The sequence below is a fragment of the Grus americana genome, chromosome 14 (assembly GCF_028858705.1).
Source record: "Grus americana isolate bGruAme1 chromosome 14, bGruAme1.mat, whole genome shotgun sequence".
NCBI lineage: Eukaryota > Metazoa > Chordata > Aves > Gruiformes > Gruidae > Grus > Grus americana.
In genome coordinates, this window is record NC_072865.1 from 21,258,519 (window position 1) to 21,710,274 (window position 451,756).

Here is a 451,756-nt window from a genome sequence, read left to right on the forward strand (position 1 = left end):
CTCGTGGGGCTGAAAGACAACTCGAGGAAAGGGTGCTGGGATGCCAGGGAGCCGGCGGGGCAGGGTGCGTAGCTGGACCTGGCTGGGGAGTCTCCCCAGCCCGCAGCAGGCTGGCTACCCACCCCAGCTCTCTCTGGGACCACATTTTTAAATTAAAACAGCAACAGAGCAGCAAGAACTGAAGCTAAAACTGTCCCTTGGCCCTTATAATGGTCTGGTCCCCCAGGAACCAGGTCCCAAGGGGCCGCCTCTCCGCGACAGCTGGTGCATCTGCCCTTGTCCCCCCTCCGGCACAGCCAAAGTGGCACCCACCTGGCCCTTCCCGAGGGACAGATGCCATGGGGCCACCTTCCTGCCACCTGGCCCTGGCGTGCCCATGCACTGCACAGCTGCCAGCTCACCTTCCCTTGCTGCATCGAGGCGCTGTGCGGCGGGAGGTGTGCCCCGTGGGGAATTTGGGTGGGCGCCCCGTGGTACCCAGCCCAGAGCAGGAGCCATCCTCCTTGCCCTGCTCAGCCCCGTGGGGAACCAGCGGGGAGGGGGGTCAGCCTCTATTAAGCCAAGCCCTCCGAGAACGACGTGTTTGGGATACCTGCGGGGCTCGGTGGCAGATGCGCGGCAGGAGCTATATTTGGAAGGTGCAGTTGGGTTTCCTCCCCGGACGCTGCAGCAAGCGGTCCGCAGTGCTGGCCGAGCGGCTCTGACACCGGGCTTGCAGCTCCCCAGCCCAGGCGCACCAGCATCCCCCCTCCCAGGCCCCACACCACCCTCTGCTCCTTTCCCCCCCGCCCCTCTGCTTTTCTTTCCTGCGGGCTGTGAAAAGGTGCAGTCTGCCTGTGACCGTTTCTCCTCCCTCCCTTCCCCCTTCCTGCTGGTCAAAACCGCCATCCTGGAACAGCCCGTCGGATTAGTGAAGGGATACCTTTGAAACCGATGCCAGGAAAGCTCCGTGGATCAGTTAACAGGAGAGTATAAAAAGCCATGCCTGTCTCCCCCCACGCTCCCCCCATCTCTCTTCCTCCATGTCACCGGCCCTGGCTGCCGGCTCGCCCCTGGCTGGGGGCCTGCGATCCCAAACGTGCTCTCCAGGCTGGCTTGCCTCATTAATTAAAGAAGACAGATTTTTAGCTTCTCTTTCCCTCCCTCCCTCTCTCTCTTCCTTTTTTTTCTCCTTGGGCTCCTGCTGGGGAAAGTGGAGCCAGTCTTGTGGGGGCAGGGGGAGGATGAGGAAGGGCGCCAGGGATTACCGGCGGCTGATGCTCTCTGCTCCCAGGGTGCAGGATACCCCGAGCCTGCACGGCGCCAGCCCCTGCTCCTTGCAGGCAGCCTCCTAGGGACACGAGAAGAGGGGACTTGTGTCCCCGCGCCCACACTCCTGGGACCGACAGCAGCATTCACAACCTCTCCAGGGACGTTCCCTCACAGCTGACCAGAATGAGCATCCTCTTGCCTGCCAGCAGCACCTCCTCGCCGACTCCTGCCCCACTGGTCCTGCTGGACCGGGACAGAGGCCCTGTGTCCTTCCCTGGTACAGAGAGCACCGTGGATGCAGCCGTGCCTGGTGCGGGGCGCATGGTGCAGAATGCATAGTAGAAGTGTGCACGGTGCACTGACACGTGGAGCAGCGTGTGTGGTGCAGTGTTCACGGCACTGCCACGCGTGGCCCAGGGCACATGGACCAGTGTGTGTGGTAAAGCCATGCGTGGTGCATTGTGTGCGGTACGGCCATGCATTGTGCAGGGTCTATGATGTAGTGTGCAGGGTACAGCCCTGTGTGGTGCAGTGTGTGGCGTGGTACAGCTGTGCGTGGTGCAGCTGCACGTGGTGCAGTGAGTGTGTGCTCCTGCTCCAGGGCCAGCTCACACCAGCAGAGCACTGTTGCAATTCACTCCACCTGCATTTATGTCAGGGTAGCACAGCTCTGAGCCTGTCCCCAGCACAGGCACAACCCTCTACGTGAGCGCAGACTGAGAGGCAGCCACCCTGGCACAGCCGGCCTGAGTGAGGATGGGAGGGGAAAGCGGGCACAATGGGAGCTCCAGCAGGGACCGGAGGGCTGTGCTGCACTGCAAGCTGGCCCCTGACTCTCCCTGGCTGCATCTGATCCTCTCTGAAGAGAAGGCCTGGCTGGTTCTTCTGGCTGAGTCATCCCCAGGTCTATCAGCCTGGTTGCAAAATTAAATTCAAAGCTCGTCTTTTTAACACGAAGATCACTTACATCCAGCTGCACGAGCTGCGGCCCCTTTAGGATTTAATAATAAAATGAATGCCCATGACCTGACTGTTTGCTCACGCCTGGATCTTCCTTGATGGATGAACAGAAATTGCTCCCTGGCTCGGGTCATCTGCAGTAAAAATCGCCAGTCGATTGCTGGGCCCTCCCTCGGCTCCTCCGCGTTCAGGGCTCGCTGGCTTCGTTTGGGACCTGGCTTGAAACGGATAATCAATAATAATCAGGCTCGACGCTGTGATGGCACCTTTGATCCGAGGATCTCGGAGCACTTTGCAGTGGATAATGAACGGAGCCCCTCTGTGAGGCAGGCAGGAGCGTCTGCATTTTATGGGGGGGAGCAGAGCCCAAGGACGGGCTGACCCCGCTGCTCGCCGGCTCTGTCCTGCTCGGCATCCCGCATGAGGATGACTCGACCGCTTTAGTGCAACCCTGGAGAGTCGCATGATGAGGGGATGTTACCAAATGTCTGTGGGGCTCGTTCCCCAACAACTTGTGGGTCTGGTTCCTTCCCGAGACAGTCTGAGCTGCCCTGTCAACAAAGCTATTTTGGGAAGAGTAGCGCAGGTTTGGGGCTCAGCTTGGCAGGGAGCAGAGCAGCCCTGGAATGCAGCGTGCTCCCCCAGGGACAAGCAATCCCGTGGCTCCAGGCTGGCATGGGGAGCACGGCCTGTTGCATGGAGCTGGCTCCCCGCGATGGGCTGCAGCACCTCTGCGGCAGCGTGCAAGGTCCAGAGCTGGGGCTGGGGGGTATCCCCTGAGGGGCTTTCAAGCTCGCACCGTTCCCAGGCCTGGGTAAAGGCTGGCAGCAACCAGCAGAGCTGATGAGTCCTGGCTCCAGCCACCCCGGAGAGCCTGGGTTCTGTTTGCTTTCAGGGGCGACATGCACCGCCTGAGCCACAGGGATGCCAGCCCCCGCTGCTGCACGCTGGCTCCTCCGGACCCCCGGGGCCGAGGCTTCTGCAGGCCCTGCATTGCCCGTGGGCTGGCAGCCTGGGGGCTGCTGGCAGGGGACCGTTCGCAGGGAGAGGTGTGCGGGGCTGGCGGCGTGGGCCTTGACCTGGGCACTGAGCCCTGCCCGAGGGCTGGGCAGTGGGGGCCGGGGGACCCAGCTCTGGGGATGCCATGTCCCCAGCCTGCATCCCTCGGCGCGGATCGCGCCCTGCACTTAGAAGGGCTGTGTGTCCCCCCGTGGTCAGCCCGAGGAGGGCGGGGGGCCCAGCTTTGAGGATGCCCCCCTGTCCCCAGCCTGCCCCCCACCAGGACCGGCGGCTCTGCTGGTATCGCAGCGCCACCCCTTGCCTCCCGGGAAAAGTGCCCGCTGGCTCCGTCTGCGCTCTCCGGCAATTAAGGGACTAATATATTAATTGTTTCTCATCTACGCATCTCCAAGGTCACCTGTAAGGCTGGGCAAGGGGAACAGACGTGTCCCCAGGCGGTCCCTGTCACCCACCCCAAGGGAGGAGGCTGCAGCCCAGGGATTGCCCTATGGACCCTGAGCCCCCCAGCCCCAAAACCCTCTCTGGGAGCGCTGCCATGGGGAGCAGCCCCCCGCAGGGAACGAAGGAGCCAGGGATGCATGCTCGATGTGGGGGGGTGGGTGGGGGTGGTGGTGCGAACCTGGTGCTGGCCTTGAGTGGGAAACACCCTTTGCTGTCGATGAACAGAAAATAAGAGTAACCAGGCTGCCTGTCCAGCCAGCCCGTGCCTTCTTGCAGCCTGCCTGCAGCCGCACCGCCCTGCCTTTGTCTCTTGCGCTCAGCCGCGCTTCCAGTCTTCAAAGTGTTAAAACTTTTCAGTGTGTGCTGCAGATCCCTTGCCTGCAGCCTCCTGCCCTGAGTCAAATTAATCATGTACTGGGAAACACAGCAGGCATGTACTAGCCCTGGGCATGGTGTATCACGTACTTTCTGGAATCTGTCACATGGGGAGCTTTCTGTTTTAGGCTCAATTGATCCTTTCTCGGTTTGATACTGTGTTTAATTGTGAGATGGGGCTGTGTGTTTTTGCTTCAGCCGAACTTAAAGGGCCGCTCTTCCCAGCCTTGTTTTCAGATGTCCGCAAGAACAGACCGCCGCTGTCTCCTCACCCAAACAAAAAGCCTTTCTCTCCCCACACACAATATCCCCTCTGTATTGTCCACAACAAAGAGCAGGGCTAAATTAATTTTAGGTCCGGCTCTTTTAATGTAGGACTGGGGAGGGGAGGTGCTTTTATTGCTGCAGCTGACGGTTCGAACAAGATAGGCGAGAGGTGGCCTGGGCCACCGGCCGCTCCCTGGGCGGTGGGGATGGGGAGGGGGGATGCGCCTGGCCCCCAGGACCCCCCCTCGAGCCCCCTCAGCTGCACCGCCTGGTGCGAGGTGAGGCGAGCTGGAGCAGAGCCCAGCCCTGCTCCTTGCTGCAGCATTGCCCCAGGTGGGTCTGCGCCTGCCCGAGCTCTCCATCCACCCCGGAGGAGGGATTTCCACCTGCCCTTCCCCCAGAAAGAGTGGTCCGAGGAGGCTGGGTGGGACAGAAGGGGTCTGCACCCCAAAAGTGACATCCCCTGGGGGCTGGCATATCCCTCTGGACGGCCAGATAGCCATAGCAGGGTGATTTTTCATTCTGTCTCCACACAAAAGATTTCACAAGCCAAGCAATAACCAGAGCATCAGTTCAAAACTGGGTAAAAAGGAAAAATAAACATTTTTTTTTCCGTGTGCTCTTCCTCCTGAAAAAGGTTTATCTGGAGCAGTCAGCGCAGGTTGTTGTGTGCAGCAGCATGAAACAAGCCTGCGGCGCCTGGGAGAGGGTCTCCACAGGGTCTCCCCACCACCCTGCTGGGCACAGTCCTCTAGTGTGACGTGCCACCCGCATGGACCAGCAGTTTGCATGGCTTGCCTGGTGCTGTGGGATGCCGTGGGGATGTGGCGGGAGAAGGGAAGGGGCCACATGGCCACTAAGTCCCAGTGGCATCTCCAGGATGTGGGATGGGCAGAAAGAGGGGAAGGAGCCCTGGGAAACAGTCGAAACTGATGCAAGGAGAGCAGAGTTTGGGAAGGGAGATGTCTGGTCCGGGAGGTGGGAAGGAAAGGGGGTGCTGAGGGGAGCAGAGGAGGGGACAAGAGACCCTCTTGTTGGGAGAGTCGGGCATCGGGAAGGGGTATGGGAGCACAGGGGTGTTGGGAGGGGAGACGACAGAGGGGAGGGAGGCAGGTTGGTGTGAGCTCGTGCGGTTTTCCACAAATTTAGGCAGAGATGTAGGACTGAAAGGGGAGGGAGAGGTGTTGCGCACAGGTCAGCTCTGGGTCCTCCTTGTTTGCATCTTCTTCCTCTTCCCAAGTGGGCGGACAGGGCAGGTCCCACCTCCCCTGCACAGGAAGGGTCCTGGCCAGCCCCCCATGGCAAGACAGTAGCTGGGTGTCTGCTCTCTCCCCTGCAGCCCCCAGTTTCTCAGTAGATGGGTAGGAACTTGCTCCTGGTTTATAAATATTCAGCGCCAGCAAAACCCATTAATGTTGCATTAGGGCTGCGAATCGGAAAGCCCCAAAGCCAGGCAGCTCAGTGCTGCAGCTGCAGCACGATCCGGGTCCCACTGTACATGCGCAGCTGCCCATCCTGCTCTGTCGGAGGCTCCTCCACCTGCCAGGACACCACATGGCTGCAGCAACGTGCTGTTGAAGAGCATCACTTCCAATGCCTCACTCCAGCACCTCTGGTCCCAGGTAACGTGGTCTGGTGAAAGCCAAAGAAAAGGAGGGCATGGTGCCTCAGTCCCAAAATCTCCCACTCCCATGATACGCAACGGTTGTAGGCTGAGGGTTTTTTTGAGTGGGCTAAGCTGGGAGCCAGGCACGACCCTCTGGATGTCCGAGTTTGGCCAACTTTTTGGGATAACAATGGGAAGCTCCTTGGCTGCAGAGTCAGGCGGACTCGGTCTCATGGGCTGCTCCCTCCATTCGGCAGCATGCACTGAATTGCATCTCCAGGAATAGGCAGCAATGCGCGTATTAAAACAGAAGCTGGAGAAAGGAGTTACATCTGTGCAAAGCAGCGATCCAAGTGTTACTATCGGGACCAAATTTTCTCACTTCCAGGAGAGCAGCTCTGAATGTGACAGTCTGCAGACTTGGGCATCGGTTTCAGCCAGCTTCCTCATCTCACCGTATTTTGCAGATCCACCTAGCAGCCATACCCCCTCCACTCCCACAGCACGTCATTGAGCTTGAGGTGATGGAAGAAGCAGGAGCTGGGTGGGAAAGGGGGCACACAGAGCGAAGAGAGGGGGTAATGCTTTGGGCAGCCAGTGGGGAGCAGGCAAGGTGGAGAGAGAGGGGCTGGTGAGGCTGGGAGGTGGTCAGGGAATCACTTGTGGGCATTGAAAGGGGGGGGCATGATGGACCACTGGAGGTTCAGCTCTTGGGAATGAAAAGCCCCTACTATACCTCTTCTATGTCCCCTACAATGCCTAAATAGATGTCCTCCTCCATAGCTTGTGTCACTGGTGGTGTGTGCAGCGTTGGCTTCCAAAACCTCTGGGATGGCCTGGAGGGAGTGGTCAGGTCTGAGAGCTGATGGCTTCTGTCCGGGGTGCTCTGGGGGCAGCTCGGGGGGCTCAGACGAGCCAGCTGTTAAAGTCACTACTGGGTCCTGGCTAATGTGGTAAAACCGTCCTTCCTCTCTTCTTGCTGCTGCTGTGCCTTTTGCCCCGCAAACTGTCCCTGCTCCTCCCTCCAGCGCTGCAGAGCCCCAGGGGAGCACACCCCTGCCTGGCATGCGGAGAGCCTGGGGTCAGGATATATATGCAAAGGATGTCAAGGTCTGGAGGAGAGGAGGGGAGGGCTGAGTCCTTCTGGGCTGGAGTAAGGTTCAGGGGCTCTTAAGGATGCCTGCAGCCTCCCTTCCCAGAGGGCTGGGCAGTGCATGAAGCTTTCTTCGAGATCCTAGAGGAGAAAATCAAAGTACTGAGACAAGAAACTGCTGAAGTTAATCCCTGCAGCTCACCTGAAACAGTCAAAAACTGGATGAAAAATGGGGAGGTGTATTTCATCAGAGATAAGAAATCAAGTTTATATCAACATGTTAGAGACAATGAAAAGAAGTTGTCTCTCCCGCATAGTTTAGATAGGGGATCATGACGAGATAGGCAAGGTCATTTAGAAAGGCAGCGAAGAATAGGAGCTTTGCCTATTGAAGAATAAATGCTGGAAGGAGTGTGGTTCCCCAGATTTAGGGACAGGGAAAAACAGGATCCTGGGAACAGTGTCTGTGGCTAGGCAGCGGGAACCACTGGCTTTTGGTGCTGTACGGCGTTACATAGCCAAACAAATAACTTTAAGTGGATGTAACTCTGCCAATCTTGAGGAAAAACTTTGAGAACAGAAAAATAACAAGAAATTTTCAAGACAAATGGAAGTCTGAAGCTCTTGTTACCCAAGCTGTGCTCGAGCAGTGTGTTGTGGAAAGTCACACTGGAATCTGGCTTGGTGACTGCTGCCCCAGTCAGAAAAAAAAGGGTTTAAATTACCCCAAGGCCCATCCCTGCTGTCTGTGAAAAATCATGTCTTGTGACTGGAAATAATGAGCTACATTGCAGATGCGTTCTGTTATACGATGGGTTTTGGTGTCACTGGTGCCAAGTTCAACACAGCGTTGTCCAAAGGGTGCCTCACCTTCTTCCTGCAACTCCTGGTCAAAATCAGGGATGGAGAGATGTGCATCACATGGCGGGTGTCAGAGGCTTTTCATGAGCTGGGAACCTGGAGTTAACTCTGCTCTACCTGGTTCTGCGGCATCTCCCAGATCTGACCCTCTAGAGGTTTTATAGAGATGTCCTTTTCTGGGATGAGCCTTTTCTGGGGCAGGGAGGCTGTGAGCACCCCACCTGCCAGCCCTCTCCTCTCTGGTCATCTTTCCGTGCAGATGTCTCCTTGGGTTTGGGCTGTGCTTCTCCATCTTCATTTGATGCCTGCTGGGCAGAAACATGGATCCCAGCTGCAGAAGAAAATCTTTTGGGGAGGAAAGCCCTTGCCTGGGACACTGAAGAGATCCAACACCCTCGTGGACATCTGCTGGGGTTCCTTTGCTGGGTGGGCCTAGGGAGGTTGTTAACGATGGATATCTTTTCGCAGATCCCGTTACCATCAAGCTTGAAGTGCTGCTGTGCAGGAATCTGTGGCTTGATGGCTCCTCACAGAGCAGCTCTGCTGTCCCGGTCCATTAGCTGAGAGAAGCTCACGTAGCAGGACGTGTGCCACTGGTGATGTGGCAAGTCCTTCACTGTGGGACCCAGCAGCAGCAGCAGCTACCAAATCTGGGTTTGGAGGCTCCTGCCTGATCCATGCAGCAGGCAGCATCCAGGAATTTGGGGTCTGCATTTGCAGGCAGGGAGGATCTACTCAGGGCTGGAGAGACATCCTGCCTCCTCTATACATGTCTGTGCATGCCAGCCTGGAGCTGCTCCTGTGGCTGATGGTGGTGTGGAGACCTGAACCTCTGTTACAGTCCCCACTGCTGACCATGAATGAAGAAGACAAGCTCCCCCATTTTTCTTATTCCTTGAAGATGCCAGAGGCAGCCCAAGACCCAGGTGGAAGATGGCATCTTCTGCTTCTGCACTGAGAGAAGTCCAGTGAGAAGGCCTGGGAAAAGGCATGGGCAGAGCAACTTGTGGGCTCGCCAGGGTCATGTGGAGCAAGGCAGGATGCTGCTAGACTCTTGGACATGAGGCCAAGGTCGCAGAACTGTATAGTTCAAGACAGGACTGGTCACGTTGCATTCAAGGCAAAGGCTCACCTTTTTAGCAGTAACCATCCATGCATCATGGATGGGGTCTTTGGAGAACTCTGACCCATGGAAATAGTGTGTGTTTGATCTGGACTTACGGAGGCTGTATCTGTGTGGATATCATGAGCTGCCTCCTGTTGTGTGCAGTCAGCCTGCACCAAGTGAACCCAACTCTACCACATGTGTTACCCGAAAAAAGCTGTCCCCTTATTTTGCATGGGCAGCACAAAGTTGCATCCCCAGCACCCCCAGAACCTTTCTGAGACCTTTTCTGTGGCTGCCTTGTGTCCCCTTACAGCTGGGAGAAGCAGCGGGGCAAAGAGAAGAAGTGAGGATGGGCATGGGAATGGGAGTTATTGCTAGTCCTGCCCTGGAAACCTTCATATTATATTAATACTGGTTATTAATGAGTATTAACTATATTATTAACTTGTCCCTGAACTGTAAGAGATTTAAGAAAAGGAGGTGTAGACTTCTCTTGGAGGACCAGGAGAGGAAGCCAGGGAAAGATGGCATTGGTGATCCAGCTTTCTGTGAACTTTCCCTGGCCCTGTGCCCCATGTGCAGGAGAGGACGCAGCAGGCTGGTGCCTGGCAGCGCTGACCCTTTGCATGAGGACACTGACTGCAAAGGGGCAGAGGAGAAAAGCACTGGTGCAGGAGACCCATGTGCTGGCTGCAGAGCTGCTGGCACCAGGAACATGCTGCCTGGGGTGAGGGAGACCTGGCAGTTGGCTGGGATTGACCTTGACCAGGTGCCCCATGGCACGATGTCCATCTGAGCAGCAAGGGGGGTGCCAGGAAGAGCAGACCCCAACCAAACACTGCCCCCATGTCCGTCTGCTGAGACCTACCCTGGCAAATGACCAAACCTCTCATTTTGGTTTTTTCAGTGCAGCCCTGGGCCATCAGCTCAGACTTGAAACCCATCACCAAACCGCTCCCTCCTTGATCTCTTGTGTAGGGTTTGAGATGGATGCTAAGGGACCTTCACACAATGTCCCCATCCTGGGACATGGGCTCTGCATGGGGGACGAGGTGCAGACAGTAGCACAACCCAAGGGAAAGAAGGTTTCCAGAGGCTAAAGGAAACCACCTCAAACCCCAGGAAAACCCCTTGTGCTTCAGGGCATAAGCTGATCATCTGTGGGGGCTGGGAAGGAATTTGTCACCATCTGCCTCTTGTCTCTCTGCTGTGGGGAGTAATAAGCAAGTGAGGAGGGGAGGATTCAGCAGTGTTATTAGTTGGAGAACGGCATTATTCCCCTTGTCTGCACCATATAAATGAGTGTGTATTTTTCATAATGGAGGAATACATGCAGGGAGAGAGAAAAAATGTTTTAAAAAAGAAAGAAGGAAAGGGGGGAGGGGGGAAATGAATCGATATAACAGAAGCATTAGGGCACTCAGGGGAGTGTTTTACTGGGGCCATTAATATACTTCTCAGGTGGTAAAAGCCACTTAGCCTTTAAAAATGATAATGAAATGTTAACTACCCAAAGCATTATTGCTGAGTCACGGAGAGCCATGCAGCCCTTCAGCTCCCATCTGATCGAGGGGTGCTGGCGGGGCTATCGCCAGCCCCAGCCAGCGCGGGGAGCGATCATCCGGCACGTCTCGCCTCCTGCACGCGGGAACCGAACACCTGGCAGCCCCCGCCGCGTTGCTGCGGCTGCTCTGGCACGGGCACCCCCTCCAGCCATGCCCCCCACCGCAGCATCTGGCCGGTGCTGGATCTGCCATCCGGCCCCAGGCGCTCTCAGTGGGAGAAGCCCCTGGTGACACATGTGGAGGAGGAACGTTCCTGCGCTGTGGCCCCTCTTCTGCCGCTGCTGTGCGGAGACTCATCCCCTGGGAGGGCAGAGAGGCGTGAGGCCAGAGAGGGTCAGACCCACGACCATGCAAATGCTGCAGCCATGTTGTTTCTAAGCCATGGGGAGCAGGTGGGGACTGGGAGGGTGACTGCCGTTTACAAAGGTCCATGTGCAAAGAGGTTTTGAAGTGGAAAGCTGCAGGCAGCATGGCCTCACCTGGCTGCAGAGGATCCCATGGATGCTCCGCTCCGCCGTGGGGAGCAGGGAGGACCCTCAGTGTTCAACTGCCGAGCCAACACAGGGATGTGATGCACAAGGGGGTAAGATCCCCTCTTGGCTCCCAGGAGATGGCACAAAGCAACGGTGGAGGCCTCATGCATTTCTAGTCTACATTTCACAAACCGTTGGTCATTGCAGGTACCTGGATCACAGCATCTTAAAACACTTGACCAGCATGAGGTGCTGGACACCCTCATATTGATGAACATGCTAAGCTTTGGAAGCACTGGGACCCCCAAATTACTGACCAGCTCTGAAGAATCATGGGGGTCAAATTCTGGCTGTGTTTTTGTCAACGGTGGCTTTTTCACCCTGCAAGGGAGCAGGGACTCTCATTTCTCATCTTTTATGTATCTCTGACTCTTATTTGATTGTGAAGGGCCCAAACAGCCCCTTGCAGTGTCACACGAGGAAATTCAACAGGCCTGCATGGTCCAGCGAGCTGAAGTGTGAGATGAAGGTCTTCTCCTAGGACGATTCAGTGCCCAAGCAGAAAATTAATTTCCTTCCATCCATCTGTATATGACCCAAAACCTTCCCTACTCAGGGAGATTATGAAGTTTTTTCATGAATGTGGATTGAAAGTCAGAGGTAGCTGTGAAGGATGCTGGAGGAGGACTGAATATCGGAGCAGCTTGGCTCCTGGAGGCACACCATCACTCTCATCCTCAGCACCTGTTTCAGGCACTACTGAGAGACCCTTTTCTGGGGGATTTTTTCACTTGAGTGAGTTTTCACCTCTGTTAGTGAGGGGTCTGACAACAACTGAAACAACCAAACGCCCTTACCTCCAAGCCCTGTGCAGAAGTCACTGCACGTGCAGCAGCGTGCTGCGTCTGGGAGCACTGGCTGTGGCGCTGACCCTGACAGCTGCTGTGTATAGGGCAGACTTAAGGATGTTATAAGAGTATGTCTGGGATTCTTGCGCACCACTGAGCAGGCTTTGAGTATCCCCGGCCGTTTCTGAAGGCCATCCTGGCTAGTATGAGGCTGCGTTGCCCCGACAGCTTGTGAGGAACGGTCCCATTCTCCAGCATGTGTCTGGCAATGCAGCCCCAAGGTTAATCTGCCCGGAGCAAGCCTGGCTGCAGGATGCGCATTGTGCCAGCTCTCTCAGAGCCCAGGGAAGGGCAGAACAGCCAAAGCTCTGCAGCTGGGACAGGGCGATGGAGGAACAGGAACTGTTCCCATCTCCCTTCTCCCTTCCCTGCCTCACCTCCACGCTTTGTCCTCTTCCCAGGAGAGGTTAGCAGGAGGGAGCTCTGATCTCTGCTGGACCTGGAAGTCCTGCTGAGACGCAAACTGGCAAAGCCTAGGTATGCAGGAGGGAGGCAGGACCATCCCCATCTAGCCTGCAGCTGCTGCCCAGTGTGCAGGAGGCAGATGTGTGATCCTGTGCTCCTGCCCCGGAGCTGGGGGCTGTGCCCCTACCCCTAAACCAGAGAGGACTGGGTTTCCCTCATCCCTCATTCCCAGTAGGCGGTGCTGCAGAGAGTCTGCAGGTACAGCAGAGAGGGCATGTGAAGGGCATCTCCCTCCAGCATGGCACTCTTGAAATTAAAGGACACAGAGGGCTTTTGCGTCTGCTGAGAGAAGCGGTTCTCAAACTGCGGGTCACGACATGCCTGAAGTCGTCTGGGGAACTGCTAAATGGGTCACACCACTCCGTAGGCTTCAGCAGCGCGTGGCCGTGGGGCCCGGATGGACCAGCCCTCCTCCCTACCCAGCTCCACTCTCCCGAAGGCAGCCCGACAAGCAGCCGCTCGCCCAACTGGCACCGGTAGCCCTACTATTAAGAATAACACAGACGCCTTGCACTGAAGCGCTTTATCCCCAGCACCCGCTGTGAACAAAATTGCCTAGGATCAGGTGGTGCTAGCCAATTTTTCTCGCAGCAGGGGCCGCAGGTAAAGCACCTCGGTGGAGAGGAGCTGTGCTGCTCTGAACTTTTCTGTTGCCCGCCTGAACTCAGGGAAGAGGAGAAGGGATATTGTGTGCACTCAAGCAGAAGCGGAGAAGATGCCAAGAGAGGAGAGAAGCAGATGGAAAAGACAGAGAAAGCTCAAGATGAGGAGAGAGCAGGAAGGAAGGAGCAGAGGAAGGATAAAGCAGGAGGGAGGTGAGAAAAGAGCTGGAGCTGGGATGCCACAAAGCAGTGGCCAAGGCAGCAAGAGAGCTGCATCTTCTCTTTCTTGTCCTACAAACCAGACACAGACGTGGCAGCAGCTAATCTTCCTGGCTCGTGAACAAAAGGATTCTTTTCATGCCAGTAATCCAAGAGCTGCCATGCCACGGCTCTCCCAGCTCATCTGCTGTGAATGCACTTATGTGGCGTCCAACTGAACGGGTTAGCAAAATAAAGACAGATGGCAATGGATTAGCTCTAACACTTCTTCTGTATCACAATGCAATCACTGCAGTCTTCTCCACTGCCTCCTCTCGGGACAGTTTGCTTGTGCTGCAGCTGTGCAGCCGCCCCCAGTCATGCACCAGTAGCCCAGCTCCAGAGCCACAATTTCACACCATGGAAGTAGGAAAGATCTACTTAGTTTTTCTGTTTGTTTCTTGGAAAACACATGCTAGGGAGAGGCTGTGGTCAGAGTGAAGGGTGAGCACACAGCCCCCTCTCTGCTGAAACGGGACTTCTTTGTTACAAAACACCCTTGGTCACACCCCTTCAGCATCAGTGGATTCAGGGCAGACTCTAAGGCCCATGTTAGTGAAGCAGAAGCATTGCTGAGCAGCTTTTTTAATGTCTGGACCTATCATCCCCAAGAATGGAGCTATGTCATACGGTCCATTAAATGTTAAGACAGATATATCAAGAAACAAAGATGGGAGGTTGATGCCACCTCTTCACAAGTCAACAAGAAGAGTAGTCTCTTCTTCGTGATTAAATATACTTTTCCCAAGTCAAGCCAGCTGCAGATGTAGAGCTTACAGTCAACCCAGTGCCAGCTGATGCAACATGAACATGCATTTCTGCTGGACAGAAAGTGTGCTGGTGACAGACTGGGCTTTGCTTGAACTGGGACATTTTCCTATTGTTTCCCAGCCAGAAATTATGTGGGAATTGTAGCATCAAGTCCCATAAAGAGCTGATCTTTATTACTTTGTTAGTAAATATCCTTTCCAATTACATAACTTGTTCTGTCTCCTCCTGCAAGGTAAACTTCACCCTAAGGTCCAGGTGGAGTCTGTCTAACCTCAGTTTTACTAGGTTGTCAGCTCTGATGCTAGTGGTAACTTCAGGGATATTCAGGTTCCTCAGGGTGGCAACGTTTCTGTCCTGCTGAAGCAGTCTCCTGATCTCATTCAGGCAGTTAATGGGACACCTTCACCTCTGACCTTGTTATTTTGGAAACTATCCCTTCTGACTCCTCATCCCAGATCACCACATGACCAAGCAGTTCCATTTTGTCAAGAAGATGTGTTTCCCCATGAAACTGGGTATCTCTTAGAAGACCTGCCACATACAATTCAACCAATTTTTCTGTCACTGGTCACCTAGAGCTGATATTAAAAAAAAAAAAAAATTAGTAAGAAACTTCAAACTTCAGACTCTTGCTCCCTGATAAACACCAAGACTTAGTCAATGTTTTGGATGAGAAGATACCTTGCCTCTGCATTAGCTTTGCAATTGACCAGTTTATTTATAACCTATAAGGAAGATAACGCTTCATGCAGCCTGATTTAGCCTTTAAATTAGCCCTGCTGTGAGCAGGAGGATGGAGCAGATGACTGCTCAAGGTCCCTTTCAACTCAGGGTCTGTAAGCTGAAGATCCCACTGGGACACTCTAACCTTGCAGCTGAGTCCAACAGCTCTTGGAGCTGTACCTGCCTGATGGATGTCTTGAGTGTCCAGTCTTACCTGAAAGTGCCCTTTAACCAAGCTGTGTTCCTCTGCTTAGCCAGTGATAAGTGTAGGGATGTCCTTTGCTATTTTTTGTGGATATTTGATCAGGAGCATTCCTGATAATCCTGCTTATGCCTAAAAACGCCAAGTTTGTTCCGATGCAGGAAGCCCAGTCTGCCTTTGATCAGTTCAAACAGGTGTTTGCATCAGTGCCTATCTGGGCACTGCAAAACTGGTGAGATCAGTGCATTCAGCCATGTGATCAGAGCTGCATCTTTACAAAACTAAGTGCCCCAAAATTGACTTGGACTATGTGCATGGAAATCCTGTAAGCTTGCACAACAACAGTAGAATTTTAAGATCAGCCTTAAGAAACTTATGGTTGTCAAATATGCCCTCCAACAATGGCACTATCATCTATAAGACACACGTTGTCTAGCCTAGGTATTCCCAAATCAGAATAAACTTTTATTTAGAAGGTGGAAGAATCCACCTTCTATGGAGTTTTTGAATCAGGGTGGTTCTTCCTTTGTCTCTGGATTCCCCTTCGCTGTAATGCACCATCCTAACTTTTAGAAAGCAACTCTGATGCATTATTCTGTAATGGTGAATATCTTGACTCTGAATTGAGAGGAATACAATAAGAGACATACTGAGATCTCCAGTTAGTAATGATGCTTGCAGAAAGCTTGTGACATTTGAAAAATTTAACCTGCCTATAATCGATTGCCATGAAGGGATACAGGGCTCTTTAGGAAGGACAGGTCACAAAGACGAGAAGGAGTTGCCCTTTAGGTGAGAGAGCAGTTGGAGGGCATGGAGCTCTGCCTGGGGAAGCGTGTGGAGCCAACTGAGAGCTTCTGCATAAGGATTAAAGAGGGGACCACTATGGGAGACATTGTGGTGGGTATCTGCTATTGGCTACCTGACCAGGAAATGGATGAGAGGATGAGGTCCTCTACAAGACAGCTAGAAGCATCCTCACATTAGCAGGCCCTGGTCCTCATGAGGGGCTTCAACCACTCCGATAACGCTGGAGGGACAACACGGCAGGGCATTAGCAATCCAGGATGTTCCTGGAGAACACTAATGACAGCTTCCTCCTCCAAGTGATAAAGGAGTCAACGAGGAAAGGTGCTCTGCTGGACCTCTTGCTTAAAATAGGGAATAGCTTGTTGGAGGTGGGAAGGACAAAGGCAGCCTTGGCTGCAGTGATCATCAGATGGTGGAGTTCAGGATCCTGAGGGGAGGGAGGAGAGCAAAAAGCAAGAGCAGAGTGCTGGATCTCAGGAGAGCAGACTTTGGCCACATCAAGGATCTGCTTGGAAGAGTCGTGTGCTGTAAGGCCATGGAGGGAAGAGCGGCCCAAAAAAACTGGTTGATATTCAAGGATCATCTCCTCCAAGCTCAAGAGCGGTCCATCCCAACAAGCAGGAAATCAGGCAAAAATGCCAGGAGGCCTGCGTGGATGAACAAGGAGTACCTGGAGTGGCTGATATGCAGAGAGTAGTGCTGCCACCCAGACAGACCTCACCAGGCTGGAGAAATGGGCCTCACCTTCAACAAGGTGAAGTGCAAAGTTCTCCACCTGGGAAGGAACAACCCTAGGCACCAGTATATGCCAGGGACCACCTAGTTGGAAAGCAGTTTGACAGTAAAGGACCTGGGTGTCCTGGTGGACACCAAGACGCCAAGTTGACCACGAGCCAGCAATGTGCCCTTGAGGCAGAGAAGGCCAATGGTATCCAGGTCTGCATTAGGCAAAGTATTGCCACCAGGTCGAGGGATGTGATCCTTCCTCTCTGCTCAGCACTGGTGAGGCCATCACACCTGGAATACTGCATCCAGTGCTGGGCCTCCCAGTGCAAGAGAGACATGGACATACTGGAGAGAGTCCAGTGAAGAGCCACAGAGATGGTGAAAGGAGTGGAGCATCTCTCATGAGGACAGGCTGAGAGAGCTGGGACTGTTCAGCCTGGAGAAGAGAAGGCTCAGGGGGGATCTTATCAATTTATATAAATACTAGGAGGGGAGGTGAAAAGAAGACAGAGCTAGGCTCTTTTCAGTGGTTACCAGTAACAGGACGAGATGCAATGGGCACAAACAGAAACACAGCAGGATCCCTCTGAACATCAGGAAACACCTTCTACTGTGAGGGTGACTGAGCACTGGCACAGGTTGCCCAGGGAGGTTGTGGAGTCTCCATCCTTGGAGGTATTCAAAAGCTGCCTGGACATGGTCCTGGACAATGGGTCTCAGTGGCCCTACTTGAGACTACTGGTTGGACCAGATGATCTTCAGAGGTCTCTTCCAACCTCAACCAGTCTTTAGCTCTGTGATTGTATGACTGCATCGTCAACAGCGGGGATTTTCAGACAGGGAAAGGAGAGCAACATATTTGTACTCATCAGCTGTAAGCAGGATGACTGCCTTTCTGTCTTGGACAGGTCAAAGATGACCTGTGACTGACTAAGATGAGGCAGTGATTGATACCACAGGACTAAGGCTTGGTGCAGGGAAAGCACATGCAAAAAAAGTCAATGCATGGCTGAATGTACGGTAAGGTCCTGAGCCAACAGGAGTTCCTGGAGGCTGATATGAACAGTTGAGTTGAGCCAACAGTGATCAGCAAAGTGTGACATCAGTTCATAGCATCAGGTCATAATAGCTGGCCTGGATTAGAGCCTAAAAAAATACAAGTCTAATTTTGACTTTGAATTTCAAATCAGCTCCTCAATGTTCAATCGGAAGAGTTGACTGTGATGGTGAGTAAATCCTGGCTTATGCTAGATTTGTGGCAATGTATGAACTTCCCACACGAGGCATCCTTGGCAAAATGACAGAGCTGCAAACTTTCACCAGCTCAGGTGGGTGTCCACTTGCTCAAGTTGTCTAATAATCATGAGCACACCTCTACCAAACAGCTCATTTTATTCCAGTTACAGTTTTCACCTGCGGTTCAATACCATTTCACAAAAGCCTCCTCTGGATACTGTGACTGAGGATTAAGTTTGGTTGTCAGTGGGAAAACCAAACTCAGATCTAACTTGACTTGGAGTCAGAATCCTGGGACTTCAGTTACCAACATCTAAGACCATTTTAGATTTTTCAACATATTAACCCAGTAACTTCCAAGCTAGACCTGCAGATGACCATCTCTTCTCTGTTCCTTTCAGGCTGCTAACGGGGAGTGTTATGTCCTTGCTTGACTCTGTGAAGTAGACTGACGTGCACTTTCTTCTCTCCCCCTGAGTGACTGGTGCACATAGGTACTTCCTGATTAGATTGTGCTGGCTTCAGAGTCATGTTGCAGGAAGGTAATCCATCCAGGAGCCATACAGCTGATGGGATTGGGGACCTAGGTGAGGATATTTGCTTGCCCAAACTAAAAAGAAAGCATCTTGTCTATGGAGAAAAATTTCTCCTTGGCAACTTGAAATTTCCCTATAAAGGGGAAAAAAGTGGTGCAAAACTGTGCCTCATGTCCCATCCCATGTTGTCACAAGGACATAAGGGTGTCCACAGTAGGTCAACAAAGGTCCCCCTAAGCCTGTGTCCTGTCTCTTAAAAGGGTTAAAACCAAATTCCTAGGGAGGAATATAAGGCCAGGGCACATAAAGGGTCATACGTCTCTGAGGCATTGCCCCAAGCTCATAGTATTTATGTACTGGGGACACTCTGGAGGCAACTTCTATGTATTTAGTCTCCCTCAATGAGTTTCTCTCCCATGAACTTGTCCAGTCTTCCCTTGAGAAGCATGCAGACAGATTGCTCTGCAGTGTCAAAGCTGTTCTCTCCCTCATCTCTTGCCCACGCCTCAGAGTGGCAAGGGAACGAGGTGCGCCGGACTACTGCTCCAGGGAGCGTGTCTGCCACCCATCATGCCACTGCCCATAGGAAAGGCATGAGTGAACAGCAAGCTATGAGATCACAGCTGGTATGAGGTGGCTGTGAGCCACTTTGGGAAAGGTAGGTGGCCCCTGAAATGAGCTCTGACAAAATCCTGATGCCCTCTCGACTCAGATGTGTCCCTCCAAGATGGAAGGAAAGTGAGACTGGTAGGAGCTGTGGCCCTTTATGGACTTGCATGTTCCTGGCAGACTGAGCAGTTCTGCAGATATGGCTGCTTGAAGGGGGGCTGTCTGCAGCCTCCTCCTCCTCCTCTGCCTGCTGGGAAAGGCACAGGGAGAGTGGAGGTGAAGCTGTAGTCCAAGCAGAGCTGGCAGTGCCCATGCCAACTTACAGCTCCACCATAGCACCAGTGACCAGTCCATTTTTGCCACGCAGGGACAGTGCAGGATGAGATCTTTACACACTGGACATCTTGTTGATATTTTTTCCTCAAGCAGCCAGAAATCAGTATTAGACATCCTACAGACCAGCCCAGAAAGGAACAAACACCTCCGTCACCAGGACAGTGTTTGGGAGGCTTGCCCTGAGCACAACCAGAACACACACTGGAGATGCTGGGGAAGCGAAATGTTAAACAACCTTCCACAGACTGAACCTCTTCAACACTGAACAAGGAATGTTATCACTTTGTAAAATGCAAGACTTGTTCCTGTTGGTATTCAGAGGTCTGCCAAAGCCAGGCTGAGCGGGCATCCTGAATTTTGACACGTCTTCAGGGCGCTTAAGTTTTTTGCAACTTCCTCTGCGTGTTTTCTTTTTCTTGTGCAAGGTAGAATTGGACAGGCAGCCAAACAGCAGGCACCAAATGCATGCTGATGACAGCCCGCCAGTGCTCTGGGCTCCTTCAGGATACTAACAATAGACAAGCGATTATCACCCCTCCCATGCGTAGAAAGGGTCTTGCCAGGGGTGATTGCAATCATAGCCCCCAGCACAGCTTTCCGTGAGAAGCACACATGGCTTTTAGGGATGCAGTTTGACTACGTGGGAACCAGCAACTGCTCCTTTTGCATCCTGACCAGCTCAGAGACTATTTTCAGTTGCTCTGACGCACCTCTCTGTTTCTCATCGCATTACCTCTCCCCAAAACTATGCCCTCCTTTCTTCGCTGTACTTCTGCCCCTATTGCCAAGGGCTCCTGGGGATCCAAGGCAGCAAAGCCTGGCACTGTGGACAGTTGTGTCCTCTGTGGAAACAGCGTGCCAGCTTGGCCCCGTTCTGCAGCGACACTGCAGTTCACTTTCCATGCATCCCGAAACAAAAGGCAGTTGCTGCGGCTGCTGAAGCTGCAGATGGTGATTCAGCCCCCGCGCTGCCGAAGCCTCCCTGAAGACCAACACCTGGTCCCCGCAAACAAAAGCTGGGGCCTCCAGCACACAGCTCTGCTCCCTGCAATGGCCCCAGTCATTTGGTTTGTAAACAGCTTGGGAGGAGGTGGAGAAGGAGAAGGAAAGGGGGCATCTGAGACAGACAGAAATCTGGAAAGGTTCAGCCACAGCAAAAACATGAAACTGCAGCCAACACAGGATCATCTTTGTCATAAACCTCCTAAGCCAGCTCTGCAATTTGCATCTGGATGCGTTTCATTCCCTATCAATGTTCATTAGCAGCTGCCCAGCACTAAGCTGCCTGCTTGGGAATAATTAGGCCCTTTCTCTGAAGGTCATGACAGTGCTAACATCGTAACTTCCTTTTCTTTGAACATACAGACGGTTGGATGCTGTGAGCATCGATCGAAGTGCTCCTGCGAGAGGTACTGGGAACACAGGCAGTGGGGCAGCACAGACAACCAGTTTGGTGCTGCTATGAATTATTTTTACAGCAAATATCAAAGTTGCATGACAACTTTGCTGCTTAAGCTGGAGACAGCACAGGGCTGGAAACAGGGAGGGAAGACAGAATATGGAATAAAGCTGAGACACTATGTTATATTTGGGCTTTTACTCCTATTGACAGCCCAGGGCTCTTCAGACAGCAGTGGCTCCAGGTCAGTGTTTTAGGTAGGTGGGTCACCATAACTCTTCCCAGCCCTCAAGCCCATGGACTTGAACACTGGAAAGTAATTTTCAGTGACTCGTGCATCACTGTTGGCCAGCCAAGGAAGCCCCAGGGGCTGCATCAGCTTTGAAGGGACTCTTCAGAGCACAGGCTGGGCAAATGGGGGCATGGGAGCTGCTGGTTCACGGCAGAGTGGCCTCCTGTTGGGTTTTGTGGCCAGGCTGGGGAGGCAGCAGTTCAGTCTCCCATGGGACAGGAACACTCCACTTCCAGCTGTGGATCAACCATGGGCACATAACTCCAGTGTTGCAGCCACTCCCAGGGCTTGTCTGAGAGCTGCCTGGTGGGCTGTGGTCAGCAAAGGCAAAGCTGGGGAAACTGAGAAGGCTTGTGTCGGTTCCTTTGATGTACGAACTGCTTGGTCTTTGCTGTCACACTGCAAAGCTTGGGAGGACTTTCATCACACATGCTTGTGGAGGTTTCGGTCCCAGGAAGAACTGACAGAAGACACCTCCGTAGGACATGAACCTAGCCACATCTGCTAGATGGCTCTAGCTGTCCTTGAGAAGCACTGTGCTGCAACGTCTCCTCGCTGACTTCTGGCCATTGGTCTTGGCTCTTCCAGCCCTGTCTGCTGTGGTTATTGCCTCTCTTCCAGAGGGCATCAGATGTGGAGTGCAGGCTGGGAGTTTCTGGCTGACATGGGACAGGGCTGTAGCAATGTAGTTTTGAACAGATGCCTACCACTTCATCAGTGCACCCTGCTTTGTTCTCCATGAATTTCAAAGAAATTATCTTCAGGACCTGCTAATGCATCAGTCCTCCGTGCAGAGGCAGACTGGAGCATGGCTGAGGTCTCAGAGGGAGGGTGGACCTGTCCCCTAGGAGAAGAGTTGTGTTGCATCAGTGAAGGGCAGCTCATCATCAAGCTAAAAAAATGTATGGTCTCTAAGGTGCCTACCAAAATATCCTTGAGAACTAAGCAGTATAAAAAGGAGGATGACAAAAATGCCCCAAGGTTCGCATATGGTCCTTGCTGCTATTCCGAGTTGTTGTTGAATGCACTTGGTGAGAACTCATCAGGGGTTCCCAAAATTGACAATCTCTGCTGTTACTGTGGTAAACAGTATTGTTTTAAAATAATCTCAGTCATCACAGGTTGCACTGATCCTAGGATGGCTGCTTTCGTTGGCAATTCTGGTACCACCTTTTAAAGGCATCACTTCTGACCGTGCAGCTAAAAGCTGACACAGTGTCTGACCAACATCCTGGTCTCACGCTGCGTTGGTAGGAACCTTGCGAAGATGCTACTCAGCTGCAATGGCTGACTGTAGAGTCTCAAGGAGAGCAAACATACCTGTTACCTCTGTTAAAATAGTCTCTAGGCATGTCTCCATATCAGATAGCTCACAGTTCGAACATAGACGAGGGGGAAATGGCCATGAACTCCTCTGAAGCAACAGACCTCAGTCAAGTCCCAAGTTTGACCTGGCTTTCCAAGGTACGAGAGCCCTCCCTGTCCCAATCGAGTGCAGCAGACCACAGATGTTCAGCATCTCTGCAAGGCAGCATCCAGCCTCTCAGACTCTCTTGTCTTCTTTTGCAAGCTGCCTCATCTCACGCCAGCAGAGCTCACAAATGGAGTAAAGCAGAGGCTCTCGTCACAGCCAGTGCACTTCAGAGCATGGACAGACATTGGTGGGGTCTGTCCTTCAGGTCAGGATGCTGTTTCCATGGCCAAGCCCAGCCCTATTTTGTCAAGAAGAATTCCCAGCATAGACAAAGGCCAGAATATGGTCTTTGTGTGAATATAATACAGCAAGACTTTGTTATACTGGAGTACATTGCTTTTAAAAAGTTTAAATAAAGGAATAAAGTGTAACCTGGAGCCATTTCAAACTCCCAGGCAGACAGATAGCTGTTTTGCTCTGTTGAATCCATGCATATTTAGACAGTTCCTTATTAAACAGACAAGAGTCACTCTATCTGTTCAAAACTTGCATGAAGGTGGAGCGTGTTTTTGGTATCTCTGCAGAAGGCTGCATGCTCTGTTGAGACAGGGACCGGCTGTATTTTGTGTTTTACGCAGCACCTAGGAAGGCTGGAGTATAAAATCCAACAGCTGCACTCCCTGGTGTACAATGCCAGTGCACGCACAGCATCGTATATCAGTGCAGCTGTGGGTCACTGTGGGATGACTTGATGATTAGACACTTGCAGAGGAAATGAGAGAAAATAATCAGGCATCGAGTGCTGGCTGCTCCTTTCAGCCCTGCTTTGACCACCGGTCAGTCTCAGGGCTTGAAGTACTGGTGGCTGGGAGCTCTGATCCACCATCAGGTCTCTGGTATTGTCCAGACACTCTGTACCAGTTTCTGGCTTGCTTTATTCAGGGTGGGGTGATGGGTACCAAGATTAACTGGACACCAGTGATCCAAAAGGACACTTTGGGCTGAGCAGCCTGGGTTCAACTGCAGCTCACTTTTCTGTGCATTGAGTCAGGTCCTCATTTATTGCATCTTGCATTGTCCTATGGACTATCATCACCTGTAATCTGTCTATCAAGCACTTTTGAATTCATCAATGACTTTCTCCATGTGCTAATACTCCAGCTGTTGGCAGAGTTGCTGGCAGATTTCAAGCTCTGCATCGAGCAGCCATAGTTGGACATTTTTTGTTCTTCACGCCCAGAGGTACCTGTGCTGATCTTCCTTATGTCCTCATAGGGCAGAGCTAACCTACTTCTTACTCCCTGGCCCTCCAGTGTGTCTCTCAAGCTTTTCCTTCCCACAGTTACACAGCTCAAGTATTCAGGTTCACAGCTCCAGGTATGCTGTGTGCTGCACGGAGCAGTTCGGATGGGTTGGACTATTGTCTAAGAAATAGAGCAGCAGAAATTTCCATAGCCGTTGAGGAGAGTTTGATGCTCCACTCCTGTTTATATACCCCACAGGCAGCTGGGGTAACTTCAGCTCCAGGGGACCCACAGTGTTTACTTGTAAACGCACCCCAGTGTTCATATGGCGAGGGGAGACTGAAGCAGAACAACCACCATCTCATAACCAGGTTTGAGCTCCTCACTTGTGCTGGCAGCTCAAAAATCTCTGTGATAAAGGATCACTGACAAAGACCATTAATAATCTGTGTGTTTGCACTTGTTGCTGGCTGGCCCGGTCTGTATTTGTAGGGAAGAGAGTGCTGTGCTGGCAAAAATTTTCAGCAATCCGTGAATGGCTTTTAAAGAGAAGCTATTTCACATGGCTTCCCCCGTAAGGACCAATGTGATAGTACAGAACAGTCTTTCTCAATCCTCTCAAATCTGTACACCACTGAACCCCACTGAGAAAAAAACCCAGTCTCTCATGCAGATTTCCCAAGTAGCTTTCATCACAGCCAGCTTTCTGTGTTCACCTATTGCTTCTATTTCCCTTTCTTCTGACGACTTGCTTGTCCATGTAGGAGGATGTTTTTGTGTCTGTGTCTTTGCTATAATTTCACAGACCAGCTTCTGATTCGCAGGACTGACTCAAAAATAGAGGGAAGATGAGGCTTTCAGACCTGTGCTCTCTTCTGTATATGCTTAGCATGACTTAACTGTCAAATGAGCCCAAAACTGTATTGCGAAGTCATACGACTCATCTTGCTCGTTCCCCAGTTCCCACCCTCGGGCTCTCAGTGTCTCTTAATTTCTTGCTCTCTCTGGTCCTTCCTTTGCTTGAAAATACACTGGAGCAACAGATTTCTTACTACATATTTAAACAGCCCTTGGCCATGACCAATTCATGGTAGCACTGACTTAGAAAGATTTTTTTCCTAAATTCATTGAAGGATGAAGACAGTGCCCACCAAACTGACTGCAGGTCTTCGATTTTCATGGAAACAGCATCAGTATTTTAATAGGTTTTCAAGGCACCATGGTACAACAGCTCTCCTTCAAATGCAACAGGACTGGGAAACTGAACACTCCTCTGTGCCTCTGAATGCTTCTCCCTCAGTTTCTGTGCTATTAAGGCAGAAACTGAATATTCCATCATTATTTGAAGATAGTTTAGTCCTCTTAGTAATTTGCCAGAGTGGATTAGGGTTTCTTTTATATTAAATTGGAGGCTTTCTCTAAAGCATCCTAAAAAGAGCTCATTTCATTAGCACGCTGTTGATTTATTATTTATAATGACTGTTTACAAAACAGCCTGCGACGACGATGAGGCCCTGGTCAGGTGACTGCGTATTTCTACAGGCAGCTCCAGCCCTCCTGAGCAACCTGCATGCCCGGACTCAGCAAAAAATTAGCTGCTGATTAGAAGTGATTTGCAAGGAGAGTTTAAACAAACTAATCCATCTCTGGTTTGAGGAATGCTGTTGTAGCTGATGTAGCTCATGAGGGGACTGGTTTTAGCTGGGGGTTTTTGTAATGTTTTCTGTGGGCTGTCCACACTTGCTCCTTTCTCAGGATGACATTGGCAAGGCAAGAATTGGTGCAATCCCATATCGTCCCTTCCTGATCTCTTCTTTTGATCACCAATCCGTCAGTCTACTGGTCTGCTCAGTGGTGCCAGAAGTTGTGTGTCACCAACTCCTGACCCCATCCAGACTCCTGTGACTTTTTAGCAAGTTCAGCCTAAACTGGAGGGATCAAGTCATTTGGGCATGAAAAAAGCCTGGAGCAGTGCAGCCCCTTCACACCACTCCTGTGTTGGAGGGGTCTCTGCTAGGCCCACTTTTTCAACATTTTGCATATGTTGAGCCTGATTAGCAGAAGACTGATGTGTGCTGGACTTGATTCTCACACTTTGGGGGGGATGCTTTACCATGCACAGCACCAGAAGTGGTGAGTTGAGCGCTGTGCAGTGTTAAGCATCTCTCCCTTAAACATCAGTCATAGAACCACTGGTTACAGCCATGGTTACTGAGCCTGCAGGTATTGGAGAAATGGCTGAGAAGCATTGACTGGTGCTGAGGCCAGCAACAGGAGGAGATTGATTGCTCTGCCGCCGGAGTGGGGCTGTCGGAGCTCTGCTGCAGTGCCGCAGGCTACGTGCTCCAGGCAGTGCTGCCAACATTAAATGTTTGGCTGATGTTGTAGGTACCTCTGTCTAAAGGAATCAGGCTGGGTTGTGCACGTGAGTTTTTTTAGCAGCAGCTTTCTGTTCTCTTTGTTCTGCACCTCTGGTGACTTCTGTTTCAAAGAGCCACTCAACAAGTTGCACCCAGATAGCTCCCCTTGGCTTTCAGGGGGAAGACACATTTCCCAACCCTGCACACAAAGCCAGAGATCTGACAGCCAGTGTGGGCTCTCCTGGACCTGAGCCCCACTGGGCTTCCAGTGCCCATCATGGAGACGGAAGGTCTCAGCCCCTCCCGAGGGACTGTACAGGCTCCACTGGGCTCAGAAAGCCACATCACCTGCTATGTGCAGGTAAAGCAAGAAGATGTGGCTGCTGCTAAACCATGAACCATGAACATAATTTTCCAATCAGGCAATGAAGAATTACCAAAGGAGTTGGAACAATACTGCTTTAGCACAATATTCTCTCCATCACTGCTCTCCAAGAGAGTCTTCAGACTTCCTGACACCTTGCGCCCTTCCTGCCTCTCTCCATGTGTGTTGGAGTGTCTACACAGTAGCGTGCAGTTGGTAGCAGTGAGGCATTCATGCTCCTTCATATGTCTTCTGGTGTGGTCAGAGTGAGCACTTATTTTCTGGCAGGGACCTTTCATGGCCTCACAAAATCCTTTGAGGGCTTTGTCCCAGATGGCATGTGGTACGTAGCTGCAGAGCCCTCAGCCAGTGCTCTGCTGGTTCACACTGAACACAACATCAAGCTTTAAACAGTTCCCTTTGGTTCTCTCCCACCCTTGCATGTTTTCTGCTCTGACCAGCTGGGCCACATCTAAGCAGCATTACAAGAGCCAGGAGTTCTGCCTGACTCTGCTGCAAATTCGCAGGATCAGTGGACACGCTAGCCCATACCAGCAATACCTCTGTCCTGTGCACTGCTGGTGCAACGTGTCAGCTGCCTCCATGCAGCTGTGTCCTCTGAAGCTGTCAGTGGAGACAGTTCGATCTCATTTAGTCAAACTGGCTGTTGAAATCCCAGGTGGGTCCTTGAAACAGTGGCTAAACTCCAGTCCTTTTTCTTGAGCTGTGCTATCTGAATTCAGCTTAGTGGATGGTTCTGGTCTGCTCCATCTTGGACCTCAAGTCTTTGCCTCTGTGTTGGGCTAGAAGACAATCTTTGCTGCCTTCAAACTTGCCTCCAGAACTAGTTGAAATTCCAGGAACAGCACATCCCTGCTTTGCTCTTTTCTCAAATGAAGGTCTTAGCATGTTCAGTGGCGTGTAACTGAGACATAAACCACTCGGATGGGTACTCAAGGGCAGCGCTCTCTGCACAGGTACCCATGGCTCCAGGAGCTTGAGACAGAACAGGGACTCAGGGCTTTGTGTGTCAGATAGATTCATGTTCCCAAACCAACGACCCCTCTCCTACACTGAGAGGCTTCATTTGATTTTCACATGCCCCTGGGGAAGACACTGGGATCCCCCATTCCTGCCTTTCAGATGTGCTAGGTCATACTTGGGTCAGTTCTCCCAGCAGCCACGGCACCATCACTATAATGCTGTTATCTCGCTGTGACATAGCACGTGGGCCACCACCTGCTACGGTAGTGCTGGCACTTCCCGCCGTGGGAAGGACTCACGTCTGCATACGGATGCAGCCATGGAAAGAGGCACCAGCAGCTGAAGATGAACAGTCCAGGAGTTTTGCCTTCTCTTTTTGAGTCATGAATTGTTCGCTAGAAGATCCGTGCCTCTGTGCACAGATCTTTTCAAAGTTTGTCCTCCAACCTTCCATCCTTACCCTTGTATTTTCTTGTGCTCTGAGTCTCCTGTTTGCTGGCTCATGTGTGTGTTGTAGGGTAAAGGCAACACCACCACTTAAATCCTCTATATCCGCATCTAAGTAAATTCTCACAAGGTCACATCTGCTGTGTCTTGGTCCTGCTGTACCATGCCCAGGATCCCAAAAGAGCTGCACCTAAGCATCAACCTTGTAATTTCTGCATAACTTAGAAATGTTTAACTATGGAACCAATGCATGGGTGAGCCAGGCAGCCTGGTTCTTCCTGAAGATGCTATCCCTTTGGAGAGTTGGTGCATTTTTATTGTAGAGAAATCCCCAAATGCACAAATACCCATAGCACTTTTTTTTTTTGTTGTTGTTGGGGTTTGTTTTGTTTTATTTTGTTATTGCTGTTGTTTTTCTGAACTTAAAGGATGAGTGTTCCATTAGAATGGCAGGAATTGACCATGTTGCATGGTAATGACTGGATGAAGAGATTCAATAACAAACCCTCACCTATGGTGTTTATAGTGCCGATTAACTATTTAATCCATCTGTGTCTCCAGCTTCACGTCTCTCTTCCCCTTGCTTCACCCTCCTCTGACATGCTCCCCCATCTCCTCCAGTGCCTTGCTGCTCCGTGTGTGCCTCGTAGCTAGAAACCTCCCGTGTCCTCCTCCTGGGGACGTGACTTTGCCCACATCCCACTGGTGGTTCTGCTCAGTTACTCCATCACAACTCTCCAAAGTGAGAACTGTGTGCTACGTGGTGCCTAACCAATGAGGCCTACAATTGCTTGGTCTCTAGGAACCTCTGTAATGACCATGGTGGTGAGGATGATTAATCAGGAAATGGTAAAGAAAAATGCTTATAAGGAAGTATCTGAATTTCTGACTTTACTGGGGGGTACAAACTCACAAACAAGGTCATGGAAAAGAAATCCATTGAGGATGACTAAATACAAAGACTTTACCTCTGGGCTGGGAAGTCTCTAAGCCACAAACTATTGCAGACTGGAAGAATATCCTGGGGAAGTGTTTGTCCATGCTTATCCTGTTCTATGTATTGGTCAGTGCTGGAGACAGGCTGCTGAGCCTCGGTGGACCTCTGTGCCACCTGGTGCCACTAGTCCTGTGTGACACCATGGTCATGATCTCATTTGCAGACTTTTGATGATGGAGACAGACAGCAAGGGGCCCTGCTCATGTACCATGAGATGAGGAGTAAAGCACCATCCTTGGTGTGTGTGCCACCCCTCCTCTCTGCTTGCATTGGCCATGCCCTCTGGGAGCTACGCCTGTGCCCTTGGAGCAGATGGCAAGAACTTCTCCAAACCTGGACTCCTCCTTTCTGCTTGACCACAGTGCAAATGCAGGGCCAAGCCCAGGATTGAAACTCCTCTGTCTTCAGTGGAGAGTCTTTTCCAGTATTTAAAATTCCTCTGGCAGCTTGGTGTGGAACCAAGCACGGCACTCTGAGAGCCAGACTCGGCGTGCAAACACAAAGCAGAGTGAGGTTGACCAAGGAAGTCACAGGGGAACTGGAGGTCCTTGCTCTCCGCACAGAGAGAGCGGATTTCACATCCTCTTCCCATGGGAAGTTCATCACCTACTTCCTCAGCAATGAAGACTGTTCCTAGCGAGGTAGTTTTTTGTCTCCTTTGTTCTTTGGACCAGAACCCACAGAGATGATACAAGTGTGAATGTATGTTAAAAAAGCCCTGAGCTGCAAAGGGTCTGTTGACTGTTTTCAAACTGTGGCTTTTAAAGGCACGTCTGACACAAAGGGCTGAAGGTAGTTAATACAGCACATACTGGCCGCTGACTGATAGGAATAAGCAGCATTGCTGATAAGCTCATTTGATAAAGCTGTTGCTGGGGACTGCAGACGCAGGCTAAGTCCAGCCTTTAATATCTATCTCAGTCCCATAGGCAGCGTTCTCAGGCAGTGCTGCCAGGAATTATTGTAACCCTGTCTACCTCTTGTACAGCTTTCAGTGACTCCTGACAAGTCCTCACGGTGTGGTCTTATGTGCCACAGCTGTCATTGACCTGACCATACATCGCTAGCTGGTATCTAAGTAAATTGCACACGCTAATGCAAGTTGTTACCAAGACTTCAGAAGCAGTGTAGACTGTTCTTGTAGCTCCATGGGTTTTTGGTGTCCTGTGTTGTTGAAGCAATCATTAAATCCCTCGTAATCAGTCCAGCTGGCCACTTGATCATAGGAGATGTTTCCTGTTGGAAGCTGCTGAGGTTGTCCCATGAGATTGTACGTTGGGGCTGGGTTATAATAGCCTTCACGTGCATGACCTTCTCCCATCATGAGAAGCAGTGAATGAGGGGGGCCTGTTCAAGCAAAGATATCTCAATATGGTGGGTCTGTGGCCTCATCTGTCTGCTAGAAAGGGCACAAGATTGCTCTGTCCTCTGGTCCTCACCTTACAGAGGACTGGGTCCCTGAGGAATCACACTAGGCTTGGGTACTGTTGATTGCCAGACTATGCTAAGCTAACTAAACAGTTGGTCTCCTACCAGCTCTTATGGCATCCTGTCGATTGAGGAATTGTGAAGGGAGGATCTAGGCTCAGGGTGTTTTCAGGACATGCAAGACATGTGCCACTTGAAATGTGGCTCATCTCACTTCTGAGCCTGAGCAGAGATGAGTTGAAGTCTGGGATTCACATTGGGTTGTATCCCAGAGCCCCTGATCTGAAACCCAGTGCTCACAGCTCCTTTTATCTGCTGCCCTGGAGGGAGAACGGTTGTTAAGGTTATAAGCCTCAACAGTCATCCCTGGGTTTATGGAGACAGCCTGGAACCAAGAGAAGGAGTTCCTTCTCGATTTAACTCCATGTTGGGAGCACAATTTTCCACTCTACCCTGAGGCAGGGTTGAAAGATCCTGAAGAAAGAATAATTTACTTTTGGGTTCTGCAAGACTCATCTCTAGCAGGAGTATTTGAACGTCTGGTGTTGCACGTAGACAGGCTGTGTCGAGGAGCACAGGATCTCCACCGCAGGTGTGCAGTGGGGGCATTTCTGTCATGGTCCATGCACGATCAGCTCTTTCCTCTACTGCTGATCTGGAGGTGGCAGAATCTCAGGACTCCTCTGAACGTGATGCTGATCCAGAAGACATTAAACTGTTATCTCTGTGTCTCACTCCATCAACATTTTCTCAGTCTGTATTAAAAATCCTACTATGGTTTTTAGCACAAAAGGGGAAAGAAGAGAACCTTCTATGTTCAGGACATTTGGGACATCACTAGAATTTCATCCATCTGTGATTGGCCCTCAGACCGTCATACTCAATTTATTTCTCAGCCAAAGTTTTTCAGCCATCTGCTCAAGTGGAACAGCTTCCAGCATTTATTCCCAATAGTGCTCCTCTGAGGGAGCGCATGGATTTTCTCCAGTACGACAGCATCACTATTTTCCAAAAAAACCCTCAGCCCAACCCTGCAATGACTGGCGGGGAGCCCTCCCTGCTCTGCACCCCGACCTTGAATTTTAAGCAATTGATCAAGAAAACACAGAACTGTTTCTCTTCCACTTAGCACTACCGAACGTGACTGATGTTTTTTAAAGGGCTCCTCTGCAGAGATGTTAATGAGGTCGCCTTGGATACTCAGCTTAAAACGGTGTCGCTTCAGCTTCTTTTATGTCAGCAATCAACAACAACAACAAAAAATACACAACAACCCATCAGTGGATCTGCTTGAGGAGGGGTGGGGGACTCCTGGCAGGCGACGGGAGCAGATAGCGACTCACAGTCCACCTGCTGCCAGCAGTTTGGTGGCTGAGCCTCTCTGATTGTCTAGTAGAGCATCAACACAATGATCTCCATAATTATTATCTCCTTAAATTGCAAAAAAAAAAAAAAAAAAAAAGCTAGATAAAAAGCTTCTGATTTTTCCAGACATCCTATTGAAAGTGCCCCAGGAAAGGGCTTCAAATTGGGAGCAGCAAGGGGTTCAGGGAGAGTCAGGCAAATAAAAGCAGTTTCCAGGGGTGAACAGAGGGGAGGCTGTGTGTCCTTAGGGAATTGTTTGCAGGGCTCAGAGACCCACTTGCTTTACTGCTGCTTAACATGTTACCAACCATCAGTTCAGCTGTGAGAGTGGAGTATGTCTAGATTTAAAAAAGCAGGGTGAAACATACTTGAAGGAGGAACACAAGACAGATGCATTCAACATTTTGATGATCTGCCTAACGCAGTGCTCACCATGTCTCCAAACAAATTACCCAGCTTCTCTGAACCTCACTCTCCCCACTTGTTAGCAAGGGTGAATTCAGTGACACATCTCACAGGCTTCATTGGAGCTTTGAAGACATATGTGGAGCCACTGATGGAGAGGTATGAGCAAGTTCAAAGGATTACCTTTACATATGAATAGAGATCAGACTGATTCCTCAATTAACAGATTAATCAATCTAGAAAGGAACTACAGTTATTATTATTTCTTTATTATCTAGTGCTTATTCCACTTATCTAGATTATATGGATATGGAGGGAGTAGTTCTCTATCTGTCACGAGCAGTGCCCAAATGTGATGATGGAGAGCATCCTCAAATCCTGAAGCAGACTACCATCATGATGCGAGCATCCCTTTCCTGCGAGGACCTGCGGGTCAGCAGGTGTTTGCGGTGTCAAAGCCCAGACTTAGATCACAGAAATCTCAGGTCAGCAAGGACCTCAGGAGGTCTCCAGTCCGAGCCCTGCTCAGAGCAGGGCCAGTCTCGATCAGTTTGCTTGGATCTGTGCCCAGTAGAGGGTTGAGTACCTCCACGGATGGAGACTCCATGGCCCTTCTAGGCCCTGTCTCAGTGTTTGACATGTGGATGCTGTAACAGAACTTAATTGCCCTGACTTGGGGCCTCAACCCACAGTCTCTCCCATGGGCTTGGAAGCTCAATTTAAGCCCAACTCTGGGCTTTCAGTCTCTGCCTGACCTATTTTGTAGATGTACCTGTTTCCAGTATGGTCTCTGGATGGACCTTGAATCATGTTGTAGCCTTGTTTCCAGTCCTGTCTCTGGCCTCTCCTGCTGCTCCTGGACTCCCTGGATGGACCCTGGAGCTGGTTCATTGCCTGGCCTTGTTTGGGACTGTTGATGGACCCTGTTACCATCACCATGCTCTGCCCACTCCACTCAGGTGCTGTAGGACTGTGCCCTGGTCAGTGATAGTGTCGTGGTTTAACCTGGCTAAAACAACCACACGGACGTGGGATGTGGGAGAGAATTGAAAAGAAAAAAGGTAAAACTCATGGGTTGAGATAAAGACAGTTTAATAGGACAGAAAAGGAAGATGATGATAACAACAACAACAACAACAACAACAACAACAACAACAACAACAACAACAGAATATACAAAACAAGTGATGCACAGTACAATTTTTCACCATCCGAAGCCAATGCTCAGCTAGTTCCTGAGCTGCACCACCTCCCAGCCAACCCCCAGTTATATATGGAACATGATGTCACATGGTATGGAATATCCCTTTGGGCAGTTGGGGTCAGCTGTCCTGGCCATGTCCCCTCCCAGCTTCTTGGTTGTCCCCCCCTGCCGCCCCCCCCCCCCCCCCCCCCTTTTCATTGGCAGGGCAGTGTGAGAAGCTGAAAAGTCCTTGACTGCTTGGCAACAACTAAAATATTAGTGTGCTATCCAAAACACAGCACTATACCCACTGCTAGGAAGAAAATTAACTCTATCCCTGCTGAAACCAGGACAGAGAGCACTGTCTAGGCTCAGGTCATCCTTGGTTCCTGCCTCATCCTCTCTCATGAAACAGTCCTGCTCTTGCTTTCTGACATGACCTGAAAATGGTTTTCCTTTTATCTGCTGGGAATATCCTGCACTCCAGCATTGCCAGTTGCCTCTCAGCCTTCCGTTGTGCAGCTCCAACAGCCTGTCTGTCTTTTCAACCCCTTCCTTCAGGCAGTTGCAGACAGCAGTTAGATCTTCTGCCCGCTCTCTTCCAGGCTGAGCAAACCCAACTCTCTTCACCTCTCCTCATACCTCTTGTGTTTCAGCCTCTCAACCATATTGGTGGCCTCTGCTGGACCTACTCCTATCTACCAATGTCTCTTTTGTCCTAGGAAGTCCCAAACTGGACCCAGTGTTTCAGAAGCAATCTCAGAAGGGCCAAAGGGGGATTATCACTTCCCTTGATGTGCTGGCTACACTCTTGCTAACACAGCTGAGGGTGGTTAGCCTTTGCTGTACATGCAGTGTCAACTCCTGTTCAACTTCTTATTTACCAGGAACCCCATCTCTTTTTCTGCAAAGCTGTTTTCTATCAAGCTGCTTTCCAGCCCAGCTGTCCCCTAGCCTGTCCTGTTCCTCATGAGGTTATGCCATTAGGACTGTGCACTTCCTTTCATTGTCTGTCCATTTCTCCAGTCTGTTGAATCCCTCTGAACAGCAGCTGCAGCCTCTTGGATACTGAGTGCTTCCCTCCTCACTGCTTCCTTTGGTGTCATCTGAAAACTTCCTGAGAGTGCACTTTGCCCAATTATCCAGGCCATCAGTAAAGCTGTAAACAGTACTGCCCTCAGTACCAATCCCACCAGGATCTCACCAGTAACAAGTTCTCAAGCAGACTTTGTGCTGCTGATGGCCATTCTGTGAGCGCAATAGTCCAGACTATTTTCCATCCACCTTCTTTTCTGTTTGTCAGGTCCATATCTCCCCAGTCTGGCTATCAGAAGAGTAGGCATTGAAGGCTTTACTACAGACAAGGGAAACCACTTCCACTGTTCTCCTCTTATCCACGCCTTATCCACACAGACAGTTTTCTTGCCACTCCAGTAGTCAGGTTGGTCAGGCACGATGTAACTCCCTGCTGGCTGTTCCCTTCTTGCCCTTCAGGTGCTTGGCAGTGACTGCAGGAGGATTTGCTCCATCACCATCCCAGGGACAGAGGTGACATTGGCCAGGCTGTAGGTCACCAAACTCTCTTTCTCACCCTGCTCAAAGTTGTGTGTGACATTGGCCTTCTCCCACTCATCAGGAACCCCCTGATTGCTACAACCTTCCAAAGAGATCAGAGAGGAGCCTCGCCATGGCATCAGCCAGCTCCCTCAGCATCTTCAAGCACATCCCACCTGGTCCTATGGGCTTGTGTATGTTCAGATGGCTCAAGTGTGCCCTAAGTCAATTTTCCTCTAGCATGGGTAATGCCTCACCGCTGCAGACTCCACTGCTAGGACCAGGGACCTGGGCAGTTTGAGGGCAAACCTCAGCAATAACAACTGAATCAAAGAAAGCTTCAAGTACTTCAGCTGCCCTGGGTCTGTGGTCACTAGGTCCCACCCCAGTGAGCTGCAGGGCCACCTCTCCCTCAGCCTTTCTTAAGCTGCCAATGTACTTCTAGGAGTCTCCTCATTCCCCTTAGCATCCATTGCTGGTTCCCACTGCAGCTGAGCTTTGGCTATGCAGATGCTACCCCTGACAACTCAGGCAATGCCTCTCCAGTCTTCCCAGGTTGCCTATGTCCACTTCCACCTGATGTGTGCTCCCTTCTCGCACCCAAGCTCAGTCAGGCATTCCCTGTTCATCAATGCTGGATTCTGTCCCACTCATTTGACTTCCTCCCATTCCTGTGCCTGGAGGAGGTGGTACATCCATGAAGATGTACCAGCTGCCTTGGCCTATTTGCCCTCCAGGGTAGCCTCACACGGGATCCTGCTAAGCAGGTCCCTGAAGAAGCTGAAACCTGCTCTGCATCTGGTGTTGGGGTTCTGCTATGTATCTTGCACCCTTATTTCAGTAGTTGAAACTTTACAATCTCATGCCTGTTGCAGCCAAGGCTGCACTCAGCCTTCCCACTCCTGACCAACTCCTCCTGGTTTGTGAGTCATGGCTCCAGCAGAGCATTTCCCCATGCTACCTCATTGATTACCTTGAGGAAATTGTCCTCAAGACACTCCAGGAATCTGGATTGCTTGCTCCCAGCCCCACTGCAGTTCCAGCGGCAGGGAGATGGAAGTCCCCCACGTGTACCAGGGCATACATTCATCAAGCTTTTTTCAGCTGGGTTCAAATCAGCCCATCCCTGATTGATAGACATTCTCCTACCTAGATCAACAGCTTTTACATTGCACTGCTACTACTTACATAAAAGACTCATCTACAGGTTATGTTGATCCTGCAGTAGGCATGGTCTGTGCATACAATCAGAGTTGCTCCTTCATCTAGAGACTCTAAAGTTCCTTGTCCAAATAGATAGCATGGTAGGAAGACAAAGAAACATGAGACCACCAGGGATCATTAGTCTGAAGGAACAGAAAGTTGGATGTTACAGTGGTTTAGTTAAACTGCACTTAAAACAGTTGTATGGATGGTCCTACTCATAATGGAAAAAAGCCGAGTTTGATTTCTTCTCATTTATTGTGGACATGAGGTAAGCTAGGATAAGTGGAGGCTACTTGAATTCTGAACAGGAATGTCCACATAGACAGTTTAATGAAGTTTAACTAATCCAATTTGCAAAGGTTAATTCAGATACATTTTCCTGATTGTCTCTGTGTAGATAAGGCCAAGGTCACTTCCCCAAAGGTCACTGGCTGAGTCAGACTTTCTCACTCTGGGAACACAAGCTGCCATTTCTTTCCTGGGCTGATTTGTCCCTAGCCATCTACTTCCTTCATATTCCCCTGTACAGAGCAATACCATTTCTTCCACTTTCCTCAATGAACACGGAGTATCGCTGATTCTTGCGGTCCCCTCTTAGGCTGCGAATCACTACAAAGCCTTCTTCTGGGTGAATTGTACCCACTGGTACTTGGGCAATAGCTCACACTGGTGCTTGGAGATGAATTATGGCACCCACTTTATCAGAGAGACATAGCACACCTATAGGGATTGGTCATGTGCTAAAATCTTTCCTAAGAAGCCAGAACAGCCCATAGCATCTTGCTGGTAGAGGTGGGCATTTCCAAGCACTCCAGCTGGCCGACATTGTCAGATCTCCCAAATCCTCCTGGTGATGCTTTTTCTGACTCTCCTGGGCACTCGTGCACTTAACTACAGTTATCCAAAGTCTCTCAGCATAAGCAATAGCAAGAGTTTAGAAAATGAACCTCCAGCTTTGCAACCCAACCAGGTGCAGACTGGGATGGGACCCAGCACTGGGGGACATCTGTCCCACAGGTCTTTCAACAGGGGTTCTCACCTCTGCCTCTCAGCATCTGGTGCTGGCCCCTGGCTGGAAACTGCAATGCCCCAATTGTTCATAAGGGATTGAGATCCAAATTGCAAATACTTTAGAGGATTTAAAAATATATATACAATCTAACCAGAACTGAAGAGCTGCCTTTGCCTCAACTGAAAACTTTCCCAATGGAGTTACAACCCTAGAACAAGTAGCTTGCATCTCCTGGTACATGATAAATGGATACAGGAGCTATTCTGAACAGCAGGCAATAGTGAATGGTTACATTTCCTTGGCCAAGATGAGGAAGCTTTAAGTAACTAGTTTAAAAAAAAAAAAAAGAATCAATAGAAAGTCTTTTCCCACGATCTTTTGCCATGAGTCCTTGGCAATAATTTCAGCACTCACTTCAAAGCATTGAGGTCTCTTTTCTGGGCTCCTTTCTACCATGGAAAAGGAGTTTACAAAGATAAGTTGCTTGAGCTCAGTAGCTTGCTGTAAGCTTGTTTTGCTTTAGGGGAGACTTGCAGTCCCCTGGTCCTTGTGTTCAGGGGTCTCTGCATGATAAATCTTGTAACCATGACATCTGTCCACATCTCTGGCCCTTTGCCATCATTAGAAGATCATTTCACCTCCTCAGGACTTCCAAGAGTGTTCTGCTGCCCCAGAGCAATGCAGCAAACATTTCTGATACTTCCCCAACACAGCTGTCCAGATCCTCCTCCTCTTCCTCACCATTACAGCCTCTCAAGGCTCCTGTCTTAGACCTGAACTGCTCTGAACTGTTCAGGGCTTGGTCCCTACTGCAAGGACTTCAGTGTGGGAAGGAAAGAATAAGACAAGAAGCAGTGGGGGCAGAGAGATGGGAGTGTGCAGGAAGCAGGGTGAGTTTTCTGCCGGTATAGATGAGAGGTGCTCTCCATCTTGCATTGTTGCTGTAGCCTTTCACTCCAGAGAGTCCATGACGAAGCTGGGACACCATCCAGTCGAACACAGGCTGTACTGCCCACATCTGCAAAGCAGTCTCAAGAAGCAGAGAAGTCTGCCAAACAGAGCGCTGAACTGACAGATGCTGACGTCCTCTCTGTTGAGAGGAATCTGCCCATTCCCTGCTAATGCATCTAACTCGCTGAAGAATTTGCCTCAGACCATTTCAGCAAAATTTTCAGTCCTATTGGGCAAGTGGAAATGTTCCCTCTTCTTGGTCTGATTCAGCTGCCCCAAGTTAAGGCAAAGTCCAAATCTGCCCTGCAATATACTAAGAAGGGACCTGGCTGCTGCCTCTCTTCTTCCATCGGTGATACCATCTGCTGCCACATTTTGCTGCTCTCCTCTTTTTCAGGTCTTAAGCAATTCACTGGGGGCAGCTGGACTGCACACCAGGTGTGCTGTTGGACAAGTGCTTTGCGGATTGCTGAGGGACACTGCTTTCTAGTGGGGAAGGCCAGCTTCCACAGTCAGCAGCCAGCATCCCCACCTCGTCTGACAGCTTTGTAACAAGTCTGAAACAGAGTCTGAGCTCATACTCCAATATCTGCAGGAATATCTTCATCACTGTTCCTCTCACTGGTCCCAGAAACATTAAAGGTAACCTCCAACTCTTCCTTTCCCTCCCTCTTTCTACACAGCAGTCTATTACTTTTTGTATGTAGGCAGAACAAAGAAAAAAATGAATTTATATGAAGGGTCTTCCCCCTCCTCTTCGTTCCAAAAGCCTCCTTCAAGGCAAAATAAGCAAATGGGAATCAGATACTCAAGGAGGTGAACTTACCTTTGCTTTGGAAAGATGGCTTTGAGCCACATCAAACCATTTCTGCTTAGTGAAGAGAGAGCTAGTCACGTTGCCCTAATTGAGTCACATATGATTTGTAGCATCATATTCTGGTCTGAGTATCTCATGTTACTCCAGTAGAAAGCAGGACTTAATTTCTTCTCATAGGCCTAACAGACTGCTCTTCCAGCTCCCACATGCTTGGGAACTGAAATCAGGATGCCAGAGTGTCCTCCCAACGTTGGTGCTGTAGATCGTCTTGTGACAATTCTTCCCTATCTTGCAGGAACCTGCATGTCTCTGGATGAATTCATATCTCAAGACATAGCCATGCACTCCAATTGCTGTGCACTAGGTGCTGTAATAATTGCTCATCTGCATGTTTCTGTTCAATGCTAAGTGCCAAGTAATTCATTCATTCCTGTCCTCGGTCAAAGCACTGTGAGCTACTTGCTATCCAGCGTGTGCCCTGGTACCGTGGAGTGGCTGACTTGCTAAGAGCTTACGCTCCAGCTTACCTGCCTCGGCCCTTCTCCATGTGGCACCTCCACATTCCCCTGAGATCAGCCAGGTGGGCTCTGCTGGAGGCACCCCCGTCCCTCTCTGTCACAGCAGTGCCATTTTGCATTTGGTTTTTCTGGGTGCATTACTGGTAAAGTTCCTTGACACAGTGCTTTCAGCATGCCCTTCCACTTCAAGTGCATTTATGTATTGCCTTTGCACACTGTTACAAGGCAGCAGGGCTCTTCTGCAGTTGCAGAACATCTGAGGAGCATGTACAGAAGAGTTCATATAGCAAATAATCAAGTGTAATTTTTTTAATAAATACAGGCTAAGGAGCAGCTCTAAGCACAACCCTTCATTAGTATCTGAACTGTTGGTCCTTTCTCTTTTGACCTGAAATATCAGATAATATTTAGGTTCCTGAAGAATTCTTTTTTCATGGGGAAAGGAAAATATTAGTAAGATATATTGGGACAATCCATTTTATTATGATGAATCCTATTTCTTAAGTACAGTTAGACTCAAAAATCAGGAAGCAGTTTAGGATGCAGTTTAGGTGCTCACAGCTTCCCAGAACCTGTCCCATGTGCTGAGCCCTCTTCCCAAGACTCTGTCCTTTAGCTCCTTCCCATGGCCGTAAGAGACTGCCTCTTTTGCAGGCTTTTTTCTTGATTATTTGCATTAGCAATTCCACCTGACACAACACAGTAATCCCTGTGTTTGCTGTTGAGCTGCCTGGATCGGTTCTTTACTGTGCTGCCAGTACTGAATGGTGAGCTCCAATGTCGTCTTCTGTTGTTGCATAAAGGCACTTCTTCCATTGACCTAGGCCAGGTCTATGAGCATCTGTAAATCAAAGCCTACTTGATGGAAGCAAATAATAAGTTGTAGTACAACAATATCTCCTTCCAGGAGACCCCATGCAATAGGGAATATTGATTCTTTGACCCCCATAGCGAGACCAATGACATTCAAAGGATTGTGAGGAGTGAGTATCACTTCCCCATTGTCTAAAGGAAGGGGAGTTCTGTGGTTGAAATGCAGGATGAGAAACTAGCAGGCCTGGGGTCTATTCTAGACCAAATGTGGCCTTTATGAGGTCTGGGATTTTTCAAGAGCAGACAGCACTGCTCCAGTTCTTCTGTGAATGAAACTGCCTCTGGTTGTCACCTAGAGACAACCCTACATGCTTCTGTTCACCATCTTTAAAATGGATCAGACTCTTCTGACCTGCTCCACAAATATATTGTGTCTGTGCTGCTTAGGCACTACAAATCAGTGCCTTTGAAAAGCTCAGGTAAGAACAAGACCTTCAGCAGCGCCCAGTGCTGGCAGGAGATCTCTTTAGATTTCAGGGCTTCGGAGGTGGTGGAGCCAAGGGCAGCTAGGAATGGTTAGGCACCTCCCAGCACGAGGACTGCGATACACAGTTGAGCAGTGTTAGAGGTAGGCAGTGGGAATTTTCCCCGTCCAAAGGAGGTCCTCCAGCTCACAGACTCTGGGGGTGGTTTTTCCACCATAGGACTGGGAGTACCTGTGGGCTGTGACCTGGGATCTCACGTACCAGGGAGTTCTCTGCTATCAGGGGCTGGACACCCTCTCAAGGAAAATCAGGGCTCTCAAAGCTGAGATAACCATTAGTTATCTTACCAGTGCAAGCTTTTCACAGACCTGTGAGAGATTCACACTCTCAGGCCATCAGAACCGGTCCTGGTCCCTTGCACAATCTGGTGGCCCATGGGAGGTGAAGCTGAGTTCAGTTCTACAGGTAAATTTTGATTTTTCAAGTTGCTCACTGCTGTTTTCCCTTAGCAAATGGATCAGGTGTGCTTGCTGCAGAACATTTTTGCATGCTGTTAAATGGCTGCATCATCCTGCCCCAGAGCTGAGTGCGTTTCAGCGGGAGACCGAGTTCCTCCCAGCGCCAGCTGCAGCCCTCAGTCCATGCACGCACCGGTCCCTGCCAGATTGCACTGAAAGTACAAAGGAGAAAGAAGAAACTGGCTCCTCAACTGGTATTTGTTTAGTTTACAAAGCCTCTCTTGCGGAGTTTCCTATGCGGCTCGGCCAGCGTTGCCAGGCTGTCCCGGCACTGCTCTGCTGCAGAGCCCGGGGGAGAGCAGAGTGAGAGGGAGGGCGAGCCGGGTGTCTCTTTGAGAAGGGGCTGGCACTAAATGGGGGCACTGGCAGCACCCATGTCAACGAGTTTCTGTGCTGGAAGCTCGCTGGCTGGCCAGGGATGCAGCTTTGCTGGACCATGCTGGCAAGCTCTGTGTGCTACCAGGGGCATGGCGAACTGCGATCCTCTGTAGCTGTCATGGATGTAAAAGCTGAGGGAGCCTCCCCTTCAGGTTCTGCAGTGGGTCCCTGTGCTCAGGACCACAGATTGTATCCCTGCACCCCACAGCACCCTCTGGCATGGCTGCAGCATGCCCAGCAGCTGTCTAGAGGAGAAATGCAGCTGGGTCATGCAAAGCAACGGGCGCTGCTGTGCAGCACAAGCCTCTAGCTAGCATGCACACCTGAGGCTGCCAATGCACACATGTCTTTATTCTTCGATTCTGTTCTTGGTCACTGGCTTAAGTGATGTAAAAGATGTTTTCCCACCATATTTCAGGGGTGGTTTTTTCAAAGTGTTTTGCTTTGGGCTTCAGTAGATTTTGGCTCATCTTCTGTCTGACCTTTTGTCTCCAGGCAAGGCTGTGAGCTCCCAGAGAGGGGAACACCTCCAGTGAGGTGCAGTGCCTTCATGCAGCCCTTGTTCGTATAAATGATCAGCATCACGTAGACCCTGGTGGGCTTTGGATTTTAACCTTGTTTGCTGTTGGGAGGGGTCTGACGGACTTTGTAGCGTAACGATCTGCAAGCTGTCGGTCCCTAAGGGAAGAACAAAGGGAGATCTTTCTGATTTGAGGGGGAAAGGCCAGTGCTATTTATTTTACAGCTCTGAGGAAGTAAACAGGGGGCCAAAGCCCAGGACAATTAAAATATTGACTGAACATGGATGTCATCTCAGAGATGGGTCTTTTTTATTTTAAAGCCTGTGGACAGGGAAATGAGCTGACATCACATGAGATTTTAGAAATACAGCTGAGGAGAGGCCTCCTGCATGGCGACTCCAGTACGAACCAAGAAAAGGCCACCCAGTCTGGTCTCATGTCCACTCAGGACTGCTGGCTTCCCTACCAGGGGCTTGTGCTGTGCCCCCCAGCAAGCGGATCAAGAAGAAAAGCACGGTCTGTTTCTCTCTTGTGGGGCTGCCCCGATGCTCAGCCCCAGAGATCTTTCTCTGCACCACCTCGTCACTGGGTACCAAAGGGACACAAAGGGTCTGGCTGAGGGAGGCTAACCAGCATGGAGTGCACACCGAATCGCATCCTCTGTCTTCCCTTCAGATAAATACTGTTGCTAACTTGCTCTGCAGCCAGTGAAAGTACCAGGAGATGTGCTGCAGGTTTTAGCACCAGGCTGCATTCCTAGAGGGGGGCTGTCACTGCTTATGAGACAGGGGACGCGGGGGTGGAGGGCTGTGAGGCGTGGGACAGCACAAGCATTACTGCAGGCTTTGGGGCTGCACATCCCTCCTCCTGCCCGAGGAACGCAGGGCGCAGAGCCTGCCAGACTGCTCTCTGCAGGGACTGGAGTGGGAGGGGGAATGGGGACAACGATTCCTGCTTCTGGCAGTGCTCTTGGTCCTGGGAGAGATCCCAGTGCTGGAGTCCAAGGAGCCCCATCTCCCAGCCCTGTGCCCGGGGGGAGAGATGCATCTCTCGCTGGCTCTCTCCCGTGGGTGGGAGTGCTGCGCTGGCTGCCCGGGAGGCAGTCCACCTCGGGGAAGGATGCTGCGGAGAGAGGAGAAGCTCTGGCACAGGAGCTGACAAGGCGAAGCTGCTGGCAGGTGGCTGTCTACAGGGTGGCTGCAGCACTGCAGCATCAATTAACCTTTGGGGAACTTCTGCCAGTGCCACTCAGGCGTAGCAGCGGCTCTGCCATAGCCGAGCGATGGGGTGCAAGCCTGCCGCGGCGCCGCATGGAAGGCTGCAGCGAGACTACAAAAGCCCGACAAGGAGCCAGCCACCTGAGCCGAAGTGCCTCTGTCTCGCTCACCAGCCTGCGCTAAGTGCTTTTATCTCCTCTCCTTATGTTTACGAGGGTGGCTTTCTCCTTCGACGTGGCAGTGCCGCTGAATGCTAATGGAGAGCGAGTGGCGGCTGCCCTCCGCAGTCCTTGGCAGGCAATTTCCTTGGGGCCAGGCCCTCGACCCTGTCGGCTTTTTCTATGTCTGCAGGGAAAGCGGGAGCACCGTCCTGCAGCCCTGCCCATACCCCTGCCAGCACCCTCCCTGCCCCAGCACCCACCCAGCTCCATGGGGCAGTGCCGAAACAGCAATTCCCTCCCAGCGCGAGGGACCCTGGGAGGTCCGTCCTTTGCTCAGGCCTGTGGCTGTGCAGCACTGACCCCTCCACATCGCAGCCTTGCTGCGGCCAGCGGGGAGGCCGTGCTGGTGGAGCTGGGGCTCTCAGCCAGGTATGCTGGCCCCCAGGCCATGGTGAGATCATGGTTCCTGCAGCTCCCTCCCATGAGCACTGTGCTTTGTGTGTACTTGAGGCACCTCTGGCCATCTGGGAACACGTCTCTGCTCTGGGAGAGCAGTGAGCAAAATGGTATGAGAGGGGAAGAGAGAGAAAATTACCACAAGGTTTTCAAAAGAGCAGCAGTACCAGCGAAGTGTCCTATAGGGAGGAGTCTGGTCAGGCTTGTCCATAAATCATGTGTGCTCCTGCACACAACCTCTCCTTGGCCACTTGGCTCTGCTCTTCAGGGAGCAAGAGACTGCTTGGCCAAAGCCCTCTGAGGCGGTCAGGCATCAAACTCCTGGAAACATGGGCTAAAAATGTGCCCTGCGTCCTGGTGGGGTCCTTCGTCCTAGCCTGACACCGTGACGCTGCTGTCAGTGCCTGGGGAGCGAGGGGACAGCCAGGGCTAGTCCAGGCACCTCTGGCACGTACTGCCGTCACTTCGGATGCTGCGGTAGGGATGTGCCATGCTTCCCACAGCCACCCCCAGCCACACAAGCAGCAGCAGGAATCTCCCTCTTTCACCCTAAAAGAGACTGACTCCTTCAGGTCCAGGGAGACCATAAGAAACCAGAGGTTTGTGGTAGGGATGTGGGATCCCCTGGATCCCATTTGACCTTTCCCAAGGGCAGCCACCCCATGAGTTATCAGTTCAGCCAGGGCAACATTGCCAGCACTCTCCCTTGGCTGCCCCCAGCCTATTTCCCTGCGTGCAGCTCTGCTGGGGCAGTTTCCGTACATGCTCCAAGGGAGCCTGCAGGCAGCTGCAGGCAGCGAAGCCAGAAGGCTGCAGCAGCACCTGGCTAGTTCAAGTGCCCATCCTGGAGATGCCTTCACAGCCCTTGCTGGAACCCAGGTCCTGCCAGGAACCTTGTCTGCGTGTGCTCTTTCATGGAAAGGGCTTCACCGGCCACTTTTCCTATGATCTCACCCTGGCCAGCACTGTGAGTCATCGGAAACCTGGTGCCTCTGGGGCTGAGCCAATGCTGGCTGAACCAACGGAAAGACCACCAAGGCCTCTGGGACCAGCCTGGGCTCCAGTGTCGCAAGGAGAAGGCTGCACCCCTTGCAGTGGGGGCAGCATGTCCCCCCGCAGCGCCATCAGGGCAGAGGCAGGGCTGGGCTCAGCTCCATGGGAAGCATGAGGGGACCTAACACAGCAGCTCTGCCTCTCCTGCATCCCTGAGCCACCAGTGTGATGATGCTGCATCCTTGGTGAGGAGCTTGGCTCCTGTGGCACTGGGGTGGAGATCCAGCCCAGGCCCCAGTGTGTGCCGTCCTTGACATCCCCTCTCTCGCCAGATGGTTATTTATCAGCTCCTGTGGAGGGGAAGCTGAGGAGCAGGGGGGTGGCTGTGTGGCTCTCAGGAGCTGTGGGACTGCCACAACGTGGTTTCCAGTAAGGACAGCTCATTTCTTCCAGAGCATCTGAAGACATGAGCTGGAAATATCTCTGCCCGCCCTTTGTAACCAACAGCCATGGCAAGGCTTCCTAAGGTGGGGCTGGGCTTTTGCTATCATATAATTACTCTCACTATGCAGATGTTTTCTGCGTGCCTGGTAATAAGCAGCTGAAAAGACAGCTCATTTACTGGCAGTAACAAGGAAAAAGCAAAGCTATCTTTCTGTACAGCTCCACTCCCGGAGATTTGTCCTCCCACCGCATGAGTTAGGTGGTGCTGGTTATTCTAGAGACACCCACATACCCCATTACATCCTTGACCCAGCCCTGCATGGAGCATCTCCTACCCAAGAGTCCTGGTGCTTGTATCACAGTGGGCATCTCCCTGCAAGGACGTATCTGCCAGACTGGGAGCTACCCGTGAAACCTCACTTTTCCCAACAGTGAAGCACTACAGGGAGGTTCCAGCCTCTTTCTTGAAGGACATCAGTGCTTTGAGGCTGTACAATGACATTTCTGATTCCACACGAGTAACGCAGACAAAGCTACCCACATCGCTATCGGCCTGGATAGGATTTGGGACCTTTAGTGCTCAGGCCATTACCTGAAAGATGGCAGATGCTAGATGGCACATGGTCTTTGTCACCATGGTGGGACAGATTCAGCACTTGCAAAGAGTATAAACTACTGAAGTGCATATTTACTTGGACACATGATGTTTATGGGGTAAGACTGTGCTCTGGAAATATCCTGTGGTAATGGTACCGGGATCTAAGGACGAGCTAGATTCCTTTTCCAAAGTGTTCATGGCAGCCTGATCTGTTCTTCCTCTTAGACCTTCCATGGAAGAACATACTCTGAAGTCTACAGAAGACATGTTACCCTTAGATGGAGTTTGGCTAACAGATGTCCCCAGGACCCAAACAGTCTTTTCCTACTGACTTTTAGGCCATGTCTCCAGTGGCATTGTGGTCTCCTTCTCACCCTCCTCATCTACTTCTGCCCTAGGTAAGGTGATCAATTTTATAACCTGGAAAAAAGATAGTCTGAAGAGGACAGCCTTCAGCTCTGCAATCCAGAACTAGAATTTGACCTTAACTATCACAGTCATCATCTCTAGGGAAAGCCAACTGTTTTTCACCAGGTTTCAGGTCCAACTGAAGGCAGGAGTTGAAGGGCAAGAACAGGAAGAGGTACAAATAGCATAGCCTCAAATACAACAAGAGGGCAGCTTGGTGTGTATTCTTCTGCTGTCTTCCTGTAAGACATCTGTGTTGGGCTGTACTTGGCCACATCAAGTGTTTGTCTCCTGGCTCCTGTTTTCATTAAAATGCCAATCAGTGGGTTCATCAAAGTCTAGATCTAATTATGTTTGTTCCTCCATGTCTGTATTCTAAGAAATGGATAAAGTTCCCTGGTCCATAACTAGTCTTAACATCTATCCCATCACTGGTGGGAATGACATCATTTTTCCTCCATAGTGAAGAGTGCTGAAACACCCCAAAGTCCCTCTCTCCATCCTGGTGCTTCAGTCAGAGTGCTCTAAGAACATTACTGAGGTCCGGTTGCTGATAACATGGAGCCTGGCACATCCATGCACCAAGTCCATATTTTGACTGATCTAAGCTCCTTTAAAATGATGCAGTATGGCATCATTATTATATCATGCTGCTGTCACATATATTGGGTTTGGTCTGAGCAGAATCTGAATTTCCAGACAGTAGTATATCTTTTAAAACCACGCTTAGCTAAATGCTTGTCACAATAAGTTTATTAATGCTGAATACACCAACAATTGCTTCAGCTTCTTATGAACTTCGTAAAATTTTTGTATGTGTGGCTTCACCCATCAGCTCAGGCTGCTTTTTAGTCTGTATCCCACAACTACGCAGCAGCTGGTCCTTCAGCCACCTCTCAGGGATAACTGCGTATTGACCGTATATCCCAGAAATTCATGGTGTCACACATACCATGGCTTTGGAAGTTTGCAGATGGTTCTTATGCTGGACACAATGGTTGTATTTTGCCACAATGGACTGACAGTTGGAAATTTACCTTTTAAAACTGGAACAGCTTCTTAAAGCTCTGGCAAGTGATGTTTTAAAAAACTGTCATAGTTCTTCCATCTCTCCTTATCCTCCCAGTTCTGGTTGTCTAATACTTGTATTTCAGAAATGTTTTCTAGCCAATGGTAACAGGTAGTGCATGCACTCTATTGCATGAGCAGGAGGATGTTCCTGTACATGAGCAACAGGGCTGATCCAGCCACAGTGGCCGTCGTGGTGTTATGGGAAAAATCCTATAGGTACATTTCTAGTCTTTGAAGGATTTCCATCAATGGCTTATTAGGTTTACTGAGGCAGCCGTGATGTTGTCAAATACACTCCGCATGCCCACCCTGCTTTGCAAAGAACAAAACTATGTCACAACCAGTTAATGTACAAAGCAGTGGCTTTTTCATGACCAGGGAACATGAGCTTGGCCTTTTCCATGCCGAGTGCGATACGGGGTCCTATGTTTTCTGGTTTATAGCCACTGAAGAGTCAAGAAGTACTACACTGCTAGCCTGTGTCCATACACTAACACAGCTGACGTCCTGGGCCTGTAGCTGTTGTTTCTGTACTGAAGTGTCCTACTGTCTGGTTTGCCACATTTCAGGGCAGAATCCTTGAGATGTTGTGAAGTGGTGACAGCAATGCATTTTGACCGTTTTTTTAGCTATGACTCTGTTTTGCTTGGGTCTTTAAAGTTCCCCCTTATAAAACTTGCCAGATACGGAAAGAGCTCTTTTTACTCGTTTTGACAGTGGAATGGATGCCAGTTTGGGGGAAACACTAAAAATATCCCCGAGTCCTTTCTATGATCCCTGGTGTTAGTATTTTCTGGTGGTGCTTTCAAGAGTATCTGATTGATAAGCACTCAACACAATCATGAGTCCTGACACATTTTTAAGTGTTTACAGATATGGGAGATATAACCTTGTTTGATCATATTTGAATGTCAGGTTGAGGGCTGGACATAGTTTATTGATAACCATGACTCCATCAGAGAGTCACAACTCAGCCAAGTGTTCACTTCATTTCCAAGGCTCTTTAGAAGATTATCTTCACAGCTTCATCTATTTATTATTTTTAGGAGGGGATGGAGGATAACACTGGGTTTGGTGGTAAAAGACCCTTTATAAGTCACTTTCTAGATTTTGACAGATAATTAAAGAGATTAAAGCCATTTGGTTTTATAGGAAAGGTTATTTGGGTCTTTTGCAAGTGATCTTTTGGGATATCAGATGTGAAATGACTTCTTAGAAAATTGTCCCAATTGACAGTTCACTCCATTTCATGGGTCTTTTAGTCACAAAATCACTGTCGTGTTTCTGGTTAACACTTCCAATTATCATTAGATTTCTGTCTGCTGTGGAGAGTGACCTGCAAATCCACAGATCTCTATGTTCTTCAATAATATTAATGAAGAAATATTTCTAAGGAGTTTTTTTCTGCAAAACAATGATTTGCTCAAGTTTGCTGTGAGTGAGGTGTCAGAAGTGCCTTTGAAACACCCTTTCTAAAGCTGTGGTCAACAGTAGATCCTGTGATCCAGATAGACACACCAGAAAGTCAGCACACAGATCCTATGGGATACCATCCCACTCTGCTGTGAGCTCGTTGCCTTCACCTCCCTCTGCAGCCAATGGATGTAGATGTCTCCTGTAGGGAGCATTGAAGGTGGCAGAGTAGGGGGGCTTGAAGGATCCCCAGCTGTTCATCAGTTTTTATGCTCTCTCTCACCTAAATGTCTGTTAGACATGTCCTACAGATACTTGTTTTTTGTCTTCCAACAGACGAGCAATGCCTCTAAGCCCACCTCCTGACTCCAAGCAGCAGCCACGAGCAAGAGAAGAGATCAAAACATCATTTTCCCGCCCAGCTTGTGTGGCCCCAGCAGGATCTCCAGTCCTGTGGCATGCCCTGCATGCAATCTGGCTGCAGGCACGCTGCTGGTCAGTGGCTCCCCCGGGCAGATGGAGGCTGTGCTGATGGATGAGGTGCTGGGACGACATTCTATGGGGACTGCAGACATGCTGCAGGTGGAACAGGGACCTGGTTTTCAGAGCCTGATTGTGTGCCCGCTCACTTTTCCATTACCCCAGCTCCCTGGTGCTGAGCTGTTGTATTTTGTCCTGATGGCCACTGGCTTCAGACAGAGCAGAACCTGTCCTCGGTGTCTGTATTTGAAACCCGATGACAAGTGCTCAGTTACCAGCAGTCCCCTCCCCTCCCTGTATTCTTCAGTTCACTCCAGAGCATTGTAATGGCTTAAGATGATGAATACGATGCAGACAACACACCCAGCTGTCCAAGCAGACAGTCAGCGGAGAAATGAAGATATGCCTGCCTAAGTAAAAGTTTGATTAATTGCATTAATTAGGCCCTAAGGTATGGTTCATAAAATAAGAGTACAACTGGTGTATTGGATTGGGGAATTGACTATGTGACAGGGAACAAACAGTGGCGTGAACAGAAACTCTTCTCTGTCTGGAATGGCATGATAAATTATCAATTAAATAATGGAGAGTGACAAAGTTGCAGTCTGTAAGAGGCGACCTCCCAGCCATGGTCGCAGCCAGCCCGGGCGAGTGACTCGGCGAGGTCTGGTGGTCTCTCCAGCATGGCCACGCAGGTTTGTTTTTCCATGGCCCCACCAGCACAGCGCTGGGCTCGGGATCCTGTCTGCGCTGCACGGCACTTCGCCATGGCAGCAGGACCACTGTCCACCGGGCAAAGTGGTGACGAGGTATTAATTCATCCCAAAGGCACTGATTTTGCCTTTCCCGTGGGCCATACCCTCTCTTCTCAGTGTGTCTCCATCCTTTGGTGTCACCGCATTTGCTCACGGTGGTGCTGTCCCAGTGGGAGAGCCATGGGGTAGCTCCAGCACAAGGTCCAGCAGCACTTCCCCTCCCAGATCCTGGGACTTTGCGCCTGGCCTTTGCGTGGTCACAGCTGTAGCTTCCTCATCCTCTCTCTTGTCCTTGTTGCTCTGAATGATGGGCACCTCACTGCTCTTCCTTCCCACCTTGCTGCAACTCTGTGGGGACTTGCCTGCTGCCCAGACAGGGGCTCGTCTTCACCGTTACAGGTAGAGGTGAGTGGCTGATCTGTGTTTGTGGTGTGCTCCCCAGCATCCATTTCCCATTTACCATCTCAGTGATTAAAGAGTTGCCAATACTCCAGTCTGGACTTGCTCTCACCGATCTGTCAAACGCTGCTTTCTCCCCTGTCTCAGCGACTGCTGACGTGTGTGCGCCACAGACACAGCTGTGCAGGAGGAGGCTCTCCAGATTCCTCGTTACCGGTTGTTATTAATGATTGTGCATTTCCATAAAGCCAATAGCAGATTGGGACAGATGTATCCCCTGCCCCAGAAAGCTTATGAGATACTGCCTCCCCAGTGGCACCAGTTCACAGTTTCTTCTAGAAGAAGGTTCCTTCAGGATCATCTCCACCAGCTCTCACTTTCCACAGTGTTTTCTCACATTCTGCATTATTTTCTGTTCCAAGATTTGTTCCATTATTATTTTTAGTATCACATAAAGGCGTCGGCCGAGATCTAAGCTGCACTCTGACAGCACAATACCTATACGTAATGAGAGAGCAGGCTTGTCGCCAGTGCAGTTGGCACACATGATGAGGAACCCCAGGGGAACTTCAGCGCTGACAGCAACAGCGCAGGAGGTGGTGTGGGCTGAGTGGCTCAGCTCCTTTACCTTGGGGAACGGTCACTGTAAACAGAAGGACTAAAAGCAGGGTGAGAGTGGAAACCTATCAGTTCCACCCTGATGAATGGCTGAATCAAAAAGATGTGCCTGGTCATTAGCTGTGTTGTCTCCATAGTGGGTGTCCAGCCGATGTAAGACATTGCCTGGACACTTCTCTTGTCGCATCCCCTCAGCAGAGTGGGATGTCGGGAAAGTGACAGCTCTCTGGTGCTTGGTGTCTTGTTCATTCTCAAATCATCATCAGGAACATCTCCTCTCACCTCCTGTCTGTCAGACTTCTCAGTCATCCATCCTGTACGTTCAGAGAGGACCCATTCAGACAGACCAACACCGACTCCAGTTGTCACCCAGGAACAAACGTAGCCCAGAGTTTACTGAAATCTACACAGTCTGTTTCTCCCTCTCTCCCTCCTCCACAGTCCGGCCGCTTCCACTTTGCCTGGGCTCCTGCGCTTCATTGCTCTGGAGGGAGCATGGGCAGCAGCTTGGGACAGAGCATTAGTGTTTATTTCATATGTGCTTAAGAAGGACAGACTCTTACCAAAACTAAAGAAAGAAACAATTCCTGGCCCAGTAGTGCTTACGGTTGCCATGCTGTAATGAGTGAAGATCAGAAACAGGAGGAAAACTAGAAGAAGTCAAGAACTATAGCGATGGGATTTCATTCACCTGGGGTCCAGGCACACCTCTGTGGCTGATGTAAACATGTCTCTACCGGTTATGTTAATGACTGAGCAGCACTGGAAACCTCACAGTATTTATGCTTCCTTGTTCTTTGTTTAACACACTCTCCCTTTCTATATGAATTCTGGAATTACAAGTTGTGGACTATTCACCTCTTTCTCTTCAGCTTCGTCTGAGTCCTTTGCATGCTGTTCTCCCAAGCTAAGCAGGGCTGTTACTTCTGGACTACTGTCTCCTGTCACTGATGGTGACATCATCAGTACCTTGTCTCTGCCTGTCTCTGACGTGATTTCAGCAGGTTTCTCTTTGTTTCCTGACAGATCGGTTACTAGTGGGGATATTTGTGCAGCGGTGACCCTATCCTTTTCGATATCAGTGAGTTTCTGGCACGTGAACTTAGGGAAGGGTGGCTGCTCCATGAATTTCTCTCCTCGTCTAGATGGTTTGGCTGTAATAGCTACAGCACAGGCTGTAGATAGGATACTGCTTTCCACAAAGTATGGATCCATTAGAAATTAACACACTAATAGAATATCTTTCAATTTTTGCTTTGAAAAAACCCCCACTGCAACTGCAAAGCCACAGTTTCTGTTAGAGAGGCTATACACACTCTTGGGGAGATTGTTGTCCTTGTCTCATCAAACTTCTTGCATAATAGGGCACAAAATCTTACCCCGACTTTCTTATGTGATGCTCAGTAAAATTGCAGTTGAGCTAAAGCATGGCTTTTTGAAAGATGCCCAGCCTAGAAGTTTTGGATGAGTCTATTTCCAACCGCAGACAATCTGGTAGAGCATCCCTCTATTCAGCAAATGAACTAAGCTTTTAGCTTGCTCTTGGAAACACAGAAATCTACTGGCAACAGGCATGCTACAGCAAGCAAATCTATAGTTGATTCATCTGTCTCTCTGCTCTTGCTTTGGGTCCCCCTAGTGAGACAACCGGCTGGAAATTTGATTGGTGTCATCACAAAAAGTGGTTGATGTTTAACAAAAAGCTGTGAGAGCCCAGCTGCGCTTGGCTGCAGCTAGACATGTTGCCTTTCTGTGCTCCCCTAGACCAGTGGTCCTGCTCTTCTCGGGGTCCTACAAGCAGGCCTGCCCATCTGTGTCTGTTCTCCAACATCCAATGCATTAGGACCTCCCACAGGGTGCTGTGACACCTACCGCTGGTATCACTGCACGTGGCTGCCCTCCAGAAACTCGTCGTCAGCTGAAGCCCTTTGGGGTAGCACTCCTGATAGTCACAATGAGCCAATGCTTGCTGCTGCAGGACATCCAGCAGCCGTTGTGTGGCTGCAGTTCAAGTATCCTGAAAACAGTGTAGGCTTCCACACGTCTGCACAGGCTGATGGGAGCACTGCGGTGATTGCACTGTGCTGGGCATTGTACGGGTGGTCTTGCACATCTTTTTCTTCACCTCTCATGTTCACCTTTCAGACACGACTTGGTAACAGCCAGGGAGCCTCCTTCACCATTCTCAAACCTCACCTGGGACAACTGCATGGGGTTGCCACCTTAACCAAGCAATGACACACATCTGCTCTTGTTCTGGCCTCCCAAAGGACCCCCCGTGCCTCCACAGAGCTGGTGACAGGTAACAGGCATGGGCATTGAGGTCTGGCAGATGAGGCACATCTCCTAGCCTTATCAATCCCTCACTGCTGGTTTCAGCCCCAGAGGGAGTTCCTGTGCCAGGGCACTTTGTGGGTGGCAGACCAGATGAAAAGAACCATGATCAAATGCAGCAATCCCCACCTCCCTCGCCTCATACATGGCAGCTGGTGGATTCGTTGTGCAATGCCATTCGCTGTCCTGTTTATTCCGGATGAAAGTCTCCTGCCCAGGGACTCTTTCCCCAGGCAGAATACTTCATATGTGTAAGTACTTCAGAAGGAGAGGCAAGCAGCACTGAAACTAAACCCTGCTCTCTCATCATTGCTGAGGAGTCCAGCTAAAGCTGCTATAGCATCCCTGCTTTACTTTCCAGGAGAAAAAGAGATCCTTCCCATGGCAGGGAGACAGCTCTGCCAATGTTTCCTTCTCATACCTAGCACTGGCAGTAATTTCAGCTGTGGCAAGATTCATCAAAGTTAATCATCTGACCCTCATCTACATGAGATAATTTTTCAGTGAGCAGAATTTGCCAGTAGCCTCAGCTGGCATCACGCAGGCCAACATGAGCAAATCACATCCTGTTCCAGGTCTGGCTTTCCAAATCCCAAGCAGGGAAAGAGAGCAGCGGGCGTCAGATCCTGAGGAAGACCTACATTCGATTCAGCGCTTGGTGTTCGGCCATACGGCTGCCTCAGGTAGCTCTTCAGCGAAAATCTGACAGTCCCAAAACTTCACGAACACTTCTGGCCCTGAGCGGCTGGCGTCTTGCAAAACCTTCTGATCTGACAAGTTTGCCAACATCCTGAATGGTGAACATCTCATGGGGTAGGCGGTTCTTGGGAGGCTTCCATGCATCTTCTGTCGTCTCTGAAAACCTGTCTGAAAAAAATCGGTCTCCTTCTGGCTTTGCATTCAGCCCAGCACCAAACCTATGGAGGCAGGTTCGGTTGGAAAGGTCCCATCTCTGCAGGGGTTTCGAGCCAACCTTCTGATTTGATGTGAACAGTATGTACGAATGCCACTGAATGACATGTTTCCATGATAAAGAGTGTGGTGATGAAATTCTTCTGTGTGCCAAGGATGGAAACAAAAAAGTCGGTGGGCAGCTGCAACACATCACAAAAGCTGGAAAACAAAACCCTTTCCGAGTCCCAGAGCAGTTCTTGAGGTACTTGGAAACCTCAGATTCCTGCCCCCTGCGAGGGACCTACACTCCCCAGGTACACGTAAATGTAGACAGGCACTGTCACTGTATTAAAGTTGAACAAATAGTCCACACAGAAGATGTTCATATAGAGAGATATTGTTTGAGTAACAAAGGCTGATAAATCATTCTCTGGAGTTTTTCCTCTTTGCTTGGCTTCTTCCCATTGATCCACTGGAAATCGATGGGACTTTGCATGTGAAAATCCATAACCCAAAAGTCCATGCATTGATGACTTTGAGCAAGTCATGTTCTCAGGTAACACATCATTTGCTTTTGTTTTTCATTAGCATTGTTATTCTGTGGGGAGGAGGGTAAAGAAGGCCCAGGGTGATTTTTGAAGTGGGGACGACAATCTGTGTCCTCATGTCAAAGCAGCTCCCAGGCCCATCCTGGAGAAATGCATACCACTCACATGTCGTCTGTCCCTGATGCTATCGGGAGCTGCAATAGCTCAATAGCTCTCAGGCTCTTAGGAACCGAGAGCGGTTAGATAAACACATGGTATTGATGCAAATGATACCTTCACAGACAGCTGGAACGTGGTGCGTACCTGGGGGTTCAAGAGTCTAGCAGAGACCTGAGGAGCTCGCCCTGTCTGCTCTGCCTCTGATCATCACCCCATGGCTCCCCATTTCTCAAAAAGGGGTGACAGCACTCACTGTGGTCTCACCATGTAAGGATGCTTTTTCAGCCTGAAGGCCACTGTGGTGGGTTGACCCTGGCCAGCAGCTAAGCACCCAGACAGCAGTTTGCTTGTTCTGCAGGATGGGGGAGAGAATAGGAAGAGCAAAAATGAGAAAACTCAAGGGTCAAGGTAAAGACAGTTTAAGAAGTGAAATGAAGCTGTGTGCTAGCAAAGGGAAATAAGGAATTCATTCACTCCTTCCCATCGGCAGGCAGATGTCCAGCTGCTTCCTGGACAGCAGCGCCTCGGTACACGTGGTGGTTACTTAGAGAGACAAACACCATAACCACAAACATCTCTGCTTCATCCTCCTTCCCCTGAGCTTTTATTGCTGACATCTTATGGTATGGACATCTTTGGTCAGCTGGGGTCAGCTGTCCAGGCTCTGTCCCCTCCCAATCTCTTTCCCACCCCAAGCCTGGGGGCAGAATGGGAAACAGAGAAATCCTCAACACAATGAAACACTGATCAGAAATACCCAGAACACTGGTGTGCTATCAATGCTGTTTCAGTCACAAATCCAAAACACAGCACCATACGGGCTGCTGTGAGGAAAATTAACTTCATCCCAGTCAGACCCAGTACACCCGCAAAGCTTTAGTGCACAAAGCAGCACTGTACCTGGGGAATCACTTGGACAAAAGCTTTGCAGGGCTCTAACGATGCCACATGCAGAAATAGGTCCATCAAAAGCATCTTCCCCTGCAAATCTTCTATTGATCCAAAGGGACAGACAGCCTGAGGCTGGAGGGAAGAGCTAGTGGCTAGAGTGTGCTTCAGTTTAGGAGACCAGGAGACCTCCATTTCGCTTTGATGTCCTGAAAAATGGTTGAGTCATTTACCTTCCCTGTGCCTCATTTTCCCAGTGCCCAGAAGCTACAGTGCTTGTGTCCCAGGGGTTGGTGGTGATGAAGGGACGTCAGGGAGGGTGATGGGCTCTGTAAAATCACGTGGTGCTCGCTCTGTTGCATAGATATTGTGTCATCTCTCCTCTGCCCTTGTTTATCTTTGAGCTGCCTCTTCCGTAAGACATAACCTCCACCTGGATACGGACCGATTTGGTTTAAGAGTCATGGAAGTTTCCCTGCAGATCTGTGCCACAAGATGTGATGTGAACCTGCACAACATATGGTTCAGATCTCCTTATTTCATATAAAATGGGACTTATCTCCATAATCCTGAACTAAACAGAAAGAGATACAAGCAGAACCAGAAGGGAGCATCACTGCCACTCTCCTGCCAGTTTTCTGGGTCGGCATTGACTTACACACATCTCTGCACAAGCATTCAGCAATCAGCCCGTCTCACCCACCAAAACTCAATTCCAAGCATCCAGATGGGGACTGAGTCAGGTTTCAACCGAACCGCTTCCAGGTGGTGCACCGGGAAGCCCTAGGCAGACCTCGTCTTGCCCTATGGCTCCTGTGACTGCAGATCTGCACCAAGCAGAGTACCTCTCAGCTTCAGGATCCTGAAAGCTCTGGAGTGATTAACCTATTGACCTTGTGTTGGCAGGGGTGGGTGACAAGTCCTCTCCCTGGGTCCGGCCAGCAGCCTGGATACACCTTTGGATCATGAACTTGCCCATAAGGGCTTCTCAGCGTGGGTGACGTGCATGTGCCCAGGCAGGCAAGAGGGACTTTGCTGTCCTGTACTCTCTGGCTAGCTGTAACTCTTTTTCAGCCTCAGCCTTTCTGAATTTGACCCATGCTTTTGTACTTTTATCCATTAACCAGCTGTATTTTTTTTTTTTTCTTCTTGAGTTTCAGATCAGTGACGAGTTCAGGATTCAGCTGCTTTGGTTATTTGCTGTGTTGCCTTGCCTTACTTTGTACCTGTATCCTTAAGATCATTTCTGTAAGGAACTGTCAGCAGCCCTCGTCTCTGTCCCCCCAACCCCCTGGGAGCTCACCTCCCGGCTCTCTGAAGCCGCAGGAGATGTGTCTCATGCCCATTGTCTTTCTCTTGCCACTCTCCTGCCACTCTCCTGCCACTTCAGAGCTGTGAACTCTCACAGCTGCTCTCACCCAAGGTGCCTCCCACTTTCTGTTTGCAAGGATCCCACATCAAATGCATGCAGCCTAAAGCTAACAGATGTTTTTCCAGCCCATCAGCTCAGTAGGAAACTGAGATTCAGATTTTTTTCCATCGCTTGTACCACCAGTAGTAAAGGTTCTCTTGGATAAAAGCCGGCTTCACTGAACACCTGCTCAGCCCTTTGCCCTATAGTCCTTCTATAAAGGTCTAGTCATGCCATTTTCCTGCAGATGCTGTCTTAGGATGCAGAGTTGAAAATAAGTAACCTCAACAATCCTATATATCACATATTTGTCTGATTACAAGTCTCTCTAGTGTTTCTCCAGGTCTCATGGAGATGTTTCCAACTGAAACTGAATGCTACCTGACCATGCTTTCCCAGAGTTTACTAAAGACCTAACATGCCTCTTTACACCTTAGCTTAGATGGCTGGAAAGAACAGTCACACTCATGAAGAACCACCGCTATTTTCCCAGAGAGGAGCCGTGATTTCTGTGGTGAGACCAATCCATGGTGACTATGTCTTAGTAGCCATATAAGAAAACGTAAAGCACAGCAGAGTCTTTCCTAAATGCGTGGCTGTACAGGCTTTATGCGGTTCCGGGGCAGAAAGACCCTCTTCATCCTCTACAACAGTGTTGGACCTACCGTGGAGGAGAACTTGCCTTCATGACCTATGTGCATCAGTTAGCCAGTCAGGGCCAGTCCTTCCTAGGGTGTCCCAGCCCACATCCTCACTGCCTCGCTTCCCAACCCTGCCGCTGCTCCTCCGTATTCAAGAGGGAAGCAACAGGGAAAGGACGGGCATAAAAGGGAAAAGTGATGGTCACTCTTCTGTAGTCATAAGTTCATGGCTGCTCCATGGCCTTTACCAGGGTCTGCATGTGTGGTAAGGGTACGTTGCTCTTTTTGATGATTCACCAGAAAATGCATCCTCCTAACTCCCTCCCCTGTAGCCAGCCCAGCTCTGTAGGGCTGTGAGTCATGCAAAGCACCAAGATTTTATTCCTGTCACTACCACATCAGTTCAGACTGATGCACAAGGGAGTTGGTGGGTTGAGTAAGAAGGTGCCATTTTTATGCGGTTGCTCTCCAGGCAGAGGCCAGACTTTTCTCACAGTATTTTTAACAGCATCTCAGCAAATAAAACTCTGAGCACAGAGGGTCAGGACACATTACGTATCGATGAGGGGGATGTACACTAGAAATAAAACAGTCACTGTATTCTCTCATCTCCTGCTATCCTCTACAGAAACCTGGAGCTCAACGCTGACATGTCTTGCTGTAGAGGTCTCCAGAAAGGCACGCAAGTCATCAGGGAGCAGGAGGACTCCTCAAACTGTCAGCAAGGAGACGGGACACCACAAAGGGACTGTTGGATGGAAGGTGAATTTGGAAAGCTGTGCAGAGCCACTGGCCTTGATAAGACACAACCAGAGTTCCCAGGGGAACTCATCCAAATCTGCCCATTCTCCAGCAGGCAACATCACGGGCAAAGAAGGATCACACCTTGCTCTTTCCCAACAGCTGGGGAGTCTTGCTGTCCTGCCCTGGCCATGTGGATCACTCCCCTGACTGCAGAAACCTGAAAGTTTCTTGCCTAAGTAAAGGACTCTTCTGACCACCTTGGTAAGGAAGGGAGACCTCTCACCTCAGAGACCAGTTTATCCCAGGCAGAATAAAACACCAGCAGCTGTTTCTCTGGCTGTAAAGGGAGCTGAGGCATCAGGTTGTGATTTAGGTAAGGAGCTATTGAGTGTGAGAAGCTAGCTGCGATAATCCATGGCTTTGTGGTGTGGGGGACGGGCTGTTCTCCCTTTGCCTCCATGAGCAGCTCCATGCTGTTTCTGTCCCTGACCTGGCTGTTTGGGCACACTTCACTCAAGAGGGCAGGGGCAAAAAGGATCTGTTTAGCAAATCCAGTACTTAAGGCTTCTTGAAGGGTTTCTGCCCTTGACCTCCAGAAACACTCCAATGCCCTTTCCAAGTCAGGCCTGGTCTGACTGAGGGACCAGCCCATTTTTTGGGTCTGGTGTCGGGAGATTCTCACACACTTTCGAGTTGACTGAGGACATGTCTAAATCAGGGTAGATCAGTTGATCTATAATTTGTGTCTATGATTTCTACATTTTGTGTTTTGCACAAACGAGGTTTCTACAGGAGCTGAAATGCAAGAATGGACAAAGGCAAGGAGACAACAAAGAAAAAGGATGCATCCAAGCTTTGTTACTGAACAAAAGGCAAATCAATGGCTTCTTCACCCACATCCATCACAGACACAAAGAAATGTTGATGGGAAGGAACCTCTGAAGATTTCCGGTCCAATCTGCTCAGATCTGGTCCATGGCCAACGCTACACCAGGTCAGCTGTGGTTTGTTCTAACTTCTGGAAAGCACCACTTCTCTGGTGACCTGTCCTTGGGAAGAAACACCCATATGGAGAAGATATTTTCCAACCAGAATGTCTCAAGTGCAATTTGTGGCCATTGTCCTTTGTTTTACTTGTCACTGATTGACTACCTTCTTGCCTCCGCAGGTCTATACCATACAGCGCTGGAAAGGAAGAAGTTGGCAACGGCATCAGTCTGTGTGTGTTCCTGTCAGGGTGTGTACAGGTTTTAATGGGGTCTTACTATGGGCCTTGGGAAGCTATCAGAAAAAGCCTGCACTGACAGCCTTACCAACCAGGCAGTCAGGAGTCATGCCCTGACTGCAGATATAAGATGCGCTCAAACATGGAATGGGAGAGGATCCAACAGGCAGTGTGAAGCAGATTGTTGCTGGCAGGACCTGACAGTATGGCAGGGCCACTTGAGTCCAGTCCTGTTTGCCTGTATCTGGGAAGAAATTGTCAAAACCAAGGGCAGCTGCAAAGCAAGATCTCCAAGTTACCTGCAGCTGGAAGAGTTTTGATGCTGCTGGGACCAAGGACAGGAGGTTCTGCAAATGGCCCTGCCCCAAACATTTCAAGAAATCCTTCACTCAGAACACTGAGGAGAGAAGAGTGAGGTGCAGGAGAGGAACTTAAGTGTCTGGGGCTGGGCGTGCATGTGCAGACAGAAGAAATGGCTCCAGACATGCCCCATTTGCTTATAGCATCACACATCGAATTTCCCCCTCCCGCTGGGCCTCCTTGCCCATGGCAAAAGCTGGCAAGAAGCTTCTTTGTGCTGGATAATTGAAGCCATGTGCTAGAAGTCATTATTTGGAGCTGGAGAGGCTGAGAAAATGCAAATGCTTTCTTACCTATTGGGAGGCACAAGATCATCTCTGTCCAGGGGTGCTGGGATGAACTGGGGTCTCTCTCAGTGATGTTCACAAGAAGATCAGCAGCTTCTTCAAATCAGCTTCCCTGAGCTGAAAAATGGTTTGAATGGTTGCCCGTGAACACACTACAGTTGCAAAGGTCCCCTAGAAAGTGTGCAAAAGACCTGATTTTCATTTGCTAACACATTGTCTATTTTTACTGAAACCCTCTTCAAAACTGTTCAAAATTTGTCATCAACCAAAAGCATTCTGTTTAAATATGGTTTCTGAAAAAGGTGGATACTCATAATTCTGCAGAAAGTGGCAAATGTCAAATTGAATTCATGCCAGCTTCCACTTATTTATTAAAAAGCGTCAATCTTTCCATGTAAATAAGCTCCTATCAAATGTTTTGACCAGCTGCCCTAACTGTGGCTTTAGTTGTGATCTATTTATCCCACTGGTGTCCATCAAATGAACAGAGGTGAGGACACAGAATAGAGACTTGCTTGCAAACGAAATCAAGGACAGACGAGGAATTCCCTACCCCATGATAAAAACCCACCCACTGCGGAGGAAGGCTCATTGCTCAGACTTTAAACGCTACAGCTTGTGCTTAATTTGGATACCACGGTTCTCCTGCTATGATGAAAAAGTGCCAATCTTATTCCAGGCAAAGAAAAATTGGGGGCTTAGCGGAGCTGCCAGGCCCCGTCTTGCCACAGGAGCAATGCCACAGTCTAGAGCAGCCATGGTTGCAGCAGTGGACATGGGCTCAGGCTGAGATCCCAGCCGGCTCAGACACGTAACGGCGAGTTAGATATGGGTGGGAGGGGGCATTTCTTTACACGCTGGGGAATCAGTCTAGCTTTATTTCACCTTGAGACAGGTAGTTATTTCCCTAGAGCACAGGCCAGTGCGATTAAGCCACAAGGTCTCAATAGTGGTGGATGAGATAACAAGAGGCAATGGCTATGGGTGGAATCTTCAGATCGGGCATTAGAAAAAATTTCTTCCCTGGGTGGAGGGTGCAGCCCTGGGTTGCATCACAGAGATGTGGGATTTTCAAGACCTGGCCAAACAAAGTCACATCTGACTGACAAGGGTCCTGTTCCAAGCAGAAGGCTGGACTAGAGATCTCCCAAGAGACCAGCTCTCTTGCAGGTTTTGTTTCATGTCTCAGTCTGGCAGACCGTGCCATTATCTGTTTCACTGAGCTCAGGTGTAGCATCCTCTGCTAAGGGCTCCTGTGAGCAGGCAGACCTTGGAAAAACACTGAGCCGTTTATGTGCTTTTTGGGGAGAAGGTGAACATATACAGGCAAAGGCAGGTTAAATGCTGGAAGTATTTCTAAGCCTACAGCCTTTGTCCTCACAAAGCTTTGGAGAAATACCTTTCTTCCCAGGGCAGCAGAGGTTACCACAGCTGGATGGGCTGTCGGACAGCAGCCCAGATCCACCCAGGTCGATGAGCCTTCTTGACCTCAGGCCATCTCAGGGCCAAGGAGTGGAGGTGGACCCCTCTCAGACTTCAGCCCCCACCCAGGCTCCCAGGCCGGCTGGTTTGATTGTGCTCTGCCTTCAAACAAGAACAAATGAGGTGGAATTCAGAGAAGAGCAACAGGAGTGATTATGGGGGTGGAGGTAATAGCTGAGGAGGAAAGATTTTGAAATTTAAAGATGGATAGCCAGGCTACAAGCCTACATACAGAGACATTATCATCAGTCATTAAGCAACACAATACTTCAGGGCCAGGGCAGGCTCATGATTCAAGACAGCCCCATCTCCAAAGTGCTGTAGCCCAGAGGAGCAGCACAAGGCCAGGCGGAAGGAGCCCATTCACACGTGTGAGCATGAACATTTATTTTTTTTCTGGAAATTCTGCTTGGCACTAGGCAGTACCGCAGGGGCACTGGGGAAAGGGAACCTCAGGCTTAGCATCAGGGAGACCGTCTAGAAGCTGGAATTGACTTGGGATGGCAATGATCAGCCAGAGAAAGAGTCAGAGCCCTGTTGTTGAGGACATTGAAGCTAGACCCGACAAAGCATCCGCCAGTAGACAATGGTGAGTAATCCACCACCGACCGGCAGACGGACAGAGTGATCGGAGGAAGGCTTTCCCAGTGCAGATTTGCAGGAGAGGGGCCAGATTTGCCTCCGGTGTAATCCTCAGCTCCCCAGCCTCTCTGCGAGAGGTGGTGTGCCAAGTCCTCCTCACACCTTCACCCAGAGAAGGGCTAAGCTTGGTTTGCAATGTGTTCGCACAAAGTTTGCAAACCACAAATGTCATGCGGCGAGATGGGGAGGGAGCAAGCGAGAGGAGAAAGGAGAGCAATTAATATGCAGCTGGTGCACGGGCTTGAGTGAAAGGAGCTGACGATGACCACCCGGAGCTGACGCTTAGAAACGTACAATAAAAGCTGAACGGATGGCTGAATGCAAGACCTAGCAAATCAAAACAGATGCAATAAGCTGAGGCCAGTGGAACCAGCAGCCAACAATGACAGCAGAGCCCACGGGCTGGGGGGCACGTGGTTGGCACAGAAAAAGGAGGAGGCCAGAAAGAAGCGCAGATGAGCACTACCAAGGGAATCAAAAGCCTGCTGTTTCAAAAGCCAGAACAAACGGCAAGTGTGCTCCTGCCACACAGGGCATCGACAGCGGGAGCTGCATGGTCCTCCATGTCCCTCCAGGAGCCACCCAGAGACAGGCTGCTCCCAGGTTCAGCCCAGGGTCCTCCATCATCCCTGCTGCCTTCCTCTGGGGAGGGCTGCCCTCAGCCGCACACTGCTGGAGGGAGTTCAGGGGGCTGCTCTTCCAAAGGGATCCTGCCGTGAAAACTCCTCTGTCCCCCAGCACCCAAGCCCTTCCTGTCATGAGAGAGGGAGATCATCCACCCCTTGCCCAGTGTAGTTTGTGGTTTTGGTCACCTGGGGCAAGGGCTGCAGCTGCATGGCCCTATCTCAAACACCAGCTTGTGGCTTCCAGGTTGGCTCTGCTGTGTGGTGGGACTCATATGAAGACTTAGGCAGGGAAGAAAAGGTCCACATGCTGAGGCCTCCTGTGCCTCGATCTGTTGGGGTGTCACATGATGGGTTAGCACAGCAACTGATGCCACGAGCCAGGGGCAACATGACAATACATCTGCTGAGAGGAGAGCTGATTTTGTAGCCAAAGGTGCAGACACCCAGCTCTTGTGTTGGTGACATCCATGAATCTGTGTAGGACATGTGTGCACATTAGAAACAGATAGCAAGCGCTCATGATTCATATCAAATATCCGGGGTAGCAGATTTATGTACCTGGTGAGGAATGTCTGTGGTTATTTAAAGCCGGAGCAAATCTGCAGGGGGTGTAAACCATCATGGGACTTCCGCAGAGCTGTGCTGGTTTGCAGAAGAGAGCACCTGGCCCCCAACTTCACCCTTGCAGAGGTGCAAAGGCCCCAGGTGGTTGGCTTCCTTGCAGCATGCAAAGGACAGCAAGGCAAAGGCTGGGCATATCTGCAGTTACACGATCTCCAGGATCAGTAAACCTGCCTTGAACGTCTCAGGCCATTTAAAGAAAGAAAAAAAAACCCCCCACCTGAAAACTCCCTTTTGACTCCTGGCATCTCATCTGTTTGTTTGTGGCTTCCCTTGTGAAAGACCATAAAAGAAATTTTTGCAAAGGGTAGGGTGGTTTTTTGAGATCCTTCTTGCTGCTCCCAATACACAGCCCAATTTAGAGGAGTGTTGCTTCATCTCCCCAGCTCCTCACAGTTAACCTGTAGAGCAAGACAGACTCTGCAGTGCTGTAACAACCCATTAGACAGTCAGTCAATCACATCAGTGATCACTATAATGGTACATACACCAGCGGATGCTTCCCCACCAGAGCTGGGCACAGCAGTACACCAGCAGGTCCCCCCAGCATCTACCAAGGGACCAAAGGATATTAAAGGGGTAGAAATAAAATACTCAATCTGATCTATCCTCCAGCTGCCTCTTCTTCCTGCTGGTAGAGTCTCAGCATCTTGAGGATGCTGGGCCCATGTCAGACAGTGTCCCTTCCAGCTGGTGCTTGGGCAGCCACTGTCTCAAAACTCACCTCTCATCAGCTCACCAGTACCCTTCCCATACAAAGCCAAAATCAGACTGCAGGATGTGCTGAAGGCAGGAGTCTCTGTCTCTGTCCCTGCCGTAGGCTTTCTTAAGCCCCGTGATGACAGATGCTGTCATGGAGATCGCAGGGACTCTGGTCCTTGCTTTGGTACGTCACTGTCCTGCTTCTCTTTTCTCCTGCATTTTGTGTTGTCCTATCCTTAGAGTGTGATGGATACAGGGACCAACTCATAGAATCACAGAATCATAGAATGTCCTGAGTTGGAAGGGACCCATAAGGATCATTGAGTCCAACTCCTGGCTTCACACAGGACCAGCCGAATCAGAGCGTAGGACTGAGAGCGTTATCCAGGCGCTTCTTGAACTCAGTCAAGCTCGGTGCTGTGACCACTTCCCTGGGGAGCCTGTTCCAGTGCCCGACGACCCTCTCAGTGAAGAACTTTTTCCTGATATCCAGCGTTACCTCTTTGTTGCAGAGAAGATGCACCGTGTGGCCAATCCCCCAAAATATAGATGCAGACAGCTTTAGAAAACCGCATCAGTAGATGGTTTTATTTCTTCTCTGGCCTGAAGCCCTCTGAAGTGCTGTCGCCCACAGGCGTAAGCTCTTCCCAGCAAGTCTCAAACTAACTAAATTATAAATATATGAAAGCAAGACTCTCACGTACCCCCAAGGCTCCCAAATATCCAAAGCCTTGCATTAGAATCAGCCAAACCAGCAAACTCTTGATGCCTCGAACAGAAGGCTTTTCTGGAAGGGAAACCTTGGGCCTTTTCGTGTTAGTGGACATTGTGCAGGGGCAACTGGATAAGAGCCTCTGGACTCTGCCACTCAAAATGATTTGTTTCTTCTGGCCTCAAAACCCATTTATCAAAAATACACCGACTCTGTAATGTGCCAGCAAAGCCTCTGTTATAGATTTGGCAACAATATGATCAAATCTACAGTAGCCATTGACACCACTGTGATGGATCTGCTGGAGAAAACTTGGGCAAAGAACGGGTACGTATATAACAAGGAATATGGTACATATATAAATATTTGCAGACTTCAGTAAGCGATAAATCAGTTGAGAACCCCTTAGTGTTTAGAGACAACCAAGCTATGTTCTAGTCAATCAATCTGTTGCTGAAAATATTATTAATGCCTGGCACATAGATTTATGATGAAGGCTAGATGGATGCAAAAGAAACGTTTGTTAGTGGGAATTTTTGATGACTGTGCTGAAATACCATGCATTTGTGAAAAGAAAGCTAAATATAATCATCACAGTTATTTATCATGGAATAGAGTCTTCTTCATCTCTTTGTTGTCCACATTAACACGCAGGACACCTGGTCTCTCCTGCCTCTCCTTTTGCCTCAAATGCATGCAAGTTAAAAATGGGTAACAATACACCCAGCATTGTGGCAGGAGGTATGCCACCATCACATCATTCCTGACGCAATTAGAGATGTAGGGCCTTGGTCGGTGTTCAGAACCTAAAGCCATAAAGTCACCATCATCATCTCGGTGAGATCATCTGTATGTCTCCATGCAGGGATGGACACATGAAGAGAGAAGAGGAGTGGTCCCATTCTGTAGCCTTTGTGAAGCACAGTGGACGTGAAGCTCAAAAGAAATATAATGGAACATCTACAGAAGGTTGATATGAAGAGCAGCTTGTACTAGCATGACCATTTCTGACACTGCTCATAAGTTTGTGGACTGATGCTCTTGTACTATTCCCTTCACAGTGGTGCAAGTCCCAACCTCTCCTCATCCCAGTCCTGCTAGTCCCATTTCCACGTTGCCACCACCAACTGCCACCTGCCTGAGTGGCAGTCAGACTGCGGTGTGGTTGTTGTGAGTGACACGTCTGTGGTTGTCAGCAGCCAACTGAGAGATGTCCACACTGTTGAGGTATCTTTGCCAGAAATGCACAGGAGATTCCAGATCCTGTGGGACACTGGCTTCAGCCTGCCCAGCACCCCCATGGACCTGTCTAAATACAGGCATGGATGAAGCAAACACAAAATACGTCACTGTCTTCACAGCAGGAAGAGCTCATGATGGTTGCAAAAGGAGGGCATTTTGACCCTTCCTCCAACACGCTGAGGCGACCACCTCTAGGACCACTGCTCCAGCCTTGAGCTGAGCTCTGCCCCTCCAGTTCCAGGCCCCACATTGCCTGGGCCAGCTCTCTGCCTGCTCAGCTTCCTTGCTTCCCTTTACTGCTGTTTTTGTTTTCTTTCCACAGCTCGTTTTCTCGGTCATCCATGTCTCTGTGCATAATATATCACGCCTATGTGTCCGGAGGAAAGAAAGATCCCCTCCAACCCAGCAGCCCTGTAACGGATGGACCTTCCCGATTCGCAGCTAGCTGACAGCTTGTGAGAACAACAGCTTGAATTACTGAAAGAACTTTTCCCACTGAGTTAATCTGCAATGGATGTAGGTGACCTTCTAAAGGCATCTATTAATCAAAAAACCAGTGCCCATTCACCGTGCTAGGCTGAGCCCTTTGGGGGAGGGGGGTACTAATTTCCCTCTGAGATAAATCATAATTTGACAATAATCATCTGCCCTAATCACTCCGATTCTTCCCTTTAATTATTTGTACACACAGCTCTTCCTGCCTGAGAAACACAAAGGACCACATTAAATGTGGCGCTTGCACTGTTGATGGGGAAACACTGAAGGCTCCAGCCACAGCCTTAAATCACTCCGTGTGGTGTGGAGCACCCGATGGCGCAGAGCTGCCAGGGCTTCGCCCAGCTCTGGTGCACCCTCACCCAGGGTGCAGGGAGCAGCCTTTCCCAGAGAGGAGCCACTGCTCCCAGCCATGGGGATGGCAGCAGTCCCCAAGCGCAGTCCTGGGACCAGAGCATCAAGGAGAGGGCTGCTGGAGAGGAGACAGCAGAGAGCAGAAGGGCTCTGAAGCTGTGCCGGCAGCCTGGGGTGACACCCCAACACTGCCCACACAACACCCATGCCCTGCACTGTTCCCGCTTGGAGGGCTGTAATAACAGCGAGGCTGCAGAGAGCATGGGGTTAATCTCACATCAGTGCCCCTCGGATGCTGGGAGGAAGGGCTGTGAGCTGGGAAGCCAGCAGACCGTGGGAGGGAGGAAGGAGGGAGGAAGGAAGGGAGGGAGGTGTGGTTTGGGTGGCCTTGGGCTGTGCATTTGCCTGAGGCTAGTGAGGGGTCCCTGCCTGGGGTGAGACCCTTGCCCAGCATGAGCAGGCTGTGAAGGGCAGCTCCGGCAGGCACCAGCAGCCCCCCGCCCTGGGAATCTCTCAGGTGGTGCTGGAGTGAGGATGATGCCTGGCTGTACTCCGAGGACCCAGCATGGGCAAGAGCTCCACTTCTCGGCATCTCCTTTCACGCTCGCCATGGAGCTGCGGGGGTGTGGAGCGGGGTCCCATTACTGCCTCCAGCAGCTGGTCCCTTTGCTCAGCCACCTCAGAGCCATCGTGGTCCCCAAGGCTTCTCCGATGCTCCGCTCCCTGCCAGAGGCAATGATGCCGTGTCCTTGGGCACCCGTAAAAGCAGAGGGGGCTTTGATGAGCTTTTTATCAAAATCTGCATCTGAGGGGTAAGAATATAAACGGCAGTAGTATGAGAATTTGCCCATCGCCATGGCTGAAGTGAGGGCAGGTAGCTGGCTTTCCCAATGACTGCAAGGGTACAGTGGTCCTCTGGGTGTGACTGGCTGAAAACTGCTCAGCAAAACTCTTTTTCAGTAGATTCGTGGGCTGAAGCAAACAGTGCATGCTGTCCCTGGGAAAATAGGACTCCTCCTTTATCTCCTTGGGAAGAAATTCTCTAAAACTGGAAACAGCCAGGAAATGCTGCGCAGCACCTCATGGGAAGTGAGATTTCTCACTGCACCCGTCTCCTCTCCCACCGGCCTGCGCCCACAGCATCTCCCACAGTTCGGGCAGCCAGGCACAGGCTGGGTGCTACGGCCCCTCGCCACCAGCCCCCCATGTGAGATGCATCCTGGAGATGCACATCCCGGCGTGAGTTGCCAGGATGGGCTCCAGAGTGCAGCAGCGTTACCGCAGAGACACACTATCCACATTTCATCCTCTGCTTAGTAGGGTTTGGGGACAGGACTTTTTAGGATTTAAACACCTGCCCTCCCAAAACCCAAACAAAATCGGAGACAGCCCCCACAAGCTTCCCCAGTGCTACTGGGCTGACTTCTAGTAATTCCCCTAGCCCAGGTCAGTATGATGTCTTGCAAGCTATACCATGGACCTACAGCACCATATGCTGGCCTAGTTTAGCATCTACACAGCAGTACAGCCTGCCTCGCTCCGTCCCTGGTCCCTACAAAGCAGTGCAGAGCAGAGCTGGCTGCCTGGCCTGGGCCTGGGGAGGGCTGTAAATGGTTGGCAATGCTCCCCACTCCCTGCAGCGGGACCCAGTGGGGCCACCTCCAAGAAGGGAGCATGGCAGCGTTGGACCAGCATCACTTGTGTGTGCTGTCTGCAGCCTAGCAGCTCCCCAGGATGCCCGTCCAGCTGGTGCAAGGCGCCTGCCCAAGCAGAGGGAGGCTGGAGCTCAGCCTGCGCTGTGGGTCCGGGCACTTGTGTCCTCCCCGACCTGCTCCAGCCCCGTCCCCCCCCCGATCTGCACTTTGCCTGCTGCACAGCGCTGCACGAAAGCCCGGCCTGTGGGAAAGCTCCTCTGCAGTGTCAGTGGCCCTGGGGGCAGCGGAGCCCTCCCTCGGGACCCCACGAGTGCCCCAGGGCCCCGTGGGCACCAGCAGCTGCCCCACCACGGGTCCAGCTGAGGCCAGCTTTGGATCCTGCCCCGCCAGCCATGTTCAGACCTGCCAGACTCGGCACAGCTCAGCTCGTGATCCTCCCTCAGCTGGGAGAGACGAAGTGACCCTGAGCGACTCTGAAAGTAACCACATTAACATTGAGCCAGGGAGGAGCCGGCTGTTTCCCGAAAGTCTAATCCATGGGACTCCCTGCCATGAGAGACCAGTGGTGTGAGAGCCAAGGATACAGAAAAAAAGACTGAATACAACTGACGAGAACTAACTGCATCACTGAGAAAAACAGGCAAAACGCTACTACGTGCCTGGTACCTTTGTCTCCTGTTTCTCACCATGCAGTGCCCTGTGTGCTGTCTAGCATTGACCAGGGAAACACCACAAGCTTAGGGTGCAGCGTGGCGTCACCAAGTGCGGGCTTCTTCTAAGAGGCACTTTGCACTGCCATGGTGTTTCCTGCCGTAGGGGATAGCTCAAAGCTACGTGTTCCTCTGGAACAACTCTGGTAGCAGACCTTGAGAGTTCGGGGCACCATGCGCTACTCTTGGCCTGCGTCTGAGAGAGTTCTGCCACAGGCAGTTCCTACTAGATGGTCAGGCAGCTCTGATGTGCATTCCTCTGTACAGTAGCACGGCCCAAACCAGAAACTGCTGGGAGAAATCGATCCTCATGCTATGCTGTGTATCAGCTCAGGTCCCGCCTGTCCCCAGGATCTGTAGGGGCAGAGCTGGAGTTAGCAATGACCCATTCAGACTTTGCACGTCTCATTAGTTCACCGCATACCCCAGCTGCCCTTGCTTTGTGAAGAAACATGTCCTCCTGTTCTGGCTGAGCCTCTCCTCCATGTGGGATGTGCCCATGAGCGAGAACATATTTAATATGCAGCAGCAGAGAGCTGCCCCTGCAGTCCCACCTGCCCCTGCTGTGCCCCTGTACCTGTGGATCAGGTTGCCCACAAAGGTGTGGGGGTGTGGTGGGTTGAGCCTGGCTGGAGGCCAGGTGCCCACCAGAGCTGCTCTATCACTCCCCTCATTCACCAAACAGGGGAGAAAAGGTATAACGAAACGCTTATGGGTCAAGATAAGGACAGGGAGAGATCACTCACTAATTATCGTCACGAGCAAAACAGACCGAACTTAGAGAGGGAATTCATCTAATTTATTACTAGGCAAAACAGAGTAGAGGAATGAGAAATAAAATCAACTCTTAAAACACTTCCCCCCACCCCTCCAATCTTCCCAGGCTCAACTTCACTCCCGGCTTCAACCTCCCCCCCTCTCAGCGGCACAGGGGGACGGGGAATGGGGGTTACGGTCAGTTCATCACACATTGGTTTTGCCACTTCTTCATCCTCAGGGGGAGGACTCCTCTCATCGTTCCCCTGCTCCAGCATGGAGTCCCTCTCACAGGAGACAGTCCTTCACGAACTTCTCCAACGTGAGTCTCTCCCACAGGCTACGGTCCTTCACGAATTGCTCCAGCGTGGGCCTCTCCCACGGGGTGCAGACCTTCAGGAGCAAACTGCTCCAGCATGGGTCCCCCACGGGGTCACAAGTCCTGCCAGCAAACCTGCTCTGGCGTGGGCTCCCCTCTCCACGGGGCCACAGGTCCTGCCAGGAACTTGCTCCAGCGTGGGCTTCCCACGGGCCGCAGCCTCCTTCAGGTGCCTCCACCTGCTCCGGCATGGGGTCCTCCGCGGGCTGCAGGTGGAATCTCTACACCCCCTCATCCTTCCTCCATGGGCTGCAGGGGGACAGCCTGCTTCACCATGGCCTTCACCACAGGCTGCAGGGGGATCTCTGCTCTGGTGCCTGGAGCTCCTCCTCCCCCTCCATCTGCACTGACCTTGGTGTCTGCAGAGTTTCTTACATCTTCTCACTCCTCTCTCTGGCTGCAAAAGCTCTCTCTAACTGTTTTTTTCCTTCTTAAATATGTTATCACAGAGGCGCTGATTGGCTTGGCCTTGGCCAGCGGCGGGTCCGTCTTGGAGCTGGCTGGCATTGGCTCTATCAGACACAGGGGGAGCTTCTAGCAGCTTCTCACAGAAGCCACCCCTGTAGCCCCCCCCGCTACCAAAACCTTGCCACACAAACCCAACACAGGGGGCCCCAGTGGAGTGCCTGGGAGAAATGGAGAGACCACTTTTCCCCAAAGTCTAAGGACTGAAGAAACCAAACAAGATGCAGGAAGTCAGCAAATGCAATGCAGCGATTAGCACAGATGGGTGTGGAGGAGAGACCAAGACAATGCAATTTATGGAGTCCAGGAGAGGGAATGCTCTAGGGGCACTGATCACGCACTATAAATACCTTCAAGGTAATGACATAAATGAAGGCAGTGAATTATTCACCATCTCAGACGATGGGAGGGCAAGAGGCAGTGACCTGGATCTGAGGAAGGGAAGTCTGGGAGGGAGGAAACCCAGGCGGCAGCAACAGCCCAGTGTGGGATGTTCTCCCTGGGGCAGCCCTGCTTTCTGCGCAGAGTCCATCTCTAATGCATCCTCGGCCAGGCCCACATCAATACTGATGCTGGAGGGGCTGAGGACAGCTGGTGGCATGCCTGGGAGCTCCCAGCCAGCATGTCCCTCCTGGCATGGAGAGAGCAGGCAAAGTTTCCTGCGTGGGATAGCTCTGGCCCGCACACTGAGCCTGCAGCTTTCCCAGGGCTGCAGCTGCGCTGGCAAACCACTGCCCTTGCCTGCAGGAGCAAACTGTGCCTGCCTGGCCCCACACCGGCAGGAATGGATGGAGACCAGCTTGGCATTTGTGACAGGCGCCAAGCTGGGCAAGTCAGCAGGAGGGAGCTAGAAGCTATAGCTTTGACTTGGAAAGAAGCACCAGGGTCTGGAAATGTAGCCTCCAGCAAGATCACAGCATCACAGACTGGTTGAAGCTGGCAGGGACCAGCTCATCTGGTCCAGGCCCCCTGATCATCCAAAGCTACCTACAGCCAGTTGCCTAGGTCCATGTCCAGATGGCTTCTGAGTATCTCCAAGGATGGAGACTCCACAACCTCCATGGGCAACCTGTGCAAGTGCTCAGTCACCCTCACAGTGAAAGAGTTTCCTGATGTTCAGAGGGATACTGCTGTGTTTCAGTTTGTGCCCACGGCCCCTTGTCCAGCCACTGGGCACCACTGAAAAGAGCCTGGCTGTTGTCCTCCTTGCACCCTCCCTTCAGGTATTTATATACATTGGTGAGATCCCCCTTGAGCCTAAAAAAATGGAGATTTCCTGTGCACGGACAAGAAACCTCCTGAGTGCTGCTGGGGTTATTTATCTGTCCGTAGACACGCTTGTCTCTACTAAAGAGAAATGACCACATTGAGATTATGCATGTGAGGAATCCTGGGAAAGCACTGTGCCTCTGCTGATGCTCTCGGCACGGGCTAGAGTCCAGTCCTACTCCTGCTCCCCGTTGCCTCACAGCAACCCCAGTGGGGAGCTGCCAACAGATTTCCCAACGCCTGCTCTTTGTTCTCGCTGCTGCTGGATCACAGCCTCATGCCACAAGGAAAATGGAGGAGAGGTGGGAATAGTTCTGCTGTCCCCTTTGTCATGGTGACCCGGGGAGGCAGGGGTGTCTCCTGCATGCTCTGGGCAGCCTGGTACCCCCCTGCACCCGTCCTGTGCCTCATTGGTCCTAGGCTGCCAGGAGACAAGGGTGGCAGAGAAGCACTGTCCACCCCCCTTCCCCATCCCCTGACTCAATCTTCCACTTCTCCTTGCCTTGCAAGAGTCAAGCCTTCCTGTGTGCAGGAAAACATGTACACCCTGGCTTGCACAGACTGAAGTTATTCACCCAGGGCAGACAAATGGGAAATAAATACCCCTGCAGCTCCTGGAGATCTGTCTAGATCAAGCTTTCATGCCTGTGAGCATCATCCAACACCTAGGAACAGGTGAGGAACTCAGACTTCTCTTCCCGGCTGGGCATTAAACCACAGCATGGCCCTGATCAGGGAAGATATCAGCTTGATGCCAAGTGGAAAGTGAAATGTCATAGCAGGCACCATCTGGGCACCTCTGATCCAATAGACCAGTTGGTGTGATCAGGTATGGAGGGCACCCGTTGCGTTTGCTAGGAGACCCACTTTGAACTCTGGAGTCTTTTCTATCTCTCTGCAGATGGGTGTGTCCTTATCTGCATCTCCCTTGGGGGACTCTTCAAGTGCCTTATCATGTCCAGTAGGCCTGGAAGGTAGCTGTGGGTCCCCCAGAACTGCTTATGGGGTCAGGGTGACTCTGGGGTAGTCATCATCAGCCACCGGCCAGCCTCACTCCCAGCAGAGGCAGATGATGGAAGGCAAGAAAACTGGGAAGACAAGTGGGTCAGCTTGGGTGGTTCTTGCAACCTCTCCAGGAAGCATTGAGGAAACAGTGCTCTGATCTCCTGCCACATCACGAGCCAGGATCCTGGATGTGCTGTCTGAGCCATGCCAGTCTGGAGAGACAGACAGGGAGACGTCTCTTGCATTGCTTGTCCATCACAACCATGTGCAGGAGGTGGCACGGGCTGGAATGGGTTTCGGAGCAGAGAGTCTAGAGAAGGTTTGCGGGCTCTGCAATCCACAGAAACCACAGTGCCTCCTCTTCCCTCTTAGCACGGACAGGTAGCCACAGGCAGGGTGGTCAGCCTGACTGTTGTGGGAGAATAAGGAAAGGGAAATCCATGTGGGAAGAACATTATGGCTTTGGCAGCCCCGAGCCAGCTGCCTGGTCTACATCTCCCATAGAGAAGGACTGTTAAATTCACAGTTTCTGGACACTGCAGTGGCACGGAGCTGCATAACAACAGCAGGAAAACAATGATCCCTTAGACCCTGGTTGGTTCCGTCCTGCACTGGCAGAGATGCAGTGTCTGTCCCAAGCACTGATGCTGTATGCAGAGGACAAGGACATGGGTCTGGTCCAGCGTGGGGCATGCAACTTTACAAGCCAGAGGAAGAGGAAAAGCAAAGGAAACTGCCTCCTAAATGTGAAATAATTGGAGGCTGGCTCCAGACCCTCAAGACAAAGCTATAAATCTGCCTAGCCCTGCTGTGAAAGCATGAGACACCCTGGAACAGCCACACGGCGTCACAGTGTCCTTGATCTCTGTTTTCTCTTCCATCCCTTCCTTTCATCCCCGCCACCCCCGGAGGCACGTTCAGTCTCCTGGTGACTACGGTTTCTCAGCCTGCTCAAACGCTGCGCTCTCCGGTCCTGCTGTGTTTTATAGCAGGCTGGGTCAGGTTGCAGTTGCTAATAGCAGTCGCCAAGCTCTGCGCGGAGGGAGGGCAGTCGCAGCTGAAGGACAAGGCTTCCCGCAGGACGTGCTGCACCTCTTTTGGCAGCGTTGGCGTCAGGCCCCCACTCCCCTCTGCCCTCTTTTGGGAGGCACCGGGAGGACTGACCTGTGCAGGGAATGCAAACTGGCGGGTGTTTTCCCTGGGGCTCGTGTGAGGTCACACGGCTGATGGTGCTCTGGCACGTCCCGTCACGCGGTGGGGAGTGGGTCTGAGGCGATGCGTGACCCACGGCTGCGGTGGCCATGAAGCACTGCCCCCAGGCTGGCTGTGGGTCACAGGACCCATCGCCGTAGCTCCTGACCCTTCTCTGTATGCTGGGCTTCAATTTTCCTGGCAAGCTGAGATGAGAAGAGGAATTCTCCAGCTGCCCCGGGGAAGGGGGAGCCACGTCGACGCCTCTTCCTAATGCAGGGCTGACACGGAGACGTCCCCCGGGAGACACGACCTAGCCCAGCTCCCCGGCTGGCTTAAAAGCGGCTCTGTATTGAAGCCACAGACTCCCCCTCCCCCGCAACAACAAGCGAGGAGACAGTCTCCAAGGCCGCCCAAACCACATCCAGGCAAGGGCATTGCCGGCTTGTCCCTGTTTGACCATGTCCTGGACATCGTCTGGAAGGCAGGGAACAAAGCAGAGACGGCATAAAGCCATCGCCTTGCTCTCCCCCGATTTATCTCCGTGGAGTGTAGGCAGAATCAGCACGTAAGCCACAAAAAGTCTGTGCCACATTTGTCTCCTTTGTGTCTCTGGGCTTGCAGCACAAGGAGCGGGGGGAAGAGAAATATGTTCAGGCTGTAACTAATGCCAGAGCCTAAGAAATGGATCAATTCACCCCCGAACAATTTGCAATGCAAAGGGAGCAGCTCTCCTCCAGGTTCGCTCCTCCCCACGCAGACACACGCACAGCCCCTTTCCCACATCTCTGCCTTGGGAGAAAAGCAGCCCACTGCCCAGGGCGTGCAGAATACTGCACCCCGCAGCTCCCACCCGCTCCTCGCCACTGATTGCCTGCTTGTGGATTTGAATCCCTGGCACAGGCACCCTGGTGCCCGTCCATCCTTTGGCACCAGGGAGTCAGGAGCGGTGAAGGCTGGATGCCAGGGTGGGGGTAACCCCAGCACAGTGGCAGTACTGCCCGTACACAGCTCAGCTCTCCGTGTCTCTCCCAAGCATGCTTGACTAATTAGTAAACGGAGCCTAAACCTTTTGGTCTCCATCGATCTTATCTTTAAACCCTGCAGACAACAATTCCTCAATCGATACCTCATTTAATTGCTGCCACCAGGCTGACAGCTGGGGTTCTGCCTGTGCAAGCTTGGCTGTCACATGGCGGGTTGCCAGTGCCACCTTCTAATCCCAAACTGATTTATCCTCGAGCAGATCCTCCCCTTCTCTCCCCCTTCCCCCCCCACCTCATACCCTATTCCTGCCCCCCCCTCCCTGGGCAGGGGGTAGAAGACGCCCTGGCTGCAGCATCCCTCCATGAAGACATCACACCTCGGTGCTCACTCGCCTCCAGAGCACAGCTGTGATCAAACTGTCACGTTGATGAACGCCCGAGCACAGGCATGCAGCTTCCACGCACGCTGCTGAGACCCACTGCAGCCCGGCCCAGCCCCACGAGCAGAGCCCTGCCATGGGGGCACACCCGGGTGTCACACGTGGTGTTTTCCAGCCAGCCCACGCTGGGGGACGTGCAGACAGGCAGCTCCTGCCCTGCACACCCCAATACCAGACCTGGCCTCCGTGCATCCATGTGGCACTGCCATCCTCTGCTGGGACCCAGCGTGTGCTGGGCTGTTGTTCCTGGCGAGCCCCAGGAACTGGACTTTGAGGGATGCTCACGGCCCTCTGAAGAGCAGCATATGCAGCCATGGCTGCTGTTTTGGCACAAGCTGCCTTGTGGAGGCAGGCAATGACTTCCCAGTTGAGCACTTGGGTTAGGGGAGGTCTTTCAAGGAGATCAGTCTTCTGTGATGGGGTGCTAGCCATGGTTGCTCTGTGTTTGCTCTGGCTCAGGTTTTACTCGTGTTTTGATCATGTTTTTTGCTGTAGTTTAGTGATAATAATTGGTGCAACGTGCATTTCCTTCAGTGGCAGATGTGTGAAACCTGTAACCCTGATCTTTGATCAGTTACGTGCTTGTCATCTGCAATTCTTGATGGCCTCTGTTTGCGGTGATGCTGATTGCTCTGTCCTTGTATCCTCAGGAAACATTAGTGTACAATCTGGGAAAGAAATAGAGCTTGCATATGAACACATCACCAGCAATATCACCAGCATGAAACCTAGGCCTGCCTATAAATTGAAATCGTGCCCCACAATACCAGTCATGAGTCTGGGGTCTGCCCAGCAAGGAGGTGGATGCCTTGCTTTCAGTGATGTCTGTGTGATCAGCCCATCTGCAGCTCAGTCCAGCCACTGAGACCCAGTGCAGACCTGGTCGTGGTCACACCAGCTTTCAAGCAGTATTACCTACAATCCCACGGTGTAAACCACAATGGAGATACATCCCACTTCAGTCTGGGGCCATTATTTTCTACTTGCATACTCCTCGTAAGGTCACTTGCTCCATCTCCAGCTTTATGCAGACAGCAGCTTTCCAAGCCCTGTTGAACATATCTTGGAAGACTTCTCAGCCCAGATGTGGTGGGACTGGAGAGCTTGGCTGGTCTGCCAGGAGTGCTCCTTCTGTACCATCGTGGAGTCAGTGCCTGGGGCTGATCACTCACTTCCCTGAACTCCCCAGGAGGAGCTTTCAGATCTGCCTTACAAAGGGTGAATTATCCAGTGAGTAACACCAGTGACATTTTGAGTATCACCTGTCCTTGCAGCTTTGAATTGCTCCACTCCATGGTGAACCAGAGTCAGTCTCCTGCAAGCAAGAGGAGGTTGAGAGATGTAAAATAAATCATGGCAAAACCAGCTCCACTATTGTCCATAGCTAGTGTCCTCATTTTGTGCTAAGTTACAGGGACAAGGTCCCTAAGAGGAGATGGGTCTGGGGCAACCAAAATGTCTTCCTAGTGTCCAACAGAGATGTGGAAATCTCAGAGGTGACCATCTTGGTACCTTTTAAAGTCTTCACAGACCAGCACTGAGGAACTAGGAAAGCCAGGGGAATATGCTAACAGCTTACTGGGACAAACTCAACTCTGGCGTCAATGGATGCACTGTCTTTGGCTCCACTGGGCTAACTCAGAAGACCCTTGGCTGCTGCAAGGGGCTGATGTCTCCTCCAACTGATGAAAGGTGGGGTGCATCACGTCCCACACATATACTCTTCCAGTTTGCTCTTCTTCTGTAACAGCTACACCAAGGCAGAATGTGACCCAGGGCAAGAAGCCAGATTCTGCTCTTGGTGCAAACTGCTGAGGCCAGAGGACATAGCAGAGGTCAGGCTGAAGGTAAAGGTACCAGAATACCAGCTCTCTGGGCCAGAAACCATTTCCAGAGCCCTTGAGTCCGGACAGAATCCAGCCTGTATATCTGAGGTGTCTTACCAGTGAGCTCAATCAGTGTCTGTGTAAGCAAGACTGTGCCCTGTCAGGGTTGTCAGCAATCTTAGGAGAAAGTCTGCCCTGTTCCCAGCCACCCAGGCCACAGATCCCCAGTGAGCCATGGAGGGAGGTGAATGCTCAACAGCTCCATGAATGAAGGCTGTGAAAGCTTGCTACCATGTTAGTGGGAGTGGGGGGGCTCGTGTGTTACCAGCAAGCAGAAGTTGTTTCCACTGGCCTCTGCTACCGCTCAATAGCCTGTTTTATTCAGGACTGCTATCTGCTGCAGCTAGCTCCTGCCAGGGCCTCTGCGAGCCAGGCTGGAGCAAAGGGGATCCAGGTAGGCAGTCCTGGCGGGAGAGGTGACTGGTGGCAGAGGAGACCCCCATGGTCAGGACAGGGGTTGGCTACTCGTGCAGGCAGCGCCATGGGAGTGCCAGTGCCGCAGTCCTTTGCCTTGGTGCGAGAGGGTGTCTGACACATGCTACTGGGAGATCAGCAGTTGGCCCCAAGCATGCCCCAGATGGTTTGATGCCAGGGTGTTTGCACACAGCTCTGCCATTTAATGGGGAGAGAACGCATAGCTGATCCCAGCTGAAGCCATACACTAAAATGCTGACAGACTGTTTGTCGAGACACAAACATTGGCAAATGGCCCCGCTTGCCATATACTTAGAGTCACGGCAGAGAGGGAGGGAACCCAAGAACAGGGCTGTCTCTGGCAGTAACTGAGAGTCCTCAAAGTGCAGTTCAGTGCATGTTTCTGGGAAGACGGAAGTCACTTTCTCGGGAGATTTGGAGCATCCTTTACCAAATAGGTGGAACTGGGATGCCCAACTTCTTAAAATGAGGCTGGGGGTGATGGGGACAGCTGGGTATGTTCCTCGTGCAGCACAGTTTGGATGATGGAGCATCCCCCTGTCCAGCCAGGACAGTGCCTCTTTGGTGCCTCAGGCTTGGCGTTTTCAGTGGTACTTCTCCAGAGAAAGCCAGACCATCAGCATCTTGGATGCGCCAGAGACTGCTCTCCTAGCAGGTAACACAGCACTCAGGGCTGCGGTGGTGCTAGCTGTGCTCAGCGCCTTTCAGTAGGGCTGTGCCTTACTCACTGACCTGTGCCGTCAGCTCTGCCTGCCTGGGTCCCACGCACCAGAAAGGAGGGGATGGGAGTGGTGACATTGAAAACATGAGTCAGAGCTGGGCAGTGTGGGGCAGGAGCCAGGGACCAGCGTTGTGCCCAGTGGGTGGGACAGCTCTGCTCACCTCAGGGTCAGGCTGGGACCTTCCCACACTTGTGCCGTGAGTGTACAGCGGTGCTGGGAAGGGAGCAATTGCCTCCAAACAGCAGCCATTACTTCTGGCCTCTGGTGCATCCTCTGGGGTACCTGGGTTTGCAGCCTGGGAAAGCCAGATCACGTTACCTGAGTTTTCAGCCCAGAATAGCCAGCTCCCTGGCAGTCTAGCTGGCAAGAGGTTCCTGAAGGCACTAAGCTAGGGAGCTGCCGTTTACAGCCATCATACTATGGAAATGATGTCCACATGAGCCAGCAGTGTGCGCTTGCAGCCCAGAAAGCCAACCGTGTCCTGGGCTGCATCAAAAGAGGCGTGACCAGCAGGTCGAGGGAGGTGATCCTGCCCCTCTACTCCGCTCTTGTGAGACCCCACCTGGAGTACTGCATCCAGCTCTGGGGGCCCCAGTACAGGAGAGATATCGAGCTGTTGGAGAGAGTCCAGAGGAGGGCCATGAATATAATCAGAGGGCTGGAGCCCCTCTCCTATGAGGACAGGCTGAGAGAGTTGGGCTTGTTCAGCCTGGAGAAAAGAAGGCTCCAGGGAGATCTAATTGCGGCCTTCCAGTACCTGAAGGGGCCTACAGGAAAGATGGGGAGGGACTGTTTATCAGGGAGTGTAGTGACAGGACAAGGGGTAATGGGTTTAAGCTGAAGGAGGGTCGATTTAGATTAGATGTTAGAAAGAAATTCTTCCCTGTGAGGGTGGTGAGGTACTGGAACAGGTTGCCCAGAGGGGTTGTGGAGGCCCCATCCCTGGAAGTGTTTAAGACCAGGTTGGATGGGGCTTTGGGCAATGTGGTCTAGTGGAGGGTGTCCCTGCCCATGGCAGGGGATGGGACTGGATGGGCTTTGAGGTCCCTTCCAACCCAAACCATTCTATGATTCTATGAAAACAAGCATTGCTCCTATGCTGATCTAGCAGCTTTCATTTTTCCAGCAGGTGCCTTTTGTCTCTCATTAGATGCCCCCATTTGGAAGAAACTTCTGAACCAAATTGTTAACCTGCCTGGGCCTCGGTTCAAGATGACTGACTTCTGCAAACAAGGAGTCCTGTGTTTCCAGGAGCTCTGCCCTGCAAAATGCTGAATAATTCCCAGGGCAATAGGGTGGGGGAGAGGGGCATGCAGGGAAAGGAAAACATGTCCCATGTGGGTGGGGGGCACAGAGGAAGAAGGGTAATGAGGAAGGGAAGAAGCTATCACCTGGGAAGAATTACAAGCAGAGTAAGGTTTTTTCATTTACCACTCTGGGGCAGTCTGACGTTAAAGGAATCTGTAGTTTTAAATGATGACAAATGACCACATCAAAAATATAAAAATTTGGGGTCAAGTATCAGTGAACTAGGGGAGGACTCTAGTGGTTTGATCCTCTGCTTTGAGGATTGTCCAACACATACCTGCATCAGAGCAAGGGTAGTAAAGCTGCTGGGCACTGTCGCTTTCACCGAGCTCCTGCGAAGGGGTTGGGGTCCCTGCAGAGCGTGGGGCTCAGCCCGGCTCGGTGGCGAATGGGCTGTGCATCCCCCCGCCAGCCGCCACTGCAATACTGCCCCACTCCATGCTGCATCAGACAGCGACACGAGCAGCTCAGCGCTAGCAACCCAGCTGGGCTGTGGCACACACCGACACCCCAGCCTGCAGCACCATTGAGGACTGCTCAGGGCACGCACTTGGGGCTTCAAAGGCCTGGAAGACCCCAATAACTGCCTGCTTGGATCAGCCATCCCTTAATATGCTCTGTCACTGCAGCCCAGGACATTAAATTTGGTGCCTGCAACTGCATGGGAGGCTCAGCGAGCCAATGTCAAAGGATGTGGGGTAGGGCTGTTCGTCTGTCTTGTTCTGTGCTTCTTTCTGTTCTCTCCTGGGGCCTCCTTGGTGCTGCCCACTTCAAAATACATGATTTTTAAAAAAAATTTAAACCACATACTAAAAAAAGCCTAAAAAGCAAAGGAAGTGTTTATCGTGGGTGAGTTACTGTGAAAAACATGAAAAGGACTTGCATAGAGGTGGAAAAATGCCTATCATGGTACTGAGGGGCAGCTACTCACCCTCTAACGTGTCAGAGCATGTGTCAGACAGAGATGCCCCATTGCCCCAGTCCAGTCTCTGGGACGTTTGTCCAGCTAACTTGCACTAGGGAAAGTCCTGGAAGCTGGGTCCTGCATCACCCATGGCCATCCTTCTCACCATCCCCTGCACTGGTTTTCGGATCCCCCCTGAATTCCTTGCCCACATCAAAGGAGGAGAGACAAAAGAGGCCAAATGACTATTTCCCAACCCAGTGCGAACACCCCAGGCAGTGACCCAAGCAGCAGCTCAGCCACTGCGGTGCCCAGCTCCCGGCGCATTCATCCTGCCCTCAGTGTCCCCCTGCCCTCCCCTCTGCCAGGCTGCCCACTCATCCTCCACCCTGAGGCTTGCACACACCAGCTGCTCACCCCTGACGAGCCAAGTGAGACCCCCCCTGCAGCCCCGGGAGGGGGAACAGGCTGTTGATGGAAATGTCTAGCTTCAGTGTGATCTCCCTGACCTGGAAACCTCTGGAGACTTCTCTCCAGATTAAGCTCATCCTGCTGATGCTGAGCTTTCCTCCTGGTCTTGACCCCTTTCTCCCCACTTCAAAGGTTTCCCTGTGAGGCGTATGGGGGTGTCTCTCATGGTGCCTTGCTGCAGCTCTTTGTGTGATGTTCCCCATCTGCCTTCCCTCATCCAGATGTTCCCCAGCGGCTGCATCCCCTCCTGCCGATGTGCCGGGCTCAGCGGCTGGCACTGCAGCCTCCTGGGGGATCCCGTCTCTTAGCAACGCTCCAGCCCAGAAGGTGGATGCTGAGCACACGTCTGGTCCATCGGTCCATGGGGGCTGCAAGCACAGGGCAGAGGGCAGCTGCTGCCTGGAGGGGAGGGGGCTGCATCTCCCTGCACACGCCACCTCCTCTCTCCTCTGTCCCTGGGAAATGGGCGAGGGGCGCAGGAGGTTTAGCGCCAACGTGGGGCACCGTGGTCTGGTACCCCTACCCCACGCCTCTGCCGGCACCAGGGACCTGGAAAAATCCCACCGCCCTGCCAGTCTCCTGCCACCACTCCTCCAAGGTCCTCAGCCCACCCCTGCCCCAGGGGGTACCGGTGGCTCCTTCCTAACGCCCCCCACCCCTCGAGAAAACATCTGCAGAGCCAGGAACCGGTCCTTTCGGGGGTCCTCACGCAGCGTCCTACTCCCACCCCCAGGGGCACAGGTCCTGTGGTCACCATGGGGGGGACGAGCCCCACGCATTGCCCACACCCCCGTAGTTTGTCCCACTCCCCCAGCTCTCTGCATCCCCCCCCCCCCCGCACCGAGGAGCCGGGCATAGCGCAAGACCGGGCCGCCAGGGGGCGGCAAAGGGCGCGGCGGCGGTGGCCGCCGCCGCCGCGCCCTTTGCCGCCCCCTGGCGGCCACAGCCGGCGTTACGCACGGCTCCGCGGGGCCGGTTCCGGATCTCCCGTGGGATGCACCGAGCGGAGCGACGCGGAACGGAGCGGCTTCCCCATGGCCGCACGCGTGTCCCGGGAGCCGGCGACCGGCGCGGTGGGGACGTGGAAACGGAGGCGGGCAGGGCGCGGCGGTGCAGAGTGAGTGCGTGCAGCTTTCTCCACCGGGGGAGTATCTCCGGGAGTGGGAGCGGGTACGGTCTCTTGGGGTGAGTGGTGGGATCGTGAGAGGCGGTTCAATCCCCAACCCCCGTGCTGTAGGGATGGGTGCCCCTGGGGCTGTGTTGTCCCCCGTGCCGGAGGGATGGGGATGCTCCCAGGGCTGTGCCAGATGGATGGGTGCCCGCGGGGCTGTGTTGTCCCCCCATGCTGTGCCTCAGGGCTGTGCCAACCCCTGTACCAGCAGTAGGGTGCAGGATGGGCTGCTTAGGGCATTGCACGCACACCTCTGTGCAAACCGAGCAGTGCCCCGAGCTGGTGCAACCACCCCCAGGAGCACCATCCTCTGACAAGTGGTGTTGCGTGAAGTGACACACGCTGAGCTAGAAGGCGGCTGTCCTTCCCTGCGAGCCTCCGGGAAGGAGTAATGGGGGATTAAGTTTGTGCTCAAGTGGTGTCATGCTATCTCAAAGGGCTGCAGTGCTTCTCAGGCTGTTCATAGAAGGACTTGGTGCACGGGTTTTGGAGGATTTGAGGCCTGGCAGAGGGTTTGCTGCAAGGATTTTTCTGCTCTCAGGTTCCTGTCCAACCGCTTCCTTGTCCACTGCCTCTCCAGCTTTCTGCTGTGTAACGGAGCAGGTTCAACTGGGTGGCAGAAACACCGTTTCAGCCACCATCCAGTGATGCGTAAGACATGAGCCAGAGAAGCAGCATCCCTGCCCGGCTCTAAGCAGCATTCCTTTGCTCAGACATGGGCGAGAGGCACTGGGCTTCCTGTAATTCCCCAGAGTAGAGGGAAAGCTGAGAAGCAGAATGAAAAAGGTGTGACCTGGACAATCCCATTCATGCTGACTTGCAGGTCACCTTGGTCTGATGGACAAGAATTGCACTGTGAAGGTTTCAGGCCTTTCTTGGCAAGCAGAGTTGGTAACCTCTTGGCAAAGTTGCAGGCATGTGGGACAGGAAGCTCTTGCTATGAGGAGCAGTCTTCTACTGCTATTAAACGTTTTCAACCTCAAGTTTGTTGTCAGTCCCTCTGGGTTGTGCTTGTAGGAGGAAAGCAGACCTTGCCTGTTGATTAGAGTTGAGTGCGTCTGCTTTCACCTCTTTGTTGACATACTTTGGGGGAGAGAGAGGGTGGGTTCAAGGGTATCAGAATATTTGATAAATTAGGTTGCTTTTCTGAAATATCTTTTTTAAAAAATGAAAATAAAGGAAAATGTTTGTCAGAACTAAGTTCTTGTTTGTGGATTTGAGATGATTCTTTAGTTAGAAATGCCTTTGCATAGGATGAAAGACACTCTGGAGTAAAAAAAATCACTGTCCCAAAGTGAGTATTACTGGTTCTTTCTGCCTGGCAAAAAATGGCATCAGTATGGCAGGAAAAGGGGAGAAATGGTTTCTGGGTTAAGTGTGAGGGAGGCAGCGGTTCTGGGGTTGTTGCCTGGGCTGGCAGGGGTGGTGTGTGATGGGGTGGCCTTGAACAGCCAGCTGGTGCACCTGCAGTCAGCTTCTGCAGCTCAGAGCTGGCTTCAGCCTGCACCCTGCTGTTGGCAAACCGAATTTCACTGTTGTGAGGTCAAAGGCACCGTCCCATCACCATTGCTGGCACCACGGATGGGACTCAGGCAGCCCTGGGCTGGAGATGATGGTCTCTTCCGTCCCATCCTGGGGTTTCCCTGCCCAGCAGCATTGCTCACCACCCTGGGCTGCTGTCCCGGGGAAGGAGCATGACATCTGCTCCAGCACAGGGCAGGCAGCCCACCTTCCTGCTTTACTGCCATGCCTGATCCGGAAAGGTAATGACTCCTTCTGCCCCAAATGCCTTGTCCTCTCTTGAAGACAAGTGCTAGCAAACAGACACTCTAATAGCTCTGGCAAAGATGAGAGAAACCTTTCTCCACCTCTCAGCATTGTCCTAGGCTGGTGTGCAAACTCCCCCAGCCCAGGGCAAGCGGCTGAGCAGCTCAATTCAAGGCAAGGCAGGTGAAAGGCCATTGTGGGTGACTGATAATTTTGAGGTTAAAAGGAAGCTGACATGGGGATACTTACAAAACAGTCTTGATGGCTTTTCTCGGGGTGGGCTCAGCTGTCAGGCTAGACCAGAAATACTCACCTCAGTTTAGGGTCTGCTGAGGGGGCCACTGTGGTTCACACCTGAGTTCATGGCTGCCCCAGACCGCTTTTTGCAAGTCTGAGTTTAAGCAAGCAAACCACACCCGGCAGCGAGGCCATTCTCTGGAGGGGCTTAAAGCGTTCTGCAAAGGGACCTGGGACCTGGATGGTTTCCTACTGCCTCCTTTGAGAGCAGCAACAACAGGGAACAGGATTTTGAATGGTGTCCTGAGACCTGGTGCTCCGGGTTTCCGTTCCAGCACAGGGTCCCAAGCCAAGAAAACTGCCTGTCCTGCCAAGGCTGGGTAGGAAACTCAGCCCTGGAGCAGCCAGCCAGCGGCATGGTGTTAACTCTTCTCTGCAAACAGCAGTGAGGCTCCTTTGATGAGCATGCTATCTGCAGCATTTACTTTCTTGTTTCTTTTTGAAAGACCTGTCATGCCTGGCTTAGCTGCGGCCGGCTGGCTGGTGGGCTGCGGAGCTTTTGAAGATACTAATACAAGCTCAGTGATGATCCTTAATTACTTCTTTATCATGTCCTCTCTGAACAGGGCTCTGCTAGTGGGCTGAAAACCTGGCCGAGGGAAAGTTGCTGAGACATGAGGAGTCGAGCCGAGGTGGTGGGGCTGGAGCCAGCCAAGTGGATGGCCTCGGCCGCAGGGACCCTCGAAGCAGTTTACAAGCATTGAACTTGTTCTGGCACTTCAGCGGCCAGGCACATTGGAATCTTCTTGTGGTTTCTCTCTTGGGCATTGTTTCTTGCAAAACCCTGTGTTTAGCAGCTCAGGTAGAAGGGATCAGCTGTTCGCTTTGGGCACGTGTATCCCACAGGCTCCTGGGGGCAGGATATTGCTTCTGGCAGTCAGGTAGACTGGCTGTCGGCAGCAAGTCTAGCAGCCGTCTCAGGGAGAGGGGCAGCAGCTCTGCTTTGATTTGGGACCGCTTGTCCCAGCTGTTTGCCTGAACATACTACACATCTGCACTTTAGCTGTCTCCCGTCACGTTAGATGTGTGTGTGGACAAGCTGCCTCCTCTGTATTTGCTCCTCCTGCTGTGGTGGCCAGATGTCCTACTCTTTAGCGATGTTGTCCTATTTTCAAGTAGGTTGATCTATTTTTGCCTGGCCCAGAGTGTTGGACTGTCCTTTGTTGTGACTTTGCCTTTCTGCGCGTCCTGTGCCTGGCTTTCCTGTGGCAGAGGTAGAAGATCTGCAGGTGGTGGTCCCAAGCAGTACAAGCCATTTTCCTTTGCTCTGTTTCCTGTTTTCTTTGCACTTAGGACCTTGCATAGCAATTGGCCTTGCAGACGAGCTGTGGGCTTGAGGGTCTGGTGCAGGGTTTTGAGCTTTCCTTCTTAAAGATGGTTAGACGTTGGAGGTCCTTGGAGGGAAGGGTCGGGTTTCCAGCTCGCTTTAAGGGTCTGGATGTCCTTGCACTGGCTAGCAGTAATGTGAAGGTGGTTGTTCTTGTTTGCATGTCTTGTCTTCAAGCACTGGCACTCTCAGGGTCTGGAAAAGATGTCTGAGCAGAAGGAAAGAAGGGCTTTTAGGGCCATGAATGAGCTGGGGATGGGACTGGAGCCTTGTCCTGTAACTGAAAACAAAGTGCAGATTGAAGACGAGGTCCTGCAGGGAACCAACCTCCAACTCACAAGCCTTCACTGAAAATACCTTGTCTCTGGCTTGCCAGCCCCTACTAATACTGGGCTGACACTGGCTCTTCCTAACCACTAGTTCGCTTACCCTTTGGCTTTAGTTTGCAAACAGTAGCTCCTTGTTCAAGCTAGCTGTGACATGCTCAGGTCTGCACACTTGACGGGTCTCTGAGCTGCCCGAGGTAGACCCCAGGTGTCCTGGCATGGCTGCAAGGCTGTGGTTGTGGAAAAGGCGAGGGAGCTGGACTCTGCGTCAGGTGGGCTGTGCCGTAGTGGGGCTGGGAAGGAGCATGCAGGGTGGAACCTGAAGGCCGATGAGCTTTGGACCATGGCTGCAATTTATTTATGGCCTGCTTAGCAATCTCAGGCAGGCGGTGTGGGTTAAGGCATCTCCTGTCCTGGATTGACAGTACAGATCCAATTAGCAATGAAAGCCTCTAATTATTTGTCCTGAATTGCTCCGGTGGTATCCAAGGCTCTGCTATCTCCTCCTTTTGTCCGTGTCCCAGCTGGAAATGCCCCAGTGTCCCTGCATCTAGAGCAGCAAGTGTGATGTGTGAGCAGAGTCAGCACAACCTAATCAAAGGAGACAGGCCCTGTGAGTTAATGAGGGGATGGACCTGCTTGGTTAGCTTCGGGGAGTTCTCTAAGCCCTGTCCTGAGAGACAAAGGGCTGAGATTACACGTGGCTAAGAAAAGCCTCACGCGATGAGTTGCTGTAGTGGGAGAGCTGGATGGAGGGGCTGCAGACCACAGGGAGGGTGTGGGGGGGCTGTCAGAAAGGATTTGAAAGCAGAAGGTCCCTCATATCTGTGCAAGGCAGGCACGTCCTTCACTGAGTGCAATGTCTCTGCCTGGACCAGGTCACTTGTCCCCACGTTTCATTCCTCCCTTCAAGGTTGTACTGCCAGGAGGGTCCTCAGGGCTCAGAGGCAGCAAACGGTCCCCTCGCCCTGCCTCTTCCCTGCTGCCTTTGCGTCTGTCGGCTCTCCAGAAGGACACCTTATCTATGTGAATGGTGTGTTCTCCTGTGGCCCCGGTGCTTCAGCCCCCAACCCTTCTTGCTGCTCGTCTTTGCCCGGTTCACAAGTGATCCAATGCGGAGGGAGCAGTTGGCTCTGCCTCTGGCAGACTGCAGCATATCAAACTGATGGAGGGGACCGTCCTGGGGAAGTGACCCTAGCTCTCTGGCAGAGAAGCTGGGTCTCTACAGCTTGGCCAACCCAACAGCGTTGTTGCAGGTTGACAGCTGAGAAGGAAGTCACGGGCGCAAGGTGGGGTTACACAAGCAAAGTCCGAGGACATCTTTTTTTCCAGACATACGTGCTAAGTTACAGCTGTGGATTCTCAACCACAAAACTATTTTAAGGTAAAAAAGCTTTGCAGGGCATGTATCGCATCCTCCTGCTCATTCTGGGTGCTCATTGTGCAAAAGAGGAGTCTCAGCTGTCTGTGAGAGAAAATGTGTCATTTATGTTCTTAGTAACCTTAACTCTGACCTAAAATGACAGCGAATAGCTCTCAGATGAGACAGGGCATCCAGTCTTGGTTTTAAAGCAAAATTTTGCACAAATAATATTCAGCTCCTGTATGAGGGGTCAGCTGAGTGCTTCTACCATTGTTTCCAGGTCACAGGGTCCCCCAAAACATGGGTTTTACATCATCGTCTTGAGATGCTGCCTGAAGGCGAGCCAGGGCTTTGCTCACCACGCACAGGTTTCCTCTTTGTGGATGCACGAGGCCAGTCCTGCCGCAGACCCCAAGCCCAAGAGGAAGAGACACCGGGAAAATCGGCAAAGGTGCCCACCCTGGGGGAAGCCAGGAGCTGTTCGCAGCCATCCCTGGTGGGACCCGGGATGCCACAGCTCTGAATGCGCCTCCCTGACCTCCAGCCAAGGGACGTTCAAACAGGTCCCGTCTGCCAAGGCCAGTGCCTGTCCAGCCAGGCTAGGAAGCAGCTGACACATCCTTCAAGCCTCTTGGTGTCCTTCCCCGCAGGCCAGGGGCGGGTGTGCCAAGTTCAAGCCAGAGAGCTTCCTCCATACAAATGGGGATGGGGACGGGGGGGCGGGCTGTTAACGTACAAAAACTGTTTCTTTCCTGCCCGCTTGGAAAGTGGAGCTATTGAATTTTAAGCAGCAAAGACAAAACTCTGCTGAAGAGGCCTCTTCTGTGCTTGCTTGGTGAAATCACTGATCGCAGTGGTGGGGAGGTCCAGGAAGATGCCAGGCTTGGCCTTATTAATGACTCTGTTATTGTCTGCTCTAGTTTGTTGGTCTTCACTCTGGGAGACAGTTTGCTGAAGCAGCAACTATTTTCCCCAGAGAAGCTTCCTTGCGAGCTGTCCCCGTGGTGGGGGCTGTTCCTCTGCGTGGCCGGGCTCCACAACGCCGGCTCTGGGACCAGCCGGTGGAGTGGCACTGGCCTGACGGGCTGACCTGCAGTGCTCTGGGGACCTCCTTATGGCCACAAAAGCCTGAACTGGTGGGTGGAGGGGGCACAGGCGAGAGGAGACAGAGGCTTTTTGTTCCCCTCTGGCTTTTAAGGGTGCCCACAGCTCGGTACCCCCGAGGAGGGGCACCCGCTTCGCCCACCAAGGTCTCTGCTCTCCTCAGCAGCACTGACCTGGCTGGGCTGGGGACACGGTAGCAGCCTGACTCGTGCTCAGCACCCTGAGCATCCAGCACAGCAGCCGTGTGCTCGCTCTGCCCTGCACACCTCCTGTTTCCCACCCCAAGCTCAGAGCATTGGACCCTCTTGCCTGCGTTTTTCTCCTTGAACCACTTAGTTTTAAAATAGAGCAATTATCTTCCTTCAGAAAGGAGCTTGTTTGCTCCAATCTAGGGCAGTTTGGCAGTGCAGCAGCCTGCGCAGCTCTCTTTGGGAGCATGGTGGTGTTCCCACGTGGGTGCCCAGCATGGCTGTGCTCAGCGGCAAGGCGGGGGGTGTCGCATCTGTGGCTGAGGGTGATGGTTGGGTCGGTGGCTTGGGGTCTGACAAGGGTCATTACTGGGGCTGAGCGGTGTGAGTCCTTGGTCCTAGTGTTTTCTTCATAACTGCACATGTCCAAGGGGTGCAGGACTGGCTCCTTGGCAGCAAGGCCAAGACATGAATGATCCCAAGGCTACGTTCTTCCAGGGTTCACAGCCCTCCCTCCATGGACAAGCCCTGAGGGATCTCCGGATGGGGAAGCTTACCTTGTCCCTGGGTCTATGTGACAAGAAAATACAGATATTCGGACTTTCACCGACCCGTATATCAACAAGTGATGGATCTGTGATGCTGATGGGAGCTTTGAGAGGTGTCCTGGTCCACAGTCATACCTGAAGATTGTACCAGTTCTTACGTAGGTCGTTGCCAACAGGGACTTCTGCAACCTGCTCCTAAAATCCCTGCCCATGACCCCTATCTTTTTTACAAGATGGAGAGTTGACTGTGATTTGGGGTACATAATTGCTTCTGGGATTAAATGCTCAAAATCTAAGAGGTCCTTTGCAGAAGCTTGTTATAGTGATGAGTTCAGTGATGGAGCGGATTCTGCCAGCATCAGCTGCTGCACCGGCAGTGGTGGGAAGGGTTTACATCCCTGCATTACGCAGATCATGTAATCTCCTCTGTCTTGGGATCCTTTTGCTGTCTCACAAGTCTACACCCAGCTGTTGTTTAATTAAAAAATAAGCAGGCAGGTATTCACAAAGAAAATTAAGCTGTTTTATTCTTTATGTGTCCTTAATGCTCTCCTGACATCTTGTCTGGGGACAACAGCTCTAAGTCTTGAATTTGAATTTTTGTCTTGCAAAGCCAGTCATTTTAATTGGGAACAAAGCCATGGAATAGCAAATGTCCCATGCCAAGCTGACTGGCTGTGGTGTTAGAGAGGAACGATGCCATCTTTCCCGTTTGCACAGCCTGATGGGCTGTGAGGTTCAGGTGATGTGGCTGTAGTTCACATTCAGTTTCATCTTTTGAGTGACTGCATATGGTTTTGTGTATCTGTGCTAAGCCAGCCTTCACACTAACCATAGCCCATGTTGTGCTGTGAAATATGGTCAGGATGGTCAGGAGAACCAAAGAAAGATCTGTGTAATGCATCCAAGGTCACATGGAAAGACAAGCTACTGATGATTTCTAGTGTAGTAGAGAAGAAGAGCAAGCTGACCAGAAGCTGTAAGGCATGCTGTTATAACAGAGGGTATCTGACCATGGACACAAGACCAGACTATTAGTCTTTCAGCTGAGCTTTGTGTCCTTTCAGTGAAGTTGGAGCTACAACTTGCATCCTAGAAGTTGGGGACCTGCAGAGGAATTCCAGATGAGCTCTGAGGTACCATCCATCTGGGCTTGACAAACCTTGAGATGCCAAAGCATGGGAGGAGACTGCAGGGATCTCCATATTCTCTGAGTCAGCAGAGGTTCTCCATCCGGTGGCTTTGGATGAGGCATGAAGACAAAAAAAAAAAAAAAAGGCAAATTTTCAAAGTTTGAAGTAGTTAATCTCCACCATTAAAGCACTGCAAAGCACTGAGATCATCGAGTCCACCCCACGTGACTGCCTTAAGCCAAGCTTAGGACCCCTTCTGGATGGGGATCCAAGGCTTCCTGATATACAAGGTCCAAGCTTCTGTGGACACCCTCTCAGTGGATTGGCTGGGGCAGGGTTTAAGGCATGGCCCAGCTGAGGAAGAGTTTCCCCTGGGGACAGACAAACCAGGACAGGACATTGCTTTGGACTTTCCCCGCAGGAGTGCCAAGCTTTCACACCCAGATCAGAGACCCCTCAGACGCTCTCTGGGTTCGCTTTGTACACTGAATTGCTCCATCGCTACGGAGCAAATGCAGTGGTACAGATCCAGCCAGGGCTTTGCTAATGCCTGGAGGCAGATTAGTACCAGTATTTTACTCGGTGTCTGCCTTCTATAGCATCTTTGACCAGGGCAGAGAAGTATTCATGGATTAAGCTCCACTGAACTCCTCCTACACTGGGTAAACTCAGTGATACTGTGTATTTTTCATACTGGAAATTGAGATTTGCAAAGGTGAAGTTATTTGGCGAAGGAAGTCAGAGCTGTGGGGAGGGAGAGGAGCAGCCAGGAAAGCTGTAAAGCTGCCATTTTCAGTACCCTGAGAACATCATCGTTGCTGGAGCTACCACTCCAGCTGCTCATCTAGTAGGAGCTGCTGGAGATTTGCAAGTAAACAAGGGACAATGTGGATTGAACCTGACACCCCATCAGATTCTGCTTCTCTTGATCCCTCATTACCAATAGGCACCTCTTCCATTTTGCATATAACATGACCTATTGTATAAATATTTAGTCACCCTGTTGGGAACATTAATTATAAATGGAGACGAAGCTTTTGAAAGCTGCCTGTAGGTCTGGGCACCCAATTTCCATTAATTTTAATGAGAACCAGACATCCAAATCCCATTTGGTGGCTTTGAGCATCTCAGGCAGGAAGCTTCATCTGACACTCCCCCCCTTCTCCCCGCTCTGCAATTTATGAGGGAGATTTGCAAATACCTTACAAATCCTGCAGATTCCTGAGTCGCCCTTGTGCCACGCCGTTGTTCTCTGCTGAGGATGGTTGGCTGATAGCTTCAGAAGTATTTATAATAAGTTCATTTAATCCACCCTGTTCTTTTCCTCTGCACCCCCTGCACTCCCCCCCCCAGCACTTTGAAACAGCGATGCCTGAATGAAGCCCCAGCCTGCGTGGTTTTTGACAGAGAAGCTTTGATGCTTGAAAATGACAGCTGCGCCGAGCAGGTCTGAAATGAATGATTGAATTATCTGACTGATTAAAACTGTGCTGTGGCTTGGAAGATCTGACAGCAAGTATTCACTTAGGCAACGGACATGAAAGAGAGCACGCGTGCACGTAGGATGTGTGTTAGTGTGTGTCTGTGTGTGCATTGAAAAAAACAGCCAGTGAAATGCGACAAACACCCAAAGCCTCTTGGAGCGGCAGCTTCTTAAGCTCAGCATCCTTTCAAAACCTCCAAATCTTCTGCGCGATACTCAGCAAAAGCTAAAACTCAGTGTGGTTGTGGAGATAATGATTATTTAGACAGACGTCAGCAGTGGTTTAGGAAATGGAAATTGAGTTAAAAGGTAGTGCAGGCTGGGGAACTACTTAACTGCGTCTCAGTCCCATTCCATCCTGTGGCTGAGGAATGATAAACTCTCCCGTTTAAAACACGGTTCCCATCCCCTGTGCTACAGACGCGTGCTCATGTATGGAGCGGCCCCAGGGGTGCCAGCTCTGTGGAACATGCCCTCTGATCGAGATCTTTGAAAAACATGACTCCCGGTGAGATTGTCTATAACTGGCTGGAAGGATGGAAAAAGGAAGCTTGATTATGGCTGTGCCCTTGATGCCGTCAGTGATGGCAACAGCAGATATGGGACAGTGACAGCCTTTCCAGACTGTGCTGGCTTTGGCTGGGATAGGGTTAATTTTCTTCATAGTAGGTAGTACAGGGCTGTGCTTTGGATTTGTACTGCAAACAGTGCTGATAACATGGGGATGTTTTCGTTCCTGCTGAGCAGTACTTACACAGAGCCAAGGGCTGTTCTGCTCCTCACGCCACCCCACCAGTGGGATGGCTGGGGGTGCACAAGGAGTTGGGAGGGGACACAGCCAGGTTGGCTGACTCCAATGACCAAAGGGATATTCCATACCATATGACGTCATGCTCAGCATATAAAGCTGGGGGAAGAAGAAGGAAGGGGGGGACATTTGGAGTGATGGCATTTGTCTTCCCAAGTCATTGTTACGCGTGATGGAGCCCTGCTTTTCTGGGGATGGCTGAACACCTGCCTGCCATGGGAAGTGGGGAATGGATTCCTTGGTTTGCTTTGCTTGTGTGCACGGCTTTTGCTTTACTTATTAAACTGTCTTTATCTCAACCCACGAGTTTTCTCACTTTTACCCTTCCGTTTCTCTCCCCCATCCCGCCCGAGGGAGTGAGTGAGCGGCTGCATGGGGCTGAGCTGCCGGCTGGGGTTGAGCCACGACACAGACCTAACTCAGCTTCCTTCCCAGTCCCCATACAGTGATCATCCCTTCCCAATGCCTCACAGAAATTCAGCTCTGCTAGAATGTAAGCAAAATATCTGGAAGTGAAATGAATGACAAAAAAAAAAAAAAAAGTTTCTGTGCAAATGAAACCTATTTTGTCAGCTCAACTGTTTCACAGCTTCCTGCAGGAGTTTCACACAGGGAAAAAATCAGGTCATAAAGGTTACAATTGTAGTTCTTAATCACAAATGGTCTTGTTCTGATAGTTTACTGAAATTGATTTTTTCCTAAATTGTTTAACTACTCTTCATCTCCCTATGTGCAGAAGATCACTGTGTTCCCCTGACTCCTAGCTCAAAAGAGATGAAACATTGGGCTGTAGCTAATTGCTTTATCAGAAATAGTTTTGGTTTAGTCTCTGTGTTCAGCCACTGAAAAATTTGTTCCTTGCTCCTTCCAGTGCCATTAGCTGCGGTGATGTTAGGTGTCTGTAATGGTTTCAGCCATGCAGTTCTGTGCTGCCTGTCCCAGTTCCAGTGGTCATTTCAGCAAGATTAAATGCTACAGCTACAATAGTCCTAAGGGCACACATAGCTAATGGTAATTCAGTGGCATCTGTGTCATCTCCCCATCAGCATCCCAAAGTGTCCTTCTTGACATCCACTTTAGCAACCCAGGAACACTTAGATGCTGAGATCTTCCTTGCAGAGGGTCATGTAGCTGCAAGCTTTGTCAGTGCTAATTGTCCCACTACAACCCAACACCTTCCCAGATGTGGGAGCCCCATGCCCTCTGAGCTTCTGTTCCCCATATCTTCCAGCCAGACCCTATCTCTTGAGCTTAAATGAAACATCAGATCATTTAAATGTCCCTTTCCATCATCTGAAAAATTACATTTATAGACAATATAATGTAAATCATAGAATCACAGAATTGTAGAATGGTTTGGGTTGGAAGGGACCTTGAAGATAATCTAGTTCCAACCCCCTGCCACGGGCAGGGACACCCTCCACTAGACCACATTGCCCAAAGCCCCATCCAACCTGGTCTTAAACACTTCCAGGGATGGGGCCTCCACAACCCCTCTGGGCAACCTGTTCCAGTACCTCACCACCCTCACAGGGAAGAATTTCTTTCTAACATCTAATCTAAATCGACCCTCCTTCAGCTTAAACCCATGACCCCTTGTCCTGTCACTACACTCCCTGATAAACAGTCCCTCCCCATCTTTCCTGTAGGCCCCTTCAGGTACTGGAAGGCCGCAGTTAGATCTCCCTGGAGCCTTCTTTTCTCCAGGCTGAACAACCCCAGCTCTCTCAGCCTGTCCTCATAGGAGAGGTGCTCCATCCCTCTGATCAGCTTCATGGCCTCCTCTGGACTCTCTCCAACAGCTCGATATCTCTCCTGTACTGGGGCCCCCAGAGCTGGACGCAGTACTCCAGGTGGGGTCTCACAAGAGCAGAGTAGAGGGGCAGGATCACCTCCCTCGACGTGCTGGTCACGCCTCTTTTGATGCAGCCCAGGACACGGTTGGCTTTCTGGGCTGCAAGCGCACACTGCCGGCTCGTGTTGAGCTTCTCATCAATCAATACCCCCAAGTCCTTCTCCTCGGGGCTGCTTTCAATCCATTCCTCACCCAGCCTATAGTCATGCTTGGTGTTGTGCCGACCCACGTGCAGGACCTTGCACTTGGCCTTGTTGAACTTCATGCGGTTCACATGGGCCCACCTCTCCAGCCTGTCAAGGTCCCTCTGGATGGCATCCCTTCCCTCCAGCGTGTCGACCACACCATACAGCTTGGTGTCATTGGCAAACTTGCTGAGGGTGCACTTGATCCCACTGTACATTTTATCAGGTTTATCATTCCAAAATATGTTTTAATCCCCTTTCCCCTATCCCAAGTCTTTGAAAATCAGAGCCACAGCACCTGGCTGTGGCCCCTAGGCTGGATCCAGACTGACAATCTCCATGTGCCTTGGAGGTGAGGGTAGATAACTGGGCCAACATCCATGGTTAGAGAAGCAATGCTCCCCTGGTACACGGACGGTGTAGCTTACTTTGGCCAGACTTTTCTGCCATCCCTGGTCACTATACCTGATCCTACAGCCTGAGCAATCCCTGACCTGGAAGAGCAAGGGCCGGGGCTCTCTTCCAAACACTGAGGCATGTTCTTCCCTGTCTTGGGTTGTCTCAGGTAACAGCAAATTCTCCCTCCTTTGTTCTCTGCCCCTTCACATCAGTAAACCTGTCCACAGGCAGCAAAATTACTCCTCATGCCCTCCACCCAGGGCTCCAAGCCCCAAACAAATACAAGCTCTGAGCAAAACCCTCTTCAATATCCGCCACCACGCTGCGTCCAGGGCTGTCGGCCCAGCATGTGAGACATCCCAAAAGGAGTGCGGGCCCAGGCAGGCTGAGGTGGAATCACTGCAGTTTGGCAAGAGAAAAACCTCCCAGAGATGTCAGGACCCTACAGCACCTAACTGATGTGAGGAAGCATAGATTATGTCTCTCTGCATCTGCTGCTCCCCAGCCTCCTCCCTGCATTGTGGTCACGGGTGCCCATCAGTCAGCGCTGAGTCCCAGGCAGTTCACAGCGAGTCCTGACCATCCAGTCGGAGCATGCTGGTCTCGGGGTGGACCGCCTGCCCAGGGACACTGTTTCATCCACGAGGCAGGATGCAGAGTCTGCCATGACAGGCTGCAAGGACACAATGGAGACAAATTCAGGGTGCCAGGGCTGGCAGGAGTCCCTGTCAGAGGTGGACCTAGCAAATGCCTTTGGTTAAAGAAGGAAGGCGACTCCTCTGAACCATGGATTTGGCCATCACAGCAAATGATAAGCTCTGTATAACTGTATGAACAAAGTTATCAGTAGCACCTTTATATGCATCTGAGCTTGAAATGCGGAGAAGTGAGTAGAAAGAAGGTTGTGCACTCATCCCATACATCAGTGCCACATGCCTGGGAAATAATTGGACATCAGAAATTCTCATTTCAAAAAATAAATAGAACATCCTAGGCGGTACTGAGACATGCTGGCACAGGCCTGAATCACAGGACACTCTGGTCAGCCAGGGCTGGCAGGACAGCAAGCTGCAGATGAGACCTTCATAGGAATCGAAGAGCCAAGCGGTGTTGGGTACCTGGAGAAAGCCACGCTCTGCCCGGCACATTCCCCGCCTGGCTGGTGGAGACCATGCTGGAGATGCCGGTGAGCTGGGGAGGTGCCACTGTGCAGGGCTCGCTGGAGATGCAGCAGAGCTTTGCCCCCCTGGCATGGTGCTCGGGCGAAGCAGCGCCCCAGGGATACCCCAGCCAGCAGCGGTGGGGCTGTGGGCGTTCCCCTGGGCAAGGGGAGTGGATCTGCTAACAGAGCGTCAGCCTTTCCTGGGACGCTGCCCACATGCTTGTCCTCACATACAGCCAAAGGCTGCTCTTCCATGCAGGTTCCGGCTGATCTGCCCCAGCACAGATGTATCCCTGCAGACTACCAGATCGAACTAGGGGGCTGGACAAATAGCTTCCCTAAACAGCTTCATAACGAAGTGAAAGAAAATCCATGTTCGCAGAACAGCTTTTCAGCCTCAGGGATGGATGCTGAAGGACTTGTGCTGCTGCCAGTAACACAGCCTCAGAGTTTCTAAAAATGACGGATGATAATTTTCTGATACCAAAAGTATTGCAGTGGATTTGGTGTAATTCTGTATCAGACCTCAATCCGACAGATAAAGGTGAATTGATTACTGAACTCAGAATTAATGGTTGCTTAAACGACCTAATTGCATTTGTTACGAGCAGAATGTAATCCTAAATTGATAGTACATATGCAAGGCACTTTAAAGTGGTCAATTTTCCTAAGTTGAGAACAATTACAAGCAAAAAATGATTGGAGGAAAAACTGAGACAAAATAATGTGTGTTATAAATGAGGGTTGTTTAAGAAAACTTTGATAGATGCTGTCTCCTCCACAGCATGCACACAATTTTGCAGTCATCAGAGAGATTCTTAGCTAAGAATCTATCATTGTTAAGGAAGAAAAAAGCAGAAATAATAGCAGTAATAAAAAAAAAAACCAAACCAAATCGAAAAAGAAGGGATTCAGTAACAAAAGCTATGAATTAGCTGTTATGTAATGCAGGGACCTGGAAGGCTAATTTGAAAGAGCAGTCAATGAAAATTGTGTTTACTAGCATTAAGGACTGTAAGAAAGTGTGCATGTATGTGTATTTATGTGCATATATGCCAGGAAGAAAATAAATGCTGTGTGTTGTTTTTAGATGAAGGTGGTAAAAGAGTGTGCTCTGATACTGCAAAAAAGAAGTGTCCAGCCAAAGATTCATAGCTCTGGAGAAAAGCAGCCTGATGGGTTCATATCTTACAGAGATGATGGAAAGCTTCTTGCTCCAGTAGTAACCAGGCAGCATATTAAATGGCAACTGGTAAACTGAAGTATTTGCATGTATCTAGGACTAGAAAAACTACATTGAACAGTTTCATAAGACATGGCCGAGAAATTCTTTTAGGGTGTTGATACTTCATGTATATTGGTACATGGGGCATTGGGGAAAGGTGTATTTGCACCTCAAGTTACTCAGACAAAATAGGATGACTATTTTAGTCATTTTTAGTTTAGGTAAGATGATGAATGGCCAAGAGGGCCATTGCACTGGAATATAATAAAACATAGAAGAGATGCTGCAGGCTCCTTGTAGCCAGAACAGCAGACTCCCTGCTGTATGTCCCAGAGTTCGCTCAGATCAATTGCTGAGGATACAGTTTTCATACACTAAAAGTTAGTGAAATTAGGACAAGTCAGCTGCTGAGAGTGGTCGGCTCTGCTTGAGGAGCTGATTTTATGTCAACGATGGGCTCTCAGGAAGACAAATGCAAATTCATACACCCAGGAACTCCCAAGAGCAGTGGGAAGATGGTGTTTTGGAGGACAGTGACTCATCTGAAAGTTGACATGCAGAAAGATAGAGAGCGAACAGAGCGATCGTCCAGCAGCATCAGTCTTGCCTTCTGCCAAAACCTGAAATGCCAGGAATGATGTCTCCCGTATTCCAGGGCGGGATTTCCCAGGCAGAAATGCCTACGCTGAGCAGGGGATCAAACACCTCGAGAGCACATCAAGATTTATTTTGCATGCGCGAGAGAGGTGACTAATCCTCGCACAGGACATTCATGCTGTGGGCAGCGTCATCTCGGGACTTCCAGAGGGCACTGGAGATCGCGGTGGCTGTGCTGGACACTGGCCAGGCTAGTACTCAAGTCTGAGTCCTGGCTCACCACCCAGAAGGTTATCAAGGAGCTGAAAGAAAAATCTATGGTGTAGAAAACCAGACTCCTATGGAGCCCCTAAACAAGTTCCACTTGAACGTATATCCAGGAGGAGGGTGTAAGGGGAGCTGGTCACAGCCTATAGGGAAAAAAAAAATTCCTGGAGGAAAATGCTTGTAGTATCTGGTCTTTGTCATCTAAGAAGAGCCAATAGTTGCAGGGTGACACCAGACATGGTGTCTAGATGCAAGTCCTGGGATTGGGATTGGAGTAATTTCCCCTGTGAGTTAATTAACTGCTGGACAGGTTGTCTCAGGGTGAGGTGCTTGGTGTAGTTCAGTGCTTGGCTGTCTTCCCCGGTATGACTGCAACTCAGCAGCCTGCTTTGATGCAGAAGTGCTGGGTGTGGACTCTCTGACCGCATCTGTGTCCCTGCCCATGGCAGGGGGTTGGAACTAGATGATCTTTAAGGTCCCTTCCAACCCAAACCATTCTGTGATTCTATGATCTCCAAGCACACTTTGTTCCCCTCCTCATCCTTCTGCAGGAGCAGCTGTGAGCATGGGCCATGGCCTCTGGATCTGGCAGTACCTGCCGTAAACAATATCACCTACGAGTGGGGAGGCTTTCTCCTGGGGTAAAGGTGCTTCTTCCTGTACATAAGTAGCAACTTCTTTACTGGTGGACACATTTCATCCAGACCTCTCAGGCCGAAGAGTTTTCATCTGGCTGTTAAAGCAGAGGCTCCTGGCAGTTCCCCTGTCATAACATCTCCCTCCCACCACCTCTGGAGAGGGACTGTTTATCAGGGAGTGTAGTGATAGGACAAGGGGTAATGGGTTTAAGCCAAAAGAGGGTAGATTTAGATTAGATGTTAGAAAGAAATTCTTTACTGTGAAGGTGGTGAGGCACTGGAACAGGTTGCCCAGAGGGGTTGTGGAGGCCCCATCCCTGGAAGTGTTCAAGGCCAGGTTGGATGAGGCTTTGGGCAACGTGGTCTAGTGGAGGGTGTCCCTGGCCATTGCAGGGGGTTGGAACTAGATGATCTGTGAGGTCCCTTCCAACTCAAACCATTCAATGATTCTATGATTTCCTGACCCATCACGGCACCATGGTCCCCCAGTGGCTCCATGACCCTGCCCTGGGACAAGCCAGTGTGGAGCAGGAACTGATGTGTCTGGAGAAGAGGAGCCAGCTGTGGGTCTTGTTCAGTGTCCGAGGCTTCAGCCCCAATCCAGCAAAGTGTGGCACTCTGTGGGGTCTCTCCAGGTGCACACACGTGCACACAAACACAAAAGCGTATGCTTTCCTTGGACCCTCTTCTGAGAGACTTTCCTATTCCCTCTCCCCTTTCCATCTTCCCAGACGTACAAACCTGTTAGCAGCCCTTCTGCCTCAGAGCTCTAAAGGAGCTCTTTGCATGCACCCTTTTTGTCATGATTATTTTTGAAACATCGTTTCTGCCTGTTATCCATCCACCCATGGTAAGACTAACAAATCTCAGCTCTCCCAGCCCCCTGAAATAGCCATGAGGAGCTCTGGTGCCGCTGATGTGAACCACCATGTCCACATCTCAGCAGTCTGCTCAAATGGCTCCAGGGTGGACTTTTCAGGACAGCCATTATCCGGAGCAAAGAGCTGATTTTAAGCGTCAAGAGAAATGCAGACAAAGGCTCACAAGGACTGACCCTTCTTCTTCAGAGGGCTGTTACTCCCCTCCACATGCCCCTACCTACACTAACTGCAAAGAGCATGCAGCAAGGTCCTTATAGAGCTTTCTCCTAATTCTGGCTTCCATCACAGTGATTTGTACTGAAAGTTAGTGAGTCCCAGCTGCGAAATCCATGAGATTCCCTGAGAAAAACAGCTGTGGGAGGACATGGAAGCAAAATCATTCCTGGGTGCATGCGAACACTTCAGATGTTTTCATAGAAAAAAAAATGAGAAGGTTGAGCAACACCCAGGAGCGTCCTTGTGTGCCACCCTAAGTACCATGAGTAGGGCATGGATGGAAAACTACTTGTAACAGGGATGCAGCATTTCAAACTTAGGCACTAAGCTGCAGTTAAGACACTTTTCGAATTGCCAGGTGAAGTCAATAGACTCTGTAGGGTTGTAGGGTAGGTAGTCCTGGCTTCCCCACTCAGAGTGAAGGGGGAGTGGAGCTGGGGCTGCAGAGCAGCCAGCCTTGGGGCAGCCTTGGGGCTTGGGTTTATCAGTGGATCCCAGGGGGGGTTAGTGCTTGTGAACAATCTCAGGACCGCAAGCCCCCATCTTTTTTCAGACATCTGCCTCTCCCATCAGCATAGCTGGAGTGTTTCCATGGTCCGCAGAGTGCAGCTGGTTAACTTCTGTGCCTGTCGTGTGGTCTGTGCTGTTTAGTCCTAGTGCGTGCAGTTCCCTGCTGCCTGGAAGGCTCCCAGATGTGTGCTTTCATTTGTCTGGGACTTGAGGGGTGCTGGCATGGAAGGAAGGTGGCCTCTCGCTAGGTTGCTCCTGCTTCCCCAGAGAACTCATGTCACCGGTGGCAAATGGCATCTGTGCATTCACATGCACATCTAGGCAGTTAAACAGTGTGTCCAAAATTGCTATGGTTTAGGAGTTTTCTTAATTCCAAAAAATGTTATGACACGTGCAAGGCATCTAACACAGATCTACTGGCAATCCAGGAAAAATATTAGTACTCTGTTACTGTTAGGAGTGTCTCATAAATGAAAAGGACAGCCACACTGCCCAGCTCAAAGGATGAGAGGAGGTTTCTTCCTGAATCCAGCTGTTGATCTGCTCATTCCCAGAAGCAGAGTGATTGATAACCCAGTTATTTGGAGCCCCGCTAGTGGATGTATTATTAGAAACTAGAACCTCATTTTCGCATGCTGCAAAATGTCACTTCCAGGACTGACTGTGCAGAAATTGGATTTTGTTACAGACCTGAATGGTACCACAGACTGATGAATATTGATTGTGCTTTCTTTTTTTTTTTTTTTTTTTTTTGTTGTTAAAGCACCCTAACCTGATAATTGGGTGATTACAAATACGTTAGAATTTATCAGGGAGAGGAGCAGGACAGACTTTTGTAATGGTGTATGGCAAATCGTGTCTCTCAGACGAAGGAACCCTGAGGGAGGTTAACAGTCCCACACCTGGATTTGTCCCGCTGCCTACTGCCCTTGTCCATGGCCACGAGATCCATTTCATGTGTCTCTCCAGCACAGTAACCTTCATTCACACTTGTGTTTGTTGGATAACTCCTGAGCGTAGCGGCAGGGTGGCTCATTACATGGTTCATTACCGATACTATCCCTGGCAAACAACCCCATGTGCTGTGCTGTGGGGTGTCCCTTCTGGAAGAATATATGGCCGTGTTCTGCTGGGCTGCTCCAGGACATTATTTCATCTAATGGCTGTGCTTCGGTGTTTGGATGTATGGCTATACATTGTAATGATATTTTTAATTTGGGATGTTGGGGATTTGTCTGTCTGCTCATTCAGCAGTGTGCATCCTCTGGAACAAGCTTTCCAAGAGTCACGGAGGCCTAGGGAGAGGTTTTCTCCAGGGAATCCAGAAGCCATCAGCTGTCTTGGAACACATGTCTGGGGCAGACACCAAACCCTACTTGCTCGGCGTGATGGTCCAGCCTGGGGCTGCTCTCTCTGCATGCCCCAGGTCCCCTGCAAGCTGTTGGAAGGGAGGACGGTGCATGCACGTGGTGCTGTGGGCACCGTGAGGCACAGGGCTGAAGGCAGGCAGGCTTCACAGATCCCTGAGGAGCAGTCAGGCAGATGGGTGAGCATCCTGGATTGCGTGGGTCATCAAGACGCAGGCAAAGGTGTGCACCAGCTCCAGGTGCAGGATGCTGGTAGCTGGCCACTGCCCGTGCGGCTCAGACTGAGGAACCACAGGTTTATGCTCCAGCTGGGCAACTTGAACCCACCACCTCTCACCTGCACGCCCATGGAAACCCCTGTTGCATTACAGCCACCAAATGGCCAAGAGGCAGTGTTTGCCCTGCAGCATTGGGTCTGCAAGTAAAGGCAGGGGGCCCCTAAAGCAAGAAAGCCCGTGCGTCTCCACCCCACACTGTGTCCTCAGCCATCTCGGTGAGCCAGATGCCCATGTTAGCATGTAAACAAAACTGTTGCCTTTGCATACAAGGGCTGTCAGGATGGAAATGCATCGGCCTTGCCCAAGAAGGTCCCAGTGATGGTGAGCGGCTGCATGGTCTGGCCTGCCATGGTGGGGGTGGCTCTGGAGCAAGCTTGGCAGGCAGGCAGATGGGCAGCACCACTGCCAGGCTCTTCGGTCCTGGGGTGGGGTGGGTGGGATGCAATGGGATGGAATACGTTGCGATGGGATGGAATATGATGGGATGGGATGGAATATGATGGGATGGGATGGAATATGATGCAATAGGGTGGGACGAGGCTGCAGCAGGTGGGAGTGCCCAGGGGCGCGGAGCAAGCTGACCTGCAGTGCTGGTGTCTGCACTGGGGTGGGTTCTGGAGGCATTTCCAGTGCTGTACATCTGTGTGGAAGTGCATCAGTTGTTAAAGACAGTGTGAGTATTTGGCAGGATTTCAACCCAAAACTTCAAGCCAGTCTCCACTTGAAGGGTGGTGATTTGCTGGCAGGAAGCAGACCTGTCCCCCTGCGCTTTGCAGGTGCATGCGGGGGTACAAGCCCCGACACCCTTGGGGATATTGTTGGCAGCTCCTGTGCAGCCCGAGCGGCGAGCGGAGCCTCCCAGCCGAGAGGCAGGTCTGCGCCTGCCGTGTGCTCCTCCGGGGGCTTCGCCAGCAAGGGCTTTATTCCATCCTTTCGCTGGGTCCATTCACCATCACTCCCTGCCTCCTCCCCCTCTCCCCGTCCCCTCCCACCCTGCCTGCTGGATCCCCAGCAGTCTCTTGACACCTTGGGGGAAGGCTGGGAGGTGTAGCCATCGCCAGCAAGAGAGAGGGAGAGCGGGAGGGAAGGGAGAAGGAAGCCAATAACAGAGAGGTCTAGGAAGGTGGTGGAGGGGGAGGGACGGGGCCACTCCTCCTTCGGTGGGACTGCAGATTATTTTGCATGGATTGTTGAAGAGAAAAGGGAGCTGCATTTGTGAAGAGACCAAAAAATAAACAGCTCGTTGCTCGGGTAAGTGCAAATGTGAGCTCCCCTGCTCTCATTGTCTGACATGTGGTACCTTGATCCCCCATCCTATTTTGCTTAGTTAGATTCTTATTAGTGTTATTTGATGCATCAGCTGTATGCTTCAGTTGCTAGAGACTAATTCTCCCCGAGACGTGTGTGTGTGTGTGCATGCGCGTGCATGTGGAAAGATGCCCATTCTCTGAATATACATTGACACATTTTTCCAGCTCTCAGTGTGGTGTCTCGTTTGAGATGTTATACTACAGCATGCTGTACACACACACACACACACACACACACAAATGGTGTTTGCTATTACCGATTTTAAAATCCACTCATCCACGCAATTATTGAAATGGCAAGACTGTTCGGCAGCTGAAAATTAAAGGGGGGCTCTTAAATCACAGTCCTCGTTGGTAGGGGGCTTCTTCTCTTTATACTGAGCCTGACATGTTCAGTATTATGTTTTATAACAAAGCTACATTTAAGGATCAATTCAGCAGTGGTTATTGCATCCAAATTACATGGTTGTCATGGAGATGGTACAGAGAAGCTGAAGTGATATGACTGCATCTGGACTGGAGTGGGGCTTCACTGCCGAGTGAGATACTGCCTTGCCTCCTGTGTCTTTTTGTCTGTGCTAGGTTACAATTTCTTTTAATCTTGAATGAAGCAGTACCGTATTAGAGGATTTAGAGGTCGAGCTGCTGTGAAGGGTGTGTGTTGCCCCCGTTCATCGCTGTATTATTATCGTAATTGTTATATTAGCATCTGTGTCTCCCTGAATTTCTTCTCCAAGTCTGGGGAGGAGGAAGGCGTGAGAAGGACAGATAGTTTTCAGAGCACAGCTAGGGCTGGGAGTACTTTCTAAAAAGATACCTGCCATGCCCACACCTCCCTGCTGGCTCCCACATCTTGGGGGACAAAAGGGAAAGGTTTCTCTGATTTTAGCCATGTTTATCTTCCATTTTCCTGCCTGAACTTTGAGGATACAAGCAGCGAGTCACCTGCTCATCACTGTATCAGGGGAACAGCATTTGGTTTTTATTATTATATTTGTTTCCTTTGCAACTGGTAATATGAATGTGTTGGCAGTTGGGAAAGAAAATCCATAATTTATGAGAATGAAATTTTCCTGCCTAAGGCTAGCTAGAATACAAAGAGTATATCTGTGGGAAGGGCATGTTATATGTTACAGATGTGTATTTCTCTAGCGGCTGGGAGTAAATCACACTATTGTGCTCATCTTCATTATTTTGGGTGTTAGGCTGGCTTTAGTCAATATTTAATCTGAGCTCATTGTGTGCTCACACAATAAACGTGCAATTTGGAGCCTAACTTTACATCTATAAAATGCTTTGGGAATGCATGTGGCATTGTCTCCATAAATGCAATTTCACCCCTTTCTGTAAGACCAAGCCTGTTGTGGGGATGTAAATATAGTAAAAGGCACTGGTGGAAACAAGCCCATCAGAATGGCAGTGTTTCTCTAATTGTGTCACTAAACATAAGAGAGAATTAATTACTAGGATAAACAGAGCTTTGTAGCTGTTGGATCAGGGTAATATTTGCATGGAGTTCCAGGCCTGCATTTTAGTAGCTAGTATTATGGCTTAAATTCCCCCCATGCCAGTAGATAATGTTTTTAGCCAGGAATGTAGCATATTATCATTAGATATTTTTGTATTACAAATATGCTAAATCCCCATGTCCTTGTCAAATTGTCCATTGCAACAGCTCCAAAGTGTGTGATTCAACCAGGATTTTCTTTAATGTGATTTTTCCTGTACAAGTCCAAGCAAACAATGGATAAAGTCTGAAAGTGGGTGGCCGAGCCCAGAGGGGAAGTCGAAGAGATGGCTGATTCACAAAATGGATGGTTCTCATTTTGTCTCTTCTTTCTCCCTAAAAGTTAGGCACAAGTGGTGTTGAAGTGGGTGGTTTTCCCTGGAGATCCCCTTGGATCTGTGAGGCTGGAAACCAAGTAGTTCTGAATTAATACTGAGTTTCCTCCTGTCTCAGCATGTTATCACTCTTCTGTCCACCCTAGGACACGGCTGTGGTATTCTCTGGGGAAACTGAGGCTTGGCGTGGTCAAGTGAGTTTGCCAAGGAGACGTGGGCAGCGCTGGGCAGAGGATGCAGGAGCTCTGCCAGCAAGCCTCTCTCACTGGCCACCCGGCCAGTTCCACATCCAGACGGTGCGGTCCCGTTTGTGGGTGCGGTGGGAGGATGGCAGTGATGGGAAGCAGTGCTGGCTCTTGGAGACTGGGTGGATGCTGTAAGGGTGCTCTTTGCGGAGGCCACTCATTAGAGCTGCAAGAGGGAGTTAGAGCAGTTTTACACCAGGTGCTGTGGTGTCCAAGATGAGGACATGCTTTTCTGACCCCATCTACAGGGTAACTGAAATGAAGCCCCCTCTGGTGTCCTCAGTATGTGACCCATCACATGGCTCTTCACATGGAGTTGAATACAGGCAGGAGGTATCTTTATGCTTGCATCCAGCTCTGAGTGTGAAGCCTTTACAGGTGTGTTGGCTTTCCACTCTCCCCACTGGTGCTGCTTACAGCTCATCTCCCGTGATGTAATACCCTCTATCGCTCTTCCTGGCTTCAACCTATGGCCCCAGCCCTTCTCTTCCCTCCATTCCATCTTCTGACACCTTTTTGTCCCCTTCCTCCATGAGTTTTCCCACTGATGAAGATCCCTCCACCCGGCGTTGCCACAAGCTTCAGCCCCTGCCATGATTTGTATGTGCTGTGCCTGCACGAGGCATGAGTATGTCACGCCACCACGTTAAAGGGACTGAAGTGAAAAGTCTCCTTTGAAGTCTGGAGTGCCTTCTCCATCTGTGGAGTTGCCCCATGTGGTATCAGTGGTTCTGCCCAAAGCTGGAGTTGGTGCTCGTTGCCAGAAGGAAATGGAAAGGCCTGCTCAGCTCAGACATCTGTGTGTGGCCCTGCTGACTTGCACAGGTTGATGGCATTGCCAGAAGGATGCTCTCTGGGCTGGGAGGGAGCAGTTGCTACTGCCACCAAAGCACTGACTATAGGCAGAGTGATTCCTGCTGAAGGAAAAGCCTGCTTGGAGGTTGCGTGCATGATCTGCTTCTGTAAATGACCGCATCTCTTGGGGTTGCTGGTTGCTGTGCTGGTTGACAAAGTCTCTGCCGTGGAGACATCTCCTTGCCAGATTTGCTGAGGGTGAAAACGTCCTCCTCACCCCTTCAGCAGGGAAATGCCTTTCCCAGGGATGTGCTGGGACAAGGTCCATGTGAGGCTCTCAGAGGTCAGATGGGTCCATAGGAGTGGTACCTTCCACACATGAGCCTCATGATGCTTTTCTGTGGCGGTTATGGTGCCAGAATCATGGGTGAGAGAGACGAGGTCAGTTCTGGCTCCCTCCCTCTCTCATTTTCTCTGTGGCCCTAGGGAGGTGGCTGGCAGGCTGGGCTCACCAGTGGAGAGGCACTTGTCCAACCTGGACAGTAACCACCTCATCCTTCATCCTCACTGCTGTCCCTTTGTCTTCCTGCAGGAGCTCCAGGAGATGAATGGCTGAGATGCTCAGGGAGGTCCTTCCCTGCAGTCCATAATCTGGCTTTCCTGACCCTGGGCAGCACCTAGTTCTGCTCAAGTCCCAGGTAGGGATGCTGGTGATTCCTTCTTTAGAGCAAATGCTGCTCCTGTCACTGGAGCAGCCCCAGTGCTCCTTCACTTGCATCAGGCAGGGCAACAGAGCATAAGGAGCTGCAGGCAGCCTGAGCAGAGATGGTACAGCTGAGCCTGAGCCCCTTCTTGTGCTCTTCATGCATTCTGGGCTCTGGGCTTCAGCCTGGCACTGGACACACAGTTTGTCACCTATCTCTTTACCACCACTGCTTATATGTCCTCCACTTCTTCCTCTTCCTCCTTCTCATTGCACCACATCCTTCGCTCATGGGTTTTCAGCTCTGTGATATGTGAGACACTGGCTGGTGGCTGTGGAGGAGGCAGGACTGGCAGGTGGCTTAGGCTATCTGCTGTAGGGTTGTTTGAAGGAACAGCTGATCCCCAGGTCGTGGGCAGGAGTTGTGTTCGCACTGGGACCCAGAAAAGGAGACCACACCTGAAAGCTTCCTCCCAGTGCCACTCTGAGGGGTCCCATGCAAACTGGTCAGGGTGTCACCTGTGTGGTACCACCAGCTCAGGAAGGCCTTGCAGCACCTCCTCCTAGGCGCTCTTCTTCTCTGAGGCATCCTGAATGGCTCCCAACAAAGGTAATGTTGGTGGGGTGCCTTGTCATTGCTGGCTGCCTTGGGACACCTCATCAGGACTCAGGGAAGGGGCAAGGTTTCCTTTCGATCAGGATGGGCACGGGATTCATTCCAGCGTTTTCTGCCTTCCTCTACAGCATGGGACTTGGTTTGGTTCCTAGGATCATCTTCCAAAGCCCCCTGCGTGGCAAAGCCCTAGACCACCGTTTTTGTATCTCCTGCTCTCCAGCTGAGACACCTTAGCATCTCGAGGCCCCTGTCTCTCCTGGAGCTTTAAGTGTGCAGTGAGTGTGGCAGGGAGTGCGCTGGGGACGGGACCACACTGTGATCTTCTGGATGAAGCGTTTTCCTGACTGAGGGGCTCACAGCTGGATTTGGTGGCTTGTGCGGTCACTCCCCATACTGTATCTCCCTTCCCGGCGATGCAGCTGAGCTCCTCATTGCTTTGTGGCCTTTCTGTGGCTCTGCGATGGAGAACCGACCCCCCCTCAAAAGACAAAACCTGCAGGTCTGCATTAGGAGAGTAAATCCCCGTGTTGCCTCCTTTTTGGGGGTGAAGCATGTGCCTCTGAGCTCTCCTCATCAGCATCGAGCAGGGAGATTTACATCAGACCCAGGTGACTGATGTGCTTACGGTTCACCAACCGTACTGAAAAACCCAGAGAAAATGATGTGAGCTCAGCCACCTCTCTAGCTTCTCCTCCCCTGTGTCACAGTTGTCTCTCTATTATTTTCTTGATATGAAGAAACAAATTTGACCCAAATCTTTTTTTCTTTTAAATCCTTAAAAAATTGTAAGATTGTAGGGAAATACTGTAATGCCAAACTAAATTGGAGGGTTTCAACTTTTGGTTTCTGTATTTGCTTACATGCTCCTAAGTCAAAGCATAAAGCTCAGTTCTTGTGACTTTTTTTTTTTTTTTTACACTTTGGGGATTTTTTTTTAAATCCAGCTCTTCAGTGGTTTCAGCAGAAATGCATCACAAATCTAGGCGAGATATAGCTGACCTATAATTGCAATTTTCAGCCAATGAACAATTTTTCCAAAAAATTTCATACGATTCTGGAAAAGAGCCTCATAGAGGTGGAGAGGGAGTTCCCTGTGGTACCTCCCCGCCTAACCGATCCAGAGCTGGATGTTCTGAGGCCAGCTTGGAGAAACTTCCACACGCTGCTCTGTACAAAGCAGCACCTGCTGACTGTAGCATCCTCCACAGCAAGCCCCAGTCCTGCTTGCAGAGGTCTCTGTCCACTCTGAGCATGGCCACTTGATGTTGGCTGGTGCTGGGCACCTATGGAGGAGAGGATGGCACCTTCTCCACTTCACCTGCCGCCTCTCCCTGTTGCACATCCTGAAGCAGCATCGTTTCCCCAGCGCACGTCCTGGCAGATGTATCTTGCAGACTTGGATGAGATCTGGGCTCAGCATGGCACGAGGCTCCACTCCCAGCGCAGAGCCTACCTTAGGTGGGGCTCTGCCCCTGCCAGACTCTGCATGTTTGCTCCTCAAACAGGCGCTGGGTACCCAGAGAGTGGAAGTGGATGGAGGCAGACTGGGACCTCAGTATTTTTGGGCACTTTCTAGGAACAAAAGCAACCAGGCTATGGACACAGCCTGCCCAAGCAGGACACAGGCATGGGGGCAACAGAGGTGGTGTCTGGCCACAAGAGGATACATGATGCAGGGGGATCCTGCTAAATTAAAAGTATATATTTGTCTTTGTTGGTACAACAGAAGCTAGGGGAGCAGGCAAGAGGAAAGCGAGAAAGCTTCATTTAATTAGATTATGAGGCCCCAAAGGCTTCAGACTCATAAAAAAAATGAAATGATTTTTGTAATTGAGGATGGGGTTTCTGCCAAGTGCTGCTTTAATGAGTATTTAGGTTTTATCTCATAAGTTAGCAACACCAGGCAAGGGCAGCTATTCAAGTTGCCCCTCACCAGAGTCTTGAGCTTGCTGAAGCAGGAGGTGTTTGCCGGCAGCTGGGAGTGTTAGCCTGCCTTTCGAGGAAAGAGCATCCTTTGTCCTTCCAGGGCTGTTTATCCAGGCCTCTTGGTGTTCTCTCACCATTAAAGCTGTCTTTCTTCCCCAGGTCCCAGGAGGCAGCTTTCTCCATTGCATGGGTGGGGAAACTGAGGCAGCAGATAATCATAGGGTTGTTTTTCCTCCCAGAAGTAGAGAGGATTAATTTGCTGCAGCAGCTGGGGCATCCTTTGATGGCTCCTTCTTCGGGGGTGGTGGGACGGGTGTGTGGCATTGCTGGTCCACAGCCTTGGTGTGTCCGGCCGGTGGCCTTTGCTGGGCGGCCATGCAGAGGGACAGCCTGGGCTGGCTCTGCGCTGCCCTGAGCCCGGCCCAGCTCTGCTGGCTGTCTTCACTCCAGGCAACCGCTGCCAGGCAGCCAGCCGGTCGCAGGCATGGCAGAAGAAACAGGGTGTCCCTGGCCCACGACTGGCCTGATTGCCCCAGCCAGGCTGGCAGAAGAGCCATCACTATGAGAGACTTTCTGCACCCCCCATGCCATGGTGGCCTGACGCTTTGCTCCTTCCCACCCTGAGAAACGAAGCCTCCTCTCTCCCAAACCTGCTGCCCCTGATCATCTCCTCATTAAACCCCCAGGCTCATCAGCCTCCCAGCCCTGAGCCGAGCAGTGGGGCAGGCGATGGGGAGCTCTCATCTTGAGCCCAGCGGTGGGGGACAGAGCTCACAACTGTCTTTTAAAACAAACAAAAACATCCCACCTGCCTGTCAGTCCAACCCTCGATTTTAGGCTCCGTCCTAATTAGAAGTTATTTTGAAAGGATTAAGGCAGGTAATGAGTGGTTTTAATATGCAGCTCGTCCCGTGTTACGGGCAGTATTTCTGAGGTGCTCAGAAGCGCCTGTCTGCGAGGTGCTGGAAGCCTCTGCTAATTTATTAACCCTTTATAAACTATTTACAAATGTGCTTTATAATAAAGCGTGACCTTTTTGTTTGCAACCTTCCTCCTCCTCTCTGCTGGGTGGTCCCCGCTGTTGGCTGCTCCTCAGGGCAGCTGCCAGCCCCCCGAGCAGCGCTGTGCCCACCGTGGCCATGGAGCCCGCCTTGTACCGCTTCTGTCTGGGACAGTGCCTGCTCCTGCAGCTGCTTCCCGGTGTTGAGGCCGTGCACAGCACCTGAGCGCTGTGCAAGGGTGTTTGATGCATGTACAGCCAGGAGCTGCCTCTGGCACAGCACCTTGCAGTGTGACACTAGGGTGGGCATTATCCCTCACCCCCAAATCATAAGATTGTCTTAAAAGAGCAAGACCTTTTTTATCCCAAATTTTTGGAGCTGCCTCCTTTTGCCACTTTGAGCTCTGGTATTCTCCAGGCTTCCTCTGCAGTCTTTTCATTTTTGTGGGTAAGAAGGGGGAGAGCTGGGTGTTCAGATGTGGTTTCAGGAAGCTTGGATTTCCCACATGCACCTGGTGTGAGAACTGTGATAACATCAGGAGGAGGCGACTCTGCGTGTCCTGGTGGGAGTGTTGGAATGGAGCTGCCTGGGAGCGGAGTGACAGCCCCAGAAGTGCAGGAGACTTGGATGTGCAGCATCACAGCAAAGCCGCAGCGTGACAGCAACACCTAAAATGCAGATGTGTTACTATTACTGCCCAAGAGAGAAGGAAAGTGGCCACAAAATTATAGCACCTCTTGGTAGATGTAGGGAATGATCCTGTGGCAAAAACCTGTGCTTTAATGACCTAGATGGCTTTTGTAAGCACAAGCAGTATGGTAGGGAATCCACTGCTCTCCTGATAACAGCAAACTGTAAGGAGTGCACCTTGGTGACACTATCCCTTTAATTTTGTGCGCTATAAAAATCAGAGATTCCCAGTCTCAGGGATACACCGTGCAGCTTGCATGGTCATCTCAGGCTGCATGCTCCCACAGCAAGCCTACCTGCCGCTCCTCTCGTGACATTGGGTCATCCCATGAGCCAGGCTGAACAGCATTCATCTCCTGAACCTTTATTTCATCTTTACAACACACATATTTCTGGCAGGCCCATCTGGCCTCTCTGTGCATCAGTGAAGGCTCAGTCCAGGATGTTATTCATCAGTTCCAAAAATCGTTGTCCGATGCTTAAATGTAATGTTGTCTAAAGAGCAGGAGAAAAGCTCTGAGAACTCCGTACTTTAAAAAAGCCCACCAGGAGGCAAGATGACCTGCTGCAGTCTGCTGTAGCAACTCTCCTGTAGCCTTGTCGCAAGGTCTTGCATGTTGGGAGATGAGGGGAGCCTCTGGATCCAGGAGCAGATGTAGTTAAAACAGTGCACTGTCCTGATGCAATTATGTCAACCTAATGGTGCTTTTTGCTCTTGTAATTCCCTTGTGAAGAAGAAACAGCCCTGTATCTATAAAGCACCTTTACATTAGTGTAGGAGCATGCCTCTTAGAGCTGTACTCCTTCATCAGGAAAATCACACTCCAATCAGCGTGCTTATCCAGCATGTCCGTTATGGGCAGATCAAGTCTCTGCACAGGAGCTGCAAAATGGCTACATCAGGTTTTCAGTAGTGTTTTCTGGGAAACACGCTCATTTTTCAAAGTGACTCAGCTTCAACATTTCATGCCGCTCAAGGCATCCATACTTTGGGAAACCAGTTTTAGAATCACAGAATCATTCACGTTGGAAGAGACCTTTCAGATCATTGAGTCCAACTGTTTTGGTCATGTCAGGAAGTGATGTTCCTGGGGGCTGTTGCTCCCAGGGTCCTCACCACAGCAGCTGTTCCAAAATGCAGAAACTTACTCAGAAAATCTCACCAGCTCTTTCTGAAGCACCTGTTCTCTGAAAATGAAAGCACAGCAACACGGACTGGATCTGCTTTGAAATGGCTGTGGGAAGAAAAAAGACGACTTGCAGGTTCCTCACTCATTATCTGTACTGTAAAAGCAGAAGCGTGTCTGCCCAGAGCTGTGTACAGAGGAAGTGTTTGCAGCCTAAACGTGGTCAGCAGTGCTGGGCAGGAGGCTCGCTTTCTGAAAGTGGGTGTCTGCAACACAAACATCAGGAGCTGGGATTCTGTCCCAGGCTGTGGAGGTCCAGCTGGCGACACCAGAGTGCAATTTTCTCATTGTAACACAGACTGCTAATACAGATCAGATGCAGCTTTTCTGCTGACTCTGAAGAGGGCCCGGGGGGGCTGAGCTCAGCTGGAGATGTCTACATTTGGGTGAGATGAATCCCACTCAAAGTGCTTTACCATGTGTTCAAGCAAGTTCTGTTGTAGTCAAGTTCTGACTAGCATCTCCTGCTGCCATGTTAAAGATAATGATAACTTACCACATCCTAACAGAGCAATGAAATCCTGCTCTTTTTTTGGTGGCTCCATCCCAGTGTGTAAGTTCTGGAAATAAATATGCAATTATTATTTCAGTCATTTCATTGACTCTCTGCACCCTGTGGACTGCAGTCTGGGAGACTGAGCTAGACAGGCAGCACATTACTACATAGGGGTGATGGACCAACCAAAAATGTAGGTGAGCCCCAGATATTTCTTCTTGAGTGGAAAATCCTGGGAGAAAGGATGGAGGGTGGTCATGCCACATCTGCCATCACAACTCCTTGGTGGTCTACAGCCAATAGACAGTTTTCAGAAGTTCAGTGATCATCTGTTTTCCTTTGGAAAAGGAGAATTTTCTTAACCCACACTTCCGTTGTAGGAATCTTTCCTGTGGTTTTGAAAGGGAATTTTCGGTCTAAACCGAAGAGAAAATGATGGGCTGTAGAACTAGTGAGCTTGCAGGTAGAGTATTCACTAGGAAAAAGGCTGATGTTCACTCCTGGTCTGAAGAGATGATTTTTCTAGAGCACTGTCCTGTCCATGGCTTGCTGTCTCTAAGTTGCCCCCCAAATGTCTTGATTTGGTCCTGATGACATATTAAAGTCCCTTCATATTAGATCTTATTTTCTTAGGCTATTCCTTGCAGGTCCTCTGGGTGAACAGCTTTATGCCCGCGCAGAGCCACTAACTTCAGTGGAAATGCTGCGTTTCATGCCCTGACACCCTGAAACGTTAGACAGTGAAGTTCCATCACTGTTGCCTGTCAGCAAATCTTGGCTGAGTGTTCTCCAGCCAAATAAGTGCATCTCAGTCTGATTGGCGTGGGAGGAATGAGGGAAGCTGTTCTTCCTTTCCTTCACATGGATGAAAATAGAAAATCCCCACTGGTGTGAGTTACCCAACTGTTTCCCTCATAGGTGGGCTTGATTGTCTGCCCTTAGGTCCAAAGTGGACGTTAGTTAATCCCATTTTAGGCTTTGCTTGCTGAAGTCAGTTGGAGGGCTTAGTCCTATCTGGACAATCTCCTGGCCTCCTCCAGCAGTCTTTTCTAGACTTGATGCCTTCTGGGCCTGAACATCTTCAGCAGTCAAGATATGTGCTGTGTAGTCTTGGATGCCTTGGTACCAATGCTCTTAGTTTGGAGGCCAGCTGGAAATGCAAGTCAGCCAGGTTGCACTCAGTAGTATCCAAGAGTCTTTGTGGTGGGTTGACCCTGTCTGGGGGCCAGGTGCCCACCAGAGCTGCTCTTTCACTCCCCCTCCTTCACTAGACAGGGGAGAAAAGGTATAACGAAACACTTGTGGGTCAAGATAAGGACAGGGAGAGATCACTCACTAATTATTGTCACGAGCAAAACAGACTGAACTTAGAGAAGAAAAATCATCTGTTTTATTACCAAGCAAAACAGAGTAGAGCAATGAGAAATAAAATCAAATCTTAAAACACCTCCCCCCACCCCTCCCATCTTCCTGGGCTCAACTTCACTCCCGGCTTCAACCTCCGCCCCCCCTCAGCGGCACAGGGAGACGGGGAATGAGGGTTACGGTCAGTTCATCACACGTTGGTTTTGCCACTTCTTCCTCCTCAGGGGGAGGACTCCTCTCATCGTTCCCCTGCTCCAGCATGGAGTCCCTCTCATGGGAGACAGTCCTTCACGAACTTCTCCAACGTGAGTCTCTCCCATGGGGTGCAGACCTTCTGGAGCAGACTGCTCCAGCGTGGGTCCCCCACGGGGTCACAAGTCCTGCCAGAAAACCTGCTCTGGCGTGGGCTCCCCTCTCCACGGGGCCACAGGTCCTGCCAGGAGCTTGCTCCAGCGTGGGCTTCCCACGGGCCACAGCCTCCTTCAGGTGCCTCCACCTGCTCCAGCATGGGGTCCTGCATGGGCTGCAGGTGGAATCTCTACACCCCCTCATCTTTCCTCCATGGGCTGCAGGGGGACAGCCTGCTTCACCATGGCCTTCACCACGGGCTGCAGGGGGATCTTTGCTCCGGCGCCTGGAGCACCTCCTCCCCCTCCATCTGCACTGACCTTGGTGTCTGCAGAGTTTCTTACATCTTCTCACTCCTCTCTCTGGCTGCAAAAGCTCTCTCTAACTGTTTTTTTCCTTCTTAACTATGTTATCACAGAGGTGCTGATTGGGTTGGCCTTGGCCAGGGGCGGGCCCGTCTTGGAGCTGGCTGGCATTGGCTCTATCAGACACAGGGGAAGCTTCTAGCAGCTTCTCACAGAAGCCACCCCTGTAGCCCCACCCCCGCTACCAAAACCTTGCCACACAAACTCAATACGGTCTTGAAACAGTTGTCTGTCTACATGGGAGTCTCAAGGACATGAGGACCAAAGTGGTGTGCTGCTGTGGCCTGGACAGTGCAGAGCAGTGTTGGCAAGAGGAAAACACACCTGACTGATAGAGCAGGGACAGCCTGTTAGAGGCCAGGGCTGAGTCTCTGCTGGGCAAAACAAGGACTGTTCCTCTCTGCCAAGGGAGCCTAGTTCCGCTCCTCATAAAGAAGAATCTGAAGGTTATTCCTTTTTCTCTGGAGATGGTCCAGGATGGAAAGGCAGACCTTTTGAGATGTCTGTAAATGTATGTAATGACATCCCCGATGCTTGTTGTTCTCTTCCTCAGAAGAGAACACCAGCTTCCAGAGTGCCTGGCCCATTCACACTAATGCCATCAGATTGTTCCTGATGGTTTCCTACGGATTAGGACTTGCAAGTCTGCCTGCATGAATATAGATCTTGCCCTACACAGATAAACGTTACGTGGAGAAAAGAGAGATTTCACGCTCTCACCAACAAGCGAGGAGTTATCTGGTGTTGCAGGATGCTGCACGTCAGCTTTGGGCACCAGCAGTTGGGTTTTAAACAGTTGTTTCTGGTGTTAGAGCCTACAAAAGTCTGATTGCTCTCTTCCAGCTTTCCCAACAGGTTTGGGAGATGCTCAGGAAGACCTTGTTCCCTGCAAATCTCTCCGGATCACACTGGGCTCCCAAGGAGCCCGAAGCCAGTGCCCAGCCATCTCTGCAGTGTTTCTGTGCATCTGAACTCCTGGTGCTGCTGGACTCCATGTCCCTTGGGCTGGATTCCATTTGTCTTCAGCTTGTCTGCCAACTTCTTTGGACAGAGCATCTCTGTAAAGATCTAGTGTGATACTAGTCCTCTGTCAGGAAAGGATTTCTCCCGTGTCCCCAAATGAGAGCGTTATTGATGTTTTGGAGTGTGAAGGGAAGTTTACCTCCCTCTCAAAACTCCAGTTCATTCTACAGTCATAGAATCATAGAATCGTAGAATCCTTTAGGTTGGAAAAGATCTTTAAGATCATCAAGTCCAACCGTTAACCCAGCACTGCCAAGCCCACCGCTAAGCCACATCCAAGCACCACATCTACACATCTTAAATCCCTCCAGGGATGGTGACTGCACCACTGCCCTGGGCAGCCTGGTCCAATGCTTGACAATCCTTTTGGTGAAGAATTTTTTCCTAATATCCAATCTAAACCTCCCCGGCACAACTTGAGGCCATTTCTTGTCCTGTCACTTGTTACTTGGGAGAAGAGACCAACACCCACCTGGCTACACCCTCCTTTCAGGTAGTTGCAGAGAACGATCAGGTCTCTCCTCAGCCTCCTTTTCTCCAGGCTAAACAGCCCCAGTTCCCTCAGCCGCTCCCATCAGACTTGTGCTCCAGACCCTTCACTGGACACTCCAGCACCTCAATGTCCTTCTTGTAGTGAGGGGCCCAAAACTGAACACAGAACTTGAGGAGTGGCCTCACCAGTGCCCAGTACAGGGGGACAGTCACTGTCTGGTCCTGCTGGCCACGCTAGTTCTGATACAAGCCAGGATGCTGTTGGCCTTCTTGGCCACCTGGGCACACTGCTGGCTCATATTCAGGCAGCTGTCGACCAGCACCCCCAGGTCCATTTCCACCAGGCAGCTTTCCAGCCGCTCTTCCCCAAGCCTGTAGCGCTGCCTGGGGTTGTTGTGATCCGGTGCAGGACCTGGCACTTGGTCCAATACTGGTCTCCATCACAATGGATGTTTCTTCTAGTGGGCAAGCAGGATGGGCTTATCTCCTGCCACCTGAAATCTGGCTAAGGTATTGCAGCAAGGCATTGCATAGGTTTAGTTTAGACAACATGGCAGGAATTTCCTTTTCTGGGGTCTGAGTCAGCTGCCAGCCCTGTTTATTATTTTGGATACTGGGAGAATGTGGGGAGGGAGGATCAAAGCAAAGGGAGAAAAAAGTGGGGAAGAAGGCTGTTTCCATTTATGGGTTATGAGATGCGGTTACAGCTCTTGTGGACTTTTATAGAAGGTAACTCTGGCTGTGGGGAAAGCTGAGTTTTAATGAATTCAATTACAGTGCTGCACAGAATCGAGTGGAAAAGCCCCATAAACAGCCCATTTTTATAATACAACCTACAGACAACCAGGACAGAAGCCCAGTTTACAGCCACCTGAACTATAAAGCTCCCCCTCAAGAGAAGGTGAGCACTGGAGCAAACAGGCAGAGGAGAGGATGGAGACAGCTCTGAGCTGAGCTAAGAAACCCTGCTGTTCACAGCCAAAGAGGGGTAAGATTTGTCTGGAAGTGCCCTTTGAAAACTCCGATCTTGAACAACATGGACTGATTGCGAGCTGTTTGTTGGGCACTCATGCAGGGTTTGAGGCACTGGGACCCACCTGCTGCCCAGGTAGGCACCCTGCTCTCGAGCTCTTCTCTGAGCTGCAGGACCTGCCTGAAGATGGGGTGCCAGGACACAGAAAGCCTCTTCCCCTTTTTCCCTGCCTTTCCCTCCACAGCAGGGAAGGGGTGATAGGGATCCTTGCACATGTGGGAGTCTTTTGGTGTCCCTGTGACCTGCCTTTACAGCTGCAGGCTTTACATCTGCCGCATGCTCATGGCTTTGAGAGTCTGCAGCAACCACCCACCTTGGGCAGATCCCCTTAGTGGGGAGCATTGTCTTGGGGAGGCAGGAACGACAGCCTGGGGGAGCTGCCCTTCTCCTCCTTCCCCCAGGGTGCAGTAAAAATTTATCCTTCTCAGCTGTTCCCGCTCTGGAGGCTCCTGCTTCTCTCTGAGCCACTGGAGGATTCTGGTTTTCTGCAGGTGGAGCCTGTGGGGAGCCCTGCAAGGTCTCCGAGGGGATCTAGGCTTGCTTCTGCAGGAGCAGGGATCTAGGGGTCAGACAGACCCCGCTGTCTGCTGTATCACTGATGGGACCTTTGTCCTCCCATGGTCAAACCTGGAAGCCCTGGCTGGGGTTTTAAAGGAGCCTCTTCCAGGAAATTACAGACCCAACATGCTGTCTAGAATAGAGGGATGTTCAGGTCAGTCTCCTGGACCTTCCCTCTCAAGTTCACGCTTCTCCTGGGGAACACATAAGCTCACTGTCCCTATGCTTTGGCCCACTTTTTGGTGGAAGCTTAAGCGACTCCTCCCATCTCACCAAGGGATGGTGCAGTCCAGGCTTTCACCTCCACAAGCCTGAGGCCATGACTCTGTTTCCCCTGTGAAAACAACAGTCAGGTTTGCATGATGCATGCACAGGGCTGGAGGAGGGCTCAGTGCACAAAGTGCTGTGTAGCCAAGGTGTCGATACAAGGAAAAGAATACATGAAAAATGCTAAGTATATTGTTTTATTTCCCCCCTTTGAGTAACTGCAAAAGAGTGCAAACAGGAAAGCTGTTAAGGACTTTTAAGACTCAGTTTTATTGTTTTCTATAAGCGAAAAACTGTCATTATTTCCCCAAGATGAAGTTTTGCAGGAATCATTTGGATCTGAATGTGTACTAATTGCTCTGGGGACTCTAATAAAAATTCAAAATAAGGAGCTGTAGGATTTGACTTCAAGAAAAAGTATGTTCCATGCACAGTGATTTCTGGTTACCCAATGGCTCTTTTTTTAGCATGTAGCTGGTTTATTTTAGTCTGTGGGATATGTTTTACCCACGGCCTCTTTTCTACATTGGAACTGAAGGATATAGGACCTGCAGTTTAAACTGTCAGTGATGGATAGAAACCACTGGGACAGTACAATGCCCATGAGCAATGACCGTCAGTACCCCAGGGGCTCTATAAAGCATAACACTAGCAGCAGTCAGTGCTCCTGTTTCCTTATTGAGCCACATTTGCTTTGAGCCCAGGTGAGTGCTGGCATGCAGCAGCACCCAGCCAGGAGAACTGGCACCCTGGCTGTGGCATGGGCAGGCTGGCCCTGGTGACTCTCACAGGTGACTCCCTGAAGCCTGGCTTGGGGCTCCCACAGCACTGCACTGGCCCTCATCCACCCCAAGTCCCTCCCAGAGAGCAAGGCTTGGGGATGTGGGTTGGAGTGGAGAGTACACAGACCTGACCCCCATGGTGGGTGTCCGGTCCCTGCCCGTCTGGAGCACATCTCTCACTCCTGCCAGCCATCCCCTCCCCAGGCACAGAGCAGCGCTCTCCTAACAGGTTTCCAGGAGGAAGAGAACTACAAGGCTGAATGATTTGCCTTGTCTTAGAAAGGCTATTGCAAAGCAGGGAACTGCAGGATGGGTTTCTCAACTCACAAGCTGAGGCTGTAACCAAAACTGCCAGGATCCCTCTTAGACTACTCCAAGCAGATGCCATCTGGAACTTCAGAGGGAAGGGCATCTCCAAGGACCCATGGACACTGGAAGGGGACACAGCCTCACCTGAACAGGGACACTGCGTGGGCTATGAGCAGTTGCACACAACAACTCTTAGTTGTTACACAGATTGACTAATGTAGTCACAGATTCCCTCCACTGGAGAACCTCTTCTGGTGGGTCTAGCAGGTGGTGAGAACACAGGGGAGGGCTTTACACAGTAATGTCAAAGGTAGCATGGTCAGAGGAATAGTGAGGTGGGAACAGAGAGCAGGGAAGTACTGTGTGCCTCAAGCTCTGCCCACTTTCCTCTTTATCCTGCCTCGGAGTAGCACCTTTGAAATAATCAGTGTCTGGCTGAGACCCCAGCCCAGCCCTGCTCCCGAGACCTTAGTCTTCAGCAGAGATGTTGCAGGTGAGCTAGAGCTCAGTGTCATCAGGGAGGGATTCATGTACAGAACAGAGGGCATCAAGTTGGTCCTGTATAAATCTTTGGTGTGCCCACATCTTGAGCTCAGTATGCAGTGCTGCTTTCCCCATCTCCAGACTGTAACAGAGAAATAGAGAAAATCCAGAGAAAGGCAGTCAAAATGCTCAGGGGGATGGAGAAGTTGTCTTATGAGAACAGGCTAAGGCGGCAGGGACTGCAATCTGGAGAGAGAGGCTGAGAGGTGATACTATTGAGGTCTTCAAAAAGATATAAAAACAAGCCTCCAGCCCATGGGAGAAATAAATAAGGATTTTCACAATGAGAATGGTGAAAGATTTTTATTTTCAGCCATGCTGAAAGAGCAGAGGTCAAAGCAGAGACATTACAGGGAGGAGACATACCTCAAAAGGAAGAACTACGGCTATGATGTCTCCATCTCTCTACAGGTTTGCCTCCTCAAACCTCGTTGTACCCATGCACACACCCTCCACCCAAGGTAATGTGTTGCACCTGCATTTTGTAAATTCATTGGTGAGTCAGGTCATAAAAGCACATCCATTCCTGTTCACCAGCCACATTATGGATGGGATCAGCGGTGTGTAGATCAAAGAGCTGTACAGCACATTTTGTTCCTGCTCAAAGGGGATGCGAACTCGGAGCACGTGGTTTATCACAGCAGAGGCTGTTGCTGTAGGTGCTTTAGCCCAAGGAGCTCGAGGGCTCTCTCCAACAAGAGTGACCAAGGGAATTTTTAAACTCTTAAAAAACCCATCCAGAAGCAGATCCAGCCCATTAGTGTTTCCCTCTCTAAGAAGCAGAAGGTAATCATAGCAGGCTGGCTGTGAGGCAGACAGGGACGAGGCCCAGCTGTAGCTGGTGTGTTGGTGGTGGCTGCGTGTCTGCATGGCATGGTTTGCGTCAAGGAGAAGGGCCAAGCAGGAAACATCTGCCTGTTGTGTCTTTCTGAACTCTGCTGAAGAATTCCTCCCACCATGAAAGCTGATACATAAAAGTGCTTTTCACTCTTGCAGAAAGAGGGTGTGAGGTATCTTTCAGAAACCAATATCTTGAGAAAATCTGCGGCCACTTTGCAATGGCCTGGAACAGGGTCCTGGCGCACAGAGTGCTGCAGAGGCCATTTCGTGGTGGTCAGCAAACAAGGTGTGAGGGGCGTGCCTCCTGCCGTGAGGACAAAAATAACTTAGAGCAGGATTAAGGGTTCCTGACCTGGATGTCGGAGTGTGCGAGACTGGGGGCCACTCAGAGGATGGAGATCCTGAGATGCTCCTCACTGGGTATGTCCATGCTGTATTCACATTGCACTGAGCAAATCCCATCCTGTGGGGTTTTCTCAGGTTGAAGAAGAAGCCTCTGCCTGCAGCACCATGAGGCAGAACCGAGCCTTGTCTGGAGTAACCCCAGGCACGGGCTGAGGACTGACTGCTGCAGTAGCTGCTCTGCTGGAAATCACCATGTCAGCAGTGTGCAATGCAGGTCAAGTGCCTAGAGGGCTGCGTTAGCAAGGGTGCAGCCAGCAGCTTATGGCAAGAGAGTCCTCCCCTGTATCCAGGCCTTGTGAGACCACATCTGGACATCATATCTGGTATTGGACCTCCAATTTCCTCCTTACGGTGGAAATTCACAAACTGAAGCTGGTCATGGGATTACATGTGCCTCCAGGCATCAGCGTGGGCCAAGGGGCTGGTGGCACCTGAGTGGCAGCATAGACATCTGTCTTTCCCTTCATGACAGCCTTCAGCTCCATGCACCAGGAGAAAATGTGGGCCAGGCTGCCGCCGTGTCCTGCTTTGAGCACATTCACAGGAACTGACTCGTCCCTGTTAGCACCAGGACTTCCAACACCCCTTTCTGGCACAGCCACCACCTGACGTCTTGGTGGAGCATGGTGATGTTCTGGGTGAGGCCTTCTACAATTTTTCTGAAAGAGCCAGGCAGATCAGTTCTGCTCTGCCCTGCATCTTCCAGACTCACAGGCTGCACAGCAAGCAGATGCAAGGTTCCAGTGCCCTGCTTCCCCTGGCGTCTGCACCCCAGCGTATCTCAGAGCAGGCAGCCTGCCTTGGCCATCCCTTCCCCTTCCCCTTCCCCTTCCCCTTTCCCTTCCCCTTTCTGACACCCCCCTCTCTGATCTTGACTCTGAGGTTGTCAGATGAGCACAGAATCAGCTCGCTTTCTCCTTCACCTCCAGCACCACAGGAGCCACATCAGCATGTGTCCTTCCCATCCGTGTCGTCCCTGTGCCTCCTGCTCAGCCCCCAGACATCCTTGCAGTGCCATGGTGAGGACAGAGCCCTCACGAAGGACCTGATGCCCCATCTCCACCAAGGCCGAGGGAACAGGATGTGGAACAGCGAGGCGAAGCAAGGCTGCAGCACAAAGCAGCCCAGCTCGGCGTGAGCTTGAGGAAAAACTCATGCTCAACTAAGCAGGAGGAGTCTTCTCCAAGCCTTCCTGTGTTGCAGCAGCCAAGCGGTTACACAAAACTGAAGTGGGAGCCTTTCCAGTTGCTAACGCAGCAAAGAAAATTAAAAATAAATCATTTCCCACCAGCCATTCAGCTTCAACAAAAGCTGGGAGTCTTCCAGAGCCAGTCCCTGAAAGAACTGCTGTGTGGTTTCCAGCCCCTCACACAATCAGGGAAAACTTTGCGGCATCTCTGCCCAGCCTCTTCGGGACTGGTGCTTTCCTGCAGTGGATGCCAGCCCAGCTTCGCTGACCCCACTGCAAATCCAGCCATCATCCCAAAGTAGGTGACAGAGCATTTTTGCTCTCCTCCCCCCCAACCAACCCTGCCCTGTCTCCTCATGGTCCAGGGGCCGTGCAGGACCCCGGGGGCAGAGCGGTGCTGGAGCAGGCGAGTTGGTGGCTGTCCTGCATCGCTATCCTGTGGCACTGGGCACATGGCACGTGGTGGGCTGGTGTTGCCGGGATTCTGATAAATGAAGCTAATCGCAGTAGACTTGCTTGGATCTGGCCTGCAAGAAAGGGCAGCGTCAGAGGGGCGCAGGGGGTGGGACCTTCAGTCCCTTCTGCCTCTCTCCCATATGGTGGTGGAAGCACCAAGCCCCAGCACTGGGGAGGAGATGGAATGCTATGGTTAGCACTGGATCGTGGATGCCTTGGCTTCCTTTAGCCTTTTCTATGGAAGTAATAGCCTCTTCCCAGCATGAATCCATGGTCTTCTGCTTATGTGGGCCTTACAGAGCTGGTCTGGTCCAAATCATGGAACTGCAGCTTAACAACTGTCTACAACTCAGCAGGGCCACAGCAGCCATTGGTGTGAACAGTCCTGGCCCAGACATGTGCCAGGTCATTCCCTTTTCTTGCCAGGCCCTTTTCCTGTATGCTAACTCATGTTATATTTGCTGGAGGCTGGGAGCAGTGGATGTGCATGGGATGCCCACCCCACCCACAGGACCTAGGGAAGCAGCAGTCACTTGAGAGGATGCCAGAGCCTGCAGAAAGGGCAGGACTAATGGTCATGTGAAAATCCACTGGTGGGAATCCAGATATCACCTTCCAGCCTTTACCTGTGCCGGAGAGGGCTTTGCAAAGCCAGAACAAAAATAAACGAGCAAGGACATGGGGAATATCAGCCTGCAGTCCAGCTCAGCCTCCTGTCTGCCAGGCTGTACTGCTTTGGGGCAATGGAAAGGAGCCCCAGAGAGGGACCTCTAAATGCCATCCCCACCCCTTCCCCCACTGCTGCAGTGTGTCCTCTCCCAGTGGCCTGGCTGAAGCTGTGGCTGCTTTGGGCCAGAGACTCAGCTGCACCTTGGTGCTTTCTCAGAGCTAACACAAGGGCACTAAGAGTCTGTCTTTGGACTCCATGCATCACCGGTAACCTTCCAGCTATTTGCTGGAGGCAGATGTGGAAAGTTGCAACTGACTGCTCCACCCTTGGTTGTCTTCTTTTGAGTCCAAGTTGTGGCATTGCAGCCTGTCTCCTCTTCCCTTTGCCCATGTACCTACCCCATGCAGCTGGGGAAGGTCGCAGTTCACAGATGAGCCCTACCACATATGGCTGTCTCATGGGGCTGTAGAGTGGGAGGGACCCTCTGTAGCTAATATGGGACACTGGCCAGGTTGCATGGTTGAGTGTGGCAGGAGTCAGTTGCATGACTTCAGTACAAGACATCACCATGAGCAGCTGGGAATGGAGCCGCGGCCCATTCCAACCCAACCTCCCAGTTCCTCTGGAGCTTCTGGGAAGCCTCAGCCACCCATAACCCGGGTGTGCTTCAAGTGACTGTCACCGCAAGCATGAGTCAAGTAGCTAGTGACATGTTGTATAATTGTCATGGGTTCACAGACACTCAGCTTGCCTGCAGACCTCAGGTGCACATGACAGCCTCCATCCATGTGTGTGCCACAGAGGATGGATCCAACAGGAGACATACAAATCTCAGAGGGATCAGGCAGCGAGAGGCCTGGATCTCTCCTCCTGGCTCTGCTCAGACCGGTACACTGGAAGCTGGGAGCTGATTGTCTTCCTGGCTCAGCAACAGTCTGTGCATGCATCCTCCTGGGGCTTCCCCAGTGCCTCTTCTCCAGCGGGAACCCCGGCCAAGGAAAAGCATGCCTAAGAGTTTAACTGTTGACTCCTCAGCCCTTCTTCCAGACCATAAATGCCCCAGTTAGACTTCACAGAGGGTAAAACAGAGTAGGCATAATGCAGTAGTTTACACGTAATAACAGAAATGTTAATTTTTTTTTATATTAATAGTATAAGTTGGTTAAAGTTAGGAGGGAGGGATGGGACATCACAGTTACTAAGGTTTGCCAACATATCTTACTCAGGCCCATCTCCTAACTGCATTTAGCTTCCTGTTTTCTGGTTGCATGTAGCTATGCCAAGCTTTAGCTATTTGGCTGGAATTTAGCTTGGGTGGGGTCTCTCCTTCCTAGTGAAGTTTTTGGATGGATGGCAGGGAAGTGGGAAATTTCAGCCCAAACCCTTTGGCTGTTTTAAAAAAAAACATACTTGAAAAAGCCACATTATTCATCTCACATTAAGAAGGCCGGCAAAGCTTTGCTGGAAAGCTTCCTCCAAAGATTTGAGCATTGGCTCTGTGTTGCATGTCTGTATTATGCCTTCACTATGGGAAAGTCAAAATTTAGCCCAGGTTAGGTTTTCAGTATTACTCGAGATTACAGTGTCATCATGCTCAGGAGAGTCTTGGTAGTTTTGCAGGTAAATTCCTTGAAGATGCTGCATTGGCTTGGTCCTGCTGTTGGTACATGGGAAGACCAAGTGCCTGGGACTGATTTTCTGTCCTGGACTTGGTGGGAAAGAGATTTGCAGGTCTTTCCTCTTCAGTGAGGATGGCAGAAGGACAAGCAAGAGAAGACTTTGCCCACATGTGCAAACCTGAGGACTGTCCCAGGGGCTTATTTTGGCCTTCCTTGGGAGGTCTCAGCTCCTGTGGGTGGGATGCTGGGCTGCAGGAGGCTGATGTGCTGGTCTCCCAGGAAGTCTAGGCTGGCCTTCCACTTGAGAGAGAGGCCAAAGGCCTGTTGGGGCAAGCCCAAGAGAGGGTGTGAGCAGATCCCTCCACAGGCACTTGACACAGCTATCTGCTGCCAAGCTCCTCCATGGTCTCTTTTCAGCCATTGGAAAGCAGGTGGCACATCTGATCCACCCAGCCTGATCCACCCAGCCTGAGGTAGACGCACAGGAATGGTGCCCTGTATGTCTGTCTCCATCAACGCTATAGCAGACCTGGCCTGCTGGCTCAGGGAGTTGTCTGTAGATGACACACCGTTTATGGTGACCAGACATGCTTCTCCAGCCTGGAGTCACCTCATGGAGATGCATCACTGTCCCCTTGCCAGTCTGCATTGTACAATCTGCAAGGGAAATGTTGCTACATTAATGATTTTGCTAGTTCAGATTTGCTTACGATTAGCTCAAAGGCCTCTAACCTGGCTTTTGGTTTGTTGATGGCGCTGGGACGACTGTTGGGGGGATCCATCTGCAACACAGGTGTCTCCCTCTATGGATCTGGTGGATGAAATTGGACATTCAGTGGGCTCATCATCAATTTTCTCCTGAAACCTGCAACCACATAGTCCCTTTGCTCTGCTTTATTTGGTCAAGGGGGGACTTCATAAAGAAAGAAGTCAGAAGCCCTTTCTAAGGATTACTCCTGCAGTCGGCTGCTGCACTGCCGTGGCTGAAAACCAGGGAGGACCAGGGTGTGCAGGGGGAAGACCGCTTGCAATGCTCTGCAAAGAACAGGCCATGGGATGGGCCTGGGACACAGCCCAATATGGAGTAGCAGCAGGGTGGCAGGAGATCAGTGGGGTTATCCTCTGTGGCCTGGGTCTCACTTTCTCTGGTTCCTTGTTGCAGGCAGGGATCCTGCATCTGTCGGAAGCACCTGGCTGCGCCTAGTGCTATAGGTGTGGGGATGCTGCATGCTCTGTGACAGCGAGGGATGCACACGGATGCATGTGGAGAAGAGGTAAAACTGCCATCACTGCCTCGAGGAGGGACCTGCCCCATTTCACGACTGTGGCATGTGCAACCCTCAAGGAGTGGTTCTTCCCAAACCCATCCCATGCAGGGCTCTGAACTCCCCAGTCCACCATGTCCCCCGCTGTGTGGAGCAGGACATGGAGAGCGGGCCAGATCCTGGGTCCAAGATTGCCTGGGCTGTGGGGCTGGAGCAAAGTCAGCACGCCATTTGGGCTCCCCTTGAGATCGGTCCTGCTCAGCCAGCAGCTCGGCACGTACCCATGTGGATCTGTCCATACCCAGGTCATAGGTGGGTGTTTGGGGTCAAATCCCACCTTTCCCTTGCTCCTTGCCCAGGTGCAGAGGAATCAGCAGCAGGGAGGAGGCTGCTGATGTCTCCATCACCTGCACAAGGTGAGGGGTTGTAAGAGCAGAGGTGGCTGCAGCCCGGCACCTCTTGTTACCAAGAATTAGTAGACCCCTGCGCTAGGCAAGCAATTAATGATTTTACTGCTAATGAGAGCTGCAGCTCAGCAAGTCAGAGCACCCAGAGTCCATTGCTGACATCTGGGCACCCTCAGGGCTTCTCAGAGGTGAGTTTAAATGATCTGCTTGAGACATGAGGTAGGAACAGAATTAGGGGGAGAACCCAGGGGTCCCATCTGCCTGCTGTAATTGATTAGCCATGCTTCCTGTGCAGGTGAAGACAAATATTGTTTTAAAATAAAATCAGCTGTTATCATGCCTCAACCTGAACCCCATACAAAAACTCCTACTTCCAGAAGAGTTCATTTCTGGTGGCACTGTCGTCACTTGACTGCAGCTGCAGAGGTTACAATGGAGAAAAGCTTCCACAGCACTGTGGGGCTACAGCCCATGGCTCAGGATGGTGCTTACAAGACTGGCAGACTTTGCATTGATAGACACGTTCACCAATAAGGTGCTTTTTATCAAAAAGCTGCTTGTCTCATTTGGTGCAACACAGTGTCCTTCCCTTGCCCTACGGAGAGAGCATCCCAGGGTATATTCAATAAGGATGCTTTTGCCAGAGTCTTAGCTGGCAACTTATGACACCCTTCAGCAGTACTTGTGTGTCAGGAAAAGCAAAGTGTTACTCTGGCAGGCAAGAAGCTCTGCAGAAATGCAAAGTCAGCAGGGAGACTCACACAGGTTGGCACATCACAACTGCTTAGAAGTATTTAAAAAAATCCACACCTATCTCCTATTTCCCCTATTTCTCCTATTTCTGGCAGGCAGGGAGTACTTGGGAATAGCACCCTGGTAGCCAGCCTGGGAAAAGCAGCCGTGCCACGTTCCCGTCCCCAGCCCTGGGCAGCTGCTGCCACAGCTGGGGCACTAACAGCCTGCAGAGTCCGGGTCCCCTGTGCTTCGGGCTGGGGCTGTCTGAGAGGAGCAGGAGAAGGTGGGTGCCTGGGCCCCTAACGGCTCAGGACCACAGCAGCATATTTTCCTCTCCAGATCTCTCTGTGCTGGGTAACGAGCACTAATCTTTGTAAAAGCAGTAAACCCCAGTATGGTCCTTCCTTGCTTTTATATTGAGGGATCGAGAGGGTGGGGGGCATTTTCCTGTGCTCTGCTTCAAACTGCTGCCCTTCTGAGATGCTGTTGACAAATCCGTGCCTTTCTGACAGCCCTCGTGGGCGCTCATGACGTGGTTTCTTTTCCGTTGTAGGTAGTACTGAGCCGGAGCTGAGCGTGGGGAGGGAGCCCGTAAGCGCTGGGAGAACAAACGGAATATGAGCGAGAACAGCCACTTTCCATGGTCTGTTGCAGACCGCCAAGAGCTGCATTCCTCAGGCTCAAAGCCGGCCACGCTGGCCTGCAGCGGTGGAGACGAGCAGCTCAGCCAGCCTCTGGAGCCTGCCAGCGGGAGAGCCAGCCCCCGGGATGATGCTCAACCCTCCCGAGGAGCAGAGGGGCAGCACAGGGGCCAGGGGAACGAACATCTGGAAGCGGCAGCGGAGCTGGGTGAGAGGCAGGGTGAGCAGGGACCGGGGACAGACTCCACCAGCGAGAGCGGCCGTGAGGACGGGCCAGTGCTGGCGAACGGCGTGGACGCAGAGCTGGCTGTGGGGCAGGAGCAGATGCCGCTGCAGCAGCAGGACGGCAGCATGCCCAGCCAAAGCAGCACGGATTTGGGGGAGAAGGGCTCCCCCGCCCAGGAGATACCTAGTGAGGCCATCAGCAAGGAGCGGTGGCACGGTGTCCTGGGCTTCTCAGCTCTAAGTGGCGAAGAGCCGGAGGAGCAGCTCGGGTGAGTGTGAAGCTGTTATAACGTTGGCTCATTGCTGATTTCCGTGTGTTGTTTCTCAAGCCTCCTTGGTTCAAGTTACTCTGCTGCATGTGTAACTCATCAGTTTAAAAAGCTGCAGCTGCTCTCATGGCTGACTGTGGCTTTTCACTCTTTTTCTCTCTGGGCTTCTCATACTGCTTTTCCCTGTTACAAATGTAGAAAAACTGTGATTAGAGCCAGTGTCTGCCTACAGAGTCACTAAAGTGAGGGAGAAGCTTTTGGGATCTCCAGAGTGCTGGGTGCTGGATGTGCTCACTTTGGGGGTGTCCCACTTGCAAGTTAGAGAGTCAGCTGCAGCACTTATGGCAGAGTTACCGGACATAACTTAGGACAAGCACGACAGCCGGGGAACGATGCGGAGCGGGGCTTGTCCAGCAGCCTGGTATATCCTGGAAGCCCGTGGCAGCATGGCTTGCTCTGGCAGACCCTGCGCTAGCAGGTTACATGTTTGCATCCAAAGGACCGTGCCGCTAGTAAGAGAGGGCAAGGCACTAAGCTTTGCTCCCTGCTGCACCTGTGGCAGGTGTTACAAGTGCCTGGGTGGCACAGGCATAGCAGTGAGAGATGAGAGACACAAGTGTCATCCTGTTCTCAAGTGCCTGAGACAAACCAGCACGTGTGTAATGCCCCTCTGTACTGGCAGCCTGTTTTCACAGGAGAATGCTCCAGGCTGGGGGACACTCATACTGGTGCAGTGTCCACAGATGATTTTATGCCTCTGCAAGTGCCTAGACTCCCTGGGGCTCTGTAGGTTGGGAGTGAAGGGAAATAACCAGTCACAGGGATGAGGTGGGGTGCTTCCCGTGCCATCCCTGTGGGAGGAGTACAGATGCTTCCTTGGCCACCAGAAATCATCTAGGGTCTGTATTATAGCCAGCTGGGCTTTATGGCTGCTGTGAATCTCATGGCCCTGCCTACCTACCTGCCCTGGCATGGGAGAGACACTGCAAGCAGGACGGGGCTGGAGAAGAGCAGCAGAAGTTGTCACAGAGGAGCATGGCCTTCTTAAGAGCAGAAGGTGTGAAAGGGACAGGGTGGCCAAGAGGTGCCTCTGAATCACCTCCTAGTTTTAGTCCAGTGCAGGCTTAAGGCTGAGCCATTTGTTCGGAGTGCTGGCAGGAGTGTCAGCAGAGCTGGGAAGCCACACAGCATGTGGGCTGACAACAGGCATCCCTAATTCATTGCATCTCTAGTGCTGAACAGGCTTCTCTACGAAAAGGTGGTGGTTTGATTTACCCAAGGTCCCCAGCAAGAAGGAGCAGCACTGTTTCAACAAGCACAACTGAAGGTATTGAAGAAGAAGAGTGTCCAATGCAGGCAGCTGATGTCCAGAGAGCTAGGGGAGTCCACCCCCAGGCAGGTGCCACAAGCTGTGTAGGCTGTGCAGTCAGGACTTAGATGTCTGCAGCTCTCTCAGGTTGCAAGGGAATCGTATTTGCTTGGTATGTGGCTCCCTGGCAGAGATCGTGAGTTCAAGATGAAGCTAAGAGTGGTCAGGGAATGCTGCTACAATCACTGGAAGTGCAATTATTTTAAGGTACTAGGGCATGAATTGGGAGAAGTGGCAGGCTGAGGCTTTGGAGATGATGCAACCCGACTGGGCTTTGCATGCACAGTCCATGATCTTATGCTCTAAACATATTCACTTGTATAGCAAATAAGTATTTTGGCAAGCTGAATGCACAAGGGACAAGTGACACACTATATTCAAAGGCAGAAGGGCAGCTGGAAAACTTCAGAGACAGAGCAGAAACCTGGGAAACCACTTATTGCCTATGGATTGGGTTAGCTTGCTGTGTTTGCGTTCGTTAGTACTTTGACCGCCCATCTTTAGGCTAAATGGCAGAAACGTGGTTAAGCAAAACACAGCATGGAGCTGATCTATCCTGACCATAGCTGACTGTCTGGCTCTCCTAGATCAATGTGGGACAGGAGTAACAAAGCTGACAGATGTACCGAGGCACTGAGAGGTCACTGTCATCCTGCATCATCTCTGAGTTTCCCCAGTTCTTTCTTTACTCCCCTGTGGTATGTTGCTGTTTCTGTTATGACCCATTCTGGATGTAGGAGAACCTGGGGTTTCTCTGTCTCTGGCCTAATATTTTACCAATGAGCAGTCAGCTATTCATTCCTGGGGAAAAAAAAATCACTTGTCATCATCTGCATGTTGGTGCTCCTATGATGCATTTTGTCCCTGGATCTTAAAGTACTTTATGAGAAAGGGTTGAGTCTTGCTCTTCCTGCTGAACCAATGGAGAATTAAGGGGGAAAAAGTTATCCAAGGTCATCGACTCCATGGTGAATCTGGACAAACAAACCATGATTGCCCCGCTGAAGGTAGATTAGTGCGTCTATGCAGGAAATGGTTGTTAAAAAAGTCAAGGAAATAAAGCCAAAGCTTTAGTGCTTGTGCGGCAGTTTGTGTTAACTGAATCCCTTTTACCCCCTTTCCAATTTATCCCATGGCATCTATTAGTATGCCAGTATACCATTTGTCAAAGCTCCCTTTTCCGATCATTGGGGCTATGTTGCCTAGAGGTCTTTCTGCTTCCCAGAAGCCCCCCAACATTGGCCCTGCTGGTCTTAGGGAGGTTGCAGCTCTGCAGTCAAACTGAGAACTTCACCAGTAATGGTATTCTCTGCTTTCGGCTCCATGAAATCATAAAAAAAGGTCAAACTTGTTAATAGAGGAATACCCACATTTGGCTTGTAGATGCACCCGGTGCTTGCAGGTTTGGGACTGCTGCCTTTGACCACATGTTTTTCTCCCATGGCAACATATAGCCGTTGAGAAATTAAAATTCCATTAAATAAAGTTTCAGAAAAACTTTGCAGAAAGCCTGCAGTGCACAGGCGAGAAAGTCCTGATTTCCATCATGTCCTCTGACAGGCCTCCCCACTCCACCAACACAGCAAACTAGGTTCTACTTTATTACAACTAATTAACCAGCGAGAAGTGAAATGTAAACAACTCAGTGCATAAAAACCCAGTACGGTTCAGTTGCAATAATAACTAAGTGCATTGCTCTGCACGCCTTGCTGTAAGCAATAAAACAGCATTTCAGAGATGACTGGGGAAAGCAGCACAGGCAATTAGATACAGTACTACTTCAATACGCTTACAAAACCTTGTGATTACAATGCAAATAAATATACGACTCCTTATTTAAGTAAAGCAATTGCCTTCCCTGCTGTGTAATAAGTACACGACACTTATCTGTGGGGAGGCTATGCCAGGTTCCTTCACACGAACAAGGTCTTTTGCTGTCTCCCACCTTAGCCTGGCTTTGCTTGAATTAGATGTGCTCCTGGGCTGGTGTAAGCTAGAAAGGTAGAAAGCTGGAAAGTCTCTTTGTCCTCCGTCTTCTCTGGGACCACGGGAGGAGAGATGTGATGTGCCTGCGTTGTTGGTGCCCACTGACCCATCCAGGACCTCGGCTCCTGCCCTAGTCTCTGCAGCCTGTCCCACGTGGCCTTTGCTGGGGCATTTGCAGGGACACAGACTTTCTCACTTTGTTGCCTGCTGTATGACTTTGGACTCAAGGGATAAATAAAGAGCTGGAGCTCTGTGGTGTGAACAGCTAATGGAAATGACTTTGTTCAGTGTGGCGCGAGAGCAGGAGCTGTCTGGCTCGGGATTATGGCAATGTGGGACCTGCTAAGTAATGTCCAGGAGGTGCACGGCTTGATGGCTCTTGATGGGCTTGATACCCAGGAGCAGCGAGGAGAATACCTACAGACACAGCTGCAGTGCACAGCACCCCTGGAAACACATGCTGTGCACCAAACCCCAGGGCATGCCGTCTGGCATGGGTGCTCCTGCACAAAGACATGCTGGTGATGGGAGTGAAGTGGTGCAGGCTGAGGGGCGGTGTGATGGCTTTCTTGTAGGACCTGGGCGAACCACAAAGGCCCAGGGTTTTTCCTTGATGTGGGGAGGACACAGATGGTCTGTAGGAGAGGGGACATGGAAATTCACTGGGGATGGAGGCTGTTGCAAGAAGATTGGCAATGGGACAACCTGCCAAGGCAGGTCTGTTATTCCCACCGCTGGGTGCAATTAAGGCTGTAAAGTCCTTCCTGTCACAAGGGGATGAAGTTTTTTAAGTTCTTCCTGCTTTGTGGAAGGAGGGGATCTTTTCTGTACACAAAGTCATGGCCAGGCACTGCAGTTCACCCTGCGGGGATGGATGGATCTGTAAAGACAAGCATTCCTGAGGATGAGGGGCTTTTGGGGCTGCAGCAGATAGTCTGTGGAGCTGCTGCTGTCTGCCTCGTTTCTGCTTATGTCTGGTTTGCTGCATGACCAGCTCTGATGAACCGGGTGAGAGTTTTCTTAAGCCCTGAGCTCCAGGAATCAAGGGATTATGTGGGTCTACAGATTCATGTAAGCTTTTAGCCATGTAGTTGCAGAGCTAGGTTTGAAAACAGCATCTCTGATGGCTCAGACATCAGAGGGTACTTTCAAAGCGTGCAAAAGCTTGTTTGTCAGGGCCTGTGAGGTCTCATGAACATAGTGTAAGCCATGCATGGTTGTCTTCCTCCTCACAGAGCCCTTCAGGTAGGTCTGTCCTGCTCCCTGTTCCTGCGGCAGCTCACCAACCCGTTGGCCTGGCATCCAGCATCATGAAGACGGGAAGATAGTGTGGCATAGCCACTTCATGGGACCCTGACCCGCTTGGGTTCCTCAGACTCTTGGAATACTGAGAAATAAGAAACCTGAAACCACTGATTTGTCCTCTCCTCTTCAATGGCTCTTGCCCTGGCATGTTAGAAGCAGAAAAATCTACCTTTGTTCAAATCCTCCCACTTTTCTTTCAGAGATGGGGGACAAGAAGTCTGGTAGCTGACTTGTGCCCACTGCCACAACGGGGCTATGTGCACCTCTGTCGTTGGATTCTTCCCTCCTTACACTGCTTTTCTGTTAGCTGTCCACTGTATCCCCTCTCATGCTATGACTGTTGTGGTTGTCATGGATTCCTGGGGTAAGGAGATCCCTGTTGGCAGAGGACCTCCTATCCTGGAGGTCTGGGTCTTTAAACACACAGTCTGTAGCAAACAAGGGTGATAACCTTGAGGACTTCCCTATGTGAAGGGATGCCAGGTCCCATTTTGCTGCCTGGAATTACTGCTCAGGTAAATGCTGAGTTCTTGCTGCCCATGCTGATGAGGGTATTGGAGGACAGCCGGTCCATGTGAGCATCACCGCTTGGGCACAGTGTATCCTGTGCTGGCCATGAGAATTGGCTTCCTCACAAAAATGATGATGATGGTTCCCAGATTGGGTGTGTTATCATTGGTGGCAAGGTGTGTATTCCTTAGACCTTAGGGCCACTGTGTCCTGAAATGGCCAGCCATCTTCCACCCTGCCTGAGGCATTTTGAAGAGCTGGGGTTTCCAGGAATGGATAAGACTACATCGGTATATATGGGCCAGTAAATTCAGGACCTTATTAACCTGCTCCCTGCTCAAGAGGCAGCCTTCCCTCCTTGCTACTTGCTTAGCTGTGCAGTGGAAATACAGCAGATCCCTCCTGCCTTGAGAGAAGGAAGTATGCACCCCAGACCCTGTAATGGTACGAGTAGACCTGGCTTCAGGACTCCACTGAGTCTCTGCCCAGGCACAGCAGTGATGTTCAGGGGTCCATCTCCACTGTGAAACCACGGAGCCTCTGTCTGTTGGACAAAATGGGCTGAATGTCTCTGGATCAGGGCATCTGTAAGCTGCAGAGAGCTGGGGGGTTGTGGGGGCTGTCAGGGGGTGGTCGCTTTGCTTTCCCTGTTCTCTGCTGTCTGCTGGTGGAGACAGGGTACAAGGCTATATCTCTCTACCCCTCTTTACTTTTGCTATGAGCAGTTTCATGGAGTGTGGTGTGTGCCTCAGTTTCCCCACCTAAAAGACTGAGCTGATTTGTAAAGTGCATTGAGAAGTGTCAGCACTCCTAGGAAACACTGACATGGCTCTGCCATGTCTGGCTCACAAGTGCTGTGCTGCCTCTGTGCTAGAGCCACTACCTCCCAAGGTCCATTTCCAATCTCTTCTGTGCCAGGTGATGTTCTGCAAGGCTGGGAGTGGGCTGTCGCTGGCACCCTGTAGGAAACATTACTAACAGCAGCTGCATTTGGGCATGCACAGGTACAGCATCTCCTTAGCTGGCACAGGAAACTTGCTCATCCCTATTCCACCCCCAGAATTCATCTCAGGGAAACGTAGACTGCTGCAAAGCGAGATTATGCTCATTAGGAGAGGCACTAGGCACAGTCGTGATGCTGACACAGGGTTTCCAAACTGAGATGACCATAGTGAGGAGGTGCAGCGGGTTGACTGCAACCAGCAACTGAGCACCTATCCTTGCACTTGCTTACCACCTTCCCCTGTGGGATGGGGGAAAGAGTCAGAAGAGCAAAAGCAAGAAGACTTGTGGGTCAAGATAAAAGCAGTTTAATAAGTGAAGGAAAGAGAGAAAACTCCCCACTAAGTGGTGCAAAAGCAATCACTTACCACCTCCCAGCAGCAGACCGATGTCCAGCTAGTCTCTGAGCAATGGCTACTTTGAAAGACTAAACCCACTTTTAAATTTTATTTTATTGTATTTTTTTTCTGAGAATGACATTGTATGGCATGGAATATCCCTTTGGTCAATTCAGATCAGCTGTCTCAGCTGTGTCCCCTCCCAGCCTCTGGCCTACCCCCAGCCTACTTGCTAGGGAGCAAAAAATAGAGAAAGCCTTGACACTGTGCAGGCACGTTAAGTAACAGATAAAGCATCAGTGCATTATCAACACTCTTAGCACAAATCCAAACCACAGCACCATATGTGCTGCTATGAAGAAAGTTAACTCCATCACAGGCGGAGGAAAAGCAGCTTACTGTTCCCCTAGCTTTCACTTGTATCACAGCGTGAAATGCCTGGTTCTGACAAAGCAAATAACAGCAGTGTCTGCTGGAAGTGGGAGGCAGCTTCACCTGAGAAACCCAGGGTGTTTTAGGCAGATCCTTGTAGCCTGGTCTATTCCAGGAAGGGCTGAGCCCTCCCAGCTCTCCAGGGCTCCCAGCACAGCAGGTGTTGCTGGGTTTGACTCAGATGAATTCTCCCAGCGTGGGTTCATATTGAGATGTACACTGGAATGAGTGCCCCTGCATTCCAAGTCAGAGTTGGGATTGCTGGGAGTCATGCATGCTTACCTGGAAGCATGGAACATAGGCTTGTAGGTTCATCCATTTTACAGCCTCCTGTCATGTTTGTAATGCTGTGCCTGAATCTCACAGGCTAGCTGTAAAGTGACATGGAGCCTCCCCTGCCTGGATGTGTGTCCATCACCTTTACATCACTCTCAGTGGAGAGAAAACTGTTTGTAGGGTGCCTTGCACTTCTAGGGTGCCTCATCTAAGAACAAAGGCTTAAGGTACAGCATGCGAATTGCTCCCTAAAAACTTCTGCTTTTTCTTTGCGATAAAAGGGATCAAGGACATTTGCTGCTGACATCCAAAGTTAGATGAAATGTCCTTGATCTTAAGTATTTTCATGCTTTTGAGGTAGCCATAATTGGAGCACTTGAAGGGACAGATAATGGGCAGATTAAATCCATTCTGGCAGTGGATCCAGTAGCAGGTGTCAGATGCAAACATCTCCAGTTCAGAGGTATGGCTTTTTACTGGGGCATGACCAAATTAAGGGTTGGCTGGGCCCCTGGGATTGCTTGTCATAAACCTCTGCATTTTTCAGCTCTAGAAGCTTGTAATAAAATTGGGAAACAGGCAGGTTATACCACAGAAAGGTCCAGAGGGGCTATAATCACAACATCCATTTCTGCCTCTTCTCTTGCCTCCTAGCTCCAAGTGGAACAGTGCAAGCAATTACCTTGACAGTATTTTCTACATTTCCCCCTTTGGTCCAGGTTTGCTTCTGGAGATGCCAAGCTGAGCTGCAGTGAGGATGACAAGGATCATTTTCAATTCAAAGACATCAGGGATGGGTTCAGCTCGACCTTTGAGAAGATCGTTGAGTCTGACCTTATGAAGGGTACATACTACAGCAGTTTGGACTCTTTGGACGTTCTCTCTCTCACAGATGAGACAGACAGCTGTGTCAGTTTTGAGGCCCCACTCACCCCATTGATCCAGCAAAGGGTCAAAGAAAGCCCAGAGCTCTTGGAGCAGAAACTGGCAGCCCAGCAGAGAGAAGCCCTTCACCACACGGCTGCTGATAAGCAAGAGCAGGCAGCAGCAAAGCCAGCGGAGGGGGATTTTGGGAGCCCTCTCAGGCACTCAATTACCAGCAGCAGGTCGGAGAACGTGCTGAGCCGGTTGTCCCTGAAGAGTATCCCCAATGGGTTCCACGTGGAAGGGTCAGAGGAAGATGCCACCAAGATCATTAACTCCATCAGGTAAGGCAGGCTGGGAGTTCCTTGGTCAAAGGGCTCCTTGTCTTATGGAGCCCCAGTCCAGGAGCATGGCTCAGAGGACGTGATAGAGATGGAGTTGCTTTTTTTCCTTGTGCTTCCTTTCATGTGCTGTCATGGCAGAGAGGCCGAACACCAACAGGAAAAATTCTCCTACCTGCAGGTTAGGACTGCAGCTGAGGACCAAGGTCTCACGGCATTAAACCAGCCAGTCCCCAGCAGGCCTCTGTCTGAGTCCTCCCTGCTCTTAAACTGAGAGAGGCAGCCCCACCTCATGGTGCCAGCGGGGCTGCTCAGCGTGTTGTCTGTGGGAACAGCTGGCCACAATGCCAGCTGGCAGCTGGGAGAGGAGCAGCCCACCAGCAGCAGCAGGTCTGCCGTCAGTCCCATTGGCATGACTTGTACAAGTGCAGTTTCTCATCCTCGGCAAATAATCTGAACTGAAAAGCATACTGTCTATCCCTAAGATTTCCTGAATGTCCACAGCTCTGCAAGAGCTTGGTATCCCTTTCCATACCAACAGAAAGAGAGGAAGCTTAAAAAGGTGTTGGGACTGGTTGTTTTGAATGGATATGTCCTCATTTCTCAGGAGAAGTCACCTTCTCTTCAATCTTTTCTACAAATTTGAAATTAAAGTGTTCTATTTCATTTGACCTGAAATGAAAGAGGGTTTGTCCAATGTCCAGTTCACAAATGTGTTCTTATTTTTTCATATTTTTTGGTTAGGACAAGAAGAAATCAAAATATGGAATTTTTGGGGGGTTTCATCAAGTCACATTGCTGCTCCTTGAATTATTTCTTGTTTCTGTGTAGCGATGCCAGCTTGAAAGACGCACTGTCAGACTCCGACTCCGACATGGGCAGCACGGAGCAGCTTGACCAGGGCAGCACGGACACCTTGGTGAATGGCTGCAGGGCAGATAGTGAGGCTGCCAAGAGGCTGGCCAAGCGCCTCTACAACCTTGAAGGGTTCAAGCGCTGCGATGTGGCACGCCAGCTTGGGAAAAAGTAAGTGGGGCTGTGGGTTGCGGCCAGCCCTACAAGGGGGTTGACTGAGATGGCAACATTGAGCATGGCCAGCAGAAACACAGCTGTGGTGGGGAGGGTCTGGGGAAGCACTGGTCGTGCTGGGAGGACAGGACAAAGGCAGGAAGGGACAAGCCTGCTGTTACAAGGGCTTGCTGGATGGAGTTGGGGCTGTTGGAGATCCTTCCAGTTCAAACTGGTCCAAGTCCAATGCTCTTGCAATCTGAATCCTTCAAATTGCTTGCGTGTATTGGGCATTAACTGCCCCAGGCTGCTGCCCACCAGAACCAAGAGCTTCCTGTGTTTGGTAAGGGCCCAGCAAGACCACCCTAAAGCAATCCCCAGGCTGAAGGGTTTGGGATCTGCACCTGGATTTGCGCTGGGCTCCCTGCCAGTCCCCAAGTTTTTAATGTCTGCACCCCAAAATCTTCTTGCTGCAGTGCCTCCTGACCCAGTCTGTATAGATGGCATGAAGGGTTAGATGGAAAGCCAGGTACACACTGGAGGTCCAAGCACCTCAGCTGGTAGATTTGCCTGGGTAAGGCAGAAGGGAAGTAAAAAGTGTTTATCCAAAAGTGGGAAATTTCTAAGAGACAGAGTAACATTAACAAGTGTAGCAGTAACAGATTATTTTAGGATGCCAGTGGGTGTGAGGACACCAATCCCCATCATCCTTCTTCTGGGTTAGATATAACCTGTGTTGCTGGGGTTTTTTTTTAGGTCCTTGAAATGTCTCACTCCTGTCTGGATCAGCAGGACACAACTGCCCCTCAGCAAATACCCAAGTTTCAGTACGAAGGATTTTCTGTGACTCCCAGTTTAGTGCTGGGACAGAAGGAGCCCACGAATGATCTCCTAGAGAGGCTCTTTGTATCATCTGAGAGCATCCTTGTTCTTCTCTTTTGCTGTGGTTGTTTTTAGCAGGTGCATTGCTGTTGCTGCTGACTCAGGTCTAGCATCCTTCTCCTTTCTTGCAAATTTGCCATACCAGCTCACTGAAGGGGGAGGGGGGTGGTTTCAAGCAATTGGTCTCTGGAGGTGCTTCTGAATGTGTTCCTTTGCTAGTTCCTGCAATCCTCACTCAGACCTGCAAACCTCACACCTTGGAAAGCTGTTTGGTGACCCACATTTGGGAATTGACACAGCCTTTAAAAGAAAACTTTTGTTTTGATCAGCTGGGTTTTTTACCTCTGAATCATTTCCCAGCACAAGAACTGGATAGAGCTGCAGGCTCTTGGACCAAGCAGGTGGGTTTGCAGAGCAGGAAAGGAAGAAGGATGAGGATAGGTGTGTTGGTCTTGCTCACTTAAGACAATGTAAGACCAACCTACAGTGGTGGGAGCAGGGTAAGTTTAAGTGATGCTTCCAAGCCAGCTCCATGTAGGAGGTTGACTGGCTAGGAGAGTTGTTCAAAAAGTGAAATCTCATTTTAAAGCTTTTTAACTCATTTTAACCCCTTTTCTTCCTTTTTAAACATTGGCAATTTTCTCAAAAAGACAAAAAACTAAACCAAACCCAAAACCATTCATCATTGTGAAACAAGTAGAAAAGGTTTGATGAACAAGGAAATGGAGGTTGGATATCTCCAAATAGTTTCTTTCCAGCTGATGCAATTCTGTGAAGTTAACCTCAAATCCAGAAATTACCTTCATCTCCCTGAAAAGCACGTGTTTTCACAACTGAACTCTCCATGGACGATTCTTGTTCCTGTATTTGTCTGTGGCATTGTCTCAGCTCCGTCACTACCCACGGTCACATGTCTCTTGCTGGGTGGAGGTTGAACTGTCTCAGCTGCCAGACCATGAAGATGGCAGTGCCAGGCACTTCCTTGCAACGTTTCCCGAGAGAGCACTGTGCTCACCAAACCACGCAGGCAGCAGCAGAGCAGGCAGCAGAGCACGGTTTCAGCATCGCAGCGTGCTGAGAGCTGGGTTTGTCAGAGTCCCGTGGGCAGTACGGCATGGGCACACAGCGTATTTTCCTTCCCTGGAGATTAGGTGAATATTACTTAGCCAAATTTCTTATGTACAATCTTTTTTTGACCCAGGAGACAGTGGGCTCCTGTCTTACTCCTGGGGTGGCTTGTGACCCAGGCAGGTCAGTAAGCACTCTTGGTGCCTGGACCTTCCCAAACCAGGCAGAGGGAAGAAGCGTCAAGCTGGGTGTAAGGTGAGAGAAGGTTTGTAGAAGCTGGCTGTGCGGCAGGGCCACCAGCCTGAGGATGACAGACATGTCCCCATGGGAAACACCTTGCTATCCTGGTGGGGATGTCTCTCTCATGTCTGAGCTGCATGGTGGAAATGTCACGCATTCCTGCAGGAGGGACTGGGACTAGCAGAGAGAGAGAGGAGGCCAATTCTTGAACGAAGAAACCAGAGCAAGCACCTAAGTCCACCTTAGTGTAGGCCATGGTCTTGCCTGGCCAGTGTTGGAGTTCTGTGTCCCAGGCATGCCCAGGGCATGTTACCTGGCTCTGGAGCTCAGGGAGAAGGGTCCCATCAATGCCACTGAGCCCCTAGCTAGTCATAGGAGTTTGTTGCTTCCTAGGGACTGGATGCCTTCACGTGTCCTGCAACACCGTCTGGCTCCCTCGGCAGAGCTGTCAGTCCCTGCCTGGAGCTTTTCCAAGCACAGGAACCAAGTGAGGCACAGGAAGGTGTGATGGGCACCCAGGCTAGGACTGTTGGCACCACAGCAGCTGGCACAGGCCACTTGTCCTGGAGGTCACAAATTCCTATGGACTTCTGGCCTTCAGCAAGACCCAGTGAGCTGAAGGACAGGCAGCAAGGCCTACCTACCTTCCCAGGCTGCCCTGATGGGAGGGTGGGGTGAAGAGGAGCTCCCACCCACCTTCATCCTGCCTGACTATAGATCTAGTTAGGTATGTAAATTAGGGTGTAGCTCCTAGTGTATGCCATGGAGGCATCTCAAGAGCAATTCAGCCCACCCAAGATCTGTGCTGGGCTATAGACATGCCCAGTATTTTGGCTTTAGGGAGTCTTGGGCAAGGCCAGTCCTTCAAACTTGAGTTAAGAAGGGTGAGTCAGATACTGTTCTCCCCTGTTGATCGCTGCAGTCCATGGCAGTTGTTGCTGTGTCCCCAGTGCCCAGAGTGCCCAAGCAGGTTCCCAGGAGACCTGGTAAATAGGGGCCCAAACAGAAGGAATCAGACCTTTTCTTCTGGGAGACTACAACTGCATGTGTAAGGTGGGACCTGAGCTGTGGAAGGGAGAGCATTGGTGAGTTCCCAGCACTGGCACAGCCAATGCATGAGGTCATCTGCAGACTTGGAGCTGAGAGCTTCCCAGAGGAGGCCTGGGGCTTGCTTGGTTCTGCTCGTTCTTTGTCACAGGGGTGAAGATGTGATGACATCTCCTTTCACAAACATGTGGTCATCTTCTGTATCTCACATCACCTTGCTGTAAAGTTTCAGGGCAAGTGCAGAAGTCTCCCTGGGAAGCTGGCAGGAATCTGCACACCAATAATTTTGTTACTGCTTCATACAGACTAACCGGGGGGCCATGGGACAATGAGGACATGTTCTTTCCCAGAGCTAGCAATCCCAAATTCTAAGATTGTTTTATGAGTGTGAGTCCATGTGGCTTCTTAAGGCTTTGAAACAGTCTCCTGCACAAACTCCAGCACCAATACAGATGTCCTGCCTATCAAAACTCATCCTGCACCTCTCCCCTGGAGCTGTCACACTGCTCTGCCTGATCCCACTGTGTGTCATGCTTCCAAACAGCATCCATGCCAGAGGCTTTGCAGCATCCACCTCACAGCAGAAGATGAAACAATGCTGTAGGAAAAGCAATGAGTTCTGCCTGTAACATGTCCTGGGGTGAAACTGGATGTGCAACCTTTAGCAATATGCTTTTCTTTTTGAGGGGAGAAGGAAAAGGAATTTTATATGGCAAAAGCTGAGCATATTGAGATCATCTCCCATTTCTTGCCAGCATTCAATGATTATTCTTGCACTTCTGCTACCTGAGTTGTGTAGATAGAGGAACTTAACAGCACCCATTCTGGCTTTAAAGGCAACATGTCTCCAAGCATCCTTCAAAACCATGGCAGGGGAATGGTTTCTGGAGAAGCATTCAGGGATGAGCAGGGCCAGAAGCTCAGCTGAGCTCTGCTCCAGCTCCCAGGGGCATCCATCTGACAAGCGAGCAAGGTGCTGTGGTGAGAGGGCAGGATGGGAGCCCATGTGGAGTGGAGAGCAGTAATATTGCAGCAGGAGGAGGGGATATGCCCAGCAATGGGAGAGGACTAGCTAAGAGAGAACGTGCCCGATGAGCACAGGACATCCTTATGGCCTCCTCCTCCTCCTGGCTGGTTTGGGAGGAGGCTCTGCCTGGCCGGCAGCACAGCAGAGGGGCACCGGGAGCCAACATCTCGTTCTGAGGTGTCCCGGGCTGGCAGCACTCGGCTGTGGGCACGTTAGGGCCCTTTGGAGGTCTCCCAGCAGCATTTCAAGGTAGGAGAAATTCCCCTGGGTCTGGGATCACGTCTGCAGTGTGTCGCTGGGAGTTTGGGCTGGCCAGGAGGCAGCAGTCTGCTGTTCCTCTTGTAGACAGTGTCTTCTTCCCTGATGAAAGGGCTGACTACTCCCTCTTTAATTACAGTAACGAATTTAGCAAGTTGGTAGCAGAGGAGTATCTCAGCTTCTTTGACTTCACTGGCCTGACCCTTGACAAAGCACTCAGGTGAGCTGGTCTCTGGCACTCCCGCGTAGGGCCTGGGCTGGACGGAGCGAAGCAGCGCGGTGGGTTCCTCCTCCGGGCTTCCCGACGCCATGGAGGCTGTCCGTGTGATAGGAGCAGGGTCCGGGGAGTCCAGGTTGTCATTTAATCTTTGCTTTGGTGTCACGTTTGGCACAAGGTACTGCCACCAAAAGTGGGCTTCGACAGGAGGGCCCACAACCTGCTTCCCCATGGTGGAGAGCAGCTTTCCCAGGAACCCCATCCCGTACAAAATCAGAGCAAGTGGGAGCAACTTCTTCCCTTGGGACGGACAACCCATCCTGGTGCCATCGAGCCAGAGGTGGGTCAGATCTCAGCTGACAGCATGTTTCCCTACACAGCCCAGACTGCCTCCATAGACACCTTTTGCATTGCACCTGCAGGGGCCCAGGGGTGCCAGGCTGGGGGGAGGACAAAGGCCTCCATAGCTGCTCTGAGGACCCCCTTTCCATCTCCCTCCTTAGCATGGGTGCTGCCCAGCAGATTCATCCACAACGTCTTTAAGTATCACTTCCTTTTTGCAGGACGTTCTTGAAAGCATTCCCGCTGATGGGAGAGACACAGGAGCGGGAGCGAGTGCTGATCCATTTCTCCCGGCGATACTGCCAGTGCAACCCAGAGGAGAGCACATCTGAAGGTACCACTTTCTTTCCCTGGCTCTAGTGCCCATTGCACACTCACAGTCCGCCTGTGTCACAGATCCTGAGTGTAAAACCGGCCATCCACAGCCAGGCCTGAATAGCACCCGCTGGGTGGGCAGGGCTGCAGCTTCTCTCTCTGGGGTCCTGCCCTGCTGATTATCCCTGCCCTGGGGGGGACTGGGGACGCCAGGTGCTGTACAGAAACCCCCCCCCCCCCAAGAGAGCCAGATGAGTTTCCTCAGGATCTGAGGGTCTGAGTGTGGGCTCCCAGGGAGCCTTGCCCTCTCAAGTGCATATGAGCTGTGCTGAAGACAAGTGCTCAGCTGTAGCCTCGATCAGTGGCCATGCTTTGCCCAGCACCAGGGGAGGTAGTGAGTGGTTCTCAGGGATTGCAAATTACTGCAATCGTGGCTTGGAAAGTAGTTGCTGGCAGTGGGAAAATGAGTGGCTGATGCTAGCTCAGCCCAAGACCTTGGTCACTGAACGGAAGATGACATTTCCATGCAGATTGAGGAATGCTGTTAGCTTCCCATGCACAAGAGTTGTATTCCTTGCATCTACAACTGCAGCAGGACAAAGTGCAGCTGGGTAAAATTCTGGGCTCACTGGAGCTGCAGATTTTGTTAGCTATTTTCAGCCCCTCATAATTTTTTTTCTTAAAGTAGATGTATTTTCTTCTGACATTTTCAAAGGGAAAGGTCATTCCTGGTGCACACGTGCACACACACATCCAGACATGAGCATGTCCACGTTGGCACTTACATGAATGCCTCTATGCACCTGCTTACAGTCATCTAGAAATGCCCCCATGGGTGGAAATCAGTCTGCTGACCTGACAGCAGTGCCAGTTGCTCCTCCTCCACCCCTTCAGCATGCAGTATGCCACTTGTGTCTGACAGCTCCTGCTTGTCTCGGTCTTGCAGGCTTCCCAAATAGCAGCAGTGCCCAGTGTCACCTGAACCCTCCAGTGCCTCTGCCAAGCTAACTGGACACAAGCTATTCTCAAAACAGAATGATCTCTTTGCTTTTATCAGTGGTATCCCAGTAAAGTACAGATTCAATTTCCCTGTGTTTGTGTGATGTTCTCCCCCACTGATGCAAAGAGGACCTTTCCCTGCGAAGGGTCATCCACGTGTAGACATTAAGCTGCAGGCTGAATTTTCAGCAGCAGTCTCCAACTGAAACATCCCAAATGCCAAGTCCTGACCCCTCTTCAACACCTACCCTTGGAAATGATCCACAACCATGTTGTATCCACCCCACTCCTACAGACAAGGGTCTTGGGACCGTATCTCCCCTTCTGGTCCTCAGGTGTCTGACACCCACTGCGAGGATGTGCACATGCCAACTTGAGCAGAGGCTGAGGTGAAGCACAGGGGACAGATTTCGGACTCCATCCCACACCCTTCAGCATGAGGGTGTTTGGAGGGCAGTGACAGTCAAACAAAACACAAGCTTTGCCATGGCAACGTGGGTTACAAAGCTGCCAATGGAGCCACGCTACGGCAACTGTTCGCAAGAGAAATTAGATCCCAGTTCTGAAAGAGTCTGTGATGACGTGCCTGCTAATGCAAACACAAATGAAGCCAGAAAATTAAACTCTTCCATAACTGCATGGCCCTCAGTGGAGACGTCACTGCGGCTGATAGGACCTGTTTTAAAAATGTTACACTCCTGAACAGTACAAAACTATTAAGAGTATGGAAAACTGGATCTGAAACACATTACTGCTGCTGCCGTCATGACCTATCATTAACGTTTAGGGCTACAGCATCGCATGTGATGGTGATAACACATTTCACAAGGCTGGGCAGGACCACTTACTGCAGACCAAATGTAAACTGAAGGATTAAAACAGGATAGAGCTGCACACAGTAATGGAATTGAATGGGGCTTGAAAAATACAGTTGTAATCCAAGTACTGGAGGGAAGCAAAGTGGCTCCTTCAGGTCACATCTTTTGCAGATACTGCAAAAGCATGCACTAGATGCATGGTTAATTTGAGAAAGATATTGCAAGCTCTTTCTTCAGGAAGCAATTCCTTCTTATTGCATCCAACCTAAACTTGCAAAGGATGTTCCACCAGGATGAAATCTGAGCCACTGTGTATATCTAGATTTCTAAAGAAACACCTCTGGCTGTGATGGTCTATTGGCATAGAGTCATGATAGAGTCAAGGCAGTTTTCTCTGATCAGGGTGGCTGAGAAGGTCTTAAATCCCTCTAAGGCATTTCAGGGCATTGCTACATGCTGATTCAATAACTCTGATGGAGACATGGCTGTTGCAACACCAAGGGTAACTTCAGCCTGTATGATGGGATGTTGCAGATGAAGGTAGCAGAAGCTCTGACCTGCTGACCACTGAGTGGCATGGCTGGTTTTTCTCCCATAGAGTGGTGCCTTGGACACATTATTAGTTCTTTCCTGTACTGATGAAGCCCAGACATGGAAGAACTATATGGCTGTGTTGTGACACTGTGTGAGCTGAGGGAAAAAGTGAAAGCAACTGATCCAAGCAACAGCAAGAGAATAGCAGGTTTTGGGACACCAGCTCCACCTTGGGGCCATGTGGGACATGAATTACCTGACCAAAGTGATAGAGTAAAGCCAGGTGAAGATATCAGCCCAGAACCTTCCACAGAGACTCCAAAATACACACTGGGAAGGCACGTTGTCCGAAGCCCAAAGCTGCTGCTTTTGAAAGTGAAGGAAGCATCTTAGGAATTGATTCTTTCTTGAAGGGGGATGTCCATCATACCACATCCCCAGGATTGTCAGCCCTCGTAGAGAAATACATGAAGTTCCCATGAGAAACCCTTCCTTCCTCAAAGACCATGGTTCTTCCAGGAAAGGGAGCTCATGGGCTCAGTTGCCTTCATCCTGAGCTCATGCTTTTGGTTGCCTTTAGCTGGCAGTGTTTAGAGCTTGGCCTTGAGCATGAGGTGTTCAGGATTTGTCACTGTTCCACACAAATGGTGCCTTTCTCTAGTGACTGACCGGGATGGGGATGGGCCACAGCTGGCTCTCTGTGGCTGCACATCTCCCCCACAAGAAGAGACCAGTGGCACTTCCCTGCCAGCTGGGGGTAAGTCACAGCCTGACTCCAGGGCACCAGTTCACAGAACAGCATGCACAAGGGAAATAAGCCAGGAGCATCATGTCATGTCTGGCTTGGTCTATGGAGCAGCCCATCTGTGTGAGCACACCAAATCAAGATCAGGGCCAAACACCAAGGCTGTATTTTGGCCCCTGCCTCCTCCCTGGTGCTCTCTAGCCCTTTTGTGAGTCCTTGCAAGGACTGGTTCATGTGCCAGAGTGCATTTGCATCTCACTGTTGTGAGGTGGTACATGGAGACTAGTCTCCTGACCTTGAAGAGCTTCAGGACGCAGCATGGTTTTGAAATAACAGGAAACCTGGTACAGAAGAGGGTGCTGTGCTGTCTCAAATGGAAGGAAAACTTCATGTGAGTTTTATTAAGTGAGAGAGCCAAAAAGGCTGCACTCATTTGTAGTAATAATGTTTGTTGAACAACTCAAGAGCTTACAGGCTGCCCGGGAATGATGGCTAAGGGCCTCAGGACAAACCCCTGAGGTGACTGTGATCAACTGGAGGGAAACTAGCTCTGTTTGCCAGGGTCTGTACTCCATTCCGCAACAACATTGACACAAAATGGATATGGAAGAAGACTCAGCGGAAAGTCTGGTCTTTAGAAAGCCATTGACAAAACTGCTTTAAAGCCAATTACCTGATGATCATTTCAGGAAAAGGTAAAATTTGAAAGAAAAAAAGATACTAGTTTTTTTTAACTATCTTGTGCAGTTGAAAGAAACAGGTATTCTTTAAAATCCCCAGACATAGCAACTAGCCTTAGTTTTGCAATAGGTGGGTTGCCAAGACAGCAAACTTCAAAACCATGTGGGAAGGGGAGTAATCATAGCCCTCTGACTTGTGTGTTTCAGATGGGATTCACACGCTCACCTGTGCCCTGATGCTGCTAAACACAGACCTTCACGGCCATGTAAGTAGTACTCCGAGATGCATCCTTCCTTTTTTCCTTCCCAGCACAGAGGTCTGTCCCCTTATGCAGGATGTGTTGCTGGAAAATTGAGATAGGTTGGCAGAGTACACTCAAGCCAAAGGCACCTGCTGACATGAGTTATCTCATACGGGCACAGGCAGTGCAGCTTTCTTCCCAGGACCTGTTGCATGCATCAGCCCTGTCCCAGGAGCTCTCATGGAGAAGTCTTTGCCAACAGTCTCTGTGGAGCTGGCAAACAGCAGCACCAAGTGTGGTGCAAACACCTGAGGTTCCCCTCATCCCAGAAATGGCTGCAAGGGAGTCAGTGCTTTCATACAGGTCTAGATTTGATCTTTTCTTCCCAAAACACAAAGTGAGTCCCAGCTGTTCCTTTTCCCCAAGGTGTAACAGACAGACACTGGAGAGCTTCATACCAGGGAGGCCTCTGGACAAAGAGCAGGGTTGGCAGAGCTCAGGGCCCAAAGGTGTGGTTGGAAAACAGCAGAGGCTGTTAAGACGATCTCCCACCACCTTTCAGAGGCTCTTTCAGGTGGTGTTGGTTGGATTTGTTCCTAAAAGGTCAGCCAGAGTGTAGAGAGGAGAGCAGAGTGAGAGGAAAAATAACTGCAGAAGGGAGATGGGACTGGGCATAGGGGACAGCACTGGGACATTGAGTATCCTTGGAGACCCCTGCCATAGCGTACATCTGGGAGGATGCATGGACTCTGTGCCCTGCTTAGTGCTGTGGAAGGCTGTAGGCACTGTTGACACAGTTGTCCTCCCTGCTCTCCAGCTTTATGGTGTGGACACAGAGCATGGCTGTGAGTTTCAGGGGGACTGTGTTCCCTTTACAGGGGTAGAGGGGCTCCTCAAGTCTTGGGTCACTGAAGTGCCTTCTTTCATAGCCCCTCTAAGAGCTCAGACTCCCCAGAACTCATGTGAAGATAGAGGGGGCATGGCAAGATGGCTTGTTATAGCAATTCATGCATGTGAAACCCACACACCCTTTTTCTGCCCCACAATCCCATGATTTCCAAACTGTGTCATCAGAGTCCTCTTCTGCCTCCAGCTGGTAACAATTTGTTATGCATCTGCAGAGGCTTGCCCTGATTTTCTTCTCATTAGTCTGTTAATGAGGGGACAGTAGGCCATAACCTAGCTCTTTTTTTGCATATTAGTTTATAATCACCTTTCAGAGGAGCCTTTTTCTGTGGGTGTGGGAAGAGGACACTACATGAGTGCTCTTCACCTATGATGGCAAAGATGCAAAGGCCACCAGCCTCACTGGTGCCATCCTGACAGTCCACCCAGGAGACCATCCTCATCATTACAGCACAGATACTGCCTTTACGACAGTGGCAAGGTCTGAACACAGCAGTCAGTGAATGGAATTACTGGTCTCAGCAAAAGCATCCTTTCCAGACGTGCACTGTGGCCTGCACCAAGCTGGTTACGGCTGCTGCAGCCGCATCCTTTGGGGAACAGGCAGCCTATGACCAAGGTTACACCAGCCACTGGGTCCATTCCCACCCACATGGCTGCCAGTAACGTGTCTAGGCAAAGTGTCTCTGCACGCGGTGGGATAGCAGTGGGGACAGCTTCTGGGAGGGTCTCATACAGCATTCATCCTTCAGCCAAAATGGTTGGAGCCAAGGAGATATTTTCATGAAGCATTTCCTGAACAGCAAAAGCAGCATTGCGGCAGAAAACAAACTATGCAACTTCATTCCAAAATAATCTTATTTTGTCTAGTTTTTTTTAATTTAAAAAAATACAAAATATATCTCTGGGAAGATAGAAATTATTGAAAAGGCAAAAAACCACCTAAACCTCCAAAACCTTACCATTTCTATTTTTCATTGACAAGCTGGCTAAGAGGCCTGGTAAGAAGAAATGATGTCATGCTATCTAGGCAAAGAAAAAGTAGCTTTCTTTTGACCTGGTGTAGAAATACCCAAGCTTTTCTTTGAAAAATCTTCTTTTTATTTTTCCACATGTGTAACATTAATTTCTTCTCCTTCTCCTCCTTTTTTTTTTTTTTTTCCTTCTGCTCCTGGAACCTCTCTTTCTGCTCTTTAACCCTTTACCAGGTGGTAAGTGCAGTCATTCTAGTGTTTTGCTTTAAAGCACTGACATTTGACTATTTTTTTCTGTATTAAAAAAAAAAGGATTTTTGTTTGTCTGGATTCCTAAGTGGTTGTGCAGTGTCCTTCACTACGTAGCAGCTGATATACATCACATGAAATTCTCCTTGTGTCAAGAAACCTCCATAAACTGCAGTGTACCTGGGATTGTGTGACTTGATCTCTCACCTGTTTTTGTTAAAGATGCTGTCATGACATTGCGTATCACTTTTAATTTTATTTCCTTTTTTGATGTTGTGTGTGTGTTTCAGTGTTTTACTGTGCGTTGCCATGGAGTGGGAAATTCCTTTGCTTAGGAAAGGGTGGTTGATGTGTCTCTGTAAAGGGGCAGTGCCCTCCAGCAGTGTTTCTACAACGGGCTAGTTCACCATTCCAGCAGCGACCATCACATATACTGAGTCCAGGCTTAAAAGTAATGAGACTGGCTTTAAAACATGAGATTTGCATCTGTGCACACTGGAGTTTTGCCTTAGTACTGTTGATTTTCTACCACAGGTGCACTCAGAGTCTGTTTCCAAACTGTTCAGAAAACTTACTGTCTTTAAAATGAGACACTCCATTTCCATAGAATCACCTGGAGTTGGTGTTTAAAAGTCAGCAGTCACCAACAAACATTACAAGCCTTGTAGTATAATCCAGGTTGTTGCAACTCTCTACCTTGCTGTCCTGTGCTCTGGAGGATCTTATGACAAAAAGTACTCTGCTCCACCTCTGCCCCTTGGAGACAAAGCTTTGGGATGTCTCCTTTTCAACTGTCAGTGTTATCCCTCCTTGTTCAGAACTGCTGGCCATGGAAAGACAGTGACAAATTAACACCTATGCATCACCAGCACTCATGGTTGCATTTTGGTACTTTAGCAAAGCCCAGCTTCTGGAGACACATTGTAATGTGACAAGCTTTAACATTTGTTCAAAAAGCAGGCAAGCAGCTCTCATGGCCACTGAATAAAGCTTGAAATGGGATTCCCCAGCAGCTCCTAACTCCACTTATCCATCGCTATTAATCTTACAAACCCTGTGATATTCTCCTTAAGCCAAGCTTATGGTTTGGTGTTAGCAATACTGCTGTGTTAGTAGCACTGAGAGACCTGAAGAGCTCTGAGATAGGCATCAGCTGCAGAGTGACACATCTGCCCACAGCACCTTTGCATGGCCCAGGGCTCTTTGGTACCCAAAGTTTGTGGGTTTGTTCCCTGCAGCGGGGTGATTTTGTTTCTGCAGCCTAGAACACATCCACTGCCAGATGCATTGGTCCAGTCAGACCAATGACCCTCACTTCATGCTGAAGCATAAGTGTAGTTGTTTGGGTTTTTCCCCTAAAGATGAGTATTTGGGAAAGGTTAAAAGATCCTGAGTAAAAGCAGGGCCTGTAAGGGCGTGATGCTCATGCTGGGAGCTCACAGGAGATGTACTCCACTCACCACTTTGCAGCTTAGATGTTTGAATGCCTGGGGCCTCCAGCCCAGAAGCTCAAGTGGTTTAACACCTCACAGGGGGAGTGCTGGGGAGAGCACCCCAGATAGCCACCCTTCACGGTCTCTGGCCCTCAGGAACCTGCTTCTCCTCCTGGGCCTTTCACATGGCACCTGTTTTTCCCACTGAGCACCCACCTCCCTACTCACCTGCCCAACCTCCTAATGCTGGGACTTGGCAACAGCCAAGGAATGCCAGGCTACAGCCCAGAGCCTTCTGGAGGTGGATAGAGCCATCCTGGACATTTCAGGAGATGGTCTGCAATCATCTTGGGTGAATCAGCTCAGGAGCAGATGGTTGAAGCCCAGAAGAGGCAAGAACCCAACTGTTAAACAGGAGCGTTACACTGGGTTGAAACAATGAGATGGCAGCATCAGCCCTGTCTACCCACCATCAGATCAATCTCATCCTTCCTAATTTATTCTTATGCACTCTAACCACCATTGTGCACCTTGTCTCTGCATCTCTCCGTTCTCATACACTGTCTGCACCCATCCACCTCTGTCCATCCATTCCCATACTGCCTCTACCCATTCATCTGAGTATCCAGCCCTTCTCATCTATTTAATCCACTGTTCACTCACCCTCCATCCAAGCACACCGTGGTGCTAGCTGATTGTCTGACAGTGGTTTCTCATGCTTTGCTGCATGGCCTGGAGCAAGCAAAGATGTGACGAAGGTCTTTTCTGCCAGGGGGACATATCAGGAATAATAGCTACGTGTGGCTGTGAAGCAGCCTTGCTGGTTTGTTCTATTGCTGGTAAGTGACTGATGCACCACAAAAAAGCAAAATGCCCCATCTGTGTGGCTAGCCAGAAATGAAGATGCATCTCGCTACCCAGAGGTCCCAGTTCACAGAACATCTGAACACTGAGCTTTGAGGTGTGCAGATACATTCCCCTGAAGATTATGTCCACATGTGATGATCTTGCTGAATCAGCTAGATGGCCTACTGTGTAAGAAGGCACCCCACTGCGCCCTCATAGTGGCCCTTTCCAGACTTGTTCCTGGGATTCCCCATACTTGCTAAATACTGTTGCAGTGCATGACAGCTCAGGCAGGCCCTGCTGCTGGTGTCATTGATAATGAGGCACTTGTGGTCAGAGTAATGTTTCTTTGCAAGTGTTGATCAACTGAAGCTGCAAAGTCTGTGTCCTGGAGTGTTTTTTTGTTTTCTGTATTCAGCTGGCGTTGATTTGGAGGCACTTGCAGGGCTTTGTATTTGAGTGGCTGGCTTCAGCCTATTTCACCAAGCAGCAAGCTGAAGTGCTAAGATATTGTTGACCTGAGGTTGTACTGCATCTGAGCCACCCCAGCATCCTGTCCTCAATCCTACTGACAGCCAGCCTGAATCCTGCCCCTGACTCTGCAGGCTTTCACAACTTTGTCCAACAAGCTGATTCACAGTGTTAGCATCCTTGCTGGAGCTTCCTTGTCACCTCTTCTGGTTGTCAGAGGAGGTTTTCAGGGGATATGTGTTCATCCTTCTCAATTGCTCAGCAATTAGCTGCTTTTCCACAGTGTTGCTACCGCCTCAGTTTGAGCTCAGAGATCTTTCATGCAAGTGAGAGAGACATATCACAGAATAAAAAAGCCATCCCCTGGAATTAATATATGTCTTGGACGCAATACACAAGAAACCCAAAAAAGGCTGGTAACTTGTGCTACTTTATCTCACTGTATCCACTCACTTCCTAAAATGTGTTGGCCTCTGCCTTCATTGCTGGATCACTGCAACAAGATGTCTGCAGGCAGAAAGACCTGTGCTGTGCGCTCTGCTTTCCTGCCTCAAGGCGGGAGTAGAAGTAGTCACCTTCTCTCTCTGCAAAGTAATTTGGTGCCTCGAGGTCTCAGGCAACATACCTACCTCCGCTCCAAACTCCCTCTCAGAGGTTTGTTACTGCATTTTTTAATGCACTCTCTCACTCTCCTTCCTTTCTCCATCCACACATCATTGTGCTGCTGTCTTTTTTCTTTTTCTTTTTCTTTTTTTTGGCTGTAATTCACCAACCAGCAAGTACACAAATCTCTGTTCCCGCTGCTGAAAAAACCTAGCATGTCTGCAGGTTTCCCCGCAGCTCTTCTGCCACTGAGCATGAGCTGGCAGCAGCCTCTAGCTATGGGGTCCAGCTATGGGCATCAGCTGTGGGTCTCCCCTGTGAGAAAGAAAAGATGGCTGAGCCTCGCGTTATGCCGCACCACATCCCCAGGCACTGCAGATTTGTAATGGTGCTTTATTCCTCTTTTTCTTGGTCTCTCAAGGGTGCCAGCTCCAGATGAGCTGGCACCGACAGGAGGCATAATTAAGAGTATCAGACAGAGCTGCTCAAAGGCAGCACCGGCTCCCTGTGTAGCCAAAGAGTGTATCTGCACACATAGATGCAGGTGTGTGGGGGCCATTGAGGGCTAATCCCAAGGCCTCACTCTTTGCTGATGTTTTCACTCGGGGAGAAGCCTCTGGGTCATCCATTGTGCCTGTTTGTGGGCAGGGGTTTCTGGTGTCAGTCTCTTTCAAGAGATTATTTCCTTGCACAGAGGACACATCTTGCCCTGCAGGCCACCTCCTATATCATCTGCTGCAGCTTCATCCCCTCCCAGTGACCCAGAAAGGCCCTTCTTCTTGCTCCCTGAGTGCCTAAGCAGGGTCCTGGCTCTGCTGTTCTTGGCCATCCTCCCAGGTCCTCCTGGCTGGCCACCCTGTTGATGCCTTGATGCAAAGCCCCCCCAGTGTCAAGATGCTGTTGGGATCCTTAGGACTGCTGGTGGCAGCCCATGCTCTCCTCTCACAAACTCCGTTGTCCGCTCCATGTGATGTCACCACGGAGTCTGTCCTTGGAGACTCCACGGTTGAAGGCTGCAATATGACATGGCCCTGGAGACACCTGTCTTTCCTTTGTGGTATCAGACTCCCTTATCTGGACCCTACAATTCCCACTGACTCCTCCACACCTCTGCTCCAGTCCTTTGGAGAGGTAGGTTTGCAGAGGGAGGCTTGGGAAAAGGCTGCCTGCCTCCAGCCCCTCGGCTCTTGCAGGCTCAGAAAGTGACTCACCTGGCTATGGTGAGGGGTAAAGAGTTTGAGAAGACAGATGCCACAAAGTGATGTCAGGGTTGCCAGATGACCTGGCAGCATCAGCACCAAATAGTTTTGGTATTAGGTGGTGATGAGTGTGTTCAAGGTTGTGAGGTTCTCCTAGTGTACGTGTACTGCCCTCACATGCCACGGCACTCAAGTTCACACAGTACCAGGAGCCGGATCATCTCTCTTCATAATAGCAATCAGAAATAACAGTTTCCGCAAAGGACGAGTCATTGCCCAGTGCTGGCTGTCTTCAGATGCTGACACTGCATGCTTACACAATTTCACACACGGCAGGCTTGGAGACCCATCCAAGCATTGCAATTTCAAGGCAGTCTGAGTGCTTGTCTTGAATTTTGAGACACAGACCCTGCACCAGCACCAACCTGGAGACCAGAGGTGAGATCACATAGAAAGTTTGGAGCAAGAGCTGGAGAGGTTATTTTCAGGTGTTTTACCTCCAGCATTAAAGAAGAGGTCATTTGAAACATTTGAGTGCTGGCATGAGCAAATAAAGCAAAGAGCCCAGTAGAAAATCAGAGCAGAAGACCTTTGAGCTATTGGGGCAAACCCAGGCTTCACCATTACATATAAAATTGTTCTTTAAGACACTCTGATTAAAATAAAAACTCTCCAGAAGTTTAATGAGCTTCTTCTTTGCCTTACAGAATATTGGCAAAAAGATGTCGTGTCAACAGTTCATAGCAAACCTGGATGGGCTGAACGATGGGAAGGACTTTGCAAAGGATTTGCTAAAGGTAATGTGATATAAATAGGCAGTGGGATACTGTCATTATTATTATAGTGCTACCTAGTCCTGCTGGGACACTCTGAGCCCTTCAATCAGCATTTTCCACAATTACTTCATTAGAAGAACCGTAACCCACATGGATAGCTTCTGCTAACTTGCAGTGAGCCACCAGAGGTCTGTTCCCTAGCAGTGTTTTATCCAGATTTGTGGCATATCTGCCCTCTCCCCCACAATAGCTCTGTGATGCACCAGACAATGCACAGAACAAGGTACCCCCCACCCCCAAATATGACCATCTGGCACTGACACTGATGTATTTAGATGTAGTGCTCCAACACAACTAGTTCAGTACTATGGGATATTGGTTAAACAGTGTAAAGTGAGTATTTTCTCCTTCCACATGGTTTAACACCACCACTGTTGTCTGCACCTGCTGCAGGTGCAGCAACCTGACCTGGATTTTGCTGTATGGAAGAAGGTTGAAATGACCAGTGCCACACCAGGGGTGTCACACCGTGCTTTAGACAACACCCCTACCTCCCAGCAGACCTCACCCTACCCCACTGCTTAATATGGTCAGGGCCACCTCCACATTCTGCTTTCCTAGCCCGTTCCTGCTTTTTTCCTAGTGCCCCAGGGAAACCACTGGAATTTTGCACAGGAGGAACTGGAAAAGCTGATCCCCAAGGTCATTCATCCCTCCTCTGCTTCTCTGGGCAGCATTCAAGCCTCCACTGTCCCTGTCCCCTAGTCAAGACACTGGAGGTGTCTTGGCATACCCCAGTCTTCTACCATCTTTGTGTAGGCCAGCATTCACTCAGGACTAAGCACAGCACCCAGAATTAGTCAAAAATGTCATATACCGGCTCCTGAGCAAGGCTGGCTGCCAGACCCCTCTGCTGCTGACATGTCCAGTCCAATACCAGGCATGGCACATAGACAGAAAGGGTCTAACAGGGCAGCAGTTGTCCTACTTCTCCAGGGCAGTTCAGCAAGGAAGGTGTCTCTTCAAGTACACAGACAAGATGTGGAGAAGATGGTCTCCACAACCCTGACATGTCTTCCACAAGAGACACAGCTAATACCATGTTCTTGTTTCAGACACTATATAACTCCATCAAGAATGAGAAGCTGGAGTGGGCCATGTAAGTATATGTTAAGCGTTTGAGAGATAGTGTGTCTTTTGAAGTAGCTGACAGGTCTTGAGTCATGTTTTTAGCCCCAGAAGCTCCCAGAACATTTCCTGCCAAGCCCTTAAGCACTGAAGTCCCTCCTGTAGGCAAGCTGGGTTTATTTATGGCTTAGACACAAAAGCAGACAGGGAGGTTGGTGACAGTCTGTGGACGCAGGGTCCACAGGCATGATCTAATGGAAGGGAATGCCCTCTTTGTTTACTATAACACCTGTAAAACGCTGGTCCCTCTCCAGGTGCTTCAGAGGTCTTTGTACAAGGAGCTCAATACCTGGGGTTATTTTGGTGACTGAGACTTTCTATCTCTTCGACATAGTTTCTTCTGGAAATAGTATCAGAGAATCACTCAGGTGGGAAGGGACCTTGTGAGATCTCCAGTCCAGCTTCCTCCTTAAAGTATGGTCAACATGAATTCAGACCAGGATGCTCAGGGATTTGTTCAGTTTAATCCTGAAAACCTCCAAGGACAGAGAACCCACAGCCCCTCTGGATCCATGAATCCATGCTTAATTATTCTGAGAGTGGCATTTTTTCCTTATCCATTTGAAACCACTGTTGTTTTGACTCATGCCCACTGTCTCTAGTCCTCCTGCCATGCACTGTAGTGAAGAGCCTGGCTTTGTTCCCTCAATAACCTCCTCACACATATTGGAAGGCTGTCATGAGGCCCCCCAAAGCCATCTCTTCTCTAGGTTGAACAAGTCCAGTTCTCTTAGTCACTTCTTACAGTGCAAGTGCTCCAGCCCCCAGGCATCTTGGTGGCCTCTGCTGAACCCTCTCTGCCTTGTTGATGCCCTTCCCTGTATTGAGGGCCCAATACTGTTTGCTATATCAAGACATGATGTAATGAGTGCAGAACAGAGGAGGATGATCACTTCTCTTAGCCTCCTCACCATGACGCTGTTACACAGCCCAGAATGCTCCTGGCCTCTTTCTGCCAAGACACACTGCTGGCTCCTGTTCATCCTACTGTGCACCAGGAGCCCCAGGGCCTTTTCCGCAAAGCTGCTCCCCAGCCAGTCAGCCTGGCCAGCCTTCTGCAGGACCACTCCACCCCAGGGCAGTACTGGGGTGCGGCATTTAGTGAGGCTTCTGGCCCTTTAAGTGGTTGCCCCGTACCTCTCATTTTTATGTCATCCACAAACTTGATGAGGTGCACTCTGTCTCCTCCTCCAGATCATCATTTGTTACCCTGAAACAAGTCTGGGAACAGCTGCATGGCGGCTTCCATGACAAGTTCATGCAGCACCTTCCTCAGCCCTTCCCCTGCTCTGCTACCCACCCCCTGCCCAGAGCACTGGCCAGGACCCTCAGCAAGGGGTGCACGGTGCTCCCCAGCCCCAACACTCCCCCACTGCTGCCATGGGGAAGCCTATGACAGACCTGGGGCCTTAAGCTAACACAGTGGACTCCTCTCCTTGTCCTTAACCTCAGACCTGTCTTGTCTCCAGAGGGTTGCGGGACTGAGCAGGACCTTCTGGGCCATTAGCCCCATCACCTGCCCCTCTCCTCATATTGTCCTGGCCAGAAAAGTGTCTTGACATTGTTTGATCCTACCTTCCTCCCCAGCTACCTGGGGAACCTGCAGAGCAGGAACCTCCATTGCCAGCCATAACCCACAATGGCAGCAGTGCTCGCTGTGGGCTGGTGTCTCCTTTGGTGGTCCAGGAAGGGCAGTGGTTTCTTAGTGAGTCACATAGCATCAATTTCACTTTAAAAATAATCTTGTGTGGCGTCTGTGTGAGAGGAAAGCAGCAATGCCAGTTCTGCAGCAGAGGCCGTGTTGGTGGGTGGACGTAGTCACGAGAGGGAGCTCTGTAGCTCCGCAGAAGGTGCCGGCGGGACGGTTTATGTAAGAGGAGTTCAGCAGAAGTGCATCTGCCCGCTGGATGCAGGCAGTGGTTGCATGCCTGCCAGCACACATCCCAGCAATGTCGGCCCCCCGAAGTCCGGCTGCAGTGGTGCAGTTCCAGTCAGCAGCATCTGGCCCCCTTCCTGCCCTCCTCCACACACCCTGCTTATATCCTTGCACCCCCTCATTCAGCCCACACCAGCCTGGGACCTGCCTTGCTGCAGGGTGTCCTGCTTGGTTGCAGATGGAGAGGCTGCAACATGAGACACCTCTCAGCTCCTCTGCTGTGGGATGGATGCTCCCTGACGTGAGGTACCTGGTTTTCTTTCAGAGATGTGGAAGTGAGTCGTAACCTTGCACAGCCAGGACCCTCTTCTCCCTGCTTGCCTCTGCCTTCTGTCCTTGTCCATCCCAGGGAATGAAATGCCCTTGCTCACAAAGCCCAACCGGACAGGCAGGTATATGGCCATCACCCCAGCAGCAAGCAGGAGCTCAGAGGGGTCCCTCTGGTGCAGCTTGGAGAACTGAGCCCCACGAACTGCCCACCCAGGTGTAGTGTCTGGGCTCTGCCTAAGCCCCAGGACTCCTGTGGGTGCTGAGAGCTGAGAAATCATCCTTCTCTTCCAAGAGGTGTCTGATGCTTTGGCCATCTACTTGCTGCATGTTGGGAAGTGTGGTATTTTACTGCTCACATCCCAGCTAGTGGATTCATCCCTGGGTCACTCCTTAGCTGAGGTCTGGTCCCAATCTAATCTGCAACCTAAGGTGACCACTCATACCATTTAGACATTGACATGTATCACACAGGGCAGAAATTCCCTGTTTGCTCTCTCTCCTTAATGTCCCAAGGACACTGGGAAATATCACTTCCCATACAAGTTCTAGTTTCTCTGCGCCAGAGTACGTTTTCCTCCAAACAGGAATAGGCAGGCTTGGTGGAGTCAGTGGCCACTTCCCGAAGCTGCTCAGTCCTTGCTGTCCAAGGTCCAGCACCAGGAGATCTGAGAGGAAAAGCAGGTTTTATGGAAATCACCAGCATTTCTTGCTCTCTGCTGGCCCACCCTGAGGACACGAATGGGGAGCTGACATATAACCTGTTCCAGGGTTTGTGTTTTTTTGATCAAGTGGCCCATCTCCCTAATGTCTGCAGAACTTTTGTTCCTCAGATATGCTCAAGACATTCCTCAAGCTCTTTCAGTATCTAGGAGGCCCCAGGGGCTACCTCTCAGAGGATGAGAAACCCCAGTGATACCTGGTCTTCAGCAAAAGACCTCCTTAAGCTCCAATTTTAGGGCACAGAAATGGAGACTACTCCTGTGAAATGCTTGTAGTTTCCTGGTGTTCAGACAAGCGCCCATTCCATATCTGTTTTGAGTAACCTCACAGTGGGACCACTGGGACAGTTACCTGCCACCCATGCTCCTCCCAGCTATGTCCAGATGACCACCATTGGCACACTGCGTTTTACCGTCCCTGCATCTCCTTTCATTTTCTTTCTCTGATTAGTCTTGTAATAAACAACCCCCTTTAAACCCAAAGCAGATAGGGCACACTGTGACCCAACCCACATGTCCTCCACTCAATCTCTTCTCTGACTTTGTTTCCAAGCGATGAGGACGAGTTGAGGAAATCACTCTCGGAGCTGGTAGATGACAAATTTGGAGCCAGTGCGAAGAAAGTGACAAGGATTGTTGACAGCAGCAACCCCTTCCTGGACATCCCCCAAGCGCTGAACGCAATCACCTACAAGCACGGTGTCCTCACGCGTAAAACCCATGCAGACATGGATGGGAAGAGAAGTACGTGTTAATGGGACAGGAGGAGATGTGCCCCAGGCAGTACCAGAGCCTTGCGTTAGCCTTCTCCCTGGCTCTCCTGCTGAAGGCATTTCCTTACTGCATCCCAGGGGACACAAGAGAGATCCCCAGATCCATGTGTATTGAGGCATTTGTAGACATGAATGTTTTCAGGAGGCCTCAGTCTTCCCTTCTCACTGCCAAGGAACCTAACAGTGCCTGTCCCATACAGATAGACCTGATCTTCCATCCTGTTCATGGGCATAGTCCTGAACCCCACACTCTGAGCGATGGGGCGAGGCTGGTTGCACAACAGTTGTCCACCCCAGCCCTGACCTTGGGGACAATTATAGCTCTGCTGTCAGCATATGAGATTACAGGAAAGGTAAAGGAAAATATATTTGGGAACTGTTAATGAACAGAGATTAATGAAACCTTGGATAACCCCTTTTGCTAATTGATATTATTGGCCCAATCACTGCAGCTGATTAAAAGTCTTGAGTAGAGATTACCACCAAAGGCCTCCCTTGCTTCCAGCACTTTCTTAATAGCCCATGACCGGAAGATCAGCTGTCTTGTGGTGATATAGATGGCTCCCCACACCTCCTGCCCCTCTCCAGCTTCCAGCAAGCTCTCAAGCTCTCTATCCCCAAGTCCATCAAGATGGCTGGTGGTAATGCTCCCTCCTCTGTGGAACAGAAGCTGCCTTATCCAGGGTATGTCTGTGGCTATGCCTAACTCATCTGAAGTAGAGGACCTTAGGGAATGTCTCTGCTCCTCAAGCATTTAGTCCAAGGAAGATGAACCTGGGTTTGTAGGAGCAGAGAGCATGTGTCCACTGGTACACGTATACCAGCTCATCTATGGTTTTGACCTGCTTGTGTTCCTGCTGGGAGGCTGCATCTCCCAGCCCATGTCTCAAACACATGTCCCTGCAGAGAAGCCACTCATAAGCAATAGCTTGGAGGTGTATGAGGTCTGGGCAACAGTGCATGCCTGTGGTGGGTCAGCAGAAGGGTTAGTTTTGCCAGAAATGTGAAGGTCAAGCAGCAGTGGCAGAAGCAGACATGTATAATTAAATGTTCTTCCTTTTTTAGCTCCCAGAGGAAGAAGAGGTTGGAAGAAATTTTATGCTGTGCTTAAAGGGACCGTCCTTTATTTACAAAAGGTAACTGTGGTGGACTATCCCATTTGCTGTTTCATGCTGTCTCCAAAGCAGTCATGCTGTCCTAAGCAGGAGACCTATAGATGCAAGTAGAGGTGAAACCATATCCTAATGCATACATGGATATCTACAGAGCTCCTCCAGAGACCAGTATACAGAACTGGAGGATGCCATCATCTTTGGTGGTGGTGTTCACGGTAAGGGCACTATTCACAGCCTCAAAAGAGGGCCGTACAGGAAGAACTATGAAAGAGGGAACATTGAGGCAAGATTTCTGCAGAAGTGTCCTAGCAAGTAGGAGCTGTCGGGAGGATGAATGAACAGATAATATGGAATAGGTGAAATAGGATGTTGGTGAGACATGCTATAGGAAGCTGAAGAGGCAGAGCATCAGGCCAGTCTTATCCTGCCTATTGTTTTATTTGCTGGCATAGATCTGACTATGAGCAGCTTCACTGAGTCTGGTATGGACCATGCTTAAAGTTTCTCTTCTCCTTCAGGACCTTGCTGAGGTGGGTCCTTCCACGGGTTGCCAAGTGACGCTTTCTGCCTCCCTTCATCTCTGTTTGTTCTGCAGCCACCTCTAGTCAACACAAGTATAGATCCCAGGTCCTCATGGGAGACAAAGTCACCATGGAAGAGCTTCCCTGCATGCTATAGCATTCAGCTCTTTGCCTTTCAAGACACTTGGATGCTGGGAGGATTTCCATGAATAGTCTTTTCTGTGGGAAAATCCAAGGAGCCTGGATAGGGGCTCACTTGAACGTCGGTGTGAGCCAGCCAGGGATGCCAAATGTCTGTTCATCATGCAACAGCATAACCCACTGAACTAGGTCTGAACTACCTTGGTAGCACGCGCTGTGCAGTAACCCATTGAACTCACCTTGCTGGAACAGCACTCCCTGTGGGTAGATGTTCCTGTGTATTGCAGTATTATCTCCAAAGCAATGAGAGTAAACAAACATTGGATTATATAAGAAAGGCAGAAAGATCCTCAGGGCAGCACGGAATTATGACTCAGATCTCGTAGCACACCCCAATAATTCTCGTGTTTTGCCAGATCCTGTGGCACATGTCACAAAGCCAACAGAAATCTGGCAGCAGCTGATCATAATTCACAGTATGGGTTGCTCTTAGCCAAGTGGTATTTTTACAGCCTTGCCACTCGCTCCTGCAGCTGAGGGAAGCTGCAGCATACAGGGGAGCCCAGATCTTCTCCAGCCCTCCAAGTGTGGCATTCTTCAAGTCAGTGGCACTCTTCTTACATCTCAGTCTCTTGTCTTGTTACAGTTCTCCACATGGAGTCCACCAAAGAGGTCCTCATGCTGACCATGGGTGATGCATGAGGATTTAACTTGTACAGAGCTACCAGCAACATTTAATTTTATGACAGTATTTCTATGGGGAAAAAATGCAATTTCATCAAAATCAGAGGAACCATTTGGATCTAAATGAATTTTTCACCAAGGACTTCTAGGGCATGTCTCATCTAGGGATGAGTCTGTTGAAGGGGTATATATTTGGAATGAAATACACTTTCAGGACAGAATTTTCTTCCCATGCTGAACCAAAATTGAATTTACTGAATATTTTCTGGACTGCTTGGACAGCACTAGAAGGAGCCATGAAGCCAACATTGAGTGTCATTGCTGCTGATGGGGCAGAGGAGTTGGGTTTTCTTTGCTGTACAAGGCTAGCAGCAGTAACCATCCAGACTGTTATACTAACATAGTTCATTATGCTAGTGATAGGTGTTTAGAATTTAAAAAGAGATGAGGATGAGATTGACGTGGCAGTTAGAAGACCAATGTTCTTCTCTAGATGACCTTCAGGAGCAAATGGTTAAGAGACTGAGGGTTTTCTTTATGGACAAGGACTGAAGAAGCAAAACATCTAAGTTTTGGCTAGATCATGAAATTGTCTGATAAATAACAGCCACGACTGATGTGTAATTAGCAGGAGGGACTGGAATTGCCAAAGGTGCCCCAAGGATGCAGCATTTGGAACAACAACAAAAATTAACCTGAGGAATGTTTGGGCAAAGGATTTGGGCAAAGAGGGGTTTCTTAGTCATGAGCTGCTGTGTATGGTCCTCTTCAGAGGATTCCTTGGGCTGGGCTTGGCTGTAGACAGTGTCTGTCAGGCTTGCAGAGACAGGACAGGAGGATGAAACCATAAAGACAAAGTCCTTGCCCTGCCATTTCCAAACATTCCCAGCACCACAACAGAAAGTGGATAAATATCCACCTGCCCTGTCGATTCTTAGTGCAATTTCTTGCCTATGGGGTGGTTTGCAGAACAAGAGAGTTGTGCAATACAGGAAGGAAACAATGTGCCAGCCTCCCAGGCTCTCAGCAGAAGATGCCTGCAGATAAACATAAGGTAGAACCTGGCCTGAGCACAAATCACTGGGAAAAGATTTTCTGATGTGAAGATAGAGGAGAAAGTACGGGCTTCCAGACCCACCTGACACCATGGAGCACAGGTTCAGCCTCTTCCAGTTTTTCACTCATACCAAACAAAGGATCTAGACTTTAATAGGAAATTCTCATAAGCTTAACAGGAAACTCTATTCAGTTTGGGTTTGGGGAGCAAGTTGAGTAGAAATAAGAGACAGAGAGGGAGAGGGGGGAAGGAGATAGATGTATAGAAAGGAGGAATGGCCAGACACAAAGGTAAGTGGACATAAGATAGGCAGAAGAGTGGGTGGGTGGACAGGCAGAAGTCAGTCTGTCAGAAGCAATTCAGGCAGCAGCCATAAACCTGCAATGTAGAGATGTCACATGTCATTGACTCGCCAGTGTTAATTGCTGGATTAGCGTGTTCTAGCATAGTCTGCTGAAGCAATTGCTTGATCCCCTAAAGGGATGCAGCACTGTCTTGGGGAAGAAATGCAAGCTTGGGAGCCGGGCGCACCTCTCCTGCGCTCTAATCTGCACTGGGCACTGACTCACTCCATGGCCTTTGGCAACGTACTTCACCTCTGTGAAATAGGGATAATAACCCTTAATCACCGCACATAGAGGGGTGTTGAGAGGAATGATGGAGAGCTATAAAGCATGAGGTGATTTATATGGAAGTACTGGAAAGGGTGCAGGTCTTCCTGCAGGGTCTGCCCTTGCAGCCCTCGACCATGAAGGGGTTCCCAGCGCAGCCCCGAGGCACAGATGCTGTCCCACGCAGGCAGGCCCTTGCCATGGTAGTACTACTTGGAGCATCAAGTTCATGACCAGACTGAAAAGGGCACATTGGTTAGTTTTCCTCATTAAATGGTTTATTTAGGCTGATAGATGTGAGCTGAAGAAAAGGAAAAAGAGGAAAACTCACTCACATGAGAAGTCTCTGTAGCTCCATGTCCATATTCACATCACTGCTCAGGGCTGGTGCTGAGTCCAGAGGAGAGGGCAGCAGGACCAACACACTGGGCTCTCTCACCCCATCCAGGTGCCCTGCAAAGGCAGGCACAGGAGATAGATGCTTTTTGTTGACAAAACACGCTTTGAGCTGGGGAGCTCATATTGGTTGTGGATCTCCCACCACTTGCTTGAAGGGGTGGGCAGTAGTGGAGAGATGGCGTCAGAAGAGTGAACCAAAGACACCATGGAGCACTGCCATGGCAGAAACTAAGCCCAGGCAAGGGGGTGCATGTTCAAGCAGAGCCTTTGTGCAGGCAGGAGAGGCACATGAACCAGTAGTCTGTCTACACCACCAACAGAAAACTGAAAGTGAATAAAATTAATTTAGAGGGTTTCTGAAACAAAGAGTCCACCCCTGGGCTCAATTCCTGCAGAAGATATCCCCAAAACAGACCCTGAAAATTGCTGACCCCCACCATCCTACACTTGGAGAAGCAAGGGGAAAATAAACATGTCACCATTCAAGGGCTGGGGGCTAAGGGTAACTGGAATGGTGTGGCACAGCATACCTTTCCCAGGGAAAAGTACCAGTGTGAACGGTGTGGGACACATAGGACAAAAATTCAACAGCCCTGTGATACCCTTTGCCAGGAAATATAAGACAAGATAACGCCATGAAAAAGATGAGAGTGAGGTTAGTGGTACTATCGCGTGGACAAAACATTGTCTGAAGTTCCTCCAAATATGATACTGCTCAGGTTTCTTTGATATTTAAACCAAAATCCCTTCACTGAAAGTGTCCGTGTTACTATTATGTTTCTGGACACTTCTCTTCCTCAGCAGCAGTTTATGTACGTACTTAAATTTACATCAAAGCTCAGAAAGGGAGTGAGGCAAAATGAAAAGAAGCTGCTGGAGGCTTTGGAGCAGAGCTGACATGCTTTGCTGAAGGGCAATGGGATTATTCTGCAGAGGGAGGCTACGTGATGTAGCCTACACCACGGTGTAAATGCTGGGCACTGACGGCTCCAGTGATTCAACCTCCTGCTGATTTACCGGGCCCCGTGGTAGAAAAAGAAGATTTGACTTTTCCTTACGCCTACATTGATGCCTGTGAGCCTGAAATCAGTAGAGGCAATACGCCATGATACCATTTGAGGTGTAGATCTGCATTAGTCAAACTGATTTGCAGCCATGGCAGTTTCTCCTTGTCACATTCCATTAAGCCTAGCTATTTGCACTGTATTTTCAGAAAGCTTATCTTGAAATATGAGATCATGGGCATCACAGTCAGATTTATTCAGATCCAAAGAGTTTCAGCCTTGGAAACACATCCAGAATTGGAAGTCTCTCTACAATATACGAGGCCTGAGCAGCAATGTCTTCCTCAAGCAACTATTTCTCTCCAAGTGGGGTAATATATTAGGTCCTCATAAGGCAAAGCATTTGTTTTTTCTTTGTTAAAAGTCTAATAGCCCATTCCTCTGGCTACTGAAATCCCCACTGTGGAAAGGTCATCTATACTGCCCCGCAACGCAGCCCATTGAATGTCACCCTGAACGCAGGGTGCCTGCAGCACCCACCCCTTCCTCTGCTGGAAAGCCAGGGCTTTTCTTTGGGCTTCACCCTTAAGAAGACAGTTGCATGAGCCAGGAGCCCATGCTGGACATTTCTGGGCTCTGGGCCCCATGGCATTTCTTTGCACAAGGCCAAGTATCACGTGCCGATGAACACAGTATGGCAACCACTCTCCTGGATGGGATGATTGTTTCAAAAAAGGAGGGAAGAAAAGGCTTCAGAAGCTTATTTCCCATCAGGAGCAAGGGTCTGGGTGAGCAACATCCATGGGTGGAGGAGTGTTTGTCCCTGGTGCTCTGAAGAGCAAAAGAGGGGACATCTCTCTGACCCTACACCAGAGAACAGCCTTACTGACCAGGGTTAGCAACCAGGAGACTGTAGCATGGCTTTTCCCTGAACGACTGGATTTGTACCACCAAGACACAGGGAAAAAAACATATTTTTGCAAATCTGCAGAACAGACCAAGCTGTAGCTTGAAACCGAAGGAAGAGCTGGGACCACACAGACCACCACCATTGGACAGAGCCGCCCCTGTGCTGACAGCCAAGCAGAGTCAAGGGAAGAAAAACATCAGAGCGAATTAGTCCTGTAGGTTTGCACTGTAATCAGCAGGGCAAGGCAGGCCCTTCCAGGGACACCCTGGCCTAACATGACCTCTAACATGGTCGAGGGTGGTGGGGTAGTGGTTTGTTTTAGCCAGGGACAGGTTTTCTTACATCCACCTATCCATGTGTGCGTATCCATCCATCTGTCCATCCTTCCACCCCACCGCCCGGCGGGACCAGCTGTTGAGCTGGCAAGGGTGCAGAGTGGGAGGGAGGGTATCACTTTAAGTGGTTGGGAGCACAGTCACTGGGAAAGCAAAGGGTAAACACAGGATTGATTGAACTCCTTTTTTTCCTAAAAAGTGCTGTGCCAAGATCATCCTTTCAGAATCCCATGTTTGGTATTTTCTGCCTACATAGATAGTTATTACTACACTGCCTACTTGAGTGAGAGTGTCCTTTGGTGGAGAAGGTAAAGCAGGAATACAGGGAATTATGCTGCGATTTGCAAGTGCCAGTCTAATGAATTATGTGAGAGACCGTGCCAAAAGGGCACACGTACTACAGAGAAACCAAGCATGGTTCAGGTGGGCTGTGCTCAGCCTGGCAGCTGCCCATCAAGCCCCACATGAATACGGAGGTGGCTGGCTGCAGGAATGCTGCTGTTCCAGGGCTGCCCGAGACGGTGCAAACCCGAGCCCAGGTCCTCCGCCACACAAAGCTGCAGCACCAGGGCAGGCACTCGCTGGAACTTGCCAACGACTGGGAGTTGCACCCCAGCTTGAGCTCTGCGCTCTGGGTGATGCTCTGCAGAAACCTGGCCCTGTCTTGTGCCTTCCCCCAAAGCCTCAGGCGTGTGCCGTGTTAGAGATAACTATTGATAATTGTGTTTAAAACTTTCATCTCCTTCTTCACATCTTCCCACTGAACTTAATGATGGAAGAAGTTGCCAGATGTTAATTATTATCATTATCAGCTCCTAGCATTTACTGTACAAAGCAATGCTTTTCCTGGTCTCGGCACTCTGTGATTATAGCGCAGAGAGAAAGGCAGGTTCATTAAAATAGCCCACAAATGTTAGTGTTGTCATTATCCAATTAACGTTCCTCTTCACAGGATGAATATAAACCTGACAAAGACCTCTCTGAAGTGGATCTGAAAAATGCCATCCGTGTGCACCACGCCTTAGCCACGAAAGCCTCTGACTACAGCAAGAAGTCCAACGTGCTCAAGCTGAAGACAGCTGACTGGAGAGTCTTCCTTTTCCAGGCCCCGTAAGTACCAGCTCTTCCCGCGGAGGTGGATAGGCAGCCTGACTTCCAGCCCTCCAACCTGGCCAGATCAACACATGCATTCAGGGACAAGCCTGGGGGGCAGGAAGGTGCTGAGCAGGAGGGCTGAGCGCAGGTCTGTAGGGCTGTGCAAAGGACTTGGCCATGGGGTCATGGTTTCTACCTGTCACTTTGGTAGCTGTGTGTCAGCCCTGGAGGTCCTTTCTCGTCTGTCACCAAGGTGGGCTGAGCAGGATGGGCTGGGGTGTAAAGGGCTGAGTAAAGGGCTCCCCTTACTAACTTCTATTGTTGGTCTGTCGAAGGGAGAAAATCTATACAGGGCATTGAACTAAGGAGTTGATGGTTCCCCTCGTCAACTTTTGATGGGAAAACTGTCTAAAGCTCATTAAAGAAGTGTCCCCAGCCAGGCTATATATTCTTTCTTCCTTAATCCATTGCAGAGGAAAGTTGCTCTGCTAATAAGTGTCAAGTGTGATTGAGTCATCTTCTATCTGATGTTTCTCTTGTTTCCTGCTGAGGTAAGTGACATTGTCTCTAAGTTAGGCTGGGGTGCTAGAGTCAAGCTAAAGCTTGACATCTGAATTGGTGCAGTGAAAACCCACTTGAAGGCTGGGGGGACCAGTGCCTGAAGTGATCTGATGAGGGACCCTGGGCAGTGTCCCACAAATGACACAAATGAGGGGTCCAGCCTGCTCCGTGGGACCTCTGTTTTGTGGCTCCCATGCTCCAAAAAGCAGGGCATCCTTGGCCCTTGCCACCATGCTCCCTCTCCCCAGCTCCTCAGGGAGTGCAACCAGAGCAGATGAGGAAGGCAGGATGGCCAGGGCTTCAAGAGGCAGACATCAGCCATGAAATCATTAGGGCACTGTAGAGGAGCCAATTAGCCAGTGTTTTCCTCTGTTCACAACCCAGGGTGGCACAGAAATGGCTTCAAAGCCAGGCCACCAATGGCCCTCCTGAGAGCGGGTGGCTCCAGGCCTGTTCTGAGCTGGCTGGTCCTGGGTCAGGAGCATTTACAGACACCCCCACTCTTCTCCCCTCCTCCATAACAGAAGTAAGGAAGAAATGCTATCCTGGATCCTGCGAATCAACCTTGTTGCTGCCATTTTCTCCGCCCCAGCCTTCCCAGCTGCAATCTGCTCCATGAAGAAGTTCTGCCGCCCGCTCCTGCCTTCATCCATGACCAAGCTGTGCCAGGTAACGTGTGAGAGAGGGGGTGATGGAGGGGTGCCTGGCGCTCAGCCAGCCCTTCAGCATGCAGCTCGGGCTGAGCCCCTCTGCACCTCCCCAGCTCCTGCCTGGTAGACACGTTCAGGTGCTCAGGGCAGTGGAGTGGGCAACTTGGACAGACAGTGGCAAATCCCGGTGTCTGGCCAGTGCTTCCTTGCCACTGGCTGTAAAGCAACCCTATGCACACACACCTGCCTGTATGGCTGTTGATTCGGGCTTGTTAATAGCTCTGTACCCATCACATCCCAGCGCCTTTCTGTTGCCAAAGTTGAAACAGCTGTTTCTACTGAGCCCAACAGCTGGCTACAGCCCTGGTTTATTTTATAACATGGCACTCAGAGGTGGCACCCTGTTGTTTCTCAAGCCAAAAAGCCACAGATGAAGGGGGACTCAGTGGGGAAGATATTCTGGAAGCAAACAGGTATGGTGCACCAGACCATGGCTGCCTAAGGGTCAAAGAGCAAAGGGCAGCTGCCATCCAAAGAATAGCTTTTGTTTGCACTGTCCAGGGAAAGCCCAACATGCCTTGGCACCTCTGAAAAGTAGGGACACACTGCCACTGGCTCCCAGCAAAGGGGAGGACAGCCTGAAATGTCAGGGCAGAGGATACAGCTCCTATCTGCTGAACCAGATGTGGCCAGATGTCACCTTTCTCAGAGCCCAGATGGGGAGGGTACTTTATCTCAAAAGAAAAAGAGCAGCATGAGCAGCTCTTGGGGCGCTGCTCATTCTGCCTGGCTGTCAAAGGATGCAGAGCATTTCTTGGTTTTGATGCTAAAGAAGCCCAGGTGCCAGAGAAATCCACTCTTGGCACTCGCAATACATGAGTTTTAATCTTATTCAAATACCTGTGTTTCAGGTGCTCCTTATCAGATGAATTTGCAAATGTACTGCACACCTTTGGCTCCAGCACAGTAGCTAAGCTCACCTCCTTGCAGACTCAGATCCCACATCAACAGGCAGGCGGTTCACTTGGATGTTGCACTCCTACATTTTAATACCTGACATGCTTCTCTCGGCAGGAAGAACAGCTGAGGTCTCATGAAAATAAAATGAAGCAGATTGCAGACGAATTAGCAGAGCATAAATTACATCCTGTAGAGAAGAGCCTCAAGTCAAAAGAGGCTGAGGAATACAGACTCAAAGAACATTACCTAATATTTGAGGTAAAGGAACTTTCATCTTTTCTGTGATAAATGATAACTTGGCCGATTGAGGAGAACTAAGAACTCCAGAGTGGATGCTGTGAGCCTGGGAGAGCGTGAAAGGAGAGAGAAGGACGAGGGCCCACAAGCTGGATGAGTGTCTTGGGGCAGCAGCAAGTCCTGCTGTTTTGCACTGAAGCTAAAAAAAGAAATAACAGACATTTCCTCCCCTCTGTGATTTCTAACCAGAGGAGGGGAAAACTGACAAGAGAAAGAAAATCTTCCTTTACTGTGCCGGAACTTGACATTTCCTCAGGTCCCAAGTAAGAAAGTGGTTCAGTTCTCGGTGTGCATCAGTCTTTTTCAGCAACATTAATAAAAAGCTAAAGGAATCCCTGGGAGAATTAGTCTTGTTTTGCTGCAACAGTTTCTGTAAATAAAGGCAAAACCAGCATTACAGCTGATTACAGACTCTTTGAGGATGCATGTAGCTAAGTTTAAACTCTCTGCAAAGTCTAAGAAGCATTTAATTGTGGCAGAAATGAGTTATTTTGTTCCAGTGAGAGTTGAGCAGAAGGTGTGATTCCTGCCACATAGGTGTCAGTGGGAAGGGACTGCTGGAGGTCTCTAGTCCTGCTTCCAGCAGGAGCTTGGATTATTCCCAGTATTAGCCCAGGCTGAGTGTGTCATTTTGTGGCCAAGTCTCAGAAATCTCCAAGGATGGAAATGTCCCTACCTCCCACATACCAGGGCTGCACCACCCTCTTGTGTAATGCCCAGCCTGACTCTCCAAAGCCACAGTTTCTGGCTGCTGGTTCCCTTGTCTTTGTACCAACACTTCAAATAGTTGCTTGCTGCTGCCTTCTGTTTTCCAGGCGTCTTGTTTTGGATGCCTGCAGAGAAGTCTCCATCTGAGCATTTTCTCTAGGCTGCCTTTTCAGTCTGCAAGAAGTTGGCACTTCCAAAGCATAATTCATCTCATCTGTCTTATGAGATGTGCTCTAGAAATGCTTGTTTCTCTGTGCTGACAAAGAAGCGAGTATAGGCTGCCTCTGAGATGGTAGGGGAAAGGATGAGTGTTACACAAGTCCATAAAAAGAGGCTCCATCTAGCCTTGTAATAAAAGTGCCAGGAAGAGAGAAGCCTCCCTTTATGCCATGCTCTGAGGAGCAATGGGGGCACAACTCAGCAGTAATATGTGAATCACTGGATGGAAACAATGGCAGGCAGTAGTATTTGAACCAATTGAGGGGAACTCTTAAAATCAGGAAGGAGGAGATCTGTTGGTCTGGTTTTGCCTCCAGTATTCACCTTATACAATCAGAGTGGCAGTCAAGACCATAAAAGAGCAACTGGAGAGTCTTGCACAACCCTCCCCTTTCTCCTCAACCCTTTCAATGTGGGTTGATAGGTCTTTGCATAGACCAGCCATTGTGCTGTGGTTAAACAGTACCTGTTGGGTGTGATTAATGGGATCCTGACGATATAAGATGGGTTTTCCTGCAGCAACAGATGGCATTGCCTCTGCTTTCCATGCATGCCGTGGCCTGTCCCTGTTCCCAGGCTCTCTGTTCCCTCTTTCCCTGCAGAAGAGCCGCTATGAGACGTACATCAACCTGCTGTGCATGAAGATAAAAGTTGGGACAGATGACCTGGAGAGAATTGAAACCAGTTTCTTCAAGGTGGAAGCTGACGACATAGCTTTGCGGAAGACACATTCAAGCCCTTCCTTGAGCCAAGGGCACATGTCTGTCAGCTGTAAGGCAGAAAAGGACATTTTAGAGCAGAACACTTAACAAGGAACGCGTGCACAGGGGGGATGAACCGGTGATGCTTTGCGCTCCTGGACTAGATCGACGAGCACAATTTTACCTAGGAAATTACATGAGCAAAACTGTAGACCTATATGACATGGTGATTGCTCTAGTGAAAGAAATCAAAGAAGCTTTAGTTGACACTCTCTGGCAACGCTGTGGCATTTCAGCATCATAAACATGCCATCTCTTCTTCATCCCCAACAGTACCAGTGGCTTTTCTTTCCCTCCTACCGCAGCATGCACAACAAAGGGATTTGTGGGTTCTCCAAGGGCAAGATTGCTCTTTTCTCCACCAGCCCTCTCTCTCCTCCTCCTTCTCTCCCTGGAGTCCCCACCGGTTCATGTCCACAGTTCCCGGCAGTGCAGGAAACTCAGCTGAGATGACAGTCTGTGGCACCACCAGCGCTCCCAGAGAAGGGCACAGAGTGGCAGGGAGCATGTCCATCCCCTGAGAGGAGCACCGTTCAGCATGTCGTGATAGGACAGGTGACATGAGATAGTCACCGACCAAGCGAGAGGCGTCTTCAGCACGGCACGTGGGAACGTTATCTGCCCATGGCAGGAGAGGCCTGAAGTGCCCTCTGTCACCTTATCCTTTTTATATATATATACATATGAATATATATAAATAAATATATATATATATATAAGGAAACTTTAATGTGGGTTTTTAACCTCAGTGTGCAAGTGAAGGTAAGCTGCCTGGGGAGGACACTAAGGACCGTAGAGGGTCTGACCAGCCCACCAGGATGTTTTAAAAAATGCAGTAGCCTATGAATCTTTTTTTTTTTTCCCCTCCTTTTTTTACTCGAACGGAAATCCCACCTGGCTTTGCTGTGAAACATCGCTCTCCTGTTCCTGCTTGTTGAGACAAACTGGCCAAGTGGCTGCTTATTTAGCATCCATGGCATCAGTCACTTTGGATTCGAGGCACAATTGGAGCCATGCTTCTGATCCAGCTGAGCCTTTGTGTGCAGGAGCAATTCCACCTGCCCATCAATGCTGTACTTCCTCCATTTTGCGCTGCACATGCTATACTCTTTTAAACGGGGAATTGTGTTTCTGTTCCTTTCTGCTGTCTGTGGTCCAATGATTTACTGTTGTGCTAGAAGTGATGCCTCTGCATTTCAATGTCACAACTGTCCTCCCACACTTTATTTATTTATTTCACTGTGTGGTTTGGTCCTTTATCTCAGATTGCTTTTTTTTCCCCTAGGTGCATTCACAGTAATCAAGTTCCAGTTTTGAAGGATCTTGTAGCTGCTAATTACAGTCATTTATTGTTTATATTTTGCAGCATTTTTTTAAACAAACAAGATTTATTTGGACCTTCAATGTTTGAGAGCCTATGGACTACTGTTTTCCATGATGGTTCATGACACTAAAAACCTCTGCCCAACTTTGTCACCTCTTCTTTTGTCTCTATTTCTTTGTACAGTTTGATAGTTTATTTGAAATGATGCACTAAGAATCATGTAAAAAAGAATAACAATAAAGCTGAATCTGTTGGTAAAGAGAATTGGTCTGAAGTACAGTTCCACTGTGTGCTGGATTGGTCCCAGACTTCATGGCACTGGATGGCCAGCCTGACACAGATCTCCACCAGCACCTGCCGCATGAAAGCCAGGTTCCTGTGGACAGACAGCACCAGAAAATCTCAATGCCTTTCAGGAGTGGGCTACCAGCCCACACATCCTCTGGGTGCTGAAAGCACTGGCCTGTCCGTGCTTTGGATGAATGGTTCGCCCGTGGAGCAGGTGTGGACAGATGCTTTGGGAACAGACTCAGGTAACTCCTCCCTCCGTCTGGTGCATCCCAGGTCTGTCTGTTCACATGCAGCCTAGAGGTTGATGGGAGGAGAAAGATGCCAGCATCTGCACTGGTGGTTGGAGATGTTCTGGGAACTGTTCCCAGAGGAGCCCATGGCTACTTCAAGTGTCATGGCTGTTTCTCCAAGGCATCATGTGCCTTGCTGTGTCAGGTACTGTACAGTCATCCCTTGCACTGAAGACCTCCAAGATGCTGCTACTCAAATGAAGTGTCTGGTGCCCAGACTCACACAGTGGAAGCCCGGGGGGAAGCCAGGCCCCACTCTTGCTCTCTGAAATCCCAGGTAAGATTTTGTGCCTCAGCCTGTCGTGTCTGACCATCCCCTCCAGGAGGCAGTGACATCTCCAGTGTATCTGAGGAAGCCACCAAGAGCAGCTCAGTCCCCCATGTTGAAGGTGCCGGTCTGCCATCCTCCATTGGGAGTAAGTTGCAGGGGGAAAGCAGGATCTTGCAAAGTTTCCTCTGGGCACCAGGAAAGGTCCTCAGAGCCGTGAATCTCACCACCCAACAGATGTGGAAAGGGGTGGCAGCCGGCATTAAACAGCCCTTGGCAAGACGGCTCAGAGGTTAAACTTGCACTTACTGACAACCAGCAGTTTGCCCTGCTGTGCAGGTACATATCCAGGTGCATATGCATGTGCAGATGTGGTGAGCATCTTACCTACAAGAGGGCACTGAGAACACCCAAAAATGCCTTGTTTGACCAACCCACAGCCCCAGCTTCTGCCCAGGAAGAAAATGGGTTTTTTTCTCCCTCTTTCCCTCCCTGGATGTAAGGGACTCGGACACCCACCACTGAGAGAAAAGAGCAGCACCTCATAGGCATTAAGCAGCCACATCTTTTTCTCCTCCTGGAGGTACCAAATGCACTTTCTGTCCCAGCCCCAGCCTGGCTCCAGCAGGCAGCACGGCTGCACCGGGGCTCAGACAGCATCCCCTGATGGTGCTGGTTCAGCCTGACCTTCCCGGCAGACCCCTTCTCCTGGACGCAACCTGACACCAAATTCATTTTAGGGGGACATTTTTTGGGGGGAGGCTTTGCAATCCCAAAGCCAGGATCTGATTGTCCTCTCCTGCTTGCATCACCCCGCCTTTGTCAGCGGAGCAATTCCCTCCCCTCTGGGAGGGCGGCAAAGGCATCATACGTGCGGAGCAGAGCTGGCAGGAGGTGTCGGTGGCTCCCTCCACCTGTGAAAATTGCTGTAAAATATTTACGGTCAAACCCTAGGAATACACATGGCTGGAAATGAGGTGTCTAAAAATAAACCATCCAGGGAAAAGGAGAGAGATACAGGCTTCCTTCAGAGGCAATTGGAGAGAAAATTGAAGTAGCGTAGCTGCCTCCGAATATAGAACACAATTATGGGAATCGAGGGGCATGTTGAACAAGAAATCACCACAAGAAATCATGAGGCTGCCATGGCTCAGAGCTAGCAGTGTCTCAGCAGATGCAGAGCATCACAGAGCCCTGCAAATCACGGAGCAGTAAAACATCCCCCTGTGCAGGGCAGCGCTGGGCAAACCCGCAGCTCCTTTCTGAGGGACGCAGAGAGCAGACCACAGTGGTGATGCCTGGGGTGCATCAGCTGCACTGAGAACACTCCGAGGTTCGGCCACACCATTGCTCTGCACCCCAGCCCAGAGCATGGCAGCAGGAGGCCCAGGAGCTGCAGCCTTCTTGTAATGCCGATGCTGCTCTGCCAGCCCTGGCCGGACTTCTCCACAAACAGAGCTTACCAGCTCACAGATGCTGAGGAGAACCAGGCAGGAAGATGGGGTTGTTTTGAGAACCCAAAGGTCTCCCATCTCTCTCTTCTATGTGGCTGGTTTCCCCAGGGATCCTCACCCTCTGTGACCTCCAATGTGTGTCCCTTCCAGGGGTCAGGTGCTCTCTGCCCATTCATGTCCATCTTACCATGCTCCAGGAGCTGCTGGAGGACATAAGTTGGGGGTGGGGGGGACCAAAGGCAATGGGGAGTCGCAGCCTGTCCCAAGAGCAACAGAAGGGTGGAGAGTTGCACGGTACTGCTGCTTTCAGACAGCAAGGCTTGGGGCTGCACAGAAGTGGAACGTGATGTGTCCAAAGGTTACATGGCAAATGTCACTCAAATCAGAACCTGACCCTACCGTCTTTATCCCCAGACCTGGGCATCTAAGATCTCCTTTGCACATTGCTGTGGGGTCACATGGGCCCCGCGACAGGAGGGCAGGATCCTTTAGCCCTTAACCTTTTGGAAAATCAGTGCTGAGATGCATTTATTCAGAGTGAAGTGCCGAGCCCTCTGGTCTGGCTGAAGTTCCCACAGCATGTGCGATGGATGTTAGGGGTGGCCTGTGACCCAGTCAGGTCAGCTCCAACGCAATGGGCATCCTGGGGATGCTGGAGCAGAAGAAGCCCAGGCTGTGGGTGTGCTTAGCCTGGCCTTCAGCACGGACATCATTGTGAGTACCGGGGACTTCTCTCATGGCTCTGTGCATTCCTATGGGGTTGACCCAGACGAGTGTGTAGCAGATCCCTCTCCTACTAGGTGAGTTCAGCTGGGACTTTTGGGCACCTGCTTATCTCACTGAGCAGGAACAAGGGAGAGGGGTCTGAGCTGGACTGAGCCATGGGTGCAGCCTCTGGAACTGTGCTTCCTGTGAATACACCATGTTCTCAGTGATCCCCCTACATGGAGGCTAGCCAGGGACACAGACTTGCCATGGAAGAGTTGATGAGGGGACCTGTTTTGTGGGTGCACAGATGTTGCATGGCAGCACTCCACTAGCAGAATTGGACCCAACACATCTCTACTCTACTGCAAAAGTCACTGAAATTGGTGCCAGCATGTGAAGCTTGTACCATGCATCTTGGCCTTTCTTGGCACAACAGAAAGCTTCCTCAGGTGGGGTGAAGGGGAAACTACCAGTCTGCAGGTGGAGAAGGTATGGCATCCCCCCAGGAGATGTGTGGGTAGCATCCACTCAACTCAGTGAGCCTCCATTCCTGAGCCCTACAGTGAAGGTCAAATGTCCATGTCAAGTAGAAAAATACCCACGTCTGGGTCTCTATGGACATAAAGATGTTTACAGAACCAAAGCATCATTCATATGAGGAGAGGATGAGCACTGGGACCATTCAGCCTGGAGAAGAGAAGTCTCAGGGGCAGCTATCCATGTGTATAAATACCTGATGGGAGGGAATGAAGAAGAGGGAGCTGGACTCCAGTGACAGGACTGGAGGCAATGGGCACAAATGAAAAAATAGGAAATTCAGTCTGAACACAAGAAGACACTTTTTTGCTTTGAGGGTGACCAAGCACTGGCAGAGGTTGCCCAAAGAAGTTGTGGTGTCACCATCCCTGGAGATATTCAAAACCTGACTGGGCACAGTCCTGGGTAACTGGCTCTGGGTGAGTTGGTTGAGCAGGGGAGTTGGAGCAGATGACCTCCACAAGTCTCTTCCAACCTCAACCAGCCTGTGATTCTCTGTGTATGGTATCTGTCACAGCTCCCCACTTGCCCCCCAAATTGCCTGAGATCAATGCAGCCCACAGCTTGTTATTTCTTATTTTATTTATAATATAAAAAATGTTCAAGTGTTAAACAGTCAAGAGTTCTGACATTCAGACAATCCAGAGCAAACTTTGACAATCATCTTATGACAAATTAGCAGAGTTTTCTATCTGACCCCATCATGGGTGAGGAATAGAGGGTTTAGTTACTTTATTGCTAAAAGTTAAATGAAATACACTGTCAATTGTTGTATTATCTTCTCAGTCACAGCTTCACCATGCATCCAATCTACAGTATCTGAAATGCAAAGGACATGCAGAAGTAAAAATATAAAAAGAAAAAAAAGTCAGGCTACAATGTAAACAGGTTTGCTGCAGGGAACTGAGGAGGGGCACTTCCACGGGGGATGCTCTGCCGCCTGGACACGCAGGACTGTCTCTTTGCGCCACAGAGCCGATGGCCAGAGCTGCTCCGAGTTCGGAAACACGATGTCCATCATCGATGGCAAGATGTGACGGTGACAACTGTCTTTACAATAAACGGCACGGTGGTACAGAGGAATCTGCTCGCTGGGCTGCCCCACGCAGGGCCCTTCCCAGCCGACGCAAGGGTGACAAGAGGGCCAAAAGCACTGGGGCTCCTGCCAAACCCCACGGCAGCACAGCCGGCAGCTGCCTGGCACAGCGTCCAGGGCGAACCATGGTCGTGCTGCGCTGCAGAGCCGCCCTCCGGGTGCCCTTCCAGCGCCGCCTGAAACGCGGGCGAGCACGGCACACAGGACGCCGCAGCCCCGGCAGCCCTATGGCACCACGGCACATGGCGCCACGGCCAGCGCCGCACCGCGGCTACACCGCTTGGTCAAGGGGACGCCGCGGCCAGCACGGCACCAGTATGGCAATGCAGCCACGGGGCACTGCAGCTGAATGGAGACCGCCCCACTGGGACCACCGCGCAGTGCCATCTGCCTGCCAGGGCTGGCTTCGGCGAACTGGATTCAACCGTACTAACGGGGTATTATTTCACTGCGTCCATATGGGTGTCTGCCTCGTTTGACTACAAACCTGTGCCGACCCGATGTCAGACCCGCAGGTGACATGGCCAACGGTTGAGAGCTATATTGTAAGGGCTGCTGCTGCTGCGCGATTTCATTTTCTCTTCCTACCTGTGTGGCAAAAGAAACTATTTCCGCATTTCAGTACGGTGCTGTTGGGTTTCTTTTCCTCCTGATTTAAGCAAAAACACAAGTATTTCACAGGGCAGGACAGATCCCCATTAGACATGATAATGGAAATGCTCCCACTCATGTCCTTGATGTGTGTTTAAACGATACTTTAAAGAATAAGATCATTAATAGCAGGGTACAGGGCAAAGTGGCGAGGCTGTTTTCTTCCAACGGAAGAGCGCCCTTGTGACAGGTTGTCTCCCAAACAAAAATCTATGATCTTAAAAATGCTACTGAAACAGAATCCTCAGCATGAATCCCAGCACTAGCATACAGCAAAAGGCACCACGATAGTTTTGTTTTCTATTTTTAAGTAGTCAAAAATTGGCCCACTTTTTTTTTTAACTTTATTGTTTGTTCTCTTTTCTTCTTTTTTTTTTTTTTTACTTTTTTTTTTCTCGGAAGCTGTAAATCAAGACATTACATATAAATAGAGATTCCCTATAAAAAAGTCATTGCCGTTAGCTATTATAAGACAACTTTGCTAAAATGAAAATAAAACATTTTATTTGTTATATTTTTTCCCTCTTTTATATAAAATAAAAATATTTATTTTTGTTTTGTTTTGTCTCGTCTCCCTCCTCAGCCTCCTCCATGCGGGTTACGTCTGCAGGCGTGCGAGTCTGGGAGGCGCCTAGAGAGGATCTGGGTCCGGTTTGGGCGTCGTGTGTGCCAGGCTGCTGCGCCCGCTCTCCCCGTGAGCGCTGTGTCTGCTGCAGGAGTAGTGAGTCCGGCTGTCGCCCGGCCGGTGGAGCGGGGGCGACTCTGTGTGCGCCGCCTCATTGTTCTGAGTGCTTAGGAAGGGGGTGCTCTCGGCCACCAGCTCCTCGTCAGACTCGCTGTAAGAGGCGCTGCTCAAGGAGAAGGAGTCCCGGACGGCTCTGGCTCTGTGAGGGACGTGCCCGTTCAGTTTGGATTTTTTCCACCGCCTGTTGCTGCTGGCTGTTTTCTTTGGCTGCTCTAGCGCTGTGACGTACTCCTGCGTCGTCTCGTACTCGTCGTCCTCCGTGATGCGGAAGGGGCTGGAGGGCAGGCTCCCCATGCTGTCGTTTAGGTAGGTCTTCCTTTGGTAATAGCTGTCATACCTCTGCGCGTCCTGGAAGGGGAGCTGGTACCGCCGCAGGAGGGGCTGCTGTTCCTCCACGCGGAAGCTGATGGGGGCCGCCGGCGGCAGGGAGACGGCGTGTGCCGAGTTGGGGGAGGTGATCTCGAAGGTGGGCACCTGCGCGGCCATCGAGTAGTGGAAGTCAACAGGTGACAGGCGTGCTGGTGTGGTCAGGGCCGACACGTACCTGAAAGAAGCAACACCTCCATTTGGACACCGAACCACCCCAAAAACTCCAGCTGCACCTGCATTCTGCCCAACACCTGGCACAGGGACCCATGAGGCCTCCAGCGCACCTGGTCCTGGAGCTTGGCACCTCTTGGGGAACCAGGCAGAGGGACCTTGCGCCACTGTGCTGAGGGAGGATGAGCTGCTGGCTTTGGTGGGCGCGTGGGCACCTCATACCATGCATCCCAGGACTGCCTCTCCCAAGGGTCTTGATGTGCAATTCCCACCCTGCATCACTGCAAACCTTGCAGCACCTCCCAGCAGGCTGAGCAAAGGCTTCCCTGCCTCTCGTCTGCCTGCCAGATGCTCTCTGTTCCCTCTGCAGCTGCCAGGCCTGTCTCTGAGGAGGTCCCCAAAATGCCTTCCCTCTGCTCAGGTCACAGATGGGGAAATCCTGAGCATTGCTTCCTCTGACTTAGCAAAAATCTTGTGTCTCAAAAAGGCATCTACCACTTTCATCTACTCTAGTGACAACATCAGTGTGGCAACTCAGGTCTGGTCTAGCCCCTCTCCAAAGAGCCCTTCCTGCGGCATCACCTCTTGCTAAGGAGCAGATTTCATTTCCTCTCGATAGTGCCAGTTGGTCTCTCTGCTCATTTCAGGCTGCCCAGGCTCCCTGGCACCTCCGCTGCCTTTTTACCCATGTGTCTTGTGAAGTACGAGACATCTGTACGAGCTGGGTCAGCCTGCCGGAATGGACCGGGGACAGGAATGAGAGAGCGGGAGATACTGCTTCTCTTCTCCGCCCCATGAACAAGTCCCACTGCCTTGAAGGGTAACTACCCTGAAGTGGCCATGTGGCCAGCCAGGGCTGCCCACGGCTACCCGCAAAGGGCTGGAGCAAGGGTGGAGATGTGCTTCTGCACCATGAGGAACCAGACTGAGGAAGAGGATGACTGTTGCTGCCTCTCACTGCCTGATGGTGTCTCAGCTCTGCAGCTGTGTTCCCGGAAGGTTGGGTCATACAGAGCCCTGTCCCCAGGCTGTGCCCACGTACAGCACCCCTGCTCACCAGGCCATCCAGGACTACACTGAGGATGCACATCTTCTCCCCATATACCTCAGGGCCAGACCCTGCCTGAGCTGCCAGCCCACCAAACTGCCCGGGGTGTGCTCTCAGCCACTTTTTCTTCACCAGCTGCTGACTGCAGCCAGGTATTTTCTGCTCCTCTCATCCCTGTGCTCCAAACCTACATTGCCAAGGTGAGCAGGGAGCAGTGCTTGCTACTGCCTGTACCAGGGTGGCCTCCTAGGGTAGTGGCTTCCTCTGGTAGGACCAGAGCTGGAGTTTCTCCAGTGTTACCACAGGACTGCTGCTCTAGGGCTGGGCAGAGGCAAACATTTTTGTGTCTGGCACAGACGGCACGGCTCGCTTCTGCTATGCCAGGGCAGCACCAAGCAGTGGGGTCTGACCTCTCGCTGTGCGGTGAGTCCCGCAGAGAATCCACCGAGTCACGATACTGCGTCATGGGCCTCCGTGAGTCCTCGATGCAGAAGGCGGCCCCACGGCGAGCCCGTGCCTCCACACACGCAGGGCTGTTGCATTTACTGGTTCCCACTGAGGACAGCATTATCCCAGACTGGGAATCTGAAGTCAGGCTCTCTGTCCGCTCCAAGCTCCACGTGTGGCTTTCATGTCTGTGGACCAAACCACACATGGACAGTGAGCAAGGAATCTCCAAAGAGCCACACGCAGGCACGGCCGTGCTGCACTTCTGTTCCCTTTCTCTCTCCCACTAGGACACCTGGCCACCAACTTCCCAGCCCTGCCTTTCATTTGCCTTTCTTTGCTACTTCTTGGACATATGATTAGAAGCTAAAGAAAGGCAAACCAGTGCATAGCAGGTATTTATCACACCACCTCCTGACAGAGCAGGTATTTATCACACCACCTCCTGACAGCTGGGGACAGGACAGGATAGCCTCTGGAGGGAGGCCAGGGCAATCCTGCTTTGTGCTTGCAAAGCATTCTGGGTGTGGAGCAATGCACTGGCCGTGCCAAGGCAAGTCCGCAACGGATCTTCAAATGTGCCATCTGTATTGACAAGTGACATCCCCTTCAGAAATGCTACCAGAAAGGAGCCAGAAAAAAATTTTCAAAATTACTTTGCCATCAGCAGAGAAAAGCATTCCAAAGGTAGATCTAGATGTTCAGTTTCCACTGGTTTATAAAAGATGTTGTCAGCAAAACATTTTAAGGTGCTAGACAAAAACTATGATGTGTTGGCTAGACCTTGCTGAGCACTTGGAGATCCACCTGCCCTAGTCTCGGTGCAAAGACGACATCCCACAAGGACTCACCGGGGACGCACGGGGCCATGAGCCACGTCACCCGCACCACGGCCGCCAGGCTGAGCCCCCTCCATTGCGGAAATATGTGATCCATGAGAGCAACAGCTCTGAACTCCCAAACTGCACCAGATGGAGCCGTGCTGGCAGAGGATTTTGGGTGGGGGTTTGCAGAGGAGAGCAGGCCTCATTAAGACTTCCCAGAGACTTGTTAATTATTGATGGCTCCAGGCACGTGCTCAGCTGCAACCACCACAGTCATTTATAACTTCAAACGGCGTCCTCGTTAGAGGCACTGATCAAGTGAAATGGAGCCCGATTATGCCAGCAGTTTGCCTCTGGCGTGACTTCAAGAAACACCTGCTCGCTGCACTTGACTCAGGAAGATTAGGTAGCAGGTAGTCAGGGCCAGAGGCTATGCAAGGTAGGTGCCTCCCCACAGCTATCCTGTTGATGCTGCCCTCCAGACACACCTTTGCGTCTTCAGGAGGTGCCCAGAGATGGCCTTGGGGTCCCAGGACTTTGAAGTGAGCATGGAAGGCCAGAAAGGTGCAGCTCTGCAGGCACAGGAGCTTCTGTGCATCTGGCTCAAGCTTGCACACACGTAGCCAGGGTTGGGCTGCAGTATGTGAATTCAAAAAAAACCTGGAAAACACACTGTCTAGCTCACCAGGGATAGGATTTCCCCGGACAAAGGCAGTCATTTCCAGCCCAGCAAGTCATTCTTGGCTCCCTCTCTACTTGTTGGAGGTCTAGCCAGAGGAGTCAGGGGAGGAATTCCCCTGAAAACCTAAGTTCAATATCTGAAGTTGATCTGACGACATCTGAGTACAGTGAGAGTACTTGCTCATCCCTGATGAATGCCTGAACCCTGAATAAACCTGCCAGGGGCCATCTTTGAGCTTTAGCTGAAAGGACTCATTGCTTCCTGGATGAGTGGAGACAAACACATCGGGCTAATGAAGTAAATAACGCAGGACATCTTTTGCTTTATAAAGTCAATGCAATGTGATCTGTACGTCATTGACAGGTTGTAGATATGCCCTCCCTGCACCTTGCAGTCACTTTTCAAAGGCAAGTGCTCTCCTAGGGAAACACCATCACTTACTGGAAGAAGCACAAGAGCTATGTAAGAGGAAGAACCTAAACATCCAAATTCAAAACAGCACAGGACTTTCTCTAGAGCATTTGAAGGACTTTTCTGGACATCATAAAAATAGGGAAGTTCCATCTGCAATTTAAATGCTCTCAAAAACCGTGAGAACTTCAGCTTCCAAGCCATGCTGCTCATTCCCCATTGGCTATTTTGAAATGTAAAATAAAAATTATATCTCATCCTGTGTAGCAAGAATGACTGGTACTTTCCTGCTAGCCCCAGTTTTCCTGAAAGCTTCAGAAAGACTTCCAGTGAAAGAGGTGCCACCACCTCAGAGGCTGAGATTCTAACACAACTTTCTGGACTGTGATAAATTGCTCAGGAGTGGTTTTTCTGGTGAAAAACTGTGACTCCCAAGTCAGATCCTAACTTTGAGGAACTGGCCAAAACATTCTGTGATATTTTGTGTACTTTGCCTTCCACAAAGGAAATACATTCTAAATATATCAAGGATGAAACAAATAATCTGTGTGCACTTAATGAACTATTGCAGGTGTCCAGTGTGGTTGCAAGCACAACTTGCAAAACCTTTCCTAGATGCATCCTCCCATTTGTGTCTCTGCAAAGCGTGAAAGCACAACTTCATTTCCTCCTAGATTTCAGCTAGGCCAGCACTGCACATTCCTGCTGGCACCGTGCTGGGGGTTCCTGCTGGCACCTCACTGCAGGTCAAGGATCACACCTTTCCACACCTCTCACTAACGAGCTGTGCCAGCAAAGATCTGCAGTGGCGACATGGCCTGTATGCCAGTGTGGTGACAAACATTGAGTAAACACAGAAAGGGAGGAAAAAGGAAAACCTTTCACTGGCTTTGAATCTCAGGGCATCCTAAGGCAAACAGCAGGAGAAAGTTCAGGGGAAAATGATATACATCACCTCTGGCTGGACGTTGGAGTGGCTGTGGAGCAGTGATGAGATGGGGAGCAGGAGTGACTTCCCGAAAAGGTTGTCTCTGTTTCCCTTCGGATCACATGCTCGGTGGCAGAAACATTCTTAGAAATATACTGTAAAACATGAAGAATCACACAGATCAGCCACCAGCTTGCCAACGCTGCCACAGCAAAATTCTGAGCCACACTGGCTCAATTATTTCTGGTGAAATCAGATGAGGACTGAATGAACCCGGCAGCTCCGCACCCCAGGGAAGGAGAGAAGGAGGCTGGAGGCTCTTCTCTGCCCCTGCACTTGGGACACCGGCACAGCGCCATGGCACGGAGCCTGCAGAAGGGTGTGAAGAGCCAAGGGGTTCCCCAGAGGACACTGGCACCACGTGAAGCTACTGAGCAGAAAACCGTCTCTGCTCACAGGAGGTTACAGACCTGACAGAGTAACAGCAAAAAGACAACCACACGAGATCTGCCAGAGATATGAGTCCTACAGAAACATCAGGTGTAATCCAGATCTTTATGCTGAGGTATTCATTCACCTAACAAGAAGTACTGCTTTTCACAGGGACACTAAGCTCTCTGGGGGAGTCAGTACTTTGGGGCTAGAGGGCCGTGGTTCTTAGATATTCCCTTTCCCTCTTCCTTCATGGCTGGGATTCAACCTAGCTAAATATTAACACTCAAAGGGTGACCCAGCAGAGCTTGTAACTGATTCATTGTACTCATTTCAATCAGTACTTTTTGTTTCGCTCTGCCTCCCCCCTCCCTTTTCCTGATCCCTTTCAATGCCTGGGTCCAGCAAGGCACTTAAGCACATTGATGGTCTGATGGAGTTCATGGAGTTTGATGGGAATCTCATGTGACTGAAGTCATGAGAGGGGCTGATCAGCCCTTCTGGATCCGGTCCTAAATTCTTAGATCGTTCGCATTGGCGTGACACTGTATCCCACCAGGACATCCCACCTTGCCCAGGACGCAACTCTTGGTGTGGGCAGGTGGGCTAATGCAGTGCTGAGCAGACCACCACAACATGCTTCAGCATGACATGGTCACCGCAGCGGCTCCGGTCACCACCGCGCCAATCACATTTGTCAAGCTGCAAAGTGGGGTTTGATGGGAAAGCTTAATAAACAGGAAACATCGGGAACATCTCTTAGAGGAGAACAGGATCACACTTAATTCATCAAAACAAGCCTGTCCCAAGTGTCCTAATCTCATCCTGTGCTTCAAAGTAAAATCAGATTTCCCTTCAGATGTTGTTTTTGGAAACATTTCTATGCAGAATCTCATCTTTTTTGTTCAAGTTTGTTAGTGTTTTGCTCCTCATGCACATGCACACAGGTGTGTAAGCATACACATCCATGTCAAATCCTCGGCAGAAAATAGGGACTTGGTAACATGCAGGGAGACAGAGACAAAAGGTCTTACATCAGCCATTTGGATTTCCTCAGGATCCAAACGTGGATGGCTTGGCCCGTTCGCAAGGCTCCTGTTCTGATGGGCAGGGCACATGTTCTGCCGTAAATGATTATGCATTTGTTTTCTTTGTTTCCTTTAAAACAGAAAGCAAAAAAAATCTATTAGGAAGACTTATCTCATGGGCTTTCTGCCCCCAGGGACACCTGGGGCACGCAGATGATAGAGAAGGCAAGTCTTGGGCACACTTGATGTTTCAATGGTGTTTGTGGAAAGCTGTAAACAGGAAGAAACAAGGCATTCAACATTTGACACTGTCTGCTGCTTTTTCAAAAAAAGGTGAACGTTTCTCACCATGGCGAATTTGGGAAGCTGGGTCCAGGGTCCCCTCTTGCAGACAAAGCCCAGCACAGTGCAGTGGAGCCAGGGGGACCACAGCGCTGGGAACGGAGGAGAAAAGTGGGGAGAAGGAAAAAGGGGAAGCAGGTGCTGGCTTGGCCGTGGTGGCAAGGCACTTGACCTGTCCTGGATTAAGCACAAAGTGGCAAAGCTTACCCGTGCCCCTGGGCCCACTCCACAAGACCCCCTGTGTCCCGGGGCACCCTGAGCTAAAGCGAGGTGCAGCATAAATAGGGAAAAAGGTGCTGTCCAGGTAGGGAAGGCTTGCCATAAAAGACGTCCCCAAGCCTCTTGTTCCATCGGGATTGCTCTGAAGTCCCTGAAATGTACATGGCTGAGCCCACAGCTCCTGCACAGCAGCCCAGTGTGCTTCTGCTGTCAGGAGAGGAGCTGCTGGCTTGGGGGCAGCTTTTCCCAATGGGTCAAATGATGCTGATTCAGGGGGTAAGCAAACGGTCCCAGGAAAACATCCTGCTCAGGCACAGCCTGGTAGATGGCTTCACTGGCCTCCTTCAGGACACCTTCCAGGGAATGCCACAGAACAGCATCTCCTTAAAATAGTATCTGGGTGAAGAGCATGAAAGCGTGAAGCAGGAACACTACCACCCAGTAACCTCTGCCCAGTTATTGTCTGGTAACCACCCATACTCACTTGGTTTTACAGTAAGCTACCACACAGACGATGCCCACCACAAGCAAGGCAACACAGATCCCTGTGATGGTTAAAACTCTCTTCTGGTAGAGCTCTTCTGCTTCTGCAAATGGAGAGAAAGAAGCCAGTTACAAATGGGCTCCAGCACCAGAGATGCGTCTGGCTGCACAAGAACCAGCACTGTGTGTGGATAAGATGGAGGACAGGGCTCGGACAGACCTCCTACCAATCCACTGCCCGTCTCTCATAGCTGCCCCAAACCTGAGACCAGCTGGCCCAACCTTGCTCACCCCTCAAAAGACCTTCACTCCTTTTGTCTCTCTGCACCTTTGCCCTCTCTCGCTCAGTGGCTCACCCCTTCTGCGCTCAAACACGGTCCTCATTTTCTCTTCTTCTCCCGCAGCATAACTAGGTGACTAATCTGAAAAAGCCCCATGACTCTCCTCTCCCTTCCAGCAGATCCCCCCTTCTCAGTAACTTAGTAGCCTACCAAGGAAGTCCCCGAGCATCCCCCACTCACCACGTACACGCATGCCCTGTGATGCTCTCATCACAAGCTCTGCTCTGACGGACTCAGAATGCCTTTTCCTTGCAGCGGCTGCATGCCCTGGAGCTCAGCGGTGTGCTAGAAACCACCGAGCAACAGTTCCCAAAGCATGTAGGTGCTGAAAGGGACATCCTAAAACAGTCAAAAAGCAGAATGAGGATGGAAAAGTGATAGCGCGTTAGACAAAGAAAAGAGAATGGAGTAATTAAAATACAGTAACCAATTACAGTTATGGATTTTTAATGAAACCCTAGGAAGTGATTAATTCCATTGCACTAGGTAACTCAGATGCACATGCAAAACCCAAGCAGCGTACTGCTGCTTCTCTCAAATATCAACATTTCTCATGGACTACCTTTCAAACCAGAAAAGTCCGTCACTTGCATGAAAACCCAGACCATGCTGGAAGTGAGGTAATTCATCCACATTAATCAAAGCTCCAAGGAAATGCTAGGATGACGCTTGCAGTGTAACTGAACTACACCTCAGCAGCAATCGCACAGCGAGGACACGTCTTCCTCTGTGGCACCAGAGCAGATGCTCTTCTCCACGACCTCCAGCAATCTCCACTAAGATTAGCAGAGGCAACTTGGTTATCCAGCTGGATGACTGAGAGAAGGATTCAGCGCACAGCTGCCATGAGCATTTTAGTTCAGCATCTATGAATGATGTCCTCGTGCCCCCATACTATGTGTTAATGTTAAAGTTACTGGGATTTGTGTCTCCTTCAATATTCATTGTAATATTTTTTCATATAGATTAGGCAATAAAACTCACGCCATGATTGCTGTGCCTGGCATGGTTTACCATGCCACGCCAATTACTTTGAATGGACCATATGCTACCCCCCGTGCTACCAAACAATGATATGCAAAACCAGAAGAGAAACAGGTCATTTCCCAGAAACCCCTGGGACTAGACTTTAGGAAAAAAACAAGGCAGAAGCAATGAAACATTCCAGATAACTGAATATTTAGACCAATTGCAGCTTGCCATTTTAGGATGGAAAAAGCATTTTTGGAAAGAAAAAAATAGTGCTAAGAGAAATGCTTATCGCTTTCTGACTCAAAGTGGGAATGAAGAAAGATTTGCTAAACAAGGGCTGAGAATGACAACCCTGGCCTGAAGATGCAGAACATAATCAGCAGAGCTTGCTTCGTGCCTCTGCTGCAAAGCTACAGTTTAAAGAAATACATTTCCATCCATTTTGTTTGCACGCTGGCCTTGGCCTGCATGAGGCACTCAGGTGTTTCCATCTTGTCCCACCATTTACTAGAGAGGTGGGAAGCCAGATCTATCTCACGGTGGTGTGGACCAGGAACAACAAGTCATGGGTCTCACTTGGGCTGAAGGTTACTGAGCTGCAGCAGCTTCACCCCATGAGCCAGAGCCTGTACAACCTGGGACCTGCTCGTAGAGGGAGGGTTTGGGTGCTGGCTGACCTTATACTCCTTGTGTTTTACTACAAGGAACCAGGTGGAGCTGGCATGGGGAAAGAACTCACTCTGGGGCGAAACACCTCCTTCAGCGATGTGTTTCCCTCGCACGGATGCCCTATTCCAGGCATCAGCAACCATGGCAGACAAGTTTTCTTGCTCCTGCACACCTCTGGGACCTGGATTCCAGCCGTACAGCTCTTTCCTCCAGACAGAGTTTCAGATATTTTATCGGAATCAGGAAAACCAGCTAGGATCATGTCCTGGTTACGGATGGCGCTGGGCAAGAATTTTGCCCCTACCCAGAAAAAACTACTTTTACGGGGGGAAAAAAAAAAAAAAAAAGAAATAAAGGCTGGGCAGGAGGTCAGTTTTCACCATGAAGCCATTCATCAAGCCATTTTTTGTCAAATAGTCTTTACCAGCTATGTTTTTTTTGCTACAAAGACTGTTTTTCCAGGCATAAATCATTGTCTTTGAATCATGGAGGAAGGAGAAAGATCAAAGCCATCAGAAATATGTTTTGGGTTTTTTTTTTTAGCCTGTTACCTACATGACAAATTTTTTCTCCCAAGGCTCAAATCACAACCTTTGTTCTGGTAATCATGTCAGTGTGGGACTCTGGCATGTCTGACTGTCCTGAACCTTCATCTGAATTGCATGGGGAATGTTTCAGTTCATCAGAAATGCAGATTTAGCCTCTCTGTCTTGAGCTGACAGCTCTGCTATGTGAAGCAGTGAAGTGTGAGGCTGTGCGCCACTGCTGCAAAACTAAAAATGAAATGACCGGCTGATAGTAATTTACCTTGGCTCCTAACATCTCATTAAAGTTGATGCTCAATAACACAGTGTCTTCATGTTGCACAAAACCATCTCAACAGTGACAGAAAGAAAATAAGAGAATGCACACTACAATTTTGTATTTGAGAAGGTAAGATCCTGGAGCAGGACTTGTCCATTTGTGTCTCTATGCTCTACAAACACCACGTCTTCATCAGCAGCATCGTCACTCTACAGCAGCAAACACTATGAACGAACCATGTGGTGCCACACAATGCCGACAGAATCACAGTCCAGCCATGGGTGTCACAGCAACACATGAAAGTGAGAGACGAATGACAGAGAAGAGACGACTGCAGGCTGGGAACAGGATGTGTGCGGTTCTGTGATGACATTGAGAATGGATGAGGAAAAGGACAAAAGGTCAACAAAAAAGGGATGTCAAAAATCCTCAATTTTAAAGTTTATTTAAGTGTATTAGCATTAGCAGCACCACTTTCTCTGAAACACCTGACCACAAAATGCACGCGTTTTCTGCAGCAGGGAAGAGCTTTTCGGGGATACACACCAATCCCAGTGGATCAGGCATGCAAAACCTAGAGGAAACAAGTTTCTCCAGCTTCAGTTAGTGCATGTCCCTCCACCTCAGGGACCTGAGAAGACAATTTAGGATCCAGAAGTGAAAGACTGGTGTCCCCATACCTCTAGTAAATGGAATTGAAGCATCTTCATGTGAAGATCTGCTCTGGCTGACATTGCCGGGCCAATGTTTTTAAGTTAAGTGACAAAGATAACTCTCTCTGGTCTCATCTGACCAAGCCCTCCCTGCAGCTGGCCTGTACTCTCAAGGGAAACTTACCCTTAAGGATTTGATTTCCCAGGTGCTTACTCAGGAGATACTTGATATATTTCTAAAAACAGACTGAGGAGAATGGAAGAAAAATAATATGATTATGAGCAACTGGGCAAGAGCAGGTAACTGCTCAAAGGGCTTATTTTTAAAAGCGTTTAAGTTACTGCAGTGTTTTTCCAAACTTCAGCTTGCCACCATACTCAGCATTACACCCTCCACTCTCATGGGAGACGACTGACTTCCCTGAGCTCACTGTTTTCTAGACTAACTCATCTCATGCCACCTTTCTTGGAACAATTTCCTCCCAGGCAAGAAGCAAAATAAGCCACTAACCTTCGGGAGGAGGAAAGGCACAGCTTGTCCTGACCCTTCGTAGGATCCAGCGGAGGTTAGTGCGTCTAGAATGGCAATTTCTATAAAAGCCCTGATCTTCCTAAAACTTGCCTTCCCGTTCCTGGAATGCCTGCCCGTTCCCAAGTGGTGCCTGCTGGCAACCTTTTGGATTGACACAAACTCCAGCTTGTCAGCTAAGTACATAAAAAGCATGTTGAATGAGGAGACGTATGGCAATTTAACATCCCAATCACGCCACACACACCAGGCTGCTGCTTGAAACAAAGAAAAAAGTGCTGCTAAAAATACACGTGCATTTTTATAGGTTTACATTTAGATTTTGTGTTTTGCTTTGGTTTGGTTTGGTTTGTTTTTTTCAATCCAAACATTTATCTCAGTGCCAGGGAAGAGAACAGAACAGCTGATTTTTTAATCATCCCATTAAAGCCATAAATATAATGTGGGCAGCTCTTAATGGCTTCTGATTAATAAATGAATGGTTGTTCCATACCCTTTAATTCAAATCCAAGATGCTCTGCCAATGCAGAAAGAAGACAAGGAAGAGAAAGAGAAAAAGAAAAACAGGTCTGTCAGAGATCTCTAATATACAAACACACACACTGTGCAGTTACAGCAGGTTAGCTTTTCTGTAGGCTCAGCAGCAGTTACACAGAAGACAGTGTATGCTTCAGAGCATTTCAAATTCCCACCAGAGCTTATATCTTATGTAAAGAAAGACCCAAACAAATTGCAGTGGAAGTTAATTATGAATTCTTTTAGTTAATTATGAATTCTTTTGGGATGAGCCATGTTTGTTAGTACCTGATATGGAATTCACAGTTTAGGCAGAAAAAAAAAAAAAAGAAAAAAAGAAAAAAAAAGGTACACTTGTTCTGAAACAACTCCTGACAGGTCAAAACACATAGAGACTGCATGAACCTGGTAAAAACCATTCATTCACTTTCTACAGGCAAAATATGCCCTGCGTGGTTTCACATGCCCCTCTCTGCCCGGGGGCCTGTGCACCACGGAGTGCGGGGCAGACAGCGGTGCAGGCACGTGCACAGGGCCCTGACGTCTGCCAGCACGGTTCTGCTGCCTGCGACCTCAAGTCTGGTCTCGGACGCACAGCATCACCTGGCAGCATTGCCCGTAAATCACCTGACGACGTTTCGATTGTGCGAGCACTGTTCTTGGAGGTACAGACCTGCAGTTGAACCACTGATGCTGCAAGTGATTAGCTGCCCAGGCAAGGCAACGAATCCCTTGTGGATCTAAAAGTGCAAATTGCACTGAAAGTTTCCTGCAGGTCTGTGCTCTTCCAAATATCACTTCTGCTATGATTCTGCATCATTTTAGAAACAACAAGCATGCTGGAAAAAGCACAAATTGGAGCATCTGCTTTCAGATTCATATTCATTACAAGTAAGATTGCAGTTCATCTTGCAGACATAGTGCTAAGCAAAGTAGTTTACCTAATGAATCAAGAACGCAATTATCCAGAAGAGGTATCCTGAATTTTAGTAATTTTCCTAGTACAAGCCTCACCTACAGACAGGTTTTTTTACATAAACATTAAAGTTCTCCATACTTATCACTGTACACAAAAGTGAGCGCTGCTGTTCCCAATCACCATACACACAAGATGATTCGCAGCTTGGAGATGTCCAAATTTATTTACTGTATTTTCCATAGGAACTTCTTTTTGCTGCACAGAAATATTGGCTTTCTTTTGCAATGCTGTTCAAAATGTAGGCAGGGGAAATTAGCACTAATCATTATGGAACATGTAAACACGTTTTCTAAAGCAGGTTCTTCTCTTCAAATCAATGTTGATGCTTGGGGGTTTTTTGAGGGGGGGGCGGGAGTTGGGTGGTATTGGGTGGTTTTGTATAATTTAAAGTTTGTATAATATAAGTTTGTATAATTTAAAGCTGCTCTCTGCTTAACATCTCACATTTGTGCAAAAGGAACGGCAAACTCTACCATGCATTTCAGTCATTTTGTACAAGTTGCAGTGACATGGACACAATGTGGTGAGCAGCAGAGAACTGGACAGAATGCATTCATCCTAAACCTCTTGGTTATCACAGCTAGTCTTGACTTTCCTAAGGCATGCTACCATTGCACACACTGTTTCATCTGACACTATGACAAATGCATGCAGAAATACATTAAATTTCATCTATGTATCTGCACTATTGATCCATTTGATAGCTGCATACTGCCTATATTGCCACATTTCCTCCTTGTTCCAGGATTTGCCGCAACATCTACAGCTACAAATGGATGCAATTCAAAACACTTCCATGTTTTTTTGCAAACTCAGAAATGCCTGTGCAAACAGAGGTGGTAGGCAGGACCTGAGGAACTTTAGCCTTCCCGCTGTCCCTCTCACACCAGAACTGCAGTTTCTTTTGGCTCCTCAGCCCCATGAAGCAGATACAGCCAGCAGGCTCAGTGGATCTTAGCTGCAGGTTTCCTGAGCAGGAGAGAAACCATGCAACCATGCAGCAGCTGGAAAGTATGTGCCTGCCTATCCCTACAAACCCACCAGCAGCTTTGCAGATAGAGGAAGCCTTACCCCAGCCTGTGCCCCTGCATCTGATGTCCATCGTTACTCAGCACCTCTCTATCACCGTTTCAGGCTACAGACATTGCTTCTGCATCATCACCCATAACTGAACACATCAAATAGGGAGCCACCCTCCCCTTCCCAAGACTTCCTCCCAGCCTGGGCAGGGATTGCCTGCTGTGCTGGGACAGTGAAGGAGGAGAGACCTCAAGAGCAGGCTGGGATTTGGAGGGTTTGTCTCTTCTCTAAAGAAGAGACTGTTCAAAATTATTCCACGTTACAATCCAAGATGATCCCAGCTCTGGGAAAAATGTTACTTCAAAATGTAATCACTCTGCATTTAGCAGAGGGGTATCATCTTCACAAACATAGTGTGTGCCTATTTCATATCAACAATATGCCGCTTGGTAGCAAACATATTTGAGAAATCAAAACTTCTAGAGACAACAATTTATTTTGGGCTGGAGCAAAAGATATTTCTGACCGTGTACCGTGTTTGAAAGAAGTCTCCTTTGCTTTTTTAAGAGGTTGATCAAGAAAAGTAATACATCTCTAAAAGCATAGGGTTATATCTGCTGCTAGGTGGAGAAGATACTCAGCATGACATGTAGCACCTGCACTTTGTCCTGCAACAGTTCAGTCAACCTGCATTTTACTCACCCTCCCAGTTAGACTGGCAGTCCAGCAGACTTGGCTGCTGGGGATGCCTAGAAACCTTTGGGCAACAGTTTCCTCTGCAGCCATTAGCCACACATAGGGAAGCATGAGGTCCAGTAAGTCCTCCAGCTCCTCAGGACGGTGATTGACTCCACGCTGATAGCGGTAGTTGCAATGGGGAGGTGTATTGTATTCCAGGCTTGTGGCAGAGGGAGCCTTTGGGATAGCTAAAATTAAATGGATGAATCCCATCTGTAGACACAAACTGATACACGCCAGGAGTGCTGACAGATCGCGGCAGTTCTTTCCAGCTCCATTGGAAACAATACATCCAGAGGCTACCACGCAAATAAATTACGAGACGGTTGCTCTAGGCTGAGGAAATGGGCATATTATTTTTCTCACATCATCAACCTACTGTCTGAACTCCACACGTGCTCCCCGGTCATGGTAAGGAGCACTCAGGACCTGAGCACCCTGGACTGCTGTGAGACTCCCCAAACTATTTGAAGTGGGGACATGCTTTTTGGAAAATCTACTTCCAAATGTACCTGCTGAACCTTTCTGAAAATGTAAAGATAGAACCCATTCTTCCTAATGTAACCATCAGTGTTAAGGAAACAGTATCTACTGCGCTCTTTAATACATTACTTTGCAGTATTTATGTTATTTCTTATGCCTAAAAGCTAAACTGGGCTCTTCTATGTTGATCCCAAAAGAGACTGGACCAGTGGTTTGGAAATGTTTAAATACATTTACAAATGTGTGTGTGACAGAAGACTGTCCAACAGAGAAAGGCAGTGATCATGGGAGAGGTGAGGAAGGTAAAAAGGGAAAAAATATGAGAGAGACAACAAAAATGTTTCATTTTCACACTCTTTGTCTCAGCTGCAGTGCATTCAGGTTGGATCCCATCACCCAGACTGGTACCACTCAGTCGTTCAAAGCAGGGCTTGCTGAAGAGTCAAGTGATGCATGGATCTTACACTGAAGTCCCCCAAAAGGCTGGCATTCAGCTGAAGTGGACTGAAAGAAGATCTTCCATTGGATTTAGGTGCTACCAGTAGGGTGGGTACCCTGTGGGCCCACTGTCACAAATTTTGTGGTGGATTTTTTTTCTCATCATCAGACAGAAGACAAAGTCCTACACTTACTTGATCCACAGTGACTTTACGACTATGTTTTTTCTCTATAATGTATTTTACCTGTTTTAAAAGATGAACAGACAAAAACTATCTAAAATATCCTTACAGGCATAACAGCTCAAGACAAGATGGCTCTCACTGAACTGTAGATTTACAGGGTGATTAAGAAGGATAAAAGCCTCAGGAAACAGCAGTGAAAACCGGGCCTGTGCTCACGTGGACTTCAGGTTGTCCAAGAACATCATTAAGATGTTGTTACCACATGCATCATTCCCCCCAAAGACGCCTGGGTCCCACAGATGGCTGTCTGGGTCACAGAGCCATGAAAGGCGTGAGACAAAGTGAGGAATTAACATCTGGAACCAGTAAGACAGACTATTGATAATAAATTGTACTGACAAGAGTAAAACTTGCAGCACCCTGGTCCAGGCTTCCCCCGGGGGTACATGGAGCAACACAAGACAGTCCCACGATGCTGGGGACGGGGGACACTGTGCTCGTGTTAAGGGATGGGCAATACGTGGGGCCTCCAAGTACAGAAAGTCTGCAAACTTTCCATAAACTGCACAGCCATTTAGCTTGTCCAGTACTGTATCAATAAACATAATTTGGTAGGCCTCAAGAGTCCAGATATGTAACAATAGAGTATTAGCAACCTGCTGTGGATTAGCATGTAATTAACTTCAGGACATCCCAAATGGTAACCTGTACTGCCATCCAGGGGAGAGGAATAACCCATTATGATAAACCACAAACGCCCTGTAATTACCCAGGCACACCACAGCGTAGTCATCAACCTGTAATTAAGTGGTCAGTGGTTATCATGTCGTTGAAAGGAAGCTTCAGAATGCTGGTGGAATTTAAAATTCTGCTAAATATTGTTTTAGGGCTCAGATGAGTAAGAGGTGGAGGAGTAAACAAAAAGGTAGGTAAAAAAAAGTATTCTTCTGCTTATCATTTTCATATCGCAATCAACAGGTAGGAAACTACCACTGAATAAGTGAATTGAAGTGAACAGAGAAGCTGAAATTCAGATCCAGACCTTCCCAGAAGCGCTTGAAGTGGCACATTTGTCCCTCTGCTCACGGGGACACTTCAGTTCAGGGTGAGGAGTAAGTGCCCAAACCCACCTGCCAGAAGGGTCACTTTCACACGTCAGGGTGATGACCAACACTCAACCTGGTGACTTCAGAGTGAATGGGAACATCCCTCAGAAAAATAAGAAGCCTCTCACATGATAAACCAACACTGCTCTGCTTCCATGATGGTTTAGTTGGCAGCATTGGAACAGTTTGTGTGCCACTGTGGGAACCTGTGATTCTGCTTCCATCCTGATACAGACATGGCAGGTGGAAACAGTTTGTGCTTTTCTGGCTGGAAAGGCTCTATGAAAGCAATTTCCTTGGAAAGAATGACTGATGGGAAGACCCAGACGACCAATCTACAGGAAATGTGTTATGATAGGGCAGGAATTATGCTACCAAGATCATTACACAGATCAGACCCAGTGATGGCGCAGTGGATGCTCAAGAACAGATGGTGGTTCTCCTCTCAGAAATACCCATGCTCCTCATCTGTTGTTGGAAGGAATCTATAATGCCTATCCAAGGAAAATGTCCCGCCACATAGCAAATCAATCAAGACCCAGACCCATCACACTAAACTTTTGATGGCTACAGTTAGGGAGCCCTGGGACACATATCAACCTGACAACTCAGGATACGCGTTCATATGGGCGTCCACTGCAAGCAGAACAGAGTATCTGCGACTGCAAGACTCTGATTTCTCAGCTCAAGCTCCTCTCTTCCATGTTTCCAGATGACTACACTGAGTACCATGCAACAAGAGTAACTGTCTTTCTCCCCTTCAAAAAAGGGATTTGATGCCTGAATAACAGATTCTTAGGGGAGCCCAATGTTGAAAAGAAAACCTGCTCTCTCAATGGATAGCAGAAAATGCTGCTCTGTGCTTCCAAAGCAGACCAGTAGGAAGAGTCCAACTATGAATTAAAATTAAATTTGTAAAGAAACCAAGAATGAAATATGGGGTAAAAATGGAGAATATGCTAGATTACATTGTATATGAATGTCAGCTCTCTTCCAGGATGTTAACAGACAGGCTAGAGACTTCAACTTGAATTAGGTTACAAAGTAAAAAATGAAAATGTTTCACTAAACCAGAAGATGAATGGTATGACATTTGTCCTCCAGATCAGTGACAATTATTTTGGGAGATGAATAAATAGCAAAGTTAAGATGAAATTTCAGATTCCACGGACAAGAGACAAACAAAACCATGAAACTTCATCCACAATTTCTAAATTGGTCCATAAATCACAAATGGAAAGAATCCAAATGTGTAGAGTTAGGCAAGGTATAAATGTTGCCGCTCATGATGTTTAAATTCCAGCAGCTCGGCCCCACCAGGAGTGAAATAGCTGCCAACGTGTTGTACAGAACCTTTACAGCCAGCCAGCCCAAAGCCTGGCAATTTATTAGTATACTTCCAGCAGGGTTTTACAAAGACCTGAAATGCTTCTTATGGAAGAGAGAAGATAGAGCAAGATCTTGATCTGATGTAGAACAGGCAGCTATGAAATACAGGTGCCAGCACAGCTTTAAAAAAAAAAAAAAAAAAAAAAAGAGTTTCTTAAAAGGAAGGATGATTTTGGACATGCTTCTGTCTTCTGGAAAGAGCTGAAAGACAGAGTTGTGCCTGTGAAGCTGGACTCAGGAGACAGCTGTCAATTGGGTGAGTCTTCAGTACCCACTGGAAGCTCTCCTATTAGAAAGACTTCCTGACTCTTTTGCTGAACTTTACACCAACATGTGCCAGCAGAGATGAAGATCTGACTGCAAAGGCAAAATGGTCCCTGGGCACCAGTGCTATGGATTCATTCAGGCTGTGGATCAACAGTTTGATGTGTTAAACTTCTGTTCTCACTAGTGCATGGACAGACAGACAGACACACCTGTGATCTGTGACTCTGCAGGTGCCAAGGCTCCGGGACAGACATCTGACAGCTAAACCTATGAGTTGTACAGCACCCTCAGCACCTCTGCAGGATGAGACATCTCATCCTGATGGCAGCACTGGAGTTCAATTAGCCAAATGCTCATCCTTGGGTCCCGAACCCTCTGCAGTGACTATGAAGGGAACCTGGGGTATGAATTTGGACTCAAACCTCTAACACAGATGTCTAAAAGCCCACTGAAAAAATAATGAGGGTCTGGCTACACTATTGCTGCAAAGAGGGGGGCAGGGAGAACAAGGCCTAGAAGATGAGTTCATGACGTGAACTCAGACTGCCAGCATGGCTGGCTACTCCTTGCCTGCACATTGCATTCCCCATGGCCAGGGTCAGGGAGGATTCCTGCTTTAGGTCACATTTTGGAGTTAGGATCTCCCAGGCCTCTGGGTTCATCAGAGTTACATCATAACTGCAAGAGCTAACTCCTGAAACTAGCAGACGATATGACTTTACAATCATATGCACAATGCAGTATATATATTAATTATATCCGCAACTATAATCATATGGAGACATAGAAATATGAAGACCTTGATGTGAAAAACATTTCACTAAGATGATTTAATGACTCCTCACCCATGGAAATAATCCTCTGTATTCTCACCTACCAGGGCATTCCTCTGTTTTATATAGTAATTGCATACAATCACTGTCCCCTCTGTTCACTGCCATTAATTCTCCTTCAGTCTACACTAATACTGCTTTAAACACTTCTTTAAAGTCCCTCAGTTATATTGTACAGCCTCTATAAGGCTTTCCTCTTACAGGTTAGTTAAAGCCTAGACAACATGATCTTCTAACCTTGATCCATCAGCCAATTCCTTATGTGTGGATGGAGGAGCATGCAGACACCAACTGAGATCAGTGAAATTTCATACAGACAAAAGGGATCTAGTCAGGCTAAAATCAGTACGTCTTAAGTCAGGATATCTTTTTCTTCTCAGATATATACCTTTCAATTATTTTAATCTCAGTGAACGTGCAGTTGTTTGCTCTGACATCTCTCCTTCCTTCCTTCTTCTGCTAGGTTTTCTGTTTTGATGAATGTGGGACAGCCATTCTGTCCTAAACCTGACCTATGATAAACAGGATAAAGCTTTTAAGTTTCCCTGTGAGACTTTCCCACACTTACTGGATGTGGGATTATTATGCATCAATGTCTCAAAGGCCCTCGTCTGTGTTGCTGCCACTTAGCAGATTATTGTCTGTTTGCTGACTGATGGTAGCCAACTGTCCGCACGCACCTAGCCACTGCTGCGCAAGATAAACATGCTGCCTTAGATCTCCTTATGGCAGGAGCACCATCAGGATGCTTAGACTAATGCAGGCTTAGTGTAAAGGCAAGCGAAGAGAGCTGACACAGTCACGTACCACAGCTCTTCTCGGAAGTGGCACCTTGCTAGGCCAGAGCAATTGTTGTCTGTTTGCACTATGCATCCATTTTCTCAGATAAGTAGCTGTTTCAGCATGCTGCTTTTTTTTTTTTTCTAGAGTATCTCAGCACATTTCCCATTACATTTGCATTACAATGCAAGCAAAATAAAATGTAAACTCCTTATAAGCAGAGAGGAACCAACCGCTGAGATACTCGCTTGAATTCTGCTGTTGCAAATTCCTACCAAAAGCAAGTGCTATTCATCCAAACAAGGGCTGAGCCGGGACAGACTGGGAGGTCTCCAAGCCTATCCAATAATACGATTCCTAGTGAGTTCCTCTGTACCAATCTGTTAGAAAATAGCAACAGTGCGAGCATGACATAGGGAAAACTTCCATGTTTAACATTTCCTCTTCATTTTCAAGCAGTAGGGTATACACCCTGAACGTCTGTCAGTAGGCACTTGGTCATATGGTTGTAACAGCAACATAGAGAAACATCACATGTAAGAAAACCTAAATACATCTGATTTTCATCTTCATAATTGCAGTGGTCTAGCAGGTATTTTCGACAATCAGAGAAAAACAAACCTCCAGAGCTACCGGTCAAATAGACAAAGATAGCCTGAACTCCTAGAGAACATGGGGAGTTTTACCTGAGCAAAATCTGAGTAAGGGTTTAAACCGGGGATAGGAAGCTGCTCCCAGAAGGAAGATACACAACATCTGGCATGATGCTGGGATTCTGCACCATCTCCATCTCTGGCCCAAATTCAGCAAAGTATCTGCCATATCTTTTCAGAACAGCATCTTAAATTTAGTTTGCTCTGCAGAGACTCTTGCTCAGCCCTGGGATCTATCTACTAAGTAATATTTAATATTTATGTTAAAGAATTCTAAGGCTACGATCTAGGCCTGAAAACCTAGGATACCCCAAATGCATTTGAAACACCACCAGTGTAGGTGTCATTATTTACTATTTAAGTATCTGTCAAGTGCTGGCAATATTCTCAAAACGTTAATCAGGACAGAGCTATTTTATTTCCAGTGGAAATTCCTGAACCTCATTTAATCTGTTTCAGCTTTTGACCTGTCAGAACTCATATGGGATGAAGCACTGAGTGAACTCTAGAGTAACAGCAACTTCTACTATGACCTAATTATTGATTAAAGTAGAAAGTAAGCATTTGCATAGTCCAGACTCAAGTGAAATGCCTCCTATTCAGAACAGCAAGTTCCGTGCATGCTTTTCTGCAGTGTTGCTGCTATGTATATTACCCAACTGTGACCTGAAAGTGAAAACAGCTATAAACACCTATGAATCATCTTCTTAGATGATTTTTATCCAAGTTCAGACAGGTAACCTGGATTCTTAAGCTGTTTTTACCTTACCATCCTGTGGTTAAAGCAGAACTGAGTTAAGAAAATGTACATGTGTTGCTTTTAAAGTTGGCATTGTTCCTCTAACGTGTGAATAAATTTAAACAAATCTCATACCCATAAAAAGCTGGATTCTGCAGGCTGGGGAAAAAACACACGCTGTTTACTCTTGCCATTAATGTTCTGAAAAGGCATTTTCCAGACATAAAATTCATTTTCACCCCTGTTTTGGTGTTGCAGCATGATAGCAATAATGCTTAAGCCTGTTGGACACCACCACATGAAACATGCTACAAATCAGCTTCAGGGGGTAAGTACCTCACTGCTGTCTGCAGTCGGGATCCCTGACACCATGGGCTTAAAAGCAGAAAGGAAACCCTTTCGCATCAGCTTAAAGATCAAAACAGAAGGGGTTGGTTGTTTTTTGTTTGGTTGGGGGGTTTTTTTTGTCATTTTAAAAAGAGCTTGCTTGGATGTTTTATTCTGAAAGAATAAATCAGTGGAGGTTTCAACTTTGGAAGGCAATTTGGAACAAAAAGCAATGTAAAAACATCAAGCTGTCCCAAGGGCCTCATAAAGGCCTTTTGCATCTTGTCTGTATACTCTGTAGAAGGGACCAGCTATTAGCACGTGCTAATGAAACTCCTGATATTGCCAGTTCAGGATGAGGACTGCAGGATTTCTTACAGAGCGGTGGGAGAGGTGGGCACTGGCAAGCAAGGAGGCTTCATGGAGAGCCATTTCTCCTCTGGTTCCCACTAATTAAAGCCTCTTTTGTGGCTCTCTTTAAAAAGGCTCTTCTTAAAACCACCACTGGTGGTGTCCGAAGGGCCAGCATGGAGGCAGGATGGGTCACGCAGAGGGTCACCATGGCAGATTACCTGCGCTGTAACTGCACCTCCTTTCAGTAAGTCCTTACCCAGACCAGGATCCCACTGATGCTGGGACACTGTCTGAATATGAACCTGGAAAAATTACCTGCCTTGAACAAAATGAGCTAATAATGTCTATAAGCGAGGCATCTCTGAAGACAGAACCCCTAGGAACTAAGAAGCACCAAGTGCAAGGGCTCTAGGGTATTTACACCCACTGAGGTTAAAGGATCGGTCACTGTAGTTAGACACAACCCCATATGCAAAGCTGTCCAACCTCCTAGGAGAGACAGGAACATCTCTGTGTCCAGGAGGGATATAGTTGGAGATGCCCAGTCAGCAGACTTAGCCCACATCCTGCGTGACACAGAGGCATGGGAAACCCCGAGACAGTGGCAGCCACCAGCGTGACCTCCGGGGCTCCAGGCATGCACATGTGCCCTGTCCAGCCCTCTGGGCATGCTCCAGGGTCTGACTCCAACCACCTCACCTGAACAGCAACTGACGCTTGGTTTAGCTTCTGGAAACAGAAACGCAGCCTCACCTGAGGGGAAATGTCATTACAGCCCTCGCTGTGATTTCCTCAGTTGGTACAGAGAGACTCACACACCCCCTCACGAGAGTCTTGGGGAAATGTACATTTCTTGCGCTGCGCAACATAGTCCACCTTGAGACAGTAATGCTAGCAGATACAGCTTATCACACAGACTGTTCTCACACAGCACACCACATAACCTTGTGCCTTATTTGCATTTTGCATGAAAAGAGCAAGCAACAGTAAGTTCAATCAGAAATGAAAGCAGAACCCATTCTAACAAATGGGGAGATAACAAGAGCCCCAATTCTCCTCTTGGACACGATCACAGCTCCTCTTACGGCCAAGCAGAGCTGTGAGCGCACAAGACAGGAAGAGGGCTCTTGGAGAACAGAAGAACCTGCTTTAAGGACATGACACAGAGCTACAATAACCAGGGAGAGAGAGAAGTAGAAAGAGACATACTGGAGAAGCTGACCATTGCGAAATGCTGACACCGGTCTCCTGTGAATTCGATCGGACACCTACCGGAAGAAAGAAAACCAGAAAGAGAGAAACAAGATAGCAAAATGACACCCAAACAGACTGAGCTGAGGCCCCTTCTGATCCCTTCCACAACTCCTATCCATCTGCTTTCAGCCTTCACCCTTACCTGCATCCCTAAGCCCTAGCCCAAAGCTGACACCAAGAGCCATCCCTGACTAGACCACTCTACATCCACCGCTGTGCCCGGGAGGTTTTAAGTAGTGTGCTGCATTGTTTGTCTTCAAACATACTTTGCTTAGGATCTGGCATGTACAATCGCAAAGGCAGTTTCTCCAAACATCTCTGTCCGAAGAATCCGTTTGGACATCTGGAGGGGAAAAGGGGAGAAATCACAGAACATGTCTGGCACCATTCTTGAGGCTAAGGTCAGAAATAAAAAGTGCATTGTGATGAATGGAAAAAATAAAGGCTTTACGCGCATATTTACTCTTCGCTTTGCTTTAACCAGGCACCTGCAACATCAGCATTCCAGCTCTATTTTTGGCCTGGGTCTTCAAGCAGCCAGCCAAACCCCTCCTTTCCTCCTCTGCCTGCCTCCTTCCTTCTCACCTGCTAGAAGCACCAGTGGCAGGAAGATTGAGATGGGCTGGATGCTACTTTCAGAGACTCTCCTTGGAGCTGCTATCTAGACAAGACTGGCAAGAGGCACCACAGAGCGGTGAGCAGCTGCTCAGGCGACAGCGAGCATTGTGTACGGCAAGCGTCCTCCCATTATTACCCCAGAAGTACCCACAGGATGTTCCAGGGAAAAGGGTTACATTGCGGTTAGAGAGAAAGCATGTGCAGAGTCTCTGTGTTAACAGAGAGAAAGGGACAGAGAAGAAAGCTGAACTGAACAGGTCTCAAGTGCTGCCCAACTGCGAGGCTCTCTCAGGCTATCCTGACCAATGTTACATGATGGACTGGGATGTGCCAGCTTACAGGGCACCAGTTATACATCAGCATGATGCTGCAGTGGCAGGGATGGTGCCCTGTGCACGAGGGCCACCAGGAATGTGGACCAGCTCACGAGTAAGCTCCCTGGAGCAGCTCCAAGGCTGAGCCAGGTTTGGGGAGCACAGTGACTTGGGCAGGGGTGCAGCGGGAGCTGCTGAACACACATGGGTGCAGCAGCACCCACACACTCTGCGTTGTGACCCACAAATGTGGGTGAACCTGGGAAGTGATGGGAGCTCAGCTGTGGGTGCTCAAACACTTCTCCCCCAGGCACTTATCTCTCTCCCTCACTTCACATCTTTTCTTCTGGCCTCCTTGGATAGTCCCTCATAGTTATCCCTACCTTTCTTGAAGTCCCAGCTCTTACCTGCCTGTCCCACAACTCCCTCCCTCCCCCTCAACTGACCTCTCCCTCCTCTGACTTTAAGAGCGTTTTATCATAACTAGCATCTTAATATCTGTTTTCCAACTTCCCAGGGTAAGTGGGGCTGCAGGCTCTGTGCCTCGTGCACATCAGACCTTCCTCGCTTTCAGCTGCCACCCACCAGATTGCACTGTCCCTCAGTGTTTGGCAGGTCCCAGCGGGTCAGCAAGGAAGGGACTGCAAGACACCTTGGCAAAAAGGAAGTGGACCAGAGGCCCGAGCCTGAGGTTGATGCCTTAGCTCCCTGCTGATCCACTGTGAAGGACAGCAAGCAGCTGGAGCAGCCTCAGCACGGTGTTGGACGACTGGTCTCAACCTGCGCATATGGTGGGGTGGAGTGGGGCAGGTCGAGGTCCAGGTCCCACTGTCAGCCTACATGGGCAGTGCAGATCTGACCCTTTCGTGCCTCCCAAAGGTATGCTAACGCCTGCTCCCAGTCTGCGGACACAGTGAAGGGGGTGAGGAAGGGATGGCTTTGATGTTTAATACAACCAGAGATTTGTGGTTTCAAAGCTTGTTAGCAGATTAGGTCCGTACTGTTGCTCAAGGGCTCTGGCAGCATTCGTTGTTATTGACAGATTTATGTTTAGATGGCACGTTACAGATATGCAACTCCAGTGGCAATAAAAAATAGTCAAGAAGAGAGATGAATTCCTGCTTCTCTCTGCTTGCTTAAGGAAACAGGTTTTTTTCAGCAACTATTTAGTTTCCTTGGGGAGAAGAGGTAGAAATTAGAGAAGTCTTCCCTATTCATTATGACCAGAAAAACCTTGATTTTTAATAGTTCTCCCTCATCATGGACATACACTGATCTGGGCCAACAAGTGGGAATCGCGACATGTGAAGGAGTGCTAGGGGCTCTCAGCAGTCACACCAGCTGTATAGACCAAGGGTACACCAGCCCATCGGTTAGGCCTGCAAGGGTACAGACTTCTCCAAGCCGGAGGGCTCTTCTCCAAATGGGAGAGGTGAGATTCAGCTGAGGTCTGGGGAAGGACTTGAGGAGGCATTGGGTGGCTGGGCACAAGGCAGGACAAGGTTTAAAGATCTCCCAGCTGTGGGGCAGGGCTGGTGCCATTCCCCCAGTGCATAGACATCTAATCCGTGCCTGGAGACCTGCATGTTGGTCTCTTCTCCCAAGTAACAAGTGATAAGATGAGAGGAAATGTTCTCAAGTTGCACCAGGGGAGGTTTAGATTGGGTATTAGGAAAAATTTCTTCACTGAAAGGGTTGTCAAGCACTGGAACAAGCTGCCCAGGGAAGTGGTTGAGTCACCATCCCTGGAAGTATTTAAAAGACACATAGATGTGGTGCTTAGAGACATGGTTTAGTGATGGACTTGGCAGTGCTAGGTTAATGGTTGGACTTGATGATCTTAAAGGTCTTTTCCAACCAAAACAATTCTATGATTCTATGATTAACACTCCCCAGGGGGAAGGCTGAGGCATTTGCAGACACACTGATACACCACTGCCACAGGATCCTAAAGGAGGCCATCCTCCTGTGGGAGAACCTGGTGGTACTCCAGAGGTGGCCTGAGCCTGAACGCTGGATGCCTACAGGGGACCTGCAGATACACCTCTGAATCCAGCATGATCCAAGGATAAGATATAGCCAATAAAAGGCTGCATGATCTCTCCATCCCATCTACTGTCCTTCTCTACCTCAACACCTGCACAGCTCCAAACCTGTCCATCTTTCCCCTAAAGAATGCATTTTGCAGTTCTCCAAGGCAGAGTGCATCATGAGGCGACATTTCACCTGTTGTCCCTCTCACAGAAGAAAGCTTTGGAAGGCCCTGCATGACTGACGTGGCTTTGGCACTTGATTTCTTGCTGGTTTTCACTGCAGCTTTGGTAGGTCTGCACTCAGCAAAAGAGCTGGTGCACTCTCACTGCCCATGACCAAACCTGTTCTCTGTGCTGCACAGCATCTGTTTTTTCGGACCCATGCTAACACCTCCATGGGGGAGTGTGCTGGGTTATTTGTGCACCCCAAACTGCTCGGGAACAACTTAAGGGCATGGCTTTGCATGAGGCTTCACTGAACTCCCTAGTCATACACTTAAGCTTCTCAGTATCCAAGTCAATTTTGAAACTGGAAATTTGGCTCCCTGGTCAGGCAAATATCTTTGAAAAATTCACCCTCTTTTCTCATTCTTGGACATCCATCTTGGAGTGCAGGAAAGGGAGACATACCAGTAACGTCGTTTCAATACCAAGGAGCCCAGCTCCCAAGGAAAGCCCAGCCCAAGGGATTACCATCAGACACAAGGCCTGTTGACCTTCCCTGTGATGAAGCAGAGGAAGCTGGTGCTGGGAAGTGGAGTGAAGACGACGCCCTGTTGGCAATCAAAGAGCACAGCCTGAAGCAGCTGGGTGATGCAGACTCACAAAGACAGCCCTGGGGAAGCACGACTTTGGAGAAACCTTAAAGAGATTGCACTGGGGTTTGAAAAAAAGCATCCGAAATAGAAGGCATCTTCCCGATCCTTTTTGAAGTTTATTCATCACCATTGATAGAGTCATGAACTGATTCACAGAATCTTCAAGGGTGTCCAGTTTAGCTTGCGACATGCTGCCCATTTGTCTGGGATCTGAGACTTCATGTATCTTGTGAGCACACCAAAGGGCTTCAAGGGTGCTGCTGAATGAAGAAAATGTCCTACCCACCTCAAAAAGGGGTGTTTTGTCCAAAAGGAGCTAAAACTGTCTCAGGCGCACACCAGCAAGAGGTCAACCAAGGCTGGAACTTCAGTGTGACTGAAGCTGCATGCCATTAAGGAAAGACTGAAAATTACATGAAAACTGGTGGAAGGAAATAAAAACCCAGAGAAAGAAATTGATGAGAAGTGAAAAAGCAAAACAGAAAAGTGTCAAACAAGCTTTGATGCCATGACAGCTACCATACAGACCATCTTCAGATCTCTACAGTCAGCCTAGCGTGGGTGGGGAGAAGAGCTTTCTAGATAGGAAGCAGTAGATAACTGTCTTCTCTGTGTCTAGGACAGCTTGGGCTTTTCATCTTCAGTTACTAGTGAATCAGCACTGGGAAAAGTGACAGAAAAGAAGCCCTCATGAACATGAACACCTTCTGTCACCTCCTAAGCTAGCATGCAAGCTGTCAAGACACATGTGCTGCTCTGGTGTCCCTGGGTCCTGATTTCTCAGAAGCAAGACTGTTGGCAGCAACAGTGACCAGGAGACCTTTGAAAGCATGCTCATGGTTCCTTTTTTTTTAGCTGTCTCATACTTCTAGGCTGGTGAAGATGATTTGTTATTTATTACTATGGTGGGTCCAGATGTGACTTCTAGGCAAGAAATTTCCAGCGTGCATGACACATGAGTCTCCCAGTCTAGACAGCAATGGAAAGCACTCCTTCTGTGCAGAATCTGCTGCCTGTGGCAAGGGCTTGTGGGCAGCTCTTCTTCAGTGGCCAAGCACACGGCCTGAGGGACATACCTTGAGAGTTAAGGCTCACTAAGGTCGAGAGCCATGAGATGGTCTTTGGACATGGCACATTTGACGCTAGTCAAGAGGATTTGGATGGCTATCCCAGCAAAATGGAGTCCCTCCTCCTTTTGAAAGCTCTTGCATGGACTACACAGATGGTGAACTATTCCTACAAATATTACCTTTGGACTTCCTGGTCCACTCACTGGTGTCACAGAGGCCCAACATGTCTCTCCTCAAAGGCCAAGGGAGGCAGACAAAGCTGTGTCTGTAGGAATGGTCTTGGGGAAGCACAAGGCTGCACCAACCTTTTACAGACAGCACCTTGTCCCCTCTCTAACCTGTGTGGAGAACCCCCAAGACTGCCCTTGCTTAGCTCCGTCCCTCTGTGCTTAACCAGGTGCATGAAAATTAAAAAAAAAACCAAACCCACAATTTTCCACTTGCCACATCTGAAAATTTGCTATTTGCAAATGCCGTCAATAAAACTGGGCAGGGATTTTCTGTCCAGATTCTGTTGTTGCTGGAAAATGTCCAATTCCTTCAATTTTGACCAATTCCTTGAGACTTTTTTCTACCCCATTTCAAAAACATCCATAAAGTTTTGCTCTTGGGTTCAGGATGAATTGCAGTTAAATATTCATATAGTAAAAAAAAAAAATGCAGTAAGATGATCAGCCAAATAAAGCATTTCAAAAAGTACAAACCAAAATAGTTTGAATGATCCATTTCTGTGTTGTTTGCAGAGCACTTATTTATGAAAATTGAGAAACTTTGACCTTTTGTCCTGAATTAGGGCAGACCAATAACTATTGTTAATTATTATTTGCTACTATTAATTAGTATCATCATTATCACAATGCTGCTGCTGGAAGCAAAACTTTTTCTGCCCAGTTGATCTAAATCTTGCAAGGGTTGGCACATTTCCTTTGCTCCCCCAGAGCTTAATTAAAGTATGCCAAATTCAGTAGCTCTCATAATGCAATCCATGTTACAGAGGAACATGAATGAGCAGGTGCTTCAAAATAACAGGATAAGGAGAAGCTGTAGCAGAAGGACACAATGCACTGATATAAGCAAATGGAGAAATGTTTCAAGCATGTTGCTTATTTGAGCAAAGGGCTGAAAAAGAAGACAGTTCTGTCATTGTCCCCCTGACCAGTCCCAGATGATCAGGCTCTGGAAAGCCACAAAAGGATGGACTCCACAAAACCACTGATGGGAAGAAAAGAAAGCAACCAGAATAAATACAGAGGCCTTATCCAGAGCAGCTAATCAAGGCATGTTTGCGGTATAGTAGAATCCAAACCGCAGGGACACCCACTTCTGGGCTCAGTGAAGACAACAGTGCAGCTCCGATGGAGCTGTGGGAGCTCAGAGGGATCTGCGCTGTTGTCTGCATCGAGCCTCACTGTTGCAGGATCAGCTTCCACAGTCTGATGGTTCTCAAGGATCTGCTATAGTTATACGTGCATTAAAAAGGACACATTGAACAGGATGCACAGATGGACCACTTGAACCTGAAAAGGCACCTGATCTCATCACCCAAGACAAACAGCATGCAAAACCCAGTGAATGAGTCCTGGCTGGTTCGGGAGTTTTGGAACAGGATGTGGGGACTTTCACCCCTAGCTCAACACTGTGGGCTCTTCATTTCCAAGGATGTTGCAACACCTCCCCACAGAAGTGCTCATACGTCCACGGCAAAGTGACATACTCATGGTTGTGCAATGTGCAACTTGTGCTGACCAAATCAGTAGAGTCATGGAGTGGGACAGCATAGCTCCTGACACCTTAGGGGAGCTGTGCTGCACAAACAAGATCAGCCTGAGGTTCACCCCTTTGAATAGTGCTCTGGAAAAGCACAGAGGAGCTGGCAGTGTGGCTAACCCTTCAAAATGATCTTTCCCTTTTTCCTGGGGAAATCTCCAGAAAAAAATATACATGGAGGAGGTAAGCAAATGGGCTTCTAGGAAATGAAAGTGTAATTTTGTAAATTGGTGAATTGCATACTTCAACTAGTTTAAAAATTAATTTATCATTTCTCTTGTACTTTGTGTTGATTTTTATTCTCTCCTTGACTTTCACTTTTTACCTGAGGTCCTCCAGGCTTCTGACCTCACTCTCTCATGTAATGCAATGCTGTCAGCCCAAACCCAGAGACTCTGTTTATCTGTCAGCATCTGTAAACCCTTTGGCCTGCCTCTTGCAAGCACAACCGGTCCAACATGATGGAGGAGTGTTGTTCTACACAGCTCTTTAAGTTTTCAGATCCCATTCAATTTGGAAAGATCCTGGCCCAGGGTACCAGCCACTTTGATTACGTCACCCACACAAAAGAATCATGAAGCACCTTTTAAGTGGGCAGAGAAGGACAGTGCAGTGATGAGACTTGGCTTTGTTTGTTTGTTTGGCTGGGAAGACCCCAACTGGGAACAAGAGTATTTCTGCTGTGGCACACACGCTAGCACAACCCCGTGGGGCACGGCACCCAGGAATAAAAGATTAGAGCAGCCTCAAACTGCTTTACGTTGTGCCAAGAACCCGATGGGCTCCAGGACCGAGGCAGACCCAAAATCAGAGGCTGCCAGCTGTCCCAAGTGCTACATTCAGCTGGACTCAGCAAACCAGTCACCGCTCTTATGTGTCCCAGCCCAGCTCAAGGCCTTGACGCTTGCTCGTGCGCATCCTTCTGCAGGCATGGGAATTTGCTCTACTCAAACTCGCCACTTCCCTACAGTTATGGTGAGAAACCAGTCCAACCCGTAAGGCCTCTCTGAGCAAAATGGTCTGGAGAAGGGTCGAGAAATTCTGCCTGTCAACAAAAGCCTGGGACTTTTCAATTTACTAGGGCTGTTGAGTCAATTCTGTATGTGTGCGGCTCAGTCATTTCCTGGGTTTGGCCGAAAATTTGCAGAATATCTGCAGCTGATCACGCTCCTCCCATCTAACTTCCAGGTGGTCTGTTTGCAGAGTCAGGATAACAGCACATATTCAGGTATCATATTCAGGTTTCTTTTGACACTAGCATGTGTAGAATTTACTTCAAATTAAGGATGAAATTATGCAAGAACACAATCCAAACAAGACGCAATTTCTGGAACAGCTCCAAGTCCACTCTGGGCTCTTCCCTGGTGAAGAAAACGCATTGTCCAAGGTTTAGCTGAAGGGTATTGAAAAGAGATGGAGAAGGCAGGTTTACAGGCAAGCACTTTGTTCCCCAGAATTTAAAAGATGAGGAGGAACACATTTCTGGGAAGCCTGTTAAAGAATAATAATAAATTACCAGCTATCAATTTAGGTGATATCTTTAACGAATCAAGCATGGTCCACTTCAGAAGAAATAATTTGAGAACCCAGCTGCTCTTTTTGCTCCAGAGTGCCAGCAGTAACATCTATAGGAAGGACCTTCTATGCTTGTGGACAGCTGCACACAATGAAATCCACTCCAGGAAGCTGATCACAGGATGGTGGCAGGTAGTGAACAAGAACACTCTAAAATTCTGATTTCTGATAGCTGGTATTGGAAAGGCTGGGAACATCACATGGGTGCCAGGGTGCTAGAATCTCCTTAGCACTCAGTGAAGGAGGATGGCAAGCCGGCACATGTGCCAGAAGGCCCCCCAAGGCCCTGCTGACTCTACTCAGAATAGCAAAGTGACAACAGCGCACACATGCACAAGTTGTTCCTGGCTCAAGATGCTCGCGCAGCTCTTGTTTGATCTCTGGCTCCAAGGTGCTTGAAGAGGTTGTATGCAGAAGGACCTATCAATCTCCTCCATGCTCATGTCTCAGAAGGATGGCGTGGCTGGAGGTCCAAGGCTGGTTCCCATGTTACAGAGTTCAGAAATGCAAGTCAAAGCCTGCATCTTCATCTCCTCTAGTTTCTCCTCCGAATCTGTATCATTACATCTTTCACAAATCACAGTGGCAGATCTCCTATCTTGATGCAACAAGGAATCTGTGAAACATTTCAGCATTTTGCTAGTTTGCAGGTAGGCAAATATGAAGTCCATTTTTCCATCATCAGCCTTCCCCAAGAATCATCCATGCTATCGGGAAAGCCATTTCATGGGAAATACCATGTTCATATGTTCAGTTCAAACGCTTCTGCATTCCCCAGTAACTATTGCCTTCTGGAGTCCAGAAACTCTAAAATTACACCACTTCAAAAGCCATCATTTCTTATCTTCAGTCTTATTACTTAGTGATAAAAACACCCAAGGAGAATGAACATTCAGGTATCTCCTTAAGCTGTAAGATCAGAAACAACTGTCCTGTGTGGAAGGCACTTGGGTCCCCTGGGTTCCTGTTAACACAGAACTGTCTTTTCTGGCAGATGAATAGTGACAGTGCAGACCTTCAAAGCACCTCATTTTGGTTAACACTTTGCTGCCCTTCCATACACACCCATTCAATTCCCATCTGGTTTTAGCAATTGGTATCTTGGGACTCATCAGAAAAGGAAATCATTTTAACATTTGCAAGTAAGGAATTAAGGCTTTCAAATGATATGAAATAATTAGGTCTGTTTCATATGGCACACAAAACCTTAACGGAATCCACCACTGAGCTTCCCCTCTGTTCATCAGCTATCACAGCAGCCTGGTTTGAAGGTAGACTGTTTCTTCGCAAGGCTGGAATTACTTTGGTTAAAAGAGTCTATCTGCTGAAGACTCTTGATAACTACCACATGTACCCTGCATTAGGAAAAATGGAGCCTTACCACTATAGCTGTGTATGGCAGGGGTTCAGGTAACTGTTGCTGTAATTAGAAATTGGTCCAATTTGAAAAGTCTTGATCTGGATTCAAGCTCTTCCCAAAATAAATAGCCCTGATATCTATGCTTTTGGCACTACCACATTGCTTAAAGATAATTGATTCATACAGTCCTCCAGGCTCCAAGGGTTGAGCCCTTCCGAGCATGGAAAGACTGAGACTGCTGGGTCTTCCTGGGGCTACACCAGAATAGTGGCTGTGACTTTAAGTCATCATCTGGGGCTTCCCCCAAGTTTCCTATGGGGAACACTGGCAGGATGAACTTACAGCACCACCAAGAAGCCAACAGCCGAGACAAATACCCTAAAGTACAGGTACAAGGGGTGCTCTTACTTCACACACATGGAAAATGTGGACGACCACAGCATCTGGTTTCTGTCCTACCCGTCTCTTTTCATGTCTGAAGGGCCAAGCCTGGGAGAACTGGAAGATGCTGTTCATCCCATGTCCTTCCCACCACGGCTGGCCCTGCACTGGAAAGTGAGAGCACAGAAGCTCAGCAGAATGCATTTCGACGTGGTCTTTCCTAATGCTCCCTGACAAAACAAAGAAGCAGTGGGAGAAGGGAGGAGTTGTACTATGTGTGATCCAGCTCACAGCCCTTCCAGGAGGGGTGATGGTTCTGTTCAGACGTGTCCTTCAAGGTCTGAGGAGCTGAGGTGTTTAGTGAGCATCACACCATGCAGTGGCAGTGGCACGAGGTTGAGGTCCACAGATGTAAATATCTTTGGCTGTGCTTCTCCATGGAGAGGTCTCTGGGCCACGCAGGGAGAAAACAGTCAGCTCTGGGCTTCTCCAAGCTGGGCACAGTGGTGACTGGATCTCCAGGTGAGCCTGGATCTGACAGCATCTGCTCAGCTAATGCACACCCAGGGTACCTCCTCATGCTCACTCTGCAGGAGCCTGGGGGCAGGTACAGGTGTGTTTTGGGTACCTACATCTCCAGCACTGGCAATCAGACTGCACTCCTCATGCACAGTCCCCGTTAGGCTTGGAGGGTGAGCCGTGAGATGCTATTGGGCTTGTCAGCCAGATAGATTTGAACCAGAGGTGAAAGGGTCTCACATCCCATTCCACATCCCTCAGACTATGCAGCTGCACTTTAATATCTCCAAGAAATTTAATTTTAAGGATAATTCAGTATGTCTCCTTGAGGTTTTTTGCAGGTTTAATATTTGAAGGCAAGAAATAAACAACTCACAGCCTGCCACAGAGTGGTGAACAGCTGTGTGCTAAACCTGCTCCTGAGCCCATGAGGTGCAGACAGGAGAGGTAAGAGGGAGGTCTCAGCAAGGGAGGTGGCTGTGCACTGGGGAAAGCCCCCCTGCTCGGAGGGGAGGACATGTCAGTGGGGGATGTGGAGCTGTGACCTCGCTCAGGGAGAGGGACCCAACCTTCCCTGAAGCTGCAGAGGAGAGAGGGAAGAAAGGGGAAGGAAACAGCCAGGACAAATGTACTCTTAGAGTCAGGAAAAGTGAACAGTGGCACTCACACAAAAAAGAAAATATGAACCCTCCTCCCCCACCCCCGCCCCTCTAGTCTCACTTTCTGAACCTGCACAGCTCAAACTGACATTGCCAGGATAATTTTGGAGCTACCCCTCCTCCAACAGTTGTACGGAGGTCTGCTCTCCCCCAGACAACTAAATTTCATAATGACACAAGAACTACACTCACTTACTTGCAAGACAGCTGATTAATCCCCTCGATGTAGTAGCATACCCCACCATTGACACAATAGGACTTGGCTGTTTCATTGCATTTTCTTGCATGCCCAGACCAGGAGGAGAGAGTTGTGGTTACTGCAGGGGAAAAAAAACCAAAACACACACAAAAAGGATATATTGTTATTTCCTTTCACGGGCAATTCTATTTTCTTAGGTGATTTTCAACTAGTTAATTTGCCAAAGTAAAAACCCCAGAGTTACAAACCTCATCCTGTGCCTTTAGACCCACCTTCACCTCTCCAGGTTCTGCAATTTGACCTTTCCTTTCCCAGCAAAAGTGGCCAAGTGAATGAGAAGTGGAGGACACGCCTGCCTCTAAGCAGCCAGCGTGTCAGGACAAGATCATCTTTTTGGCAAGCTGTAGGGAAAAGTGCCCCTTTCTCACCTCTCCTTGCCCTCCCCTTACACATGCATGCAACCCTGCACCGGCAGGCAGGCAGAAGATTAGGAAGAAGTCACGGTGGCATCCTGCTGAGGCCTGATTTGCATCATGATACTGGACCAAGATCCAGAGACACTGCAGGGAGCATTTCATTGCTCCACATCTCTGGGGGGAAATAAGTTTTCAGAGCCAGAAGCAAGTGTCCTTATCATCCCTGGAACAGGTCCAGCACAAGGAAAAACAGCTCCATCTCTCCCTTGAGAGATGCACATTTCTCTGTCATGCCCCAGTGGGGATGCCTCAAGAGACCAAGCAGAAGTTCAGCAGTAGAAGTCAGTTGGCCCCGGTCTGTGCTAAGAGGGAGGCAGCCAGCATGACTCAAGTTTCCTGGGATACTGATCCTTTTCCAAATTCAAATTTCTTTCTGGAGAAAAGCTTTCCAGCCATGTAAGGTACAAACAAAACTGACAGTAGTCTGCAGAATTTCACTGCAATTCCTGTCTCTGAATGACTCAGACAAACTTACAGCCCAAACCAGAGAGTCTCCATAGGCAACACAAAGGTCTCTAGGAAGGGAAAACCTTTTGTTAGAGCAACTGATACAGGTTATCAAAGCAGACCAGCTATTGGGATTGCAAACCCATCTTCACATAGCCAAAAGAAGGGCTGGGCACTCAAAAGCATCTGCTTTTTCCAACTGAATACTTAACTCATTAAAGATAGTCCTCCTTCCTGGACCATCTGCCTTGCTTATACCCTAACACAGTTACATCTCCAGCAGTGCGGCTACTACCTGCTTTCCAGCACCTTTTATGCTGTACTTGAGGTTTCCGAGGAGATACCCTCCTCCATCCTGTTTTCCAAAGCATGAACAAACCTCATGGAGAGGTTAGTGACTTCACACCAGCTGCTGAAGACTGAACACCTCATTGACACAGGAGTCGAGGAAGAAGGCTGGAGCCAGAGCCCCAGGCAGGAGCTAGTCAGAACCACGGGAGAAGCAGCGAGGCATGCCAGAGCCTGCCCGGAGGGAGCTGGGACTGCTCCCCACACCCCAGACAGCCCCTGTGCCCATCCCACCTCCGCAGCAGGCTCAGAGGCTGCCGCGGGTGCCTGCCCTGTGCCTCCGGCTGCAGCCCACACTGCCAGAGCCAAGGTCTCTGTTCTCACGCTCCAGCTCCAGCCCAGTGCCTGTCGGGCACGTCCGGGCTCTCGCAGGTAAGGAAGGGCTCCCAGCATCCTGTGAAGCCTTTCACATTTGGGTGATGCTTGGCACATGAGCAACCAAACAAGCTCGTTCTGGCTCTCTTAGGACTCTCTGACTGCATGGGTACATGCCTCCCTGAAAGAGGAGTTTGCTCACCAGGCTGTGCACAGCAGGAGTAGCCCACATTGTTACCTGCACGCAGCTCAAGGCAGAGCCAAGCTCACTGTTCGTTTTGCTTGAACCAGTGCATTATCCAACCCCATTGTCTTCTGTTCCCATAGGGAAGTCAACGCCTTCCACTGTCTGACAGAGCCAGGGTTGTGCACCAAGCGGAGCTATTTCTATGCTTTGCCTTGAATCACCAGTGCCTCTGGGGTTGTCTTTTCACAGCTATCCAGGGCAGAGCAACTTATCCCAAAGTGCTCTGCAAACCAGACATGGCAAATACTTCAGCAAAGACTGAAAATGCACATGGCCCTGGGACAGCAAATAGCTGCTCCCCTCCTCGGGCATGTAACGCCAGCCAGCTGGGAGCCAAATGTGCAGAGCAGTGTACACACACTAGAGCGTATGCTGGGTTTTAGAACAGACAATGATTTGACCAAGACACCAAAGAAATCCTTGCAAAAAACCCTCAAATATGAAAACTTCTAAACCTCTGTAGGGAAATTCTGCACTGCCTTCCAGTTAAGATTAATGGGAACTAGAAGCCAAAGCCATTGTAATGGCTTTGTAAGAAGTCTGTGTAATTTACACCTTTATGAGATAGTAGCACATTTCTTCTAAGGCCAGTGGAGAGCAGTGGCTTCAGGACAGAGGGGCTCTAACTGTGTGTGATAGCACCTGGACTTTCTTTGCAAGGCCTCTCCTTTAGCTACTGCTTGATTCAGCCACTTAAACCAAGCCTTAACACCAAATGCCATTTTAAAAATGAGCATGAAAATAAAACCTAGCCTAGCAGCATGCAGCTGTCTCCCAAAATGCAGTCAGAGGCGGTGCACGGGCTTCGCTGTGCACGTGCATGGGAAGCTGCAGGTTGTACACGCTGCCGGGCTAAGTAGGAGCTGCCTGCTGTGCTCCGCAGCTCTCTGCGGGCTGGTCAGGCCGGTCTGGTGCAGACAGACGCAATAGCAGAGCAAGCAAGGGCCTGCCAGGGGAGTGTGAAAATTGCAGGGGAGCAGGTACACAAAAGACAGCTACTGTCCCTTCGAACAGTCCCTGAGTGCCGCCTGGCCAGCACATAGCATGGGAGCTGCTGAAAGTCCCTCGCAGGGGGGCCTTTGGTTTGGAGTGCTTGCAGGCTTTGACTGAAGTACCTTAAAACTGCACGATGAACAGGTCTCTGTTAAAGCTGCAAGCATGCTGTCAGATCAGGGAGCACTAAAACTTCATGAACCAAAGCACTGGTGCAAATTGAAAGGTACATGGACGAAGAACAAGCACAGCTTGCAGGAAGCCGTCACCCCTGCAACCATCAAATGCACCAGTTGCTAGCAAGCAAAACGATCCATCTGGCAAAGTCTCACATCATAAATCCTACAGGAAAGGATTCTGAAGTGAGCCTTCCCACAGTAAGGGAGGACCAGAGAGGGAGAAATAAAAACAGAACCCAGAAACCTCCCCATAGAAAACACCTCAGATAAAAAGGTTCCCTTTCCACCAGAAAAGGTGGACGGGAAGATGCAGTGCTGTGTGATGTTGTGATACCAGAGTGGATCACAGTGCTGATCAGCTAGAGATTGCACGGGATTTTCATCCCATATAAACAGTTTTGTTTCTTCTAAACAAATAAAAAAGAGACTGACATGAATGAGGCTTGCATGTCGTGTGCTTCTCGAAAGAGAGCTCTCAACAGTTGTGTCAGTCAGAAAAATACGTGGTTGATCAGTTCTCCTAGAATCATCTTGTTAACATCGTTACCTTTTAAATCCTGTTTTCTGCAAGTGCCATGCCTTTTCTCTCAAAGAAGCACAAAGCGTTTTAAAACTGAATCACAGAATCATATTACCATGGTCCATTTGTTAGCAGCAGAGACATAGCAAAGGCTACAAAAAGAGGCAGTCAGCCCAGTTTCCTGTTGAGAAGACAGTGTCACAAAATACCGGCCAACATAAGAATATAAGCTGAGCAGCACTGGTCAAACCAAAGCCCTGTCTTGTCTCTGACAGCGGCCAGTAGGCCATGCTTAAGAAGATCATCACGAGCATGCAATGGTAATTTTCTTCTGGCCATCTAGGATGAGCAGCTCAGAGGCACCCTGTCAGCCAGAGTGTTTTCAACAGCCTTTGATGGATTTCTCTTCCGCGAACATGTCTAGTTGCTGTTTGTACAAATCTAATCTTGTAGCATCCACAATATTGGTGACAAGAGCTCCAGTGTTATATAAACAATGTGCAAAGACACATCTCCATTTACTTTTTTAAACTTGCCCCTTCCTGGCTCTTGTATTAGACAAAATAGTGATCATCCCCACTCATTTCCCCTGTGCTACCTGTAACTTTACAGGCACAGGCAGCATCTCCTTCCTCAGCTGGAAAGCAATGATCTCCTTAGTAGCTTCTTATACAGAGGTTAACCTGGCTGCCATCCTTATTTACGCTGTCTCTGGTTCTGTTTTTCCCTCTGAAGATGGCGAGACCATCCTGCTCACACAATATCTACATCGCCCTGGTTTGTTCTCTATTCCAGTCACAGTAATTCCTAATGATAATTTTGAATTTTGATGTACTGAATACAGACATTTATGTATTATAACCCTGAAATCTCACTGCTGCATGGTAACATGGAGTCTGGAGCCTCCCAAGGTGCCTGATTGCTCTGGGATGTTGCTGCAGCTGGGACTTCATGTTCACGAGGGCAGTAGCTGCAACTAGTTTGGGAGCAAGGATGGAGAGACCTGCCAATTCAGACAGAGAGAAGCAAAATGTCTCGCTTAGAAAATGTTAATTGTGCCTGGGTTGAAATTTGGCCCTCTTTGACACCATGTGGCTGCAGATCACAGAGAATCACCTTGAAGTATGAGGCCAAGGGGGATTTCAAGGGGTTTCCACCCCACTAGAAGGATAATTCCCAGATTCACAAGTGACTCCATTCAGTTACTTCACGTTTAGCTGTATTCCCCCATCAGCCTGAGCCACTGGAAATACCGTTACAAATATCTACCTGGTCCTGAGTCATCTGCAGTTTGATGACTGACATTGGTAAAGTGAGACTCACATTTATTTGCAGTCATGCGTGTTCGTTCACCTCTGCTCCAAATGCCACTCGGGTATTCCTGGTGATCCAGAAATGACTTCCCACAGCTATTTTGCCTTAACTGCTACATGGTACCAGGCAGATTTTACTCCCTATTGGCTGGTGTGGTAGAATAAGTTCTTCATTCAGCCTCCAAAACAACTCCGTCTATCCCAAATGATTTGGAAAATTGTAAAATGACTGAGATAAATCTGAATAGGCAAGGGAGCAGTTTCGGGTGCTGCAATCTGGGTGGAAAAGGACTCACACGAAGGCAGTGGGAGTTCATGAGGGAGTTTGTGCAGTAACATCAGTCACGTACCAACTGCCCCCCCAAGTACTTCAATGAATTAAGGGCAAGAAACAGGGAGCATGGATGGGGCAAGCTACAGAAAAGAAATGGTGAAATTAGACCAGTGGGAATAAGCATGGTGCCCCAAGACAGGGGCCTCTGCAAACACAGAGGCAAGCTGGTCACAAAGCTCCTGCAAGGTGGAAGAAAGCCTGGAGCAGCTTGTCCATCAGCAAGCCAGATCTCCAGCTGGTCTCAGTCCCAGAGCTGAGAACAAAGCAGAAGGGAATAAGGTAAGGACGGGGAAACGAGGGCTGCCTCATGATGGATGTGATTGCAAACAATCTGAAGTCACATTTTATTGTTGCTGTCCCAGTCAGTGAGGACAGTGCAGCACAAACACATAAGAGGTTCAGAGCATGGTAGTCATTCAGAGCGTGTGTCTTCCACTGCACGCCCAGGTTATTTGGGACTAACATCAATGGCAGGGCAACAGAGAGGAGAGCCACGGGCACCGACATTGCCATGTGGACTTCCCTGCACATAATCTATCTACGCAGAAAGGCCATTGATGCAGGGATTCTTACACAATTCCTCCCATCCATGTCATTTAACATTTGCAGACAGCTCACCAGCCTGTTCTCAGGAATCTGGTGAAATACTCCCCTTGCAAAGAGTTAATTAATGCAGCTTGGACTATAAATTATGGTTAATTTTTCAAAAACTGCAGCTACTGTCGAGGAGAGCAGGGAGACAGCGATAGTTTCACTGCTCCTTTTTTTTTTTTATAAATAATGTTGACTGGTGGGTTCATAGAGTACAGACACTTTCCTCTCTCAATATTTAGACATTCAGTTAGACAGATGAACTCAGCTGGTTGGAGAGTGTATACAAATTGCCTGCTCTGTATATGCCTCGTGTACTTACTGATAAAACACAGAATTGCTGAGGTTCCTCTCAACCAAGTTCATCCAACTGCTTGTCAGAAGAACATGGATGAGAAGGTGTCTGGCCAAGCTATTCCTTAGTTGTAGCACTGTAATCCTGGCGTGAACTAACCTAAATCCATGATTTATACTGATTAATACACTGAGGGACTGTTGATCCTAACCATTCTCTCTGTGGCAGGTTTCTGTACGTCTGGAACGACACTCTCTTCTCTTAATAAACCTGAAGAGAGGCTGGATGCTCACTGCTGCTATCTGTACATAAAATCAGAAGGACCTGTGCAGACTGGGGCTTGCCTGGCAATGGACTGGGGACTGTGGAGCTCATAAAAATTCTGTTCCTGTGTGTTTATTCATTTGGAAGTGACCCACTATTTACCCCTGCATTTTACTGAGATACTGGAATTATGTTCCTAGTTCCCGAGGGGATCATGAGGATCAATAGCTGCAGACTAGAAGTTCATCCCACAATGCAAATGCCAGACTGCAGGACACTCATCTCAGAGCATCAAAACAACACAGGCAGCACTCCCCATGTCTCAAATCTGCAGGTGTCTCACTAAGGAGGAAGTTTAAAGGTTTCTGAGTGCCAAGGGACTGCCTGTTTCCATAGGACAGGTAGCTTTTGCAGGGGCAAAGTCCTGTGTTACTTTAAAGCCTCTAGTTGCTCCTCCAGGATGATCTCTCCTGCTTTATGAAGGAGCCCTTCCTATGGTTTTCCCTCCCACAAGGTCCCAGAATGCACGTTAGCACTGCAGCATTTTTATTTTCCCAAATCCCCATCATCAATTGTAATAGCAGCAACATGATACTTCAATGAGAGGATTTGTTCAACAAGCTAAAAAGCCTTTTGCAGGGCCAGTGCCAGCACGAGTGCTTTGCAGGTGGGACAGCTGAAGCCCAAGAAATGAAGCAACATGCCAGGTTCACACAATGGAGTCATGCAGAGCAGATCTCCTGGTACACAGCCTCCTGCTCCGAATGCTGGGCTTACAGCCTCAGTTCTTCCAGGGGACATCAGCTTCCATCCTACGCTCCTCTCCATACTGCCCATCTTTGCCTTCAGAGTCACAATGGCCTGTCTTTACATTGCATCTAGAGTAATAGGTGTGATGACTACTTAAAAAACACACAGTGTGCAAAATAAGCAACAACTGCGACCTGACACTGACACAGCTGTCTCTGCAGACTGACGGTGAGATCTCCAACACGTACACCTCAAGGTACCATGCCTGCGTGCATGCAGGCTCCACTCAATTATCAACCACACCTCCAGTTGTGGGTTTTAAATTATCTCAGTAAAGACTTATTTTTAGTCTAATATTGAAAACTGGTCTGTCTGCATGGCCCTTGGCTGACTGACTTCTGCCTGTTCTACCTGTGCTCCAGGCTGGCTGGACACCTTCAGCTCAAACCAACAGCACCATGCTCACGTTCGTAGCATTGCTGGCTCCAGGAGACCACAGTGCCTTCAGACTGGAGTGACAAGAGATTGACCAGCCAATTAATGTGCAGGTCTGCCATGGTCACCCAGTAAAGGCCATGGCAGATTGGACTTGAGACAAGGTTTGGAGGAATTGGCTGAACTTTAATTACATGCCACATCTTACTGTGGTATATGCTGAAGCTTCGATTCAACTAGATGTGACAAGATGGGACCTACAAACCACGTCAGAGTAAAGACATCACTGAGCCATTGTAACCATGGCAGCCCACTAGGCCTATGTCACCTGGGAGAGAGAAAGTAGGGGAAACATTTCCATCACACAGCCATACATTGGGGAAGGTATTAAATGGGAGAGGGAGAGTCTGAATGAGTCTAAACCAATGATTCTACAAACAGTCCAATGACACCACCAAGATGACAGCTATGAAATCAGTGGACCCAAACTGGTGTGTGGACCGTTAGACTCTAATTGGAGAAAGAAGACCTGTTTCACCCTACCCTCCCACAGGGATCTCTAAAGGGACTTCAAGGAGGGCTTGTGATCCCCAGCAGTTGAAGCAAAGGCCCCTAAAATCAATCCAGAGATCCCAGCTTTCCTTCAGGTGCCTCACATTGTCCCCCAATCCTCATGTTCCCAGCACAGCTCAGCACTGCCTCTTTGACTCTTTCTCCCTCTTTCATCTTCTCACCTGATTCCAAACCTTGCTCTGCTGCAGAGCACCCATAGAGCAAGATTAGACAACCCAGCCAGGGCTGCCAGCATACATAGGCTGGAAAAGTGAAGGCACTCAACCAGATTAGCTAGACAGTGACCCAGACAGAGGACATGATCAGAATCCAGGTGAGCAGCTGCGATGATTCACATGTTGGTTTAGAGCATCTGCCCATCACTGGCGGATCCTCTCGTATCCTGATGGTATCCAAACCATGCTTCCTCCACCCAGCCTGTATTCTCTTTTTACCCTCAAGACTTCACCTGTTTGTTGAAGTCAATGAAATGAGCTAGAGGGGAACTCAATAGCAGAAAACAAGCAAATGGGATTACCTGACCTTTTCAGAGATTTCAAACATCTTAGCTTTTAAAAATGGAACTTTGATAAGGTTTTAGTATCTTTGTCCGGCATAAACCTTCCATCTCAGAATGCCCTACGGATTGCTCTGAACCTTCTTCCATTTTTACCTCCATCAAAACATTTCTAAACTTTGACACTGATTCCTATTCTGTTTACCAAGCAGGTCTATAGCCACAGACTCCCGAATCTTGTTTAGCTACTTCAAGCTGCACAGTGACAGGATCACATTACCGTTTTGAGTACCCTGGATGTTGAAATGAGCATAAAGGACCTTTTTCTCTGCATCAGGGCACATGATCAAGTTACCCCATCCCTGCAAGTCCCTGCCTGTGAGCTGAGTCACTGTGACCACCCAACTGCACACTCTCAGCCTGTGACAAACAGAAAACAACATGTCTTATTTAACACATTTTCACTACAGATCAGGCTACTGCAACTATCTCATGCTTAATGAGCTCAATAGGAAGACTCTTTGATACAAGTAGTAGGCATGTCTTCTCTTTTGAGCCCCAGTGCTTTCTGAAGAAAGCATCTCTAGGGCTGCTCTAGTCTGACCATGCTCAAACAAAAGTAGTACCATGACTGTAGTACCATGTCAAAATATGCAGCATCATGGAAAGACTTTTCCAGACACCAGATTTCCTTTCTGAATATGACCCTCAGAGTCTAGCTTGACCATGTGAACCAAAGCTGATGTTAAGATCAACACTACACCCCTAACACCAGGCTAGCACTCATCACACTCCATGGTCCAGCTTGTTACATCTGCTCAATGGCTCTAGCTCATCTGAAGGTGTCCACACCACTGAATGAAGCTGAGTGGTACCCCATGCCATGCACATCCCATGTAGAAACCCCAAACTCTCTGTCTCACAAGTCCCAGTACTCACCCCAAGTACAGGGTTTCATTCACATGGGCTGGACAAGGTTGCAAGGCAGATTTGAATCCTGACAGCTCTCAAAATGCAGTGCCATCAGATCCCAGATCTCCCAATTGTGCTGTCTTTAGTTCCAGATCCAGATTGGTATCAGGGTTGTCTGTACACCAGAAACATCATGAGATCCTTGGATTTCTCCATACTGTCATGAGATCTGTGAGGCCCCTACCAAACAGTGCCCCTGCCAAAGGGAACCAGAGGTCCTGCTCCAGCCAGTATGTAGGCAAAGGGAACAGCAGCTGGGGAAGAGATCCCATGCACATCACCGTAACGATGCAGATGTTCCCAAAAATCTATGGTACCAATCTGCCTTCTTGCACTCTGTAGTCTCATGTCAGGTGTCAGCTAGGCATGGGAAGGTGCTGAGATGGAAGGCAGTGGGACAAAAAATATGGTTCCAGAGAAAAAAGTTACCCAAGAACGGAGATAGAACACCTTGGAGAGCTGGGCTGCGTTTTGAGCGCTGTCTGGTGTGTAAACCTGCCTTGTGTCAAGGATGCAGCAGTGCCCAGACATCTGTGGCCACTGGAGAAGAGGAGAAGGAAGGCAGGGGTAACTCAGGATGTGGCAGCATTCGCTAGTCGTAGAAAGGCTTTAACAGTGCTCCAATGGAGAAGGCAAGGGGTAGAAAGGAAGAACAGACTATCCAGGAAGGAACTGGGACTTTCAGGAAAAACTCTAGTTAAAAATGTATATGCCAGGAGCAACAGAGCTATAGGGTGTGAGGCACGTTGGGCTATATGAGTGATGGGGTTTCATCCCCTTGCCCATAGGGACTGTCTGGGCCATGGGGTGAACATGGTGAGCTTCTTGAGGTGTAGGGTCCAACACCCTTGCCCAGCCTGCCTGGTAAGATGCCTGCCTCACACCATGGGCCAAACAGCAGTGACCAAGTGCTGTGACCAAGCTGCCTGCACGAGGAAGTCTCTCCTTCCCAGGAACTGCAGCTACCACCAACTTTGCATGGTGCTTTCTCAACATGGTGTTTAAACTCCAGTGGATCACTTACAATTTTTCAGTGAAACAATGAGAGGTGGGACAACCTACAGGTGCCAGACAAGCTTTTGAATACAGATAATTAAAAGAAATGCAACAATTTTACAAGAATGAGATCCTTGACAGGTTTCCAGATCATCACACCTCATACCATCTTCATTACCTCCCCATATGTTATACATATGTGCAATTCTATGATAGATCGTCAGTAACCATAAAAATCAGGGGGACTATGTGTTACTTAGAAAACAATTGAGAGAGATCATAAAAAAAGGAATGTAAATGAAAAAGTCAATGACAACATTAACTCTGGAGATTTTACCATCTCTTCACATCATTAAGAAAAAAAACAGACAGTCAAGGATGATGTTCCACAGAGGAAAGACGTTTTTCAAAAGGAGAAACTTCTGTGCAAACCACATGACATTTGGCCAGTCTCCTTTCTATTGTTGAAATTTGGCTTTTAGTGAAAATATCATATATCTAATGTGATGCAAATACGTAGCATGGATCTTCTGGTGAACATAAAGGAAAAATCCTGAGGAAGAATGGTATGGTCATTGCATTAATGATGCTGCATCTCAGCATGATGTCCCCAGTGCAGTGGAAGGCTAAGCACAACACAGAGCAAATTTTAAGTGCAGTTTTCTAATCAGAAAAGCTTTTAAAGAATATCTGGCCAGTCCCTGCTGTGGCTGCAATCAAATTTCCTTTAAAATCATAAAAGACTGAGCTTTCCAAGGAGGAAAATCTGCAAAGTTGAGTTGTCAACAGAGAGGCACAGCCAGCTGTGCTGTCAGCTCTGGGCGTGAGCAGCTGGGATGGAAATATAGCACAGATCTCAAAATAACCGCCTGGTCCTCGGCTCTCCGGGTGCCTGCTCGCCTGGATGGGATCCCGGTGGGCTGTCCAGCGTGCTGATGCTGTCTGGGTGGTGCAGTGTCTCTGATACAGAAATAATGCCCTCCACCAGAAAGAGCTGAGCCAACAGCCAGGCACCTGGCTTCTATATCTACGCTTGTATACATGTTTTGATTTTTATTTTTGTGTGTCCATTTTCTACTGCATTTGTGACAACTGAATAGGAGGGAATGTTAAAAAGCACTTCCATAAATTAAATAAAATTAAACTTTTTTGGGAAATCTGTTCTTGCTTTCTGGAGACTCAAAGAAAAATGTGACAGCAGGGCGCAGATGTATTTTCTGCAATTTTCTTATGGTTTATGCTTAGAAGATTCATGTCTTTTTTCTTGTATTTCCTATAGGCTCTTTTGGTTTTCTCACCTATCCTCAAAAAAAACCCAAACCAAAACCAAAAACAACCAACCCCAACCCCAAACCAACCCCCACCCCCCCAAATCAAAGGCTATAACAAGCACATCTTACAAGTATCAATAAACCCATGTATTGAAAGAGCTGGGAATGCTTAAAATCTAGCTGCAATTAAAAAAGTAGCACGTTCTTCAAGTTACTGTTGCAATAGTTATCAACCTCTCCCTCTCTAAGATAGGCACCAGCAATATACATGATATTTTTGAAAAGATCTAGGGAAAGATCAGTGGCTTTGGGAGAAATCAAAGAGAAGTAGCGATTAAAGATTCCAGGAGGCAACAAAGCATTTATGCAAAACATCTCATAAAAACAAAACAAATAAGGGGAAAGAAGCTATATGGGGGGAGCAGAGGGAGAGGTACTTACACTCTTCTTCCATAACAACTATTTTACTTTCTGAGGCTGGTAAGACTTGTGGTGCTTTCGTTGTTCCTGGGGAAATTAAGGTAAGAAAGTAGTGAACAAAATATCTGTTCTGAGCAGAGAAGAGTGGGCTTAGCTACTGCAGGGAGGACAAGAGCAAGTGCTGCTCGGTGGCGCGGGCTGGGGTGGCTATCACCGTGTTAGTACTGGTTAGAGTATGCTTGGATGGGTCACAAGGCAGATCAACGAGTGCCCCTGAGGGATGGCACTGGGCACCGGTCCCCTTGCTGTAAGGGGCCTCGTGCCATTAGGCTCTGTCGTGACAAAAGGCAGAAATGGCTCAGAATTCACCTGGCAGGTGATGAGCGAAACTGTGGGAGGTTTTCTTAGCCTTGACGTCCACGAGAGTGCAAAGATGGGATCACAGAACACAACTGTGAGAAAAACGTGGGGTTTAAGAAAAGGTGAGATCATCTGAAGAGCCTCCACCCCACAAGTATGTGCAGTTCTGCAGCACAAAGTAATGCTCGTACAAGAGATGGAGGAGCATGAAACAGATGAAGGCCATGGCCCAAGGCAATACGGGAGCCGAGCACATGTAGCGATTTCCTGTTTATAAACCAGGATACTGGGAAAGTCCAATGTCCACAGTCACCAGCTCTACTCAACTGCTGGCAGCAACAGCCCCTTCCTTCTGGATCAAAGCCCCTCACCTCCCTCCAGATGCACAAAGGAGAAAGCAGCAGGAGCCTATGCTCCAGGAGACAGGGGGTGAGACCACCATGAAAAGGTAAAAGCAGAAAGAATTTTTGTTAACAGTTTGATTTTTCCTGCAGTGTTTAGCAAAGGGTTGTGGGTGTGTGGGTGTGTGTGTCAATTAAAGAGGTGTCTAGAAATTTTCTGAGGAAAAAAAGAGTCACATCTCAGCTGCACCCTCATGCCCATGTAATACCAATATTAGACTGCTTAATAAAGAGAACTGGGAAATGGGACATTTTTCTAAGAAAGCATCTAATTTACATCAAAGTAATTAAAATCTGAAAATAGCACCAAAGCACAATATGTTTTGGCTAAACCCAGAAGCATTTCCTCAGAAATTGACATCCTCCCAAAGCTTTTCAATGCAAAAGCATTTATTTCTGAGCTGGGCATTTTGTGGAAATTCCAGAATTGCAGAGAAGAGATGAGGTGATGGGTTTGGCTGATGGGCATTTTCTAAGTGACGAGGGGCCGGTGCACTGCAGCCACTGTCTTTCTAAGGAAAATCTCTTCAGTGTGGTGTTTTTGGTGATTTGCAACAGATCTGCATGGCTGAAAAGGTGCTCTTTTGAAACTGGTATGAACCAAAAAGTGGTAGTGGAATAGAGCAAAGAGCACTTTGCAATGGCAATGGTGCCTCATCAGTCTGAGAAATTTTTACTAGCAGAGACTGAATCTCAGACCTTCATGTCCATGGGCCTGAGGGCTCACGTGTGATCTCCTTCTCTGCCAGCCAGGACTCAGGTGGGCTCAGGAGCCTCGGCCTCTGGACTGGCATGTTGGGCTGAGGACTCCTTGCTCCTTCACGACAGCTCACCTCAAGCCTCAACAGCTCAGACCACCTCTTGCAATGCCACCTCTCTACAGGGGCACCCAGAGATGTCCCCAGACCTCCTGCCTCTGTGTCACAAGATGCGGTGTTAGCTCAGGACCTTTTTTCCCAGTCCTGGATTCACTTGCCTGTATTACAGCAACATTACAGGACCTCCAACAATACTGCTGTCAGGTCAGAAAGTGTGCTTCCAGCAGATGGTCCAGAGCATCAGTCCCAGCCAGCCTGCCTGGGACAGGCAGGTGCACCAGGTTCCCAGTGACAGAGCAGCAGTAAAGAAGCAGAATATAAAGCAGCAGAACATAGAGAAACAGCAATAGCTGGAGTGAGCTTCTGGGAAAGAGGGGAAGGCTCCAAGGGGATGCCAGCTCACGTGTCTGCTCTGATTGTTATAGACTGCTAGAGCTTCACAGAGCACTGTGTTGAGACTTGGCCACAACAGGATCAGTGCTAAGGAGCCTGGGGAAGAATGCAGGCAGGGACAGAAGACAGCACACATGTGGATTCAGAGACAAGCAGATGCCCTGAGGAGTTTTCTACTGAAAGATATCACAGAAGAAGGGAGCTTGCAGAAGTGAGGAAAGCTGTTAAGGTCCCAGGAAGGCCCAGCAGTACGGAAAGAGGGAGATGCCAAAAGCCTACAGCGATCATCATCTTGTTTACCTTTGCAAGGGACTACAACTAGGATCCAACTGCTGTCCTGCCAGGTGATGTGCAAATAGCAGCAACAACGTGTGCATGCAGCTGAGAGTGGCAAGCCAAAGGCAGATTTGCAGGTCAGCTTAGAAAATGGATTAACCAAGGCACCACCACAGCAGGGCACAGCAGGCAATCTACTGGATCTGCAGCACCTTGCAGCCTGCAGCTCCCACTAGGAAAAGGTACAGGCCAGATCTTTGGGTCTTTTTCGTTGCTTTTCAGGTCTCAACACATTTCTGGACAACTCACATGTGTCCTCATACCCGCTGTGATCTGAGTGAGAGCAACCACCTGCCCTTGCCAGACAGCACGCCTTCCTGCGGAGGAAGAGCTGAACCGTGACAAATGCTGCCATTACCTGTGCATGCGGGAAGGGGCCATACAAAGCTGTAGTGGCCTGATGTGCATTTTCCTGGTGCAGGATCAGAGCCTTGCAGCAGGCGCTGCTCAATCACACTCTTCCTCTTGCGAAACGGGATTGCTAGTGACTGGGAAGGGCGAGCGGAGGAGGCAGACAGGGCTCTGATGGCAGGCACATGCTGCCCGTGCACGTTGCACATGGGGATGGGGGGTGCACATGCAGCTCCCAGTCAAAACAGGAACAGTTCACATTGCAATGGGACAGCCGGAGCGTGAGTCAGAAGAAAAGGAGTGGCACTGCCTCAGTTAGCTTACTCTGGACACCTTTCCTATCGTGCTCAGAAAGAAACACAGCAGAGCTGTAGGGCTAACTTCATGGACATGAAGCATGAAAGCATGGAGGTCTGAGCACGGGTGGCCTTTCTCCAGACTCTGCAAGCACGGGGTTTTTACAGGCAGAGTAACTGAGGGGGAGGCTACGTAATACCGCAGCTTCGCAGAATAAATGATTCAGGACTGCAAACACCGCTGAGGCAGAGGTTAACAGAGAAAATAATGCCAGAAAGCAGCAGGAGAAAGTTACCTTCACATTTGGCTAATGCTAATAAGAGCACAACAGAGAAACTGGATCACACCAAGGGGCTGCAGCGCACAGAGCCCAGGCTCCCGCAGCGCCCGTGGTGAATGGCAGGAGGAAGAGCTTAGGAAACAGAGCTTGCACAGAGTCATCCCTCCCCCAGTCACACCCTCCCAGCTTCTGGCACCCACCGTAGGGACTTTCTGAGCTGGAGGGTGCATCCAAACCATCATGTTAAGCAATGTAATTATTATGACCAAGATAATAATAAAACCACCTAACCTCAGACTCCATCCACTGAGCTCTAAGAGATGGAGTGCACATTCTAGGATGAAAACCAGAAGCAACTTCACTCATCACAAAGCTATGGTTTAATTACTTGTCTTCTGGTGAGTTTTGCTTCTCAGAAATTCTTTAAAAAAAGAAAACATCAAGCCCACCAGCTTGCTTTCCTCCTTAACCCTTTTAAAAAAATACATAGACTGTAAGTTTATTTAAAATGTAAATTAACCACATTGCCAGTGACAGATAACAAAGATAAACATTTATGCTAAGCTGCATTTTTCTTATCTCCCAAGATTGTTTTACTCGATATCCTGAAAGCATGAAACAAAATACAAGACAGATCATGTGCAGAACCTCCTGCTTTCTGCTTGAATGGTAGACAGCTCAAGACATTTGCTGGCTTCTTCACTTACCACTTTTCACATTCAGGCTGCCTTTTGCGGTGTCTTTCCCTAAAATGTTCTCCGCTTCGCAGCTGTACTCCCCAGCATCTTCCAGCTTCACCTTGTTGAACTGCAGTCTGGAAATCTTTCTGTTGAAAAGTACAGCAGACATTTCTTACTCGATTGCTAGCCATCCTCATGAATTGATAACCATTCCTGGCCCTGGTATGCTGCCCATTAAGTCACCCCTTCTTGAGAGGATGGGCTGCCTGACCTCACGAGCTGAATAGGCACTCAAGCCTGGTCAGGATTTGGATGCGACCCTTCCCAGGAATCACATTCACCATGATTTCCTAAATGACCATCTCCCTCTGGACCCCCCTGCTCTTAGCATGTTGCCACGGTTTGATATGACACCTGCTCTCATTTGCACAAAAAGTCTCGTGAGGGGTTGAGCCTGAGGGTCCCAGCACCCCAGCACACAGACTTTCTGCACTGGAGAAAAGCCACTTTGCTGATGGACGGTGGGATCCGCCTGCGAGGAGATGTGGAGATGAGATGCATGTTCTGCACCTTCCTCAGCAAGGAGGCCGAGCAGTCCGGGGCTTCACCGGCTGCATTCAGCAGTGCCACACACTCAAACACAAACACCCACGGGGTCAAGGGGGGACTCATCCCTTTCCAGCCTGCAAATCAAAACCCTTGGTTTGACCTAGACAGCTAGCTTGTAGCTTTATCTGTGCCAACAAATAGGGCAAGCACTTTGTCTCCCTCAAATACACACACTCCGATGTACTACAGACATGTGGGGCTGAACTGCACGCAATCACCTTACAGCCACAGGTGCCTAGGAAGAGCAGAAGATGATGTACATCATGATGCTTGCCTGTGTCACCTAACAACCTGTGCTGCCTGCTTCATGGGAGAGGGAGCAGCCCTGCAGCAGAGCTCTGTGGCACTTCGGGGAAGATGAGCATCGCCTTTCCCACCAGCTATGACCAATGTCTCATTCTCTGGGATGTCTCTCTGACTAATAGGCAAAGCCTTTTGTTGCCTACTTTATAGGAGCCTTTAACACACACTGAATACCACTCATGAGACCACAGAGGGAGTCCCACATTAGACCCTCTGTTTTACTACTTTTCCTTCCATTTTAGCCATCTTATCAAAAACCATCCTGTGTATTCTCATGAGAACATCTCTCTGCTTTCTACCCCAAGCTTTTATGTCAGGTCTGCGTCATGCAGTCACTCTATTTAAAGACTTGTAACACTGCCAGCTTTAGAAAGAGGTCCCAGTGGCCTATGTCGCTGAAGGGAAATACAATTCCTCTTATGTGGAAAATAATCATTAGCTTTGGACGTAGTTGCAAAGTTACATGTGTCATCTGAGAAGGACTTTTCTTTGGGCTGTGCAAATCATCATCTATAGGAAGTCCTTTACTGGCATCTTTTTAACACCCTGACATGCTGTTCTACTGGGAGCCACGGCGCAAGGACACAGCGTGAACATCTCACTAGTTATATTAGTAAATTAAAAGCACTTGGAGACAACTTGGTACAGCTCCCAGGATACAGGCGCTGCCCTGTTTTACAGGATGCGATCAAGTGTTCAATTGCATGAGTTTAGGCCCCATGAGGACAAATTTTTAAATGAATGTTGACAGTATGCAAAGATCTCTTGAATCCCTCTAATCCTAGGTCTCCCCTAATCCACTGTGCAAAGCCAATTATTTGGGCCAACATGTTCTGACATGGGTGCCTAAACAAGAGGCTGATTCAGAGTGGTGCAAAGCTGCCTTGACTCCCAGTGCTGTACACTCTTCTGACTTTTCTCAAGCCTCTTAGAGCAACCTGGGCATCGTGGTCCTCGCTGTGTGATGCCTTGGGAGTCCAGCAGCATCCAAGAGACAGCAAAGCACTTCAGGGCCTCCAGGGCCTGTTGCTGCCTGGTGGCAGTTGGGTTCTGCATCTTGCTGGAGACTTACGATGGGAGCCTGATGAAGGGGGTTGGGTGTTGGGCTGCAGCGCCCGGTCCAGGATCACGTTCCCCACTCCCTCCGCAGAGGCAGGTACAGCAACACTCGGCAAAGGGGCGAGGTGGGCTCCTGCTACCACTGCATGCAACTCCAACAAGACTGCCCCCAGCCATTACTTTCTCTCAGCTGTCTCAACCCTCATTGACAGAACACACCACTTGTTTTATAAACCACCCTATGACAGGCTTGTAGCTATTGCTGCAGAGTGAACAGGCAGGCAGCATGTGTTGAAAGCATCTTGGAAGAGCGAGGCTCTAACTCAAAAGTCCTGTAGAAAACACCACCCTTGCACACCTGCATGCTGAGGCTAACTGCCAGTGCAGGTCTGAAAGCACTGATGAACGCGCTGCCTTCAGCTGCCGGAGGACAGATATTCTAATGATAATTGGCTGCATTGCAATCTCATATGCACAGCATGTTTCACTGTGTGTCATAACTGGAAAAATACACTACAGGATTAGAATATCACCTATGTATGTGATCTTTTACAGATTAAGGTTTTTAAGTCCCAAAGATACAAACTAGTAAGTTATTAGTGACACAAAAGGCTAATGAAAGGGGGCACACCTGACAGATTCATCTCCAAAAGCAGGATGACAGACATTTGGTCTTTTACCTGGAACTGGAGAGGAATGTGAGCGGAATAAAAAGCAATGCTGGTATTTATAGCATATCAGCTATATCAAGGTGAAAACAAAGAGAATTATTTTGTTTTAATGTGCAAGACTGTTGCATTGTCAAAAGAACTTATTTTTATTTTCCATTAGAGTTTGTTGAAATTCTCCTGGAGTCTAAGATTCTTTTGAAAAATCAAGAGCTTTTTCTTGCTTTTCATACCCCAGACCAATGGTGTCTCCACATTGTGCTGTATCATGTCAGGTAACAGACTTGGGGACAGGAATGAAGGGTAGAGACGAGGATCAGTTTTAATGTGGAGCACAGCCACAGCAAAGAGAATTTCCTTGTTCCAGGAAGCACTGAAACAGCCAGGGAAATACCTTGTTTCACAGCATTAGTCACGTGCCTTTTAATTCACATGGGTAACGCCTGTGTGCTAGAACTGAACTGAAGGATGTAAAAGAGACTAGACCTTCCTTCATCTGCATGTGGCAAAGATGATCAGTCCATCTCTGTTCTATTTTATTACCTTCAAGCGCTACTGAAATATCTCAAAACTGCCGAGGAAATTGGTTTTTCAAGTTTGTGTTCTTCCTCCCGGAGGGCAGTACTTTGTTCACTTGAGGGCTGAGGCACGTTTTTACAGAAACACCAAGTAGCGGCATACGAGGAATTACGTTGTGCACAGGAGTTTTGTATCATGTGCCCTGCTGCCCTTCCGGGCAGCGTGTTTCCTGGGGATACCAGCCCCTGGGAAAGCCCTGCCGTGTACGTTCACAAGGATGCCTGGCTGCCAGACGATGCCATTCCTCTGGAGGAAGGCACTGCCCCGGGCTGTTTGTTCAGTGAAAGGGCCAGGGTCACTGACAGATCCCATCATTTCACTGCAGTGCAACCCTGTTGACATTTCTTTACTCCAGGGGGAAAAACTGCCTCATTGTCTTTTCTGGCCCGCAGCACATATGACTTAGCCACTCACTAATTATCTCCTGTAGTGCCAGTGGAGGAATAAGCCATGGGGAATATGCTGTCTGCAAGCTCTGGGGGATAGGATTCACAAGGAGACCTTCAGCCTGGCCAAAAGAAGATCCCCAAAAATACCTTTCTGGCCAAGAGAAAAGAGTCCCACAGAGGGCAGTTTGGAGCAATGAGTAAATCATCCTCTTCAGTGCCAATCTCCGGACTACAATGGGAAACAAGGAGATCAGCCCTTGGCCAGGACCTACACAAAGAACCTGGCAAATTCTGGCTGCGAAGGACAGCCTCATCTGCTGTAATTTAGGCATCTCAGAGTTAGACATCTAAATGTGAGCTTGGGCCCTGAGGCCTCCAGTATAGTCAGAGGAAAAGAAACAGGCACTTCATGTTAGCTAAGGAGGAACTTTTCACGACAGGAGTCATGTTCCCACCAGCAGTTTGGTCAATCTTGAATCGTTTTTCTCCTCTTCCCTACTGCCAAGTGGAAATAGGACCATCTTCCCAGGTCACCTCCTCGTAAAGCCATTCATGTCAGAGTGTGCGAGCAGGACAGCAGCTGCCACGAGCTGCCTCCAAGACACCTACGTTTCACCATGGACTCAGCATTCCCTATGTGAGTCCAGCTGCTTCTGCATCATTCAGGACAAAAATAGCTCTAGGATTACTACTGTTGTAGTATTTTATCAGTCTTCTAAAAATAGGGTAGCTAACACATAAGTAATAAAGAAGTCAAGGAATTGGCTGATGAAGAGAATTTGAAGACTACACCATATGTGGCCTCTAAATTGTCAATGAAGAACACTGCACATAGTAAACACACCTGAGATCCTAGGGAAAGGAAATTCCCAAACATGACCCTTGCAAAGGACACACTGAATACACTGCCGTGGTTACCTATTAACTCCATTCCTCTCTGTTTGCACAGAGAGCTGGTGGCAGGAAGCATACCGATATTGCAGAGAGCAGAAGGGCCAGCAATGGCTGTAATGTGTGCTGCTTACACTCCTGCCAAAGATTTAATTGGTGCCTATGTGCTGTCCTGGCACTCTGCATGGTGCTGCATTTGTTCTGATAGAGCAGGTTAATGATTGGCAAGAAGATTCAGAATGTCCAATTCTTCAGCTTACAGTCAAGAAGTGTTGTCCAGCAACCGTCAAACATCAGGTAGCCCCACTGGTTGGGGCAGGGGGTCTCAGTGCCCTGGCCTCGGGGAACACATTCATCTTCCCCAGCACACAGTGGGATAAAATCAGGTAGAAGAGATGACTGCAATGCAAAGCAGAGTGCGGATGGCCTTGGCAAAACACCTCTGTCCAGCAGGGCAGAAGTGGCAGCCAGGAGCATCCTCTCCTCTGCACAGCCAGATGGAAACCACCCCGATCGCTTCCCTGCCCTTCAGTGACAGAGCAGAACAACTGAGCTGGGCAAGCTGACTGTGCCTTGCAGTGCTTGAGAAAAACAAGTGGCCCTATGCTGGCTGCTATACACTCTAGGGCATGATCTGGCTAGCTCAGGATTAGCTTCAGACACAGCAAATTGGGAAGGGGAAGAAAAATGTCCTCAAGCAAAGCAATCAAATAAGAGGGGTAAGGACAGGAAGGTTGAGACTTTTCAGCTCAGCCATCATCCCTTCTGCAGTGGGCGAAGTCCTCCATCCTCCTCCCCTCACACCATCATCTGCCCCGCTCAGTGTTTGACCTGCTGGGACTGGGGGAGACAGCTCATGTTCTTGTGGGTGCCCAGGACAGGACCAACCATCCCCTGACCCCCTCTGCCTGCTCTCTCCTACCCCTCTCCCCAGACATTAAAGTGCTGTTCTAATCTGAAAAGCAGATTTGGCCCTTCTCTGCTCAGCAGTGCTGTTGTCTCTCTGTGCCCAGGCTTAGGACAGGCTTATTTTAAAAAGAAAGACTCGACCAGTCCTCACTCTGCAGAGCTGACACTGACACTGGTATCAGAGCAAGAGCTGGACTCCCTTCTGGGTCACACAGCGTCAACAGAAGGGGAAAAGATCGATAAGTACACTCCAAAGAGCAGGGTCACTTGTGCAAGCCCTCTCCATTCTGAAATTCAGCCTGGGGCCACATCGCTGAATGGCCACGGATGTTCCTGCAACGGGAAGAGGTGTAGGACAACAGTGGCAGCATAATGCAACCACACACCAGTCCTGGAGTGGACTTTGTGGCCTCTCTGCTGAGAGGCAAACCCCTGTGTGCTGCTGCTCTTTCTGCCAGGCAAGTCTGCGGCAGCTCCCAGGGTGTGAGATCAATAAATACGTAGAAGCTGAGTTTTGGGTTAAGGCTGATGCACAGACCCGATGTCAGTGCAGGGTCCCTTGTATTACTTGTTCTGCAATTCAAGGCAATTGATCCATTCCATGAATGTTTCCTCCAACCCCAATGCCAGCATGTGAATTTCTTTGAGAAAATGTAGATCCTGGAGCAGTACTCAGAGGACAGCTCAGAGCAGGTTCTTTCCTTGCTCACTGTGATATCTCACCGGAGTACACCAGCAGGCTCCCAAAAGCCCGGGACCTCCCAGCACCAAATGTGGAACAGATACCTCCCTGTCCCAAAGAGCGCATGACCTCAGTTAAGAGACGAGACACCTCAGTCGGTGTGCAGCCTGGGCAGCATGCAGAGCTCTCACTATCTCAGCTCCTTCTGTAGCAGTCAGTGATGCTGAGGAGAAGTCACAGAGGTCCTAGTTTGGAAGCATATCACATATTAGATGGAGGCTGATAGGCTGGGCAAATCAGAGGCAGGACCAAAACTTCAGGGATTGCCAGAAGCTGAGGAGGAAGGCCTGAGAGGGCCTTTAAAGCAAAACCAATTAGCAGTTAGTGAATTAGGGGAGGAGGAAAGGGAAGTGCCATACTAAAAGCAGCTGTCTGGGGGGAGCCCTGTGCAGAGCACAGGAATGGAGATGAGCAGAGCCAGGCTGCAAATACTCAGATCAAAAAAAGCATTTGTGGGAACAGAGGTCATGGGAAAGGGACAGCACCTTCAGATGGACAGAGAACATCCCCTCCAAAAGCTCTGCGAAACATATCACCATGGTGGTACACAGGGTTGTGCAAGAGATTGAGTTACAGTTTTGGGGTTCCTTTCTGAGTTTGGAGCCTTTGTGATGCATGTCATTCTTTTCTTCCTGTCATTATTCTGCGACTGGTATGCATTACAGATCCTCACCAGTGCCTATGAAATGCCAGGGGGACCTGGTAAATTCATGTATACCTGGTATATTCAGGTATATAATGTGCTGTCCCAGATGAACTTCCTGGAGCCTCAGCCCTCCCCCGAGGCAAAGCATTTTAACTTAAATTGGATGAATGGGATTTCGGCTAATGTGTCAATGAGTGCTTCAACCTAATCTGTGACATTTTGCAACTGGAGTGGGCTAAGGTCTGTAGGGAGAGATTTATTTATTTTTTAAGCAGACAACTTCACTGGAAAAACCACACAAAATTTCAGGCACATAAAGTTCCTTCCACCTCTAAGTTTGCACGCACCATCAGTGGAAGCAGCCCAGCATCTGGCCGTAACTTGTGTAGCCACTATAACTCAGTGAAGTTTGATTAAATGCCCATTCCCTGAATCTCTTAGGAGCCCCAACTTGCAAAGTTGGTGGATTGTTCTAGCTCAAGACCCAACTGCTTCTCCTTTCAGTTCTCAAATTCCCTGGTTCAGTCCCAGGTGCATTGGCCAAGATGATGTCCATCATCTCCTTTAAAACAACAGACAAACAAAGGAGATGCTCTCCTTCACACCCCCCTCCAATAAAGCGCCTTCAGCAGCTAAAACCGAATCCCAAATATTGGAGAGTTATAATGACATCGTGAGAGTTAGCAAGGCAGAAGCTCCCCTGGTGATTATAACAACACCGGTGCTTGAGAAGAGTCTTAGCTTCAAGGCATCTGGAATTGCTCTTGCAATATCCATTGTCAAATGAGCTTTTTCCTTTGTTTAAAAATGTCAGCCTGAAGACCCCTGCCAGAGCGGTGGTATAGCCTGCTTGGGTTCACTCTGGCTCCCACAAGGCTTCAACAGTTCTCTTTGCCCCTCCTTGTCTCCAGGCTTAATTAGGAAATCATTTATCTTTATTGGCACTCTCTTTCCCCTGCTGCTTTGGCATTATTATTTTTTTTGCCTTCATTCCAGAGCAGTGAGCTGTACAGGGAAGACCACAGCCCCATTCATTGTGGGTGGGGAATAATCTACAGCAGGGAGTTCTACAAGGAAGACCCCAGCAATGAATCTGCCCCAACTAGCATCGCCTGAGGGACTGCTGTACAGAAACAGGAGAGGAGGGTATCCCTTGGCTCCACTTACAGGCTAACAATAGGGATTCCTGGTGATACTGAAAGTAGGACACTACTCCCAAGGGATGTCATATGGTCAGCCTGTCCCAAACTGAACTGCCAACCCTCTCCAATCTAATGATACGCCTACTTCATCACCCCAGCAATCTCTCTTGGTAAAAGAGCACACAAAGAGAAGAGGCTGTAAGGACAGCCGCAGCTTGGTGACTACCAGGCTCCTCGGACCCCCTCTGACTCCAGCTGAAGATCTACGTGTCTCAAGGCTGAGCCCTGAGCACAGCCTGAGGTGGGGTAGGTTCTCTACACCTCCTCAAACAGCAACTCCCTTGGCTTTCTCCACAACTGGCATTTGACCATTTGCCAGGATAGTCAGAGAGTCAAAACTCAACCTTAACTTCTTGGGAGCCAGCGGCCGCGATCAGATCTCAGATGCGCTCAGCAGAAAATGGTATCACTTTGGCAGCTCAGAGGGAGAGGCACTCGCTGTGCTGTACTTCCACTACTGCATGCAATTCTTTCTGGCTAATTTCTCTAGGTTCCCCATCAACTGTGTTTTATTCAAATTGTGCTGGAGATAAAATTCCAGCCAATAATTTCTTCCACCTTAAAGAGAAGTTTCCTCTTCGTGCAAGCCAGGCTTGCCCCAGCCTGTTACTAATTACAGATGGAACATGCAGTTCAGAAAGGAGGAATCAGAATTGTTCCCCTCCCTCCAGCAAATACTGATTGAAAAAAAATTACTCCTTTGCCTGATGGCACCAGAAGTTTTGCCGGTAAGTTTAAAAAACAGGAGGGAAGACAATTGATGGAAAAGCTGAAGAGCTGACATGCAGTTAACTGCTCCTCTCGTCCTTACAACGTATACTTCCCTTATTTTCAAAGAGATCTCCAACTCTAGGAAGGTCAGTGGGATCAGATGAAAACTTGATCACAAAAAAAAAGGGCTTCAGTCATGCTTTCTAGCTAGACATCTCAAGGGTCTTTGAGATCTCACACAGGGAGGAAAGCCAGACACAGAGTGGTAGAGGAATGAGTCACAGAGGGCAACCAGGTTCTTCTTGTCTCCCATCCTAATCCTCTGCATGTTGTCTAAGGACTGCAGAGTTGCAGACAGAGTCCAATGCAGAGCTGTGCCGAGTTCTGCTGGGGACTCACAGGGTCAAGGGGAACACTATGGACAACACCTCCACATCCTGGCAGGGCTCACTTTGCCTGGATCCAGCAGACAACTCTATTAGGTCTTTGGATCAAACTTTTAAAGAAATGATCCTGTGCACCTGGCCAGGTGCTGCATCGTCTGTGAAGCTTTTTGCCTTGTGTACTTTCTCTATGAAAGTCCCTCCCCAGTGCTCTATTTCTAGCCCTCTGGAAAGGCCACTCTACTCTGAACTGAAGGGAGATCAGTGTTATCTCTAACTGGAGCCAGATGTATAAACCCCATTATTCTTGGATTAATCATCATAGCGTAAGACTTCCTTTCTGACCTTTACAGTTTAGGATGCTTATCCTTCCCCGGAGTCCCTGCCTAACAAGCTGGAAGTAATGATGTACACCCATATCCCACATCCAGTTTTGGATCCTTCTACTAATCTCAGCCCCACTAGCTACTTAACAGAGATATGCAAACTTATGAGGGCTCCCTCAATCCTCAGCCTGCATCCACAGAGCAATTTTTAATGTTTATTGCATGCAGCTCAGACCAGAAGGAGGCAGGTCCATTGCCTGTGAGCACTCTGCCCTCAAGGTGTTTTCAAGCACTGAGACCTAGCAAACCCAGTGGAGAGGAGAGCCTGAAAGCTGAGGATGCCAGTCTGGGTGTGCACAGACCCATCCAGATCTGCTTGGAGAAGTGTTCCTGCACTGCTGACTGCTCAACAGGGGGCAAATGGTCAACACAGGGTTATCTTCTCAGAGCTGACCCAGCTCGACAGCTGCTTGAGTCTAGTCTCTGTAGCCAGGCCCCAGCCCCAGACAGGCAACCTCTCCACTTAACGGCATGTTTTAATGGCAGCAGGGAGCAGAATCAGGGATGGGAAGCGATTCTAGGGGCAGTTCAGTGGGAGACATTTTGGGCTCACACCTTTGCTGCCGAGGGAGCTTCAGACACTGGAGGAGGCAGGTGCTCAGCTTTCTTTAAAATGTTTATCCTTGGGCTTATTTTGCCAGCAGCAAGCATTTCTAGCACGCACATGTCTTTGGCCTGTCACTGGCAGGCTGTGAGCCAACGTGTTGCCATGGAAACTGGTAAATGCAAAATTATGACTTGACAGCAGTGTCCTGAGGAAAGAGGATCAATGTTCTTCCATATGTTTATGTTCCTGACCCAGGGAGTGCGTGTCCCCCCTGCACTGCGGTGGGTGGGATGCGATTCTGTCACAGCTTCGTGCTGGACACAGGGTGCCAGGAGGCAAGGAAGGACTCTGATCTCTGGGAGCGCAGCAGGGAAATGCTGCGAGAGGCACTTCTCGCCATCGCCAGGATCCCTCCCCAGAGTTTTGCTCAGTGTTTGGTCTGGGGCTGATTTCTCTCCAGCTCTGAGGGAAATAGCTCCCTAGCATCCCTGCGAGACCCCATGGTCCCACAAGCTGCCTGCCTGCAGGGATGCAGTGTCCGCTTGGGGTGGACCGGCAGCCTTCCCACGACTGGCTGCAGTGGGAGGTGCAGACCTTCCTCCAGGGCATCCCAGCTCCAGCACCCATCGGTAAACAACTGAGGCCATGACAAGGGCCACAGAAATACTGAGGGCAACAGGGCAAAGGGGAAGGCACAGTTCTGCGCCACCTCTGCTGCCTGCAAGCCCAGACAGCCCTTCCTGAGCAGTCCGCATCCACTAGATATGAGACACTTTTCCTGGATCTGCTGGTGTTTCCAGCCTAAGCCTTCCACTGACCACTTCTCTGCCTATCCCAAACAGCTGCGGATCCCACAGTTATTATGAAGGAGGCCAGCCATTCTGGGTGTGACTTTGAAATCAAAACCAACAGGACTGAAATTAAATTAGAGCAATTAACAATAACCCATTTGAGCACTAACTGATGTTGTAGTGGCTTCTAATTTTAAAAATTAATACTCTATCAAATCCATAATGAGAAGAGATGAGCTATTTTTCACACACTCAGACATAACACATGTCAGAAAAGAATTTGTTTCAAGATTTCCAAAGGGTCGGGCAGTTGCGAGCTGACTTTGTTGCTGGCTAGGTCAGGATATATACATGTCAGCATAGCCATGATTATGGAATAATTTTAAGACACATCATATGTAAATATGTGGCCTTGAAAAATATCAACATGGATCCATTTAAATCAATTTCCAGTGACAGCCCCTTAGCTCAGTCACTGGGGCCAATGTCTCCTGGTGTTTTTGCATTGCCCAAACGAGGCGGTCCCTGAGATGACACTCACTGTGGGCAGCTGCCCAAGAGCTTCGCTGTGTGGGGAGTTTGCGCCAGCCACAATGGAGCTGGTCCTGGGCGCAGCGACGCAAGGTCTTGCGTGAGACAACACCTCAGCGGGTGGCTACGGGCCCTACCCAGACTGTATCCTGGTGTGGTCTTGCATTCTTGGAATTGCCATAGACGCTTTCAAATCCACCTAAATTTAGGAGAGAACAAAGCAATTCCTCCCACATTTAAGCACGCCCTGTTGGCTGGTGGGGCGAATGCTGAGTTTGAACAGCTTCTGCACTCAAACCCCTGATCACAAAGCAGGATCCACCCCAGGTAACCTGACTGCCTACAATCAGTCTACAGCCAGCAGAGAAAAAGTTCTCTCCCCAGGTCACTGACATCTCCCCATGACACAGTCACCAAAGGAGAGCCCCATTAGAAACCCAGCATCTGTCCTGTGCACGCCTTGCTCCTCTTGCTCTGCTACTCTGGAGGAAACTGGGAATCTCACACACTCTCCCCAGCATGGTAAATGGGATGCGCATGGTCCTGCCACTCAGAGGAAGCACCTCAGTGTCGCTCAGCAGTGACTCGGAGAGCACAGCACCACTTCCAGCCAGACTGTCCCCGGACCCAGACACAGCGTTAGTGAGCAGAGGCACAGCAGCTCAGTAGCATACTTACTTCCCATTCCCATACTTGATCCGGATGTCTTTGCTCTTCTTCAGCTCTTTGCCATCTTTAAACCATTTGTAGGATGGCTGAGGGTTGCCAGCAGTCACTTCACATTTCAGTGAAATCTTTTCACCGACATGAACGTTTGGGCTTTTCAGTTTCTTCAGTTTGGGAGGGACAGCTACAAAAAGAGAAACCAGACAATGTGAAACCCGCCTCTTTCAGAGGCTGCACACCAGCGATGTGAGCCCACCGAGCCCCCTCCCCTGGGAAAAGCGCTTGCTGACCCTGCTGACGGCTGGAGAGGGGCTGCAGGCCAGCTGGTTTTACCAGCACACAGGCAGGGAAGGAGCATGGAGTCAGAAACATCCACGTGGAACAGAGGGAGCCCTCAGGTCTGGCTCGCTCTTTCTTTGCTCCACGTGGCCAGACTCAGCTGCTCCACGGCTGCCCTCACTCATGCAGGCAGGACCCACGTGTCTCCTGCTAGCGCAGGGGTTTGCTCTGCTCTCCAGGCTCTCTGGTCTCCAGGCCAGGGATGCAGGAGCTCCATCTCTTCGGAGACTATTTTTCCCTGTGTCCTGACATTGCTGCCAATGATTACCGACACCTCCATGACCTCTGCTGCTGCCGACAGGCATGCTGCCAATCCCACAGCCCCACAAACCACAGCCAGAGCACTTCGCTGCAGAAGGAGCCGAGGCAGGTCATGGGGAGCGGTCCCCGTGTGTGCCACGGGTGTTCGTGCCTGCTGCTAAGGCAGACGGTCATTGCACACAGCAGCATCAGCAGCAGAGCAACAGCCACTGCAAGGGGCTGCAATGAAAGCCTGCACATATAAAGGATGAGAAGGGGAGGGACTTCTATTCTTCAGGTTGCAGTTAGAAAAGTGAAAGAATAAAGCTATTTAAATCGGTCTTAGGACCTGCAATGTCAGACTGGCCAGCAGCCTTTCCAGTCTGAAGCCTGGCTCTGCATGTCAGCTTTCCTGGGTGTTTCAGAGAAGTGAATTTACCATGCACCTGGAAAATCAGGCAGAGAGAGAGAGAGACACTTATCAATCCCTGCCAGGCTTTATATTATACCTGACAAGAAAGGATTAGCAGGCTTGCAATTTTTCTTTCAACTGACAGCTCTGCACTCTTCCAACTCTCTTTTTCATTCTCAGCGTTAACCTAGCCAGCTGCTCAGTTTGCCCTAAGAATATTGGTAACAACGGTTTCCACTTGTCTAAGATACGTTACAGACAAAGTATTTCCTCTGTCTAATATGCACAAGCCATCTTTTAATTGCCTAGTGCATTCTGATCTTGTGATATGGAAAAGCAATCAAAGGAGGAGGAACTGGATGGGTTTCATTAGAGCAATCACTATTTTATAGACCTTTGTATGTCTCCTCTCATTCTTCATGCCAAGCTAAGTTATTGTAGGTCCGTTTTATTTGAAGACTGGTTTCTGAAAGTGATCATTTACAAAATAAAAAACACAGCAATCACGAGGCATATGGTCCCATGGTAGGAAGCTCTGAGGACTCTCATATTCCTTTGTTTTATGTGCAAGGGCATCAGAAGCTAAATTGGCCTTAATCGAAAAGATACAAAAATGGACAGAAATGGATCAGTTCAGGGTAACACGAATTGGCTGGGCAAAACTCACAGTGACTAAAAGGCAAACCCAGAAATGTCTGTGACTGTGAGAGGAGAGGTGCCTGGCAATGCATGGGTGGGTAAGGCAGCAGGTCTGGTCCCGAGCACACCAGACCTTCCTCTGACTCTGAGCTGCACGGCTGCCCTGGCACCACGGCACAGAAGCAAAGTTAAGATCCAGGAGTGCAAAGAAAGCACGTTTAGCACACCAAGGAAAAAAGAATAAACCCCACCAAATATTCTTCCCAACTGCTATTTGTGCACACCCAAGCCTGCTGCAGAGTGCCACAGGCAACAAGGATGGGGAGGGCTGCACATGTGCTAACGGGGCAGGGGCAGCACAAAAACCGGCTTGGGCAGCTGCAGGCAATTGCTTCAGGCTGCACACTGACGTCTTGCACTGTTTCCGAGGTCACTGTGCTTTGGCACAGACAGAGAGACTTCTCAACAAAAACGGCCTTGGCTTACCCCAAATTTCAGGAGTTCTGTGAAAATCCAAGGTGTCCTAGGTTTTGTGAAGCCAATATCCCTGATCCTTGCCTGGAAATGGGTCACCGAGAAGAGCGGGAAGGCAATGAATGGAGAAGAGAGCTTGTCTCTTCTCAGAACACTGTGCATGGAGAGCTGGGAAGGTAAACAGGACCTTGCTTTTATAGGGGTCATTTTGGGGAATAGAGAAATAGACTCTGTCAAATATTTATTCTGTCTGAATGTGTGTGTCGGTTGGCTCCTATTGTACACTGAGGTCACCCCGTATCATGCCAACAGTATACATATGCCTTAAACACTGGGAAGGTCCTGACCTTGGCATTGGTGCATCTGCTTCATATTATTTCCAGGCTTGCGGTCTGCAGAATTATGAAGCAGGCAGCATGGCCTGCGAGAAAGATGTGTCAACCCGGCCCCTCTCCCCAGAAAATGCTGGCAAGAGCGAAGTAAAGCCCAGAAACTTGGAGATCGTTGAAGGAGAGGGTCAAGGACAAGCAAGAACCTTTCCAAGTTCTCTACTCCCCAGTCCCTCCCCACCGACATGAATCACATCTTACCCAAACCTATGCACCTCTTGCACCTCATGCTCCTGGCCACCAGTCGTAGATTACATGACATTCCTAAACAGGCAGGTCCAAAGAGACATGCCAAGCGTGGCAGAGATGGAACTGACACACAGGGCAGGGGCTCTCCCTACATTGCACCCCTCCAGCAGAGTCCTGCCCAGAAAAAGGGATGACATCATGTTTCCTCCCCAGATTGCATGTCTTTGGCTGTCTTACAGCAGGAGTGAAAGGGACTGTGCATTCAGCTCGCATGCCACACTTCATGGACTGCAGTTCCCTGGTTGAATCAGACAGGCCAGTGAAAGGGGAATCCAATCCAGAAATATTTTGGACTGTGTCTGGGAAAAGTGCTGTGCACATAGAAACAGAGCTGTGCTCCCCGACGCCCAGCACATCTGTGCGCCTTGCTGCCACAAGTGTGGCTTGTGTTTGGACAGCAGCATGGGAAGAGCAGGCAGAGCCCCAAGCCTGGGGACGCTGCATCCAGAGCCATGCGCCGGCTGCTCTGGTCAAAAGGGAAGCCCAGTCTTGGTCTCCTGGAAGAGCTGTGCTGGGCTGGAAAGTCTCTCTTCATAATTTCTGCATCTTTTAGAAAAACACAGAAATCCTCATTTAGAGCCATTAACTGCTGACGAGTCTGCTTAATGCCAGCCGAAGACCTTCCACTGGTTTTTATTCATATTGTTTAAACTGCAGCCCTTATTCCTAGCCTGAATTTCTCAAACTTTGGCTTCCAGCCAACAGATCTCTCTGCCTTCCTCTGGTAAATTTGAATCCCATCTAGCAACCAGAAACCTCTTCCCTTTTTAGGTACTTGTAAACTATGAATGAATCACCTTTCAACCTTCTCCAGCAGTAAACTAAAGTAGCTTGAGAGACCAAAGCAGCGCACGGTGCTAATACTGGAGTATGTCAAAGACAACGTTTTACATTTTGGTTCATTTTCAGCTTTAACATCTACCCATTCCCTATCTCTGCCCTGTCCAAATCACAGAGCTGCAGCTCAGAAAGTCACAAGCTTGGTTCAAACACATGTGAGGATTTTAAAAGTGCCCCCTTTCTTTAGTGCTCTGAACATTTCGGGTCGTTTTGATCTTGTCCCTGTTTGGTACTTTTACAAACATTCTGTCACTAGCTTCACATATATCAAGATAACACAGTATCCCTGGCAAGCAGTCTCAGATATATACCAAGTGGGCTCCAGGTCCAATTTCCCCACATTTCCACCAGCTCCCAGCTTCCCAGCCTCCTCTGCACAGGTTACTGCTGCTCAGATGCGGCCAGTGCAGCTTTTGTCTGAGCCAAAACACCAAACCAGGACACCCAGATCGCCCCATCCGCCTGGCACAGACCGAGCCGAAGCTGCCGTTTCAGCTCCTCGTGATCTGAATCTCACAGCTCTGGTCTGCCAGCTTGTGGTCTCCTCCACAGCTAATTTAACAACACACACCGCTCAGCCACCACTGCCTCTGGGTTCATGAAGATGGGGTGGAGGGTTTTGGCTGTGCTTGTCAGACTGAGGCTACAGGTAGCTTCAGGCAATCATTTAGGATCCATACCTCTGGTCACCTTGCAATCCTGTCAACCCCTCCTCTATCCGAATTTGAGTCCCCTCTCCATGGGGGTGAAGACCCACCAGCCTCACAAAGCCCAAGGTGTTGGACACAAGAGACAGCTGCTCTCCAGGCAATTTTTCTAACGGACAACCACGTCAAGGGTATAGCGTGCTGCAGAAAGGAAGGTTTAATCCTGGTAGAGCTGAGACCAACAATAAATACAGATTTCCTACAGGTTTTTGCTCACTCCAAAGTCAGATGAAACCCAAGAAACCATTAGATTCCAGCCTACGCTAGTTGTGTAGGCCATAAGAATTAACCCTAAGAAGTGCCAGGGCTGGGATCAACAAATGAACACAATTCTGTTTCAAGAGTCATGTTTCACTAAGAGGCAAGAGAGGTTTGCCCTCCTCCAGCAGTCTTGGCATCTACTGCCAAGTTACCACCTTCTCATGGAGAAGAGAGGATTAGAAAAGTCAAAAAAATTGAGCTTTAAATTATGTCATATGAGTTGCTTGAACATCCACCATAAAAGGACTTATGTGTACACACTGCTTTAATTAATCCACTTCTGATTACATTTGATATTACATTGAAGTACCTTGATGATAACAACACCTCTTTTACTTCTGGTACCTGGAGTGTGCCTGAAAGTGCCTTAGAGCCTCAACTCAAAACATCATTAATCACAAACGGGCAGAGTGCCCAAACAGAGTCCAACAATGGAGTAGTAACAAAACCACATCCCACCCACAAAGCATCATACATAAACAACCCCTCAGCAGCATAAAACAGAAGCAAGTCATCCCAGGAAAGGTGCTCAGTGAACAGCCACAACCACTACTTCAAGAGCCATGCCTTGCTCGCTGTGGGAGATCCTCCAGAGCGGACAATCTACAGACACATCTGGGATCTCTGGGCAACAGACGGTGTGAGAGGATGTGACTTATCTTCCTGGCCTCCTCCAGAAGATGCAGTGCCAGCCATGGGAGGCTCCCCCACACTGCCTGGCACAGGGTGGGTGGCAAAATGTTTAGGTAGGTGGATCTGGAGAACTGGGAGGACAGGATCCTTCTGTGTCTCTATGAGCAGCTGAGGAAGAAGGCAACTTGGCCTGAATTCCCCTGAGAAAAGGGAGGCTGAAGAGTGCTTTCTCACAGGAATGGGGGGAGATGCAAAGAGAGTTAGGACCTACAAACTCACCAATGATGCCCTGACATGCCTACATCAGAGCAATGGCTTTCAGCACAGTCCCTCCCAACTGTAATCCTCCCTCCCCCTCCTCTGCCAGAACGGAGGGAAGTTGCATGGGTGATTTCTTGGGAATGAGCTATGTTTCTCAGACTGTCCAAGCCATTGGCCCCGGGACAGACCTTCCACAGAGGTGCCAGGGCACCCAGCCTCTGGGCTACTGCGCTGGGGTGGAGAAGCTGCAAGTCCAGCAGTGTCAACAAGGGTCTGCACTCCCAGTTCTCCACAGGGAAATCTGGACATCCAAAGGATGCTACAGGGACAGTCCTTGCGGCTTCCAGGCTCCTTGCCATTGAAGTACAAGATCTAGAGTCATGACACCCGCCCAAGCCACATCTCAAATGCTGCTATTCCCTAAGCTCCTTCGGGAGACTCCTTACCACTTTGCTGTTCAAAGCCTCACCCATGGGACTACAGGCCTTCCCTTTTACATAGGGCACCTTAGATGGGAGAGCTTCAGTGTTGTCCCAGACAGAAAATTCCAGAATTCATCTTTCCATGGGAAATGTTTTGCAGCCTTGACTTGCTCCAAATTCAAACACAAACTTTTGCAAAGATGGCAACTCTCCTGTCTGGCAACAAACAGAATTCTTCCCATTTCTGTCATCTCTACTACAAGGTGAGGACACGTGTCCCTGCCACAGGGCATCACCACGTAGGTTTGGAGACCAGACGTGTCTTTGGTAGTTCAGCGTGATCTGCACTGGGCTAATACATCTTACTTCTTGGCTAATGCAGCCCTACTGCTCCTGATACGTTTGCCGCCTCTACTGAGACAAAGCTCCTTTGGCCTGTCTTTGTTTTGGCCTTTATTTGACAAGGAAATAAAACTGAATCTCAGCAGCAGCAGCAACAGCAGCAGCAGCTCCTGCTCACCTTGACTCTTTCTTTCAATACTGGCTGCAAATGCCATCTTGTCAAAGAGGGACCTGCGCTGAAGAAAGCTCCCTCCAGTCAGAAGGAATGGAAGCATGGGGTCCACTTGAAAAAAAGACTTGCTTAACACTTAATGCACTCTAAGTGTTTGCCTTCCTTTTTTCTGGGTTTTTTATAGAGAGGGTAAAACTGCAGTCACTGCTGTGCACCTAGGCAGGCTGTGGCACCTGCAGCCAGGATGCTGAACAGAGCTCAACTCTTTGGTGGCAGGGTCACAAGAACTCCTCTGAGTCTGTGACCCTTCAATGCCACTGAAGGAAACAGGGCTGCATTTAAATAGAGCCTTATCTGACACATGGGAGTGAGCGAAAGATCCTGGCTTTATTCAACAGATGGACACAATCTCCACAAACCACACACAGTCCATAGCCTGCAGGAGAGAACCTGAATGTCAAACTGACATGTTGTCCTACCCAACCTGTGCCACAACCCACCAGCAGGTAACTACAGGCTCCAAATTGAGAATATAATATATAATATAGCATCTGTAATACACTTTATGCTTTAGGCAACTTTTATTCCCAGTTTATGCAAAAAAGGATGGTCAGACTTTCTCACAGCTGTTAATGTGACTGTCTTCGCACACTGCAGCAGCTCACTCAGATCTCTGTGTCCTGGGCAGGGGTACACAGTAGGTAAACCACAATGTCAAGTTTAAATTTCCAAGGGGCAGCATTCTGCTGTAGTCACTGTTAGGCCTTTTAACTAACACATAGCCATGTTTCTCTTACTAGACTTGTGATGGCAGGGACTCCATATGGGAGCTAGCAGTAGATGACATGGCTCACTTTGAGTGTTTACACCTCACCTCCGTGGTCCACGGGTCTATCTGTGCAGTAACTGCAAAGACATAGGATTCAGCAAGGGTTAATAGCCCAAAGCTCTCCAAGGACCCAGGAGATGTACTCTGTGCCTAGCACGCACCATGCTGCTGTGCCCTTCCCGCAGAGGTATGGCAGCAGGAGTCAGAGGCATATCTTTGTGTTCCTGGGAAGAGTCCCACTTCGGCAGCTGGAGACACTAGGTATGACAATGCAGGAACCATTCCTCCAGATCCTAGAGGGTCTGCTGAGGACATCCACCCCTCTGACTCACAGACAGTGATGTGAGGAGGACACAAATGACTGGAAGTGAGAAGATGCTGAAAATGCTGAGTTCAGCAGACCAGGGGTTGGAATGAAGTTTGGAAACCTTGCTGGAGCCAGAATGACAGCATTATTCCTCCCTGTGTGTCCCATAGCATCCCCACCATACAAGTTCTTTTCCCTTAACTAGGTTTCTGTAGGCCTTCTATCTCAGGGAGGAGAAATGACCACAATGCTAATTCACAGCACTACATATATTTAAAACTGTGAGTTTCAACAATCAGTATTTCCATGACCATTCCCATCAGCCGAAGAAAATTGACTGGAAAGTCCCAAGCAGGTTTGCTGATTTAGGTTTGCTCTCTGTAGGATCCCTCTGGCAGCTCAAATCATGGGAAAAGGTGCCACAAAGCCAGCAAGTTCACTTTCCTCTTACTGGCTCTACTTATATAAAAGAGCAACTGATAAATTCCTCCTCCTCCGTCTTTCTCTTTCCCACACTTAATATTTACTTATTCTTCTTTCAAGTGAAAGTTTTGAAATTGGTGTATGATTTGGTCCAGAGCCCTAGGCTGAAATCTCAGCTCCACTGAAATCAATGAGCATGTGGCCACTGGGCAAGGATGTCTTCCCAATGCCCAGGCTTTTCACCCAAATTGTTAAGACAGCTAGGGTATACTTTTATCACAGACTGGGCGGAAATGCTGGAGGTGCCCATGCACATGGCCACTCAAACGCTTACCTGAATAGCACAACAGCTACACGTAATTCACGTACAAATACCCAATATTGAAATCCAGGGCTGAAGTGCTTGGGTTTGCCAAACCTAGTACTCTATGAACACTAGCTGGTTTGCAAACAATGTAATTGGAGTAGAATTGCTATTGTGTTTGTTTGTTTTGAATATTTTTGGCCAGGAAGTTGTCCTGGAGGTATAGTTGAGCATAAGTGGTTTGGTGGAAAAATGTCATTCATTCTGTTCCTATTAAAACCAAAAACAATAGCCACACAAAGACAGCAGCGACAATTTCTGCTCTTCATGCCTCTAACAATGTGTTTGCAACCCTAAAGGCAACATCTTGTTTGTACCCAATTGATTCTGGGATCATATTTTATATAATCAAATATATCTTTGAACAAAGATATATTTTATGAACTGCTCACTTTCCAGATGACCTTGGAAACAGCAATTCATAAAATATAGCTTTATCTCTATCTTCACAATCAGCTAGAAAAATGGCCCACCCATACTCTGTGGATTACCAGTCAAGACCCAGCCAACAAACAAACTACCCAGAGCATCCAAAACTTTAAAATACATTAATTCTTTGTTTCAGCCACTGAACACTAAGCACAAATTACTTGCCCTAGTGCCCTGGTAAAGACCTGGGTGGCATCCATCATCTTTCAATCACCAAAGGAAAGTGTAACCCTCACCCCAGGAGATAAAACAATCTAAGCTAGCAAAACCCCTTGTTTCATTAAATGTTTATTATGAAATCTGTACATTAAACCATATATAGACCCCTTATGGTCATGGCAAAACTCAAGACTATGTTTCAGGTTACAGGGAAGGATTTGCTGATGTAAAATGGCCATTAGTGGAATATCACTGGTTCTAGACAGGGATGAAAAAACCCTATTTGGTGTTTTACAGCTCTATCAACCACGGGACTGTTTCTTTAAAACATGGGGAAAGAAAGCTCAGTTAAAGGGGACCTGAAATTCTTTTCCCAGAGACTGCCTGCACTGCCTGGGCTCTGCTAGTGACAAGAGGACAGAAAACACACCACCGTGGTCTGGTGGGAGCATTGCAGGTAAACTTGCAAAAAAAAGAGCCGCTGCAATGCCACAGGTACAGAACAACCCCAAACACCAGCCACCAAGTCCTTGAGATAAATCAACCACTACAAACAGATACCGAGTCTCTGAGCGAGGTGCCAGGTTTACCAAGTAAACCTTTCTCTGCCTAGCCCCCTGTCATGCCCATCAAAGTTGGGTGTAAAAGTGAAGGACCAGGGATGTATCATTAGCTTTAGATAGCACAGCCCTTCCAGACTTCCTCAATATATTGTATTTAAATAGAATGAGGACCCCAGAGGTGTTAAATTACTGAGATGTGAGGTCTGAGGTAAGAAGACCATAAACACACAGCACCATCTGCAGCACCTCACTGCAGGGGGACTGGTCCAACCCAGCAAAATCCCAGCACAGAATCTGCCTCCTTCCCTGTCCCAGCAGACTTACAGGTGAGAGTCAGTTTTAACAAGTGCTTTTAAACATGCTTAACATCAGAAAGTAGGGAAAAATCAGCAAAACTTGGGATCAGTTACGAAGATGTTAACTCAGGTCTGGCAGAGGACAAGTGAAGGTCAGATGCGGCAGCCCAGCTTGCAACATATTCCGACCTCCCGGGAAGTCCTGGGCCAGAGGACATCCCGGTGTTTCATACGTGACCAAGTGGAAACACTGCATAGAGCAGGCATTCAAAGAACAAAGCACTTTAATGTCTGGACAAATAATTTCGATTAGCAGTCTCTAACATTGAGGTGGGAGGATTTTTAACTTTTAACCTATAAAATCATATTCACTAGCATTCCGTGACAAAAGCTAACCACTTGCAGTCTTAATTACAATATTTTTTTTCCATGTCTCTGCTTAGTTTGAAAGTTCACCATTGTCTCTGGTAGGGTTTTGACAAATCCACCAGAGGGTATTTCCAAAACAGAAAGCTGTGTTTTTATCGGGATCTCCCCACAAGAGACCCTGGGGCTTGCATTAAAGACTTGCTTGTTCTCTGTAATGTTATATTAGAAAGATTAGAAGTTTTTCTGTTAGTTCAAGAAATGCTTTAAAGCACTGGTACCAAAAGAACCTCAGACAGTGACCGCAGGTCTGTTTTTCATCCAAACACAGGAAAAGGAAAGAAAATAAAGATCATCCCTGAGACAGCTTTTTCAGAGCAGCCAGATACATACATGCCCGAATCCCACCAAGTGTGGATGGAATTACCACCCTGTACTAGAATATTCTCCGACGCGCAGGACGCCCTGGGTCTCTGCGGCTGCTGGAGCGATGGCCCCGCGTCAGGGCAAGTTCTGCTCTCTTCCCAGGCGCTGACCTCTCCGCTGAAATTGGCAGGACCCTTTGCACAAGGGAACATGATCTGCAGTGAGGGGCCGGCAGCGCGCTGGCCGAGCTGGGGGAGCGCCCCAGCCCCGCGCAGGAGGGGCCACCCTCCTCCTGGGCTGCAGGGAAGCAGCGAGCTGTAAATTCCGTTTGGGACTCTGGGCACTGCCCAGTGGAGACACTAACACAGCGTGTCTCCTGCCTTGTCCAGAGTGCGGCTTCCCAGCATTGTTCTGAATAGCTCTGGACCCCCACTGAATCACAGCGATGGGTGGCTTACACTGAAATGTCCCCCATCCAGGCTGATTTACGGCTGCCAGGAGTCTCAAGGATGTCAGCCCTTCCTGATTAATTTTTTTATCCTTATTTTCCCTCGTTTTATATTTGAGTATCACTTATTGCAATATTCTTCAGAACTATTCTCTGGAAAGCCATGTTGGCTAATTTTTGGCTTGTAAATTGCTCATGAGCAGATTGTGGCTTGTGCTTTTAAAAAAAAATCAAGCAACTCTGGCTCATTTTGGTTGAATAAAGAGATTTTGTGGCCTCCATCAATTCTAGTCCCTGACAGCAGTGACAGAGCTCTTATTATCACAAACATACAGTTGCAATTTTAAAATTTGCTTCCTTTGACTCTTTGTTAAAATTTAATCAACAGTTTCTGCTTCCACAAACATTTCCGGCAGAAAGTTCACTTTATAGAATATTTACGGGCAACACGTAAGAAGGAAGGTAAAGCAAACTGAGTTTTTGATGTGAGCAAACCCTTGCTAGTTGTCCAGCTACTCCACTGAAGGATTTGGGGAAGAGCAGCAAAGGAAGGTGTGACACAAATAGTTTTCTAGGAGATATTGCCGAATGCAAGCAACCAAAAACAGAGGCCAGTGATGCAGCAGTGAAATGTGAGTGAAGAAAAGACAACAGGCAACATAGTGGTGGCCTGAGCAGAAAGACTAATCTGAGTTCAAAATGGGTAGGGGTTTATTAGACCTGCTTTACATCTAGCTGCAGATCACAAGGTGGGAACTTTCACCAAACTGTCCAACAGATTCTGCACAACACAAACAATTTAAGGTGAAAAACCAGAGTTCTGAACAAAAGATGGTTGTTGAGTAAAAAGCTATTAATAGTGCTGGGTTTTCTCCCAGAAATGTTGCGTAAAGTGGGACAATTCACATCCCTTCTCTATGCTTCCATTTCCTCTCTCAAAGATCCCACTTAATATATTTCGGGCAGGGACTGTCTCTTGTTATGACTCTGTGCTGCGAATAGCATAAGGGGAACAATGCTGCAGTCGGGACCTCTGGATGCCACCACGAATGCCAATTTTAAGCAGCAGTGACAACAAGCGGAAGGAGCTTGGGATCCAAGGAAGACCTGAGAAAAGACAGGGCACAATGTGGGATTCATCTTTTATTATAAGCATGGATGGTTCTCATCTCCATACAAGAATGAGAGGGAAAAAGCAAGGAAGCAGTTGAACTAGACAAGAAAGAAGGCTCTCTGCCCAGACACTCCAGCTTCAGCAAAATTCCTCCAGAGCTGCTTCTGCATTTCTGCACTCTCACTGCTCCTCCCCTTCACCCTCTCCCCAAGCCATCCTTGAATAGCTCCATGCAGAGGAATGTAACCACCCAGAAACCCCAAAAAAGGGATGTTCAGGGGTCTGAGACACAGTGTGAAAAACCTGATGGAAAGAGCGGGGTCTCCTCTGCTGGGGAACATTTTTGTAGGAAGCGGTCTAAATACCCTGTGCATGTCACTTTCTGATAAACATGTAGAAGGAGCAGGAGTGCTGAGGAGCTGCCCTGGAAAGGCCTGGATAGACTTTTACCATCTTCAGGGTCTACTGAACCAACCTGGAAAGGCCCAAAGACAGGATTCAGGGGGGCAACAAATCACAGGATTACAAGAACAAGCTTGGAAGAACCCTTCACAAGTTGAGCAGACCACATCCCTGCCCTGAGGTGGGATCAGCCCTGCAACATCCATCCAACTCACCAGGATCCAGACACACAAACAACCTAGTACTACACATCTACACTGCATCCCACAGAGTGCCCCAGGACCTGGCTGACTTCAAGGACATACCTGATCCCAACCTCACAGCCTCTCCAACAGGCAACACTAGATCCCCCCTGGGAAAAGGCCCAGGGTGCTCGCAAGAAAGGCTGTCAGTACCAAGGGCACACTAGTTAGCAGGTGATAGGGAACCCAGTCACATTATCAACTATTGAGACCTGTGAGGCTCTTTTGGGACCCAGGTACAAAAAAGATGTTCCACCTATTCCCAACGATGTAGCCCATCTCTCCTTTTGTCTTCCAGTCCTTTACACTGCCTCTTCTTTCTGTTTTGTTCTCCTTGCCCATGCGAGCTCCCACCAATCACAAGTAACTCATCTTTGTCCTTCCTGTCTCAATTCACCTTGGCTGTGAGATGCATGCTTTTTTCTTTCCTTTGCAAAATCAATGATCTTGAAAATCTTGAACATCATTCTTAAGACCCCGCCTCATACTCCTTTCATTTCTGGAGATGCTGACTACCTCCCACATCTCACTGAAGAGCTCCGGGCAGCCTTGTCTTCATGAAATCAAGAGGGCCTGAATCATCCTCTCAAACAGGCACCTGAATATTGTTGCTGCTTTTCTGGTTTTCTGCCAGTTTGGGATGGTGCATTAGGAGCTCCATGATCACACACAGCTCAGAAATACATTGGTGCTGCTTCGAGGCTGCATCACTCCGTGGTCACACTCTCCCCCTGGCTGCAGGATGAAGAAGCTGAGCTTCCACTTGTAATCACTGCGTGAAAGGTGGCTGACTGCTCTTCACCCTCATGCCCTGCCTGTCCCTGCAGTGGCAGCTCCTCTACATAATGGTCAAGCCTGAAACACAAAGAGAAGAAAGCCTTCCTGCTCACCTAGATGCTGCTGTTTGTAGTTACAGGACCCCTGTACACATACAGAGGACAGATCCATCCCACATCTGCTTTTATAATGGTGCTTCTGAGCAAGGACTCAGGCCAGTAGCTACTTGGGTCTCACCCAAAGCCGGGGGATCACGAAGACTGAACATCACAGTCAAGCACAGCCTAACCTACTATGCTTTCCATCCCCTTTTTTTCAACTTGCACCCCTCCTTTTGTAATTTGGTGGTAAATAAATGTCTGCTCTAAATATCAGATAGTTAACTGGGAGCGTCTTTGTGAACGTGAACAAAAGCTAAACGGACACCTCAGTCAGGATCGCACATCAGCCCTGCCATATGAAGGATATTCTGAAAAACCTTCCCAGGTAACTAAAGACGAACAGATCCAACTTCCCAAGTACATTCATGGACTCCCCTTAATTGTCGTAGGAGCCCCAAGGAAATGCAGCAGAGGTTAACTGGGCAGCTCACAATGAAGGGCAGCAACTGGAAAGACTTTAGCTCCCAACACTGCGCTCTCCTTCACTCCCCTGACAATTTGACACACTGCTGTTTATCCTAATCCATTGTTCATGGTCCTCCCCACCCAGTTTTCAGCCCATGTGATGCTCTCCTGTCCCTACCAACTGGAATTAATTTGGGGTGCTAGGGCTCTATCCTTGATAGACTACAATCTAAATGCTGGCAAATTATTACCCGCTTTCATACAGATATTTTGGCCTTTTATCAGACACCCAGATTAAATGACCAAGTCATCACATTTTTCTGGGGCAGTTGGCTTATAATTCCTGGCTCCCTCACTGATCCTCTGAATAACCAGGTGACTTTCAGAGGGAGATCCTGGTCAGTAAGGACTCTTTAACAATATGCTAACCCTTATGCTAAAACATTTAGCTGAACTTAGGTCAAGAGAAGATGGCTTTTGAAAGACTTCCAATGGTTCATTTGCAATAAATGGCTGAGGAATAAATCATTTCAGCCCTGACGAGTCCTCAAGCAGCCAAGTCTGTTAGCAGGGCAACTCCAGCAGTGAAGAACAGGGGAAGGCTTCGGTGATGCATGGGGACTCGTGACAGGCACAGAAAGCAGCCAGAAAAGACCACCATGCTGCAGAGAGTCTGCCATGTTGGGTTAGACCATGCTCCTTGCTAGACAGGGACCTCCACTTCATGGCAACAAGTATCGATTACTCCTTTTGAATAACTTCCCAGTAGGGAAGTCTTCTGCGTTCTCTCAAGCACAGAGCTGGTTTTCTGTCCTGATGCCCAGAGGCTTATAACCCCTGCGTGCATTTTTACCCTAGTTAATCCAGCTGACAGCATGCCTATGCTTCATACAAATGTCTCTCCTTTTCTGCCAGTCCTGCTATGCTCTTGCCCTCAGTGACTGCAGTGCCAACAGCTTCCAGGGGATACTGATGTACTGAGTGAAAACTGACCAGGAGCAGTTAGAGGGCTTCCACCTGTGGCCTCAGCAGAGACATAAAGAAAGAGTGCTTCACTTAAGTGACTTTCTGTACTGACACGGTGTCGTTTCTCTTTTCAGAGACCTCAGGTTTCAACCCTGTGGGGTGCAAGTTGTTTCCAGGGTCCCTCCCCCCACTTCCAAATGCAAAGGTCCTTCCCTACTCACACACCATCCTTGCAAGAGCCACAGTAATGCTTCACACGGAAAGCACTAGCAACCTTGCACCAGTGTGACTGGGGGCATGGGACCTCCATCCACCACCAAGAGCTGGGCTGGGGACCACCACCACACCTCTGGCCCCCAGCACGGTCCACCCGTGGACTGTGCAGTCAGCTCCCCACGGGACCTTTTCCCCAGCATCTCAGGTCTGGCATGGTGAGGCTGAGACAGCTCTGGAGGGGTGGATTTGAGGAGAAGGCTTCAGGAAGGAAGCTTCATTCTCTCGCACATGAGGGCCACAGATGACAGGGTGGCCAGTCTGATAGCTCTTGGTGAGGACCATATTTGAGGTCTACAAAGCAAAATACCATACCTACATGCAACTCCTGTAGCATAGCACCCCAGCAACTCAGCCAGCTCACGTGGACCGCGAGCGCAGCGTGGAAGAGCTGCTGACTCAGGGTAATCCATCAAGCTGAGTCCCAGGCTGCTCTGACAGGTTTGGACTTGAGCAGCTAATCCAAGTCCAAACCTGAGGAAGGGGACTGTCAACTCGGGTTGGTCTGTGCAGCATCTCTGTTCAGGGTAGCTGTTCCAGAGGGTACTATGAACCCCTAAGGGGGGCTCTGCTCTGAAGTGGTCCCCCTTTTCTCAGTACACAGGGAGCCTGAGGGCACCAGCCTCCTCCCTGCCACCCCCTCGCCTCCTCTGCGGTGCTAACTGCAGCCAGCACCGAGAACCCAAGGTCAGCTCAGAATGGAACTGGCACAAGAGCCTTTGGCTGCTCAGGTCAAGTGCAGTTGTTCAACCAAGTCCAGCAGGCAGCATGGTAAAAATACCAGCCCTTTTTCTGCAGAATAAGAGGGTTCAAGGCAGGAATCTGGTGCAGAACAGTTCTTTCCCTTTAAATTCACACCCTAGGCCAAGCATGTTTTGCAAGAGCCTCCCTGTGCAGACAAGCCCTGAGGCTTCAATGCAGAAAAACGCCCCTGCTGGGGGAAGCACCCAAGACATTTCCAGGCCAGGGCCCCAAGAATTACAATGAGGTGGCTGTAAGCCTGCACGTGGCAGAAGAGATGGGGCAGGCTCAGAGATGTGTGGTTCTCCATTAGCGTGAGAAGACAGCAAATATGTACAAGACTGTCTCTTCTGACCTGCAAAAAAGACCATGAAGAGAAGGGGAAAGGAGGAGAAGACAGACCGATGCCACACACTCAGCTCAGCTCACTTGGAAATCATGAATTGGGCCTCATCTCCTTCTCAAAAATGGTTATATTGGATTAAATATGAGTTATCCATCTAGAGATGTGTTTGCGGCTTGTTATTAACTTTGATATTGTGAATGTTTAGGCTGCAGAAAGGACACGCTATCTGGCTTTGCCCTGCGATGACAAAGGTTAAGAGAAATTGGAGATTCCCAGAAAATAAAGCAAGTACAACACCTGGGGCTTTACGGGAAATACCAGATTATCACAGCTCTGGCAATAAAACCAAAACTGTTGGCAGTGCTTCAGACTACTACTGCTTCTTTTTTCCTTTCTAAGCCCCCAAAATGAACAAGACACCTACCTAACCCCGTAAGAAGACCAAAGCTGTGACTCATGCCATCTCTCTCAAACACTGACTCAAAACATTACCAACACAAAATGTTACATCACATGAAATGAGCAATGGCCCTGCTAACATGAGGCTTGTTCTTAAAATTGCATGGCCTGCCCACATTTTCTAAATATAGGATAGGCAAGGAAACCTCTCCAGAAGCACTAATAATTCAAACAACCGACCAAGTACGTGCTATGTGGACAGAGATGGTTTTGAAAGCTGTTATCAACATATTTCCATTGTACAACATTTCTTTGTCACTCTTGCTTTCCCCACCCTTTTCCCCAGCAGGTAGAATGGATATGCTCCACCACAGTAAGGGGCAATTCCCTGAAATGCAGCTTAGGAAAGTCCTAAGCAACAACAGCAGCATTGCAGCTGCTTGTCTGCAGATTCAGGAGGGCAGTCCTAAACCTGGATGTTTGCCAAAAGAAGAGCCAGAAGTATTATTTGAGAAAAATTAAAGCTTGGGAGGTCTGTGGAAGCCGAGGTCACTTGCCCTGGGAAGTGACCTGCACTGTCATCAGCAGGACAGATCAGCATCCATGAGCCTGCCTTGACAAATTAGCTGAGAGAGAGAGGAGCACTGAAGAGGCATAAGCATGCACTGTAACCAGTACATATGGGCTACACAGCCCAAAATTGTAGCGTGCCTTTACTGCTGCTTTACCAATACTGGTATCCAAGCAAGCAACAGAAAAGCTTGCTCAGGACATCTCCACGTAGCAATGTTCTATCTTGACTGCAGTGCAGACATCACGCCGGCTGGGTGAGGACCATTTGCCCATGGCAACCTTTTTCACTTGACAGCTTTTCTTTGGTTATCAACAAATCTCTTCATCCTCATGCCTGAAAGTGCACAACTGTGAATCAGGAAAGCTGAGTCAGATCCTCAGCCTTGTCGTTAAGGAATGGGCTGCTGCAGTGCAGCATGGTTGCCTACACACACCACTGCAGCATGGGATGGGCACCATCCATCATCTCCTGCCTCCTGCAGGAAGCTCAGGTGTTCATTTAACCATCATCCACAACCATTCCTCCAGATTTTTTACCATTTTCTCTCCCAACTACCAGCATTATTTGCCAAGATGTCCCTCCTGAAATCCACCCACTGACATTTCTTCAGGGGGTGCCCCAAACCAAGATACCTAGGAGTTTACCAGGTCACTCCCTTGATCTCAGTGTGTCCACTTCAGACAGCAGAAAGGCTTCCTTGTTCCTAAATGGTCTCACTAGCCCTGTGGGACAGAAAGGGGATGTCCAGGGCTCATCAGGGTGGGCAGTGGGAAAGAAACCCAGAAACGGGTAATTCATGCTGCCTCCCATCTTCCTGAAATGACCTTTTTTGGGGGAAAAGGTTCAGATTCTGGACTAAGACTGTTCATACCTGGAAGGACTGGAAGAGTTAACCCAGGACTAAGTGGGAAATGTTCTTACAAGTAGAGAAGAAGCATGGACACTATTATACACACACTGCTTTTGGTAGAGTCATCATTTCATGTAAGATCCAGGATAATTTCTGGTTTCGGCTATATCCCTTTTTCTTGATCATATAACTGGCATCTCTGCAATGTTAGGACCTCTTCTGTGATGCAAGTTTTAGCTGTGTTTGTTACCCAACAGCCAGCCAGAGAGTTTATTTTAGCATTCATTAATCGTGCCTCTCACGCAGACTCTCAGCACAAATACAGAAACTTAATCTCATTTATTGACAAATGTGAAGCAAAATACACTTCCATGCCAAAGAGAAGTTCATCACATTCCTTGTCCTTGCCCTTCAGGCAAAAGCCTGAATGAGCAGATGAAACACGCATGATCTCTGGAAGGGAAACAAACTGCTTCTTGGGTAGCAGCAATCAGGCAGACTCCTGGCCTTTGAAAGACAGCCTGCACAGCTCCAGCACCTCGACCTATGGATCCAGGATCTGTTACCAAGACTTTCTGGATCTGAATCACTTTAACACCTCAGTCATTTTCAGGCAACCAAGATTCATAGCACAAGATCTGCAATTTGGTCTGCTCATGGCAGAAGTCACACAGTCTAGCACTGGGCTATTGTGTGATGTAAACTGATGCTGCTGCACAAGCTGCTGTGTCCATCAGTGATTGCACAGCATAGCTGCAAGCACAGCAGCAGTACAGGCTGGCTCTGAAAACCTGCTGGCTGAGAAAGCCTGGCCTTGCACTGCCAGCTGTCTACCCAAAAGGGAGCAATGTGTCAGCAGCAGTAGCCACTAGAGTGTCTCCCAAGCCCTCTCCCGCATCAGTATTCCTCTTGCTTGCAAACCCTGCAATGGGGGTCAGGCCGGTGCTTTGTAGTACAGCTGAGGCTTCTCTCTTGCAGAGAGCAGCAAGTTAGCATGGGCACAGCTGAAGCTGGTTACCTTGCTGAGCAGAACAACTGTGCTAGCAGCTGAAAGATCCTCCCTCTGCCTGGCCCAAACTCATCATTCCTCTCTGCCAGCCCTGCCCACTCGGCAGAGCTTGGAAACAGGCACAGGAGACAGGCATCTGGACACTCATGCAGTGCAGGGAAGGGGGACGTGGCCAGGTTCAAGGGAGCAGGCACTGCCTTTGCCTCAGCTCCCTGGCCAGTTTTCTCCCAAGAGCATCGATAGCCACTTAGTTCTGTGCTGGGACCTGAGGTCATTTGCTGATCTGACTTCTCACATTAGGAATGTGGGAACGCTATCAATAATCTGGCCAACACCAGGTGCTCTGAGTAGACTCCACAAACCCACGCCTGTGCAGGCACCACTCCTGGAGTAAGACTAGTTTTCCCCCAGAGCAAGGAGGCTTCTCTCTGGGAGCACTTAGGTCAAGCTGAGAGGTGGGAAACAGCTTGAACACAAAGAGTTCTTTTGAACCGGAGACATAGCTGCTGAGCATGGGAGTTTTGTCAGTGGATTGACTGGAGGAAGAGATGTGCAAGAAGGATACAAGGAACAATAGGAACAGTACAGGCTTTGACAGAGTAGTGAGCTAGCCAAAATTGTATACCCGCAACCCCCAGAGGGCTGGAGTGCATCAGGAACCAGGGGACTCTTGCAAAGTGTCATGGACTTCAAAGTGGAATAAAAAATTCATGTGAGCACAAACATATGTACACAAGCACACATACACAGTTTTGGAACTGGAATAAAGTCCCAGCCTTCAAATCAAAAAGCTGTTGAAAGAGAGAGGGTTGGATGCTCAGCTGGTACATATCACACACACACCAACAAAACCAGAGGAGATAGGTCAGAGAAACATCTGCAGAGAACCTGGATGATGGATTTTAACCTGATTTTACCCTCAAATTAAGCAAATGTGCAAATTCTGACACCAAAATGGGGTTTCTCTGAAGGGCTTCCAAACATCAGTCAATGATGTAGGAAATCTGCTTCAAATTTTTGGGGTGGTTTTTTTTTAAAACAAAACACTAAAGCACCTGACTTTAGTGTAGTTTTAAGGTAAATTGAAGTTTCACTGCTTCCCTAAAGAACACTTTTTCTGTTCATCTCACACATCTGTAGCTGTCCGTCTTTCTGAGCTGCTAGCCACCAGGTCTCACACTTGGAAAGCAAATGCAGTTCCTTTCCCCTTCCCATCCTCACCAGGCATGACAATTCAGCAAGAAAAAAAAGGGCTTTGACTTTCATGTGCAGTCAAAAATTTAAGGGGATAGTAAGGATGATACAAGCTGTAGAAGAGCTCCAGGACAATAAGACTCCTCAGAAATATGATCATCAGCAGTACTGCATGGAAACAGCCTTGTGTGGCTTCTCTGCTAAGCAGCTCTCCCTCATATTGAGGAGCTCTTACCTTCCAGACATGCCTGAACTGACGTCTTTTATAAGGGCTGATGACTGAGTCTGCCAAGCCTAATTACCAGAGTTATTAATTACCTAAATGTTTAATTTTTACCTTTATTACTTGTATTTGTTGCTACAATTTGGAACATGTTGAAAATGCAGCAACATAACACTGCCCTTGTCTAAGGGGCGACAGTCCCAGATCACGTCAGGTCAAAGCGCAGCGTTCTGTCTGGACGCAGCACAGGAACCAGGACCATGGCATGGCCAGGAGGCCACGCACATCTTGCAGTGCTCTGGATGCTGTCATGGGACACTGAGGGAACCTGCATGCTCTGGTCAGGCCCTTGTGAGTCCGATGAGAGCTTCCCCTTTAGGCAGAGCCACATCTCCCAGCCCTGTGAGCTCTGTTATCCTGCCCCAGACAGGAGGTCAGTGCAACAGGTGATGCATGTCCGAGCTCCAGCCCGGCTGGACAGGCCTTCTCCCTCCCAAACCACCTCTGCTGCCAGCACGTCCCTCCACCTCACTGGTGCTAGCAGATCACTGGAGGGTGACCAGATTCACGGTCCTAGTTGTGAGCTGCAGACTTAGCTGCTCTTGGACTTACATTCTTCAAGTTCTCTTCAAGAAACACTTTGGGTTTTATGGAGCTTTGCTCCTAGAAGGACACAAGCAAGAGCCATGTGTGATCCACAGCCCCACTCATTGCTTACTATAAGAGCATGGCCCCACTACAACAAAGCTCCCAGTCACTTAAAAAGGCACAGGATCACACAACCCCTATGCTGAACTCCCCTTATGCATGTGAAAGTGTACATTGGAGTCCAAGGGAAAATGAGGGGGATCAGAAGAACAAGAGGCTTGTTTCCCCTCCGCTCGCTACCTCAGGAGTCATGCAACAGAAGAAGTGGGATGTAGGTCCACACAGTCACCCTGCCCTAGTCTCATCCCATCTTCTCCAGTCAGTTTTGAGTTCAAACATATGCTGCATTAGAGCTCAGTACTGAGGCAAGACCGGAGATCAGGGTAGCACTGAGAGCAGGAGGCTGGCAGTCCAGATGCAGGAAGAAGGATGACAGAGCCATGCTGTTCATGGCAGCACAGCTTTCCTTTAGCCACTTTGCAGCTGGAGCCCGTCACATTAACAAAGGCAGGAGAATGAGGCGAGGGCATGACCTCAAAGGTCAGCAACCAGGCTGTGCTCAGCCCCTCTCCAGATGTTCCTCTTCTCACCAGAGACTGCTTTTCCCAGATTACTTACATCAACGTCCATAAAGGGATTGAAAATGGGATGCCCAGGACTCTGACTCACCACCTTTTGGATCCATACCAGGATTACTTACTAATGTACCATCCTGCTCCATCCTGCCCCTCTGCCAGGAGTTCCTAGCCCCCTAATCTGCCTGAATGGAGAGGTGGGTTATTCTTCAACCCTGCTGGGTCTCTCTGCCAGAACCCTTCTGTTTGTGTTAACACCTGAGACCATGAGCCAGGGGCAGTGGAGGAACAGAGCCACATGCTCATTTATCAATATCTCCTTCTGTAAAGCTAGCAGGCTTCAGCAAAAAGACCAGAAAGCAGCTGGGACATATAACCTCTTCCTTTACCCCAGCGTGAATCACTGGAGCTTGTGAGTCAGACCCCCTCCGTTCCCAAAACTGAGCAAGTTACTGCACGTTCGCTGATCCATGGTAACTGGCCACATGCGTGCTCTCAGCCACATGCCAATGGCAACGGCAGTCCATTAGTTTAGCCAGTGGAAATGCTCCAGTGAAAACACGCATGTGGACAGATCCTGGAGCACAGCTGACATCTGGTACCTTGTGTGTCTGGGTGTTTATAGAAAACAAAACTGCTACTGTAGGATATCCGCCGTGGGTTATCCTTCTTGTAAACAAACCTTTTAGCTAATGTTTCTATGAGCTCCTTAGAACTGGAGTCTTTCCTACAAACAGAAGACTAAGAACACATCAAGCACAAGTCAAGAACATGTTCACCCTGCAATGTGGACAGAGCTCACACAGAGGTACCTTAGCCAGCACTGAAATAGCTATTTTGGTCGCACTACTGTTGACTGGCTCCAGTAGAACGAGCTTCCACCACAAAGCCTACACCTGGCCTCTGCAAGGGACTTCACATCCCTCACCAAACTCTGCATTAATGAGGCAGCACTCCAAAGCATGCCAGGCTGGTAGACCTGGCTATCCCACACTGACTCGTGCCCAGGGGCACACTTCCTCCTGAAGACCACTGGAGTTTCAATTGCAATGCCCTTCTGCACAACCCTTCTACCAAATCCTGACTCATCTGGAAACTGAGGTCAAGCTGGTTCCTAGTGAAACATGAGACACTCTCTGCAGAGACTCTTCACCTCTCTCAGTAGTTTTCCAGCATTAGTATTTGCCATGGGCAGTTCAATAGAAGGCACAATTCCTGTGTTGCCTGCCTTATTAGCACTGACAAACAAGAAAAACCTTAAGCACACGCAATGTTTTCCTCAGCACCAAATAAAAATAAGAGAGAATGCCTGGAATTGCTGGGGAATTGAACCAACGAAATGCTTTACATTTCTCTGATCTTTTCTCCCCAAGCGACCTTATGGAGTACGGATGAAACACAGACTGTTTCCACTCTCATAGACTCCCTTTCCACTTTGCTTGTTACCTACGCCACTATCAAGGCTTCCTCCAGCCCTTTTGCTTCTCCTGCCTGTCTCCCCATGAGGCTGGTGCACTGGCCTCCTAATCCGCTGCCACAGCTCTGGCGTTTGCCCCCCCATTCTGCTCTAAACTTTTGCATTGGCACCAGTCCATTTTTTCCCACTTATTCAAATCTTTCAGAGTGCGAGAGGGCAGCTTCTTTTACACCCAGAGTCTTGCCTCAGTGTCAAGTCTTTGATTGTCCCAAGCCATCCAGTATCTGATGAAGTGCCATCTTCTCTTGCAGTGAGGAAGTTTTCTTCCAGACCTGAACTTTGCCAGCATTGCGGGAACATTATGCATTTATTTGCTGGTCTGTTGCTACATTCTGCAGCTCACGTAGTCCTTACTGGGTGTGCCTTCCACGTGCGTTGGGTGAGACATAGTCTGTCTATCTTTCAGTGCATGTTACAAACAGCTAAAAGAGGGATCCTGATGGTGCTTCTTCATAGGTGGACACCATCTCCCTCTGGAGGCCTTCACAGGCTGTTCCACTGGCTAGATCTGCAGCTGAGGCACTTGCTTTAAGGCAGCTGCATCACTAGAGGCACAAAAATGTGAGTTTAGGTTAAAGGTAGCCCTTGTCCTCAGAACAAAGCTAACGCTTCACATGAGATCAGCAATCCTCTTACAGAGTCACAGAAGCCACAAAAAAAAAAATGTGTTAAAAGCCACAGTGGAAGAATCCTCTCCTTCCCTGAGTTTGAGAGACCTCAGGCGAAATCTAGTAACCTCCATGGCACATTGATGCTCTTTCCTGAAAGTATTGTTTCAGCTCTGTCTTCCTCTAAGAGGTTTTTCTGCTGCTCTGATTCACTGGCAGCAAATAGCTCTGGTACATGAGGCAAATTCTCCAGACCAGCTGGCAGGGCTGGGGAGATGCCCTCTGGAAGTCGGGGTGTGTTTCTGTGCTGGAGCTGTCCTGTGGCTCTCTGCAGAGCACACCATGAAGGGGTGTCTACGGGTAATTTCCCATGCAGACTCCTATGAGCACAAGGGTAGAGTAAGACTTTCAGTGTACTGAAATAAAGTTTGGCCCTCAGCAGGCAGAGACTGGTCAGGGATGCAGTGTGAAGAAGGCAGGCTTTCCGCTCTGTTATCATCCTCTGAGTCTCCCCTGCACTGGCCATCTAAAACAAATGTTCCTGTCTGGGTCTCCTGAGAGTCTATTTAAGATTTTTGTAGGTTTCTCTTCTGCCTCCTGGTTTCACAGGGGTCAGCACACCCCATTTGCATGGAAATACTACAACCCGGGGAAAAACAGGAACACAAATTGCCCTTGCAGTGCACTGCCAGTTGTGCTAGGGCTGGGTTTTTGCATCAGCCCGAGCATGCTGAGAGGCAGTCTGAGGTCCTGCAACAAGCTGAAGAAATAGAGTACACAGGATGTTCAGCTGCCTAGAGTGAGGGTCTATGTACCAGGACTGGTGCATCTGCTCAGAAGTGATTGGGGGAGGAACTCTTCTAAAAGTCCTTTTGGGGAAGCATTGCTGTGGTGTCCCTTAGACCGCATGGCAAAGGTGAGCCATGATGGGAAAAGGTGTTCACAGGTTCCACCAATCCCAACCAACCCAACCCAAAGTGGGATTTGGTTCAGAGACACCACAGACAACCAAGTGTCTTCCTCTGATGGACCCATGGAGCAAACAATGGGCAACCTCTGCAGCAATATAAGGCAAAGGAGTGACCTAGATCTAATTAATCTTGTGAGTAATGAATGCAATAAAAGGACTGTTCATGCTGTGCAAGCCAAACCCAGAACCTTTCTTTTCTTTGTTTGAGATACAGAGCGGATCAATGCAATCATCCCCAAATTCTGCTCTGGATCCATTAGTAGAGAGAAAGGGGTTTTGCAGTCTGGCCATAGTGTCCAGTTGTGGGATTTATATGTGATAAAACACCTCTACATTGCATCTCAGCAGAGAACTAGGTTGTCAGCATGAGTAACTACAGGTAAAGGGTCTTTACATGTTCCCCCTAGAGCAGTGGGCTACTGCAGGGCTTTGATGTGGCACTAGAAAACAGAGTGTGGTCTGACCCCTCAGCTCACACTCGGTCCCTTCCCCACATGCACTCCCCATGGCTCTGCCATGCCCCAGGTGGCTCAAGGCAGGCGGCTGCTCCCTTGGCAGCCCCAGTGTGCCTCATTTCTCTGCTGTGCCCAAGCCAGTGCCTCTCAGTCCCACCAAACTCTCCCTCCTGCTCCCAGTAGACAAGATGCCCACAATGTCAGCACTGCCCTGTCCTGTCTGTGCACTTAGGAGGCAGGGTCATCCTGCCGATGGCTGCAAGACAGCCTCCAGTCCCTGCACACTCCAGAGCCCCTTGGGCAGATCCGGTCCATCTTCAAGCAACTGCTGTCTCTGCTTGGTGGTCTCAAGCTCCCTGTCCTGAAGCTATCCCAACAGCTTCCTCCCAGATCCCACAGCAACAGCTATGTTCTGATGTCATAATTAGGAAACCATGCGTGAGGTCAGCCTGACATGGCATCAGCACTTGCTGCCACCCCAGCAGCCCTGGGGCAGAGCCAATGGAGGAATCCATGCCCTGGGCACAGCAGGGTGGTGAACAGAGCTGGGTCTCTGTGCTCAGAGCAAGGGATGAAAAAAGGTAGGGGTAAATCCTGCCACCAATGATGCCAGTGGGAAGCCAAAACAAATCTGTTCAGGTCAAGAGCACTCACTAGCATCATGGCAGCAGGACCAAGAGCAGAATTACATCCAGGCAAGTGAAGAGCTAAACTGTCTGACAGACTCCTCCAGGACCCAGTCCAGCTTGTAGCCTCTCTTAACACTGATAAAAGACAAAGTCTGACAGAGTTGCCGCTCTGTCCAAATGCATTGTCAGATAAACTACAGATAAGAAACAGCCAGGGATAATCCCTCCCTGATACCATGAGAGAGAAAGAAATACCACTGTGCTGCATTACCACCAAACCTTCTGTATCTCTCCAAGACAGTTCTCACTGGCTCATACTCCCCATTTACTTGGGAATCGAACTTTATCAGTTAAAGGCAATCTAAACATTTTATCCTGGCAAGATCTTAAGTATTTCCTTGCTCATTCAGCAAGAAACAGTCAGATGTCCTCAGGAAGAACCCAATTTTGCTAATAAGCATATCAGCAAAGAGCGAAAGTTTACAGTCCATGTGTCTACAACTCAATGCAGTTACCTCAAAAAGAGACGCTATAACTTAAATCTGATCTCTGAGAGTTGGTCTCAAGGAACAGTCCCTGCAGACCTCCAAAATAGTGGCTTTTGATATTTACCTCAGGAAGAAGCAAGAAAACAACCAACCAAACAGCAAAACTCGACACACCAGAACCCACAGAGAATTAGCACAAACCCCCTCAATTACCATAACATCGTGACAAGAACCGAGCGCTGCTGTTTTTTGAAGGAGTATGTTGCCCTGAATTCTTGGGGCTTTGGATATTAAAAAAAAAAAAAAAAAAGATAAAAAAAGATCAAGAAGAAAGCAGACCTATAACAGCATGAAATATGAATGAGATGCAGAGATTTGCACACTTGCCTGGCAAATGCTCCCTACCATTTACACCCTCATGCAACCCATAAGTACGTTCCTGCTGGCTTTCTGCTTCTCTCTTCTTCCTATAAGTAAAATTTGTTAAAAATGGGAAGTACCTTTTCCTGGGTCAGGTTCTCTTTCCCCTTTTTTCCCTTCTTTGTTCTTTTTGCTCTTTCCTTTCCCTTTTTTCTTGTTCTCGGACATTCTGCACAAGTGTTTACAGTCTCAGGAAAAGACAGTCCACACCAGATCTATATGCCCCACGACTGCTACTCCAAATGTTACTTGCCAGCTGCAACTTCCGACTGTTCTTATATTGTTTCTGACACAGACAACACCCACCACTGGGTGGAGAAGCAAAACTTTAACCGTTTGCTCACTGCTCCCAGTTGTCTGAAAAGATGCACTGGGTTGCAGTGGGAGGGCAAGGGAAGCAGTGCTACAGGATGGGAGTAGCTCTCCCGAGACATGTCTTGGACACGTGAAGTCTAGAGGTGGTTTTCCACTTGCTGATTTTGTCTCTGGCTGCAGCTAAGTTCCGAATAGCTTCTGGAGCATCACAGAAGTAAGTGTTTTTGGGAACACTTGGTTCAGACCTCAGTGATACCTTAGAGGCAGTGGAGTCTAAAGAAAAGGGTAGAGGCTTGCAACCCATTCTCATTCTGCTTTGACCTTGCAGAGGGATTAAGTTGGCCTCTCTACTTGTATCGTTGTTCCCACCATAAATCAGAATGACTTCACCTTCCCTTTCACCCAGCTCTTTGCTGTCCCAGGAGGTCTTTCCAAAAGCTAGGAATAGTGGAGACCCCTTACCTCCAGTTCTCGTATCTGTCCTCCATCATTGGGAGCTCTAGGTGGTTGATTAAGCCCATGTCTCATCTGCTTGGGGGTTAACAAGGCCCTTTTCCACAGGTCCAAAATGTGATGGGTGACTCAGCCCAATCCCCATCTGTAGGGCAGGCCAAACTGACATCGCCTCAAAAGTCCATCAGGATCTCCAGCTGGAAAGCCCCCCAGTACTGCCAGATCATTCCCAGATACAGGCAAGGGCTTCAAAGGCCCAAAAGGGCCATAAGCCATAAGGCACTGGGTAGCACATTTGATCCAGTTATCCATGAATTAAATCCCATTCCACGGCCGTGAGTAAAGCATGTCCTCCAGAGAAGCACTCCCGCCTGGTGTACGGACATCAAGAAATGAACGAGCTATCCCCCTTGGGATCCTCTCCCAATGGTTAATCACCCTCATTGTTAAAAATGTCTGCCTGCTCTAAAGTGGAATATCTGGCTTCGCTGTCCAGCCATTGTTTCTTACTCTTGTTTTCTCCTCTAGATTAAAAAGCCCTTCAGCAACTGGTATTTTTTCCCATGGTACAGTACTTACACACTGTAATCAAGTTATCCCTCAATCTTCTTTTTGATAAGCTAAACAGATCAAGCTTTTTTCCATTGCTTGCTGTATGGCATTTTCTCCAGCTCAGGGATCATATCTGTGGCTATCCCATTTTGCAATATCCTACTTAAGCTAAGAACACAAAACCCAGGCGCTATTCCATTGTCTCTTGTGTACAGAGGGAAACAGAGAGGCAAAATCCCTACTGCCACCCCTTCCGAGCCACTTTAACCCCCAAGAGTCACTCTCGGGCACGGGGCTTCACAAGGAAAATATGTTCTGTTGTGCTCCTGCTGCAGCTCCTACTAAGTCCCTGCTCTGCCAGTCCCGTGGTCTCTGACTAGGAGGAATTTCTTGCTCCTTCACAGCACCACTCGCTGTGGTGAAGCTTCATTTTGTTTTAAAAGAGCCAGTGTGCCAAGCCACTCAGCTTACCCTCTCTAGCTTCTTTTTTCCCACTGATGCTTGAAAGTCCATCAGTCTCTATGTCACCTTGCCAATTTTACGAGCATGTTCACCTCCAGGTTGCTGGTGACAACAATCTCACTAGAAACACTTCACAGAGCAGTGACTGCCTGCCAGAAACGACTTTTTGGTATGTGCTGGTTGATCGCTTCTTTGCCTGTATATGAGGTATATTAGAGAACTTCTAATGCTTATTTTCCAGTTTGAGCAGAGGACATCACCACACTGAATACAGCCTTACGAAAAGCTGAGAGGTATATGCTGGAGAGCACCTAAGCAAACTTGCTTTGAACTATTAGATAAAAGCTGCCAAACCTGCCGATTTGGAGTTTGAGCCTAATAAACATTGTTTTCACATCCTGTGTGGTTTCTTGGTCACAGGACAGTAGTAGCCCATCATACTGTTTCTTTTCCAAATGCAGGATAATAGTGGTTACTGACCAGCTAGTGTCTTCTAAGTCATTATGAATGATGAATTCCACGGTCACTGTTTGGCTCATAACCATATTCCTCTTTGCTAATATGTTTTTAGAGTCCCTTAATTCTGTAGCTGTACTCAATAGGCAATTTCCCTCCAGATGTCTTTATCCTGTTGTCTACACACCATAACTCCAGATGCACATGGATTGTTACGTATTTTTCTCTTTTCTAAATTTGTTAAACTTATTATTGCTTCCAGTTGTTGCTTTCATTGCTACCAAGCTAGGACAGCTATTAGCTAAATCTCGTCCTCTTTCTTGACTCTCAAATCTCGACTTTCTTGGCCTCTGCTCAAAGAGCTCCTGGTTCTTACTTACATTTTCCTGTGAATGCTTTAACACCCAATCAACTTCATTCCATTTTCCTCAGCCTTGGGAAATCAGTTCCTTTGAATCCTCAGGAGTGTCTTTTTTTTACATATATATATATACGTATTTATAATTATGACTCTCATCTGCCAGTCCATATGAATGAAAACCCATCATGGTCACTGGCTCCATGTCAACCACCAGTGATTAATTCAGCCATCAAAATCAATAATCCAGCACTTACCGGACATAATGAGGTCCAAACACAGTTCCCTTGCTTTAGTATGATAACTTAGTGTTAGACCTACAGAGTTTTGAAAGACTTTGATGTTTTACTGCTAGCTATAGCTCCCTTGCCAGCACGTGTCTCCCGAATGGATGTATCTCGTAAAAAACACATTCCCCTCCCTCCTTTCTTTTCTTCTGCAATTTTATTTTCATCTTGAAATCTTTTACCATGGGTTCCTTTACATGAAGGCTGTGGGGTTTTGCTACCTGCAGTCATTTCTAAAGATAAACTACAGCTTTTCCTCCACTCCAGCAGAGGAGTTAAACACACAAAGTCTGTGTTTTCTTGGGAATATCTTTCTGAAGTGCTTGTGTTTAGCAGAGGTTTGTTAAAGTTAACAAGTGCAGCTAAGATGATGCTCTACCTTTTTCCCTCCTTTTTTCAAAGTAATGAATAATCAAAGATTCCCTACTGCTGAACAGCACGTAGAGGGTGAAGCTGTGCACAACAATGCACAGTTCAGCTTCAGCATCAGAAAATGAAAATTAAAAAGTCTAAGAAGCAAAAGTGGCAGTGTCTGGCTTGGCCCCACTGTCCTAAACAGCCTGGGACATGGGATGGGAAGAAACAGCACCTGCAAGACCCAATATGGGTATTTTTGTACCTCGGCAGCAATCACAGTCTCACCTGTGACAGACAAGGTATAATATATGCAGATTAATTTTTGCCTTGGCAGGTGTACATCTTGTACAGCTTGTTATCTTATCCAGCTGCCTGGCCCCTGTCCCAGGGCAGGGATCTGCCCCTCTAGATCTAGCTTTAGCATCACAGACATATGGAAAACATGCTCTCCTGAACAATCCCGACATGCAAACACAGGAGCTAAATCCAGCAAGCAACTTCAGTCCTCATGTCACTACACTGACACAGTAAAACCTACCAATGGGAAGGGTATTCCAGTTTGGTGTCCCAGGTGCTTCATCTGGTGGTCAGCATGTATTTTAATGGCTGTGCTTGCACAAGTCATTTAATACGTTGTTCTAAAATAGCATTTAATGCTTATTGCTTTAAACAGTCTCATGGAGAGTTATAACCTAAAACGCTATCAACCTGTGGTTTTTGTAGTCTTTACAATTGCTGTATGGCTTTAAGCTTGACAAACAGGAGGCATGTAATTATATGAGAGACTGAGCCATACTTTAAGCGCAGCTAATTCTTGCATGAAATGCAGCATACTGATTTTACAACACACTGCCACACTGTGAGCAGCAGGTCGAGTTAACCAGGCAGTGTCCTTACCCTTGTTAGAATTTGCCTATATGCCAGCCTAACAAGTTGGGCTCCTTATTAATCCCCAGGAGGTCAGAATCAAGATCAGGAGAAAGAGAACCTCCCTACCTCTTCCCTCACAGAGTATCCATTGCAGTCAGCGGCTGTAAAATACTTCTTTAAACAAAAATCCCAGATCAGCTCGGTGGAGAATGGAGTCCGCAGCTAAGAGTCATGCTGCTGCATTGCATTCTAGCTTCTTTTCTGGGAAGATATAAGGCACCACTCCCATGCAGAACAGCAGTGTGCTCTCCAGGGGAAAACTGTGTAGCTTGCAACAGCAAGGTCTGCATCTGGAAAAAAAATTATTAATATAACACCCCCCAGCCTGATGGAGATTGAAAAAAAAAAAGCACTGACCCATCAGTGCTACTTGAGAGTTGCTGAAACCCAGACGGTAAACCCACTCCAGCTCCTCCAGCCTCTAATTTCAGAAGCAAAGGCAGGCACGCACGCTCCACAAACTTCTGAGGCTGTATTTATGGCAGCAATCTTGGGAGCACAATGACCCATTTTAAATCATGGTGTTTTCAAAAGCTCTCGATATTGGCTTAACTCTGCTCTCACTGGCATCACCAGGAGGTGGCCATCAACTTCTGGGGAACCTCTGTGTCACATTACACGGTCCATCCTAGAACTGTCATCTCCTGTATAACAGTGGAGTCGACCCAAAATTGGTGGTAGCCAGAAATACTTACATGTTATTTCTAGATAAACAGAATAAAAGAAGACACAGTAGGACTGTACCTATCAGCATCCCTTTGGCTTATCAAAGCAGTCCACTGGACAGCATTTCTCCATGACTCTGTTCCTACAAAATTCTGCAGACTTGAGAGAAAGACTACAGCACCATGAAGACAGAAAAGCTCAGGCTCTTGACCCACCTTGAGCTGGAGATATGCAGAATCCTACCAGCAGGTTCTCTGAAGCAAAACTATTGAAAAACAGTACAGCCTTCCTGTCATTGCTGTTCAGAGAGCACCTCCAGGACCAGAGTAAAAAACAAATCCTGGGGGATGTTGGCACTTGCTGGATCATCAGCTCAACAAAAGCTGTGCTATAGGTTTATCTGTTGGAAAGCTGGGAAAGCTATTTTCATACTGAAAATACCATCCTTCTTTTTGCATCTCTTGCTGCCACTTCTTTTGTTGCCATGCAGGAAAAAAGAAAAACCACACAACAAGTACAGCTATTTATTTGTCCAATAAGGGCCCAGACAGGTTCCATCTGACCATCTCCTGACACCCCTCTGTTGCACAAATGGCATTTTGCCATGCTCATGTTTCACATCTGCACGCTCCCAAGTCCAGCCTAACCCCTCACTGCACATTCAAATGCAGATCCGAAACAGCACAGGTCTTATGGATGATTGATTAGAGTCCTGACCCAGCCAGCCCGAGTGGGGCATTTCACATTGCATCTTTTCCTTTTCATCCTTATGGAATGAAATCCTCATCTTAACATGATTTATCACGTAGCAGTTATCTTATAACCATATACATTTTTGCTCATAGAAGTGAGCTTATGTTATCAACTCTTATTGAAACCCAGCTGAATTTGCCCCTGAGAGCAGGCAGGAAGACAGGGCAGCCAGTGCTGACTCACCTCCTGACACATTCAGCAAGCCCACCTCTTGGATGCAGAGTCACTGCCAGCTTAGATAAACCCCAGCCCTTGTTTGCAGCTGCTCCATGTGGGTCCAAAGCAGGGCTAGAAAATGCTACACTGCTGGAGAAGATGGGTGCCTCTGTGGAGTGTCTCTGTGGGGTGCCTCACACAGGAGCCCTTTGATGTTTGGATGCCCTCACACAGCAGGCAGGACAGTCGTGTGGACACTCCTTGTGACCATGGGTGCTCCTGGCCCACCACAGCCATGACAGTCGTGGAGTTTGGACACAGGCTTCATTCTTGCTTTGGAAGTGGCAGCACCGAGGGCTTGTGTATGACCAGGCCTCAGCTGATGGGCTTTAAATCACAGACTTACCCTTTCCTTCCTGCAAACTGAGGCTCCGAGGCTGCTCAGAACAACCCAAACTCACTGACTGGCCTGGGACAGCTCAAGTTACTGTGTCCATGCCCACGAGTCAGCCCTGACACCTTAAAAGCAGAAGTCAGCTCCTTGCTGAGCCAGCTGCCCCAGCCCTCAGAGTCTCTGAAATCCTCCTGGACACTTTTCATCCCATCTGCCATTTCCTTCAAAACTTCCTCTCTATTTCCATTTCCTCCTCCTGCCCTTGCAATGACCAGCAATCTCCACATGAAACCAATGAACAGAGCGTCCTTCATTCATGCCTCAATCCTAAGCCTTTCAAGTACACCTGGCCAGAAAAGGCCAGGAAGTTTTGGGGGAAAATGACATGAATTCTTATGGTCTTTTTTCTCAATGCAACTCTGCTGAAGTGCTGAAGGCCCCAGCAGGTTATAGCCTCCTACAAAGAAATCAGAAAGTTGCTTTTAGGAGTGTTTATATTTAAGTGATAGCATGAAGCCTCTCCCCCTCGGCCCTTCACGGGCTCGCAGGGCCAGTCTGGTGCTGGAGGAGTGGAAGCAGAGGCAGAGCCCATGTGTGCGTAGGAGCTGTAATGAGAGGCGCTCTAACACCTCAGTTGCTTATCTGAGTGGATCTAAGAGTGATCCTCTGCTAAGCACTGTGCCAGGCCCATGCACAACCTAGAGGAGTCTATAGGACATACTGCTTACAGACCATCACTCTTAACTTGTGCATCCCCTGATCCATCATTACCCCTCCCTGTTGCAACACCCATATATCCATTAGTTCCTCAGACCTACAGCCTAAAGGCTGCTGCCCAGATCCAGAGGATATTCTGCAAAGATAAAATGGATCCAAAGCCATGGTCACTTGCTCAAGGACAGAAAAGGCACATTGTTAGTTCCCCCATTCAAAAGAGAACTCGAATAGAAGAAAGACTGGACAGGAGAGACTGCAACCACTTGGAGCAAGAATAATCAGAAGCTGCTCTTGTAGTTTCTGGAGACCTGATCTTGGGCAAGAGGCTGCATGTAGGACATCTCAGATGTGTAAGAGCTCACAAGGCTCCATGAAGCAAGAGGATTCCCAGGCTCATCTCATCATAGGTCCAGCTTACCTCTGGTTCTGTGCGGGCACCAGAGAGTGCTGGTGCAAGGTCCTACCAATGACATATCCACCAGATCTCACTAGTCGGGAAGGCTGAAAACACCTGAGCTCTGTTTTACAGAACTGTTTAAAAAAGCAATTAGAGATTACACCTCTACCTAAATGAAAGGGGTCTTCCCCATAAACCTCTTCTGCAACCTTAAAAGACCAAGAAAAGCAGATACAGCATCACTGACTGCAGTGCTGTGGGTGGAGAACATGATGGATGAGTACATTACAAAGGGCAGGTGCTGTTCTGTGTTGTATTTGCCTGGTTAAAATCTGCCTGAAGCAACAGAGTAATTGGATCTGCTGCATTCGATTCAATGGAGGAGATGCTGTGGGCTAACCCCGGCAGGCAGCTAAACACTACACAGCCACTCGCTCACTCACTCCCACCCCCAGTGAAATGGGCGAAGAGGAAAGGAAGAATAGAAGCAAGAAAACTTGGGGGTCAAGACAAAAATAAAATACTAATAATTGTTTTATAAGTGAAGGATAAATAGAACAAGGGAAGAAAACAAAACAAAAAAGTGATGCAAAGGCAATCACTCGCCACCTCCCATGGGTAGACCAATGCCCAGCCAGCTCCCAAGCAAAAGGTGGCTGACACTTTTATCGCTGAGCATGACGTTATATGGTATGGAATATCTCTTTGTTCAGGTCATCTGCCCAGTTGTGTCCCCTCACAACCTACTGCACACCCCCCAAACTATTCACTGGAGAGGAAGAGTGAGAAACAGAGGCAGCTTTAATGTTGTGCAAACACTGTTTAGCAAAAGTTACAACATTAGTGTGTTATCAATATTATTTTGCTCAAAAATCTAAAACGCAGCACTGTATGAACTGTGATGAAGAAAATTAACTCTGTCCTTGCCAGGCCCAGTACAGGATACCATCAAAGAGTCCATTCAGGGAGGGCATTGATGTTCATGTCACCTTCCCATGCCTGTGCTACACTAGGGAACGCGTTCCCCTGGGCAGGGTCTGCTGGCACTGACACCATGGCCATCTGTGCCATTACATGCTTCGGGTGGCCAGGGGACAGCAACAGAGCAGGGCCACAGCTGCCACCTCTGCTCCTCCTGCTCCAGGGAGAGAGATGGGCAGCTGAAGCATCTGCTGTTGTCTCCACCCATGGGAGAAAAGAGGGAGGGAGCTCAGGCAGCCTTGAGAACAGTTACATACTCTCCCTGGATAGGGACCAGAGAAGCCAGGTGATGCTCAGCACGGAAAGCAGGCTGCAGAGGGGATTATTCCAGGATGTGTGGGGAAGAAGGTGGAAGGGAGGGTCCTTGGTGATTCCCAGAAATAACTCAGCATGAAAAGGCCTGAACTAACAGCACCGGCTACTCAGCCAGGTAAGATCAGCCTGCATGGACTCTAGGCAGCCCCCTGTCCCACAGGGACATGAGGGAGCTAATCTGTGCCTTGTTCTAGGTTGCTTTAGGATTAGGGCTCTGCAGAGAGCATTTTCTTTGCTTAACTTCTCTAATCCAGAGGCAGAAGAGCCTGGGGAATGGCTTGTGACGTCACGGCAGGGAAGAAGCAGCAGCAGATCCACGTTATTACTTTTGTCCTTCCCAACATGCTACCTATTGTCCAGGTGTGAGAGCACAAAACACGAGAGGAGCCATCTCCAGACTTTGATTCACTCCCTCTTGTCACAGCCACTCCATATATTTGGCTCCTCCAGGCCAAAGGAAGGCCTCCTGCCCTTGACCAGACAGCCCCTCCTCATTTTGGGTCATTTCCAATTCTCCTCTGTCTTGTTCACTAATGCATAGTCGAGACCACAGTGGCCCAAGGAGATACCACCTACTGCCGCCTCTCCCGGTGGATGGCTGGGAGCAGAGAGCTCAGCACCGCTTCATATTACAGCCTGCTGTCAAACTTATTATCTGCTCACACAGCCAGGGCTCTCTCAGAATTACTGCTTTCCAAACAGCTCCTTCTCATTACATAATTCTGCCTATAATTGTTCTTGCCCAAAGGTAATAGCTGTGTTTCTCACAGATTATAACCAAGATTATGCTTTTCTGCTCACTGTCAAAACCCTCCGTCTTGCCTTTTATTCTCTGCTCTCTCCTCTCATTTGCATTATGCCTTTTGAGAACCCAACGTGTGGCTTTTCCACACTGGTCCCCTATGTTATCATCAGCACGTTACGTAGTGAGAGGAGTGACTATTCGCCTGGGCAGCATCTCCCCTTTCGCCCTTGCCAGATGAGTGCTCGGCCTGGCCACTCATCCCTCCATCAATCCTTTCCACATATTGCAAGCTATTCCAGCTAATTGGTGCTCCAGTCTCCAACAACGTCTACGTCGCACCACAGCACACTGTGAAGGGTTATCCACTGTCTTCCTCAGTCCACTAATTGTGTAATTATGCAGAAATGGCCTGTCTGGTACAATCTATTTCTCATACTCCCCTGTGGTGCTTGTTGCTTACAATGCTCATTATTCCTCTAAGTATTTGCAGACCTTCACCCTCCATCATATTTCCACAAATTGCAGTTCTATTAACAAGGGAACAATTCCTGAAGTCCTTGCAAACATTGTATTCATTTTCTCAACTGCTCCCTCCTTTCTAGTCAGGAGCAGATCTAGCGCTGTCTCCAGGCTGGCTCAGACTCTCCTGCTGTCTCTGTTCAGCAAAGGTGCCTTTGCTCTTGAGTCTCTCCCATGCAATTTGCTCCTCTGCAGACTCATGAGGCTAGGTTGTGCAGGACCTCACTACACGGAGCAAAGGGAGGCATGCTGTCCCACGCTGACTGCCTGCAGGGTTGACACACCTCGCCCTCTGCAATGGGTACATACTGCTGGCTCTTTGCTACTCAGTCCATCCCACAAGAAGGCAGGTGGGATTTTTGCCTCATGCAGTATTTCTGCCTGGTGCCAGACTCATCTGTGCAATTAAACACCAGCTAAGGCCTGCTCTTCAGACTCAGCTTCCTGCCACAAGCATGCACCAGGTCTGAGCTCAGAGCACTCCCACTCCAGAGAGAAGGACTGTGCATGTTAGGATGCAACCACTGTCCCATGCTTTCATCTGCCTGATGTGGCTAGCAGCATGCCTGGACAAGGTTAGCCCCAGACCTCTAATGGACAGAAACCCAGCTGGAGATCCTGATATGCTTCAAGGTGGCACAGCAAGGGCGAGTAGCAGATATGAGCCACTGTTTTTTGGGGACAGGGCATTGGAGGCAGGCTGGGCAGGCTCTGGACAAAACACTGAGTTCCCTGGGACTGTGGCTCCTCTAGGGTGATGCTGAAGGTAGGGGATGGCTGCAGGAGGCCAGGCCAGGCTGGTGTAAGTAAGTCAGCAATGGGGCTAGAGGGAGCTGGGGCACAAAGGTTGGCCCACTGCCCAAGACCCAACATGTCAGGAGACCTCCTGGCCCTGAGAAGTACTGTTTCAGGTAATTTCCCTCCTTGCAGACAAGAGGAATCAGAGGGACACCAGGATCACCACCAGATGACTTCTTAAAAATTAAGAGCCTTACCTTGTGTTAGCACCACCACAGGCAGGAGTGGGAGTGGGAGCACCAGATCCAGCAGCTATTTTCTGGATGAGAGCTAGACACAGTACTGTTGAGCAGAGGTACTGTGTGTCAGCATATCCCTCAAATCCCTCATCCCTCAAATGAAACCTTAAGTGAGGTCATGTGAGAACACCAAAGGCCCAGGACTGAAGGACAGTGGAAGACTGCACTAACACAGCAGCACTTGGCATCCCTCTGGGCAAGTACACCAATAGAAGTACCTTCCCAACAAGGAGTTGTCAGAAGGACCCACCTCTCTCTTGCTGTAGCAAAAGCAAATTTCCAGGGTCAGCTGGAAGTTGAGGGAGCATTTAGGATGGGCAAGAGGATGCTTAGGCTTGGTGGTAATAGTTGTTTGGGTTGGTCTTTAGTTTTGGTCCATTTGTTCAGCTTCCCTTCCTGGCCTGTCCCTGCCCTGGCTATCCTCTCTGTCCTTTCCCAGCATCAGATTCTCAGCTTCTCTTCAACTTTCTGGTGCTTCTCCCTTGCATGTTCCTTCCCAGCTCCAAGTAGCCAGCTTGGTCCTGTGACACCCATGTCCTGAGTACGCACCAAGACAGAAGGCACAGAACATCTCATGTGACTGACTCATCCATGCAGTTAGGACCTGATGCACCTTTTCGGAAGACCTGGGAAGGGCTGGGCAAGGTAGACCCAACACACATCTGCCAGGAGCACATCCACACTGTACACCTTGTCTCCCAGAAGGACTAAGAAGTTGCCTCAGCAATGTCTAAGTTGTCTTTAGGCACTTACGGTCCCATCATAGTTCCTTGGCAAGCCACATCCAGAAGCCAAATGACATCCACACACATAGAGATGCAATCTTGCTTACATGCAAAGGGTGAACCTGCAGCATCAGCCCTGCAGCTGCTCCACTCCTTCATTTCATGTCCCCCACTCATCATGCCCCAGCTGCCTCCATTCCTTCTGCACCACACATCACCTCCCTTCCTTGGAGGACCCTGGGATCAGCCCTACAGGCAGAGTTGTTGTACCTTGTGCATCACACCTCACAGAGAACAACAAAACAGGGATGGTCATGCAACGGACAGGCTCTTAATGAGCCTAAGTGGTCAGCTGGCACATAATACATCTTTGATCTCTTCTCTCTGCCAGCCACAATGCCTATGTAACCTGGTCTTCTCACTCATGCCCAGAGCTATGTATCAGACCATACAGGCAAGAGCTCATGGTAATAGTCCCAAGTTGATCATCTGCCCTTAGCAACATCCCAAGGAAGGGGCTCAAAAGAGACCTCAGGGACCTTACTACTAGAATAAATTGGAGTTTACCACAGAACTGGATGCCCTGGGCAGTCTGGCTATCAGCAATATTCAGAGGAAACGTCAGGCTTAATTTCCATTTTGAATTTCCAGTACAGCTTTTGGCTTATTTGACTTGTGCCACAGACACAGTGCAATAAGAACTGTTACAACTGTTGATCATGATAATAGACCAAATGTGTTACTAAGCCTCACATAGGGTTATCTCTGGCATAGTATTCCACAAGAGAATTTAAATGTCCCTATAAAATTTAATTCTAACCATCTTTCTCCTAGATATTTCTGAAAGGGGTTCTCCCATGAGAGGCCTGGTGCTCTCTGCTTTCATTAAGTCTAGACATTTCATAAAGCAGTTTCTCCTTTTACTGTTCTGGCTTCCTCATTGTAAGCCAAGAGTTGATAAGATTTCACAAAAGGAGAAGAGGAGAATACACCAAAAAACCCAATTTGACACCATTTGGTCAGCTCAGTTGTAGACCTCAGCAGAGAGTTAATGGAGGAGAATGAACATGCTGCTCAGTCAGACAGGACTCCTCCATCCTACTTTAATGACAGACCAACTGCTTTTGTAACTACCCCCTGCAGATATTAAAGCTGAGAAAAATCCTTCTCATAGCAAACCACAAAAAGAAAAGCGTTTTTTTTTCTGGAATGGCGTGTCAATTAACAGGATGAACTTCTTAGAACTAGTCTGAAGACTGCCGTATCTTAGGCTTCTCAGGCTAGGAGACCACTCACAGATACACCTGGATGAATTATGCATTGTAAATAAATTCACTGAAGAACTAGATATTTCTTCCTGTTTGTAAAATGTTTCTTAGCTGATCTTACCAGCTAAAGATTACGAATACATCTATAAACATCTGCTGAATAGTTTACAGGAAGAAATGTCAGGCTCTGACGCAGGTCATGTGTTATGATCTGCATTATGTCCGCACGGCAATCAAAGACATGGTTGTTGCAATCATGCACATAACCCTGTGGGCTTTTATCTGACTAGTACAGGTGAGTGCATCAGTGAAGAGAGAGCTCAGGGCAAGCCAGAAACCCAAATACACAAAATGTATCTGCTTTTGCACTCCGAACAGAAGACTCACACTGACTCCCCTGCAGCTATCATTTATATATATATAAACTTGCATTATATAATGTAGCACTTTGGCATCTGTCCTGTTCAGGATGCCTGTGTGCCAGGCAAAGCAAGGTCGCAAGTCCCAGCAGTTCCCCTAACCACCAAGCACAGCCCCATTAATGATGACCTACAACTCTAGCAAATGCAATGCTCAAGAAATTGGAGGAGGCACCCAAAAGTCCAGCCAACCTTGTTCGGCCTTTGCCAACAATCTGTCTTAGACCAAGCCTTTGATAGCACTGCAGAAAAACAAGCTGGTTGACAAGTCTGCCTGGTCTCCATTGGCCTCATTCAGCCCCAAGGGAAGTTTCTTGATGGAGGCCCTTTGCAATACATCCCTGTGAGCACAGCTGAAATTGAAGCAAGCAGGAGGGAACCCTAGGGAGAGGGCCAGGGTCTCAACTGAAAGCACCGCAGGCATGATTCAAGTGCTCAAGCAGTGGAATAGTGCTGCATAAGGACTAGTGAGGACCTTAGACTGGCACACTGGAGATTAAGATGATGCAGGGCAGTGTTTGCACAATCCCTTTCTGTGGTGTTAAATTCTCCCTATCCTGATGAATTACTCTTTTCTCTGTCTCTGAGACTTCTGTTAAATCAGGTAAGTGTGCATAGAAATCAGTATCTTCCTCTATAAAACACACAAGCAGAAATGGCAGAATTTCTGGCAAAATAACAGGATTTGATCCTGTACATTCCCCCCACTTGTGGGGAGAAAATTCTCTCCCTTTCCACCATTCCCAATCAGAGTTTTTTGCTTTAGGACTCTGTCTGCAATTCTTTGGTCTAACATAATGAAGTGTTTTTTCTGCCTTCTGTGCCATAATGAAACGATAATGACCTTCTCTGGCAATCATTCGACCCTGAATAATTTGATCCATAAGCAATGGAAATGCTTGTCCCATCTGCCTCTGTTTAGAGCACAGCCAAGATGTTCTGCTTCTTTTCTCAGCTAAGGCATAAAACTTAGAGTGACCCCACCAATTAGTCCTGTCCTTTGGGTTCCCCAAAGGTAAGCTGGTAATTTTAAAGGCAAATTCAGTGCGGGTGACTAAGTTAGTAATGCCCATAAATAATCCAAGGCCCCATCCTGCTCTGAGGAACAGGTCACATAGAAAAGCAGAGTTCCATGTGTTCCGTCAGCGTCCCAAACCATGAGTGAGATTCCCATGGTTCAGAGGCACGGGGTGACAGGAGACAGCTCAGAGCAGTCTCTGTCCCTCTTGGCTCTTTCAGTCACAGACATCAGGGTAGAGAGCTGGAGCCAGATGGACCAGCCCCTGCACCCCCTCAGCCCTTTGGCACTCTCCCCCAGAGCTCCCCCATTCAGGAATGTCTGACAAGCAATCCATCTCCCACTGGCCCTTGTCTCGGAGACATCACGTTCTGCATCCCAGCATCTGCCTCTGCTACTCCTGGGACAGGGTGGCTGGGCCACTGAGCCCAGACTTCAGAGCCCCCTCACGATGTCTGCTACATCCAAGACTTGTGCTTCCCAACTGAATTTTTCTCACAGGAGGTCTTGTGTAGGAGTGCTCTGCACTGTCACCTCTACACCTTGAATCACAGCAGGCTTTGCCACATCAGGCCATATGACACACAGCATGGCAGCTGGAAACCAGTGGGGAAGTCAAAGGACGATGAGTGTCCTCCGGTCACATAAGCTCAGAGTCACTCCAGCTGGCCAAGGTGGCGCAAAGTCCACATCGGCCACTCCAAAGGGCAAGTCGACCCACTTCAGATCCATGTCATCCTCCAGACAAACTTGTTTCTCTTGTCTGTAGGAAGAGCCTAGGACATAACCTTCTTAGATGAACGGGTGAAATGAAGTGCCTAACCATGGTCTCTGTGACAGAATTAGGGTTAGAGGCAGGGTTCTCCACTCATGATATTTTGCAGGCAATGCTTGCCCGCACTTCTATCACAGCCGTCCAGTTCACAGACCAGGGAATCGAGGTGATACCAGGAGAAAAATCAGAAATGTGACATTCTCCCACACAAAGTTCAGCAGGTGAAGGGCCAGCAGGGCCAGGAGCACTCCTTGGCAGGCATGAGGAACACGAGTCATCTAGCACTCATGTTCACTGGCTCAAGCAGAGCAACTGGAAGTGACAGTAGAAGCAGCAGGGACTTCTGGGCTGGTGAAAACTCAGGTGTTGGGTGGAGGACAGTGGGGAAGAGATTAAAGCCAGATACATGTTAGCCTGGATGGAGGATTTATGCATGGCACAGATATTTCTGATTATGCCCACAGTCCAGTTACACTATTTTCAAAAGCAGAAGCCAGTTCTGGTGCCCACACCCAGGCACCTGGTCTCCTTCCACCACCTCTGTGTTTGAACAGTCACCCTGATGATGATCCCATCTAAGACTGTTCAGGGTAATTGTGAAGGATGAATGGCTTGGGTTTAAAAGCCTCTTTGCCTGTTACCCTTCTCCAGCTCCCAGAAGGAAAAGTCCTTAGAAAAAACAGGCATGGATATCTTTTTTCATTCTTTATTTGCATGCCCTATGCTTCTCTGGGAACTGACAGACTCTGACCCATCTAGAAACTCCAGCTGCTTGCCAGCACTTAGTGTGCTGCATATCAGTCCTCTTCTATAGAGTAAGCCTGGATAGTGCAACCTACAGTGGGATTTTTTTTAAATTATTTTTTTTACTTCCTAGCTGGCTTTCTTGGCTGCCTGGACAGAGACAGTAACAGGTCAACCTCATCCTGAGAAGCCACGTTTCTCGGTGGCTTTACTCTGCTGAAGACCTAGTAATGACTTCTGCACATGCCCTGGCTCCAAAGATTTGGCATAAATCAATGACTAAGTCCTGGGATGCCTTATTCTTCTAGCTGCTTGCTGGGGAATTATCCATGTTTGATTTCTGAACTGTTGCAGATAGCCGAGAAAGCCAGACTTCATGGCTGAGCAGCTCAGCTGCTCAGGAGACTACAGTCCTACTGGGAAAAAATTTTTAGAGCGCCACAATTGAAAACCACTTCTCCCAGGGTTTTCTTCTGCTAACAGCACTTTCTACCCCATATGTCAAGTTGTCACAATTCACACTTGCCAGCAGCTGCCTGACCCTGCTTGGGTGGTGGCAGGAGTAATGCAGAAGAAACATGGAAGTTTTATGCCTTAGCTGAGAAAACAGAAGAAACATGTTTAAAGGACCAGAGATGTTCTTGGCAGAGATGGGGGAAGAACACAAGACTGGCAGCCTTCAGGCTAGAGAGCTGTGCACTACACCAAGGTTCCAGCTGTGCTCCTTGGGCTCCTTGGGTCTTCCCAGAAGGACTAGTAAATTCATGCCCTGGAGGAGCTCTGATAGAGACCATGATCTAGCCCTTGATCCACAAAGCTCACCAGTATGGGGCAGCTCAGCTTTATCCGGGCAACCAGTGCCATTCGGATGGACCCCAGCTGTGGTACCTGCTGACTGTAGCCTCGTTATGCCAGTTTGATATCCTCTGCTCTGGGACATCTCCACAGTGAGCACAGACCCTCAACACTCCTAGCACTGGTTCTGCATGCAAAGATACTGACGGGCTCGCTAGGCACATCTGTGTGCGCGTGTGTGTTCCTCCCTGGTCCAAGTGGTGAAGCATGAGAAGAAACCTTGGCACTGGCCCAGAGACATCTGAGCTTAGTAGCAGCATTTGACGACAGATGTGTGTCTTGCAACATCGCTACTGAAGTGTCTTTTCCTTTCAAAGTAGGAATCATTTTCCTTCACGTAATAGTCCAGGCAAATATAATCCTATTAACAGGGCTATTAAACTAAACAATACTTGGCACGCCATGACCTAAAGAAACAATCCACCAACACCAGCAGCTTATAAACAGCCCTGTCCCTAAGGCAAAATGGGCATTTCCTATGCCCAAGTGCCCTCCTAGCCAGCACACTCCCACCCTGCTGCTGTCTTCATAAAAATTGTCTTTCCTGAGACAAGTGGGCCACTTTCCATCCTGCTCTCTTTACTCCCCAGCCCAATTAGCATTCACCCAAGTTTACACCAAGACAAGGCAAGGCCTAGATCTTTGTTGGCACATCTGTAGTATCTCTAATCTTTTGGGTTTATAGCTCTTTTGTTCTTACATATACCAGAATTCCCAATCCAGTCATGCCCAACTTGAAAGCCTGGGCCCACGTGTCTTTTTAGTAGGGCTGCCAATAAAAGTTCCTTCTCCTGATCTGGTCTCTCCACTGAGGTAGTCCTAATTCTTGCTTCACCCCCCCAGGGATGCAGGTGGCCCTTCTCTGCCCTTGTTTACAGCTGTGACAGGGAATGAGCTCTTGACATCACTGCCTTGGGAGGTGAGGAATGCTAGGATGCTCAGGTATTCCATGTGCAGCCCTGGGCACCAGCTTCATCTGTGTAAGCCTGAAAATGGCTATCATTGCCATGGTGCTGCAGCAAGCAGAAGAGCGAGGAGAAGAGTTTGGGCTAGGGAGCCATTTGGGGCTGCTTAAAGACTTTTAGCAGCATGAAATGATGCACTTGCCTACAGATGTCATATCCACCCCATGGGGCACTAAACTGCGATCAGCAAAGGAGGAACCCACAGAGACCAAACACCAATGTTGATGACCGAATGCTGTCTTCTCATTGCTCCTTAGAGCTACTCACACAACAGGACTCCAACAGATTGACGTGCTATGTAAACCACTTGGCTGTGGCCTCCCAGCACTACTGGACTCCTTGTTCCAAGAACAGACATACCTGCCTATCAAAGCACTGCTGGTTTCCTTCCCCTGCAGTGAGCTCAAGACAAGACTGGAGCAATCACCTTTCTCTGCCTCTCTGTCCATACTTCGCCCCCTGCCTCTGTCTCCACAGACGTGCCCGGAGTGCCACTGCACTGAGTGTAAGAAGGCATCTCATCGGTCCTTTCCAGCAGTTCATCCTTCAACCCCTTGCTAAGCAGCTGTTCTTTCCATGGGCTGAGACCAATTGCAGATGATTCATTGGCAGAGACCATTTACCAGAAGGATGAGAGATGTTTTATCATCATATTTTAGACTCGATATTAGGAAAAACTTCTTCACTAAAAGGGTTGTCAGGCACTGGAACAGGCTGCCCAGGGAGGTGGTTGAGTCACCATCTCTGGAAGTATTTAAAAGACACGTAGATGTGGTGCTTAGGGACATGGTCTAGTGGTGGACTTGGCAGTGCTAGGTTAATGGTTGGACTTGATGATCTTAAAGGTCTTTTCCAACCAAAATGGTTCTATTCTATGATCATCCCAAGCACTTCTGCAGTTCCATGAAATGCATGGGTTCAATGGATGGACCACTCGGTGGATAAGGAATTGGCTGGATGGTTGCACTCAAAGAGTTGTGGTCAATGGCTCAATGTCCAAGTGGAGAACGGTGATGAGTGGTGTTCCTCAGGGGTCAGTACTGGGACCGGCACTGTTCAACATCTTTGTCGGCGACATGGACAATGGGATTGAGTGCACCCTCAGCAAGTTTGCCGACGACACCAAGCTGTGTGGTGTGGTCGACACGCTGGAGGGAAGGGATGCCATCCAGAGGGATCTTGACAGGCTTGAGAGGTGGGCCCGTGTGAACCGCATGAAGTTCAACAAGGCCAAGTGCAAGGTCCTGCACATGGGTCGGCGCAATCCCAAGCACAACTATAGGCTGGGTGAGGAATGGATTGAAAGCAGCCCCGAGGAGAAGGACTTGGGGGTATTGATTGATGAGAAGCTCAACATGAGCTGGCAGTGTGCGCTTCCAACCCAGAAAGCCAACCGTGTCCTGGGCTGCATCAAAAGAGGTGTGACCAGCAGGTCGAGGGAGGTGATCCTGCCCCTCTACTCTGCTCTTGTGAGACCCCACCTTGGAGTACTGTGACCAGCTCTGGGGGCCCCAGTACAGGAGAGACATCAAGCTGTTGGAGAGAGTCCAGAGGAAGGCCACAAAGCTGATCGGAGGGATGGAGCACCTCTCCTATGAGGACAGGCTGAGAGAGTTGGGCTTGTTCAGCCTGGAGAAAAGAAGGCTCCAGGGAGATCTAATTGTGGCTTACCAGTACCTGAAGGGGCCTACAGGAAAGATGGTGAGGGACTGTTTATCAGGGAGCGTAGTGACAGGACAAGGGGTCATGGGTTTAAGCTGAAGGAGGGTCGATTTAGATTAGGTGTTAGAAAGAAATTCTTTACTCTTAGAGTGGTGAGGTACTGGAATAGGTTGCCCAGAGAGGTTGTGGAGGCCCCATCCCTGGAAGTGCTTAAGACCAGGTTGGATGAGGCTTTGGGCAACGTGGTCTAGTGGAGGGTGTCCCTGCCCGTGGCAGGGGCGTTGGAACTGGATGATCTTCAAGGTCCCTTCCAACCCAAACCATTCTATGATTCTATGATTCTATGATTCTATGAAAAGAAGCAGAGGTGTTCATCCAAATGACATCCTTGGCTACATTATGTGTTGGAGCTGGGGTTTCCAAAGTACCACCCTACCACTCTGCTTTGGAAGGAGATCTGTTCCAGCCCGCCAACTTATGGAAATCAGATTCCCCTTGAACCTGGGGAAAGACAATCCAAAAATCACTAGTCATTGTTTTAATTCCTTTGTTATTGTATATTACCTTAGAAACCTTTGCAGAATAAGTAATGCAAACAAATCCAGACCAGTTCCCAATGAACTGTGTGGATCTCCACAGAGTCCCAGCCAGAAAATCTAGACTACAGAAAATGACGTATGAAGCCGTATGGTGAAAATTGCTCATTGTCACTTGACTCTTGCACAGTCCAGCTACTTCATATTTTCTCCCAGCCAATTTGGCTTTCCTTGTTGCTTCGCTTTATGGGGAAGGTTTTGATTATTGTAGCTTAATATCTCCCTCATCTGCTTTTATGGGGAAAAATGTATTGAAAATTCCCTCTCACACAAAACTGCAGCACAAAGTGAAGTAATGACAAATGGATCTCAACGGATTTCTTGATCAGCTGTTTTCTCAAGGCTCTCATGTGGGCAGGGTCTGAGATAAGGTTAAGATGAGCAGTCCAGCACTAAAACACTGGAAGGGATCTGACAGGATGAAGATCTACAAATCTGCCCCTATCAGAAAGTACAATCAAATTACAGGAATTCACTCAGGTAAACAAACAATCCCAAAACGTGTCCAAATATGTGCAGGGTGATTCAGTCCAATGACAAATAGACCAGACACGGCTCCAGCAACTTAAACTGACCACAGCACTTTTTACTCCCCCCCCAAATTCCCGGAATAACAGACATTCTGTGTTGTTCAAACAAACAATATTTATTTTATTCTTACGTAAAATTGTACAAGTTCTGCAGATATAAACATAAGTAAACATTACCTCCTTTCCCCAGTGCTGTAATGCACAGCAGTATCAGAGAGAGGAGGAGGACCATGGTGCCTGCATTCACCTCCCAGTTCTGCCAGACTTTCCCAAACAACTTTGCAGTGGTCAAGCATCTTGGGTTTTGGTCTTCATCAGACCAAGCACCTAAAGCCAATTTCATTATAACAACACAACCCACTTTTCAGAGGTGTTGGACTGCAGTAGCTGTAACCAGCATTTTCAGCATTTGACAGCCAGGCCACTCCAATTTATATAGGTAAATATTTTAAAACATTGAGAAAAATATTATGTTTAGTCACCTAGAAAGAGCACAAGATAATTTTCCTAACTGCAAGGCTGAGTAGGCTCTTGGTGACAGTAAGCAGAGGACAGAAAGAAGCACAGAGCATTACAAAATGAACAGCAGCAAGTGCATATGCTGGATTCAAGAGGCTGATTTATTTCTCTTTTAGCAAAAGCATTCAGAAACTTACATCTTTGTCTCTTCACAGATGGTGGTAAGCCAGATTGTCCTGCTGGAACCGTTATTGACAGTGTCATTGAATCATCTCCATTAATTCCCATGAGGAGGCATGGGTAATTCTGGAAGGCTAGTGCAAGGCAAACCCCAGTGGGGCTCATTTAGTACTTTATAAACACTTTTGGAAAGCGGAGTTCCTGCTTCAAGCCTACAAATCAAAGATCAGATCTGGCCAAGGTTAAGAAAAAGCCCTACCTAAGCTTCTGCCAGGAAATTTTATGCAACTTGGCTCCACCTTTCAGCCAGCACTTCGGGAATTGCTGAGCTTCACTGGGGATGAGGATCCAAGATCCATCTTTCCACAAACTCGTCAACCCCAGGAGTAGGGAAAAACCATGAGAAAAAGTGATACTTGCAAGTCACACCACAATTCTTTGCTGGAACACCAGTTGCAGGACGCTAAGAGAACACTATTGAAGAACCAGTCATCCCAGGGAAGGTTATGAAATAATGACCAATAAAGAGCACATCTAATTGCTCCCCAGTGCAGACCAACCCTAAAGGAGGGCGATCTCCTCCAAAGCATCTTCCTAGAGGTTATGCGCTTGTGCACTTGTTCTCTGAGCATGAAGTTACTTGTGTGGGAAACACATGAGAAGAACTCGAATATATTACATAAGTCCCTACTAAAAAGGGAGAGCCTTTCGGCCACCCTCTCACCACCTTGCATGAAGCCAAGGCTTGCAGAGGCCCTGGAGCACTCAGCACTGGCAGACAAAGGGCAGAAGGAATATTTGAACAGGTGATTTTCAACTGGCGCTGGGGATTTGCCCTGCTCCCTAAGGCCCTTCCCCAGTCTTGCAGGATTTGCAGCTCTCTGAAAGCACTGGGAATCAAGGACCCTATTATGTCTCGTAAATTAAGGATTTTGTCTCTTCTGAAGCACCTTGCTACCAAGATAATTTCATTATCCAAAAAGATGAGACCTTCCAATGAATTTCAGATGCCACAAGTCATTACAAAGCTCCACTTCATCCAACCCTGTGTTGTGACAATGGCTAAAACAATTGTCAGGGGTAATTTTAACAATATATTCTGGAAGAGGCAATAGCATTATGGAGAGGAAACTATGAAGAAGTTACAAAAAGAAGCCCGATGTCTTTTCTATCACATTTCTCTGTGACAAAAAGCAGGAACAGCAATCAGTGCAAGTTGAAATATTGCCACGTGGGGTCAGATTTTGAGGGCTGCATCCACTGAGAGCGAGGCAGTTGAAAACACCCTTTTATCTGCCCTTGGTCTCTATTCACATAGTGGTTAAGCACCTGCTTAAATCTCAGAGCAGCATACATGCCTAAGCATCACAAGGAGAAGGTACATTTCCTGGACCTCTATTCACAAGATGACTCAGAAACTTGGACTTAAGAAAAAAAATTACAGTCAGTCATCACTGGGATTGGAGATGCACCTGCTGGAAAGAGCTTGGGGGCACAGCAATGATTTCGGGGGAGAGCTATATTGTTATCGGGATACTGGTTTATCACGGGAACATACAACAGCTCCAAAGGAGCTCTGATTTCAGGTGGGGCTGTGTCCATCTAGTATGCTTACAGCACAAACAAACAAGGCAGACAAAAGAAGGACTCTGCCTGTGCTTTGGAGGAGAGGAATGGCAGGAAGTGGGGTATGCCTAGTCCCAGGTCATCAATGATATTTCAATGTGGGATGTGGATGCTCGAGTACCACTAGGTCTTCTGGCCTGACAATGCAAGTACTTTGTAGATCTGCTGGGACTCAGGCATCCACATCCCATGCTGAGACCACACGAGTGCACGCAGTGGTGAAGGTAAAGGGTGTGCAAGAGCAGTCAAAGGAGGAGTTAGAAAGTCTGGCTGAGATATGCTATGTTTAGCACACAAGGGAAGTAAAATCCATTTTCAGTCCCCATCAGCTGCAGAGCCAATCTGGAACTTTTTGTAAATCAAATCAAGCTTGACTTGAAGCACTGCCAGCAGATCTAGCCCAGCACCTTCTCCCTGTAGGGCAGCCCACAAACACCAAAAAGAAGTCCGGCCACCACAGCGGTGGAACCACTAATGAACAGGAGAGCCATTCTGACAGCAGCCAGCCAGTCAAACTCTAATTAACTGTAACAGCAGACTGGGCAATCACACTGGCAGCCCCAGGAAGTTTTCAGCCCCAGATTTACACTGCCAAAAGCACGTTATCTAGGCAGCTGTGGCATGACCAAAGCCTTTCTCCAGATGGAGAAGTTCATGGTACCTCCACTTAAGTACAGGGCTGCCTCAGGTGGTCCTGCAGGCTGATGTCTCTAAAGCCTGAAAAGACTTGGGACCCTTGGGAAACACTTATTCATGTAGTGAGTTGGAGGTACGGCCATCAGTATGTTTGGGGGGTTGCTATAAATTGCTTCTCTGGACCTGTGTCATTTGTGGCCTTATTTCCCCAGGCACACAGAGGTGAGTCTGTGACACAGAGCAAGCAGCAGCTGGAGGCAGCGTGGTGATCAGACCCCTCCCAGAATCCTCACCTCAGCTCCCTGCAGGTTATGACCTCTCTGCAGCTCAAATGACTGAGAGTAAAACCCCAGCCTGGTCATCCAAAGCAGGTCACAGCTTTTCTGTGCAAGTGGCAGTGGAATTGCTGGATGTCACAGCAAGAGGCCCAAATGATTTGTACAGGAGGGTGGGCAGGCTGGGTGGCCCAGGGAGATACATGGATGGCAACCTGTGAACAGACCCTGAGGCCACACCCTTTCACTAAATGAAATTCAGGCACTTCCTTGCTCCCATGAGAACTTCCTAGAGCTAGCAAAGGTCCCATCTGCCCTCCCATCAGGTTTTGAAGCTCCCAGTCAGTTTAGCAGACAACCAGGAGAGCGTCCCCCCCTCCCTTCTGCAGGGGATCACAACTTGGCTGTCCTCTCCTCATTTGGGTGCTGCTTTGAGCTTAGGCCTGGGCTGCTGCACACTCCTGGTTCCAAGAGGGTCCCTGATGTCTCCTCCAGCTAGATGACATGCACCATATGCAAAGGGCAATGCCAGGCCCAAATTCACCTAGTTTCCCTTTCCACCATTTGCATGGCCAAATCCTCTGCATACTTTGCAGACCCAGAGCTGAGCCACCCCACCCCCACTTTGTGCATGCTAAACCTCCAGGCTTGTTAGCAAACAGCTTTCAAATCACACAGAAAAATATAAAGATAGGGTTCTTGTTTGGATTTTTATAAAACTTGTTCAGCACCAGGTGAGGTGAGCAAGGGAGAGCTGGTGCAGGGCTCTTTCTTGATATCAATAAGAAAAGCCCAACAGCAAATCCTTAATTAAACAGCTGCTTTAGTAAGACAGAATTAAAGAGAAATATTGATAGCGAGTAAATCTTACATCCGTTCAGATGCTGGGAGCCCTGCATTTGTGCAGCATCAGACAGACCCCAGATGAATTTTCCTACAACGCTGCACAGATCCTGTCCCTGGAGAAGGTCTCCTTTTTGGTCATTTGAGCTATTATTTTCTTAAAAGAAAACAATTCTGTTCACCATGTGTACTGTCAAACAGAAAGGTTGTTCTCCCGAGAACTCCTTGCTGCACTGTCAGATAAAGGCAAGGCCATGCAGGTGGCGTACTCGCCCATATCAGTGGGAGCTACCCGTGGCTCCTCCGTTTCCATCAAGTGGCTGAGCCTGTCCTGCACCCACGGGGTTTGTGCAGCACAGCCCAGCCTGAAGGCCACGCTGGACACCAGCACAGCACAGCACAGGCCTGGGCGTACTCAGGGTCACGCTGATGTGGATCACCGACTTCATGCGCAGTGGCTCTGGATCAGGATCATGGATTCACCCCTTGATCCAAATAGAGTTTTCCTTTCCAAAGGAATGGTAAGTTACAGATTATATTAATAACATACAGGCTTCCCAAGCCCTAAGTACAAGGTGCAATAGAGCATACGTGACACATTCAAGATTACTGACTTCCACAAGGGTCCCAACACAAAACCTTAACATAACCAGCCGTGCAACAGCAGGGTTCGGGGGCATTTCTGCTGAGTGCTGCTGAGCTCATTTTATAAGGATCTTGCTGCGATTTATACACTCTTGTGGAATTAGTCTTTGGTTGAATATTCCATTTGCCTAAACTTGCCCAGTGGGAGCTGAAGATGCCCAAACAATTCTTGTAATGTTATACCCGAGTGACAATGCCCGCAGCTCTGCCCCAGCCACCTCCCATCCTGCTTCTGCTTGGCTGGCAGAGGTCGACGGGCCTTTGCCTCTGCACCCAGGTTTGTGCAGGCACGTGTGCCCACTTGCCATGTTTGATGAGGAGACACAGCCCGCAGCGCCAAGCCCTGCTCCCTTCCAGTGAATATCGCTCCTTCGGCTCCCCCCATCACAGACCTGTGCTGCAGAGCTCAGCTGGTACCTTCGGCACAGCCCCTCCACCATCCAAAACAGACAGCCCGCCTAGGGCTTTAGTCAACAGACCTAAGTTTTAGTGAGAAAGGGGGACAGGTAGAGTCAGATACCCAGGTTTTGATCTCATTTGTCCAGGCCTAACAACCCCGGGAGCAGCTTCACAAGTACGGAACACCCAGCAGAGCTTCCAGAGCAGCTCAGCAGCCTCTCCACACTGGGAGATGTCTGCCTCTCCAACCCAGAGACACAACAGCTGCACCACTCTGGCTCCAAAGTTTTAACAAAGACTCTTCTTCCTGGAGGAAGCCAATGTCAGTCTCAGACCTGCATTTGAGTCCTAACAACCCTTGGGTCCTAAGAACATGTAAACTGAGAGGCTTTTCTAGCAAGAAGGACAAAAATGCAGTATGGGTGCATGCTTGTACAGCTCACAAATGAGTGACAGCATTAAAGTCCTGCTACATTTTAACATCAGTACTCAAGAAGGAAGAAAAAACAATTTATAACCGATCATTCAAATATACCTGAGTCATCTTCTCCTTTGCATAAAAACCTCTTCTAATCCTGACATCCTGGGCAGAGCTCTCTGATTCACACACATCCCCTTTGCAGTCACCGAAGCTCTGAGCACCATGAGTCCTTAGTTCTGGTCTTACTAAAAGAGCCAAGCTACATTTTGTTCACGTTTAACCTCCTCCTTCGTCTCCTCACAAGAACTTCCCCAAAAGGGAAGCTGAGCTGCTGCATACACCAACAGGCAGAAAACACCTTGGGTAATCTGGGTTGGGATCAGCCACCAAGACACAGCTGCATTCAAATGACTGCGGATCATCAAAGCACAAAAGACAAACATATTTCTCATCACAGCACCTAAATATCCAGCTGTGGAACATGACTGATGCTCTAAGTGTCAAAGCCTTGATGTTCATCTCAGCTCCTGCTCCTCAACAAGAGTAAACCATGCAAAGGGCACACATGCACACACACACCAGTGACTGGCTCTCGGATCAGCCTCTCTTGAATCAATGGGACTTCCCAGAGAACATCTTTCCTATTGGAGTAGGTCCCTTTGCTTTCATTCACAGAAAGTTAACAGCCCTCTGGGCACGCCTTACCTGGAAAACGTGCCATTGGGAAAGCTCTGAGGATGTTCTGCTGCTGTTTAAGGCAACTAAGCAACTGGAAGCAAGAGGAAGTCAGCAGCGGCAAGCAGACAAGAATCTGAGAATCACCATTTTAACAAAATTCGCAAGCAGAAACTGTGATGTTATTCCTCATGTTCCAGCCAAACAGAATCTAAATGCTTCTGAGTACAATGAACACAAAAGCACCATGGGCCCAAAAAACCACACCATCACAGAGACCACAGGCTTGTAGCAAAGTATTAGAGGATGGGGCTTGGCAGGCAGGCACATTGCAGTTATTTTGGAGTTGATGTGGTTGTTCTTGGTGCCACCACCAGAAAAAGCATCATGCATGAGTCCAAAAACAGCGTAGAGCACTGCAGCCGTTGGAGGTTTGCAATGGAGGTAGCAGCTTGCTACAAAAGTCCCCTCCTCCCCCAAGCAGGGTTGCAAAGGAAACAGGTCTTTCCGAGACCCAAGGTTGTCAGACTTCACTGCCATAACCCTGAGGCCTCTGTAGCAATGGCCTCCTGACCAGAGCACACCTCGATTCAAAGCCTCTCTGCTGCCTTGGATGGATCCCCATGTTGCATCCAGGGAGATGTTATGTATACGTGCTGCTGGAACCACTTCTGCTAGCAAATGGAAATCCTCCCACATGGCTGCTGAGCTGAGCGCTGCAGCCGTCACTCACTCCATGCCAGACTGAGTCAGAGTAACAACTACTGATGTTAAATCGCTCTCTGGGAGGAAGTTCAGCTATGCACAAGGCAAGGATCTGCTTACTGTAAGTCACAGTGGGGCAGAGCAGTATCAGCTGACCTATGAGTAGCCCCACAAGTTGGATTGTTTGCCAGTGTAAGCTGAAGGCACTTTTTGATTTACACTGACAGACATCTGCTCAAGTAAAGAATCAGAAAATGAGCCGGGTATAGGGGCCAAACACCATCAGAGCCCACTTCTCCACTTTTGTTACAACCATTCAAAATGGGTATGCTTTCATGGAAATCAAGGGGTGATGCTGATTCTAAATCAGCCAGGTGAGAAGCATCAGGGCTCTTTGCTGATACTCAGGTATTGTACAGGCGAAGTCTTTACTGCGCGCAGCCAGGGCACCACACAGATCTAAGGCAATTTAGTCTACAGCCTAGAGACTTTCCAGAGGCACACAATGCCATAACAGAGCTGATGTGCTGCCACAGTCCTGCCCGGAGCTGCAACACAAGGCCCACCCTGTGAAGCACCAGCACCCACCCCAGGTTGCTCTCCCCAGCCCCTGCTGCCAGCATGACCCTTTCCCTGGCGTGCATATCCTGGCCTGCATCAAGCTGTCTCACCCTGTGCGGCAAGCGCAGCTGTGTGTGTTTAGTTTACCCAGAGTGGCACTGGGGGTGGAACAGTGACCTTTCTCATGAAACCGTATGGGAAATGAAATTCCCTCTTTCAAAACTTTGTCATGTCTCAACTAGCTGCTCTGCAAGTAATTTTTACAAAAGAAGGAGGGAGCTGTCAGCTGAGACCTGTCAGTGACCGAGAGCACAAATCACACTACCTCCCCAAGCCATGGAGACAAGAGGAAAACACTTGGCAAGGCGACTGCTAACCCCGCTGCCTTGGTGCCAAGCTACACAGGCTGCCTCCTCCAGTGGGCTCCTTGGAGCAACGCAGATGGGAGGAGCTGGCAGCCATCGTGACAGGCAGCAGGGGAGGGCTGGGAAATCAAAGAAGGGCCATTTCCACACAGAGAAACATTCCCGTGCCTTGAAGCAAGCAGGAGCTTGTGCCTAGAAGCGCGTGTTCCATCCAGCCTGCCTTGCTAATGCAGCAGAGTGCATGTGCCTTGTTGCTCCCATGCACACCAGCTTAGCAACGTGAGCAGAGTCAGTGCTGCTGGGTGAACAGCAGCTCCTGTCCTGGGGAGTGAAGCCACCCAAAGACTAAACTGGGGGAGGTCTGGCTCCTTCTCCCCTCCAAGGAGGCTAAAAATCTGTCTCCGTTTGTCAGGAACCCTGATCACAGAATTTGTAACAACTTTGTAATAGCAAAGCTTATGGGTTATAACTGCAAGCAGCACCGTTAGGAGACACAGGAAGACAGAAAAAACCTTTGGCACAGGAGATTTAAAAAATAAAGCAGCAGAGACTATTATCTGCATAAGAGAGATCTGTCTAAGGACGGGATTTTCCAAAGCATCACACTCAGCCTCTCTTTCAAAAGCATGTGTTGAACAGGGTATAAAATCCTTCTCTGCAGTCAGATAAATACATGTAGGGGAAAATCACCACCTCCAGCTTCACCTGACTCTGGGCTGTTGTTCATGGCATGCTGACGCTTTTGCATCTGGGGAAATCTGTCACTTCAAAGTCACGCTGACATATGAGGAGTGAAAGGCAGGAGCAGCCTCACATTTGCATGCTGCAGCTAAATAAAGCGAGTTGCCAAGATACATTTACTGCTCTCAAGGTATGTTGCTGAACATGATCCAAGTGTGCATAGACGTTAGCCACAACCATTCATCCTTAGCGCTATGATGCATTCGTCATTCATACACTGAGACATCTCCTTTGCCAGGGTCTCCCGTGGATTTTGTCCCACTACTTCTATCCCAGTGTGGTGGGTTGAGCCTGGCTGGAGGCCAGGTGCCCACCAGAGCCGCTCTCTCACTCCCCTCATTCACTAAACAGGGGAGAAAAGGCATAACGAAATGCTTGTAGGTTGAGATAAGGACAGGGAGAGATCACTCACTAATTATCGTCACGAGCAAAACAGACCAAACTTAGAGAGGGAATTCATCTAATTTATTACTAGGCAAAACAGAGTAGAGGAATGAGAAAATAAAATCAACTCTTAAAACACTTCCCCCCACCCCTCCCATCTTCCCGGGCTCAACTTCACTCCCGGCTTCAACCTTCCCCCCCTCAGCGGCACAGGGGGACGGGGAGTGGGGGTTACGGTCAGTTCATCTCACGGTGTTTCTGCCGCTTCTTCATCCTCAGGGGGAGGACTCCTCTCATCGTTCCCCTGCTCCAGCATGGAGTCCCTCTCACGGGGTGCAGACCTTCAGGAGCAAACTGCTCCAGCGTGGATCCCCCACGGGGTCACAAGTCCTGCCAGCAAACCTTCCCTGGCGTGGGCTCCCCTCTTCACGGGTCCACAGGTCCTGCCAGGAACTTGCTCCAGCGTGGGCTTCCCACGGGCCGCAGCCTCCTTCAGGTGCCTCCACCTGCTCCGGCGTGGGGTCCTCCACGGGCTGCAGGTGGAATCTCTACACCCCCTCATCCTTCCTCCATGGGCTGCAGGGGGACAGCCTGCTTCACCATGGTCTTCACCATGGGCTGCAGGGGGATCTCTGCTCCGGCGCCTGGAGCTCCTCCTCCCCCTCCATCTGCACTGACCTTGGTGTCTGCAGAGTTTCTTACATCTTCTCACTCCTCTCTCCGGCTGCAAAAGCTCTCTCTCTCTAAGTGTTTTTCTTCTTCTTAAATATGTTATCACAGAGGTGCTGATTGGCTTGGCCTTGGCCAGCGGCGGGCCCGTCTTGGAGCTGGCTGGCATTGGCTCTATCAGACACAGGGGGAGCTTCTAGCAGCTTCTCACAGAAGCCACCCCTGTAGCCCCCCCGCCACCAAAACCCTGCCACGCAAACCCAACACACCCAGTTACCTGCATGCAGGGTTCAGAACAAGATCACTTCCTAGCCCTCAAAGGGCTTAGGACTGGATTTTCCCAATCATCAAAAAAATTACAGCCTCTTGCTCTCTTTAGATCAATGTATTTGTGTGCAGAGGATAAGCAGCTTTACTTGTCCTTTAAGACACTCTTACAGAGGTTTGGGTATCTTGTACTAGACTTTTAGAGGTTGATGGCACAAACTTCTGCTATCGAGGGGAGAACACACCCTTCAGCTTAGACCTGTCCTTTTTTAACAACTCTTCTTATCAGCATTAATTACCTGTTTGTAGCCTTTTCATTTTTTTAATGGGCCCTTTTGGGAGAGGATTACAAACAAAAGGAATTCCTAAGGAGTTAGAGACCCTTTTTAACAGGTGCCTTGAAAAGCTTTGTCAGTGCTAACTGAGGGCAGATGGAGGTACCAGCAAAACTTTCCTTCAGGTCAACAGCCATAGTAACGAGATCCTGCTCTAGCAGTGAGGGTGGCAGGATTAGCCCCTTACATCTTCTGGCACTGTAACATTAAGGTTCATGTGCTGCCCTAGACACATACTGAGTCAGTTCTGCATCAGATCTCAGCTCTGCTTGGAACACCAGCATCCTATGATGTAGGCCCAAAACTCTGCCCTCAGCATCTCTGCTCAGGTCCCAGAGCCTCAAGCTGTGGGTCCAGTCTCGGGAGAAACACGGCTGCACAGTTGGACTTCTTAGAGTGCGTCAGCCACATGCTCTGACAGAACCAGGCACCTCGGCACCGCTGAACTGCGCGTCATTGGGGTGGCAGCAATCAGGACCGTGACAGTCAGGACCTCTGTCCCAGGCAGAGAATGCATGCAGCTAATTCAGCAAAACAGATCCCTGCATAAAAGGGATCATCCCGAAGGGAAATCTCTATTAATGAAATTATTAGACCTGGCAGTAAAATCCAACTCAGTCTTTTATCAGAGAGTCACTAGCACTCTCCAGCTATGAATAGAACTTTTCCATGCAGTGCCCAGGTCAGATTTCAGGTCACTAGGAACACAGCATTAAGATGTTCTTGATTGGGAATCTCCAGGAAGAGATTTGGAAAGCGAAGTTTCCAGATGGTGGTATAAAAGGAAGATTTTATTAAAGCAGCACAGGCATTGATGCTTGTCAAAACTAAGGAAAGTGATTATCCAAGACCTGGATACTTAATTATGGACAATTTAAAATTTAAATTTGAAAAAGATAGAAAATTTGGAATTATCAAATGGGAATTGAGTTAAAGATCTCTTCAAAATATTGGCTCTCTTCCACAGCACAACTCACCATGGCAAGTTTCTTCCCCTCCTCCTAGAAGGGTCTTTCCCAGGCCCCTTCTCCACCCAGGACTTTGCTTTCTGTTCATACTGTGAAGTCAAGCTCTAAGCTTGTCCCCTTCAGTGCACTCCATTTACTGTCCAGAAACCAGAGAAAAGCGCAGTCACATCACATACAGCATGAGATTTCCACTGTCCAGTTCAGGTCTTCTTTTTCCCTACAGGCCAGTTTACTTCAGAATCTCTTCTGGCATCTCCCCTATCTTTTCCCACTCCTGCCTTCCTCTCCTAAGGGCCCATAGAGGACACCCACAGGGGTCTCTAACAAGTGGTTCCACCAGCCAAATTCAGAGAACCATCCTGTGGTCCCACCATCCACTGCAGCACTTCCACATGTTCTCCACATAGCCCGTGTGCTGTGAGGTGGGGAACGAACTTGGCAGATGAGCTGGAGTGTCACTAGCCCTCTTGGGCTAGGACCACTTAAGTGCTCCTACCTGAACACTCAGGACACTTCACCACAGCAAGCCAAGGGGGGTACCCAGGCTCACCTTTTGGGAGGCAGTCAGGAACCTGGGCAAAAGCCTTCCTGCTATCTTTTACCTTCTAAGCTAATGTAGGGATCCAAGGAGTGGTGTTTTCTTTTCTCTGTACCTCCTACAGGTGAGAACTCCCAAAGTGTACCCTTTGTGAGTAGAAAGCCATTACAGGAGAGCCAGCGGTGAGTATATTCCTCCCATTTCTGGAGTTTGCATAGGTTCATTATTATGTTAGTTAGGTTTTCCAAATCATACAATAGCATGGTATTTATTGGATAGTCCGAAGGCAAAGATTGCATTGTGCCAAACCGGTAGGGTCTGCTGTTAATTACGAGCTTGCCCTGGAGATGACGCGCCTACCTCCATTCTCATCTCTAGGTTCCTGACCCCAAATTCAGCCAGCACCCTGCACCCAAATCATGGTATTCACTCCTGCAGAAGTAGCTTACAGAGATGATCCCTTATCTGCAGAACCCACAGGGTAAGATGTCTTGTTTTCTTCTTGCCAGAGAAATCCAAAGGGAAATGAAGAGCTAAACTTCCCTACACACACATACATGTGTGTGTCCTCATTGCCTTCCTCCAGCCTGCATCAGGGCTGCCTGGCCTTTGCAGATCACACGACACCTCCAAATTGCACCTAGGACAGGTTCCTCACAGCAGGGACAGACTGGCCGCAGCAAACACTAACTGACAGACACGGAGTTTGTGCAAAAGGTTCAGCAGAGTTGCAGGGAGAGTTAACACTTGCAGCACGTCCCCTGGCAGGAACCTGGCAGATTCCCCACGTTACCCACCCCATCTTGTTTTCTCAGCAAGCTGCTGGCAGGGCCCAGTCCACAGCACACACTGTGCCATCACAGCTAGGGAACACGACAGCCAAAAACCAGTGCCAGGTAGGTGTCATGGAGCTGTTCTGGAAGCCCAGACCTGCTCCTCCCAGATGATCATGAGAGTATCATGCTCTGCCACTCACAGGGCATCATTAACAGGGATATTGAGGCCAGCCCCAGTGATCTCGAGCCAGAAAAGCAGTTCTCCTCCATGGGCAGGGAAAGCTTCTGTTTTGTGGTGGCAGAGCTGATGTCAGTGCCTGGACCAGTTGCAAAGTTGATTCAGATTAGCCCATGTGACTCTGCAACAGATCCCTGCACCGGGAAAGCAAGGGTTGATGTGACTCCAGTAACCAATGGGTTAGCAAGGATCCACCGACACTTACTGGAGCCAAATGCTACCCAAAGCACGTCATCAAAGGGGATTGGCCAGGAACTTAAATCCTTACTCAGACTTGTTGACACAGACATTTGGGTGTGAAGAAGGGAGCCCCCAAATTAAACATTTGGTTAATCTATATGCCAGGTCGTGCAGGCTGCAGGATTCAGTGAGTGTGGAAACAAGACCAACACATGCAATCCCACGTGGGCCAGGATCCATGAAGCACTCCCTCCAGTAGCAAGGTTGCCACTATTTGACCATGCAGACCAATAGTAGATCAGTGCTTTCACCAAGGCACTTTTGTGGGTCTTTTCTAATCCCTCCCCACCCCTTCCTTTAGTTCTGTTCAAGTGTCTCCCTCTCCAGCAGAACTGCTCTACATTGGTGAACAGCAGCTGTGGTGGTTGGACCTACATTCAGATAAGGAAGAACTTTGCATTTCTAGAAACCAGAAAAAAACATTTCCACCTTTTTACTTAAGAAACAAGTCTAATTAAACTTCTTGATCTGTGCATGAATCTGTATTTCTCCTCCTAGAAACTTCTGACTCTCCTGTCTGATTTCAACTCCATTTAAGCAGATGGGCAGAAATGCAGAGATTGTGGTCAGGAGGCCTGAAATGTGAGCCACTGTGGACACAGAGAGCCAGGCACAAAGGCTCTTGTGTGCCCAGGGAGCCTCTAACCCTACTACTCACTGGAGTAAGTGTGGCTGCCTGGAAGATGTCGCCAGGATGTTCCAGAAGAGAAAGAAATTGTGCCTCCACAAAGCTCCAAAAGATGCAACGTCTCTGCAGAAATGCCCACAGGCCTTGTGGGTGATGATTTTCCTCCAAAAAGCAGCTACCTAATACCTAATAGAGAAAAAGGTATGTTAGAGAGAGAAGAACAAGGTAAGGTCAGGAAAGAGCAGATGGAGGAAGAGAGGAAGCACAGAAGCCTGTGAGTGTCCTGGAGAGGAACAAAAGAGAGCAGAGAGAGGCAAGCTAGGCAAGCTGCTGCAGCTGTTAACTGTGACACTGCTGTCCAATAAAGCCCTAAACAACTCTGTACCTGATGGGGAAAATTTCTTGAAGACCAATTGCAATGCTTGTCACAAATCAGACCTTCCTGAAGCAAGATGGAGTCCACTGGCCCCAACACTCATTTCTTCTAGGACACAGTTTCTTCTGGGACAAATTTGTAGGAAACTTTCTTCCCACACCTACCACCTACACAACACACCAAAGTCAATAGAGTTACAGAAGGAGGGACTTGTGCCCAGCCCTACAGAGAAATTTTTCGGTATCTCAGCTGCTAGTGTAACCATTGCAACCCCATGCAGCCAGCTGGAAGATGTACCAAAGAGAAAGACTTGCAGGCACAGGGAGAGGGATGGTGGGGCAAGGAAGAGAGAATGCCATTTGGATGTTGGATTGGGCTCATAGCTTGGATGACAGAGATATTAGCATGGTCAGTGCAAACCTGTCAGCCCAGAACTGCAACAAAATGAGACAGTCCACTCCTCGGGGCAGCTCACAGCTGTGTTGCTTGCCTCAGTACTGACCTGGTGCCTCTGCAGAGTCCACACAAGCTCCATTACCCTTCCTAGACAAGCTGATGGCCTGGAGAACTGGTGGCCAGATCTGCATCCTGACAGAGCAGAAACCTCCAGAATTGCAGCATCTCTCCACACGGCATGTCCGTTTCCAGAGAGCCTTCATGGGGTCTGGAGGATGGGTAACAGCATCTCCTCCATCTTAAAGGACCTAGGAATATCTTCAGTCCCCAGAGCAGAGATTCTCCTCCCTGTGATGTCTTCTGCTTCTTTCTGGTTCTAGACTCAACAGGAGCATCTCTTCTGACGCCTGCATTTTCTACCCAGCTGGGGTAACACTTTACAGAGATTGGCATCTGTATGCATGCACTTGCTAGACAGCCAGGTTTGTGCAGAAGGGGGCTGTTTGTACCTAACAATTTCTGAGAAAGCAGAAACAAATCATCAGCACTGCTGAGAAAGCAGGCTAATAAGCAGCCTCTTGCTCTCTCCTGCCCAATATGCTAGGACCTGTCCAATCCATCCTGGAGTTGAACTCAGTTCAATGCTTTTCTTACAATCTTCTGAAAACTACAACGTTCCCTTGCTTGCCCTCCTCAGTTTGCTTGCTCAGCCTTGCCTGCAGTGCTGGTGTGAACTCCCCTGGTGAAGTCTCTACGTGGGACAGTGGGACTCAGAACCTGTTCAAATCCACTTGATCTCTTCCACTAGGAAACTTCTGATGCTAAAGTATTTTATGCTAATTGCATACCAGCCAGTTATAAAAAAAAAAATGAAAATGGTTATATATGACATACTTCAGTGTCTTCTACTTTTATAATGTATTTGATGACACCCCCCGGGGAAAACACTCCTGCATGAACAAGTAACAACACAAGAGGAAAGCATAAGTAGGGCAATCTGGGTATGGATGATAATTACCAATGCATAAAAATATATCATGAGATATGCTTAAATAAATTCACATGAGGCGGCAGTTCTGGCTTAGCAATTCCTTTAACATGATATCATTTCTGTGCTCATAGGCCAACTAAAAGTAACTAAAAATGTCAGGACCAAATGGACCAAGGAGTCAACAAGGGTGAGTTTGTGTCCTTTCTCCTTTCTGTGTCACACTCTCACTGGCATTGAATTTGGCCCTAGAAAGCCAGTGCTGGTTTTCCCTGCGCTTCCTCCTCCTGGCAATCCAAGCCTCAGTTCATCCTGCTGTACCGGACTCCAAATCAACAGATGTGACCCATAATTTGCCTTGGAATAAGAGACTGACCAAGGTCTTTGAATCAGAAGCAATACCTTCTATTGATCTGAGCAAGAGACTCCCAAACTGAGATAATGTGTTGTAGAAATCATTTATCCAGCTCTCAGGAGTACAGATTCCCCTTACTGTAATGCCTTTGGAGTTTGTGGAACTAATTGTGCCCTTTGGGCTGGCCTGAAGAGACACATCCTGCACTATTGCTTATCCCCGTCCTCCTTCAAACTGTGTACTCATGTGCTACTTGACAAACTGACACATCTCACTGAGCAGCAGAGTCTGAGACAACAGACAGACCCCTGAGACGTCTCCCAGTTCAGCAGAACATGCACATGGTTTTCTTTCTATTTACATCTCTGCCAATGCACCAAGACTCATTCTCTGCACAGGTCTCCTGCAGACTGCCTGGAAAGTCTGATGGAAAGGGGCAACTTGAACACCATGATCTGCCAGCACTGGCCTTGGGAGATGCCACCACGAGCTCAGAAAGTCCTAGACAGCAAACAAGGCTAAACAAGCATTACAAGAAGATGATAACTGGGCATGTAAACATTGCAGGCAGGAGGCCTAGCAAGTAGGCAGGAACTCAAGCTCTCCTGGAGACAGCACACCAGGCAGATATGTGTTCTCCTCCAAGCTGCTGGATCCAGGAGAATCCAGAAACAAAAGACAGGCCTGGAAACAGCAACTAAGGACAATCGAAGTGTTTCGCACCATGGCAGGTGCATGTGTCTTGTGTAAGGGTGAGCTGCTAGGGTTGAAGCACAGACTGCAGCCTACATACCTAAGCTTTCTACCTGAGCAGCAATGCCACGTCCCTCAAATCAAAGCACATGTCCCTCAGGCCCTTGACTATGTTTCTGATATATAATTTAATGGCTGAACTATGCTTTAGCTTGGGACAAAGCTAAGCTTCCTTGCAAGAAGGCTTGCTGGAGGGCCATAAAGTGCTTAATGCTGGTCCTGCCATTTTCCGTTCAAGACAACCACATCTTTCTTTAACTCACACAGCTAAGGTTCTTCTCCAGAGAGAGTCGCAGGACCCAAAGCCCCTCCGCACATCCTCACACACACAGTGAAGATCCCAGAACATGTTGTGGTGGAGAAGCTCACAGGAGGGGACTAAACCAAATACTCGGAGCACAGTGATAACCAGCTGATCTACCAGACTGGGAATGGATGTCTAGCTAAACAACCGAGAAACCGTATCTGTAATGCTTCATACAACTCAAGTTTGCCTCCTGGAATAAACAGCAATGGTAAAGTTTGTCAGTCTGGGGAGAAATGAAGGACGCCCCTACCCACCTCGCCATCACCAAAATAACCCTTTGTTGGGCTTAGACCAGTCTGGATCTCTGAGCAGTTCTGTCCAATTTTTCTGCTGCCCACAGCCAGTCTGAAATGTCTTTTCTACCTGAGTCCCTATCACACTGTTATATTCCTTCCTTGCATAATGTATATACAGTAGAAATAGCAGTGGCTTAATCTGTACTTTCCACTCCTATTGTTCTCTAATGACCTGCTGGAATTATCCAACTAACTGAACTCTTCTGGCAGAGCACAGCATCATTTCTTAAGTGGCTCAGTCTGTTCCTAGTGGGCTACTAACCCTATCTGGAAGCATTTTCTTCTGGCGAAGTGTCCTGGGAACCAGTGATCCTCTCAACAGGGGAAGTCCGGCAGCTGTGGGCTGAGACGGAAATGACTACTACTGCATTAGCAGCAGAGGGAGAGCTCTCCCAAGTGTTCTGTCTCTCTAGATCTTCACACCCTGAGATGGAGAGAAACAAAAATACCATCTTCCCTGAGAAAGGGAAAACAATGAAAATACTTTCCAGGTGCCCTACTACAGACAAGCACAATCGTGTTCAGACAGGAAGCTTCATTAGCAACCTGTTAGCTTTGGTGGGGTTCTGCAATTTGTTTTGGTTTTTAATAAGACACATTGCCTCTTTCCAGACTGGTGTGTTTTGGCTTCCTGTGTCAGTGAGCCAGGAAAAAAACCCCAAAACCTTATAAAAAAATATGATCTTTTCCCCTGGTTTCCTTTTTTAAAGCTGCTGAAATGAGGTGGACCAACAGCAATTACCACACTGTCCTTAATTCCTAGTTTGGATATGGGAAGTGAAACTGAATTCCCTGGGAGCATGCAGTTAAATGAACTATCTAAGCAGAGTGCACATTCATCTTTTGAAAGCCAAGAGATCAGAAGGAGGTTGATCCTCCATTTTCTATCCTGCCAGAACTGCTATCATTATCAACAAATACATGGTTATTCAGGGACCAAGAGAGTCCATTTGAGAGAAGATTGTTACAACAACTGCTCGTTTAATTTCAGATTCCTCACCACTGGACTGATTTTGTTGCACCTCCAGCATCCATTACCCAGGAATCTCCAATGATGGAGATCCCCCACCTCCCTGGTGACCCTGATGACCCAACCCTGGGCTGCACCACCCTCCTGGGGAAAGAGCCATTGAAGGCATATGAGCCCTTCAGGCTGAAAGCACACAGCAGTCTGGGCAGCACAGGGACGCATAACCACCATGCTCACTTCTGCACTGCCGTTCACCATATAAGCACAGCCCACCCTGCTCCCCAGAAAAGCAGCTGCAGCCTCTTCTGCCGTGTGAGCCCACAGGCTCTGGCACCCTGCCGAATCTTTGTGTTGATGTGGGAAAAAATCAGTATGCTGCAGTGTTTACAGAGATGGAGAGAGGATTAAAGCCTTTTGTGAGCAGCTAGTAAGCCAAGCCAGAGGTGCAGGGTAGAGATTGTATGTCATGGCACCTAGAGTACAGAGTGGGATATTAAAGGCAGATTAGGATAATTTCACGTGCCAGACACCAGGAGAGTCCTTGCAGTCCAAACATGCTTGAACTTGCTGATAAACCTGTTGCCTTCAGTGGATAACCACCAAAACAGGCTAAAAAGCTGGGGCTGCAAAGCAAACACCAGGCCTGATAACAGGCATTTAATATTTATTAGTGCAGGGTTATGAGCCCCTCTTTCTATACTTCTACCTTCGCTAACAGCATCAGCCCTTCTGCAATCCCACCAGGAGAGAGGCCTTTCCCTGGTCAAATGGTTTGTGTCAGGCTGACACCAGACGCCTCTGTGTCTCACTGGAAGGAGCAGTTTTATGGCCAACTGCCAAAATTAGTTTATAACCTGTGACTGGTACCAGCAATCTCTATGTCTGACTGAAGGGAAGGTGCCCTGATCTCAGGTCTATGATTATATACGTCAGGAGAAGAGCTAGCTGTACTATCATGCATACTGTTTTAGGATACCTCACATTATCATATTAACCCCTCAAGCTCAAGGCACACTGCAAAGAGCACCTGCCCTGAAGTGCACAGTGAGGAGAGCTGCGGACGCACTGGGAAGTGCCTGTTCTATTGCTATCGCAGTCTGGGTGTTACAGGCCAGTGGTCTCTTTTCATCAGATATAGTCTCCTCTGCAACTACATCCTTCTGTCTGGCTCTGGGCAGCTATTTCTGTAGACTTCTACAGCTTGTGGTAGAACAGCGCTTTACATCTCCTACCTTACAGTCTTAAGACTGTTCATTGCCTACACCAATGCTAAAATACCAGCCCTGTTTTACACATTAATTGTCATCATTAAATGATCTCATCCCCGGGAAGTTAGTGATTGTATGGAGCCAAAGTGGCACTGAAAGTAACTGGATCCATTAGAAGAAGAGCAAATAATAAAATGGCAGAAATTTTCTTTATGCTAGAGTGAGATCAAGGTCAGATTCACCAGCCCATGGTCTATGGATCTACAGGACCACATTTCCTAGCGTTTAGCGCCTTCACAGAGAACAGGATGCCACACAGATATGAAGCAAGTGAAGGACTGAAAACTACAAGAAGAGTTCAGAAGCATTCAATCAAGGGCAAAGGGGAAAATGCTGTAATGGAATAAGAGAAAAATCTATTGGATTGAGTCATCATAGCAAGCAAAACAGGCATACTTTAAAACTCACTTGGTGTACTAGAAAGGAGAATGCTATTGAGTGATCATGAAATAAGAGGAAACTCACAGCAAGCAGTCAAGGTCTGCAGAACTTCAAGGGTAAGAAAGCCTTCTGGCAACGGAAAGATAGTGGCAGGAAGATGGACATCCTTGGGACATTCAGCTCCTGCCCCTGTGTTTTTTGCTATGGTGATGGAGATTGGACTTCCAAAACGACTTGTTGGCACACAAGAACTGCACATAGTAGCATCCTGGTAGCACAAGGGTCCCCACCACTATTTCAGTCTCCATTGTATCCAAGATGAAAATTACTAGATGCCTGATGATCACCACCGCTTCTAGGACACTGGCCTGGATATCGTCTCACAGTGTATCCTCACCTGGCCCAGCTGAGCATCAGCAGGCTTTCAAAGAAAACTATACAGACAGGAAAAAGAGAATAATTTTGTCCAGCCCTTCAACAGAAGATTACCTCTACTCATTTCACATACAATAAAGCAGGCTTTCTGATCCACTAACACCAGCAGAGTAGGTAGTGTCTTTGCTAATCCCACAGAGCTGCACCACCATTTCCTTCCAGCCTGACACCCATTACATTGAATGAAAAACAAGAGCACCAATGCACAAAAAAAAAAAAAAAAAACAAAAAAACAAAAAAAGAAAAAAGAAAAAAGAAAAAAAGAAAAAAGAAAAAAAAAGAAAAAAAAAAGGCTTCTAGTTTGCTTTAGAAGGAACTCTTGGTTAAAGGGTTTCACCACAACCCTCCCATGCAGGAGTAATGGTTACTTGTGCTACATGATCTAGACATCTCCATGTCAAGTGTCCTGCAATCCCCTAGCTCTCTTAGAGGGATTCTGAGAAGCCTTCATTGCCACAAGCTAGATGTTAACATCCTCTTGGGCAATAAGAAGATACATACGAAGAGCCCAAATACCCTGCAGGTCATCTGGTCAACACAGTGGAAGGACCATAGTTTGGTTGAGTTTGACCATGCTTCTGGAAGATGTAGCAACACTACAATAATGAACACTTGCAAGGTCATCTTTGCTCTGCAATGTGTATCGACTATATAGCTAGCTGCTAGATACCACGGTGAATCAGGAAGGATAAAACTTTCATGCATCCCACATTCAAGTGATAATAAGAGACAAAAAAAGAGTTGAGAGCTTTCTTTCTGAAAAACAGCCTGGTAACTTTGCAGGGTGGCTATAGCAGAAGCACAACAGGTCCAGACAATGGCATCCAGGAAGAGGCTAACAGAGGAGTCACAGTTGTCATAGGAGGAGCACAAGGAACCTTGCATCAGTTTGCCAAATGCCCTGGAGATGCTAACTTAAAAATTATGATTTACTAGGTGCAACAGATTGTCTGGGAGAATTCAAATTGAATTCAGAAAAGTATCAGCCTGTTCTGGAAGGACAAGTGACACTATTTGTGTGCTTCAAGGACATAGGCACTGGCTGCAGGGTCCAGGGAGAATGGAAAACTCAGACTTACAGAAAGTCCCAGCAGTGCAGAGATGCAGCTTTGGGGACACAGTGGCAAACTGGAACATACTGAGGCAAAATTTCTGGGACAGGAACAGTGCAGATGACTGATAGGCTTACTCTCAAGAGTGACTCAGTGTGGAGGACTGGGGAGAACACAAACATGGAAAGCAACACAGGTGCGGATGACTGACCCAAAAGGGTTCGGGAGCCTTCAGAGGGGTACCAGGAAAGCTGAAATGCTGATTTCAGAAAGGCAAACCACCATAAGGTCTGAGCTTTGGTATGAATATCTTGGAAGGCTGAACTACAGAAACAAAGAACAGCGACAGATCTGCTAGGTTATTGAAGAAGCAGGCCTTCAACAAGCTCTCTCGCTGCCAGGGAGAAGGCAGGAAAAAAAGGAAGGGACCAATACAGCTGAATCATGAGATCCTTGTGGATCAGAAGGAGGAACTGACACTAGGTTAGATTACAATAGGCAAGAGTTAAAAGCAATCTCACAAGCACAAAAGGACAAAGCTGAAAAGCCAAGACAGGTACCTTTGGAGGAACAGTGAGGGAGAGAAACTGTTCTAAGCCCATCAGTCATGAAAGGGAGACATGGCATGTCCACTGCTCAGAGCTGGAAAGCTATCAGTTGTCCTGGATACATGTTGAAGGTCACGAATACCAGTGTGAGAAAAAAGCAGCAGCTGATGCAGCACAGCTATTATCAACTACAAGAGGACAAGATTTAACCCTCAGACAAGGCAAGAGCAGAGTAAGGAGTACTTTTCTATGTGAAGGGTTTCCAATGAGATGTGCCTGATAAGCCTTATCTCAAGGCATTGATGAAGGCTGCTGGGTTTTGGGCTCCAGAGGCAACTAAGTAGCCTCAGAAGGCCACAGAAAGTGCAAATGAAGTGGTGCTTTACAAAACCGAAGAAAAGAAAATCTGGGCAATTACAGACCCACTAGCTTAGTTTTCATTACCATAAGTACTAGAGGCAAGCAAGGAAGGGTACAGGAACTGACACAACCTCTTCAGACCAACCCAGCTTCCCTGGACAGCCAGGGAAAGGAACTCTGTAGATGAGGAAAAGCAACAGTTATCACTTCTTGATGTTAGTAAGACACTTGATATTTGTTTGGTGATAGTCTCCTAAGCAAGTTAAGGGAGCTTAAAATGGCAATATAATAGGAGAACATGTAGAAAAAACATATTAAAAGAGTAGTAATAAATGGCTTACTGTCTGATGGAAAATGTATCAAGTTAGGATTCAGAGAGGTGGATTTTAGGTCGATTCTAATTAGTGTTTTTACTTATGGCCAGATAACAGAAAAGGAAGCAGGTTTATTCATCATGCAGATGATGCCAGCCCAGAAGAGGCTGCCAGTATATCACAGGACAGGAATTGGATTCAAACCAATCTCAAGAACTTGGGAGATGCAGTCAGAAAAGAAATAAGAAACAACTGAGTCAGTGTGAACCACCATGCCAGACCTCAGCAGGACAGTCAGCCCCACAGGCAGAAAAGGGGCAGAGAAGGATCTAGAAGGCATTGTCACAGCCTGTACATAAGTCCATGCCCACTGATGGGCATGGGGAGGAGGAGGCATGAGTCCCATGGGTTTTAAGTATGTCCACAGATGAAGACTCCACATCCTCTCTGGGCAACCTGCACCAGTATTTGATCACTCTCACAGTAGAAAAGGGTTTTTTTTGTTCAGATGGAACCTCCTGTGTGCCCATTGCCTCTGGTCCTGTCACTGGACACTACTGAGAAGAGTCCAGCTCTCTTCTTCATTCCCTCCCATTAGGTATGTATAGACATGGATAAGGTTCCCCTGATCCTTCTCCAGGCTGAACATTTCCAGCTTCTCAGCCTCTCCTTGTATGAGAGATGCTCCCATTTCTTAAGCACTCATGGGTCCAGTTTGCTTCAGTGCTCTCTAATCTGAGAGTAAGTCTTCCTTGCTCCAGACTTTTCACCTGGTCTCAGGGGTTTAGGATTGCTGAAGGCTGGTCTTATGGGTAAAGACTAAAGCAAAGAATGCACTGAGTACCTCAGCCTTTTCCGTGTCTTTTGTCACCAGGTCCCTGGCACCTCTCAGCAGCAGGTCCACATTTACCCTAGTCTTCCTTTTGCTGTTTACGTACTTGCAGAATCCTTTCTTGTCACCCTTCATACTCCTCACCAGATTGACTCTATCCCTGCAAGATCAGACAGCAACTCTATACTCCTCCTAGGTCACCTGCCCCTGCTTCCACCTCTTGTATGCCTCTTTTATATGTCTGAGTTCAGTTATGAGCTCCTTGCTCATCCATGCAGGCCTTTGCTTCATTAATCTCAGTTCTATCCCTTCAACTCTGGTTTATGTATGAACAGTTGCTTCTTCTTCAAGTCCTCACCTAGGTCTCTTGATGGGGAATAGCTTCATTACTCCAAACTATGTTGTCTAAAACCAACCTCCAGCCTAGCAGCTAGATTTTTCTGATGTCATATGGATATTCAGCTCCCCGTCACAACAGATCTTCTTATATCAGCCAATTGTGGTATTTGCCTGTGTTTGCTATGTAAGTGGAGCAGATGGAAAAAACCACAAAGGAAGTAGCGGTAGCTGTCTCCCCTCTTACCCTATTCACCCATTTAAAGCCTTGCTGCACAACATGATATGTTTCATCACCTGCAGTGATAAATAATAGCACAAACCAGGAACAACCACTCGGTCATGTTTATTCTCAAGTGTTCCTTGGTCTCATTGCAACCCACAATAGCATTCGTTAACAAGTGTTAGAACATAGTTACAAATTGCAGCAAACACAAATGCTCCGTCAGTGTTATTGCAGACTTCATTAAAGATGATCCTCCGCATTTCAGCAACAGCCATTCAAGGATCTGAAAACATTTATATGCCTCTGTGAGCCAACTGTCACGCTCCATGTGTGAGCCAGATGTTCACAACATCATTTTACAAATGAGGGAACGAAGTTCACAGGACTGACTCCAGACCCCTTTCCTCCCACTGAGTAATCCACTGCCCACCAACTAGTCATAGGGGAATTATCCAATTCAAGGCAAGGCAGGATACCATTATGATCTCTTTGTTTCCTTGCATTGTCTCTATTCCCTTGCTCCTCATCTTGTACTTAGATTCTAGGCCTGGAGGGGTACCTCTGAATGTGTCCACTGCAGCACAGCATGGCACAAAGATGCAACTTAGTACTACTCAGTAGAGCAATGCAAGCAGCAATGGCACCAGAATCTGGATAACAGAGAACTCTTGAAGAAGATGTCCATCAGCAAACCAGGCCCCTTACAGACTGAGCAAGACCGGTTAATTCGCAGTAGCAGCAAAGCCACCTAAATCCAACATCTCTCCCAGCCATCTCCTCTGCAGAGCATACAGTGCCTGCTGCCTTCAAAACTTTGCACTTCAAGAGCCAAAAGGAGAGTCAAGAAGGTGATTCCTACTTAGCAAACTGACCTTTTTAAGGTGCTTAGCTCCTCCATCTCCCCCCAGACCTTGCAGGCTGAGTTGGACAAGAGAGTCCCTTGCAGCTAAACACCTGTGTTTATGAAGCCAAAGAGACTGCAGCATTTCTCCTACATCCTTCCTGCCAAACCGCTCCACCAGCTGAGTCTCTGCATCATCTCATTTTGTCATGATTAAGGAAAAATCACATGCTGCTCCCTCTAGTGACAATCTGAGCACATTTAAGCAGTCTGGCCTTGAGTCGCAGCACCACTGCAATAGTTCTTAGGCACAAGAGACAACATTTTTACAGAGACCCACTCTCTGGCATCCATAGTCTTTCTCTCATGCCTTTGGTGTATCTGAACCTACCTTAGTTGGTCTCTCTGAGGCTATTGTTCTGCAACCACAGGTCTCACCAAACTCAATAGGTTGCTAACAGGATCTGCAGAGCTTCACCAGTCCTCAGTTAAAATCCAGTCTGATCTGAGAGTGACCTCAAGGTAAAAGCACTGGGTGGCCGCGGTCACCTGAGCAGGGTCATCACGTGTGCACTCTGCAATTGGCACTTGTTGATCAAATAAAAGCAAGTTCAGGAATTAAAAGCAGCTACGCAACAGAGAACAGCCATAGCTCAAACCAGCATTGTAGCTCCTGCATTTATTCCAGGGACAGCAGAAGATTGTTAAACCCAGGTCTAGTCACTGTAAGCTAGAACCAAAAATGGGTATTACAACTTCATGGATAAAAGCAAACTGCGCTGGGCAAAGAAAATGAAGGGAGGTTGAAGTTAACATAACCACTGCCTTTCTACTAATTCTAGACCATCAGATAGCACAGAGGAAGACCCAGGGCTCCAGCTGAACAGAAGTAGTTGCGACCACCTCACTTCTGCACATCCTTATGCAGGCAGCATAACAGCTCTGTGCAGGTCCTTCGTATTTGTTTCCAGTCAAGAAGAAATATAAACAAATAGCTGAAGAGGAGGGGGGGTCATTTATTTCTTGAAATTCCCCAGTGTGCTGGTTTTGGCTGGGATAGGGTTAATGTTCTTCATAGTATCGAGTAGAGGGCTGTGCTTTGGATTTGTGCTGAAAACAGTGCTGATAATATGGGGATGTTTTCGTTCCTGCTGAGCAGTACTTACACAGAGCCAAGGGCTGTTCTGCTCCTCAGCCCACCCCACCAGTGAGCAGGCTGGGGGTGCACAAGGAGTTGGGAGGGGACACAGCCAGGTTGGCTGACTCCAATGACCAAAGGGATATTCCATACCATATGACGTCAGGCTCAGCAATGAAAAACTGGGGGGAAGAAAAAGGAAGGAGGGACATGGGCAGTTACAGCGTTTGTTTTCCCAAGTCACCATTATGAGTGATGGAGCCCTGTTTTCCTGGCAATGGCTAAACACCTGCCTGCTGATAGGAAGGAATGAACAAATATCTTATTTTGCTTTGCTTGTCCACACAGCTTTTGCTTTACCTATTACACTGTCTTTATCTGAACCCATGAGTTATTGCTCTTTTACCTTTCTCTCTCCCATCCCACTGTGGGGGAGCGATCGAGTGGCTGGTGATGCTCTGCAACCTACCGGGGTGAAACCACAACACCCAGTTTCCTGGTTTACCTGTCTCTCCCATTGCAAGCAAAAAACCTGCTGAGGTACCAAACTCCCCTGGCCCAGGAACTCAGCCACGTGTGGAGAAGCAAAGTCTGTCAGTCCCTTCCAGGGCTGGCTGCTGCACATGTGTGTACCTAACTGGCTGCACATCTTGCCAGTCCCTTTCACCAGCTCTAGGTCATGTCCTTGCAAACACTGGCCTGAATCATGTCATTGACTTTCCCCTGCATGTGGAATGGTAAGATACTTGCCCTTCGCTCCCACTCACACTAGAGCCCAGGCCAGCACCAGCTCACAGAGAGGAAGATGAAGGCACTGGGATGACAGTCATGCAGCGACTCACTGGCGAGGCGAGACGCAGGCAGGCAGGGTGCCAGTGTTCCCTAGCCCATGACGAGCCACATGCAAGGGCCTAACCCAGGATGATTCTGTGCTCCGGGGCTGGCTCCTCAGTCCCTGCATGTGCCTCTATGGCAAAGACACATGCTTGGACTTTATCAGAGGGGCTTTGCCAGGACCCCTGGAAGGAACCACTGTCCCATCAGCCCCATCACACAGCCACACCCAACTGCAGTCAAATGACAAACACCAGCAGGATAAAATGAGATTTTTATTTTTTTTTCTCTTCCTCCAGTTCTAGAAAGTCTAGAAATGGCCCCAAAGCACTGACATCTCTTCCTGAGTTTGCAGGGAGCCTGAGAAAATCGCTCTGAAGGGGGAGAGCCATACTAACAGGGCTTGAGCCTCTATCTTACCCACACCATGGCTGCTCAGGGCAAGGGGGAAGGAGGGAAGCAACACATAACTGCTGTCAGCTCTCACCAGCTCGGCAATGCTGGCTGCTTCAATTCACATTATCTGCCTTATATCAAAGAATCCCAGAACCTCGGAATGGTTGAACTCTCCCTCTGTCCCCATGGCATCGTCCTTCCCCCAAGCATCTCTCTCTGCAATATCACCCACATGATGGCCACCTTATTCCCACATCCCCAAGAAAAATAGCCACCAGCCAGGGTGCTGGGGGACTGGCAGGATGATCAGAAAGGCACCAAGAGTAGCAGAGGCCTGGACATGGAGAAGAGGGGAGATTTAGAGGTGTGGAGTGAGCAGGCGTGGGGGTGTGGAGGCTCCCTGGGGGACACAGGCCACAGCAATGGGGAGCTGGCAAAGGGAATCAGTGGGAAGGCCCCATAGCCCTGAGGGAAGCCTTGGGGCCTGAGGGAAGGCCATGGAGCCGGAGGGAAGGTCATGGAGCCTGGGGAGCTCTTGGAGAAGGGCAGGACACAGGGCGCACACGGGGCGGGAGCAGCTACCACAAAACCCCACTTAGCGCATCAAGTGACCCTGAGCAGAGAGGGTCTGTCCCACGGAACCCACCCCTCCTTACCGCATGGCTGGGACCCCTGCTTTGCTGTGCACCCCACTCTGAAGCAACAAGGCAGAGACCAGCAGGTTTGAGCCCAGCTGTGCCGCCACAGCCATTCCCTCACCCACCACCATGGCCTCCACAGGGCAGGGTGCTGGGCGCAGCAGTGGAGGCAAAGAGGATCCCTGAAGGTCGGGGAAGCTCCAGCCGCTGTGGGACGTGGCAGGCAGCGCTGAGACAACAAGGCTGCCAGGGCAGGTCCCAGGCACAGGGCACAGTGGGTGGGAGAGAGACAGACAGACAGCAACACCAGCACCGAGACAGACATGGAGAGACATGTCACCTGCTACTGCTCCTGGGAACAGCGGCAGAGGATGGCAGGGATGCTGGGTGTGCTTATTTAATGCTATTTAATTCTCAGCACTACAAATATTTAAAATAAATTAATTAAAATAATCACAGTGCCATGGTATCCATGTGTCTGCTACAGACAAGAAGTCTTCAGGAGAGCAAGCTGTGGCTGGGCGTCCTTGATCCTCGTCATGGGAGCAGGAGATCACGTCTGCTGGACTGAGTGAGAGGAGACCAAACCAGGTAATGGGCTGCTGAGAAGGGGACGCTGTGTCCCCTCCTCAGCTGTAGTGCTGGCTGCTGTAGTGGATAGGGGGGACAGGGACAGCGGACAGGGACAGCATGTGATGTGCTGACTCCTAGTGAGGCAAAGCAGGAGAGCAGAGTCCTAGCACACCCGTGATGCGCCAGCACCCAGCAGGACATGTGAGACTCACGGACTTCTCCTGAGGAACAGTCAGCATACCTGCCACTGCACTGGCTCCTAGCAGGGCTGGAGGGCAACACAACTTCTACAGGGATACGTGGGACCCATTAGCTCCCAGCAGAACACATGTGACATGCTGACTCCCAGCCAGACAGGGCTATCATGGGATGTACTAGCTCCCAGCTGATGCCCTGACTGCCAACAGGATGCATGTGATGAACTGACACCCAGCAGGACACTTGTCACGCACTGGCTCCCAGTGGGGCTGAGCCCTATAAGATGCACCAGCTCCCAGTAGGACACAAGGGACTAAGTGATTCCCATCAGGATACGTGCAGTGCCGAGACTCTCAGTGGGACACACCTGACACACCAGCTCCTAGCAGGACACAGGCAACACAACAACTCCTAGTAGGGCAGAGCCAGTGTGCAAAGTACCACCTACCAGTAGAATACATCCAAAACACACTGAATCCCAGCAAGGCAGAGTCACTCTCACCAGAACGTGCGTGCTGCACCAAATCCCATCAGGACATGTGTAATGCACCAACTCCCAGCACGGCAAGGCCTGCCGGTGACACACTAGCTCCCAGTAGGACACTTGTGATGCACTAACTCCCAGCAGGAGATGCGCCGTGCAGTGACTCCCAGTGTGACACACATGATGCACCAGCTCACAATGAGACACGCAACGCACTGACTCTCAGCAGGACACGTGTGATGCACTGACTCCCACCAGGACACTCACAGTGCACCAGTTCCCAGTGAGACACATACAATGCAATGACTCCTAGTGTGGCTGGGTCGGTGTGTCACGTACAGGCTTCAAGCGTAATGTGTGAAGAACTAGTTCCTAGGAGGACAGATGCCATGAGTGAGACACCAGCCCCCAAATGACACGCCAGCTCCCAGTGGAAAAGGGCTGGCATGCAATGCACAGGCCCCCCTGTGCCCTGCTCCCTGCCCAGGAGAGCCGTGGGTGCTGTCCTGGCAGAGGAGGGGTGCAGGGGCAGGCCGGGCTGTGAGGCTGGGGCACAGGGACACCATAGCAGGGCTCCCAGTGCCACCTAGTGGGGGACAGAAAACTCTCAGGGGTCACCCATCCCTGAGACCTGGGTGCTGCTGGGTGCGGCAGACCTTCCCCAGCCAGGCCAGCCTCTCCCACCACCCTGCCAGACCTGCCTGCCTCCAGCAGCCCCCCAGTCTCACACATTGCCCTGCAGCAGGCCAGCGTGTCCCGCCAGCTCACCTCCCACACTTGCTCACCCTGGGCCCTGGAGATCATATAAAGCACTGCCATGGGAGGGACAGAGGAATTCACTCCAGGTGCAGTTTGTTAATCACATCAAGTACAGTCCTGTCGAGTCACTGGGTTTCCATCCTGCACGGGGTGAGCACAGAGACCTGGTCAGAGATCCATAGCTTCTGCCCATGAACTGCAGCGTCCAGAAAGCATTAGAGCCACTCTCTTAAGAAGGTATTTCAAGAAAGCCCCCCCAAAAAGGCACACACATCTTCTGAGGCACACACTGATGCTCAATGCATTTTTTATCTGCACAGCTACCTGCGAATTATCCTCCATCTGTGTACATTAACTCTGACGCACACAGTCATGCATATACAAGAATGCACCGCAGACACATCAGCCAAAGAAAACACTGGCACAGCAAACAGCTTGTGTGACTGCACAAGTTTTATTTTATAGGCTTTCTCCCCCAAAAACAGACCAGAGGTTCTGGGAGATGGAAACAGCAGATGGGGCCATAAAGGTGCAGTACAGAGCTGTGTGAAAGTTTACACATGGGAAGTCTAAAACCAAGTAACAAATGCAATTTAACATGGCGGGGGGGCAGGAGGTGAGTGGATTTGCAATCCTGGTGCACGTGAATCTCTCCACCCAGCAGGCGACCGTCAATCTCTTAAGCCGTATCTCCACTCATCTACAGCCATTTAATCACTTGGCATTTTCTTCCATTCCATCTGCATTCTCAGTCTCTTCCCTTCTCACATGTCCTCAGCCTGAAAACAATCCCTAGGATATTAAAGAGAAAACCATGACACCTTGTGGAACAGATGGAGCCTTCTCCAGATAAAGGCACCCTCATGAATATTGGTGTGTCACCCAGCAGGTCTGCCTAGCCTAGGCAGTGAAAACAGAACAAGTAAGGCCCAAAAAACTAGCAACTCCCAGTAGATGCCCCAGGTTCACTTACTGATCAAACACAGCCCCTCTCTGCTCAGAGGATCAGCTACCAGATTTTTGTTGGCCTTAATCATGATTAAGCTGAGCATCTTTCTAGGGAGTTTTTCCAGGGAACTCAAATCCCTGCAAAAATTAAATCAGCTGCAAGATGCTCTATTATCCTCATGATCCACCCTGAGATCAAGGCAAAGGGTGAGGCTAGAAAATCAGGCCCGTCATGGTGATGATCGCAGCTAGGCTGGATCCCAAAAAGATCTGCAGTAATACATGAGACAAGTCTAGCAATGGGGAGAAAGGAAATACATTTGAAAAGAGATAGCCACAGAGTTCAAGGCAGCAGGAGGGAAGGAGCTAACAAAAAGTCCTGTCATTAAGAAATCTATCAGTACAATCCAGGGCCTGGGCAAGCTAACGGGTTGGGCACATCTCTCCAAACATGAATCCATTACAAAGCCGACACCAGATGAGCAGCACAGGTATGTCCAGAAAGGCAAATGACATCCCCATGGGGTCACACACTCCTGAGCCCCTGTTCCCTAGGAAAGCCCCTTCTCACCTACAGCAAAAACCGTGCAGGATCCCAAAGAAACACCAGCTGATGCCCAAGCACTTATACTGAAGGCTGTCCTCTTCCCATGAACTCACCTCCTCTGCTCTCACACTTCCCAGCTGCCAGCCTACTGCCTATTTTAAAAACAGCAGAATTTGGGATCGGAGTAGTCAAGTGAGCTGTGGTGGTCCTCACAACTAGCATCCTCCAAGAGCTGCCCTCTCCTCCCAGAGCAGTACAGTCTGAAAGAAAGGAGAGAGATGGGAGCAAACATCAGTCTCAAAGCTGAACTTCTCCAGCTGCTCAGGATCAGATCATTATTTTAAGAGCACTTACATGAGAGAAAGAATAGCTTGGGAACTGCTAAGGAGAGACTTGACTAGGTCCTCTCCAGGTCACTGAGCACACGCAGGGCAGCAGAAGCAGCTTCAGGCTCTTGGCTCTGTCAAATTTTGGTGGCAAAACTGAAAAATGTGGTAGAAGACATTTTCATTTTGCAAATTTTGCCAGCCTGTCAGGACACACTGGTGGTGATGAGCTGCAGAGATCTGGGCAGGCAGTGAGGGGAGCTAGGCTCGGTGCAGGTGAGGATGGCAAGTACGTTGTGGGGAAGGAAGGAGGAGACTGGGAGAGACATGAATGTAGCAGGGCTGTTACCAGGAGAGGGAAGAAGACTGGAGGAAGGTGTGTTTGGGGGTGGCATTATCAGATCCTAGAAGAGGCCAGGAATAGTCAGACCCATCAGATTCTGAACAGCCCAGATGTTCACAGCAATCAAGCCCCTGCTGGTGCATGGCCTGTCCCCAAGGCAGAGAGAATGATGTGAAATACAACATGAGGCCAGAGTGGCTTCACACTACCTGCAGGTCAGGTAGACCAGCTGGCCTTCAGTGCTGCACACTCAGGCAAGCCCTGCAAAAAACCTTGAGGGCTGGTGCCACCATTCTTGAATGTGACAGCTGGCATCTGCATAGGAAAGGGTCCCTCAGCATGACACATCATCATCTAAATCCCAAGAAAAGTATTAATATCTGCCATCTGGCTCCAGAGAGGCTTTAAGGGTCTTGAGGAATGAAACGGGTAACACCAATGTGACTCGAGAGGAGAAGGAGCTTCCCCCCTGCCAGACAGTGGCTCTAGATTCTTGACCCTACATCAAAGTAAGTTTTGGGTCTCAAACTAGACCCCTCCATGGAAACTGAGGTCTCCTCAGACCTGCTTGCCCAAGCAGTCCAGGGCAATGCTCATCAGGGAGGCAAGAGGAATAGCTGGGATGGACAGGAAGGAGAGGTGAGACAAACATCTTTGGAGGGTACCGAGGCGTTGCTAAGCTCCTTCTGGGTATGCCCGCACTGCCCAACAGTTTTGCTGCCTGTCTTGTTCCCAGATCTGAGTCTCTGAGTGTCCATCCACACTGCAGGTACAGCTTTTTGCACGTGGACTGTAGTTTTGAGGAGATCAGTTTGGCCTCTCCTAGGTGATGGATCACTGCACATGATGGATCATGCTTGGGCTGCCATACCTCTTGAGATCACAGGAATCTGGGACTGCTGAAACCCCAGCAATTACTGGTGGTGTCTCAGAGCCAGTGAGCACTACGAGGGGCCCAGAAGGGACCTGAGCCAAAGATTATGCAGTGTGGAAGAGGTCATCCCCAAGCACTGCGGACTTAAGCCACTGTTCATCATGTGGCATGGGAGTCAGGGACTGCTGGTAGAACAAACTCCCTTGGTAGTAGATGCTGAAGCTCTGTTCCCACCACTGGAGGAAGCTCAGGCATCTGTACCCATGGTGCAAGTTGTACTGGGTCAGAACGAACAGTCTGCTAAGACCAGTGCTCTTTGCCAGCAGTGGCAGGCAACTTGGTAAAGGCCACAAGAAACAAGGTGAGTGTAGAGTGATCCCTCCCCGATCGTGCCTTCACAGCTGCCTGCAAACTGCTCCTCAGCCCACCTCCTGACCTGGAGATTGTAGTTGCCCTGTGATGTCTAACGGCACTGCTCAAGAGGTTATGACAGATTCTGACTCCTGCCTTTCAACAGAGAGTGAGCAATCCCTACATATCTCATCTGTAAAGGATGGCAAAGCCTCCTGGAAATATTTTCAAAGAGAAGTTGCATATAAATATCTCCAAGTTTAATGTTACTTCTAACCGGCATGCTGAAACAAGCAGTGTGCCAGGCTGTCCCATCTTTTCTCTGCAGTACTGGAACTTGCAGACAAAGAGTAGACCACCTCCAGATGGGCAGCTGAGTAGCAAAACCTGAGACCGATGTCCTCCAAACCAATGTGCCGCAAACTGGTCACGTCTGCAGGGGATCCCAGCAGACAACTCAGTTTATGTCTTCTACATAGCGACCACCAGCCAAAAAGGATAAATGCTGGCCTTTACACTACCTCAGTATCTGTCTCCTCTGAGAATCAGAGAAGCAGCAGTATTTGCACAAACATGCTACCTCAGACAACTTGCAGTTCACACTGTTTTATTCTTGCCTGTTGAATACTGAGGACCTGCTGCCAAGGTCGGCCCCAGCGCACTGCTTTCTGGGTATAAAGGCAAAGAAACATGAAGAAAACTGCAGCTCAGCTTGAACTGTATTTTTTCTGAGGATCACTCACTCCCTATAATTAATTAGCTCCCTAAAATACACAAGAAACTAAGAAAAACAACAGCCACAAGCTAGGATGACTGCATTCTATCAAAAAAGCTTTTATCTCTATGCAATGAATAAACAACTCTGACGTAACTACATACAGCAATTTTTCATCAGATGTCTGAGTATCAAACTCCCTTTCCAGACCTACTCTGATACAGCTCTCAGCAAATGTGCTGATGGAAAACCACTGGCCACATTCACAAATGTGTCTAAAATCTATCACATAAATCCAGGAGAAAATGTTCCAAGGATGTACCACACCACCTCTTCTTTCTATAGCAATGCCACCTTGCAAGCCTCAGCATCTCTCCGTGCACTCCATGAGTATTTTCGCCCATAGCCTCACCATGGAAAGCATAAATACTGCTTTTTCAAGGACAGACAAGAGGTCAAAAGCTGAGTCAATATTGCCAAAATCCCTCAGACATCTTGAGGTTGAAAAAAAAAACCCAGAGTGTTCAAATGAAGCTTTCCCAGGTGTATGGCCAACAGACTCAGTCTGTACCCAAACCAACACTGGTAGCTGATGGACATTATTCATCCCAGATGATTCCTACTCAACTGGAGTCAGAATCTGGTGATTTCATGTGCTACCGGCCTCTGACTGCAGGGCATGCAAACAATTAAACAGGCTATTTCTGCACTAACAATCGTCCCTTTTTGGGGAAGGCTCTTTCATATCAGGCAGCCCATATTGCCACCGCTTAATCAGGCCGAGATTTAAGGAAGCCCGCTGTGAGATGACACAGATTGCTTCCTCTGTCAGGAGCTGGCAAACACCACAGTCAGTGTGTAAATGGCAACCCCTGCAAAAAGAGTCCCCATTGTACACAGCAGCTGAGTCCTCTTCTTCCTCTGCCAGTGCTTGGCCTCCACAGACCTGGACTGAGCCAAGGGGGTCTGTATGCTCAGTCATCTCGCATGCTGACCCCTCTCTTTACTCCTCAGAAGTCTTAACGGGACACAGCAGTGGGAAAGCAGGCAATGACAGAGGGAATGTGTAGCTGTTCAAGCATCTCTTCTGCCTCCCATGTCAGCCCCATAGACAGTGCCTTGTCTGGGTGTGGATGAAACCATCTGCTTGGTGTCTGGCAACTCCAGGCAGGCAAAGGGCAGGGAAGGCTGCCGCATCCAGCTGCCTGCCACCCAGGCAATTCCTGACTGTGCTGAGCAGCCAGAGCAGGGGAGCTCTGGCTGAGAGGGACTGCCAGCAGGGAGGGGAAATGAGGATGGAGCCCATTCCCCAGGACAGGTCTGGAACAGGGCGCCAGGATCAAAACAAACAGTTCCAGATAGCTGAGACCTTTTTATCCCCCTCCTTCAAGGCCTCTGTGAAAGACCCAGTGGATGCCCTACAAGAGGCACTGGTGAGGGATTGTGCCTCCCAAGTGCACAATTCTGCTAGAGCCCTGGATTCACCCTCCTGTCAGGGTGCTGGAGCTAAGCAGTGTGTCTTCTCAGATGGACCTAGCAGAGTTCAGCAGCCTTATTCCAGCTTGGGTGTTAAAGCTGCTGTTGAGATACAGAAATTAGGCATGCAGGACCCCTAGACACAGGTATCTCCAAACCCTCTTTCATCCTAGTGGGGGAGATAGGGTGTCCCAGGCAACAGCCTCATTAGCACCATCACCACCACTCACCTCAAGACACTTCCAGCCCTGGCAGCTTCTACCTTTGGGTCCCTAGCCCAAAGCTCAGCTTGTGTCTGGGAAATGCTTTGCTTAGATCAGAACTTGCCATTACTCCATGCCCAAAGCATCCCCTGATTTACCAGACCAAATCCTCAGGCTGTACAAATGACTTTGCACAAACACTACAACTATGGCTATCAGTGTGAATGTCTTCATTAACCTCCCCAGCCCAGGATCTGCCCAGGATCTCCTGTGATATATTTGATGCTGCATCTCACATCAGGCACCTATGAATGGGAGGTTGAATTGGAGTCCTCCAGATCCCCTTCCACACCTATTTTGCAGATTATTTACCCCCCTGAACATAAGTTTAGGGAGCAATCTCTCACCTGCAGGGACATCTTGAATGCCATCCAAAATCTCCCAGCACGTCTCACAGGACTGCCCAGGAAGGTATGGGGCAGTCCCTTGTAAGATGTGCTGCTCTTTCAGACCCCTCCAGCCCTTTCTGCCTGCATGTCCCCATCCCAGGGCACAGCTCATTGCTTCTCTCAGTTGGTCATTCTGAATCCTCCATGATCTCATGAAATTCCCAGCATTGGTGTTCATGTAAGAGGATACAGCTAGCTTTTAACAAGGTTCCTCATCTTGTAGCAGCTCAAAGCATAAGGAGCCTCCATGCATCTAGGTGAAAGTGAGGATCAGGAGGACTACAGAACTGGTCTGCAAAATGGAAATTGCTTGTGCTATGGCAGAGCTTTTGCAAGCCTCCAGGCCGGTGTCCAGACCCACTGCTGTTACAACTTACTTGAGCACTGTCTTTTACTGAGCCACTCATTAGCATCCCTGCATGGGATACCTCTGCAGCCTGGAGATCAAGACCACTTTGTATGGCAGGAGCACAAGAAATCAACTGGAAGTTGCACCAAGGTCTTGACAACACTGCGTAGTCATAGCTGCCCATCATTGGCTTCCTTGTCCCTGGAAAACAATCCCATGGGAAATTCTTTGAAATCACACAAGGAGCAGAAAACATACTTTTAAAAGGGAAAATGTCAGCAGCTTTCCCTGAGGACATTGGTTATGATTATTTTTATATATGTATATATATTTATGGGGTCTGCACATGGGTGTCTACACAGGCATGACCACAAAGCAGACAGCTGAGTGTCCAGCCACTTCCTGTGGCAACCAAAAAACCCCAAACCCATTGGTTTATCAGTGTCAGCTCTGCCAAAGTGGAATTGGGCTAAAAGTGATGGAATGAACAGTACTGTGCACAAATACACCATCCAAATTGCAGAAGGGATGCTTCTATTTCCCATGCATTTGTAAAACTTAAACCATCCTTCAATCATCAAAGGAGTTAGGGATGTATATTTTTACCACAACTCCTGATTGTTTCAGCTTGCAGAATAAGAACAGGACATGTAGGGGGTTCCAGACTTTTTCCCAGGCTGCTCCTGCATCCCAGACCAGTTTCCTAGATGCAGCTGGGGCCTCAGAGATCCCGCACCGGCATGCCCAGCCAGGCTCTGCAGGAGCGAGACAGCTCTGACACGGAGAGCTGGCTACACAGGAGCCAGGAACCAGCAGGAAACTAACAGGGCAGCACCAAAACTGACAGCTTCTCTCACCTCCTCCGAACTGGGGAGATGAGGGAATACCACAGGGTGGAATAAAAACAAGGACAAGTGCACTTGATTTCTAAATGTTCCCTGAATTCACCTCATCAGCTGTGCTATTAGAAACAAATGCAAGGGAACACATTATTGTTTCCAGGTATGATTTTAATCTGAGAGTCCCTTTCAACACAAAGTGGTAGCCATGTTACAGCTGAGTTTCTCATTTCGGGCAGATTTCTCCACAACACTATGGCAAGAACAAGCTTCACCCTGAGCAGGTTAGAGCTGATATGGATCATTTCAGAAGATCATCATGGCCCACCATTAGTAACAGGTGCTGCCTATTAACCTTAATTAAGACACAGGTGATGCTAATCACTTAATCGGTCCTTAATTAGGATCTGAAAAATTTTTAGGCATAGAAAAAAAAGCTATTTGGCCCAGCTTGAGATACCAGCCTTCATCCTCTCTACCTTAGTTTCCCCTCCATGTTTTTCCAAGCCCATGGGGAAAAGCCACACCAGGATCAGCCCAGCAACTATATGGGAGCTGGCAGACCTCATCATCTCCTCCCCAGCTGAGCTGGCACCACATTAGAGCTGTCACCAGGTCTCTTCTGTCCCACTTTCCTGCAACTGGATATCACTATATGGGAGCAAGGACCTTGGAGACTCTGGGACTAACACGCGCAGTTTTCTAGGACAGCACGTTCCAGTTGTGAGCGCCAAAGAGCATGTTGAAGGCAATGGAGAGCTAGCTCCTGTCCAGGGGAAGTTTGTAGCACCACCAAAGTCTGCTTTAGGCCCCTGCTCTGTCTTGGCCACAGCAAACCACTCTTTCTGCAAAGCCCGTTGGCAGAGCTTGGGCCCTCCTAGGGATGCTCTCCCTCCTCCAGACCCTCTGGAAGAGAAGGTCTAAGCCCACTGTGGGCTGCCTCTGCCTTCCCAAAAGAATACCTTTGGGGTTTGGGGGTTTTGCTGGGTTAGAAGCACCACAGGAGAGAAAGGACGACCACTAAGAAATGTTCACCCAAGTCCTACGGCTCAGTATTTACATTGCTGAGCACCACAGAAGACTTGGTGCTGCTACTATCTGTGATTTCTTGAAAACCAGACACTAAGATATAGCCATATATAGCCAATATATTAAACTGCACAAGGATAATATGAGCGTCTGCACTCTCATGCTCCTGGAGACTCCTTGACACTGTTTTATCTGGGATGAAACAACTCCTGGTCACAGTTGAAGAGCTGGCATGACTAAGAACCCTTCTCTATAGGTAACCCTTTTTCAGTGGTTGTGTTCAGTAGCATGGACACAGGCTGCATGTTTGGTATCTGTGCCACAGAGCAATGTCATAGCAATGAGGCTGAGGGATGTGGAGATGAGCCATGGCAAGAAATGTCCAGCACCTGGTGGGACACAGAGCTAAGTTTTCCCATGGCCCTGCAGTACTGCAAACCATATGTGCTAGACACACAACAGAGCTAGCGTGCAAGAGAAACAAGAACTACCTATCTGAGCAGCCCTATTCCTGCCTCAGTTTATCTCCAGCAAATAAAGCATCAAACAATTAAGTAGATCCAATAAAATGCAGGTCAGTCCATCCCTCACCCTATCCTCCAACAGCCAGAAAACAACAGCCAGCTGGAGCTGGCAGTTAAATGGGTATCTGAATGCATGTCACAGCCCAAAATCCTTACTCAGTGGAACGAGGCCTCAGCATCTGACAAGGCCACTGACAAATTGCTCTGTCACCTTGGAGCTTTGTCAGAGGCTGTCTGTGCTGGACACAAGTCTTTGGTGGAGCCTGCATGGGGAAGGAAAGGCCCCTTTGCACTGGGCTCGGCCAGAAGCCGAGACGATGCCCAGAAGCACATAAGGACTGCACTGGCTTCAGCCCTTCCTCCAAGGGAGCCTTTGCTTCATGGCCTTGAGGTGAGCCACTCTGAGAATCAGCCTGCCTGGTTGACCCTTCTGTGGAATCAGGGGGGATCATTATCATAAATTAAATAATCAAAGGGTTCACATGTCTCCACCAGCTCTCCTACACCCCTCTCTCTGCTGCTTCCTCACATGTGCTGCCTCTGTCCTCTTCCCTCCTGTCTTGCAATCTCTTCCCAAAGATGCTGCCTGAAAAGCAGCAGGAAGCAGAGCAGAGACATTCCGAGTGCTAAGCCCAGAGCACAGGACCACCTCCAGGCAAAGCTCTGGCAAGCACCTTGCCAGAGCTTTCACTGCAGACCCGCCTGGGGACAGCAGCAATGAGAGGTTTTCCACGTGACAGCAGGTTTCTAGCCTTCACCACTCTATTCCTTACTGTGCATGAGGGAAACCATGCCAGTGCACCACTGCTCAGCAGCTGGGACATGGGACACTCACACCACAGCTTCTGCCTCTGCATTACACAACTGGTGTGCAAGCACCCTGGTACCATCCAGCTGCATCCCAAATCCTTGCCTGCCAAGACCAACAAGCCCTGTGATTTCTGAGTGGGCGAGTCCTGCCAGACACCACAGGGAGCTCAGAAACATCTCACTGACAGGCTGGGAGTTCGTTACCCTGGAAGGTGAAAGCGGTCTCTTTGCAGCAGGCTGAGGGCAGCTGGAGAAGCTGTCAGCCTCCCACCCACCCACCCACCAGGTCCTTGGCTCCTTCAGAGAAGCCTGCCTGTGTTCTGTGTTTGCCAGACGCTGCCGTGTCCTGGCATCCTTGGAGCTGTGAAGCGAAACTGCTCCAACAATTCACCCCAGCTGCTGGTGCAGAGACACAGCTGGCAATGACAGCCAAGGACCTGCCCAGGCCAGCAGGATGTTTGCCATAACCATCAGCAACCAGAGCGGTGGGGATCAGCACCATCTCTGTCCATCAGCCTTGGCCTCCCGTCCAGGCAAGTCAAGAGGAACAGATGATGTCTGTGAGACCCTAGAGGTTCCCATCATGGTGGATTGCAGCCTGTTCATCTTGCACACTGCCTCATCACACTCAGCCAGCACTGAGGAGCCAGCCGGCCAGCCAGGAGGGACAATGATGCACAATGAAGCCTTGGGACAACGGACTCTAAGCTACCGATGGCGGATGTCGGTACCCAAAGCAACCATACCATGGTCTAACAACTGGAAGCAAGCTTTAACTGGGAGAAACCTTGGGTGAACCTGCAAACAGGGATATTTGTTTTCTCCTTGTTGCTAAACCAAAATAGTGCAGAACTGAGAGCTGGACACGCTCAAGATGGGGGGGGTTGGGGGGTGGGGGTGGATTTCAAGCACACAGAAAAGATAGTAAATAAATGCTGGGATGTTTTCACTCATCTCCTGGTGGGATGAGCTTTGCTCATTCATATTCTCAGGCTTGTCTCAGTCACCATATAACTACAAGGAAACCAAAATTCGCGTGCAGTCCCACAACTCTGGGAACGGGGGCTTTAAGAGAAACTTTTGTGAGCAACCCCATCACCATCACAGCAACTCCTCAGGAGCCTGCCCGGGCAGTGAGTCCCTCTGTACAGCCCAGTGCCCCTGACCCAGGCCAGGCCAGCCACGCCTGTGATTTCCTCCGCCATCATAAATCCCTTCTAATTCCCTCTAAACCACCCCTTGTCTCCATCAAAGCACAGCTCCCTCCCTGCTTTGCCCAGCGAGGATTAGCGCAGCCCTGTGGAGCAGGGACCACAGGCAGAGTGAAGGCAGAGCAGGACTAGCCCTGCCTGTGGACAGGCTTCTCCCCACATCCCTGCACCCCTGCCCTGATTTCATGGCTAATCTGAGCCCGCCACAAGCTGGGAGTGGGGCCACCACAGAGGCTGCCATGGCATCAGCCTCCTCTGCTCTCTCCCAACTGTATCAGCTCTTTTCCTGTCCTCTTGCTCATCTCCCAATCCATCCCAGCCACCATGCTCCCCTGCTTTGGGAGCTAAAATTACTTCTCTTGACATCTTCCAGACCCACACGCCAGCACCCACCTCCTCCCAGTCCCCCACTGCATCTCGCCCAGGAGGCTGAAAGCAACCCGGCAGTCTCAGGGCTTTCACACACTGGCTCCAGCCTGCAATGCAGCAGATCTGGGGCTCATCCCTTCCACCGGGCGAAAGGAGCAAGCAGCAGGAGAGGCTGCTCCACCAAGGGGACCTGATATTGTTTATATGGGAGGCGATGAGAGATGGCTCCAGCCCCCTGCGCTCTAACCATTCAGAAGTAACCATTTCCTTACACAGTAACCCCCAAACCCTTTGTCCATCTCCAACTCACTCCCTCCTCCAGACTGCTGCTGCAGCCTCCTCCCTCACTATCTCTGCAGGACCATGGGCACACACCTTCTCCACTGGCAGGGGAACAGCACCAAAGAACAGCCTTAAATGCGTAGTGGTACTTGCAGTCATCCCTTGCAGTCCTGTGACTCCCAGGAGTTAGAAATTCACAGACACAGCCCAAGTTTTGGTGACAGCACAATCAGTTTGATGAAAACAGATAAGATGCCAGACTAGCTCCCTTACTCACTAGCACAGGAAGGCTTCAGACCTCAGGGCCTATGCTGGAAGCAGAGCACATGCTGAGGCTGAGGCCAGGATGAGCCCGAGCTACGTGAGGAGGCTCAGGTTTGGTGATGGGCAAGCACAGCATCTCACTGGGCTGGAGCCTGGAGCACCCAGCTGCACCAACAGAATGACCAGGGATATATGGAGGAAAGCACCCCACATTTCAGGAGCACTTCAGCAGCAGAAGTGTATTTATCCTGCCCAGGACACCACTGTGCATCGAGGACTTAGTGATGCATCTATAACCTGAGTACGCCCAGGCCTGTGCTGTGCTGTGCTGGTGTCCAGCGTGGCCTTCAGGCTGGGCTGTGCTGCACAAACCCCGTGGGTGTAGGACAGGCTCAGCCACTTGATGGAAGCGGAGGAGCCCACGGGCAGTTCCCACTGGTACGGGCGAGTACGCCACCTGCATGGCCTTGCCTTTATCTGACAGTGCAGCAAGGAGTTCTCGGGAGAACAACCTTTAGAAATAGAGTTGTTTTCTTGTAGGAGAATTGTAAAATGGTTTGAACGACCAAAGGGAGAGCTTCTCTCCACGGATTGGATCTCATCTGCACCATGGGAGTAATCTATCCAGGGTCTGCTGCACAAATGCGGGATGCCCAGCATCTGAGGGCGTGTAGATTTACTCATTGTATATACTCTTTATTCTGTCTTATTAGCACTGCTATTTTACTGAGACAGTTGTTGGGATTTTCCTGTTGAGAACTGACTCGCTCTCACCTCACCCCCACACAGTGCAGAACAGAGAGGCAGAGAGGACGCACAGTTTCCCTGGCAAGCACAGGCAGCATGCAAAACAAGGGCTCAAGGTACACGGGGCTAGTGGATGGAGGCACTTGAAGTACAAAGGGGTGAGGAAGTTGGGGGAGCAGAAAGCTAAGGGATGCGTGGTGGGGCTGAGCCAAATTTATGCAGCTCTGCCTCAGGCAGCCGGGACTTACCACTGCATGCAAAATGCTCATTCCTGCGTATTGCTCTCCCTTGCCATGGTGTGTCCACTTCAGACACAGACACAAACCCAACTACAGTTTCCAGCCAGGATGTCCTGGCCCAAGCCTGGACCACTCTTCACTCATTGGCCAGCCATATGCTTAGCAACAACCAATCCCAAGAGGTTATTTCTGGATGCTGGGTAGAAAGATGCTGGGATTTCTTTTCCTCTCTGTTTCCAGCACTGATCATTTCTGTCTCCAAAGGAACCCTCTGGTACAAATGCACAAACAGACACACACTTACTTCCCCAAGGCCCCTGCTCCAAGAGAGGAGCATCCCAGGGCCACGCCCACATCATCTTACGCTGCAGCTTCCACAGCAGCATGATGCATCCCCAAGGCAGGTCCCAGATGAGAACACAGATGTGGGGGATCAGACAGGAGAGGAACAACTGCATCCACCTACAGCTCCCCCACAAAGCCTCAAGGTCGTTACACCTTGCCCACAGGCTGTAGCTGGGACTTTACCACCTCACACCATCAATCAGGGCTATCCACTGGTGACATTATCCAGGGCTTTCCCTACTGCAACAAATACAGCCCCAAGGGGCTCCAGAATGAGCCCCCTCTCCCCTGAACCAAGAACATGGAAAAACAATACAACTGCAAAACATTGCCCACAAAACCAACTCAACTGAGCCTTTTCCTGTCACTCTTTCAGATGGAAACTGCAGAGGACAAAAGCAGGGTCTGGTGGAAATCCACAGCAAGGAACCTGGAGGAAGAAATTACCCCAGACTCTCCCCACTTCATGAGGCCAGTGCTGTACCATCAGTCCTGACTGTGACTGAGGGACCTGAACCTCCCCAGAGGGATTGATCTGAGGCCTTTAAAATTCTGCCTTCTGCCTGACAAGGGGTTAATATGTTGAGCGCGCAGGGGCTGACCTTGTGCACAAGGTGAGGCAGGCCAGCAGGAGAGGCAGGGATGAACTGGCATTCTTCTAAACCCTGGTTAATCTCCAATCCATTTTCAACTCTGGAAAGAATTGAAATTCATGAAAACCCAATGAGGACCCTGTCAGGAGGTGGCAAGTAGGGTCTGAGCCATCCCATAGCCACAGGATTTGTAGCCCAGTCACCAGGACACCTTCCCTTTTCAGTGGCACAAACCCTGCAGCCCTGGCTCTGACAGAAGGGACAGGGCAGGGAAGGGCAGGGGTAGGACATGCTGGCAGACTACCAGTGGCTTTCATTCCCAGCACAGCACCCTAGAAAGCTGCTTCTTCACAAGTACAGGGCATTTCTCAAAAAGCATCCAACGTATTTTGGATTTCATCTTGCAGCATCTGGATAAAAGTGGGGAGGAGCTCAGAAAGCAGCTGGACATGGGAGTGAGTACCTCCCTCTTGGCCTGTCAGTCTGGCACACAGGCACAAAATGGCTCCAGTGTGGTGATGTGAAGGACATGTGTTGGGGTTTGTCCCACTGCTGGGCTCCAGAGCCAGAGCCATGGGCAGCCCCCTGTGTGTGTGTGTGTGTGCTGGGCATCACTGTAGAGCACTAGGGTGAGCAAGCCACCAGGTAACAGTGCTGCTCAGCCTGCCTGCAGGGGCATGGAAATCAGTCAGCTCCAGCCTCAACCCTCAAAGTCATTGTATGCATGGTGAATTTAGGCTTGGGGACCTTCCGTCCTGCTACCCTCACAGAGCCCCATGGAACAGTGCTGGGGAGCATGCTGCCACAAAACCTCTGACAGGCTGCTGGGTCTCAGCAAGACCCTCCTTTGGGTTACAGCACCAACCCATGGATAAAAACCTAAGGTCAGAGCTCCAAAGTCTCACACTCTCCATGGCTTGGCCACAACAGCTGGGTTTCCCCAGCCGGGCTGTCACAGGCACATATGCTGCTGGAAGGATATAGCCATTTGGATGCAGCCCTCAACACACCCAAATCCAGGCTGAAGGTTCCCTGGGATGAATCAGGATGTGGGGAAGCATCCTGGGGTGACTGGCACTGAGTCAGCAAGAAAGCAGAGCAGAGGACCTCAGATCAGCCTTACCTTTTGCCAGACTGTGAGAGAGGAGGGTGTTTTGCAGTGGTCAGATCTAAACTGATGCTCCAACTCTTTCCTTTTCTCACCATACCAGCATGGGACTGGGGATCTCACTGGGGCGTTTGCTGTAATGAGTTCAGCTCCAGCAGTTAAAGTTAGAGCTCACCTCAACCATCTGTCTAATGCTTCTGTAATTTAGTCCAACAACTCATGGTAACTTTTAAGGACTTTGTGCCTGCGCATGTTGCTGCTCTCAGATCTCGGCAGCCACGACCGCTCCGCTGACGGGTGTCCCAGGCTCCCCGAAGCGTCTGTCGTCTTATTAGCAGAGCCTCCACTTGGGATTTATTTTCCATCCAGAATTTAAGCTGAATTTATGTATTAACTAAAGACTATTAGTGCCAAAAATAAGTGGAATGCCACTTGCTCAGCAACACAGGCCTTACGAGAGACCACGTGGCACAGCCAGCCCACCCAATCGCAACCCCAGAGAGGCTTTTTATAGACACCCACGTCTGATGGAGTGCAAGTGATGCCTGGCTTACCACAAGCGTCTGATTGCAGGGGGAGGGGAGGGAAATATCCCCACATCCATGGGCAGGAGGCACAGTTCCCTCCTCTCTGCTGACTGGCTAAGCAGCCAGGTAGAACTGGAACTGGTTTGGGAACAGGTAGTGGCAGAGCTGCCTCATTTCCCTGCCATAAACACCCGCGCATGCAGCACGCAGCTTCTGACACACGGCACAGATGCTGCTGAGTGTCTCAGTGCAGTATTTCAACATCGAGGGTTCTCCACTTCCCTCTGAGCAAGACTGCTGGAGGGAGAAAAATGGTCACAGCTCTAGCTGATGGTGAGTTCTCTGTTTCCCAGGTTGTCCCCAGGGTATATTTCCTTTGAGTACACCCACCCGCCCCGCACCGAGCTGGCTCAGCTACCAGGAGAGCGACACTGATGTGACTCTGACAGCTTCTACAAGGACTCTGACCAATCTCTGCTGTGAGGGATGTGAAGCCACAGCAGCAGCTGCAGCGCTGCCACTGCCAGCAGCACCAGGAAGCCCACACAGCACAAGTCGAGGCACAGAAAGGTCAGTGGCAGGTGGATGGCAGCCCCCATGTATGATAGCCACCTGCTTGGCATGGCCTCTTCCCTTCCACTGCTCCCTGTCCTACCTCCCTCCAAACCAGCCATCTTTCAGCCTTTGCCAAGTCAGACTCAGCTGCTGAGTGTGGGACGGGCAGTGGCCAGCATGGGTTTGCTGGTCTGGTATATCAATGCAGCACACCCAGTATGCTAGGCTGGAAAGGGGCTGCTTTGGCCACGATGCAGTGTGGGGCAGCTCACAGACAACCCATGGGCCATGGCTTGGGCCAAAGAAGTATCTGGAAACGCAGGTCACAGGCTTGCAGCAGAGGTCAGCAGGGCTGGGGCAGGCACAACTCGTCTGCACAAACTTCTCTGGTCCAGCAGCTGCTTGCAGAGGTCTGAACAGTAGCTTTAGGCCATCGGCTGGACCAGAAGCTCCAGGCAGGCTGCTGGACTCCACTCTCCTGCTTGCCTCAGCACCTGGTGCGCTGGCAGAAGCATCACTGTGCTCACAGTCCCACCACAAGTAGGATGCTTGATCTCCAAGGTACAAGGCAGAAAGGCAAAAAGTCCACCATGCAGCCTTCCCAACAGCCGTTCTCTGCTACCTCAGTGCTGTCATTTCTGCATCACTGATCTGTGCTGGAAGACAGGGCAGGGAGAGCAGGCGATGGCACCTGAGAAGAAGGGAACAGGCAGGCCTACAACAACAAGCCAGCACCAGGCCTCACTTTACAGTTTGTGAGATACAATCCAGTTTGGCAATGTCAAAGACCTGCTCTTCATGCTATTCCAGCTCCCGCTTTGCCCAAGAGAGAGTTTGGGCAGAGCTCAGCCCACTGAAGCCAGGGTGACAGAAGCCCCAAGGAGTCAATGGCACGGCTGCACAGGAGCTTGTGCATGTGTCCTTGTGCATCGTTTTGGCAGCAGTGGAGAGACCTCTGTCCTGTGAAGCTGAATAGGGGAGATGCTACCCCTCCACAGCCCTTGTTCTGAGGGGATGGGGAACGTGGGGACAGCGTCCAAGGCCGGAGGAGCATGGTGAGCACACAGGGGCAGTGCTGGATCCACACTCTGCAGGCAAATACAAGGCTGCCTGCCTCCATCGCTCCTCTTTTATGGGGAAACCTCCACTGAATTTGCCAGGAACCAGGAGACACCCAACTGGAGTGCTCGCCCCAGTGCTTGGCCAAGGATCTGTGGCACCCTGTTACACAGACACTAACTCACAGCCCAACACCCTCAGAAAAACCCAGGGGGGATCCACATATCCACCAAGACTCCAGCTGTCTGCAAGCCTTGGCTACAGGTAAGTGAGAACCACATGGGGAAGAGGTCCTGGGGGGCCTTCCACACACAATCACAGAGTGGTTGAAGTTGTGGAGACCTCTGGAGTTCATCTTGTCCAATGCCCCTGCTCAAATAGGGCCACCCAAAGCAGGTTGACCAGGACCATGTCATCAGCTTTTGAATACCTCCAAGGATGGGGACTCCACAGCCTCCCTGGGAAACCTATGCCAGTGGTCAGTCACAGTAACAGTGTTTCCTGCTGCTCAGAGGGAACCTCCCGTGTTTCTGTTTGTGCCCATTGCATCTTGTCCTGTCACTGGGCACCCCTGGAAAGAGCCTGGCTCTTGTCTTCTTTGCACCTTCCCTTCAGGTATTTATATACATTGGTGAGATCCCCCTGAGCCTTCTCTTCTACAGGCTGAACAGTCCCAGCTCTCTCAGCCTGTCCTCATGAGAGATGCTCCGCTCCTTTCACCATCTCTGTGGCTCTTCACTGGACTCTCTCCAGTATGTCCATGTCTCTCTTGCACTGGGAGGCCCAGCACTAGATGCAGTATTCCAGGTGTGATGGCCTCACCAGTGCTGAGCAGAGGGGAAGGATCACATCCCTCGACCTGCTGGCAATACTTTGCCTAATGCAGACCTGGATACCATTGGCCTTCTCTGCCTCAAGGGCACATTGCTGGCTCGTGGTCAACCTGGTGTCCACGAGGACATGCAGGGCCTTTTCTGCCAAGCTGCTTTCCAACTGGGTGGTCCCAGTATATACTGGTGGCCGGGGCTGTTCCTCCCCAAGAGCAGGACGTTGCACTTCTCCTTACTGAACTTCAGGAGGTTCCTGTCAGCCCATTTCTCCAGCCTGACGAGGTCTCTCTGGATGGCAGCATGACCCTCTGGCATCTCAGCCACTCCTCCCAGTTTGGTGTCAGCTGCAACCTTGCTGCGGGTACACTCTGCCCCATCATCCAGATAGGTAACGAAGATGTTAAACAGGACTGGACTCAGTATTGAACCCTGGGATACACTGCTAGTTACTGCCCTCCAGCTAGACTGTGTGCCACTGATCTCCACCCTCTGGACCCGGCCAGTCAGCCAGTTTTTAATCCACCTCACTGTCTGCTCATCCAGCCCATACATCAACAGCTTGCCTGTGAGGATCTTATGGGAGACAGTGTCAAAGACCTTACTGAAGTCTAGGTAGACAACATCCACTGTTCTTCCTTCATCTCCCAAGCCAGTCTCTGCATCATAGAAGGTGATCAGGTTGAACACAATGGTCTTACTCTAGGTAGTCTCAGACTTTTGTGACTTTTCATCTCAAAAATTGCTGAATTTCCTACAAAAAAACCTGTGTCTCACCAGCAAACTCCTGCAAGAGGGAGACCTAGAAGGGATGCTTTCTTTCCCAGAAGGTAGGTCCAACCTGCATGTCCTGCACATTTAGTGGCATCAGAAAATTTCATATTCTCACTTCTCATCCAAATACTATATTTCTGGGAAATTTCCTCCAAAAATAGGTCTAAATGGAAAAAAGGGTCCTTGAAACACCTTCACGTTTTCAAACAGGGTGCAGCCTCAGAGAACGCTGCAGAAAAAGGAACCAAAGCCATCATTTAAATCATGTTAAGGTTTTCTTAGCTCAACTGCAATTATCACTCTGAAAGCTGAGGATGTACGATAGCAAAGAGTGTGTGTGGGAGGGAGGAGAGGAGAAGGGGGAAAAGAGAAAGACAACAGCAGCATGGAAGGAAATTCAACACTGCCAAGTGAAAGCCACTGTGACAAGCAGAATTTATTTCCTTGCAGAAGGGTTTTCCATGTCATCCATTACACAGAGAAGAAGAAAAAAACATTATTTTGAAGAACATCAGCCATAAAGGTAAGACTTCAAGGAGGGGGGTTTCCCTCAGATGCTGCAGCCAGGAGATTACCCCCATGCATGCCATTCCTCCACCCCTCAACAAAAGATGAGTTTATACCAGCACAAAATCCTGTTATTAACCCCACTTGCTGGAAGGTGCGTGTCTGTTACAGCAAAGATCTCCAAACCTCCAAACCCCACAGGGACACGGATGTGTTTTCTACAGGCTCCACACTCCCCCAGTTCCCACCCATCTGATAACTCTCCTGGGAACATCATTTGCCTGGCAGGTTGCTGACCGTAGTTTTAATAGGAGGTGCATGGTCCTCCCACGCAGGTGCTCTCCATCACCATGACCACTCTTTCCTCCTCAAATCTGGCTGCCAGTGTGCAGTGTCTGGGAACCTGTGCCATGGCACAAGGTTTCACCTCTGGCAACAGCAGGCAGCAGAGCTGGCAGGAGCCGCTGCCTGATGGAGTATCACTGACGGTGCTATTCACACCCTCAGCCCAAAGGAGACAGAGACAGCAGCTCTGCTACCAGCTTTGACTGCACTGCTGGGATCTCTGGAAAGGCCCGTGGACCAGCCTGCTTAATAAATACTTGAGTGAGACAACTTGGACTCTGCAGCCTCTTTGGGCCAGAATTGGCATACCAGATTCTTGGCAGAGCTCGTCTGTGCTGTGCTTCAGGTCAGATTTAACCTGGTACCCCACGGGCCCAGGAGGTGAAGCACCAAGGACTTTATTACCTACCCAGAGAAGGAAAGGGCTAGTGCTGCTCTCCTGGCTCTGGGGCACAGCCTGACCAGCGGGCAAGTGCGAGGGGTGGGAAATTCCCTGAAGGCAGAGTGATGGGAAAGGGCACTGAGTTTCGAAACAAATGATGGGAAAGGAAACTCTGCACTGTGTCCCCTCCCAGCAGGTTCACACAAAGCTTTCAGTAAATCTTGTGCAACATGAGGAAACATCCCAGATGGAGATCAGCCCTATCCACAAAGCCTCAGCATCCCTCATCCCAGACACGAGCCCTGCGGGAATCTGTGCAGGGGCAGGGACTACGTGACCTCTCTCGGAGCCTACAGAGCACACACAGCCACATGTCTCCTGTGCGTCAAGAGCAAAGGACAGAACAAGACCTCTCTCTCTAGCAGCAGAGCTGCCCAGCACCGTGACTTGAGGAGTCACCTCCATCCCCAGGAGCTCCTGTTGGCAAAGGTGGCTCAGAGCTCAACACCAGCACGCTGGCAGCCTGTGCGGCTGGCCAACACCCAACACGGGCAACGGGCAGCTGCAGTCCTGCAGCTGCCCAGCGCTGCCTGGCACCAGCCACTGCAGGAAAACCATAGCCACTCTCCCGGCAGGAAGGTTTCAAAAAGTCACAGTTTCCTAATGGCACCTTCTGGTGTACCTATCTGTCCTTCTGAAGCCAGAACCCTCTTCATGTTTTGATGATTTCAGAGTTACCAGCTCCCCTCCTGGATGCTTTAACATCTAAACATGAGTTTTGCTGGTCTCATCAGCCATCAGCCAGTTTCAAAATTCACCCTGGAAAGGTATTTTCTTTCCTTGCTCAAAGAACCATCTGGAGTCTCCTTTCTGCAATGGCCATAGTTTTATACACAGTTACCAGATTACAGTGACGGCATGCCCTTTCTTGGCAAATTAAGCTGTTTTTTCTACAGGTGTATCAACACTGTGGGCAGGATTTCCTCCACTTCCTTGCACCTGCGCTGTCCTGGTGTGACAGCTCTGGTCTCTGTGCTTTTGCTCTGATGACATGGAGCAGAAGGTGATTCAGCCCACAGTGCTTGGGGAGGAAGGAGAGGCCTGAAACCATCTGCAACCTGAGGCAGAAGGGCTCCCGGATTAGCTGTCTCAGCGCAGTCAGAGAGTGCGGTTGTCTTTCCTCTCACCAGGAAGACTCTGCAGAAGTAAACATGCACACAAACCCCTGCCTGTCTGGGTTTGGATCACCTCCCAGTAACATTCACTGACATGTAGCATCCCAGAGGGCTGGGGAATGGGCCCTGATGGCAACTCACAGGGTCATTCAAAGCCACCAAACACAACCCTAATCTCTCAGCTCCGTGCAGCAGCTACAGATTTGCCGAGCAGACCAGTCACTCAGCCTGCCTCACCCGAGCATCCTTCCATCACAGTGCGCACCACAAAGCTGCTCAGCCCTCTAACAGCTTGGGAAATCCTCTCTCCACACCATCATGCAGCATTAAGCGCCCTCGGGGATCCATGCTCCCCACCAGCATTCCCAGATAGTTCTGAGCACCAGAAAAACAGCCTGGATGCCAGAAGCCTGCATGTCACCATGCAATGGACTGACAGAAATCGTCTCTTCACACATCACAGCCTCCCCACGCAGACAGAGCGTGCTGCTGCAGAACAGAGGCAGGTTTAGGGACCGCAAGTTTATGTCTTTGTGGATCTAACACCTTTGCTGTGAGCTGAGCTTGGCTGGGAAATGTTCAGAGCTGGATGGCCACCCAGGAGAGTCAACATGCTGCTGGCTGGTACCAGGCAGGTCCCTTGCAGATCTGTTATAGGAACAAGCCAGGGTCCTCCACCCCCAAACACCCACTCAGATCCTCCCAGCTGCACGGAGTACCACTGCAGGGACTGTCTCCTTTTCAGCAGGGTCTGCCATCTCCAGGGAGCACCAGCTGGCAGCAGAGACAGCCCTGCACCCTGGGGGATGGACTGCTCTGAGGTCCATCAGTGCCAGGCATTGGAGGGAGGGCCAGGTTTCATTACCATTTGTGCTGATTACCACCACTGATACACTGATATGAACCCAGCACACTGCCAGTTTTTGCCTGCTCCCTAGCAGAGCGTGTAAAGCAGCATCTTTCCTGCCTGCCAGGCAGGGAATCACGGTGTGGGGATGCTAAGCAGCTTTCCTATGATCAGTGGTGCAGATGGGAACTGAACTAAATCTCCAAGCACAGCCCCCTTGCCTGCATCGGTTCCCTCCAGAGCACAAAGCCACACAAACACACCTCTCTGCCAGTGTGTGCACCAGCACAACTGCACAGACACAGGGCTGAGATGATCCCATACAGCTGCCTTTCCGTGCTGCAACCCCCACGCGGAATGTCGATACACTAGAAATGGGATAGAGACTCCACAAAGCTCCTTCACTGTAGCATGGTCCAGGTGATGGAGATGAGGCTCCACAGGGGAATTTTAAGCTGAAGGAGGGTTGATTTAGATTAGATGTTAGAAAGAAATTCTTTACTGTTAGAGTGGTGAGGCACTGGCACAGGTTGCCCAGAGAGGTTGTGGATGCCCCATCCCTGGAAGTGTTTAAGACCAGGCTGGATGAGGCTTTGGGCAACGTGGTCTAGTGGAGGGTGTCCCTGCCCGTGGCAGGGGGGTTGGAACAAGATGATCTTTGAGGTCCCTTCCAACCCAAACCATTCTATGATTCTATGATTCTATGAATTGTTGATCAATAAATGGAGAAACGTGTCACTGCCTCCCTGCAGAGCACACCCCTCCTGGAGCTAAAAACACAGCACTGCTTCAGCCCCATACTGTGCCTCTCACCACCGTAGCCCATCCTTTCTGGCAATGAGGCTTTTGGGGAGATGCAGAATCAGCAGCTGCACCAAACCATGCTGCACACACAGGCATGGCCTCTGAGAGCCTGTGTGATCCTTCTTCTCTGTGGTCCCAGCAGCACCCTGCAGCAAGGCACTGCGTGAAAAAGGACCTTCTTTGGATGACCCCATGCCTGCTGCTTCCCATCACTCCAGTTCTTGTAGGTATAGGAGAATTCCTAATTTCCATCCAAACCATCCTACATCTACCGCTATGTCCTATCCAGTGCGCAAAAGCCTCAGGGCCTTTCCCAGCATCTCACCTGCATCTGATACTCCCAAACCCACCAGAACACCTCGCCCCCTCTAGGTTTTCCCCTCCTTGCCTGTGAGCCCACTTGGGCTCTGGGGCACCATCAGGTCTGGGGCTCCTACAGCATTTGCCATGGCCTGCAGTTGCTGTTGTGCCTGAATGTCCAAGAAACAACAGTCATCCTACAGACCCAGCCTCTTGTGTTCGCCATGCCAGGAAGACCACCTAAAATCACCAACATAGGATGAAAGGGTGCCAGAGAAGAGCGATCCCTCTGTACCACAGACCTCCACTTGAGCTGCATCCCCATTTCCTGACATCAAGGCATCTTTCTGGGAGTGCTCAAGATCAGGGCAGCGTTGGGGTGGTGGGATCCGATGTCTGTCCCATGTGCTTGGGGCCCAGCAGCACTGCTGGAGGCTGGAGGAGCAGGCCTGGGTGTGCAGATGCTGGAATGGGCATTGCCTCCTCCTGCCATGTATATGGAGTGTACCAAGCCAAGCCAGAAGCTGCCGGAAGGACCTGGAAGGGAGAGTTCTCCACCTCCTCCTTGCTGCCTCAGCTCTGCAGATTTGGGAAATGTCTCTGGGACTCAGGCTCTCCAGTGCTATAAAAAAGGGTCTCCAGGTCTCCTCAAATCCAGCAGATAGCACCCTGACATGCCATGTCCCCCCAGGACAGAAATCTCCACTTCATTCCAGCACAGAACATAAATATGCAGCTGCCCATGCAGGCAGCAAGTGTCCCACAGCCCCATTAGAAGGAGCCCTGATGTTTCCTAGGTCGCACCAGCCTCACCGGGCAGCTCCCCATGGAGCTCAGGGCCAGCAGCACAAGAGACAACCTGGCAGCCAGGGCAGGAAGACAGCTCCTTCTCCCAGTAGGGATACAGGGAAAAGGCGGCTGAGACCCACATGTCAGGGGATTGCCCTAGGGATGCTGATGACTTCATCTGGACTCCCAGCAGCAACTGCCAGCCTGGCTCAAGCCTGAAAGCAGCCTAGGGGAGACTCAGCCGCTCAAGTCCCCACTTCTCCTCTCCTCTGCACCAAGCCACGCAGAAGAGCAGCTGAGTAAGACCAGAGGGGTGGAGGTGGGAAGGGGCAAACACCCAGACCAGCAGGTCCAGACAAGGGCCAGAGGTACCCATTCCCATCACTGCTGTTACTACCATCCCACGGACCCGTGGGGAAGATCCAACCCCCAAGCAAGGCATCCTGACAGCCCACTCATACTCCCTGTCATACTCCCAGGGCTAATTAATGTGTTGCTAATTGTCCTCCACACACCCACACACCTCTGCATGCTGGGAAAGGCCACATTACATTGGTAGAGGCCAACAGTAGAGGCCATACCTGATCCTGACCTCACCTTGGCTTGACCCAAGTACAGCCCACGTCGAACAGCTAAAGTGGATGGTGCAGCAGCAGGGAGCCAGGATCCGATGGGGACAGGCTTCGGCGACTGCAGCAGCTGTTGTATTGCTGCCAACTTTGAGACAGCCCAGAAAGCAGAGCTAATTCCAGCCCCCACCCTCCTGCCAAGCCATCTGCCTGCCCCAAGACCACCGAGAGGATCCTGAACAGCATTTCATCATTACTGAGCCATTACGAAAAGTGGATGAGCAGTGATTGATTATAATGAATGCAAATACCTGCCTTTCGACCCCAAATTGGCAGGACCTGACTAGCTTTCCCACTAAGTAGTACAGCATGTCCTTCCACAGGCTCTGCAAAGCCTTCCCATCCTCCTCAGCATTTCCACAAGACATCAGGCACAGCACTGCCCACCCAGACCTGCCCTAGAAAACCATCACATCCAAGATCTGCCCTCCATCAGCCCTGGGGTCCTGCTCCCACCCACAGATCCCACAGGCTCATTTCCAGCACCTGAACCGATTGGGAAGGCTTTCCTGGAGTTCTCACCTTCATCAAGAGGGCAAAGGACAGTCCTCTCACACCAGGACAGTGTGAGACCGGGGGTCAGCAAGGTGGGAGCTGGGCGCTCTGTCATGAGCATGACACGCCCCCACTCATTGAGCCCGTGTGTCCCAACCCAGAGAGATGCTGTGCCCAGAGACAACAGCAGCCAGCTCTTCTCCAGGAGACCACCAACTATGAGGCACTCCTGCAAAACCAGGACATACTCTCTAGCCTCAGCAAGAGCTGGCTGACCCTAACATTCACAGAACAAGAAACCCCTGCTCAGCTGAACACCAGTGTCCTGGGTCTCCAAGGCAGCATCTCCTGTTCCCTTCTGACCCACTGAAGCTCTTATTTTCTCATTTCCTTTTTCTTCCCCAAGATGAACTCTTGCTCTCCCCTGAACAGCTTCAGTAGTGTCTGCTCTGACTTCCATACCAAACTTCTCCCCAAATCCTCCAAGCACAGAGGTGATCTTCCCCCTACCCAACCACATCCTAGGTTTCCCTGCCTGGAGTTGTACAAATTATTTCCATTCAAGCTGCAAGTCATCTGCTCCCTTCTAGTACCTCATGTTCTAGGGAACCTCATGTTTTCCTCCTCCAGACCAGTCACCCTCTTATCCAGGATGGAGCTGGACCGTGGAGATTAAATGAAAGCAGTTTTCACTGACCCTTCCGGCCAAGCTTTGCGGCACACAGCCCAGCACCAAGCTGCAGCAGCCAAGCACTGGGTGAACGGTCATTCAGCAAAAAGCAGCACAGTGATTCATCTTCCTTTTGATCTTTGGCCTACCTTTGCAGGCTCAATACTCTGTCCCCAAAATTTCTGGCAGTTGGCAGACTTCCCCACCTCCCCCCAGACCTGAGAAGGCAAGTGCTGAGAGGTTCTGGCACCCTTTAGGGATTTGAGTGCTTCACACCCAATTCAGTAGGCGAGCAGATGCCTGGATGCCAAAGTTGCCAGGGAGATGAGCTTCCTCCAGAGCCTCCCCTTACCGCACACGTCCGCCTGATCTCCTGCTGAGGACAGGCGTCCTCCGCCATCTGCACCGGACAGAGCACCGCACAGTGCAGAGAACATCTCACCAGGGAGCGGGGCAGAGACTTCTCATTCAAATGGCACCATTTGGAAATGAAAGAGTGGTCCAGCAGTTTGGGAGGGTGTGTGCTTGCATCCTGGCAGCCTCCTCTGTCCAGCAGAGAGAGAGAGGCAGGATTTACTGCCATCTCTGCTACACCCAGCCCAGCTCCCCACCAGTGCGACCAGCACTGACCACGCTGCCGCACCCGGCACCAAGCGCACACAGGAGGGCTGACAGAAGCTGCCAGACAGCCCCAGTGCCTCCAGCCTCAGCGGAGGCACTTCATCACTTCCCAGCGCTTTATCACTCAGGCTCCTCTGCAGTGAGAATTTCTCAGACAACAAGAGTCGCCCACGGGCTTGCAGCCTCACAAACCGGCTGCCCACCACGGATTGATCTCCTGTAGCTCCTCCTGGCCAAGCACGCAACTCACCTCTGCCCTTCTCACTGTGTCTGCGACCTTGCCTGCCAAAGGCCAGCACAGCTTGCTGGGGAAAGCCTGTGTGCTGTTCCAGGGCCGTACGGCTTTCCTCTACGCCCAGCGGTGTCAGGCAATGACTCAGGTGGGGCAACAGAGACGAGGTGCACTCCAGCACCAGCGTCCGATGCCCTAAACCTGGTAAAGCAGCAGCCGCTCCTCGTAGGAGCCATGCCACGCTGTTCAAGGGAACTGGCAACTCCAGCTGATCCTTCTGGGACAGGCACCCTCACCCCAGCAGTACAGTTCCAAAACTGATCCCTTGCAGGACTCTGCAGTAGATTTTGAGGTGTGCCAAATGTTTTAAGGCTCTGTCCTGGTTTTGGCTGAGATAGATAGAGTTAATTTTCTTCCTAGTAGTGGGTACAGTGCTGTGGTTTGGATTTATATCATATAATGTTGATAACACGCTGATATTTTGGTTGTTACTAGGCAATGTTTACACCAAGTCAAGGACTTTTCAGTTTCGCACACTGACCTGCCAGCCAGGAGGCCGAGGGTGCACAAGATGCTGGGAGGGGACACGGCCAGGACAGCTGACCCAAACTGGCCAAAGGGATGTTCCATACCATACAACGTCATGCTCAGTATATAACTTGGGGGAAGCTGGCTGGGGACTGGACTGTGGCTCAGGAACTAGCTGGGCATCGGTGGTCTGTGGGTGGTGAGCAACTGTGCTGTGCACCACTTGTTCTGCATATTCTTTTATTATTATTGTTGTTGTTGTTGTTGTTAATATTGTTATTACCATCTTCCTTTTCTGTCCTGTTGAACTGTCTTTATCTCAACCCATGAGTTTTACTTTTTTTTTTCCTGATTCTTTCCCCTATCCCACTAAGAGGGGTGAGTGAGCAAATGGTTGCGTGGTAGTTTTAGCTGCCAGTGGGGATAAACCACAACAGGCTCAAGGCCCTGGTGACCATGGTGCATTTTGCCTTACACAGCCCAAATCAAGTGGGGAGCTCAGCTGTGGCAGAACATGGCGCCCTTTTTGCCTGATGATGGAGTTTATTGCCTCTGTGCTCCCAAGCATGCACCAGTTTCTGATCCAGATCCAAACCCAAGTCAAGGTGTTGCCCGTGATTTAGAAAGGGCGTTATGCTTCAGGGCCCGTATCTAAGGGTTATTAGCTAGCAGAGCACAAAGATGGCCACCGAGCAGCAGCTAGTGTCCAGGGGCTGTGCACGGAGAGGCCCTAGGTATAGAACCCAGCACTGCTGGGATTGTGCAGGAACCTTTTTAGTCTCCTGTTAGTCATAGAGATCCTTGGGGATATGCTTTATTTAGTCAAATGTTTCTGAAAGGGGGACTGAGAAATTAGCCAGGCTTTGCTCTGTGCACAGCACTTGTCTGGGAGTGGACAACCTCCGCTGTTTCAGGTACAGCTAAAGTCACTTGGACCTGCAGCATCAGCCGAGCAGAGTTTCAGTTGCCAGTTCCCTGTCACGGCTGGCTCAGCTGGGAGACGAGGAGCTGACCTGGCCACAGATACCAGATACCCCGGGTCCACTCCCAGGCCAAATCCTGTGTGCCAGCTAAGCAGGAGCAGAGAGCACACAGGAGTGTGCCGTCCTTATGAGGGGTAAACGCTTTCTGCAGCAAAGGGATCATTCCCCATCTGTAGAAACTCAAGGCAAGAAGGAAGCAAGTTTTCACTCTTCAGCAAAGCTAAGTGTGATTTTCTGAAGGTGGTGAGAAATAGTTTCAGACAGCTCTAATTAGCAGGGTGGCTTGTGAGAAAATCCAGCTTTGCTACTCCCTGCTCCACAGCTGTCCTGGGATGAAGGGAGAGCATCAGCATCAGTGGTTGGAGCCCACTCGCATCCTTTCCCTGTGCCTGCCTGGCTTGAAGCAAGCCCGATGATTTGCAGGATAGCAGAGAGGGTTATTTTTGCATGAGCTGCTGGTCCAAAGTTGCCAGTGCTATTTCAGGCAGCAACACCTACACTGTAATCCAGAGGGCTGTATTTTCCCATGGGCACTTCAAAATCAGGCCTCCCTCCTCTCCTCACAGGCCAGCTGTAACCAACCTGGCTCCCAGAACCAACAGATAAACATCTCCCGGCATTGTATGGCCACCGAGTCCAACACCACAGCTCCAGCATGTTCCTGATTCCCACCAAGACCAAGGCACCTTCCAACTCGAAAAAAAAAAAACCTCATCTCACAAGAAGTACCTGCTGCAACAACAGGTCCTCTGCCTGCAAATCCTCCTGGGGATCTGCCACCACCAGATTACTTGCCCAGACTAAGCTAGCTAATCCTACAGGCAAGTCGCGTACTCTGTCCTGGAACTCTGCAGCGTTTTCGGTGGAAAAAAGCTACTTTGCAACTTCCTGCATATGGAGGCAGGAAGACATTTGTTCCTCTGTGAAAGCAGAAATCAGAGCCCAGAGAGGTTAAATCCCCACCAGCAAGAGCCCCTCCTGTATACAAAATATCTGCAAAAATATCTTTTGAATAGGAAGCATGGACTCATATAGAGTGGAAAGCAGATGGTGACACGAGTGACCCTTAAAGACCAGGAGGACCACAACCCCCTTTCTGGACTCAAATCAGGACTGGTCCCAGCAGGGATACCTCGTCACAAAGCCACCCCATCAGTGAAGAGCCAGCACCGTGTCTTGCACCTATTTCTTCCTCCTTGGTGTGTGCATGTAGGCACAAAGGAGATAAGAAACCATCCAAAATTAAGGAGCTAAAAGATGTAAGGAAAAAGAGACAGGAGGAGAAGCAATAACAGGAATCATTATATAACAGTATGAAAAAAAAATAATACTCCCAGTGCAGAAGAGGTTTTAAGACAGGCAAGTGGGTGACGAGACCCACAGGATCCTGGGCCCAGGGACCAGCTGCTCCTTGGGTGCCAGGGGGATGCAAACCCATGGCTGGGCAGAGACGCAGAGGCTGCAGACCTCTGGGGTTTGCAAGTAGGGAAGTTCCATCCTCCAGAGCCTGCCCAGCAGTGGGATGGCTAAAGTGAGAATCCCCCTCCCTGGGTCTCAGCACGGGGGGGGGCAGACACCAAGCCGTCCAGGTGAGACGCCGTGCACACGCCAGCTGCACAGACCCGTTTTCCCATTCCACCTCCCGCACTCCATGCTACCCTTCCCTCTCCTCCAGCCTTCCTGGCTCTGCCCGGCGAGGGCCTGAGTCCTGTGCAAAGCCTCACCACCCACTTCCTCTTTCCGAGTGAGCTGTGCAAACGGCAGAGACTGTTCCTTGGAGAGAGACACAGATGCTCCGACCACAGGCCTAATCCTGCAGCGCATCCTGGACCTCAGCAAGCAGTGAGAGCAGAGGACACATGGCATCTTAGCCTGGGATGAATCACTAGAAAACAGACCCAGGCATGGAGCCAGAGCAGGGAGAAGACAGTCCTGCGAGGCCTCCGTCTTTGGGAGTGGGGGTTATTGGAGTGCTCAGAGCCATGAGGTCCCCCTCCACCCACTCAGAAGTGGCCCCAGTGTCTGTCTCCCCAGCTCTGTAATATCTCTTAGAAGGCTGCAGCCTGGCTGTCCCTCAGAGCGCACGTTGTGCCTGGACACTTCACCCGCTGTCAACTCTGGAGCTGTCCACAGCCCCCATCTGCAGCAAGGACGGGAAGCAGCCTGGCACCCCTCCAAATCTCCTCTCCTATCAGAAACCAAGGGACAAGAAGGCAGACCACAGCCTGGTTTCCCAGTCCACACACCTTTCCAGCAGCTCAGGTGCTACAAATCAGAAGATCCTGCCAGGAATGTCACCTTCAGAAGTAACCTTCCAGCCAAACCGACAGCATGAAGTGCTTGGGGAACCACAAGTTCAGCAGGCTGAGCATCCTTTTTAATCTTCATCATTGAACCAAACCACAGTTATGACAGTTCCCAACCACCAGCTTTTATTTTTCCTTTGCAATCTGCCATAGAGCTCTGCTGAGACAACGCTCCCAACAACCTGCAGAGTCCCTTAGCCAGGGAGCCTATTCAGACCGTCAAAAATACAGAAACAAAAGCATCAGCTCCAAGAAGGTGTCATGGGCAGAATGACATCCCTTAACTTGTTGTTACATCAGCCTACACGTTAACAGTTTGGGCCTGATCCAGGAAGAAATGGAGGAGCCTCCATTCCTCTTAAAGTCATACTCTGCTGCTCAGAGATGCACAAGTTTGGAATCCTTCTTGCTTTAAAAAAAAAAATAAAAGCCACATACCTTTTGCTGTGCTTTCACCTGATGATGAGACCACAGTCCTGAGAAATTCCCCCATTTACCTTCCTTTAAACTCTGCAACAGCTATTTCACTAAATCCTCTATGTCCATGATGGCCCACATACGGAATCACACGAAATTAGTGTCTCCCAAATTAGTTTTCTCGTATGCAGTCCTAGCCCATTTTCCTCAACAACATATTATGATATGCAAGGTTCCACCTTTCTCCCAGGAAACGCAATCTTCTAAATTTATCTTTTGGATAACTAAAAAAAGAGACAGGTCTGGCTTTCAAAACCTGGGGTCAGCAGTCCCGATGGCAAAGTATTTGCCCCAGAAACACCTAGTTAATAACACAACAACAACAAAGCAGCACACATATGTTCATTACAGGGCTAAGTGTATCCTGACAAGGCACCTTGCTTTTAATGAGGCAAAAGGCCATTTACCCTGATGAGGAAGTACAGCGTGCTGTCATTGAGCGGGGAACCTGGATTCCCTGGAGATATGCCCTGCATATCCTTGCAACCCACCAAACATGAGAGATTCAAATCCATTTCTGATGGCACGGCACAGCGCTTGGAGCTCTCCGGGTTAACACCAGCCTTCTCCGGATTTTGTGACACAGTATCTGAGCATTCAAGCTGGACGAAGGGCCAGCCTTGCATTTTTGTAAGCTCAGATCCCAACCCTGGGAAAATGCAGTCATTGTCTTCACCCGGTCCCCCACCGCCCAGCCCATCACAGGTATTCGCCCTGCCGGAGGACAGCAAGAAAAATCCAGGCACAAAAGGAGTAACGCTCCAGCAGGCACTTCCCAGTCATTTCATAACCGTGTTCACAAAGGTGGTGGAGGATCAGCACACAGCATGCACGGAGAACAGCGCGAGTGCGTTGACAGGAGGCATCTAAACGCACTGAATGAACAAAAGAAAACCAACTTCACAACGTGAGGTCGTTATTTTGAAGGAGGCAAAACTTCCCGGCACTTAGGGCACACCTGGAGAGCCAGCATCTGCCCCTGGCCCCGCACCCCCCCGGGAAAGAGCCCCTCACTGCATCAGTAAACACGCCCCGGGAGAGGAACGCATCGGGCAGCACCAGTGCGCACAGAGTTAACGGAGCCACCACCGCACGCCGGTAGCGGCTCTCCCATCACCGAGGGGAACCGAGGAAAGCGGCACCCGAGGCGGGGGGCACTGGAAAAGCGCCGAGACCGAGGGCTCCAGCGCGCTGCCGCCGGAAAGCCAGCGGGCCCGGGCAGCCGGGCTGCGGGCCCTTCCCCGCCCGCCCCGCACCGAGGCTCGGGGCTGCGCTACTGGCACGGCGCCGGGGGGCCGGGGCAGGCCGGGACCTTGGGCCGGCCGAGCGGGGACCCCAGGGCCGGAGCGGGCGGGGTGGGGGGCGGGGAGGAGGGAGAAATCGCGGCTGCGGCGGCCGGGCCCGGCGGAGCGCATCGCCCCCGGTGCCAGGAGTGGCTCCCGGTGCCGGCCGGGGGGCGATCGCCGGGCACACACACCCCCCCCCCGGCCCCGGGGGTTCGGACCTGTCGCCCCGCGGCTGCCCGGGCCGCGGGCCAGCGCTCCAGGCCGCCGCTCCATCATCGCCCCCCGCCGCCGGTCCCGGCGCCCCCCCGGCCGCCGCCCCCCGCCGCCGCGGCGCGGCCCGTACCGCAGTCGGCGCAGAGGATCCGCGCCACGTCCCGCTTGAGGTTCTTGCCGCTGGTATCGAGCGGGGCGAAGGCGGTGCGGAAGACGAGCGGCTCCTCGGTGGGCTCCAGGAAGAAGATGTAGCGGTGGTTGCGCTTCACTTTAAAGCAGGGCGCCTTGGAGCCCACGCTGATGAGCTGCTCCCGCTGCAGCCCGCCGCTGTTGAGGGGCCACAGGTCGAGCACCTTGACCAAGACCCCCCCGGTGGGACCGGCGGCTCCTCGGCTGTCATTGCCGCCGCCGGCGGGGGGGCCCACGGACTGCACCTTGCCCTCCAGCACCACCGCCGCCGTGTACGCCTGGTCCTGCACAGATTTAAGGCTGGGCGAGTAGCAGGCGAGGGAAACGCCGAAGAGCAGCATGGAGAAGCCGGGCGCCGGGTCGCGCCTCATGCCGCCGGCTACCGCTCGCTCCCCGCCGGCCCTGCGGCGGCCGGGCTGCGGGGCTGCGGCGCGGCGGGCGCGGCGGGGCGGAGCGGAGCGGCGCGACGCGGAGCGGCGCGGCGTGGCGCGGAGCCGCGCGGATCCTCCTCCTCTTCGGAAGGTGGGATGCCCCTTCCCCCGGGATGCTGACCCCCAGAAAGGTGATTCCCTGCCCGGGGACTCCCGTGCACATCCCCCACCCGCCCCCCCCCACCCCCCCCCGGGGATGCCCGCGACAGCAGAGGGGATCCTGCAACCCAGATTACAGCTCCTGCAGGGCCTGAGGGTCCCCGGGGATGGAGCAAGATGGTGTTGCCTCCATTTCAGCCATGGGAGCCAGCCCCTCACCAAGCCCCCAAGCGTTCACAGAGACACCCCACACAAACCCCTCCAGATGCCACCAAAGATACATTCATTCGGGGGCGGCTGCAGGTGACACGGGGCTTCCGTGATGTGCAGGGCCCAAGAGCCAGGGGCTTCCTCTTTGCCTGATGTGTTTTTGGAGCTGGGAGATTTGTGCCTGAGATCCCCTGCACACTTGAAGAAAAGGCATTAACATAGAGACAAATGGAGTAAGGTAATAGCCGAGGAGACAAAGACTCCTTTCATGCCCTGATCCCTGCTGTCTCTTTTTAATAAACAAGTGCTCTTCCCTGCAGTGGTTTCCAGGAGGAGTCAGCTTAATCTCCAAAAAGTGGCTTATTTGGGTTTATTTTAAAAGCTGATCCTGAAGCATCTGTACTCCCATAGCTTCACTGCCCAGACGCTACAGTGTGGAAGGGATCCGAGATGCAAATTAGTAGCAGAGGATTTCATATTTGTTGTTGCACTAGATTCTGCATTGAAGGGGAGCGGCCATGGTCCCATTGTCCCATCACGATGGAGGTGACCTGGAGGCAGGAAGGGTGGGCTCAGCCTTGTCTGAGGCAATGGGTCGGGCACACCCTGTAGCAGGGATGCACAGCCCTGCCTGCGCTGCAATGGAGACACTGGCCCCCGCCCCAGTTGCTTTACAACCTCGAGGGAATCCCTCGGCACACCCCAAACGATGACAAGGTCTTTGAGCACATGGGTGAGAGCAGAGGAGCGCAGATGGCAGGATTGAGGTTTGCTCTCCATTTAATGTGGTGCAGCCAGCATCATCAGGAAAAATGGGAAGGGAGCAGAGCTGCTGTGCCCAGCACAGGCACCGAGCACTGCCTTTCCTCGTGTTGCCCTGTCCCTGCTGCTTGCAGCTGGAGCCAGTGTTGTCCCATCACTGGCACGACGGCACAGCCCCAGCATACACACACACACGCGTGCGTGCGCGCACACACACCCCACACACAGACAGAGCTCTGCAGCCATGGAGCGGCCGCAGCTCCGTGCTGCCAGCCAGGACAACTGCTTTTCCTCTCTCCGGGGAGGCTGGCAGCTCTCTGAATAGCTCTGCCATTGCAGGACCGTGATGCATCGGAAGCAGCGCAGCGTGTTAACAGCGGGCTTGGGGAGATTTCTTGTGTGCATTTTCTCTTGCTAACTGTGATTCTCTGTGGCTTTCTGGTTTTAGATGTTTCCGAATGCTTTCTCTTTTCCCCTGTTTGGTGACCATGCAAAACTGCAGAGGAATGCAGGCTGAGGCAGAAGGGACCAGAAGTGTTTCCCACGGCAGAGGGAAGGACGGTGTTTTGGATTCAGGGAGCTGCTTGGAGGAGTAGGGAAACCACCTGACTTCTCTCTGCTTTTGACACAAATCTCTGTGGAAATTCCCCTTTCCCTAACATTTTGTTCAGACAGCAACACAGATTCTACCTGAGAAGGAAGGAGATATCCGGTAGCATAACTCGATCTGGAGCTCTCCCACTCTAACCTGCCCCTCACCAGAAAAGACAGTTTAATGTCTGGGCATTTCAGTTGTTAATCCTTGTCTTCTCCCTCTTTGCAGGTTGAAATCCCAGTGGGACCACAGTGGTTCAACCTCTGGGAGAAATTCAGCTCAAGATACCTGCAAGGCCTCTGGGGCAATTTTGAAAAGGGAGGTTTTTCTCTTGTCTCTGAGGCATTGAGTCCAGGACACATTGAGTCCTCATAAAAGGGCACTGGCCATGTCTTCTTGTAGCAGAATTTGTCCTGCTGTTCAGCCTAGCTGTTATGAAGACCGCCAGAGATGCTGGCATTTCTATTATCATTTGAGAAATGGTTTAGGACCTTCCCTGCTGCTTCTCCCGTATAAATAGAAAAATCATTCTTTCCTGCAGATCCTTGGGCATTTTGACATATGAAATAAATAAGGCAAGGCCCTGGGTGCAGTCACCAGCCCAATATGAACACTGGTTTGTAACAGGCTGTTTCATAACACTGGTTCATAATATAGCCTAAATAACATTATTTTTAAAATATCTCTCTTCAGTTGCCTCACAAAGACCTGACCCTCGTTCACAGAATAACAGGACAACTGAGGTTGGCAGGGACCTCAGGAGGTCTTACAGCAGGGCCAGCAAGAGTAGGTCGCTCCAGGTCATACGTAGCTCAGGCTTGAACCTCCCTGGGGAACCAGTTCCACTTTTGACCACCTTCACGGTGAAAAAAGCTTTTCCTTATCTCTAATGGAAATTCCCTGTGTTCCAGCTTGTGCCTGTTGCCTCTCATCCCCACTCCATCTGAGAGGCTCTGCCCCTCTACCACCACTCCCAGGTGGCTGCCAGCAGCACCAAGATCTCTCTTCTCCAGGCTGAACAAAGTTATCTCACTGAGACTCTTCTCGTACCCCCTGATCTCCAGCCCCCAACCTCTGCTGCTCTCATTCCAGGCTGTTAATGTCTTTCTAGTGCTGGAAAGTCCCAAGCTCAACTCAGCCTCCAGCTGGGATTTCCAAATGCCACACAGAGGGGAGGGATCCCTTCTCTCACCCTGCTCGCTGCGCCCTGGCCATACAGCGGGTTTTGTGGCTCTATGACAGGTTCTGTTTATTAGGGTGAAGATGAGCAAGGAGCCAAAAGAGCCCTTCAGTGTGCTGGTATCAGATGGCCAATCCTCACCTGCAAGTCATGCTTGAGTCCACTACAGGTCCCAAGGGGACAGCTGGAGGGAGAAGGTCCTAATTCATCCCTCAGGACTGGAGGGCATTTCTCCCAGGGGGATGCTGGGGATGCACAAGGAGATGGCCCAAAGTCTGCAGGGGCAAGGATGGCCATTATTCACTGGGGACAACAAAGCCAGGCAGGAGGTAGTGTGGTTTTGCTGGTAGGAAAGTGCACAGTTAGATTGATGGCTTACCTCTAGCCCGCCCACGGACTGATGATACTGAGTCACATGCTTTTCTAACATCTGTCCCCAGGGTTTGCATTGCCTGGTGGCTTAGGCAGTGACCTGCACAGAGTCTTTGCTTCTGGGCTGTACCATGCATTTGGGCAACCTGGTCTAGTGGAGGGTGTCCCTGCCCATGGCAGGGGGGTTGGAACTAGATAATCTTTGAGGTGCCTTCCAACCCAAACCATTCTATGCATCACCATGCAGCCTCCTGGCCACAATGTCCTTTTCAAAGCTTTCTAGAAAGAGCTCAGAAAAGCACGTGTGCTGGGGCTCAAGGGTTGTGCCTTGTTGTCGGGCCGGGACTTGCATTGGTTTTATCTGCACAGGGAGATGGACAAAAACCTTTGGGCTCCAAAGCCAGTTTGCCAAATAGTACTTTTTAAATCTCACCCTTTTCTTTCAGATGTATTTTCTGCAGCTCCCATGTCTGTTCCTCAGGTTAGGGAACCCTATCCCCATTTCACTGTGTCTGCATCATCAGCTATCGCATCTTTGAGGCCTCTTCTGCTACTCATTTTGTCTCAGAGTTTCCTCTCTCACCATGGTTGTTAGCTGACATCATCCTTGCTTAGTCTCAAGGCTGACACATATTTTCAATTTTTCATCCTGTTTAAGGATGGTCAAAACTGTGGCAAGTTTAAATACTTCCCAGCTTCTCTCTTCTGCAAAATCCACTGTGCCTTTCAGTAAAGAGGCTTTGTGTTTTTCATCAGCCTTTCTGCACCAACCATCTCAATGCAACTGCTCTGGAATATTTGTGTCTCTGACCCATCCATACCTCTCTTCTTCTGGGATTTTATTTCTTCATCTTCCACTTTTCCCCTTTGTCAGCCAGAAAAGTCAGTTCATTCCGCATTCAGGTACAAGCCAGGATCTCTCATGAAGAGCCATTATTTCACAAAAAACCTGTTTCATCCCCTGGCTGCTTTAATTTCTCCAAAGCCCGTCTCTCCCCTACCTCCTTGCTGCAAAAACTCCTCATATTTGCCACCCTGAAGGGGAGATGAAGCATCTGAGCTCAGCCCAGATTCCCCAAGAGCTCAGCAGCATTGTCAGAGACCTTTAGCCCTCAGACAATTGCTGTGGGGGCTGTTTTTTCATTCACCTCTTAATTTTGGTCCTGCAGTTTCCCAGAGATGCCTGCAGCTCTTCTGCGAGGAGAGAAGTCGACCCCGCCCCGCAACAGCACAGGCAGGTGGGTTGCACATCTTCAGCATTTTCTGCAGGTTGCAAGTCCTCAGCCTCCTCCCTGTTAGTTGAAGGTATGCTCCTGCAGATCTGATGTGGGCGAGTCCTGTCAAAGAAATGGGGCTTTTGGTATAATGAGGAATGGAGCATCTGCCTTTCCACCCCAGGGTATTCTGGATGGGGTGGTGTTATGGGGCTGTGCTAAGCTCTTCCCTGCTTTGGGTGAGCCTGAGAAGCATGTGTGCATCACAAGCATGTCCCTCCATCTCCCCCAGCTCTCCCCAGCACCAGGTCTGTCCTGGTCCCCTGCAGTGACCCTGGAGCCATGCTGGTGTGAGGATGGCAAGCCTAGAGGACATTCACCCATAACCCAGCCAAGGGAACATAGTTCTCCTTCCCTGTAGGACATTTATTCCCTGTGACAGTCAGGTGTTTTACGAAGGCTTAGAGACATGCCTGAACATCAACAAATCCAGTGCAGGCATCTTTTTTCCCACTTCAATATCTTCTCTGCAAGGATTCAGCTTGTACCGCTTGGGGCTGTCCAGCAATGGGGGGTATGTAGCCCATGGAGAGCATCAGTACCTGCCACGCAGGGCAGGACCCAGCCCTTCACCTGGACACACCAGACTCCTGGCACCACAGAGACAGTCTTGGGTGAAACGAGAAAGGCAGATGATAAATGATGAACTCAGAAATTCTATGGAAAAAGCAAAGCCCATCGCCCAATTTGAGACTCCAGTCTGGAGACTGTCTAAGCAAGAACATGGTCAAAATAAACCATATCTGGCAGTCCTTCCAGGAAGGTAAGGTCTGGGATGGAGAGAGACTTCCAAAGTCTCCTATCCCACTGGCCTGTCAAAGGCTCCAGCAAGCAGCATGGCTTCAGCAAAGGAAACCAAGACCCACCTCAGGAGTTCTCCACCAGCAGTGCTGTCATGGTCTCAGCGGTTTCCTCAGCTTACCCCTGCCTCGCTGTGTTCCCGTATCTCCTGCCTATTAATGTCACCTTCCAGACCAGTGCCAGCAGGGGAAGGCAGAACTGAGGGATGTAGCTGTAGCTCCAGTGCTGCCTCTCCCAGAAAGTGACCATCATGTCCTGGAGGCCTGACCCAGCTACCACTCCTTCCCTGAGCTGACCATTGTCCTACCATCTTTCTGTGAGATGCTCAACAGTACAAAGAAAAGAAGGTGGGCACATTTGCAGTTGGGAGACAAACCAATACTTTACTAGAGGGATGAAACTCATCCTGAGAGAGCCTCATCTCTCTTGGCACATAGCAATTGAAGGGAAGAAAAATCAAGAGCTAAATGGTTTCTTTCACATTGCAGAAAAGCTATCAGGGTTCCCTCCAGCCCCTCTGTGGCATATTAACCTAAGCACAAGGAAGAAAAAAAGCCACTCATCTTTCGAGGAAATGTGTGCCTCTTTTCTTTGCTGCCCTCCCCAAGAAACTCATTCACTCCTTGTCCACCCACACGAGCAGGAATGATGAATGAAAACAAAATATAAACAATGCAGCCTTCCCTTTTTTATCCCAGCCTTCCAATCAGATGTTTCAGTCCATGCCTTAGTACCCAAATTTTGCGTGTTGATCATTCTGACGGCGTGCCTATACAGCCTTGGCTCACTGTGCCTCTCACACACTCTGTTTCTTAGATACGTACATCTGCATCCAATACATTTATCAGCAGCTCCAGGTCTGGAAGGGTTTCACACCACTCAGGGTGGAGGAGACAAAGGGGAGACCGCCACTGAAGAGCAACTGCTCTGTCATCACTGCCCACCCTGCCTGGGGCCAGAGGACTCCTGTCAGGAGACCCGCATGTGCGGACACCAGCAGAAAGCTGATGATCAGCAAGACAACTTCGCGTCCCCCAGAACGATGCTGTTGGCCAGGCACTGCGATGTGTCACCAGAAAGATGACACATAGGAGCAAAAAGGCACCATGGGGGCAATGCTCCCCACACAAGGGTGTATCTTCAACTCCTGGGCACTGCAGCCCCCAGTCTCCAGGCCACCAGTGAGAGACCCCTCCATCCCAGAGACTCTTCTCCAGGACTGGATTTCTCTGCTAGCCACTCTGATTTTTCTCTCCTTGCTCCCTTCTCTGTGTATAACCTCCTTATACCTCCCTGTGTATTAAATAACTATTACAGTTGTGCCAGTGCATCGGGTATGTCCGTGCACCTCCGAGTTCCCTTCTTAAAGTCCACGCCAATTATGTATTGCTGCATGCATATCTTGCGCCAGGAAAGCCTCTATTTGAAAGAACTATAAAGAACTATTGTGAAGAAGAAAAATGAAGAGCAACATCTCCAAATCACCATGAAAAATGCAATAGTTGCAGCAGCCAGCTATTTCCAGAGAAACCCATGACGTGATATACCATTGCAAAGGTAAAAACCAGTGCTAGTCATAAAAGCGTCAATACAGTTTTGCCTTCTCTAATGCTGCTGCTTGTCTGGAGAGTGAACAATGCATGTCTAGAGGGCATGGATGCAAAACTGAGAAATGGGTGCCGTCACAGTGATAAAGTCTGTCCTAAGCTTTAGTGTTTTAGGTCGTGAGGGGACTCCACATCATCTGCTGCAAGATTGTTTCTCATGGATCCAAAACCAGTTCAGCCCCTGCTTTTGGAGGTGGCATTTCAGAGAACACTTATTTAAATTTTTGCTGTGAAAGCAGACGAAGCAGCCTGGGTGGCTGTGTGACAGCAGGGAACCCTCTCTCTGAAGCAGTGCAAGAGGAACTGTCTATGTGCAGCCCCGCCAGTTCTGCTCAGGGCACCTCTACCTCCACCCCAATTTTCAATGAAAAATAGCAACATCATCTAGGGGGGAATACACGTGGGTTTTGCTCAACCTGAAACCACCATTTTTTGACCAACAAGCAGTGTATCACAACACTGGTGAAAAATCTTTCACACCAAGCTCCTGCCAGAGACACAACAACGTGCACAAAGGGCCACTTGTGAGGCTGGCATGGGAGCAGCCAGGCCCAGCATGGGGGGAAACTTCCTTTAATATTGCACTTTAAGCTCATAATGACACCCCAAATTCTTCATGGTGACTGCATCTCACAACAGAGCAGAAACTCTGTGCTACCGTGCATCAGCCAAGCATGACAAATTCTAATGAATTCGAGGTGGCAGTTAATCCAGTTGGTGTGGAGGTTTCACGTGATAAATGTCGATATGCAGCACCTCTCCACCCCCCTTCAGGACACCTCAGAGCTTTGTACGGGCAGCACTTTGCAGAGATCGCAGTGCTGGCTAAGGGCTGCAACAAATGAAGCCGATGGCCATGGGGCGATGCTGGCAAGTTTGAAAATGGGGACGGGGTGGATACGTGCATCCAGTGAAAAGCTGATGAAAGTGTTTCCATGAAAGCAACAGCTTTCTGCATTGCAAAATATATGTGTCACTGAGGTGAACTGGGCTGCTCAGATCCTCTCACTGAGTGCTGAGGGCTGTCTGCAAACTCAGGAAAAAGTTCCCCCCTCCCACTTTTGCCTGTTTCATGTATTTTGATATAAATTTATGCTGAGTGGATATATACCTTATTACATGTGTAGGAACACAAAGAAGGAGGACTCGAGGTGCCACCACAATAATAGAGACAGACAAGGCACCTTGTCTAGCTTTGCCCTTCATTCCCTGTTTAAATATTGTCTGCCACCATTTAGACAACAGACCTTCTCTGAATGACTTCTGAGATGCAGGAGACCATTTCTGCAGCAACAAGTTAGTACTTGCAGCCACCCCACGGCTGGAGAAAGCCCTCAATATTATAGAACTGGTAACTTGTTTAATGGATTCAAATAAATAGGAAAGATCAGGAGCTGAGGTGGCAGCCTCTAAGCCCTGTACTGAGAAGCGCAGAGACCTTACAGCAAGATTAAATATAGGTCTCACAAATCAGAACAACGGTGCTTTTACTGAGAAGATAATCAAGCCCTGGAGGAAATTACACAATATAAAGCTTAGATTTAAAATAAATGTGAAATGAGTTGGTGGATTTGGGACCAGTTTATGGAAAAGTTTTCACGTCAGAAAAAAATCACTTGATGAAACCAGCTGCTTAATTAGCAGTTTCAGCAAGAAGCCAGGAGGACCAAAGGCGTGCTGGATCCTCATCCCTCACCTTGCCATCTTGCCCTTTGCATGGAGGGCTGGGATCAGGAGAGGGGTGGGCTGTGCATAGGCTGCTGTATGTAAGGGGCAGGAAAAACCTGAAGATGGGACCTGGATGTTCCCCTCATGACTCGCCATGAGCACACACTTTCCCAGGAAGATCCCACACTCCCTGAAGACAACACCCAGGGCAGGACAACCCCCACAGCCTGGGCCTGGGCAGCCCAGGAGCACAGCCATGACAGGAGGAGGGCGGATGGACTTCTTGGGTCCTCCCAAGTGAAGCGTGTGCAAGCTCTGCTCTTGCAGCCTGGCGTGCAGTTCAGTTGATGCAATGTCAAGGAGATGGGTGTGGGGTTGAAGGCTCTGTCCCGAGACAGCTGCTGCAACCATGTCTGCCCTGGCTTGGTTATCCATTGCCTCTGCTTTTTCACTAAGCATCACCCTGGCATTTTTACTCATGCCCATGAATGAATCTAAGTGATCCCACATCCCTGGGCGCAGACGGGTCCTTGGACTCTTGCCCTGCCCTATGAATTGTTGGTTGGCTCCTCTGTCAGCTCCCCAGCGGCATCTCCTCCCTGCAGGACAGGTTTCAGTGGTTCCCTGCACACCAGCCTCTTGTCCTGCACTTGCTGGGGGCGGGGGGGGGGGGGCAGGCTGGAACTACCTGGGACCAGCCCACCGAGGGTATCAGGCTTTCAGGTAGTAGGGTCCTGAATGCAACCTCCCTGCTGTGATGCGCAGGTAGGGATGCTGGATCCTGCCCACAGGGGCACACCATGACACTGCCACTGTCCTCACCCAGCACTCTTTCAGCCAGTTAAAGGGATGCAAATTAAAAAATAAAGACAATGTTGTTTTTCCTTCTCCTCCGTCTTTCTTTCCTTCCTTTGTATCACACTGTAATCCTGTATTTTGCAGTTTAGTTGTGTCCTTATGTCTCCTTTTCTCAATTGAGCTAATGTAAATGATTTTGGCTCCAAGGTGGAGCATCAAAGTCTCACTCTGTGCTGAGCTTGAGAGCAAAACACAGGGCCCAGGAGGCACATGAGCTCCTGCTTCCCTGGGGACTGATGTGTTGAATCAGGCTCCCTCCGAAGCCCCTCCAAGCATCTGAGCCTCAAGTTTCAATTTTCAGCTCCTTCTCCTCCCTGCAAAGTCTGTTCAACAGCAGTGGAAGGTTACAAACAGAGCAAGGCAGCTCATCTGCTGCATCTCACTTGTGTGATACATGGGCACGCACGTGCGCATGCCGGATCCTCCCTCCACGGGCGCTTCAGGACTTTCCCCAATGTATCTGTGGAGTGACGGCCACATGTCTTTCCAGGTCTGTAGCTCCCTCCTCAGCCCTTTGCCGTACAGGTCCAGGCTGCAGCCGAGGACTCGGGCAGCATCATCACATGCAGCTGCACTAAGATTAACCCTGCAAAGTCAGGGAGAACAATTTGTATTTCCTCATCCAAAATTCCTTGTCTGGGAAGGCTGCCAGGCCAGCTCTGCCAAGATAGAGGCTTCAGTGGGAGCCTTTGCTTGCCACAGGAGTACTGGGGTACAGACATCACCACCACTTACCTGAACCAGGGGATACTGTTACTGCCTGCTTTGTCCTTTTGTGAAATTATGGTAATAAAGGATCACACATACATGCTTGTTGGGTCGGGGACACAGAGACTAAAAGGAGGGATGAAGGGAGGTGGTCTCCTCCAGACCGAGAGGAGGCTAAGGGCTGAATTAATGGTGGCCAGAAACTCTCCTTGGTGGGACATGTCACAAGGGGCAATGGCCATATAGTGCAGCTTGGGATGCTTAGATCATCCAGATGATTTTTCTTTCCCAGGAGGTGGTATATTCCTAGGAGAGAGCACAGCATGGGGGTAAGGGTCCTCCACCGTTGAGGGTTAATGAGGCTAAGCCCAACGAAGCCGCGGTCATTCTGACCTAGTGCTGGTGACAGTCATGGTGCAAGAAGGCACTGGCCAGAAGCATCCCAGGACTCCCATCTCATTCCCCTTTCTAGGACCCGTGACTCTGGGACATAGGAGCTCTAACCAGTCTGGCAAGGCTATGTCTCAACCCCTAGCTTCAGGGGGAGACTGGCTGCCTGTGCCACAAGACGTAGCACTTAACCCCTGCCTGTTGCCTGTGCAGGAGTCATGACTTCTCCATGCGGGGAAGCAGTAGGGCCCTGAGGCTCCCAGAGCCCCTCCAGAGCAGAGCTCCAGCACATCCCTCCCACCTCCCCAGGCTGGGCATGGCTGGGGACCCAGCAGGAGCCAGAGCCCGCAGGAAGCCATGCCCTGACCCAGGGGGAGCGGTCCTTCGCAAGCCGCCCACCAAGCCCCTCGCACACCCCCTTCCTCGGGGACGCTCCCTGCCTCTTCCCAAGGCAGAGCTGGGCTGGGCCAGGGGGAAGGTGGTGCAGGCTCTCTGTGGAAAGTGAGAAAGGCCTGACAGCAAATGGCTCGATAAAACAGCTGTTTTAATAAGGCAGAGTAAAAAGAGAAATATCAAGAGTGAGTAAATCTTATGCCCCTTCAGATGTGGGGCACCCTGTGTTCGTGCAGCATTGGATGGACCCAGGATGGATTTTCCCACAGTGCTGTGCATATCCCATTCCTGGAGAGAAGTTCCTCCTTTTTGGTCCCTCAAGGTATTACATATCCTTCCTTTTATTCTGTCTTATTAAAGCAGCTATTTTATTAAGCCATTTGCTGTTGGGCCTTTCTTACTGAGAAGCAGAAATATCCCTCCCTCCCACCTCACCTTATGCCCCAGTGCAGAACATCTCCCTCACACCTGCTGGAGCCCCTTCCCTGTCCACCCCCAGCACTGGTTTTGGCAGAACAAGAGCTGTGGCTGCTGTGCTGGCTACAGACCATCCCACAACTCTCTGGCAAAGCCGGTTTGCAAATGCCTCTGTTTTGTAAACCCTTTTCCTCTCTAATACAACCCAGGTGCTCCACACACCACAGTCTCTTACCTGCTCCATCCAAACCTTGTGGGATCAGAGCACTGCATCTTCCCACCTGTACCACATGCTATCTGCAGAGCAGCTGTAAAACAATTAATTTAATATAATTATTGGGAGGATGTTCATGTTTCCCGCACACTTACACACTTTATCTTAATCATCCCAGGGCTGGTCTATAATTCTCTTTTTAATGTGTTCCCAAAATATTCCCTTAAGCAGTAACCTGTTGTAAATCATAAAAACAAACCAGCCCCTCTATCTGGACACACTGGGAGAGGTTGAAACCACCCTAATTGTCCCTGGGGAGGGAAAAGAAGGACTTCTCGCTGTGCCAGGTGCATTTCTCATTGGCTCCAGGCTATTCCTGTTCGCCCCAGCAGCAGGATTTGGGGGAGCCATTGATTTGCCATGGTTTTCTCCTCCTCCTAGCCTGATTCACTCAACTGTTCTCCTTGTCCCATCCACTGCAGGGCGTGCACAGCCCCAGCTGGGACTTGCTGATCTAACAGCATGCAACCAGCAGACATCCTTGGATCCCATGTCTGATCCAAACACACTCGAGGTGCTGGGGGAGCTGCCAGGGCAGACAGCTCCCATCACCCCTCTAGGACCAAGGCACAGAAATGTCCCTTTCTCTTACACCAAGAGTCAGCCCAGCAAACACCTCCCTCTCTTACTCCACCCCCCTCCAAGGAGTTGCTTCATAAAAGTGAAGCTATTTCCTTACTGACACCATGCCAGAGTGGACCCTGCAGCCTCTTTTGCACTGTCGGAAACCAGAGCAACAAGAGACCCAGTACCTTTATAGAATGTTTCCCATGGCATCATGCAGGGAAAAGTGAAGCGATGTTGCCTCCACAGTAAATGTCTGGCTTATGGCCTGAGAGGTTTTAAATTAAACACCTCTTCAGCAAAATCCCATGGCACTGAGACAAGTTATGGGACAACATCATTGAGCTGTTAGTCTCCAGCTATGCCATGGAGAGCAGGCATCACAGGTTTTCAAGTCCTAGCCAGGTCTCAGCTGGACGGGAAGGAATCCCACCAGCTCCCAGGACCATGACGATGCTGCAGAAAACATCCCCAAAGCAGCTCTGAAAGACATAAAGGCAAACATTAAATAATTAATAAATAAAATGAGATATTTTAAAACATTTCCCTGCTACTATACAACACTTAATGCTGCCCCTGGGAAGTCACTTGCAGACAAGGAATGAAGGACTTCTCTCCACCTTGTGTCTGACTGTTGTCACACCACCTATGTCAGGCATATGGGACTTCTGCAGTCATGAACTGGGCCTCTTCATCACCTCAGGGCTGGTAGGTATCAAGCCCATCACCTCATGAATGACAAGTGACTCTGCTGCCCTTAGACAACCCCCTTGTCACAGATCCTTTTCTTCTTGATGAAGCTTCAAGTGAGAAGCCAAGTTGGCTCTCCTCTTCCTCCATGTCCAGAAACCGATGGACCTTTAAAGGCTCTGTCCTGGTTTTGGCTGAGATAGATAGAGTTAATTTTCTTCCTAGTAGTGGGTACAGTGCTGTGGTTTGGATTTATATCATATAATGTTGATAACACGCTGATATTTTGGTTGTTACTAGGCAATGTTTACACCAAGTCAAGGACTTTTCAGTTTCGCACACCGCCCTGCCAGCCAGGAGGCCGAGGGTGCACAAGATGCTGGGAGGGGACACGGCCAGGACAGCTGACCCAAACTGGCCAAAGGGATGTTCCATACCATACAACGTCACGCTCAGTATATAACTTGGGGGAAGCTGGCTGGGGACTGGACTGTGGCTCAGGAACTAGCTGGGCATCGGTGGTCTGTGGGTGGTGAGCAACTGTGCTGTGCACCACTTGTTCTGCATATTCTTTTATTATTATTATTATTGTTGTTGTTGTTGTTGTTAATATTGTTATTACCATCTTCCTTTTCTGTCCTGTTGAACTGTCTTTATCTCAACCCATGAGTTTTACTTTTTTTTTCCTGATTCTCTCCCCCATCCCATTGAGGGGGTGAGTGAGTGAACGGCTGTGTGGTTGCTTTAGCTGCTTGATGGGTTAAACCACAACAGGGTGGTATCACATCTACATCACATCAGTGGCAGACGCCCCTCTCATCTCTTGCAGGAGGACTGCAGAGCTGGCCCATACCTTCACCTATCAGCATGGTCAATGCATGCTTCAGGTCGTCCTTCACCTTGAAGGACAGCTGTGGCTTTGGCCCAGGGAAGATGCTGGAGCACATATGGTTCAAAGAACAGCTTTATCCTCCAAAGAGAGAGGCTGAGGTCCAGTGGTTGCCACCTCCCAGGTGTTGGGCAGGCCACTTGGCTGGGCCTCTGAAGGACTAGGCAACAGGCCACTGTTGCAATGCCTGAAAGATGGCTTCAGACTCTCACCCTGCTATCCTCACTCCATCAAATCTTACTTAGGGACTGTCTATTCATGTTCTCCAAAAGGGCTTTATTTGCCACCATGGCCAGTTGCTGGAACAGATGATAATGAGATGCTTTTGTTGTTCTCATGTAGATGATTGCATAATGAGTGGTTTAGAAGTTACAGGCTATAAATTCTTCTGGACTGAAGCTCCCAAATTCTCCAAGCTGGGCATCTGCATAAATAGGCTTGTTTACAGTCAACCAAGTGTTTTTGCCTCAGGGGATCCAACCAAATTCCTCTCCTGATGGCTGCCAAACAGCATCAGCGGGAGCTCCACTAGCTTCCGGTGGAGCAGCAGGTGTCCTCCTTGCATCTGCTCAGCCTGGAGGGCTGCAGGGTGCCCAGATGTCCATGTCCACTTGAGGGTCTAGCCTTCTGGAGAAAGGTGAAGCTCATGGGACGCACCACCTATCTCAGAAAGAGCAAGACTGAGCACAGGGCTAGCGTGAAAACTCAGACATAGCTCCAGGAGATGTGTAAATCTTCTTGGAAGGCAGCTTAATGCAAGAAACACAGAAACCATTAGGGACCAGGGCTGAGAGTTGCCAAGAGGCTTCTCTCTTTCTCCTCTGCCATCACAACTAAGAAGGAGCTAGCAGTCCATGGCACCAGCCTGGCATTGCTCCGGCACCAGAAATGGGCTCCTTCCTGCAGGGCTCCAGGCCAAGCACCTCTGGCACCCCGGGGCTTCCCTTGGCTCCACAGCACAGCCTGGCCACAGGCACTGTGTGGGGAAAGGCACTGTGTGTGCATGGGCAAGTGCCACCCGAGGAAGCCTCCGGCAAAGCAAGTGGAGAGAGAAAGTGCAACGCTGGCGTGTGCCCTGAAAGGTGGCAACTCACTGTTGGGGCTCAGAGACTGATCCACACCCAAGACTAGGACCATCCACCTGCTCTGATGAGGCAGAAAGCAGGTACTTCTCCTCTCCAGAAAGGGAACATCAAGAAAATGAGAGAGATGGTAACTCCTCTTGGTGTTTTGGGGCGACAAGCCCAGTAGACAGAGGAGACCCTACTTCCCAAGGCAAGGGAGATGGAGGTCCCTCCTGCCAGCACCATCTCCAAGCTTCTTGGCTCCACCCAGGTCCCCAGCACTGCACTTGTCCAAAGGCACCCAGGAGTCCCCCATCACTGCCATGCAGCTCCCCTCTGCCAGCACCTGAATTGCCACACTGGCTGGCCAGGCACCTCCAGCCATGTCCCCTGCAGCTCTGGGAAAATAGACGACTGCTGTCTCACCTTTTCCTTGCAGCGAATTTGCTGCTCAGCCAGCTCTGCCCCTTCAGCATCTCACCTGACCCTGCAAAAATCACTTGGCTTTCCACCCTAGGGTGGGACCTGATGAAGGCAGAAGGTTCCCACTGGCCCTCGTCTGTCCCTGACCCTCCATCCAAGAAGGTGTGCGGGTCCCTACCGAGGGGCGAAGGAAAGGACATGAGAGGCAGCGAGAGCACCAGTCTTTCAGGGGCTGCCAGCTCATCCTGGCCATCCCCACCCAAACACACAATCTCAGCTGGGAAAACCCTTTCCCGGCATACTCTGGGCTCCCAATGGCAGGGAAACCTCACAACCGATCTCCTTCTAGGATAAGACACTCATCTCCCTTGCAGTTTTGGTGCTGGAAGAACAATGACTAACCTTCAGGAGAAGCTTTGAAGAGGGCAATTCCCTACTCCTGGATCTGTACAGCAGCCCCCATCCTCCCTGGAGAGTGTGGATCTGCTTCCAGGGCAATTCCCCGCTCAGCCTCAGCACCAGGGCAGCCCTGCAAGGAGCCGGGGATGAAGCATTTCAAAATGAGCTTGCACAGCAGCCATGGTGGTAGTGCTGAGGCTGGACCACCTGCCAGCCAGACAGGGGCCAAGAGCACTGTGAACAGCACAGGCATTTAGAAACACCGCCCCAAAGACCCCTGCACTGCAAGAGGAGCTGCAGAAATGCCTTTGGGTCCTTCCTGCTCATCTCTGGCTGGACATCAATGAGAGCTTCCAGAGCATGTTTTTTGCTATTTATATTGGAATTGGGAGGGAGGGGAGTTGGAAGTGTTTAAATTAATGATGTGTGCACAGCTCCAGTGCCTCTGCTCTTCTCCAGGTAAGTATTACTCTATTCATGGTTTTACGTAGCGTCCTTTTAAATTACTGCTTTGGATATCAGCTATGTGTCTGCAGGGTTGCATACACACATACATATGTCCCCAGGACCCAAAAGGCAGGTCCTGAGCTTCTGCAACGAGCTTACACTGCCAGAACAAGCCTTGAACACATCCATTAGGCAGTGCTGACTGCACCTTATCACTGCAAGGATCAAGGATTCAAAACCAGAGTCAGTAACATCACTAGGTGGGCGCAGGGTGCAGAAGACAATAATCTGAATGCAGCAAGAGATTCCACCAGGGGACATTCCACACACGGTGTGGAGAGCGCTGCCTTCTCCCACCCCATTCTTCTGTGGGAACCCGCAATGGCTGGATTGCTCTTGAACATGTTAGTGATCCCACTTGGTGTGATCCAGCAGCTTTTGGAGGCTGTAAATTAATGGCAGGATAAATCAGGTATTCTGGCACAGGAGCAGGTGTATCTCTATCAGGCAGGACTGGGAAACCCAGAAGTGCTGCAGATGATGCCTGCCAGTGCTTTCTAAAGCATAGTTTCCAAAAATGTGCCTTGAGGGGATGGATTCACAGCCCACAAACCCCAGCATGTCCATAAGCCCAGAAAGAAGAGCAAGATGGGAAAGGCTGTCAGCTGGCTTGTTGCACAGCTGTACAAGTCAAGGATCTGGAGTCATGGCTGTAGCAACAGCACCCCAGGACCATCCGGGCAGTCAGCTGCAACTCTGGAAACACCAGCAAGGCAGTATGAGAAAAACAGGAATCGTACAGCAAAAAACACAGGAGTTCCCTCATTCTAATAAAAGGACGAGCCAGCTGGTGCACCAGGAGCCAGAGCCAGCTGTCCCACCGAGCCAACTGTGCCCATCCTCCTGGGCACCCCTGGGGACAGGACACCTTCCCAGCCACTGCTGCAGGCATGGGAGGAGGGAAGAGAAGCAGGAGGTCCAGCCAGGCATCGCACTGCTTTGACTAGAGGCAAACAAACAAGCTGGACACCAGGAGGCAGGCTGTTGTAAAGTGGGGTGTGGGGTGAACGTAGCCCTGGTCCATCTGGAGATAGGTCTGCTGGTGTTGGACCAGAGCACGGTCACATTTAGGAGGGGTTGCATAACCTCTGCTAACGACTGTACATGATACTGTGCTTTAATCCTTACTCCTCCTGAGGAGACAAGGAGCAAAGCCCTGGTTTTGTAATTTGTAGTCACTGAAAACCAACAAGATTAGAATTTGGTGGCCATTTGTTGCTGGTTTTCAACAGAAGAGCAGCCAGTATTTACTGCATGATGTGGGGAGCTGAAGAACCATGCTTCCCTCTAACGTCTTCATTGGGAACCAGGAACTGGCAAGGATCCTCCATCTCTGCAGGTGATGACACCGCAGAGTCCTCCATGGTCAGAAAGAGAAAAAAATTATGAGGGGGGAGCCAACTTGCTGAGAAAAAGGTAGCAGGGAGACTTGCAGGCCAGTCAAGGCATAATTGGAACAAGACATAGAATCATAGAATCATAGAATTGTAGAATGGTTTGGGTTGGAAGGGACCTTGAAGATAATCTAGTTCCAACGCCCCTGCCACGGGCAGGGACACCCTCCACTAGACCACATTGCCCAAAGCCTCATCCAACCTGGTCTTAAACACTTCCAGGGATGGGGCATCCACAACCTCTCTGGGCAACCTGTGCCAGTGCCTCACCACTCTAACAGTAAAGAATTTCTTTCTAACATCTAATCCAAATCAACCCTCTTTCAGCTTGAACCCATTCCCCCTTGTCCTGTCACTACAGTCCCTGATAAACAGTCCCTCCTCATCTTTCCTGTAGGCCCCTTCAGGTACTGGAAGGCCGCAATTAGATCTCCCTGGAGCCTTCTTTTCTCCAGGCTGAACAATTCCAACTCTCTCAGCCTGTCCTCATAGGAGAGGGGCTCCAGCCATCAGGAAAATAATCCCAAACTTAATTCACTTGGACGGGACTTCACGTGGTGCTTAGAAAAATTAACACTTTATCTTTGCAGACACAAGAAGCAAGAACTCGTTCTGCCATTGTGTAGTCACCAATTCCCTCTTTTTTCCCTTTTTTTTTTTTTTGAAGAGTGAGCAAAAGAGGTGTCTTTACAGCTTGCCATGGGAAGTGCAGTTGTGGACAAGGAATGGCTGATATGTCCTTGGGATGTCAGTCTCTAGCAGGTGGTCAGGAAGACACAGACCTTGTACTCAAGGACAGCGTGGATCCAGCTGTGCCCCACTCCTGAACACCTGGAAGCCAGGTTCCTTAGTGGGATGGCATCGCAGGCACAGTGACTCCCCAGTACCCCACAGGGGAAACCCTGACTCGGTGCTCACCCAAAACAGATCATCAAAGGAACCAGACTGACTTTTTTTTGAGAGAAGCAGTTACAACTGGAGGGCTGTAGTTAACCGTGGCCAAGCTTTTCCATTGTTATTTTACAGTTGCTTGATGTTCTGAAAGATATTTAGAAAAATGACTTTAATTGTCCTGTGCCAAACTGGGTGAGGGTGAAAAAAAAAAAGAAATTTGGCAGACATGTTATTCATTCAGCATGTAGTTTGGATGACGTCCAGTGACTAACACAGGAGTTTTAACTGATCTGGGAGACTAAAAACCATTCACAAATAATTTGATTTAGGGTCACTGTGATTTCTTTTTATAAATAATTTTCATTGAGAAGTATTTTTTTAATTAGGATCGACAGACCTAATAGCAACTCCATTGTGTGTACAGTTCATCGTTCCCGTCTTCATAAATGACTTACATATGTGGTGTGCTGGTTTCTTGTTCACTGCACACGATGGGGCTTGTTCACGGGGCAACCAACGCCTCGCAGACAGTGCGCAAGCCATGCTGAACTCCTCTCTCCAAAGGCACACTCTGAAGAAGACCCACATGGAAAGCAAAGGAAGCTTTCACCATCCTGTTACATGCCCCAGCCCGGGGGATAGTCTAAGCCTTTGCACAACTTCAGGCATCCCCACGCAGCTGTAACTGCCTTCTAATTGCTCCGTCTCCAAGAGGTGGTAATGGCAACTTTGCTTTGATTGCTTTATTGCTCCAAGACCCATCACGGGTCAGGAAATACTCTGAACCAGAATATGCTTTTTGCCAGGATGCGTCAGATCCTTGCCTTGGTCCAGTCCTTGGTCAGCCGTCCCACCATGGACAGCTGACCAAGGACTGGACCAAGGCAAGGATCTGACGCATCCTGGCAAAAAGCTGTGTCCAATAGCAAGCCTAAACTCAGTCATCCCCTAGCCCAGTGGATCACCCAACTAAGCCTGAATAGATCCAGGAAGACTGCAGGAGAATTCGGACAGCGGATGGGAGAAGAATGGCTCAGCAACTCAAATGCATCTTTCTTGGCAACATCCTCTGTGTGTGACAGCCTTTTCTTTGACTTGCACAATAACAATTGCGTCTCAGCCACTTTTGTTACGAATCTTATCTGTTGTTTGAATGGCTCTTAGATTCCTTCCTGCGATTATAAATGTTTGTACAAGTTCATGGAGTCAGCAGAGTTGTTCTTTTGTAGCTGAGTAACAGGCTTGGGCTCCAAACTTTGCGATGCTCGCTGTAATGATCAGATATGTTCTTAAAAGCCCTCCAAATTGGATTTTGAAACAAAAGTCCCATTGAATCTTAAGCCTGAAATCCCAGCCATGACTCTGAATACCTCCTCCCCCATCTTTCAGAGGAACTGAAACTGGTGTGATAAAGGACAACTACAGCAGTCAAAGAAATGATTTATCTTATGAGAGGAAACCACCAAAACTTGGTTTTAGTTAGACTACCAGAACAGGGGCTGAAGGGGATATAATTGCTACTGAGAGACACATGGAAGGGGAGAAAACATGAGAAAACCTTATGAAAGCTCCAAGCCAAAAGTTGTGGGGAGCTGTAAAGAAGCCATTCAGGCTGGGGGTGAAAAGATTTCCTTTTTTTCAGAGCAAAGAGGTCTGGGATGGATTTCAGCAGAACCCACAGAAGAAGCCCACAAGAAGTCTGATAAACATATGGGACATATTGATACAGCTACGACCGCAAGGGAGGGCAGCCTGTGACCCAGGATGTCCCTGCAAGATCCCTATCCAGTCTTTGGCCATGGATGAGGTATGAAGAGATTCCCCTGGCTCCTGTGTTTGTCCACCACCTTTGTCTATCCCGTTTTGCACCTCGCTTTGTTCCAGCAGTCATCCCAGGCTTGCCTTGGCCATGTTACCTTGTTTCAGCGCTAGGCAGACTGATGCAGGTCCCTGCAGCACAACCATGGCCAGCCACCCAGAGGGACTGCTATGGTAGAACTCCTGTTGAAAAAGATTACCTATTGGGAAGAAAAAATGCATTTTTTTTTTCTTTGTTCTGTTTACTTAAATAAGCAAATGCCTGTACTCAGGCCAAATTCAGACTCAAAACCAGAGTATTAGGTAGTTGCTGTGACTAGGCACACAAAATGATGCTGGGCAAGCAGGGTCCCACCAACACCATCCCACCAAAGGAGAAACATTGGCAGGTCTGTTCCTGGGATTACCAGTATCCACCTGGAGTGCATCCACTCTGAAATTAATAATGCTGGTCTGCGTTGGGGAGGAAAAATAACCGCTGCTGCTGGCTGCACTTGATCAGCATCGTCACCACCAGGAATTCTCACGCCACCACAGTCAGAGACAGACCAGCCACGTGCTTCCTGGGCACCAGGCTTTCACCAAATGCATTTCCTCAGCAGTTATATATTTACCAGCTCTCCCGCATGAATAAAGCAGTGGTTTGGACTCCATAAGGATACCTGCTGGCATTAGCAAGAGGCATCATCGTTAGGCCTCAGTTAAAACGTCATTTCTCTTCAGGATAAAAAGAGCAAACCAAGAAAGAGGAACTGACAGAGCATCAGCCCTCAGCCTGCCACAGGGGTGCAGCGCAGCGATGCCAGCTTGGCCGCACAGTTCCCACGCCGGGGACCCACCAGGAGAAGTCTCGCGTTGGGGCGGGCTGAAAATCAAACGTAGCATCCACGTAGCACTGCACGTCCCAGGTGTTCAGGGCATTTCTGCAAGCCAACATACAGCCGCTGACAGCTTGCAAGCCGCAGCTCGTCGCAGCTCCGAAACATTGCTTCTGTATTATAAAGAAACCGTTTTCCTCTCTTTTTTTTTTTTCCTGTTACTCATGGAGTCACTAGTAACAAAGGCTTTAATCACAACAACGGGGCAGACTGGGGGTTCCTCCCATGATATCTAAGCCACATCTAAGACACGCAGATGTCTTAGCAATTTAATCTCTTTCTCCTTGATGAATGCACACGTTATTTCCTCCAGCAGAGAGCACATCCCGCAGGCCACCAGGAAATCTGCCTCGTAGCACCACTGCCTCGCTCACCACACTTGCAGGTTTTTTTGGGATGCTCAAGGTAGCATTGATGCCTTCCGCACAAATCAGCACTCTCTTTCCTGGAAGCAGCAGGCGGGCAGGCGGGCAGGGAAGGGACTTTTTAGCCAAACACGGCCTGCCACTTCGCTTCCTGACCCGCAGCACGGGGAGAAAGCATCCTTACTTGGGCTGGAGCTGGCTTGGGATTCGGCGAGGGATCTCCTCCCGGAGCCTCTCGCCACGACGAGCCTGGCGGGGCCGGGAGGCGCCGTCGGGAGCCGCGGGTGCATGGAGGGGGGGGGCACGGCAGCCCGCCCCCGCCCGCTGAAGGAGACCGGCGGTGCGCGGCGCGGCCGCCCGGCGGCGCGGCGCTGCTGCCCGGCTCGGCGGGGCGGCCGGCGTCGGGGGCCGCTCTCTGCCGCCTTCCCGCGCCCTCTCTTCGCTCCCGCAGATCTCGCGAGAGCGGCCGGCTGGTGGCCGCGGGGGCTGTTGCAGCAGCGGCGGCGGCGGCGGCGGCGGCGGCGGGAGGAGCGGCGGCGGCGGCGGCGGCCGGGGGCGGCCGAGGAAGGAGGCGGCGAAGGAGGAGGAGGAGGCGGAGCGGGCGGCGGCGCAGGGGGGGGCGCCGGGCGAGAAGCGGCGGCGGCGGCCGAGGCCGAGCGGCGGCGGCGGCGGCGGGCGGCGGCATCATGGCGGACAGAGACAGCGGCAGCGAGCAGGGCGGCGGCGGCGGCGGCGGGGGCGCGGCGGGCGCCGGGGGGCCGGGCTCGGGCGGCGGCGGCGGCGGCGGCGGCCCGGGCGGCGGCCTGCAGCATGAGACGCAGGAGCTGGCCTCCAAGCGGGTGGACATCCAGAACAAGCGCTTCTACCTGGACGTCAAGCAGAACGCCAAAGGCCGCTTCCTCAAGATCGCCGAGGTGGGGGCGGGCGGCAACAAGAGCCGCCTGACCCTCTCCATGTCGGTGGCCGTCGAGTTCCGCGACTACCTGGGCGACTTCATCGAGCACTACGCCCAGCTGGGGCCCAGCCAGCCCCCCGAGCTGGCGCAGGCGGCCGACGAGCCCCGGCGGGCGCTCAAGAGCGAGTTCCTGGTGCGGGAGAACCGCAAGTACTACATGGATCTGAAGGAGAACCAGCGCGGGCGCTTCCTCCGCGTCCGCCAAACCGTCAACCGCGGCCCGGGGCTGGGCTCCACGCAGGGCCAGACCATCGCCCTGCCGGCCCAGGGCCTGATCGAGTTCCGCGACGCCCTGGCCAAGCTCATCGACGACTACGGGGTGGAGGAGGAGCCGGCCGAGCTGCCCGAGGGCACCTCCTTGACTGTGGACAACAAGCGCTTCTTCTTCGACGTGGGCTCCAACAAGTACGGCGTCTTCATGCGGGTGAGCGAGGTGAAGCCCACCTACCGCAACTCCATCACCGTCCCCTACAAGGTCTGGGCCAAGTTCGGCCACACCTTCTGCAAGTACTCGGACGAGATGAAGAAGATCCAGGAGAAGCAGCGGGACAAGCGCGCCGCCGCCGCCGCCGCCCCCCCCGCGGGCGCCGGGTCCGAGCCGCCCCCCGAGGCCGAGGCCGCCGCCGCCGCCGCCGCCGGGCCGCCCGGCGCCCTGCTGCAGGCCGAGGAGCCCGAGGAGGACTGACCGCCCGCCCCCCCGGGACGCGGACTGGCCCCGCCGCCGGCGGGAGGGCGGGCGGGCGGCGGGGCGGGGGGGCGGCGGCGAGAAGCCCTCCCCGCTGCCCGGCGCCCCCCCCGGCAGCGCCGCCCGCCCGGCGCCCCCCGCCGCCCGGCAGCAGCGCCTCCGACCCGCCACCCATCGCTGGATGTTCCTCCACTTTACCCACCGTATCAAACAGTAAGCAGCTGCTAAAACAAAAAAAAAAACAAAACAAAACACACAAAAAAAAAGTCAAAAAAAAGTAATAACATTATATATGAACTGTGTTTCCTACTTGATTAAAAATATAAAGAACTGAGTGTTTATTTCCCTAATTAACCGAGAACTTTTGTACACGTTTAAGCTATTATTATTAAAAGTGTTTGCAAAAATGGTCAAGATTATAATATTGCTGAATTATATTAAAAAAAAAGTCCTTTTCATGTTGAGCTAACATTTGACTTTAGCACAAAAAAAAGAGATATTTTAGAACACGTAAAATAATATTTTTAGTTTTTTCTTCTCATTTTGTTACCAAATTTCGAACCTTACATGGAGGTTACTATAGTATATTTGACACCCTATATACCTGTGATTAGAGATGTGTATATATATATGAGGGCTAGGCATGCTGTGTGTCTGAGCTTTGTCTAAATGTTATGCAGAAGTTTGTAGAGTTAAAAGGTACGTAGGTTTAATTCATGCAAGGTAAACAATAAGTGCTCTCTTTTATACAATATGCATTGCATCTGGACCTTAAACATAAAAATGGTCAGTGAAACTTCTGTGAACATGAAGAAAAATTATTAAAAAAGGCATTTAAATGAAATTTGCTAACTTGTGATTTTTACGTTTGAACCAAAGTTATTCAAATAGTTTAAAAAAAAAAGAAAAGAGTAAAAGAAAAAAAAAGAGAGGAAAAAAAAAAGTAAAGAATTTCTTCCCGTAATATTTTTTTCTGCACCTGTTTGGTTTACAACTGAGTAGGCGTATTGTCATTATTGTGTATATGAGATGTACTTGTATTGTTCATAATATATTTTTTTTATTCTGTGTACTTAAAGTACTTAACCTGACGTGCAGCGGTTTCCAGTCAACCTGTTTTTGGACAGCAGGTAGCGAGTCTTTCCGTGTTGCCACTGGCACTAGCACTATGTCCTAAACTCGTGAGAGGTCCGAACCTATGCTTTGATCCCTGCCAGTGCCGTTAACTTCTGTAGGCCTGTTAGAAATCAGTGCGACGCAATTGCAGAGTAATCCTACTGAGCCGTGGGGTTCGGAGTTTCGTTTAAAAGTGAAAGCCAAGCCGGTGTGTGTCTGTAACGGATTTCCATGTAGCTGTGGTGCTAGTTATTACTGGCTACATACCTGGCGAGCCTGGCCGTGCCCTTCCCTCCCCGTCCCAGCCTCCTCGCCGGTGTGCGCGCTCGCAGGCTCTGGTCGAAGCGTAGGGTAGGGAAATGCAGATTTGTCAGAACACTAATCTGTCCAGGTGTGTTCTCCAAATTGAAATTGTTTGTAGTAATAATAATAAGAAGAATAGATTTTTACAGGTTGTTTTTGTTGCTTTGGGTTTTTTTCTTTTAAAAAAAGTTGGTGTGCTTTTAATTGACTAACTTCTTGCTGCTGTATAGTAAAATATTAATATATTTTTATCATTAAACTGCTGCATGACTATCATCATTGTGAGTGAAGAGAAAACATTATAAAAAAAAGATGCCTTAAACAGTGAAAACTTTTCTTTTCTTTTCTTTTCTTTTCTTTTCTTTTCTTTTCTTTTCTTTTCTTTTCTTTTCTTTTCTTTTTTCTTTTTGGCTGGAATTCAGTAGACAGCGTTTCAGAGAAACTAGGATCTTGTTCCACTCAGAAGTTTTTTTGGGATGCAATCATTTTTCTTAACGCTCTTGGCAAAGTTAGCCATCTGGTAGACCTAGCTGCTGTGCGTAGAAGGCACCACCTGCACGAGCAGGAGTTGCCTGCGCTTCTTTACTGATGGTCAAGGATGGAGTTTTGGAAGGGTGGGTGGGGGAAAAAAGCTTGTTTTAAAGAATTTTATTTCCTGCTGTCTTTTTATTCCCATTTGAAATTATAATTCCCTTTTTCTTTTCTTTTTTTTTTTTTTCAAGATGTACTGTAAGTGTCAAAACAAGCTGTTTCCATTGTACCATGCATTATTTCCCTTTAAAGAAGTTTGCTGTTAGTGTTCACAGAAAGTTAAATATGAGATGCCGGTAGTGAGGTGTTTCTGTTTCTTTTAAACAATCACTGGAAATGTTTAAAATTGCTTTAATGTGCACTTTCCTATTTCCCAGTAGTAAAATAAGCTTTCGGAGTGCGTAATGTGACATTTGAAATGGTTCTCAATTGCATGTAAACATTTGTCTGATAACCTGCTTTTGAATTGGAGGGTCTGGATGGGCAGTTCCATCAATTTTTGTACTTCAACTGTGATGTGTGCGGGACTGCATTCTCCATGCTGCTAGACGTAGTTAGGAAATTAATTGCTTTGGTTTTGCTACTTGATTGATTGTCTTGGTCCTGCTGTTCACTGCCCTCCCAAAAGTTGTCGCGCTGCCGACAGACGCAGTCCGGCGATCGTAGTTCCACGCTGCTGCGTTGTGTTCCCAGCAATAAGTAGCAGGAGGTGATGAGAGCACGGCAGAGTGTCCTTCCGTACCCTCCCGGCTCCTGGGAGCATCGCTAACGAGGCAGGCTGCTCCCCGTGGTCTTCCTCACCCGCGCCACCCGGATCCTGCCCGGGATCCGGCTGACTCGAGAAGCGCACGGGGCCGCGCGGTTCCAGTCAAACCAGTACAGCCTGTAACAGCCCACTGGCAGTTTGGTGAACAGTGTCCGAGAACTTGTGGTCAGTTTTTGTCTCGTTTTGGGTTTCTTCTGCGTGTTTTGTTGGTTTTTGTTTTGTTTTGTTTTGTTCTTTTAACGCATGTTATGTATGTTCTAGGACTTGATGAATGATGATAATGAAAGACTAAAATGACTGTAAAGGTTCGTGGGATTTCGCTTCTGGTTTTGTTTTTGTTTTGATTTACTTCTTGCTTTTTTTTTTAGTTGTTTTTTTTTTTTTCCCCGGAGGTGCTCGGTACTTTACCAAGGCTCTAATATCTCAGTATTTAAAACAAAGTACAGAAAACCCTGTTTAATGTTAGAAGAAGAAAGGTATATTTGACCATATGTGTTGTTTTAAAAAAAGACAGTATGCTCAAGTGTGCCAAGATATCTAATTCCTGAGAAGTATGCCTTATATTTTCCTTGATGATATGCTTTTAAATGTCTTGTAGAATAGGTCCAAGAGCATGATAAAAACTACTTTATAATGACTACGTGCAAGAAAACTTGAAATTCATTGCAATACTGACATTTTATTTTTAAGTTAAAGGGACACTGTCAAGTAATTTACCATTGAAATACAGCCACCCTTTAAGTGGTTTTATGCTAACGGAGAAATGTCCTCCAAATTCAAAGTCATTACTATTATTACTATTTTGTTAAAAAAAAAAAAAAAGTAAAATTGCTCTGTCTCTGAGAAGTTAAATAAAAAAAGAAAAAAAAGAAAGAGAACAAGCCGCTGTTGATTCGTGCCTCTTCTTTGTGGTCCCGCTTGCAATGCTGTCACAAGGGGCAGCCCTCCAGCCGCCCAGGAGCCGGAGGGGACCAGCCGGACCGTCTTGGAGCTCCTGGCCCACGGTGCCAGGTCTTTGGCCGGGCTGGAGCCACGGGGCAGCCAGGCCAGTGGTCAGAAACTTGGCTGTGGGGTGTGGACAGGACGCTGAGCTTCCAATGAGGCACACCCTTATGCGGTGGAGAGCGTTTTTGAAAAATTCAGTTTAAAAAAAAGGAGAAAAAAAAAAATACTTGACAGTGTCACTTTCCTGCGTATCCCTTGCAGGGGTTGAAATGTGATCGGTGTAGCGCCCGCTGAGAAGCGGTTCGCAACCTGTAACTTGACTGTTGTAAAGCGCAGAGGGGCTGCCGGCGCGGGCAGCGGGTGCGAGGCAGAGACGATCCTATGGAGCAAGGCAGAAAGCTGCTGGTGATATTAACCCCTGCTCAGAGCTGACCGATAACTTCTTTTTTTTTGGGGGGGGGTGGCGGGGGGGAGCAATTACTTTGTTGCCTTTAAAAATAGCACTGTAACCACCTTTTTTTATGATTAGCTGTAGTATAACCTTTGTCCCTTCAAACTATGCAAGCTATGAAATGTAAATTAGGGATCAGTTAAAGATAGTTGATTATATTCAATCAGATGGCATTCATGCACTAACTGGAGTATATACAGATAAAGCTATTAGAGTGTCTTGTATGCTAACAGCAAGATATAACATACCTACCTATTCTAAAAAAATGACTATTAATATTGTATAACAGGACTGTGGGGGTTGGGAGGGGATATTATCTCTTACCTTCTTAAAAGGGGATTTAAGATTTTTATAACTGTTTTTTCCATCAAACTTTAATATTTTTGTCAAATTTTTAGGTATTTAATTTGTAAAATAGATTTTACTTTGTACTGGCGTACAGAAAATAGGGGTTGATTTAAACTTTTTTGAAGCCAAGTGATCAAGTACATTTGTAATAAAAAGTCAATGGATCTATATCAGTCGTACTCACTGTTTTCATTTCTTGTACGTTCTAATGCAGTGGCGCTGTATGTCTCCCAAGGAAAAACAATTGGGGAGGTGGGTGGAAGGAGAAGGCAAAAATGTCAGCATCGATGCTGCAAATTGATGCAACTTTCCGTATGCAAGTGGCCCGTGGTCAGTGGAGATTTGGTAGATATGCATTTTTACTAAAAACACGGTGCACGTTTTCAAGAAGGGTTTATGAAAACCTGACGTTTTTGGCATGTCTTCACTTCATGCTTCCACCTTGGTGCCCGTAAACTCTAAAGCCACCCTTTTGGAAGCACTTTTCCCTGGCACTTAAGAAAAACAAAACCAAACAAAGCAAAACTCTGATTTCTTCTGAGGTGGTGAACTAAGGCACGTTATGTTTTTGCACCTGCACACTTTGTCTCCCTTCCTCAAACATCTGCCACTTTCTTCTTTTCTCTAAGTTCAACAGGTTAAACTTTTTTTTTTTTTTTTAAAGTAAAATTGCTAAGCGTTTTGGGTTGAAGACTTCAGCAGATCCACCAAGTTTGGATCCAACACCTTGCAGAACGCTGACCTAATTATTTTTTGTTTGCTTGTTTGCTTTAGACCCAGACCTCCCATTTCCCGTTCCAGGGCATATACCAAATCTGATTGACTTGTCTGTGGCAGAAGTTGTGGGAGCTAGAAGTGGAGAATCCTGACATTAATGTACAAGAATGCTAAAACAGGTTTACATTTCAGGGGGCTCTCATGAAACACGAAAACTCAAAGTGTAACTAGAACCAACCAATTTCCTGGATTTTTCTAGTCCAAAGAGTAGAAAACAAGTCCCTCTTAGGTGAGTGGGATAGGAGGCAGCGAAAGCAAATTCTTCCACAACTGTGCAATTTGCTCATTCAGAAACCTGCTACTTCTAACCATCTTGGATTGCTTTTTGAGAGGTAGGGTGCTACCTAAAGCGCTGGAGAGTTTCTCTGTTAAAACAATGCTGTCAAGAATTTTTCATTTTTAATCGCAAATTTAAAATCCTGGTTTGCACATTTTTCTTTCTTTTTTTCCTTTCTTTTTTTTTCTTTTTTTTTTTCTTTGCTTTTTGTCAGGCTTCCCCAAACTTTCCTTTTATTTTCTTACTATCCTCCTCTGCTGGCTGCCTGCTCCTTGTTAACTCAGCTGGTGTAACTGAAGGGTCACTGTTCCATGTTGGTGTTTGGACTATCTTGAAGAGGAGTCCAGCATATTTTTAAGTTCTTGTGCTGGGCTTTTCCCTAAAAGTTTTACTCTTCTTGACTTTCTTCTATAACGTGTGAAGATAGGTGAAAGGATCTGCATTTTTGGTAGCAGAACAGAGAAGCGGGCTGCATGCAAAGTGTTGTCAAAATGTTTTGACAAAACCGACAAGGTAAACAAGCGAGTTCCATTTTTATTCTTGATTCCTTCTGCTGTTGCCATCTCCTGTGCTGTTTGCAACAATGAAAGATCATTTCAGCCCAGAGGTTTTTTTTCAAGCCCGTGGTTCCTTTTACTCCGCTCATTTGCACATGATTTAGCTCACTGGCACCGCAAAATGTTGTGCGTGGGTTGCAAACGTGGCAAGGAGATACATATATATAGTTTAAAGCTGGTTAAGGTTAATCTAAATAGACTTTCAAAATGATAACATTTTTTAAAAGCCTGTTTTAACCAGACCCTAATCTCTGGACCTGAAGTTCATGGCATTTATATTTTTTTTCTCTGAAGTGGGATCTCTCGTGTTGAAATTCCTGGGGTCGAAGTCCTGATGGCACAGGAAGGATGCTCCTCTCGCGTGGCAGCTGAAGTTCCTCTGCCAGAGTTGGGCTGCCCGCTCTGCTCCCGCTAGCGATGCTGCCTCCCTGCTCCTGTACCTTCATGCCAGATGGTCTTGGGTGTACTCTGGGAGTTTCTCTTAGCCTGCCTATCCTTCTTTTGTACTTTTTATCTTTTTGAAGCATTTCAGTTCCCGATGGGACTGTGTTTTAGCAGCACTACAGTCTGGGAGAAAGCCCACACAGGGGTCCGCAGTGCATCCCACTTCTTGTGGGCTGTGAGGCTTTACCGGGCTGTGCACTGCTTGTCATTAATGCGGGGATGCTGTAGGGAGCAGAAAGAAGTAAATGCCAAATCCTCCATTTTTAAAGGGTTCACAGAGTTACTTCTCCAATGGTATACTGGATATTTTACTGCAACTTGGGTGGCATAAAAGTTGCTGCTGGAGAAGTACACTGCAAGGGAAAGGATGAGCAGGTTTGCTGTTGGACGTGCCCTCCTGCAGGCAGGTACGGTGCCGTTGTCGCTAACGGACATTTCCTGAGCCAGCGGACTCAGGACTTTTGCACCAAGCTGGGTGTATAGACTTTGTCCCGGGGAAGAAGCTCCCAGCAGTCACGGCAGAGGAGGTGTTATCCATCTGGAGGGTGGGAAATGGCTTTCAGAGCACGGTGGGAGGGCTGGGCTGGCAGAGGTGGACGCCAAGGTGCGCCTTGGCCGCCGTTTGACTGCTTCAGCATCTGAACTGGTGGAGGGTGGAGGGTAGGTGGTACCACTTGCGGAGAAGCCCCTAAGAGCCAGGTGGCAGCAGCTCTGGCAGACGCTTTGCCGCGGGCAGCCAAGGGGTGTCAGGCAGCTGATCCCAGGGCAGTGCGGGGTGGTGGGGGGCTGAGCTCCCTGGCTGGGGTGGCTCTGCTGGTCCCGTCTGCAATTTGGCGTCTGTATGTGGCTGAAGCCAGATGAGCAGTCGTGGGTTTTGGGAGAGTCGGAGCGTGTCATGCCTGCCTCTGTAAAAGTAGTAAAGAGTTGTGTAGCCCGTTTGAGGCAAAATATTACAGAAGAGGGAGAGTTGAATTCATACAGCGAGGGATGAGGCATGTTTTCGTGGAAAAATGTCAGCTGGAGATTAAGTGAGAAAAGATAAAGATAGAGGACTTCTGGTCCCGCTATCTGTCTTTTGAGTGTTCACTGATTAAAACAAGATAGAGCAAATGGCTGGATATCCCCGAACAATGCTTCACTGTCTCTCTGCGGATCGATGCTGCTGGTGCTCCTTCGCCTGGGGAGGGGATCTGGTCCTGAGCCTTTTGCTCTGGAAGGCACCACGTCCAGGCAGGATGGAGCCCTGCTCAGGCTGGCTGTAGGTTTTGCCTCTGTGTGAGTATTGCCTCGTTTAGGGTGACCAGGACCCTGCACTGGATGTCCCCAGGGCTGTGGCGGTGTCTGTGGTACCTTTGCAGCTCGGGTAGGGCGTGCGCTTCTGCAGCAAAGTGCTCTGCTGTCCCTGCATAACGTACCGTGGGTTTATCACGGAGCAGTCTCAGAGCACGTGACCTGATTCATTTAGGGTTAAACTAAGCCAAAAGACAAGCTCTACCAACCAGTTGTCATTAGGTCCGTCAGACCAAGCTAGAGCTCGTTAGAGAGTAAAATCCTCAAAACACAGATAATGTGACCATCGAGTGCTGAGCAGTGACTCCTTTGCTGTCTAACTTGGCTCTGGCTGTGCTGATTGCTCATGTAGACATAGCCCTAGATAAAACAGGAGACCGCCTGTGTAGATGGCTGGCCCTTTTTGCACCTCGTTGCCTTGAGGCTTAGGTTCACGACATGTGGCGTACTTCTGCTCCTTTCTGGATCAGCCATCAGCTGGGAGAGTGCTTGCTTTGAATGGGCATCTTCTGGATCTCCCCAGCAGGTAACTTGGTCTTAGATAATTCCTTGGCTTTGCTGGTCATCAGTTGGTTTGCTGTCCATCCTGATGTTAGCTTTGCAAAAATACACACCTTAGCCTTTTCTTAGGCTTAGGCCACATAGGAGACTGAAGTGAAAAGAGGATTGGCTGCAATGCTGGCAGTGGGAGTTTGTGCTGAGCCTTCCTGGCTGTGGCACAGAGGGGTTTTTTCTTGAAACACTATCTTGAACTATGCAGGAAGCAAAGAAAAGCTTCATTCTTTCTGTCGCAGATCGGAGAGGTGAGAGGTGTGGAGTTACATCTGCAGTGTGGAAGGCTGTGCCCCTCTTGGCTAGCAAGACTTTAGAGGGAGGTGGCTGCTGTGGGAGCTGATCTGCTGCATGTCACTGGGAAGCCAAAGTGTGTGCCTTGAAGAGATTTAGACAGCTTTTCAGGGAAAAACCTCTACAGGTTGAAATGTCATCCTGGTCAGCATGTTGATTTTTATGGAGAGCTTGCAAACAGCATCTGAATCCCTGTGACCATGTTGACAGCAATGGGTTTGGATTTCGTACTGGACATGGTGCAGAAACTGTGCGGCAGCCCCCGTGGGTGACTGTTGTGGTGCAAGAGACCGTGTCTTGCTGACCTGTGTCAGTGGTTTCAACTGTGAGGTGGCACTGTCATGCTTGCGGGAACGTCTAGGAGCTGAGCCTGGGCTCTCAGAGACGTCTCATCATCCCGCTGGACCAATGTGCAGTTGCTCTAGGGTGGGCCAGCAGAGGCACAGGGGGCTTTGGGGCTGGCGTGCGAGCACACACGAGTTGCAGGGTCTCTGTTGCGGGGCTGACCTCCACTGGCACGTTTTCAGCTGCTCTGTGTCATCAGCTGTGCTGATGTGGCTGGTGCCGAGATGAAGCTGCAGGCTTCATGCAGTGGCTGGAGGAGACTAAATCTGTAAGATATATGTGTGGGTAATTTATATTGCTGGGACTTGAGGGTGGAGAAAATGAGCAGTGGCGTTTTTTTCTGTTGCTGGTGAACATCTTGATGTGCAACTCAAGCTCAAATCACCGGGTGCTCATCATACCTGCAGTGCCCTCCAGCTGGTGTGTTAGCCCTGGTCAAAGACTGGGGTGGGCTTTGTTCTTCTAACTCTGGTTAGAAAGGCATGCTGTCATGTGCCAGAGTGCAGGACGCTGTTTGTGCATCTTGGGCAGGACCTCTCTGGATAGGACATCTCAGAGCAGCACTGTCATTTGAAGGTTAGCCACGTTGGTTTGAATGTCTTTCTCTCCCCCAGGTTGGGCTTGCTGTAGCGTCTCACTAGGGAATATGTTTTATTTCTCCATGCTCTGTCCTGGTTGCACAGTAGTTTGTGAGTGCGATGCAAGCTGCTGGCTTTATTGCCTGTAGTCTGCTGAGGTCTGGAATTTGCTTTTTCTGGGCTTGCCTTTTGCTTGGGCATTTAGTATGGGCAGAGGAGCTCAAAGCAGCAGCTCCTTGGGAGTGTGCATCAGCACATTGGCATCAGCTGGTCCAGACTCCTCAAGACTCACCTGGGTTTTCAAGGCCCGGCTTTTCTCTTCTGCATCAGTTCAGCAGAAGCAGGTCCAGCTGTCTCACTTCTAGGCAGACTGTAAAGGCTTGCTGATCTGTCAATACTTCAAGAAATGCCAGGGTTAGGAAGCATGGATAAAGGATTTTCTGAAATCTGATATTTAAACCTCCCACTCAAGTGATGCTGAGGAGAGCTGGCAACGTAGCATTGGCTTATCAGGAACTGTGTGGGCAGGTCAGCTTAAGAAAAATGTGTGAGCAGCACGAGAGGTGAAGAAAAGAAGCCAGCATCTTGGCAGGTACAGAGTTATAAATGGGGTCAAAATTTGGTTTTATTAAAAAGATCATTTTATTTAAATAATAAATGATGGTAGGATCACCATTGCCAGGGGCTGCTGAAGGGAAGTCAGGCAGGTCTCTGAGCAAAATAGGGAGTAGAGGCTTTGAATGATGTTCTAGCATTAATAATTCTGAGCTAAGCACTGCAAATTCATGTAATTGTCATCTCTGCTTTTATGCATGCAAACAGTTTGGTTTGCGGATAGGTCTTTGGACAGTGGACAGATAGGTTTGTGGACAGTGCTGTGTTCAGAGGCTCATTCGATCTTTAAAAAATAGAAATGTTGGCTTCTGAGCTGCAACAGTCAATAAAAGTCCTGGTAAATGAGTCTTTGCAGGCCTCTGCAAGGCCATATGTAATTTATCTTGTCCAATGAAAGTCTCTAATTGGTGGTTTAAAGTAATTAAAAAAAGAATCCGTTAACAGTCAATTTTTAGTTTAAAGATGGACTTTATATGGTCATAAAGTAAAAATCCTAGCTTAATTATGGGAGTTGAAGAACATCGGCTTAATTGCACGAGGAACTGTACACAGAGTGCAGAGAGGACACGCTTTACAAGTGATTATGTCTTGTGATAAAATACTATACAGTGCAACAAGTGGAAGTGCTCCAAGCTCCAGAAAGCATCTTGAGGCCAAGGGTGCTGAGCTGGTGGAGAAGAGATAGCATTAAATCATCTGCAGATGGTCGTGCTCCATCCTTACCTCAGCGCTGGCTGCCTTGCCTTTTATTTGAAAACTTGACTTGCAACTGGACAGGATTAAAGGGGCGATTTATAATTTAATACTAAAGCCTGGGTTGAGGAGTTGTTCTCTGTTCTGGAGATGCTTCCAGAAGCTGGGGAAGTTGCTCTGGGAGGTTTGGATGGCAGAGGATTTGGTCATGGGAGGTACAGGCTCCACTTCCAAAGATTAGATCCATCTGAGGAGTTGCCTGTTGAATGGACAAGTAGATCCTGGAAGATATCAGAATGCTTGGAAGATATCAGAGTGCTTGGAGCAAGCCTGGGACTGTCATCCTTGAAGATGAGATACTTGGGAAGCTAAATTTGGGTGCCTAGTAAGAAGACAGAATTGAAGACATGGCAGTACCTCTTCCTAAAGTCTTAATGCATGCCTGGGAAAATGATAGAAAGGGTATGATAAGTCGGTGAAGTTGAGTCATGACTTCTAAGCGTGGGCTGGTTTCCACTTCAGCTGAAGCTTCCCTAGACTGGTGGCACAGCAAGTGTTCAGGGTTTTGAGAGGACGGACTGAACACGGTGCTGGTGGAAGGCTGAGGCTGTCAGGGCTTGGGTGAAGGTGCTGAACAGTGGTGCCAGGAACAAAACACGTGCCCATTTCTCCTGGAGGGCAAGGGGCAACTTTTCGGCATAGGGTACGAGGAGGTTGAGAGCAGAGTTGTGTGCATGGGAGGAGCAACCAGCTGTCGGGCTGCAGATGGGGATAAGAAACAGGCGTGTGGTCCAAACAAGAAAAATGTCTGTATACCAGTGTGGAAACATAAAACAAAAATAGTTGTTGTAGACTGCTCGGCGGTGTAAAAAGACCTTGGCATAGCTGGTCTGATTGAAACATGGCAGGGGGGTGATGGAAATCAGTAAGATACTGCATTACATGCATCAAACTATACTGAATAGGCATGCTAGGTCATAAAGTTGTGAAGGAACACTAGATCTAAAAAGCTGCCATAAAATCTGGGAGGAAATTGGAGTAGTGATGACCACACAACCAAATTTATGTTGGATATAAATCCCATATTTTAATGACACACAGGTATTAGGAAATTTTCTGTTCCAGACTAGGTTATGGATTTCATGGGGCTTGGGAGAAAAGCAGGCTCATGTGTCTTCATAAACCTGTAAGAAAAAGTAAATTCAATTATGTCCATGCTATCTGGCCAGATTGTTTGGGAAGGAACTGGCTAACATTTTGGTGAACAAACATCTTGATTTACTTAAAGGGTCATTTCTTGTAACAGCCTGGTATAGAGTTAGCCTTGATTTAGGACTAAAATGTAAGAACTGGTTCAAGATATAATTACTGTTGAGTCATTAAATAGCAGTGACCACAGTACAATTACAGGTTCAGCATCCTCAGGGGTGGAAGGCACTGGACTAAAAATGAGTCTTGTGTTATAAAGTATTGCAGGGGAGAAGATCAGAAAAATGAAGTCCTTAGAGTTGTCAAGGCAGCCCCATAGATACCTGGAAAGGTTACAGATATCCACGTTAGGCAGCGCTCTGTCATGAAGGAGCTGCAGAGTTGAACTGGAAATCAGTTACGAAGTAAAATAGTTATAAAGTTATGAAGTAAAATAGTTATAAAGGACTTCTGGAGTCCAGCAAGACTCCATCAAAAGATAGAAGTCTAACTCTTGCACAGTAGACTGAAAGAACCATGCTGTATGGCAGGTAAGCCATGATCTGGAAATTAAATGGTTTAGGAGGGGCTTTGAAGAGCCTTAGGGAGCAAATGCTGTCTTAAGTTTATCAGAGAGAAGGCTCGGGAGAAAATCTGAGTGGGCAGGACTGAAGGCACAGTTAATTTTCTGCGCTACTTCATACTACTTAAGTGACTTCTCTGCGTCATTCTGGAGCACAGGGCATGTTTGAGAGCCTACCTATCCGTCACCTAGTCCTTTTGGATGGTAAGGATAAGGAGCCTCCCTCTGCAACTTGAGTGTTTGAGGCAGAGATGCTGGAGCAAATCATTAAGTTCAAGTGGAAGAGCAACAGATGTGCCTATGAGTTTTACATGAGCTTGAGATTGAAACACTGAAGTTACTAGCAAAAATAGGGCTGTTAAAAAATAGCTTAGTATTCTCCATGACTAGATAGCATCCTAAGGTCAGATTATTATTTTTTTAATTAAAGTATTAAACGAGGCACTGGGAGTTGCAGATCAGCAAACCTCAACTCCGGTTTGAGAAGGAGAAACGGAAGCGCTGTAACTCTTCAGTATGTGATAGGTTGAAAGCAACGTACTTTCTCCAAAGAAGGGGGGTTGGACTAGGTGGTCTTTGAAGGTCCCTTCCAACCCAAACCATTCTGTGATTCTATGATCAGTCTTGTTTTCTGGGTAGTCGACCAGAATCTTTGAACATGTTGACAAACAGCAGGAGGTGGAGAATCAACTGATCTATATTTGGATGTTTTAAAAGAGTTTTATTAAGTCCTCCCAAGAAGGTATTAAAAAATTATGCTTTTAATGAGAGGAGAAATATCATGGAGTCCTTGGTTGCAGCCAGTATTGATCACTTGGGCAGCACAAGGTAGACAAAGTCTAGTTGGAGATGGTGATCAAAGGCTTCCAGGTCTGCATCCTGAGTAGATCTTGAGCCTTTGAATAAATGAGTTTCCTCTGGAAAACAAAGCTGCCAGGTGGAGAAGGGTGGGTTTTCATTGAACTTTTCTGGTGAGCACATCTAGGTCCAGGCTGCAAAGTCTGGTTGACTGAAGAGGAGAAACAAGCCCAGAATACTGGGTAGCATGGCATCTAGATTTCTTCTGTGATGTGACACCCCCAGTTCAAATTCCTACCCTGAGCTTGATTTGCAGGTCTGCCAGATCCCAGAGCATGCTTCAGCAACTAATGTTGTGAATATGTTCTGTTTTCTTTTGTTTTTACCAAGAAAAAAATAAAACCCCTTGGTTTTGACAATGGGCAGAAAGGGAAGGAGTGAGGAGAGAGGTCTGGTCAACATTTTCCAGGTCTTATTTAGCTATGTTCTTGAGGGAGGGTTGTCTGTGTGCATGTGCGCATGCACACTGGGGTTACCTCTCTTCCCAAGAGACCTAGGAGGACTCATAGCTAACTGGTGTGACGTAGAACAACCCTTCGCTGCTTTCGTTTAGTTTTAGGCTTCTTAACAGTCTAGAAGTCATGGCAAATACCCTTGCTGCTCCCACCTTCCCTGTCTTCAGTAGATCATGGTACCAAAGAGTAAGTGCTTTGAGAAATCATCGTATTTGCAATAAGAGCAGGTTAACTGCAGGCACCTCAAGGCTTTTGGTTAGAGTCAGTGGTTAAATATAAGAATTGGTAATTGAACGAGCAGACTGGTTGGTTTATACTAGAGAAGTGATTTCAGCCTGGCCATGACTGGAAAATTCAGAAGAGCATGAGAAGGTCTGGTACTGTGAGCATACAGCGTTGGGGGCTGACTCTGGGAAATGCAAGGCAACAGACAGGGGGCAAAAAAAGCAATTTTTAATGCTCCGACAATATTGCTAGGCTTTAAGTGATTTGCTCATTCAGGAGGAAGAATGTCTGATTCTAGGTAGCAAAAGCAAATGAAGTGGTATAGACTGTGTATTACAGATTTAGGTGCTAAGGTCTGAGAGGCTGCTGCGCGTGAATTCTCCTGTAAAACAGTTCATTAGACCCCCACGGTGTCCCTGTGCTGTTTTCCCTTGGTAATCTGATGGTTGTCACTGGCACAACCTTTGTCCCCTCCCCCTTAGAAATACTAATTTCATTAGATTGCACACTTCTAGTTAAATTATACCAGCTGACTTTGAAGTACTTAATATAAAAACGTTGTGGTATGCTTGCATGATAATTATTTGATGTAAGAAAAAAAAAATCTCTTGTGCTCTCTCTTTAGGAATTTGGGCTTTGAGTTTCATTGGCGAGTGTTGTACGTACCCAACTGCACGGGATCAGGCCCATCTCTTTTTAAAAATTTATTTCACATCTGAGATTAGAAATGTTCTAGAAGACAAATCAGAAGATAAAGTTGTCTGTTACAGGCTCAGATGATAATAGCGACTTGTGCTAAAGGCTGCACGACTGCACGGCTGCTTCTGTTTTAATTGCTGTCAAAGGTCTGGCATTTTGGTAATAGTATTTTTTTCTAAATGTACTGAGTATACTTGCCTTTAAATCCTGTTAGGTACAGATAATTATCGTTGGTATTCTGTAAATTCGCTCTATACTAGCATTCACATTGGACTAGGCTTAATATTGTGAGTGTCAAAGATGACTTGAAAAAGGAAAATTAATTTATACCCTTTTAATGCGGTTCTACCCTGTATAGGGGGTAGTTTGTAGAAGTACCAGGAGTGCTACAGTTGTCTTCCCCCTTTTACTTGCTGTGATTCTCTGCAGGAGAACATACAGATTTAAATCTATTTTTCCATCCTTTGGAGACACTGAGATATTACCACAGTGAGGTCCGTGGCAATACCTAGATAAACCAGGCCGTAACACAGAGAGAATGCATCTTTGCAATTTTTTTTCTTTTGCTGTCGATCAGGCCCCTGAGCTTTTTTCTTAAATGTAAAAAAGTTAAATTGTTTGAGTAAAAAATCACTTCCCTCATCTGTCCGGTGCAACATCCTCCAATACCTTACGTCTGTTCAGGCTGGATTATTCATGGTCTTCCAGAAAAGGCAGACAGGACTGGAATTGCTAATGCCAAAAATTGCTCATGGCAAGGGAAGGAAATCTTTGTTTTCAAGACAAAACCCATCCGGACCCTTTCCAGACACCCCGCAGCACACCACAAGGGTATAAATACCTACTTTTTCTTTTCCAGGTGATCTTTAAGGCTGGGTAGCAGCGGGCAGGGTCAGTCTGTCCGGGCGGATGGGACGGGGGTCCTGCCCTGCAGATTTGCCCTGCTTCAGCATCAAACCTGACGGGTTTTAGGCTGGGCTTTTGTCCTCCGAGCAGAGCTCAGGCCCAGCACAGCCAGCCCCGGGGGTTGCCAGTGCCATTTGGCATCCGTGCTGTTACGCGCTCCTCGCATCTTCATGGGTCCGAGACCCCCGGCATCTCCACGGGTGATGCTGCCCGTGCATCACCCAGCCGCTCGGTGAGCGTTTAGGGAGCTACGTGTGGTTGGCTTTCACCATGTCCTCAATTTTGATCCCCAGGGCAGAAAGATTAGGACTTTCTCAGTTAAAGAAAAAACATAAAGTGAAGCAAAATCTCTGGAGAGTGGTGTTTCCCCGCGGTAGTGACGGCTGTTCACCACCCGCTTCTGTTCAGCCATGACCCCTGGTTCGGTTCTCCTGGGCTTTTAGCCATCTTGACCTCATGTTTGCAAATATTATTGGTAATATAATGCTCTATGTACAAATGTCTGTGTGGCTCATGTGTATGTTTCTGTGGTTCAAGTCAGCCACAGACTTCTGGAATTTCATTGTACTTTGGTTAAATGTTGGACTTTTAACTCTTCTACTGTATGGCTTCTTGATTTCTCTTGTCCAATGTGGACCAACTCTATTTTTGGAAATAAATAAGCATGTAAATAAAATGAATGGGTTTATGCCACTTACAAGAAAATGCTTTATTTAAAATATACACTCAGTCTTGTATATTTTATGGTATCTCAGGGAGCGGACGAGGCTCAGGCACCAGCAGCCTTGGTGATGAGATACCATATTATGTACAAATTCATTTCCAAGTGGTTTTGGAAGAAGACTTTCCATCTCCTGAGCCAAACCCCCGTAGGACCAGCCTTGCAGAGGCGGGGGTGGGGTGGGGGGATCTAGAAAAAAGCATGTAGTTTAAGGGGAGTAAAGGAAAGAAACACAACTTTCCTCTCAACACAAGGCTTCTGGTTTGAGGTGTCTGGGTGCCAAAGATGCCACCAAGTGTAGGGATGCCACAGGGCAGGTCTCAGCTCCTGCCCAGGAGCACATGGAGATCAGGAGCACGCTGACTTCTTTTTTCTTTTTTTTTTTTTTTTTTTAATCTTCTCCATATAAACCAATATTTACCAGTAATCCTGTGTTTCTGTTTTTGTTTTTTGGCAGACTTTTACCAGTAAATATCGGTTTATTCCTGAAACCAGAAGCCCTAAACATACCTTTGTTTATAAGGTCAGTTGTCATTTTGTCTCTCTCGTTCCCCGCTCCCCCCCAGTACCACCCGGCAGGTGATTGAAAGGTACCAAGTTTTCTTTCTAGTTTTCCTGCTCTGCATCTCTGGGAACTGGAGCCCGCAGGACCTAGAGCCTTCTGTTGGTAATGTAGACTCGAGTTTACAAATTATTCTTTTACCATTTTAAAGCCTGCTTTAAAGGACAGAGGCGTTCCCGGCGGCCCACTGTGGGAACTGGTAGAAAACCCCTGCAAATGCATAAATTGCTTCACCTCTCCGAAGCCTGCGGGTAGGTCTCTCACAAGCATCTTCAGGCTTGGGGCTGAGAAAATGAGTTATCCAAAAACATACACTAAAATATGCCATTTCTGTTTTACAGTGAGCAGGTCTGGGGGAGGGAAGGGCAAGAATGGAATTTGAAATATTCCCCCCCCCCATTTTTTTCTAATTTACTGCTAGAAAGCAAGTGTGACATGGGGAGGAGGGAGAAAATTTGAACGTTGCCCTTCCTAAACTCATTGTAAACTCTTCCTCCAAGGCTGGGAGAAAGTGCAAGAGGTCTGATCCTTAAAAGGACATTGCTAGGTGTCTGGGACCCCAAAAGCAGCTGGCGCTTTTTAATGATGGGAATCGCTTTAGGTCATTTTTTCAGGCTTTTGGTTTATACCAAGACAAACCATCTTGGGAGCATTGAAGCCTCCTTTTTTTCCGCCAGTGTTTGCGACCCAAACACAACAGCGTTATGCTAATACTCAAGAAACAGAGAAGCTGGCGAGGAATAGAAAATGAGTTGACTGCATGGTCCCAGCCAATTTTGTTCTCCCAAGCAAACAAAATGCAAAAAAAAAACCCCCAAAACCCAGCCCTGACCTCAAAAAACCACAACCTCCCAAAAAACCAAGCCAAAAGAGGATCTCAAATGCCTAGTCTGGTTTTATCATACCTGATTGGCGAGAGTGTTTTTGGCATAGCTGCAACCTAACTATGTCCCTTTAAGGAGCACCAGCAACTAATTTCCTCCCAGTGAACCCAAAAGCTGAGGTTTTTGTAGTTTTTGAGTGCAGACCGAAGCTCCCGCAGCCTTAGTTGGAGTCCAGAATGAAGGGAGCCCTTCCAGCTGTGCACTTTGAGCTGAAAACTACCTTTCCTCCCCTTTTGCAGCCTGGGTGGTTCTGATTGCTGGCAGTTCTGTAATACAACTTTAATCTGAGCAATTGAGGCTGGTCCTACATTATCTTCAGACGTCTTGCGGAGGACTCCTGTTACCAGTTTGGTACTCAAAAGCTACACCCCACCATCAGAAGTCACTTTTTTTTTTTTTTCCCCCAAAAAGCAGTGATAGATTACCCTCTCTAGCTCTAATGGAAAAATGATAATTGCAATGCAACTTTCTAATAAATTGTTCATATATTCATAATTTCATTGCAATCCCAAATTGGAGAAGAGATCTGTAAAAGGTATATATTAGTCTAGATTTTTTCTTATTGTAAATACTGTAATTTTATAATACTGTCAATATTTTATTAACTTAGAAATATTTAACAGAGTTTAATCTATGGTAGTTGATTTATTTATAGGTTTATGTTGCAGCCAATATTGCATTACATTCTAATGTAAGATTAACTTTCAGCATGTAAACGTTGATTTAATATATCATTGGAAAGATTAAGAGCGAGAACTCTCGCTCTTAATCTGTAATATTTATCCCCCCAATTCCCAGTTTGGAATTATTTAATGAAATATTAGGAGGTTTCAAGAGCTCATGAATCTAACAACTGCACTTGGATTTGAAAACTTGAATTTTGAAATGTACCTGGCTCTGTCACCCTGTGAACAAATTTGCTTCAATATCTAATCTATATAGTATGGAAGTCTTTATTTTGAGCAAAGGGACACTGTCAGATCAATTTTAGATTCTTGTTTGGGGGAGGGGGGAGGAGGGGAAGCAAAAGTCACCCCCAGTGCATGTGTGTTAACTCCTTTTCAATCACAAGGGGAAAACTCCTTATCCTGTCGGTTTGGGTATTTGGCTGGAAGCATTCCCGCAGCAGTTTGCATCCCTGCAGCTGGGGCACGGGTGGAAATCTGGCCGCTACGAGGAGTCGCTCTGGTCCTGACGAGAGGCGAGATGCCCGGCGGTGCTGCCGCGGTCCTGCCATCCCTGGCACCGACTGCAGTCGGAGCTCGGTGCGATGGGTAAAAGTGCACAGGATCTAAAACTTGCCAATTTTTGACGAAAATTTTTGCTTTTTTAAAAAAAAATCTCTCTCTTTCTCTTTAAGCCTGATGGTGTCCCTTTAACAGCATAAAGATGTTCACGTTCTCTGAAAAAAATTTTAGAAGTGATTTTCTTTTTAAGGCAGGGGGGAATTGGACTGTAATATGTTTGCAAAATAACTTGCATAAAAATACCAAAAATATATCAAGGATTTTCACGGGAGTTGGTATTTTTTGAGTGTAAAAGTTAATCTTTATTAGAGATGTGCCAATCTATACTGCTTTATTGTAGTGTTGTTACACTTAGGCATTTCAGTTAACTTACAAATATATACTGTAACAGTATACTTTGTACAGATTTATTTAAAATTTATTTGAAAACTGAAATAAAGTAGGCAGAAAATAAAGATATTTATTTTTCATTTGACTATGTAAGAAGGTATCATTCTTTTGGTTTTAGTGCACTGGTGTACCAAGCCTCAGAACCACTGCTTTCTCCAGCTCATAGGATGCTTTTCCGAGACTGTGGATACGTGTATGTGTACTGCTGTGTTGATAAGTAAATGCCAACGATGGAGTTCGTTGCTTTTATACATCCCAAAGAGAAGTTCTCCACTGTTCATTTTCTGTTTTCTGACCAAAAAGGCATGTGTTTGTGAACAGTGTTCACGCAAGTTCTGCCATCCCACTCTCACATCAGCTTATACCAATGCCAGGATGGGAGGATTTGCCTGCATACCTTCCCCAAAACACCCCGGTCCGCAGTGGCATCGTCAGGGAGCAGTTCAAACGTGTGTTCTTTGGGCTTTGTGTAAAGCAAACGCAGAACAAGAAAAATCGAGATGTTAAATCCATTAGAAAACAAATTCCTTATTGTACAGTAGTATGGAGATCTCTAGTCAACCTGCCATTAATAATAGATTCTTATTTTTTGAATGATCTATTTAAAAGAACAGCAAGCATTGTATTTGCTAGTAAATCTGAAGTGTTTACATGGAATTACTAAATAAATTATTTGATCTAAGATGGCTCTCATCAGTGCTGATTTTTAATGCTGGAAATTAATTTTGGCAGCTCCTTTTTTAGTTCGTGCTGTTCTTTAAAATCTTCCAAAGCAGGTTTTTTCAATGCATCCTTGTGTTTTAAATTAGGTTCTGAGGAAGACGCAAAGTGTGCCTCTCCTTGCGAGGCCTAACAGGAATGCTAGCTAATGTTTTTCAACTCCCTCCACGTCATGAGACTGCCTCTTCATATCCCAAACAATTGATTACATTTCTGAGACAGAGCAGGATGCTCTGAACTGAAAGCCCTGAGGCAAATGGTGCTGCTTAGCTGCAGTTTTCCCCAGTCTGAATCCTAGTGCGTGTGTATATGTCATTTTTGGGGTTTTTTTTGTTTTGTTTTGTTTTTTAGCAAAAAGCGTTGGGATAGAAGTAAAACACCATCCTTCAAGGTAACAAGTTGTCAGACTCAGTTCCAGCGTGGCTTGGTCCTGCTTTCTGCTGTTAGAAGGCTGCGGGAAAGCCCTGTGCTCCTGGCTGCATGACCCTGCTCAGGGCCCTGGGGTCCCCGGGCAGTGCGAGGGGCTGACGCAGAGGAGTGCTTTGGATCATCACCGAGGCTGAAGGCAAATTCAGGGGGCTCCCCCCCCTCCTCCGAGCAGCAGAGGACTGGGGCTGCTCTCTGACTTGGGGAGCTGGCTTGCGCAGCCCCCCCCAAAGCGCTCTGGGGCTGGAGGACAGACTGGGTGGTGGCAGGAGTGGGGCTGGCAGGGTTTCTGCCTGCAGGTGGAAAGCAGCAGGAGTGCAGTTAGTGAGAGCCTGGATGGAGAAATCCATGTTAAAGGACCAGGCAGGAATAGCAGGTGGTCGTTGCAAATGCAGAGTCTGGCCACACTGTGTCCCCCTCTAAGCACTGCATACGCTTGTTCTTTCTTAGGCGTTCAAAACTGGGGAAAAAAAATGAAACTATAAATAATGCAATCTATCCCTGCATTTCTTATTTCCCAGGCTTTCTGGTACAGCATGCTAAGTCACCTAATGTTTAATTTAATGCTCTCTGTGATAGATCCCTGGTTAGAAAACCCATTGAACACTTACACGATGCACTATTTGAAACTGTTTTTTGGACATGAATTTCACACTTCATATTCAGGGCAGGATTCCCGTCCTCCCTCGGCGTGCTCACACGGCGGCAGCGCTGCCGGCTGCCTCGTGCTTGCGAGAGCCCTGACTCAGCTGGGGAGTGGTGAGCCCGGACCCCGCTCCACACACACCCCAGTGTCGCCCCCAGCCACCTGCTCCCCCTTCCCACTCCTCTTGCCCTTGCTGGTTTGGAAAGGTCCAAGATTTCCATCCCCTGGCCCTGCATTGCAGTCCCAGCTCTCCCTTTCACCCCCAGCTGCTCGCCGATCACGACACACTAGCACACCACGCTGCTTCCACTGGAAATAGTTCTGCTCTCCGCTTACTTTTCTGAATAGTGTATTTATATGCATCTTTTTCTCATATACGAGAGCTAGCACATGGTTATGAGTAGTATATTCCCAGTAATTTGCTTTCTGATTTGGGAGAAATTGAGCACACTGATAAAATCCTACATTTATCTGAGTAACATCAGGAAACTTACTTGGGACGGATGCTTCTCCAAGCTGATACCTGTCAGCCCTGGCCAATGGTTGGTGCTTCAGATGAAGTTGGAAACAGCTGCTCTGCACCTTGCCGAGCCAAGCAAAGCCCTTATTTTGGAAGAAAATATTTCCTCATTAGCTTTATTTCCCACCTCCACCCCCACCCTCTCTTTCTTACGAAGAGGAATTACAAACAGTTCAGGAAATGATTCCACCCACTGCTGAGCCTTGCAGCTCTAACGTTTAAAACAAAAAACAAACTGAAACATTGGACAAAAACAATGATCACAAACTTGTGGGTTTAGTAATTGTTTGCATTTGTTTGTAACTGATGCGGCAATGCTCCAGCAACTCAGATACAGAGCATCTTGAACCGGCTTTGCCTCGCATGATGGCTTCCAAGGAGAGCAATTCCTTCCACGCTGGCTTGTTTGGTGTTGCAGGGAACCTACTGTCTTTTCTGGAAATTGGCTGAAGTAGGTTATTCAAGAATAAAGAAGTGCCGCAGGGTGGCATTTTCTGACACGGGAAACCAGAGCAGGTGCTTTTGCTGTCACCACCACCACTGCTCGCATGGAAAGGTGACTCGAAAGCCAACTGATAGCTCCCCAGTACTGCCATGTAGGTGTCTGGAGCAGAGACTGCTCTTGATTTCAAGAAATGCATAATTGCAATGAGGAGGCATAGACGTAAACGTGATCCATCTCCAAACAGCTTCCCTTTCAACCCAGCAGAGCATGGCAACTGTAAAGACATAATTTGAGTTATTTCACCTCAGATTTGTATCTCCAAGTCTAAACTATGGAGATGCTAAAAGTAGGGAAAGAGAGGAACTTAAAAGGGAGAAGCAATACTGATGATAACATCAAATAGTTGTTCAGATGGGAAACCAACCTGATCATTTGTTGTAGCCACCCACAGGAGGGATGGGAGAGGCTTGTCTCCTCCTGTATTTTATTTTATAACTCACCTAGCATTTAAGTTGTCCTGGGAATCAAAAGCCATGCCAAAGACAGATGGTGATTTCTGCTGTTGGGGAAGGAGGAAGGTAGCATGACTCCTGGCGAGCCATTGGTGCACAGACGTCTCCAGCTGCTCCGGAGCTTGACCAGGGCATTTGGAGGCAGCTGCCTGCTCCTGGGCAGCTGTCAGGCAGACACTGCCGTGGGGAGCTGTCTTCGTGTTGCAGTGCAGCAAAAGCCTGTTAGCACTTACACTGAGCACTCGGTACTGATGGATGCCTGGAAGAGCTTGGCCCCCCAACAAGGATGCCCTGAGAGAGCGGAAAAACACAGAAGGAAAGAGGAAGGGGCTGGTTTTGAACGGCAAAGCCCAGCCTAGCCCTACTGCCTGAACAACAGCTGCTTGGTTTCCCTGCACCTCCCTTCACCCTCCCTCCCAGAAGTGTCTCCTTGAGCTAGCCTGCACCCATCACACCCGGGCTGCAAATGGTGGAGGGATTGATCAAACGCTTTGAGAACTGACCAGAAGAATTGAATTGTACTAAAACTGAAATGCCATCTCCCAACTCGGCCGGGTGAGACAAACAGTAACTACAGCTGTAGCCTTCACTTCACATCCCACAAGGCATTTCCAGTGGAGGCTGGTCACCTGGGTCATGAAAATGAACCTGCCTCAAGCATCTCTTCCAGGAATGGCCATGGAAAAGCACCTCGTGACCCGTTCCACTGCTGCACCAGCAGAGGGGCAGAATGGCCTCCCGACGGTAACAAGAGCGGTTGGTGGCCTGACGTGGTCCCTGGGCTTCCCATAAGCACAGGAGGAACTGCTTTACCTCGAGAGCAAGCAGTCCCCGGTGTTACAGGATCTTTGAAGCTTTCCTGAGTGAGGGAGATCAGATTTGTCTCCACCAGCTAGTGATGCTCATGCTCCCCCTCCTTTTGCCAATCAGTAGACCTTCCCAAGATAATACCATTCAGCTGGGAGATCATGTTGCTCCTTTACAAAAATCACCTCCAGCAGCAATAGTGACAACTTTCCCTCTGGTTGGTGCTGTCCCCCCCACCCATGTTTGCTCTGGCTCATAGCAGATGCTGATGTTTCCAGAGACTTTGTGATCAACATGTTGCTTTGACCAGCATCTACGAGAAGGGAGTTTTAGAGTTTACTGGAGGGTGAAGCAGGAGATGCTGTGGACAGATGAGCCCCCACTGCTCTTTGGGACATCCTAAGTTTGGGCTGAGTCATGGCGATGCCTGGCAGGAGCCAGGAGCATCCCCGCCTGAGCAAAGGGGGGGCTGGGCACCCAGGTACCTTCCAGTGCAGGGCCCCTCTGTGTACTGAAAACCCCACAGACGAGACCTTTGGTGGAGGCGTGATTCAGAGGAGCTACAGGAACACATTTAGCCAAACACAATGTCTAAGTACACTAAAAGTCATGTCATATGTGGTGTGAGCTGTGATTCTCATCATGGAGAACAGCAGGGGCGTAGGGAATCCCCGTGCCCAGCTTTGGGGTCCTCTGGCCCTGCTTCTCCTCCCAGCCCTCCGGATGGTGCTAAGCACCCCTAATCCTTACATTTTCTGTGGTGGACTTCCCTTAGTTCGTTTTCAGCCTGCAGCACGATTATTTCCCAGCAAGCCTCTGCTTCTCTGTGATGGAATACAGTGGACACAGCAATAGCAAATAACTATTCGATAATCAGTAATTAGTTAACTGAATATCAGCTTAATTTGCTTTACATAGTAAATTATTGTTACACCTTGTTCCCCCCTTGCACACCTATTGGCAGCAGAAAATAAATTCATGGATTTTCTATTATTTTAATAAAAGCTTGCAGCCATTCCATAAATACCATTCAAAGTATGGCACATGTGACATACTGGGAAACTCAAGAAGCGTGATGTCTTTAGTGCAGAGAAAAGAGCTGACCTGAGCATCTCTACAGGTACCTGCATAGACGAGGTTTCTGGTAGCAGATGAATCTAGCATGAAACAGTGTAGAAAGAGAGAGTGGCCTAAAGATGACAGCACCGAGGACACATGCGAGACGTGGCTGAGCAAGTGATGTTGGACCGATGGTCACCCAAGACCTCAAAATTGAGAGCAGAGCCCTGGACTCAGCGCTGTCATGTGGAAGGTGTGGGTGGGTGTTTCTACACCCTTTCTGAAGCTGGACATGGGATGAAGCACCCTTAGAAATAACCTTTTGTTTTTAAAAATCTGCAGCTCTACCAAGGGCTAAACATTCATGAACCTAAAGAAGCTTCTGAAGCACCATCATTTGGGCAGTAGCAAAGTACAGCTACGAAAGGGGAGCTACAGATGGGAGTGGAACCAGGAAGTCTCTCAGTGAGTGAAGGACCCTGTCTGGAGCCAGGACACGTATCCTTGAGTCCTGCTGGTGTCACAGCCAGGGGACTGCCCATGTGCCACCTTGGGCCATGATGTCCCTATCCAAGTGCAGACAGTGGTAGGACATGAGGATCCCTGGCATTGGCCTTTGCAGCCCCTGGCTGGAAGAGCAGCCCAGCCATGGCTTTTTGGAGAATGAGAGGGGTTACCCAGTCCATCCTCCTGAAACAGCTGTGGGCACACAGCCACTAGATGTGGGACTGTTGGTGGGAACATCTGGCAACCACCACTGCCCATCCCAGGGCATTTGTCAGCCTTAAGGCCGTCAAACCTTACTGCCAATGTGTTGGCACAAACCTGGCACTTCTCTTGGCCACAGCAGGAGATGCCAAGAGGAACAGGCAGGAGAGAGACCTTCTCAGCTCCAACTCTTGGCCTGCTGTCAGACCACTTGGCTCCCAGTGCCATTGAACTGGGAGCATACTGAGCAGGGTCTCCTGAGCTCTGCTGTCCTTCACGCAGACTCCTTCCCTACAAGCAACATGGTCTTCTGCCCTAATTTTGCTTGTAATGGGTAGTGGGATGCCAGGTGTATGGCTTGAATAGCCAACACCTCTGAGCTTCTCAGGAGAGCCCACATGCTAACCAAGCCCCTCTGGGGAGGAGGAAATGAACCTCGGCCTGGAGAACCAGTGGCCTATATGTCTCCCAGTTGTCCAGCCCCTACTTGAAAGAGAAAACTCAGTCTTCCAGGGATGGGTCAGGAAGCCAGAGGAAGGATAAATTTCTAGTTCTTTTTTTCACTTCACATCACAAATGTGCCCAGTGAGGCATCTCGTGGACTCCCTGCTGTGATGGCCCAGGTGTCCTTGGCCAGCACCCCAGCTCACCTCTAAGCCTGAGTTTGGCAGCAGCCCAGTCCTGCCAGGAACACGTGCAGTTCAGGTCGCTTGTCAAACAAACCAACCTGTGTCAAACAGCAAGTTTCCATCTGCACTACAGCTCACTGTGAGCAGAACGGGTGGCCCAGCCTTGTGTGCCCACCTCTGACCCAAGCTCTCCCTTGAAGGTTGTTGGAAAAGATGCAGCCCGAGCCCTGGCAATGGGCAAACACTGCCTGTGGAGCCAGGATCGCTGGACCTGAACGAAGGCACCCGTATCGCTGTTACTGGGTGAAGCGAGATGCACCAGACAGCTCTCGGTCTCTTAGCAGAGTGGCACCTGAGGAAGAGGAGGATGGGGAAGGCAGTGCAGTGACAACCACAGTCCTGGGGGGGGCCCCTCTGTGGTGCAGAGCTGGGTTGGGGCCTCTGGTTCAGTCAGAGCAGAGCCGGCTTTTTGGCGTTTTTGCCTTTCAGTTATGCACCCTAAGGTAATTATGCCCAGACAGATCCTTGACATGAAATGGGAATCAGTGATTCAGAAAAATGTAAACCATCTGTTGAGCCGCGTAACAGCGGAGACCTCTTGGATCATTCACATATCTGAGCTCTCGAGAGACCTGCTCATTTGGGCAAAGTAGAGTTAGCTACAATTGTTTTTTTTTTAATGACACTACTATTTTGAAGGGAATAACTCATTGGTTCCTGTGCACGTCCAGCACATGGGCTTTGATCTCAAGTAGAGTATCAACAGTAAGTATTTACAGGAGAGAAATGCAGGCACGCTGCTGCCCATCTGCCAGCAGCCCGCATTCGGGGTGTTCTGGGAGCTGCCGTGCTGGAGGGGGCACTCGCTGCTGTCGGCCAAGTGCAGCAGGCTCTGCCACGGGGCGTGCTGCCCTGCTGCCTCCACGCACCTGTATTACGCCAACCACGGCTCAGCCCAGCCTTTGCTTATCACCTTTCCCTTGCCGTACCCTGAGAGGTCTACGGGGCTGTTCCAGGTCTACGGGGATTGTCCCTCCACCAGACTGGAGGAAGATCATTTTCCCAGGGCGCAGAGTGCAGTTCTCCTGTGTCCCAGCATCTAACCAAGAAGCTTGGCTACAAAAATACTTGTCTTGCTACGCTAGGAAAGCTGATTTCCTGCTCATAACAATGTGGTGATTTTCACCTAATGTCGGCACAGGAATATTTGGCTTAAATAGCTTTGAAATGTGGAAAAAACCCTGTTTTTTCCACTCGCTTTATTAGCTAATCCTGAACGAGCCATGTGCAAAACCAACATTGCTAACCTTGGCCACTGCGTGCCCAAGGTGAATTTGGAGAGGAAAAGAAAGGAGACCCACAAGGTGCTCAGCCTGGGTTGGGAGGTAAGAGGAAATGGAGGTGACCTGTGGCTTTGGTGCTCCGAAACATCGGAGATGGGAAAGAGATGCCCCGCGAGGCTCAGCACGTCCTGCTCTTTGAGCACTGACAACCTGCAGGCTTCCCTGCCCTCACCTCCACTCCCAGCTGTGTTCCTGACCGTGAGCAGCTGGATTTGGCTCTCCTGAGGTGCTTGTGTCTGGTCTGACTCTGCCTCCTTTCATCTTTTGTTTAATCCTTTTCTTTTTTCCACCTTTTAAATCCTTTTCTCCGACTTCAGCATCTCTAAAGGATGAGTCAACTGCTGTGTGTTCTGCTCTTAAACAGCTATTTACTAGGCACCAAACCACACTGTTGTGAGTGTTGAAAAAAATACATATCAAAGCTTTTCAGGGCTCTAATCCAGCCGAAGCACAAAGGATTGGGGATTTTGGCAGTTTTTGGGGAGTACTGATCTCTTCTTCTTCCAACCAGACATAGAAAGCCAATGCACATGTGCAAAGATCCAGCAAAGTCGTGTCTAAACCCAGCAACATCCAAATGAAACTTCATTGCCAGGACATGCCTGCATCTGGCTCCCCAACACCTCCCAGCAGAAACTGGGCCTCCCTTTTGCTCCCCAACAGCTTTTGGCTGGCACAGGGTTTTTTTCACTGGTGCCTGAAGACCACAAAAGGTGCGGTCGCTTCAACCCTTGCTCCCTCACCAAAATGACCCCATCCCAAATGGGATACACTTTGTTTCTGCCCAGATCTTCCACCTAGCCCTAACACATTTAATGCTTGTGAGATTAAATAAAATGCTCATCTATTTAAATAATTCCCAGAGGAAAGTACAAATCCATTTACAAGATTTACATTTGATGCAATCAGGTTCCAAGCCTGGGGAGAAGGAGGTGATAATACTTTCCTACACAGCCTTTTAGATTAATCAGCTATAAAATAGTATGCGTTTAGTAGACAATTCTTTAGTGGTTGCACTAGTATTCACAAAAATCTTGGGTTGAGCCCCTCTTTCTCCTGGCAGTCTGGTACAGGAAAATATAGGAAAACTGTGATCTACCAAGAGCTGCACTGGAGGACACTGGAGCCGAGGCTCTGTTAGACCTTGCTGTAATGGTTTAACCATTGATGTGGCTGTCCCCTCCAGCCCCTGCCATCGCGTGGCACCACAGCCACGGTCACGGCTCGCCCAGGTTTACACACAGTGTCTGCATGCTTGTGTCAGGGCAGGGGCCAGGGTGGCCAACGGCTCGTGGTGCCAAGGCCATGACTTCCCACAGCAGGAGAGGCACCATCTTCTCTGTTGAAGGTAAATTCCTGCAGATAATGCAATATGCCAGTGGGGCTGGATCAACCTGCCTTCTCCTCCTCTGCTCAAGTGCCATCCAAATGGCAGACATCCAGAGCTGGGGTAGGCTGTGAACATAACACATCAAGACAAGAGGGAGGGAGTGGCTGCGATGAGGGGTGGAGGTTTCCAATGGCACATTACTTTGCGAATCAACGTTCCCTGTTGAGTTGCTCAAGTCATCTGGGCCGTCATTTCGGAGTTTCTTATATTCCTCTTCTCCAAAAAACCTCTGCAGAGCCAAAGCTTATATATTATCTGCATGTTGCTTTTTCACATCCTTCTCTGTTGGGGGTTCCTCTCCATTTCTCCTGGGCTTGCTAACAGGGAAGCAGGGGGTCTCTCCTAAGACCATCCTGTACATCTCACTGCCACCCCAGCTCACTCTATTCCAGAGGGTAAGACTGCTTCAGTAAACATGACCCTCTGCTGACACCATTCTTGCACCAGTTCCCAGCAGGATTCAACTTCCTGAGGACCTGCACAGGGCTTTCTGTGGAGCCAGGAGCAGGGCCAGGCAGTGTCAGCCATCCTGCTCCCACCAGCCCCATGACTGGGCTCAGGATGGCTCAAGGGGGCTGGGAAAGGGCAGGGCTGCCCAGCAGTGCCCCCACAGTCCTGTTCTGCCAGCAGCAGTCAAGGAAACCCTGTAGCATTGCTCTCAGTACCCCGGTCCTGGGGAAAAGCCAAAACTATCTGGACAGTGGGACAGCACACCCAGCACCACAGCCTTGCAGAGCAAAAGAATCATAGAATCATAGAATGGTTTCGGTTGGAAGGACCTCAAAGATCATCCAGTTCCAACCCCCCCTGCAGGGGGCAGGGACACCCTCCACTAGACCACATTGACCAAAGCCCCATCCAGCCTGGCCTTGAACACTTCCAGGGATGGGGCATCCACAGCTTCTCTGGGCAACCTGTTCCAGTGCCTCACCACTCTAAGAGTAAAGAATTTCTTTCTAACACCTAATCTAAATCGACCCTCCTTCAGCTTAAACCCATGACCCCTTGTCCTGTCACTACACTCCCTGATAAACAGTCCCTCACCATCTTTCCTGTAGGCCCCTTCAGGTACTGGTAAGCCACAATTAGATCTCCCCGGAGCCTTCTTTTCTCCAGGCTGAACAAGCCCAACTCTCTCAGCCTGTCCTCATAGGAGAGGGGCTCCATCCCTCCGATCAGCTTTGTGGCCTTCCTCTGGACTCGCTCCAACAGCTCGATATCTCTCCTGTACTGGGGCCCCCAGAGCTGGATGCAGTACTCCAAGGTGGGGTCTCACAAGAGCGGAGTAGAGGGGCAGGATCACCTCCCTCGACCTGCTGGTCACGCCTCTTTTGATGCAGCCCAGGACACGGTTGGCTTTCTGGGCTGCAAGCGCACACTGCCAGCTCATGTTGAGCTTCTCATCAATCAACACCCCCAAGTCCTTCTCCTCAGGGCTGCTTTCAATCCATTCCTCACCCAGCCTATAGTCATGCTTGGTGTTGTGCCAACCCACGTGCAGGACCTTGCACTTGGCCTTGTTGAACTTCATGCGGTTCACATGGGCCCACCTCTCCAGCCTGTCAAGGTCCCTCTGGATGGCATCCCTTCCCTCCAGCGTGTCGACCACACCATACAGCTTGGTGTCATCAGCAAACTTGCTGAGGGTGCACTCGATCCCTTTGTCCATGTCGCCGACAAAGATGTTGAACAGTGCCAGTCCCAGTACCGACCCCTGAGGAACACCACTCATCACTGTTCTCCACTTGGACATTGATCCGTTGACCACAACTCTTTGAGTGTGACCATCCAGCCAATTCCTTATCCACTGTGTGGTCCATCCATCGAATCCACGTCTCTCCAATTTAGAGACAAGGATGTCGTGCGGGACAGTGTCAAATGCCTTGCACAAGTCCAGGTAGATGACATCAGTTGCCCTTCCCTTATCCACCGATGCTGTAACCCCATCATAGAAGGTCACCAAGTTTGTCAGGCACGATTTGACCTTAGTGAAGCCGTGTTGGCTGTCACCAGTCACCTCCTTATTTTCCATGTGCCTGAGCACAGTTTCCAGGAGGATCTGCTCCATAATCTTGCCAGGCACAGACGTGAGACTGACCTGCCTGTAGTTCCCTGGGTCTTCCTTTTTACCCTTCTTAAAAATGGGGGTTCTTTTCCCCTTTTCCAGTCGGTGGGAACTTCACCGGACTGCCATGACTTCTCAAATATGATGGCGAGTGGCCTGACCACTTCATCCGCCAGTTCCCTCAAGACCCGCAGATGCATCTCATCAAGTCCCATGGACTTGTGCCCCTTCAGGTTCCTTAGATGGTCTTGAACCTGATCTTCTCCTACAGTGGGCAGTTCTGCATTCTCCCAGTCCCTGCCTTCTGTGACCTGGGCAGTGTGGCTCAAGCATTTGCCAGTGAAGACTGAGGCAAAGAAGTCACTGGCAAGCCTGATGTTATCCCTCTCCCCCCTTCGAGCCTAGTTTAAAGCTCTGTCAATGAGCCCCACTAGTTCTTGGGCAAAGATCCTCTTCCCCCTTTGAGAGAGATGAATCCCATCAGGGTTCATCAGGCCTGGAGCCGTGTAGGCCGCCCCATTGCCAAAGAACCCAAGAAATCATGGAGCCTCCAGGAAAGCTGAGATGCAACCGCGCCGCCCCCCCCCCCCCCCGCCCAGTTGAAACCGCTACGGGCAGGCCCTCAAGGATAGTAGGTTGCATCCCCAAAATAACCCTCTGGCTTTGCTGCTGAGGCCAGTGGAGGTGCCTCAGGACAAAATGGGCCCCAGCACCCAGCATGATGTGTCAAGGACCAGACACAGGGAAGTAGAGACAAGGCACTGTCAAAAGAGACACTAATTAGTGCTAATTGCAAGTAATGAGCCAAACCTAAGAGCATGAAGGAACCGAGTCCTGGCAAAGCTGATAGCTTCAGCTGGAGTAAGGAGGGCATTTGCTTGGCAGGTCGTGGTGGGAGAACCCCACACATGGGGACCCCACATTGGCCTCCCCACACTGTCACCCACTCTTCCCACGTCCCATCCAGATAGAAGTGCCTACGTGCTGCAGCACACATGTGGCTCCTCGCAAGCTACTATCCCATGTCCCTTGGAAGCGAGTCCCATAGCCAAGAGAGTTCACATTATGCATCTTGGGAAATCCTGCTGCAAAGCCTAGGATGGGCTACCGGTCCTCCCCAGGCTTCAAAGGCAGGAGAATCACTGGGGAGATGATCCCAGGAGATACTGGGAGATGGCACATTGCAAAGCAAGTCTTGCTCCTGTCCTCCCAGCATCCTGGGCCCACCCAGGTGAGATTCTCAGTGCACATGGGTGCTCCTGTGAGGCCCCTCTTCTCCCAGTGGGGTTAAACTCATTTTCTCCAGATATTTGAAGAAGTCAAATAATAGTATTTCCAACACAGCACCTGCTTTCTGTCATCTGCAGTTGTCTTTTTCTCTAGAGTCCACGCTGCCTTCAGTTCTCCATCACCTACACCTGTAGCACTTTCAGCTTTTGCTGCTTTGGTTCCAGGATCCTCATGAAGCTCTTTGTGCTCAGAGCAGATCTCCAAGCATGGCACCAAGACCTGCAGCTGCACTGTGACCCCGTTCAACATCACATCCCACTGCTGAGCCCCAGGGTGCCTCCCAGAGACAAATGTGGGTGATGAGCAGGATGCTCTGGCTTACTCTCAAAATGAGGAAGGAAGTTCTTCTCTTTCATCCTTGTAACATGATTTTCCATCTGCAGTACATGGCTGTCCTCACATCTGTAGGCTTTATTGGCACCCAGATCCTCACAGGTATTGAGGAGCTCTCAGAATTGGGTTTGAAATCCCACCCAATTCCTTCCTTACCCATTCCCTGCAATTTCTCCTAGAACACAGATAACATCTCTATCCCTGCCCAGCTCTGGAATAAAAAGCAGGGTAGAGATGCACCCAGGTGAGCATCACAGCAGGTGCTAAGCCAGGGTCCCTGCGAGGGCTGTGACTCTTGAGCACTTGTGATGAGTAGCAGACAGGACATATTCACAGTGAGCAGGATGGAGGTGTAAAAAAATCTCCTTTCCTCTGTGGCAAGCCCCGTGGGTACCACACAGATCAAAGTCTAATGATGCACTGCTCACCTTGCCGGACTAGGCAGGGTAAGGACCCACGGGCAGATCTCTTTGAAAAAATCTGGAAGAAAAGTTCAGTCTTCTGTGTCTTGCTAGTAAATTCCTATTCATGCATAACTTCTCAAATGCCTCTTGAGTGCTCTCCTTTGCTCTCTGTGCCAGCAATGAGTCAGGCTTGGACGTGCATTGTCAGGCAATCCAGAGCTGGCCTCTTGCTAGGAAACACCATTTGTTCAGCAAGAGCAATATTTAAGTGCCCTCTGGCGGTAATTCCCTATGTCATTGCTGGGGTTTCCCCCTCTTCTTTCTGCTCAACGTCCCCCTGGGATCTTTCCTGGGATATCTGCACCGGTGCCAGGACAGTTCCTGCTCTGCTAGCCCCCATGCACTCACAGGCGCTTCACATCCCACGTCATTGCCAGGTTCTGCAGCAAAATCATCAGTGTGTCCCTGATTCCATTCCTGCTGCGGGCCAGGACAGCCCCAGGAGCTGAGCGCTTGGCCTAGTTTGCTGCCCACGTGTTAGCTTATCCTCCACGGCACTTGTCCAACAGCACAGAGCCACCTCGGCTGAGGATGCTCAGAATGGGTAGTCCCACAGTGCCCTTCTTTCCTCACTAACATTCAGCCAATTTTAGTAAAAATTAGGATGTGTGAGATATCAGGGTAATCAAGTTCCCCTATGCTGCATGAATAGTGGTGGCCAGGTGGGAGAACGAAGCCTAAACTTGCTCCTCCAGTACAGAAAGGCTGCAGTGAAAGCTCAACTGCAGTACAAGCCCTCAGAGACACCACAGAAAACCAGGTTTTATAACACTGCTTCTCCCAAAACTCCTTCTGCAACTCACTGTTTTATTTAATTTCTATAAAATGTCTTACAGGGCCATTATTTTTTCTTTAGAAAAAAGCATTAGAGATGCCTGCACAATAGCTTCGACCGCTATGGGGGAGAAGGGGGATGTAAGAGAAAATGTATACTACGCCCACAATGGGATCAAAATCCAGCCTGACCATTTACTTAAACATGAAACAGGCATTTTTAACCATGAGGTCGTGACGCCCAGCTCCCCTGGCAAGAGACATGCTTACGCAGGCTCTTTCTGCTCTGCTCCATGAGAGGGGCAGAAATGGGGAACTGCAAAATAAAAGAGAGTCTAAGGGGGAATATCCCCCCAGTCTGTGACCCCGTGTACCCCGGGCAGTCGTTGGAGGCATGCCGGTGGGATGCAGCATCCCAGGGGCTCCCTCCTGCTCTGGGGCAGAGGGGCACAGGGTGGCTGCAGCCACTGCACAGCGACCCGCCAGCCTCTCCACTCGCCACCACGCGTGGGCTGCAACCGCATGCTGAACCTGCACAGCCCAAACCCTTGTGTGCATCCCCCCTCTCTCACGTGAATCCCTATGGGGAAATGGTCTCACGACCCCCGTGCAGCCCCCTCAGTGGCAGGGGACCACCTGAGCCACTGCTCAGGAAGGTGCAGAGCTGTCACCTACGGGTTGCACGTTACTATGGGTTGGTTTGACAGCAAAAGGAGGAGTTACCCTTCATGTCTGGTTAAAACTCTGCTTTGCCAAGAGCTTTCATTCTGTGGGAAGGACTTGGCTGGCTGAAAGCCTTGTAAATTAGGGGCAAGACTGACAATGCTTCATTTCCATGTATGCTGTTCCTGGCACTCAGATGAGATGCTCGCATGAAATATGTGTGTTAAGTACCAGCTCCCGGACTGTGAAATAAAGTTGCCTGAAGCTGACCTCTTTAATTTGTATTTCAGCCAGCTCAACAGTCTGTATCTCACAGGAGCGGCTCAGCACACAGCAGTTTTGAAAATTCAAAGTAGCTGTGTAGCTGTTTAAAAATAGACTAAAGCAGATATTGAAGTACTTAACATTTCTCCAGACCCATACAATGAATCAGCTTATCCTGCAAACTGTCATGCACTTAACTTGCTCTTCCCTGGGTGTACTCAGCTCAGGTGTTTGCCATCCAAGTGTCAGCCAGGTGATGGAGACAGGTCAAACCGTACAGCTTGGTGCCCATATGCTGAATGCTCATAGTCCAACATAAGAAATGCACGTGCATGTCGTGGCTCAGCACCAAAAATAGCAAAGTGAGCAGCTCTGTGACTGTCCTGCCTCCAATGCAGTCAGCACAGGTTAGCAGGTCTGCAGGTCCTCTGTCTGCAACCTTTGGTTGGATACCCACCAGCCTACTTTGTCCTACCTGCCCCAAAGATTACCCTGACATTTCTGTGCCAAGTCACAGAATCACACAACTACAGACTGGTTGGCATTGGCAGGGACCTCTGTAGGTCATTTGATCCAACCGCCTGGTCAACCAGGGCCACCCAGAGCCCATTGCCCATGACTCTGTCCAGATGGCTTTTGAATACTTCCAATGATGGAGACTCCACAACCTCCCTGGGAAACCTGTGCCCATGCTCGGTCACCCTCACAGTGAAAAAGTGTTTCCCGCTGTTCAGAGGGAACCTCTTATGCTTCAGTTTGTGCCCATCGTCTCTTGTCCTGTCACTGGTCACCCCTGAAACGAGCCTGGTTCTCATCCTCTTTCCACTCTCCCTTCAGGTATTTATATACATCGGTGAGATCCCCCTGAGCCTTCTCTTCTCCAGGCTGAACAGTCCCAGCTCTCTCAGCCTGTCCTCATGAGAGATGCTCCAGCCCCTTCACCATCTTTGTGGCTCTTCACTGGACTCTCTCCAGTATGTCCATGTCTCTGTGCTAGGAAGCTCAGCACTGGACGCATTACTCCAGGTGTGGCTTTCCACATGGTGAAGTCATGCTGACTACTCCTGATGATTTTCTTGTTCTTCAGGTGCCTGGAAATGATTTTCAGGATTAGCTGCTCCCATTCTAGGGATGGAGGTGAGGCTGACCAGCCTGCCCTCCTTCTTGCCCTTCTTAAAGACAGGAGTGACATTTGCTTTCCTGCAGGCCTTGGGTACGTCTCCCAGTTGCCATGATGGATCAAAGATTATTGAGAGTGGCCTTGCAATGACATTTGCCAGCTCTCTCAGCACTCATGGGTGTATCCCATCAGGGTCCATGGACTTATGTATGCCCAGTTTACTCCCTGACCTGACTGATCCTCTTCCACCAAAGGTACTGTCTGCCTTGCTCCAGACTTTCCTCCTGGTCTTTAGCCCCTGGGATTCCTGAAGGCCAGTCGTGCTAGTAAAGACTGAGGCAAAGAAGGCTTTCAGTAATTCAGCCTTTCCCATGTCCTGTGTAACCAGGTCCCCCGCCTCCTTCAGCAGTGGGCCTGTATTTTCCCTGGTCTTCCTTTCATCACCTATGTACTTACAGAAGCCCTACTTGCCACCTTTGACGTCCCTTACCAGATTCAATTCCAGGTGGACTTTAGCTTGCCTAACCTCATCCCATGCTTGGACAGTTTCTCTGTATTCCTCCCAGGTTACCTGTCCTTGCTTCCACTTTCTGTATGTTTCCTTTTTGTGTTTGAGTTTGGCCAGGTGCTCCCTGTTCATCCATCCAGGCCTCCTGGCATTTTTGCCTGACTTCCTGCTTGTTGGGATGGACCGCTCTTGAGCTTGGATGAGGTGATCCTTGAATATCAACCAGCTTTCCTGTGCCTGTCTTCCCTCCAGGGCCTTATCCCATGGGATTCTTCGAAGCAGATCCCTGAAGAGGCCAAAGTCTGCTCTCCTGAAGACCAGGGTTGTGAGCTTGCTTTTCATCCTCCTCCCTCCTCTCAAGATCCTGAAGTCTACGGTCCCTGTCTCACCCTGTCCTGACTCTCAAAATGAAGCATCTGAGACTCTAACATCACCCTCCATCAGTCCTCAGCAGCCAGACAGGGTATTTTTAGTTCAAACCTGTCTAGTCAGCTGTGGATCCTCCATATTTTCTCCTCCTGAATCCAAAAGGCAGCTGCTTTCAGACATCTCACCCCATGTTGACCAGGACTGAGTCTTTCCTTGTGTCAATTAATCTGGAGAGACTGAGCATCTTCACTCCGCTTCTCACTCTGTCATGTCCTGCAGCTGTGCCTGCCACTCCCTGGCTTGGCTCTGGCTGTCTTTGGAAGGAGGTGTTCAAAAGTGGACACCACTGAGCTCCTTACAAACTGTGATGTGCTCCTAAAAGCAGCAAGTTGGTGTTGCCCTGCAGTTAAAGCTACGAAGCACTCTTGTGGACCACATTCCTGGGATCTCAGGAGAAGTATAAGGTGTAATTAGGCAGGCTGAGATTAGTCTGATTAGCCAGAAGTTGCACATTGGGGTGAAGTGCACAGACATCGCATTTCACAGCTTGCCCTGTGGCTTTTGCCACTCTGAGACAGGCGCTTCATTGGAGATCAGGATGCATGCCGTGCTGCTGTCTTATAGGGTGTAAACCCTGCATAATGGGTGTCAGGTATGTAAATAATTGATCTTCAACTCTGCAATTCCTGGCAAGCACCAAAGCTCAGCAACCTCCTTCAACAGGACACTTACAAGGCTCAAACATCCAAGCTCAGGGAGGCTCCCAAGTTCCCACGCCACACTGACCCACCAGCAGATGCGGCAGGGACAGCCACGAGCCAGACTCAGTCTCCTCAGATGCATTGATGCGGCTGTTCCCACCACTGCCAGAGCTACAGGTGCCCTGCGCTACTGGGGCTGCAGACCACCTGCGGCTGCCCATGCGGGGCACGACTGCAGTCAGGCAGGGAACAGGCTGTGGAGAGTCTGACCAGGCAGCACCTGGCATTAAGAAGCAGGAGACTGTCACCGTCCCCCAGAAGCCAGAGAGGTCTGGCCTCTGGCCCCTCTGGGGATGGGACCTTCCTAAGGGATGGAACAAAGTATCTGGGAGTTGCCATACTGTGTATTAACTAGTTCTGAGGGACTTTCCTCACTGGGGTTAAAGCTCCTGCTGGATGCCACCACCAGAACAGTGTCTCCGGTAACAGAGGAGACTAACTAGCATCTGCTTCTTCCTGTGGTCTTAATGATGGAGATATAAACCGTGCTCCAACAAGGGCTCAGGTCTAGCACATCTGGGCATCCTGGGACAGAAGGGACTAACAAGATCTTGGGCTGAAAATAGCCAGTAGCTGGCAGACATCCCATTACATGGTGTCACCGGCACCAAGCATGACCCATAGAAATGCTGCTTTGGTTGCCATCAGTGGCATGGGCATGGTGGCTGCCAGGCATGCTGCTCCAGAAGGGAGCAGGAGGAGTCCAGAAAAGGAGGGAAAACAAGAGGGAAGAAATGCCAGTACCCCAGAAGCCTCCTGCCGGGATTTCCTGGTGACAGTGTGAGCTGGGAAGTCTGTTCTCAGAGACTGGACCAGACGCCTTGCCTGATAGCTGCCCAGGAGCACCAGCGCACAGGAAAATGGCACTTGTGGTGATGGCTCCCTCCCAGTATTGTGTCCTGTTGCTTTGGGGATGGAGGCAGTGCAGGAGAGTGAGTGCAGCAAGCAGGCAGGGCTCTGCTTCCCAATGGCAGCAGCAGCTGCCTGGTCTCCACCTTGGAACATCTCTGTGTTTCATTAAAATAATTAAAACATGTAAGTCCAAGAAGATGAACTTGAGGATTGTTCAGAGCCCACAGGCAAGAGCTGTCTGATGCCTGCTGCCTGCCTGGGGACGGGTGAGGAGCAGCTTTCCTCTGCCCTGGTCCTAGCATGGGTGGCACAGCTGTATCTCTGCCAGGGTGGAGGTGACGATTTGAATCCCCCGGGTTTCACAGAGCTTCTTGTAGTTGCTGATCTCTGAGTGAAGCTAAGCCAGATGAATGCACATGGACTCACCGTGTCCAAGCCCCCTGGGAACTGCTGGCCTTTCGTCCCAGCGCTGGGGCAGCTTGCTAAGGAGGCGACAGTAACTGCAGTGGTCAGAAGTCTCCCTGGCACCATGTGTGCTGGAGGGCTGCGTTCAGCCTCATCACCAGGACTCGCCGAAATCTGATGCTAGTGCAAGGCCATAAAGATTCTATATGTGCCTTTTCACAACAGAGTTTCTTTGCTCAGTGCCTTACACCCCTGCTTATTGCAAAGCAGTACCTGCCTTTCTAGAAAGATAAAATAAAGCTACTGGAAGACAATCAAAAGATTGACTTTTGCTTTCCAGAACTCCCTGCTGCACTGCAATCCATGGGTGCCGCATCTTCCTTGGTTGCTGCGCTCCGTAGAGCATCTCCCCAGCAAGGTGCTGAGAGTTGGATAGCTGAGGAGGGGACATGTGGGACTCCCATCCCTCCCGGGGACTCCTTCCCTGTGTGCCCTTTCTGCCCAGGTTACCTGCATCATGCCACGTCAGGGCACAACTCCACTGTCCCACGTCCCTGAGTCTTGCTATGGTTTCCTCTGCTCACCCCACATGTCCCTCCCAAAGCACCTATGCTGTCACTGTAAAAAAAGATGCTGTTTTTTCTTCCTCCCGTAATTGTTAAACTGCTTTATGTCAGCTACCGCTTTTTCCATTTCTATGTATTTTTTGACATTGGCAATGTCTCATAAACCAGTCTAAAACGTCATTGTAATTCAGGAGAAAGGCAATGCTCCTGGAAAGAGGCTTGTAAACCCACTGCAATTTTCTTTCCTAATTGTAATTTCAGTGACTCATCCCTGGTACCACACTGCAGTGCACAGCCATTGTGTGGATTTTTTTACCCAATCTTGAGCAGTCACAATTCACTGCTCAAGTTTTCAGGCCACCCAAGCCATTAGGAAAATAAATGTAAAATAAAAACCTGCTGGTACAGTTGGCTGGCTGAGCAGCACAGCCCCTTGGGATAACAACAGAAGAGAAAGGCATTCAGTGCTTTCAAGGCTGCTTGTGTCCAATGCGGCAGAGCTAGTGTGAGCTGACATCTGAAAGTGTGCTTCTCTGAACTAGAGCTGACTCTTTCCCATCCTCTTTCCCATTCCCTTCCTCTCCCCATCTCTATCTCAGCCCCATTCCTTCCCCTCCTATCCCACTCCTTCCCCTCCCCAGCTCTATCCTACCCCCTTCCCCTTTCCTCCCCGTCTTTATCCCACTCCCCATCTTCATCTCGTCCCCTTCCCCACCCCATCTAAACCCCACCCCAATCCCCATCCCATCCACATCCCACCTCACTCCTTTCACATCCTCATCCCTATCCTTATCCCCATCTCATATCCATAGCCATACCCATGCTCATAGCTATTCCATTCCTCTCTCATGCCCATTTCTATCCCATCCTATCCCTATCCTCCTGTTTATATAGAGTCCCCAAAGTCTTCCTCAACCACAACCATCCCCCCTTGCAGGGAGAGGTTTCTGGGGACATTTCCTGGGAGGACGATAGTGCTGGGCAGCTCCCGCAGGAGCTGTTGGAGGGGTGCGCTGGAACATGGACCGGAGCTCACTCCCCTGCACTCTGCTGCCTGTGTCTCAGGCACAGGAGGCAAAGGCATCCCTTGGAGCACTTGGCCCTGGCCCTGCCCATGCTGTTGATTCACTATTCAAGAGTCTCGTTGTCTGTTTGTACAATGCACAATCATGGCTTTGCCAGGACCATTCCCTAGCGCCTCTCCCTCTCTCCCGCTGGAGAGAGGTAGAAAGATGCTGATTTTGGCCATGAGACTGGCAGGACAGCACTGGGACATGCCCTGCTAGTCCGGATGCCCAAACTTAAATCCAGGGCACCAAAGTCTTTTTTCAACCTAACACAACATCCAGGGAAGAGCTGACCGTATTTGCCCATCTCATGCCAAGACAGCTGCTGCCTGCCATTGTGGCACCTTGCTGAGCATGGCTGAACCAATCTTGCTGAGCAAGGCCAAACTCAGCTACAGTGAATTTAACTCCACCGGGCTTTCAGAGCCACGGTGTAGGGGCGCAGTGGGGCTGGGGGAGCTGGCAGAGGAGCCCAGCCTCCCCCCGATCTGCAACGCAGAACACAGTGCCCAGCTGAGCATCCACAAAGCCCACACTGGCCACCCAGACCATTGGCCAAACCACGATGTTACCAAGCAGACAAATGCTGTGGCTATTGTGCAGCTCTGTCTCTCATTAGGTTCAGCATCGTTTGGGATGGAGCTGAGCGATCCCATTTCAGCCACACACTCTCTGGCTTTGTCCAAAAGTGGGCTGGGAAGGAGAGATTTGAGGCTGTGGGAACCAAGCTGGCAAACTCTCTCACTGCCTCTGGGGCAGGGCGAGTTGAAGCAAAGGGGCTTCCTGAGCTAGCCTGGGCAGTGTGGCCAAAACCTGGGGTTACATGACCTGGCGGCAGGCTCACCAGCTCTTCTGTTCCAGTGGTGCAGGGGCAACCACACAGCTGGCTTTGCTCCTGGGGCTGAGAGGGATAGGAATAGAGTCCTCATGGACACCACACCTGGCAGAAGCGATGCACAAACACAAATCCTTCTTGCTGTCTCGCATGGTCCCTGTTTATGCCCTGGGAAACTGCAGCATGAGCTGCTGAGGCTGAGAGTTTGGAGCAGAGCAAGGTGGAAGAAGGAAGAACTCAGCTTGTGGCCCTGCCCCCCTGGAGCCTCCAAAATACCTGTGAGCAGTGCACCAGTCAGCACCAGCATGGGAGGAAGGACTGCGGCGAGCGACCCAGGCATCCACTGAATATACATAAGTGTGTCATTAGAGGGTGCCAGTGCATTGCGCTGCAGAACAAGCGTGTTTTCCCCCCTCACCTGTCCCGGCTGTAGCAAAGGGTTTCTCTGGCAGCCAGCGGCAGGAGAGGTCCTGGGGCTGCCTGATGCTGTGAGGACTGCAGATCTAAATTCCTACTTTGGAGGTTCAAAGTGGAGCCACAGGACCCCAGCAGCAGACACAAAGGCCTGGGTGTCTGGGAGGGGAACCCGGTACGACACCAATGGCAGCTATGAGGCTGTGCACTGAGCTGAGCTATTCCAGTGGCTCCAAACCACTTGCAGAGGTTGCTCAGCCTCATCCATGCTAGGACACCTGCACCACTGTGGCCATCAGCACACCCAACAGGGCAGACAGCTCATAACAGGCACAGAGCAACTGAAAACCAATCTATCCAGCCCTGCAGCCCTCTCCAGGCTTCCCCATGGCAGTGCAGGCCTGGTGAGCCTAATAAACCCCATCTAAAAGGCTTAACCAAAGCTGTGCTTGTGTTTGGGGCTCCAGGACATCACAAACAGGCCCCTGGATAGGGCCAAGGGCTTACATATGTCCCACAACAGAGGAGCCATGGTTTGCTTTCTTTATGAGGATGCTTTAATGTCAGGACCCCATTGGGAGATGCCTCCAGAGCTCCCACAAACCACAGATCTGCATTAATCCCCCTGGAAGGACAGTCCATGGGCTCCAAAACCTACTCTGATGAGCTGTGGGGCTTGGCTTGCTGCGCAAGGTAGCGAGTGGCACTCTAGCGAGGTTTGGGGACCTTGGGGCCACATAAGCCTGGCTGTGCCAGTCCATGGGTGCCTGTGACTATGACTCCAACATCTGGAAAGCCTCCTGCCATGAGAGAAGGAAAAATTTGGCACTGTTTCCACTAACTGAACTACAGCAGGCAACTTGGAGGGACTTTGGTACAAACCATCACCCCAGTCCCCTTTGCTGCTGGGGACAGTCCTTCAGCATAAAGCAGAGGTCTTTGCTGCTACTGTTGGCTTCAGCTGAGGGACCCTCTCTCCTTGCACAGGTTCAAGGACTCAAGAGCCATCCCATTAATCCAAGTGGGACAAGGGGCTGTACAACAGAGGACAGGCCCTGTGAGGTATAAAGCATCCCCAGCAGAGAGAAATGCAAGTGTAAAAACAGGGAACAGAGCCGCACAAACTGGGCTTTCTGCAGGAAATCCCCAGTCTTGTGTCAGAAGTGGGGACTGGGTGCCCTAAAGGGCCTGGAAGCCATGGGGTCCCATCCAGGGGTAGCCATGAGCAGGGAGAGGGACGCTGACAGTAGGTGGAGGAAAGAAGTCCATTCCAAATCTGCTCTTTTGGAGAGGAGAGGCCAGGCACCCAGGCGATGCAACTGGGCTCAATGGAGTGTTTGCTGCATGGGGAGCAGCCGATCCGTCTGGCACAGTGTCCCAGAGCCCAAGCCAGCTCCTCCACACCTAAACCGGCTCAGCTGGCAGTGAAGGTCATTCAGATGGAATCTTTCCAACAACTGGGATTTTCCCCAGGCTCAGCTGCCACTCACAATACTTCCTAGAGTGATATCAGCCTTCAGCTCCCTCCCTCCATCACCTTTCTGTGCCAGTGTCTTAAGTAGCAGGAGGTTTTCCCAGGCTGAGCTGTGTGGCCACACAGCAGTGATGGTGTTTGCACCAGAAAAGTGGAGTTTGAGTGCAGAAGTCGCCATGCCATGTCTCTCCAGCACAGACAAGGCTGAAATAATAACCTGGGTCCCACTGCTAGGAGGTGGAAAGCCAATGTCAGAAACAAACCAGAACATCCGCAAAGACAGACATGGGCTTTCCCTGTGCCCTCAAGCTGCTAAATTGCTGCTGAGGCTTCTGGAAGTAAGGTCAGTCCATAGCAAGAGGGGAGCTGGCTGAAAAGGGGCTAGTATAGTCCTTTATTAATATAGAGTGGCGCCTACGTGCTGTCCCATGGGATATAAATAGTGTGCGAAGGAGATTCACAAGTGCAAGGGAAAGGCCCTGCCAGTGGCCAGGGTACAATTCCAGAAGGGTCTGATTTCAGCAGGTCGTGTGGGTTGGGGTTGGCCATGGGGCAGAAGGGCTGTAGGCAGATCGCTTGGGTGTCCTGTGAAGTTTGGTATTGCTTGAGTCAAACCCCCTTGGTTAGTGGCACAGTGAGAGCTTCCAGCACCGGCCACAGGGCTCGAAGCAACTCAAGCACGCAATGTTTAGAGCCCTTGGACAGAGGAGATCTGTTCTCTAGGTATGTGTCATACCCAGTTCTTCCAGGACCAGGGCCAAAACCCATGATCATTCCAGCTACTAATAGAGAAACACTGAACAAAATCAAGGTCCGGAGAGGACTGCTGCTGAGCCTCAGCCTCCTACCCTGGTAACGATTGAGTACCCCACCAAATGTCCCTGCAAAACCAGGGGTGTCCCAGGGAAATCCCAGCTCAGTATTTACTCTGAGCCCCCAGCATGTTCAGCTGGGAGGGCTTGGGACAATTTTTCCTTTCCTGCCCTGCGCATTGGGTCACACCACTGTGGGCCACCCCAGACAGATGAATTTTAGGAGGGAGGGAGATATTTCTGTCTTGTGTGGTACTGCTCTGAGGCTTAATTATTTAGGATCTTGCAAATCACTTGGCATTCTTGGGATAAAATGCTTTGTAGGAAGCACAAGGCACTGTTATGAGAGTGCCAGTGTTAGCGCCTTCTCTCTAATGCTCTTCTGTCTGCCTTCCAGGACCCAAGGGCTCCTGGGTACCACAGGCTACCTGCAGCTGGTCTGCTCAGAAGGGTGGTGGTTTGCCTACTAACAGCATAAAACTGCAACCACCAAGATATAATTCCCCCCTGTGAAATCTCATCTCTTACCCCTTTCCAGCCATCATGCAGGACCCTGGCAAAATCCACGCTGAAGTCTCCTGTGCTCAGTCTCATCTTGCACCACCTCCTCTCCCCAGACTTGCCATCCTCCATGCACATCACACTCTTTGCAGTGGCAGCAGTTGACCTATCCAGCCTACCCCAAGCACTGCCCTGGCCTCCTGGCCGTGCAGGTAGGTCTCTTTGGAGCGGGGACCGGGTCATGTCCAGCCCCTATTCCTCATTTCTACAGTGCAAGGAGGCAGCAGGAGTCTGCCCAAGGGCCCAGACCCAGCTGGGGTTGCTCTGAGTCTGATTTATGGCTGCTTTGAAGCTGTTTTGCACCAGTTCAGCCAAGCAGATCCTGTTTATAGCAAGAGCAGTGCCGGTTCGCCCTAACATCCTCCAAACACCAAGCGTCTGCCTGCAGCCTCTTAGCTGTGCAGGGGCCAGCATGAGAGTAATGAAACAGGAGATGAAAATCCTGGCCCTTTGGAGGGCTAGATCCATGGCCCTGCCACGAGAGCCTGGACTACAGCAAGAACAGGTTACCCCACCTGTGAGGCCCCTCTTAAAACAGCGCCTCTCTGGGACAATTCCCCTCTACAGGCATTATGGCATTTGCTGCCTGGCCTCCCAGCCGCCAATATGTTCTGAAGAGCATCAACATCGTGGGCACCGGGTACTCCAAATATGACAGGTCTGCAAATCCTGCGTCCACAACTAAATTCCCCTAGTTATCTGGCTGGGAGCTGCTCTGGCTCTACAAAGATCGCTTTCAGACCATTCCCGTGCGTTCTCTACTCCTTTGCATCCAAGGCTTGCAGTGCTGCTGCTCCCTCCCTCTCCCTGCAGTTGTGTACTGCCGGCAGGGCTCTCTGGCATTGCTCAGGGCTCCTGGAGAAAACCACCCAGAGGCCCTGTGAATTAAACAAAGGTAAGATTTCCACAGCCCACATCTGCTCTGCCAAGCCTCTATCGATCTCTTCTGCTGAATCACAGTAAGGCCAGCCCAGGAATGATGTATTGTTGTTGGCTTATTGCTATTGCTGTCTTGGTTTCCCGTGGCTTAAACACCTCTGAAGTGGAGTCAGCAGAACTGACGTGTGCCCTGCCTCAGCTGCTGCAGAGCACTCAATCAATGATATAACAGCTATTTCCTTATCAGCTTCCTCAGCTCTGATGGCTGTAGGAGAAATGGACTAAACCATCCTCTTGAGAGCAACCAGGGTTTGTCTGCCCAAACCCCTCAGGGACAGCCCTTGGGAATAAACCAGCTGGAGAGCAAAGTGAACACATCTGCCTTTTGAACTCAATCCTGTGGTGCTGCTGCATGCTTTCTCCTGTACAAATTATGTTGTCCTTTCAACAGCACCCAGCCTTGAGTTTCTCCACCTCATTTACAAATGATGCTGAGTTGAAATCCACACTTTCAAGGGTGGCCTGTGGTCAGCCTTTTCTTGCAGCTAGGAAAACTGAGGCACAGTAAAATGATCTACTTCTACCAGCCACACTGGAGTGCAGGGAGCATTCATGTCTTTGAGATGCATCCCAAGCCTCTCTTACCCTGGTATAGCAGAAGAGCTATGGCTCTAGCTTCCCCTGCAGTAGGCACCTTCACATGGGGGTCCTTGAGCCTAGGGCCTTGACAGGTGATCTGCTCTCTTTCCATTAGTGATCAGCCTGCCCCTTGGTGATGTTTTACTTTCAAATACCCAAATATAACAGCCTTACTATCTTATCTTCCAGCATAAATCTTACTTTACTGGGTGGGAGTGAGAGATGAGCATGAAGTAGGCAGAGATCAAAAGACATCGAGTGTGACAGAGCACAGAGACCCAAGTCTGCAGAGAGACCCAGCACCAGACAGCAGCTTGGGAAGGACACAGAGCCCTAGGGTCTGCGAGCAGAAGAGCAGATCAACTTCAGAACTATCTTGCATGGGGTCAGGGCACAGCAAGCAATGTAGCAGCCTTCTGCACTGCTCTAGCAGGTGGTGCTTCCCAGCCCTTTGAAGACGGGAAGGGAGAGAGGGAGATGCTGCCAGTAATACTCCATTTCACTGCCAGACAGGGTAACTGAGACGAGGAGCAGTTGGAGAGTTTCGTAAGTCAACGAGGGGCATGCCAGAACCCATCCTGAAGAAGAAGGAATGAACAATCACCACTTCTCTGTTTCAGAGCAAGTTTTTAGAGTTGCAGGGCTTAGATTCACCCAGATGAGGCTGGCAAGATATGAAGGGACATTGTATCTGTTTGAACAGCATCATGCCAGGAGAGCACGGCTCAGGCTGGACCAGCCAGCATGGCAGCAACCCACTTCACATGTTGGTCTTGCTTCTCTGCTCACAGGACCATGGTTTGCCATCAGGAGTACCAGCCCCATACGCTCCCAGATCCAGCAGCACTCGTTTGATTCAGATCAGATACCTGGGAACAGCTCCTGGCAGGGCAGATAAATACCTTCTTCTAAAGCCATCTGTGTCCCTGAAAGAGAATATGGACCTGAGCTTTTAAACCGGTAATTTTTATCAAGCAAGTCAGAAAAATTTCCTGATAGTACAGGTGATGGGTAGGATATACCTTTGCCCCAGGCAGGCCTTGGGGATTCAGCACACAGGGTGCACATCCGCTGACTTTATCCTCCCAGGCAGTATTTTAATTCTGAGATGCTACATTGATCTTGGATCTGCCCACAAGTTCCTAAATGGTATTTTTGTGCGGAGGCACTGGTATGTGGTAGGAATGAACACACAGGCTGGTGGGAGTGTGGGGATGGACCGGGATCTCTTCAGCTGGCACTGTCACAGAGAAAAGGACAAGGACATCTCCTCCCTGATCCCTTCTGCCCCACTGACACCTCTGCCAAAATCAATAGCCAGCAAAACTGCCCTGCCCTGCCTGCAACCTGTAGTCCCACATAACCGTCTTGCAAGACAGTGGGGTGTTTCACAAGGCTTTTGCAACAGGTTTAACCAAATGACTGTGGAAAGAAGTGCAAAAGGCAGCAAGAATGGGGGCAGGCAACCACGGCAAGTCCTCTGGGCAATGGTCTTGTGCTCTGCTGTTCCCCTTCTTACGGTTCACTTCTCTACAGCTTGACGTGCTGTGTAGGTCCAGCTTCTGCATTCGTTCTCTGCAAGGTCAAGTCCTTCCCTCTGGCTGGTGTCTTTCAGGCAACCATAATTGAAAAAAGTAAATATCAAAGACAAAAGCTGTGATTATAGAGCCACTGAGTTTGCCAGGCACGGGGAGGGCTAGGGAAGATAAATGTTGCTACACCAGAGTTTCCAGGCAGCACAAGTTTCCCAGTAAACAGGCTTCACAACTCCCTTCCCATGTCTGCTAACAATGGTAGGTCATATTAGGGAACAGGAGAAGGCGAGGGAGAAAATCACCGGTAAAAGTGCAAAGGGGACTGGTTTCATAGGTGTAAAAGGTGGTCTGTCTTCCAGCATCTCAGACGATGTTTTCAAACAATCACATTAGTGCACCTCAGCAGTTTCCTGCCCTCTCTGCGACTCAGTACTGGCTACATTGCAGTCACACGCAAGTGTATAGTGAAGCCTGTGTGGGAGCTCACGTGAACCCATTAGTTCTACATGTGTAGCACCTCCAGGATGCTCCCACCACCTCTCAGCTAACTTCTGGGGATGTGCTAACCCACCTGATGAAAACTGGGTGAACATGCCCACCACACATCCTTGCTCAGCAGGAGACCTGCCTCTTCTCGTCCCAGGGAGAGCTGGCTTGTCTTCTCTTTGTAGGAGCTATCCCAATTTGTTGTATGGCATTACATCCAGCCTTATTTCCAGGGTACGGTAAAGATATCTGCACCTAGAAATGAATATATAATTTCTGTTGGAGGGGTAATAAGAACGATAAAGCCTGGACTGCATTAATATTTGAAGTATGTGCAAACTGGGTAATAAGGAGATTTAAGTATTGAGTGTCATTTTAAGATTTTAATGAAGCCAAGAAATGTTTTTCAAGCTGCTTTCTCTGTTAATGTTTAACAAGACAATGGCATGTGCCCACTGGCACTGAAGTAAAGGACCAAGACAAGTTTAATGTTAACCAGCAGAACATATATTGTGTCTGCTGCAAGGTACCTTGGCCAGGCAGCACCATTTACAAATGCATATGTAAATAATACCGTAGGGCAAAGAAAGCTGCGCGTGAGGCAGTTGGTCTGCAGCTCCCAGGACAGCGGAGCAGCAGCCCTTCCTTGCGCCCACGTCTGCACTGCTGTCCCCTCCCTGCCAGCTCTCCCGTTCCTCATGCCCTTTGCACGAGTTGCTTGGACTCACAGGTGTGGCACAAAACAATGCTGAGGATCTTTTTGTTTTGTTTTGTTCTGTTAAATTTTCTCCCATTTTGCAGAATAACCCGCCTCCTGGGAGGCTCTGCCAGATGTGAGGAGGGCAGCGTGGCTGGGGCAGGTGAGGCTGGGGAAGGAATGGTTGGGCTGGCGATTCACTCCCTGCATCCAGGGATCCAGGGCGCCGCCGGAGCAGCTGGCTGCCTGGAAAGTGCTCTCTGATGTCTCCCACACCTCTCATCAGCCACAAGGTTTCATTTAGGATGCGCTTAGAGTGCTGGGTTCTTCATACAGAGCAGTGGTAGCTGTGGTTCTTGTTTTTCTCTCGCCCAAGAATATAGCATGTCATATAATTTAAATAATTTCTTCCTGGCTGAGCCTCCTTAGGGACCCAGTATTAAACTGGCCTGATGAGATCTGCTAATTGACGGAGGGGAAAAGGAAGCTGATTTCGGCACGCAGGGCAGCACAGGAGCGATCGCTCCTCCCCGCTGCCCGTGGACCACCACACCGGCTCCGGCCACCGATGCCACCGCAGCCCCCGGCCCCACCTCGCGCCCGTCAGGCACAGCGTCACTCTGTGGGTGGCCACGGCCGTCCCCTTGCCACTGGTCACCGTGAGTCACGGTCGTGTGCCGAGGGCAGGAACGGCAACGTAATACATCGACCCGTGTCCCTGACCTCTTTTATCCGGGCAAACCCCAGTAATTGTTTTCCCAGTCTCTGCGCTGGGACCTTCCCCGCACACCCCACCCCCCGTTAGCAGAAGGCCACAAGGCGCCGTGGAAGACCCGAGTCACGGGCCCGCGTGTCCCGCTCAGCGCCCCGCGGAGGGAGCAAGGAGACCAGACCAGCCCCCGCCGCGCCCTGACGGGCGAGCCCCGCTGCTGCGGGCACCGGCAGCGCCCAGCCCCTCGCTGCTGCCTGCCCTGCCGGCGGCCCGGGCGGGGGCTGAGGCAGAGCCCCCGTTTAACGCCGGGGGGATGGGCCCCCTGCTTTCCCCCTCGATCCCGTCCCTGCGCAGCGGCTTCGCTTCCTCTTTGCTCCCGCTCTGACTCAGCTGCGCTTGGCGCTGTTCATTCCCTTTTTAAGACCGCGCGTAGCTTAATTTTCGTACGATCCCGCTTCCCACGGGCAGGCACCCGCTCCCTGCCCCGGGGCTACCTGGGCGGGGGGGGGGAGCAGGAGCCCCGTGGGCCAGACGGGGGGCCCCACATCACGCCCCTCACACACACGCTACCCCGCGGCCGGGGCTGCCCCCCGCCGCTTCCTCACCCCCCCGCAGGACGCCGCCAGGCCACGCCCCCGAGGAGGGGACTTGTGACGTGCCCGCCCCCTCCTCGAGGTCGGGGCTCTGTCCTCGTTGCCTGACGTCACCGCCCGCCGCGGAGTGCGCAGCAGGTGCCGCCGGCGGCGCGAGACGGGAGGCGCCTGAGGTACGGGGCCGGGGGGAAAGCCTGTGAGGCTGGGTGCCCCCACGGGTGTGTGTGAGGGGCTGGGTGTGGGGCCGGCAGCAGCCTGTACCCCGGCGTGTGTCGGGGGAAGCTGTGAGGGCTGGTGGTCAGGGAGGGCCCGGGGCGGGTGGGAGAGAGGCTGGGCGCTGGGGGGGCAGCGGGGTGGGTTGTGGGGCGGGACCGGGACGTGGGGCCCTTGTTGGAAGGAATGCGGTGGTCAGGGTTGCTGCTCTGAGGAGGATGAGGAAGAAGACATCTTGAGGTGAAGAGAGGGACCCGCCCCACCCCTTGGGAGGCCGGCTGTGGGGGGCGGCTCTGGCGGCGGGGCTCCCCGAGGTGTGGGGTCTGGGGGGGCAGGAGGACGGATCGCCAGTGAAGCCCCCAGGCAGGCCTGTGCCGCGGTGCCGCTGACCTGGGGTGTCTCTCCCTCTCTGCCAGCTCTAACGATGTGGTTGTTTTCAAAAAGTCGGTTTAAGCTCTTTCAAGCCTCTGTTGCAGGGAGCGAGGTGGCTGTGGGGTGCTGTGGGGTTTGGGAGTCCTGCCCTGCGTGTCGGGGAGAGCGGTGCTGCTCCACTGCGATTGTTTGTGCAGCACAGGGGGAGAGGAGGAAGGCAGGCATCTGCACTCAGAGCAGATGGGCATGTTTAATACTAATGGGTTTATTTAGTGTAGAGCAAGAGGTATGCTGGCACTCTGAAAATAATAAAGGCTGCATCATGTGTTTAAAAGCCATTATCGTTGTCCTGGATTTATATTTCCTGTTCCTATAGCCGTTGGAGACCTCATTTGGATAATTAAATGTCATGGTGAAATAGGAGAGTAAGGTGAGCACTCACCTCCTTTCCTCTGCCACATGGATCTGACAGCCTCCTGTGATAGCAGCAGGGAGACCCTCTCTGTCTGGGGCAGCGCCAAGATCTCTCCCAGTCATCCCAGATTCATGTTTAGCTCTATCTGAAAGGAAAAAAAAAAAAAAAAAGCGCTTTTTGCTTTTGGTACTTTCACCTTTGCTACAAGACCTGTGTGAGCAGAAGGTTCAACCTGGTCATCTAAATAGTATATGTCTTGGTAAGGTGGTAAGTGTGGGTGAGTTAAAATGACTGTGCGTCCTTTGTGCTATGATAAATATAGTGATCAGATACAAGGTGTGGGAAGTGCTGCTGTGCCAGTAAACAGGTATTTTTCTTTTAACTGCATCAGTTACTTTAATAAAAAGACTGACTCTTCCTAGAAGCATTGGGTGAGAAGAATACTATTACTATATCAGATATACTGAGGAGGAGGCAGAAAATGCTGAGCCTTGATACATTTTAGTTATCATATTTCAGTGTTTTTTGGGGATGGTTAGGAATTAGCATGCATGTTGGATAATAATCTTCTGCACTGCACAGAATAGTGTTTTTACCAAGTACTGAAACTTCTTCAGCATTAGTTCTGTTACAATCTGCCTCTTATTCATGTGCTATAAAAGCCATCTTTGCTAAAATACTGATTTGTCATTCCTCAAATGGTTCAAGAGTGGTAACTGATAATCTGCAGAGGCTGGTGGGTGTCCTCACTGCAGAGGCCAAGGAAGAGACGAGAATGTCCTGTAAATGAGTGGCTCCGACATGGGTGGGAGGCTGTGACGTGGGCTGAGCAGACCCTGCGAGGTGGTATCCCAGTGTCAGAAGAAAAGGCTCCAATGTTTTGTTGCCCTGTTTCCCCCCAGGGCTTCATTATATTTAAAATTGGTGGTGGCTTGCTGCTCAAAAAACCAGAGGTGTTCCTGTAAGCATAAGCAGCAATGTTTCTGCTGGTAGCATTGCAGTGGGATGATGGAGAATTACCTGGAGGGCTGTGTTTATGGTAAACAGAACAGCTACCTGTTTTCAGGGTAGTTCTGTGCACGATCAGTAATATGTTACTTAATTTTTCCTAGGAGGGCAGAGCAAGCTTGTGTAATTCTGGATTTTCAACAAACAGGTTCTGCATTTCTCCTGTTACCTGTTTGTGATCTCCCTGTGGCATGGCTGCAGGCTTAGCAGGGGGCTGTGAAAACTACTAGTGGGAGCTGAAGACTTGAATGAGCAGGGTTTGAATGCCTGTCTGCGATATTGATGTTTTCTTCTCTTTCTTGTGTGTTGTGCCTTTCTGAACTTCCTGTTTCTGAACTGTATGGCTCAATGAGTAGAAAATAGCACTCTGTCATTTTGGGGAATAGGGGAAGATAGCGAGAAGCCTGAGTCATTCAAGCAAGAGGTCGGTATTGCCAGGTCTGGCATCCTGCCGGCTGCAGCCTGGCTTCCCACAAGGCAGCCTGAGAGCCTCCGAGGCAGCTCACCCTGGGATGGGAGAGGTTGCCTTCCTCTGGATTTTGGGATGAAGCACTTGGCCTCGCACCCATGCTCATGCCACCCTCCGCAGTATCCCAGGGAGCGTTTCCCCACGGGGGCCAGTGATGTGGAAGCGTGTGTGTGCATTACTGCTGCCACTGCACTGCTTTCTTGGAGAGGGAGCTGAGCTGTGCTTTGGTTCCTGCCCACTGCCTGTGAGGGTTGCGGGGGGCTTCAGGGAATGCACCTATTTGGAAATGTCTGGTCCATTGTATTCCTTATGCCAGGCACTGCCACTACTAAACAAAAGCTGCCGTTTCTTTCACTTGCATATCAGAAAGATATATTTCAACAATAGCATTATAATGCATTGTTGTGGCTTTATTGGGTCTTACGAGCTCTTGAGGGCAGTACCCTGAACTTCTCTTCAACCTCTGACAGAGTAAGGCAAAGGCTTTCTTGGTTTCGTGACAACTGGTACTTGCTTGTGCCCCGTGACAAGCAGCCATTAAGAGATTCTTGTATATGCCCTACAGGCAAAGAAAAGCCTTGTGTTACAACTGCAGGTAGGATGTGGAAAAGCAGAAAAAGTGAGGAAACAAGAGTGAAAAAAATCTCTGTTGCATTTCATTTTCCAGCCTGTCACAAAAATATCTTTCCAAGTAATAAGATCTTAGCTGTAGAAAATGGACGTATTTCTGTCTGCGTACCCTGACTTTACTGTGTCTTAGAAGCTGTATGATGCCTTTCAGTGTGTTTCCTGCTTGAGATGGTAGAAAATCACTGTGCAGTCAGGGTAGTATCTTCCATTAAATCCATCGGTGTATAAGAACTGGGGAGGTTATCGTGAAAGACTGCTGCTGTTTCATTGCTGGGATGCTGCCAGAACACCATCTGAATAACACATATGAATGTATTAACTGTGCTTATTAATTTTCTTGCTAGTCATACTGTTTGTTTCACATTCTCAGTTGGACCAACAAAGCTTCTTTCTTTAACTATTATTTGCAGGGTCTAGTTTAACTTGACAATCAGATGTTTTCATTGATTTTTGGTTTTGGTATTTGTCACACCTTAAAACTGTCTTAATACATCCATTTAAGAACATATTATACTTATCTATTTCTGGAAGTATCTAGTAGCACATCATACAAAGACTTGAATGAGAGCAGTGCGTGCAAAAGCATTCAAAACCTGAAACCAGGGTGATAGTGCCCATTTCTGCAATGATTTCTGTGTAAAGGGCTTTGCTATTTCGAATATTTTGCCACAGGCACTTCCGTAACTGGACAGAGTCTCAGCTGGTGTGTCAGCAGCAAGTGCCTTGGCTTATAGCATTAGAGGGGCTGTGCTCTGGTACTCCCTGGTGTCGCAATTAATAGTCTCTGGTGTTAAATTGTATGTTCTTAAAACCTTTCATCAGACATCTGAAAAAATTGATAATTTTTCCCCATAAGGGTGCAGTTCATGTAATAACAGTAGCAGAGCATTGGATTAGTTTTTTGGGGTGTTTTTCCGCTAACACTTTTATTGTAGGAACTACACAGGCAGCTATTTCAGCTTCATACTTTTCTTCTGCCATGCAGAACATGTAGGTGGACAGCATATTGCAAGCAGGAAAACTAGGCAGTAAGTTATGAGTAGTATTTCTGAAGAGGTTTTGTACATTCATAATGATTGATGAGACATTGAAGCTTGCCTGCAGAAGGAAAATCCTGGCATTCCAACCTGTGTGGGCATGAGGCTGCATTGTTAGAGTCGTCTGCAGACAGAGCGGCAAGGACGGATCCTGTGACTGCGAAGCTCTACAAAGGACATTGCGTCTGAGGCAAAAACTGTCGACGTGACTATAGGCCCTTTAGAGCTGATGAAAACCCAGGTTTTTGAAACCAAAATCACCTGGAAGCATTCATATCAATCATGATTTTGCCAAGAAGGCAAGACAGATGAGGGGACTGGAGAGGTGGGACAGTTTGTAGGGACACGAGTGTCATCCTTGCACGTCAGGTGTGCTCTCCATTCAGGTCTCGGAGGGCTTGGAGGGTACTGGGAAGAGGGAATACCTGGCTCAGGATCTTGGAAGGTTAAATGCCTGTTCATCCAAACCACTGCTGTTCACTCTGCAGAGCTGCCTAGTCTGGTGGCTTCCGCCACTCAGAACAGCAGCTGAGGGGTTTTGCGCAGGAAATGCTAGCAGCCGCTCCAACCAAGGTGAGGAAATGCACATCTTCCTAATGACTGGCGTATCCCATAGCCTCGGAGACTTCACAAGGGAGTAGTTTGAACAAAGCAGCATTTTCTAGCTTTTCCTTTGATAGCACAAAGTTGGGCTTTTCGCTTCTGCGTAGACCTGAATTTTATGAAGTAAACCAGTTTTGAGCAGCTTTTGTCAGAAAAGGTGGGTGCAGTTCTTGTCCAGTTCTCCTTCAGCTATTACTCTAGGCTGATGATGCTGCCTGGTGAGGTGGGTGGGCAAACCTGGGAGGAGGCTTTTCCTGGAAGCGAACCAAGCAAGAAGGGACTCTTACACTTCATCCTTAATGTACCTTTCACACAATCACTAAATGGAGCTTGCAAAGAAGCTGGTAAGAGCTCCCTCTTACACAGGACCAGTGCCATTTAAAAGCCACTTGTGCTTTTTTTCCTTTGGATACTGCTCATATGAAATGTAATTTAAATTCTAGGCTGGTTGCCAGGAGCTGGATTGTTGATGTTAAATGTACTTTCCATTAGATCTCTGTATTGGAAAACTACTTCCTAGCGCTGCAGGCATTGGAAGGGGTGGATTACATCAGGGTGCCCCGATTGCCCTTCTCAGGATCTGTGCCTCTCACCATGCCCTCCATCTTCATCCGTGCAAAGGCCAGCTGAATCAATGTCTGACATGCCCAAAATGTGATTCCTCCTGACTATGAGGTGCGATGCTTGTTCTGTTGTCCTAAAAAGAAACAACTTCTTGCCTTTATGTTCCTAAAATGTGCTAATTGTTTTTTTTTGGAGGAGAGGTTGTCTAGGTGTTCCAGACTGCTGATCTTCTTTGGTTGTTTTAATTTATTAATCCCCCATTTGTTTTCAGAGGGCTATTTCTTGCACTGTTCCCTATGCAACAGAAGGCGTTTAACCCTGTTTCAGTAGCCAGATTAAATTGTCATCTCCCCTCACATGCACAGCTTTTCATTTAATTGATTCACTTACATAGGAGATTGCATTTGAAGAACGTGACTTGCAGACAGCTGTCTGTAGGGATTGGTATTTCTCTGCAGGTGTATTAGCAGCTGTGAACACCGACTGTGTAAAAATTGAGATGGTTCTTCTATGCATGCTCTTTTCAGTTTTGCCAAGATAACAAGGTATTGTCAGTGCCAATGGGTAGAAGCAGATTCATACTGGTCTCCAGTCACTTTGAAGGCCAGAATTATGCTGACCTCAGAAGAGATGCTTGGGAGCTCCAGCCTTGTAAGTGGCCTTTTGGGCAAGGGAAAAGGGTGAAACTGGGTCTTCGTGGCAGGGTGTGAATGCTTTTTGTTTGGGAAGCCCTCGTGCTAACAGAAGAGCTTTCCTTCCATCACTCTTTCCCTTGTTCTCTTCCTTCTTGGTTGTTTTCCTGCATCATGTTATCTTCTGACCAAAAGTCCTACCTGTTCAGACCCTCGTGCTGTGCTGCAGAGCTAGCGCTCTTGCAAAGTGAGGTGGTCGTCAAATATCTAAATGAGGCTACTAGTTTCTTTTTTCCTAGTTTAGGAAAAAATAAATCCTTCCCTGTGATTCCTAAACATAGATGGGATAAAGGTGGATCTCACTCGATTCATAATCCACCATGCCCTGATGTGTAAAAACAGGTGGCAGCTTGTGGATGATGAGACTTTCCCACATTGAAACTAAGGCTTTTTTCAGAGACTAATGGAAGAGTCTGATACTTGGTGAGTGAAATGGTGGAAGAGACCGTGCGTTGGTACTTCGGTGAGCACTTTGGGTGAGAGTGACAGTCCTAGCTGTACGTATGCAGTGACAGACTCTACATGAGCTACTTCCACTCGGATCTTGCAGTTACATAGTACAGCGCAGCTTGAGCTCTGTGTTTGGCTTGACACACGGCAAGAGCTGTCCTGGGAGTGGGCTGGGAAAGGGATGGAAAGCAGGAGATTGCTGCAGCACTGTGCAGCAGAGCTTCACACAGCCTGCTCGCCCCTTATCAGACGGCAAAGCTAAAGGCACAGCAATGGGTGGCAAGAAGGACCAAGGAATAGGACAGGCTTTGTAGAAGCAAAGAGTCCTCAGCTTGGGAGAGATGCCTGGAGAAAAAAAGATAATAAATTCATGAGTGTGCTGGAAGAGGAGAGTCAGGAGCAGTGACCGACTAGTTCTGTAACAGCTGCATTGGTATGCTGACCTTGTATGAGGCAGTAAGTTTAAAGCAATCAGAAAGAAGTAGGTATTACTGATGCATGTGCTTCCTTCCAAGCTATGTCTCCAAGAGGTGCTCATTGGGAAACCCACAGATATGAGCCCTGATGCAAGCTTACAGGAGTTGGTCTGGGTTGCAGCTCACATGGAAGTACTAGTTGGTGTGAGAAACTACGGCAAAGCTTGATAATATGTTTGACTAGGAGCTCAAGTATGTCTCTGAAAAGTATCTGCTTAATGATTCAAGTCTCTGCCTTGCAAACAGATACCCAGGTGAGTAAATAGGGCTGGTAAGCATGTAAAGTCATGTATGAGTTCATGAGAATAAGGAAAATCTAAATATAGTCACACAGTTCAAAAAGGGCAAGTAGAAAAGGACATATATACGGCAGTAACTGATAGTGGAAGTGGGGGACAAGGAAGAATTCTTCCCAAGACTGTAACTGGGGACAAAGACCATTGCGAGAAGGTTGACCCTCACAGCTGAGACTGAGCTGGGGGGAAGTGGACAGAAGTAGTACTTAGAACCTCTGGAGGACCTGGTTTCCACAACCACCTCCTTGGTTTGATGAATGCCTTGATAAATTCTTCATGAGTTTTCTCATTCATCACAGCAGCAACTATATTGAAGATTTCTCTGAAACTGTTCTTGCTGGATGCTCTCTTTTACTTCTTACCTAATCTCAGTTGTGTTACTTTACCCTCAACTTTGAGGGGAAAAGTAACTTTTGCCCTGGTGGAATAGGCCCTTCGTAATCTCGTTCTTCATCTTTTCCACTGTTCTGTTGTTTCTCTGAGGTCTCTGCCCAGGCATCTGTCTGGCTTTTAGTAGACTCTCTCCAGTTTTCTCTTCAGCCCTCCCCTCTGAGGAGGGGAGAGGTCCCAGCACAAGGGAGCAGTGCGATGGCTGAGTTTGTTATCCACTGCCTGAATTTGAGTTCACAGCCAACTGAAGAATTGCAACATCTTTTAAGCCTTGCTACAGCACTAAAATGGCAATGATATTGAATGTAGATAGATTAATTGATGCATATGAAGGGACAGAAGGGAAGACTGGACTTGACTGAACTTCAGTGGAAAGGATGAGGTGACCGTCCCCTTAGATAGGAGAGCTTTGGAAAACCGAAGTCATGAATGTGACTCTTTGCTGGAGCTTGGCAATGATCACCAAGCAGGTTGAGCCCTGGAGGTTCTTAAGAAAAGGTTTATGTACAAAAAACATGATTTGTAGTTTGCTGCCTTTGAATGCTTGTGTGTGTATATATATACATACATATATATGTATCTAGGATGCCAACTTACAGCCTAGAACAGACCTGGAGGGGCTCAGAGAAGGGGGAGGTGGGTGGAGGGGCCAGCTCCTGCCCGAGGAGCAAACAGTGGGCTGGGGCTCTTTAACCTGGAGCGGGGGGGCCTCCCACATGCCTCTTCCCTGGTTTGGTGAATCTCTAAATTCAGGAGGACAACTGCTGATCCTCATGTCCTGCAGTCACCCCGGTGGGGCAGGAGGCAGTTTTCCATAAGGCACACAGCAGAGCTTCGGATCCCCTCGTGCTGGGAGCGGGCACTGCAGCTGTACGCTGGCTCAGGGAGGCTGAGCAACCTCGGGGGGGTTCACAGGGATCTGCTGGTTGCCTGGGCCTGTCTGGCTTGGGCACCAAATGGTTACCTTGCCATATGCAGTGGTATATAGGTATACAGATGCACTTACAGATGCCTTCTTCCCTGGGGATTTGCTTTTGGTTGCTATTTTGGGATAATTTTCTGTGTTAGATGAACATTAGTGACCCATTATGTCCCAATTCTTTAGTCTGTTGCGTTGAAGTGAGTTGTAGGGCTTGCTGCCTGCCTCTCACTGGCTCTGAAGGGAGAATTTTCTTGTTGCAGACTTGGTAGAAGCTTTGCAGTGCAGTACAGTGGTTCAAGAGCCTCAAGTTAAACGTATGTTGTGCTCGTCTGTTTTAAAATGCGCAGTTAAGCGGTCTGGCTGGTCTGGCAATGGAAAAAAAAAATTCCTCTAATCCCTGGCATTGGTTAAACAGTTAAAACTCTTGTCAAAGACGTTAAGAAATATCATTTGAAAGTAACAGCGCAGCCGTAGAAGTTAACTGGGACTGTGCCTGGCTCGCACAGCAAGAGGAGCATTAGCTGAATTCAGGTGAATGCCAACTGCAGGCTGCCGAGGCTGAAGGGCTTCTCAGTGTCATTGTGGGAAGGACGTCAGCCCTGTTCCATTGGAGTGCCTCTCTGGAGTCGTTTCAAGTCAGCAGCACTCTCCTGGGCATCCTGTGCGATCAGACTGGCTGTCACTGAGAGAGTGGGACGGGGCTGCGTGCGTGGGAGAGACCCGTGGTGCCTGTACAGCAGTGAGCATTGTGCTAGCAGTGTTTGGGCAGGAGTAACCTGTAAATAAGCAGAGAGCCTAGGGATCCTTCCTTGGGGAGGGATAGTTGGTGCTCTCTGAGGTGATGAAATAGCAAGCCATAAACCAAGCAAGCTCACTTCAACGCTGTCAGGAACTGCAGCAGCTAAACATAGCCCCAGAGGCTTGACTCACTTGGCTTCTGCCCGGCAGATGACTGCTCTGGGCTTGCTATAGAGTTACAAAGGTGAAATTCTTTAATCTGTGTCACACCAGAGCTCAGCCTAGATGTGCTAATGGTTGTCTCTGAACTCAAAATCTGCATGTCCCCAAGAGTGGCTGCACAGTACTCACCATTGAGGTCAGTCTAGCCTGACTGCTTGCCCTTTCCATCACCATCCAAAGAGGATCCTGCTTGTCAGCTTCTCCTGCTCTGTGCTGGCAGCAGCTAGCCTCAGCAGAGGCAAACTGTGCTCCTGGTATTTCTCCCAGAAGCCTGTGGTATGTGGGAGGAGGTGTGTAGCAAGGAGGAAATGATGACCCTTCTGCACACTGTAATGGTAAAAGGAAATTGCAGAGTACAGCTACTTCAGTCAGGATAGTGCCTGAACACATGGTATTAAGGCCACTTCTGTTTCTCAAACAGGGAGAAGCTTCAGAAACCAGACATAAGAAATGGTTTGCTTAGTCATGCTGCTTAGAGGTTAATTGTAGTTGCATCATTGCAACAATCTTGTATTTTGATGGCTGTACCATGAGTAATACATTAGATAGGTTTTATAAACATCAACTCTCTGAGGTGTCTTTAATGTTGCTTTTTGAATGAGACTGAGGCCAAGGTCTTGGTTGCTTGTGCTAATGATTCAGTTGTGCATTACTGGAAGAATACGCAATGTGCTGGGTTACAGTGTCATCAGGAAATTATTCATATACAATCTTGCTCCAGAGTGCTGACCTAGATGCCTGTAACAATTAGCAGAAGTGAATGGACATTTGCGTTCGCTCTTTTTCCTGTCGAGGCTACCAAACATGTCTGGAACAGGCTGCATTTCTGCATGTTTTTCTTTTTTTAATATTGACATAAACATGAAGTAATCACTCCTAAGTCTCTTAAAAACAACTTAATAATGAGTAGAAGCAGAGGATTTTGCTTTGCAGTTACAAGACTGTTAAATGTCTTAGGGTGAATAGCTAATGCATGACTGGAAAGCAGCAAGTCACTGCTGCTGGGCTAAATGCATGTCACTTAAAAGAAATCACTTCAGTCTCTGCCCCTGCGAAAGAGTTAAAAATAAACTCACTGTTCGACCAGATATTTTGAGGCCTGTTTCCCACACTTAATGTAGGGCCCTCTGGAGGGCAGTCTGAAATGAGGATTATATGGTCATGGATGAAGCAGACAAAACCAAAACAGTTCTTCTGTTTTCCTTCTTCTGCAGGACAGATTCTGCATCCCACATGAACTACGAAAATCCTCCACCTTACCCTGGCCCGGGCCCGACTGCCCCATACCCACCCTATGCACAGCAACCGGGTGGTCCTCCTGGCCCATACCCAGGCTATCCTCCTGGACCTACTGGGCCATACCAGCCAGGCCAGCCAGGTTATCAAGGCTATCCCCAGTATGGATGGCAAAATGCACCTCCGCCTCCAGGACCAGTGTATGCAGATGGGCCTAAAAATACAGGTATGCCTAGCAGCTGTGGTGTGATGTGATCGTGACCCTTTCTGGCTTGCAAATGCATGAGTACATGTTGACCTTGAAGTAATATGGTTACCAGCGTCTGGCCCTAATGGAGCTGGGGGAGGTGGAGACTTGTTTGAAGTAGTGATTCTGTTTATAGCTTGTTTTCCTACTTTACTTTGCTGTTGTGTCTCTAGCAGTTCTCTGGCTGTTGGAAGATACTGCTGATCGTCCTCAATGCTGATCCCTCAAGGGAATCCTTATGCTGAGGTTGTTATACCTGCTTTTTGCTGGCTTTAGATTTGCCACAACTCTCATTCTGCCTGTCTTCCAGTTGCTAAGTTTCAGTCGAAGGCTGCACAGTTAAAGCTTGTAATATTCAAATGTACAGTTCCTACTGAATTAATGTACATCAGTCTTCTTGAGCCCATTGGTGTCTGTCCAAGGGATCTCGTAGTGCCATTGGAATCATTCCTGGGCTTTTGGTTTTTTCTGAAGCTATTATTGTTCTGTGGAAAACCCCAGATTTCTGGGGAAGGAGGACAGTGTAACTTGACAGCTAGCTGGTCCATCTGTGTGCCATGTCCCCTTGATATGGTATGCTGTTTTACTCTGGCACCCATAGCTCTCATGGGACTTGGTGCAGGCTTGAATTGTCAGAGAAGGGCTGAGAAGGTGATTAAGGGACCAGAGCATCTCTATATGAGGAGAAGCTGAGACAGGTGGGACTCTTCAGCCTGGAGAAGAGAAAGCTCAGGGGGACCTATCCATATGTATAAATACCTGATGGGCAGGAATGAAGAAGAAGGAGCTGGACTCTTCTCAGTAGTGTCCAGTGACACGACTAGAGGCAATGAGCACAAACTAAAACACAGGAGGTTCCCTTTGAACACAAGATGACACTTTTCTACTGTGAGAGTGATCAAACACTGGCACGGGTTGCCCAGGGAAGTTGTGGAGTCTCTGTCTGTGTCTCCCAATTTAGAGACAAGGATGTCGTGCAGAACAGTGTCAACTGCTTTGCACAAGTCCAGGTAGATGACATGAGTTGTTCTGCCCTTATCCACCAATGCTGTAACCCCATCATAGAAGGTCACCAAGTTTGTCAGGCACCATTTGCCCTTAGTGAAGCCACGTTGGCTGTCACCAGTCACGTCCTTATTTTCCATGTGCCTGAGCATGGTTTCCAGGAGGATCTGCTCCATGATCAGGCCAGGCACGGAGGTGAGACTGACCTGCCTGTAGTTCCCTGGGTCTTCCTTTTTACCCGTCTTAAAAATGGGGGTTCTGTTTCCCCTTTTCCAGTCGGTGGGAACTTCACCGGACTGCCATGACTTCTCAAATATGATGGAGAGTGGCCTGGCCGCTTCATCTGCCAGTTCCCTCAGGATCCGTAGATGTACCTCATCAGGTCCTGTGGACTTGTGCCCCTTCAGGTTCCTTAGATGGTCTTGAACCTGATCTTCTCCTATGGTGGGTGGTTCTTCATTCTCCCCGTCCCTCCCTTTGCCTTCTGCAACTTGAGTCGTATGGCTAGAGCACTTGCTGGTGAAGCAAAAAATTCATTGAGTACCTCAACCTTCTCCATATCCTGGGTAACCAGGTCTCCCATTACATTCCTGAGGGGGCCCACACTTTCCCTTGTCTTCCTTTTATCACTGACGTACCTATAGAAGCTTTTCTTGTTGCCCTTGACGTCCCTGGCCAGATTCAATTCTATCAGGGCTTTAGCTTTCCTAACCTGATCCTTTGCTGGTTGGACAGTTTCTCTGTATTCTTCCCAGGCTATGTACCCTTGCTTCCACCCTCTGTAAGCTTCCTTTTTGTGTTTGAGTTTGTCCAGGAGCTCCTTGTTCATCCATGCAGGCCTCCTGGTGCTTTTCCCTGACTTCCTCTTTGTCGGGATGCATTGCTCCTAAGTTTGGAGGAGGTGACCCTTGAATACTAGTCAGCTGTCTTGGGCCCCTCTTCCTTCCAGGGCTTTGTCCCATGGTATTCTACCAAGCAGGTCCCTGAAGAGGCCAAAGTCTGCTCTCCTGAAGTCCAGGGTAGTGAGCTTCCTGTGTGCCCTCCTCACTGCCCTGAGGATCTCGAACGCCACCATTTCATGGTCACTCCAGCCAAGGCTGCCCTTGAGCTTCACATTCCCCACCCAGCCCCTCCTTGTTGGTGAGAACAAGTTCCAGCATGGCACCTCTCCTCGTTGGCTCCTCTATCACTTGGAGAAGGAAGTTACAATTGATGCATTCCAGGAACCTCCTGGATTGCTTGTGCCCTGCTGTGTTGTACCTCCAATAGATACCGGGGTGATTGAAGTCCTCCATGAGGACCAGGGCTTGTGAACATGAGGCTGCTCCTGTCTGCCTATAGATGGCCTCATCCACTTGGTCTTCCTGGTCAGGTGGCCTGTAGCAGACACCTGCTATGATGTCCCCTGTCCCTGTGCTCCCTTTAATGCTGACCCATAAGCTCTTGGGTCAGCTCCTCATCCATGCCCAGGTGCAGCTCCATGGCAACATAAGGACCCAGGCCTTCTTGAGCAGCAGGGGCTTGTTTAGGAGGAAGAAAATATCCCATTCCAGAAAATAGCTCATTTCCCCACCAGTACTTTCATTATAGGATAACTCGATATCAACTGGCATAAGGAAGCCACAGTATCTGCTGACTGGTCAGCAGGTACTTTCTTGTCTATATAAATTAGAGGTGAAATGTAATACTGTTGATAATGGTGTGCTTTAAAAAGAAGTGGAATGAGCCAAAGTGCGAAGTGACATACTAATTTTGAAAGCACTAACTGATGTTAGCAATTTGCCCAGCTTAATTCCTGCCCCCCCCCCCCCCCCCCCCCCCCCCCCCCCCGATACATAACAACGTAATGGATGGGGCAGTTCTACACTGTGTCAAAGGGAACCAGGCTCTGTCAGCAGCCTTCCTTCCAAACGAAGGCAAACAAAGCTCAGTTAGTGCCTTTTGACCTGTTGTACACACAGGGTGGAAATCTTATTTCTGGAAGTTGATTACTTGTAGCAAAGCCAGCTGTGATAAGAGTAATAGTCACAGTGATGCTGCCTGCCTCCTAATGTTTGGCCAGCTGCAAGAATAACAGGTCACCTAGATGCAGTCACTGCCTTTTGCTGGAGGGGTGGATTTTTCCTCTTCATGGGTCTCTGTGGAAGGGAGTGGGTCCTCATTGCTCTGGTTAGGCTCTCTGGTGCCTTTCAGTGGTTACCTCCACGCTTCTCAAACAGTGTGGAGCTGAGCAGAAGTTTATTTAGAGGGCAGCATGTAGTGATTCCAGCAGGCTTTCTCTCTGTATATTGACCCTTTCCAAGCAGTCTGTCAGAGCATTTAAACTGTTACTGAACCTTCAGGACCTGCAACTCCAGACAGCTGGTGTCCTGCCAAAAAAAGAAAAAAAAAAATCTCACTTGGCCGTTCTCCTCTTATCTGCTTCTCATATTGCGTACAGTAATATGCATTCAAACCTGGTGTTCTCTCTCCCCAAGACTGCTGTATCATACCTCCTCCTGTCCCTGGCTCGTGTCAGCTGACTGCACAAACGGTGGGGGCTGTTTGCTGGCAAACAGTGCTGTCGTGGGGCTGATGACTGACCTCACCTTTGCTACTTTTCACCCCCAAGGAAGGCATAATCTGAGAAAATCCTGATGCAAAGAAAAGGATTTCTAAATTCAGGTCTTGTATCTGAAAACATGCTTCAGACAAACTGGCTAAATGAGGCTAAGGCTGGCTCCGTAGTGGATGGAATTAAATGAGGCTGCTGTTCTGGACAATCCTCATCAGGTGGGCTCCCAGTCTGGGTGAGAAGCAAATTGTGTAAGGCCTTTTTCCAGCACTGCAAGTGCTGCACAGATTGTGGTACTCGAGCCCCAGGGGGACTGCTCAAGCAGAGTCTTGCTACCCTGAGTGAGTACTCACTGTGGTGTGTTCCCTTTGCTTTAAAACTGGACGTTGTCCCTCCTGGCTGTCATGCAGAACACTCTTGCAAGACCCTTGTAAGGCTGAGTTTGTGATATGTAAATCCCTCCAAGGCAGATCTTGTTTAAATCTAGGACTGATGCTGATTTTCAATGAAAGCACTGTCTCAAGCTGAGGAATGTGCTGTTCTTAGCCCTGCAGTTGACTTGGTGGAAAATGCCTCCTTGCTTTAACAGTAAATCAACATTTCACTGATGTTAAAAAAAGGAAGTTCTCAAATACTGTAGTTTTGGGAGATGTCTCTGCATCTGTTGCAGTCTAGAAGAAAACCAAAGGTCTGAAGCCCTGAATTATTGTACTTTTGAGCTGGGGAGAAGCTGGTTTTTTATATGGCATGTCTCCTGAACACTTTCTGACTTGTGTGATGGGGTTTACAGTGCTTTGGAGAGCTGGCCGATGCCTGCTGACATCCTGCAGAGACTTGAGTACTTAGTACATACAATATGCTTTTCTTCTATAAGAAGTGCTTGTAGCCCTGCTTTTTAAAGATGTTGAATCCTTCCTGGGTACATCTAAACTCCATAAATGCTGATTAGTATCACTTCCATTATCTCAAAGATCTCTGAGTCCCATTCCTGTGTGCTCAGGTGAGGAAACTCACCTCTTTCCCAGCTCTGAAAAATCCTCTGCACAGTTTATGATCAGACATAACCCATGTTTGGAGCACATGTAGTGTGTGAGAGGGGAACAACTTTACCCTTGTGTGAAATGCAGCCAGTGCAGCATTGGCTCTGGAAATGCTCACTTGGCATGCATGCATGGTAATTTCCCTGAAATGTTTTGCCTGGTCATCTCCCTGAAAGCGGAAACAGCTCTCTAGGGTGACCCTAAGAGCTTTTCAGACTTGTGGGAACTGAAAGACAGGAATTTTCCTTGCCTTAGCAATCTGCTGCAGGCAGCACTTAACCCTGTAAGAAATTATTATTAAAATGGTGTTGTGTAGTTTTAAGCAAGACTTCTTGCTTGCTGGCTAGAGAAGCAAAAACAAAGCTCTTGGTGCAGAAGTGGCTTGTAATAAAAACCGCTTTATTCACATGTGGTCCCTTCTCTGCTGCCTCCTTCCTCCCAGACAAGACAACTATGGTATTAGTTAATACTTATGCTCTGAACAGTTGCTATGGCAAACAGCCATTCAGATACCACAGGGAGAGTTTTTGGTCTGCAGTAACAGTGGTTGGTAAACTGCTTGTTGGTGCTTCCTCTTGCGTGCTCCAGGCCTTGCCTAATAGCTTACAGCAGCTAGGAGCATAACTTGTTTGCCTGCAGAGCGGGTCTGTGTGCTAGCACACAGCTGGAGCTAAAGGAGAAGTAAATGTCAAGACTTACTGCTTTTTCTCATGCTCCTAGCCCTCTTGCCTTAGGAAGAGGAAAGTGTCTCTGCAGCTGGCTGGTTCTAGGCAGGGCCAACCCTGGAGGTGCACGTACCTCTCCTCCCCTGGCAGCTGACATCTTGGGTGAGCCTGCTCCTTGGCTCGCCTGAAGTGAGCATTTGCTTGCTGTCTGTCTGCCTGGATGTCATACCTGAAATACCTAGACAAGTGCCAGGGCCCCCGGTGATGTGCAGCAAGATTTCTGGGAGTGCTTGCAGAGCTCAAGGGCTCTCGGGTGCTGTCGCTGCCTGCTTTCTGGGGGGGGGGGGGGGGGGGCACCCCACGTAGGTAAGTCGGTACCTTAACAGTGATGACTGTGCCTAGGCCCTGGGACAGGATGGGCTGGTTCTGTAATCAAAGCTGGAATCCTTCTACTGCAATCCTTGTAGACCCAGTAAAGCACTGCGATAAGGAGCACTACAGTCTAAGGTCATGGTTTTATTTTGTACCCAGCTGGGTGAAAAGTACTGCTCATGCCTTTCCCTCATGGAGTTAATGATTAATATATCAATTAGGTATGAGAAGAAACAAAAGGTGTATGCTTAAGATAAAGCAGACTGTACATGAAATAACAAGGTATTGTAGTATTTGTTTTAAAAACAAAGTGGGAGTTATTTGCACTGTATTGTGCAGGCTGGTACTGTGTGATTACAGGGAGTGCTACCATTTTCAGGGTAAGCATGATTCATTGTGATCTACACTCTCTAGGGCTGACTAAAAGGTGGGAGGGTCTACTCATCTCTCCCTTCCTGTTTTAGAAAAAAACAATGGGAGCATCAAAACTTGAGCCTAAAATTGAGTGCTTGTATGGTGCCTCTGAGAGGCATCACCTTTGTCTCTCTTCTCTATCGGACCACCAGACTCTGGCATGTCATAAGAGATCTTTGGAGTAACCTTGGATAAAAGAGAGGCATAAAACAGCTAATGAAGTCCCCAGTAAGCCTTGCCACAGCAAACTGAGTGGCTTTAGCTTGGAGGCATTCAGGCTTCTGAGAAGAAACATACAAAACCGGCAGTTACCTTAATTTACGTATTTTGGGTTGGGGTTTTGTTGGCAAAGCTATTCCACTAGAAAACCTGATCTCTGTTAATGGAAAACTGCTGGCTGAAGTGAGTTGGGAAGATGTTGGGTGGCTTGCATCAGTAATGTGCTGTGCAAGACTTCCGAAAGAAATTATTTTAAGAGGTTTGGGTAAGGTGCTTAGGGTTTTGTTACGCTGTCTCTTACTGTGCTGTTTACAGGAGATCCTCTGCATTTAAAGTAGCACTAATGCATAGGCTGGGAAGAGTGAATAAAGGTGCTACCATGCACTTTTGATTTCCTTGGCTACTTCTGTGTTAGTGCTTTGAAGCTGATGTCCAGTTGCACAGCGTCCAAAATGAGAGGATTGGTATAGGATGTCTCCAGCTTAATGAGGGGCTTGGCTGGGAATAGTTATCTACCCTTCCCTTGAACTGGTTTTTACCCTATGCACTTTGGAAGCTGTAAGTGAATAGTTGACCAACCTTCACCTGTTCTGTTCTTATCCTCTCTTGTATAAGCCCCACACCCAACTGGTTGACGAGAAAAGCTTTTTAGCAATGCTGTATGGCTGTGTTTAAAGTTTCTCTGGCAATTTGGTGACGGCCACAGAGCTACACCTTCTGAAGCATTGATGAAGCTTAAAAGAAAATGATCATTAAACTCGAACTGTAAGGGAGAGGTTGTGGTTTTATTTAGAGTATTGCCCAGATGCTCTCAAAGTCTGAAAAATTTCAGTGGCAACTGTCTTTCCTCCCAAACCGCAGCAGTGGTTGACACCACCTCCCATGAGCTGGTGGTGGCAGAGAGCTGCCCTCAAGACTTTCTCGCTCTGGGAGAGAAACTGCAGTGGAAGGCAGGGACTTTTCAAATGTGTATTTCAAATGGCCTTCTTTGGGGCTTTCCTTGAATTTTTAAGGTGAATGGGTTGAGTAAACTACAGTACCCCTTGCACAGGGGAGAAACACAGCTTTTCCTCAGAGGGTTTCTGCAGAAAGGTACTTGTGCTGCAATGTGCTGCTGGTTTAAATGACTTCCAGCTTTTAGCAGGAGAGAGTGAAAGGACGTGGTCTCTTTCCGGTGCTGTTCCACTGCTTCTAACAGAAAGGCATACCCCCCAAACCCATGGTGAGTTCCAGAAAGGTCTTGCCGTGGCTACTATCCCTTCCGTCCCGGTCCTGCCCTGAACTGTTAGTGGCCAGTTGTGCCTGTGTATCGGGCAGTTCAGCACAGACCATTCTAGCACGAGCTGCCAGCAGCGGTGCCGCGCAGGTGGCCGAAGGTGCTGCCTGGCAGGGGAGGAGTGATGCCCGCTGCCGCTTTGACCCACTTGTGCAGAGAGGCAGCATCCGATGCGAGTCAGCTGAGGGGCCATGTAGTGCAAGTGCTGTTCTCCTACTGCACAGGCCCAAATTTGGAAAAGCCATTTTGTTTAATATTTCAGCAAGTGTTTCATAACAGCACTTTACACATGCTTTGAACATGCTTTGTCAGTATGTCCTTGACACTTGGCTGTAGTTTAAAACTTCTAATGGATTAATCATAAATACTTCAGGCAAACTCTGCTTGTATGCCTGCAGTCAGGGACAGCTTACTAAAAATTGCACAAGGGCAGCATTCATTTCAACTCTGCTTTGGGGTGGGGAAGGCTATACAGACCCATCCTCCAGCAGATTTCACCAACTTCTTTGCAAGTTGCTGACTAACCAGCAAAATCCTTTACTAGTTTGTGTGCTGCAGCGGAGGACTTGTCAATGTTAGCGTATCATATGACAGCTCATGGCTTCTGCCTGCTCAAGCATTGCTCCTTGGTAGCTTAGTGCTGAGCTACCAGAAAGCATCATTGTTTTAACTCTAGCAGTAAAATGCAGCGGTGTTAGAGCTCTTCCCTGCATGGTGCCTTGGCTGCGGCTACAGATACGGCCGCCTTCAACGGGGCGAAGATGAGCTTGACTGGAGTGACCGAAACTAGTAACTGCCCTCCAGCCCATGGTTTGCATTGCAGTGACATGGCCTGCTCCGGTCAGCAGATGCCTGCTGGAGGCTTGCCAGAGCAGCTGGCTAGCTAGGTCTGCCTGTACTCAGTGTGCAGTGCCATATCTTCCTGCTCAGAGGACAGGGTGCTCACCCTCAGGCCAGGTGACGTCTGCCTGAGAGAGCTCAATCCACCTCAGCTGCTCTAGCAAGGGAGCTGAGGGTGCATGAGGCACCCCTTAAAGCAGTGCAACCTTATGCTGTCGACCAGATTTGGGAGTGTCACGTGTTGCAGAATTTTTTCTGGGGCAGGGAAGGGTGTCGGGTTCCCCTGGGTTTCACTCAGTCTGAAGCTGCAAGGACTTTACTCTGGAGCAAGTTCTGTGGTATCTGTTCTTGCTGGTGTTTTCCAGAGGTCAGAGTTGCTCTCCTGCCTCCAAACTCCCAGGAACCAGTGCTTCCCTAAAAATCCTCCCAGCCCCCTTCTGCTGTGCAGATCTGGATGTCTCAGTTTTGGGTATGGCAATGCTCTGGCAGCAGCGATCCAGGTCTCCACAGCTCCAAAGCAGGACAGCTTGAACGGCACCTGGCAGGTGGTTAGAAACTAGAGCTGCCTCAGGGCTCCAGCACAGGGAGCTGGTTCCGAAGCTTCCTGAGCAGCCATGGGAAAAGCACCCTGAGCTGTTTGCTATGAGGGATGGCAGGAGCCGGTAAGCATCCTCTCTCCTCTGAACATAGGCAGGAGAGCATGGCTGGTACTCCACTCTGGTGAGAAGCTCTTGGCCATCTCTACCTGTTGTGTGTGCGCTCTGTCCTGCCGAACAACTGCATGTCATCGTCATGACTCTTGGAGCATTTGGTATGTGTTTTGCCTTCACTCGTTGTGAAAGGACCTTCTCAGAGGAAACAAAGGCACCAAAGAGTTAGCCACTTTCCAGAGCGCCTGGATCCACCAGGGAGGAAAAAAAGCCCAAAGGTTTTTCCCAGCCTGAAACGCACTGGTGTCGCCTCCAGTCCTTGCAAACAGAACTTGTTCTGCGCAGCTCTGCCCTGCTGCTCTTCTTCCTGAACAGCGCAGTCCTGTGACTGGGTTTGCACAAAGGCATTGTGTGGCGCCAGGGCTCGCTTCTCATCACGACTCGATGTGTTAAGCCAGACAGAAGGGCAGCTCTGTCTGCTGCAGGGAAGGCTGCTCAGCCAAGGAGGGTGAAGGGATCAAATGTCAGGGTGTCCCGTGGCTCCCAGCAGTGCTGGTCAGGGAAGGAAAGCAAAACAGTATGGGCAGCTCTGCTAAGCCAGCTTCTCCCCTGGACAGCAGGGCACAGTTCCCTTCTTTAATGCTGCTGAGTGGTCGGGGACTGCTATAGCCCACTGCCCTGGGGCCTTGCACTGCACGGAGCTGTAGGGGAACAAGCGGACTTGGGTCACCTCACCAGGGAGAACAGGCAGTGAATAGAGAGCTACTGAGATAATGCTGTATAAGATCAAACGCTCACAAGTATTTGTGCTTTTGAATGTGCAGCCTTTGCAAGTCTTCCATGCATGGTTTTGAGTGCAGATTTGGGGTTGCAGGGAGGTAGGAGGGTAGGATCTGACCAATGTCCTGTCTGCCTTGGGACAGATTCCCCCTTTGGATGGGATGGGTCTGTGGTCCACCCTTTCAAAGGGATGAAATAGGCTCTCTTGGATCGCAGGAGGAGGCCAGGGTGCTGGGTTCACAAGTCAATGACTTTGTTCTGTGCTCCTTGCTGGTTGGCAGGGCTGCTGGTCCTGGGCGCAGCCCTGCCCTGGCCAGAGGCTGTGGGGAGGAGGTCATGCAGCCTCCCCTACTGCTGCAGCACTGCCCAACAGCCTACAGGGCTCTGGTCTGTGCATGGGAGACAGTTTTCCATCAAGTCCCAATCTGTTCCTGCCTGGAGATGCCTGCTTTGGCTCTGCAGGGGCAGGCAGGGCCAGCAGCTCCTGGGGGAGGAGAGCACGTGGCCCCTCTCCTGCTCCAGCGCAGCCACCTCCTCCTGGGGCTGTACGTAGAAGAGATGTGCTTCCACCGTGCCGTTCCTGCAGCATGGGCACCACATGCTGTGACCAAATGCTGACGGGCAGCTGGCAGAGCCCTGGAGGGAAGGATGGACAGTGGTGCTCTGCCAGTGCCATGCAGCAGCTCCTCTGGAGCTGGGCTGTGCCTGCACAGCAGATGCCTCCTCTGTTATTCCCGTTCACAAGAGGGAGGCTGCCTGAGGCTTGGGGTTACAGACTGTACCCTGAGGATGGGTATTTGGGGGGGGTTACTATGCTCTTTCTCTCCGTCCCACCCTGATGTTAGCAGGATTTTGGTATCACGTAAGCCAGAGCACATCATCCTCCACCCATCACTCTTGAGAGAACTGAAGTAGTGCGGGGGGGGGGAATGTTTTTCTGAGCACAAAGCAATCCCATGGGAGGACCAGGCTGATGACACGAGCTGTCTCTGGCCCAGGCCTCTGCCTTTCTATATGACGTGTTCAGCCACTTGACTTACAGCACTAACTGCCTGCCTGGGTCGGACTCCTGTGTGAGGGCATGTTTCCTATGCAGACCGTAACAAACAGACCCAAGAAAGGTTTAAGGAAGGTCATATGCCTGCCTTCAAACTGCTGCAGTTCTGAGTGTGATAGCCCAAGCTCAGCGTGGAGGAACCAGAACTGCTCATCTGTCCCAAATGGGCTCAGGGGCTGGCAGAAAGAGCAGGCAGCACGCTGGCCTCGGGTGGGTGACCCTGCTGGGAGAGCTCCACCCAAACCTGGGGCTCCCTCCTGTGCTTTCAGGCAGATGGCAATGTGCAGTAAATCCCAGCAGCCTGCTGGGAGCCTCTGGGCACCCCTGGAGGGGCAGAGCTTAAATGGTTTCTGCCCATGAGGCAATACCCTGAGCGTTTGGGGGTGTGATCCAGGCATCTGTCCCTTGGCAGGTGAGGTGTCCAAGAATTGCTGCCTCCTAGCCCAGTAAGAGCTGGCTGTGCGTTGGTTGCTGAGCAGGCAGAGGTGGAAGTCCCTGAGCATGCAAGATGGACGCAGAGCTGGAGCAAAGAGTGATCCCTGACCTGACTTCCTTGGAGAGGAGGCAGTTATGTGTGTGATAGGGCTGGAGCAGTGTCAGGGACCCGCTACTTATTAAAGCAGCTGACTTAGCAGTGCCTGTCTAAACAGACAACAAGCAAACTGCACTTGTAGTTACAGAAGCTGGCATCTCCTGGAAAACTCTGCCCTGGGAGCCTATCCAGCCTTTCCGGCCTGTGGCCTGGCCAGACCTGGCAGCAGGCAGGTTCTTATCTTCACTGTGCTAAAACTGGTTTTTGATTGTGCATGGAAGGAACCCACCCACTTGTTCTCCAAGTCAGCCTGCTGCTGATCCTGGAGCCCTTCAACACAGACACTGTCAGTGTTCCCTGGCCTCAGCTGTGGAGGCTATCAGAGAGGGAGGCTCTGAAGGCATTGCATCCCAGCCCTGCCACAGCCTCCTCTGCTCACTCTCCTCACAGTGGAGATACATTGGGTAGGTCAGTCAACCAGAGCTGATCCCTGCTGTTCCCGTGGGGCCTGGGAAGAGCAAGCTCTGGTGCTGGTTGGTGCAAAAGCATCCTCTGCCTGATGTCCAAAATGCAGACTGAGCTTTCTCCAGCCTCGAGAGGTAGGAGGGACGCTGCTCTGCTGCTGACCTCAGCTCTTCCCAGGACTTGTCTGTACCGACCTCTCCATGGCCATTCATACACAGTAGCTGAATCTCACCTTGAGACCACCTCCTGCTTCTGGGACCTTACCTCTTTGTCCTGCTGTAGGTGGCAAGGCTCTGCAACAGGCTTACCGCAGGACACTGCTGAGCACATCGCAAAGCTAGTGGTGCCTCTGTGAGAACATACTTAAGAAAGGACAGAAAGTGCCAGAGAGACGAGGGAACTAAAGAGTGCGAAACAGTAGAGGAGGAGGTGCTCTGGGTATTCACCGCAGCCTGTGGAGGACTATGGAGTAGGTGGATGTTTCCAGGAGGACCTGTGGCCAGGAGAGAGGACCCATGCTGGAGAAGGTTCTCCTGGCAGGTGCCCAAAGGCTGTGTCATGTTGGGGCTCAGCGACAGTCCCCAGCAGCGCCCAATCTGGTCCGGGGCAACTGTTCCTGCTGGTCTCAGCGCTGTTTGCTGTGCGCCTTGAGCTGCCTTCTCGATTGCCAGGTGCCCAACAACCCCTCCAAAGATTCATGTGCTCAGAGCACAGATTGCTTGGGGGGGGGGGGATGGGCTCTGCCAAGGCTGCAGGGAAACACCCCCAGCCCACAGGTGTCACGTAGCTCACCTCTCCGTGGAGCGGCGGAGAGGAGAGGAGAGGAGCTGCTGTGTATGGGCCACAGGTCCTGTTCCCCGTCCCTCTGTGCTGCTAGGGGGAGGAGATGGAGGAGGCAGGAGGGAAGGTGGTGTTTTAATGTTTGACTTTTTGTTCCTCTCTACCCAAATTTATTTTAATTGGTGATAAAATTAATTTAATTTGCCCCAAGTTGAGCCTGTTTTGCCCATGATGGTAGTAGGTGAGCCATCTCCCTGTCTTTATATGACCCATGAGCTTTCTCCTGTTTTCCCATCTTGCCCTGCTGAGGAGGGGCAGTGAGTGAGCGGCTGGGTGGGGGTTTGGCCATTAGCCACCCTTGACCCACCCACTCCTCACACGTGCTCCCTCCCCAGCACCCCAAGGGCCGTAGGACTGCAGGGTCCTCTCCAGCACCACTGCCTGGCCTGGGTACCTCCCGCCCCAGGAAGCACAACTGTGCTGGGCCTGGAGGGGCATTGGCTGCAGCCGGGGCACCCATGGGTGCTGTGCCGCAGGGTGAGGCAGCGGGGCAGGGAGGGCAGCTCGCTCAGAGCAGATGATTCCAGGCTGAACCTGTTTTCTTGCTCAGTAACTGTCTGCAACATAACAGAAGTCTGGTCCTGGCTGACCTGCGCTAGCTGCTTATGTTGGGATCATAATGTTGCGCAGTCCCAGCAGCCTTGGCCCGGCTGCAGGAAGAAGTGATTTCCCCAGGGACCCTTCCTGTCCGAGGGGAGCTGCAGTGATGGGAGGGGCAGCAGGTCCTCACAGGGTGCTGCTGCGGTGATGAAACTGTGGCCCGAGGGGCTGTGGCACCCAGCACTGGAGCTCGCCACCTCCCCTCCTGAGAGCGCACCAGCTTGTCTCCAGCAAGTGTGGGCCACCGAAAGTGAGCACTGGGGTGCAGAGGGGCCCCACGGCTGTGCCAGGGCCAGCAGATGTGGTTAGCTGCTGTGGGCGTTGCTGTGCTGCTCTTTGACTGACTGAGCTCTCCTGTCCCTGCAGTGTACGTCGTGGAGGAGCGGCGGAGGGATGACACGGGTGAGAGCGCCTGCCTGACGGCCTGCTGGACCGCGCTCTGCTGCTGCTGCCTTTGGGACATGCTGACCTGACTCTGCTGCAGCCACCTCCCGTACCTCTCACTGAGTGCTATGCAGGCTCCCCACTCCTGTCCTGACTTCTTTCTGTTACTGTAATCAACGCTCTGCTTTGCACAGCCAAGAGTTCCTGTCTGTCAGTCCTAGCGCCTTGTTGGGGTGGGGGGTGCACTCCTTTATTTTAGTAAAGGAAAAATCCCTTTTTAACATTTCTAAGACTTTTGTTGTAACTTTGAAGAATGTGCTAATGGTATATTTCAGCCAAAGGCATTCTGATGAAATGTATATTTATCAGTTGAAATTTTCCTAGTCCTAGAAATGAAGATGTATGCAATAATTAAAGCCAACAGTTGATTTTCTTTGCTAGGTGCTGACTGTTTCAATAAATCTGTCCCGTAGAGGGTGCGCTTCCCCCGTCGCTGTCTGTTCTCAGCCTCCCGCATGCGCTGACTCTGCAGCAGCAATGGTGGACTTGGCTTTAGGCAGCTGCAAGCAGCTTTGCTGCAGAAGCTCGTGCCTCAACCCCTCGCTACGGCCTGGGGGTGTCTGGCCCTGCCATTACCAGCATCTGGGGGATTTTCTGCAGCAACTTGGTGTGTAAGCCATGAGAGCAGTGAAACCAGCTGGGCAGGGGAGGGTAGAGCACCTGTGTCTGACATGACCAACCCCCTTCTCCCACGCAGCGCAGCTCAGTCGGGTTTTCATCCCTCTGCTTGCTCAGCACTGGATCTGCAGGTCCTCTCCTGCGACTGGGGGCTCCCCAGCAGCTCCTGGGATGGCAGAGAGCTGGGGGAGGCAGCGGTGGAGCTGCTGCATGTGTGCACCAGCAGCTCAGGGGTTTTGAGCAGTGAGCGGTCATCCCCCTGCTGCAGCATAGGGGCTGGGGGGGGAGTAAATTAATGGGTAAGAAGAAACGAGGCCATGGATTAATTTAGTGCTGAGGATTTATAGCTGAAGCTGTGTCATGGCACAACTGGCCAGAGGGGGATAAAAAGCTTTCATCTGCAAAAAAGTGGGGAAACCTGCTGCTGGTCACCACGGGTGATGGTTCCCACCCAGCTGCCCACTGCCCTGGGTCACTGCTGTTCTCCCTGCCTCAGGAGTGGAACTGAGCTGATGGACTGACACAC

General features: G+C 49.6%; 4 protein-coding genes and 1 long non-coding RNA gene across 21 annotated transcripts; 3 read left to right on the forward strand and 2 right to left on the reverse strand.

Annotated features, from left to right (window-relative positions):
* Nucleotides 1-82,804: 82,804 nt before the first annotated feature.
* PSD2 (pleckstrin and Sec7 domain containing 2) lies at nt 82,805-174,307 on the forward strand. 5 transcript variants are annotated; one of them, XM_054841947.1, is made up of 17 exons: nt 82,805-82,936; nt 107,699-107,804; nt 127,152-127,263; nt 128,950-129,531; nt 137,469-137,957; nt 138,786-138,980; nt 143,624-143,704; nt 144,265-144,377; nt 148,342-148,402; nt 155,764-155,854; nt 156,949-156,992; nt 160,500-160,690; nt 161,785-161,855; nt 168,449-168,606; nt 169,677-169,821; nt 170,877-171,020; nt 172,589-174,307. In XM_054841947.1, the coding sequence occupies exons 4-17, from the start codon at nt 129,014-129,016 to the stop codon at nt 172,793-172,795; spliced, it is 2,508 nt and encodes an 835-aa protein (XP_054697922.1). In that variant the 5' UTR covers nt 82,805-82,936; nt 107,699-107,804; nt 127,152-127,263; nt 128,950-129,013; the 3' UTR covers nt 172,796-174,307. The 5 variants fall into 5 exon arrangements, with proteins under 5 accessions (XP_054697922.1, XP_054697927.1, XP_054697925.1 ...); XM_054841952.1 differs by lacking the exon at nt 107,699-107,804 and having other exon boundaries at nt 148,342-148,400; nt 155,765-155,854; XM_054841948.1 differs by lacking the exons at nt 82,805-82,936; nt 107,699-107,804 and adding an exon at nt 104,086-104,165.
* A 3,928-nt stretch (nt 174,308-178,235) lies between these two features.
* Nucleotides 178,236-352,845, reverse strand: NRG2 (neuregulin 2). Of its 3 annotated transcripts, XM_054841955.1 has the most exons (12): nt 352,314-352,845; nt 243,013-243,184; nt 231,016-231,134; nt 227,094-227,159; nt 214,835-214,955; nt 203,480-203,538; nt 191,957-191,980; nt 187,497-187,599; nt 186,458-186,581; nt 185,019-185,146; nt 182,110-182,334; nt 178,236-180,655 (listed from the first exon to the last, which is right to left on the reverse strand). In XM_054841955.1, the coding sequence occupies exons 1-12, from the start codon at nt 352,741-352,743 to the stop codon at nt 179,998-180,000; spliced, it is 2,229 nt and encodes a 742-aa protein (XP_054697930.1). In that variant the 5' UTR covers nt 352,744-352,845; the 3' UTR covers nt 178,236-179,997. The 3 variants fall into 3 exon arrangements, with proteins under 3 accessions (XP_054697930.1, XP_054697928.1, XP_054697929.1); XM_054841953.1 differs by lacking the exon at nt 227,094-227,159 and having other exon boundaries at nt 352,314-352,827; XM_054841954.1 differs by lacking the exons at nt 191,957-191,980; nt 203,480-203,538; nt 227,094-227,159 and adding an exon at nt 203,791-203,867 and having other exon boundaries at nt 352,314-352,827.
* On the reverse strand, nt 314,152-315,378 carry LOC129212831 (uncharacterized). The gene is made up of 2 exons (XR_008579294.1): nt 315,283-315,378; nt 314,152-314,333 (listed from the first exon to the last, which is right to left on the reverse strand). It is a non-coding gene; the product is annotated as an uncharacterized LOC129212831 (long non-coding RNA).
* Nucleotides 352,846-374,825: 21,980 nt separating the features above from the next.
* Nucleotides 374,826-396,195, forward strand: PURA (purine rich element binding protein A). Of its 10 annotated transcripts, none has more exons than XM_054841764.1 (4): nt 374,826-376,149; nt 392,911-392,976; nt 393,064-393,120; nt 395,655-396,183. In XM_054841764.1, exon 1 carries the CDS (start codon nt 374,983-374,985, stop codon nt 375,934-375,936), a length of 954 nt encoding a protein of 317 aa, XP_054697739.1. In that variant the 5' UTR covers nt 374,826-374,982; the 3' UTR covers nt 375,937-376,149; nt 392,911-392,976; nt 393,064-393,120; nt 395,655-396,183. The 10 variants fall into 10 exon arrangements, with proteins under 10 accessions (XP_054697739.1, XP_054697737.1, XP_054697738.1 ...); XM_054841762.1 differs by lacking the exon at nt 395,655-396,183 and adding an exon at nt 394,139-395,601; XM_054841763.1 differs by lacking the exons at nt 393,064-393,120; nt 395,655-396,183 and adding exons at nt 393,167-393,266; nt 394,139-395,601.
* A 29,715-nt stretch (nt 396,196-425,910) lies between these two features.
* On the forward strand, nt 425,911-450,985 carry CYSTM1 (cysteine rich transmembrane module containing 1). 2 transcript variants are annotated; one of them, XM_054841984.1, is made up of 3 exons: nt 425,911-426,052; nt 436,591-436,838; nt 450,535-450,985. In XM_054841984.1, the coding sequence occupies exons 2-3, from the start codon at nt 436,610-436,612 to the stop codon at nt 450,639-450,641; spliced, it is 336 nt and encodes a 111-aa protein (XP_054697959.1). In that variant the 5' UTR covers nt 425,911-426,052; nt 436,591-436,609; the 3' UTR covers nt 450,642-450,985. The 2 variants fall into 2 exon arrangements, with proteins under 2 accessions (XP_054697959.1, XP_054697960.1); XM_054841985.1 differs by lacking the exon at nt 425,911-426,052 and adding an exon at nt 426,308-426,332.
* Nucleotides 450,986-451,756: the final 771 nt, after the last annotated feature.

Excerpts from the sequence above, each read along its gene's own strand:
- PSD2 (XM_054841947.1), top strand. The coding sequence starts at position 129,014 with ATGAGCGAGAACAGCCACTTTCCATGGTCTGTTGCAGACCGCCAAGAG. Across the intron at positions 138,981-143,623 it reads GCACGCCAGCTTGGGAAAAA|TAACGAATTTAGCAAGTTGG; the intron begins GTAAGTGGGGCT and ends CTTTAATTACAG. Across the intron at positions 171,021-172,588 it reads AACATTACCTAATATTTGAG|AAGAGCCGCTATGAGACGTA; the intron begins GTAAAGGAACTT and ends CTTTCCCTGCAG.
- NRG2 (XM_054841955.1), bottom strand. The coding sequence starts at position 352,743 with ATGAGGCGCGACCCGGCGCCCGGCTTCTCCATGCTGCTCTTCGGCGTT. Across the intron at positions 191,981-203,479 it reads CGCAATGGTCAGCTTCTCCA|AGCATCTTGGATTTGAATTA; the intron begins GTATGTCTCTTT and ends CTGCATTGGCAG. Across the intron at positions 185,147-186,457 it reads AGGAAATCCAAATGGCTGAT|TATATTTCTAAGAATGTTTC; the intron begins GTAAGACCTTTT and ends CATGTTTTACAG.
- PURA (XM_054841757.1), top strand. The coding sequence starts at position 374,983 with ATGGCGGACAGAGACAGCGGCAGCGAGCAGGGCGGCGGCGGCGGCGGC.
- CYSTM1 (XM_054841984.1), top strand. The coding sequence starts at position 436,610 with ATGAACTACGAAAATCCTCCACCTTACCCTGGCCCGGGCCCGACTGCC. Across the intron at positions 436,839-450,534 it reads AGATGGGCCTAAAAATACAG|TGTACGTCGTGGAGGAGCGG; the intron begins GTATGCCTAGCA and ends CTGTCCCTGCAG.